The sequence below is a fragment of the Cetorhinus maximus genome, chromosome 7, assembly GCF_964194155.1.
Source record: "Cetorhinus maximus chromosome 7, sCetMax3.hap1.1, whole genome shotgun sequence".
NCBI classification, from domain to species: domain Eukaryota; kingdom Metazoa; phylum Chordata; class Chondrichthyes; order Lamniformes; family Cetorhinidae; genus Cetorhinus; species Cetorhinus maximus.
The window spans coordinates 97,775,757-98,352,472 of NC_135885.1; positions in this window are offsets into that span (position 1 = coordinate 97,775,757).

Genomic DNA, 576,716 nt, shown 5'->3' on the forward strand with positions numbered 1-576,716 from the left:
TATGAGATAGTAGATAAAGCTAGCCCATCTGTATACAAGATATTAACGACATCAGATAAAAGTGGCTGGTATCACATTAATCAGCTAAAGTTAGTAGGAGAAAAATAAGATAATCACCATTGGCATGTGCTGCTTGATGCTAGTGATGTTCCGAATCCCGAAGGTCAGGGAGATCAAGAACAGGACCAGCTACTGATCAAAGAGGAGGTGATTGAAAACAAATTTGATACTGCCCGTTCACATGCAGAGGCGAATCCAGGGAAAAAAAAACGAAAGAAAAATAAAACAAAGAGGGGGAATAAGTGGGTTAGAAGAAATGGACAGTTAGAGTAAACAAATTGGGTACAGGATATGGACGGTCTGGCTCAGTATATGGAGAGACTGGACTTAAAATAGTACTCAAAAGAAACTGTAAATAAGAACAGAAATTACACTTGTTCATTACAGGACCAGCCTAAAATGAAGGGGGTAATGCATTTTGTTGCTTTCAGATTGACCATCATCAGAACTGCAGTTGAACCTGCCTAGGAGCCGTCACAATGAATGAACGTGCCTGAAGCAGTGTCGATGGCGGAGGGATATCCCGAGATTTACTGATGGTAATGTCATTGAATGTCAAGGGGAGGTGGTGAGATTTTCTCTTGTAAGGATAGACATTTCCTGGCACTTGTGTGGTGCAAATGTTACTTGCCACTTATCAGCACCAGCCTGAATGTTGTCCAGATTTCGCTGCAATTTGGCACAGACCGATTCAGTATCTAAGGCATTGTAAATGGTTCTGAACATTTCACGATCATCAGCAAACATCCCCATCTCTGACCTTATAATGGAGGAAATGTCACTGATGAAGCAGCTGAAGATGGTTAGGCCTAGATATCCTGAGGAATTCCTGCAGTGGGGCTGAGATATCGTCTCCTGCAATCAGAACCATTTTCCTTTGTGTTAGGTATGACTCCAACCAGTGGAGAGTTTGACTTCAATTTTGCTAAGGCTCCTTGATGTCACATTCAGTCAAAAGCTGCCTTGATGTAAAGGGTAATCACTCCCACCTCATCTCTTGAATTCAGTTCATTTTCCCATGTTTGGACTGAAGCTATGATGAGGTCAGGAGTCGATTGACTTTGACGGAACCCAAACTGAGCATCAGTGAGAAGATTATTGCTGAGAAGTGCTGTTTGATAGCATTGTTGCTGACACCTTCCATCATATTGCTGACTCATCAGACTGCTGGGGCGGTAATTGGCCAGATTATGTTTGTCCTGCTTTTTGTGGACAGAGTTAAGATAATGGACAAAAGAGCCAGAAGGGTGTTGAGGTGTGTTGCACAATGAATTGTTGTGATCTGGAACGCAAAGCCTGAAAGGGTGGCAGTTGCATATTCAACAGTAAGATTCAAAAGTGTAATGATCCTGGAACAAGTTTTTGGTACAATCCGGTTAGGGAGCAGTAACTTTTTGTTTAAAGTTGACAAAGTTTGAGATTTCTGGTACTTACTAAGAGAATAAAGTCATAAGATTCCACTGTTTCTGAAAAAAACCCAACAAAATAAACTTCATTATGTACAGCAGATTCTTTAGGTTGGCGAGCGGGGGGCGGAGCCCACTCGCCAACATGTAAAACGGTGCAGGATGACATCGGGCGGAACTCCTGACATCACCCCACGTCATTTCCATTTTCAGGTCGAATGGGGCGCAGCTGAATCAGCTGTGCACCCGCCAACCTGTCAATGGCTCATTGAGGCCATTTAAAAAGTATTTAACATCATTAATAGACCTGCCCGTCCAACCTTAAGGATAACAGGCAGACCGGGAGCCCTGGCGGGCTTAAGAAAAAGCATGAAGCACAGGTGGGATGAGGTTTCATGAAGGTTTCTAAATAGTTAATAAATGTTTCACTAAAAATTCATGTGACAGTGTCACATTTGGGGACATGTCAGAGAAATTTTGTTTTTGTCTCTTTAATATCTTTACATTTGGAGCCGATCTCCCTGAGGAAGCACTTAGCCTCAGGGAGATCAATGCGCTCTTTTGCACGCATGCGCGAAAGAGCGCACACCCGGCTGAGGGAATCCACCCCCGCCCGCACAGGGAGCGCATAGCGCTTCCTGGCAGACGTCACATTGGGCGGGCCTTAATTTGCCCACCCACGTAAAATGGTGGTGCGCCCCTGATCAGGGGCGCCAATTTGAGGCACGCCTACTCGTGCCTGCTCTTGCACTTCCCCCCCGACAGGGAGAAAATTCTCCCCATAAAGTAAGAAAATTAAAGCAATTTGCACTAACTATCTTATAATCTAACATTTTGAAGTAACATGAGGTACATGTGAATTAATAGGCAAACTGTGGTTGAACACACTACACAGCACAATACCTGGCAGATGTAACCAAAACAGATCCCATGGATTTCTCAGCAACCCACCCAGGCATCAGTATCCACTCTGAGTTACGGAATCTTGTTATACTCTGTCTCCCTCACGAGGGATTTCCAAACTTTTCACTTTCGAAGATCAAGTCCCTGAATTTCATCAAAGCCATTCTGACTCAGACTGCCTCAACAACTGCTCACCTCCCAGGGTTCCAATATCATCTCCTGAGCTACAATCCCCTGGATACTTGAGTCTTCCCTCCAGCACCAGCTCACAGGCACAATTTCAGCTCTTCAGCCACACTGAGCAGAACATCACTGCTCCAAAGGGTTACCTTTGCCCCAGTGGCTCTCAGCATGGAATCACTATCCTTCTGCTGCCTTTTCAATTCTCCAGGGCTTCTCCTGAGCTCTCACTATCTGGAGTCTGACAGCTCAGCTCCTCAGAGCTAATAGCAGCACTTTTGCTGCATGGAGCTTTCTCTCCTGCAACTGACACTCTCTCTGGCTAAAACTGACTGACCCTTGAACTGTTTCACACTGACTTTTGAATTGATCTGGGTGACCTATCAAAACACTCCAAGAGGGTCCCACCCTTGTTACGAGGCATGATCGAGTCTAACAAGTATTGTTACAATCTGCACAGGTGCTAACTTACAAAACACAGAGGGACAAAAAAAAATTGATTTCATGATGAAAGGAATTGAATTTATGCTTGAAATTGAAAAGTATTGCAGGGCCATGAGGGAGGAACAGGTTGTGGAATTAATTCAATAGCTCTTCAGGAAGCTGGCACAGACATGATAGGCTGAATCACCTCAAGATAGTGGACATAATTTTAGAGCCTTGGGACCACCCCTCCCCACCCCCCTGGCAGGTGGTATGTGTGCAAAATCAGGTGGCATAGCAGTTGGCACCATGCCTTTTACCCACCCACCTCTGGTGGAATTTTACCAGCACGATATAGCTGTCAATTACCCTGCCTGCCCTTGGGCCGATTAAGGCCATTAAGGGGCTAATTAGGGGCCAAAGGGTCTCTTCCTGCCACCAATGATAAACTTTGGCAGACTAGCAGTGGGCTGGGGTGGGGGAGGCCCCTCCTACTCGGATATATCTGTGCCCAATAGAGGATCCCCCCTCTCAACAAATATCACCACCCCTGCTTGCTTCCCACCCATCCCAGCCAATCAATCACAGCAACCCCCCACCTCCCTTGCTAGGACCCTGACTGGCTCCAGCGAAATTGCCCGACTCATCTTGGTGTCCGGCCTCCAGTGACAACCCTCATGAGGGACTGGCTGCAGTTCCAGCTGTGGCCACCATTCTCTGTGGCACTGCTGGGACTGAAGAGCTCCCAGCCATCTGATTGGTCGGCAGCTCTTGAAGTTGAGACTTCCTCCCATATTGGGATGGAAGCCACAACCTGAGCCAATTAATAGCCTTAAATCAAAGCAAGATACTGCGGATGCTGCACAGAAAATGCTGGAAAAGCTCAGCAGGCCTGACAGCATCTGTGGGGAGAGAAACAGAGTTTCGAGTCGTATGACCCTTCTTCAGCCTGATGGCCATTAAACCTGGTCGGGTGTTCCAGTCCTGCAGAGGTGGACTCGCCTTCGACAACAGCTAATATGGTTCCGCTATTTAAGAAGGGTTGTAGAGATAAGCCAGGGAACTACAGGTCAGTGAGTCTCATGTCAGTGGTAGGGAAACTATTGGAGAAAATTCTGAAGGAGAGAATCTATCTCCACTTGGAGAGTCAAGGTTTGATCAGGGATAGTCAGCAGGGCTTTGTCAGAGGGAGGTCATGCCTAACAAATTGGATTGAATTTTTTGAGGAGGTGACCAGGTGTGTAGATGAGGGCAGTGTAGTTGATGTAGTTTATATGGATTTCAGCAAAGCCTTTGATAAGGTCCCACATGGGAGACTTATAAAGAAGGAAAATGCACATGGGATACAGGGTAATTTGATAAGGTGGATTCAAAATTGGCTTAGTTGTAGGAGACAGAGGGTGATGACAGAAGGATGCTTTAGTGACTGGAAGCCAGTGTCCACAGTGGCGTACCACAGGGATCTGTGCTGGGTCCCCTATTATTCGTCATTTATATAAACAGCATAGATGACTATGTGGGGGGTAGGATTAGTAAGTTTGCGGATGACACAAAGATTAGCCAGGTGGTTAACAGTGTGGTTGAGTGCCTTGGGCTACAGGAAGATATAGACGGGATGGTCAAATGGGCAGATAAGTGGCAGATGGAATTTAACCCTGAAAAGTGTGAGGTGATAAACTTTGGAAGGAGTAATTTGACTAGGAAGTATTCAATGAACGGCATGACACTAGCAAGTTCTGAGGAACAAAGGGACCTTGGCGTGTGTGTCCACAGATCTCTGAAGGCAAAGGGGCATGTTAGTGGGGTGTTGAAAAAGGCATATAGTACACTTGCCTTTATCAATCGAGGCATAGATTACGAAAGTAGGGAGGTCATGTTGGAGTTGTACAGAACCTTGGTGGGGCCACAGCTGGAGTACTGTGTGCAGTCCTGGTCGCCACATTATAGGAAGGATGTGATTGCACTGGAGGGGGTGCAGAGGAGATTCATCAGGATGTTGCCTGGGATGAAACATTTAAGTTATGAAGAGAGGTTGGATAGACTTGGGTTGTTTTTGTTGGAGTAGAGAAGACTGAGGGGCAACCTGACCGAGGTGTACAAGATTATTAGGGCCATGGACAGGGTGGATAGGGAGCAGCTGTTCCCCTTAGTTGAAGGGTCAGTCACGAGGGGACATAAGTTCAAGGTAAGGGGCAGGAGGTTTAGGGGGGATGTGAGGAAAAACATTTTTACCCAGAGGGTGGTGATGGTCTGGAATGCGCTGCCTGGGAGGGTGGTGGAGGCGGGTTGCCTAACATCCTTTAAAAAGTACCAGGATGAGCACTTGGCATGTCATAATATTCAAGGCTATGGGTCAAGTGCTGGTAAATGGGATTAGGTAGGTAGGTCAAGTGTTTCTCACGTGTCGGTGCAGCCTCGATGGGCCAAAGGGCCTCTTCTACACTGTGATTCTTTGATTTCAACTGGGGCTAGGGCACCACTTCCACAAAAAAAATCCAGCCCCTGAATTTCCTGGGACATGCCTAGGATTTAACAATACCATGCTATAATGATCACTGAGTGGTCACCTCCCACCGCAGTTGAAGCTTTGAGGGATCAGCGATATCTATCAGCTTTGTGAAGGGACAGAAGGATGGAAACAGTATGTAAAATATTATTCCTCTTCACTGGAGAAGCAAGAAATACATTAACAAAGAAGACAAGTGACCTATGGTTAAATAAATAAGGCTCCAGACAACATTAAAAACCTGCAAATTGAAGATTTCTTCTTGCTGTTTTAAAGAATCTCTTTAACTGGCTGAGCAACTCCATTTTGAATTTATATCCAGCCACCTTGACCAAGTGTTAATGTTACTGAAGAAGTTTAACTAAAATTCATATAACCATTCTTAGTACTGCTGTTGTGCTGCTATTTTTACCGAGGATTATGCTTAATGTCTTCAATGCATTCTTTCCTTGGAGTGTGTAAAATCACTGATGGGCAACCTCTAGCCTTAGAATAGCAGATACATTTGAAAACTAGTTAGAGCTCAAACATTGTGAGGTATAATGTATAAGAGGAAGTGCAGTTTTCTCATGGGGCAATCAGCCTTTTCCTCAGCAGTTTCTCCTCTACTTGTCCTTTAACATTTTTGATCTATTCACTGCATACGTTAATACATGCAGATGCACCAGGAAAAATGAAAAAAAGGAATGATGAGAGTGTGATGACAATTTGTCAGACTGTAAAGAAACAGCCCATTTGCGAGTCCCAGCTATTTATTGAATGAGACCATGGTGTCACACTACTTGGTGGGTGTAAATTGGTATGCTTTCTGAGATTCTGGAAACAGAAGGCAGCTATTTTGAAATTGTATATAAAAAAAATCCCACAACTTATTTATTTGATTAGTTATTTTACCATTTTCTATGCTGTGTCCAACTTGGATTTTCTTTACAGGATCACTAAAGATCTCAGAATGCTGTACTTTCTCATCACCAAATTCAGTAACAAATACAGCTTCTGCTTAGCAATTGCTCCAAATATAAATATAATTAAAAGTAGGAACAGGGATGTAATGCATTTGCAATATATCAGAAAAATTGGCATTGAGTGCAGTTTTCTACAGTTACTTGTGCAGACCTGCTCACACAATCCTTTGATTTACTCTCACATTCAGCAGGATTACTCACTGGAAGCAGACTCACAAAATGTATCCTCTTATGCTCTATGGATTCACAAGCACTTGGCCCTTGCTTTATGAAGCAATTCTTACAGATTAAGGATAAATCTCAATCTATTAGTTTAGTGTAATTGAACTCCAAACCTCAAAAGGTTAAAGATCAATAAACAATATCCACCATGGGCAACCCATTATTCAGATACCTATTATATATATTTGTTTCAAGGCCTGGCTCCATTGATATAACTGTGTTGCTTCCACAAAAGCAAAGGATTAATGGAAACCAGTTGGTCTGACAGCAACTATACCATCAGTACCAGTACCTCAAAACAGAACTGGCACCTACGACAATCCCAGTACCTCTAACATTACCACTATATCTAAGAGTACTAGTATCATTAACAATACTAGGATCTTCAACAATGCAGGTATCACCAACAGCATGAAATATCCAACAATACTGATATCTCCAACAATATCCCCACTTTGAACATTACCAGTGTCCCCAACAATACCAGTTTCTCCAATTGTACTTTCTCCAAGTGCCTCTAACAGTGCAGATTACCATCTGTAGAAGTATATTTTCCTCTGTTACACTGATAGAGGTTTAAGATCACTCATGGCAAATGGAATGCCAGGTGCCACAAACACCATTTTGTTTTCTAAGCATAGTTGAATTGCATGGTTTATGTATTGCTGGATATACGGATCTTCCCCAGCACTCATGGAAGATCTATGGTCAGATAATTAACTGCATAGCTCAGTTGCTTCTGTTTTTTTTACGCTGTCATACTCCAAAATCTAACCTGTAATATGTGAAGTGGATTTTAGAGTAGTAGGATCCAAACTGTATTTGAAGCAATCTGTAAGTGAACCCTCAGACCGTCAGAAGGTTACTGCCCAATATAACAATCTATTCTTTGGGCATCTACCTTGTGGATTTTGTCTCACTTCTCATAACATCTTCAATTGCCATATGGAGATTTAAATAAAACAAAATATACCTTCAAATGAGAGAAATGTGAATTATAAAAGAAGAGACTTTCACAGCCATGTTTTCATACAAAGTTATGTGAGCCCTTTGGCAAATGTGTTTTATTATGTACAAGTCTATGCACTGTCCTGATCTTTCTCCAAATCCCTGTATATTTTTCATTCTCAGGTATATATACCATAAGAATCTACTTCCACCAGCCTTTCAGGCAGTGTATTCCAGATTGTAACTTGCTGCTTTAAAAAAAAATCTTTATGTCCTCCCTGGTTCTTTTAGCAATTAACTTAAATCTGTGTCCTCTGTTTACCGACTCTCCTGTCAGTAGGAACAATCTCTCCTTATTTGCTCTTTCAAAAGCCTTCATAATTTTGAACACCTCTACTAGACCTCAACTTGAGCTTTTCTGCTCTCTTGGTTTGGCCCCAGCTAGAGTATTGTAGCCAATTCTGGGCACCACACCTTAGGAAGGAGGTGATGAAGAGATTTACTAGAATGATGGCGGACTTAATGTATTTGTTGAAACTAGAGAAGTTTGCCTGAGAGAAGAAAAGGTTAAGTTGAGATTTAGTAGAGGTGTTCAAAATTATGAAGGGTTTTGAAAGAGCAAATAAGGAGAAATTGTTCCTACTGAGAGGAAACAGGATACAGATTTAAGTTAATTGCTAAAAGAACCAGGGAGGACATAAAGATATTTTTTAAAAGCAGCAAGTTACAATCTGGAATACACTGCCTGAAAGGCTGTTGGAAGCAGGGGAGAATGAAAATATGCAGGGCTTTGGGGAAAGATCAGGAGACTGGGATTAATTAGATATTTTAAATAACTGACACAGGCATGATTGGCTGTGCTATATGATTCTATGATGTAAATGCAGATCCTTCAAGCATTTTAACATGGTCAATGCTTACATTTTTTGTTAGAGAATTTTAATTATTCCATGAAACTAAGTGTCCAGCCTATTTTAATGAGTAAGAATTTCTACCTAACATCAAAACTACATATTGATATACTCCCTTCAATAGATCAATTTCTCTTAATTCTTCAAAAGCAGTGAGGAAAGAAGTTTAACTGCAAGCAGATTTTTGGAGGGTTGGGGAGGGTGAGAGTGAAACTTGCCCCATGTTACCTGTTTCAGACTGGGGCTATTTTAGTTCCTGGGGCTCACCCACATCTCACCGGCCAGCTGTCCGACCTAAATGGGTGAAATGAGGCAGCCAGCCGGCTTTGGGTAAATCAGAATGACGGGTCGACAGAGCTCACTATTGGTGCCATGATAACTCATGGTAAGGTGTGGAAAGTGAAGGGGACAATCAGTGTCATTTTCTGGGTGGGGACTGAGACCAGACAGACTTTATTGCTCCTCCTGGCCCTATTAGTGAACATTTTGACTCACCCTATAGGACCTCCTCTTTTTCCTATACAATTTTTCCTGAGTAGAAAATCCATTGGAGGGCTTATTGTCAAAATATAATTGGCATCCCAGTGATATTATGGATCCCAATTAGCATATGAGAAGGTTGCTGCCCGATTCAGAGAAGCATTTTAGTCGTCTAAAATAACAGGCCTGGTTAAGGCAGAAGCAGATGGGAATTAAGCTGGAACAATGCAATGAGGCTCTACATGGCTATTTTAACTGTGTGCTCACCCTGGTGGGCTGTGTTAAAGTTCTCATCTTCCATAATTCCAACTAAAAGGAATTATCCTACCTAAAATTGTTCCACTCTTGGCCTATCACCTCTGAATTTAAGTGGATTTCCCACAACCCTTCCATTGCTAAATCTGCCTCTGCTAAGCTTGGGCTCCTTTTATTGTGCTAAGCACTTATTTTCTGCTTCACAATCTTCAAACTATGCATAAATCTATTCAAGACTTATATTCTACTTGCATACTGGGAACTACTTTAGGAACATAGCAATTGTTTCTATCATCCTAGTGGTTGTATGATACAATGAATCGAGGAATTGTTGATTAAGACCATCTTTTCACCACTGAATGGGTTTCATGAAAAACCCTTCATTTCGTAGCAACTTCTCTCATCTCTAGACACCAGCCTTTCTGTTTATATTGAAATCTTCTTCTATCTCCATTTTATCAATATTACCGTAAATTCTTGCTCTTTTGCTTCAGACTGCAAACAAGCCATCCACCATGTTCTTCCTTCTCACTGAATTCCCTCTTAGTTGAAAATTTAAATGCCGATGTCCATCCAACTCATATTTTCTTTGGGCCCCAGAATTTTGGAAATTTCTTACCTTTGCTGATTTTTCCTTCTGCTTACAACCTTCCAGCTTGTAAAAGTTTGATGTTAACCAACCATTATATCCTGTTTTATCTCAGTTTCTCTTTAACTCTTTTCAATCTTGATGATTTCCTGTACTACAGGCCTTGGTCCTTCACCATGGTTTCTCAATAAAAAAAATGTACAAAATCATTTCAATCATAATAAAGTACCGAAGTTCAAGTAAAACCTACGTGATCAAAAAAAAATGCCTGCAAAATGCCTTCAATTACTACGGAGAGTAATAATTTAAGTGCTACATTTTAGTGTTAGCTTGGCTCAGTTAGGAGAAATCTCACTTTTGAATCAGGTGACAGTTTATGTAAATTCTACTTGAGGACTTAGTCAGTGTAATGCTGAGGAAGTAGTGTCTTCCAGATTAGGTGATAAACTGCCTTCCAGTTACCTCGGGTGGAGGGAAAGATACCATGGCATCATTCAAAAAAATAAGCACAGGAGTTTTCAAGATGCCCCAGCCAATGTTTACCTCTCAACTAACACCATCATATTGGTGATTCATCTCATTGCTGTTTGTAGCATTTTGCTGAATGCAATCAGCTGCCAATTTGCTTACATAACAGTAGTGAAGCAGTTGTAGATATGGCAGTGTGCTATAAGGTCAAGTAACTTTCATTCACGTCCTATTGCAGCAACTGATGAAATTAATACTTTTGTATAGACTCATAAGAGTTGACAAGTATGAGGAACTGTATTCAATTTGAAACCATTGAATCAAGAATCCTGTTATGCTTCCAGCTAAACAATGCTGGTGAAATGGGAGCAGCTCTAAGCAAGTTTGTGGGCTGGGTTTATAGAAAAAAAGACTTGCATTTATTGAGATTGAGAAAGGTGTGAAATATGTCCCAAAAAAATTACAGCCAACTACCTTTGAATTGTAGTCATTGCTGTAATTAGGAAACACAGCAACCAATTTGTGCACAGCAAGTTCCCACAAATAGCAATGAGATAATGACCAAATAGTTTGTTTTACTGTCATTTGTTGAGGAGTAAATATTGACCAGCACACTTCAAAGAACTCCTCTGCTCTTGCCCAGGATAGCACCTTGGGATTTTACATATCCACTTGAGGACCTATACTGGGCCTCGGTTAGTGTCTTATTGAAAGACGGCACTACTGATGGAGCAACATTCCCTTAGGACTGCATTGCAGTGTCTGTCTGGATTATGTGCTCAAGTCTATATATGCTACTGAATCAAAGTTTGCACAATGTGTTATTATCTTCAGTGACAGCTGTGTTTCTCTTTCTATTAGGGTGTTTGACAGCTACTCGATATGAATATTCATTTATTCACTAAAGCAAACAACAGGTGTTTTGATGTAATTATTCATGCAATTCTGCAAAGAACATTACAATTTAAATGTCATTCACCATAAAATTTATGAAGCAGCATTTAATGCCCAGCTAGACACAGGTCACAGAAGTTACATTCAAGCAAAGTAATTTCAGCACACTTGCTTTTCAATTTAGAATAAAATGAATAACATAAGTTTCCAGTAGGGGCACTCCAGAGTAACAAACAGATATAATTCCAAAACAAATTGTGGGATGTGCATCTATTAAACCTTTCTCTTTAAGTTATCAGCTGATTAGTCTCTATTAGTAATAATTTGATTAGAACATTATAAGGGAGAGTAGGAATAAATAAAAACAGACAAGAGCCAGCAAAAATTAACAAGGAATTAATGCAATCCTGCTGAGACCGTAATTTCACTATAATAAATGACCTAGAAAATGTGTACATCGTTGAAAATAAAATAGCCCTGATGAACATGTTGCCTATTAAAGGAAACACTCAGGCAGCATGATGGCCACATACTAATAGCAATCAGCAAAATCAATCATCAGCTTCTTAATATTTTAATCATCATTACTTTACACTCATGCCCTTCTTTACTATTTACTGTAATTTCCTAGTGATAATAACATCACAATATTTGAGCTATAAAGTAGATGTGAGGAGTCACATCTTGTGTAAATCCAATGTCACATTTGATGTAACTGTTGCTGTGCTGTGGGAATACAGCACTTGATTAAACTGAACCTTAGCTTTCAAATGCAATCAGACTTCAATTAGCATTCCAGTCCACTGTTGGTGTGAAATGTTACAAGGCTCTATTAAAGGTGCAAGTCATGAATTTGCATTATGTTGATGCAAGAACACTGAAATGACATGTCACCACAAAACTCGTAGTTTCATCAACTGCCTGTGATGACAATGATACTGTTGTCCTGTTACAAGATAGAAGTTTTGCTGCAAGGATATGTACAAACCTGGACTGATACATTACCTTTAAAATACACAACAATCTAACGAGCTTCATAATATCCTATGTGACTCTGGCAAAAGTAAACTATCTGTCCTCATCCTTCTTAACTGGTTTGGAGACTTTGAAACAATTGACCACACCGTCCTCCTCCAATGTCTCTCCTTTACTCAGCTGGATGTAACTGCAATGCATGGGCCCCAGCTATGCCTGTCTCTTTATGGGGTATGTGGAACATTCCTTGTTCCAGTCCTACTCCGGCCCCCTCCCACAACTCTTTCTCCGGTACATCGATGATTACTTCGGTGCTGCTTCATGCTCTCGTCGGGACCTGGAAAAATTTATTAATTTTGCTTCCAATCTCCACCCCTCCATCATCTTCACATGGTCCATCTCTGACACTTCTCTTCCCTTCCTTGACCTCTCTGTCTCAATTTCTGATGATAGACTGTCCACCAATATCCATTACAAGCCTACCGACTCCCACAGCTACCTCGACTACAGCTCCTCACACCCCGCTTCCTGTAAAGACTCCATCCCATTCTCTCAGTTCCTTCGCCTCCGTCACATCTGTTCTGATGATGCTACCTTCAAAAACAGCTCCTCTGACATGTCCTCCTTCTTCCTTAACCGAGGTTTTCCATCCACGGTCGTTGACAGGGCCCTCAACCGTGTCCGGCCCATATCCCGCGCATCCTCCCTCACGCCTTCTCCTCCTTCCCAGAAACATGATAGGGTCCCCCTTGTCCTCACTTATCACCCCACCAGCCTCCGCATTCAAAGGATCATCCTCCGCCATTTCCGCCAACTCCAGCATGATGCCACCACCAAACACATCTTCCCTTCACCCCCCTTGACGGCATTCCATAGGGATCGTTCCCTCCGGGACACCCTGGTCCACTCCTCCATCACCCCCTACTCCTCAACCCCCACTTATGGCACCTCCCCATGCCCACGCAGAAGATGCAACACCTGCCCCTTCACTTCCTCTCTCCTCACCGTCCAAGGGCCCAAACACTCCTTTCAAGTGAAGCAGCATTTCACTTGCATTTCCCCTAACTTAGTCTACTGCATTCGTTGCTCCCAATGCGGTCTCCTCTACATTGGAGAGACCAAACGCAAACTGGGCGACCGTTTTGCGGAACACCTGCGGTCTGTCCGCAAGAAAGACCCAAACCTCCCTGTCGCTTGCCATTTTAACACTCCACCCTGTTCTCTTGCCCACATGTCTGTCCTTGGCTTGCTGCATTGTTCCAGTGAAGCCCAACGCAAACTGGAGGAACAGCACCTCATCTTCCGACTAGGCACTTTACAGCCTTCTGGGCTGAATATTGAATTCAACAACTTTAGATCTTAAACTCCCCCTCCCCCCATCCCCACCCCGTTTCTTTTCCCCCCCCACCCGCCTTTTTTTTTAATAATTTATATAGATTCTTCTTTCCCCACCCATTTCCATTATTTTTAAATCTAAAACTAAAACCTTTAGTCTTTCCACCCCACCCCCACTAGAGCTGTACTTTGAATATCCTGTTTTCCATTCTTAATTAGCACTTTTCTCAGACAAAGACCACCACCTTCAACACCTCTTTGACCCTTTTGTCTCTGACATCTTTTGATTATCTGCTCACACCACACCCTCAATGTGTCTCTTCCCCCCCACCCACCTTAAACCAATTTATATTTCTCCCTTGTTGAAACTATGCTTCAGTTCTGCCGAAGAGCCATGAGGGCTCGAAACGTTGACTGATTTCTTCTCCGCCGATGCTGCCAGACTTGCTGAGTTTTTCCAGGTAATTCTGTTTTTATTTTGTTTTGGATTTCCAGCATCCACAGTAGCTTTTAGCTTTTTGTTTTTATCTTTGTAACTGCAATCGCCTGGTTCCATTCTTATCTATTTATATGTAGCCAGAGAATCAAAACAATGGTTCAACTTCCCGCTCTCGCACCATCATCCCTGGACTTCTCAAGGCTCCATCCATGGCTTCCTCCTATTTTTCATCTACATGCTGCCCCTTAGCGAAATCATCCAAAAATATAGCATGAGACACCTAGCTTTCCCTCACTGCCACCACCCTTGTCCCCTCCAGTGCTTCTAAATTATCAGACTGCTTATCCAACATATAGTGCAGGATGAGCAGAAATTCCTTCTATCTAAATATTTGGAGAGCTCAAGCCATTGTTTTCTGTCCATGTTATAAACTTCAATCCGTAGCCACTGACTCCATGGCCCAGACTTTCTCTCATGGGTCGGATGCACAGAGACAGGAGAATTCCCAGCTCCACGGACCCAACCTTTAAAATAGCTACTCACAGGTTGGATTTTCATTGCGGGGGTGAGGGCTGGATTGAAAATCGGCCCCACCTCCCAGGGAATGAGTGAGAAAGCTTCCGGGTGTGGAGGCGGGCTGGACAGAATGACTACCTCTGTGTTCTGGCACTTTGTTGAACTAAATTTAAAAAAAGAATAAAACATAAGACAGCCTTTGAACCCTCAACCCCACAACACCCACATACTCCCTATGCCTTATCCATGCCTACCTATGCCAAATTATGCCACCCACCTATCTCATACCTGCTGTGCCAACCCATGCCCCCATCCCAGTCCCTGTGGTTCCTCATACCTCTATGCCCCCACATCCTAATGCCCTTTATAGCCCCTATGCCAACTTAGTGCCAACCCATACCAACCCATGCCCCCTACCCAGTCCCTATGGTTCCTCATACCCCCTATGCCCCCACATCCCAATGCCCTTTATTGCCCCTTTGCCAACTTAGTGCCAGCCCATACCAACCCATGCCCCTCTACCCAGCCTGTATGGTTCCTCATATCCCCTATGCCCCCACATCCCAATGCCCTTTATAGTCCCTATGCCAACTTAGTTCCAACCCATAGCAACCCATGCCCCCACACACCACTTTTTTGTCCTTAGCCACATCATGCCAACTCACCTAGTATCCTTTGACAGTTCCTTAATAGCTTTGACAGCTTTGACAGTTCTTTTACAGTTGGATAGTCATCATGGGACCATATACAAAGGGATCCTTTATCTTTCCAAAGGACTAATCTGGCTATTGTATAGAACATATCATTTTATTTCAGTTGGACTGTGGATTAAAATTACAATGGCTGCAGTTTAAATGGCATGTCTACTGGAACAGTGTGAGGGATATATACAATGTTGCTGTCCTGGAACAGAGTGTGCCATGAAAGACAGGGTGGTGCTGAGGGGGAGTCCAGTCTAATGGGGAACTACCTGGCAATAACAGTTTAATTGGCTCCTGAACAGGTGACCAGGTTTTGTGTGAGTGCAGCACAGCAGAATATCTCCTAGCCTGAAAGGAAAAAAACCTAAAATCTCTGTCTCCTGTGTGTGTCAGTTCCAGTAATTCTATAATAATAGCTAATTGTATTTTTCTTCTCATATGTCTATAACCTGCTCTCTCTCTCTGAAAACCCCTGTCAAAGGGAAAAGGGGAAAACCACCATTAGAGACATTGAAAGGCAAGTGCTCAACCAGTGAACTAAAGACTGAAAGTGCTGGAAGACCACCTCGTATCATCAACAAAGAATGGAATTTGGAAGTCATTGAGCAAAATTAACCCATCTAATCCTGTACTCCAGAATTGGTGCTATTGAACTGTTTTGTCCCACCTTTAAAATCCATGTTTTTGTGTGTCTTATGTGTCTTGTATGTGTGTGTATAGGTATTTAAAAAGGGTTAGAATTTAGGTTATAGAGTAAGAAATTAGCAGTTCACATTTCTTTCTTTTGCCACTGGTTAAAGACAATGGGCTGAATTTTCCCTTTGTCGGGCGAGTGGAGCTGACCCAATCATGGGCGGGCGCGGGCGCGGACCTGATCGCCAGTGGCGATCGGGGCCGCACCGCCATTTTATGTGGGCGGGCCAATTAAGGCCCGCCCGGCATGGCATCCGCAGGGAAGCGCTATGTGCTCCCTGTGCGGTTGGTGGGGCGGGGTGGGGGGGGGGAGGTGGGGGACACACACGCCCTCAAATCGAGAGTGTGCTCTTTCAAGCATGCGCACGAAAGAGCACACTCATCTCCCTGAAGCCAAGTGCAGCCTCAGGGAGATCGCCTCGACTTTTAAAAATATTAAAAATAAAGTAAAAAATAATCCCTTACATGTCCCCTCATGTGACAATGTCACATGAGTTGGGACATGTTCATAATTTCCATTACAACTTTATTACAATTTTTAAAACCCTACATGAAACCTCATCCCGCCACTGGATGAGGTTTCATGTTTTTTCTAGTTGCCGCCGGGGCTCTTGGCCGACCCGTCAACCTTAATGTTGGACGGGCAGGTCCTTCAATTGCTTAATTGATCCTGTCAATGGCCTCAAGTGGCCATTGACAGGTTGGTGTGCGCGCAGCTGATTTTGCTGTGCCCCTGCCTTCCTGAAAATTTAAATGGGGCGCGGTGACATCGGGGGTTCTGCCTGACGTCATCCTGCATCATTTTACACGTTGGCGAGAGGGTCCCGCCCCTGCTCGCCGACGGTAAATTCCTGCCCAATGTGTTCAATAAACAGTTACTTTCTTGCTAAGTTTATAAACCTGGTGCTCATATTCTGTTAACCTAAATTAAACAATTAGGTGGGTTGATCAAAATCTTTTTCACATTTGTCGTGGCTCAGGGAGCAGTGGGGCTTGATATTGCTGTGCGCTATCCCCGGTGAGTCATGACAAAGTTTGGGGCTCAGGTCTGGGATATTTTGGAACAAAAGGCAATGATGATTCAGGTGTAGATTTAGTAAGTAATAAAAGCTAAAAGGAAACAACAGGCTTGTACTGTCAAAAATAAGATGGCACTGGTAACTGCTAAATCTTTCCTTCAAGTGGAAGAGATGTCCCCGACGATTTTACAAGGGATCCCAAAAGCCAGGTTAATTGAATTGGCAAATAAATTAAGAGTAGGATTGCCTGCCAAAGCTAGGAAGGCAGAGATAGTCAAAGAGATGACACAGTATTTGAAATTGGAAGGAATACCCGAGAGACCGAGTTCTCCAAGAGGTGGTTCACTGGAATGGGCTCAAATCAGTTGCCAATGAAAATAATTGAATTGGAGGAAAAGGAAAAATATTTCGAAATGAGAAAACTGGAGCAAAGGGCAGCAGAAAAAGAGAGAGTGAGAGAATTCTGGCCTAGAGTGCTGGCAGTTACAAAAGAGACACCAGTAGGTGAGGCAGGACTTATTTCCAGATCAGAACCCAGTGGGAGATGTTTAAATTTGTACACGCTCTTCAAAGGTTTGAGGAAAATGATGTTGAAGCATTCTTTATTTCATTTGAGAAGGTAGCTAACCCGATGAATTGGCCAAAGGAAAACTGGACATTGCCCATGAAGAACAAATTGGCAGGTAGAGCACAAGCAATTTGTGCTTCACTGTCAGAGGAGGTTTCTAGGGATTATGAGGTGGTGAAAAAGGGAATTTTGAGTACATATGAGCTGGTCCCTGAAGCATACAGACAAAAGTTTCAAAATTTAAGGAAACAACCTGGGCAAACGTACATTGAATTTGAAAGGATTAAGCAAAGTAGTTTTGACAGGTGGATATGAGCATTAGGAGTTGAAACTACCTATGAAGTTCTCAGAGAGACCATTCCCTTGGAAGAATTTAAAACTGCACACAATATTCGAGGTGCGGTCTCACCAATGCCCTATATAACTGAAGCATAACATCCTTACTTTTATGTTCTATCCCTCTCATAATAAAGGATAGTATTCCATTAGCCTTCTTAATTATACTTCTTAATGTATACTAACTTTTGTGATTCATGTATAAGGACATTTAGATCCCTCTGCACCTCAGAATTATGCAGCCGTTCTCCATTTAAGTAATACTCTGCTTTTTTGTTTTTCCTGCCAAAGTGAACAACTTCACATTTTCCCACATGGTGGGCGGGCTCTGGTTTGGATGCCACACCAGCACCTTGCTGCTTCATCATGCCAGGAACCATGTTTAAAGTACAGCCGCATTCAGTGCTTCTAGCCCAGGACTGCAGCAAAGAAGACATGGCCCTGAAAGGCAAGAAGACTGCAGCCCTCGAGCGCCTTTTATATGCTGTGGAGCCCACCGTGATGTCCTCTACCCTCACTCTGGCCACAGGAGGGACAGCAACATTACCACTCCGGCTTGGTAGGCATTAGCAGTGGTGATCAGTGCCAATGCGGATAGAGGATGAATGATCTCATCACTCTAAACTTAAGCCCATCACACGTTCACTGGCATCTCACTCACTGCCAGCTCAAGGGACATCACCACCCATTCTCACACACATAACCTCACATGTCCATCTGGCCTCATCTCCTCTGGAGACTTCCTCCTCAGCCGTCACCATCTTGAGGCCACTTGCACAGATCAACATGTGCCCCCACACACACCTTGGGATGCCCTCCATTCTCAGTACAGCCCTCAACCTGCACCTCTTCCCTTGCCTGAGTCCACTCCTCCCCCTTCCCCGAGCAAGCCTTAGCCGTGCAACCATTGAAAAGCCACCCGCATATGGCTGATCTGGTAGGCAGAGACCTGCCTGTGAGTGCCCCCAAAAGTGATTTGTGAAGCCTGGTGCTGATGACTACGAGTGCTGACCGAAGCAAGATAGGCAAGCAAACCTTGAAGTCCTGAGCAAAGTGCAGCCTGTCAAGTGCATGCCTTATATATGTTGTTGTGAAACACGTCGGGGTGTTTTTCTGCTGACGTGGGCGGACGATCCAGCGGCTGGGGGAGGGGGGGATGAGTCCGGCAGACTGGCCTAATAATGATATGTTGATGTATTACAATGAGGTTCCTGACGTCTGCTGGCGGGGCACGTGGCCATTGACGGGTTGAATGGATGATCGCAAACTGGTTTCACGACATTGTAGATCTGATTTTTGGCCTTCTCGCCATAATGTCCGCTCACGCCATTAAACACGCCCGACGCCAGTGGGCACGGAAAATCCCGGCCTGTGTGTTTGAGTCTAACACGCTTGTGTTAGACTCAAAAAAAAGTAGGGAAAGAAATGAGGCAAGGGTGCTAAAGGCTTGGGTGAGAAGTTAGATTTCAAGAATACTTACGAAGATGGGAGATGCAGCAGAGCACAGGAATTTAAGAAAATAATTCCAGAGTGTGGCAGTGAGATGTGTAAACAGTAGGAAGGAGTTTGGAATGGAGAATTTGAAGTGGGATATGGAGCTGGATGAAGATGCAGAGGGTGATTGGTTAAGGCTGGAGAGGATTTGTAGATGAAGATAAGGATCTATTTTTTAGAAAGTATAGGGAGAAGTCCACGAGGATATTACATGGTCAAACTTGAATTGAAGAAGAGTCATTGAGGTATATATTTTATATAATGCAATAAAACAATGAGCAAAAAACAAAATCTTTAGCATGGCGATGTGAAACAGGTATAGCAAAACTGTACAGTGACAAATTCCTCAGTGTATTTTCCATAATTGATTCATCCAAAGGCCCTCCATTCACCTCACCTCACAGCATCTGACCAAGGCAGTTTAAACTAAATTGGTATACCTAGATCTTAGTTATCCCTTTCATTCCTCCTCTACATTGCTGATCAAACTTGGAATCAAAGCGGTCAATTAAAAGCTAAATAGAAAGGGCAGCTTTAGGATTGATTGCAATGGAAATTTAAATCTTATATCAGCTAGCTCAGATTAATCACAATTACTGACAATCACATGTCTCACTGTAAATTCTAGGAGATGAGTTGTTATGATCCCCATAAAGATTGATAACTTTTCAAAAGAAATTTTAACTTCCAGTAAATGACTGAAAGGATCACACAACAAGATTTCATGCTTTGAGGCTTTTACTGGAACAAATAAACTAAAAGCTACACTGGCTAATCTCTATTTCAGTAGGCAACTTACATTCCAAACCTCACAAAAGTTTCTTCATTTAGCTTTCACAATGACTAAAAATTCCTTTTCGACAATTACAATTTACCCTGACGCACAGTAGCAGCAGCAGTGTGTACCATCTACAAGATGCACTGCAGGAATTCACCAAGCCTCCTTAGACAGCACTTTCCAAACCCACAACCACTACCATCTAGAAGGACAAGGGCAGCAGATAGATGGGGACATCACCACCTGAAAGTTCCCCTCCAAGTCGCTCACCATCCTGATTTGGGAATATGTCGCTGTTCCTTCACTGTCACTGGGTTAAAATCCTGGAACTTCCTCTCTAACAGCACTGTAGGTGTACCTACACCACATGGACGACAGCGGTTCAAGAAGGCAGTTCACCACCGCCTTCTCAAGCGCAACTAGGGATGGGCAATAACTGTTGGCCCAGCCAGCGAAGCCCACAACCCGTGAATGAATAAAAAACTGTGCTTTAATTGCACAGTTCATTCTCTAAGAACCAATCCAAAGCCATTTTCAGCTCCATTTCCCTTTTTCAGTTAGATCACTTCTACTCTCCGATCTGACTTTCATGGTGGGGGACAAATTGGAGATACCTCCCTCTAGTCAAAACTAGGCACATCATCCAGCTCATTTAAACCCTCATGAAATTGCCCTCTTCAATCGGAGCGTGAGTTCCCACCTGTAATATAGTGAACAATGGAAAAAGGCTGCCTCTATTTCTGCTCCCGCTCTATCTCAAACTCTTGCAGACTCATCGTAACTGTAAGGTTTAGTGATATTTAGGAAAACCAGCAGCCTGATTCTACAATGGCTTCCTATGGACTCTTCCCCTCTCCAAGCCATCTCCATGGCAATGTGGATCATATGGGCCTTGTATAATTGTAGAAATGCTAATTAGTTTCCCTCTAGACCCCCAACTTTATCCTATCTTGGAATTAAATAGTCAGTTTAAAGTATAACCAATTAAAAAACTTGACATTCCTAACACCTCCTTGGACTTGGAAACTGACAAGCTAACCACCGTCAGCAGAGCTGCTCTGGTCATTGTTTACAGGTATAAATACCTTGCACCTTCTTTCAATAAAACAACCTGGGCCCCCTTTAAACCTTTAACAACCAAAGCACCCAGCCTTGTTGCCAACAGAATTCAGAACAGGTCACATGACCCCCTCATTCCTCCATTCTACCCTAAATTAGAAACACAGTCCCAAAACACAATAATCTTTTAAACCTCGTATTTGTTAGAGATCAAATGTTATACAGAGCTATAGCAAACATGTAAACAATTGTGAATCACTGATAGAAAAGCCACTTGAAAGGAGCATCATCTCCGTGAGAAAATGTTTGATATGTTTCTATCCACAAACTCACAAAAGAAATGATGTGCACTGCATCAAAGTACATCATTGTGTTATCAATCTATATTGACACTTACTGAGGGTGTGCTGCACTGTGACTTCTGCCCCCTTTTACCTGACATGTCAAAACCTTCCCTCTGAGGTGGACATAAAAATCTAAGTTAATTCAAGGCTCTAATTTCCTCTTTATCCAGCAAGGTAGGATAACAGTTTCAGAAATCTCAAATTAAAAGACAGGTCCCTGCCTCATTTCCTTTCACATCTATTCACACAGTGAGTCGTAAGGCTGCTAGGGCAGTGACAGAAGATAATAAATGGAGGAGACAGGAGCACCGTGTTCTCATGGGAACTGCAGGCTGACTGCATATTCCTAAACCACAGCATTATATCACATCTCCTGAATGGTCAGTGACTTGAGGAAGATGAAGCACAAGGTCAAGGGTTAGCACAGCTCTCCACAGCAAGAAAATCCCCTGCTGCTTGAGTACACAACTAACCAGTACAAAATCTCCCTGTAAAAATAAAAGGCAAGGGTAATTGATATTAACTAAAACCTCTTGTATGAGGAGGGAGAGATCTTTCTGATGCACAGCTTTTCTAATAGGTTTGGTTGAAGTGTAATTACTCACTGATTGTGTAGATGCTCTCCTTGAAATTTCCTTGAAAAGTTACAAGTGAAGCTTTACTAGGGTTTTGATGAGAGGTCATTGACCTGAAACATTGGGCAGAATTTTCTGCCTGTCGAGTGGGCGGAGCTGGAGTGGCCGTGGGCAGGCGCAGACCCGACCTGATTGGGTCCACACCGCCATTTTGCGCGGGCAGGCCAATTAAGGCCCGCCCAGCATATTTGCCGGCTCCCATGAATAACGGGAGTGTGTGGGCTGCGGCGGGCGTTCACAGACCGCCGGGTCCAATGGCGACCTGGCAGTCTGTTTAAAGGAAGGCCTGGCAGCCTCCTGTAGGCTGCCCACAATGGCCACTTCCAGGTCACACTGCAGGGGGTTGACTGAGTAGGGCATGCAGGAGGGAAGGGCAGAGAAGCAGGGCAGGCTGCAGGGTCTACCACAGGAGCAGGCCAGGCTGCAGGGTAGGCCAACGGGAGGCCAATGCGCTCCTTGCTTTTCTGATGCTCTCTTCGAGGAGGTGGCAGCACGGCGGGAGGTGATGGTCCCCCAGGATGGGAGGAGGAGGCCCCCCCACATGACCAAATGTGCCTGGGAGGAGGCTGGCGGAGGTGGTGAGCTCCTGCGATGTGGTGCAGCGCACCTGGATCCAGTGCCATAAGTGCTTCAACGATTTGTTGCGCTCTGGAAAGATGAGTACCGTGTTGGCATTGGGCATTTAACCCAGCAGGTAGCCTTAGCCTTTGAAGCCCTCCCCCCAAGTCTTACAGCCATGACTGCATTGAATCATGTCAGGCATTTCTCTTACACTGGGTGGGCAAGCAGAAAGTGCCCATGCTTACATCAGCCTGAGCGGTTCATGAAGAGATGAGTTCTCCCCCGCACCATGTGTTGCTCTTAGTCGCACATGACTAGTCTGGGGGCAACCTGCAGGAGATGTAGCTCGGTGCATATTCAGAACTCCAACACATGCCCTATTCACAGTGATGAGATTGTGGAAGGGGATCCTTAAGGTCTTGTGGCCAAGAACCACCTGCTGCCCACGACGCTGCACGTAGTTGCGCCTCCTTGCTATGGAAGCAAAGACCTTGTGTTTCCTAAAGTGATGGACGCAGAATGTGTCCAAAGTGGCCGTTGGTAGGGCGGGGGGTTGGGACAGGTGTACTATCTTTGTGTGACTGATCAGCTGTAGTGGGAGAGGAGGCACTGGAGGCCTGATATGGGCGACTGTGGTTGGACTGCGGCGTGCGTGTGCAGAGTCCATGTGAAATTTGCCGCAATGAATGGTCTTCTCTGTTTGTCAAGAGAAGAATGCTCACAATGTGTCTGAGCGTTCGAGGACTGGAGGTGGCCAGGCCCAGCTGCTGATGTTAAGCCACTTCGAACAGGAGGCCCTAGAGTTGAGAGGCGCCATGTGCCCAGGTCAATTGGTGTCGGTGAGGCTGGGGTGGCCTGGCCAGGTATTTGAGGCAAACAGTGAGATGAGCTATGTCTTCACAACATCCATAGCACTGATGATTGTTTGATTTGTTATTGTTGCAACATTGCTCAGTCACAGAGTGATAGAGTCAGAGGTGTGGATCATAGTAAAAAGTCCCTCGGCCCTTCGAAGATGCGCGTGTCAAACACCTTCCTAAGTCTACTAATCCCATTTCCCAGCACTATCCCCATGGCCTTGTATGCCATGGCATTGCAACTGCACATCCAAAGACTTATTACATGTTATGAGGGTATCTGCGTCTATCACCCTTTCAGGCAGTGCATCCCACATTCCCAACACACCATGTGCAAAAGTTGTTCATCGCATCACCTGTCAACCTCAGCCCCCTTACCTTAAATCAATGCCACCTGGTTACTCATCCCTCCGCCAAGGGGAAAAGTTCCTTTCTGTCGACTCTATCTATGCCCCTCATAATTTCATAAACCTCAATAATGTCACCCCTCAATCTCCACTGCTCCAGGGGAAATAACCCCAGTCTATGCTATGTCTCCTCATAAGTCAAACTCTCCAGCCCAGTCAGCATCGTGGTCAGCGAGCTCTGCACTCTCTCCACTCCAATCACATCCCTCCCATGAAGTGCATTTCACAACTGCACGCAGAACTATAGCTGTGGCCTAGGCAGCGTTTTCTGCACTTGGAACATTACCTCCCTGCTCCTATATTCTATTCCTTGGCTAATAAAGGCAAGTATGGTATTTAGCTTCTTAAACACCTTATGTACCTGTCCTGCTACCTTAAGAGGCCAGTCGACATGCCCAGCAAGGTCCCTCTGATCCTCCTCACTTTCCACAGTCCTACCATTCATTGTGTATTCCCGTGCCTTGTTTGTCCTGCCCAAGTGCATCACCTCACACTTATCCAAATAACATTCCATTTGGCATATCTTAGGCCATCAGACCAGCCTGTCTGTATCTTCCTGTAATGTAAGGCTATTCTCCTCACTATTTGCCACCCCACCAATGTTTGTGTCAATAAGTTCTGGAAGGTTGAGCGCATAATGAGACTGGGGGAAAGGGATGAAGTGTGTCACCGTGTGCACGCTAACTGATCCACTGTCCTTGTTGTTCATTTCAACATCATCAGAGCCTGGCCGCTAGGGGGGATTCCAGATGCCCCCTCTCACGCCTGAGGGCCCCCAACTGTCACCTGCATCACTCCATTTCTATGAGGCAGGCACCAGTGCAGATACTAGCACCTCGGTGGGCGTTGTAACATCGGCAAGTGTCCCGGGGCACAATCGCTGGAGGAGCTGGCAGAGACAGAGAGTGCCAATGGCACCAGCAGTCGGAGGACTGCAGGGGACCATGCACATGCTCAGTCGGTGCCTGATGATGTGCCTCTGGAGTCGTCCACAACGCAGCAGCTGCAAGAGATGCAGCCGGGTGTGCAGGAGCATCTGGGGAAGATACATGAGGCTATGCTTCGCGTGGTGTCCGTGGTGGACCATCACTGATGCAATGAGCCTCATGGCTGGGCAACATGCTTCCTCCACAGAGAGAGTGGCGACTCTCGTGGAGAGGCACCTCCAAGAGAACAAGCAGCTTCGCCTGGGGTTACGCTCAGACCTCCAAGCCCTCACAGAGCCAGTGGCCACAGCTGGTCAATGCCAATGTGGGAGATGGTGTGGGCTTCAAGCTTCCCAGCTGGTTGCCCATCCATCGACAGTGAGCAGGGAGGTCCGGGGCGACCACATGTCGGCGCAGCAGCTGCTTGTTGTCTCTGCGGGCTCCTCTCAGGGCGCTCCGGATAAGGGGACCAACTGCTCCGCCCCTCTCCCAGTGACCGCTTCATTGGGTGAGGCTGCGACGACTGGGGAGGTGCCAGCTGTGGAACTGGCAGATTCCTCCCAGGCAGGGCCAGCACAGGCTCCACAGGCCAGAGGATGACCACCAAGATCATCGAGGCCAACAGGACAGCAGAGTCAGCAGGCTGTCTCAGATGCCACTCTGAGCGATGGGGCGGCACCAAGATGTAGCACCCGTAAATGTAAGCATAAGGCACCTTAGGAACACCAAAGGTTTCTCACTGGTGCTTTTGTGTTGGCCCGAGATTAGGTACTTATACATTTTTTCTACTTGATTAACGTTTTGCTTTGGATTTGTAAGAACTTCTGATGGTTAAAATAAAACCCAGATGTGTTACCACGGCTGAGGGTGGCTCCTTTGTTCTGCATTTGTATGTTCAAGATAAATGTTATGAGTGTTTGTTTCAACATTCAAATTGATGCCCAAAGCCCTTAGCTGCAGCTGATGACCTGGCAGATTTAGCATTTAGGTGCCAGTATGGAAGTGCCAGGCAAGGCTGGTCCTGCTGATCCATTTGTGTGGAGCTAGCTGAATTATAAGTTGGATTAAAGTCTCCCGGGTATCCCTGCCTCCTTGGTATAGTCCCGGGTCAGCATTTAGCTGCTCAGCATTTCCCTGTGGCTTCCTCATCCTCAGAATCAGTGCTGGACTCATCGTGTGCAGCCGCAGCCACTGCGTCGACATCTTCATCATCCACTGCGCACCCCCCTTTCCAGCGCAAGATTGTGGAGAGCGCAACATTCAACCACTATCACCGACACATGATCTGGGGGGTACTGGAGTGCGCCCCCTGAGCAGTCCAGGCATCGGAAGTGCATCTTGAGAAGACCGATGGCTCTCTCCATCCACAGCTCCTTTGGAACCACTGCTCAGCTTCTGATATTGGATGATGGGGAGGCGTCATGAGCCACCTTCGGAGGGGATAGCCCTTGTCACCCAGCAGCCATCCATCCAGCCAGGCTGGAGCACTGAAGAGCCTCGGCACCTGGGAGTGTCTGAGGATGTAGGCGTCATGGGAGCTGCCTGGGTACCTTGCACAGACTTGTAGAATCTGCATCCTGTGATCACACACTATTTGCACGTTCATGGAGTGGAAGCCCTTCCTGTTGACGAAGGCACCGGGCTCACCTGCTGGTGCCTTGATGGCCACATGTGTACAGTCTATTGCACCCTGGACACGGGGGAAGCCAGCAATGGCCGTGAAGCCTCTGGTTCGACTGTGTCTGGCTTGCCTGGTCCCAACGGAAGTGGGTGAAGGTCAATGCTCATCTGAACAGAGCATCTGTAACCTGCTTGGCACAAGTGTGGACAGCTGATTGGGAGACACAGCAAAGATCACCCACTGACCCCTGGAAAGAGCCAGAGGCATAGAAGTTGAGGGCAACTGTAACCTTCAGAGCCTCTGGCATGTGGTGTCCGCCTACACAGTTAGGAGTGATCTCAGGGCCAATCATCTGACAGATGTAGTTTACTGTTTCCCTTAAGGAGCCTCCTTCGGCACTGCACCTCAGACATATTGAGGTAGCTGCTTCGCCGCCTGTATACCCTGGCAGCAGGATAGTGGCATCTTCTGTGGCCCCTTCCACCTTGGAAGGGGCCGCAGAAGACGCCACAATCCAGGCCCTGCGCCCCTTGTGCATGTGCCTGTACTCCCAAAGGTGGCTCCCCTGGAGGCTGAATGTGCACTCCTGGCCTCCTCCTTATTCTAGCCCTCCCTTCCTCCTCAGAGGAGCTGCCTCCAGTGGACGTGTCAGAACCCATACCCAGCCGAAGGGGAGGCCTTCGGAAAGCTGCAGGCCTGATAAAGATTCCTGACTGAAGAGTGCTGACCTGAAGGTTCAAAGTACAGAGAAAGCTGCTGGAATTCGTTCTGAACTGCTACAAATCACACAGGCAAGTTTAAAAAATCTTCTGCAATAAATATGTCACAGACCAGATTGAAAACCCCACTGAGCCCTCTTATCCCGTCCGTGGATGAGGTTCATTAAAAAGTCTCTTACCCGCCTGCCCGTTGTGCCCATGTGCTGACCCGAAGATCGCACGGGTGCCTGAAAATCACCGTTGATTGACGAATTAAGGGCCTTAACTAGCCTGTTAATTAATGGCAGGAGCGCGTCGAACTTCATCGCGCGCCCGCCCAGCGAAATATCGTGATGGTGCGCAGTGATGTCAGGACACTCACCCGACGTCACCACACGCCATTTTACGCGCTGACATGCGGGGATGGCCCCACCGCACATCAAGCAGAAAATTCTGCCCATTAATTTTGTTTTCCTCTCTACATCTGCTGCAAGACCTGCTGCTCGTTTCTAATATGTTTGATTTTTGTTTCAGATTTCGGACAGCTGTAGTATTTTATGTTTGTTTTACTTTGCTTGGCAAATTGTCCAGAATTCTTCCTTTGACCCAACATTCAAATACAAATAAAAATCTGACATTTTGAGGTTCATAACTGAAACCAATTTTGTTCATTAAATGTCTTGTGCATCATTACCCTTTGCATGGCACAAAATGATTTGCTTACGATTGTACAATCTTTTCACGGACTTATTTGCATTAAGTATCTTTTTTAAAAAATGCTCAGCTCTTCCAGGCCTTGAGTCATGGAGCTAAACTCATCTTGGACAGTAATTGCAGGAGCCTTTATTCACTGAAGTGAAGAAGGTACACACGTACATGTGTGTATTTGAAAGGCAAGGTCTATGATGCCCACATGATAAAATAGCCTGCCAACCTTCAATGTTTCTCTCTCTGGAGATGTTGCCTGACCTGTTGCCCTGGAATTTATTGCTCTGGCTGGATTCCCACAGGTCCAGGGAGCCATAGTTGCACATATGCGGCAATAAAGATGCCCTCAGTATTCATCAATTGAAATTGAAAATCTAACCTCACTATTAAAGAAAGGAAGGAGACCGGAACAGGGTCTTGTCATCAGTACTAGGGAAAATGCTATAATCTATTAAGGATGTAGTAGAAAATCACAATATGAGTAGATAGCATCAAGTTGGTTTTATGAAAGGGAAATCATGTTTGACAAATCTATTAGAGTTTTTTCAGGATATAACTAGGAGAATAGATAGGGGGCAACCAGTAAATGCAACATATTTGGATTTTCAGAAGGCATTTGGTAAAGTATCACACTGAAGATTGCACAATATTAGGTTCATGTATAAAAACAAAAAACTACTGCGGATGCTGGAAATCCAAAACAAAAACAGAATTACGTGGAAAAACTCAGCAGGTCTGGCAGCATCGGCGGAGAAGAAAAGAGTTGACGTTTCGAGTCCTCATGACCCTTCAACAGAACTTCAAGTTCTGTTGAAGGGTCATGAGGACTCGAAGCGTCAACTCTTTTCTTCTCCGCCGATGCTGCCAGACCTACTGAGTTTTTCCAGGTAATTCTGTTTTTGTATTAGGTTCATGTGATTGGAGGGAATATATTAGCATGGATTGTGGATTAGTTAATAGAAAGAAAGCAGAGGGTAGGAGATAAGGGGGATCATTTTTGGAATGGCAAGATGTAACTGTTGACTTGCCACAAGAATCAGTGATTAGACCTCAGCTACTTACAATCTACTGTGGGAATTTTAAACTGTCAAGGTAGGTGGGTGCCAGTGTATGTGGTTAAAACATCAAAAAACACTGGCACAGCGAGAAGCTGGCAAGGACCTGCTGACTTCCACGTTTAACCTGAATGTATTCATCAGCATCCAGGAAACCTCTGTGGGACGGTGGGTCAGCAATTATCATATGCCCAAACGCCAATTAGCTGCATCAGTAACCATAGGTTCATGTTTTAACTGCCTGCGCACAGGGTTTCAGGGCTTCCTGGGACCAGCCAGATTGAACAACATTACAGGACAGTGGGGATTGACGATTGACAGGCTGGGAAGCTTTTAAATGACAGCTGCATCCATGTCTTGGTGAAAGGTTTTTGCTCACCTGACTTGTTCTGAGAGAGTGCTGTCACTGCTTTTGAGGTGAGTTTCAATATTTTGAAGATCATTTCTGCTAACCTTGGAATTTTTTGCCTTTGATTTCCACTTCCCAGTTGTCAACCTGCTCAGTGGCATGGGAGCAAGTGATGCAGCTCTACCTTGGACCTCAGCTGCGAAACAGGAAGAGCAGTGACACCAGCAACAGCAGCAGCAGGAGAGCAGCAACCTTAGCCTCAACCACCTGCCACTTTACAGGACAGAGAGGTTGGACAACAGAAATCCAGCTCACAGGTGACGATATAGCAGAGGATCAGCGTCTGGACACGACTGAGTAACAGTACCTCAGGTGGCTTAGAATCTCCCATCAGGTCATTGCTGAAATTGTCAGCTTTCTGGAAAAAGACCTCTTTCCAGGTGGAGCAGGTGGATTCACATTGTCAGCGGCTGTCAAAGTCACCACAGAATCACAGAATTGTTATGGTGCAGAAGGAGGCCATTCGGTCCATTGTGTCTGCACTGGCTCTCCAAATGAGCATTGTGACTTAGTGCCATTCTCCTGCCTCTTCCCCATAACACTGCATATTGTTTCTATTGAAATCATCATCCAATGCCCTCTTGAATGCCTCGATTGATCCTCCTTCCACCATACTTCCAGGCAGTGCATTCTAGACTTGAACCACTCGCTGTGTGAAAAAGTTTTTTCTCACATCACATTTGCTTCTTTTGCAAATCACTTTAAATCTGTGCCCTCTCGTTCTCGATCCTTTTACGAGCAGCAACAGTTTCTCCCTATTCACTCTATCCAGCCCCCTCATGATTTTGAACACTTCTATCAAATCTCCTCTTAGCCATCTCCTCTCCAAGGAGAACAGTTCCAACCTCTCCAATCTATCTTCATAACTGAAGTTTCTCATCCCTGGAACCATTCTTGTAAACCTCTTCTGGACTCTCTCCAAATCAATCACATCCTTCCTATTCGTGTGATGCCCAGAACTGTACACAATACTCCAGTTGAGGTCTAACTCATGTATTTTATAAGCTCAGCATAACCTCCTTGCTCTTGTATTCTATGCCCCTATTGATAAAGCCCAGGATACTGTTTGCTTCATTAACTGCTCTCTCCACCTGTCCTGCAACCTTCAATGATCAATGCACATATACACCCCCAGGCCCCTCTGCTCCTGCATACCTTTACAGTTGTACCCCTTATTTTACATTGTCTCTCCATGTTCTTCCTGTTGTTTTGATCCAAGCTGAGGTTACCCCTGGACAAGCCTGGTCCCAGAGTGGAACCCAGCTTGATAGATCCTAACTTTTACCTTTGTTTGTTTAGATACATGGAGAGTAGCTACTGAACAGAGGCATAGAAGTCAGCTGATGATCTTTTAACAAAGGAATAAACCATTTATTCAACAAGAAAGGATGACTGATATAACATTACTCTTTCACCTTTACAGATGTATACAGATTTTAAGGATAACACAAGTTACAAAAGCTATCTTATACTCTAGTGTTCATAGTAAGTACACAGTCCATGTAAATCTATGGCACCCTGTGGTCAGACACACCACACTCTGAAACCAAGTGACAGATGCCACCTCAACCAGACGCTATGGATCTCTCCTCAACTCCCTCCCAGACGCTTGTTACACCGTGAACCAATCAGTCTCACTGAATTCCATCCTTCACACAAGGGTTTCCAATCTCTACTCTCCAAGACCTCACTTTGAAATCTTCTCCCAAACTGACATTTTCACTCAGGCACCATCCACGAGGGTTCACCTCCAGGGTTTCGAATACTCCTTCTGATGTTCCTCTTCCCTACATCACCACATGCACTCAAGCTGTCTTCCATGCAGTCTCTCTCACCAACTCGGCCTTAATAGTACACCACTGCTCCACATGCCCATAGCAAAGAATTACAGATCCTCAATTGTCTTTTTGAACCTCCTTGCTTCATGCAAGCTGTTCTCACTTTAAATCTGAAGTTTGGAGCCTTTCTCTCTGCCCCTCACTCTTAACTTCACTCAACAGGACTTTTTCCGAGGCTCCTGCCCTTCCTTTAACTAGAAGGTCATCTTTGGACCTTCTCTTCTTCCACTCCCCTGGACTTTTGGGGTTTTTCTTAGCTTGGGGCTGTGTCTGCTTCACAGCTGCCTTCAAACCAACTGAACTCAAACAGCTTCCAAAACAAACTGCTGTCTTTCTTCTCCTGCCTGTGGGAGGAACCTGCCTATCTAGCCCCCTGTTGCTAGGCAACAGCAAGGTTCTTCCTACTCTTGTGTTTACTTTCACTTTATAGGGGTCGATAACATCTCATTAGAAATGCAAGTGGCCTTTTAAAGTGAAACTAAAACTCCATTTGACCTTTCTTAACACACAGATACAGAAATACAAATCAAACTTAAACTTTAAAGCTAAAATTCATTTCTAACACCCACAAATACAAGTATAGCTTATTTAAACTATCTCCTCCTCTGTCACCATGGCCTCAGTAGCATCTGCTTCCTTGGTTTACCTCCAGCTTCTTCTGGGGTGACATTTGTACAATCTCACAATTTGCTGTGCACAAGTGCATCTCCTAGGTAAAGGATGCCATATTTGACAGGGTTGCCATTTAAATCCATTTTGCTACTGATGGGACCAGTCAGAAGGAGAGAGTCTTGGAATTTACTGCTCTGGCTAGATTCCCACAGGCCCAGGGAGTCATAGATTGCACACATGTGGCAATCAAGATGGCCTCTGTATTAATCAATTGAAAGGGCCATGTTCAGCTCGATGTTCAGCTGGTATGTAACCATGCATTATTGCGCATGTCTGTGCAAAATACCCAAGAAGATGTCATGATCTCTTTATCCTGTGCTGGTTAAGTGTCCCACAGATCCTTGCACCTCCAAACAGAGTCAGTGGTTGCCTTCTTGCAGACAAAAGCTACATTCCATGGATATGGCTCATGACACCTATGACTGATATATAGGCAAGATACAGAAGCCAAGTGAAAATAAGAGAGCTCACCGAACAGGCCACTGGGATATCTAAGATGTGATTCCTATGTCTGGAGAGGTCTGGGGGCGCCCTTCTGAATGCACAACAAGGATACTGAGAGCTCTGATAGTGGTCTGCTGCACCACTTGCAAACAAAGTGTAGCAGAGAACATAAGCTACAGGAGGAGGAAGGTGATGACCAAGGGCATCAGAGCAGGAGGAAGAGGAAGAGAGGCCTGATGTAGCCATGGTATCTGCAACTGCAGACTTAGCTACTAGTGATCCCTTCAGTGGACTCATACAGACAGCTAATCTGAGGCAGTGCAGCCATCAGTACACAAATTCTGAACCCACTGTGCTCACCTTCAGCCCTCAGCAAACAGTCCCACAGTCAACAGTTCATCCCTCTCACTGACGTCCATTTTTCCTTTTATACTATTGACAATATCATTTTCATCAGCAATGAAGACCACTTAGCAGGAGGCAGCAATGATTTTTTTTATTATTGCATGGGATGTGGGAGTCAATGGCAAAGCCATCATTTGTTTCCCAGTCTTAATTGTGCTTTAACTAATTGGCTTACTAGGCTCTTCCAGAGGGCAGCTAAGAGTCAACCACATTGCTGTGGAGTTGGAGTCACATGTAGGCCAGACCAGATAAGAATGGCAGATTTCTTTCCCTAAAGAACATTAATGAAAAAGATGGAGTTTTCTAATAATTGATGATAGTTTCATGGTCACAATTATTGAGACTAGTCTTCAATGCCAGATTTTATTCATTGAATTTAAAATTCCACCAGCTGCCATGGTGGGATTTGAACCTATGTCACCAGAGAATTAGGCCAGCTCTCTTGATTTCTAGTCCAGTGACATTACCACTCTGCTAGCATCTCTCAACAATGGGGGAAAATTGGACAGTGAGTAACAATTTAACAAACTTTTAAACATCGAAGTAATTTGGCGTTTGAAATGAGGGACAGGATCATCCTAGATTTGCAAAAAGTGCAATAGTGGGCGGGGAAACAATCGTTTTGCCCGCCGGCCACAATGGCGTGTTTTCGCGCTGTGCCATCCCATTCCCATCTCATTAATTATGCAGCCACAGCAAACACGCCATCTCACTGGCGGGCGACCTCCAATTTGCTTGCCATGCCATTACCTCACCGCTTCCTAAGGCAGGGCGCCATATTTAAAATGCAGCCACACACACGCTTCTCAATGTTTGCAGCCCAGGACTGCTCTGGTGAAAGCATGGCCCCAGAAGCCAAGAAGAATGCAGCCCCCCAATTCAGTGACACATCCCTGGGACGCCCTCTGGATGCCATGGAGGCCTGCTGTGATGTCCTCTCCTCCCTCTCTGGCTCCAGCAGGCCCATCAGTCTCACCATTCTGGCTTGGGAAGCGGTGGCAGGGGCGGTCAGTACCAAAGCTGCACACAAGAAGTCGGCCATCCGGTGCAGAAGACAGATGAATAATCTTATCTGTGCTGCCAGGGAATGGCAACCATCTTATCACTCTAAACTCACACAATCACAAGGCCATCACACATTCACTGGCAGCTCACTCACTGCCAGCTCAAGGGACATCACACTTACTCTCTCACACACACGCTCATCTCCATCTGGCCTCATCTCCTCTGGAGACTACCTCCTCAGCCCTCACCATCTTGAGGGCACTTGCACAGATCAACAGGTGCCCCCACATATGCCCTGGGATACCCTTTTCCTTAGTACAGCCCTTGCCCTGCAGCCTCTCCCCTTGCCTGAGGCCACTTCACCTCTTTCTCCAAGCAAGTCCTAGCCCTGCAGCCATTGAAAAGCCACCCCTGCCTTACGGCTGGTTTGGTAGTTACAGACCTGCCCGTGAGCCCCCTTAAAAGTGATGTTTTGCTGCCTGCAAAGCCTGGCACTGATGACTGCAAGTGCTGCCCGAACAAGGTAAGCAAACAAACCTCAAAGCCCTAATCGAAGTGCAGCTCGCCAGGTGCATGTCGCTTATGTACAGCTGTGACACATGTCAGCGTTCAATCATGGCGATGTGCCCGGACGATTCTATATAGGGGTGGTGGTGTGGGGGACGGTTCCAGCGAATACAGCTTATATTGAGATAGTAAAGTATTGAAATTAGATTCCCAACGTGCAGCAGTGTGAAACGTGGCCCGCTATTGACGGGTTGAGTGGACAATCGCGAACTGGTTTCATGACGGCATGAAACCAATTTTTGGGCTTCTCACAATATTGCTCCCTCCCCCACTGTCGTCCCCATCCCCCGTCCACCATGACGCCCAATGTCAACGGGGCCAGAAAATCCTGGCCTAGGTCTTTTTCTTTTTCTATAACTTCGACATGGATGCAGCTCTTGTAGTTTCAGCCGAGCTAGGGCAGTTGCTCATATTCTTACTCTGACAGCTGAGATGCTCATGTTCGATGTCCTCTGGGTTTTGGAACACGGGAGGGTCCTGCCGAAGGCTGCTCCATCTAGACCTGTGCAGGGACAGTCCTGGTCATCAGGGCAAGAGTCAGCAGGTAGGACTCTGACTAGGGATGACATGTAGTGGTGTGGAGGGGGGAGGATTGGAAGTGCTTTAAGCAGAGTCCCCTCTTCCTCTAGATTCCCTGTCATGGTCTGCCTGCATTTTGCTGCACTTCAGTAGAACATTGAATGGCCAAGTCAATGCTTTCCTCCATCAAATTTAAGCTGACCGGCTAAGCGTGTAGGCTATTGGTCAGGGCCAGTATGCACTTGGTTGTCTGCCATGCCTGATCCTCTATGCAGGTGGCCACTCTTTCCAAAAAGGTGGACATCAGTGCTAAAGCCTCAGACAATTTGAGACTCATGGTGGAGTTCTCTCCAATCATGGGCAGTGTGGCATTAAAAGCTTACAGAACCTCATATATTTTCTGCTACTGCTCTTCATTGATGACCCCAAGTTTCAGAATTTGCAGTGAGATGAACAAAGCTTGGGGTTTTCTGCATCTGCCATTGGGACCTCTCTTCTGCTTTACCTGTCTTCAAGAGCTGCTCCTGCTCATTTTTATTCTGTGGCTCACCATGTGACAACCCAACTACCTGTCTTGGAGGTCCAACCAAGATGTGTGTTTCTGAGCTGGTGGAGAGTGTGCATGAGTCATGGGATGGTACTTCCTCAGAATGAGTGACCGCCTCTGAAGAATCTTCCTCCTCCTCTGGCACCAGCTCCTGAGTGACATTTGAAGGAGCTGTGGAGATGAGACATGAATGAGAGCTGACAAGGTCAGTGGGTTCGACGTGAAAATTGTGTAGATCATTGTATTTCAGTGGCTGCTGACATCAAGTTAACATGTGTGAGTGTTGTTTGTCATATGTCTGTGTGATAGAGTCTAGGAGGTCTCCATCTCTCCATTACCAATGCAGTTACTGTAAGAAAATTTAGACAGCACTATGTTTGATGTAACCTGCAACAGCGAATCTTTTGAATTAAGATCTCAAGATCCAGAAAACGTTACGTTGGCTGGATGCCAATATTTTCAAGCATCTTTAAGTGAAAGCTCAGAGTCTTTCTTGGATGAGTGACATGCCCTACTGATGGGAATTCTTTCACCAGCTAAAGATCAGAACAAACAAGAAACCAAAATATTTTCCCACAAAATGCTCCAAAGAATTACAACATTTCTATGCATCCCAAGACTCTGCTTAGCTCTAATATGCTCTGGAATGGGCAGAGTAATGAGGACTGGAAGGCCACCCCCAGTTTTCTCTCACCCTTGAGTTCTGCACCCTCCTCCTGGATTGAGAGAAAGAGGAGAGTTATGAATGTGAGAAATGAAATATGTTGAGAGGATGGAATGGCAATAATTGCAGAGGGTCACTGTGAGGGATGGATGTGAGATCATAATGATATTGAGTGTTCAGTTTGGAATGTTGGAAGGTGTCTTGAAAGAGAGGGAATGGATGCACTTGAAAGGTATCTTTATCTGAGGAGTGCTGTATAGGAGAAAATTGGGGAGGTCAGACTGAGGGTTTTACTGCATACCACTCCCCTTTCCTGCCCTGATCAGATCATTGTACCTCTTGTGGCACTGAGCGGGGGGATACCACACTCCTGCTGCTCACCTTCTTAGCTACTTCCAGCCATGCCTGTTTGATTTTATTCCTCCTGTCCACTGGGAGCAAAATTTTTCTGTGGGTCATTATAGCCTAGGGCATGATCTTCAGGGATATGTCAGAGAACCGGGGAGGCAGCCTTCAGTCATTGAGACTCCATCGCTTGAGTTGATGTATCTCACTTGTTAGATGTAGAATGGTTTCATTCTGTCCTCTGTCAGAATCCCTTTAAATACTGATACTTCAACACTCAAGTGTGGGTCATCATCATGTCCATCTGCTCCAAATGTTCAAAATAGAGTCATGGCAAAATCCATTCCATGAGCTTGCAGGTTGCCAACCTTTTGTTGACCACCCCATTAAATATCAAAATTCAATCACTATCTTTGTGATGGAATCCGCGGATCGTGGGACCATTAGGAAATGTGTACCTGGGCAGAATACTGTTTGAAGTTCTGTTGGCTGCACTGACCCTGGTTTCAAAACTTGATTTTTTTTTTGTTTTGTCAGACCTTAACTGAAGGGGGAAACAGAAACTTCAGGTTTTGGGGAAATGAAGCTGTGACCTCAGGTTTGTGGGTAAACTGAAACTAGTTGAGACCAGACAAAGGCACCGAGCCATTAGAAAGCTCAGTTTGTCCAGCAATGCAGTGCAGGCAGGCTGTGGGGAGTTGTGTGTGGAGCAGTTTAAAAAATCAATCCTGAATGCTGGATCCAGGGCAGGGCTAAGAAAAGTAAAGCAGTTATTTTGAAGGGACCAATTAACCAGAGCCAGCCATTTTGATGAAGATGATGCCCATGGGGCTTGGGTTGGTTGGGACCAGCTCCCAGTGGAGATTCCATGGCTAAATCCTGTGAGGAGAAAGAACATATAACTTTACCTGAGGAAGATAATGTTTTGAAGGACTTTCTGGCTGAATGTGCTGCCATACATGCTGAGTAGACAGCCTGATAAATCTATGAGGCACATTTTTAAATATGTTAAATGAGGTATAATTAATAATTTGCCTGTTAACTTATGCTAAATTCATGTAGATCTTTGGTTTGATTTGGTTTGGGTAAAAGAGGTGATCACATTGAAACATATAAGAACCCTAGAGGGCTTGGCAGATTAGATGCTGAGATGTTGTTTCTGCAGGAGAGTCGTGACCAGGAGTAACAGTCTCAGGATAATGGGGTGGCCATTTGGGACTGAAATGAGGAGAACTCTCTTCACTCAGACTGTTGTGAATCTTTGGAATGCTCTAAGCCAGAGGACTGTTTGATGCTCAGTCGCTGAGTATATTCAAGACTGAGATTGGTAGATTTTGGGGCACGAAAGGAATCAAGGTAAATGGGGATAGGGTGAAAAATTGGAAATTGGAAAGTTCAACCATAATCATTTTGAATGGCAGAGCAAGGTTGATGGGCTGTATGGCCTCCTCCTGCTCCTATTTTTAAAACTCTTGTGAACTATATTCAACTTTAGCTGATCTGAAGAGAGCAAATGGGGGACAGTGGAAATTTTTAAAAAATGAATCATTAAAAAATAAAATCTGAAGTCCTATTCAAGTTAACTTACAGGCCAGGAATGTGACAATGTTGGAGGTACTGTCTTCCAGATGACATATTAAACCAAGGCCCTGGACCAGATTTTTACATGGGCTCAGGGAATCCTGACCTGCGCACTTTTGCGCCTTCCTAAATGCAAACCCGACCCATGGGTGACTTTGCCTGGGATTTTTGTCTTTTCACACAAGGGTCAGGCTTGCAGTGCACTTTATGAGCCATGATGGAGTGCATGAGGAGTGTGGATATAGAGGTAGGCTAGTTAGAAGGCCTGCCTCAGTTCTCCAACACGGCAGCCCAACATCATTTAAATGCCCCCTATGCCTCAGCCCCCACACCCTCCCACCCACCCTCATGCGGCCTCAGGTTTCCCATGCCACCCCATACCCTTTCAGGTTGCCCACGTCACCTTCATGACCCCTCACTCCCCACTCACCCCATGCCCCCTCCATGCCCCCCATGTATACTTCATAGCCACTCACACAGTATGCACTATATACAATCCTCCGTAGTCGTGCAATAGCAAAGAGAATTATTTTTAAATCATTGGAAAAAATGTAAAGCTCTAACAATCTACTAAAACCCTAAATTCGCACATATTATCATTGACACTGGAATGAGAAAAAACTACTCTGTACAAAAAAAATAATCCTTTAAGTGCCTATTAGATTTGTAAACAAACAGAAAACAGCATCAAAGGCATATTCTGTTATAAAGACTTAAAAGTTTCAAGTTCTTGGATCAATAGACTACCTGCTGAGCTGAAACCATTATTGACTTTTGAAACCCAGCCAAGCATTCATAATAGCTACAGCTGTCATAACAAAAGCTTCCAGCTACATTTTCTGAAATTGACAATGACTGAATGGTGTCCCATTTCCATTTCAAAGCAGATATGTCAATCACTGGAGGGGGGAAGGTACAGAGATTATTTTCCAACTTTCAAAAATAGGTTTTTTTTAAAGCTAGAAGCGATGGTCTTTAAAACACTGCACAAAACGTAACAGAAGAGGCTGACAAACCTTTTAAAAAAAATTTTAATGGCACATTTGACAATTGGAAAATTACTGAAACACATGACAACAAATGCTTGTCAATGTAAGGGTCAACATACTTCTGCACGATAGATCTCTATTATGAATCATTGCATTAAAACAAATTTACAGTACAAGACGGCATCTACTAGTGGCATCTGAAGGTGTCAAAACATTTTTATTACCTTTCAGAATATCCAAAACACCTCATCAGGCCCCAGTGGCCATGAACTTTACAAGGAGGTGAATTTTTTTAGGGCTTACAAAACCGACACCAGCATGCAAAAATGGTTTGCAGGAGGAAATACAATTTTCCTGTGATACTCACAATGGGAACACTGACTATGGAGGAAGTGAGTGGGTGTTTTATACGCAAGGTCTTCCTGACCTGCCATAGGCCATGCAAAATTGATGAGGTCAGGGAGCCAGAGGAAAATTGTTTCTCCAGCAAAAAAAAATAAATTCAGCATCTGCAACCTGCTTCGTACCTCCATTCTTTTCTCTCAGCTTTTTCTTTATTTATTCACGGGATGTGGGCTTTTCTGACTGGGCCAGCATTTATTGCTCATCCCTAGTTGCTCTTGAGAAGGTGGTGGTGAGCTGCCTTCTTGAACTGCTGCAGTCTGTGTGGTGTAGGTACACCCACAGTGCTGTTAGGAAGGGAGTTCCAGGACTTTGACCCAGCGACAGTGAAGGAACAGCAATATATTTCCAAGTCAGGGTGGTTAGTGACTTGGAGGGGAACTTACAGGCAGTGGTATGCCCATGCAACTGCTGCCCTTGTCCTTCTAGATGGCAGTGGTAGTGGGTTTGGAAAGTGCTGCCTAAGGAGCTTTGTGAATTCCTGTAGTGCATCTCATAGATGGTAACACTGCTGCTACTGTGTGTTGGTGGTGGAGGAAGTGAATGTTTGTGGGTTTGGTGCCAATCAAGTGGACTGCTTTGTCCTGGGCGGTGTCAAGCTTCTTGAATGCTGTGGAAGCTGCAGTCATCCAGGGAAGTTGGGATCATTCCATCAAACTCTTGACTTGTGCCTTGTAGATGGTGGACAGGCTTTGGGGAGTCAGGAGGTGAGTTACTTGTTAGAAGAGTCCAAGCCTCTGACCTGCTCTTGTAGTCACAGTATTTATATGGCTAGTCCAGTTCAGTTTCTGGTCAATGGTAACCCCCAGGATGTTGATATTGGGGAATTCAGTGATGGTAATGCCATTGAACATCAAGGGGTGATGGTTGGATCCTCTCTTGTTGGAGATGGTATTTTCCTGGCACTTGTGTGGCGCAAATGTTGCTTGCCACTTATCAGCCCAAGCCTGATATTGTCCAGGTCTTGCTGTATTTGGACATGGACTGCTTCAGTATCTCAGGAGTCGCGAATGGTGCTGAACATTGTGCAATCATCAGCGAACATCCCCACTTCTGATCTTATGGTGGAAGGAAGGTAATTGATGAAGCAACTGAAGATCGTTGGGCCTTGGACACTACTCTGAGGAACTCCTGCAGTGACGCCCTGGAGCTGAGATGACTGACCTCCAACAACCATAACCATCTTCCTTTGTGCTTGGTATGACTCCAACCAGCGAAGAGTTTCCCCCTGATTCCCATTGACTCCAGTTTTGCTAGCACTCCTTGATGCCACACTTGGTTGTTATGGCACAGCCAATGGTAAATGCTGAGTCGTTCAAATCCCAGAGGGAAACTTGTGACAACTGCCACAACTATTTTTGCAATTTGTATGTTTTGAGATGCGGGCTTTGAATTCAGTAGTAATTAGACCACTGAGCATTAAAGGTTTTTACAAAACTAGATTAGACATTTATTAATAAGAGAAATGATTTTAAGCATATACATATGTCCACAAATTACTACTATAATAACTTCTAAACCCCTAATTAATCTGACTCACAGTTACGCTTTCATTGAGGCAACAGTAAGACATACAGATTTCAAAAGACCCAGGATAAGAAGCATGATACCCTGAACAATCCAATTCAAAGTGAGTTTTCTTCACCTCAGTTCATTGTATACAGCAACCTGAGGTGCAGATGCTGAAGGTTGTTCATACTCGTTAGATCTTAAAATGCCTACCCTTACACACAGCCTTTGCTCCTGTATACATATTCTCTTCTTTGAATGCAAATTCCCATTGTTTCACTATGTCTTTGGACTTTACCACGCTGATCATAAAAATATCTTATAGTATTAATTTTACCATTGATCTTTGAGAAAAATAAACAAGCTGGGTAAAATTTTTAGCTCAGTGGGCAGGCGCGCGCCTGACCTGACCGAGCATAAAATGACACACGATGACGTTGGGCGTGCGTCCCACTGTCATTGTGCACTCGCGTGATACTTCGGTCGTCGGGTGCATGCCGGAGTGGGCAGCGCTCCCGCTGACAATTAAAAGGCCTATTAAGGCTATTAAAAAGTTAATTAAAAGAAATTTTTTGCTGCTTGTCCAACCTTACAGTTGGCAGGCAGGCAAAAAGGCCAAGCGCTCTTTGCACATTTTTGGAAACCTCATCCATGGGCGGAATAAGGTTTACAAAAGCAAATAAAAATCAATTAAATCTTTATTTTTTCATTAATAACATGTCCCTGCTCATGTGACAGAGTCACATGAGGGAACATGTTTCATAACATTTATAAAATCTTTTTTAAAAAAAAAATCAGTTCATCTTCCTGAGGCAGCTCTCTTCACGTTCGCCCCGCTCACACTTCCCGCTACCCGCCTGTACAGGCAGCGCTGAGTGCTGCTGCTGGCCAGCGTGAAATTGCCTTCCGGGTATCACGGGTGGAGATCGGCTTCCCGACCGCCCCACCCTCCCCCGCTCCTGCCGAACCCGCATGCCAAGGGCAAAATTCTGCCCACTGTTTCTGAATTTCATCTGGCTCGGTGACACATTTCATTCCCTCTTTTGAATTCAAGCTAGTTTAGCTTGAAAAAAACTTCCCCCATGTTTACCTACTTAACATTTCAAACCTTAGTTTAACTTCTAATACATCAAAGCCTTCAGACCAGCTGACGTTAATCCAATTAAGTCTCACACACACACACACACAGACACATATACCACTATTTTACAATAAATTCCAATTACATTATTATATCTTCCTGACATAGTCAAATGCAGCCTTGATGTCAAGGGTAGTCACTCCACCTCACCTGGACATAAAAGATCCCATGGCATTACTTTGAAGAGAGCAGGAGATTTTGCCTGGTGTCCTGTCAATATTTACCATGCGTCCTACATTACTCAAAGAAAGTCTGATTATTAGCTCATTGTTGTTTTTGGGATCTTGCTTTATACAAATTGGCTAGCATGTGTCCTACATTAGAGCAGTGACAAAAATTACTAAAATATATAATTGCCTGTAAAGCACTTTGGGATGTCCTGAAGCTGTAAACTGTGATATATGAATGCAAGTTCTTCAATATTCTGCAGCAGTATGTGCTTGAAATGACTATTCCATGGGTAAAACATTTCTGAATCTGAAAGAAAGTTAGCTTAAGGGCCTAATGTTGGTTTTCTATATTGTTATATAATGAAGTAAAACACTTTGGCATCCCTATTAAAGAGATATCACACCCCAGATAAAGTCCTTTCACTGGAACAAGCGTCATTTTGTGATGAAGATTACAACCACTGATGGAGTATTGGTGGGCTGAAAAATGATTGGGAGGAGGTTTGATTCTTGTTTTAAAAAGCACAGTGATGATGTCGGTTGAGGGAATAAGTGATAGGTCAGCTGAAGTGGCCTCTGTGACAAGATGAATTCGTGGTACTGCCCGAGGTTTGGAGACTCTGTAAGTGGGGAGTGATTACACAGCAATCTCCAGAATGTTACTAAGCATTGGAGATTGTTTTCTCTCCCACAATCTAATACTCACGCAATAGCCTAAATTAAACTTGATTGTTAAATTACATACATGTCAACAGACAGTATTTTAAGTTGACAGGCAATGATTCAACCCATGTGTTAACTTGTTAGTTTTTCATGAGAAATTTTTGCTTTTATTGCAATGGAATTGGAGGTTATCAGTGTCAGCTATTCAAATCAGTCTGAAAATTAGCCTGGCAAATGTCAGAGCCAGTCAAACCAGTTACAGCATGGGATAGGGTGCTGTCAGGTCCAACCAGATTGGGTGGAACACTGAACTACACCCTACGAGCTGGAAGCAGGTTGGCTTGAAGCCTACCTGAACCAATCAGGTCAGTCAGAAGGTGGGAATGGATGCCATGAAGACAATGCAAAATTACTTTCTGCCAATACTGAATATGTGTGAATTTAAAGCAGAAAGGTTTTAAGATCAGCCTATGTTTTTGGGAAGTCATATATGTATGTTTATTCAGTGTATGTCTCCATATAAGTTCTCTCTAAAAATAAGTTTCTAAACTGTTTTCTTTAATTGTCCTTATTTTGGCATAGCCACCTGTTTCATATACTTTTTCAAGATTTTTGAGGTAGGGGCATGAACATTCCATAATAATGAAAACTTTTTTTACTTGGGAAGTTCTCATCGTGATTGTACGGTATCTTCAGAAACCTAAACCATGCATAACACAGCAGTCAATATCCAGGAATAAATGTGAGAACTAACCTTAAGAATCTATAAGCATATGTTATGATCCCAGATGAGGTTACCCCTGGACAAGCCTGATCCCAGAGTGGAAACCAGCTTGATAGATCCTAACTTTTATTTGTGTGTTTAGATACGTGGAGAGTAGCTACTGAACAGAGTCACAGGAGTCAGCTGATGAACTTTTAACGAAAGAATAAAACATTTATTCAACAAGAAAAGATGAACTATATTACAATACTCCTTCACCCACAACTATACCTTTACAGATATATACAGATTTGTAAGGATAACACAAGTCACAAAAGCTATATTATACTCTAAGTCCACAGTAAGTACACAGTCCATGTACCTAAAGGCACCCTATGGTCAGACACACCACACTCTGAAACCCAAGTGACAGATGCCACCCCAGACAGATGCTACGAATCTCTCCTCAACCCCCGCCAGACACTTGTCACACCGTGAGCCAACCAGTCTCACTGAACTCCATTTTTCACATGAGGGTTTCCAATCTCCACTTTCCGAGAACTTGCCTTGGAATCTTCACCCAAACCAACACTTTCCCTCAGCTGCTTCCCACAAGGGTTCACCTTCAGGGTTTTGAACTTCCTTCCGATGTTTGACTCCCCGGGTCACCACATGCATTCAAGCTGTGTTCCACGCAATATCTCGCACCGACTCAGCTGTCAAAAGTATACCACTGCTTCACATGCCCTGAGCTAGAGTTACAGACCTTCAGTTGCCTCTTTGGACCTTCTTGCCTCTTGCAAGTTGTTCTCTTTATAAATCTGCTTTCTGCAGCTTTTGTCTCTTTAAATCTGAAGCTTGGAGCCTTTCTTTCTGCCCCTCATTCTTAACTTCATTAACAGGCCTTTTCCTAGGCTCCTGTCCTTCCTTTGACTGGAAGGTCTGCTTTGGACTTTCCCCTCTTCCAATCCCTTGGATTTTGGGGATTTTCCTTAGTTTAGGTCTACCTATCTGTCCCCTTCTAGGTTGCTTCTGCTTCACAGCTGTCTCCAAACCAACTGAACTCCAACAGCTTCCAAAGCAAACTGCTATTTCTAGCTTTTGTGTGTGTGTGTGTGTCTGTGAGAGTGACCTGCCTCTCTGGCCCCCTGTTGCTAGGCAATAGTCCAATTTCACTACCCTTGTTTGTTTACCTTCGCTTAAGTCATAAAACTCTGATTAGAAATGTAAGCACCTTCTCAAAGTGAAACTAAAACTCAATTTGACTTCTTCTTAACACACAGATACAGAAATACAAATCAAATGCAAACACCAAAGCTAAAACTTATTCCTAACACCTACAAATACCAATATAACTTACTTGAACTGTCTCTATTTCCTAACACATGTAACAGGCTGTGAACCCCAAACAGGAGACAATCAATTCTTAAGGTAATAACTGAAACAAATATTTTTTCCAAGTAAAATAAACTTTTTTAACAAAGTTAGTAAGGCAATGTAGGCTCACAAATGTCCCAATGAATGCTTAATATGGTCATATGCTGTTTTAACAGATGTGTACACCTGCTTTGTAGGAAAGGGACAAGAAACCAGATTGTCGTGCCTCCATCCATGTCAGAATGGAGGTGGGCAGAATTTAAAAATGGCGGACAGGACCCTCTTCTGGAATTACTGTCCCCACTCCCAATGTATGGGAATTTTTTGGATGTGGGATAAGGTTGGTGGTAGAGAACCCACATGCAGCAATTATGCCCTTGCCTACTCCATTGTCAGGGTGGGCATTTTAGACCCCCTACTATTCCTTTGAGTAAGGTCCCTTTTGGTTCCTGGCACCTCAGACGAGTCATGAACCATCAGGCAAGCCCAGTCTGAAGTTGGGAAGCTTTTGACAGGTAAGTTCAAAAGGTGTTTTCAACTTTAAATGTCACACTGAAAAGCTGTATAATAAGTTAAATATGTTTTTAATACAGTGATTAATGATGGGGATTTGTTTAGAAAAGGTAAGTGACCATTAAAATGACCAGCATTGTTAAAGTGTTCCAATGCTTCAGAATGTTTTATCTAGTGGATAAAATGCTATTTTGCATTCAAAGTATTGAGATTAAGATTTTAAAGTGTCAATTTCACCTGTGAATTAATTTTTTCTTTGATTGAAAGTCCATCTATCTGTATAGCTTTTGAAGCAATGAAACAGATGGCCATCTGTTGAGCTTTTGACGCAGTGCAACAGATGGTCATTTATTCAATTTAAAATTGTCAGTGAGGCTCGCTGCATGGCATATTTGTGTGTACTGGAAGCTACATATATTAATATACAGGGCTCTGTTCTTTGCAGAAATAAATAACATGTACACATTGTGCCTGTTTCAGCTAAACAAAATAAGCTACAACCATTTGCTGGTTCATTCCCCAGGGCAATGTCTTGACCAATCAGAGTTAAGCTGCCTGGTTTAAATTTCATAACAGTGCTTGGCAGTTAACTGTCAGTCACCATCAAATGATGCACTCTCAATGGCAACATCTCTACCAATCAGAGTCCACTTGGCAACTACTCAGCACTCTCTTATACAGTATGTTGTTTCCACTGACATTGGTATTTTCTTGCAAATTGTCCTCTTGAGTGCAAGACAAAAAGCTTTGACAAAAATTTCTCTTTTTTCAGCAATAATAAAAAAAAACCGTTTAATTTACTGGAAACCAACCTAATGTATACCAATATAACTAATAAATGGTTCTGTGTAGTTTTTCAAAGTCATTTCTGGAGTTTAAAATCGGATTATACACAGGTGGTGAACTAAGTATTTATTGTGAGGGGAATTGATTACAAAAGTATGGAGGTTATACTACAGTTGTACAGGGCATTGGTGAAGCACGTCTGGAGTATTCTGTGCAGTACTGGTCTCCTTATTTAAAGAAAGACGTAAATACATTAGAAGCAGTTCAAAGAAGGTTGACTAGGCTAATACCAGGGCCAGAATCTTTGGGTTGGTGTGCGGGGGTGGGCCCCACTCACTGACGCGTTAAGTGATGCGCAGTGACGTCGGGCGTGCACCGCGAAGTAACCATGCGTCATTCCGATTTTCAGTTCGGGGGGCATGCACTGGAGTCGGCTGCGCACCTGCTGAACTGCCAAAGGCCTATTAAAGCCATTTAAAAACTAATTAAAACAATCAACAAAGCTGCCCATCCAACCATAAGGCGGCATTTGCGTTTATCATGAAAACTCATCCACGGGCGGGATGAGGTTTCATGAAGGATTTATAAATGCAATAAATTTTTTAATTAAAATTCATTGACAGGTCCCAGCTCATGTGACACTGTCATATGAGGTGACATGTCTGAAAACTTTTTCTTTCTTTATTTAAATTTTGAAAAATGAGATTAATCTCCCTGAGGCAGCTCAGGCCCTGACTCAGCCCACTCCTCCTGTCAGGGAGCGCTCAGCACTTCTGGGTGTGTGTCACACTGGGCGGGCCTTAATTGGCCCGCCCACGTAAAATGGCGGCAAGTGGCGATCGGCTGTGCGCCTGCCCATGCCCGCACGACAGGGAGAAAACTCTCCCCCAAGAATGGGCGGGTTGTCTTATGAAAGGCTTAACATATGAGGAACGTTTGAGGACTCTGGGTCTATACTCGATGGAGTTTAGAAGAATGAGGGGGGATCTGATTGAAACTTACAGAATACTGAAAGGCCTGGATAGAGTGAACGTGGGGAACATGTTTCCATTAGTAGGAGAGACTAGGACCCGAGGGCACAGCCTCAGAGTAAAGGGACGACCTTTTAGAACAGAGATGAGGAGAAACTTCTTTAGCCAGAGAGTGGTGAATCTATGGAATTCATTGCCACAGAAGGCTGTGGAGGCCAGGTCATTGAGTGTATTTAAGACCGAGATAGATAGGTTCTTGATTGGTAAGGGGGTCAAAGGTTACGGGGAGAAGGCGGGAGAATGAGGTTGAGAAACTTATCAGCCATGTTTGAATGGCGGAGCATACTCGATGGGCCGAATGGTCTAATTTCTGCTCCTAGGTCTTATGGTCTTATGGAAAGGCTGGACAGGTTAGGCGTGTATTCACTGGAACTTAGAAGAGGAAGAAGTGACTTAATTGTAACCTTTTAGGTCCTGAGGGGTCTTGATAGGGTGGATGTGAAGAGGATGTTTCCTCCTGTATGAGAATCTAGAACTAGGGGTCACATTTAAAGCTAAGGGGTCGCTTATTTAAGGCAGAGATGAGAATTTTTTCTCTCAGAGGGTTGTGAGTCTTTGGAACTCTCTTCCTCAAAAGGCTGTGGAAGCAGAGTCTTTGGGCAGAATTTTACAAGTCGGCGAGCAGGGACGGGGCCCACTCGCCGACACATAAAATGATGCGTGGTGACGTCGGGGGGAACAGCCGATGTCACCGCGCCTGATTTAAATTTTCAGGAAGGCGGGAGCGCAGCAAAATCAGCTGCAGGCCCGCCGACCTGTCAATGGCCAATTGACAGGGTCAATTAAGTAATTAAAGGACCTGCCCGTCCAACCTTAAGGTTGGCGGGCAGGCCAGGAGCCCCGGTGAGAACTAGAAAAAACATGAAACCTCATCCACAGGAGGGATGAGGTTTCATGTAGGCTTTAAAAAATTTTAATAAAGATTTTGTAAAAATTATGGACATGTCCCAACTCATGTGACATTGTCACATGAGGGGACATGTAAGGGAAATTTTATTTTTCTATTTTTATCTATTTTATATGTACAGCCGACCTCCCTGAGGCAACACTTAGCCTCAGGGAGATGAGTGCGCTCTTTCATGCTCGATTTTGGGATTCCCCGCCCACACAGGGAGCGCATAGTGCTTATGTGCAGGCATCATGCTGGGCAGACCTTAATTGGCCCGCCCATGTAAAATGGCGGCGTGCCTCCAATTGGGGGGCGCCGATCGGAAGCGCGCCTGCCCATGAACTCCCCCCCCCCCACCACAACGGGGGGAAAATTCAGCCCTATGAATCTCTTTAAGGCAGAGCTATATAGGTTCTTGATTAACAAAGGGGTGAAAGGTTATCAGGAGTAAGCAGGAATGTGGGATTGAGGTTACATTCAGATCAGCCATGATCTTATTGAATGGTGGAGCAGTCTCGAGGGGCTGACTGGCCCTCTCCTGTTCCTAATTCATATGTTCGTATGTCTTTTAAATATGCTTATTTGTTGCAATGAAGCCATTTTCAGCTGTACTAATAAAACTGCACTAGGTTATCATTATTGAATATATTAAGAATATTTTTCAATGCCACCTCTTTTAGTTACTTTCTAAAACACTACACAAGTGCATTGGTTCATAGAAAATTTTATGTTTGTGACTATGCAAGTAGTTTTGAACAGGAACTTGAATAACCAAATCAATTCAGAAAACTTATATAATGTTTTCCCAGAATGCCAATTGTGCCCAAAGTGGAAACCCTACCCTGGACTATGCAGCACTCCCTCAGTACTGCACTGAAGTACCAGCCTTGATTATGGGCTCAAAACTTTGTAGTGGGTCTTGAACTCACAACCATTTGAGTCAAGGTGGGGATTATACCACTGCTATGGCTGACATTCTGGGCAGAATTTTCCCCCCATTAGGGGGGAAGTTGAAGAGCGGGTGCGCAAAGGTGCGCCTTCAATCGGCGCCCCTGATCGGGGACGTGCCGCCATTTTACGTGGGTGGGTCAATTAAGCCCCACCCAGCGTGATGTCCACCAGGAAGTACTATGCATTCCCTGTGTGGGCGGGGGCGGAATCCCTAAACCCGAGAGTGCGCTCTTTCGCGCATGCGCACAAAAGAGCGCACTCATCTCCCTGAGGCTAAGTGCTGCCTCAGGGAGATCGGCTCTACAGTAAAAAATGTTAAAAATAGAAAAATAATTCTCTGACATGTCCCCTCATGTGACACTGTCACATGAGTTGGGGCATGTCCATCACTTTTAAATTCAGTTTAATTACATTTTTTAAAACCTACATGAAACCTCATCCCACCCGTGAATGAGGTTTCATGTTTTTTCTAATGCCCGCCAGGGCTCCTGGCCTGCCCGCCAACCTTAAGGTTGGATGGGCAGGTCCATTAATTACTTCAATAACTCTGTCAATGGCCTCAATTGGCCATTGACAGGTCGGCGAGCGAAAGCTGATTCTACTGAGCCCCTGTCTACCTGAAAATTTAAATGGGGCACGATGGCATCAGGAGTTCCGCGTAACTTCACTGCGAGTCATTTTATGTCAGCGAGCGGGTCCCGCCCCCTGCTCGCCGACCGGGAAATCCTGGCCTATATATATTATCATTTCTGGAAGGTTCTATCACTTCCTCCTGGCCTTTAAATATAATTGAATAAAACTTCAGAATATGAATTTTAACATTTATAGCCTATGTTTACACAACTTGGAATGATAGAATTTGATGCGATAGTTCGATTGTTCCAACATATTAGGAGCCATCATGTTCTGCATAGTACTTGATCATCTCTGTTGTAACTCTTATGGACTTCAATATCATCCATATCCACATAGATATCAGTATCAGTAGATATCCAACATAACATTAATTGCTTTTGCTGAGAACCTGTTACCAATTTGAGGGGATGGAGAGTGGGGAATTTCTAATATCTAGGTTCATTCACATTTTACTTACTTCCTTTAATTCTGTGCTCATACTCCAATTTAAATAACCTGAGCTCTGTTTGCTTCTCAGAAATGGAACATTTACTTTGGTTTTGGGTGTTGAGTATTTACAGAATCTGTTGGCAAAGATGCATTTGAGAAGCTTTTACAGTGTGTGTGTGTGTGTGTGTGTTTGCATGCATGCAGGTGGGTGTGGGGTTAGTATTACAAGACCCAGAGTGCTTCACAACACCCACTTAACAGGGCAATTGGTGAGAAAAGGATCCTTAGGCCAAGGAATTAAAGTTCTTGCCCAGAGAGAGAGAGAGAGAAATGCATCATGGGTCTTGTTGTTTTTATATCAGTAGTTTATACACAGTGCATCACAATTATCCATGTCACATGACAAAGTGAAGAAAATTTATACTCTGGCAAAAAAGACATTGAAGATAAAAAGCTTACACCATTCTTAATATTTCATACAGTGGAAATTGTTACATAAAATTGTAAGCTAAAAATTTTGCTTTAGATATTGTTTTGCCACTGTCATTGAGCAGATTATCATTTGTATACAGCCAGAAAGGAATGTTTATTAGACTCTTTAATGCTAGCCTCAAGCTGTAATGTCCAAGTCAGGCCTAAAACAAGGCAAATACCCATCTGAATGGAGACTCAACTGCAGAGTAAATCTTGGTCTAGAGATGATTCAGAGACATAGGGGAGAATTTTCTCCCCATCGGGCGGGCTGGTTGGGAGCGGGCACGGGCGAGTGTGGAGCTGATCGCTGCCCGCGATTGGCTGCGCGCCGCCATTTTACGTGGAAGGGCCAATTAAGGCCCGCCCAGTGTGACACGTGCCTGGTAGCGCTGTGCCTGTGCGAGCGGTGAGAGGAGGGAGAGTCGAGGTAAGAGCACAGAAATCTCCCTGAGGCACGAAGCTGCCTCAGAGAGATTAAGTTCAGTTCTGAAGTTGGAATAAATAAAAAAAAAATTCAGACATGTCCCCTCATGTGACAGTGTCACATTTGCTGGGACATGTTTATGAATTTTCATAAATTTTTTTATTTAATTAATAAAACCTTCATGGAACCTCATCCCACGTGTGGATGAGGTTTCATGTAATGCAAGGGCCGCCTGGGCTCTTCATCTGCTCGCCAACCTTAATTAGTTTATTAATTGCCTTAATAGGCCTTTGACGGTTCGGTGGGTGCACAGCCGACTCCGGTGCGCGCCTGCCGAACGAAAGATCGGAACGATGCGCGGTGACGTCAGGACGCATGCCCGATGTCACTGTGCGTCATTTTACATGTTGGCGTGCAGGGCCCACCCCCGCACGCCGAACAGAAAATTCTGGCTATAATAATGACAGGCTAGGCAAGAATGGCAAATCCACCACAGGAAACGTGAGGGGAATAAACAAATGACTTCAGAGTCGATTTTCACAGTGTTTGCCCATCCTCCACAGGGTTGAGTGCCAGTAAAAGAGGCAGAAATTAAATGCATTGCTGGTGGCCTCTGCAACCGGCAAACATGGAGATCAGCATCAGCTCGAATGTTGCTAAGTGTTCTGGAGGCAGGGGTTTAAAATTAAATTTGTTTGCTAATCTCTGTGTTTTTCGCCTACCCAAGAATTGCTGCAGTGGGTCATGATCAAGGTTTAGTGACTTCCCTTAACTGCCTTTCCTGAGCTGGGGCTCCCAGTAGGAAAATGATATAGGATGCTGGGAATGGCTCCACTTGCCTCACTCGCAATCATATGATGGGCCTGCATCTACTGAAGGTATAGATCCAATTCTATTCCCTTCAGGAAAGCCCCAGGATTTTGGGAGAACGTAAGGAGACAGAAAGCTGGCCAAACCTGGCTCTAACCCATGTACTCAACCTCTGTGTCCACAGAGGTGAAGATTCTCTGGCTGAAATGATCAGGAAAATTGTGTCTTCATCTTTTAAAATCATATCAATAGCTGAAAAGAAGGATTTTGTGGAGGATGGAATAAGGTAGAAACAGATATCTCAACCAATACTGCAGTGCACCATAGCTGGTGGAAAAAAAAAAATTGATTATTTAACTGAGAATATGAGGTTCTAGAGAAGGAAGAACAAAGTTCCTTGGATCATCATTTAAAAAAAATTATTGGTTTAACTGTTCTAAATATATCTGTGAACCTTGTATCTTTCAAAATCAATAATTCAGCTAATATATTTCTCCAGCAAATAAGCAGAATTACAGTGCTGAGCAAAAACAGTTGCCATGAAGAGGACCGTGGTAAACTGGGCTCTAGTTGTTGGACAATCTATAGATATCTGCCAGTTAATGTTTAATTATCATCAGTTTTATAATGCAATTCACATTTATGATGAACTGGTTGGAGCCTAGTTCAATTAGAATCCTTGAGGAAAAGGCACATTTAGCATACATTTAAATTTAAGCTCGAAAACTGATAGTTAACTTTTGGGCACATGGCCCCATACATTATTTTAACTGGCAGCCATCTGTATTATTTTATTATTTGTATGATATTATTTGTATTGTATTATTTTAGCTGTGTTGCAATATGCCACCTCAGTCAAACTCATTGAAAGAAAACAGTTAAATTTGAAATCTATTGTAAGAAATGCCAAAAGCTTAAGAGTTGGAGTTATACCTGTAAAATTAATGGTAGCAAAAACATAGGTGACAAAGCAGTGATTTTTGTTGGGATTTGCTCCCTGGTATTGCCATTACCAGTTGCTGTATCATCTTATTATTCAAAGTCATTGTTTAAAACTTAATCACATTAACCTCCCACACTAATATCGGTGAAAATTAATCAACTAAGCGCATAGATATCAACAACTCTGATTTATCAGAACAAAACAATGCTCAGTAGAATGCTCTTGAACAGTAATTCTCCTCCGTGTGATACAGTAGCTATTTTTCTTAAAAACAAATGTGTATATTAGATAAAGTAATTGACTATTTTCTTAGAAAAGCAGAAAAGCTTTGGAGAATGAGCCACAGATTGTAGGTGTGACAAGCAAAGTCGGCATTCATTGCCCCTGCTGAGTTATCTTGAAAAAATGGTGATGGGCCTTCTTTATTAACCAGTGCAGTTTGTATGGTAAAGATAGTCCCCAGTATTGTTAAGTAGGGAGTGCTAGGATTGTGACACAGCAATGAAGAAATGGTGATATATGTCTAAGTTCAAATGGTATGTAACTGGGAGGGGAATCTGGAAAGGGAGTGTCTTTTCTCACACCTGTTGCCCTTGTCCTTCTTGATAGTGAAGGTTTCGGATTTAGGTACGCTGCCAAAAAAATCTTGTTGAGTTGCTGCTGCAAGTTTGCCCACTGTTGCATTAAGGATATGGATGAGTAACAGGGCTCCAACAATAGATTCTGTGAATTTAATTTTTCTGACCTCTGTTTTGAAAGCAAGTAACTACCAGCTTGTCACTGTTTACTAACTTTTGCTTTTTTAATACAAGTGGAACAATTTTATTTTACTGGGAACTCACAATTATCATCAACACTATTAGTGGAAACAATTTCCTCTATTAATACATGTGCCCAGTGACAATGTGCCAAGGAGGTGAAAGGCAATACATCAACATTTCTCTATATAACCTAAAACGTACTGGTGTACAATTGTTAGTGATTGATGATAATGAGGGATTATATGCTACAAATTTGAAACTCATCAGAAGAATGCCTGGAGTTAAACATTGACTTTGGGTAAACACTTCCAACTCTACAATGGTCACCATTGTACTGTTAGGGGGAAATAAAGGGATACAGTATAGGGATACAGCAAGAACTTATTGAAGGGAATCAATACATAAAAAGCCAAGCAGGCAAAACCTGTCTGTGTAAGCAGTTAACAGTTAAAGGTCAGGCTGGACAGAGAGAAACCTAAACCTTGCACATTCTCAGGGCTTGTGAAGAAGATTGGATGAAGAAAAATGTAAATATGATAGATTGGGAGTTTTGGGAGTCAGACTGGAGCCTTAGGTTGGAAAACAACTAAGATTGAGCCTGTTTACAGCAGATAGGGAAAAAACAGATGGTCTTGTCTTAGTTTAGGTACGAGAGAGGGTCTCTGCCTGGGTGAGAACAAAATAGGGACATCAGACTTGTCAGTTTAATGTAAACCTATATGTTGACAAGATCGAAATCTGGAAACTGTTCTTGTACGTGACCAATAATGTATAAATATGATGAACACGTAGTTTAGCAGAATACTGTCTCAAGCTGCATTGAGATGGTGCCCTCCTTGCAATTGCTTGAATAAACGATCGTAACCTGTACCTGAGTATCCTGTGGTCCATTCATCAAAGACACTACGTCAATTTGGCGTAGTCGGCAGGATACTTGGATTGGATCCTCGGGACAGCTCTGCAAAGTGGGTGAGTATGTTAATTTACCACCTGTAGTTAGTGCAGCAAGCCTACCCGAGAACAGTCCGGTCAAGTATCAAAGAATAAGGAGGAGGACTCAGGACAGGAGATAGAAGGCGCCAGGGGTAATAGGCGGAGTCGTGCAGGTGGGCTAGCGGGGCCAAAGCCGCGCAGGAAGGCCAGACCATTACCCAGTAAGAGGTGGGCGGAGCCCTGCTGGCGGGTTATGGTTTGAAATATAACCTTAGTCAAAGCCGCACAGGGAGGCCAGACCCCAGTGAAACCGCACATACATATCTCAGATAACTAAGTTGTTAGGACCATGTGAATGTACCGTGCAGAGATAGACGGAAAATAGGAATAGAATGCCGTCAGGGAAACAAAATAGCGCTATAGGGCTCGACTGGGGAGCCACGGACTCCATTATGAGGTTTATAGCGGAACAACAGTCAAAAATAACCACTAAAATGCAGAAGGAGGTGTGGAACCCACAGGGAACCCCCGGAGAGCAAAAACAGTGGTGGTTAGAGCAAAAATAGGATAAGGAAAAGAAAGGGATGATGGTTATTATCACACTGTACCTACAGTTGTGCAGACGGGTTAATACTAAGTTCCAGTTGATTAGAGAGAGAGAAACGATGTCAGATCCAGGACAGATCAGAACAGTGGCAGCAGCAGCCTGCAGTGACACTGATCAAGAGGGGGAAAGCTCCGAAGGAGAAACCTATGAAGGAGCTGAGGCAGTTCCGCCGTCGTATGAACCAACCGCCCCACTGGGCCCATTGAATCCCATGGCCCCTATGGCAATAAACGTCAGGAAAAGTAAAGCCAGGAAAGGTGAATTAAAACCCGAAGGGAGCAAGGGGGCTGAGAGATGGGAAGGGGATGAGGAATTTGAGAGGGTTATAGAGAAGGTTAAGCACGTACAATTCAGCCCGGGGGAAAAGCAGGTTTTGCTTAAAGAATTGCCGAGACTTAAAACTCAGCATAACAACCCAGATTTTTGGACCAAACTGCGGGAAATGCAAGATTTCCATGCAATGTACCCCCTCGATACTCACGTACTGGTGAAGGCTAAATGCCCAGGGGATATCTGGGGAAGATTACCCCTACAGTTTAGAAGCAGTGACTGGGCAAAACCTGGGGACGTCCCGGACTGGGAGAAGGCGACAGCCCTGCACAGGGAGTTTGAGAGAGCAGTTAGGGAAGCCTTGGGGGAGGGAGAGACAAATTGGGGGTGTATAACATCCGTGGTACAGAGGAAGGGTGAGTCCGTAATGGACTATGTGGAGCGAAAGTGGGAAACATATGTGCAATTTTCAGGACAGCTGCACCCTCTGCAGGATGATGAGATCTTCTGGCAAGGAACGGTTCGGATCGGAACACCAGAAGGTTTTTAGAATGGGCCTCTCAGTTGGAGGGAATTATATGGATATTATGTGCTGGGCCACGGAGTTGGAGGCACAGGGGCGTAAAGTGGTGGCCCCTGTGGCTGCGGTTAGTCCGAGGCTAGAGTGTTATAATTGTGGAAGGGAGGGACATATAGCCAGGGAATGTAGGAGTGAACGGAAGGGGCCGGTAGAAATGGAGCTGCAATGTACTAATTGTAGGAAGGCTGGGCACCTCCGGAGTGATTGTTGGGCTCCGGGAGGTGGGGGGGGGTGAGAAGGCCAGTGTCCCAGGCAGTCCCGAGGAAATTCTGATACTCCGGGTCAAAAGCTGTTGACCGTGGACGAGGCCCGGAGGCTATTCCGGGACCTGTCAAGCCAGACATAGGTAGTGCTGGCCCTCAGGATATCCAGGGCCAGGGACCCACGGATGTTTGTTGACGCGCTGATAGGGGGCCGGCAGTGCAGAATGTTTATAGACACCGGGGCATCCATTTCAATTACGGACCTGGACCTACCAACTACAAGCGTTACCATCACAATAACAGGAATAAGCGGGGTACACCTGCGGGTGAGACAAAGTGAGGTCACCCCCTTAGAAATAGGGGGATTGATAGTTCCTATCCGGACTTAGGTAGGACAAGCCAATGAGGGGAGTATTATGGGGAAGGATATTCTAAAAATATTAGGGGCAGTAATTAGCCCACAGGATGGTAAGATTATTATGCAGGGTCTATAATTGACTATACAGCTTTAAATAAGGTGAGACCGAGGGAACACCCAATAGTAGCAAGCCCCGCCACTATATTCAATAATCTAGGGCCGAGCCACACAGTCTTTTCAGTCCTAGATATAGCAAACGGATTTTGGGCGATACCGTTGGACAAGGGGTCCCAGGATAAATTTGCTTTTACGATAGGATACAGACAATACACTTGGACTCGATTGCCTCAGGGTTTTCACATTAGTCCAGCCATTTGTGCGATACGCTGAGCCGAGCAGAACTAGACCAAGGCAGCGTAGTGATCCAATACGTGGATGACCTTTTGATTGCCTCAGACACAGCAAAAGGACACATAGGGGCGCTGTTGCACATTCTAGAATTATTGGAAATGGCCGGGTTTAAAGTCAGTGTAAAGAAAGCTCAGTTGAGGAAACGTGAGGTGTAGTACTTGGATTATGTAATATCACAGGGGAAACGAGAAATTCCCCATAGTCAGAAGGAAGCTATAGAAAAGATGCCGAGACCCATAGATGTGCGAGGGGTTAGGCAAATCTTGGGATTGTTTAATTACTGTAGGGCCTTTGTGGAGGATTTTTCAAAGTTAGCCGCACCCATACAAGAATTGGTAAAAGGGGGGGAAAGCGTCGCAGGGTTGTATAGAATGGAGCGAGAGTCAAGAAATAGCTTATATGGCGCTAAAACCGGCGCTTACCCAAGCGCCAGCTTTAGGGTTGCCCTGTACAGGCAAGGTGTTTCATCTCTATACCCATAACGAGGGGGGATTCTACAGTGTGGTGCTGACCCAAGAGCACGGGGATCAAATGAGACCTGTAGCGTATTTCTCAATAAAACATTCACTCGTAGCCAGCGGGATGCCTCAGTGCATAGCAGCAATTGACTGCGTGTCCTGGGCTGTGAGGGTTTGTGAGCCGATAGCGATGACAGGGGACCTGATATTACACACCAGACACACTATAGTAGAATTACTTAACACGGGAAAGTTAAGAACAGTTTCAGACAGTAGGCGAGCGGCATGGGAAGCTATGTTACTCCCACGAGATAAATCGGTTGTAATATTTCGCAATTTAAGGACTAACCCAGCAGAGGGGCTGCTGCTAGATGGAAAGGAACATGTCATCGAACTCAAGCATGAGTGCTTGCGGGAGATAAATGAGGAGAATCCAAGGGCACTGAGGGAAAATGAGTTAGGAGACGCGGATCTGTCCTTGTTTGTGGATGGGTTCCGTAGATATGTGGATGGAGCCCCGTGCACTGGGTGGGTGGTGGTGGATGGAGAAGGACAGATCATGTGTACGGGAAAATTGACGGGTAATTTATCAGCTCAAGTAGCAGAGTTAGTGGCACTGAAAGAGGCTCTGTATATAGTGCAAGGGAAAAGGGTTAATATTTATACAGACAGTAGATACACCTTTGGGGTAGTACATGACTATATGACAGCTTGAAGCTGCAGGGGCTATGTCACGTCGGGGAGAGGTCAAGTACAGCATGAAGCGATAATCAGAGACCTAGTTGAAGCTGCTAACCTACCCCTAGAAGCAGCAGTAATAAAAGTTAAAGCCCATCAAAAGATATCAGACCCCATTGAGCTGGGCAACCAGCATGCGGATAAAGCAGCTAAAGAGGCCGCAGCTACCGGTCCAGAGTATCCATTGGCAGTGACAGCAGTGGGTCTGGAGGAAATAAATGTAGCAGATTTACACCGAGATGCTAGGAAAGAGGAACGAGAACAATGGAAGGGGCAGGGTGCTATGGAAAACGCAGATGGGGTGTGGCAAAAAGACGGGAAGGTAGTAGCACCCCAGTGTATTCAACAGAACCTTATGAGAATATACCATGGGAACTCGCATCATGGAAGGGAAGCCGTGTTAGGGCAGTTGGGCAGATGCTGGTGGTGGCAGGGAATGGGAAGAGATGTAGCTAAATATTGCCAGCAGTGTCTGACATGTGCCCAACATAATCCAGGTAGGCCCATCAAAATCACACCAACCCCGACCGAGGGGGTCCCTGGGAACAGATACAAATAGACTTTACAGGACTCCTCACGCCGAGACGAGGGAAAACCTACTGCCTGGTTATTATCGATCAATTCACAAGATGGGTAGAGGCTTTCCCCTCACGGGATTGCTCAGCCACGACTGAGGCCTGGATAATGTTAGAAGAAGTGATTCCACGCTGGGGAAAACCCTTGCAGATGGATTCAGACCAAGGTAAGCATTTTACAGGACTAGTACTAAAAGAAATATGTAAGTGGCTAGGAATTAAACAGAAGTTCCATGTCCCTTACCATCCACAGAGCTCAGGCATGGTTGAACGAATGAATAGGACCCTAAAATGAGCATTGGCAAAGGTCATCCAGGATACAGGACAAGGCTGGGCAGACTTATTGCCCAGCATCCTTATGGGGCTTTGGGCGACACCTAATAGAACAATGGGGTTAACCCCATACGAGTTGATGACAGGGAGAGCAATGAGATTGCTGGGAGACGTCATAACTGGCAGCGAGGAAGTGGGTTCGGTAAGGGAGAGAATGAGGCAATTCGTCCGGGAGCTGCGTTGACAGCTTCACGGACTAAGGCAGGAAGCCAGGGATCAGCAGATTATATGGGACTTGGAAGGGGAGGTCAGATCAGATCAAGCTAAAGTACCTGGCGTGGGGGAGAAAGTTATGGTCAAGATTTCCCCCGAGAAGCCTGGGTTTCCACCCAGATGGGTGGGACCATATGAAGTAATCATGACCAGTGATATGTGCGCATGCGTGGACTTGAGGGGAAAGGGGCGCTGGAAACACTGGTCACAATTGAAGCGTTTTACTAACTGATTTTTACCCACAGAACTAACCTCAATAACCGGCCTGGGACAGTTATCTGCTTGAGTTCACAGAATATTAATTATAGTGTCAAACCTCGTGAGCATGGCGATGATGGCAACAACCACACCACCGGAGGGACTTCGGTACAGCACGGACAAGGCCAAATGTGATTTACAACGGGGAATAATAACTGTAACAGTAGGAGCACAAATGCTCTTGAATTGTAGTAAGGGTATGCTTCATGTTGGGCACGATTTGATGAGAAGTCAGTGGTTCATGGATGCGAAAGATGGCGCTTATGTTAAATTCCCCAATCTAACCACTGTGTGTCTTAAGCATAAGGAGTGGGAAGGGTAGTTCGGCTTCGGCTGTATGGTAGAAAGCCGTATTCATGTAGCATGTGCAACAACACGCAAGATTGTTACTCATTCTCATGTCGGAGATTCTAAATGGAACATCTGTAGCCCAACCGATAATATCATACCGACTCGTGAAAACAGCGGTGACAAAAGATGGACATGGGAGGTCCGTCCAAGGGAAGATACCGATACCAGTACCCCCACTCCTCCCACGGTTACCCCTATGCCAAACGACTCACCCTGTCCGGTCATGTATCCAGGGCCAACAAATGGTCTCGTATTGATCATCCAAAATAAAGTGTTATATGATAATGTACACCATGAGCTGGTACCCGTAGTCTTGAATGTATCCGGTGTCGCCCTGCCCCAGTGGTGCCCAACCCACACCCAAGCATTTTATATGGCTCTGACGAGCCAGTTGATGGCTGAAGCGGTCCAGTTTAAAGGTGGGATGTGATCAGGTCCAGAGGGGGATCAAGCTAAGCGCAGCCTGATAAATGACACTGCCACGTTATTCAACACAGGGAATCAATAGTTAATTCCATCGACCTAGCAACTGTAGTTCAGAAGGTCCATACCCTGAACTTTAAGCTTAAGGAGATTTTAGGGCGGGGACAGGAGATCCAGGATACACAATTAGATACAGACCAGGACGTGACACGGTTAATTCAAAGCCTGGCTACCGTGCTCGAAAGTCATGCAGAGACTATCAATAAACTAATTGAAATAGAGAAAAATATTTCAGATGAAGCGAGCAGAAATTATGTTTGCAGTACCTAAGGATCTTGGGCGTTGGAACAAGCTTGAGAGAACTTAAGACAGATTAATGAAGGGGTAACTAATGAACATTTATTGAATCTCTCACAACACAAGAATCATGACTTGACCGGTTGCCAGCTCAGAGGTTTGACACGCGTATATAGAATGAATGTTGAATGTATAGTGAATAGTAATATGCTATTAGGCATTGTATTAGTAATACCTGTCATACCTATGTCAACACCCGGCAGGACATTATATAGAGTAGAAAATATCGGGGTTATACGGGGGGATTACTATATTAAGTATCACGATATTCCGCCATACGCAGTAGACATAGAAGGAAATATAGTTAGCACCACAGTAGAAGGGTGTAGGATAGAAGCGTCCACAGTAGTATGTGCACATCCGATATATGAGACAGAGGAAGTGAAGTGTGGATTTAAGGCAGCCACAAACTGTACAATGGAAACTATATGGGCTGCAAAAGAACCAACCCATGTTGCATATACAGGGAATGGGAGATATTGTATCACCACGTGGCAGGAAAGAATCCAGTATGGGGGTAACCAGATATGCCCCATCTACAATCGTTCGGTGTGCCTACATCCACAGGTGCCAGCAAGGGTCGGGAAGGTGGAACTGGTTGAAATATACAAGAGCGGAACGACTACTATTCGGGTTAAGGAAAGCCTTAAGGATAACCTGACACAGTATTTGAACCAGTTCTCCCATGAAATTCCCCTATTACCAGAGCATCTCACCGTGATTCGGGGACAGGCTCAACAGATATACAGAACTTACTATACACTGCAGCAACAGGTTAGAGCCTTAAAGGAGGAGATTGTACAAATAGATTCTTCCACATAGTGGGAGGATGTGTGCAACTGGGGCTCGAACGTACAGATACAACCCTGGATGCGGATTATCTCCCATGCCCTAGTTATACTTCAGCTGATATTGATTATGTATCTAACATACTTGATTCATTGCAGCCGGAGGTCACAAAAAAGGTGGTGTTGGGGGAGTTTTAGTAGGAATCTGGTAAGCCAGAGGTTCGGATTAAAGGACCAGATGATGCAAATGGTTTGACCAGCACCCATACCCTTTATGTGCCAAAGCTGGATGACTGGCCAGCATCAATGGGTGGCGGTGCGTAAAGATGGGGGAGCGGACAACACTACTGCAGTTGGCTACCTTGGGCTAAGCCAAGGGCCAAAAGGGGGGACTGTTAGGGGGAAATAAAGGGATACAGTATAGGGATACAGCAAGAACTTATTGAAGGGAATCAATACTTAAAAAGCCAAGCAGGCAAAACCTGTCTGTGTAAGCAGTTAACAGTTAAAGGTCAGGCTGGACAGAGAGAAATCTAAACCTTGCACATTCTCAGGGCTTGTGAGTATCAGCAAGGCCATATTGGACGAAGAAGAATGTGAATATGATAGATTGGGAGTTTTGGGAGTCAGACTGGAGCCTTAGGTTGGAAAACAACTAAGATTGAGCCTGTTTACAGCAGATAGGGAAAGAACAGGTGGTCTTGTCTTAGTTTAGGTATGAGGGAGAGTCTCTGCCTGGGTGAGAACAAAATAGGGACATCAGACTTGTCAGTTTAATGTAAACCTATATGTTGACAAGATCGAAATCTGGAAAGTGTTCTTGTACGTGACCAATAATGTATAAATATGTTGAACACGTAGTTTAGCAGAGTACTGTCTCAAGCTGCATTGAGATGGTGCCCTCCTTGCAATTGCTTGAATAAACGATCATAACCTGTACCTGAGTCTCCTGTGGTCCGTTCAACAAAGACACCACATCAGTACACAGAGCACTGGCACCTGTTGATTTAGAAAGTGGATTCAGTTCACAAATCTATATGAATTATCAGCCCAAAATCAGATACCCATAAATATCAGATTCTTTCAGATACATTTTAATATTATCATGATATTCTCATCAATATTTCACTTCCAAGAACAAAATTTGTTATTCATCTTTCATACAGCATTGAACATCTCCCGTTCTTATGAAATACTGAAACATACGTCCGACATTTGAAGAGGCTGACTTGAATGAATGTTCCCATTGTTCAATCTTTACTATATTTATCCAGCTAACGTGGAGTGAGTGATTGAAATGTAGCTAGAATCTTTCCAAGAAATATTTAAGAAAAGGAAGTTATTAGGTAAACATCACTAGGAAACATTTTAACATTCCTAGGAAAGATGCTAACAATAACGAAACCATTAATTCCAAGTTAGCCTGGTAACCATGATGGAAAATGAATAATGGGACCAGTATCTTCAAGTTAACCTAATAAGCAGGACTCCTTTGGCTTGATAACATGAAGGAAATTCAATACTGCAACTTTTCTCTCTGACTCAACCAAGAAAAGGTGAGGGGAAGTTAACATACGAACATACGAATTCAGAGCACAAGTAGACCACTCAGCCTGTCGAGCCTGCTCCGCCATTCAATAAAATCATGACTGATCTGATTGAAACCTCATCTCCACATTCCCATCTACCCCCAGTAATCTTACATTCCCTTACTCATCAAGAATCCATCTAGCTCTGCCTTAAGATTCTGCTGCCACCACATTTTGAGGAAGAGTTCCAAAGACTCACGATTCACTGAGAGAAAAAGTTTCTCCTCATTTCTGCCATAAATGGGTGACCCTTTATCTTTAAACAGTGACTCCCAGTTCCAGATTCTCCCACAAGAGGAAACATCCTTTCCACATCCACCCTGTTAAGACCCCTCAGGGTCTTATATGTAAAAATCAAGTCGCCTCTTACTCTTCTAAACTCCAGTGAATACAAGTCTAGCCTATCCAACTTTTCCTCATAAGACAACCCTCCCATTCCAGGTATTAGACTAGTAAGCCTTATCTGAAATGCTTCAAGCACATTTACAATCTTTCCTTAAAGAAGGAGACCAATACTGTACACAATTTGTCAGATGTGGTCTCACCAATGCCCTGTATGACTGAAGCATAACATCCCTACTTTTGTATTCAATTCCCCTTGCAATAAATAATAACATTCTGTTAGCTTTCCTAATTACTTGCTATACTGACATACTAACCTTTTGCGATTCATGCACTAGGACACCCAGATCCCATCTCAGAGCTCTGCTATCTCTCACCATTTAGATAATGTGCTTCTTTTTTATTCTTCCTGCCAAAATGGACAATTGCACATTTTCCTATAATATATTCCATTTTCCAGATCTTTGTCCACTCACTTATCTATATCCTTTTGTAGCCTCCTTGTGCCCTCTTCACAACTTCAGCCAGAAATTTACCCCCCGTTGGGGGGGTTGTGCAGGGATGGGTGGGGGTGGCAGCGGGTACGAACCTGATCGGTGGCCCCGATCGTGTCCGCGCTGCCACTTTACGTGGGTGGGCCAATTAAGACCCGCCCATCATGATGCGTGCCCGAAAGCACTGAGTGCTCCCTGTGCGGGCTGGGGGGAATTCCCTGAGTGGTTCCCTACGCTCTTCCGCACGCATGCGCAGAGATCTCCCTCAGGGAGATTTGTTTCAGTGTTAAACCTTTAAATAAAGGATTTTTAAACTTTTGAAACATGCCCCCTCATGTGACATTGAAATTTTGGAAAAAATGTTACTGATTTTAAACACTTCATGAAACCTCATCCTGTCCATGGGTGAGGTTCCATGAAATATGCGAAGGCCGCCTGAGCTCTTCGCCTGCCCGTCAACCTTAAGGGTAGACGGGCAGCTCATTTAATTGTTTTAATTAGTTTTTACCTATCTTTGTATCATCAGCAAATTTAGCAACCATACCTTTGGCTCCTTTGTCCAAGTCATTTATATCAATTCTAAAAAGTTGAGGCCCCAGCACTGATAACTGTGGAACATAACCCATTACATCTTGCCAATCAGAAAAAGACCCATTTATGCCTACTCTCTGTTTCTGTAGGTTAAGAGCCAGACTCCAAATTAACCCAGGAAACATGATGACTTTTATGTAATACCAGGGGCAGGTGCCGATGCGTGAAATGATGCGCAGTGACTTTGGGCGGAACTCCTGGCGTCACCCCGCCCCATTTAAATTTTCAGGTAGGCAGGGGCGCAGCAAAATCAGCTGTGCGCCTGCCGACCTGTCAATGGCCAATTGAGGCCATTGATAGAGTCATTGAAGCAATTAATGGACCTGCCCATCAACCCTAAGATTGGCGGGCAGGCCAGGAGCCCTGGTGGGCTTCAGAAAAAGCATGAAACTTCATCCACAGGGGCGATGAGGTTTCATGTAGGTTTGAAAAAATTTAATAAAAGTTTTTAAAAAAGTTATGGACATGTCCCAACTCATGTGACAGTGGCACATGAGGGGACATGTCAGGGAATTTTTTTTTTTCTATTTTTAATGATTTTGACAGTAGAGGCAATCACCCTGAGGCAGCACTTAGCCTCAGGGAGATGAGTGCGCCCTTTCTTGCGCATGTGCATGTGTCCCCCCGCCCCTCCGCCCGCACAGGGAGTGCATAGCGCTTCCTGGCGGACATCACGCTGGGAGGGCCTTAATTGGCTGGCCCACGTAAAATGGCGGTGCGCCCCCGATTGGGGGTGCTGATCGGAGGAGCGCCTGTGCGCACCTGTACTTCAACGTCGCCCCCGACGGGGGAAAATCCTGCCCCAGGTCTCTTTTCTAGAATCAGTTAAGTCACCAACTTGGACATTTCCCTTCAGCTCTAAGGAGTTAGCCAGATTATTCTGCTTTTCCTCCAGCAGGCAAGCAGAAATTGAGAGGCATATACTCCATCTGTAGAGCAAATACTCCACAGATTGTCGTTATGAAAAAACAAAAAGCAATTTCACATTTAATAATCTCAGTTGTTGTCAAGAGGCAGCAGAGTGAATTACTAATTACTTGAATTTGACTGCAGCAATTAGACTTTTTGATGTCTAGCTGAAGGTTTGGCAGTCTGTTCACTGTGTTCATATCAAGCAAGACAAGAGTGGAAAAGAGAAAATGGTAATTATTTTATAATATCTAGATTTTTTTTGCCGATAAATGATCAATAAGTATTTCAGAATAGCCTCGAGTCAAATATTTGCCTTAAGTTTTACACTTAGATATACTCTTTGATTTCATTAGTTTTCATTGTTCCATAATTTGTTTCTGTGCCTTTTATACACAGAATCACTCTTGGGAAACTCATTGTTATCTTGGACAGACAAGGCATTTATTTTTCATAAAAGAAATTTGGAATCATGAAGAAACAATGTTTTGGAATTGATTGAAGTTAAATTCCTAATTATGAAACTAAAATCTTAACACAATGAAATAAAGTAATATTTAATATCACACTGAAGTCATTTCACAAAGTTCTGCATGAAAGACTATTAGCTAAGCTCAACGTTGTTGGGATCCAGGATAAATTTTGACTACGAATAAGAAATTGTCAGCAAAAATTTAGAAAGGCACGATCCCCTCAACTACCCTTCCCAACTATTATAAGAAAGAATCAAACACATGTGGATTGTAATAAATCTGTCATTTGGTGTAATTTATCATCCAAAAGACTTCTGATACATTCCACATTAAAAGGCTATTAATTAAACTCAATGCAGTGGGGATTCAGGATAAGCCCTGGGACTGTGAAAAGTGGATAAATACTTAAAGTGGATGCAACGACAGGACTATGGGGAGAGTGAAGGCAGTGGCTTTAGTTGTGTACTATTCTGAGAGGAAGCTGAAACAGACACAATAGGCTGGATTTGATGTTTTTTGGTGAGGTGAGGGAGATGGATTGGAAAGCGAGTGGTCCACTCACTCCTGCCCCCGCTGTCTCAGGATGGCGAATCAAGTGTCAAATGGTCAATTGGCAGCTGCCCAGTAGGAAGGCAGACAATTATGGGTCCAAAGCGGCCTCCAAACCCAATCTGGAGTCTAGGTCGGGACATCATGAGGCAAGGGGTTATGCCGTGAATAGGAAGTCAGTCACTGCTATAAGATTAAAGGCCCCTGATCTCTCAATCTGTTTTTATTTCATATGGCAGTCTCAAAAAAGTCAATAAACTAAGTTAAAAATCAACAGTTACTGCCACCGTCACGAGCAGAATCTGCTGCTATGATCAGCCATGGTCCCAGAAGCAGGCTTTGTCTTCCACCCTTATGCTGCCTCATCATAGCTGTCATAAAGCATTCCCGAACTTCTTCCTGTCTGATGCCCGAAAAATGCAGACAATGGGGTCATTAACAAGCCCAATAACTTGTTAATTGATCATTTCAAAATGGTTGATGGGCTTCCAATTTCTGTACCTGCTCACTTTCCGTAATTTCTGACACTGGTGTGATGATGTCGTATTGTTGATCCAATGTCATCATGCTATATTTTATGCTCACGTGGGGTGGGGTGGGGGGGGGGGGGGTACAGCCTGTCCCTGACTTGCGACTGTAACATCCAGCCCAATGAGCCAAATGGCCCACTTTTGTGATGTAAACCTATGTGGATTATGTGGATATATTAATGGACAGAAAATAACGGTTATGACCATAAGAATATGAGATGGCCATTCAGCCTCTTGAGCCTGTTCCATCATTCAACTAGATCATATGCGATCTATGTCTTAACTCCATCAATGAGCCTTGGTTCCATAATCCCTAACAAAAATCTATCAATGATAGCTGTGAAAGTTTCAATTAAACCCATCAAAGTCACAAAAGACATCCTATGTGACTGTGACAAAGGTAAACTTTTCCCCTTTGTCCTTCTCAACCTGTCTGCAGCCTTGGATACAGTTGGCTACACCATTCCTCCTCCAAGAGCTCACCACTGTTTCCCAGCTGGCGAGGACAGCTCTCATGTGGTTTCTTTCTTAATTATCTAATCATAGCCAGAGAATTACTTACAATGGATTCTCTTCCTGCTCCTGCACTGTTACCTCAGGTGGCCGCCAGGACCAATCCTTGGCCCTCTCCTATTTATCATCTACATGCTGCTCTTTGGTGACATCATTGAAGGCACTGGGTTAGTCTTCACATGTGTGCTAATGACACCCAGCTCTACTTCACCAACGCGTCTCTTGACTTTTCCACTGTTAATAATTGTCGGGCATTCGGTATGGGATGAGGAGAAATGTCCTCCAGTTACATAATGGGAAGACTGATGCCATTATTTTCAGTCCCTGTTCCAAACTCCATTCTCTAGCTACCGACTCCATTCCTCTCCCTAACAACAGTCTGAAATTAAACCAGTCTGTTCACAACCTTAGAGTCACCTTTGATCCCAAGATTGAGCATCTGACCTCATATTTGTGTCACCACTAAGATGGCATATTTCCACCTGTGTAACATCACGCAAATTCTCCCATGTCTCAGCTCATTTGCTTCTGAAACCCTCTCCCCTTCCTTTGTTACCTTCAGACCTGACTCCCGGCTGGTCTCCCACATTCCATCCTCCATAAACTTAAGGTCATCCAAAACTCTGCTGCCCAAGTCTTAAATCACAGCAAGCCCCTTTCTCCTATCACCCCTGTACTCGCTAACCTACATTGTCTCCTGGCCACGCAACATCTGGATTTTAAAATTCTCATCCTTGGTTTCAATTCCCTCCATGGCCGTGCTCCTTCCTATTTCTGCAGTCTCCTCCAGCCGCAACCCAACCACCTCACCCTGCAGGTATCTGCATTCCCCTAATTATGGCCTCTTTTGATTCTCAATTATAATTGCTCCACCATTGGCGGCCATGCCTTCAGTTGCCTTGGCCCCAGCTCTGGAATTCCCTCCCTACAACTCTCCGCCTAACTATCTCACTTTCCTCCTCCAAGAAACTGCTTAAAACATACCTTTTTGACCAAGCTTTCAGTCATCTATGTGACTTGGTGTCAAACTTTGTTTTATAATGCTCCTATGAAATACCTTGGGGTGTTTTATTACATTAAAGGTGCCATATAAATATAAGTTGTTGTTGTTGTTATTGACCTAGCCTCAACAGCTTTTGTGTGGAATGAGTGTCAGATTCCCACTACCTTCTGCGTAAAAGAATTTGTCTAGACAGCATTAAATTTGCTTCCCTCTGCCAGTCATACATTCTATCTTCTCATCATAATATGACTAAAAATAACTAAAAGGAGGAAAATCAGCCAGAAATATGGGACAAGAACAAATGTAAAAAGACCCAAATCCATTTAAGTGGACCTGCTCAGTAAAACAAGTTTAGTGCATTCTGTCCTAAAATCCCCATACTTAAGTGGGCCTTGTCTGCAATATGCTTATTTTTTTCTCACATTTACAATCACAATCAAATATTAAAAGCAAATATTATTCTATTTAATACACCTTAAGTTTTAAACCACGTACCATCAAGATACTTTAAGATATTCATATCACTGATTGAAAGGAGCTAAAACTAAACAATTTAAGCATAATTCAGATTTCTGTATCTAACAATTGCTTTGGGGTTAACAGGATGTTTTCTTAAATTCAAGAGTCACTCTTAAATTTGCAACACCAAGGGCAGTTGAGAGTTTTGATTCCTCCAGGGAAGAAATTTATTTATGTTGTATTGCTTAGCTTCAGGAATCCTGGTTGGAGATATTTCCTATGGTTGCCTCAATCGCCACTGCATCATGTACTAATCTTTCAGGACCCTCTGATTGACTGGATTTAACAACTTACTAATTACTGATTGATTCAATAGGTAACTGCAGACGGTCTTTTTTATCTTCATCTGTAGCCATTTCAGTATCAGTGATGAAGTACGTGTGCTGCCTGCCCCTGAGGAATTGACCGGCACTCTTATTTCCCAGGTTTTATTGGTTTTTCATTTTAAGGTATAGAATGACAGTTCAGACCAGTATTCTTATTTTCCAGTTTTTCCTGTTTTTTCATTCTGGGTGTTAACAGTGATGACAGACTTTCCAACCACAGAAAGCATCACAGCAAAGCCTCATCTTATGCTCAATCGAATTACACACATCACAATCAGAAGTGGAAGATCTCATTGAATGTTCTCATCCCTCATCCAAGGGACACTGTTGCCAACTGCAGCAACTCTGTGGCAGCACTGGTCAAGATCAGCTGACTCAGCAGGTAGTGGGACGTAGCAATGTCTGCCCCCGGGAATTGAACATAGTCTGTGTAGCATCGTTAGAAGCGGCTCTATATGAACAAATTTCTCCCCCAGAATATTTTGGAGCAAAGAGTTGTAGAGTGAGGGTTATCAGCAGGAGGGAAAAGATGAGATTTTTCCAAGTCGGGTGGGCAGTTAAAAGGTAAAAACAAATAAAACCCACCCACTTTTAATGGAGCTGGAGCACAGGCTAGGTTTGTTACAACATTTTAAGGAGGCTGTGTGCCTCCATTCTACCAATTTTTTCTATTTTTAACTTAAGTCACCTGTTTATCCCTGGCCTTGGAAAGCCAAACGGTAAAAGAAGGCAAGAATGGACTGCATCCATTAAGTAAGTGCTTTCACAGCTTGAAGGACAGGAGGAGATGAAGTGTTGCCTCCAGGTCCAACGGGTTTATCGTAAACCCCTATCCAACCACCCTCGCCCCAATGATCTCACTACTCTGACTACCATCTTGCCCCCTCCCTTCCCCCACCAACCCCCCCTTGACTATCATCTCAGTCCCCTGAGTAAACACCACCTCTGCCACCACCCATCCCCAGTTTAGATAAATGTACACTGGCTTGCCATTATCATGTGACCTGTGATGTCATGATATGTAAATAAAGGCTTTTAGGCTGTAGCCATTTTACATGCCATGGAACATTTTGTCAGGAATGTGTAACCGGGATTGGTAGTTCGATAGCTGTAAGAGAGCCAGCATATATAAAAAGAAGCAGAGAATAATTAAAACTTCAGTCTGCAACTTTGTAAAGGACAGTGGCAGCTGGATGAGTCACTCTGGCATTATTTTGGATATTATGGTGGCAGATTTGAGAGGGAAATGGCAATTTTTGCAGGCTCAATGGCAGAATTATGAGGTTGCCGCAAAATTGAACGAGAAACCTGAACAAATAAGAGTAACAACTCTGCTATCAGTGATGGGGAAGGAGTACCATAAGCTGCATTACACTTTGGACATCACTGATGAGCCAAATCGGATGAAGTGTGAAATTTTGGAGGACTTGAAGACCCACTTTGAATTCTTTACTAATGTTATTTATAAACCCTAAGGCCTGAATTTTTGCTCCTGGATCAGGAACACAGAGTCGGGATATTTCCCAGCTCCACAAACCCCAACCAGGAGAAAGTGCCCCGGAATTTGGCATTTTCATTCTGGGGTGGCGGGCTTCACTGGGAGTTGGGCCAGGACTCCAGAATGTGCTGATGGGTGCAGCGGTGGGCTGGGTGAAAGGCCTGCGCGGTGCACCAGCACTTTGTCAAAGATTTTTTTTAAAAGCCTTAAAACATAAAACAGCTCTACAGCCCTTACCCCTCATGCCACATCACTCTGCCCACACACTCCCCATGTTCCATTTATGCCAAACCATGCCTTTTCATGCCTTCCCCCCACCCTGATACTCTCCATGGCAAGTTATGCCCATCTACCCACTGTCCATAGCCCTTTATGGTCCCCATGTTGATTGAGCGCTGACACCTTGCCCCTGCCAACCATCCTTTGCCCTTACACCTACCATGTCAACTCACCCAGTATCCACCATTGGCAGATCTCAAGAGTCATGCTGAGATTAAATAACATAAAGATCTAAGTGTCTATTGCAGACTTTATTTAAAAAACACTCTCATTCATAAAAGTCTATTTGCTACCTTTACATTCCCTCAACTACATAATCCCTTATCAGAACAAACATTTCATTCAAGTGCTTAATCTCTTATTAAAAACAAACATGGGAATTCATGGTCCCACTTCAGTCTATAACCTCTAGGAGCTGTCAATCAAACTGTGCAATGGAAGGTAATCACTGTGATAATGGAAGGTTGTGAAATGGATCATGCAGCACAAATCCAGTAGTGATAACCATTAGGCTTATGTCAACAGACAGAGTAAAATAGCAAGCAATGATTTTTTTTTAACACTCCACACAGTTTTTTCACAGATTTAGAGGCTAGAATTTTAAATACCTTGACAGCTTGACAGTTATTTTTGACACTTTTGACAGTTCCTTTTGACACTTTTGACAGATTTGACAGTACCTCTTCACAGTTGCTCTTGACAGCTCTCTTTACCAGTTCCAATGAGGTTATACACTTTTTACGCACATTCATGTCCAATTTTAACAATTCCAAAGGGCACGTTACCTCTCCCAAAGGACACATTATCTCTCCTAAAGGTGTACTGGAAGTATATCCAAAGGGGCACCCTACCTTTCCAAAAGGGCACTCCACCTCTCCAAAGGACTCTGCAAAGTTTAGACCTGCTCCCATCAGGTCTAATCTTTACATGCCATGTTTCACACTCTTGGTTAACAAAAATCAGACATGGCAGGAGGCAGCTGCTGTTTTATATGGGCAGCTGCTTCTGTGAAGTGAGAATGCACAAATCCTGACCTAGGCCCATTCCCACCCACCCCAAAAATGGTAGGTGCCATGTTCGGGGGTGGGATTTTTGGAGCGTCTCTCTATGCTCCTCTACCCACTCCTCATAACCTTTCAGAGCTTCCATGCCAACCTATGCCCCTCTACTCACCCCAGGACTGATGTGTTTAACAGAGGGGGTATATTGATGTATATGTGTCTGTACTGAGACATCTAGCTGAATATTTTGAGTTTAGACAACTTAAGGATGATCTTATCAGATATAGGATTGTCTTAGATACAAGAGATCCTCCTGTGAGAGTACATCTGCTGAGAGAAGAGGAGCTAGCCCTCAAGAAATGAATTGACATGTGCAGAAGCTCTGAGGTGGTTAATCATCAGATGAAGAGAACCAATGGGAGAATCAACAAGGCTTTCCATTATGCCCACAGGCAGTCCAAGCATTCCAAACAAGCCAATGATGAAAAGGAAGGACAAATTACTGGAGGGCCAGCAGAAAGATCATGGCCAGAGTACTGGATGTAAATACTGTGGGGGACTTCACAAGAAAGAAAAGGAAGCATGTTCAGCAAAGGGAAAGCAGTGGTCTAACTGCAAGAGGCCGAACCACTTTGCATGTAAGAAAGAAGAAAAGCAAGCCTAGAAAGATGGTTGCTGGAGAGATGTTGGACGGTGATTCTGATGAGTCGCTCTACACCCTTGGACAGGTTGGTGCTGTCAAGTCTTGAGGTAGAAAGTGATTTGTGACTGTTGGAATGATGACTGCAGAAGGACAGCATCAAGTTAACGTGAAGTGTCAAATAAACACTGGCTCTATATGCAACATCATGAGCTTTGCAGACTTGTTTGAAGTTGCTCAAGGTGATGATCCAAAAATGAAGTTGTCAGAGGTAAAGTAGAAGTTCTATCATGGAATGATGCTCATGCCAAGAGGACAAACTAGAGTCTAATGCAATGGGAAAAAAGATCTTCAGTTCCAGATAGTGGACACTAAGCAAAATCCCTCATCTCAGCTGAAGCAAATCATAAGCTTGGGCTGGTAATGCTCCAAGTACCAGAAGAGATTTTGTAGTGTTTCAGGTTACACCAAGGTATTGACTGCTGAACACATCCTGACAAATTACAAAGATGTTTTCATAGGTCTTGGATGTCTTTCTGATGAATATGTTTTGATTGAAACACATAAGATCCCGAGGGTGACGTTTCCCCTTGTGGAAGAATCTAGAACTAGAGGTCACTGTTTAAAAGTAAGGGGTCGCCCATCTAAAATGGATATGAAGCTACATTTTTTCACTCAGAGGGTCGTAAGTCTTTGGAACTTTCTTCCTGAAAAGGCGGTGGAAGCAGAGTCTTTGAATATTTTAAAGAAAGAGGTGGCTAGATTATTGGTAAGCAAAGGGGTGATTGGTTATTGGGGGTAGGTGGGATGCAGATTTCAGGTTACTATCAGATCAGCCATGATCTTATTAAATGGCGGAGCAGGCTCAAGGGGCTGAATGGCCTACTCCTGTTCCATGTTTGTATGTTTGTATGAAGTAGATGAGAGTGTGAGGCCAACTCAACATCATCTGAGGGGAGTTCCAGCTGCCCTCAAGTTCAGCCTGAACACCAAGAAAGAGGAGCTTGAAAAAAATGGGAGTAATCAAGAAAATGTGATATTTCCTACAGACCGGATTAACAGCATGATAGCAGTCAAAAAACCTAGAAAGGTGAAAGTGTGCATGGATCCAAAGGACCTCAATAAAGCTTTGATAAGATTGCAATACCCTATGCCAACCATTGAAGAAATTCTGCCTCAACTTATCAAGGCAAGAGTCTTTAGTATCCTAGATGCTAAGGATGGATACGACAAGTGAAGTTGGATGAAGCAGCAGTTTCTCGACTAAGTTCTGGGAGCCATTTGAGGTGGTTGTGCGTGCTGTTTGGCAGTTCTACTGCTCTAGAACAGTATCAATACAGGCAGCATTAGGTAGTCAATGATCTTCCAGGAGTGGAAGTGATCGTGGATGATCTGCTAGTTTATGGATATGAAGACAGGATGGAAAAAGCCATCGAAGATCATGATCAGAATCTAGTGAGACCGTAAGAAAGAGCTCAACAGATAAACCTGAAGGTGAACAAGAAAAAACTGCAACAGAAGATGAAGTCAAGTACATAGGTCATGTCCTGACAGTTGAAAGATTTTGCCCTGAACTTGATAAGGTATGAGATATAGCAGAGATGCAGTAATCAACAAATGTGAAGGCGATTCAACGATTTGTTAGATTTGTGAACTACTTAGCCAAGCTCTTGCTTAATTTCTCATCAGAGTGTGAACCTCTGCTCAAGCTCACTCCAAAGATATTCAGTGGTATTAGGACACGGAACAAGAAGCATTTTCACTCAACAAACAACTACCGATGGCAACATCAGTGCTAAGGTACTATAATGTCAACAACACTGTCACCCTGCAGTGTGATGCCAGCAAAACAGGATTTGGAGCAACCCTCATGCAGCAAGGACAACTAGTTGCATTTGCATTCAGAACATTAATGCAAACTGAATGACGTTATGCACAGTTCAGGAAAGAATGCCTGGTTACTGTCTTTGCTTGTGAACATTTCAACCAGTGCTTGCTTGGGAGAAAGTGACGGTAGAGACGGACCACAAGTCACTTCAAAGCATCTTTCTCAAACCACTTCTCTCTGCTCCAAAGTGTTTGCAAAGGATGTTACGTTGTCTGTAAGGCTATCATTTGGAAGTGAAGTACAAGCAAAGGAAGCAGATGTACAACACTGACGTGCATCAAGAGCTGCACTCCTTTTGATGGAAGTTGATGATCCTGATATGTAGTGTGAAATCTTCCAAATTTAATGAGAAACAACAGCACGAAAAGCTCTGGAAGTCATCAACCCAGCAGAGACAATTAATTTGACAGACAAGCATCTTGCTCAGATCAAGCAAATTACACAACGAGATGCAACTATTCAACAGGAAGTTGTGATGAAAGGATGGGCGGAAACCATCAAAACACGCCTGTTGAGGAAGAAAGTATTGGATACGCAGCGATGAAGTGATCGCTCAAAATGGCATCTTGGACAAAGGGACTTGGGTCATTGTCCCTAAAGAGATGAGAGAAGAGATGTTGAAGTGCATCCATGAAAGCAATCAAGGAATTCACTCTAGTCTGAGGAGGGCAGGAGAGATGCTCCTGGCTAAACATGAGCGATGAGACTAAGGAACACATCAGCCAGTGCAGTGCTTGTAATGAACATCTAGCTAAGCAGGCTAATGACTGTAGAAATCCCAGACAGATGAACAACCAACAACTCGCTGTGTATCATAAAAAGACTGAATATTTCAACGATTACTTGTGCAATGCATGTGTTGGGACACACAAAATTAGAACAGACTAGAAAGATCAAACAGTTTTTTGTTCACATGTGATAATTTTCTTTATGAACAATGTATATGGATTAACTTGTAAATGATAGAGCATGCATTTTTTTTTAATGAAAAGGGGATGTTTGGATAAATACCTTTGTACAGCTTGCCATATGCATGTGACCTCTAACGTACATATATAAATAAAGGCTTTTGGGAGGTAGCCATTTTACACACTACATGGAACATCACCCCCACCCCTCCTCACCATCCTACCTTCCAACCAAGTTCAACACTTTTCATGACCTCTCCCCCTCTGCATCCCACTGTGTTCTTCTGTTGCAGGTCCAATGTAAGAAGGCAAGAAGACATAAGAACATAAGAAATAGAGGCAGGAGTTTCTCGATCCTGCTCCATTATTCAATAACATCATGGCTGATCCTTGACCTCAACTCCACTTTCCACCCAATTTCAATATCCTTTGATTTCCTTAGAATTCAAAAACTATTGATCTCAGCCTTGAATGTACTCAATGATAGAGTATCCACAACCCTTTGTGGCAGAGAATTCCAAAGATTCACAACCATCTGAGTGAAGAAATGTCTCCTCATCGCAGTGCTAAATGACCCACCTCTTGTACTAAGGTTATGCCCTTTGGTTCTAGACTCTACAGTAAGGGCAAACAGGCTCTCAGTATCTACTCTGCTAAGCTACTTGAGAATTTTACATGTTAACGATCTTCTGAACTCTCATTCTTCTAAAACCCAACCCCTTATAATAAAGGTTAAGATACCATTGCCTTTATAATTTCTTGCTGTACCTGTATGTTAGCTTTTTGCATTTCATGTAAAATGACACCTAGATACATCTGACCATCGTTATTTAACAGTTCCCTACCATTTAAAATATTCAATTTCTCTGTTTTTCTATCAAAGCACATTTCCCCATATTATACTGCATTTGCCACCTCCCTGCCCACTCACTTAACCTGTCTATATCCATTTGTAGATTCGTTGAGCTAGGAACTAATTTGCTTTGCTTTTCGGGCGCAGGGTCATGATTCACAATGTGCCTCTTCCCATTCAGATTGAGGTGGGCAACAATCAAAATTTATTTATCATCTGAATGATTGTGGCGCTAGATGGTGCACCTCAAGCAATGTTCCCTGTGTCTTAATGCTGCCAGCAAGCTCTGCTTGGAAGCATTGTTTGCCAACCACACACTGCAGGCAGCCTGCTCTCCTTAAAGGCAGGCTGTCCCTGAAAGGGAAGCTTCACAAAAATACTGCTGCATGGAAATTTTTGGACAGTGAATGCCAGGGTAGATAAAGGAATCACGGTGTCAGATCTGTTATGCATCTTTCTCCCCCTACAGGTCCACTTCTGTCTGCAGCATGATGTTGTACGTGGAACAGCAGATCATTACTATTCACAAGACCCTGCTGGTACATTTTGAAGGGCAACCCCAGATCTTCCTGGCATCTGAATTTCATCTTCAGCAACTCAATGGCTTGCTCAATGATCACCCTTCTGGTCATGTGACTCTTGCATCTTTCCTTCGTATCACTGGTAGGGTTCCTCACAAGTGTCATCAGCCAGGGCCTCAGAGAGTTCCCCTTATCTCCAAAGAACCACTCGCTCACTTTGTGTGGAGTGAAAACCTATGGGAGATCTGAGTGTTGCAGAATGAAAGAATCATGGAAGCTTCTAGGATATCTTGCACAGAAATACATGACAACCTTCCTGTGATCACGTACCAGCTGTATGCTAAGGGAGTGGAATCCCTTCTGATTGATAAATATTCTAGGTTGATCTGAAGATGCCTGGATGGCCATATGCATGTAGTCAATGACTCCCTGCACTTATTGTAATCCAGACACTGTAACAAATCTGAGAGCCCTCAGTGTTTGATTGGCCTCATCAGTGTCAAATCAGACATAAATGGCAGCCTTGGCAAACATGGCATTGGTCACCTGGGAGATACATGTTGTGGGCACTTGATAGCAAAATCCTGCAAATGACAGGAGCAGATCCCTGAAAGGAGTAAGAGATGAAGAATTCAGGATTGTGGAACGGCCACTGGCAATACATATCCACTTGGTCCTCCTTGAGAGAGGTCACCTTCCGGGAGACTACTGATGTCAGAACCGACTTGCCACAAAAGCCTGAGGCATTATTATTCTGTCAAGTCAACAAAGTTGATCTTCTGTCTCCAAATGCCATTCTGGGGGTATTGCGTTCTTCGAACTATCTCCTGTGTAATGCCATGGGGCTATGGATAAGGTAGTTGCTGCTGCTAGCGTTGCTGCTGCCCCTGTTGCTGGTGGTCTTGGTCTGGCTGTTCCTCTTGTTCCACATTCAAGGTTCATGGCCCCTCACATAAGCCCCTCACATAGGCAGGCACAGTTTCACTGTTTATAGGTTTTTCAGCCTGTCAGTTTTGCTGACAAATGTCTTCCTGCTATGTGCTCACTTTGTTGACCCTGGTGAGTTCCTTACAGCTTGGGAAGCACATGCGTTGGCTGTTAAAGGCAGAATTCTGGGTTAAAAGCTCAATTAATTGACCACTTAAATATTTAGCTGGCATATCAATGGGGGTTTCCTGTTCTCCTCAAAACACACCTGCTAAGAGCTGGAAGATAGCTGGTTTCTGACACACTGGCATTTATTTTGGGATTTGACATTCCCAACCCCTCACCTGCACTTGCATCTATTCCACACCTCCTGCCGCTCTCCCACCACCCCCCTACCTTGGCAGTTAAAATTCTGTACGTAGAATCACACACAGGCAGGGTTTATAGGAGTAACAGTTCATAAATCATATAGTAATTTGTTAAGCTACTAGTTAGTAGATGTGTGAAGTCAATCAGTAATAGGGCTGGTTAGTGTCTGTGTTTAAAGCATGCACTACACATTACATAAAAACTGATACTTTTCATATAGGTATTGGTGTGGCTGTTCTATCCATATCTGATAAATGAAATGCTAACTCCTTCATCATCAATTCACTTTGTTTTGGTTTCATCATCAGTTACTGTGCTACAGTAGCCACACAAAATCCACCTCCTGTAAAACATGCTGAATAGGATTTACAGCCAAGCTAGTATATGTAAGTTGATTTTATCCTGTCTGCAGGATATGTCTTGCAATTATACTTGTGTAATCTTACTATAACCCCAACAGCCCTTTCTCTTGCTGATTATCTTCATCTTTACTTCCATCTACAAGGATAATGATATTCCTCAGGTAATTTTGTGGTCCTGTGCAAACATTTTGAAAAATTACCACCTTCTTCTGAGCGAGTAAAAGAATTGATTCTGTCATTATGCATTATTTAATGCTCTGCTGGAGACAAATGGAGATAGCATCATGGTTCATGAATAATTCTCAGTAGAATAAAACTACTGAGTATATAGACAATGCAATTTTTTGTATTTTTCACAGGATGTGGGTGTCACTGGCTAGGCCAGCATTTATTGCCCATCCTTAGTTGCCCTTGAGCAGGTGGTGGTGGCCTTCTTGAACTACTGCAGTCCATGTGGTGTAGGTATACCCATAGTGCTGTTAGGGAGGGAGTTCCAGGGTTTTGACCCAGTGACAGTGAAGGAACGGCAATACATTTCCAAGTCAGGATGGTGAGTGGCTTGGAGAGGAACTTCCAGGTGGTGGCGTTCCCATGTGTCTGCTGCCCTTCTCTTTCTAGATAATAACAGTCATGAGTTTGAAAGGTTCTATCTAAGGAGCCTTGGTCAGTTCCTGCAGTGCATCTTGTAGCTGGTACATACTGCTGCTACTGTGCATCGGTGATGGAGAGAGTGAATGTTTGTGGATGTGGTGCCAATCAAGCAGGCTGCTTTGTCCTGGACGGTGTCAAGCTTTTTGAGTGTTCTGGGAGCTGCACTCATCTAGGCAAGTGCAGAGTATTCCATCACACTTCTGACCTGTGCCCTGTAGATGGTGGACAGGCTTTGGGGAATCAGAAGGTGAGTTGCTCGCTGCAGCATTCCTAGCCTCTGACCTGCTCTTGTAGCCACAGTATTGATGTGGCTATTTCGGTTCAGTTTCTGGTCAATGCTGACCACCAGGATGTTGACAGTGAGGGATTCAGCAATGGTCTCATAGACTCATAGGCATTTACAGCACAGAAAGAGGCTATTCAGCCCATCATGTCTGCGCCAGTCAACAAAGATCTGACTACACTAATCCCATTTTCCAGCGCTTGGCCCATAGCCCTGGAGGCTATGGCAATGCAAGTGCATATCTAAATATTCTTAAATGTTATGAGAGTTTCTGACTCAATCACCCTTTCAGGCAGTGAGTTCCAGACTCCCACCAACATCTGGGTGAAAAAATTCTCCTCAACTCCCCTCTTAGCCTTCTACCTCTTACATTAAATCTATGCGCTTGGTTATTGAGCTCTCTACTAATGGAAAAAGTGCCTTCCTATCCACTCTATCTATGCCCCTCATAATCTTATACACCTCTATCTCAACCTTTGCTGCTCCATGGAAAACATGGCCTATCCAATCTTTCCTCATAGTTCAGACCCTCCTGTCCAGGTAGCATCCTGGTAAACCTCCTCTGTACCCTCTCCAGTGCAATCACATCCTTCTAATAATGTGGTGACCAGAACTGCATGCAGTACTCCAGTTGTGATCTAACCACCATTTTATACAGTTCTAGCATAACCTCCCTGCTCTTGTATTCTTTGCCTCAGCTAATAAAGGCATATGCCTTCTTAACCACCTTATCTACTTGCCCTGCTACCTTCAGGGTATGGGTAATGCTATTGAATGTCAAAGGGTGATGGTTAGATTCTCTCTTGTTGGAGATGGTCATTGCCTGGCACTTGTGTAGCGCGAATGTGACTTGGCACTTGTCAGCCCAAGTCTGTATGTTGTCCAGGTCTTGCTGTAACTCTTTCGAGTTATCAACAGATCGCATGTAACTCTTTCGAGTACATTCACAGTTCTTGGTTTCCGGGAGTGGGACATGAACCCACAACCTTCTGATTCAAAGGCGAGGGTGCTATGAACTGAGCCACAGCTGACACCTCGACATGGACTGCTTCAGTATCTGAAGAGTTGCGAATGGTGCTGAACATTGTGCAATCATCAGCAAACATCCCCATTTCTGACATTATGCTGGAAGGAAGGTCATTGATGAACAGCTGAAGATGGTTGGGCCTAGGACACTACCCCGAGGAACTCTGCAGTAATGTCCTGGGACTGAGATGATTGACTTCCAACAACCACAACCATCTTCCTTTGTGCTAGATATGACTCCAACCAGCGGAGAGTTTTCCCCCGATTCCCATTGACTCCAGTTTTACTAAGGCTTCCTGATGCCACATGTGGTCAAATGCTGCCTTGATGTCAAGCGCATTAATTGTCACCTCACCTTATAGTGAATGTTCCTTTTTTTATGATTTCTAAGATTCTGTCACTCCAGAAAGCAGAAAGACTAATTGTACTGGGACATGTCATCCAGAAGCTTACAACTTTCTTGCGTGAACTTCAGTAGCTTATTCCAGCTCTTTTAGAAACAACTTTTCATCTGAGCACTTGTACATGCAGCTACGTGAGTGAGAGAACATTTTCAACCTTCACTTCTTCAAATACACAAGTATTGGCCGGAAATTGCTGAGGTTATAATGACGCAGTAACATTGCACATCGTTATTAATTCATTAAAAAATCCAGCAATTTGCTAAGTAAAAGAGATATGCCATGATTCAAAAGTTCTGAAAAGTGCTTGATGATTTGCACCACTTGATACCCTAAAGCAGATAAATGTCAGTTCCTGCCATGAGGTTCCCCACAAAAGTGATGGATTTATGATATCACTCTGAGTTAATTCCTGCCATAGCCATATAGTTGGGGAAATTAATGTTATAGAGGACCCTGTTAGTGGTGTAATTTGTAGCCATCACATGACGCTCAACCACAGAGGGAACAATGAAGCTGTGGATTCTTGCTTTAGCAGGTAGTGAATTGTTCTTAGAGGCCTTATTGTTCCTTCTATGTTTTGGGCCAGTCTCGAATCTACACTCCTATTAGAGTCAAATGCAACAATATTCAGGATGCAAAGCTGTCTCAATTGCAATTCTTATGTTTCCATGAAAGCAGTACAATAGTGCCTGAGCATGATTGGCAGGATAGCTGGTTCTATACTTTGTGAATCAAGAATATTTGTACATGTCACACACCTACCCTCCCATTCATTCATTAACTTTGCAAGGACCAAGGCAGCATTTCACAAACACAACTGGGATACAATGCTCTCTTCTTCTGCTAGTTCTTTTAAAGTTATTCTTACTTCTCCTTTCAGTCACCTGTTTCTCTCTCTCAATCAACGCTCTTCCTACCTATTTATCTATGTTTTGTTTGACTCTATTTCACAAACTTATTTCTCCTCCTTTTACTCTTTCATTATCCTTTTCCTTCATAGGTCAAAGGGATGAGCCATTGAGCAGGACATTCGCAAGCTCCCTGTATGTGACATTGACATTAGTGCGCTATTAACAATTAGATATTACAACAGTATGCAGTGCAAATATAGTGAAATGCCAATGTTGAGCATTAAAGCCCAATTACCATTCGCCAACAAAACCACTGTTGCAGAAATTTCTGGCCTATTGTTCTTATCCTTCTTGCAAAAACATCCTAATTTGCCAATTTTAGAGGCTACTTTGCAATTTCGCTCCTTGTCACCCAATTGTAGAAACATGAAACAGACTCAAATTATCAGAGTAAACTGTACTTTGGTTCTAATCCATTTGTGATCAAAGGAGTATCAATTGTAGACTGGACCAGGTAAATAATGTAGGTAATGGGGTTGGACTGAGTTGATATCCTGGGTTTTGTTGGCTTGGTTTCCTTAACTGGAAGAAGATATATCGAAATTTATCTTCCTGAGAGTTATTTGCATGTGTCTTAAAATTAACGAGGTTGTCGGTGGTTGATAACAGTGTAAACTTTGGATAGTTTGTGTTGTAGGGTTGCCGAGTTGTACTATTAGTGATATAATTGATCTGCAGATACTTCTTGGGTGGAAACCTTAAGTTTATTTACAATAAATTCAGCAGCAACTACACTTGTGCTTTCAACTCTAACTCTAACTCTACACTGACTGTGGAGGTAGCCTGGGCCACTCTCCTATTGGTTACTACAGGTCATGTGATCTCTCCTAACAAGTATTATTCTTAAAGGTACATTACACACTAAATAAAACCATAATTACTACTGTTTGTCGGAAGGACCATGCTCAATACACCAAGTGACCTCTCCTTCTATTCTCTTAATTAACTTTCTCCACCTGTCTTTCCAGAACACACTTTTTCTAAATTATAATTGCAGATTTCATTACTTTGTCACCTTTCTAGCTTTCCCAAATCAAGCATTAATTCCCATCAAAATGAGCAAATAATCCCCAGACATCTGCCAGAACCCTTATCGAAGCAGCAAAGCATTGTTTGGAAATTGTCTGATCTAATTCAACCAGAAATTTTCACTAGTTTCTCATTTTTTTTCTATTTTCTTCTCTTTTCCACACTTCACGCCACACAGATGGAACCACAGATGATTCAACTTTAATTAAACCACCTGTATGTATACCAGATAGAATTGTACAAGGAAAAAAGTTCAATATTGTCAAATTTCAGTAAAAATCAGTAATACTGGCACCATTAATACTAGAGTTCCATTTTAAGAAACACAAGATTAGTTTGGACAAGTTTTACTGGTACCCTTCATTTCCACGTTTACTGGCTTTTCCTTTTGGGTATCTTGTACCTGCTATCAGCAAAGGCTCCTGTTCTGATCCCTATGGAGTTAATTTCCCAAGGACTGGAAACTTACTTTTCTTCTGACCTTTACCTCAGTCCTGATGAGCTCTGTATATTCATGTGGGCCCTGATGTCATATAAGGCCTTAAAATTAAGGTTTGCAAATGGGACTTAATACAATTCTTCATTTGCATGCAGAGCTATTAACATTTAGCAAACTCTTGTTTTGAGCTTTTCAGATACAATTCAACCTCATATTTGAGGCACCACACGCAGCAAAAAACAAAAGCACAGTCTTGCTCCAGAAAATATTTGCTTTAACCTGTGTGTGCTACCTTGTCATCATTGACACTGCCAATCTGAGTCACTGATTTTCCTCAGTTCATGGTGGAATGACAGAAGAAGTGGCATCGAGATATCAAGTGGCAACATTCCATGGCCAAGATTTTGTCAGCAATGTGCATTTCCCAACATTCAGAACTACATGTGTGCTACTTACACCCTCTCTTGCTTTTTTGCGTTTCTCCCTGGCGATTACAATTAAAATTTGAAGTGCCCGGCAGTGTGCCTGGAAAACATATGCGATCCAATGGTGGGGGAAGCTTTTCATTGGTGAAAGTCACCATCAGCTGACAAAGCTGCAGCTATGGGTGGCCTGTAAAAGAGCCTCCTGGTCAAACAGGGACATTTCCGTTGCCATAAATTTTGAGAGCACAAAGATGGCACAGATGTTTTTGGAAACTAAGGCCAGAATTTTCCCATCGATGATTTGGGGGTGGGGCCCACTCGCCAACGGGAAAATGACGCGGGATGACGTCGGGAGGAACCCCCGACCTCATCCTGCTCCCTTTAAATTTTTAGGAAGGCGGGCAGACAGCGAAATCAGCTGTTCGCCCGCCAACCTGTCAATAGCCAATTGAGGCCATTGACAGGATCATTAAGCTCATTGAAAGACCTGCCCGTCCAACCTTAAGGCTTGCGGGCAGGCCAGGAGCTCCAGCGGGCTTCTGAAAAAAGATAAAACCTCATCCACTGGCGGGATGAGGTTTCATCTCAGTTTTTAAAAAGTTTATTAAAGTTTCACTCATATTTGTTAACATATCCCATCTCGTGTGACAGTGTCACATGAGGGGGACATGTTAATAATGTTTTTCTTTCTCTATTTTTAAAGTTTTTTAAACATTCAGTGCTCTCCCTGAAACAGCACTTAGTCTCAGGGAGCATTGCATTCTTTCGTGCACATGCGCAAAAGAGTTCACTTTGACAGATGGGGATTCCCCACCCCCCCCCCCCACCCAACACCCCCTTCCCCGCAAGTGCATAGCGCTTCCCACGGGCAACCCGCTGGGGAGGCCTTAATTTGGTCGCTCACTCAAAACTAAGTTTCAGTTGTAAATATTTCGCATTACATTGGTTTCACTGTATTCATTTGTTGAGACTAGCTTAGTCAGAGAGCTAAATGCACTGGCATGCCTCATGGTTGGCACACATTGATGGTTACAGAGGAGCTATGGCCATTTCCTTTATTGTGGAAGAAACAATGTTGTATTTTTTTGTTCACTCTTCATTGAATATTGGTGGCCAGTGTTGTGCTCACCATTCTGTGGGACATGACTGAACTTGCAGGCACAGCTGACCCTCTCTTCTATGCATTGTAAAGGACATTGTCCAAGATCACTCTCAGTCGGGATAATTGAAATGTTGTAGGTGAACTCAAAGCTAGCCAACTCACCGAGGCAGATACAAATTTTGACAGTACTGACTACTGGATGGCAGGATTGTTGTATGAGGAGAGATAGGGCCGACTAGGCCTGTATTCACCGGAGTTTAGAAGAATAAGAGGAAATCTCATTGAAATGTATAAAATTCTGACAGGGCTAGATAGACTGGATGTAGGGAAGATGTTTGCTCAGGCTGGGGAGTCTAGAACAAGGGGTCACAATCTCAGGGTGAGGGGCAGGCCATTTAGGACTGAGATGAGGAGAAACTCCTTCATTCAGAGGGTGGTGAACCTGTGGAATTCTCTATCACAGGAGGTTGTGGAGGCCAAGTCACTGAATATATTTAAGAAGGAAATAGATAGATTCCTAGGCTCTAAATGCATCAAGGGGTATGGGGAGAGAGCGGGAATATGGTGTTGAGATAGAGGATCAGCCATGATCAGATTGAATGACAGAGCAGACTCGAAGGGCCGAATGACCAACTCCTGCTTCTATTTTTCTATGTTTTTAAAAATGTATTTATTCATACAAGAGCTTTGCTGGTTGGGCCAGCTTTTTATTGCCCATCCCTAGTTGCCCTTGAGAAGGTGGTGGTGAGCTGCCTTCTTTGTTCTATGTTTCTATGTTTAGGTGCCTCATTTTCTTGACTGACTGTTTCCACAACCCCTCCTCCCAACACAACTCGGATGCCGGGCCCTTCTCACTTCCCTCCTTACATATCTCTCCTCACCACTGACTCACCCTTGGTAGTCCTGAACCTCTGTGCAAGCTGCCACTCTCCTGCTCCCCTCCCTTGTACCTTAAGAGGTAAATTAGTAAAACCGCTGACCTTACACACAACTGCACAAAGCTGACTAGAGTGAGTCACCTTTAAATGATAGTGAACTGGGTACTGTAGGATTCTCATACACCACTGAACTATATCTTGAAAGTAGGTGTGGGGGGGTCTAAGACCTCACATTCTATATTTTTATAAAATATATATGTATACATCCTCATGGCTAATTTCTAAAATTTTAAAACTGGACAATGACCTTTTAAAATGGCTGAAGCTATATCTGTCTGTGACCCTGAACAAAAGGGGTTATTTGACAGTATTGAAGAAATTTGCACCTCGTTATCTCTGAGGAGACCCTAATGACCCCCTGTGGGTTGCAGAGACCAAATTCAAAGGGAACTATACAAAGGCCATCTACATTTCATAAGTAAGGCCTGGCCAACTGGAGCCGATTCACCTGCTAGGACAAAGGACTCTGCAACCTCCCTTTAAGGCTTAATGGCTAGAACATTAAAAATCTTAGGGACCCAGACAAAGGAATGCACCCCTTTGTCAAAGCCAGAGTGGAGAGGTCAGAGTCATGTGACACAAATCACTAGCTGGGGGAACCAGTAATATTGCCTTATGGAGCTGCAAAACTCAGTCTTCAAATTTTCCATCTACCAAGCAGCAGCTCAGAAAAGGGGCTCTGTCCAGGTTTGAATGCCTGACCCCATCTACACAGTTTCAACTGGAACTTCTGTACCATCGCTTACAAGACGGATTCATCTCTGCATGCCTATCTCATTGTGGAAGTCAACTCTACTGGAAAAGTGAATTATCCAGCATCAGTTAAGCCACTGACCCCTGTGAAGAAATACACCATTGGACTTTGATTCTCGACTCTGGACAGACGTGAAACAGCAATTCTTTCCTTTGTGCTCTTTGGTTTGTAAATCTTTCTTTCTCATCCCTCTTCACTGTATGAGTGCCCAGGGGCCACGTAGCGATCTCCTGTGCTTTGAGTGTGTGCAAATCAACTAATTCTCTGAGTTCATTCTTTCTCGAGTTTGCTATGGGATTATTAATAGAAAATTGGATCACACCAAAACTGAGGGGTTGGGAAACATGCTGCTGTTTATAAAGGGGGAAGCAATCAAAGCACCTTTCTGTTTACAGATGTATGGTGAGAGGAGAAATCAGGGCTGTTTAAATTAACCCCTCTCTCGTCCATAACAGTAGGACTTTATTAAAAAAACTGTTTCATGCTAATGAGCATTCATTGCATGCAAATGTATTACAAATATGAACTGACCACAGGCTGGCAAAATGCTCAACATGCCACAAACATGCCGCTGACTTTATCTCTGCATCTCAATCTGAAATCGAAATTTCACATCCCACTTAATTAAGTCACAACGCGTGCTACATTTCCCTCTCTGACGGGCTCCAAAAATTGTCCCTCATTGAATGGATTTGAGTGCCATGCATGGAACTCTGTCTTCCCTGACATTGCAATCGTGCAAGTAGTGAAAGCAAAGGCCCCATTTGCATTGCCAAGAAGTCTTCATATACTTCAGAAGAGTGTAAAGGTGATGCTGCTTTCCACGTTATCCTCTTATCTCTCTTTCTAGGTCTTTAGAGTGAAGGAACTGGTAATAGTTGGGAGCTCAGTTACACTGGTGCCTGAGTGTGAGGGTGGGATGCAGTGGGAAGAAGTGGGGGGTGGAGGCTAGTGAAGGGGAAATGAAAGATGTTCTCTCATACATTGGCCCAAATATTCTGATTAGCTTCAGGACAGTTCTGACTGACGGTATTAATAGGGTAAAAAAAACACACACCTGCCAGATGTTTTTCAGGCCAGATTTCTGATGCTAGCTGCTCCCTGAAGTCACTATTGGAGAAAACCAGACAGGCCTTGGCACAGCACAGCAGAGGCCAAGCCACCACCCCTTTTTACGGCACTAGGTGGCATATTCTGGGCAGTAAGAGCTTAAATACCTCACTTGTGTTAATTGTTAATTGTGTTAACTATTTCCAGCTTTATTTTACAGTAGGAAATGTGATTTTCAGTATCTACAATTATTAAACATTGCATGGGCAGAATTTCTAAATCAAATTACTTCAAATTCTTTGAATAAACAAGCCAAGACTGAGGGAAAATGCCTGGAGCTGTCAACTTCCGAAACTGCATAGCCTCACCCCAACTGACTGTTAGCCCCTCTCCCCAACAGTGTTCTCCTGCCTCCCTCACCCTGGCAGTGTTCACCCTCCACCCTCATCCCTAACAATGTTCATCCCCCCTTCACCCCCTCTCACCCCACAAAAATGCACAACATCCCCCTCACTTCCTGACTATGCTGACTTTTCCAACGTCGGCCAGACAGGAGCTAGGAATTCCAGAAGGTGAGTTGGGAGAGGAGATGCAAGACGGGGTGAGCACTGTCCAGAGGGGAAGAGGTCAGCATTGTCTGGTGAGAGTGAACATTGTCGGGAAAGGGTGGGGAGGGGAGTGGGGTGTGGTGAAACTGTGGCTGCTGGAGTGCTTTGAAACTTGAGCTGAGTTATTTGATTTACGCTGGTTTTATACCTGCTATGAAGAACTCTAAGCAACTCTGTGAAAAAAAACAGGGGAAGTATAGCAAAACAGCCCAAGTCTCTGTGGTCCTGGACAATCATGAAGCAATCCGAGCAGTGTTACACCTGCAATCAGAAGCTTAAGGTATCTGCGTAAGTACAAGGGATTTGCACACCTCGGGATTTCTGAGGGGTCCCGATGGGTGGGCAGAGTTTTCCTATCCTGCCCACGGCGGGTTTCGTGGTGGGCAAGTGTGGGGAATCGAGTTGGCACACAAAAAGTTGGAAATCCACTGGTGTGAAAACAGTTTGCAATCCTCCCGATGGCAAGCTAATGGCAGGTCGGTCATCCCACTGACTAGTGGCGTGAACTCCATTTGCATTCATTAACATCTCATGAATACTCATTAAAAACAGCTGCTCACCAGAATCTTGTCACGCCTTCCAATCTTGTGTCACACCAGCTGGAAATTACGTCAGCCTCAAACCCGTTTGAAAAAGGGTGGCGTGCACAAGTAGGACCTCAGTTCGCTGGTAACTTCAAGATGAGTGCAACATACATAGCCCACCTGCCATTGCGCTGCACCGGCCTTGTTGAAATGAGCACCACACTGGGGACATAGAATTGGTCTGCTCCTGCTCTTTGCCCATGTTGTCCTGAAGGATACCATTGTGCTGTGGTACTTATACAGGCCTCCTCTTTCAGACCCTGAGCAGTACTGCGGCCAGGGCTGGGGAGTGCAGGTCTCTTCTACTCCTGGTGCCTGAGACCATTGCCCACAAGGGCACTACTGTGCAGTGGTAGTCAAGCAGAACTCCACTTTCAGAAACTAGCACTTCAACCCAGGGTGGGGTGTGAGGCGAGGGTAGGGATGACGAACACAAAATGGGCAATGGGTAATGAAGGCTGTGGAAGGGCTGTGAGCAGGCAGGGAAAACATGAGGGAGTCAAGGGAAGGGAAGGCTGTGGAATGGATGTGAGGGGGAAGGGCAAACATAAGTGGGCCTTTCTGGGGTCATTCTCTAACTTGTTGGTCGCTGTAAGAATAAACAGGAGTCTGCTTAGAGAGAGAGGAGGAAGACCTCTTGTGAAGAAAGCCACTGAGAGCCAATGGCTTCATTAGCACTGTTAAAGGGCTACTTAGAACTCAGTGTCTTCACATCACAGTCGCTGCAACGCAAGAGTAACACATAGGATTATAGAATTTGGGAATGCAGGCAATATTGAAGGAGGTACAACTGCATCCTATATGGCATTCCATCAATAAGGCCTGTCACATGTTCACTAGATTTGACATTCCTAACAGGCCAAATGGCATCCACTCATTGACCATGAGCAACTGATTGGCCATTAATATGTCACATCAGAGATTGGAGCACAGGGCTAGGTTGGGTCAATCGTCTCACTTAAACTTTAGCATCCCACGCAGGGCTCAAGACATTACATATTTGCGATGCCATCTTGGTCACCTTGGTGCGTGTGCTAGTGTCTCAGGGACGAGGTGGCATCAGCCACCATGCCAATAGGGCAGAAAAAACTATGGACCCTTACAGTTTCCACATGTTTCATCTTCTGAGCTTCATTTTCTTGCCCCTTTGAATCAGTAATGTCTTCAATGTTCCCTTTCAGAGAGAATGCAAAAGCAGATATGGAACCAAGGCTCAATGTTGCCTTTGTCAGGGTCCTAATGCAATGGAGGAAGTGAAGTAGGGAGAGGCGATGCTGCGCGCAGCTCCAGCAGGAGGCCGTGCCTGAGGGACATTGTCAAGTGGAGCCACAGCATGAACAGGAGGGTCAGGAGGGGAGACCCAGACAACAGAAGCAAAGCACCAGACCTAGGGTTTATTGTAGAAGAGTCTCCGATTTCCAAATAAGTGAAAGGCAACGCCATGCATGTCTGCGCTTGTCTCGAGCTCTGGTACATCACAAATGCCACATTCTTTGTGAAGACCTGATGCCATGTGGAGTTGGAGGGTATCTCCTGCCAGTGGCTTTGAAGGTAACCACAGTGCTCAATTTCTTTGCCTCTGGTTCTTTCCAAGGATCAACAAAGGACCTGTGTGGCACCTCTCAGTCCGCAACACATTAATGCATAAATGAGGTCACAGATGCCCTTTACAGGAAGGCCCATCATTATGTCAGGTTTGCTCTGGATGAAGATAGCCAGGCTGCGAGATTCACCGGCTTCACCGCCATCTCAGGCTTCCCTAGAGTGCAGGGTGCAATGGACTGCACCCATGTGGCTATACAGGCTCCATGGCAGCAGGTCCTAATGTTTATAAACTGCAAAGGCTATCATTCCATCAATGTACAACTGGTGTGTGATCACCGGAAGCACATACTGCACGTTTGTGCATGGTATCCTGGGAGTTGCCATGACTTCAACATCCTGAGTCACTCCCAGGTGCCTGAGGTTTTCAAGGGGACATTACGTCTGCAGGGATGGCTGCTTGGGGATAGGAGATACCCACTGAAACACTGGCTGATGACACTGGTATGCTGCCCTCAGAATTGTTCTGAGGAGAGGTACAATGCTGCTCACAGCTCCACAGAGGTGGAGGCAGCCTGCTGACTCCTGATGTCTGTGATAACTTTGACGGACATCCTCTGGAGGTTCAAGGCCTGGAGGGCCCCAGCTTGGTAAGGGTCTCCTGCTCAGGGGCAGAAGTGCTCTTGGTGGCCTAAGCAGCTGGAGTGGATGGGGTCACAGGGAGAGGGGACAGTGAGCAGCTGCACATCCTTGGAGTGTCCTGAGAGGAGGCCAATGAGGTGTCCAGCTGACAACCATCCTCCTTGTGTGTGCCTGAGGGCCCCACTCTGACAGTGCACTTGGAGGGAGGTCAAGGTGCCTCGTCCCCATGTCACCTACATCTTGATGGTGCCCACCAGGGTGTGTGGCCGTGGAGTGCAGGGCCGAGTGCAAATCCGACAACACCTGCTGGAGCAAAGTCTCCATGGTGGTTGTCCACGTTCCCATGGTTACCTCGAGGCGCTCGCATGTTGGAACCATGACATTAGATAAAACTCAGAGGACTCCTCCATTGTTTGCTCTAGTCTGCTGAGTGACTGCAAAATCTCTGCCTGATGTTCCGCCACCTGTCATTGCATCTCCAGCATTGATTTTGTGTCCACTTCCAGAGGCTCATCATCTGACTTGGACTGAGTGGGTGGCTGGTCTCCAGCAGCCCTCCAAAGACCTGGGCTGTCCCTGTCTCTGACTGCTGCGGGGGCATGTCAGTGAGATGTTCTTCAGAAAGTGAGCCTGAGCCTAATCGACAGCTGTCTCTGAGCTGGTGGAGGGTGTGTTGAGCGCTATGATGGTTCTTCCAGAGCTTCCTCTTTGGATATGGTCTGGCGGCTTGCACTGGTGCTTGGCTGCTTTGTGGACCTTGTTGTGCTGGTAGAAAATAGAAAATAGAGTTTCAGTTGATAAGCATGAGCTATATAAGACTGCATGTGGCTCACTGTGAATGTCAGGATTTGATGAAGTGATGGAGCTGTGACCCATACTAGGTTGCTGGGAGAGGCCAATCTCCCCTTCCCCAAAGGAGCAAGTCCTGTTCTTTCCAATCAGTTCAGCTGTAGCCTCCTTGAACTCAGTGAGGGCAATGATGTTGGCTGTCCCTCCTCCGGGCTATGATCTCTCGTGCCTGTTGTGCGCCAGCTTGGCCTGTATGAAGAAAGAAAGGCATGTGATGAGAAGGGATGGAGCAGAGGTTGGGTGAGATGCATGTTCCCTGTGTGTAGTGAGCCCTCTCCAGAAGGGCCAGAGGATGGAGTGTAAGCAACAGGATAGATGGGATGGTGATGATGTGAACGTCTCAGTGAGAGGACAAGTGTTGGTATGTGCCCCCCACTAATGGTTGTGTGAGATCCCTGAAGAGAGTAGGTGTTTGAGTGAATGATGAGAATTTGATATTGGAGGGAGTTGAAGGATGACTTACCCTGGTGGAGCGGATAAGATCATTCATCGTCGTCCTCTACTGGATGGCATTTTGGGCACGGATGCCAGCCACGCTGACCTGCTCTGTGACGGCCTCCCAGGCTGGAGACGTGAGGCTGCTGTGCCGCCTGGAGCCATCCCCGGGATACAGGGCATGTCTGTGCACCCATATTTCTCTGAGCAAGGCTTTGAGGGCCTGGTGGGTGATGCAGGGTACTGCCATCTTCTTGAGGCTTTTGGCCTTCTTCCTGTGGCTGGAAGACATCTCTGCACATATCCTGAAGATAGGTGGGCTGGAGAGAGTGAGATGTATGTGTTGCACTGGCATTTAAATTTGGCGCCCGGAACTTCGACCCTGCCAGCTGATGGCAGGACGAATCAGCTCCTGATACGCCAGGTGATTCAGCCCAATACTCACCTGTGCATAATTCATGAGCTACCAAGCGCAGGATCTTGTGCGAGTTCCCACCATTCCGGCCAGCGGGGTGGGCACTGCCAAGGTTGCCTGCCACCTCATAAATGGAAAATTCCACTCTGTGTCTTCGAAGTACGTCTGGTTCCCAACTATCTGGAGACCAGAAGATCTGGGCGATTGTGTACTTTCTGTCAAATGAACGTATCTGTTCTGAGACTAACATGTTCATGGTTGGGTTATAGGTTTCCACATTGATTTTATTTCTCTTCCATCAATGAACAATGATTCATTATTTATCAATACATAATGTCAGAAGCTGTAGTTAAACAGCATGAGTTTACCACCCTGCTGAGCTTTTCAGAGTTGCTTATTGCCTTGCAGTTGTTTGCTGTCACCAACCCTCACTGTTGTTGAAGAAGGGAAAACAGCTTCCATATCACATCTTGTTCACATTATTTTGAGAGTTCATTGATGATTTCTTTCATCAATATTTGACCAAATCAGAAATAATCAATTGTAATGAAAATTAAATTTTCAACAACACCATTGTTATGACCGATGCAGTTGTTAAAGCTGAGTCATTTAAAAATCACAGGGGGAAACTTTAAACAACTGTCATAACCTATAATTTTAAGTGTTATGTTTGAGATGCGACTCTATATTCAGGAATCAGACCATCAGTTCTTAAGGTTTTACATTAAACTAATTGAAACATTTTATTAATTTATACAAGTTAAAAATATATACACATGGCTTCAAATTACTGCTATCATAACTTTTAACATATTCCCAAACTAATCTCCATTTAGGCAACAGCAACCCTTGGTCTTAACCAAACACCAGGCAAAGCATTTTTACCTTACAAATTCAAATTAGGTTCTTTCACTTGGTTCCTGTGGAGCCAGTTGGAGGCTTGCAGTTGCCTTTTGATCTCACATTACCTCTCCTCTGCACACCTGAAAACTGCTGAATTTATGCCTACCAGCACTGATTGAACATTTTTTAGTGTTCTATTTCTGCAGTTGCACATTCCACAGGAATATTAGTGACACTATTCATTGAAACCTGAATGCACTCACACAAGAATACCGCTAACTTCCTATTTAATTGAAATTCAAAATCACCTGACTTTGTATAAAAATAATTATCATTAAATAGAAACACAGTCCCCACCACTTTTAGTGTGTGTGTTGATATCAACATTTGTCCGGTGGACATCTTAACCAAGAAAGCCTGTGAAAATTGATGGGATAGACAGAAAACAGCTCTTGACTCATATAGGATAACCTAGAAGAAGAGGATCAAATCTTACATTTCAAAGTAAGCCAGTTAAATTAATCTGATATCAGGATCCTCAAAAAGGCATTGGAGCCAGAATTGACGTGCTCAATAAGCTCCTAAGAAGAGCTTATTGTAGGTCTTCAGGCCCCAGGGCCATTAGTACATATCTTAACTGGTAAAAACAGTTCAAATGCCAGTCAAAAGTTGACTTGAACGGGCTGAGTCCACTCTTTTATCTTTGTCACTGAAGAGTTTGCAATGTGTTAATTCCTCAACAGAGAACTTCCTGAAATAGCTGGCTGGCTTAATACAGTTTCAGCAACTTCTTTGTAACCGAAGCCTGCGGTAAAGGCAAATAGTTGCCTGATATAGGTGCCTATCCGGCATAAGCATGGATGGTGTAAATGATGGGGAAGGCAAAATCACATAAATCATAACTGTAAAAGGCAATGCCTTATTAATTATCCTTTTCACGAGTTCCTCTAATATTATGAATAAACTGTGCCAATCCTTTATAAAATATTTCAAGTATAACCTATTTAATTTGCAAGTGGAAATTTACTTAATAATCCACCAACTTTCAAATGTTTCAGGCACTTGCTGGTCTGAAAGAATTTGAAGCATCCATTAATACTCCTTTGAGGTATAAAGTCAACTTAATGATCTTAAGATTTATAGATACAATTCAAAACAGCCATCAATTGTCTCTGAAGGCCGACTCACATTACAAGTTTTCCAGGCATTTATAACAGGTAGCCAATCAACATGTTCAGAATGAGTACAGCTCCTAAATATAACTCCACATTAATTAGCAATTTTACATTTAATCAGCCAACTTGCTCTGATGACAAAGCTGAACCAGTTGACACAGAGTTTACACTATAACTGTAGCATCAGTACACATTAGTTTCTCTTCACATTAATGATGTAGTTATAGTATAAATGCTACTTCAATACATTGCCAGAGTTCAATCGGAACTGGAATAAAGTGGATTGAGCCTCCCTGGAGGAAGCCATCTCACATCTCTTCCCTTCAGAGTCAATTCAGGCCTTCATTCCCAACTTACACTGCAAATCTAGGGCGGAATTTTCAGAGTCGGGGTGGCTTGGAAGCCCTTTAAAAATGGCAGCTGGGTCCCAATTCTGGCATTTCCTACCCCCATTCCTAGGCTGCCTGATTTTTGAGAGTGCCTTTAAAGGATCTGGACTGGTCCCTGTTAAAAGCCTGCACCCAGCACTCCTTGCCTGGCTGGCTCCATTGTGGAGATAGGCATGTCCTACTTCTCCGTACTTTTCATGGAGTCAGGCCAGGATTTTAAAGATTATGGTTCACAGCCCCACAGAGGAGTCATGAACCCTAGTCCTCATGAGAGGACCTTTCTAAAAGTGAATTTCAAAGGTCCTCCTCATGCCTCCTATGCTAAGGTAAGGCCCGTTACCCATCTTCCACGGTCTGTCATGTCCCCAATGCCAAGCTATGCCCTCCATCCACCCCCCATGGCTCCTCACACTCCCATGCCAAGATATAGCATTCTACCCATCCCCTATGACTTCTTATGCCTCATTTCAAGCTATGGCACTCCACCCATGCCCATGACCCCTTGTGCCCCCTATGTCAAGCTATGGCACTCCATCCATCCCCATGGCCCTCATATACCCTATGCCAAACTATGCTACTTCCATGCCTATTGACACCATTATACACTACATAGAGCCCATGAACCTCAAAGTGTGTATAAAAAACACTTCCAAAAAGTTATTCATTTATTACTTTCCACTGTGTTAAAAAAGCCATTTCACTACAAGGCAAGAAAACTGTCAGTCACCCAGGCCCTTTAGAGTATCAATAACAGAAATCAGAAACCCTTTAAACCACTTAACCTAGTGTAATAAACATTGTGAAATTGACTGCAGAGATCGGAAAGGCCGAGCTGTCAATCAAACAATGTTTTCCATGGGGTTCAGCCGTTTCAACAAGAGTAATGGATTTCTGGGCTCCCAAGTTTTGTGGGCTGGCCTGACTTCAGCCCACACCAACCACCCAACACCAACCCCCAACCCCCACCCCGGCAATGATGATCCTGCCCTTGCGGGCAGTTTCTCCTGATCTGGGAATTTTATGAACTTCCGCTACCCACCTTGAGAATTAAAATTCAGGCCTTAGTGTCAGTGCAAGCACATTCTGATTTTGCACCTGTTACAACTGGTCCCCGGGAGAGGTCCTCCAATTTTTCAACTTCCCGAGCAGGACCCCAATTTTGTTGTGCTCCTGGGTGAGGAGGAATGAGCTGGTTCCCCTTATTTATTCAACCCCCTCAGTTGGTCACAACAAGGTTAATTTAAAAGGGATTCCTTCCCCTGTGGATAACTTTTCCCAGTCAAAATGTATTTATATTTTTAGAAGGAGCCAATTTAACCAGGCTTTCTTGAGTCAAAGAAAGAGTAAGTTTATTAGTTACTAAAAGCAGAGAAAAATAATAAAAATGCAACACACATACACACAGATCAGAAATAAGAAGCTAAGAGTCCAAATAAAAGTTTAAAAAGATGTATGATGTCGAAACATTGCAGCCATTAAGTTGGGTGATTCCAGTAGAGCTGACTTTCGTAGTTTTGGGGTGGGTTTGGAGACACTTGATTCTGCAGGATAGCTGAAGAAGCTGTCCTATTTTCTTTTTGATTGCAGCTTCTGCTGAGCCTTACCTCCAGCAAAAAAGAGAGAGAGACTTCACCTGCACCTGCAGGGGTGACATGTTGGTCTTGTTGCTGTCACACACACGGCACACGAGCACAATAGCACACATTGTTTTTAACCCATTTTCCCCTGTGTATTTCTGTTAGGGAAAAAACCATGTCTTTCACCTAGAGTCTGTTTTCCTTGATGTCTGACCATTTTACACATTCTGAGATATTAATCAACAGGAGACAGATTTTAGATGATTGCTGAGACGTGACAATCGGTCTTTTGTCTCTGCAACCACAGCAGATTAAAGTTCAGTCTTTTGCATGTTTCCTATCTTCCTTTTAAGTGTCTCTGCCTGAAGAAGGCCACGACTCCTTTTCAGGTGTGACATTCCATGTTCTTTCAGGACAGGTCTGTCAGTAAAATCTAAATAGTAATTTTGTCCAGAAAGTGGTCACTTTATATTATCAGTGTCCTCACTTGTATTTCTTTAAAAGCCTACATATCTTCCTTAACAAGTTCAATATGCCTGTAAGTAATTAATGGCTGTAATTGGCTTTTCAAGACACACTGAAACTGAACTTGTCCAAAGTGAATGCATGACGTAATTTTCTTCCAAGGCATTAATGTTGCAGACCTAGTTTAAAACAAGGTGATGCCATGTTTACATAGGGTAGTTGGTAGATGGATTCAAGGCTCCACCCTATAACATTTAGCTCAACCAAAACCTTGCTGCCAATATATTATACTGTACCATTACCCTGTCTTTGCTGAGCTACATTGGGTCCTAATCCTCAAGTGCTTCAAATTTAAAAATCTCATCCTTCTGGTTAAAATTCATCATGACCTTTCCCCCACCCACATCTCTGTAACTTCCTCTGGCACAATATACTCACCCAAATTCTCCATCTATCTGACTCCAGCCTCCTATACATCTCCCCACCTTTTGCCACCCGACACCCCCATACCCCACTGATATTTTAAGGGGAAGAGTCTGAAACTAAAGCAATTATGCTAGGAGATAACATAATTCAGAAGGAAGGGAGAGAGTGAGGGAACGGGAGTAAAGGGAAATCAGAGCAAGCAAAATTAATGGCCAGAATTTTGCCCTTGATGGGCGGGTGGGCCTGACCGACTTGGCGGCGGGTGGGCAGCCGATTGCCGCCGCCGAAACGGGCCACTCTGCTATTTTCCGCGGGCGGGCCAATTAAGGCCCGGCCAGCAGGTTAGCGACTCCCTTGGAGAACGGGAAAATAGTCGCGGATGCGGGCGTGCTCAGACCGCCGGTTCCAATGGGGAACCAGCAGTCTGTATAAAGAGTGGCCAGGCAGCCTCCTTGAGGAAGTGCACCATGGCCACTCGCAGAGAGAGAGAAGCAGCTGTCACAGGACAGGAGCAGGAGCAGGAGGAGGTGGGCAGGCTGCAGGAGAGGCCAGTGGGGGGGGGCCAGTGTGCCCCTCGCTTCTCTGCTGCCTGCCTTGCTGTCCTCCTCCAGGAGGTGTCGAACCGTCGGGATATATTGTATCCGGAGGATGGGAGGAGGAGGGCCCCCAATGTCACCAGGCAGGCGTGGGAGGAGTTTGGTGATGGTGTAAGCACCCATGATGATTTGCGGAGCACAGACACGCAGTGCCGCAAGAGATTCAATGATTTGCTGCACTCTGGAAGGGTGAGTACCATGACTGTCTTGGCCATTTGACCCAGAAGGTAGTCTTAGCCTTTGAGCCCCCTCCCCATGTCTTGCTGTCATTACTGCATTGGGCATTTAGCGCACGCTGGGTGGGTAAACAGATAGTGACCATGCTTACATCAGCCTTAGTGGTTGAGGAGAAGAAGGGTTCTCCCTGCAGCATATGTTGGTGTTTGTTGCATTTGAATAGTCTGGGGGCAACCTGCAGGGGAGGCAGCTAGACACATACTCAGAACTCCAACACATGTCTTATTGATGGTGGTGAGATGGTGCAAGGGGTCATGTCATGGCCAAGAGCCATCTGCTGGCCTCAGCGCCGATCCTAGTTGCGCCTCCTTGCCATGGGCGCTAAGACCCGTGTGTTATTCAAAGTGTTGGACACCGAATGTGCCCAAGGTGGCCGTTGGGGGAGGGGGTTGGGAGCAGCCGTGCTATCTTCTGGGGACTGATCACCAGTAGTGTGGACAGGAGCCGCTGGAGGCCCCAGATGGGCCACTGTGGTTGGGGTGCGGCGTGCGCGTGCAGAGTACATGAGCGATCAGCCCCAATAAATCCTCTTCTCTGTTCTGTAGGCAAAAACTGAGCACAATCAGAAGGAGTGCCGGAGGACTGGTGGTGGGCATGCCCTGCTCCAGCACCTCACCACCTTTGAGGAGCAGGCCATGGTGCTGGGGAGGAGGCAGGAGGGACCGGGGTGGCCAGGGCAGCAGGCGACGGCAAGGCTGGGGTCCAGCGGCCAAGTACTTGAGGTCCGCAGTCCCATCCACTCTGTCTTCCCACCATCCAAACCACTGATGGCTGCTGCAATCGTTAATGCTGCAACATTGCTCATTCACTGACTGAGACATTCTGACGTGTGGGTCATACACAAAGGTTCCTCGTCCCCTTGAGGATGCAAGTCTCCACCACCTTCCAAAGCCACCTTATCCCATTTGTGACCACTATCCCCATGGTCTAACATGCCATGGCATCACCGCTGCACAGCCAGTCCACAGTCTTAGTGGGGTTGGAACCTCCACCACCCTTTCAGCCAGTGCGTCCCACATTACTCTGTCCAAAAGGTCCTCAGCACCTCAGCTGTGAACCTCATGGCACTCAACTTAAATAAATGCCACCACGTTGCTCATCCCTGCGCCAAGGGGAAATGTTGCCTTCTGCCCACCCGGCCTATGCCACTCCTAACGGTATGAAGGTCAATAATGTGACCTCTCAATCTCCTGTGATCCATGACAAATGTCGCAAGTGTTTGCGATGTTTCCTCATCACCGCAACTATCCAGGCCACAATGCATCCAGGTCAGGTACCTCTGTACTCTCTCCACTCCAATGGTACATAACATGCCATGTGGCATTCCTGAGGCCATCTGACCAGCCTGTCTGTATGCACGTCTAATGTTTGGGCCTCCTCTTGACTCTTTTCCACCCCACCAATGTTCGTCTCCTTAGGGTCTTGAAGGGTGAACGACTAATGAGGCTGGGGGGGGAAAGGGATGAAAGGTTTAACTGACTGTACACTAACTGATGCACTTTCCTTGTTGTTAATTTCAGCATCACCACTGCATGGCCACGCCCATAGACACCGTTGCCCCCCCCATTCACACCTGAGGGCCAAGACGTGCAACTTGCTACACATCATTTCAGCCAGCCAGGCACCAGCACAGACACACACACCTCGGTGGGGACTTTACCGTCGGCTAGTGTCCCTGGTCACAGTGGAGAGGGAACTTCACAATCGCTGGAGGAGATGGTAGAGTAAGAGAGTGCCGATGGCGCCAGCAGTCGGAGGGCTGCAGGGGACCAGGCACATGCTGAGTCCGGCAGTGATGATGTGCCTCTGGAGTTGTCACCAATGCAGCAGCTGCAGGACAAGCGGCAGGAACCGCGTTTGCATCAGGCAGGGTTGCATGAGGGTATGCTTCAGTTGGTCTCTGTGATGGAGGAATCCAGGCAGAGTGTAAGTGAAGGCATGAACCTCAGGACAGAGCTTCAGGCTTCCTCCACTGAGAGATTGGCAACTCTCATGGAGAGGGGGTTCGATCGGATGGAGACTCTTCTGACCTGCAAGCCCTCACAGCGGTAATGGCCACGGGTGGTCATTCCCAATATGGGAGATGTTGTGGGCACCAAGCATCAGCTCTCGGTGCCCATGCATCTGCGGTGAGCAGGGAGGTCCAATGGGACCTCACGTCGGTGCAGCAGCTGCCCGTCGTCGCTGCGAGCTCCTCTCAGGACGCTCCGGATGAGGGCAGCAGCTCCTCCGCCCCTCTGCCAGTCAACGTTGATTCCGTTGAGGCTGCAACAATTGGGGAGGTGCCAGTTCTGGAACTGGCCACTCCATCCCAGGCGGGGCCATCACAGGCTCCACGGGCCAGAGGATGCCCGCCAAGGTCATCGACGCCAACAGGGCAGCAGAGTCAGCAGGGCAGGCTGTCTCACAAGCCACTCCGACCGACGGGGCGGCACCTAGACGTTGCACCCGCAAACGAAACCATAAGGCACGTTAGGCACTTCACTGGAATGTCACTGGTGATTTTGTGTTGGCTTTAGAATAGGGAAAAATATACTTATGTTTGCAATGGAGACGTTTCTGTTATATTTTGGAATAATAAAGTCCACTTTTCTGACCATGGCTGAGGGTGTTTCCTTTGTGTTGCATTTGTATGTTTCACAGATATATCATGAGTGTTTGAGTGGACATTGATGTTTCTCTAACTAAGCCCTTAGTTGCAGCTGATGAGGTGGAAGATGTAGCACCTAAGTGCCACGTGTGGAAGCGCCAGGCAATGCTGGTCCTGCTGATCCATGTGTGTGGAGCTAGCTGAAGATTCATTGGATTAAAGTATCCCGGGTGTCCCTGCCTCCTTGGTGTAGTAGCGGGTCAGCGTGCTGCCCCTCATCATCGCCCTGTGCTTCCTCATCCTCTGAGCCACTGCTGGATTCATCTTGTGCAGCCTCATCCACTGCATCAAGGTCTTCATCGTCAACTGCATCTCCCCTTTCCAGTGCAAGATTGTGCAGGGCGCAGCATGCTACCACTATCACAGAGACGCGATCTGGGGGGTACTGGAGTGCGCCCCCTGAGCGGTCCAGGCAACGGAAGCGCATCTTGAGAAGACCGATGGCTCTCTCCACCACAGCCCTTGTGGAGGCGTGGCTCCTATTGTACCGCTGCTCAGCTTCTGTTCTTGGACGGCGGAGAGGCGTCATGAACCACCATCTGAGGGGATAGCCCTTGTCACCCAGCAGCCAACCATCCAGCCGAGCCAGAGCACTGAAGAGGCCCGGCACCTGGGAGTGTCTGAGGATGTAGGCATCGTGGGAGCTGCCTCGGTACCTTGCACAGACATGTAGAATCAGCATCCTGTGATCACACACTATCTGCACGTTCATGGAGTGGAAGCCCTTCCTGTTGATGAAGGCACCGGACTCACCTGCTGGCGCCTTGATGGCCACATGTGTGCAGTCTATAGCACCCTGGACGCGGGGAAAGCGAGCAATGGCCGCAAAGCCTCTGGCTCGCTGTGTCTGGCTTGCCTGGTCACAGCGGAAGTGAATGAAGGTCAATACCCATCTGAACAGAGCATCTGTGACCTGCTTGACACAAGTGTGGACAGCTGATTGGGAGACACCACAAAGATCACCCACCGAGCCCTGGAAGGAGCCAGATGCATAGAAGTGGAGGGCAACTGTGAGCTTCAGAGCCGCTGGCACGGGGTGTCCACCCACACAGTTAGGAGAGATCTCAGGGCCAATCATCTGACAGATATAGGTGACTGTCTCCCTTGAGAGTCGGAGCCTCTTTCGGCACTACTTCGCCACCTGTATACCCTGGCAGCAGGATAGTGGTGCCTTCTGCGGCCCCTTGCACCTTGGACAACCTCTTGGCTCTGTGCCCCTTGTGCCTGCGCCTGGCCTCCCAAAGGTGGCTCCTCTGGAGGCTGATTGTCCACTCCTGGCCTCCTCCTTATTCTATCCCTCCCTTCCTCCTCAGAGGAGCTGCCTCCAGTGGAGAGGTCAGAACCCATACCCAGGCTAAATGGAGGCCTCCAGAAAGCTGCAGGCCCGATAAAGATTACTGTCTGCAGACTGGTTTCAAAATACATAAAAATCTCTTGGAAATCGATGTGAACTGCTAACAAATCACACAGGACTTTCTGCAATTAAAACTTCATGGGAAACACGAACAACCCCTCTGAGTCCACATATCCTGCCAGTGCATGACTGCTATTAAAAAATCTCCTACCTGCCTGCCCGTTGGGCCTGTGCGCCGACCCCTCAAAGTTCGCACGGGCCCCTCAAAATCCTGGACAATTGGAAAGTTAAGGGCCTTAACGAGGTCTTTAATTAATGGCGGGTGAGCATCCCGCTGCTGAGTGTGCCTGCTGACCAAAATATCGCGATGCCGTGCGCTGACGTTGAGACGCTCACGTGATGTCAGCACGCGACATTTTAAGTGCTGACGTGCGGGCTCCACCACCCGCACATCAACCAGAAAATTCTGCCCAATGTTTCAATAAAGAAAAGTTGCTCCTGTGTTGATTTTATTTGTACAGTAAGGTATTTTTGATGACATAGCACACCCAGCAACGTACTGTACTTGTACTTAGGCAAAGGTTACCATGCCCAATTTATGGCTTACATGATTTTCCATTCATTAATTTTAATAACCAGAAAATCACATAACTGATCAATTTGTTGCGCTAAGCTCAGTGTTTCACTTACTGATCGTTTACCCTTTTCATCCAACCTTGCACTCTGAGTACTACAACATAAATTTAGTTTAGCCCAGTTTTAATACAGCAAGAATAAAGTTGCATGATGTAATGGAGTAACTCTCTTACAATAATATAATACATAAATATCATGCAACTAAGAATAGAGAGAGTAAAAGAGAGAGATTGCATTTATATAGAGGCTTTCATAATACAGGGCATTCCAAAGCACTTTGTAGTAAATAAGTAACTTTTGAAGTGGGCTCAAGGGCTCACTGTCATAACCTAGAGAAGTGCAGCAGTCATTTTGCACATAGGAACATCCCACAAAGAGCAAAGTGATGAATAATCAGGTCATCTGTTTTTGGTAATAAAGGCAAAGACACCTGAAAATACTCCCTACTCTTCTTCAAATAGTGTTTTGGGATATTGCACATCCACCTGAAACAGCAAATGTGGCACCTCCAATAGTGCAACACTCTCTCAGCATTGTATTGAAGTGCTAGCCTGGATTATGTGTTCAGGTGTCTGGAATGAGGATTGAACCCACAAACTTCTGACTGTAAGGTAAGAGTGCTACCACTCTTAAAGCCAATGTTAATATCTTAAAAGTAAGTTTATTACTGGAATATAAAATGTAACAGTAGGTCTGTTACTATAATATGAAATTATACCTGATGCAAATGAGACCAATCACTCTCATTTAAAATGTACATATGTTAAAGCTCTGTAGCTGTTCATATAACTGAGTAGCTCTATTGCTGTAATATAAGGGCATACTTTAACTTCACAATATGTGAACTAAGAAGCTTTAAAAAATGGTTGATCCTGAGAGTCTGGAATTTCTTATAGGTTGGAATTGGGCTTCAAAGGTTATCTTTTAAAAACATTTATACTTTGTAGTCAATTTAGTTTAAAAGGAGGACATAGATACTGATTTTTAACTGCTGTTTCTAATGATTACAACTGACTCCAGTACTGTTGGTCAAAATTTTCAATTCTTAATCCACCTTAATGGCTGCTGGCAATGTATGCCCACATGGCCCATGGGGAAGGCGGTCTTGTTCCAGGAGGCTATAGATGTTAGCAGTGACCTGTCATAGGAGCCTGAGCCTCCTGAGGCACTGGTGCTCAAACAATTCAAGAGAATTCATTTCTGCCTGTAGACTTTTTCGAGCTTTTTGCCTTCTCGAAGCTGGATCTCTGTATCCATTCCTACCTTGCTGGGAATTGGAGCAGAGCAGACCTGCAGGAGACAGTCAGGAGCTGAGGAGTGCCTATAAATACAGACCTGGGATTCGAGCAAGGCCTACCTTGCCGCGAGTCGGAGCGGAGCGGACCTGCGGGAGACAGTCGGAAGCTGAGGAGCACCTATAAATATAGACCGGGGTTCAAGTGGGGCCTACTTGCTGGGAGTTGGAGCGTCCAGTAAGTGCTCGGTCTAAGGGATAGTATGTGAGAAACCAGTTTAGGACAAGCGAGATTAGGTAGATCTATAAGTAAAAATAACTAAAACTTTAAAGTAATAAACCAAAATTTGAAAACTTTAAAATTAAAATAAAAAAATATAAAAAGCAATAAAAAATAAAATAATTTAAACAAACATCTAAAACACATACCTTTGTAGTTAAGAAGCATATAACCTTTAGCTGTCAGTGGTACTAGCATTCAATAAACACAGTAAATTGTAGCATACACAGGAAGAAAGTAATTAAAGTAAATTAACATAAGTTAGAATGGCAGGACAGGTGTTATGTTGTAGTTGTGAGATGTGGGAGCTTTTGGATGTCAAGGCGATCCATGACAAACACATCTGCAGGAAGTGTAAGCAGCTTGAGGAATTCCGGATCAGGATTATTGATCTGGAAGCAGAAATGCAGAGTGAGCAACATAAAGGAAGAGGAGAAATACCTGGACACTTTGTTTCAGAAGATAGTCACATCTCTTAGTAGAGGGTCATCTGTTTTGGTCAGCAGTGAGGGACAGGAGGATATGACTGTCATTGAGGCAGGTAATGGGACTGAGCAGACAGTAGCGGAGGATCCTCAGACTTTGCAATTTTCAAACAGGTTTGAGGTGCTCACAAGCTGTGTGGATGAAAGCAAGGTCTGCAAGGTGGATGAGCTGACTGGGTATGGCAGTGTGGTACAGGAAGCAGTTCAAGCAGGGGGGGCAAAAAGGAATGTAGTGGTAGCAGGGGATAGTATAGTGAGGGGGATTGACACTGTTCTCTGCAGCAAAGAGCAACAGTCCAGATGGCTATGTTGCCTGCCCAGCGCCAGGGTTTGGGACATTTGCTCAGGGCTGGAGAGGAACTTGCAGTGGGAGGGGGAGGATTCAGTTGTTGTGGTCCATGTAGGTACCCATGACATAGGTAGAACTAGGAAAGAAATTCTGCAAAGTCAGTATGAGGAGCTAGGCACTAAATTAAGAATCAGAACCTCAAAGGTAATAATCTCTGGATTATTACCTGAGCCATGTGCAAATTGGCATCGGGCAAATAAGATTAGAGAGACGAATGCGTGGCTCATAGGCTGGCGTGGGAGAAGTAGGTTCTGGTTTTTTGGGCACTGGCATCAGTACTGGGGAATGTCAGGGCTGTACTGTTGGGACGGTTTACACCTGAACCATGCTGGGACGAGTGTCCTTGCAAATTGCATAACAAGGGAAGTAGAGAAGGCTTTAAACTAAACAAGAAGGGTGATGGATCAGGCTTGGGTAGAGGTAGCTATTCAAGGTGTTGAGTCAAGACAGGAGAGCAAAATAGTAAAATGAGAAATGAGGGTCAGAGAATGGCAGAAAGGGACAGAGAGAAAAAACCTAAGAATATATCAATAATCAAGACTAGGGGAAGAATATTGCCACTGGCGTGCGGGGGCGGGCCCAACACGCTGGCGCGTAAAATGATGCGCGATGAAGTCGGGCGTGAATCCCGACGTCATCACGCATCATTTCGATATTTCGTTCGGCGGGCGTGCACCGGAGGCGGCTGTGTGCCTGCCAAGCTGTCAACAGCCTATTAAGGCCATTAAAGAAATAATTAAAGTTGTTAACAACGCTGCAAACCTTAAGATTGGCAGGCAGGTGAAGAGCCCAAGTGGCCTTCGCGTTTTTCAGGAAACCTCATCCACCTGCAGGATGAGGGTTCCTGAAGGTTTTGTAAAATATTTAAATAGGTTCCACTCTCACATGAGGGGACATGTTTAAATAATTTTTTACTTTATTTATAAAAAAGTTTCATTATCAATTTAATCTCCCTGAGACAGCTCCGTGCCTCAGGGAGATTGCTGCGCTCTTTCGCGCACATGTGTGAAAGAGCGCAGGCCCCGCCTCTCCCTCCTCCCCACTGCCCGTACAGGTAGCGCTGAGTGCTACCGGCCACACATTACGCTGGGCAGGCCTTAATTGGCCCGCCCACGTAAAATGGCGGTGCGCAGCCAATCATGGGCAACAATCGGTTCCACGGCACCCACGCCCACTCCCGAACAGCCTACCCGCCATAGGAAAAATTCCCCCCAACATGTTACAAAGATAACAAAAGATAAAACTGAAGGGCCTCTATCTGAATGCATGTAGCATTCATAACAAAGTAAATGAATTGATGGCCCACATTGAAGTTAATAAATATGATCTGATAGCATTTACGGAGACATGGCTGCAGGACAACAAAGATTGGGTCCTTAATATTGAGGGATACATGAAATTCAAGAAGAATAGGAAGCTAGGTAAAGGTGGAGGGGTAGCACTGTTAATCAAAGATAGCGTTGTTGCAGTAGTTACAGATGGCCTTGGTTCAGGAGATCAGGATGTAAAATCAGTTTGGGTGGAGATATAGGGGGAAAATATCATTAGTGGGAGTGGTCTACAGGCCCCCTAATAGTGGCCAAAGTGTAGGACAAAGTATTCAAGAGAAAATATTGTGTGCTTGTGATAAAAGGACAGCAATAATCATGGGTGATTTTAATCTACTTATAAACTGGAAAAATCAGATTGGCAGTAATAGCCTGGATGAGGAGTTCTTAGAATGCTTTCAAGATAGTTTCTTAGGACAGCATGTCCTGGAACCAACCAGAGAGTGGGCTATATTAGACTTGGTATTGTATAATGTGACAGGGTTAATTAATGACCTCAGAGTAAAGGCACCCCTAGGTAGCAGCAACCACAATATGATTGAATTTTACATCCAGTTTGAAAGGGGAAGAGTGGGCCTAACCCTAATATTTTAAACTTAAATAAGGGCAACTATGTGGGCATGAAAGCTGAACTAGCTGAAGTGAATTGGGAAACTAGGCTAGAGGATAGATCAATAGAGAAGCAGTGGCAGACATTTAAGGGGATATTTCAGAGTTTTCAGGATAAGTTATAAATTCCTTTTATAAAGAAAAATTTTAAGGGGAAGACCCACCATCCATGGTTAACTAAAGAAGTTAACGAAAGCATCAAGCTTAAGGAAAATGCATATAATTGCGCAAAGTGAGTGGCAGGGCAGATGATTGGACAGAATATAAAGAACAGCAGAGAATGACTAAAAGGTTAACCAGGAGAAAGAATTAGAGTATGAGACGGAGCTAGCTAGAAATGTAAAAACGGATAGCAATTGTTTCTAGAGGTATTTTAAAAGGAAGAGAGTACGTAAAGTGTGTTGGTCCTCCAGAGAGTGACAGTGGGGAGTTAATAGTAGATAATAAGGAAATGTGGAAGAAATGAACAAATATTTTGCTTCTGTGTTCACTATGGAGGATACAAAAACATTCCAGTAATAGCTGCAAATCAGGAGGTGAATGGGAGAAAGGAACTTGGTGAAATTGAAATCACTAGGGAAACGGCACTGTGCAAATTGATGGAGCTGCAGGCTGGCAAGTCTCCGGGTCCCAATGGACCACATCCTAGAGTCTTAAAAGAGGTGGCTAATGAGGTAGTCAATGCGCTTGGTGTTAATTTTCCAAAATTCGCTACATTCTGGAAAGGTTCTATCTGACTGGAAAGTAGCAAATATAACCCCTCTATTCAAAAAGGGAGGGAGGCAGAAAACAGGAAACTATAGACCAGTTAGCTTGTTGTCTGTCATGGGGAAGTTGTTAGAATCGATCATTAAGGAGGTTATAGCTGGGCAGTGAGGAGAGTTCAAGGCACTCGAGAAGAGTTAGCATGGTTTTGTGAAAGGAAAATCATGTTTAACCAATTCATTGGAGTTTTTTGAAGGAGTAACATGCTCAGTTGATGAAGGGAAGCCTGTAGATGTACTGTACTTGGATTTCCAGAAGGCATTTGATAAGGTGCCACATCAAAGGTTATTACGGAAAATAAAAGCGCATGGTGTAGGGAGTAACATATTAGCATGGATAGACAATTGGCTGGCCTGCAGAAAGCAGAGTATGCATAAATGGGTCTTTTTCTGTCTGGCAGGATGTGACAAGTGAAGTCCCACAGGGGTCTGTACTGGGGCATCAACTTTTTACGTTTTACATCAATGACTTAGAAAAGGGGAGCGAAGACATGGTAGCTAAGTTTGCAGATGACACAAAGATAGGTAGGAAAGTATGTTGTGAAGAGGACATGAGGGGGTTGCAGATGGAGATAGATAGGTTGAGTGAGTGGCCAAAGATCTGGCAAATGGAGTTTAATGTGGGGAAATGTGAAGTTGTTCTCTTTGGCAGGAAGAACAAAAAAGCAGAGTATTACTTAAATGGAGAACGGCTGCATAATTCTGACGTGCAGAGGGATCTAGATGTTCAAGGACATGAGTCACAACAAATTAGTATGCAGGTACAGCAAGTAATACCACACCTCGAATACTGTGTGCAGTTTTGGTCTCCTTATTTAAGGAAGAACATAAATGCATTGGAGGCGGTTCAGAAGAGGTTTACAAGATTGATACCTGGAATGACTGGGTTGTCTTATGAGGAAAGGTTGGACAGACTGGGCTTGTTTTCACTGGAGTTTAGCAGAGTGAGGGGTGATTTGATTGAAGTATACAAGATCCTGAACAGCCTTGACAAAGCAGACGTTGTGAGGATGTTTCCTCTTGTGGGTGAGTCCAGAACTAAGGGGCACTCTTATAAAATTAGGAGTTGCCCTTTTAGGACACAGATGAGGAGAATTTTTTTCTCTTGGAGGTTTGTGCAATTTTGGAACTCTGTGCCTCAGAAGGTGGTGGAGGCGGGGTAATTGAATATTTTTAAGGCAGAGGTAGATAGATTCTTGCTAGGCAAGGGAGTCAAAGGTTATCGGGGGTAGATGGGAACGTGGAACTCGAAACGCAAGCAGATCAGCCATGACCTTATTGAATGGCGGAGCAGGCTCGAGGGGCCGAATGGCCTACTCCTGTTCTTACTTCTTTTGTTCTTATTCCCTCTGTCCTGTGAAATGGCTGAGGAGAAGACCCCTGGTGCTACTGCCATTGATGCTCGTACTGCTGCTGGTGTTGTTGGTGTCGATGCTTCTTTTTCCTCATCGAGGTAGTGCTACATAAGCTGCTCCCATGCTGTGACAGTAAGGAAGTGCAGCTCAAGGTGACTGCAGTCAAGGGAGGTGAACTGACTTCCACGAAGTTAGCAATCACTTGTCAAGTAGTGAAAGCACACTTTCAGAAGAAGTGCTGCGAACACCAAGCTCTCACGTGGGCCTGGCTGGAGCTTTTCAGTTTCACTGTTCAAAACCTTCACAATCTGTCACTTTCATTGAAGAAGACCCCGGCGAGGTGCTGACAGCTCGGGAAACAGATGACCTGGTTGGCAAAGCCAGAAGGTTGGATCAAATAGTAGTTAATGATCTATTTGTAAATGACAATGACACCCGACAGCTCCAAGGTGGTTTCCCCACTCACCTGGGTGAATTCTGAAAGGGGCAGCATGATGTCAGGGTCCCAACCAATGTTAGTTTTAAAGGATTTAATCCCCACACGCGCTCGAACCCGAACCCACCTCCTCTTGTTTGTTAAAATTCCCCCTCCCAAGTTTCTCAATTTTGTAAGCATTTATACTGATTACTTCTGACAAAACATATTTAAAATATATAATGAAGAATAAATTGTTCATAATATGCAAGTTTTTCATTGTATGTACAATCCAATAACAATAGTCTTATCACATCAGGTATTAATGATTTTAAGAAAGTGCAAAGTAGCTCATGGTTATGATCCTGGACCAGAGGTCATGAGTTCAACGCACACCACGGCAAGCCGTATCACAATTCAAACATCTGGCAATTTGTAGAGTACAAAATGACCATGAAAGCTGCTGGATTGTCATAAAAACCTAACTAATGTCCTTCAGGAAACATCTCCACTCAGTCTGACTTACATGTGACTCCAGTCCCACACAACATGGCTAACTCCTGATGTATCTCGGACCACACAAGAATTGGCAACTAATTTTGCTCTTCTGGTGTTGCCCCATATCCAATCATAACAAGTTCCATTGATAAAACAAACGTAAAAAATGACTAATTTATTATATGAAATGCTGTAATGGAGAAAATCATCTTTCCAAGAACATGTAATGCAATTATAATAGTGTTACAAGAAAATATATTACAGTCCCTAGCACACATTTTGGGCCAAATAGGTCTCTAACTCATTACTTTGGCCATCATATGCTTCAACATCTTTTGTGACTACTACTTTGTTAATTAAAACTGTCTTACATTCAGAATTGTTAGCACAAAAGTATTGCAGTAAGACTGCATTTCAGGTCAGTGCATTTTTTTTCACATTGGTGAGAAGGAAAGACTAAAGTATTTTGGCCAGGGATTTTTAAATTAGTGCAGAGTCTGGATTAGAGGTGGGCAGGCACAATTTGGTGCCACTGGCCTCCGTGCTGGTTTGCTGCCGTGATCCCATCTCAAGACATTTTCAATGAGGGTTGGATCAACTTTGCGCTTTGTGGTGGGCTGCCAATGAGGCCATTTACTGAAAATTACTATTAAGGCCTTATTTCTAGGGGCAGCCCAGGTTGGCCTGGACCAATTCTAGGCCCATGTCGCAGGCTCAGGGCAGGAAGGAGCAGCGAGGGGTGGGTTGGATCACCCTGACCCATAACAGCTACCCGGCCACAGCTGTGTTTGCTGGGGCCCCCTGGAGAGGTTGACCTTCCAGGATCATGGCCAGGCAGCTGTGCATTTTTGAAACAGCGAGAAAGACTTACATGGCCTTCTTCCTCTCTCTCTCCCCTCAAATCAGCAACTCCCACCTCAGCTGGCGGGGCTGCCAATCTCTGAGGGTTGAAGGGTCTCCTATTTAACCTGCAGCATTGGGACCTCAGCTGCCGTCCTTGATTTTATGGTGAACCCTGGCCTTTACTTTGTTGCAGCTTTGAAAATGTATGCCTAAACCACGGTGTGTATGGTCGGAATCCAAAACTAACCCCTATTTCCAGTTCCCGATCCCTGACTGAAAACCCGGCCCTATGTCTCTAAGTGATAGCAGGTCTTAATTTACTAAAGAATCTTCAGGGAGTAAACCAAAAGCCTATGTACTTCAGGATAAGCGACCAGATATCTCTTCTTCTTAGGCAGTCCCTCAGGATCGAGGACAACTTGCTTCCACCCTGGTTTGATGGGTTCTGAGATGGCTGATAAGTCCAATGCATGATCTGCAGCTTCTGCCACATGTGGGATAGATGGTGCTTGAAGGACCAGGCAGATGAGGTGTTTGGAATTTGTGCTCTCTCTCCAACGCCTCGACTTAGCCTCTGCAAGTTCCCAACAAAGTCTCTCAATGTTTTCGGTGCCTTCCTGAATAAACCTTCTCCATTTTGGTCATTCACAAGCCAGGGAGGCCCATGAGCCGGCAAGGATGTTTGACCTTTTTTTCATTCATTCAGGGGGTGTGAGCTCCGCTGGCTGAGCCAGCATTTATTGCCCATCCCTAGTTGCCCTTCAGAAGGTGGTGGTGAGCTGCCTTCTTGAGCTGCTGCAATCCATGTGGTGTAGGTGATCTCTTCAGGGACGCTCTGCGGACTTCCTGAAAGTGTTCTCACTGTTCTTCTCAAAGTCGCCTGCTGCGACTGAGTTCTGAGTAGAGTAGTTGCTTCAGGAGCCTGCTGTCAGGCATACAAACATCATGCCCGCCCAGTAGAGCTGGTTTGAGGGATTAGTGACTTGATGCTGGGCATGTTGGCGTGGGAGATGATGTTGGACCACCTTTCTCGCCACAGGACTTGGAGGGCCTTGCAAAGGCACCACTGTTGGTACTTCTCTAGTGCTTTGAGGTGCTTGCTGTAGATTGCCTAAGTCTCCATAGCATATAGGAGCGCAGGGATCACTGCTGCCCAGTAAACCATGACCTTAGCCTCAGGTTTGAGACCCTGGTCCTCAAACACCCTTTTCCTCAATCGGTCAAAGGCTGAACTGGCACATTGGAGGTGGTGATGAATCTTAGCATCTATGTCTGCCTTCACTGAGTAGAAGCTCCCAAGATAAGGAAATTGGTCTACATGACCATTGCTGTTGATCCTAATGGATGGGGGAGGTGCTGTGCTGTGGGAGCTGGTTGGAAGAGGACCTGAGTTTTCCTGGTGTTTAGTTTTCTCCATTTTCTCATATGCTTTGGAGAAGGACTTGACAATGGCTTGGAAATCAGTTTCTGAGTGAGCGCACACACAAGTGCATTTGCACACTGAAGCTCAATGACTCCAATGGGAATGATTTTGGTTTTAGATTGAAGGTGGCATAAGTTGAGCAGTTTCCCATCTGTTCTGCAGATTATCTCCATGCCTGTGGGTAGTTTTCTAGAGGTGAGGTGCAGTATTGCAGTAAGGAAAATGGAGAAGAGGGTTGGTGCATTGACACAACCTTGTTTGACCCCAGTCTTCACTGAGATAGGGCCTGTGGTGGTTCCATTGGTGAAGAACATGGCTTGCATGTCACCATGGAGTGGACAGAGGATAGTGACAATTTCTGAGGAAAGCCAAATTTGAGGAGGATACTTCACAAGCCTTTGCGGTTGAAAGTCAAATGTTTTCATGAGGTTGAAAAAGGTCTTATACAACAGTTAGCGGTGTTCTTTGCATTTTTCTTGGATTTGCTGCTCAGTGAAGATTATGCCCATGGTGCTTCTTGATGGGCGAAAACCACACTGCGACTCTGGACAGAGTTCTTTGTCCACTGGATGAGGTGATTGAGGAGGATCCTTGACCCACCCTGTGGCAAACAGCAAGGAGACTCAACTGTAGTTGCCACAATTGGACTCCTCTCCCTTCTTGAATATGGTCACAATCACAGTAAGGCCCACGGCATGCGCTCCTCTTCCCAGACGAGGGATATGAAGTTTTGCAGCTCTTCCATGAGCATATCTCTGCAATGTTTCAGAATTACCAGATGTAACGGATGTAACAAAAGCTTAAAGTAACACAATAGTGCCTGAACACAATCCAACAGCTATTTATTGAAGTGGTTTGACACGTTCTAGCCAATTTATAGCTCATTCCAGTTGCAAGACAAGCTGAAGCTTAGATAAATACAAGGAAGCAAGTGACATTTATACTACTAAATTAATCTTTGCTAATGAAGTACAGTTTATGCAATTCATTGTGAGGTAGAACAAACGGTTCTTCTGTGATTTCATTCCATTCCTTCGAAGCTTTTAATGTTCTCACATGCCCAGGTGGCTGGGTAACACTAGCAATAAAGGATTGATATCCATCTTCTTGCTCCAGATTTTATAATTACCATATCCCTTATCAATTTGTACTAGACATGCGCTGGCATTAAACAGGGAACATATGCAGAGATCAATAGCTCTCTAAGCAAAACTAAGCAATTACCTTGATGTTTTCAAGTTTATTATTAAGTATAGTACAGGCTGATGAATGCAGGGACTTAGATCTGCCACATCACTGTTGGTTGGATTACTGCATTAAAGGGAAAAAAAACATTTTGTAACAAATTGTATAAATCAAAACCCCTATGGTTAGATTTGATTTTCCAAAGCTCAAACTCCAGTACTTGAATCGTACCATTTTTATGGTGCACACCAAACAAGATATTCTTGTAGAAATAGGCATACCATTTTAAAACTTGTGTCATAATGAGACCAAACACTGGAACAAAACAGGAGAGCCCAATGTAGTAAGGACGACGTTAGCATGGATATTGGAATGAGGACAAATTAGAAAATGTCAAGATAGACAAAGGACACAGGTAAGGAGCTACCTTAATTCTATATTTCCTCATCTGTCAGTTCTGTGCCCAATATTAATTGCTTAGTCTTGACCTGTCACTGTAATCCTCATCTAACCAATGGTCTGTGCCACACAGTTCTTCATCGCTTGTAATATTTGTAGAATTGATTGGTTACAAGTTGTTTTTTGAGTTCCTGCTGTTTAGTGATACTAGATTCAAGCCTTGTCTCCTGTCCGCTTGAAGCCCATAAGCTTGTGTTGATTGGACGATTCTTTAATGAGCAAAATAAAGCTGTGACAATGAAAGCCACAGCTAGTAGTGAATGACAGGGTTATGGCTTTTGACAAGAGGGGCAACAAACTGTACAGGTTTTCGGGGGCTGAGGAAGGTCAAATTTTGACAGGTTGCATAAACATGGTGTGTATTCTTTTCAGTGTAGAAGATTTAGAGTTGCTCAGGTTAAAGTGTTTAAACTATTAAACAGATTGGATAGATTAGGTACAGAGAAAATATTTATTTTGGTGGGGAAATCATAATTTTCTAATTTGAGCTAGACCATTCAGGAACTAATGCAGGAAGCATTTTTTTTACTCTTTCATAGGATGTGGCATTCACTGGCAAGGCCAGCATTTGTTGCCCGCCCCTAATTACCCTTGAACTGAGTTGTTTGCTAGGCCATGTCAGAGGGCAGGAAAGAATCAACCATATTGTGTGGGTCTGAAGTCACAGAGCAGGTAGTCAGTCCAGATAAAGGATATTCCAGATGAGTTTTTATGGCAATTTCATTGTCAACATTACTGAGACTAGATTTATTAATTAATTGAATTTAAATTCCACAAACCGCCATGGTGGGGTTTCAACCCTAATCCCCAGAGCATTAGCCTGGTCCTCTGGGTTAATAGCCCAGAGACACTACCACTACACTACCAGCTCCCCCTAATGTAAATGGTAATAGAAATTTGGAACTCTCGCCTGCAAAACGGCTACAGATGCTGAGACAATTAGAGCTTTCAAGACAGAGGTAGATTTTTTTTAGGTAAGGGAATCAAGGGAGGCCAGTTAGCCTAGTTGGCTAAACAGTTAGCATGTGGTTTGATTCCTGCTCCTGCTGAGGTAGACTTGGGGGCCTGCATCCTTGCCCTGCCCTTTAGTAAAAATCACAGCCCTGGAATATTTGAGGATGCTACCTGGAGAAGAAGAAGAAAGGAATCAATGAATATGGAACAAAGGTGTGAAAATGTAATTGGGGTAAAGATCAGTTATATTTTAACAGGATAGTGTGGCAGGTTCAATGGGTTGAATGGCTGATTCTTGTTTTTAATGTTCTTAGATTAAGCATTATATTTCATCTTTTCCCCCCATTGGTTAGCCTGAAATCTGCAATTTCAGTTTAGATTTCCAAAAAGATTACCAGCATCTCAATTTTAGGACTGCACATCAACTCAATCTAACTCTGACCCAGTTTGAACACCATGTCCAGCACTGCAGTGAGGTGGGACTTAGTTCATGGTGACATTAAGAATGAGTGTCAGTGTGCTGAGAGGATACTTGGAATTTAATTAATCTAACCCACAACATGCAATAGACTGATCACAGCAGGGGAATGAATTTAACTGAGTCTTGAATTTGTAAACATTTGAACTAAATCATCTTAACTGCACCGGGTGGTTGAAATTATGAGAGAGACATTCCACGTCTACATTCTAAGAACAGACTGTGGTTAGAAGACAGAAAATTGTACGTTTTAAATCATTAGAGGGGGAAAAAAATCACAAGCTGAGGATTCACGAAATCCCAATTGGCATTGTTAGTACATGTCAGCTGTGCTGAAGCAGAAAATTGTTCCAAAAACATACTAACTACATTATGGAGGACCACTGTAATGTATTTTGGCAACTATTTTTTGTTAGGCAAGGGTATTAAGGGTTATGGAATCAAGGCAAGTGTTAAGAACTGGTTGGAGTATGTTGTTTAGCAATGAACTAATTGAATGATGGAGCAGGCTTGAGGGGTTGAATGGCCTACTCCTGTTCCAATATTCCTATTAGGATTAAAGAAATGAGACAGCAGTGCACACTATATCAACAGCTCATTGAAGTGGGTGATGGCATCTTTCCAATGCTGCAAAGAGACAAATCATTCCCATGCTTGGTAACCTTCATTGCAAAGAAATATAAAGCATGAAAAGCAGCAGTGCAACATGTCACATAAGGTAACAATGCTAGATATAAAGAAAAGGGGCTGTTCTAAGTGTTCTGTTCTAAGTGTTGTTGTTTCTGTTCTACATTCAAGTCATTCACTAGTTTACTCATAATTGTGGTTAGTTTCTTAACTTTTGAGTGTTCATACAAATTTGATCACATTGTGGATCTATGTCCTTTCACGACATTAATTAGATGCCTTATAAGTACTGCACATTTGAAGAACTGGTCAGAGTGTACCTACTCAATCAATCATTAACCATTCAAAGAGGCACATAAAAAGCACAAATAGTGCAAAAGCAGACAATTAGAGCATTTAGACTCTGAACAGGGAGATGGCCAGAAGCCTGCTTCAAGTGACAAGACTCTGTCCACTTTTGTGAGCTATGTGTAGCCATGGCAACCACTAATGGGTCCAGGTGACTGTGAGGCAGGTGAGTGGAACATCTTCCATCTGACATGCATAGAAGGATATGCACACAAAGGTGACAGATTGAAGAAAAGTGCCAAGGAAAACATTGGGGATAATACAATTATGTTACATTGCCATATATAGATATCCAAGGAGATTACAGGTATCAGATTAGTTTGCATAATAGCTTCACAAAAGAGTGCAAAATGTATCCACTTCATGAAGGATGAGGATGTTGGCGTGGTAATGAAGATAATGCTGAAATATTAGAAAACACAATTAGAAGAAAACAAATTGCAGGTAAGAATTGATTACTAATTATACATATGAAAGGAATAAAAAAGTAGTCCCTCTGGTAATCAAGGATCAACAACAACAACTTATATTTATATAGTACCTTTTAACTTAATCAAATATCTCAAGGTGCTTCACAGGTACATTATAAGACAAAATTTTATACCAAGCTACATAAGGAGATATTAGGGCAGATGAACCACTTGGTCAGAGGGCTGGTTTTAAGGAACATCTTAAAGGGGGAAAGAAAGGTAGAGAGGTGGAGAGTCTTAAGGAGGGAATTAGGACCTTGGAAGCTGGCTGCACAGCCACCAATGATGGTGCAATTAAAATCAGGGATGTTCAAATGGTTAAATTTTATCCGACTTTGCCAAGTGAACTATTCATCTGGTTTCAGCCTTCCTAATCTTGCCACAAAATATTCTCTCGTACAATGCATCCTATATATCTCTTATGGAAGAAAGTCTTCAACATGTGATAGTGCCAAGGACAGATATGGGACTTATATTTGAGAACTAAAAGGCATCAAAGGTTGTGAGGCAGCCCTGTGAAGGGTAAGAAATACGAACATAATGAAGTATTATAAGGGTAAAAGAGTTATTTTCTTATAAATAAGAGCTTCAAGGATTTAAAAGGGCTCATCTTTTAAAAGGACAAATGCAGCTCACAATGCCTAACTTACACATCCTGGCATATACAGACATGTGTCTTTTACAGCAATAAGAGAATTCCTGATAAAAAAGACACATGCCCAAAATTGGTACACTAACACATTCTGATGCTGTTAGGAAATAGAGATAGTTTAAGCAAGTTATATTTGTATTTGTGGGTGTTAGGAGTGAGTTTTAGCTTTAATGTTTAAGTTTGATTTGTATTTTTGTACTTGTGTGATAAGAAAGGTCAAGTTGAGTTTTAGTTTCACTTTAAAAGGTACCAGCATTTCTAATGAGAGTTTATGACTGTAAGAGAAGTTAAGCAAATCCGAGAGTAGAAAAACTGGGCTGTTGCCTAGCAACAGGAGTCCGGGTTTTGGGGGTGGGGGGGGGTGGGGGTGCAGGTCACACACACACACACACACACACACACACACACACAGAAGAAACTAGAAACGGCAGTTTTTGAGTTCAGTTTGAAGACAGCTGCCCAGCAGAAGCAACTTAAAAGGGACAGATAGCCAGTTCCAGGCTAACATTGTTTGAAAGTAGCTGCCAGAGAGAGGCTGGAGCAAAAGAGACAGATAACAAGTCCCAAGCTAAAGAAGAAAGTCCCCAAATCCAGGGGAGTGGAACAGGAGAAAGTCCCAAGAAGACCTTCTAATCAAAGGAAGGACAGGAACCTGGAAAAGGTCCTGTTAAGTGAAGTTAAGAATGAGGAGCAGAGAAAGGCTCCAAGCTTCAAGCTTAAAGAGATGAAAGCTTGGGAAAAGTCAGAAGGTCCAAAGAGACAACTGAAGGTCTTTAACTCTTTGCTATTGACATGTGAAGCAGCGGTGTACTATTGACAGCTCAGTCAGTGAGAGACAATGCATGGAGGAAAACTTGAATGCATGTGGTAACCCAGGGGAGAGGAACATCTGAAAGAGAGGTTGAAACCCTGGAGGGGGATCCTTGTGGAAGGCATCTGAGAGAAAGCATTGGTTTGGCAGAAGACTCCAAAGTGGGTTCTTGGAGATTGGAAACCCTTGTGTGAAAGACGGAGTTCAGTGAGGCTGGTTGGCTCATGGTCTAACATGCACCTGGAGGGAGTTGATGAGAGACCCATAGCATCTGTCTGGGGTAGCATCTGTCACTTGGTTTCAAAGTGTGGTGCAGCTGACCAGAGGTCACCAATCGGTTTACATGGACTGTGTATTTACTGTGAACATTAGAGTATAAGATAGCTTTTGTAACTTGTGTTATCCTTACAAATGTGTATATATCTGTAAAGGTATAGTTGTAGCTAAAGGAGTATTGTAATATAGCTCATCTTTTCTTGTTTAATAAATGTTTTATGCTTTCTTTAAAAGTTCATTAGCTGACTCCGGTGACTCTGTTCAGTAGATACTCTCCATGTATCTAAACAAGCAAATAAAAGTTAGGATCTATCAAGCTGGGTTCCACCCTGGGATCAGGCTTGTCCAGGGGTAACCTCAGCTGGGGATTATAACAGTTGCACACTGTCAGGAAGACAACACATTGTTGGATTTGAAAGATGATTTCATACTGCTAACTGTTTCTATTGGGTGCCAAGTTACCTCATTGGCCACATTCAACATGAAACTTTTACAACCTAGAACCATGTTAAAATTTTAAAATACTGACTCCTGGCTAATGGAAATTAACCACCATGAAAACTCGCAAGCTTAGGCTTTCCTAGAATCAATGGGGCCCAAACATACCTAGAATTTGATGGTTATAAACGGTTTCTTAGAATCAACAAGGGCTGTCCTTAAATAGAAATTGACAGTGATCAAAGTCAAATTAGAACATAAAATGGAAAGAATCTAATCACAATTAAGAGCACACCCAATACATAAGAAACTAACTATGCAGCCTAAAAAAAACTATAAGTATTGAGGAGCAAACAGGAAGACAGTCAGATTCGATTGACTAGCTTAGATATCTCTCACTAACTCAGGGGTTAAGGTAAATGTTACTTTAATATTTGATGGATATCCTATTTAAAATATTTTTACTGTCACAATTGAAATTTAAAACTTGAATCTCTACTGGAAATAAGATTGTACCTTCTCTATTTTTCCTAGAACCTATTTAACATTGTGGTAGACTATTTCCACCTGACTTTGAATTGCATGTTCAGTTCTTTAACAAACTTCTATATATTTTAGAATTAATATTGTCTCACATAGACTTCTGTATTACCAACTCGAGAACCCAACTCCTTATCCCCTTTGGTGGGGGTGTACATCGCTGCAGAGTTGGAACAAAGGCCCCAACGATATCTGAGAAATTGTGATCTAGCTTTAATTTACTAAAAAAGGCTATCGGAAAGACAGTAATAATCTCAGATGGCTCCTTTCATTTGGGGATGGATCGATCAGTCCTTCAGATCCATTTAAGTGTCTTTGGAATCTGCTTTTCACTACTTAAGGTTGTGGGGATCATCTGGGAGTACTCCTGATCTGGGATTGTCTGCAAAAAGCGCTAGGATTACAATAGACCACAGCCCAAGGCCCAAGATTGCTAACGTCTATAGAGGTGTCAAGAGTTGTTAAATAATAATTCCAACTATTGCCTATGACAGTGGTTTTAATTTGAGTATGATGCCAGTGCTGTAACAATATGGACAATAATGTCCCCGTGTTTATCATGTACCAACTTTCTCAGAAAAATCCAAAAGCAGAAGAGAAAGGGAAAAAGTTATCTTGGGAGCAGAAGCTTTATCTCTACACTCTCTATCAAGCACATGGCTTAAAGTAAGCAACAGCCCAGACATATACACCTGAGATTATTCATGCGTTCGAAGAAGAAATGCAAGATTACTCATGGTTAAGGAGAGTGCAGACTTCAAAGCTGCCTCTGGGTAGAGGTCCAGCTTGGTCTAATCTTGCACGATAAAACAGTAAAAACTGGGATATAAGAGCACTGGTCCGAACTGGCATTCCATTTCAAGGTAAGCAAGACCAGTTCAGACCAGTACTCTTATTTCCCAGTTTTTACTGTTTTTTTTCTATTGGGTGCCGAGTTACCTCATTGGCCAGAATTTTATGCAGAGGCAGTGGTCCCACCCCTGGCTGAAAAGTCAGGGGGGAGCCCACCCCCACATGGCTGGGAAGCACCAGCCTGATTGAATGGTCATCAGACTTCCGCCCCACACAGGAGGAGGGCCCACCAATCAAATTGCTGACAGCTTTCTATTACCAGCAGAGCAAGCGGGAGTGGCGGCTACTACTGCAACTGCTGCCAATCCCCAAAGACAGTCGTCATTGGAGCTGGGTTAAAAAGTGAGTGTGGGTAGTGGTGGGGGTTTCCTGGGGCCAGTCTAGCAGACCCCAGGCTGGGGAGCTGAAATTGGGAAGGTGAGGTGGTAACAAACAGAAGTGGGGAGCACTAGGAGCTGGGGGCTCCATTGAGCACAGACTGCTCAAACAGGAGGGAACAAGTGCCACCTGACATGGGCAGCCCAGCCACAGGTAAAATACCAGTGGCAGCAGGAAGCCCTTAAGTGGCCACTAATTGACCATTTAAGGACTCCAATTCCATACCTTCCCCGTCACTACAGGTAGGTGACAGGCACATGCTACCACCAAGGCACCTGATTTTATGCAAATCCCCCACCTGCCAGCCCACTCTCAGGGTGGGTGGATGGGGTTGTAAAATTCTGGCCATTATTTCAACTCTATGGGAGAGGTTATGAAATAAAGGAAGCTTTACAAGCATAAATGCATGAATCAGTCACTCGATTTTATGAATAAGTGTACCAGACACTTATTTCCTTGCACAATAAAAGGCACACTGGTCTTGATAGTGTTACACATTCCATCACCCAATTGTATACAATCATACAGATGTGATTGTCAGTTTACAGGTTGCCATTCCGCAAGTGATATCTGTGGCATTTGCTGGAGAGGCACTAGTGCAGTTGAAACTTCCGTCTGGAGTCAATGTGAAGAGCTTGGAACTCAATGTAGCGCATGACTAAGGCTGGCTTTAAAGTACTTGGAAAAACAAGTCAGGACAACCATCAGGAAGAAATTCAGAGATGGCATGGTGGTGCAATTAAAGATCAGGAGCCAATTTCATGACTTGAATCCAGAAGAAACTTGTATTTGCTCCGATAATCATTTATTAATAAGGATTTGGGTTTAAAAAAACCTTTCACAAGAGTCTGTTTAATGCAAGCAACAGATAATGTGCAAGTAATTTGAAAGGAGAAAAATAGGAACAATCAAAATGTTAACACTAATCAATTGCTTAACACAGTCTAATGCAGACACAACATTTCCATCTATGATTTTGAGGAAATTATTCATCTAGACACCACAAGGTAATAACCATGTTGAAGTCCAATTGATATTTATCCAAACTGCACTCCATTCCTTTCAACCTTGGTAAAACATACAGCAGTTAGACTATATGTTATGGCTGATGCAGTTGGTAAAGGAGAGTTATTTTAAAAATCCCAGAGGGAAACTTTAAACAACTGTCATAACCAATAGTTTTAAGTGTTATATTTGAGATGCGACTCTAAATTCAGGAAACAGGCACTAGCTCTTGAGGTTTTACATTAAACTAAATTAAACATTTTATTAATTTACACAGGTTAAGATATATGTACACATGGCTACAAATTACTACTATCATAACTTCTAACAGATTCCCAAGCTAATATCTGTTAAGGCAACAGCAACCCATAAACTTAACCAAATGCCAGGCAAAGCATTTTCACCTTACAAATTCAAAATGAGGTTATTTTCACTGTGGAGCCAGTTGGAGGCTTGCAGCTGCCTTTTGATCTTACATTGCCTCTGCCTACACACTGAAAACTACTGAAGTTATACCTACCACCACTGATTGAATTCAAATTCTCATTGTATCAACAAGCCCTTTCATAGTACCTTCTCGTTATTGGCCTGCTGCTCTACTTAGTAATATAACATATTGCTTGATAGCTGCCAGAAAGGTATCAATTTTCACCCCACTTCTTGAACGCTCTATTCAAAAAAATGCAAATGCACGCTATCTCCCATATCAAAACTAAAGCACCTAGACTAGCTGGCTTTAATCCAATTAAGACATACCCGCAGAGTAAACCTCTATTTTAAAAGAAAAATATTTTCCAAATTATTACATACGTTAATAGCGCTTCATGACACTATACAAATAATCTATTTGATTCAAATTCAGTCACCAGGAATGGTTGAATCAATTGGATTTACAGCTGATTTATGATGACCTGCTTTTGGGTTTTCTTCACTGGAACTTGCAAACTAGATCTACTTGAATGAAAGTCATCAGTGAAGATGCTAAACAGGAATGAATGGGTGCATATTGTACCTGCAGAAGTGAATGAATTTTGATGCAGGTGGCAGGTTTAAAAATACTTAAATTGTAAGTGCATCAGAAGCTGCAATTCCTACATTTAACTGCAGTGTGTTAGCCTGTGTGCGAGAAACCACTTGGGAGAGACAGGTTGTTAATTTCAATATAGTTAATGGCTTACTGAGAGTGATGTTTACATGAATTTTGTGATTTAACTGTGGGTGCATGTGTTTCCCATGCTTCCTGGAGCTTGCCAGTGAAAGTAAGGTGAGAACTGAGCAGCAAGTGAGGGGGCTAGAGGAATAACAGGCAGAAATTCCCATGAGAACTGGAATCTCACTGTCATTTTCTTGCCTAATTATGTGAAAGGATTTTGCCCACAGTACTTGTTCTGAGGGGGTTACTTTCATTACTGTATGGCTTACTTGCACTAGTTTGGAGGTGACTTTCACTACTTCAGATATGACTTGCACTGCCTTGGTGTTGTGGATCTATTAGAACAGCATGGGCGCCAGTTATGCTCTTCTAGCTTAGGCCTCACATGAGGATCGAGATATCCGGCAGCATCAATAACACAAGCAGCAGCAACAGCAACCTTCTCGTTATTGGCCTGCCGCTCTGCTTGAGGGAGAGGATGGGCAGAGTGATGCAGATATCTTCAAAACAGGGTATGCAGGCAGAGCATTAGCTTCCTGTTCATGTCTGAACACTGGTGTGTCAGGTGGCTCAGGGTCTCCTGTCACCTGATGGCAGACATTTGCAGCCTTCTGGGAAAAAAATTGTTGCAAGTGGACCTAGTGGCCAAACTTTACTACTAGTTGTCAAAGTTTCCTCCAGCCTCAACTTCATTGGCTCCTTCCAGGGATCAAACAGCAACAATTGCAGAATGTCGCAGGCCCAGAAGTGCATGACACAGGTAACTGACACCATGTTTACCAGAGCTGACAATTATGTACACTTTGTCACCGATGATGCCTGTCAGAATGAGCGGGTGCTCAGTTCGTGCCTCTGACTAGCTTCCATAGAGTTCAGGTCACCATTGACAGTACACATGTGGTAATCAAGACACACACCCCCAGACCACCCAGAAGTGTTTGTGAACTGCAAGGTCTTCCATTTCATTAATGTAGAACTGGCATACAACCAGAAAAAGATGATTATGCAAGCGTGCTCAAGATTCCCAGGGAGCTACCTATGCCAGTTCGCCCTCCCTGACCTCTGCGTACCTCGAAGCAGACTTACCGGCTGGCTGTTCAAAGTGGGTACCTACCGAGAACATGACAACCATGAGGAAAGCAACCATTGAAACTCAAGAGCGCTAAAAAGCTATGAAAGTTATATGACAACCAAATGTGTCATTGAACAAGCAATCAGCATGCTGAAGATGTGCTTCAGGTGTCTCCACAGATATGGAAGTGCCCTTCAGTGCAGACCAGACAGGGTCTCCGGAATGGTGGTGATGAGCTGCATTCTGCACAACATTGTACAGCAGTGAAATTTGGACTTGCAAGAGGAGCAACGTGCAGAACAGAGAACCTCTTTGGAACAGGAGGAGGAACGTGATGCAGTCAATGCACCAGCAGCAATTTACATTTGCTCCCCAGGATACCCTCATAATAGTGAAGTTCAGTTCCACAATTTCACCCATCTGACAGTCATCTGATGCTAAATCTACTCCCCCCCAACACAAAGCAGTCTTGCAATCAATCAAGCATTCCTTTCAGTCACCCATTGTTTGGTGTTAAGCCTTGTCTTATAATTCATGACAAATGAAATGGGTGTTTGCCAGGAAGCAGCCAAATATGGGCATGATGGGAAATCAGTGTAAATAAATAATATGTATGTGGCTCAAAAATGAAACAGAAACATAACTATCTAACATTATGTGACACACCAATGTGCACATACTCTTGAGCAACTACAAATATTTACTCTTCCTCTTCTTAGAATTTCTATGTGGTGCAACCCCTGTGACCTCAGCGGGAATAGAGGCAGATTACTCAGATTCCTGCTCTGACTACAGAGATGCTCTTGTCTGATATTCTCTGGCTTTTGGTACCTGTGAGGGCCCTGATAAAGCCTGCTTCACCTGCAGGACATTGGGATACAAGGCAGTTGTGTTGTATTGATTGGTGAGGAGAGGTGGGGGAGGGCAGTGACTGAGAAGCGGAAACACTTTGATCTGCGTCCTCACTTCCATGCCCCCTTTCATTATTATCACTCTCATGGCCCACCCATGTTTTGCTGTTAGTAATGAGCTAGAAAATACTTGACTACAGATTTGTGGGGTGACAAACGACAAACGCTGGGGTTTCATCTATTTAAGGAGACATTCATAGCATAAAGTAAATTATGAGGAGAATGTAAAGAGTTTACAATGGGATATAGATAGGTTAAGTGAGCGGGCAAAAAATTGGAAGATGGAGTACAATGTGGGAAAATGTGAACTCATCCACCTTGGCAGGTAGAATTGAAAAGCAGTGTATTATTTAAAGGGAGAAAGATTGGAAAACTCGATAGGGATCAGGGTGTCCTGGTACATAAATTGCAAGTAGTTAGTCTGCAGGTACAGCAAGTAATTAGGAGGCATATGGAATGTTGTTGTTTATTGTAAAGGGAATGGAATGTAAAAGTGGGGAAGTTTTGTTGCAGCAGTACAGGGCCTTGGTGAGACCACATCTAGAATACTATGTACAGTTTTGGTCTCCTGACTTGATAATGGATATAATAGCATCAGAAGCAGTTCAGAGAAAATTCACTTGGCTAATTCCTGGGATGAGGGACTTATAAGGAAAGGTTGGAAAAATTGGGCCTGTAACAATTTCCCAGGTAAGAAAATTTTAATTGATCATTCTGCACATGATCATGTTTCACTGGATGCTGACAATCAATGCAACATGAGTAAGTGTTATGTCATGTGGCTGTGTGATATATAATTCTGTTACCAGGTAGCTGGGAGATCCTCAGATCCCTATTTCCAATGGCTAAGCACAACTAAACTCTACTGTCTCCTCCTCTGCAGATGTTAATTGCGAGATTGCTGGAGGGCTACCTATGATTCTCTGCCTCTCCCTGGTATTCTGTGCTCTCTTCTCCTGCAAGGAGGAAGAGCAGACCTAAGCAAGAGAGTAATGCAGTGTATTGGAGAGATGGATGGACAACATTTATTGAGGATGACTACCCATGAGAGTAGCTCCATACTCCTGCTGCTCTTTGTTGTATAAGGGTCTGGTGGGACTGAATACAGTACCGCCCACACAGTGATGTAGGAAGGCACATGACATAGACTAGGTAGTGTGGTGTTGGCCAGAGATGTGTTAAGACCTAGAGATGGAGGTAGCTCCATGCCTGTACTCTTTACTGTATACCTGTATATAGTTACAAATAATGAATAAAGATTTGCTGTTAACATACAGAAGACTATGAATACTTCTTTACCAGAAATGTTCTGTAACCAACACCATCCCAATATGGTGGCAGCTCTGGATTAAAAAATCCTCATCCTGACAGAAATGCTGAAGAAAAAGGGCATCTTCAGCAGTTTCTGAACTGAAAAAAATCACCCAACTGAAGCGACAGATGCTGAGAAAATTTGCCAGAAAAAGCTTCAGGTTGAAGGGCCTGGAAGCTAAAGGTAGAAGTTCTACTGCAGCAGAAGACTCCATATAATCTCCCTTGGAAGTCCAGCTTCAGCACACAGAGTTCATAGCCTGCAAGGGAGAGTAAATCCTTTTCTCTTCCAGGCTGCAGCCAGTCCTGAGGAGTTAATTTTACTAATTCAGTCAGAAGCACCATTTGAATGAAACCTGTCATCAATCCCAATCCCTGACTCCGAGCCTCAAGACGTAGTCTCTAAGTTGAACAAAAAAAAATTAATAATTAGCTTACTCAACTCTCTGGAACCTTGTGACTGTCCAAGTCCTTAAACAGCAAGCCTGTGGTTTATTTAAATGCCTTGCTGCTCGCTATGCTGCATCACTGATGAAACCAAGTTGGCAGACAGGCAACCCACGTAGCCATTGTTGAAGATTCTTCTTCCCAAAGCACGCCCTGCCATTTTATGAAGCCCAACAAAACCAGCAAGTGCGGGAAATCCATTGTTCTGCAGTGAATGGTGATGTCATCTTGAAAGCCTGTAAGTTCTTAAAGCTGTACCCACACTTTCAAAATATTCAACATGGATCAGAATTCCACACTTCCAACTCCACTCACCCAAGGCCCAGACCAGTCACAGAATTGTAGTCTATGGAGGAAAGGATTTTTAAGATATAGCATTGCTTCAAGTTTGAATAAAAAAATCAGAAGTGGAACTAGTAAACACACTTCTTTGCTCAATAGAGCAAACTGTAGACAACATGATTGCATGACAGGATATAGATGAGTCATCTGCCAAATTTGAGGAGTTTTTAAAATCCTTTGACATTTATTGCATTTGAAATCCAACAAATTATTGGAAAGAGCTAAATTCAATCAGAGAATTCAACTGCCTGGGGAGCCTGTTGATTCCTTCATAAATGATCTCTACAGGACAGAGAGATGTGACAGAGAGAGTTAAAGTCTGAGCTGACCCGAGGCAGGAATCATGGTGGGCATTACAGACGATAACTCTCTGAACTCCTACAAGCTACAGATGATCTTACTCTAGACAAGGCAATCTAGCTAGTTAGATTGTCAGAGCTATGTGAACAATAGAGGATAATCCTAAGGGGAGAGAAGCCAACATGGGGCAGAAGCCAACCTTCAGTCCAGGTTATCAGGTCACAAAGACGTAGGGACAATCCTGAACTGCTCAGCAGTGTGACCTTGCCAGTGCTGTGCAGCAAAGCACCCTCACAGGAGAGAACAGTGTCCAGCGAGTACAGCCCAATGCTTCCACTGCAACAGACAGGGACATTTCGGCAAACTGGGCAAGTCTAAACCCCAGCAGCACACAGATAGTCCAAAGGTAATCCACAAGGTCGAGATGGAAAACCCAGGAGACACACAGCCATGTTTCTTGGGTGAGATCAAACTTTGTGGTTCTTCACTTTGGAATGCTGGCCTCTAAGTAAATGGTCATCTAACAAATTTTAAATTAGACTCAGGTGCCCATGTGACAGTCCTATCAGACAAGGAACCATGGCGCAAAATGCCGACACGACTATCTTGGGACCTCCGGTGGAAGTGGTACCAGAGAATGATCAGCAGTTTGAGAAGCTTCTATCTCCAACTACAATGATGGTACAGCTGAATGTCACATCAACCACTGTGCACACACTGCTACTTCCAGCCACAACCACAACACAAAAATGTAACAATGTAAGACTTGAAGTGAAGGAATGAAATTTTATATCCATGGGATAAAGATTTGGGGAGAGGTGTAGTATAGGGTCTGGTATATACAGGGTTAATGTGGGGCTGAGTACACAAGTGCCCACACAGTGATGTAACAAGACACATGACCTAGACCAGTGACATGTTAAGACCTAGAGATAGCTCCATGCTTGCACCTTTTACTGTATTTAGGTACAAGTAGTTTATAAAGACTTGCTGTTAACATACAGAAGACTATCAAGACATCTTTAACTGACATGTTCTGTAACCAATATCATTTCAACACTCATCCCCTGAGTAACCTTCAGCCATGCCTTCTTGCTTTCAATAGGATGCTTCTTCCTCTCATCAGTAAGGAATAGTATCTCCTTGTGGGCCTTGCCATCCTAAGTATCATACACAGGATCGTATCACTAAAGCAAATCACAGGCTTGGAGTGTTGGACTCCATTCTGACAGTTCTTCTTGTGTTTTTCCACCTCCAAAATCCATGAACTGTCACCTTTGCAGGTGTTGCTATGGGTACCTGTGTAACCTACATACCCAGTTATGCTGAACTTTTTGTGCAATATGTGGAACATTTATTATTCCAAGGCTACTCAGGCCTCCTCACTCATCTCTTTTTCCAGTACATTGATGACTGTATCAGTATCTCCTGCTCTTGCCATGAAGTGGAAAATTTAATTGACTTTATTTCCAATATCTACCCTTCTCTCTCCATCACGGGTCCATCTCTCACTCTTCCCTTCCTCGATTTCTCTGTCTCAATTTCTGGAGATTTGGAGGTTTGTAATGAACATCAGTAGATAACCTGCCTACTCTTATCGTTACCTCAATGACATTTTCTCACACCCTGCTTCCTGTAAGGACTCCATTCCATTCTCCCAGTTTCTCTGTCTCTGTCACATCTGTTCCATTGATGCAATCTGCATCATTTTTAAAAGTTTTTTCATGGGATGTGGGCGTCACTGGCCAGGCCAGCATTTATTACCATCCCTAATGGCCCTTGAGAAAGTGGTGGTGAGCTGCCTTCTTAAACTTCTGCAGTCCATGTTGTGTAGATAGTGCTGTTAGGGAGAGAGTTCCAGGATTTTGATCCAGCGACAGTGAAGGAATGGAGATATAGTTCCAAATTAGGATGGTGCGTGGCTTGGAGGGAAACTTCCAAGCGGTAGTGTTCCCATGCATCTGCTGCCCTTGCACATCTGACATGTCTTCCTTTTTCCTTAACCGAGGATTCCCATCCAGCGTGGTGGACAGGGTCCTCCAACGTGTCCAATCCATTTCATGCACCTTTGCTCTCATCCATTCCCCTCCCTCCCAGAACCACTAAACACACCTTCCTTTGCCCTCCCCTTTGAACATTCCGTAAGTACCGGTCCCTCCACAACACCCTAGTCCATTCCTCAGTCACCGCTAACACCCTCCTCCCTTCCCTATGGCACCTTTTGGTGCAAGCACTTGCCCTTTCACCTCTTCCCTTCCCCCTCATTTAAAGCCCCAGACACTTCTTTGAAGTAAAACAATGATTTACTTGTACTTCTTTCAGTTTAGTTTACTGCATTCGCTGCTCATGAAGTGGTCTCCTCTACAGGGGGTAGATTTGATGACCGCTTTGTGGAACTCCTCCATTCAGTACACAAGCACTACCCCGAGCTTCTGGTTACTTGTCATTTTAATTCTCCACCTTGCTCCCACTCTGAGCTTTCTGTCCATGGCCTGCTACAGAGTTCCAATGAAGCTGAATGCAAGCTTGAGGAACAGCACTTTATCTTTAGACTTGGCACTCTGCAGCCTTCTGGACTCAACATTGAATTCAACAACTTTAGATCCAGCAGGTCTGGCAGCATCTGTGGAAAGAGAAACAGAGTAAATGTTTCGAGTCTGTATGACTCTTCTTCAGAGCTAAAGAGAAGTAGAAATGTGATGGATATTATTCTGTTTAAGAGGGGGTGGAGCAGGTGGAGCAAAATAGGTCAGGGATAGGTGAGAGCTTAGGAGGGACTGACAAAGATGTCATGTACACAAGTCAAAGGGAGTGTTAATGGTCATGGTAAAGGTTAAAAAACGTGCTGATAGTGGCATAAAGGTAAGATAGCAGATGTGTTAATACCAGAACTAGGGTCAGCGCTCTGTGAAAGAACAACATAGAAAAAAGTGATAGATGGTCCTTGGGGGTGGGGGCGGGGCACGTGGTATGATAATTGGGGAAAAGGATAAAAGGAAAGGATAAAAAGTAATAATAAATAAAAATAAATTAAAAAGTAATAAATAAATAAAAATATATATTTTTTTAAATTGGATTTAAAAAGGGGTAAAGATGGAGGAGACAGTTCATGGTCTGAAGTTGTTGAACTCAATGTTAAGTCCGGAAGGCTGTTAAGCTCCCATTTGGAAGATGAGGTGCTGTTCCTCCAGTTTGCGTTGAGCTTCACTGGAACATTGCAGCAGGCCAAGGACAGACATATGGGCATGAGAGCAGCATGGTGTATTGAAATGGCAAGCGACAGGAAGGTCTGGGTCATGCTTGCAGACTGAGCAAAGGTGTTCCGCAAAGCTGTCACGCAGTCTGTGTTTAGTCTCCCCAGTGTAGAGGAGAAGTTGAAATCCCCCACTATTAAATAATAGGGTACTAATAGTGGGGGATTTCAACATCCCCAACATTAACTGGGTTAGTCATAGTGTGATGGGTTTAGAGGGAGCAGAATTCTTAAAATGCATCCAAGAGAGCTTTTTAAGTAAGTACGTAGAAGGTCCTACAAGACAGGGGACGGTCCTGGACTTAATTTTAGGGAATGAAGCCGGGCAAGTGGTGGAGGAATCAGTGGGGGAGCATTTTTCAGATAGTGATCACAACTCCGTTAGATTCAAGGTTGTTATGGAAAAGGACAAGGATGGGCCAGAAATCAGAGTTCTAATTTGAGGGAAGGCTGATTTTAATAAGATCAGATAGATTTGGCCAGTGTAGACTGGGAGCAGCTACTTTTAGGTAAATCTGCATCAGAGCAGTGGGACTCATTCAAGAAGGAAACAGGAAGAGTGCTGGGCCAACATATTCCAGTAAAGATAAAGAGTGGGACCAACAAATCCAGGGAACCCTGGATGTCAAGGGATATACAGGATTGGATAAAAAGAAAAAGGGAGGCTTAAGGCAGATACCGAGGGCTCAAAACAGCGGAAGCCCTAGAGGAGTATAGAATATGTAGGGGGGAACTTAAAAAGGAAATTAGGAGAGCAAAAAGGGGGCATGAAAAGACATTGCCAGGTAAAATAAAGGAAAATCCAACGTTATTTTACAAGTACATTAAGAGTAAGAGGATAACTAGGGAAAGAGTAGGGTCCATTAAGGACCACAGTGGTAATTTGTGTGTGGAGCCGGAAAACGTAGGTAGGGTTCTAAATGAATACTTTGTGTCGGTGTTCACAAGTGAGAGGGACAATGTGGGTATGGAAATCAGGCAGAAGGACTGTGATATAATTAAAGAAATTAGCATAGAAAGGGAGGAGGTTCTAAGTGGTCTGGCAGGCTTAAAAGTAGATAAATCTCCAAGCCCAGATAAAAAGTATCCCAGGCTGTTGACTGAGGCAAGGAAGGAGATAGCAGGGGCGCTGGCAATAATTTTCAATACCTCTCTGGCCACAGGAGAGGTGCCAGAGGACTGGGGGACAACCAATGTGGTACCGTTATTCAAGAAGGGAGGAAGGGATAAACCAAGGAACTACAGGCCAGTCAGTCTTACCTTTGTGGTGGGTAAACTATTGGAAGTAAGTCTGAGGGACAGAATTAATCTACACTTGGAGAGGCAGGGATTAATCAAGGGCAGTCAGCATGGTTTTGTTAAGGGGCGGTCATGTCTGACCAATTTGATTGAATTTTTCGAAGATGTGACCAGGTGTGTAGATGAGGGCAATGCATTTGACGTAGTCTACTTGGACTTCAGCAAGGCATTTGATAAGGTCCCACATGGGAGACTGATAACGAAGGTAAGAGCTCATGGGATCCAAGGCAATTTGGCAAATTGGATCCAGAATTGGTTAAGTGGCAGGAAGCAGAGGGTGATGGTCGAGGGATGTTTTTGTGGCTGGATTTCTGTGCCCAGTGGAATTCCACAGGGATTGGTGTTGGCTCCCTTGCTGTTTGTGGTATATATAAATGATTTAGACTTGAATGTAGGCGGGTTGGTCAGTAAGTTCGTGGATGACACGAAAATTGGTGGGGGTGGTAAATAGTGAGGAGGATAGCCTTAGGTTACAGGAGGATATAAACGGGCTGGTCAGATGGGCTGATCAGTGGCAAATGGAATTTAATCCACATAAGTATGAGGTGATGCACTTGGGCATAACTAAAAAGACACGGGAATACATGACAAATGGTAAGACTCTGGGAAGTACCAAGGATCAGAGGGACCTTGGTGTGCATGTCCACCAGTCCCTTAAGGTAGTGCGACAGGTAGATAAGGTGGTTAAGAAGGCATATGGGATACTTGCCTTTATTAGCCGTGGCATAGAATATAAGAGCAGGGAGGTTATGCTGGAACTGTATAAAACGCTGGTTAGGCCACAGCTAGAGTTTTCCGTGCAGTTCTGGAATCCGCATTATAGGAAGGATGTGATTGCACTAGAGAGAGTGCAGAGGTACCCTATCTGGAAGGGAGGGGGATGGGTGAGGGCAGAGTTGCGGGAGATGGGCCGGACACAGTTGAGAGCCCTGTCAACCAGAGTGGGGGGGATCTCTCAGTTAAGGAAAAAGGAAGACATGTCAGAAGTGTCATTTTGGAAGGTAGCATCATCAGAGCAGATGCGACGGAGGCAGGGGAACTGGAAGAATGGTGTCCTTACAGGAAGCAGGTCATAAGGAACTATAATAAAGGTAGCTGTTGAAGTCTGTGGGCTTGTAATGAATATTGGTAGATAGCCTATCACCAGAAATGGAGACAGAGAGGTCAAGGAAGGAATGGGAAGTGTCGGAGATGGACCACCCGCTCCACCCCCTCTTAAACAGTATAATAGCCATCACATTCCTACTTCTCTTTAGCTCTGAAGAACTCATACAGACTCAAAACATTAACTCTCTTTCTCTCTCACAGATGCTACCAGACCTGCTGAATTTTTCCAGCATTTTCTGTTTTTATTTCAGATTTCAAGCATCCGCAGTATTTTGCTTTCAACTTTAGATCCATCTTGTTCCAAGGGTTTTTCTTCCTCCTATTTTGTTTTGCTGGGTCGGTCTTCATCTTGTTTCTTTCTTTGCCGCTTGATGTTGCAAACAGATTGTTTTTATGTAGCCATTCACATCTCATTTGGACCAACCTTTGTTTCTTTATTGGGCAGAATTTTCTGCCTGTCGGGTGGGTGGGCCCGACCCAATCTCCGGTGGGCAGGGAGCCAATCCCCACCAGCGAAGCGGGCCGCACCGCCATTTTACATGGGTGGGCCAATTAAGGCCCGCCTAGTGTGATGTCCGGCGGGAAGCGCTATGCATTTCCTGTGCAGGCGGGGGTGGGATTCCCCAAATGCGAGAGTGCGATTTTTCACGCGTGCGCACGAAAGAGTGCACATCTCCCTGAGGCTAAGTGCAGCCTCAGGGAGATTGACTGGACTTTGAAAAATATTAAAAATAGAAAAATAAATCCCTTACATGTCCCCCTCATGTGACAATGTCACATGAGTTGGGACATGTTCATAATTTACAGAATAACTTTATTAAAAATTTTAAAAACCCTACATGAAACCTCATCCCGCCGCTGGATGAGGTTTCATGTTTTCTCAATTTGCTGCCGGGGCTCCTAGCCCGCCCGCCAACCTTAAAGTTGGACGGGCAGGTCCTTCAATTGGTTATATGATCCTGTCAATGGCCTCAATTGGCTGATTTTGCTGCGCCCCTGCCTTCCTGAAAATTTAAATGGGGCGGGATGACATCATCCCATGTCATTTTACATGTTGGCGAGCGGGCCCTGCCCCCTGCTCGCCGACGGCAAAATTCTGCCCATTATATTCATTGTCACTCTCTTTGGATGTTGCATCATGAAATCTTTTGTTACTTAATCCATCCTGGCCCCCACCTTATCACAGTCCTTTTCCTTTCTGACTCTCCCCCATTCTACTGGCTAACAATCCTATCTTTCCTCAGTTCTGATGAAAGGTCATCGACCTGAAACGTTAACTCTGTTCTATCCACAGATGCTGCCTAACTTGCTGTTTTTTCCCAGTTGTTTTGGACTTATTTCAGTCTGAATGATCTATGTTCCAAATAACACCATCAACATTTTACTTTGAGAATTAAATCTCCTGACCTCTCTTTCCAGTTGAATTCTTGAATACAGTCTTGAGGGAGTGCTGCATTGTTGGGGGTGCCATCTTTTGGATGAGACAGGTCGATGCAAAAGATCCCATGGCACTGTTTGAGGAAAAGAAGGGGAGTTCTCTCCAGTGTCCTAACCAACATTTGTCCCTCAACCAATATCAAAACCATATGATTTGGTCATTTATTTGCTTACAGTTTGTAGGAGTTTTCTGTCAGCCCTTACTGCTAGGTAGGATTTTCATCTCTCAGTCAGAAAGTTATGAATTTCAGTTCCAATCCAGAGATTTAAGCACAAAATTAACCCTGATACTCTAAAGAGTACAGGAATTTTGTTTGTTTTTCAGTATTATTTTCAAGTTGTTGTTAACTTGTTTAAAATGGCCAGTGTTGAAAGAAGACCAGCAAGATAATACACCCCATTAACCCTGCATTCATTTCCTGAACTGAAGAAATCAAACCAAATGCAAAAAGTTTCAAGATGAGGTAAGATTAATTGCAGCTTGGAAAAGAATCTCACACTGGATGTGTTAAAATTGAATAAAATTTTGAATTCTCATCATTTTCAAATTCTCAAATTCAAGGATCTGATGGAGTGCTTCTGGAAACCCTCACCACACTGCCAACATTAGCACATAGGAAATTGGCAGCTCCCCCGTGTCGTGGGGGCCACTCCTCTGCTGGCAATTTGCTGTCAGGCTCCAAGCATTGACATGTTTAAATTGGCTGTCCACCTCCATTTGGTATTCAAATGCCCTTTGAATGTGGTCCCACCTCTGAGTGGGGTGATTGTGTCTGGGGGGTGGGAGTGGTGGTAGGGGTTGGCAGAGGGGGTGGGGTATCCCTGCTAATTTCCTGGCTGCCCTGCCTCCCGGCCCTCCACCCAGAACTAGGAAGAACCTGCCCATTCCTTCCGCTTGTGCTAGGTTTTGTAAGTCACCTGTATTTCACTTAATGGTTTTGAAAATTGTCTGAACCCTACAATCAGGTTTCAAGCTTGTAATTTTTTATTTATTTATTTTTTTTGAAAAATATACTTTATTCATAAAATATCTGGCAGAACATTCCAAACCATTTCAAAATCACCATCACATAAGTACAATCAGATTCAACTTTTACACATGTATCACAAGGTGCATCAATACAATCAATTTTCAAGGTTTCAAGCTTGTAAGTTCTGAAGATTTTTTTATTCGCCATTATTGCATACACAGCAGCACAGTCCAGCATGCCATACATCTTTTGTTGTCATTTCATAGTTACTATCAGTGGTAACTTACAGCAATAAAAAAGTGCAAAAAACCTTTCAGTTCCCATCAGGTATTACAGTATACTGTCACAGTTGAGGCATAACATGTATAATTTTGACTTTGAGCTGCAATGTTAAACAGTCAATATTGATTTAGCCGCCCATTATACATCTATCTCAATTTGCATTTCTGTTGAAGTCTGGGAATGACCATTAGGAGAGCCGCATAATGAACAGCTGAATTGATTGCTCCCATTTTACATTATCACCCAAAGTTACAATTACTTCCAATGTAATTACAAAATCCTCTTTCTTCAGACAATATTTCTTCACCACACAAATCAGTTTGTTTTTAAAAAGAATAAAAAGTGAATAAAATAAAGTGACTGTGTAGAACACAAACAAAACGGATGAAAAAAATACCAAATTGAAGAACACAAATAGGGCATCCAGGGTATAATTTTCAGGCCCTGCCCAAGTTGGGAACGGGGCCAGAAAATACCAGTGCCAGCTGGTGTGCCAGTTTCCCGACACCCATTCAGAGCCAGCCATCTTCGGGGAAGTGGATTCGGGAGCTCAGCAAGGCTTCCCACTCCCATGAGATGAGTAGCCAATCAGGCTCATTAAGATCCTTGTTAAGGGCACTGATAGAAGGCCGATTGGGATTTACCAGCCTGACGCGACGCCTGGTGGGGAGGAGCGGGGAGAGGGGCAGGGGCGTCACTGGGGTGTCAGCACCTTAGGAAGGCATACAATCCCTCCTGGCCTACCTGGATGCGGGAGTAGCCAAAAGCTGCCCTGTTTAGGGATTGCCCTCTCTATTGTGGTGGCATGACTGCGTTTTCTGTTCTTTATTTAAATTAATAAGAAAGTTGGCAGTTGGGGCCCTTTCATGTTGAAGCACCCTTTCATACCTACCCGTCGCTGTAGTGGTTGCTCCTCTCAAGCTGGAAGGCCTCTGATTGCTTCAAGAGCCCACCCACCATCCTTAATTGGAAAAAGGGAATCAGTCTTCACGCCACTTAGAGGGGCACCTCTGTACAAATCCAAGGTCAGGATTGTTTCTCCCTGTGGATCGATTCAGAAACCTGGAAACAGTCTCGGCTCATGTTTCCCACCCCCAAACAGAAAATTCGTTCCCCCTACTGATGCAAGTTTCAAAAGAAAAGCACTCAAATAATAAAATTTTAACTTGTCTTCAAAACAACTTACCATACACTAAATAATTGTGGTATTATATTAAATGGGTTATTGTGGTAGCTCTGTGATCAACCCTGCAAATTACTTGGTTGATAAGCTTTAGGAGTGCTGCCTGATAGCAGTCTTCTTGGAGCGGTGCTTTATGTTGAAAACCGTTGTAGTTTGGTCAACTTTATTATGGGCAATTCAAGCTGAAGTAACTACCCTCTGTAGTCAGTCAGTTAACCAATGATATAAGATTGATGAGCATAGCCACGATGCACAGATTCAATCAATTAGAGCTTAACAAAATAGCATGTCAGCAGTAATCAGCTTAAGTTTAGCAACACTTCCTAGAGACATCCTGGGTCAGTGGTCAGGTACTAATTATTCCGTGGCAGCTCCACATTAAAGAAAAGGTTTTACTTTCTGGAAATCAAAATTTCAGTTATTTTGTGTTTTTACTGGTGCTGCCACATTATAAATGGAATATGGTTTATGTAATAGTGGATAACTGAAGTTTCTGGGATTTGGATTCCTCCCTTCCTCTTCCAAAAACATGATGGGCAGGAATTTCCCCCCCAGGTGGGAGTGAGCACAAACCTGATCGGTGCCCCCAATTGGGTGCGCCCTGTCATTTCATGTGGGCAGTCCAATTAAGGCCTGCCCAGCGTGATGCACAACCGGAAGCACTGAGCGCTCCCTGTGCAGGCGGGGGGGGATTCCCTGAGCCGGGGTCTGCGCTCTTTCGTGCACGCGCAGAAATCTCCCTGAGGCACCTTCGTGCCTCAGGGAGATTAGCTTAAGTTTTGAAAAATGTAATAAAGGTAAAAAAAAATTTAAGGACATGTCCCCTCATGTGAAACTGTCACATGAGCTGGGACATGTCCATTAATTTTTTCAAAAAATTCTATGTAATTAATAAACCCTTCATGAAACCTCATCCCATCCATGGATGAGGTTTCATGAAAAATGTGAAGGCCGCCTGGGCTCTTCGCTTGCCCGCCAACCTTAAGGTTGGACGGGCAGCATTCTTAACAGCTTTAATTACTTTGTTAATGGTCTTAATAGGCCTTTGACAGCTCTGCGGGCGTGCAGCCGATGACGCGTTGTGACGTGGGGACGCCCACCCGACATCACTGTGTGTCGTTTTATGCGTCGGCGAGTGGGTCCCGCCCCTGCTCGCAGACGGGAAAATTCTTCCCAATCTGACCAGAGGGGAATAACAAACTTTACATGACAAAAAGTCCCAAGGCACTATTTGCAGGGATTCTCTCTCTCTTCAGCTACCATGCCCTGAGAGGGCATTGGCAACCATGGACTTCCATGTTAATCTTACTCTGGAGGCGTGGGTCATCTTCATTGGTGGTACATCCAGTTTGTGAGGCTCCTTAGAAAGATCATTCTTTGTTTACATCGATCTCTCTCACCATCGATCTTCTCCATCAGCATCAGGCTTCTAAATTGTGATTTCTTATTATGTGACCAATAAATTCCAACTGTCTCGTCCTGATCTTGGTCAGCAGAGCTCTTTTGGTCTCAGATTTTATTAGCACCTCTTCACTGGTCGTGTGACTTGTCATTATTGCCTCAGAAACCACAACTTTGCAGCCTCAATTCTTCTCTTCACTGATCATCCAACACTCACTTCCGTATGTCAAAATTGGTGTGATGTAGCATCCCAGGATTCCCAGCATAGGAACCATAAAAAAGTTATGGTGCAGAAAGAGGCCATTTAGCCCATCATGTCTGCGCTGGCCAAAAAAAGAGAAAAAATAAACTAGTTATTCATTTTTAATTCCACTTTCCAGCACTTGGTCCATACACTTGCAGGTTATGCACTTCTGGTGCAGATCTAGGTACCTTTTAAACGAGTTGAGCATTTCAGCCTCAACCACCAATTTAGCCAATGAATTCCAGATGAGCACCACTGTCTGGGTGAAAAAGCTTTTCCTCATGTCCCCTCTAATGCTTCTACTAATCACCTTAAATCTATGCCTCCTGGTAATTCACACCTCCGCTAGGGGAAACAGGTCCTTCCTGTTTCCTGTTTTTAGGGTCTACCCTATCTCGGCCCCTCATAATTTTGTACATCTCAATTAGGTCACCCCCTCAGCCCCCTCTGTTCTAAGGAAGAAAACCCTAGCCTATCCAAACTTTCCTCATAGCTGCAATTTTCAAGCCCTGGCAACGTTTTTGTAAATTAATTAGGGAAGGGACCAAAAGTGTACTCCAAGAGGTTTGGGGAGAGAATGCCACAGTGCTGTGCATGGTGGCTGATGGCTGCTGGTGTGGTAGAAGCATAGCAAATCAGAATTGAAATGGTAGTGCGTGCATGTTGGGATATAGGCCTGGAGAGGATTGTATAGGTGGAATGAAGCAGTACACTAACAGCAGGGGTTTTAAGAATGAAGGATGAGAGCGAGTCTGTGCGGACAGCAGTGGGTTAGAATAAAGATCACAGGGTTCTTGATGTATTGGAAAGGTGTAGAGTGAAACTAGCAAGCACAGCACTGGAGCAGTCATGCAATAAGTTAGCTAAATGTATGTATGGGGTATAATAACAAGGCAGAATTTTATGGTTCCTCGGTGATGGATTTGTCGGGGGTGGGGGAGGAGGAGGAGGGGGTGGCTGTAAAATTCCTCAGGTGACCTTCCTGCCACCTCCGACTAGTCTGCAGTCTCATGGGGGGAGGGTGGCGGGCAAGGCCTAGGGCAGCCCACCTGCCCAAGCAGTCAATTATTGGCCACTTAAGGGTTGCCTCCAGCCTCGTCGCAATTTTTCGTCCAGCAGGAGGAGGTCACAGATGGAATAGGAGTTTAAGGGGAGGATTTTCCCCTTGTAGGGCAGGCGCGGCGGGCAGGCCTGGGAGCGGCCCCGGAATGGTCCGTCGCCCACAATTGGACCCCAACCATGATTTCACGCTGGCTGGCCAATTAATGGCCAGCCAACATGAACGGTGTGTGGAAATGCTCAGTGCTGCTGTGATGAGGTGGAGAGAGGAGGGCCGAGAGCAGAAGTCAGCACAGGCGCAGGGGAGTGTGCACTGAAAGCTCCCTGAAGGCAGAGAGCTGCCTCAGGAAGCTGAAAATTTCTAACCTTCAAAATAAAGCTTTTAAAATTAAGGTCAACTTGTTTCCTCAAGTGACTCTGTCATATGAGCAGGGACATGTTAAAAATTCGATTTAAAACTTTTTATTTTATTTTTAATTAACATCGGAAGCCTCATCCTGCCCGTGGATGAGGTTTCCTCAAAAATCCAAAGGCTGCTTGGCCTTTTTGTCTGGACGCCAACTGTAAGGTTGGACGGGCAGGGAAAAATTAAATTTAATTAATTTATTAATAGGCTTAACAGCTTTCTTAATTGTCGGTGGGCGCATTGCTGACTCCCGCATGTGCCTGCTGATTGAAATATCGCGTGATGACGTCGGGACACTTGCCCAATGTCATCACACGCTATTTCACGCTCATGCCCATCAGATGCATGCCCGCACGCTGAGCTGAAAACCCAGCTCTAACACATCACCCTGCTTAGGCATTGGGTGGGAAAGGCAGCTCCATCACTGCCCCCCTTTCCAAATCGGGCATCCCCTCATAAAGGTCTGCCTTCCACCCTCCACCCCCCACCCCGTACTCCCTCCATGTCTGGCCTTGCAATCATGACCCCGAGCCCCCTCTTCCCATCACGCCTTGACCTCCCCTCCCAACCCCAACATGAGACCCAGCACCTATCTGGTCCTAGGGCCTCTGGCACTCCGGCAGTGGATATCGCTCAAGATGGCGCTGCTTGGATGACAGAGATGCCGGCCAATCAGATTGGCAGGCAGCTCTCTGAGGTGGGACTTCTTTGGAGTGTTAAATGGCTGCAAGGCTGCCGTGATTGGCGGGGATGCATTCCCCACCGACTCTTCCAGTGGCGGAGCGGAAAACCTCGGCATTCGAAAAATCCTGCCCATTTTGTATTATTGGGATATAAAATACCTCATTCATTATGAAAGAGGGTATCCCACTAACTCATTGTTCAGACCTGATGTTTCAAAATGCCATGGCAAAATATCTTACAAATAAATGTGAAATACACAAGATAATTTTTGAATGGTAAAGAAAATCATTGCATTCAAGCAGGATTGACATGGAAACTTCAAATATCCTGACTTCAACTGTTAAGGCCTGACAGGCCTGGAAGCAGATGGGAAACCATCCCCTGACCACGATTTCATGCAGGTTGGCCAATTAACGGGCAGCCAGCGTGAAATGTGCCGGAGAAAGGCTCAGCACTGCCGGTGGGGGCGGAACGAGGGCGGGCGCCAATGTCACCGAGGGTGCTGGTGAGCACTTCCACTGAGCTCCCTGAAGGCAGACAAATGCCTCAGGGGCTGCAGACCTCCACAGAATAAACAAAACAGCAAAAACGCTGCAAAATATGTCCATGCAGCACAAGCAAGCCCCTGAAAGCAGACCTCATAAAACAAACAGCCCACAGATCTTTCTTTTTATTTTAAATCCTAATGGAGATTTCATCCCGCCCTTGGATGAGGTTCCATCAAAAATGTAAAGCCCGCCTGGCCAATCTGCCAATCGTAAGGTTGGATGGGCCACGAAAAATCACTTATAATTGGGCCGTTAATGAGCTTAATTACCTGCCTAATTGTCGGCGGGTGTTCTTCCAACTTTTGCACGCACCCGCCAAGCGAAATATCATGTGGGTGCACAATGACGTCGGGACTCTCAACTGAAATCATCTAGCATGACTTTACGCCTGTTTGGGTCGTAAAATTCTGGCCTTAAAGCTTCTTGGGAGTAGTCTTCTGTTTCAGATGAGATATTTCACTATCTCTACTGGTAGGACAACCTTCTAGGGGGATTCTTGCATGAATTAATGGATCCATAAATTTTCTATGGGAAACTTTACAGTCAGTCTTCTAAAAAATATCCTGAACAAAACTACTGCAGGTAGTTTTTACTGCTGGAAATCTGAAGTAAAACTAGAAAATGCTGGAAATATTCAACAACCTGGAAGCACCTGTCAAAAGAGAAACAGCTCAACGCTTCAGCTGATGATGTAAAACACTGGGCAGAGCAATGAACTTCGTCCCTGCTGGAGAGGCAGGGTCATTTTCAGGTTAGGTACTTGACTGACTGATTTGTATGTCAATTGGTTGCAGTGCAATTATCATCCTGCATCTTGGTTTCCCAACCAATCAGGGAGGGCAGGTAGGATAAAGCAGCAATTAAAGTTAAAAGCAAAATACAGCAGATGCTGAAAATCTGAAACAAAAGCAGAAAATGCTGGAAAAACTCAGCAGGTCTAACAGTGTCTGTGGAGAGAACAAAAACAGAGGCTTGAATTTTACCTTTGGCATGCGGGCGAGCGTCCGACACACCGGAACGTAATATGGCACGCGAAGACGTCAGGCGTGCGTTCCGTCATTGTACACTTGCATGATATTTTGTTCAGCGGGCGCGCGCCGGAGTCGGCTGCACGTCCGCCAATAATTGAAAGGCCTATTAAGGCCATTAAGGACCTAATTAACTTGAAAGTTACGCTGCCCATCCAACCTAACAGCTGGCGGGCAGGTGAAAAGGCCAAGCAGCCTTTACATTTTTTAGGAAACCTCATCCACGAGCGGAATAAGGTTTCCTAAAGCTAATACTAATTAAATAAAACCTTTATCTTGACATCAAAAACATGTCCCATCTCACGTGACACAGTCACATGAGTGGACATGTTTCATTCAATTTTTACTGTATTTATTAATTTATTCCAAAAGCGCTTCAATCTCCCTGAGGCAGCTCCATGCCTCAGGGAGACTAAAGTGTTCTGCGTTCCAGGCCCGTAAGAAAATTCTGTCCAATTAACTCTGTTTTTCTCTCTACAGATGGTGCCAGACTTGCTGAGTAGTTGCAGTATTTTCTGTTTTTATTTTTTTTTAGTTCTATGGGTGAAAGAAACCATCTTTGTCAAGGAGATTGTTTATTCTAAACTTCATTACAAAACAATACTATGGGCAAGAATTTACTTTAAGGCAAATATTCACTAAATACAGGTACCACGGAATGAAAATGAGCTGAAGAGAAACTTAAACACAGAATCACCTATCTCCTCTGAGCTTACATGGAACTGCTACACTTCATCCATTGCTAAATCTGCCTTCAAGAAAGGCAAACATGTCTTTTCTAGTCAGCAATCTCAAATCTGTAGGATACCTCAGTCTGTCCATGGTTTCATTACTGCTCTTTTCTCTGAGAAGGCTCTTCTGCTCAGGATGCAAGACGAAGTTTGTCAGCTGACCCGAGCGACTCGTGTGAAAAAGTTTTTTCTCGCGTCACGTTTGCTTCTTTTGCAAATCACTTTAAATCTGTGCACTCTTGTTCTTGATCCTTCTACGGGCAGGAACAGCTTCTCCCTATCTATTCTGTCCAGCCCCCTCATGATTTTGAACATCTCTATCAAATCTTCTCTTACCTTTCTTCTCTCCAAGGAGAACAGTCCCAAACCTCTTACTATATTTAAGCAGTACTTTTTTTTATTTCAACATCAAAATTAGTCTATTAGAGGTACTTCATCCACAGCTACAGCCCTCTCCTCATCAACCTCGACTCCTCTGGTCCCCATACACAGACACAGCTCCTCACTTCACCACTATCTCCACTGTCTCCCAATGGCTCCACCTTCTTCCCCATTCTTCTGTCTCTGCAATTCCTTTCTGCTCTATCCATGCTCTCCAAAACTCATTCTTACTTCGTTCACTCTTCACTTTGCATATTCCAGCAATGCACTTCCCTCACTCTACCATCTTTATTCCTATTGTTGTGATTATCTAGTTCATGGCCAGAATTTTGATGTCGGTGTGCAGGGACTGGCCTGGCAGGCTGACACGTAAAATGATGCACGGTGACATCGGGCATGCGTCCCGATGTCAGCGCGCGTCATTTAGATATCACGTTAGGCGGGTGTGTGCCGGAGGCGAGCGGCAATCTGCTCTGCGTCTGCCCGCTCCCACTCCCCACCAGCCTGCCTGACATACAGAAAATTCTCCCCCATGATTCATATGTTCAAGAATATAACTTTTAGTTTTAGGAATATAACTTTTAGTTTGGGAATTGGAACTTTTCAGTGTAAGTTAAATGGTTAAGAAAAAACTAAGGCTATGAGCAATCAAAAAGTTGTGGCCATGTTGACTTAAGAGGTGGGAGCTAGAAAGATAAGATCATAAAGAGCAGAGAGCTTGGTCTTAGCTTCATAATGCTGCCAGTAAGTCTCGGAAGCACTGTCCTGTCTTTGTTAGAACTATAAGTAATTCATATTGTTTCCCAGAAAACTTTAGAATTAAAAGCTAGTTAATTTGCATTTCTGCCTGTGAACATGCTGAAGAAATGGTAATTCAGGTTGGAGCCTTGGTTAGAAGGGCTTTTTTGTTTAAATTATCTCTGTGTGTTTGCTGACAGATGTAGGCAGTTCAGTTTGGGGAACAGACAGAGGCAGTGGGGCATGGGTGGAGGAGGGGGAAGTAAAAAATATAACTGGGTTTATAGCATAAGTCTTTATAAGTATAGTGTTAAATTTGTGGTGTTAGCTTAGTTAAATTTCTCTTTATATACAATAAAGTTTGTTTTACTTTAAAAACGCAAAATCTTGTGGCGTAGTTCTGTCAGTTAATTACTGGGTGTTCGGATTTTGTTAACAATTCCTAACAGGATTGTAACACTATTAGGTCTTCACTGCTCCTCTTCATTCCGTAGCATGTCGGCAATACTATGTACTGGGATTCTTCTCAGCACTCATTACCAAAATTCTCACTAATTAAATCTTAACTGAGGTGATCGGGGCAGTAAGATCCTGCAATGGAGTTTTGCAGTGTGCAGCGTTAACTGATCTCCTTTAGTAAGGGTCTTACAACGAGTCACAGCATCCATGAGTTAAGAAGGGGGTAACCAGTTACAATCCCTCTTCCTTACTGTCCTTCAACTTGCTGGAAGTAATGCTCACCAAAGCCCAGTAGGTGTCTGGAGATGGGCTCCTGGTGGCAGGCCTGGCAGACCAGTGAGGTTTCCTTTAACTCCCCACCTCCAGAGCAGTGGATGCTAGAGGATCACAGCTGTGGCCACAGGTCATCCTCTGAAGGGGTTTTCCCTCCACATTAATGGCATGGCAGCTGTGGCCATACTTACTTTTAACAGTTTAAGATATCTTCAGAGGACGCCTCCATCTTGAGGCGTCTTCGCGGTCCATCACCCACATCAGCATTGTCCACCTCTCCCAGTGAGGCTGCCCACCAAACACAATCCCGGCTGCTCCAATTGGGCCCCCCACCTGCAGAGCCTACCTGCAACCCCTAATTAGACAGGGGTTCCTAGGGGGCCTGTTAATTAGCCTCTTCTGGAAAGATCGCAGAGGTGGGCAGCCCTCGGACACTATCGGGGTCAGGACTCCTATGTGGTGCTGACACCTGAGATCTTCTGTGAGGTTAAGATTCTGCCCAGTGACTTCCAAGGAGGGGAACTGGGGAGTAGGAAGGAGGAAAAGGAAAAATGTGCAGGCCAGAATTTACCTCTTTCTAAAACTATTTACTGACAGAAAGTTAAAATCAGCCCCTTAATTCTCCTACAGTTAAGTGTGGAAGACTAAGCTTGATAACCCATGAATCTAGTAGTAGTGATAGTCTCCTATTTGTTCAACTATGTCCAAGCTGTAAGTGATATCAAAGGTCACACTAAAGGTCATGACTAAACATACTAGAGAATTTGATTATAGTGGAGGAAGAGTGCATCCTGCTGCCCCCACTCTCTCAGCTGCTTTTACATGATCCCAGAAGTGAGGAAGATCCAAGATATCTGGGTAGCTTGGCAGCTACAGTGGATGGCCAGTACAAGGTCCTTCACAGCTTTCAACCTTTGCCAGGGCCTATCGAGGGTTGCTAATCATAGCTTATGCCACAATGTCACTATTGGGGCAAGTGTGGATGTAGGGTCCAAGAGCTACTTCAGCCACTACAGCGAATGAACTAATGCTGTTGCCGTTATTCTGTACCACACTCTGAGTCAACTTGTCCTCCTGCCCCATTAACCTAAGGACAAATTAAAGCTGTGGGGATTGGCAATTGGCATTTCAAAGTTTATCAAATGCAGTCTGCCTTCACTGCCCCTATTGGGATTTTCAATCATATTCAGAATAAAGCGAAACTCCTATCAGCCATATAATGATTTAATTGGTTTATCTTATTTAATGTGCTTACTGCTCAATGTCTAACCTCTATATTAGTAGCTTTAAAATACCCGGATGAATGATTTCCCAGTTTCCGATGGCAAACTAGGAAGGGAGTGATGAAGCTTGTTCAAAGAAATGTTTTTATTAAAGGAGGAGAGAGAAGTGGAGGTACCAGGAGCTTAGGAAAATAATTCCACTGAATGGGGCATGGGTAGCTGGATACTCCATCATTGGTGAGGCAAAGGGAAAGAGTGATGCACAGAGAGCTAATAGCATTAGAGGGTATGTAGAGCTGGAGGAGCTGGAGGACTGGAGCAAGGCCATGGAAGGATTTCCTTATTAAGATAAGGATTTCCTTATTAAGATAAGGAAATTAAGTTGAATGCATTGGAAAACAGGGGATCAATGCAGGTCGCTTAGTAAAGTGTCACCAAGGGCAGAATAGAACATTCCCATTTGTTCGTTTTATAGAATGTGAAGATTTCAGTGAGATATATCATAATAATATTTAAAAATCAAAACAAATAAAGGAGCTTGTTTTATATATCCACTTTCATGATCTCAGATTGAATCAGAATACTTTAGTGCCATTAAGTAGTTTTTGAATTGTCAGCGCTGTAATGTCAGGAAACACAGCAGCAAATTTATGTGCAGCCAAGTTCCACAATTAGCAAAGTGATAATGACCAAATTTTGTTTCAGCGATATTGGTTGAGGGTTAATATTGACCAAGACACTGAGAACATCCCTGTTTTTCTTCAAATAGTGCATTAGAATCCTTTACATCCAGCTCGAGAGAGGAAACTGAACTTTAAATTAATTCCCCAACAAGCAGGCCTTATCCAATGACCCTCCTGGTTATGGACTGGATTTTACCATCCTTATGGTAAGAAAATGGATTGTGTTTTCTCCTCCCTTCTCGCTGTCTGAGGTGCATGGACACCGAGTTCCAGCTTTCTCTGTTTTTTTTTTATTTATTCAAGGGATGTGGACATCTCTGGCTAGGCCAGCATTTATTGCCCATTCTTAATTGCCCTTGAGAAGGTGGTGGTGAGCTGCCTTCTTGAACCGCTGAAGTCCGTGTGGTGCAGGTACACCCAGAGTGCTATTAAGGAGGGAGATCCAGGATTTTGACCTAGCGATAGTGAAGGAACAGCGATATATTTCCAAATCAGGATGATGAGTGGCTTGGAGAGAAACTTCCAGGTGGTAGTGTTCCCATGTGTCTGCTATCCTTGTCCTTCTGGATGGAAACACTTGTGGGTTTGGAAATTGCTGTCTAAGGAGGCTTGGTGAGTTCCTACAGTGCATCTTGTACACACTACTGCCACTGTGCGTTGGTGGTGGAGAGACTGAATGTTTGTGGATGGGGTGCCAATCAAGTGGGCTGCTTTGTCCTGAATGGTGTCAAGCTTCTTGAGTGTTGTTGGAGCTACATTCATCCAGGCAATTGGAGAGTATTCCATTACACTCCTGATTTGTGCCTTGTAGATGGTAGACAGGCCATGGGGAGTCAGGAAGTGTGTTACTCACTGCAGGATTCCTAGCCTCTGACCTGCTCTTCTAGCCACATTATTCATATGGCTAGTCCCGTTCAGTTTCTGGTCAATGGTACCCCCCAGGATGTTGATAGCAGGGGATACAGCGATGGTAATGCCATTGAATGTCAAGGGGTGATGGTTAGATTCTCTCTTGTTGGAGATGGTTATTGCCTGGCACTTGTGTGGTGCGAATGCTATTAGCAGTAATGACTAAGAGAGCTCTGAAGAAGGTTCATAAGGACTCAAAATGTTAACTTTGTTTTTTTTTCTCTCTCCACAGATGCTGTCAGGCCTGCTGAGGTTTTCCAGCATTTTCTGTTTTTGATGCTGGAAGATTGGCTGATTGTCCTCTCTTCCTATCAATCAAGGAAGAGAAGACTGAGAAAAAAGAAAGTTACATAGACACACACATAGAAACACTAGGAACTGGTGCGGACCATGCAGTTGCTTCAACCTTTTCCATCATTCAATTAGGATATGGCTGATCGATTCCTCAACTCAATTTACCTGCCTTTATTCAATATCCTTTGAAAACTTTAACTGTCAATAATCTAACAATCCTGGTATTGAAAATTTCAGTTGTCCAAATTTCCAGAGTTTTTTGGGAAAGCAACTTTCAAATTTCTGCTGCTTTTGGCGTGAAGTGCTTCCTCATTTTACTCCTGAATCCAGGCTCTAATTTTAAAGTTATACTTCCTTATTCTTGATGCCACGCCAGAGAAAATAATTTCTCTGTATCCAGCCTTTTGAATCCTTTTATCATTTTAAACACCTTAATTAGACCATTCATAATCTTCTGTCCTTGAAGGAATAAACACAAAAAGTCTTCCCAGCCTATGCAGAGATATCAGCCTCCAATTCTTTTTTAATTGTTGAGATATGATAATATGAAATCTCTCATACTCATTGGCCTTTAAATCTGTCAGTCAGCCTTATGGAGATGAAATACACAGGAAGCCATCTGTGGAGCCACCTGTGATTCCTGACATGCTTGAATACGCGGACTCACAGCTCATGGGTGACTTAATGGGACTAATAAATTTGAGTAATTAATGGGACTTGGAGGTTGAAGTTTCCCCTAGTTAGCTTTAATTTAGAAGTCCGTTTGAAATGATCTAGCAGTGAGGTCACATATCCTCAATAGGTGACGATGATAATCAGTTTAAGCATGAATGCAATTTAAAAGCATCACAAATCAAACCCTCCAATGAAGATTTAACACTTGTGATTACAGTGAGCATGCCACCTTTTAATGATTAGTGCAGCTTTCTTATCAGAATGAAAAAGACAACTCTGACAAAAAATGTTCTATAAAATTATCCCTTTAGAACACTAAGGATTGTGGAAACTTCAATAGTTGGTTAGTTTTGTAACATCATTGAAATATATGCAAATGAGTACCCTGTCACATACTGTGATTTATAATTTGAAGCTTTCATAGTACAGATAATTTTTAGATAATCGGTATAATAGACTGAAATTTAGTTCAATTTTATGTGTATTATTACTGACTGTTCTGAATAAATCTGTATTGGAATTGATTGCAATGTAATTACTTTGCGTGCAGACAAATGCAAACATACTTCTTGCTGTGCTAGTCAGTGAAGGGCAGCTTTTTTGAATTAATGCAGTACTGAGGGAGTGTTGCACTGTCAGAGGTGTCGTCTTCTGGGTGAAATGTTAAAAAGAGGCTCTATCTGTCCTTTCAGTTGGATGGAGAAGATACCATACCACTATTCAAAGTGATTTCTCCAAGTGTCCTGGTCAACTTTTATCCCTCAACCAACTCCACCTAAACAGATTAGTTGGTTGTTTATCTCAATGCTGTTTGTGAGACCTTGCTGTGCACGAACTGGCTAATTGGGTTTTCCTCCTGAATTTTTGTCAGACCTACACATCTGGTCAGTTAGTATTCTGCACAAAGACAATACAGAATGGTATGGCTGCCTTCAGTGTCTTCTATATCTACTGAATTGTGAAGTTATTCAATGGTTTTCATTTTTAACAATAACACTTATAGAACCATACCCAATTGTTGATGTATTATTACATCGCTTGTCACATTATAGCATCTACCCCCCTTAATCCCAACAAATATGAGAAACAAGGCAAAGAATATATTAGATAATTGGATAACAATGGGCCCATTATGATTCAGAGCTCTCTTCCAAAAGTTTCTTGAGTATTTTAATTGCTTTGTCTTGACAATAATAAAGTAGTAATGGCCTCAAAATTGGGTCATTTAAACTGGCGAAGCAGCCGGCTTTATTTTGAAAGGGATTTACTTCCTGATGCCCAAAGTGCTACCTCTTTCAGGTGATAGATCCTTTGAATATGATAATCAAGTTCCTATGACGTCAGGCTGCACCTGAATGGCCATTTTGTTGTCACCATTTGACAACAATAGGCAGAACAGCCATGCATACTCTAACCAATGGAGTTGAAAAACCCTGCCAAAGCTGTGTTGAAAATAATCAGACCCTTCCAGCTCCCCCCCAACCCCCCTACCACCCCACCATAAATTAGCTTGCTGGCCGTTTCCCCAGTGGGATCTCTAGGCCTCATGTTTGGCAGTCTGCAGCAGCCTTAAGTCTAAATTAGGCCAGGCCTTTATATGATGCCAGCCTCTTCACAGCTGGGACAGGCCAACGGGTGTACTCAGCCAATGGATAACATGGGCCCTTCTAATTTTTAAAGTAGTGGGAACCTCCCTACTTTGGCTGAATAAAGAATGCAAGAGGCAGCTTCCACATGCAAGAGTTAGAAATCTAACCTTATTCTAGAAGTAATTGGGATTAGTCACAGTTACCAAGTCTTTGGGTTGCTGGAGTGTACATGAGAAATGTTCGAGGATACACATTGCATACTCTAAATAAATAGGATAACAAACCATATCATGAATGGTTCATTATTAAAAAATATATATAAACAAGTTGAAGCAACAGCTAAAATGCCAACAAGCGTTTTTTCAATAATTTAAACCATGGGGAAGGTAAAATTCTACTGTGGCATGAGTGGAAAATGGATATCAGTTGATTGGTCACCTGAGATACCCTCACCCAATTTTTATTTCCATTGATTTTCACCCCAGCAATTATCTGAAACCAGAATACAGTAGGCAGGGTTAACGTTTCGAGTCCAATATGATTCATCTTCAGAACACCTAGTTCTGAAGAAGAGTAATTTTGGACTCGAAACATTAACTCTGCTTCTCCACAGATGCTGTCAGATGTGCTGAGTTTTTCCAGTATTTTTCTGTTTTTATTTTGGATTTCCAGCATCGGCAGTATTTTGCTTTATTAAAGTCGGGAGGGGTTTAACTGAGAGTCGTTATTGATTGGGTGATATGGACAAGTGTCAAACCCATCCAATGTTAGTAGTTGAAGCCCAAGTTATTTTAAATCCCATGCTTAGTATGAATCCCAGCTGGCAAACGCCTGCCTGAATTGGCAGAAGGAGGCAAAAGGCAGATCAAAATATGGGCCCTGGAGGCTGCCCATTGACAACAATGTAAGTTATGCCACGGTTGGCGTATGGTTGTGGGTGGGAAGAGTAGCCCATGGCAGCAGAACCCAAAAACGTCCTTGTTAGACCTGGAAGAGCACAGCTCCTCTTCTTGGGTCCGCTAAGCAAAGTTATTGACCTACCTTAGACAGCACTTCCTCTACTTCCTCAAATGATGGCTAAATGATTGCTTTTGGGTGCAAATGATGTCAAACAATGTCAACATTTTCTGGCAGAGAGCACCTCCTCTTCTTCGTCTTCAGATTTTACTGAAGCTGCATGCTCACTCTTAGCACCCGACTCGATAGAATGTTAAAATCAGGATTTTAATGACATTTATAGAACTGCCAATTTGTATGTTTTAATGAAGGTGCCTGCTTGAGTCAGGTAGGCACATTGGCTGCCTGAAGAAAGGGCTTGGTTAAGATGGTGGTGTATGGGAATCAAGTGGGAACAGAGCAGCAAGTCTTTACACAGCTATTTTAACTGTAAACCCTACCAGGCGGAGTGGTTTAAAATTCCCCACAAAGTACCTTTCCCAGAGTCTGACGATGACCTCTTTACATCAGCACAGGCCTCTGCACCCAAAACATTCTATCACAATGCAGTGACCCGGAAATACAATTGAACTGAAGGGCATATGTCTGCCACTCAGGTGTAGCCTTTGAAACGAGAGGGTCAGGCTCTCTGAAGATTCCTTCTCCTAATCAAAGCCTTCCTTGTCCAAATGTAACACAGAGAAATCAGCCACCTTCTGTGAACAAAATAACCGCTGACTGGACAGTCATAAGCAACACATATTTCATTGCATTGATAAATTTTGACAAATTTATCCACAGTAACATTCAAACCAAGTTTGATGTTAGAGTTTCTCTGTGTGCCATCCCAGCGTGCAGCAACTCCTTTTCCAATATAAAAGCCTGCTGTGTTACATTACAGATCAAGATAAAAGGAATTGTTTCAGAAATAATGCTGCATTTAAAACAACACTCCAAAATGGTGGACTAGTGATAATTCCATTAAAAAAGATGTGTCGTTTGAATAACGAGTGAATCCATTCACCATGATACCTTTAAAGAAAATGTAATCACTAACTGACAGCTTACAAGACAATGGTAAAAAGGACTTGAACAATTTACTACAGGAATCTCCAACTTTGTTCCCTTGCAGCACCACATCCGCCCCACCACAAGGTGAAGGAAATGAAAGTTGAATTTTAAGTAAAGCAACAGACCCAATTCAATCCCTTACAAATCAACTTCCTGCAGCTGGAGAGAATTTCATAGCCACATGGGGCATCTACACTTGAAATGCTAATCCATTTATTTTTGGCCCTCTGCCTTAACTAAATGTCAGAAATAAACCAGATTAAGTGTAATCTTGATGGCCTTTAATGTAAAGATTAAAAGGGTTCCATCTGCAGCCAATATCCTGCTTAGGTTACATTAGCCCAACAGATAAGCCTTTGAAAGTAATAAATGTGCAACTTTACTCACAGTAAGACAGCTATTAAGTGCAGATATACAAAAACAAGGAAAACCACATTATGGTTATATTCAAACACTGCTCACTGGAAAAGCAATGTTCATCTCCAATATTTTCTCATTCTGATGAACAGTGATTGACCCAAAATATCAACACCGTTCCTCTCTCCACAATTGCTATCTGACTTGCGGAGTGTTTCCAGCTTTTTCTGTTTTTGCTTCTGCAAATGTTGCCTTTCACTATTCTGCTGTGCATTTTGCTTCCCACCAAACAGCATGGCTGGTAATTTATTAGAAGGCCTGTCTGCGGGCACAGCTAGTTAAAGCCTTCAAAGGACCAACCATGAATCATGTTGCCAGAATAGATTAAATAGGCTGAATGTAGAGAAATGTTTCCAAAGAGCCTCAGGTCAGACTACAGAACTGGTGCAAGAAGTATTTAAATACAATCCTTTACAATCCTAACCAGAGAAAATAAAATGAAAAAAGAAACATAACTATCTAATATAGATCATGCCACAAATGGAAACAGAATTTTGGCATTTAAAACCAGGTAAAAATCATGGAAGTAACTTTGCTAGCAGGTTGATAATTACTCCCAGTGCTTTTGAAACATCACATGTTGGATTTTCCCCTTGGGGACAGGAAACAGGAGCCGGGACTGCTTCTGTAGCAACCTACATCTGGAAGAAGGGGGGAAACTGACCGAAATTTAGATTTTCATGGGGTTAAACCCTTGGACACAGGTTTCCTGTCCAATTATAACTGGTGGGGGCAGGAATGGAGGCGCGTCAAATGAAGTGGGGGACTCATTCAGACACCCACAGCAGCCATCACTGAGGCTACTATTGTCCTGAAGGAGAGAATTTGTGCCAAAGACGTCGATTGTACCACAGGGCGGGCAAGATATCATGGGGGAATCGGAGGCCTGACACCATGAGGGAGAAAAGGGAGGCCTTCTTCCTGGAGGGTGCCAATTGAGGAAGCCACCTCATCATCCAGCAAGGGCACCTCCCTTGTTCAGCACCATCTCCCTTTGCTTCCAATTCCTCCTCCTCTCTTACCTCCTGCTCCTTCACTGATGTGCTGTCCTCTTCCAGGGCTTCCACATCCTCAAGGTCCACACCACTCTGAAGGGCCCTGTTATGGAGAGTGCAGCAGACCACCATAATGGCTGTGACCCTTGCAAGATGACACTGCAGGCACCGTCTGACTGGTACAAGTACCGGTGTACAGTCCCAGTGCCCTTTGAGCCTGCGATGCCCCATCAGTTATGAATCTGATGTGTCATCTAGCCTTGGTGAAGAGGGCATCTGTCACCTGGGTGATGGACTGGTCACCTGTGAGATGCCTCAAAGGTCCGCATTGACAAGGCCACGGTTGTCTGTGACTGTCTGTGTGGACAGTCAGTCTTCTTCGGCACTGGTTCTCAATCTTGTCCAGACGGCTTCACATCTGCCTGTAGTCAGTGTGCTCCTTCGGTGCCGCTCATTCTTCTCTCCTAGCCTTCTGATGCTCGGCACTCTGGCCTTCCTGTACAGGCTGCTGTTCCTCATCACCCGTGGCCTTGATTTCTGAGGGTGCAGCTCCCATTTCCAACTTCAGCCTTCCTAGTGCTCAGGTGAAGTCAGAAGTTGCCTTGCTCATTGCTCTAGCGCCCGTTGATGCCAGGCAGGTGACGAGCCTCTGAAATGGCAAAGTTCTTAATGCTGCCTCCTCTCCTGACCTTTGATGCGCTATTGCAACTTTAACTTCAAAGAGGTAAGCCCTTTAACAAATGATAAACATTGACACTTATCTTTAGAAACTTATTGGCCTCCATCACCCACCCCTGCTAAGTCCTTTTCTGCCTTCAGCTGGTCTGAGGCAGGCAGCTCCAAAACACCAATTGCCTCCAGGAAAATCCAAAAGCTTAACAGACAGGCTTTTAACAAGCTCCTAATGATGTTAATTGCACTGATTAGGAGCACGGACGAGATTACAGGTCCATACTCAACTGCCTCCCACCACCCTTGAGCAGAATAGTCATGTTGCAAACGGAGGTGGGTTGTCAGCACACTCCACGTCACTGCCGTTTTCCCCAGCTGTCCACTTCAGTTCCGAGCCAATTCTGGCCCCAGAAATCCAGCCCTATATCTCAGAGTTTCCAGAGTACTGATGGAGTTCTATCTGTTGAAGGTGCCATCTTTCAGATGAATCATTAAACCACAACCTTGTCTTCCATGTAAGGTGGATGTAACAGATCTCATGGCAATATTCTGAAGAGGAGCATGGGCTCCTGCTATTTAGCTAATACTTAACCCTTAAACAGCATCACTAAAACTGATTATTTTGTTATGATCACATTACTATTTGTTGAAGCCTGCTGTGCGCAAATTGGCTGGCACATTTCCTACAATAGTGACTACAGTTCAGAAAGCACTTTATTAGATGTAAAGCGTCTGGAGCATCTCATGGTCATGAAAGATGCTATATAAATGCAATTCCTCTCCTTTCTTTTAATATATATATTTTTTTGTTGTCAGTTGTTAATGTGAATGTATCAATAATCTGAGGACATAAGATAACACCATAGTATGGTCTCATAAGAAGGGGACAACAGCAATTTTTTGGTATTCATTTTTGTAAAAATTATTGAATTGCCAATTTTTGTTTCCCCCAACATGTCTGAAATGTAACTGAGTTATCATTCTACAGGTCTTGCAGTTCTCCAGAACCTCAACCATGCAACCATTCTACATGTGCAATCAGACATTGAGCTATATAATCACGGGATGGAGGGGTATCATAGCTGGTTTCAATCCTGTGTTTGGCTTACATGTGTATTTTCCAGCATGAGTCATTGATTATGATCACGAATAGGAAGTGTGTGTGAATTTTCCATTTCTATTTCATGACTACCAAGACTAATTGTAGTCCCCTCGATGAGTTCTCACAAACCGAGCGTCAAATCAATGGTCTTTCCAGGTTTGTATGCTTCAGAGTCAACTGACAATTTTTAAAAGGGTCGAAACCAACAGAAAGGAATCCAAAATAAAGGATAGATGACAGTAGCATTGTTTTAAAACCTGGCCAAATAATGCAAATACATTAGATTTGATCCGCTGTTTGAACCCTGACTTTAACAGATGACCAAATATACTTTGGTTTATGCAATGGTAAAAAAAATTAATAATGTAATTTGGAAAAGGCTGTATTAAATTATAACAAATAATTACCAAAATAAAAATAAACGTTTAAGGGAGAGATGCCTCTTTGTAATAGCGAATGGTCCAGGCTCTTGTGGCTGCTGAGTATTATATAGTAAGCAGCCCACTATATAATGATTCTTTGTTCATCTTTGGCAACAGAATGTGTAAAAGCATAGAGGGAAAGCTTCATTTGTGTAGCGCATCTTTCTTCAATGATATCAATGGAGACCACATGTAGGCTGTGTAGGTAGTAGCCCATAGCGCTGCCTGGTCCCGGGAAATCAACACAAGTTTGCTTGAAGTGGTGCTTTACAAGCAAATATAGCCCTAAAGTTCTGTGACTTTTTTTAGTCTAAAATACCTCAAAATAGAAATGATTTAGTGTCAAAAAACAGCATTACAATATAAACTGCTAGAATGTAGGCTAATTGATAGAGATTGATTTCTATGATTAATCAACAATTCCATTATCATTGTATCATGTAACTACCAGGAAAGTGGAAGGGAAATGTCATTGCGCACAGTTATGATATTACACATTTTTAGAAAAACGGTTCTGAAGGTCACATTTTTAAAAAAATCTTGAACTGAGTTTAAAAACTTCTCAGCAGCGAGTGTAGATGCAGTGGGAGGACTTGTGAAGCCTGTCAATGAAGCTGCAAGACTTTACACATTATTCAGTGGGTATTTTCAAATTATAAAGTGACAAAAATGCCTTCACGCGTGCAACCACTTGTGATCAGAATTTCTTAAATTTTCTAGGCCTACCACTTCTCCTAGGTGCTGCCCTGACATCCGCAGCAAGGGTGGAGACAGTGTGTGCAATGGTTGGCCCTGATGCTTCTGATGACTTCGACATCTGTCCTCTGGAGAGCTGAGGCCTTGAGGGTCCTGACTTACTTTGGCTGCTCTCCCTGCGGTGACACAGGATGAAGAAGTCACAGGCAAAGGGGACACAAAGGACAGCCTCTGAGATTACTGAGTGGATGACCCAGGAGTGTCCAGCAGCTGTTCTTCCTCCCTTCAGGTGCCCAGGGACCTCAGCCTGACTCCTTGAAGGGAAGGAACACCTGGAGGGATGTCGAGGTGCCCGGTTCTCCTCTCACGTTGCCATTGCAGGAACTCACCTATGGCTACTGCAATGTAGTGCAGGTCTGCGCACATCTCCATGTTGTACTGGGCCAGCGCCTCCATGACGTCTGTCATCCTTCCCATGGAGACCTCCATAGGCGCACAAATGGGCACCACTTCATGAGAGAGCAGGCGGACGCACTCCTCTAACTCACATGCCACTCTTGTTGAGGGCTTCCAACTGCTCTGTATGATGTTTCCCCACCTTCTGCTGACTCTCCAGGATGAGTTGGAAAGCCAAATCCAGAGGCTCGTCATCTGACTCAGACCTCACAGATGCCTCTTCCCCAGCAATCCTCCAAGTGCCAGGGAGCTCAGCTGAACCGGCCTCCTCCTGCTGCAGACATGTGTCCATGTGGTGAACACCAGATTGTAAACCTGAGCCTGCTCTAGATCTAGGTCCCACTAAGGTGTGTGTATCTGTGCTGGTGAAGGGCGTTGGTAAGCGCTATGACGGGTCTTCCAGGCTGCTTATTTCCAGCTTTTCAATGGAAGAAGTGTCCACTTGGTTGGAGGTGCGGACCTAGATGGAGTTGAGGGACTGGCTGGCTGAGGATGTCGGTCACTTGGCAGAGCTCCCTGTGAACCAAAGTAGAGATAAGTTGTGCATGGCAGAAGAGTCAAAAGCAGGAGAGAGAGCAGTTTGCATTGAACATTTGCAGTGAGAGAGGGATGGTGTGGTGCAGGATCCTCACTAGGGTGTTCACTGGTGACCTCACCGTTGCCGCAGACATGCCACGGCCTCACCAGTCAGTGCGATGGCACGCTCCTCAAAGTGAATAGGGGACCTAATGTGGGCCACTCCACCTCCGGTCTGGGACCTCTCTCTGCTGTTGTGAGCCAGCTTCTCCTGCATGAAAACAAAGAGAGTGTGAGGAGGACACATGGCACTTTGTGGAATGTTTATGTGGACAGGATGAGGACATGAGCTCCAGAGGATATGAGCCTGATGGAGATGTGAGGGTGTGTGTGAGAGTTGCTGGTGTTATCCCTTGAGGTGTGAGATCCCTGTGGACATGTGATGGGTTTGTAAGTGTGAGAGTTACGAGTGATGAGGTGTTTGACTTACCCTGGTGGAACGGATGAGAGCATTCATCCTCTTCCTGCACTGGATGGCTGACCAACTCTGTGCTCCGGTGGCTGACCACCACTGTCACTGCCTCCCAGGCCGGATAGGTGACTCTGGTGGACCTCCTGCAGCCAGAGCGGGTAGAGGACATTGCAGCGGCCTTCCAATGTGTCCAGCAGGCACCCTAGGGAGGCATCACTAAATCTGGGGGCTGCCATATTCTTTGCTTTTGGTGCCATCTGTCGCCTGGAGCAGTCTTGGTCTGTAGACATGATGTAGGCTGCGCTCTGGTGCACTTTAAATATGGCGCCCGGAGCGAGGAAGCACTGAGGTCATGGCAGCGCGGGCAAATCCGAGCCCGTCCACCAGCGATCCAGGATGTTACCTGTGAACACATTATTAATGAGGTGGGACCCATCGGGAATGGGACGATATGGCGTGAAAACCCACCAGCGGGCAAAATGACTTTTTTCCTGCCTGCTAATGCACTTTGTGCATATCTGGGATAATTCCCCCCACAGAAAAGCATCTAAAAACAATTGCTAGTCTGCTGTAAAGTAACTACGCAAGGAATCTTCTCTCCTCCCTGTAAATCCTGATTTACCTACCAAGCTCACGTGTTAAAGCAACCTCCAGCAATTCTACCACTAAAGCCATTGCAGTTACAGAGACAATTCTACAACCTCAAAACCTTCACTTCAGACATTGCAAAACCTCAACTTCATAACATATCAGACCTGCATCGAGTATGGACTCATCCTGGTTTACATTTATAAATATTATTTTATCATTTTTAACGAATTTCTTTTGCGTGTGTGTGTGTGTGTGTGTGTGTGTGTGTATGTGTTAGCAACTTTATATTTTCTTAGGTAATTTCCAGAGGAACAGAGTGAAATCAAATAACCTTGCCTTTTTTAAAGTAAAAAGGCTTTGCAGCTGGGTTTTTTTGAATTGAATTGACACCATCATCACCAACCCTGGGTATGTCTTGTCCCACCGGGCAGGACAGGCCCAGTAGAGATGGCGGCACAGTGGTGTACAGTTGGGAGGGAGTTGCCCTGGGAGTCTTCAACATCGATTCCGGACCCCATGAAGTTTCATGACATCAGGTCAAACATGGACAAGGAAACCTCCTGTTGGTTACCACGTACCGCCCTCCCTCAGCTGATGAATCAGTGTTCCTCCATGTTGAACACCACTTGGAGGAATCATAGAGAGTGGCAAGGACGCAGAATGTACTCTGGGTGGGGGACTTCAATGGTTTGGTAACACCACGACTGACCGAGCTGGTCAAGTCTTAAATAACATAGTTGCTAGACCAGACCTGTGGCAGGTGGTGAGGGAACCAACAAGAGGGAAAAACATACTTGACCTCATCCTCACCAACCTGCCCGCCTTGGATGCATCTGCCCATGATAGTATCGGTAGGAGTGACCACTGCACAGTTGTTTGGGAGACGAAGTCCCGCCTTCATATTGAGGATACCCTCCATCGTGTTGTGTGGCACTACCATAGGGCTGAATGGGATAGATTTTGAACTGGTCTAACAACTCAAGATTGGGCATCCATGAGGCGCTGTGGGCCACCAGCAGCAGCAGAATTGTACTCAAACAAAATCTGTAACCTCATGGCCTGGCATATCCCCCACTCTACCATTACCATCAAGCCAGGGGATCAACCTTGGTTCAATGAAAAGTGCGGGAGGGCATGCCAGGGGCAGCACCAGGCATACCTAAAAATGAGCTGTCAACCTGGTGAAGCTATAAAACAGGACTACTTGCATGCCAAACAGCATAAACAGCAAGTGATAGACAGGGTTAAGCGACCCCACAGTCAACGGATCAGATCTAAGCTCTGCAGTCCTGCCACATCCAGTCATGAATGGTGGTGGACAATTAAACAACTGGAGGAGGAAGCTCCACAAATAACCCCATCCTCAATAATGGGGGAGCCCAGCACATCAGTGCAAAAGATAAAGCTGAAGCATTTGCTACAATCTTCAGTCAGAAGTCCAAAGTGGATGATCAATCTCGGCCTCCTCTGGAGGTCCCCAGCATCACAGATGCCGGTCTTCAGCCAATTAGATTCACTCCACGTGATATCAGGAAATGGCTGAAGGTACTGGATACTGCAAAGGCTATGGGCCCTGAAAGTATTCCAGCGATACTACTGAAGACTTGTGATCTGGAACTTGCTGCACCCATAGCCAAGCTGTTCCAGTACAGCTATAACACTGGCATCTAGCCAGCTATGTAGAAAATTACTTAGGTATGTCCTGTACACAAAAAGCAGGACAAATCCAACCCGGCCAATTACCGCTCCATCAGTCTCCATCATCAGTAAAGTAATGGAAGGAGTCATCAACAGTGCTATTAAGCGGCACTTGCTAAGCAATAACCTGCTCACTGATGCTCAGTTTGGGTTCTGCCAGGTCCACTCAGCTTCTGACCTCATTACGGCCTTAGTTCAAACATGGACAAAAGAGCTCAACTCCCGAGGTGAGGTGAGAGTGACTGCCCTTGACATCAAGGCAGCATTTGACCTTGCTTGGCATCAAGGAGCCCTAGCAAAACTTGAGTCAATGGGAATCAGAGGGAAAACTCTCCAATGGTTGGATTCGTACCTAGCACAACGGAAAATGGTTGTAGTTGTTGGAGGTCAGTCACCTCAGCTCCAGGACAACACTGCAGGATTTCCTCAGGGTATTGTCCTCGGCCCAACCACCTTCAGCTGCTTCATCAATGACCTTCTTTCAATCATAAGGTCAGAAGTGGGGATGTTCGCTGATGATAGCACAATGTTCAGCACCGTTCGCAACTCCTCAGATACAGAAGCTGTCCGTGTCCAAACGCAGCAAGACCTGGACAATATCTAGGCATGTGCTGACAAGTGGCAAGTAACATTCGTATCGCACAAGTGTCAGGCAATGACCATGTCCAACAAGAGAGAATCCAACCATTGCTCCTTGATGTTCAATGGCATTACCAACACTGAATCCCCCACTATCAATATCCTGGGGATTACCATTGACCAGAAACTGAACTGAACTAGTCATATAAATACTGTGGCTACAAGAGCAGGTCGAGACAAGGAATCCTGAGATGAATCGCTCACCTCCTGACTCCCCAAAGCCTGTCCGCCGCCTACAAGGCACAAGTTAGGAGTGTGATGGAATACTCCCCACTTGCCTGGATGAGTGCAGCTCCCACAACACTCAAGAAGCTTGACACCATCCAGGACAAAGCAGCCTGCTTCATTGGCACCACATCCACAAACATTCACTCCCTTCACCACCCACGCACAGTAGCAGCAGTGTGTACCATCTACAAGATGCACTGCAGGACTTCACCAAGGCTCCTTAGACAGCACTTTCCATACCCACAACCGCTACGATCGAGAAAGACCAGGGCAGCAGATAGATGGCTACACCACCACCTGGAAGTTCCCCTCCAAGTCACTCACCATCCTGACTTGGAAATATATCGCCGTTTCTTCACTGTCGCTGGGTCAAAATCCTGGAACTCCCTCCCTAACAGCACTGTGGGTGTACCTACACCACATGGACTGCAGCGGTTCAAGAAGGCAGCTCACCACCACCTTCTCAAGGAAAACTAGGGATGGGCAATAAATGCTGTCCCAGCCAGCGAAGCCCACATCCATGAATTAATAAAATAAATTGAATTTCTCAATCCACGAGTAAGAAAATACACGCACATGCACAAATTCATTGTTCGGAGGCTACTTAGAGAAACACCTTTAAAGCGTCTGTGACATGAAGTAGATGGACCCTGGGCTTTTGTTGTCTAACAAGTCTTATATTCCTATGTACAATGTAGAGCCTAAAACATAAATTAGATTAGCAAAGTGCTGGAATGGCAAATGCATTAACAATTCTGTACGCCAACTCATTATTACAATTTTACTTGCACAGAATTCTATTAGGATCAAATAAGTTGCCAAATTAATTAACTTGTAATATACAGCAGCCTCCATGTCATTGTGTATTAAATGTAATAAAATGTGCTGTTGCAACAACTATCCAATTAATTCTGTTCTGTTGAAGAGTCATACGGACTCAAAACGTTAACTGTGTTCCTCTCCGCAGATGCTGTCAGACCTGCTGAGTTTTTCCAGGTATTTTTGTTATTGTTTTGGATTTCCAGTATCTGCAGTTTTTTGCTTTTATCCAATTAATTAGCCTAACCCACTTTTTAACAGTGCTATATGAAAACAGCCAACTGTATGTTTGACATTTTAGAAGTTCATTAATTTCATCTCCAATAGCTTAGTGGATTTTGTGCATTCATTAAGGAAGCCTATAATGGGAAGTGGACTTCAATATTTCACATTGAAGAGGCTACATCATCGTCCTCCTAATGAGCATTTTGAATGGCACTGGGAGCCTGTCACTCCCCGCGGAGTAATATTTGAATTTACAGATTCAATTTAGTACAAATTCATCACCTTCGGGAAAGAAAGGACAATGGGAGGAAATCAAAGGACAAACTGAGAGAAAAATGTCTAATGTGTCACTGTGCCCATATTGTGATACAAAACAAGTAAGCACAAAAAAACCAATGTGGAAATATAAATCACCTGTTACTTTCTTTACAAAAAGTGCCTGACCTGCTGAGCATTTGCAGCATTTTCTGTTTTCATTTCGGATCTCTAGCATCCACAGTCGTTTTTTCTAGTCTTCTGAAACTTGAGCTAAAAAAGTGCCATATATTTGGACAAATCTAACATGTTTTAATGTTAGTGGATTAATTTGGTTATATATAGAACAAGAGCCATTTTAAATGAATGGTTAGAGATTTCATATGAGACAGGTACAGGAACCGAATGAGAAAACAAAATTAGTCACTATATGCTTTTGTTTTTCTTAAGTTCATTCAGTACTGATAAATGATTATTTCTTTTGGAAGAATGTCAAGATATTAAAAAAACTTTGGAAATGTAAGCTATTTCTGCACTTTAACACTTTTTCCTTCTAATGGTAACTTGGGGTTGGGATCAAGTTGGGCCTGCTACCTCAATTTGGAGGCGGCCATGAAGGTGGGCAAGTGCTGAGGTCGGCTGCTTGGAAGGCCCACCTTGGTTCTTTGAGTCCTATGCTCAGTTTTATAAAAGGCTGTTAGGCCCTCTTGCCCTCAAGCCTCACCCCCACCCACCTCCCATAAATCTTCATAACCCCCCATCCAACTCCTTTGCCCTCTCATATCCCCCATGCCACCTCCATAGCCACTCATTCAGTATCCACTATGGGCAGACTTCAGAAAACATTTGAAGATGACCACTTCTCTTCCTATGTTTCTATATGTAGAAGGCTCTCATTCATTCACACTTGATAGAGAAAAAAACTCTAATTTATGAAATTCATTCAATAATTTTTAATCCCCTCGTTATCTGTTATAAAAGAAAACTTCTATTCAGTAACTGCACTGTGGGAGCGCTTCGAGTTGGTTCCCAATTCCATGTTCCTATGTCCCCTTTCGCCATCATTCCTTTCCCAGGCCAGCGACACATCACTTATCTTTCTCTGTGGAAGCACAGCTTGGAATCGAGCAGTGGTGCCTTGTAAGATCATGGCTACAGTATCTCTTATCCAGATTAAGGCAGCAGAAATCTTGGCATCCATAGTTTTTATGGCCATTGTGAGGACATTTAGTGAATGATCAGTGTTCCATAATTGAAATTCCACAGAGGGAACTCTCAATGAAAGGCATCTTCTCAATAGCTTGTGCCATCAATCCACAAATGCTTGTACTAGATTCTAGATTTCTCCATCTTGTATGACTAGTGTGCCTGACAGATCAGCCAGTTGCTGCAGACCTTCTATCATTCTCATCGCTGGCTTGGAGAGGATTGCACCCTCCAATGCAGATCCATCTCTCTCATGCTCAAATGTGATTCAGAAGATGAAGCCCCTTCTACTCTGTTTTTAAAAATTCATTCACAGGATATGGACATCACTGGCTAGGCCAGCATTTATTGTCCATCCCTAACTTTTTAAGAGAACCTGTATGGGGCTGGAATTACGTGTAGGCCAGACCATGTAAAGATGGCAGATTTCCTTCCCTAAAGGGCATTAGTGAATCAGGCAGGTCACTATTAATTCCAGTTTTTATTGGATTCAAATTCCACCATCTGCCATGGTGGGATTTGAACCTGGGCCCTCAGGACATTACCCTGAGTCTCTATATTACCAGTCCAATGACAATACCATTATGCCACCACCTTCCCCACTGAAATGCTCATATGTGCCTTGTTGAGTTGCAACCTAAAAGCAAAATTCTACCCCAAAATAGCCTTTCTGCATTATTCTTCCATTTTTACATTTTATGTCTGCCATTGGTCTACCACAGGTTGATTGTATCCATGGACAATGTGCTTCTGACATCAGGACCAATGACCAATGACTAAGAGGGCAGGATTTTCATGAAGTTTGACTCTGCGGAGCTTTAAAAATGGTGGGTGGGACCCGGATGTGGAAGTCCTGCTCACTTTTGCAACAGGTCTAATTTTAGCTAGCAGGGGGAAGGGGTGAGGTGTGACTCACACAGAAGGGAAAACTGAACCCAGCAGGGCTATTTGAACATAGTGCTGAGTTCAAACAGACCCCACTTTGGCTGTTGCAAGGGCCTTTAGTTGCAGTGCAGGAGTTACAAATTGACGGAGCAAATGTAAATTCCCTTGAAGGGTAGATAAGATTTGTATAACTGCCATGATCTGAAGTTTTTAAAAAAATGCCCTGCTCTTTAAAATAAAAAAAATGCTGCAGCTGTCAGAGAGAGTTAAAAAAAAACCCTCTGCTGGACTGCTTTGATTAACAGGTGTAGTTTAGAAAAAGAAATTAGTATGTGGTTGATCAGTTTCAATAGAGCTCTTTGTTGACATTTACCCATGGTATATCATTATGTTATTAGGAATGTTTTGCAGAGTTTCAGAAGCTACAATTATCTCAGCAGGGTGTTCTGGGTTCACAGTTTCATTGACAGCTAAAAGAGTCTATTAAAGGATTAGTTGTCTTTGATGTGGGGTCTGAAATAAAGTTTGTTTTACCACTTGAGGAGATGGAAAACTTTGAATGGGTTTTATGAATGGGAGCTTTTTGCATTATCATGTGTGTAGAAGGGAGAGCTGTATTAGATTGTTAGAAGTTTATATTCGTTTTCATCTCCACATGGGTCCTGAGGTCTGTCCATTGTGGATACTCGGTGAGTGGCTATGGAAGGTATGAGGGGATGGGTGGTGGCATAGGCTGGCATATGAAGGGTATGAGGGGCCATGGAGGGATGAAGGGGTATGAAGTGTGAGGGGTGGTGGACCTAATAACTTCTAAAACAACTGGACAAAGTTCCAGGGAACCAAGGCAAGCCTTCTAACCAGCCCACCTCGGCACTATCCCATTCCCGTGACCCCCTACTCTCTACTTCTGAGGTCAATGGGCACTAATCCAGCCCACATCTGCCCCCACCCCCCCCTACTCCTGGAGCAAAATTTGCATGTTTCAGGGTACTTTTTACTGAGTCAGGTCCACTGAGCATTCCCAATTTGAGCAGTCTGCCTCAGTATCCACAATCTGGTCCTGAGACTCCAATGCAGATGGAACATGACTGAGTGGATAATATACACTGGAGAATACTATCCATTACATTTCAGAAGCACCACTATTACATAAATGAAGCCTTCAACCAAAATCAATCTGCAACAGAAACATTGCAGATCTTAGTTGTTACTTAATACCCTACTCATAATTCATCCATTTATGTATTTTTAGATGAACGGTGCAGTATTTAATTACTTTTGTCTGCATTTAAGATACAATTTGTTTCAGCAAATATGTCAGTCCCTGCCAGTTGGCTCTGCCATATAATGTTTGATTGCTCCTTGAGATGTTTTCCTGCTGAATAATGTAATAAGATGGTTCTGATCATCATCTCTCAGAGACTGGGGGACTTTCAAGCATATGTCATTTGTGTGCCACTTTCTCCTGCAAGAGAGACAGTGCAGTGTGTCAGTGTTATGCAATGTTTGGGTGACATGATTATCATGGTTGAATAACTGGTGTCTGCAAGTTGAGATGTGGATATAAAACTTACAACAATGCTACGTGTCAGAGAGTGGGGGAATAATTAATGTTAGGAACAAGTCTTGATTGATAGACAGTTTTTGGTCAGTAAGTGGTGGAAGTGCAGTGAACTGAGGTTAGTGGTGCAGTTTGTAAGATATGGCATTTGAAGAGGCGTTCACTGACCTTAATGTGCGACATCTTTAAACTTCTAATGACACTGCATTTACATCCTTGGGGCTACATTCCTGGCATTGATGTCCACAGATATCTGCTCCTATTGCTTTCTCATCATGTGCCTGGAGGGCCTCCTGGCCTTCTGCAGATATAGGAAGCCTCTCCAGGTCCTGCACCAAGACTATCAATGCAGGACCGGAAACCTTTGGCACATGTTCTCTCCAATGGTCAGCCATTGTTCTTTGTTGCCCAGCACTATTCAAATGAGGTGAGTAGCTCCAGCAGCCACAATGAACCTTTCCTTTAAGAGGCACAGGCAAGCATTAGGTAGTGTGAGCAAGGAATGATAGTGAACCCCCTGCTGATATGTACAGCCAATGAACGTCGTTGTTATCACTGGCTGCACACAGAAATCATAATAATATCAAGGTAAGGGTTAATCATGAACCAAGATCCCAGCACCAATTTTTGGGAGGTGTTCAATTCAGCCCACCACATTGTTAAATGATTTCTATCATAACAATTCTTTCGCAGAAACAATGGCAGTTAACATCTTATGAAGTTCCACCAGAATACTATTTTTGATTTCTACATTAATTCCAGTTAAATATACTACAATCCTGCAATGTTGTAGAGGAACTATCAATCTTGTCTCTTAGCACTTAGGAGGAAAGCAACAGCACAGTAATTGCCGGTAAAATAAATACAACTGTGATACAGCATTTTCACGCTGGGGACACAGAATTATGAATATTTATAACCTTTTTCTGAAGAAAACATAGCTGTCATATCTTTGGCTTTGTATACTCAACATTTTCTCAGGTTTGGCATCACTGGATATTTCTGTAAGGACCTCGCATATCCTCTGACTTTCTTTCTGTCCAATATCTCAATAAAGGGAAGTAAGAGCCAGGTATGTAACAGAAAACCATTATTCTTTACACTAGCTACTGGAATGGGTTGCATGCTATCACGTGATTCTCTTCCTAAAGCGTACTGCAAAATCTGTTCCCCAGCCATCGATACATCCCCCTTACTGAGTTTAAGCCTGATCCAGACAATTCACATTTGTAGGGGGAAAAAAAAGACCTTTTGACATAATTTTGAGCTTAACTTTTACCAGCATGCCTTGGGAAATTAAGGAAGTGCTGAGGAAGGGATTTTTTTGTCAATCTTTTAAAATTAAACATGCTGAACTTATCTAGCAAGCTGAGAGACACAATACAAATGCTATCAAGGGAAACAACAGAGATAATACAGCAAACCAGAATCTCCAGAGCTTTAAGTTATGAAGATGAGATCTTGAATCGGGTTGAGATGAGCCACTAAGTTTTCCAGTAACACCCAAACATCTTTTTCTGGAAAATTGCCCAAAACGAGCTTCACGTAATGAAAAATTACTGGAGAAAGAAAGATGGACAACTTTCTGGTGGATTCAAATCATGGTTTAAACAAAGGCCTGTTAGAATCACATCTCTTTAAACTGGATTTTTCTTTTTAAAATATGAAACGATGTTGCAGTATTTGGACATTTGGAGGCTGCCCAAGAATTTTTTTTTAAAAGGGTCATAAGTTCATCTTGGAACTGTAAACAAGTAGGCCTCTTCCAAGCAATCACCTAAGCTACTTGAGAAGGAGCTGTTTGTTTATTTTGAACTGCAAAGCTCTTTAATTAATGAAAAGGTAGAGGACAAAAAGGCAATCACATTGCAGAGGCAAACCTTAAGTTTGAACCTGTGGTTTTGCTTCCAGTCTTGTTGGGGAAAGGCTGAGAACAGAAAGCTCCCTGACCAGCTCTCTCTCCCTCTCTGCTTTGTGAAACCGTGTGATTCTCGACATGTAGCCAAGTAATTCTCATCTGAGTGTAGTTTGTCTGCATAATTTTGGACTTGCTAGCTGAGGCAGGAAGAATTTGTCCAGTTACACTCTCCTCCACGCTGAAGCATCGTTGGTGAACTCCCCGACATCTACTGGGCCCAGCAGCACGTCTTCACACGAGGGAACTTCAGACCTACAGCATCAAACCTCTGTGAATTTTAATTCTTTCCACTTTCTAAGGAAGTTTTTTTTCCATCCATCTGACTCTGCACAGACTAACCGTGTGCCTTCTGTTTGTCTGTGTATGTGTGCCTGTTGGCAGGATTTTACTGACGGCAAGCGGGGGTGGGGCCTGCTCACCAACGCATAAAATAACGCGCGGTGACGTCGGGGGAACTCCCGATGTCACCGTGCCCAATTTAAATTTTCAGGAAGGCAGGCTATTGACAGGATCAATTAAGCAATTAAAGGACCTGCCCGTCCAACCTTAAGGTTGGCGGGCAGGCCAGGAGCTCCGGTGGCAACTAGAAAAAACATGAAACCTCATCCACGGGCTGGATGAGGCTTCATGTAGGCTTTAAAATTTTTTTAATAAAGATTATGTAAAGATTATAGACATGTCCCAACTCATGTGACATTGTCACATGAGGGGACGTGTAAGAGAAAATTTTCTACTTTTATCTTTTTTACATGTAGAGCCGATCTCCCTGCGGCTGCACCTAGCCTCAGGGAGATGAGTGCACACTTTCGTGCACATGCGCGAAAGAGCGCACTCTTGATTTTAGGCATTCCCCCCCGCCCGCACAGGGAGCGCATAGCTGCGGACGTCACGCTGGGTGGGTCTTAATTGGCCCACCCACGTAAAATGGCGCTGCGCCTCCAATTGGGGGTGCCGATCAGAAGTGCACCCGCACGCGCCCGCCCATCAACTTCCCCCTGGATGGGGGGAAATTTCTGCCCCGTATGTGCGTTGGGGATGTTTAAAAGGATTAGTTAGTTGTACTTGCAGATTACAATCGTGTGCTGGCCAGTTCTTGAAACTTGTTTAAAAGTTTTGTTTTATAATAAATCAATCATTCTGGTTTTATTGAAAGAAGCCTGGTCAGGGTCTCTTTTCTTTTGAGTACTAGATGTATAGGTAAGCAATTGGCCATTTTAATGAGAAAATTAAACATCTAAATTAATGGTACATCCTGTGGAGTAGTGGGGCTTTATGACTCGTGCACTCCTCCCATCCCGGTTGTAAAAGGCCACAGAATATAATTGGGTATTGCGCTTTAAAAAAAAAAGTTTCATAGTATGGTACAGCTTGTATATATAATAAACTAACCCCATTCTTTGAAAAAAATGTATGAGAGGTTGAAGACATCGGAGACCTACACTGTATTTGAAGGAAGAAGTTCCTGCAAATTGTCAGAAGGAGGTCTCAAAGAGAAAGACAGAGCCTGACTGATCGTCAGGAGAATAGTCTATATAACCACAGGAGCCACTTCAGGTGATTGCATGACCAGAGTTAATAGCATAATTGAGCCAGATATTAGCAACGCACTTAATTTGTTGGAAGTAAAATGATGTATTTGAGCATTTTGATGCTAGTTATCAGTGAAACATTCACTTGCTTGAAGAAAAGTAACAAGGTAACTGTTGTGCTTTTATCTTTTCTTTTCTAAATCTGTTGCATCTGTAATCATTTTCTGTAATCATTTTAATTTTCCTGTAATTGTTTCAAATCTGTTCTCATGTAAATCTGTAATTGTGAGTACAAATAAACTAACACCATTAAGCATAATATTTTTTTGTGTGAGTTATTAATTTGTTCTCTTCTAATCAAAAGAACTGTAAGTTAAGTAAGGGTGTTTTATGAAAGTTAAGAAGTCCAACACAATCTCCATGTCCTATTTGACTTTACACTCCTGACCTCATATCCTTTCCATCAATATGTAATATTACCCATCTCCACCTCTGCCTAATACTATCTATTGCTGAAACCTTCATGTATTCCTTCATTCTCTCCTGACATGACTGTTCCAATGTCCTTCTGGATGACCTGACATCTTCCACTTTCCTTAAACTTAAACTCATCTGAAACTCTGCTGCCCATATTCTAAATCACACCAAATTCTGTTCATTCATCACTGCTGTATTCACTGACCTATACCGATTCCTGGTTCAGCAACATGATTAAAAATTCTCATCCTTGGTTTCAAATAGCTCCATGGCCTCGCCCCACCCCATCTCTGTAACCTCCTCCAGCTCGACAACCCTCCAAGACCTCAGCCTTATTTTTTATTTGTTGATGGGATGTGGGTCTTACTGTCAAGACCAGCATTTATGGCCCATCCCTAATTGCCCTTGAGAAGGTGATGGTGAGCTGCCTTCCTGAACCACTGTAGCATCTGGTGCAAGTACATCCACAGTGTTGTTAGGTAGGGAGTTCCGGGGTTTTGACCCAGTGACAATTAAGGAACGGCGATATAGTTCCAAATCAGGTTGTTGTGTGACTTGGAAGGGACCTTGCAGAGTGGTGGTGTTCCCATGCACCTGTTGCCCTTGTCCTTCCAAGTGGTAGAAGTGCCAATTAAGCTTTGTTCTGGATGGTGTCAAGCGCCTTGAGTGTTGTTGGAGCTGCCCCCATCCAGGCAAATGGGGAACATTCCATTATACTCTCGATTTATGCCTTGTGGACAGTGGACTGAGTTTTGGGATGAGGAGGTGAGTTATTTGGCTCAGAAATTCAAGCCTCTGATCTGCCCCTTGTAGCCACACTATTTATGTTGCTTGTCCAGTAAACTTTCTGGTCAATGGGGACCCCCAGGATGTGGATGGTAGGAAATTCAGTGACGGTAATGCCATTGAATGTCCAGGGAGGTTATTAGATTTACTTTTGTTGGAAGTCATCATTCCCTGGTACATGCATGGTGCAAGTGTTACCTACCAAGTATTAGCCCAAGCCTGAATGCTGGCCAACATGCAGACATGGACTACTTCATTATCTGCACTATATAAATGCAAGTTGTTGTTCAGCCAGCATTCTCACTTCTGACCTTATGATGAAGGGAAGGTCATTGATGTAGCAGTTGAAGATGGTTGGGCCTAGGACACTACCTGGGAAACTTCTGCATCAATGTCCTGGAACTGAGATGGTTGACCTCCAACAATCGCAACCATCCTCCTTTTTGCTAGGTATGACTCCAACCAGTGGAGAGTTTTACCTGATTCCCATTGATTTCAATTTTTCTAGGGCTGCTCGTTGCTACACTCAGTCAAGTGCTACCTTGATACCAAGGGCAATCACTCTCACCTCACCTCTGGAATTCACTCCTAGCCCATGTTTGGGGGCCAAGGTTGTAATGAGGACTGGAGCTGAGCAGTCCTGACAGAACTGGTGAACAGTTTATTGGTGGGTACATGCATTGATAGCGCTGTCAAGGATAGCTTCGATTGCTTTGTTGATAATTGAGAGTAGACTATGGCATGGTAATTGTCCAGATTGGATTTGTCCTGTTTTTTGAGAACAGGACGTATCTGGACAATTTCCCGAGATGTTGAGTAGATATCAGTATTGTAGCTGTACCAAGGCAGCTTGGCTAGTGCTGGAGCACAAGTATTTATCGCTAAAGTTGGGTGTTGTTGGGACCCGCTGCCTTTGCTGCATCTAGTGCATTCAACCATTTCTTGATACCAAATAGACTGAATCAAATGAGCTGAATACTGACATCTCCAATAGTAGAAGCCTCAGGAGGAGGTTGAGGTGGATCATGCACTTGGCACTTCTGATTGATGATGGTTGCAAATACTTCAGCCTTATCTTTTTCGCTTATGTCCTGGGCTTCACCATCATTGATCTGATCTAGTATCTCCTTATGTGGTTCAGTGTCACATTTTGTTTGAAATGGCACTCCTGTGATTGTCTTGGGACATTCTCCTACTTTAAAGGCACTATATAAATGCAAGTTGTTAATGCAATATTAGCAAAGCTGAGACATAGGTCTAGATTTTCGCTCACAAGGCAGGTATGCAGAGTGGGAAATTTCCCCACTCCATGAACCCACGTCAGGAGAAACTGCCTGAACAGCCAGAGTTTTGCTCTTGGGGGAGGGGGAGTAAGTGACGGGTGGAATCAGGCCTCCCAACCCTTGAAGCAGTATGGATGTGGAGGTGGGCCCTTCATGTGTAACACGTCTTGGGCAGGGTAGAAAAGGAGGCCCTGTAAGAAGTTCCTGCTGTGAGGCAGGAAGTGGATGCAAGTGCTGCTGTTGCTCAGAAAAGACGTCAATGAAGAATCAGGTGAGCACTAACTGTGATTGGTTGCTGACACTGGAAGAGTTGACCCATCATGGGCTTTCCATAGGAAAATGTAGTCATTACTGCTGCCGAGTCAGATTGGAATGAAGGATCACACTCTATAAGTTCAGGCTGGAAAAGCATCGTAAGACACAGCCATGGAGATGGCAGCAGCTTGGCACCAACAGCTGCTCGTGATATTCTGTGCTGACTCAGGTTACTATAATGCCTCAGGATTTGACTGATAGACACCACATTTGCCTGGAACTACTGCCCTTCTACTTAACCTCTTTCCATCCATCGCTCAGGGTGCAGCCATGCAATTGAGCCTTGACCAGGACCCTCAAAGCTGCACACTGTCATGGCAGAACAGTGTGACTCAGAGGAAGCAGGCCAGCAGGGTAGTTTGTAATTGGGAGCACAACATGTCCTCTGGGAGTGGCAGGATCAAAATCCAGGCTACCCTGTATTTGTCCATACCTAGTTTGCTTCCCCCATCCCACCCCTCCAACATTAGGCATTGATGAGATAGACAACATGGTTCATGTATGTAAGCAGACATAAGTGGGTGAGGCCATTGGAAGCTAGAAGCCTTACTTGCCCACTTTTTCACTTGTCATGCTCAGATGTCACAAAGCAGGCCAAGGGGGGAAGTAGTGGGAGAGGTTGCAAACTGTTTCAGTGACTAGGATCTGCAGATCCTGCTTGAGGAGGTCCAGAATGCTACACATTATAACCCAGTTGCTGGTGGAACCTGCCCACTGCAATCAAGAAGGTATGGCAAGGGATAACCTTCAGCATGAGTGCAGCAGGGGACTATGCACAATCTTGGATTCAATGCAGGAAAAGGTTCCAGGGTCTACTGCGCTCTGGCAAGATGAGTTGTTTGACAGAAGCACAGAGAGGTTGAAGTGAAAGCCGCCCCTATGGTGAGAGGTCTGGCATATACTTGTCCGACAGCATGGAGGTTTGTATGTCCTGTAGGTGAACACATTACACGTGTGAATGTACACTGCAATGCACTGCCAGATTCAAGAGATTTGTCCCTGGTGACACTATATATTAGGCTAACTTTACCCTGTGTTGTATCTGCAGGACAAGAGGGCCTATAATAACAGGGAGATGGCCCGGATTGGTGGTGGGTCTGTGAGGCCACGGGCAATCGGGAATGTGGAGAAGACAGCCATGGAGTTAGGCTGGGTGCCTGCCCAGCTGGTTACTGAGGATAGAGAATTGCCTGTAGCAGATGCTAAAGGCAGTGGTAGAAGCACTTTGGAACATGATGGTAATGGTGGAGGTGATCCTATTAGTTCACTGAGCAGAAGGGAACGTCAATATCAGAGGGAAAGCAAAGGTTGGGTTGCATGATAACAATTGTAGTTCGAGGCTAAAGGCAAGGGCATGTATCAGAGTGTGCTTTCACAATGTAAAGGGCTACACCTCAGCTCCCAGCATCACTCACTCACAATGCCCTCTCTTACTTTGGCCACCTCATCTCTCGGGTATCGGGGGAGGAAGAGGTGTCCAAGGAGTGGGCATCACATCTGACTAGCCCACGTTCTGCCAACTCAAATACTAGCACACGGAGGGTATAGCACACGTTTAGAGTCAGGGCACATGGTGAAGGACACCACACCCTTTTGCAGAAGGAGATGTCTGTGTCAATGGCATCTGTGCACAGTCCCCCTCGGAGGAGGAAGGACAGTCACGATGATGCTCCAGTAGACATAGAGATAGGGCCTCAGGAGTCACCTTATGAGCACAGTATTTGGAGCAGCAGCAGCAGATATGTGGATCTGGTGGAGAATCCTGAGGCAATGAGAGCTCACCCACTGCGTGTGGAGGAATCCATGGTGGTGATGAGCTTTACCTTGTCTCAGGGGCTTGACCACATGAGCTCCAACCATAAGAGAATGGCCAATCTCATGGAGAGACACATGCAGCATCACTTAGAGTAGATGTAAGAGCTCTATAACGCCCTGCAAAGGGTACAAAACTCACTCAGTAGCCTGGAGTAGTCTGCTCAGAGTATGAACGCTGACATCCATGGACTACATGAGGATCTGCATTCCCTTAACAGGATGGTTGTACTGTTGGCACAGCAGTTGCTGGAATAGACGACTGCTGTGCACCAGCAGCCGGCCCCCATCAACCCCACCTGAAGACCAACCTAAGGCTATGGAAGTTAGTGAGGAGGGTGAAGGTTCTGAAAGTATTTCAGCACCCTCATCTTCTTCTAACTCCCCAGCTCCTCTGCCAGATCCCTCAACTGCTCGACTTGTCCCACTGACAACGGCTGTCCCTGCAGAAATTCAGAGGCCACAGTCTGAGGTAGGTCCTCAATGACTCCCTACATGACAAGGCTAGTCACCACGCTCCTCAATACCACATAGCATGGGAGTTGGGCAGCCTGCCTCCACCTCCTCTGAAGCAGGCAACACTATGTAGAAGCATTCGCAAGTGCAGGGTGCTGTGTCACCTTGGTCACTGGGTTCACTGTGGTGTCATTTCATATCCCTTTGTATATATCACAATTAAGCACATTGTAAATGCAAATTGCTATTGCCAATGATGTTTTGGCCTGCTTTCATAAACTAATAGTGTCAATACGAATGTTTACAGAATGAATGAAGTCCTTAACAGTGGCCCTGAAGGTTGCATGCTGAAGTCCATCTCTCATTGATGCCATTAGGAGCAAGAGTGTGCCCATGCATGTTTGGCAGTGGAAGGTTGTTTCCTTTGTCATCAGACCATCAGATAAGGTAGTAGTGCACCAAGATTTGTGGATTGAGATGCTCCTTGCAGCATTTCTTGTCCATCAATGATTTTATTTAAGGGAGAATCAATGACAAGACTGAATATCAAATCCAGTTTATCAGGTGCACTTCAAGTATGACTGCTGTGTCGAAGGCAGCCATTCACACGTGATTGTTACACAGTGACTTACGTAGATTTTCCACATGTCAAGATGCCATGTATGCTCTAGGGAAACAAGCTTGTGTGGTTTCTCCACTATATTTGAAGCCTTTGTCTTCGAAATGGTAAAAGGCTGTTGGTTCACAGGGAGCCATGGTGTTAGGCAGCATTGCATGTTGTAGATGTCACACGCTCCTGAGACTGGATACCGCTGGCGAGTGGATTATGTGCAAGCTAACTTAAAGAGTTAAAGCACACGTGTGGCATCATGCTGCACAATATGCAGTCGCTGCAGTATTGTTAGTACATGCAAACATATCTGAAGGTTGTGGATCTAAAGTCATGCTTCCTCCTGGTATTCTAGGCATAGTGGGCATAGTTTAACAAGGCACAAAGTGATGTTTTCTCCAGCTCATTTACAGCCTCTGGCATAAACAGGTATGTGCACAGTCCAGGTTGTGAAAGGCTTCTGAGGATATATTTGTGAACTATGTTGAGGCCAAGAGTTGTGATGATCATGATTTCAGCCATGTTGATGGCACTAACTTTCCGTAGGTGCAGCTGATTTATTACGTGGAAGCTGCTCACCAGGGACCGGTAGGTGTAATTGGTGACATTTCAAGAGCCTAGGAGAATCTATTCTGAAATAGCAGGCTTCTGACAATGACCCTGTCCAGTAAAGAATCAGCCATGGTTACATGGGTCTGCCCCTCAGGTGGTCTCCCATTGCTGCCCTCTTCCTCCTCCTCTGTGTCAGGCCCGTGTCTTCCTCAGATGTCATAACTACAGGCCCCCTTTGGCTGTAGGTCTCTCTGCTGTGCCATATTGTGTGCAGCACATGACTACTATTCTGGAGATCCTTGTAGAGGAATACTGAGGAGCTCCTCCAGAACAGTGAAAGCAGCTAAAGCGCATCTTCAAGATGCCAAAAGCCTGTTCTATTGTATTGCGTGTCAGCATGTGGCTGTTGTTGTACTACCTTCCGGCCTTTGTGTGCGGCCGTCTTAGGGGAGTCATCAACCATCTCCTTAATGGGTACCCCTCATCCACCAGAAGCCAACCACGGACATGCATTGGTGTCTGAAGGAGCTGAGGCAGTTGGGAGTTCCTCAGTATAAAAGAATCGTGGCAGCTTCCAGGATACCATGCACACACTTGCAGGAAAACCTTGGTGTGGTCACACACCACCTGCACATTCAAGAACTGGAAGGATTTCCTGTTTATGAAGGTCTTCAGTTGATGACTTGGATCCTTTGCGGTGGTTTGGGTGTAGCTGATAGCCCCCTATACTTAAGGGGAGCCTGCTAATTCCGCAAACCTCCTGTCCCTCTGCGTATGCGATGCCACATCCATTGGGAAGTTTATGTTCTCCCCATCTGAACAAAGAGGGCATCTGTAACTGTCTTGCTGCAGCTGTATGCAGACGATTGTGAAATGCTGGAGAGGTCTGCAGCTCACCCCCAGAAAGACCAATCAGCATAGAAATTTAGAGCCACTCTGACTTTCAGAGTCTCTGGCAGGGCATGTATATTGGCAGGCCGTGGTGCCAAGTGAATGGTACCTTTCTTGGTAACCAATTCCCAGGTTAATCTGAGTCTTCTTCGGCACTGGTTTTCTGTCATATCCAGATATGATCTCTGCAGTAGGTATACCCTTATCTCAGGATGAGCCTTTGTTGTCCTTCTCCTCATCTTCCTCCTGCCTGGTGTACGCTTGCCTCCAATCCCTGGCCTTGTTCTTTCCCTCTGGCTGCACACTGCCCCTGCTCACGTGTCTCTATGATGCAAATATGCAAAGGTGTCATCCCCATTTTGCAGCTTCTTTGCCATGGTGTACACTTTTCCCCTTAACTGGCACACTCTCCTTTTTCCCAATTATCTCCCATCGTTTCCCTCACTTCCATTAAGTCTTAGTCAATCTCATCACAGTGAATTGTTCCACATCTACAATATGAACAAAGGCAGTTCCTATATGAAAATGATGGCTGGACAGAACACATGTAACCCTTCCATCTCAGGCAGACATTATGTGACCTCACAAGAATTATTTAAGGTTAGTGACTGTCTTGATGCTGTCACACTGAAGTCTATAGCTTCTGAATGTTATAAATAATTGTCACGATGAATGTTGGAGTCTTTTCACCCAAGTGTACTTTGTAATCGCATTTATTTTATGACTAAGGTTTTGAGAAAAATAGTATTCATTGTTGAGCACCATAGCTTTTCATGCCTCCCTGCCATGTTTTTCATCTCTGCATTTAAGGCTGAACGTTATTCCTTTATTAGTTCCCACTCTCCCCTGACGTTGGTTTCCCTCGGTGACATTCAAATTGTCTGCCAGACAGGAATGAGTGTGTGCTGTTAGAGGTGTGTGCTCATCCTGATGAACCTCTGAGGATCTTACTTTGCTCCTGAACAGTTGCCAAGCGGGCTTCAGGAAATCCCTCTGTAAAGTCACAGGACACAAATTGATAAGGAATTCATCACATTCATGATAATACACTCAGTGATTTGGGATTCATAGCAAGAATTGGTCTTTGTGAGGTTGACAATGTTGAGGACTGTAATGGTATGAAAGTGATGCTCCAGCACATCTCCTGAGTGCTCAGCAGTGTCTATGAAGGAACTTAGTTATCGTGGACTGCTGTGTCCCACCTGTCTGGGCCACGTCTGTCCCAAATGCCAAGGTAATGCAGGATGTAAATTTGACAGGCTTCTGACAAATGTAGGATAATGAGTGTTTGTCAATAATAAAACAATGGTTCTGCTGAATCACTCTCTATGAGGACAATGCTAACATAACTCACAGCTTTGGGTTCATGCTCTCATGTAACAGATCAGTGCGTCCTGATGTCCAGTGGCATCTTGAAGCTTAGTATCAAGATGTAGCCTCTGCATTAAACATGCATGAGAGCAGCCATTTGGGGGGAAGGTGCTGTCCGGATATAGCTCTGTCTTCAGGCGCTCCAGCGATAACCATTGATGAATGTTTTTCATCTTAGAGCTACCTTGCTAAGTCGCTGTCACACTGGCACGAGGGCAAACATGTATACAATAGTGTTTCCGCCTCTTAAAGGATGCAATGGCCACTGATTTATTGCCACCATGGTTGAAAGGGCTGCACTATATGTAGTTACTAAAGGATGTTCACGAGTGGAGTGCTTATCACATTCCACAGCAGCCACATGGTCCCTGGGCTACTCGTCTTCCAAGGATGACCCCACCATTAGGGTTGATGGTGACTTATGCTTCCTTTGTGATCATTGTGAGAATGATAAGCTTTCGTGATATGTTGAAGATGATAATGGAGGTGTTGTTGTGTCCCCTGCATCGAAGCATGAAGAGAACTGCACTCGTAACAACTTGCCTTCACCTTATTCCTCATGGAATCTTGCAGCTATATGGTTGTCACAGGCACGTCTTCCACGTCATGCCCATGCAATGACATCCTCATGTGGCTGTCTGAATCCTTGCCATCTTCAGATTCATCCCCTGCAATGCCTCCTTGTCTAAGGAGACATCTAGCGCCTCAATGCCTCCCTCAGGCAACACATCCCCCCCTTTGCTTCGTAAGGTTGAGCAAGGCACAGCAAACAACAATGATTTTTTTCATTCATTCATGGGATGTGGGCATCTCTGGCTGAACCAGCATTTATTGCCCATCCCTAGTTGTCCTTGAGAAGGTAGTGGTGAGGTGCCTTCTTGAACTACTGCAGTCCATGTGGTGTAGGTACACCCACAGTGCTGTTAGGGAGTTCTAGGATTTTGACCCAGTGACAGTGAAGGAACGGCAATATACCTCCAAGTCAGAATTGTCAGTGGCTTGGAGGGGAACTTCCAAGTGGTGATGCTCCCATGTGTCTGCTGCCCTTGCCCTTCTAGGTGGTAGAGGTTGTGGGTTTGGAAGGTGCTGTCTAAGGAGGCCTGGTGAGTTCCTGCAGCGCATCTTGTACACACTGCTGCTACTGTGCATCAGTGATGGAGAGAGTGCAAGTTTGTGGATGGGGTGCCAATCAAGCGGGCTGCTTTGTCCTGGATGGTGTCAAGCTTCTTGAGTGTTGTTGGAACCGCGCTCATCCAGGCAAGTGGAGATTATTCCATCACACTCCTGACTTGTGCCTTGCAGATGATGGACAGGCTTTGGGGAGTCAGGAAATGAGTTACTCGTTGCACGATTCCTAGCCCCTGACCTGCTCTTGTAGCCACAGTATTTATATGGCTAGTCCAGTTCAGTTTCTGGTCAATGGTAATCTGCAGGATGTTGATAGGAGGGGATTCAGTGATGGTAATGCCATTAAATGTCAGGAGGTTATGGTTAGATTTTCTCTTGTTGGAGATGGTAATTGCCTGGCACTTGTGTGGTGCGAATGTTCCTTGATGTGACTAAGCCATCAACCTCACAGTACCATGAGACAAACCCCCAGGACCAAATTCCCAGGTGACTGACCACGCCCTGCACACCATACTGTGCATGACTGTCATTGCCCAGAGAGACCTTCCCCACCCAAGATCGGGCCTAATGTATGCATGCCAAGCAGGGCCCTCTAATATAGCCTTGCCAGCCTGAGGACAGTCTCTTCAGCATGCCCCTGACAGCATGGCCTCAGCCCCAAGGACAGTCTCTGACTCTTAACTGGACAGTCTTATAACTCTTGCCCCAAGACAGTCTTTCACTACTCTGCTCTGTTCCCTAACCACCCCCCAGTCATGCCTCAGTCTCCCTTCTCCTCACTGGTATCACCTCCCATGCCCAAACTTGGTGCAGCTTGTGATAAAAGCACCCGAAATCTCTCAGCAATGTTTTTAAAGACAACGTCTATTGACCTCAAAGTCATTGAAGAACTGAAGCTGGTCAGGTGCACACCATGTATGTACAGTCGGGAAACAGACCATTCCAACTATCCACCGGCAGGCCACTTAATTTGGAGGGGGAATATAATTCCAGTGTGTTGGCCTTTTAATGAGCATTCATGTGAAGCAAATCAATGCAAATGTGTTTCCTGACATAGATCAGTGAGAAACCTGAGCCACCTTAAACCCGCCATCAAAGTCGGGAGAACAAAATTCCAAACTAGTTTCTAATATTTTCCATCACACCAAATTTGGTGCCCCTGCCCACCACGATTCCTGCCACTGGCAGGAGTGAAAAATTCCACCCAATATGTTTTTCTCCAATAAACACAATGCATGATCCTGTTCACCAGGTTGTTTCCGGCAATAACGCGCTGAATTTCTCAAATTAGTTTTTTTTCGAATGTCGGGACTATTTTTGGGTCATGAGGCTGATTACTGGAATAGCCGTTGCTCTTTGCCAGAGCAAACCAATTAGAGCCCACCTCCAGGCTTCCTGACCAATAGGGAGTGTGTGGGGAATGGCACGGCCATTTTGTCAGAGGGAGGATTGCTAATTATAGGGACGATGGCATGTTTCAGAGAAGTTCACCAAGTCTTAGGTTTTTCAATCTGCAGCAACCACAGTAATGGTGAGGAGACTTGGGAAGGCTGCCCCCCATCAAGTCTCTCACTCTTACTGGATGTGCACCTGAGAGGCTACAGTGTGATGAGCTCTCCCCATGGCAGGAGGCAGATGTCGCCTTCTTTAACTTAGCAGGCCTGGCTAGAAGTGATTGAATAAGACATCAGCAGCAGTTTAGTTCCTCTAACCTGGAGACTAGAAGAACCCAGGGCCTCAGGAGGACATAACAGGTGAGTGGCATAACACTGTTAGGTGCCAAGCCCCACACTCTGACTTGCACAACACTCTCCTACACAACTCTCAGGTCAAGACATCTTGCAGCTCCATTCATTCTTTTCTCTGTCAGCATTTCACATCCCTACCTGAGCAGCCAACACTCACAAGGGTATTCAGTTTACTGCATCCAAGCCTCACAGTAATCATACACAAATGTTGACCTTCAATCTTCACAAACCATTTCTAACACTCGCACCTCCTCACCTTCTTGCTTTCTCTCCTTGCAGGAGAAAAGATAACACAAGTTGGCAAGGGTCAGAGACACCGGTTTGTATGATGCGAGGGGGCCTCCAGTGACAGGCACCTTGTCGGCCACTGGGTAGGAGATCTTGCTCCATTAGGATGAGGGTGTTAACAGTGACCTGCTGTGATAGGCTGAGCCTCATGGGACACTGGTGCTTGCACATGTTGGGAGACATGTAGACTCTATTTTGAGGGTCTCACCTCCTTCCACTTGCATCTCGGTGGCCATCCCCTCTGCCCTGTGGAGGGGCCTGGGGCTGCAAAGAAGGCAGCTTGTGTTGCTGCTGGAACGTTTATTAGTGGAACAATCCCTGCCTTAGACCCTCAGCAGAGAGGGATCGTGGAGCTGCATAAGCTGCTTCCATGCCACTCAGAAGGCTGGCAGCAGGAAGGTATAGCTGAGAGTTGGTGGATGAAGTGCTGGACAAGTGAAGAGCCTTCCAAACAGTTGACAATCACCTGTCAAACAGTTAAAGCACTCAAACAGAATCAATGCCTTGCGAGGCAGCCCCTCAGCTTGGTTATTTCTGCAGCTCTTCAGTGTAATTGATCAAAGCCTTGCAAGCTCATCAGTTTCACTGACGCAGTCCTTCCCACCGTGCTTTCATCTTCACCAACCCGTAGGGATTTGGAGACACAGCAAGAGACTGCTCCACTATTGGAAAGGAGAAATTCAACCGGGAAAATTCCTTTAAACTGCCTCCTTAATGACGGCAATTGTCTTTCCACCTCAGCCGGTGCCCTGACTTCTCCTTCAGCCTGCCCCTGGGAAAAGTGGACAGATATGGAAACATGCTGCCAAATGGACCCAATGCTTTTTTTCCCTAATTTTCCAACCCCTCCCGCTATATCCAAAGCCTCCCCTCAAGGCTGGGAAAATCCCCCCCACCCCCACCCAGAGAATCCCAAATCAAAAGTTGAATAGAGACAAAAAAATAATTTCTTCACAATAATGAAATGTTAGATTTGAATTTATGAATTTAGAACAGGAGTAGGTCATCCAGCCCCTCAAGTCTTTCAATTAGATCTGTTCCTCAGCACCATTTACCGGCCTTGGCCTATCCATAGAATAGAAAAACATACGGTGGAATTGCCCAGATTTGCATTAAGTACGGTAGTGAGTGAATAAAACAATGTTTTTGGCAGGTTTTCACACTGTATCATCCCAAACCCGCCACATTATTTACGCATTCCCAAGAAACATGCCGTTTCTATGGTGGGTGGGCTTCAATTCGCCTGGCATGCCACCACCTTGCCGCTTCATCACGCCAGGCACCACGTTTAAAGTACAGCTGTGCTCAGTGCTTCCAGCCCAGGAATGCAGCAAAAAAGACATGGCCCTGAAAGGCAAGAAGTCTGCAGCCCTCAAGTACCTTTTGGATGCCGTGAAGGCCTACTGTGATGACCTGTACCCCTTCTCTAGCCGCAGGAGGGGCAGCTACATTATCACTCTGACTTGGTAGGCGATGACAGTGGTGATCAGTGCCAATGTTGCACAGAAGAGGTTGGCCATCCAATGCAGATAGAGGATGAATGATCTCATCTGTGCAGCCAGGGTATGGCAATCATCTCATTACTCTAAAGTCACACGCTCAAGCCCATCACACATTCACTGGCATCTCACTCACTGCCAACTCAAGGGACATCACAACCCACTCTCACACACATATCCTCACATGTCCATCCGGCCTCATCTCCTCTGGAGACTGCCTCCTCAGCCCTCAACATCTTGAGGCCACTGGCACAGATCAACATGTGTCCCCCACCCCACCACCCCCCCCCCCCCCAAAAACACACACACCCTGGGTTACCCTCCTTCCCCAGTACAGCCCTCGTCCTGCAGTGATAAAAACAAAAAACTGCGGATGCTGGAAATCCAAAACAAAAACAGAAATACCTGGAAAAACTCAGCAGGTCTGGCAGCATCAGCAGAGAAGAACAAAGTTAACAAGGCAAGAGAGAGATTCGAAAATCCTGATGGAGAGTAGTACAAAACTTCTTCAAGGTAGGCATTTCTTGAAGAGAAGTGGCAGTCAATTAAACACAGAGAAAACAAAAAACTGCGGATGCTGGAAATCCAAAACAAAAACAGAAATACTGTTCACGCTGAACAATTTCTCCTTTAACTCCTCTCACTTCCTCCAAATAAAAGGTGTGGCTATGGGTACCCGCATGGGCCCCAGCTATGCCTGTCTCTTTATGGGGTATGTGGAACATTCCTTGTTCCAGTCCTACTCCGGCCCCCTCCCACAACTCTTTCTCCGGTACATCGATGATTACTTCGGTGCTGCTTCATGCTCTCGTTGGGACCTGGAAAAATTTATTAATTTTGCTTCAAACCTTCACCCCTCCATCATTTTCACATGGTCCATCTCTGACACTTCCCTTCCCTTCCTTGACCTCTCTGTCTCAATTTCTGGTGATAGACTGTCCACCAATATTCATTACAAGCCTACCGACTCCCACAGTTACCTCAACTACAGCTCCTCACACCCCGCTTCCTGTAAGGACTCCATCCCATTCTCTCAGTTCCTTCGCCTCCGTCGCATCTGTTCTGATGATGCTACCTTCAAAAACAGTTCCTCTGACATGTCCTCCTTCTTCCTTAACTGAGGTTTTCCACCCACGGTAGTTGACAGGGCCCTCAACCGTGTCTGGCCCATCTCCCGCGCATCCACCCTCACGCCTTCTCCTCCCTCCCAGAAACATGATAGGGTCCCCCTTGTCCTCACTTATCACCCCACCAGCATCCACATGCAAAGGATCATCCTCTGCCATTTCTGCCAACTCCAGCATGATGCCACCACCAAACACATCTTCCCTTCACCCCCCCTGGTGGCATTCCGTAGAGATCATTCCCTCTGTGACACCCTGGTCCACTCCTCCATCACCTCATCACCACTCCTCAACCTCCACCTACGGCACCTCCCCATGCAAACGCAAAATATGCAACACCTGCCCCTTCACTTCCTCTCTCCTCACTGTCCAAGGGCCCAAAAACTCCTTTCAAGTGAAGCAGCATTTCACTTGCATTTCCCCCAACTTAGTCTACTGCATTCGTTGCTCCCAATGCGGTTTCCTCTACAATGGAGAGACCAAACGCAGACTGGGCGACCGCTTTGCAGAACATCTTCGGTCTGTCCGCAAGAATGACCCAGACCTCCCTGTTGCTTGCCATTTTAACACTCCACCCTGCTCTCTTGCCCACATGTCTGTCCTTGGCTTGCTGCATTGTTCCAGTGAAGCTCAACGCAAACTGGAGGAACAGCACCTCATCTTCCGACTAGGCACTTTACAGCCTTCCAGACTGAATATTGAGTTCAACAATTTTAGATCTTAAACTCCCTCCTCCATCCCCACTCCCTTTCTGTTTCTTCCCCCTCCCTTTTGTTTTTTCCAATAATTTATATAGATTTTTCTTTTCCCACCTTTTGCCATTATTTTTAAACGTATTCCATCCATGGTTTATTTCACCCCACCCCCACTAGAGCTACCTTGCTCGTCCTGCTCTCCAATCTTAATTAGCACATTCTTTTAGATAATATCATCACCTTCAACACCCCTTTGTTCTTTTGTCTGTGACATCTTTTGGTTATCTTCTCCTATCACTGCTTGCTTGTCCCAACAACCCCGCCCCCCCTTCTTTCCCCCCACCCCCCCTTAAACCAGCTTATATTTCACCCCTTTCCTATTTTTACTTAGTTCTGTTGAAGGGTCATGAGGACTTGAAACGTCAACTTTGTTCTTCTCCACCGATGCTGCCAGACCTGCTGAGTTTTTCCAGGTATTTCTGTTTTTGTCCTCGTCCTGCAGTCTCTTCCCTTGCCTGAGGCCACTTCTCCCCCTTCCCCAAGTACGCCCTTGCCCTATAGTCATTGAAAAGCCACCCATACATGGCTAATCTGGTAGGTAGAGATCTGCCTGTGAGCCCCCCTAAAAATGACGTGGTGCTTTCTGTGAAGTCTGGCACTGATGACTGCGAGTGCTAACCGAAGCAAGATAGGCAAAGAAACCTTGAAGTCCCAAGCGAAGTGCAGCCCGTCAAGTGCACATTGCTTATGTCCTGTTGTGAAACACATTGGCATGTTTTCCCACCAATGCGGGTGGACGATCCAGCGTGGGGGCGCCTCTGACGAGCTGGCCTAATATATATAATATATGCTGATATATTACAATGAGGTTCCCGATGTCTGATGGCAGAGAGCGCGGTCCACCACTGGCGTGCTGACTGGACGCTGGTGAACTGGTTTCACGCCGCCGTGATACCGATCGCGCCATATTATCCACTCATGCCACCGAACATGCCTGACACCAATGGGCACAGAAACACCCAGCCATAGAAAATATTAGAAAAGCAGCATATTATTTAAATGGAGAGAGATTGCAGGACTCTTTGGCACAGAGGGATCTGTATAAGCTGGGCTAGATTTTAGTAGGATTTAGGTTGCCTGCTTAACTTGACCATTTTTAGAGGCTTTTACAAACACATGTATTCTGCAACAGGCTAACAAAGTGAAGCCACCACTTTGTATTAACATTTTATCTAAAAGAAGCCATTTTGTGATTTAAGTACCTGCTGCCAAACTATGCAACATTTTAGTACACTAACCACTGGTATTGTAAAGTAGCAACCAACCAGCAACAGATGATTATTGGAAGTACCTCAATTATTCTGTAATTGAATAATAAGTAATTAATCAGGTAGTTAATTAGGGTTGGGTTCTACTTTTTTCTATTTTTCTACTAATATTCCTGTTGCTGGAAAAAGATATGTTGTTGAAGCTTTTTGTTTTGCATTCATCAGGACAGTTGACAAGAATACTGCTAGTAAAGGGAACAACAATTTATACTGGATGAGAAGAAAGTTCTGATAAGTCGGCAGTGGATTCTGATTGGTGGAAGCATTGCCATGGAGAATGAACCAGGGAACAGTTAACTGCCAAGCTTTTCTTCAAATTTAAATCAGACAGGACAAATCTGTCCCCCTTGCTTTTGTTTAGGTGAAAAAGGTGCAATGCTTGGACAGGTTCCTTCTATCTGCAAAGGACAGGGCCTTGTGTGTGAATATATGTATCTTCTAGAACGTGTAAGTGAGCCACACTGCAATACCCTTACCTAACATAAACCTATCTATCTCAGTGTTGAATGCTCCAATTGTCCCAGCATCCACAGTCTTTTGGGGGAGAGAATTCGCTGGTCCTACCATCCTTTGCATGAGAAAGTGTTCCTCATTTCTGTCCTAAATTGCCTAGCTCTAACTATAATATTACATCCCCTGGCTATTGATTTCCCCACCAGAGGAAATCAGTTGTCTGGATCTATCCTCACTCAGATCCCACTGAGATTCCCCTTGAATTTTCTACACTGAGATCAAGTTTATGTAACCTGTCCTCATTGTAATATTATAACCATGGTCAATCTGGAGACCCCTTGAAAGTATTGACACACTTCCAAAGAACCCCTATCGTAGCTTCCAAAAGATAGATGACCCTGTGGACCTGGATTTGAAAACTTGTGGTCGAATCAAAAAAGTTCCCTCTCTAGTTTTCTGCCAGAGAGATGGGTTGGGGTGGGTATTTTTTGCTCTTTAGGTGCTACCGGTGTGCAATGATAAGACAAAGTTCCATCAGCATGAGTATTTACAGAGTGCCTTTCTCAGGATGAGAAAGATGACCTCAGGATGTGCCAAATTGTTTTACAGCCGAAGTCCATGGAAACATATAAAATGGGGGCAGGAGTAGGGGTCATTCTGCCCTTCGAGCCTGCTCCACCATTCAATGTGATCATGGCTGATTCTCTATCTCAATGTCATACTTCAGCTCTCCCCTATACCCCTTGATGCCTTTAGACTCATAGACTCATAAATGATTACAGCACAGGAGGCTATTCAGCCTGTTGTGTTCACGCCAAACAACAAAGATCTGACTGCACTAATCCCATTTTCCAGCGCTTGACCCATAGCCATGGAGGCTATGGTAACGCAAGTGAATATCTAAATACTTCTTAAATGTTATGAGAGTTTCTGACTCAAGTTTAGAGTCTACAAATCTATCTATTTCCTTCTTATATACATTTAGTGACTTGGTTTCCACAGCCTTCTGTGGTAGAGAATTCCACAGGTTCACCATCCTCTGAGTGAATAAGTTTCATCTCATCTCAGTCCTAAATGGCCGACCCCATATCCTGAGACAGTGACCCCTTGTTCAAGACCCCCCCACCCAGCCAGAGGAAACATCATCCCTGCATCCAGTCTATCCAGCCCTGTCGGAATTTCATATGTTTCAATGGATGAATTTTCCCCCCGTCGGGGGGGTTGGGCAGGAGTGGGCGTGGGCGGGCGCACAGCCAATTGCTGCCTGCGATCGGCTGCGTGCTGCCATTTTACATGGGCGGGCCAATTAAGGCCCACCCAGCGTGACGTGCACCCTGAAACGCTGTACGCTCCCTGTGCGGGCGGGGGGAGTAGGCTGAGTTGGGGCCTGCACTGTTTCGCACATGCCCGTGAAAGAGCGCAGAAATCTCCCTGAGGCAAAAAGCTGTCTTAGGGAGATCATTTTAATTTTAAAAATTTTAATGAAGACAAAAAAAAAAATTTTCAGACATGTCCCCTCATGTGACAGTATCACATGAGCTGGGACATGTTAATGCATCTTATGAAAAAGTTTTATTAAACTTTTAAAGCCTTCATGAAACCTCATCCCACCCGTGGATGAGGTTTTGTGATAAATGCGAAGGCCGCCTGGGCTCTTCGCCTGCCCACCAACCTTAAGGTTGGATGGGCAGCTCAGTTAAGTACTTTAATTGGTATTTAAATGGCCTTAATAGACCTTTGATAGTTCAGCAGGTGTGCAGCTGACTCTGGTGCGTGTCCGCCGAGCTGAATATCTGAATGATGAGCGGTGACGTCGGGATGCACGCCCAACATCACCGCGCGTCACTTTACGTGTCGGCAAGCAGGGCCCACCCCAGCTCGCTGACCCAAAGATTCTGCCCTAGATCATGGAAGGTACAAAATTAGTGCAAGTTCTTTCTTTATAAAAAATCTTGTGCTCTTGAACTGTTTTGTGGTATGGTTGGATAGCTGACTTCATTGTCAGAAGGTTTTATTGTTTCAGAAATCTTACTTTAGATGATGGGCTAAAGCAGCTAGGGACTTCAGTTAGATGGACATGCTAGAAAAAGCAGCTAACATTGGAAGGATTCACACTGCAGAATCATAACAGCTTGCAGGGCAGAAATGTAGTTGTTTTACACATTGAAACAACCTGACCTTGTTGCAACAATAGTTGGTCCAGAGATGTGATAATATGAAATGCATTCTAATTGTATCTGAACTATGGTAAATTGTTTGAGGGAGAGTTACTGCAAGAGCTAAGGCAGCTCAAGAAACAGTGTGACGTTTTGTGCAGTTTTTTTTCCTGAAGATGCATCTCACTGGCATATATCTAATATTGCAACTGATGTACATAATGAGCAAAAGCAATGGTATAACAACCTTTATTAGATCACCACTGATAAATCATCTTGCAATAGATTCATAGAAGCAACAAAATGGTGATTGGTAGCTTATAGAAAAAGAACAGCAAAGCAAGTCCATGTCATCAGTGACTTATGTTGCTGTCACTTTCAAGCTCTGTATTAGGGTTATACTTCAAAATTTTAATATAATAATATTCAACATTTGCTCTCCAAGTTGGTAATTGTTGTCTGCTGATTGAGCTGTCACACATGACTTGTTTATTTATGGATATGTTTGATGAATCCCCATATCTGTGTTACCATATTTAAAACACATGACAGGACATAGTCTAATATAAAAGCTCTTCAGTTATATATTGCATACGTTTAGAGCAAGGTGGTACATGGTGTGCATATTTTATTTCAATAATATTTGCATGCCACAGTGAGATAGGGCAGCAATGCTAGGTATTTGCTTCCCAATATTTAACAATAGCTACAAGTTTTTGATATCAGCAGATGAATATTTAGTGCGTTCATGTAACATCCATCTGTCTGCTAATTTAACAGAAAAGTCACATTTAAAACAAACAGGCAATCGCCTCAGTTAAATGGTGGACAGGGGAGTGCTGCATGAATGCATTAAGTGTCAGTATGCTGATATAGCAACAGGCATACCTATCTTTAATGGGGTACAGAATCTTTTATTACCACTGTTAAGATTTGTTACATTGTACAGTCTTGGTCAGACTCCACCTGGAAGGATTGCAATGCAGATTCACCTGACTTTATCAGAGTTTAGACAAAAAATAGTGTCAATATTTATGACTGCTTAAATGTCTAGACCACTAGTTTTTCAAGCAGGTCTTTTCCAGGTCGTATTCCACTAGGCTCTAAAAGTAATTTATTTAAGACATTCTCGCTAGCATATTTTGCATGTCTACCAAAGAGAATCTATCACCATCTTGTCTTTGTTTTTAATTGGAGATACCTAGAGATAAATGAGACTACCAACATTGTAAAAGGATGCAAGGCAGATCAAAAAGTAGTGATAACCTGACACCAAACTTGGGTTTCAAAAACCTGAAGATTGTGGTAGGAAGGATAGAAGAAAACAAAGTATATCATACAATTTTGGAGAGTGTGAGAAAAGAAAGAGTCTGTGTAAGAAGCAGCATGATGAGTCTTGATTCCAACACGGGTATGGATGCATGATAGAATGTAGAAGCAAAAATATACTCCAGTCTGCATGGAAACTTGATGACCAAAACTAAGCACACTTTGCTAAAAGGTAAAGCTCTTAGTACATATGAGTCAAATCTTATGCTCTCTGGGTTGTTAGAAGTGTGAATGGAAGTCCTGATGTGGGACCTATGTCGGAAGTTTTCACTTTCCGCTGGACAATTCCTCCAGTCCCCGGAATCCTTCATTGAATGTCTCTGAATGAATAGTTACCCAGGAAATGTTTGGCAGATTAAAACCTAGTCTAACTGCAGGGTAACTCCAGAATTGACCCTCTCAGTCACTTGCATGGACCCCCACAACTACCCCACTGACGTCCCACCGACCCTCCTCAACAACCCTCGAATACTCCCCAACCCGATTACCCCCACCTCCTCAACAACCCTCGAATACTCCCCAACCCGATTACCCCCAACCACTCCCCAACACCCGACTAACCCCCTATCCGACCTGACTATCCCACAACCTGACTGCTCACTAGACCTAACTCGACCCAACTACCCACCCAGCCAGACCTGACTACGCCCCACCAACCGACTACCTTCCCGACCAGACCTTACTAGCTCCGAACCACCTACCCACTCACTCACTTTACCACTTTACCCACCTCATTTCCCTACCAACTTACCTACTTAGTCCTTCACCAACCTCATTCACATACCCAACTGCCCACCTCACCCACCTACCAACCTCAGCCACCTACCCAGCCTACCAACGTACCCACCTCACCCACTGACCCAACTCACCCACCGACCCACTTTTCCAACCTAAGCACTTACCTACTTACCTCACTTATCTTACTCACTTACCCACCTCACCCATCTACCCACTTACCCTCCCTACCACACTACACATTCATCCATTCATTCACTCACCCATTCACTCATCCATTCACTAACATTCAAAAACTGGACATTTAAACTTGCCATAAGGCAGCTAGTCCCATAAAAAGGAGACGTCTTCTGTCTTCCACCGACTCTACTCCGCTTTGATGGAGTTCCCTGGTGGACACTGCACTCTGCATTTCTGGAGAAGTCGGGCTTGGAAGATCCTGGAAGAAATGCATACCAACCTCAACCCAGGGGAATTTTCAAGCAGAGCGGCAATCTGATGATGATTGTCATTCCTCGGAAGATCCAGGTCTTTATATTCTTCCTTGCCAAAGTAGCTTTTGTGGCATATTTTGCAGGAGCTAAGATATATCATTAGGGCACACACATTGAAGGCCTGCATACAAAAAGTTGGGGGACGGGGGGGGCGGGTTTAGGAATCAAACACTGCGTTTCCATATTAGTATTTTTTTATTTGGCCCTGCCAATATCTTCCATGTATTTGATCCGCAGCACTGATACTGTCACAATCAGTTGACACTATCTGTGTAATACTATCACTTTTCTCCTGCTTCTTCCAATTTTTACTTTCATCGTTGAGCATCAAATTTCATGGCAATTTTTTTGAATTGAATTATTTGATTTTTTTTTTAAGGGCTCCACTTGGTAAAAAGTTAGAAGTTACACTTAAAAACCAGAGATTCTAAAAGCAGTATGAAAGCAGGACTGAAAAATATCATTACACCTTCATCACATATATGAGTGAAATAAAACAGGTAAGTTAATTTGCTTTAGTATAAATTGAAATATCTACTGTAGTAAATTAGTCTTAGACAATTAGAACCTTATAAGAGAAAAAACATGCATTCATATAGTCCGTTTCATGCCCTTAGAAGATTCAAAGTGTTTCATGACCAATCAATGATTCTTGTACTGGAGTAGATAGGACATGAATATGACAGCCAATTTGCACACGGCAAGGTGCCATAAACAACAGTAAGATTAATTGGCCAGATATTCTGTTTTTGATGGTGTTGTTTGCAGCGGAGACCAGACTATGGGCATAAATATAAGATAGACATTAATAAACCCAAAGAGGAATTTAAGAGAAACTTCTTTACTCAGAGATGGGCTAGACTGTGGCACTCCACAAGGAGTATTTGAGGTGAATAACATAGGTGTATTTAAAAGGAAGCTGGATAAACATATAGGAGAGAAAGGAATTGAAGGAAATGTTGATGGGGTTAGATGAAGCATGGGAGGAGGTTCATGTGGAACAAAAATACATGAACCTGCTGAATTCTATAGCCTGTTTCTATACTGTAGGTACTATGTTGCACTTGCTAATTGTATATTTATTGTATTTAATTGTACGCAGGTGGTGACATCAACTGAGGATTCACTTATGGCCCTGTAAATGGGAACAGACTAAAACTTTGGTTGTTGTGAATACAGGGTGTAAGTTTGTAATGTGTATCTCTGTAAATAAATGATTCTAAAGTGTGTAAAGATTGGCTCTAGTTCTATCCTTCACCAACTGGCTTTCTTGGACTGAACAATATCATGTAATGTTGCTGTTGTCCCTGCTCTTCTTCGAATAGTGCAATGAGAGCTCTTATATCCCTCCTGAACAGGTGGATGTAGCACTAGTTTAACATTTTGACAAAAAATAACAGCATTGGCAATCATACAGCATTTTCTCAATACTGTGTGAGGGTCATCTTTATTCAGCTGCCCCTTCTAATGAGTATAATTTTGTGAATCTTTCTCTTCAATCTTTCAAACACCTCTATGAATTTACTTTTCCAGAGCACTTCTAACTCAGACCTTGAAGGCAAACATTGATTAGCTTTTAAGTAATCACCTCCAAGCTTGTTTGAATTGTATTTACTTCAGGGTTGCTTATTGGTTTCTCAATCAGATGTTTCCATTTAACATACATTTAACACTTTAACATCCAACCTAAAAGTTATATTCCTAAAACTAAAAGTTATATTCTAAAACATATGAATTATGAACTAGATTTTCACAACATTCTCAGCATCAGTTCTGATCTGTATAATATTCTATCTCCCGGTTGTTCTATTGAATTCAGTGAAATAGATCTCTGTTGCTCCTACTCATTCCAACTTCTCACAAATATTCCCTGAACACTTTTTATGTAATGATGTCATTCACCATTGTTCAGTATTTTCAAGTTGTACGAGTAGCAATTTCACTTCAGCATTTTCCAAATTCTTAAATTTAAAAAGCTATTAAAAAAGGTGAGGTGGTTGCCATAGTCACAATATAATTATGTTATCTCCAACGCACTTGATAAAGGAAAAACAGTTAAATGTTTGAACTACAGGAAGTTGCAGATTTATGGTGAGAATAAGGCACTCAGATTAGTCTTTAATTGCTCTAGCTAAAAATTGGTATAGACAGCAGGATGAGCTGAAGGGCTTCTTTTTGTTCTGTAAATTGCTATGGTCCTAAATATAAAAACTGATCAAACTCAAAAGAATTTATGATCAGTCAAGTCTCATCTCCAGAATATTTGATCTTGAAGGCTCCATGCAACATCAAATAGTGAGGCAAAATCTGCACTATAATGATGGAATTACAAGGCACATTCTTTTATACAAGATGTATTATCCTCATGCAGATGTGTAATATGCAATATCAAAGATACAAACCAAAAATGGTCTTTATAAGGACAGGACAGGATCATGGGCAGAATTTCACCAAAAAACGAGTTATCAGGGAGCACAGGCCCACCGACACCGACTGCCGCACAGCCAGTTAATGCTCCCAGGAACGTTAATTGGCTGGAAGCAAGATTTCCACCCCTCATTCACGAGGAAGGCCCATATCAGAGAGCTGCCGGTCAATCTGTGAAGAGCATGACCACTGCTGGGATTAAGCAGTCCCACCAGTCTAAGTGCCAGGCCCCACAGGAACAAGTGAGTGCAGGGTCTTGTGGCAGGGATGGGAATGGAGGTACAGGGTGCTGGGGATCTCGATGGAGAGACCAAGCGGGGATGAATCACAGGCACCTGGAAGAGGGAGGGGAATGGGGAGGGGGTGCAGACCTTGAAGGGAGGGCCCCAATCTGGAAAAGGGGCCAGTAACAGAGGTGTCTCCCTGGCTTTCCTGTCCAAGGTGAGCAAGGTGATCTGTTGAACTTTGCCCCACCTGTGAACTCCTCCCACCAGCTGAAAAATTGCGGCTGGGTGGGAGGCGGCCCTTAAGTGGCCAATAATTGGCCATTTAAGTGCTTCAATTGGGACAGGCTAGACCCTGCCGCCCCCTCTCCCATAAGATTGCAGATAGGTCGGAGGCAGATGGGGAATCAGTGGGAAGGCCACCTGGGGAATTTTATGCCCCCCACCACCTGCAAAGCTGGGGACCATAGAATTTTGCCTATGCTTCAAAACATGCAATAGAGTTGCTGAGTTTCCTTAACGAAGATATGCACCCACAAATTGACAAAAACCTGGTGATTCATTTTAACCTAACTTACCCAGCTAGTCAATAGGAAGTAGCAACCAGCAGCTTCTGAAATGGATGGCTCATGTAATAACATTTCTCACCAGGTGTATTAGAACCCTCATTTATTTCATATGCCTTTTGTAGCCAATACTTTGTAGATATATTGTACATTACATAAATTATATTGATAGCCTTGAATTCCTGTCTTTCTATAGAAAAAAACAAGCTAAACTCATCCTAAATCAGCAGTGTGGGTGGTTATACCCACCTACAGATTTTAAGGATGCCGTAAATAGATTACACAATACTGGGATAGAGCCTCCACTGTGGGTAATTACTAATCATTCATCATCATGCAATTCTTGCATTCAGGTCCCGAATAACCTTGTTGAGAGGGCATACCATCTGTTCAACTTATCTAGTCAAGGAAAATAAAACTCCACTCAGCACATCTCTCCCACCATTTTCTGTAATCACACATCCACACTGCTCCCTACCTGTGCAGCTATCATTTAAATTATTCTAGGCTGACTGGACTAACCTGGTAGGAAAGAAACAAACCTCCTTGAGGTACAGCTATCTACTATCACCACACATGCCAGCTTAAAGACCACAGGACTCAAAATTCATTTTCTCTCTTATTCAGAAGCCACTGACCCACTTTTCCAATTCATTTGTGTGATCAGGGCAATTTGCATCATAAAAGTATGCCTTTATCTAGCATGCTTCAGTTTCTCTGTGATGCCATTAGGTAACTGAGGAAGAAAGTCATAGGCTGATAGTGCTATTTAATTTACTCAGCAAGACTTCTACAATCGTTACCACTTTTACAGAAAGCATACATAAGGGAGGAACAAGAGCTTAGACAATCAAATGTGCACTTCAACAAATCAGGAACAATTTCTTGCTGAAAGAATTGAATAAACATGTTTGAAATTTGCAACATAAAACAACAGAAATTTTCCTGGAAAACCTAATACTAATATCTCACTCTAGCACATTAATCAAACATAATATCCACCCTTGGCTTTTTCAATCCTGTTATTGACAATACCAGGGTTCCAGCAGCAGGTGCAGAAAGTACATATAGTTCTATAAGTTATTTAATCACCTGTGCCAATTCTCATCTTTACATTCCTGGCCAGAGTCTCATTTGCCTTGCTTTCTTTTAATTTGGATAGTATTATTCTATTTTACTTGGATCCAATTCCATTCATCCACTGCTTTAGCAGGATGGAGGGCCATTTCCCAACCGCTAGTCCCCTGTCTTGTTCATAAGAAATATTGGCCAGGACTTTTCGCTCAGTGTGCAGGTGTGTGCCCGACATGTTCAAGTGTAAAATGATGCGCGATGACGTCGGGCGAGCGTCCCAAAGCCATCGCGCACTCAAACGATATTTCGGTTAGCGGGCATGCGAGAAGGCCAAGTGGCCTTTGTATTTTTGGCGAAACCTCATCCATGGGCAGGATGAGGTTTCGACCTTTACACTCACGTTTAACATGCTCCTGCTCTTGTGACAGAGTCACATGAGGGGTCGTGTTTTCATTGGCCTGAATTTTTCCCGAGTCAGGCAGACTCAGCAGTCACAGAGTCGCCCGCCGCCTGCGATCGGCTCTGCACCGCCATTTTACACAGGCAGGCCAATTAAGGCCCGCCCAGCATAATACGCAAGTGGTAGCGCTACCTGTGCGGGTGCGGGGAGGAGGGAGAGTCGGGTCCAATGCTCTTTCGCGCCTGCAAGCTGCCTCAGGGAGATTGAAGTGCTTTTGAAAAGAATGAATGAACGTAATAAAAATTTAATGAAATATGTCCCCTTATGTAACTGTGTCACATGAGGTAGGACATGTTTTTATTTTTCAGAAAAACTTTTTATTTTTCGTAAAAGCTTTAGGAAACCTCATCCCGCTTGTGGATGAGGTTTCTTAAAAAACGCAAAGGCCGCTTGGCCTTTTCGCCTGTCCGCCAAACTTAAGGTTGGATGGGCAGTGTAAACTTGAAATGAATTACTTCGTTAATGGCCTTAATAGGCCTATCAATTATCGGTGGGCGAGCAGCCAACTCCGGCATGTGCCCGCCGAATGAAACATCGCGAGACAGCGCGATGACGTCGGGACGCATGCCCGATGTCATTGCGTGTCATTTTACGCACTGGCGTGTCAGGCCTGCCCCTGCACGCCGACTGTAAAATGCTGGCCATTATTTTAAAAATCTTTAGTTTTATTGATAAAAATCTTCAGCTCCCTGAGGCAGCTCTGTGCCCGATCGCAGGCAGCGATTGGTTTCGTAGCCGCTCCCGGTGAGGGCAAAATTCTGCCCATTAAAATTAGTTTAACTTGTTGATATGAATATTGCCATAACATTCAGCATGGTAAATATCAAGATTGAGCATAGACGGTTGAGGGGTGATTAATTGATCAGCATTAACACATAAATCTAATTGCCATATAGAGAAATATATGCACAGCTACTGCTGCTGTTTATTGTGCCACGATTTTTTGGAATAAAATTACAGCCTAGGTTATCTGCGAGTGCACAACCTGGATTTTTATTTGCAATGATCTCATTTTTTTCTTTATTCAGAAATAAAGAGGAGGTGCTTAAATGGTTGACAATCCTCAAAATAGGAAATTCATCCAGTCTGAATGAGTTGCATCCTAGGTTGCCTATGGATGTAAAGGTTGAAATTCTGGAATCTCTGGCCACAATCTTCCAATCTTCAGAGGTGGTGCCAGAAGACTGGAGTTGCACTGCTATTTAAAAGGGAGAGAGGAATAAACCCAGTATCTATAGGCCAATCAGCTTAATGCTGGTGGCGGGAAACATTTAGAGACAATAACCTAGGACAAAATTAATTGACATTTGGAAAAGGGCTAATAAATGAAATGTGGACATATTTATATTTTTTCAAGCTTGAATGCTGTCCAGATCTTGCTGTATGGGCATGGACTGCTTCTTTACCTGAGAAGTTGCTAATGGAGCTGAACACTGTGCAATCATCAACAAACATCCTCACTTCTGAGGTTATCATGGGGGGGAAGGTCATTAAGTAAGAAGCTGAAGGTGGTTGGGCCTAGGACATTGACCTGCAATGGTATGGGATCCTTGGCTTTATTAATAGAGGGATAGTGTACAAAAGGAAGGAAGCTATGCTAAACTTTTAACACTGTGCACCATATACAAGATGTATTGCAGCAACTCACTAAAGCTTCTACATCAGCACCTTCCAAACCTAAGACTGCTACCACCTGAGACAAGAACAGCAGATGCATGGGAACTCCACCAATTGCAAGCTCCTCTCCAAGCTACACATTGTCCTGACTTGGAAATACATCATTGTTCCTTCACTGTTGTTGGGTCAAAATCCTGGAGCTCCCTTCCTAACAGCACTGTTGGTGTACTTACATGACAGGGACTGCAGCCATTCAAGGTGGTGGCTCAAAATCACACTCCTAAGGGCAATTGGAAATGGGAAGCAAATGCTGGCCTAGGCCAGCATTTATTGCCCATCCCCCAATTACCCTTGACCTGAGTGTTGCTTGGCCTTTCCTGTGGGCATTTAACAGTCCCAGCCACATTGCTATGGGCCTGAAGTCATATGTAGGCAGGCTAGGTAAGGATGGCAAATTTCCTTCCTTAAAAGACATTAGTGAAGCAGATGGGTTTTTACGACAATCTTTTTAAAATTATGCTCATCATTAGGCTTTTAATTGCAGATTTCCATCTACCATAGTGGGATTCAAATTCAGGTTCCCCAGAGCATTACCCTGGGCCTCTGGATTGCCAGTCCAGTGACAAATCCACTACGCCACCACCTTGCCATTATAGCCCTCACATTTGAGATGGACTCCTCCAAGCTCTCTTGTTGATGACTCCTCAGGCTCAGCATCTGTGGCCAGTTAAGCAGAGCTTGTAGCATCCTACGCCCTTTGACAGGGAGTCTCCACTGTTGTCTCTATCTCCACCGGCTGTTCTTGCTCACTTGTGATTAGTAAAAACGTCATGTGAAAGCCAACTACCTGTCTTGCCAATCCCACCGAGGTGTGCATATCTGAGCAGGTGCAGTTTGAATGCATCCAGTATTGGTGCATCCTAAGTGTGAGTGATATCCCCTGCGAACCTGCATCCTCTTCCTGCACTACCTCCCGCAGGACACTTGATGGACTGTGTGAGATGAAAAGCATGAAATAGAACTGTCACGGGAAGAAGGTGCTAAGTTAACATGGTGCACGTCATCATATTTCACTTACTGATGATATCAAGCCAACATGAATGACTGTTGTATGCCTTGAAGTTGTTTGATATTTAATTCTGTCACCAGAAAGCTGGGAGCCCCAATCTCTCCATCTCTGGTGGTCAAACATGCTGAGACTTAGCTTAACTCCTCATCCTGTGCAGAAATGAGGTGGCTGGAGGGCTATCTTCGGTTCTCTACCTCTTTCTGAGCTTTTGTCTCCTGCAAGGAAGGAAAGCAAAGCCCTATGGCAAAAATTTGCATTTATATAGCACCTTTAACACAATAAAACATCGTAAGGTGTTCTAAAGGAATGTTATAGAACAATATCTGACACTGAGTCAGAGAACAGAAGTTTTAAGGGATGCCGCAAAGGAAGAAAGAGAGGTAGGGAAGAGAAAGAATTAGGGGGTGAATTTTAGAGCTCAGGGTCAAGGCAGCTAAAGCTGAATGGTGGACTGGTGAAAATCAGAGGAGTTGTGGTGCTGGAGGAGGTTATAAAGATGGGGAGATATTGGACCATAGAGAGATTTGGGAACAAGGATGAGAATTTTAAAATTGAGGCTTTGCTTGATGAGTAGCCCATTTAGGTCAGTGAGCACAGAAAAGAGTGAAACTTGCTGTGAGTTAGGAAATGGGCAGCAGAGTTTTGAATGATTTCAAGTTTGCGAAGGGTAGTACTTGGGAGGACGGTCTGGAGCACATTGGAATAATCAAGTCTAATGGCAACAAAGGAATGAATGAGTGTCTTTGCAACAGATAAGATGAGACAAGAGCAGAGTTGGGCAAGGTTACACAGGTTAAAATTGGCAGTCTCAGTGATGGTGTTGCTGTGCATTAGGACGCTCATCCCAGAGAAATATCTCCATAAATGTTTGCCATTGCTTTTCTACCATCTTATCTTTTTAACCTATTTCCCCAATCCACTGTAGACAACTCTGCCCTCACACTTTTGTAATTATCTTTACATTTAAGGCACCAGTTTCATACCCAACTTTCTCACCCTCAAAGTGAATATGAAATTCAAACATATTATGATTACTCTTGCCTTAACTATGAGATCATTAACTAATCCTGTCTCAATACACATCACCTGGTCTAAAATTACCTGTTCCCTGGTTGGTTCCAGAACCTGTTGTTCTAAGAAACTGTCCTTAATTTGGTCTATGAACTCAGGGGAGATGATAGCATAGTGATATTATTGCTGGACTAGTAATCCAGAGTCCCAGTTCAGTTGGCTTTGAACCTGGGTTCAAATCCTGCCACAGCAGATGGTGAAATTTAAATTCAATAAAAATCTGGAACTAAAAGTCTAACAATAACCATGTAAAAACCCATTTGGTTCACTAATCTCCTTTAGGGAAGGAAATCTACTGGCCTACATGTGACAGCAATGTGGTTGATTTTTAAATGCCCTCTGTATTAGGGATGGGCAATGCTTACATCCCATGAATAAATTTTTTAAAAATCCCAAAGTTTGATTTGCCAACCTAAATGAAGATTAAAATTGTTTCTAATTATTATAGTGCCTTTCTTATAAGCCCCCATTGTTTTTTGATATATACTCTGTCCTATAGTGTAGCTACTAGGGGACTATAAACTACTCTCACCAGTCACTTCTTTCCACTGCTGTTTCCTATCTCCATTCAAACTGATTCTGCATCTTGATCTTCCGAACCAAGATAATTTCTCATTACTGTACTGATTTCATCCTTCAATAACAGAGCATTGCATCGATGTGATGAGCCATGTGGGAGCCAAACTAGAAACAAAAACAGAAAATGCTGGAAAAACTCAGCAGGTCTGACAGCATCTGTGGAGAGAGAAACAGTTAACGTTTCAAGTCCATATGACCCTTCTTTAGAGCTGAAGAGAAGTGGAAATGTGGTTAAATTTATACTGTTTAAGGGGGATGGAGCAGGTGAAGCTGGATAGAAGGCCAGTGGTAGGTGGGGCAAAGGAGAGATTGACAAAGTTGTCATGAACCAAAAGACAAAGGGAATGTTAATGGTAGTGGGAAGGGCTAAAAAATAAGGTGCTGATAGTGGCATAAAGGTAAGAAAGCAAAATGTGCTAATAGCAGAACAGGAGTAGCATTATGTGAAAGAACAACATGGAACAAGTAACAGATGGCCCTTTTGGGGGTGGGGTGGGAGGAGGGGTGGTGATGGGGAAAAAAAGATAGAAAATGGGATAGAAGGGGGGATAAAAAAGGGGGTACGACCATGGATGAATGAATAAAAATAAAAATAAGTGGATAAAAAGTAAAAATGAATGTAAAAAAAAGGGGTGGGGATGGAGGAGAGAGTTCATGGTCTGAAGTTGTTGAACTTAATGTTAAGTCCGGAAGGCTGTAAAATGCTTAATTGGAAGATGAGGTGCTGTTCCTCCAATGTGCGTTGGGCTTCACTAGAACATTGCAGCAGGCCAAGTGCAGACATGTGGGCATGAGAGCAGGACGGTATGTTGACTTGGCAAGCGACTGCAAGATGTGGGTGATGCTTGCAGACAGACCGGAGGTGTTCCGCAAAGCAGTCACCCAGTCTGCGTTTGGTCTCTCTCCACAGATGCTGTCAGACCTGTTGAGCTTTTCCAGCATTTTCTGTTTCTGTTTCAGATTTCCAGCATCTGCAGTATTTTGCTTTTTTCTTAGAGAAAATATGATTCAGGCTGAGTGAGAATAACAGGATGTGTTGAGAGGATGGATAGACAACATTTATTGAGGGTCACTGTGAGGTATAGGTTGATATTTCATCAAGGCGATGGTGAGCATTAGTGTTTAATGGTCAGGTAGGAATGAGAGGAGATGCACTACAGAGAGGGATGGGTACACCAACAACCTAACTTGGTGTGAGGAGTGATGTGCAGAAGTAGAATTGGGAAGGCAGAGTTGGGGTTAGATGAATATCAGGATGTGCTTGAGGCACTTACCTTTCCTGATCTCATTAGATCATTAAGCTTCTTCTGGCACTGCATCAAAGAGCGTGGCATCACACGCTCACTGTTAAACTTCTCTGCAATCTCCAGCCATCACATCTCATTCTCTGAGGCAGGTTTTTTCTTCTCATCAACAGAAGAGAATCTCCTTGCAAGTACTTATAGGCTGCAGCTTTAGCTTTAGGAAGGTATTGGTGAAGTGAGGTGCAGACTTGCCATGTTGAACATCCATTGCTACAGTTTCGTCCTCTGTTCCAACCACCTGGGGCTGAATTTTCTGGCTGGCGTGTGGGTGGCGGAGCACGTACATCAGCGCATAAAATGTCGTGCGCTGACGTCGTGCGAGCGTCCTGACGTCAGCGCGCGGCATCGCGATGTTTACATCGGCGGGCGCGCTATGCAGCATGATGTGCGCCCGCCATTAATTAAAGGCCTTGTTAAAGCCATTAAGTCACCAATTGACGAGGATTTTGAGGGGCCCGTGCGAACTTCAGCTCGGCACACTGGCCCAATGGGCAGGCTGGTAAGTGATTTTTTAACAAACCTCATCCAGTGGCGGGATGAGGCTTGATATTGGATTTTAAAAAGTTAATAAAGTTTTTGTTTATTTCATTAACATGTCCCATCTCATGTGACATTTTCACATGAGGGGAACATGATAATGATTTTCTAATTGTTCTATTTTTAATCTTTCACAGCCTTTCAGCGATCTCCCTGAGGCACCACTTACCCTCAGGGAGATGTGCGCTCTTTCCTAGAGATGGCTGGAGATAGCTGGAGCTGTTTGAGCTGTTGAGATAGCCGGAGCACTGGGCTGGGGGAGGATGTAGTTTGAATCACCTATCCAGTCAAGCCAGAAAAGTCTTAGGCTGCAGCAAGCGGTTTTATTCGGAAGTGAATTCCACCAGAGAGTGGAAGAGGGTAAAGGTCAAGCGGTACACCTTTATTGAAGCGACAGCAGTTTGCCTTGTGTAACGTTGCTGTATTTCATATTAGACATCTATAAGGGAGTGTTGCCTGGGAGGTGGTTATTTGTGGATTTGACCAAGTAGAGAGATTTGGGGAATGTTTTGTAAGACTAACCTTAATTGTGTAACTATAATCTTGTGTGCTTAAGTCTTTTTTGTTAATAACCCTTTTATTTCTAATTTTTAAAAAAAACCAGAAGTGTTACTGGACCTCTTACTGCTTCTTCTTCTCGTTATCAGAATACAAAAAAAAAGGTCATGGCCTGTAAGCCAAGTTTCCCTCTGGGATTTGGTTTGCACAGCAATTAACACCGGCTGTGGTCATAACACTGTTAATTCTAAACAGCTACTGCCTGCTTCACTGTCCTTTTCTCAATTGTTTCTATATGTTCTATAATCACTCATTTTTCATTCAGTTGGGCAATCACATTCTCTCTTAAAAGAAAGGTGCTAAGCCATTTTAAGTAAATTTAATGAATTCATTCCTTTTATTGCTTAGCATAAGTTCGACCCATTTGTAGGTAATTGAATTGTGGATACATCAAGCTCACATAAATTACATACAAATTAACCTTAATTTCTTCCAACTAATAAAATTTTATGTTTTGTTTTATTATTTTAGTTCTACAGGTGGTCTGCACAACCATTTGCCTCAAATCACCTTATTAATGTTGAGTTTGATAGACTGATAGTCCTTACTGGTGCTGCATCTAGCCTCTTCAGCATTCCTTTACTGGGCACACTTCCCCCAAATGTCCTTGAGGATGCTAAGTTGTCACAGCTCTATTTGCATGAAGTGTTTTCACAAAAACATTCAATATTTCTTCAGTGGCTGTTAGATATAATAGCTCAATAAGCCATGTTCCTTCTTGTCATCACCCCACTGTGTATGACACAGGTCTTCAGAATACATTAAAAAATCTAGGACAGTGGCAGCATTCCAGGTTCATCCATTTAACTTTCTATCTAGGTGATGGGGAAGAAGGAAATTAGCCTTAGTCTGCTGTTCAATATGCATGTGGTTAATGGTCAAGCTTCAGTCTAATATACCAATTAGCATAAATTAAAAGAAAAAAGCTAATTGGGCAGGCGAAGAAATCCATCTCAATTGATGTTTACAGAAACAGCATAATAGGGTTAATCTTATACAGTGCTTAAGACATGCAAAGCATTCTGAACTCTAAGCAGGTAACAAACATACTGCATCATAAATCTTTTTGGTGCATAAAGTGACCTAAGCATTCTTGCCACCAAGCCATATGAAAAGAATAACTCTGAAAAATATTCATTTTGACGAGTAAAATCTGGGACAGTGAGATGCTGCTAACTGAAAATAATCTCACACCAACCGTCCCTGTGCTTTTACATTAGAACGAATGAAAAAAAATTCTGTGATCTGAATACATTTCTTCTAGAAACGTATATTAGGTACATTCTGAGGAAATGGGCAAATCACCACTTGAAAAATAAAATGATCATTGCAGTGATGTACTTATCTATGTGACTGTCACATCAGGCAAGGCTGCTCATGCAGGATATCAGGTCCACAGGTCAATAAAAATATCAGGGAAACAGGAATTATCTGTTATGCTAGGTTCAAGCAAAGGTAACCTAGAGTGACCTTTAAAGATATGCATTAATATTTCTTCAGTCGCTTGAAGACCATTATTCAGACTGTGACTCAAAGAGGGACATCATACTAGCAGCATGTGCAAAGAAGTGACATACTCAAAAGGGAACTCCATGGACAGGATCTTCCCACCGTCAGGGGGGTTATGCGGAAGCGGGGCGGGCGGGTCCATGATCGGCGTCCCTGGTCGGGCGCGTGCCACCATTTTACGTGGGCAGGCCAATCAAGATACGCCAGCGTGACGTCTGCAAGGAAGTGCTATGCGCTCCCTGTGCGGGTGGGCGGAGAGGTGGGGGGTATTCCCTGAGCCAGGAGTGCGCTCTGAGTGCACAGATCTCCCTGAGGCAAAGTGCTACCTCAGGGAAATTGGTTCAGGTTTGAAAGTTTCAATAAAGAAGGGGAAAAAAATTATTGACATGTCCACTCATGTGCCATTGTCACATGAGATGGGACATGTCAATTTCTTTTATTTAACCATTTCATTAAAAATTTTAATACCCTCATGAAGCCTCATCCCGCCCGTGGATGAGGTTCCATGCTTTTTCCGAGGCCCGCCTGGGCTCCCGGCTTGCCTGCCAACCTTAAGGTTGGACGGGCAGGTCCATTAATCATGTTAACTACTTTTTAATGGCCTTAACAGGCCTTTGAGAGTTGGGCAGGCGTGCAGCGAATTTGGCTGTGTGCGCGTCGAACTGAAAATCTAAATGACTCGGGGTGAAGTCGGGACGCAGGCCCAACGTATTCCCGCGTCATTTTACACATTGGTGAGCGGGACCCGCCCCCACTCGCCGAACACGAGATTCTGCCCGTGAATTGCATTCATCTTCTGCATGCTTTAGAAACAGAAATGCATCTTCTATTCTCAGTGCCATCCCCCTCCCTTCTGCTATGCTTTACTCCCTAGTCCCCTCTGCCCTACTGTGGATCAATTGCCAGCTCATACTGAAGCAATGCTAAATATCAGAACCACACTCCAGTCTTTTGAGTACCTATTGCAAAACCAAAGAAAATCAGTTAATAAGAGTATTTTTTTTCCAATACAGACTGTCAACTCAGGCAGGGTTTTACATTGCGTTGGAATTCCTATGACTCCCCCCACCGCTCCCTCAGCCCCCCCGCCCAACCCTGATTAACCCCAGCAAAAAGGCAAATTGCAAACCTGCCCCTGGTCCGGCGGGTTGCCCTGCAGCCAAGCTCGGCGGGGTGTTCATTGGCTCAGGGCGAGATGTCCGCCCTCATCCAGGCAGGCAGGGTGTGGCAACAAGGAGGTGGGAGTCCAGATTAGACAGGCCCTGTGAGAGGGAGGGGAACCGGGGGGTAGTGGGCAAGGGGGCAAGGTGAAGACCTAAGACCTTGGGGGGGTGGGGGTGGGGCTGGGGGTGGGTGCCCTCTGAGGCCCATTAAGGAGGCACCCATCCTTTGCCTGCCAGCAGCCCATGCAGTGAAAGCTGCCAGGCTGGACGCCTGTTCCCGTCGCTGGGATTTACCATGGCATTTTATGGCCCTGTAAGTCTGCCACCCTGCTACTGGTGGACCATATGATCCAACCCCCAAAAATCAGTAATGGAGAGAAGGAGAAGACTGCAAAAGGAATACACAAATGCACAGTGTCTCTCTCTAAACTGAACATACTTGAATGATAAAGTATAAACAGAAAATTCTGTAAATACACTGGCCGCATTTCCAGAGAGGGAAATAAATTTTATGTTTCAGCTTGGTGACATTTCGTCAGGTTAAAAGTCACCATTCTGAAACATTTTCTCCCACTTTGAGAGAGGTAAGCTTTCTGAGTCGGGATGGGGGCCGAGGCTTGTTGTTCTAAATCCACAGCATGTGCCTGTTTTTTTTGACAATATCGCCAGCTGGAAGTCAGCCTAATTTGTCAGGCTTAGTTCCCAGTCAGATAAGGAGCACTCCAGAGCAGGCTGCAGGAGCAGGTAGAGAGCTTAGTGTAAGTGTAGCAGCTGGGGGAGGGTAATCTGATCCCAGAAAAGCCTTAATGGGGGGTGCGGGGAATGGATGGCAAACAGGTAAGCATGGGGATCTGGGAGGAAGCATTCTTGGCTACGAGCAGTGCTGTAAAGGCACTCACCTTTTCAAAAAGCTAGGCTCAATTTCCTTGAGCTTCGGAAGACTAGAAACCCAGCCAGTTAAATATGAGACTCCCATTAAATAGCCACATCATCCCTCCCTCCTTGGGAGTGGGTTGGCTACCCATCCTTTCTCCTGCCTCTGTAAAAACTTGAGGATGAATTGTATGGGATTGGTCAGGCTTCAGGTTTTTAAATGATTTATGTCTCACCCAATCCTAACCCATCCATTTGTGGAGGTTAAAATTACCCCTGTTAATTCTGTTGATCACTCCACAGGTGCGGTCTGTCCTGCTAAATATTTCCAGCATTTTCTGCTTACATTTTAGATTTCCAGCATCTACAGAATCTTGTCTTTCTACTTGAATGGTGACTCAGGTTAACAATTGAAGGTAAAACCTAAAACCTATACGATCTGACCTTGGTTTATTGGATTCAGCAGTTGAATTTCCCAAACGACTTGAACTATTATGGTATAATTTCTTTGTTATGAATGGGACTATTTCAAGAAGTAGACACAATCAGATATTCACCCATTTAAATTGAGGATTATTGCAATAATTAGCATCACATAAGACTGTGAAGTACTCTGTCAGGAATAAAAAGTTTTTTGAATCTTCTTTAATCTCCCAGTTTTGTTCTCCTGCCATTTTATGATCCAGCTGTAATTTAATTTAAAAGCTAGTTGATAAGTACATTATCCACATCTTTCAGCATTACAAGATGTGAATCATGCTGTTAGCTGCGTCACTGTTTTATGTCAGATGTTAACCTCCTTTTTGAAAAACAGTTACTTATTGAAGCAGTAGAACTCTTACTCAAATGATTCCATTTGCAACCTTTTCAAAATATCTCATTCTGTACTTGAATACTTTTCTTTTTTATCACATGGCAAATACTCCCCAGTTTACTTTGCTAATTAATTGAATATGAATCTTCATGTTCCTCCTGCCCACATAAAGTTGTGTAGTCAATATAATTTCATCAACCAAGAATAAATTTGATAATGTAATAGACAGGGGAGCGACACAAATTGAACTCCTTTATTTTCTTGCCATCTGTTCATAAGCAGATTTTTGAAGTAGGCTGTGGTGTGTTTCCCCAAACCCTCACGGAGTTAGGGGTAATATATTAGCTTGGATAGAGGATTGGCTAACCAACAGAAAGCAGAGAGTCAGGATAAATGGGTCTTTTTCTGGATGGCAAGCTGTGGGATGCCACAGGGCTCGGTCCTTGGGCCCCAACTATTTACAATCTATATTAATGACTTGGATTGAGGGATAGAAGGTACTATAGCTACATTTGCAGATGGCACCAAAATAGGTGGGAAAGTAAGTTGCAATGAAGAAATAAGAAATTTACAAATGGATATGGACTGGTTAGGTGAATGGGCCAAAACTTGGCTGATGGAGTTTAACGTGGATAAGTGTGAGGTTATCCATTTTGGTCGGAAGACTAAAAAGGTGGCTTATTATTTAAATGGAGAGAAACTTCAGAATGCTTCAGTGCAGAGGGATCTGGGTGTCCTCGTGCATGAGTCGCCGAAAGCTAGTATGCAGTTACAGCAGGTAATAAGGAAGGCAAATGGAATTTTGGCATTTATTGCTAAAGGAATAGAGTACAAAAATAGGGAAGTGATGTTGCAACTGCACAAGGCATTGGTGAGACTGCACCTGGAGTACTGTGCACTGTTTTGGTCCCCTTACTTGAGGAAGGATGTAGTTGCATTGGAGGCAGTTCAGAGGAGGTTCACCAGATTGATTCCAGAGATGCGGGGCTTGTCTTGAGAGATTGAGCAGTTTAGGCCTATACTCGCTAAAGTTTAGAAGGATGAGAGGAGATCTAATTGAGGTATATGAAATGCTAAAGGGGATAGACAAAGTAGACGTGGAGCGGATGTTTCCCCTTGCAGGGCATTTTAGAATGAGAGGCTATAGTTTTAGCCTAAGAGGTGGTAGATTTAAATCAGAGATGAGGAGGAATTACTTTTCTCAAAGGGTCGTGAATCTGTGGAATTCACTACCTCAGAGTGCAGTGGATGCCGGGACGCTGAATAAATTTAAGGGAGAGATAGAAAGATGTTTAATTAGTAATGGGTTGAAAAGTCATGGGGAGAGGGTGGGAAATTGGAGTTGAGGCCGAAATGAGATCAGCCATGGTCACATTGAATAGCGGGGCAGGCTTGAGGAGCTAAATTGCCTACTCGCAATCCTAGTTCTTATGTTCTCTGTTTGTGATGTCAATTTCAAAGTGACTCGCAGAAAACTTCCTCAAGGGTTCAATCAGAAGAACTGTTTATTCATACATTCAAACCCGGGGAGTGGTTGGCGCAACTACATACACACACACAAGCACACAAGAAGGGTATATGAAAGAAAAGAGTTTTACAACTAGGAATAATTTTTAAAAAGAACCAAAGATATGGAAATTAATTCACATGAATGTTGGAGCCCAGTGAGGATGCCTTCAAGTAGTTGTTAAGATTCAGGCAGGGTGAGCTGGCTGAAAACAGGAGTTGCAGAATTTCTTTAAGGTTGGTGATGGCGCAGCAAGATGAGGTTGGTGTCCAGGGACTTGGTCCAGTCTACAGATGATGGCAGGGATCTTCCAGGGAACCAGGCTCCAAGGAGGTTTAGACTTGGGACAGGCTTTGTTGCCAGCCTAGAGTCTGGCTATGGTGTTGAAAGGCTAGGTATTTAACAACAAGCTGCCCTGGGAGTCGAGGAATGGAACATTAAAACTTTCCAAAGTTCAGAGGAGCTTAGGTCATGTGGTGTCACCCATTGATGAGTCAGTTTCAGATAAACTGATGAAGAGTCATACGGACTCGAAACGTTAACTGTATTCCTCTCTGCAGATGCTGTCAGACCTGCTGAGTTTCTCCAGCTATTTTTATTTTTGTTTCAGGTAAACAGTCTATGTCTCCGGTCAAAATCCATTGTTCACCTTATGAGTTAGATGGTGGCTATTAACTCCTCTGCAAGTATAATGAGTTTCTTTGTTATAAGTCCAGGCTGGGGAAGAAGACCATTCTGCTGCTTCATTGTTTCATTGATTGTAATGGGTCCACACAATAACAGGTGTGAGATTTCACAAGGATGAGGGTTGACTTTGTCCTGTAATTACTGTTGGAAGTTTCCAGAACTGTAGCCAATTTGCAAATCATGTGACCGGTAGCAACCATGTTTTTAGTCCAGCAAAGTCCATTTTTTGAATAATTAGAAATTAAGGTTTGATTTACATAGTCTATGATCTCTTTCGTATCTTACGGACATAACAATAAGAAGACAACTCTTATTTAAGTTCTAGTCAAAAGTATTTTGCTGCCATTTGCTATAGCCTGCAGTGTCACAATACTTGAAACTTTTTGTCTTTGAACAGAAATAATTAACTTTGCTCCAGCATACAGCTCAGTTATATTGGGCCAGATGATGTGCATCAGCACAAAGCAGATAGACTGGCCATTCCAATTTATGCACCTTCTAGAAAAGGAATTTTTAAAAAAAATCTCAATTTTATTTGAAATAATTTAACTAGCCAACATAATTTTGATCCAAATTATTATTTTTAGTTTGTTCTCAGTATCGACGGAGCAGGATTTAATGTCCAATTTGGTTTCCTCGAGGACATAAAAAAGCAACTATGTGTGTGAGACTGGAGCTAGAGGGACTAAGATTAGTTTTAATGAACCAGTTAGGTTTTATGTGACAATCCAACAGATCCAATCATGATGCCTGATTTCCTACTGCCAAACCATCAATTTCCAGGTTTATTGAATTAACTTTCACTACTTACCATGATGAGGGAGCAAGTTTTTGACTTAATGGTAGTATTGCCATCTCTGAGTCAAAAGATGTAGGGTACAAACCATGGTCCAGACAATCTTGATGAGTGGAGACATAGGAATATAGGAAATAGGAGCAGGAGTAGGTCATTCAGGCCCCTAAGTCTGCTCTGCCATTCAACCAGATCATGGCTGATCTGCCACCTCAACACCATTTTCCCGCATTATCTGTTGATATCTTTACTATCTAGAAATCTATCAATGTCTTGAACATACTCAATGACTGACTCTCCATGGCCCTCTGGGGTAGAGAATTCCAAAGATTCACTACCATCTGAGTGAAGAAATTCCTCCTCATTTTAGTCCTAAATGACCTACCTCTTATTCTGAGACTGTGTGCCCCAAGACCAGTGCTCTTGGTCTAAATTTTGGGTTGAAATCCATCATGTGTTGTATGTGGGTGACCTCATCGACTCACCATATAGGTTGTGGGAGCCCATAAAAACTTCCCACAATATAGAACTGGAACACCATTGGCTGATATCAAGCCATTTAAGGAGTTCTTATGTCATGGCCTCTCAAACTATTAATCAGCCTGTGAATGCTTTCACTACTTCACACCATTCTCCAAGAGGAGAATGTGAAGAGACAACCACAGCAAATTGCCATGATTGGATTTGAATTCACAATCACACTGGGTTATGAGCCCACTCATCTATATGCTGTTATGCTGTTGATAATAGAAACATTGCTGGTAGACCTTTGTGTTCAATATCTAAGTGAGAACCATATATTTGTTTGTAAAAATAGATTCAAATGGAAGATGTTTGAAGTTCCAGACTGTTTAGTCCCCCCTTTTCTCAGAATCAGACCGTCTGCCTAATCTGTATATCTTGGAACCTGTGTTAGGCAATAAGCAGGAAGCAACGCAAGAATAAGTAAATGGTGAATTTTAAAACAATTTTGAGTCCGTGTTTAAAAATTTTGGCTTTGCAAGGTTGCTTTAATATCAAAGAAGTGTAAACGGATTGCAATTATTATTATAACAGATTGCGATTGCTCTTTCGAAATAAAAATTTTAAAAATATAATATATGTGGAAAATGTACCATCATTGCTTCAATTTAAGGCCTAACTGTTGTCAAACAAATGATCTCAAAATGTCACTAAATTCTAGTTGCTGCAGGAACCTAAGCATGCCATTTTGCACCTTAAATCCTGCTTGATTCATTTCACTGTGAATTTTCTTGAGTTACATCCATTTTGCTCAGAGCACGCCACAGTTGTGAAGTTTTGCTCTTAAAGCAATAGGTGAAGCTGCGTTAATCCCGCTGAACACTTTCACGTTTAAAGGGTTTTTTGCTGCTCCTCATTTCAGGAGAACAAGCTCTGTGCACCCTTCCCTTTTTTTGTATTTGGCATCAACTAACAGTTTCCATAGGCCTGGTGGATTCTACTGCCTACCCAACATACAAGAATTTGTACAATTTCTCCCAGTCCAGGGGTTTTTGTTCATTGGGCTTTCAGCACTGAGATTCCACCCGCAGGACAGAGTAAAATCCATGTGGTAGATTTTATGGTTCCTCACTCCTGGTTTAGTGTGTCTTGCAAGGTGGCTGCTTCCTGTCCATTCAGATGCAGAGGTCATTCCATCTGCTGCTGACTGAATAGTGGAAAATGCTGCACATTACAAATTTGCTGCACTAACTCTTGAGCCTGCATTTCCAATTTTCAAGTCCAATGTGCAAAGGTGTGTGCTAAAATCATTAAATGTATCCCTATTATGTGTTTTTCTTTATCTTCGGGATAAATACTCTGACATTGTCAGAGTCATCAATCCAGCTCTTATCAAAGAGTAGTTGCATTTATTTTTCTGCATAATCACTGGTTGACAAAATCTCATTCTCAAAGCTCACACATTTCAAAGGCACATTTGTTTCCATGGAATTTTAAAGGTCTGTTAATTGTGAGGTAAAACAAGCATTTATTTGATAAAAGCAAAATACTGCAGATGCTGGAAATCTGAAACAAAACCAGAAAATGCTGGAAAAACTCAGCAGTGCTGACAGCATCTGTGGAGAGAGAAACAGTTAGTGTTTCGAGTCCGTATCACCCTTTCTCTGACCTGGAGGGAAGTGGAAATGTGATGAAATTTATACTGATAAAGGGGGGTGGAGCAGGTGAAGCTGGATAGAAGGCCAGCGGTAGGTGGGGCAAAGGAGAGAATGACAAAGATGTCATGAACAAAAAGACAAAGGGGATGTTAATGATAGTGGGAAGGAATAAAAAATATGTTGATAGTGGCGTAAAGGTAAGAAAGCAGAATGTGATAATAGCAGAACAAGGGTAGCATTGTGTGAAAAAGCAACATGAAACTACTAACAGATGGCCCTTTGGGAGATGGGGTGGGAGGGGCGGTGGTGGGGAAAAAAGGATAGAAAATGGGATAGAAGGGGGGTAAAAAAAATGAAAAATCCATGGATAAATTAATAAAAATAAAAATAAAGCTAAGTGGATAAAAAATAAAAATGAATGTAGAAAAAAGGGGATTCAAAAAAGGGTGCAAATAGAAGAGAAGGTTCATGGTCTGAAGTTGTTGAACTCAATGTTAAGCCCAGAAGGCTGTAAAGTGCCTAGTCGGAAGATGAGCTACTGTTCCTCCAGTTTGCGTTGAGCTTCACTGGAACATTTCAGCAGGCCAAGGACGGACATGTGGGCATGAGAGCAGGGTGGTGTGTTGAAATGGCAAGCGACAGGGAGATCTGGGTCATGCTTGCGGACAGACCGAAGGTGTTCCGCAAAGCAGTCACCCAGTCTGCGTTTGGTCTCCCCAGTGTAGAGGAGTCTGCATTGGGAGCAACGAATGCAGTAGACAAAATTGAATAAGGTGCAAGTGAAGCGCTGCTTCACCTGAAAGGAGTGTTTGGACCCTTGGATTGTGAGGAGGGAGGAGGTAAAGGGCCAGGTATGTACCTTCTGTGATTGCATGGGAAGGAGCCCTGGGAAGGGGATGAGGTGTTGGGGGTGATGGAGAAGTGGATCAGGGTGTCCCTGCGGGAACGGTCCCCACAGAATGCTGACAGAGGAGGGAGGGGAAGGTGTGTTTGGTGGTGGCATCATGCTGGAGTTGGCAAAAATGGCAGAGGATGATCCTTTGAATGCAGAGGCTGGTGGGGTGAAAAGTTAGGACAAGACGGACCCTATCATGGTTCTGGGAGGGAGGGGAAGGTGTGAGGGCAGAGGTGCGGGAGATGGGTCAGACACGGCCACCAGAAATGGAGACAGAGAGGTCAAGGAAGGGAAGGGAAGTGTCGGAGATGGACCATGTGAAGGTGATAGAGGGGTGGAAATTGTAAGCAAAACTGATAAATTTTTCCAGATCCAGACGAGAGCATGAAGCGGCACCAAAACAGTCATTAATGTACCAAAAAAAGAACTGTGGGAGGGGATCTGTATAGGATTGGGACAAGGAATGTTCCACATACCCCATAAAGAGACAGGCATAACTGGGACCCGTGCGGGTACCCATAGCCATACCTTTTATTTGGAGGAAGTGAGACAAGTTTAAGGAGAAGTTGTTCAGTGAGAGAACAAGTTCAGCCAGATGGAGGAGAGTAGTGGTGGAGGGGGATTGTTCGGGCCTTTGTTCAAGGAAGAAGGGAAGAGCCCTCAGACCATCCTGGTGGGGGATGGAGGTGTAGAGGGATTGGACGTCCATGGTTAAGAGGAGGCGGTTGGGGCCAGGGAACTGGAAATTGTTGATATGATGTAGGGTATCAGAGGAATCACAGGTGTAGGTGGGAAGAGACTGGACAAGGGGAGAGAGAATGGAGTCAAGATAGGAAGAAATGAGTTCCGTGGGGCAAGAACAGGCTGACACGATCGGCTTACTAGTACAGTCCTGTTTATAGATTTTGGGAAGGAGGCAGAAGCGGGCTATCCGGGGTTGGAAAATTTTGAGGTTGGAAGCTATGGAGGGAAGATCTGCAGAGGAGATGAGGTCAATGACGGTCCTGGAAACAATGGCTTGATGTTCGGTGGTGGGGTCATGGTCCAGGGGGAGGTAGGAAGAAGTGTCTGAGAGTTGGCGCTCAGCCTTTGTGAGGTAGAGGTCAGTACGTCAGACAACAATAGCACCACCCTTGTCGGCAGGTTTGATAACAAAGTTAGGGTTGGACCTGAGAGAACGGAGTGCAGCAAGTTCAGAAGGAGACAGGTTAGAGTGCGTGAGAGGAGCAGGGAAATTGGGATGGCCGATGTCACACTGACAGTTCTCAATGAAAAGATTGAGAGCAGGTAAGAGGCCAGTGGGAAGGGTCCAGGTGGAGGGAGAATACTGGAGGTGGTGAAAGGATCCATGGAATGGGGGGAGGACTCCCGCCCAAAGAAGTGAGCGCGGAGACGAAGACAGCGGAAGAAGAGTTCAGCATCAACTTTCCTTTAAAAGAGAAATTTCAGCCCTTGAAACAACCAATAAAAAACCTAAGTGCCCTGTTTATCCCCCTCTCTCATAACTTTGTTGCATTTGTACAATAGCCGCCTAGAACTATCGATGTCTGGGGGGCCATACCTGGGAGATACCCCAGAAGAGGGTCCCCCTGGAAATCCCCATGCAAGAACTTCACAGCAATTGCCTGGGAAGTTCAAACTCCTGATGGGCAATTACCCTGCACCTGGAACCATCTAATACTCCAATTGAAATTGATAGTTCTGACTCTCTTAGAAAAACAGTTACACAGGGAAAGTTAGAAGGATTAAAACCACTTCGAATTCCTGGGCAACTGTACTAGTTACACCCACCTGACCCCACAATGGGATCCCCCAACTACCTCCCCGCCCCTCCCAACTACACTGCCGACTCCACAACTACCCACAACACCCCTGACTATTCCCCCACCCCACCCCCCTCCACCCCTCGGACTACCGCCTGACTACCCTCTCCACTCTCTGACTGCAACCCCCCATCCCCCAATGGACTCCCCAACCACCATCTGGCTACCCACCCCACCCCCTGACAACCACCCCTACTATCCTCCTACCCACCACACCCCCTGACCACTCTCCCCACACATTGACTACCACCCCACCCCCAACCCCCATTACCCACCCACTCACTGACTACCCCTGACCACCCTCCCCATCCCTTGCCAATCTCCCCATCCCTCCCCCGGCTGAAACCTGCCCCTCCGCCAACACATCCTACTCCTCAGATCCATCCTAACCACCCCTGACCCATTCTACCTCCAGGCCCATCCTACCCTCGCCACTCCTACTCATCCTACCCCTGACCAATCCTACCCCCTCCCCTCCTCCACTCTGACCCATCCTATACCCCTGTGGCTTCACTTCCCCTGACACTGCTACTCTGCACAGAAGAGTCCCAGGATCTGGTACACAGCACAGTTCTCAGCTGGCCCGAGTCGGAAAGTCTCTACCAGCAGGAATTGCCACTCACATAAGTTCTGGCCCACTAGGCTCACTCCCCTGAATATCTGAATTTGCCCATGTCCAGAGATGGAAATGGACTGTAGTGCTGTCAGAGTTGGAGTCTGTGTTTGTAGATGCTGTAGTCACTTGCAGCAGCTCTAGACCTTATTAATCCATCCCATACTAAGTAACAATTTGTAGATTATTAGAGTCTATTTAATGGCCCAAAGAAAACAACCTATGAAGAGGACATCCAGAAAGGTAAGCAGATTCAATAATAAATTTGTTTCCTGGCACATTTGGTTAATAATGTGCATCTATAACAAAACTGTGACTGAATAACTGTGGGGAAAATGTACTTTGCACATAAATTAAGCCTTGTGATTTAGACCCCTGCTTACAGCGCTTATCACTGTCCAAATTTGTCTTTTTGTAATTTAGCATTTCAGGAAAAACTATAAGCAAATTGTACTTTGGTTGTATTGATTTTACTTACAGGGAGCTAAGCATAATAAAGGTAAAAGCAGATTGAGTAGACAATTCTGCCCATTGAAAATGCACCACCATTCTTGGTAGTCATGGTGGCTGCTCTTACTGTTTAGACTCTGTCTTTTCTTCCCACCCTCCACATCCTTACTCCCCAATATATTGAGAAGCAATCTCTATTCCTTAAAAAACAGATGGCACAGCTTGAGCGATATGATCCCCTAGTGATGATTGTACCAATCGCAAAACCAGAGTGGTTTACATTTTACTCAATGAGGTAAGAATATTTCAACGTGCCTATTTCCATCTGGGCGGTAATTGGTTTGTTGTATTTTGATTGATAGTGATCTTGCAACCATTCCATACCTTAGCCTCATTAAACCAATAGATTTAATTTAGGAATATTTAAATAAACAACCAACAGAATTCTGTGGGATTTGCTCTTTTTAACCCCATGCATCCTTAATAGTTTCTCACCATGTTCACAGTTACATTTCAGTACAGTATTATTATATAATCCTTATACTTATGCAATTTTTATTACAGAAAATGGATTTTTACTAAAAAATTGTCGAGCTTTTTAAAAAATCCTCAAGGTGCAATTGTTTTAAAATTTATTAAGTATAAAATTTCATGCTGGGGTGGCACTATGCAAGGTAAAAGAAGGCATGGCAAATGGATTAGCAAGTAACAACAATACATCAAAACAGAATGCTGGAAATACTGCAGGTCTGACAGAATCAGCGGAGAGAGAAGTAGATTTACCATGTGGAATTTAATGTAGCAATCAGGATCTTGTCTGCCAGCTGGAGAGCCTGCAAGAGCCCCATGTTTTTTTTTGTTCACAGAGATTTAATTTTGTTTGGAACAATGTGTAAAAGGAGTATATTATAACCACTTCATGACCTAACCTATAAGGTTTATCAAAATCCCTTTTATTCAGACTACCCCCAGCAACAAGCCCTCATCTTCAAAGCTCCAATCCACAGGAGATCGGAGGATTTGGTGTCACACAGTTAACAGCAAGTAGGGAATGTTACAGTGAACAGAATGAAAAGCATTCTCGTTGAATGGCGGAGCAGACTCGATGGGCTCAATGGCCAAATGACCCATTTTATAGCTGGGCAGGAGGTCAGGAAGCTTGACATAACTGTCAGCGGTTATTGTAAGGCATGGACTCTTGTTGCAAACAACAGCACTTGTTTCTCCAGCTCCTTGTTCAGCTGAGACTGTGAGGCCCTTGCATTTTCTTTCACAAACTTCACGATGCCAAGGACACATTGTGTCTTGTACAAGTCAATTGTGTCCTGTCCCGTCATGTTACCTCTTTTTCAGAACGCCCACCATATTAAGTGCCAATCAGACACTTAACTGGGCAATGTGGGCCTTCCCCAGGATCAAGAACGCTGGGGCAGAAGTCTCACCCACCAAAGGCTGCCGACCAATCAGAGGTCGGCAGCTCTTCATCGCTCTGCAATGCCAGGAAGATGGTGGCTGCTGCCAGTTTTGCACCCTACAGAGGCCCAGTATTGCTGAGGGACCCAGGCTACAGATGAGTGATGGCAGAAGGAGGATCCCAGGGTGGGGCTCACAGGAGAGAGATTGGGGGGCAGGGGAGTCGGCAGCGAGGGCAGAGGGCGGCTCTCATCGGGCTCCCCCTTCCTGATGTTGGGTCCCCCAATCAGGCACTGAATGCCATTTAATGAGTGACGCCCCCTTGAAGCCCCCAAGCAATCCTAACAGCGTTTACTTTTCAGACCTCCCACATGGCGAGTTCCCTGCCCGCCACTGGGTAAATATCAGCAGCAGTGGGCTGAGGACCTTAATTGGGCATTAATTGTCCATTTAAGGGCCTCAATTGGCAGCGGGGCAGGGAGACCATCCACGAGCCTTCCTGTCCTAGACTTATTTGGGGCAAAGGTGGGAAGGCAGCAGGATGCCCACCCAATTCAATGTTCCCGCCACCAAACTCACCAAGGGATTGGGCATTAAATTCTTCCCAATGCTTCAGGTCAATGGCTAGTACTGAAGGAACAGTCATATTGGACTCAAAACATTAACACTCTCCACAGATGCTGCCGGACCAGCTGAGATTTTCCAGCACTTTCTGCTTTTATTTCAGAACTCCAGTATCCACAGTGTTTTGCTTGTATTGTCTGAAGAAAGGTCACTGACATGAGGCATGGGGTGGAATCTTGTTGCAGTGGCGAATATCCCAACTGCGGGATCGGAAGTGCGTGGGACTTCAGCTTGGTGGCAGGATGGCTGGCGACACGCAATCGTGTGGCAGCAGGTCAATTAGGCATGCATGGTCGAGGTGCCTAGCCAACTGTGTGGCAGGGTGGGCAGCAAGCTGCCAACCCCACTGTTACCTCATGGTGGTTGAAGGTCCAGGGCCATATTTAAATGGCACCCGGACATGCATCAGCTCCCTGCAATCCAGCATCATCATTCTCTCTGTCTGAGAGGAGGATTTTGAACTGGAGCCGCTGGCACCCCCACCTCATCTGTTGATCCCAATCACCAGCTGCCATCCCATTCAAAAACGGATACATGGCTCAGCACAGAGAACAAATGGCCCCATGGTTTAGCATTGTCTCTGAGCAGGTTCTCCTCTGCCCAGGAATGGCGGGAGATCCTGTTTCCCAGCGATGGCAGCAGGAGACCCTCCCACCTGACCAAGGCAGCCAGGGTATAGACTGCAGCAGAGCCTAGCGGCTGCGGGGTCCACATGCAAAACTCGGTCCAGTGCCACAAAAGCGTCAATAACCTCCTGCACTCTGCAAGAGTAAGTGGTATGGTGTGGTCATGGCAAAGTGCAAATCATGATGGCATCAAATAATGTAAATATGTGAATGAAGAGATATGCCAGGCAGGGGCTTGGGTTCTAGGCCTCAGCATCAGATGGAACATGTGGACTTAATATGTGGGAGCCAGTTCATGCTGTGAAAGTTGTATCAGTTGCAGGAGTGTGAGAGTGGTACACTTGCTAGGAAGGGCACAGGAACTGTCATAGGCTTGCATGCTCCTCAAGGGGTTTGCTGTCCATTGAGATGAGACTCAATCCTTCTGTCTGCCTGCAGGATAAAAGAGTGCATAACATCAGAGAGCTCTTGAATTCTGGTGGTAGAGTTCCTGACATCTACACATTGACTCCAGCAGAGGAGGAAGACAGGTTGACATGGCTGGGTAGCAGGGTGGATGCTCAGTTGTGAAAGGTGTCAACATAACAGAGTCAGGATGTCTCCAAACTGGTGTTAGGAACTGGGCATATGGGAGATAGAAGTGACACTGCACTGGGAAATTGGACTGTGGATAACCTCAAGATAATTATTTGTGCTCTCTACTACAGGTCCTTGCAGTCAAGGAATACATCACTCAGAGTCTGCAGCAAGCCAGAACTCCACCTCTGAGGATGATAAGACAGAACACTCAGAGGATGTACCGTCATATCTGCCTCCAGCACTAAGACAATCACCTCGATGGAATTAGACTCAGGGCCGGCGGGGTGGGGTGGGGGCTGTGCTTGGGGTGGGTGCAGGAGTCACAATCTAGTGAACATCACCGACACATCCCAGCAGCTGAGGGATGATGTGACAGTTGGAGTCCCTGATGGTCGGAGGACTGCTGGAGACCAGACCCATGCTTAGCCCCATGCTGATGACGTGTCTCTGGGCAGGGATGCATGAAACCTGCAGGAAATGGAGAAATATGCAGGGGAACATCTAGCAGAGATTTCACAGACTATGCTCAGACTTGAGTGAACGGTGGAGGAGGCCGTCTGAGTCCTGAATTCTGCCATGGTTCCAGCTTGTGAGTGCTTGTCTTCCTCCATGGAGAGGTTGGCTACCACCATGAAGAGCCAGGTCCAGCAGAACACTGACTGCTGGGTATGCACTCAGACCTGCATTCCGTCGCTCTGCTCATAGGCTCTCTACACCATTGACTAGACAAGAGGGGGATGAGGCACCTCTACCTCCCTCCAGGTGCCCATTCTCCTCTTGTAGTCAGGGTGGTGCCATCACATACCAACAGGAAGGAGGAGAGCCAACAATCCTCCTCAGTTTGTCATCTCAGGGTACTAAAAGGGTCAGCTGCTGCTCCTCCTCCCTTCTGCCAGCGATCCCAGTGTCTCCAGCAGATGAGGCTCAGGAGGATGCACCTGCACCTATTCAGGAGATCTTCAGCAGGCCAGAGCCCTCTGGGTCGCGGATCACCAGAGGATGGCCTATAGGCTCATATCAGGCAATGGGAGATAGCACACAGCAGCTGCCTCCAACTCAGCTGTGGCTGTCAGGGTAGAACCAAGGCAGTGGTAGAAAACATAAGTGAAAAAGATTGTAATGGCACAAGGTGGCATGGATGTCCGATCATTCTATGACATTATAAGTTTAAGAATAAATTCATAGCTTTAAGCACTTTATTCATGTAAGTCGAATGGTCACATTGTTGGGACTTTTGAAACCAGGCAAGGACTTTTCAGGGCTTGGTGCCTCATTGAAACTCATTGATGGCTGATGTGGGGGCAAGGGACACACCGTTTTTTGTGTAACCTCGGAATTGGTGGCAAATCTGAGCTTCCTGATATATGGTGGATTCTATGCTTGTTAACCTTTGTTAGGTCAGGGCATTGGAACCTCAATGGCAAACCGGCATATGTTAATCACTCCCTTATTATCCCTCAGAAGCTGTTGTCATAACTTGCAGCTCACCACCATCTCCTCAAGGGCAATTAAGGGCGGGCAATAAACGCTAGCCTAGCCAGCGATTCCCACATTCCATTAATGAATAAAAAAAGGTGAACACAGAGTTCTTAGCCAGAAACAAAACAAAAATTGCTGGAAAGTCTCAGCAGGTCTGACAGCATCTGCGGAGAGGAACACAGAGTTAACGTTTCGAGTCCATATCACTCTTCATCAGAACAGTTCTTAGCCAGGCCTTGCCATGATTGGCGTGTGTGTGACTGAATCATTTGCGGCCTCCTTCCAACTCAGAAGTGTGAGAGGCTTTGATGTGGCGCTATGTGTAGAGGCTTATTCACGCCGAGGGCGTTGAACCGTTTCCCCTCCAGGTGCCAGAGGTCACGGGCCTGTAGGTTGGTCTGGAGGGAATATGCCAGAAGTAGTAGCATTCCCACAGCAACATTTCTTGAGGTGGAAATAAGGTATCTTTCTGCGCTGTTTTTGAACCACTTTGCCATCCTGGATGACATGAACAGGACATTTATTCACTGCATTATCTGTTTTATGCTGAAGCCAATCCTTATAACCATGTTTGATTGTGGTGACAGTGATTACAAAGAAAAGTGGAAGTCCACTGGTTACTGGACTGGTCGGTGTATCAATGATCAACTGCATAAGAAATATGATGAGCAAATAGAAGTTGGCAATTCTTCTGAACTGTTCGAACAAGTTCTTGGCAATGCCATTCCAAAGAGTATATTTTGAGGACACAATCCTGTTATCAGCAGAATGTAAGGATCTGTGCCAGGAGTGTTCACAATGTCCTGTGTAAACTGTCCAACTATCCAACCAGTTCTCTTTTCCAACACACCATTGGCAGATCGAGCTCCGGAGCCCACTCCAGTCCATTGCCGCCCCTCCCCCTCCCGCTTCAGCTGCACAACGCTTGGCTCCAACCTTCAGCTCTAGTCTGTTGCCACATGGCACATGTCCTGGCTTTGGATCTCCCTGGGAGCAGAACCCAAACACTGGCTCTGCCCAGCCAGAACACCCACACCGTCCCTGCTAGAAAGAGCCCAACAGGCAGGGACTGATTGATGGTGATCACTCTGGCTGAAATCAGGATTCAATGATGATCTCATGGGCTTGTCAGTCATGTTGCTCCATCATATTGGCATCTGCAGCTGAAGCCACACCACACACCACCTCAGAGCCCACTGATTCTTCATCTCTCCACCTGCCAATTCCTCACCTCTTCACTGTGCTAGGTTATGTTGGGCTTAGCAGACCACAATGTTCTGAGAGATGCTGTGTGGCATGTACTGCAGCGCTCCACCTGAGCTATCCAGGTATCGGAACCTCAGCTTCAGCAGTCTGACGGTCTGTTCTATCGTTGCCCATGTTGAGACCTGGGCAGCATTGGACCTCTCCTTTCTCCTTTGCTGGGCTTTGCGCGTTCCGCTCAAGTGTCACAAGCCAGGTTTTCTGAGGATAGCTCCTTTCACCCAGAAGCCAGCCCTGCCCTTGTGCAGGGGGTACAAATAGCTGTGACCTGAGAGGGACTGAATGTATGAGTAATGAGCGCTCCTTGGGTAGTGAGCACACACCTACAGAATTCAAATTTGACGGTCACAAACCAACTGCACATTAATGGAATGAAACCCCTTTAGTTTATGAATGCTGCTGGCTGTTCCCAGGAAGCTCTCAGCACCACATGTCTTCAATTACTTGCCCCGTGTACTTGTGGAAATTCAGCTTTGGAGCCAAATACAACAGATCTGGCTGCCTGGCTTTTGGGGTCTGTGATGAATTGCACAAAATGATCGGCCCTTTTAAACATGGCATTGGGGAACTCCCTTATGCATTTGTGTGTGTGTGTAACTGAGAGATGCCACACATATCCCTTGTGGAGCCCTGGAACGACCCAGTGGCGTGGAAATTCAAGGTGACGATGACTTAAGACATCTGGCATAGGATTGTTTCCCGTTCCAAGGGACCATAGGTCTTCCGACAGCAGCTGGCATAGGTCAGTGACTGATTGCCATGACATCCTCAGCCATCTTTGATATTGAGTCTGTGACATTTGCAGGTAGTTACTCGGTGTGCAGTATATTTGGCTATGCTCTATTGCTCGTTGTTGCATGGGCTCCTGCCTGCCAGCATCCTGAGCTGCCTGACCCTCTACTGCTGCCCCTTGTTGGCATTCTGGCCATTCCTGGGCCATCCCCTGCCAATGCATCTCATCCTCAGCATCAAAAAAGCACTGGATGCACAAGACCCCATCCTGCCTGCCTGAAGTGAACTGCAGACTGAAGGCTGGTAAAGATCTGGTCAGCACAGTCTATTTGGCCCTCTTTCCTGACTTGAGGACTGTAGAGCAATCGGGAGCCCACTGCTGTGCATCAACCACACCCTGGCCTTCACCAGTCCCATTACAGCCACTCCCCTCCTCAACCTGGTATCTGGCTACTTCTTTCAGCTGTTGCAGTATGTCCTTGGATACTCCCACTCTGACACTGGAGCTGGAAGCTATCACCTTGCACCCTCCCTCAGTCACTTTTGGCCTTCTCTCCATTACCCTCGACTCTCCGTCCATCACCTTAACCTTGCCTTCTGTGACCCTCGATCCACCTACCATCATCCTTGATCAACTGTCCGTCAGCCTAGAGCTTATCCCTATCACCATTGAGCAGCACCCCCTCAGCATCCTGAACCTGACCCTGTCACCCTTGATCTGCCAGCCGTAATCCTCGACCTTCCCTCTATCACCCTTGACCTGCCTTCGGTTACCCTCCCAACTTCAAAATTGATCTGCCCTCAAACACCTTTGATTCCCCTCTCTATCATGATTGAGCTGCCTTCGGTAGAGATTGACCTGGCCCCTGTCAGCCAGCTACCTCCCTCTGCACCGCACAATCCTTCTTAGCGCTGCCACGACCCGAGCTCCGTCTCTGGGATAGCCTTGCCCTGACCTCCTTGGGCAGCCGCCACCCTCCCTTCCACGGACAGCTATGCCCTGGCCTCCCTGGACAATACCGCCCGAGCTCAATGCAAGAGCGCAGCCTCCTCTCCCCTGCTCCAGCAAAGTTCTTCATACAAGAAAAGCAGCCCCTACTCAGTCCAAATCGCTGGCTGTGCACCCTTTAATCAGTAGTGAATCTGAAGGCAGACGTTTCTTGTCTGCTGCTGAATTAATCCCAAAGCCTCAATTTAATCTGGTGACAATGGGTAGAATTTTCACCTCGGCGGGCGGGCGCGTGTCCGACCCGCTCGAGTGTGAAATGACGCGCGTTGACGTCGGGCGAGCATCCTGACATCAAAGCGCAGACGTACGATAGTTCAGTCGGTGGGTGTACGCGGGAATCGGCAGCGTGCCATCCGACAATGAAAAGGCCTGTTAAGGCCATTGAAGAGTCAATTAAGTTAAATTTTTTGCTGCCCGTCCAACCTTATGGTGGGTGGGCAGGTGAAAAGGCTAAGCGGCCTTTGCATTTTTTGCAAACCTTATTCATTGGCCATCAAGCCCATCTGCAGCTCATTTGCAACATAGTAGTCTTTAAAGCAAGCACTCAAACTGCCCTCAACTGTCATGCCTCTGGTGCATTCCTGGCTAGCATGGCAGCATCAGTGGATTTAACATGAATCAAGCAGGTAACTGATGTTTTGGTCAGCAAATCAGCAGTTCCTTTTTTTTCCCACTTTACAGAATAACATCCCAAATGTCATCGAAGTTTTGGAGTTACTGATGGCTCCTATATGCTCAACCTGAAGCCCACATGGTTGAAAGTGTGCTCGTGATTAGGTGCAACGATTTCATAAAGCATTTTTTTTATTTGTTTATGTGATCGGATGTTGCTGGCTGGGCCAGCATTTATTGCCCATCCTGAATTGCCCTTGAGAAGGTGGTGGTGAGCTGCCTTCTTGAACCGCTGCAGTCTATTTAGTGTAGGTAAACCCACAGTGCTGTTAGGGAGTGTGTTCCAGGATTTTGACCCAGCGACAGTGAAGGAACGGCGATATATTTCCAAGTCAGGGTTATATGTGGTTTGGGGAGACTTCCAGTTGGTGGTGTTCCCATGTGCGGGCTGCACTTGTCCTTCTGGGTGGCAGAGGTCAAGGGTTTGGAAGGTGCTATCGAAGGAGCCTTGCCGAGTTGTTCCAGTGCATTTTGTGGATGGAACACACTGCAGCCACTGTGTGCTGTGGTGGAGGAAGTGAATGTTTAAGGTGGTGGATTAGATGCCTGTCAAGTGGAGGGTATTTAGAAGGTGTGAGTGTGACAAGGCTTTTGAAATGTGGATAAGTATCAGGGCCAGGGAAAGAAATCACGGGCCTGGGTGTTTCTCCTGTTTTGGGGTCCCATTGGACATGTGTTCAGCTGTGCAAGGTAAAGAAGTGTGGATGCAGGTTAAAGCTTGCTGCTCCAAAATGGCAGCACTGGTGTCAGATCAATGTTACTCGCTGATTGATTTCCTCTGCCTTTCTGTCTACTTTGCATATTTCCAGGAACATTAGGTGTGTGCCACTAACCCCTCACCAATATGATATTTGGCGCACTTTGCAGCAGGAGTGTGTGCATGTGCCGCAAACTCCATTTTGGAACTTTAAGGAGCCTTGTCCTTTCTATCTGTGAATCTCACTAAGTGCAAATTGGGCATCAGAGTTCCCTATTTAAGAGCTTTGGCTGCAATAGTACTTCATAGTATCTGAAAAGCACATTTGTGAGCTTGAGGCACTCTGTGAACCAATTGGCAGGCAAAGTGGAACCAGGGCCACACCATCGGGGAAGGAGCTCAGGAAGTGCCACAACATTGAGGACGGAGGTCAAGACAGGTCACACCACTGAGGAAGGACATCAGGAAAGGCCAGGGTAACCATTGAGGAAAGTCATTGGAACCATCAAGAGCAATCATTGGCTGAGTAGGATGTGCCAGATTGCCCAGTCCCTCCCTTCTTGCTTGCCTCGTGTGAGGTCTGTTCTGTTTCTGTTGGGCGTTGTGGTGGCGAGTGCTTTCTTCAGGCCTGGTTGAAGCACAAAGTAAACAAGGTAAAGCACTTGCCTCTGCGTTAAATTTGCCCCACGTTCTACATAAGGCATTCCTGTCTCACAAGTGTCCAGAACTCGTCCTCCTTAGCCAAGCTTGCCTCCCTCAATGCTGGCTCTTCTACCCGACCTCCTCTCTCGATGGTGGCCCTGGCCCTTCCTGGCCTCCTCCATTGATGGTAGCCTGGCCCTTCCTGTTGTTGGTTCTCTGGGACTTTGTCCCAGTTGCTTGATTACATTTTAGGCCATCTAGCCCTCACCCCTCACACCCAATCACTCGCCCCCCCACCCCCCCAATCCCCCTGGTCCGCATTCCTCCATCCCAATTCATGCCTCCACCCACCTCCCCAATGGCAGCCCCCCATTCCTTCCATGCCAACTCATGGCACTTGCATGCCCAATCAACCAGGCCTTTAAAATATCAATACCACAAGACTCAACAGCTCGTCTCTGGGCATTGCTGAGGGGTCAGAATATGTGCCCTGGGCTCACATTTCTTCCATGTTAAGGGGCACATTGCATCCTCACGTTATTCAGCTGGAGTGTCTGCTGGATATTGTATATCTTGTGGCCTGTCATCAGGGCCTCACATTGCACTTACCTTGCCAGATTGAAGAAAGTCATTGACTTTCAAGACCATAGTTCCTCCACACTACACTCTGGCTGCTCACAACTTTGGCCGCCTGCAGCCAGGCCAGCTTTGTTTGGCTGGCTGTCTCCTGCCACTGCCTGGAAATAGGACCTCCCTCCTCTCTCTAACAGCCTCCAGTAGCACCTCAAGTCTGCATCCATGAAGTGCCCCGAGTTTCTGCTAGTTGCTCCTTGTTCTGTTACACTCAAGTCTACATTTTGCTTCAAATCAGCTGCCACAGTAATAGCCTTTAAATCGATCCTGCATTTCACAAGTCCCGCCTCCAGCCCACTCCCCCCCTCCCCCCCACTGCTAATTGGTCACCAAACCCGCTCTCCAGCCAATTAGCCCTGCAGGACTAAGTGGATTACAGAGAGAAGTGATTGCCTGGAGGAGAGAGTGAAAAGATAACGTTATCTGTAGATTAATGTGGTGGAGTGCACTCCTTCCTGCCTGACAGCAAGATTGGCAAAGCTCAACACTTCAGAGGCTTCTGGGGTCACATGCGAGTTCTCATGATGTTCTTTTTCCCCACAAGGTCAGTCATTGGGGGAATGCACCCAAGTTCTGTTTCATCATCAGGGCCATCTCAAGAATCCGAAATAGTGAACCGAACTGTCACATCTTGCAAGCACACACTCCATCAGAGGTTGGAGGACAGAAACAGCCATGTTCATCTCGGTACAGGGCCTCAGCAGTCACAAGAAAGGAGGCTCTACTTAGACCAGCAGAAACAGGTGTGCTCCCTCGCGTCAGAATTCCCTGAGGCAGTGCAGATCATGGGCTGAGAATGGACAAGTCCATTCACCTCATGTGCACCACTATCACTCAGGGCTTTGAATGCATGAGCTCTTCCATTAAGAGATTAGCCAAGCTCATGGAGAGCCATATGCAGCAGCACTTTGAGCAGGAGCAGTGCACAGGTATACAGAATGCATGCAACACTCTGTAGCATTGGTCAGTGGCACTGATGGCATGAAGATATATGGAATGGATGCCAGCTGTGCCCCAGTTGGTGGTCCGCTCCAGAGCACCATACAAGGTCTGAGGCAGTACCGGGGATGATGAGGGTGCCACCTTCATGAGACGCCATTATAATCATTGGCCTCCTTGGCTCCTCTGACTTAAGGACCATCTAAGCAGCAAGGCCATGTGACAGAGGCTGCCCTGCATTGAGATCAGTGCAGCAGCCTTTTAAAGGTGCCCCTACTGGCATTTCCATGATGAGGACAATTGCAATTTACATCTCAGCTGCACGCAAGCACAAGGAAGCAAACTGTCTTTACCTCATCCAAGGTCACAAGGGGAGCATTGAGTGGAAGTGGCCAAGAGTAGAGGCCATTATGTCAGATAGGGCACTGAGTGTTCACTGGGGTTTATTTCACTTGCTCATGTGAGCTTTGTAACTTTGTGTTAACATTGTAAATATTGACATTACTTCAAACAGTTAAGCTTCAAATCTTTATGGCAAAACAGGAAAAGACAGATAAAGTGGTGAAGGAAAGCAATCGGTTTTGAAGGGAGGCAATGTGACCAGGGGACAGATGAGCATCATGCGTTGGCAGTAAGAGTGGATTTATTCAAGGCTGCAACCTCAACAGAAGTGTTCTCACAGGCAGCACAAGGTGAGTTCTAGAACATACAGTCCTAAAAGCACCCAGATGCAATATTCCTGGATCAGATGTTCCCTGGCATTGACACCATCCTGATGAAACACTTGAGTACTATACCAACCCCGGCCATCACCCTACACTGTCTAGGCACCTGTCTGTTCCTCTTCATCTCTCTTCTCCTCTTCCTCTTTCACCTCCTCTTCAACATCCTGCTCCTCCTCTTCATCCTGTGAGCTGTGTCATTCGAGCTTCTCAACCTTCTCAAGGTTCACACCTCTCTGGAGGGCCATGCTCTGGAGGGCGCAGCAGAGCACCACGGTGCATGAGACCCTTGAAGGAGTGAACTACAATGCACCACCTGACGGGTCCAAGTGCCAGAATTGTATCTTCAGAAGCTCTGTTTGATGGTGATGCTTCTGAGTTGATGGCTTCAGTTGTCGCAGCACTGTGGCTCTGTCTCAGGATCATGCAAAAGGGTGAGTAGCCATCTCTTGTCCCCTAGAATTGATCCATGGAGTTTGGGTGGTGGCATGAAGAGCTGTGCTACCCTGGACTGTTGGAGGATGAAGGAATCATGGCAGCTGTCAGGACAGCGAGTGCACACATGTATAAAGCTCAGGCCAGCTTAGCATTGAGGGAGTGAAATACTTTCCTGTTGCTGTATCTCACTTTATTCATTTCATTTTAATCTCACTTGGCGTTTTGATGGGTGTAATCATTGCTGCCATCCAGCTGCGGGAGTCCAGTGATGGTGGAGAACCCCACTGCCCTTTTTACCTGTGAGGTGCCAAGTGTTTGACATTGTATGTACTAACCAGCTTTTGCAATAGGGCATCAGTGACCTGTGAGATGTAACAGTGTGCTGGCGCTTGGGTAATGACATCATCTGCAGCCAATCTTGAAAGGAGCCAGAAACGAAGAAATTCAAGGCCACAGTGACTTTGACAGTTCCTGGCAGGGCATGAGGAGCAGCACTGCAAGGCTTGAGCTCCTCCTCAACAAGGGCACAAATCTCATATACCACCTGCCTGGATAGACATAGCCTCCTAAGGCATTGATTATCTGTCTTGTCTAGATAACTTCTTCCACTGCATTCCTACCCCTGGTTTCGCTCCTCTACTCTACTCATGCCCGGGGCTCTGCCTCTGCTGCTGAGGACATTGCTCCTTATCACTGTTCTATCCAATATCTGAAAATGTTTAATTCCATGCCCTCCTGTTGCCTGTCTTGCACTCATCTTCACTCATCATAATTGGATTCCCCCCTCCCTCTTAGATTCCCATAATCTCTGGAGGGTCACGACCCCCTCCATTGCCCGAATTCATACAGCCTATTCACTCCCCAACCTCTGCACACCTTATAGCACCTGTGTACCAATGGATGAATGGCCCCCTCAGCTGTTCTCCCTTTTATGGCCCACCTACTTTCATGGTTCGACCATGACTGCTTCCCTGTTGTGTTGTCACCGCCTTGCATCAGGACTTTTCCAGATCCATCGTGCAACCAGTACTTCCCCACCAAAATTACAAACTGGCTTTGGATGAGCTGACATTATCAAGCTCTTTATCAAGGTCAATTGGCCAATAATCTACATTTTTGGGTGGGTTGCCTGGTCCTGCCTTCCACCATCCTGATGGCAGAAAGGATGACATCAATCCAGCACACTGCCTGGGGGTGCTACTCTTCGCGCCTGCCTGCCTCTGCACTCACCCCCATGGGGGGCTAAAATCCTGCCCTTAGTCTCAGTATGCCTGCCCAGAAATTGACTATATTTCCCAAGAAAGAATACACGTGTGGTCCAGGTATTTATTGCTGCAGCATCTCCAAGTGAATCTGATGAAGGAATTTGGTATAAAATGGCTGTGCAAATTTTAATTTTCAAAGCATGGAGAGACTTATTTCAAGACACCCTCAATGACCATGTTGCTAATTTCAGGAATGGAAGTGCACTAAATAGTAGAAAAATCTCATGGGACAGGTTTAATGTTACAAAAACAAGAATTTATTTTTGAAAATGCTTCCCACCCACAGAGTTGTTCATCTTTATTTTTTAATACCGTTTTCTTTTCTTTACAACATTTTTACTGGATCTTTCCCCTTTGTTCATTTGTTGCTTTCTGCCTATTCCTATTCTGATATTGGAAAATATTTTGTTTCAAAAGTTTATGTGAGGACATGATTGCCTTTTGGGTGATTGAAGAAAGTTGTTTCTCAAGAGAAAATACACATATATCCACCCACAGACTGCTGAGCTTGAAGCAGCCCAAGGATATCCAAACTTCGACAAGCAAATCACTGAGTGGAATGGGAAAGTTTTGTTTCATGTACCATAGTTTAACATACAGTGACTGACAAACTTATATCTAGGCTATGTTTTAAAATCAAAAAGAGTCTACTACGCAATCTCCTTCAAATTAAACAATCCAAATATTGAAGGTTAAGGTGTTAATTTATCAGGTTTATACCCTGTTCAAAGCACTGAAACGCCTCTTAACAAAATCACAAACATCAGTCTCCACTACAATGACCACGATGCATTATCCATTTTCAAACTCTTTGCAGCCTTTGGACATGGTTGACCACATCAAGCCCCTCCAATGCTTTTCCTTTGACTGTCCTTGCCTTGTTCCACTTCTACCTCTCCAACCATAGTTGGAGAAATTTTACCAATAGCTGCTCTTTCCAATTCTTGCACCATCACCTCAGGAGTCCCACAAAGATTTATCTTTGGCCCCCCTGCTGCCACTTGGTGACATTCACAGAGATGCGGGCAGCTTTCACATATACACTTATGATGAGATCTTTCTCTCCGTCACCTCTCTCAAACCCTCTGTGTTGTCAGATTGCTTGTTTGACAGCTCATGTTGGATGAGATGTAATTTTGTCTAAGTAAACCATGGAAAAATTGATTTTTTGCATGTGCCCCTTGCCATAATCTCTGTACCCTCCTCAACCAACATTTCAGGCCAAACCAAATGTCTACAACCTCAATGTTCTGTTTCACCCTACTCTTCAGCTTAAAGACAACCTACTTCCACCTCCATAACATCACCCATTTCCTGGCAGTACATTTGTTGCTTGATGAAGGGAAAGAATAGGCTAGTGAGTGAGGAACAGCAATAACAACCCATATTTATAGTACTTTTAAAATGTTCTATCCCAAGTCACAGGAGAAGTATCAAACAAAAGTTGACACTAAGCCACATAAAGAAATTTTAGGACAGGAATCAGTCAAGTTTTTTAAAAAATGTCTTAAAGGGGGAGGGATAGGTATAGAGACAGAGAGGTTTAGAGAGGGAATTCCAGAGCTTCAGGTCTAGGTAGATGAGGAGTTTGAAAACAGAATGACAAGTTTTATGAACTGAGATATTGCCAGGACACGAGCCAAAGAAGATTAGTGATTGCAAGGGTGACAGGTAAATGGCACTTAGCATGAGTTAGAACAGGGGCAACAAAGTTTTGAATGAGCTCAAGTTACCAAGGGTGCAGGGTGAAAGACTGGCTAGGTGAGCATTAGAATAGTCGGGTCTAGAGGTAACAAAGGAATAGATGAGGATTTCAGCAGCAGGTTTTTGAGACAGGAGTGTAGATGGGTGATGTTACAACAGTGCAAGTAGGCATTTTTGGTCACAGCATATGGGGTCGGAAGCTCAGCTCATGGTTGAATCTGCTGCCATGGGTGTGAACGATCTTGTCCAGCCTCTTTCAGGTGCCAGGGAACATTTTTTTGTGGCAGTGACCGAAGACACTGGTTTGATGGTCCCCATTTTTAGCTGGAGAAAATTTCAGTTAATCCAATACTGAGTGACAGGCAAGAAGTCCAAAAATTTAGAGTAAGTTGGTGAAGGGATATAATTGGCTCCCATGTTGAAACAGATGCCGTCTTTTCAGATGATGTTGCTGAAGGGCAGCATGTAAATGCAAAATAGGAGGGGGCTAAGGATAGTTTCCTGTGAAATTCCAGAGGTGACAGAGGTTTGGGAGTGAGAAGGGAAACCACTGTTGGTGATTTTCTGGCCATGGCTGGATAGATAAGAACGGAATCAAGTGAGTGCCATATTGCCCAGATGAACAATGGATAAGAGGCTTTTGAGGAGGATGGTAGGGCCAACATTATCAATGGCTGCAGCCATGAAGGCAGGTACAGGAGGATGAAGAGTAATAGTTTACCATGGTCACAGTACAAATACAGTACACGGTACAAGGCCACTTGTGACCTTGGTTAGGGTCGTTTCATTGTTTTGGCAGGGCCAGAAACCTGATTAGGGTTTTAAATATGGAGTTGTGTGAAAGGTGGGCATGTGTTTGTGAGGCTACATGTTTAATGCCTTTGAAGGGGAAAGGAGGTTGGAGGTGACTTGATACTTTGCAAGGACAAATGGTGTGATAACGGATTTGAAAGGGAAGGGGCACTGCCTAAGAAGATTGAACTTTTATCAACATCAGCTATCTTTGCAGCCAGGATGGAAAGCTGGGTCATCATTAAGTTTGTGGGAAATAGGGCTGAGGGAACACAAGAAGATTGTGGACAAGATTACCTCAGAGAGGGCATGCCTGGGGGTGGAAGAGAAACTGGAGATAAATGTGCATTCGGGGCTATGATGGGGGAGGACCTTAAACAAATTTGGCTTGGTAGACTAGGTGAAGGTGGGGTAGTGGCAGGTGCTTCTTGTCACTGGAGAGTTGGTTGGAGGAGACAGGGAGAGGGGTTTAAGATAATCATTGGTATACAAGATCTAGAAAGAACAAGTAGGGGACCTATAAGAGTTTAAGAAATCCAGCACAAAATGCTGGACTTTGAACCAGGAGCAATTTCAATTCTGAGCTGATTTTCTGTATTTTTACCTTTCCAAAGTAATGCATTCGGTATCTTGTCTATAAGATTTGTGGAGATAATCACTGTCATTAAGCTGTAAGGAACTGTGCCAACCATTTCAAACCAGTTTGAACACTGGAACAGGCATATTTAATTCAACATGCACAAATATGCTCAACATTAAACTGGATTCAGCTAGAAAACAATGGAGTTAACACTCTTCTGTTGTTCAGGGGGACGTGGTGAGATTTTACTAATATTGCTGGAGGAAAAACATTGAATTTCATTGAATTCAAACATTGAACCGTGAAATCAGACATTGCAGCGAGTGTACATCTAGAGAGACATGCATGGTATGTATGTACATTAAACAGATTTTCACACAGCATTTATAAAAAAGGCAAGTGTAAGAAAACTAAATAATTCAGTTGATATCCACAGAACTTTCCATTTAACTTCATGAAACAGCTCTCATAGGAACCTCACGCAGAGTTATATCTTAATAATTTAAAATGCAATCTATTCAGTAATTCAAAACTTTTAAGTCATCACAAGTTCTTGTCTATTATTGAGCAGCAACTTAGCCGATATATTTCCCTCTTCAATATTTCATGGTTACAGATCTGTTTGCTCAGCCAGTATCCAGATGGTTGACCCCTCATTGGCACTTTAACCAGTAGGAGGGATTCAATAGCTCGCTGCAATAAATAAGATATACTCACTCGAGATCTCTTTAAAGTCAAGAATAAGTAACAAACTAACCCAGGAACTGCTCTCATAAGCTTACATGGTCCTCTCATAGGAACTGCAATTCTTAATTTGAAATATTTATCCACTTCATCTACCCGGTAAATCTCTGATGTATGAATTTATTTGGAGGATTACTGGACTAGAAAAGTTATCATTCAGGCAGTTGAAACCTTTTACTGAAAGCAAGAAGAACCTTTACCCTTGTAGTTAATGCACAAGATAACTCTATATGCTAGATCTAGGCTCTTGCGTACCTCAACTTGTTTTGGAGCACCTTTAGCGGCTGTGCAATCAACTGTCTAGACCCTAAGTTCTAGAATGCTCTCCCGACACCACTATGTCTCCCTGTATTTCTTTCCTCCTTTAAGATGCTCCTTAAAACCTACTGCCTTGATTTAGCATTTGATGCCCCTGTACTAATCTCTCCTTATTGGGCTCAGTGTCAAATATGATCTTGTGAAACAACTAGAGATATTTTACTATGTTAAAGGTGCTGCACAAATGTAAGTTGTTATTGCTAAATTCTTGTCCACCATGAGTTCCCTTGGAAAATGGCAGCCTGATTGTACTATATCAGGACTACCAGTATTAGAAAACCCCACATATGACATAAAGAGCCTGAACTTCCGTGGAATGTCAATCAGAGTTGGATTACCACTCCGCTCCTAATTTCATACCTACAAATTCTTCAGATTCTTTCTCGCCAGACCTTCCGGCTCAGGTCGAGTGAGAACTGTGCAGGGCAGCACGTTCCCAGGACCTCCTGTCAAGGGCTGCAGATTTGGACACATGGAGGCCACACGCCCCTTTTTACGGTGCTGTCTGCCATTAACCCTTGGGGGAGGGGGGAGTTGTTTGGGGGTTAGGGTGAGTCCCTTGGGCAGCGGGTCATGGGGTGGGGAAGTCCCATGGTGGGGTAGTTGGGTGGGGGGGGGGGGGGGAGGGGCAGTTCCCTGAGGGTTCAGGAGGTGGGGGAGTCACGTGATTGGGGGGTAGTCAGGGGATGGGGGAACCCCGTGAACAGGGCTGCAGGGTTCTTGTGGGCGGATGGGAAGTCCCCTGGGGGTTCTGAGGGTGGGGGAGTCCCATGGGGGCAGGGTGTGGCATTGGGGGGTGGGGGAAGCCCCTTTGGTGGGTGGGGGGAGTCCCAATGGGGTTTGGGAGGTTGTGGAGAGAGCCCTGTTGCGGTGTTGGTGTGGGTCTGTACAACAATCACCCAGAAGCTAGAAGTTTTTTAATTCTTCTAACTTCTTTGGGGTAACTATTGATTATAAGACAGTTGGAACCATCGGAGGTTTGCGATTTACATTGCTTTTTCAGATGATTCTCAGTGCAGGGCAACTTCCCATCAGAAGTTTGAACTTCCCAGGTAATTGCCATGCAATCCTTTCCTGGGAGCTTCTGGTGGGGTGTCCCCCAGCGCATTTTTGGGGTACCCCCCAGATACACTGCTCGGAAATTATGGCTTACATAGTTCAAAGCAGGAGATGAGTTCAGCATGTACCCAAGGAATGCTAGAACATCCAACAGCTCAGATGGGACAAAGGATTTAAACAATTTGGAAGAATGTCTAGTACATTTGCTTTTCAAGTTGAAGGAGAACTGGTTACCATTTTCCAGACAGTGCTGGCTGCATCATGCTTCAATAATGGCACGGGGTTAAGCAAAATTGAAATAAAAATAGAAAATGCTTGAAGAACTCAGGAGGTAATGCAGTACATGTGGAGAGAGAAAAAGAGTTAATGGTTTAGGTTGATGACCTTTTATCAGAACTGGGAAAAGTTAGGAATGTAATAGGGATTAAGCAAGTAAAAGGGGGAAGGGTAGGAAAACAAACAAAATATAGGCTGGGTGACAAGAGAGATTGAACAACAAGGTGTATGATCCCTTGTAAAGAAAGGCGTGTCTGGGGGAGGCATGAATGGCGGAACAGCTGCCACCTGAAAGCAAAAAAAGAGAAAAATCCAAAAGAGTCAAATCCAAAACCTGCAAAGAAAAAGGAAACAAAATGGAGGCAGAGGTTGTGGTCTGAAATTGTTGAACTCAATGTTGAGTCTTCAAGGCTGTAAATTAAGTGCGTGTTCTTCGAGGTTGCATTGAGTTTTATTTGAACACTGCAGGAGGACAAGGACAGAGGGGTCAGCGTGAAATTAAAATGACAGGTTACAGGAAGATTAGGGTCATGTTTACAATCTAAATCGAGGTGCTCAGCAAAGTGATCAACCAATCTGTGGTTTATCTCCCCATTGTAGAACAGACTGCATTGTGAGGAGCACATAAAATTAAAAGAAGTACACATCACTGTTTAACCTTGAAGGCATGTTTTAGGTCTTGGACGGTGAGGACGGGGGAGCAAAAGAGCAGGTATTGCATCTCCTGTGCTTCCATGCAAAAATGTTGTCTAAAGAGAAGGAGGTGCTGGGATAATAAAGGAGTGGACCAGGGTTTCACAGAGGGAATGGTCCCTTCGGAATGCTGAAAGGGAAGGGGAGGGGAAGTTGTATTTGGCGGTGTTGTCTTCATCATGCTGAAGGTAATGGAAAGAGTGGTGGATAATCCATTGAATACAGAAACTGGGGAGGTGGAAGGTGAGGGTAAATGTAAAAAACATATTCTTTTTATTTTTCTCTATTCCTGTTGGACTGTGGATTTAAAACCACAATGGCTGCAGTTTGAAAGACATGTCTACTCGAACAGGATGAGAGATATATACAATGCTGCAGTCCTGGGACAGAGTGTGCCATGAAAAACAGGTTGGTGCCAGAAAGGAGTCCTGGACCAAGGGAGCTGCCTGACAACAGCATTTTAATTTGCTCCTGTCCAGGTGACCAGGGTTTGTGTGAGAGCAGTGCAGCAGAATAGCTCCTAGCCTGAAAAGAGAAAAGACCTAAAACCTCTTTCTCCTGTGTGTGTAAGATTCCAGTAATTCTACAATAATAGCTAGCTGGCTTTTTCTCTCCATATCCCTCTCTGAGGGAACCCCTATAAAACAGAAAAGGGGCAAACCACTATTAGAGAATTGAAAAGCAAGTTCTCAACCAGTGAACTAAGGACTGAAAGTGCTGGAAGATCACCTCATGTCATCAAAGTACTGAAAGGAATTTGGAAGACATCAATCAAAATCAGCCCATCGAATCCTGTACTCCAGGTTGGTGCTATTGAACTGTTTTATCCCACCCTTAAAATCCATGTTTTGTGTGTCTTATGTGTCTTGTATGTGTGTGTGTGTGTGTGTGTGTATATAGGGATTTAAGAAGGGGGGTAGAGTTTTAAGTTATAGTGTTAGAAGTTAGCAATTCATATTTCTTTTTTGCCACTGGTTAAAGACAATTTGTTCAATAAATAGCTATTTACTTATTACGTTTACAAACCTAGTGCTTGTATTCTGTTAACCTAAATTAAACAGTTAGGTAGAATTGGACAAACTGGTGGTTTAGTCAAACTTTTCACATTTGTCGCAGCTCAGGCGGCAGAGCCTGGAAGGGCAAGGTGTAGATGGTGCCAAACACCAGGAACCATGGGCTGGAGGTGCCCAGGCTTGGTGTTTTAAATGGAGTTTCTTGTCATCCATACTGAGCACCCAGAGATGCAGACCTGAAAGGCCCACTTTAAAAAAAACTGGAACCATCAGCCCGATAGTTCTGATTTTTTTAAAAGCGGGTCTGCCAAGCCAGTTTCACCGAGGTGCTGTGCAGAGCTTCTGACCTTTGGGCAACTTCATGGTTCCAATTTTTTTTTTAAAAAGCCTGCCAGAAAACCATGAAGCTGCCTGAATATCTGAATGTCGGAAGCAGTTCTTAATAGCAGCTACTGTCAGGAGAGTGTACTAGTTTGAACATCTGTTTGAAAAATGGTAAGAGAAATCCCTGTAATGTTTCTAGAGCCAATTAGATTCCAGGGTGGGATGGGTACAAAGTGTGGGCGGGGGTGGGGTGGGGTGGGGGTGGCTGGTTGGGGGTGAGGGGGTGTTGGTTGGGTGAGGGAGTATGAGGGTGAGGGGATTACTTTTAAGATTACGTACCGCACAATTAAATACTGTACTCTTCTCAAAATTCTCATTTTGCACGAAAGCAGGTAGGCACTATTCTGATGACATGATGTGTTGATGTACCAGAGGCTTGAGGATCTTGGGCCTTATCAAAATGCATATAAGAAACTAAAAACCGGGAGCGATGTAAAACCGGATGTTGACTCACTATCGTCCGTTTTATCACTCTTGCAAAGTCTGGGAATTAAATCCTTATTTGTCACTAGGAGCATACTTAAAGAAAGGTTTTAAAAATCTCTACTCCATCCTAGGTCCATCCCAAATAGGCTGTAAATTCACAGTGTGCAACACAATTTGTATGGCAGCTTCTGGGGGAAGGGGTAACAATCCAATTCTTGAGTTAAAGCCATACTGAATTTTTGTACCATGTATCATTCTTCTCTGAAGAATTCAGATCAACAATTCAAGCTACATTTTTTCCTGAGCTGCTGGTAGATGCCTGACTGACAAATCTTGGGGATAGTATCATTAGTGTAAAAGAGGCAGATGCCATTTATGGTGTATTGTGAGTTGGCACCAGAGAAGTCAGAATGATAAGGATATATTAGCTACAGAATTGTTTGATTTGTAAATGTAGTGATTTCTTTGTAGCCATTTTCCCAGCATCAGTTGATTGTTCTGTGATTAATTATCCTTAGAGAATCAGCATTGGGCCTCCAATTTCACCAGTGCCACAGTCACTCTGGCTACTGCATGCAGGTTTGATGAAAGAAAGACAAAAACTATATTTTCACGATGTCCCAAATCACTTTACATTCAAAGTACTTTTGAGTTATAGTCACTGGTATCATGTAAGCAATGTTATCAAATGGTGGAGCAGGCTCGAGGGGCCGAATGGTTTATTCCTGCTCCTAATACCTATGTTTGTATGTGATTCTGGGTGGATGAGATGAGCTGGGCTACATGGCCTTTGTCATCCATAATTATCTTGCAAACAGAGGGTAGATTAATGGCCAGAATTCTGTTTATTTTGTTGCTAATGGAGCATAATGAGCAGGCTTTGTAGGGGGAAAGTGCCAGGGCAGGTGTGCATAATGCGCTCATAGTGAATCATTAACCTGTTTTACACTGCACATGATTCTCAAGAGTCTTTTCCATTGACCTCAGTCTTGTTCTTTTGTCTACTTACCTATTGTCCCATTCTATAGTGGTGCTTTTATGAGTTTCTTGAGGTATTGAGATATTGTGATAAAATTGTGCTGCATAGTAGATATTGAAAATATATTGTAATGAGACTTGCTAATCAGAAATCCTGGAACTCGCTCCCTAATAGCACTGCGGGTGTACTTACCGCATGGACTGCAATGGCTCAAGAAGGCAGCTCACCACCAATTCTCAAAGGCAACTAGGGATGGACAATAAACGCTGACCTAACCAACGATGCCCATGTCCCATGAATGAATGAAAAGGAGCACAGATACAACTGTGCACCATTCAGTCTATGTTCTCTGGCCTATCAAAAGTACGTTGTACAGAGATACATGAGGGCTAATCAAGCAAATCAAGCTCTCTGCTGGACAGCAGGTGAGATCAGCAATTTAAATAACTGGCCTAATCTGGTTCTGTAATGGCCACATAGTAGAGTCACCTGAATCTTAGTAGCATAAATAAAAGAGGTTCTGAGTGTAATTACTGCGAGTTTGGTGAGTAAGGGGAGTTTTGTGAGGAGAGGAGAGGAGGGGGTGCTTTTTTGTTGCTCTTTTCTTTTTCATTTCCTATCTTTCTCAGCCTCCAGGAGACAAGGATCAGGATGTTCCGTGCCCGCCAGCATCGGGCATGTTTGGTGGCATGAGCGGACAATATGGCAATAAGGCCAAAAATCAGTTTCATGATGCTGTGAAACCAGTTTGCAATCTCTGCTATGCCTGCAGATGGTGGGCCATGTTCCCCGCCATCGGACGTCGGGAACCTCATTGTAATACATCTGCATATCATTATAAGGCCAACCCACCGGATTCATCCCTCCCCCTGCTGGATTGTCCACCCACGTCAGCAGGAAAACACACTGACATGTTTCACAACAGCATATATAAGGCATGCACTTGGCAGGCTACACTTTGCTTGGGACTTCAAGGTTTGTTTGCCCACCTTACTTCAGTCAGCACTCACAGTCATCAACGCCAGCCTTCACAGACAGCACCACTTCACTTTTAAGGGGGCTCACAGGTAGGTCTCTACCTACCAGATCAGCCATATGTAGGAGGCTTTTCAATGGCTGCAGGGCAAGGTCTTGCTTGGAGAATGGAGAGAAGCGGCCTCAGGCAAGGGAAGACGCTGAAGGACAAGAGCTGTATGGGGAAGGAGGGTAACCCAGGGTGTGTGTGGGGGCACATGTTGATCATGCAAGTGGCCTCAAGATGATGATGCCTGGGGAGGTAGTCTCCAGAGGAGATGAGGCCAGATGGACATGTGAGGGTGTGTGTGAGAATGGGAGGTGATGTCCCTTGAGCTGCCAGTGAGTGAGATGCCAGTGAATGTGTGATGGGTTTGAGTGTGTGAGTTTAGAGTGATGAGATGGTTGCCATACCGTGGCTGCACGGATGAGATCATTCATCCTCTATCAGCATTGGATGGCCAACCTCTTCTGTGCAGCATTGGCACTGATCACAGCTGCCACTGCCTACCAAGCTGGAGTGGTAATGTAGCTGTCCCTCCTGCAGCCAGAGTGGGGGTAGAGGACATCGCAGCGGGTCTCCACAGCGTCCAAAAGGCACTTGAGGGCTGCAGTCTTCTTGCCATTTGGGGCCATGTCTTCTTTGCTACAGTCCTGGGCTGGAAACCCTGAGCGCAGCTGCACTTTAAACGTGGTGCCTGGCGTGATGAAGCGCCGAGGTGATGGCGTGACAGGCGAATTGGAGTCCGCCCGCCATCGAAACAGCGTGTACCCTGGGAATGCATAATTAATGTGGTGGGTTTGGGATGATTCAATGTGAAAAGCCAGTATTACAGCCAGTGGGTAAAGCGTTGTTTTACCCGCCCACTACTGCACTTAGTGCAAATCTCGGACGATTCTGCCCAGGAGTTGAAAAGCTGCAAGAAAGGACTGAGTTTGAAAAAATCCAAGAGTGACATCAAAGGAGAAACATAGGTCTGAATTTTTCCCGTGTTGGGCGGGCTTAGCGGGAGCAGGCGGGGGTGGTTGCAGAGCTGATCGCCGCCCGCGATTAGCTCCACGCCGCTATTTTACACGGGTGGGCCAATTAAGGCCGGCCCAGCATAATATGCGAGTGGTAATGTGCTACCTGTGCGGGCGGTGGGAGGATGGAGAGTTGGGGCGAGCGCTGTTTTGTGCATGTGTGCGAAAGAGCGCTTCAATCTCCCTGAGGCACAGAAATGCCTTAGGTAGATTGAATCGATGTTCAAATAATTAAATAAAAGGTTTAAAAAGTTATTCAAACATGTCTCCTCATATGACTGTCACATGAGATGGGACATGTTTTTATATTTATGAAAAATGTTTACTTTATTTAGGAAACCTCATCCCGCTCTCCCTCTCCCCACACCCGCACAGGTAGTGCTGAGTGCTACCCGCCGCGCATCACGCTGGGGGGGCCTTAAGCGGCCCGCCTGCATAGAATGGCGGTGCGCAGCCGATCGCGGGCAGCGATCGGCTCTGCGCCCGCCCCCACCCACTCCCACCCAGCCTGCCTGCCATAGGAAAAGTCCCCTCCAAAGGAAAATGGTAGGGCCTATCAGAGATGTACATGGTAATTTATGCGTTGATGCTGAAGATGTCGCAGGGTTCTCAATGAGTACTTTGTCTCCGTCTTCACTAAGGGGAGAGATAATGAAGACATTCTAGTTAAAGCCAAGGGCCAGGATTTCCTGGTTGGCGAGCGGGGAGTGGGCCCACTCGCCGACGCTTAAAATGATGCGGGATGACATCAATGGAGCTCCCGACGTCACCCCACCTCATTTCAATTTTCAGGTCGGCAGGGGCTCAGCTAAATCAGCTGTGCGCCCACCGACCTGTCAATGGCTAATTGAGGCCATTGACAAAGTAATTAACATAATTAGTGGACCTGCCCATCCAACCTTAAGGTTGGCGGGCAGGCCGGGAGCCCTGGCGGGCATTGGAAAAAGCACAAAACCGCATCCATGGGCGGGATGAGGTTTCATGTAGGTTTTTAAAAATGTAATAAAAGTGTAAATAAAAGTGATGGACATGTCCCAACTCATGTGACAGTGTCACATGAGGCGACATGTTAGGGAATTTTTTTTTTCTGTTTTTAACATTTTTTAATGTGGAGCCGATCTCCCTGAGGGCAGCACTTAGTCTCAGGGAGATGAATGTGCTCTCTCGCACACATGTGCGAAAGAGCGCACTCTTGACCCAGGGAACCCCCCACCCCTTCTCTCGCACAGGAAGCGCATAATGCTTCCTTGTGGACGTCACGCAGGGCGGGCCTTAATTGGCCCACCCACGTAAAATGGCAATGCATCCCCAATTGGGGGCGCCGATCAGAGGTCCGCCTCCACGCGCCCGCTCCTTTCTGCCCAAGGAGTGTGAAATATTAAATACAATAAGCATAATGACAGAGGAAGTACTGGAGGGACTGACATCCTTGAAGGTAGATAAATACCAGGGCCAGCTGGATTGTATCCTAGGCTGTTCAAGGAAGCCAGGGAGGAAATATGGATGCTCTGAGGATCATTTTCCAAGCCTCACCAGATAGAGGTGAGTTACCAGAGGATCGGAGGTCTGCAAATGTTGTACTATCATTTAAAAAGGATACGGGGGGTAGGCCAGAAAATTATAGGCTGGCCAGTTTGACTTCGGTGGTGGGCAAATGATTGGAATCAATTCTGAGAGACAGGATAAACTGTCACTTAGAAAGGCACGGATTGATCAGGGATAGTCAGCACGATTTTGTTAGGGGAAGATTGTGTCTTACTAACTTAATAGAATATTCTGAGGAAGTAACAAGGAGGATTGATCAGGGTAGTGTAGTGGATGTTGTCTATATTGATTTTATTAAGCTTTTGACAAGGTCCCACATGGCAGACTAATCAGAAAAGTGAGATCTCATGGGACACAGGGGACGGTGACAGGTTGGATCCAAAATTGGCTCAATTAACAGGAAACAAAGGATAATGGTCGATGGATGTTTTTGTGAATTAAAAGTGGTTTCCAGTGGCATTCCACAGGACTCAGTGTTGGGGCCCTTGCTGTTTGTTGTATATATTAATGATTTGGACTTAAATGTGGGAGACATGATCAGGAAATTTGCAAATGACACAAAAATTTGCTGTGTAGTTGATAGTGAAGAAGATAGCTGCTGTCTCTAGAATGATATCAATGGTTTGATTGAGTGGGCAGAACAGTGGCAAATGGAATTCAATACAGATAAGTGTGATATAATGCATTTTGGGAGGGCAAACAAAGCCAGGGAATACTGGATAAATGGGAGGATATTGAGAGGGGTTGAGGAAGTGAGAGACCTTGGAGTGCATGTCCACCTGAAGGGGGCAGGGCAGGTGGATAAGGCGGTAAAGAAAGCATATGGTTAGGCCACAGCTAAAATTTTGTGTACGGTTTTGATCACCACATTACAGGAAGAACATGATTGGTCTGGAGAGAGTACAGAGAAGATTTGCATGAATGCTGCCAGGGCTTGAAAATTGCAGCTGTGAGGAAAGATTGGTTAGGCTAGGGTTTTATTTCTTAGAACAGAGGAGGCTGAGGGACGACCTAATTGAGGTGTGCAAAATTATGAGGGGCCTAGACAGGAAAGTCTTATTTCCCCCAGCTGAGGTTTCAATTACAAGGAGGCATAGATTTAAGGTGATTGGTAGAAGGATTAAAGGGGATATGACGAAAAACGTTTTCACCCAGAGGGTGCTGGGTGTCTGGAATTCACTGCCTGAGTTGCTTGTTGAGGCTGAAACACTCAACTCATTTAAAAGATACCTGGATCTGCACCTGAAGTGCTGTAACCTGCAAGGCTAAAGAGACCAGTTGCTGAAAAGTGGGATTAAAATGAGTGGCTAGTTGGTTTTTTTTCTGTCTTTTTTGGTTGGCACAGGCATGATGGGCTGAATGGTGTCTTCCTGCACCATAACTTTTTTATGGTTCTATTGCTCCAACACTTCTCAATGACAGTGAAGGCCTATGTTGTTCAATCATTGCAGTTTGTTGTTCAGGGGTCACTTGATCTTTCTACCACATGAGATTACTGATAAAATAGAATCCAATTACACCCCTTGTATGAAATAATTCGATTGAATAATATCATGCATCCAAGCAGGAGAAAGTCTTCTACTTCTTCTACAGAATGGAAAAGATCTCTTATCTGGTTGCAAGTATTGAACCTTCCCCCCAAATATGAAAACCGTGTCCATACAGTACAATGTCCAGAACATATTAATGATTGTAAATCATACTGAAATGCATCACGATTTCACTTGCACATAATACTTGGTGACAATAAATAATGTACTCTTTCCCCAATTTATTTATGTGTGTGTATAATATATATATATATGTATATATGGTATATATACATCATGGCACCCATAAGGTTGCTACAGTTGGCTTCATGATTGTGGATGAAGACAGGACATGGGCTGTGATGATTTCCATAGTTGAATAGTTTACTCACTCTCCAAATCTCACATGTGCTAGTCCCTGTCCACTAACTTGCCTGAGTACCCATTAGTCATACCAAAGCCCAGATAGTGACAACAAGTTGACTATTCGAATGTAGGAGGAATTATGATTAACTGTTTGTGTTCTTCCCCCAATGGCTCCCTTAACAGTCGTCAGGAACATAAAGCCAGTTGATTTTTTTCTTACTCCTCCCCAATATATGGGCGCTGGGGCCAATTATAGCCAATGCTTTTCCATTAAAAGTGTACATTTTTACAAACGGATTTTGTTGATATAGGAAAGAGTTTAAAGCAAATCCACCTCATCAACCAACTTATTACAGTAAATGGAACATCCGAAATCAATTAATTGTTTAGGCCAATGCCCCCTGTGTGTTTGTATACAAGTCCATCTTCACGCACAGCACCATAACAGATCAAAAAATGGCACTAGGACAGTCACCTGTGAGTGCATGTACTAAATTGTTTTAAATTTCAGCCAATACTGGTGCAATTATAATTTAACTCTGAAGTGCACAGATTCCTGCTTTAAAACACACTTCCACCTGTTTTCATTGTATATGTAGGTATTTAGTAATTATTTTCCCCTTGTACTAAAACCCTGGAAGAGCAAGAGGTTCTGTTAAACTGATAGCATGCTCCACTGATTGAACCATAATTCTCACAAAAGCAATATTGTTGCTGAGGATTCACACGGAAAATATAAAGTTTTATTTTGCAGTATAAGCTTCCTACATTATCATATTACATAAGGGGATGCCTTTAATGAGCACATTTACCAAACAAGGACATTTCCTTAGGTATCTATGAAATTCCAAAAAGATCAACTGGTAGGATGGCTGAAGAGAGATAAAAATAAATTCATATATCACATTTCAGGGTGCCCAAAGTGCTTTATAGTCAATGAAGTACTTTTGGCGAGTAGTTGCTTTTGTAGTATAGAGAAATGAGGCAGCCAACTTACCTACAGCAAGCTCCCACAAGCAGCAATGTGTTAACAACCAGACAACCAGCTTTAGTGAATTTGGTTGAGGGAGAAGTGTTGACCAGGACACCAGGGGGAAATTCATTAGCTCAGATTGGAGTTGATTCTTTTGGTATCATCGATCGTCCATATTCTAGCCATATTAAAATTAATTAACAGTTAGAAGAACTTCAAATAGCATTTAATTAATCCAGACAAGCAGCATAATCCCAAATTATGCCGAATTAGATTGTTATTCATAAGCAAATAAAGTGAAGGAAGCAGAATATTTCATGCAACCTCTTCTTTTAACTGTCACTTGTTCTGTGTTCTTTCACACCATGCTGACCCTTGTTCTGCTACTAACACAGTCTGCTTTCTTATCTTTATGCCACTATCAGCATCTTCTTTAGTCTTCACCACTACCATTAATACTCCCTTTGTCTTGTGCCCATGACATATTTGTCAATCTCTCCTTAGCCCCAACCTATCGCTGACCTGCTATCCTGCTTTGCCTGCTCCACCCATCTTAAATAGTATAAATTCCATCACATCTACTTCTCTTTAGTCCTGAAGAAGAGTCATACGGACTTGAAATATTAACTCTGTTTCTCTCTTCACAGATACTGTCAGACCTGCTGAGTTTTTCCAGCATCAGCATTTTATGTTTTTACTCCTATTTTGACCATCAAGTAACCCTAGCCCAAAGAAGCTGTGAGTTGGTTTTGCTTAATTTAATTAAAAAAATGTATTTGCAAAGAACTTAATCATTTGACATCTTGACCGTGCGGAATACCTTTTATGACCAACTAACATTGGTGAACAAAAACAGAATTACCTGGAAAAACTCAGCAGGTCTGGCAGCATCGGTGGAGAAGAAATCAGTTAACGTTTCGAGTCTTCATGACCCTTCGGCAGAACTGAGTATAGCTAGGAGAAAGGTGAAATATAAACTGGTCTAAGGTGGGGGGGCGGCGGGAGAGAGAAGTTGAGGGTGTGGTGATTGTGGAGATAAGCAAGCAGTGATAGGAGCAGGTAATCAAAAGATGTCACAGACAAAAGGATCAAAGAGGTGTTGAAGGTGGTGATATTGTCTAAGAAAAGTGCTAATTAAGAATGGAAGACAGGATATTCAAGGTACAGCTCTAGTGGGGGTGGGGTGGAAAGACTAACAAAGTTTTAGTTTTAGATTTAAAAATAATGGAAATAGGTGGAAAAAGAAGAATCTATATAAATTATTGAAAAAAAAGGGGAGGGGTAGAAACGGGGTGGGGATGGGGGGAGGGGGAGTTTAAGATCTAAAGTTGTTGAATTCAATATTCAGCCTGGAAGGCTGTAAAGTGCCTAGTCGGAAGATGAGGTGCTGTTCCTCCAGTTTGCGTTGGGATTCACTGGAACAATGCAGCAAGCCAAGGACAGACATGTGGGCAAGAGAACAGGGTGGAGTGTTAAAATGGCAAGCGACAGGGAGGTTTGGGTGATGCTTGCGGACAGACCGCAGGTGTTCTGCAAAGCGGTCGCCCAGTTTGCGTTTGGTCTCTCCAATGTAGAGGAGACCGCATTGGGAGCAATGAATGCAGTAGACTAAGTTAGGGGAAATGCAAGTGAAATGCTGCTTCACTTGAAAGGAGTGTTTGGGCCCTTGGACGGTGAGGAGAGAGGAAGTGAAGGGGCAGGTGTTGCATCTTCTGCGTGGGCATGGGGAGGTGCCATAGGTGGGGGTTGAGGAGTAGGGGGTGATGGAGGAGTGGACCAGGGTGTCCCGGAGGGAACGATCCCTACGGAATGCCATCGGGGGGGTGAAGGGAAGATGTGTTTGGTGGTGGCATCATGCTGGAGTTGGCGGAAATGGCGGAGGATGATCCTTTGAATGCGGAGGCTGGTGGGGTGGTAAGTGAGGACAAGGGGGACCCTATCATGTTTCTGGGAAGGAGGAGAAGGCGTGAGGGCGGATGCGCGGGAGATGGGCCAGACACGGTTGAGGGCCCTGTCAACGTTGCTCCTATCACTGCTTGCTTATCTCCACAATCACCACACCCTCAACTTCTCTCTCCCCCCACCCCCCCACCTTAGACCAGTTTATATTTCACCTTTCTCCTAACTATACTCAGTTCTGCCGAAGGGTCATGAAGACTCGAAACGTTAACTGATTTCTTCTCCACCGATGCTGCCAGACCTGCTGAGTTTTTCCAGGTAATTCTGTTTTTGTTTTGGATTTGCAGCATCCGCAGTAGCTTTTAGCTTTTTGTTTTTATAACATTGGTGAATTCAGCTAAATGGAACAATTGGATTAATAGAACATTTCCACACAAGTATTCTTATTAGGAAGTGCTATGGAGTAAAGCCATGTAGATAGCACAGTGTTACTTAAAGTAATGTGACATGGGTGTGGGGACCAGGAGGCAATATTAGAGAGGAAAACCAAGATACACAAAGAATTGGGAGAGACAGATAGCACTGGAGTAGGAAACAGTGTGGTATTAGGAAGGGTCAGAGTAAGAGGCAATGTAATCAAGTCTCAATTAGATTCTCTGTGCATGTATGTGGTTGCGCCAAGTGGTAAATAAATTTTTTTTTAATTATTACTTCTCACTGGCTAGGCCAGCATTTATTGCCCATTTCTAATTGCCCTTGCAAAGGTGATGGTGAGCTGCCTTCTTGAACCACTGCAGTCCATGTGGTGTAGGTACACCCACAGTGCTGTTAGGAAGGGAATTCCAGGATTTTGACCCAGCGAAGTTATCAGGACCAGATGAAATGCCTCCAAGGATACTGAAGGAAGTAAGGATGGAAATTGAGAAGGCACTGGCCACAACCTTCCAATCCTCTTTAGATATAAGGGTGATATCAGAGGACTGGATAATTGTAAGTGTTACAGTATTGTTCACAAAAGGCTGTAGGGATAAGCCCAGCAACTACAGGCCAGTCATTTTAACCTTGGTAGTGGGATAGCTTTTAGAAACAATAATTTGGGATACAATTATGGTAACTTGAACAAAAATGAACTAATTAAAGAAAGCCAGCACAGATGTATTAAGGGTATATCATGTTTATCTAGCTTGCTTGAGCTTTTTCATGAGGTTACAGGGAGGGCTGATGAAGGTAAAATTGCAATATGCCTTTAAGGGATAGCAGCATGACATCACTAGAAGGGAAATGTGTCATGTAATCAAGTCTCAGTTTCACTTTTGCTTTTGAGCAGAACACACACACACACACACACACACACAGAACTGCTGCTGATGTCTTCAAGCTTTCTACCTATGTATAAATGTTCCGATGTGCCTATTCTAAATAAATGAACTCACAACGTGTTTACAAAGTCCCTTATGAGTGATTGGTGCCTCTATCATTACAACAACACGACAGGTAATAGGGTTGATGTGGTGTATGTCGACTTCCAAAAAGGTGTTTAATGAAGTGCCACATACAGGTTTGTCAGCAAAGTTGAAACCCATGGAATAAAAAGGTTAGTAGCAGAAATGATGTGAAATTGGCTGAACAAGAAGGAACTGAGAGTAGTGACAGGCAGTTTTTTTTTGAACTGAGGAATGTATGGAGTAGGATTCCCGAGAAGTCAGTGTTACCTGGACTTCTGTGTATCGGTACAATTGCAAAATTTGCAAATGACCCTAAACTTAGAAATATTTTGAACTTTGTGGAGGATAGTGATAAACTTCAAGAGAACATAGACAGGCTGATGGGATGGGTGGACAGGTGGCAGATGAAATTTATGCAGAAAAGGGTGAAGTGATTCATTTTAATAGGAAGAATGAGGGGAGGCATTATAAAAGGTGTAATTCTAAAGGGGATGCGAGAGCAGAGGGACCTAGTGGGGTGTACAAATCATTACCGGTGGCAAGCAAAGTTGGGAAGGTGGTTGATAAAGCAAACAGGATCCTGGACTTTATAAATAGGGGCATAGAGTACAAAAACAAGAAAGTTATGATAAACATGTGTAAAACACTGGTATGGCCTCAACTAGAATATTGTATCCAGTTCTGGGTGCCACACTTTAGGAAGGAGATGAAGGCATTAGAGAAGGTGCACAAAAGATTCACAAGAATGGTTCCAGGAATGAAGCATTTCAGTTACATGTATAGATTGGAGAAGCTTGCTGTTTTCCTTGGAAAAGAGAAGATTTAGATAGTTGTGGTAGAGGTGTTCAAAATGATCACAGGTCTGAACAGAATAGATAGGGAGAAACTGTCCCTGTTGGTTGAATGATCGAGAACCAGGGGACACCAATTTAAGGTGATTGGAAAGTGAAATAGCAGCAACCTGAGGAAAAACCATTTACACAGTGAGTGGCTAGGATCTGGAATGTACTGCCTGTGTGTGTGGTGGAGGCCAATTCAACTGAGGCGTTCAGAAGACAATCAGACAATTATCTGAAGAGAAAAGAATTGCAGGGCTATGATGAAAAGACTAGGGAATGGGACTAGATGAGTTGCAGAGAACTGGCATGGATACAATGGGTTGAATAGCCCCCTTCTGTGCTGTAACCATTCTATGGTTCTGTGCTACACTTAGAGAGCAAATGGGATTCTATTTAAAATTGTGAAGATTAAAAATGCAAGTGCTTTTCATCAAAAAATTGATGGACAAATTAGTTGATCTTCAATGTCCTCCTACATCAATTAGAAAAGTGTAGAAATTATGGGTGAGATTTATGACATGATCGTATTATCTTACTTCAAATCAAATTGGCAAATATATTTCTCATTTAGGAAAAAAAGCATAGGTAATGATAGAAAGCAGAAATGAAACTGCAAATACCAGATATATCACTGAATGTACTTTTCCTGGTAGCTGTTCGCCTGGGGCTGTTTCCCGGACTTTGTTCATGTGCTGACAGATCAGAATCATCCCAGGGGGCAAAGCATTGTTAAAATATCAGTGAGAATTGCAAAGGGTTCAACCACATTAATGAACGTACAGTTGAAACTAAATTTTGCTGTTAAAATTGCAGTTCTTAACAAACTGCAACAAAATATTCAGGAAAATTGAGATATTCCTTGAAGCCTCAAATTTTAGTGCCTATTAATTCAATATGGAAAACTATGAAAATTGTTAAACAAATATGAGTTTACAATGACTGACTTTGAACTGAAATTCAAGTTGGTGGAAAATCAGGCTGCAAATGTGAAGTTGCTCAAATCCGAATTCACATATCTTTTATAGAGGATCACAAGGATGAAATGCCACTTTGTGCATATATAATTTCTTAGTCAAATTTCCCCCCCTCCTGTTGTCTTAAATTGCACAGGAACACAGTCTCCCGCCTGGATTTTCATCCTTGAAGTGAATAGTGGGAGTTGGGAAAATTCCCGGCTCAGCCCATCCGCCTTGGGAGAAAGTGCCCAAAGGCAGGATTTTCATTGCTGGGAGGATGGGTGTGGGCTGGAGTTGGGCCAGCTGACCTGGGAAGAAGTTTGGAGGCAGCCACAGGGGCTGCCAGGTGCAGAGGCAGGCTGTTTAAAAGGCCCACCTTGGTGCTGTGGGACTGGGTCCCAGTCAAAACAAAAACAAAAAAGGTCCTCCAGCCCTCACCCCTCACAACACCCTCACTCTCCAAATACTCCCCATGCCCATGCATTTCACCTCATGTCCCCCCCTCCCACCCCTTGTGGCCCCTCATGCCCCTTATGCCAAGCTCTGTCCTTCCACTCATGTCCCCATGGTCCCTCATGTTCCCCATGGCCCCAAGCCAATCTGTGCCTACTATCCATCCCCAATGGCCCCTCATGACCCCAATGCTAAGCTATGGCACCTCTGTGCCCATTGGTTCTAGGCAGTGTACAATGAGTCAATGATCTCTGTAGTAACAGTAGGATGTGTACAAAAATGCTTTAAAAAAGTAATTCATTCATACCATTACAAGGTAATAAAAGTGTCAATCATCCAGAACCTTTCAAGTGTCAATAACAAAAACCACAAACCCTTGGAATCACTTAAAGTTGTGTAAACAATCACTCTGAAATTGATAGCAGAAATCAGAACGCCTGAGCTGTCAACCAGACACTGTTTTCTCTGGGATATGATACTCCTGATGTGGTCTGATCAAGGTTCCATATAACTGAAGTATTACTTCCTCTCCTATGTAATCTGTCCAAATGACAGAGGTTGCATTTGTGTGGAGGTTGAGAGGAGCATGACGAATTACAACTCGCAGCCCTGTGAGAACTTCACGCTAGTTCCAAGAAGGTTTTCTTCAAACTCAGATTAGACTCATTGGCTCCAATATTTGTGTGTTTTGGAAAACTGGAAGTATAGGTTTCCCTCAAGTCCTGTGGAATTGAAAGGCTGGACCTGATTACTAGTTTTGGATTGTTTCTGAGTTGCAGCCAGATAAATTTAGAGGCTGGCGGGAGGGCAGGTAAGCCTTAAGCATAAGGCACCAGCCATGAAGCATAGAGGAGCCAGGGAGAGACAGTGGGTGGAATAATATGGGCGACGGACGGCACACCACCACCACCCACGGAAACCACATCTATCTGCCATGTAACCATAAACTGCTGCGGGGTGACTAACAGGGGTTGAGTGGGACTTCCATCCCTCATTGGGGCAGAAGTCCTGCCCTCTGGAGCTGTTGCCCAGTTTGATTGGCTGGCAGCTCCATCAGTCCCAGCAGTGCCAGGAAGGTGTCAGTGGTCGCTGCTGGGACTGCAGAAAGGAATGATCATCAAGGCCCAAAAATCCCGGGAGCAGGTAAGTCTGTGGGTAGGTTAGGTCGAGGGGTGGAGGTGGTGGGGTGGGTTTAAGGGAGAAAGTGTGTACGAAGGAGGGGGAGATTCCACCTAAGGGGGGCTGCCCCATGATTAGCCAAGGGCAGTCCCAAAGAGTGGTTCCCACCCCCCTACCGTCCTGCCCTTTAAACATTTGTTTAAAAAATGGGATTCCTGCTCCCACCCAGCTGCCCATGCCAAATGTTTTATGGCGCGGGCAGTGTATTATCAAGGTCAATTGGCTTGAAAACAAGCCTTAATTATTTATTTAAATATGGTGAGTGGGTTGCCGATTTCAGCGCCCGCCCGCCATTTTATGGGAGAGCCCTCGGGGGAAGGTGGGATGGGAGCCGACCCCATTTTATGTGCTCCCCCCACGGGAAACATGCCCATTGGGGGCACATCAAATTCAGCCCAATGTGTCTCCTGGTACATCAGTGGGAGAGATCAGAGACAGGTTAAAAGATTAGTGCAGAGTCTGGGGAGGGAGGTTGCAGGGAATTTGAAATTAATGCTGATACATTCTGAAGAAAAAGAATGGTGACAACCTACAGAAAAGGTACAGTGGTAATATACAGTTAGTTATTTTTATAGTTTTAGAGAAAATTACAGGGCGGCCTGTGGAAAAGATCATGAGGGAGCCATGGAGAAGATTGCTGGTGGAACTGCTCAGAAAATGACAAGAGGGTGTTGGAGAAGATCGGGGACAATATGAGGACGCCATCAAATTGTCAGAAAGGGCGGAGGTTCCAATCACTGGGGAAGTTAACAGGTTTCCTTGTTGAGTTGGGGAGGTAGCACCCCTCCTCTTCCTGGCCCGCAAGCAGTGCTGGAAAGGCTTTTCCATCCAGCAGTCTTTGCCTCCTTTCAACTGTTGCATTGCCTGAGGCCCAGCTGGAATAGGGATAAAATCTTCGGCACACAGCCTCATTAAAATAATTAAATGAAATACCCGGATTCTGGGAAGTTGTTTGAAGTGGCTTGAAATCAGGTTTGCAACTTTTTACATTTTAACTTACCACCTGCCTGAAACGGGTCTGTATTTTGCTCCCTACTACCTAAAGATCATCTCATGCATCTCAATGAGGCAAATGGTACCTCAGTTTTAATAAGGTAATGTATTTAAAGTGATTATATATCTTGTGTTACTTTTTTAAAAGAGCATCCCATTCGGTGGCGTAATTGAAGAACACAGGTGAAAAATAAACCAGGAATTCCTATGCTCCTATGAAAATTTCAGTGGACCCTGCATTCGTGGTGTTTCTTGGGGAGACAGTTCCAGAGCTTGGTCAAAGAGGTAAGTTTTAGGGAGTGTCCTAAAGGAGGATAGAGAGGCAGAGAGGCTTAGGAAGGGAATTATAAAGCTTAGTACCTAGGCACCTGAAGGCTTGGCCATTAATGTTGGAGCAATGAAAATAGGGATGGGGAAGATGCTGGAATTGGAGGAGTGCAGACCTCTCAAGAGAGTTTTAGGGCTACAGGAGGTTACAAAGCAAATTTAAGGAGATGACATGAGTATGGTAGTGGCTGCAGTGAAAGGAGGAATTGGGAGTTGAACATGTGTAAGGAATAAGGGTGACATGTTACAGTGTGGTGAGGAAAGTGAAGCGGTGTTGAGGAGTGGTGTTCATGATGTAGGATAGATAAGAGGGAATGGAAGAGGAGTGTTATAGGGGATAGGTAAAGAAGGATGTTCCCTGACCTTTCTTTGCTTGTCAGATCATTGAAATGATTCCAGGTTCCCAGTATCATGCTCCTGCTGCTGGTTTGCTCAGACACCTTAAACCAGGCCTTCTTTATGGCCGTAGCAGATTTATTCTTCCCACTTGTGGGGAATAGCACATCCCTCTTGTCCCTCACTGCACCTTTCATGGCCTACAGAGAAGAAATGGTGCCTTTTCACTCACTTTTCCAGCCACATAAATGATTGTTGATAATCCTTTGCAGCCACTGGATTATTAGCCCCGACAGAATGAAGAATTTGACTGAGGCTTTAAATAGTGGCTGGGACTCTGAAACTATTAATGACATGGATGAAGAAACAGGCTGTATTTTGGCCAAATTTGTTGATGATACAAAGATAGGTAGGAAAGTAAGTTGTGAGGAGGATAGAAAGAGTCTGCAAAGGGATGTAGATAGGTTAAGTGAGTGGGCCAAAAATTGGCTGATGGAGTATAATGTGGGAAAAAGTGAGGTTGTCCACTGTGGCAGGAAGAATAGAAAAGCAAAATATTATTAAATAGAGAGAGACTGCAGAATGCTGTACTAAAGTGGAATCTGGGTGTTATTGTACCTGAATGACAAAAGGTTAACATGTAGGTATAGCAAGTAATTAGGAAGGCAAATGGAATATTGGCTTCTATTGCAAGGGGCATGGAGTATAAAAGTAGAGAAGTCTTCCTATAGCTGTGCAGCACATTAGTGAGACCACACCTGGAGTACTGTGTACAGTTTTAGTCTTCTCACTTAAGGAGGGATACACTTGCACTGGAAGCAATTCACATAAAGTTCACTGGGCTAATTCCTGGGATAAAGGAGTTGTCTTACGAGGAAAGGTTGAGCAGGTTGGGCCAAGACTCTCTGGAGTTTAGAAGAATGAGACGTGATCTTATTGAAACACATAAGATTCTTAGGGAGGCTTGACAGGGTAGATACTGGGAGAATTTTTACTGCCATGGGGGAAATCTAGAACTAGGAGGCACAATTTAAAAATAAAGTGTCTCCAATTTAAGACAGAGGTGAGGAGGAATTTCTTCTCTTAGAGTAGTAGAGGCTGGGTCATTGAATATATTCAAGGCTGATTTAGGCAGATGTTTGATCAACAAGGGAGTTAAGGGTTGTGTGGGACAGGCAGGAAAATGGAGTTCAGGCTACAATAAGATCAGCCATGATCTTATCGAATGAGGGAGCAGGCTTGATGGGAAAAATGGCCTACTCCTGCTCCTGTTTCTTATGATTGTACGATCTTATGAAAATTGCATCCAAAGATCCATGAATGGGCTGAGAAGCCCAAAAGAATGATGGAGATGAACATTGTGGCATTGAAGCCTGGTTGATCCATGTCTCACAAAATTGTGGGCTTGTACCTCACTGTCACCCTCGTATGCTCTATTCCCATTTCCCCAGTTAAAATCAGGACCTACCTATGTAAATGTATCATCTTGTAATTATACCCTTGCATCAGTGTTGGAACTATAGTGCCTCAATTTTGCAACTCCCAGTTCCTCAGCATGTGCCACAGTGGAACTCTTCGGTTCCAACTAATTTTGCTTCCTCAATTACTGTACAACTATTTAAATATAAATAACTGTATCAAATCAAAGTGTTACATAAAAATAAGAGCAAAATGTATGACTTTGAAAGGGTGACTGAATTATATCTCTACAACCTGGTCCAATTATCCCCTGCTTCACTTGAGGACTACATTTTATCTTGACTCACCATGTGCAGGAAGAAAGTGCAATTTTAATATTAAACAGTGTCATCAATTCATGAATTACAACATACAATATTTAGCTTTTGCCAAGCAGAATTGTTGGAATGAACTGTCACTTTACAAGTACAATATAAATTATCAAGTCATAACTGAAACTGGAATAAAGGAATATTTTAGGCTGTCAGCATAATTGTTTAATCTTAGCACCCAAATATAATTTAAGATCCCGTAAATTTATATTAAGTTGTCCAATATTGTTCTGATTCCTATACTTAGCAATGTTAAGGAAAATTATAGTGTTTGGAATGGAAGTCCGCACTCTCTTTGCTATCTGAAAAGAATCACTATGACTAACAGGGATCATCTTATTAATGGTGTTAGTCACACAGCTCTTCAGCTCTGCTATCTCTTCTGGTTGCCTTATTAGAAATTCCCATTAGTTAAATGGTGCATAAGTATTTTCACAAATTTAACTTTAATACCATGAGATATCACTATAGTTACAAGTGTTCTGAGAAAGCTTCCTTATCAATTGACTTCCAGTGGCTAATATATGCAACATCTTATATTCATCCACCAACTCTCAAGGAATTCTCAGATACTTTTTTAAAGAAGACCATTCAGAAGCTAATTTTGGATGGAATTTATCATTGTTGTTTTCATTGATAGTTGCCAAACTGCTTGTTTCCTGACATCAGTATCTTTTCTATGATGGACGTCAAACGGCATTTACACATCAGACCTCTTCTAACGATTTAAGTCACGGCAACTATTTTCTACCCCAAAACAAGCTTGGCAAAATTTTGGAGCACTGCACCGCTACTGGCATATTTACTTATTTAAAACGTGCTCTTGGTTGTATTCCTTAGTAGGCCTGAGTAATAATGAGAAGCTGACTTCCATTTTCAATCATTTGGGCATGTGATCCTTAAAGTTTTCAAATCCATTAGGATTTCAAACATGCAGCTTGCAAATAACATTTATTAATTTTAATAGTCATAACGATTTCATAACTAATTCAAGACCTTGGGGTCTGGCATGAATTCTGCATTTATTCATTTTAAATAAATATAAATGCCTCCACGTGCATTTTAATGGAAGTTGGAAAGAATTTTATTCCAATCCTGTAAAGTAGAACTTGCTGAATCATAGCTTTAAAAGATATATCATATTAATGTGGAAGACTAAAAGGCATTGTTTTTTGCTACGTTAGTTACAATTCAACACTATGCTTTTCAAACATACTCTTCAGCTGTGATATAGACATCAACATCCACCTGTCATTTATCATTCTCAGAGGGCTGGAGCATTAGCTAGCAAGCCAACATGCTAGATAAAAGCAAAAAACTTCAGATGCTGGAAATCCAAAACAAAAATAAAAATACCTGGAAAAACTCAGCAGGTCTGGCAGCACCTGCGGAGAGGAACACAGTTAACGTTTCGAGTCCGTATAACTCTTCAACAGAACTAAGTTAAAATAGATAAGAGGTGAAATATAAGCTGGTTTAAGGGGTGTGGGACAGGTAGAGCTGGATAGAGGGCCAGCGATAGGTGGAGTTAGCCAAAAGATGTCATAGACAAAAGGACAAAGAGGTGTTGAAGCCAACATGCTATATCTGTGTAGAAAATTAGGTTGAGGAAAGGGAGCATCAGCCATCAGCCTCTTCACAAGACATCTCTCAATCAAGACGTTATCTTTCAGATGAGATATAAACCATGCTCTGTCTGCCCTTTCAGCTGACTTAAAAGATTCAATGGCGTAATTCAAAGAAGAGCAGCTAAGCCCCTCCCTGATGTCCTGGCCAACATTTCTCCCTCAATTTCCTTAAAACAGATTATCAGCCCATTTACCTTATTGCTGATGTGGGACCTTGCTGTGTACAAAGTGGCTGCTGCATTTCCCCACATTACAACAGTGCCTACATTTGGAAAATATTTCATTGGTTACAATGCACCTTGGAATGTCCTGAGGTTGTGAATGGCATCACATAAACAAAAGTCTTTAGCATTGCTGTTTTTTGAGAATGTGATCCAATAATTTGAAAGCTTGACTTGGACTAACTCCATTGTTCACTGACATAGTCATCTCTTGAACGAATTACAGGATATTTCGAACACATTGTCTAATGCTTTCAAAACCATGCTTATCTCTTCTATTGGATTCCAAAAATGAACACTAATACCTTTCAATAAAATGTTTGAGTATCTTCCCATGAGCAAATCATGTTACTTAGTTTCTAAAACATCTTGATTCCTGTTTCGTTTCATTTCAAAATATTGGGGTTGTATTAAAAATCATGCAGGTCTCATGTACAGTCCCTGTAATTTTAACCAGAACATGCTACATTATTATGTTCATCTGCATTTGTCAATTGTTGATCAATGGCTAGTGATTAAAACAACGGCTGTCCATATATAGGGAAAGGAAGATTAGCCATAGTAAATTCTAAATTGGTTGCTGAGCGCGAAGGCTTCCTTCTTACATTGGATGCATTGTTATAAGGAGATTTAATAAAGTAGAGAGATGACACAAACATTTTCAGAATGGCAATCTCTCATTCTTAATTTTTCCTCTGTTCTGTACATAGTTCCAAGAGCCTTCAAATATTTATGGCTTCAAGTATGAATGACAAGACAGATCGACTGATATAATTTGTCTCACACAGAGAATGTGAAATTGGTGAAACAGATAAGATTGGTTTTATCATTATGTAATTTCAAAATGTTACAAAAACATCATGATATTTATTAATATAGGAAAATAGCTAAATGTTTATAAAATATTATCTTGTTCTTATTTCATTGGAGGTGGGGCGTGGTATTTGTGAATTGAAGTTTTAGAATATGCTATGCCTTGATTATAGGAATGAAAAAGAAGGGCATTAACAGAATGAGTGGGTCTTTTTCTATTATTCTGTCTCAACCTGCCTCACCCCTCCACAAGGTTATCCAATAATAACATCTCAATATTAATGATAATAGTTGAGAAAGTTCTCTTCTGTTTTGGCTAACTGTGACTTTTTCCTGCTGGATTAGAGATTTTTTTTACTTTCAGAATAAGTTGGTGACCTACTTTTCCAGTGCAGTGAAGATAATTTGGAGAATTATGATTGGGAGCATTTGGAACAAGAATAAAATTCTGAGAGAAATGTTCATTTTGAGAGTAGAGATTTTAATTGGCAGTAAAGTTAAGATATGTCATTTGGTATGGCCTTAAGTATTATGAAAAAGCTGACTTGGTGGGGGCTTGGTACTAAGGGGTTAAATTAATCATTTGTAATTAAAGCCCAACAGTGACAATTTAGGCAGGATATTGCCTCTGGGGTCAGGGACCCAATTTGGAAACCATTTCTGGGTCCCGATCTCACACCAGGAGGTAAGAGGTAGTTATAGTCAGTGATTTTTTGCATAGACGGGCTGCTAATTGTTTGGAGGGTGTGTTTAGCGGCTAATTAGTGGCAGCGGGCATGGGTTGGATCAGGACTTCTAAAGAGCAGGTCAATTTTAAAGGTTTCAGGGCAGCCATGACTAAGGCAGCCATTTGGATGCAGAATGCAAGCACCATTGTCACAGGAGGAGAGGCAGAGGCCTGGCATCTGAGCTATGGCTGTTGCTCGATTCATGGATACATTGAAGTAATGCTGGAGACTGTGAGGTAGAGGTGAGAGGTACTGTTTTCAGAGGGTGTAGAGAAGGCCACCCAGCCAAACAAAGTAGCCCTGGCTGCAGGTGGCTGAAGCTGTGAGCAGCAGGAGTTTAGTGTGGAGGAACTGGGTACAATGCCACAAGAAGTTCAAAACCTTCTTTGCTCTGGCAAGGCGAGTACAACATGAGATGCTGATGACAGGTCTCTGGGTATTTAACCTCCAGCAAACACTCCAACTGAGATGCCTGAGGGTACATTGCATTCCTGAGGTGTGTCCACAGCATATACTGACCCCTCAGCAAGGCCCAGAGTCCTAGCACTGTTGAGGACCTGGCAACACTGATACGTGCAGCTTATCTAAGTGAGCTGCTGGCATTGATCAGGGTAGTCAACAGTGTCTTATCTCTCTCTCCTTTGTCCTTGCAAGGACAATGAAGAGCACATGAATCTCAGCAGAGGGCTCACACTGCAGGAAGAGTGCCCCAGCTCATTATTGTGACTGCAATGGAGGAGGCAGTGATGGAAATTGTTAGGGTAGCCCCGCAGAACTGCACATGATGGAGAGGTGGGAACACCTGCTGGAGAGGGTGAAAAGTATTACTAACTGTAGACGCAGCAGGTCGAATGCCATCCTCCCTGTCCGACAACATGCTAAAGACTCAGCTCTTCAGAGGCTTCACAGGCAAGTTCTCATGACCTCCTTCTTGTTTTCCTACAGGGTCAGTTGTTGAGGGCTAGCTCCCGAGTACTGTCACGTCACTGGGCCCATCTCAAAAATCTGAGCCAGCGAGCAGCAGTGTCACATTTTACATGTGCACCCTCCTCCAACACACATAAATTCACATTGGTAAGTCCTCACGTGCAGTTAGAGAGGTGGTATTGAGTGCAGAGCACGGCAATAGTGAGCAGGAGGTGGTAAGAGAAGCAGAGGCAGCTGTGGGCAGTCCGAATTAGAAGATAGAGGACAGCCACAGTCATGCTCAGCTGGACGCAGATGCAGTGCCTCGGGAGTCACCAGTAAGATAGGCTCTACTTTAACATATAGGTAGAAATTTCACCTGCTGGTCAGAGTTCCTTGAGGCAGGAATAGCACAGTGACATGTACAAAATTGATGGCATACTCTGTAGCATAGGCCAGTCATTGGCGCTGATGACACAAAGACGCGTAGAGTGGATACCAACTGCTCCCCCCCCAACTGATGGTCTCCTCCACTGATCCAGAGCTCCATCCAAAGGTTGAGGCTGTTACTGGGGAGGAAGAGTGAGCTTCATCAACAGCATCATTGGCCTCCTTTGCCCATCTGACCGAGGACCAATCTATGCGGGGCCCTGTAATGGAGATGCCACTGCATCGATGCTGATGCTGCCGCCTCATGAGATGCCCCCACTGGCACCTCCACTATGAGGATGACTTCCACGGGCATGTCAGCCGCAAGTAGACAAATGAACAAATGAGAAACTGCCTCCACTTCATCCGAGGCCGAAAGGGGAGCACTGCGTATAAGTGCTCGAGAGTGGAGACTGGTGCATCAGTCAGAACACTGAGTATTCACCTGGGTTTATTTCACTTGTAAATGTGAACTTTATGACTTTTCGCTAACACTGTAAATCTTGACACTCCAGAGGTGTCAGCTTCCAGTCTTTAATCTCATGCCTTGCAATGACGACACTAATTTTCATCCTTATCCACCTCTGCACTCACCCCCATAGGGGCCTTAAAATTCTGCTCTTTAAATATGAATCACTCTTGAAGGCCAGGAAACATTGTGCGGTGAGTGGCATCCTATAAGCTAAATTCAACTGAAGTCAACTTATGGAACTGGCACATGTAGCATCTTTTGCTAGACAAAGCAATCAGAGTCTTTTGAACACCCTCAGAAGTCCGCAACGGTATATCCATGTTGGTTTCACAAGATATGAGTCTAGATTTTCACAGAGTCAGGCCAATTTGGGGTGACTTGGGAATCCTTTAAAAATTGGGAGGGGGGAACGAACCTGATTCCGGGATTCCTATCCTCATACCTATTTCTGGCAATTTTGCTGGCATAGGATAGCACTCTGCGCTCCTGCCCTTGCCGACTGCATTGTCGTGGTGGGCATTTTAAACACTCCGCAATTTTAGTGGAGTCAGGCCTCTTCTCTAAGTAGATGTGGGTACATGACCACTCAAAGGAAGTGTAAACTCAGTCCCAAGTGGGAAAATTAAAAAAAAGAAGCCATCTGCTCCTGGAATTCTTCCTTTGACAGGCTTTGAAATACAAAAGAAAATGTTCTTACAGTTTCAATAGTTTGATGCTATATTATAAGTTAGATGTGTTTTTACTGCAAGGGCTGACTATAGGGTTCTGTCCTGCAATAATAAGTTGATCATTATATTGATCACCATTGTATAAATGTTGAGATGCATTAGAGCACATTTCCCTTTTGGGAAGTGTTCTTATCAGTCAAAATTGAAGAAAACACTGCTTGGGCTCTTAAGTGCATTATATTGAAGTGATTAAAATGCCCAGAAACCTTTTTAAATTGAAAGAAAACCTTCAACAACTTTTACTTGGAGAAAAAAAAAGCCCCCACCTGCTGCTGGATTGCTTTGATTGACAGGACATCTGGTGTAGATTAGAAAAAATCACTCTGCTTTTTAGGTGTCAATAGACTCCACTGTTTACAATAACCATGGTTTGTTATTATAGCTGAGCCCATTAGGAAAGCTTAGATGAGTTTCAAAAGATCCAGAAGCACTTATCTCAGTAAGGGGTTGTGACAACGTTTTGATTGGCAGTTTTAAGAGGTTATTAAATGATTATTTGTCTTTGATGTGGTTAGTGAAATAGATTTTTTTTTTAACAACAGGTTGACTACTTGAGGGGATTTACATTTTTGAATGCGTTTTATGAATGAGTTTTTCCTCAATAAGAAGTGTGTCAGAGTGAGAGTTCTATTAGATTGTTAAAGGTTTAATTTTCTTTCATTTCCATTTCAAAGACAAGGTTCCTGAGGTCTGTCTGTAGTAGATATTGGGTGAATAGCTATGGAGGATACATGGGGGTATGGAGGTGGCATGGGGTATAGGGGGCATGGAGGTGGCATGTGGAGTTGGTGGGGGCATGAGGGGGGTGAGGACGAGGGTTTGAGGGCTGGACATACATCATTAAAACTGAGCTGATGTCCCAGTAAATGGAGGCAGGCTTTCCAGCCTACTGATCTTGCCATCTTCCCACCTAAGCTGTCACCTAGGGCCAGCCTCTGGAGGAAGCTGGGCCACCTCCATCCTATCCCCGCCTCCACAGAATGAAAACATGGTGGCCAGTGGTATTTTTAAAGGAGATGGGTCATCCAGGTTGGGAAGTTTCCTGACTCGACCTTCCAACCTCCTCCAGGAAAATTCGGCCCATGGAATTTTTATTGCATCTATTTAAGCCTCAAAAGCACAAATGCAGCAAAAAAAGAAATCACCAATTGAGGAATTGTATATATCATCTCCTATCCTGCATGTGCAAGTGGTGCTATTGGAAGGGCTGCATTTGAATATTGACTGGGGTCCACATTCCTCGCAAAAATGGAATTGTTAAGAGACAGTTCTCACATTTCATGCTGAGCCTTCATATGATGCTTTCACCATCCCAGCTGGCTAATGTGAACTAAGACACTACAGAAAATAATTCATTCTGAGAACAGAACGGCTTCAATGAAGCTCAACCAAAATAATGTTTTGGAAATCCTGTTAACAGCTGGCTGGTACATCAATAAAATCTCCCATAGAACAGGCACTGTACCATAGTATTACAATCAAAACCTACTTATCACTGGCTCTGTGGGTATAGAAGTACTCAGTAACACCACCTCCACTGCTCAGGCTCAGCTGAGCCTCATTCACCGTCACAGTATGTTTTATGACATGAATTTAACAACTTAACTATTATAGACCACGTAGTAACTCAAAGAATGGCTGCAATATAAAAACAACTATAAAAAAAAATCAGATTTCACAAGCAAATCTTTAAAAATACCCAGCTAACCTCAAGATATATTTCCTTCCCTCTGTTCATTATTTTTAGTGAAAACTAGATGTAAATATAAAGTGGGAAATATTGCTTCAAAATCCTGTCTGATTTTTTTACTAAATATAGTAAGAAGGAAACATAACCCGAGTTATTAACAATTAATTCATCATTAATCACTGAATGTACCTGAGAAAGCAGCCATTTTTAGAGTTGCATGGTTCCTGCTGTTAGAGATCGAGAGGGACTAAAGCAGACTAAAATCATTATTGCTGCAATAATGTCACATGAGGCTGCAGTTAAGCATGATTTACATTCGTTGTATCAAGTTAACTCCAAGATGACAGGATTGGTGATGAGAGATTGGTAAAATGGTTGCTTGATGGTAGACAATCTGGTACCTGAGTGAGATTGTTATAGAGCACTCCGGAGTGCTGCTGATGAGGGACTGTCAAGGAAATCATTAGGGGACTCAGTCAATGAAGATATGGATGAAGGTGACAGAAACCATGAAAGGAATGAGGTAGAGGCATAAGTGGACAATGTTCTGGAGATAGAAGATTACAATGGGCGAATTGTCCCAGAATTGCAATAAGTGCCGTATTGGGCAGGTAAAATGACGTTTTACCCGCCAGCCGCAATGGCGGCTTTTCACGCTGTATCATCCCAAACACACCACATTAATTATGCATTCCCAAGGAACACGCTGTTTCAATGGCGGGCGGGCTCTCATTCACCCACCACCCCATCACCTCACCGCTTCAGCATGCTGGGCACCGTATTTAAAGTCCAGCTGCGCGGACACCTCTCATTGCTTCCAGCCCATGACTGCTGCAAAGAAGACATGGCCCTGAAAGCCAAAAAACTGCAGACTCCAGGTTCAATGACGCATCCCTCGAGCACCTTTTGGACACAGTGGAGGCTCGCTGTGATGTACTCTATCCACGCTCTGGCTGCAGGGTGGGCAGCAGCTTCACTTATCTAGCTTGAGATGCAGTGGCAACGGAGGTCAGCACCAATGCATAAGAGGACAGCCACCCAGTGCGGCTACAGGATGAATGGTCCCTCCAGGTGCTCCTTCCCCTCAAGGAGTCAGGCGGGTTGCCCGGGCACCCGAAGGGAGGAGGAGCGGCAGTTGGACACCCCTGGGTCATCCACTCAGGAATCTCAGAGGCTGTCCTCTCGCTCCAAATCCCCTTTGCCTGTAAGCCCCTCAACCTCGTTCTCTGTCACCGTAGAGGAAGCAGTTGGCCAACAAGTGATTCTGGAGGGAGAAATGGCAGGGCCTTTCGGAGCCTTGTGCAAGCATTATCCCACACACGTGGATCCTTCACATATCGTACTCACCTCAATGTCCTGAGCATTTTGAATGCTGCCTACTGGGGTTCACTTTTAGTTGTCCATCTGAGCTAACCTGAATCTCTGCCCACCCAATGATCATACACCCATGCAGCACCTGATCTCGCCCACCATGATTGTCAATTCACTTTCAATTTGGACAGCAGGGTCTGGATTCGGTTTTTCATGTGTTTCCCCCATCTTTTACCCTCTCCCCATCACCTATTTCCATTCCCCCATCACTGTTGACTCCTCTGGCATCACCTTCCACCTCCCTTCCATGACCTACCAGCCACAACCCTTTTCCTTCGGGATGTCCAGGCGAACGTGCTTGTTACCTTCCTTCCCGAAAATCCCACCCCCATCCACATTCACTTTTCTGACCTCCTCCTTCCAAGCCCCAGGGTCTGTGTCTGCCTCCGAGACCCCACCAACTGCCCTCGCTATTCCTTCTACTGCTACCATCAAACCCTCACCCTCCCACTCTACCACCTCACTCTGCCCTCGGTCATTCTCACCATTCCCTCATACCATGCCCACCCTCAGTTTGTTCCCCAGGAGACAGTCATGGACCCATCAGACGTCAGATCCCTCCTCCGCATGTTCATCTGGTCATCCCCCTCTCCAGACCCCTTCCCCCACCCTCAGAATTCCTTCCCCCCTGGAATCCCTTCCCCCCTTGAACCCCTGCCCCACTCTGGACCCCTTCACGTCCCTTAGCCCCGTACTCCCCCATGCTTAGTCCCTCCTACTTCCTAACTCCCCTTACTTCTTCTGCTACCCTTAGTCCTTCCCCCCTCCTGACTCCTTCTTCCAGCCTTACCTCTTCCTCCAGTCTCACTTCTTCCTCCAGCTTTGCTCCTTTCCCCTTCCTGACTCCCTCAGACGTCCTCACTTCTTCCTCCAGCTTTACTCCTCTGCCCTTCCCAACTCCTTCCTCCACCCTTACTTCTTCCTGCACCCTTACTCCCTCCCCTCTCCATACTCCTTCCTCCTCCTGGACTCCCTAACCCTTTCCGCACTCCTTCCTCCCTCTGAATTCCTTCCCCTCTCCGCAATCCTCCCCCACCCCACTGGACTCCTTCCCCTCTCCGAACTCCTTTCCTTATGGCTTCCACCCCCCCCTTATGCCTGCCATCCCATTTGCCATCTTCTCCCCCCATTATCCCCTCCACCCCCTCCCAACCTCACCCCCCGACACTTTAATTCCCTTCCTCCCAACCTCACCCCCCCAAACCTCTTCCTTTCCCAGTCGATCCTAGACCTTCCCCTCGCACCCCCTCGACTATCATCCGCCGTGAGCATCAACGGTCACTTTCCAGCTCCTATGAGCTGCTTCGCAGCAGAGCCATGTCCATGAGAATCTACACAGGGTACCATGGATGTTCCTCCAGGATCTTCTGCTCCTTGGATGTCCGTGCAGTGAGCAAGGCCCTGGCAGTAAATCCTGACTTCTGCACATCACACATGTCAAGACGTGTTCTGCACTGACGTGTTTTCCTGCCGACACGGGTGGACGATCCAGCGGGGGGTGGATGAGTCCGGTGGGCTCGCCTTATAATGATATGCTGATGTGTTACAATGCGGTTCCCAACGTCCGATAGCGGGGAATGCGTCCCGCCATCGATGGGCTGAGTGGACGATCGCAAACTGTTTTCAAAGTCGTGAAACTGATTTTTGGTCCTCTCGCCATATTGTCCGAACACGCCCAACGCCAGCGGGCACAGAAAATCCCAGCCAATGTACCAGCTCAATGACAGTGCCAAGGATGTGCGCATCGCATTCATTAAACAAATCTGTCTGAAAAACTAAAAACAATATTGAAATGCTCTGAAATAGTGGCTGGAATTTTACAGGCAAGAGTGAACTCCCACTGTCAGGATGAAATGTGTGGCCCGTATCCATACTGAAGGGCAGCAGGAATGCAAGGTCTATTTTACCAAGAGCGGCCAATCCAGAGGCACCACGAGGGCTGCTGTCCAATTAAAGATGGTGAGCAGACCTTCCATACTGCCAGCCCAATCAGAGGGTTAGTAGCTCTGCAGCCTCGGTTGCAACATTCAAAGAGGTGGTACTGCTGAGGCAGCAAGGAGAAGAAGAGGGCACCTTCAGCTGGAGGCACCCTGAAGGCAGGTAGGAAAGCTTTTTATGTAAAAGGAAAATATTGCGGATGCTAGAAACCTGAAATAAAAACAGAAAATGCTGGAAAAACTCAGTAGTCTGATAGCATCTGAGGAGAGAGAAACAGAATTAATGTTTTGAGTTTGTATGGCTCTTCTTCAGAGCTTTCTGCCCCGGTCATCAGAAGGGTGAACCCTCCGGCAGCAGTTTTGGGGTTGCGGGGCTGTGGAGTTGGCCGTTGCCATTGGCAATGCCCTCTTCCGGGCCCTATAGCCCAATGTTCCTACATCCGTGCCCCAGGACCCCTCTGAGTGTCTGCCTCGATGCAGCTGGTATCATCTCCATGCAGCCAGGGACCATTCTGACACCAGTAAAATGCTCACGGGCTGGTAAAATGACCATCAATAGGCCAATTGGCTGGCTGCTCCCAGTCAGTTGGCAGTGGAGCTCCTGACACTGATAACATCCCTTAGCAGTGTGAAGGCATTGGACCTCCCTCCTGACACCATTCCCCGACATTTTCTTGCCCCTCCCATCTCCTAGCCTGTCTTCAGTGGGCTGGTAGAATTCCAGCCAATAGTTCCAAAACACTGCGCTAAACACTACTGATCACATTTGAACCAATATGTTCCATGTGTTACATTTCTGTAGTCTTTACGCTGATTACCAAATCATCTTACATTTCAGTTCAGAGGACAGCTGAGCACCTGTGGCATTCAGATAAAGGCAAAATACTGCAGATGCTGGAAATCTGAAACAAAAACAAAAAATGCTGGAAAAACTCAGCAGGTCTGACAGCATCTATGGATAGAAAGACAGAGTTAACATTTCAAGTCCGTATGACTCTTTGAAGAAGAGGAAAAAGAAGAAGAGTCATACGGACTCGAAACGTTAACTCTGTCTTTCTCTCCATAGATGCTGTCAGACCTGCTGAGTTTTTCCAACATTTTTTGTTTTTGTAGCTGTGGCACTTGTTTTCACCAACTGGGGACAAATTTGAGATAAAAAAAAACACAGAATTCCATGCTTCCCAAATGTCCTGCAGTTTTTCACTGCAGGATGTCTTTAAGTTTTGTTTTTGTAGGTTTCATGCTGTCAGTTAGCCTGATTGACAGACTAGAGGCCTATTGGTTGGGAAATCCTTCAGCACAAGGCCACAGCAGAACTGTCAGCTGGCCTAGCAGCAGTGAGGGGAGGTTCAGTCACAGAGGGTGTGGGATCAGATGTTGGTTATGGAAGGTCTGATCGAGGGAGGGAGGTTGCATCCAATGGTCAGGGGGTGCTGTTAGTAGTCTGTGGGTCCAGTTGTGCTCTGGAGGTGGGGGGGATGGGTGAGAGTCTAATGGTGGTTTGGAATGAGCAGGTAGCGGTCAGGGTTGATGATGGTGGATGGTGCAGCATTTGTCAGTTGGGGGCGTCCGATGTTGGTTAGGCATCCAGTGATAGTCGATGCAGAGGCCTGATTGTGGTTTGGCTGAGAGGTTCCAATGGCGCTCGGAGGAGGGTGCTAGCAGATCATAGAGGTTGGGAAGTGTTTACTGAGTATCCTAAATGAACCTCTCTTGCTCCTCCTAGCTCACAATTGGTGCTGTAAACGCTCTTAACTCGTGGATTCAGCTCTCCTCACCTCATTTCACCTGTGGGTTTCCTCGGGGGTTGGGAAAAATGGACAACTTGAGTTAAAAACAGAACTCCACAATTTACAGGTTGCCATCCTGAAAATGCCCTCCTTACCCCAACTCTCTGTCTTCTATTAGTTAGCCAATCCTCTATCCATGCTAATTAGTTGCTAGTTTACCCTGAAAGTTTTTTTTCTTCCTCTTTATTATTTTTTGTTCATCTTTTGTGGGTTTTTAAAACTTTCCCAATCCTATGGCTTACCACTAATCTTTGCCACATTGTATGTCATTTCTTTTAATTTGATACTATCCTTAACTTCCTTGGTTAACCATGGTTGGTTTATCCCTTCCATGAATCCTTCTTCTTCACTGGGATATATCTTTGTTGTGAGTCATGAACTATTTTTTAAAACGCCTGCCATTGTTTAACAACCGTCTTTTCTTTTAAAAGCCAATCTCAGTCCACTCCAGCCAAGTCTGCCCTCATTCATTTGTAATTACCCTTATTTAAGTTTAGCACAGCTGTTTCCGACCCAAGTTTCTCACTCTCAAACTGAATGCTAAATTCTACTATGTTACGGTCACTGTTTCCTAGTGTCCAGATGTTAAGGAACTGTCAAAGGGCTGTGCAATTCTCAAGGAAATTTAAGGAGCTGTCCAGCTGTCATACATGAAAAAGCTATCTAGGAAGCGCCAAAGCTGTCAAGGAGCTGTCCAAGGATATAAAGCGAGTTGGCACAGAGGGGGTAAGGGTAAAGGGTGTGGTGGGGGTATAGGTTTGCATGAGTTGGCACTAAGTTGGCATATGGGGTATGGGGGCCATTAGGGGGATGGTTGGGGGTCATGGGTTGGCATAGGCTGGCATGGGTGAACTCTAGGAGTGTGAGGGATGGCTGAGGAGTGAGGATTGGAGGAATGCTTGTTGTTTCAGTATTAGTTTTCATTTATTTAAATGCTGTGTTGATCACAGGGGCAGGCCTTGCACCTAACCCACCTCTGCAGCCAGCAGCCTGCACATTCGTTCCGGGGTTGCCCTGAGTCCTGTTTCAGCCCGCTCCCCCAACCGAAAGCCTGACCTGCGGGCAGACATTTTTAAATGTCAAATTTGCTGAGCTGAGAAATCACCCGAATCACTGAACCCGGAGACGAAAATTCGGGCCAGAGTTTCGAATGGTTCCTGTTGTAGGGTAATTGCCCATCGGCAGTTTGAACTTCCCAGGCAATTATTGTGCAATTCTGATGTCGGGGCTTCTGGGGGTGGCCGCTGAGTTTTCCTTTTCATGACTCTATCTTTGAATTGCTACAATATTTTGAAACTGATTTAAGCCAATCACTACTCCAAAATGCTCCGAATGACCTAACAAACAAGACCCTGGTATAAATATTTCACCTCATCTGCGATTTTAAAAAAATGGTAGTTCAACTCACTCCTTTGATATTCATCCTGAATTACACTTAAATGACCAAAAACTATTGCGCATTTCATGGTATTTTAAGTTCAGCTTTATGAAAACATGTTCCCACTGTACAGCCTAGCAACACTTGACAGATAAGAATAGCAAAGCAATGAGAAAGTATTTGATTTGAGCCATTATCTCAATGTTTAAAACCAAATCTTTCTCTGAACTGGGATATTTGGATTCCACCTCAGTTGCCCCCTCAAAAAGAGAAACTTTCCAGTGACATTACTGTGCCAACTATTCGCAACTCTAGAGGTGGTGGGCTTCCTGAAGCTTCAACAGTCTAATTTTTAAAAAAGGAGCAATTTTTGCTGTGTTTTTCAATTTAGTTTGTTGTCCGCTTCCCACAATGATATACCAGCATGCATTTCACAAATGCTCACTAGGGTCGCATATGAGGAGTTCTCACAACTTCTCCCTGCTGGATTTAGGATAATCCTCGGCCTTCACTTTAGTAGAGATCCGTGGACTCCAGAGATAGAGATTAATAACCTTTATTTATCAATTCACGAATACAAACCCACCACTTCCATGATTTACAAGATTATGTCAATTATACTCAAAAACAATGGACTCATTGGGTCCTGTGAGTCATCTGACCACTTCTATGTAGTGTCATGAAAAGTATTTAGATTTCCTTGTCTGGTGTATCTTTATAAAATTTAGGAGCAAGAATAGACCACAAAGACACTCAAACCTACTCCATCGTTCAGTACAATTATGGCTGATCATCTGCCTGAACTCCACTTTCCTGCATGGTCCCTATATTCCTACATCCTCCAAAAGATCAAAAATCTATCACATGCACATGATTAATCAAAGCAGTATCCATACCTCCATATGCTTTTAAATTTTATTACAGCAAGACCTTTCTCAGTTCACACTCCCAAGACCCACACAAAAAAAACTGGGCTTCTGTCTACTAAGTCAGGCCATCCTATGCTTAATTTCTCAGTCTCATGTCTCTGCATGTCCATCGTGAGATTTAATCCAATTCGACCTTTTTTAGCACAGCCGAACGTAGCTGTATGGAGCTGACTACTCAACCCGTTTACTAATCCTTGCACTCCCCATGATTTATCAGCCACTAAAATTAATGAATGGAAGACATTGGAGGGAACAGAGAGAAAATGGGGTGGGCAATTTCTTAATGTGCAAGCTCAGCGGGTTTGAGTCCATATTAGGAACATGCTTTTGTAAAATTTATCCCACTATCTTCAAGCTTCTTCTGTCCCACAGAGTCCAACTACACTCATACACCAGCAGTGTGTTTTAACTATAGGGGAGATTTTCCACAATTGCTATACAAACTGACAATGTAGTGGAGTGGGGATTTTAAGGTGTATTGATTTTAAATTAGGTAAATTTTCTGGAGTTCTACAAGATCAGTTGTTTAAATAGGTTAGTACCTTGCAAGATTGTAGGTTGCAGTTTGTTGTTGTCAGGATCATGGCAAAGACTCAGATGCCAATGATATCGTTGCCAATCATTTCAGGGTGATAAGTAATAAATTTCATACATAAAAACAAAAATCTGAAGAAAAAGAGCAGGTGGAAATAATTCACACAATTTCACTCATTGTTAAAATTACACTATGCAATTTCAACACAAATTAATATAAACTCTCAAACATTAATCCCTGGTCTGCCAATTTTGTTATTTAAGTTGTTAGGGGTCACAAGATGTTGTCAAGATGAATAGAACAACCACCTCAGTCACTTTCAATGCTAGTTATACTGTGACTCCATGAGCAGTATGCAAATCCAGCAGTTACTCTGCTTAAACAGCAGACAACAGCTTCAGCCACATTTACATCAGTTGGACCCTACTCAGTAAACCTGCACACTGGGGATTATTTGTTCTGTCAAGTACATTTTCAAAATGCCACAGAAAAAAATTGATCAGGTCCCTTCATTAAAAAGAAAAGGAGATGCTAATCTGACCTTATGCATGTATTTTTCCATGTGTATTCTGTGATATCTATCTCTAAACAGGAAAAGGGCAAAAAGAGAGTATGAAATGGAAAAGAAACCCTTGATGATATATGTGAGATTGAGGGGACATTTATCACTAAAAACTGCACTATCTCCCCTTTTGTCACTTAATTTATCGTTTATTTTAAGCTTCAATAATAGTGTATGAGTTTTGGCAGAGATAGTATTAATTTTCAACCAACTAAGGACGTGCATCATCCATTTTGCAGTGACATGGCAGTATAAATTCAAGCCAAATAAAACAAAACTTCAAGAAATGAGACAGTGCTGATATAGTATAGAGAAACACCATATTAACAAATTAAATTGGTATTATAGTTTATATATTACTGTAATACTATTTTTATCTGGCAGAGTAAATGTACATAATAAATTAGGTATGCAACGCTAAATGTCCTGTAATTTTAAACAGCTTAAATATTCATCAGGGGCAAGCCATACATAAATTATATGGGTCAGAGTGACATTTAATTCTTTATAGCATAGGTGAGAACATTAGCGATTTTTCAGAGATTGATTACAGTGATTTTTTTTTGCACAATTCTTCATAATGATTTATCCTCAAGTAGCATGGTTTAAAATCCTAGAGCAGAATCCCAGAATTGCACTAAGTGCGGTAGTGGGCATGAGAAACGACGTTTTACCCGTTGGCCGCAATGGCGAGTTTTCGCACCATATTGTCCGCTTCCTGGCGTTAATAATGCAGTCACGGGAAACACGTCAGATTGCTGGTGGGCGGGCTCAGATTTGCCCGTCACGCCATGACCTCAGCGCTTCCTTGATCCGGGCACCATATTTAAAACGCACCAGAGCACATGCCTACTTCATGCTTACAGACCAGGACTACTCCAGGCAACAGATGTCCCTGAAAGCAAAGGTGATGGTAACCCCAAATTTAGCGCTGCCTCTCTGGGGTGCCTGCTGGATGCAGTGGGAGGCTGCCACGATATCCTCTACCCCCTCTCTGTTCGCAGGAGATCCATTAGAGTCACCAATCCGGCCTGGGGGGTGGTGGCAAGGCGGTCAGTGCCGACGGAGCACAGAGGAGATCAGCCATCCAGTGCAGGAAGAGGATGAATGCTCTCATCTGTTCCACCAGGGCAAGTCAACCACCTCATCACTCTCAATACACACACTCACAAACCCATCATACATCCAGAGGGATCTCACACCTCACAACACCACTAACTCTCACACACACCCTCACACCTCCATCAGGCTCATATCATCTGGAGCTCACATCCTCATCCCATCCATGGCTCTGCTAACCACACAAACATTCCACACATTCTTATTATCTGCCATGGCGTGCATCCTGCTCACACACTCTCCATCTGTTTTCATGTAGGAGAAGCAGGCACACGACAGGAGAGAGAGGCCCCAGACCGGGGGTGGATTTGCTGTAATAGGCCCCTCACTCACTTTGAGGAGCGTGCCATCACATTGACTGGTGAGGATGTGGAAAGTGCCTGTGGCGATGATGAGGTCGGCAGTGAACACCCACGTGAGGATCCTGCACCATATAATCCCTCTCTCAACGCAAATATGAGTGCTCTTTCTCCTGTTTTTGACTCTGCTGCCATGCATTAATTATCTCTACTTTGTTTCATAGGGAGCTCTGCCAAGCGACCAATGCCCTCAGCCAGACAGTCCCTCAGCTCCATCCAGGTCCCCACCTCCAGCCAAGAGGCCTCCTCCTCCATCGAAGAGCTGGAAATAAGCGGCCTGGAAGACCTGTCACAGCATTTACCAACACCCTCCACCAGTACAGAGACACACACCTCAGTGGGATCTAGATCTAGAGCAGGCTCGGGTTCACAATCTGGTGGTCACCGCACGGGCACGTGTCTGCAGGAGGAGGCAGGTTCAGCCGAGCTCCCCAGCACTTGGGAGGACTGCTGGGGTAGAGGCACCTATCAGGCCAAGTCAGGAGACGAGCCTCTGGATTCGGCCTTCCAACCCATCCTGGAGAGTCAGTAGAAGGTGGGGGAACATCACGAAGAGCTGTTGGAAGCCCTCATCAGAGTGGCACGCGAGTTGGAGGAGTGTGTCCGCCTGCTCTCTGGTGAAGTGGTGCCCACATCTGTACGTATGGAGGTCTCCATGGGAAAGATGGCAGATGCCATGGAGATCCTGGTCCAGCAGAACATGGAGATCTGCGCAGACCTGCGCTCCATCGCGGTAACCATGGGTGACTCCCTCCTTTCCTGCAGTGGCAACGCAAAAGGTAAATGGGACAGCTCAACATCCCTCAAGGGGCCCCTTCCCCTCAAGGGGTCAGGCCGGGGCCCTCGGGCACATGAAGGGAGGAGGAGCAGCAGCTGGAGATCCCTGGGTTATCCACTCAAGAATCTCAGAAGCTGTCTGCTCCCTCCAAGTCCCCTTTGCCTGTTACCCCCTCAACCTCATCCTCTGTCACCACAGAGGGAGCAGCTGGCCCATGGGAGGACTGGAAGGCCCTCAAGGCCTCTGGTCTCCAGAGGACACACGCTGAAGTCATCAAATGCAACAGAGCCAACCACTGCACAGGCTGTCTTTACCACCACTGCGGATGTCAGGGCAGCACCTAGAAAAAGTGGTAGGCCTAGAAAAGTTAAGAAATGCTAATCACAAGTGGTTGCACATGTGACCACATTGTCACTTTATAATCTGAAAATATATTCACTTTCACTGAATAATGTGTAATGTTATCTTTTAGCTTCATTGACAGGCTTCATGGGTGGTCCCCCTGCACCGCACCCCCCCCACCCCACCCCACCCCACCCCCCCCCCCCCCCCCAACCCCAACCACCACCGCCCCCTCAACTAGCAGTTCAGCTGCACGCAGCCAGATCACGAGTCATTATGGAGAGAGAAGCATACGTGGCAGGGCCTTTCGGAGCCTTGTGCAAGCACTCTCCCACGCACACGGATCCTTCATCCATCACACTCATCTCAATGTCCCGAGCATTTTAAATGCTTCCTGCTGGGATTCACTTTCAGTTGTCCATTTGAACTGACCTGCATCTCCGCCCACCCACTGATCGCACTCCCATGCAACACCTGTTCCCACCCAACATGAGGCTCCGCTCACTTTCAATTTCGAAAAGGTGGTAGTGGTCAAATTCTTCATGAGCTCCCTGACCATTTCCCCTCTCCAATCACCCATGTCCTTTTCCCGATAACCATAGACACCACTGGCATAGCCTTCGGCCTCCCAACCCGTAACCTTCTAGCCCAAATCCTTGTCTTTCCAGGATGCCCATGTGAACATGCATGTTCCCTACCTTCCTGAAAATCCCACCCCATCCATATTGACCTCCCCAACTACCTCCTTCCCACCGTCTGTGTGCATCTTTTCCTCTGTGTCCCCACCAACTACCCTCACCACCCCTTCTACCAATACCATCACATCCTCACCCTCCCACCCTATCAGCTCCCCCTGCCCCCTGTTATTCTAACCATCCCCTCTTACCATGCCCACCCTGAGTTCGCTCCCCAGGAGGCAGTCATTGACTCCACAGATCACTCCCTTGCACGTTCACCTGGACATTCCACAAGCCCACACAACATCTTCCTCCCCCTTACTCCTTCCTCCTTCCTTACTCACCCCTCCCCCAGGACACCTTTCCCCCTCCATTCTCCCTTTTTCCCCTGGGCACTTTCCCCCGCTCCGGATTCCCTTCCCTTACATCTTCCTCCCCCCTTACACTTACCTCCCCACTTGCATCATTTTCCTCTGTTATATCTTCTCCTTTCTGGACTCCCTCCTTTCCTAGACACCTCTCCCCACCCCCCTCTGAACTCTCTACCTTACACCTTCCTCCCCACTTGCACCATTATCCCCCATCACACTTTCTCCCATCCTCCTTCATACCTTTATCATCACCCCAACCTCATCGTCCCAGACACCTTCAGCTCCCACCTCCCAACCTCACCCCATGACACCTTTGCCCTCCCCTTCCAACCTCACTTCCCCCCCACCGCCCCCCCCCCGCCCCAACAACTTTGCCCCCCGCCCACCAGGCCAACCTCACTGTCCCCTCCCTAAAACCTTCGCCCGCAACCCCCACCCCCAGTACACCTTCCTCTCCCACTCATGCCTAGACCTTCCTCTCTTGCAACACCCCCACTTTTGCCCTTCATTTGTACCAGCCCATGGCGAAGTCCATGAAGTTTCAAATCCTCAGCAAAGTCAAGGCTGTTGTGTGGAGACCTCCCACCTTCTGAGGGCTGCTTCACGGCAGAGCCATGTGCATGAGGGTCCACCCACCATGCGATGCACATGTTCCTCCAGGGTTTGGTAGCTGTAGGCCTTCAGCATCTCCTTCTCCTCAGATGTCCACGATCTGAGCAAGGCCCTAAATGTAAGTCCCAATTTCTGCTTGTCACGCTTGTCCAGATGTGTTCTGGGCTGGCGTGTTTTCTCGCCGGTTTAATGGTAAATCTGGCATGGGGGGGATGATTCCAGTCCCATTAATGGGATGCAAATTGGATTCACGGCCGCCTCCAGCAGGATTGGCGATCCGCCATGGCAGGCAGCACTGGATGATCTCACTGTGATTTCATGCCAGTGTGATGCTGATTTCTGCCCCTACTGCCGAATTCTCGCCCCCGCGCGCTATGATGCCTGGCGCAAATGGATGTGGATAATTTAGCCCCTAGTTTCATCAGTTGATTAAAGATTTGATATAAATATATTTTTGAATGGACTTAAATACATGACAAAGAAATTGGCCAAGAAGCAAGTTTTTTCAAAAAGAAGTACGAAAATGAAGCGCCAATTCAAGATTATCTTACATATCGTCTTCTATTTCTGCTGATTTTCCTTTCTACTGTAGACTGCAGGGCACCTTCACTGACAGGAGGAAGGAAACCGTGGCAACCAAGGTGAAAGAAACATGTCCAATTCTAGCCACATGCCTCCTGTTTCAGTCCTCACCACACATGGAGCAGTTTCTATAGTGCTTACTGTAAGTGTGGCATGATTCAGAGAAGAGTGAAAAAGTTTGTTTTTTGAATTAGCAGTGGGATGGCTTAGCGAGTAAATGCAGTACAAAGCAAGGCAATGAATTGTACAGGCCATAGATCCCAACCTGGACTGAACGTAATTCCTGGAGTTTGCTGAGTTAGTTCAGCTAGAAGGTAGTAGTGGTGATACAATTGGTTTCAGAACCCTTGTTCAGGGAGGGGAAAAACACCTGACTCCCATGTGGGTGAGGGAAGCTTTAGGTTTAGCTTTGCTGCTTTCCATTGTTGAATAGCTTGTTTGATACTCAATTTGCATGTAATGCATGGCCATATGAATAATCTATCAGAGGGCGTATGAAATCTTAGTTAACATCAGAGATTACTTTAAAGGAAGGAAGAAATATTAAAAGTTTATTTTTAGAACCTGAACATGTGACATATGCTTTCTTTATTTTTTAATGTTATTTTTCATTTTATTTTAAATTGTATATCAAGACGAGCAATGCTATAATTCTGAATTTGCTAAATTTGCAATTATTGTTGGATGGGTTGCCTGTAACTATCAAATTTGTTCATACTTCCTGGCACAGATAAGTGATACGGTGGCCCAGGTTTGAGCCTGGGGTGAGTTCTGTTCCTGTGTGGGGAGGATTCTGTGGGGTAAGGGCTAAGATCAGGAAATCGAGAAGAACAGGTCTCCCAAATGTCCTGCAGAAGTTAACTGCAGGCCTCCTTTAAAGGTGGACCCTGCCCATAGACAGCTTGACTGATAACTGAAAGTCCTTCAGGTAGGAAGTCTGCTTCACAGGGCCCAAGCATACGAGATCAGGCAGGTGTATTGGGGGAGTGAGGGAGATCATGGTGGGGTCCAGATTACAGTTTGGAAGGTCTGGAACATGGAGAGGAAGTGGGTCTTGATTGAGCATTGGGGTAGGATTCTGACTTCAGGTAAGATGGGTCTGATGTTAGTCACAGGGTCCCTTGGCGGTCATGGGGAGCTAATAGTGTTAGGAAGGAGCAGACAGATCACAGGAGGCAGTGGACAGTTTACCAGGAAGCTTTGTGGGACTGGGAGAAAGCATTTCTGCTCCTTCTGACTCACAAGCAGTGCCTTAAAGACATTTACATCACATATTCAGGCCTCTCACCTTGTTTAAACTGTTGAGTTTCCCCAAGGCCCAGGAAACTTAGCTGCCTGTGGTTAAAAATAGAATGACTGTTAAAATGAAGGCATGCAGTCTCATTACAATATTTAAATGGATAACCTGTTTTCCCCCCACCCCCCACACACATGAGTGGGATGGCTATCTGTCATTCTGTTAAAACTGGAAGTGGGCGAGTTTGAAGGGGGTTCGATTTTTGTTCCATATTTTTTGCAGTTGAACCTACAACATGACCCCCCAACCCATCCATCTTTGGGAGTTAAGGTTCTACCCAATGTTTCGATGCAGTGATTGATGTCACTTAGGATCTTGGAATCATATGGCTCAGAAGGAAGTCATTCAGCCCATCATGCCGTTGCTAGCTCTTTGAAAGAGCTATCCAATTAGTCCAACACCTCTCTTTCCCTATAACTCTAGAAATTGTTCCTTCTCAACCTTATATTGAAACCCTTGCGAAAGTTACTATTGAATCTGCTCCCATCACCCTTTTCTTCTTATCCCCCCCATTGAATATTTTGCCAATTACTCTAAATTTATGTCTTCTTGTACCAAGAAAGAAAGCCTGGAAAGTTTCTCCTTATTTACTCTACCAAAACCCCAGATAAATTTGTTTGCCTCTATTAATTCTCTACATAACTTTCTCTGATCTAAGGAAAACAACCATCGATGCTCTTGTCACTCCACACCCACAAATTGATGTGTGATACCTTTAAGCTGTTGACCACTGCCCGTCTGAGACAAACCAGCCTTGTTAATTTTGCACCAGGGAACACAATTTCCACACACGAGCAGTTGATTGTTAATTTCATAGAATAGCCTACAGTCCAATTACTTTCCCTGGCAGCTGCAGAAAGGTGACAGCAACTGTGGCAAGGGCCACACCACAGGTTCAGGCATTTGGTGTATGTGCTTCGCGAGGAGCCAGTAGTGCAAAGCTACCATCTGTGGGATTATGACTGAACGCCTCTAAGTCAGAATCCCGCATGAACAGTACTGCAGCCTCATTAATACATTTGCTCAAATGCAAAGCGGAGTAATATGTACACACAGCAGCCCCTGGCCACAGCAATGCAAAATCTTAATTTAGTCAAATAATCTGACACCTACGTAGTAACCAACACCTTTCCAATGGCAGAACCATGGGCTGGAATCTTCCATTCTGGAGTTTAAGTTCAGTAACAGGTGTGGAAGCGAGAGTGATTTCTGCTAGGGGGCAATGGTGGATTAGCTGATCACATGCGATCTTGCACTGTTCAGCTCATTACATATGTATCTGGAGGAGCTCACAGATTCCCACGGCGGCAGCAGTCAGGAAGTTGCCATCTCCGGCTTTACCTCATAGGGTTTAAGGTCTGGGTGCCATATTTAAAGACCACCCAGATAGCCAGCGCTATTCCTTCCACCTTGGCCCAGCCAACTCTCCACCCTTCCCTGCTAACCTTTCCTCCTTTCCTTGGCCATCTTCCACGCAATTTGCACTCTCACCCCACCCACTCTCAAGCATAGGTTGGCATTTACAGATGCTCTTCACAGAGGACAATGCAGCGGCAACTCACCCTTAAGCATGTCTACCTCACTCACCAGGTGCATGCCACTTATGTGCAGATTTAAATTTGAACCTTCTAATTTCTTGTTGGCAGGGAACTTAATTTGGAGAGAAAACTTAATTCTGGTGAGGTGGCCTTTTAATGAGTATGCATGACAAGCGAATATTACTCGTTGGGAAGCTCGACCCACATTTAACCCGTCTTTAAAATCCCGCCGTTGGGAAACTGATTCTTGGCCTCAATCAGTGCCAAGCTTCCCGCTGCTGGAGAGCCAGGAAGATTCCAACCGTAGAATCAAGCATGCCAGCCAAAGGTGACAGAATATTGTCACTCAAAGATCATTTTCTCATATGTATGTATAATACTTAAGCAGCAATCTCACAGCATCACCTTTTCTTTCCTGTCAAGAGCAATATGAGAGAGCTGTTGCAAGTTAATTCATCTAACTATAACCTTTCACTCCGGTTAAACTGCCTGAGTGTTTTTCACATTATCAGTCAGACTTGTGAAATGAAGCCAGCAGGAGTCTGAATAGTGGCTTTGAGTTGCTTCTGACTTTGTCAGCACTGTGTTTGCACTGGTCACAATTGGAACATAAAACTAGACTTGTCCTGCAGTCAAAATCTAAAGAAACACTCCAGGAGGCTGAATCTGGTATTCCAAGCATCAGTTTTGTTCACTGGCCTGGCTACACAATGCTGCTGCTGGTGATGTTCACTACATTGATTGGAATTAACTGATTTTCATTGTCAATGGGAAAGACATTCAATGCTTTGAAACACTGGCTTGGTGCAAAATTGGTTCACTGTTCCTTTCTGAATTGATGCCGAGCAGATTATTATGTCTATCTGAGCTGTTTTAATAGGAGGTTACTTCCTTGTGTTTTTAAAAATATAGGGTGCGATCACTGAATTAATATAATTTCTTATTCATTCGTTGGGTGTGGATGTCACTGGCTAGGTCAACATTTAATGGCCATCCGTAATTGCCCTTAAGGTGGTGGTGAGCTGCTTTCTTGAACCGCTGCAGCCCATGTGCTGTGGGTGCAGCCACTGTGCTGTTAGGAATCTGTACTGTGCTGTTATTGAATTATATCATCGTATCCCTTAATTGTAACATTGTTTTTTGACCTGTTTCTCCCCGCTGTTCCTGTAAGCTTGGGTTTGTCTCAAGGAACACAGACTCCAGTATTATGTCGGAGTGGGCATTCTTCACCTGTGGGGACGGTGGAAAGCTAGAAGGCCCTTTGACAATGGAGGGCATCACAGCCATGCCTGATTCTGCACTCCTCTGGCACTCCAGTGCAATAGGGAGTTGCACTGTCGGAGGTTCCGATTGTGTGCTCGAGTGCACATAAAGGATCTCATGGCACTATTTTGTTGGAGAGCAGGGGAGTTATTTTCATTGTCCTGGCCAATGCTTATTCTTCAATCAACATCACACAAATGAAAAATATAGTTATCATCACATTGCTGTTTGTGGGAGTTTGCAGAGTGCAAATTAGTTGCCTTGCCTCCTACATTACAACAGTGACTGCACATCAAAAAGTACTTCATTGGCTGCAAAGTGCCTCGAGATGTCCAGCGGTTGTACAAAATGCTGTATAAATTAAAGTCTTTCTTTTTTTTTTTTGCTCCTTATCTAGTGTGCACAGATGCACCCGATCAGGTATTAGGACTTAGGCATGGAAACCTTGCCTGGTTTTCTCTCTCTCTTGTCCTGCAGAGGGCTGTCAGGGCACAGCCTGAACTAAGAGCTTCATTCAGTGTTAACCAGGTATAGAACCTGACATCTTCAGGTCTGCAACACTTTAGGGTAGAGTTTCTGCTTTGGGTGCAATTGGCAGTTCCAGGGCAAATTGTGCCCAAACTGTCCATTTTGAAAATTGTTTTCTTCCCCCAGAGTTTCCACTCAAACTCATTTGCATTTCAGCACACACAAAACCATTATAACAGACAGCAGGTGTAATTTTAAAAAATAAAATAACATTTGTTTTAAAAATGTTTTACCTCATATACTTCTTCATATATTTAAAAGTGAAGTGTGATTAAAACAGTTGAATATAGGTTTATCATAAAAAATAAGCATTTTTAGTCTCAGTCTGAATGTACCACCTGAGATTCCTGATTTTAAATTACTGAAATTCACTTTTATAAAATATATGAAGCTACTTTCCAGTTATATTGGTATACATTAATCAGTTTCTTTGTAAAAAAAGAATACAGCTTAAAGCTTTTGAAACATATTTTTTCCTATCCTAGTGCCCAAAAGCAGCAGCTTAATTATATAATTAAAGCAAAATACTGCGGATGCTGGAAATCTGAAACAAAAACAAAAATAGCTGGAAAAACTCAGCAGGTCTGACAGCATCTGTGGAGTGGAAGACAGAGTTAAGTCTTACTGAAGGTAATGAGCACAATTCGCAGAAATTAGAAATGGTGATTAATACAGCCTTGGAGCATGGACAGTTTTGTGGGTCGGGCCTGTTTCCAGTGTGATGTTTTTTAAGCCAGTGCAAAAGGTTATGAAACTCGAGCTACACTAAACACAATTCACACTTAAAATTCCATGATCTTTTACACCGGTTTTGCCAATTTCAGCAGTTTTGCACAAAGAAAACAATGCAATCAAGCGGAGAATCAAGGAGATGGATTTTTATGCATCCCTCTGTGTTGGAATGGAAGATAACTGGTAAAAGCATGGTGGACGGGACCCACTTCCAGCATTCCCACCCCCATTCCCATCACTGGTAATTTTCAGCTGCGCAGGATAAGGGTGCGGATGGAGAGCCTGCATGCAACAGTCCCAAACTCACCAGCTCTAATACGAGAGTGGTCATTTCAGGTCCCCAGCAATTTTGATGGAGCCTGGCTGTTTCTGAAGGTGACATGATTCACATCAACTCAGGGGTGTTGTGAAGCCTGAGGGAGCCCTAGTCTGCTGTCAGGAAATGTTTGACAGGTAAGTTCAAAATGTATTGCCAACTTCACATGCTTTTAATGCAGTGATTGATGACAGGGTTCTTAAAAGTTGAGTGACTGTTAAATTGGCCACATTGTGAAAAAGTCTTCAAATGCATTGGAGTGCATTGTCCATTGGAAAAGTGCTCTTAGCTTTGAACAAGATTGATATTCAGATTTGACTGTGTCAATTTATCTCTGTGATTTAATCATTTCATTGAATAACAGCTCAGACATCTGTTTTCTTGCTTCACAGCTTGGAACAGATGGCTGAGTTCAATGAGTGACTTCAAAGTATTTAATGAATTCAGCTGTGGAGGTTTTGTTGACACAGTTGTGCAATGGAATCTTGGTAATGGAGCTTGGCTGAGCTCCAAACACCACTGATGGATTCGGCTCGACGGGGATTGTTGATACAGCTGTGTAGGGGACTGTGAGTGTATTTATTTTGACACTTTCATAAAAAACATGATCCTATTAAGTGGTTTTTGAATGATTGTTTATGGTTACTATTTGATGAGTATCTCAAAGACTTCCTAATGTTATTATAGGGCTCAAGAGTTCTGTACATGGTGGATTCTGGGTGAGTGGGCATGAGGATGTGAGGAGACATGAGAGATGTGTGGGAATAGGGTTGAGGGGGGATTTTGAAGTGGTGAGGGAAAATATGGAGGGTATGGGGGGATGAGGGAACTATGGGGGTATGGAGGGAGTGAAGGGGATGTGAGGGGTATGGGAGGAATAGAGGTGTAAGAAGCATGGAGGGTGAGAAGGATAGAGAATGAGGATTAGGTGGCATCACACTCAGCTACAGAACTGGGCTGATTTCTCAGAAACTGAGGTGGGCCTTCCAACCTGCCCACTTTGGCATCTGTCCACCTCTATTTCTGCCTGGGCTCGCTTCCGGAGGTGGTGGGCCTGACTCCAGCTTGTGCCCACCACCCCATCAATGAAGACCCTGGGTGGCACCACTGGGCATGAGGCAGGGTCACGATGTTGGAAAATGGCCTAACTCGCGATTCCCCACGAATATGAAAATCTGGCCCCAGATTTTGTACTATGCCAGATAGCACATTAGAGAAGAAGCCATTAGAGATTCATTTGTATGTAATATAAATAATGAGAAACTATATTTGCTTTTATATGGCACTGTAACACATTGCAAAGAGTGTCACACAATTAATTCCTTTAAAGGGAATTATTGTCTCGTATGAAGATTAATTATTCATTTGCTGATATATTCTTTGAATCTCAATCAACAGCAATATTCAAGCATGGGCAATGCTGCATGGAGTCAGAATATGCCTGTATTTTAATCCACCATTTAATAACATAGTAAACGACTTCCTGTATGTCACAGATGCTCGAGTGATACTTGACAAGTAGTAAGAGGTTACTGAAATTGATGAGCAAGTTAATTTATGTATTAAATAGCACCCAGATTTAAGGAACTTGCTGAAATTTAGACCAAAAGGAACAGGGTCAGTGAAAAACAGTCAGATACCCTCAAGTGAACACAAACTGAAATTCTAAGCAATATAGCAAAAAAAAATTGAATTTATTAAACTTTTTCGATAGAAAGCAAAGAGTAAGGGGAGAATTTTGAACCGATGGGACAGGATAGAAGTTGGTGAGGGGAGAAGGTGGGTAAACTAGTAAATATGTGAAGCCCAACCGCAACCTTCTGAAAATATACCTTTTTCTGGTTTAACCATGGTGGGCTCGGGGACATCTGATTAACCCACTCTGGAGAAGTGGGTCAGTTGATTATAATATTCAAATGAGGTTCTGCTCCTCAGATTTGTAGAAAATGGTGGCATTCAGCAATGCTACTTTTTTTATATTCATTCATGGAATGCGTACGTTAATTGAAAGGCCAGCATTTGTTAGCCACCCTTATTTGCCCTTGAGAAGGTGGTGGTGAGGTCTGCATTAATGCATCAGAGACTTGAGTTTAAATCCTACCACAGCAGTTGGTAAATTTAAATTCAATTAACCAAATAAATCTGGAATAAAAAGAAAACACATCCTTTAGCAAAAGGAAATCTGCCATGCTTAGCCTGTCTGGCCTACATGCAACCCACAGCACTGTGGTTGGTTGTTAATTACCCTCTGAAATGGCCTAGCAAGTGACTCTGTTGTAGCAAACTGCTGCAGAAAAGTTGAATAAGAATAAAACCTGATGAACCACATAGCATTAAACTAGGCATTCAATGACAAAGGCATGTACTGCCCAACTGGCCTTATGCTTATCTGGGGCTTGTGCCAAAATTGTGAGAGTTGTCCCACAGGCTAAGCAACATCATAGTCATCAAATCATACTTTAATGCCAATGTCTAAGACTTCTTCATCATCGTTCCCGGATATGACCTGTTCGACCAGCAAGGCAAAGCACCCACCAGAGGTGGCAACACGATGGTACACAGTCAAGAGGAAGTGGCCCTGGGAGCTCTCGATATTGTGTATTTGTCGGTTTGTCATATATCTTATTTATCTCAGAACAATGCAGAGATGACTCAAGTTTTGAATCCAGTTTATTTACAGAACTTTAAAACATCTCAGAACTTACAGGACATATTCACAGCTCAGAACCCAGATCCCTTCTGGAACTTTCTCATATTCCTTAACTCTTTAGCTCCACTGACAAGCTTAAACAATCAAGCAAGTGTACAAGGATCAGCGAACCAGACTAACCAACCAAATCCAGAACAATTCAACCATTGATCATTACACCTTTCCCCCCTTTTAACTAATGACCTTATTTTGAATTATATCATCCTAAACAAACACATATACATCAATTCATTTCTTAGAGCTCAACTTGTCTGTTTTCTCTAAGTACAGAAATAGTCTGAGATATGAAAGTCTCTTTGATCTGGGATCAGATCTACAAATCTGATGTTGTGGCCCTGTGTGATCAACTTGATGAGGCGGATGATCAACATCACTCACAGGAAAAGGAAATGCATCCCCATAGCCACTGTCCTTGAAATATCCAGGCATCTCATTATCCAGCACCTCGCATTCCACTTTATGTTGTTATCTAACAGATAAGCATTGTTATCAAGCAATCACCTGTTCTACTTTGGACCAGATAGAGATGATACAAGTTTGTGGTCATGATTTGGCCATTTGATTCGAACCCAATTTCTAACCTCAAAGTGTGGTTCCCTTGTGCCTGTCTGTTTGTCAAAGTATGCTTTTGCTTTACCTTGATGCTTTGCAATTCCATCTGCTTTCATCCTGACATTCTCATTAACTGGCAGTGACAGCTTAAGAATGGTCAGTGGTATGTGAAAGTTACGGCCTATTATAAGTTCAGCTGGTGTCTTCATATGTTCAACTAGGCCCCACTTATGACTAAAGCCTTGTTACATTCTGAACACTGTTAAGATTTCTCGTGTGTGCATGTGTATACGAGAGTGAGTGAGAAAGTGTGTGTGTATTATAATATGCACGTTTAATCCATCATCCTTGCTGAAAGCCTTGTTACAGAAGGGCACTGGTAGGGCCTTCACCAAATGTGCACACATAATGTTCCATTGCTGGCAAATTTCTGGCCACAATATTGTCAAATCTTCTCTCCAGTATGTGTCTTTTTATGACTGAAGATCTGTTCACTGTTGCGTATCAGCAGATGTCTCTGCTGTGAGAAAGAGTCAAAACAAAGCCTTACAAAACTCACACTGGAATGGTCCCTCTTCCAAGTGCATCTTATTGTGGTTCTTGTTAACATTTCTGTGAGCAAATCTTTTCCCGCAAAGTTTGCACTCCTTAAAGTAACCTGGTGTTTTGTCTTTTGTGATGGTATATACATGTTCTACCTCACTCTTAGGAAGAGACTCTTCCATGTGTTGAACAGATGAAATTTCTTCTTCAAATTTGCACATCTTTGTAAAATGGTTCCACTTAAAGCATGGACAAGGCATTGTGATTCGATGAGCATTTCCACAATTTGGACACCATTTTGAAGGTATTCCATTGATCGTGTGATGGGGTACATGTTACTGAGACTGTTGGGATCTCCTTGTCCGTAACCCTTGCACTTGAGCTGGTTGGACAAGCTGTGTCTGTAACCCTGAGTCTGAGGATGCATTCTTTGTGTAACCTCTTCGAATCTAACGTGGCAGATTTGACGTGGACTGTCAAGGTCATGGCTTTTTCCCAGGTTAGACCATCATCTTCCATGAGGAGACATTCCCTAATTTGTGGAATTGATGTTTTTTCAATTAATTGTTCACGAATTAGTTCACTGCTTAGTGTACCAAATTTACATGTAGAAGCCAATTGTTGCAACTGTACCACGTATTGTTTAATGGGCTAACCATTTCCCTGCGATCTCTGATAGAATGTATATCATTCAATCATCACACTTTTCTTTGGCTGAAGTATTTTTTGAGAATACTTACTGCCGTATCAAATGTAGACGTATCTTCCTCAAACTGCTTGAATGTTCACTGGCCTGCTCTGAAACAATGTACAAGTATCGCTTCTTACAGATCGCTGCCATAGCATGGGTGGGTCTCCTGGCAATGGAAGAAATGGTTCTGGAGCTAGTAAAGCTCAGAGCCAAGATTCTTTCTGGAACTTTCTCAGATTCCTTACCTCTCTGACTCTATCCACAGGCTTAAGCAGTCAAACAAAGTACAAGGATCAGTAAACAAGATAACCATTCAAATCCAGAACAATTAAACCATTGAAAATTACACTAGACATTGATTCTGGATCACATGAAGCCACATGACCTTAGGTCAAACATGGGCAAGGAAAGCTTCTGCTGATAACAATCTTCTGCCCTCCCTCAGCTGACGGATCAGTCCACCTTCATGTTGAATGCCACTTGGAAGCCACCACTGAGGGTAGCAATGGCATAGAATATGCTGTGGTAGGTCTTCAATGTCCATCATCAAGAGTGGCTTGGCAAGACCATTACTGACCAAGCTGGCTGAGTCCTGAAGGACATATCTGGCAGATTGGACCTGCGGTAGGTGGTGAAGGAACTAAATTGAGTGACAAATCTACTTGACCTCGTCCTCAGCAATCTACCTGTCACTGATAAGTCTGTATATGACATTATTAATAGAAGTGACCACCTCACAGTGCTTATGAAGACAATGTCCTGTCCTCACACAAAGGACACACTCCATTGTGGCGTGTGGCTCTACCACCAAGCTAAATGGGATAGATTGAGAACAGAAATTGGGCAACTTTGAGACACTACGGGCAGCAGCAGAATTGTATTCCAACATAACCTGTAACCTCATGGCCCACATATTCCTAACTCTATCATTACTGTTAAGCAAAGGGACCAACTTTGGGTTCAATGAGAAGTATAGAAGAGCACACCAGACACTGAACCAGGCATAACTAAAAATGAGCTGCCTGGTGAAGTTACAACGCAGGTCAACATGAATGCTAAACAACAGAAACAGCATGCTATAGACAGAGCTAAGCAATTCCAAACCAACAGATCAAATCAAGCTCTGCAGACCTACCATGTCCTGCTACATTGCTTTTGTACACCCTGCTTTTATTTATAAAGTCAGAGATCCTTTCTTTCAAATAAACTTGTCAACTTGCTCTGCCACCTTGAAGGATTTATCTATGTAATCCCCCAGATCTCTGTTCCTACATCCCTTATAAAGATAACATAGACTGAAAGTTCACATCCATGTGCACCGGAGATTCTAGAAATACTGAAAAGCTTAAAAGGGAATATCAGCCACGGAGAAGCAGCTGCCAAAGTAGAACAATCACCACCTCCCATGCCTCCTAAAAGAATGAACTGTAAAACAAACAACTAAACAAAATTCTCATTTGCATTAAACAGGTTTGTGGAAGCTCTGTATTTTTTGTCTCCAAGGTAGATTACATAATGAATGGGGTCAATTTCTAGCTTGTAGCTATTAAGCTGTGCAGGGATTGGCATCGTTCCTTGTCTGTCAACAGCTCTGGAGCCTGATTAAGTCAAAAGGTGCAGTGCCAGCTGGAACTGAAAATTGAATCTTGATCGCGCATCCATGCAGTCTCCATGCAAACCTTTTAACCAAAAGAGTCGAGGACCTATCCTGAACTCTAGCTGCATAGCAACAGACTGAGGATTCATGTTACAATAGAAACAGAAAATGTAGACAACTGTCTAATCTGTAGGTTAAACAAAACTACTGTATGTAACTCTTAAGTGAAATCCATTGGATAACCATTACACTGAAGAGAAGTCGGTCTGCATTCAATAGCTAAATGAAAACAATCAAACAGTAATTCCATGTCTGTCAATCGGACAGTTTTTTGATAGTGAGGATCACTTATTTTATATCGATTTAACTTATTAACGTCACATCAATTCTAACAATAATGGAATAGTTTGCTCCTGTCATCAATTCTAACAATAATGGAATAGTTTGCTCCTGTCATCAAATGGAATAATATGTAGGTAGTAAAATATAGGCATTTGCATATATCATTCTTTGATAGAAAACCAATTTGCTATTTTCTATTGCTCAGTAACATTTCTTTCATTGATCTATTTCACTTTAGCTGTTTACTAGTATCATTGCTGTGTAGGACTAGGATGAAGTGAAGAAAATGTAACTTGAAAACTTATTTTCTGGCCAGTAATAGCATTTGTAAAATGAAAGGGCCACCAAGGCTAGATCAATCTGTTGTAGCTGCTGCAAAATTATTGTTCATTTTACTCCCAAAAAGTTATCCTAATTTAAATTCAGTACTTAAGCTTTATCATTTTAATTGCTCCTCCAGATCCAACCTCTCCGCCGCCCGCTCTCACATCTCCACTGCCCTCTGTGGTTTGGGAAAGGGAAGAGGTGGATAGTTCATCCTGTGAAGTTCCAATAGATCTTTCAATGTCTGGTCTTGGTTCTCCTGCCAGTCAGTACATTTGAACAGTTAGACAACCCTCTCATCCCAGGAATTAATCTAGTGAGCTTTCAGTGCACCCCCATTAAGACAGATATATCCTTCCTTAGGTAGGGAGGCCAAACTGTAGACAGAACTCTAGTTGTGGTCACAACAGAGCCATGAGCAAGACTCTTGAACTCTAATCCTTGTAAGAAAGGCCAGCATATCATTTGGCTTTCTAATTGCTTCCTGTACCTCCCTCCTGTTAACTTTCTATGTTTCTTGTTCAGGACACCCATATTTCTCCGAATACTAATATTTAATAATTTCTCACCATTTAAAAATATTCTGCTTTTCTATTCTTACTACAAGTGAATGATGTTGCATTTCCCCATGTTATTTCTTTTCCAAAAAATCTACTTTATTCATCAAATTTGTAAAAGTAAACTACATAACACCTCAAATTTGAGATTCCATAGGATACATACGGTTCAATTTCTTTCAATACATTATGTGGCATTCCAAATTGTCTCATTATGCTTATAATTATAGGTTACAATTACAATATACATTTCCCCACATTAATTTCCATCTGCAACCTTCTTGGTCATTCACTTAACCTTTGCAGACTCTTTATGTCCTCCTCACATTTCCCCACATGATACTTCATCTGCTAGCTTCTTTCCAACTCACTGTTACTGCCTTTATCCCTTTGCAGACTCGATACATCCTCACAGTTTATTTTCCCACCTAACTTTGTATCATTAGCAAACTTGGATATATGACACTTAGTCCTTTCATCTGAGTCACTGATAAAAATTTTAAATAGCTGAGGTCCCAGCACTTATCCTTGCAATATTCCACGAGTAACAGGTTGCCAATTTGAAAATGACCCGTTTATTCCTACTGTCCGCTTCAAGTCCATTAACCAATCCTCCATCCATGCTAATACATTATCCATAATCCCATGAACCCTTACCACATGCAGCAACCTTTCATCTGGCACCTCATTGAATGCCTTTTGAAAATATGAATATACTACATCTACTGATTCCTTGATTTTTACCCTGCTGATTACATCCTAAACATTCTAGTGAAGTTGTCATGCCCGTCCATCAACTCCCCCCCTCGACAGGGGGAAAATTCAGCCCTAAGAGTGGGATTTTCCGCACCCATCCGACACCAGGATCTTCCGGTCCCGCCGCAAGTCAATGGACTTCTGGCTGGGGCGCTGCCTCGCCCACGGTGGGTCTTGCCCACGACAGGCTGGGATTTTCCAGCCCCATGTTCTTATTGCTGTCAGGATCTCTGCATGCCAACATAGCCTATCTTAATGCTTGCAAGCTTCTGGTTTCATTAGCAAACAGAGGTCCCATTACTTCTCTACAATTTGATAATGATGTAATCTGATTGCTCGAATAACTTGTTTTTTTTTGTTTCTGAAACCTGTATCAAGTAACTCTAGCTCCTAGTTATGTGCACCTTTGGGTATCAGGCTTTCAAACCCCAGTTCATCCTATTTTGATGCATCAGCAGCTTTCAGATACTAAGCCACTATCAGTTCCTCTCACATGTTAAAAGAAAAAGATTTGCACTTGTACACCTTTCACAGCCACAGGATGCCCAAAAGCAATTTACAACCAATGACTAGCTTTTGAAGTTTGGCAATTTTGTTGCATGATAACCAAACTGCGTACAGCAAACGCCATAAACAGCAATGTGATATTGACCAGATAATTTCTTTTTGTGATGTTGATTGAAGGATAAATATTGGCCACGACCCTGGGAATTACTCTCCTCATCTTAAAATAGTGTGGTGGGATCTTTTACATTCACCTGAAAGAGCAGATGTGGCCTTGGTATAATGCCTCATCCAAAATATGCTGAAAATCCAAATATCCCTGTGATGCTTTTTTTGTTAATTTGCTTATCTGGAAATATTTTCACCTGTGGAGTTGGAAAGAATTCTCATGACTGGTTTCCTGACATTTTCAGAATGTGAAACTGATAATTATCACTTTGGATGCTGTAAACTTCCTCAGTCGTTGGAGGTATTAATGATGGTGGTTTCCCACGCTTTTCGGGGAGCCCAAGATTACAATGCTTAAGGGGAACATTCAGCTCTGGCATATGGAGTAGCACCTTCTTAATCATCGAGAATTTGTAGAATCTCAGAATCACAGAATGGTGATGTAATAACTTGATGGAGCAGCAGGTTTGGTGAAGAAAAGACTAAACTTTATTTAGAAAACACGTAGAGGTACTTTCACACAAGATGTGATCGCTCTGTTGGAAGTCCCACCCACATGCTTGCCCATGCAATAAGCTTATTGGTCGAAGCCCCCATAATTGCATCACATAATGAGTGATTGACAGGAGGGACAATACATCTAGTTCTACACGTTACAGCACAGAAGGAGACCATTCAGTCTGTCGTGCTTGCACTGGCCCTCCAAAGGAGCAACTTACCAAGTGTCACTCCTTGGCTTTCTTCCCATAGCTCTGCAAATTCTTCCTTTTCAGGTAATAATCCAATTCCCTTTTAAAATCTTTGATTGAACTTGCCTTCCCCACACTCTCAGGCTGTATTCCAGATCCCAACCACTCGCTGCGTGAAAAAGTTTTTCCTCATGCCTCTACTGCTTCTTTTGTCAAGTACCTTAAATCTGCACCTCTTGTCCTCGATACTTTGACCAATGCGAACAGTTTCTCCCTATCTACTCTATCCAGACTCCTAATGATTTTGAATGCCTCTATCATATCTCTTCTCATCCTTCTTTTTTCCAAGGAAGACAACAGCAATCTCTCCAATCTACCTATGTAACTGAAGTTCCTCATTCCTACACTTTTATGAATCTTTTCTGAACCCTCTCTAATGCCTTCACTGCTTTCCTGAAGTGTATTGCCCAGGATTGGACACAATGCTCCAATTGAATCTGAACCATCATTTTATGCAAGTTTAACATAACTTCCTTGCTTTTGTACTCTACACCCTATTAATAAATCCTAGGATGCTTTATTAACTGCTCTCTCATTTTGTCCTGCCACCTTCAATGGCCTGTGCACATCTACACACAGGTCTCTCTGCTTCTGCACCCCCTTTAGAATTATACCCTTTATTTTATGTTCCTTCTCCACATTCTTCCTACCAAAATGGATCACTTCACATTTCTCTGCATTAAATTTCATCTGCCATTTGTCTGCCCATTCCACCAACCCCTCTATCTCCTTTTGACGTTCTACACTATCCTCCTTATTGTTCACCATGCTTCCAAAGTTTAGTCACATCCAGAAATTTTGAAATTGTTCCCTGTACACTAAGGTCTAGGTCATTAATATATATAAGGAAGAGTGGGAGTCCTACACCAAAAGTTAATAAATAATACACTCCAGTCCAAAAAATCAACGCTACTCTTTGATTCCTGTCACTCAGCCAATTTCGTATCCATGTTGCTACTAGCCCTTTTATTCCAAGAGCTCTAACTTTGTTCACAGGTCTCTTGTGCAAATGTCTTTTTCAAATGTCTTTTAGAAGCCAATGTACACTATATCAACAACACTACCCTCATCAACTGTCTCTGTTACCTCATCAAAAACTCTAACCAGTTAATTAAACATGATTTTCCCTCAACAAATCCATGCTGAATTTCGTTAATTAAACTGCATTCACCCAAATGACGATTAATTTTTGGCTTGAATGATTGTTTCTACAAGTTTCCCCACCACTGAGGCTAAACTGACTGGCCTGTAGTTGCTGGCTTATCTTTACACCCTATTTTGAACAAGTTAGAGTTAGAGAGAAGCAAAATAGGAAAAGAGATAGAGGGTCAAAATAACATGTGGATACTGCAGCAAGTTTTATTTACAATCTTGGTGATGTTAGTCTTTTGAGAACAGAGAATCTGCACGAAAGCAGCGAGAAGTAATTACAGCTTTTATAGTGACCATAAACTGGAATCGCACAGCAGTATAGGAGACAGAACAACCGCATGTTTCAGACAAGCACTTAGCAGTTTAAAGCCAGCTTAGCATCAGCATCAGCACCAAATCCTAGCCACACTACACCAGGGTATAAGTGTTATTCTTGTCACTAACTGAGACAGCAGATTATATTAGAACCTGACCAAAGATTAACTCATTCAGCTCTGCACAACAGGGCATGAAGAATTGGAGTAGTTCAAACATACACCTCTCCAGTCACTAAATTAAAAACAATGATGAATAAATCCCAATCATCTACAACAGCCGGGGTAATGCTTTTCCTCGTGACTGGATGATCTTGATTATTTCCACTGAATCACTTCCAGAATCCAGGATTTTGATATCCTGCCTGTGGGTTGTTTCCCAGCATTGCAATCCCCAAAATAAACATTTAGGTATGATTAAGTGGTGATTCCACAACTTAACTTTTAAGCGAGAGTTAAGTATACATTATTTATCTATATTTCTAACTATATTTACATTTCTATGGCCCAAGTTTTCCAGTCAGCAGTGAAGGAATGGCATCTTGCATTCACCTTGCTAATGGTTGGCCACAAATTATTGACTGGTTTTAGAGTAGCGAGTTTCAGTCATCAAGGGCTTGATTTTCAATCCGGGGCTGGGAATCTGATGCCCAGATTATTTCTGGGTCCCAACTCTTATGAAGAAAGGTTGGACAGGCTGGGCCTGTATACATTGGAGTTTGGAAAAATGAGAGGTGATCTTATTGAAACATGTGATACTGAGGGCACTTGACAAGGTGCATCCTGAAATGATGTTTCCCATTATGGGAGAGACTAGAACTAGCGGACACAGTTTAAAAATAAGGGTTACTCATTTAAGATGGAAATGAGAAGAAATTTTTTCTCTCAGAGGGTCGTGAGTCTTTGGAACTCTCTTTCGCAGAGAGCAGTGGAGGCAGAGTCATTGAATTTTTTAAGGCAGAGGTAGATAAATTCCTGACTAACAAGGGAGTTAAAGGCTCTTGGGGGTAGGCAGGAATATGGAGTTGAGGCCACAATCAGATCAGCCATCCATAATCTTATGAAATGGCAGAGCAGGCTCAAAGGGGCCAAATGGCCTACTCATGATCCTAATTTTTATTTGTATATACGTCTGCTTTGCTGATGATATGCGATTTTGAAATGGAAAGCCACTAATTGTACCAGAGGTACACTAGGTGCCAATTAGTAGCACCGGGTTCTGTATGGAGGAGGGAACCAGCTGTAGATTGCAATGATCAAAGCAAGACAACAATCACGACAGGGCTTGTCATTGCCTAATCATATGGAGCAGGCAGGAGATCAGAGGCCCAGCAATGTCATGGTGCATGTAAGTGATCAAACGGTTAACATGAAGGTCCTTGGTCCGCTCTGTTTGAATCACACTATTTTTCCATCACTTTTATTCACCAGCCGCATTACATAATAACTTCTCGCATTTCTCCTGACAGCTGAGCACTTACATGCACTGGACTGTTCGCTTTTCCTGGTTTCCACTTTTAAAACCTTCTTCTGGTCTCCCCAGCTCATTAACAGGCTCTTCAAGAAGCTTAGCTTACCATTATTTGGAGGTGAGCAGATTGCTGGCTCCCATTCTCACTTTGAAAATAGCAGTGCATTCCGGAGGCATCCGAAGACTGACATACTTCCTCAAAGCACGTCTACACCTGACCTCATCCCAACACGGGTTTGAAAATCAACCACAGTTATCTGCTCCAGTGCAATAGCCTCTACAGGGAAACAGTGGTGTCTCTGGATAGGGACAAGAAACAGTAAGGCTCTTCAACCAGTCAGGTAGTGTCCAAACCAGTAAGTATAAAACAGAAACTATAAATTAGATTTAAATCATGTACAGAAAGCTGAATAAAAACTTTGAAAAGCCAATGGAATTCAAGCCCTGAATACACCATAACCTTATCACATGTCTTTAGTGTGAAACTAGTGGGCAAGCACATTCATGCTTTTACCATGATTTCGATGGTGTCTCTTTTGGCGAGGACTGCAACAGTAGACCATGTAGAGGAGCAGGGTATCTCTGACAGCGACCTCTGGGTTTCCATGTTAAATTGCACAATTGCTATCAGATTTACCTTGTATTAATGATAAGCACTAATAGCCTCACCATCATTATTACAGCAAAATCTGGGCCTATATCTATGTCTATATATCTATGTCTCTATCTATAGCTCCCTGTCTATCATTTTTCAATGTTGTACTAAATTAATTTAAAGTGGCAAGAGACAGTACCATAGGAAATGAAAAAGCAAATACATTTCTTAACGAGAATGCATTTAATTGCAAGTGTCGGGAAGACATAGTTAATAAGAAATGATGGACTGGATCATTTTGAAATGTTCATATAAATGGTGCTCTGGCACTTTCAGATGTGAAATAGGAATTATAAATGAACATCGACTTTTGAAGAGACTTGTTTAACATATCATGCACAGAAGAATGGTAAGTTGTTGCTGTATGGTATCCAAATATATATAAGGGTTAAACACAGCACACTAAGATTCTTTTTTTGACAGGATAAGGTTCCTCATTAAGAATCACCTCATCTCCAGAAAGCTGTTTTGTCAGTAAGGATATTCCCCCAGCTTGAATCAGCTCCAGTCCCTTGACAAACTTGAAATGTAATGTATTTTGCATATAAGCTACTTATACATTTATCATTCTATTCTTTGTTCTGTTTACTCAGTCAGGAAATATATCTCAGAAAAATATAACATTGTCCAAAGATTCATGTGAGGCACACTGCTCAGGACATAAATTCAGAAAGATCGCAGACAGAATTTTTCCTAAGTGTAAAGAGAGATCACTCAATCAGTGCATTTGAACAGTACTTACTGAACATCAGATGATCCAAGCATTCAGGGTTGCTCCTCCAATTTCTCTCTTGTTATTTCAAATTCAAATTAAGCTGGATATCCTATTCCCAATGGATACAATGAAATCATTTAGAATATTCTAAACTTAATTCATTGCAGGTCAATCTACATACAGGGGTGAATTTTAACTCCCCAAAATGAATAGGGCTGGGTGAAATGTTAAAACGATAAAACTTTCAAATACGATCCTAGTCCACCTACAATACATCCACTTCCGGAAGCTGGACCTTGATGAATGACTATCAATTTGAAATGTTAGCTCTGTTTCTCCACAGATGCTGCCTGGCCTGCTAAGTATTTTGAGCATCTTTGATTTTTATTTCAGATTTTCAGCATCTGCAATATTTTTCTTTGGTGCTAATAAAGTATTATTATTATTGCTGTTATTAGTATTATTGCTGTTTGTGGATGTTTGCTGAGCACAAATTGGTTGCCACATTTCCTATCCAGTATTTCAACAGAGTCTGCAGTTCATATTTACTTTATTGGATGCAAAGCACTTTGGGATGTTCTAAGATCATGCAAGACACTGTATAAAATGGAAGCCTTTCTTTCTATGATTAGTTTTTCTCTTGGTTTTCCCTGATGACTATCTCAGTGTCACAATATTTCTGATTTTACAAAACATCATAATTGTTGTGAGTTAATCACAATAATTCTTTATAATATCTCTTCCAGATAATCACTTTGCGAAATAACCAAAAGTAGCTACCATTGCCAGTGATAGACTCGCAGAGCTCGTGCATTTGTTAATTGAATTAATAACTTGATTGCATTATTTAACCAAGCATCATTCCACAAAGAAATATGTACTGCTAAGTTATAGTTTACTTTAGGTTGTTGGAGGCCAATCATCTCAGCTCCAGGACATTGCTGCAGGGCTTCCACACGATAGTGTCTGAGGGCCAACTATCTTCAGCTGCTTCATCAATGGACTTTCCTCTGTCATAATGTCAGAAGTGGGGATATTCACTGATGATTGCAAGTGTTTAGTACCATTTAAAACTCCTCAGATACTGAAGCAGTTCGTGTCCACATGCACCAAGACCTGGACATTAAGGCTTGGGCTGATAAGTAGCAAGTTACATCTGTGTCACACAAGTGCCAGGCAATGACCATCTCCAACAAGAGAGAATCTAACCATCTTCCCCCATAGCATTCACTGGTATTGCCATTACCAAAATCCCCCACTATCAACATCCTGGGGGTTACCATTGATCAGAAACTGAACTGGACTGGCCACATAATTACTGTGGCTACAAGAGCAGGTCAAAGGCTGGCAATACTTCATTGAGTAACTCACCTCCTGACTTCCCAAAGCCTATCTGCAATATGCAAGATAGGCTTGTTATGGAATACTCTCCAATTGCCTGAATGAGTGCAGCTCCGGCACTCAAGAAGTTCTAAACAATCCACAACAAAGTGACCTGTTTGATTAGCATCCCATCCACTGCCAATGCACAGTGGCAGCTATAAAGTTCGCCGCAGCAATTTTCCAAGGCTCCTTTGGCAGCACCTTCCAAATCCAGGACAAGGGCGGCAGATGCATGGGGAACGCCATCACTTGCAAGTTCCCCTCCAAGTCACACACAATCCTGACTCAGAACTATATCACCATTCCTTCATTGCCGCTGGGACAAAATCCTGGAACTCCCTTCTCAACAGCACTGTAAGTCTCACTGCAGCAGGCTGGGGAGACCCTCATAGCTGATCCAAATGTCCTGCCACAATGGGATTTCCCCTCCACTCCAAGGGGCCTACCAGCTTCATCCCTCAGAATTATTTACTTAGGTGTCCTTGTAGTCTCTGACCTGACTCAGCAGTGTCCATGAGCCCAATGGGGCTGTCAAACTTCCAGAGCTGCCAGCACGCTGATTGGGCTGACAGCATTGAGAGCCCACCCACTTTCCCTAATAGGTGAGTGACTTTGGAAGCAGCCAAATAGGGGGCGGCCAATGGGAAGATTGTGTCACTGGTCTCGCTGCCGTCAAGTATAGGCTTGGGACTCGCATTTGGTCCTGTTGTTGGAACATAAGAAATAGGAGCAGGAGTAGGCAATTCGGCCCCCCCAAACCCACTCTGCCATTGAATAAGATCATGGCTGATCTGATTGTGGCCTTAACTCCACTTTGCAGCCTATTCCCCATAACCCTTGACTCCCTTATCAATCAAAATTTTGTCTAATTCAGCCTTGAATATAATTAATGACCTAGCCTCCTGGGGAGTAGAATTCCAAATACTAATGATCCTCGGAGAGAAGAAATTCTTCCTTATTTCCATCGTAAGTGGCAGACCCCTTATTTTAGACAGCACTGTAAATGTACCTATACCAAATGGACTGCAGGAGTTCAAGAAGGTGGCTCACCAGCCCCATCTCAAAGGCAATTAGGGATCAGCAACATATGCTGGCTTTTCCAGTGATGCTCACATCCCATGAAATGATTTTTAAAAAGCTGAGTGCTACTGTTTTGCAAAGGCTGACAGTTATATGAGCAATAAAATTACCAAAACCTTTTCTCAAATGTACAAAAACACTGTGCTTACAGCTGTGGTATAACTTTTCTTTGTTACACAATCAATGTTTTGGATTTTCTGGTTTTATTAGTTGAAGAAGACAATGAATTGCAGGTCATAATTACATTACTAATTAAGTTAATATTATAAGTTCACACAGCAATTGTCTATAGGGCTTGTGTGGGAAATGGGATTCCTTTTCATCGGATGTTGGCACAAGTACTGGAATTGCAAGGAGATATAATGATGGGCAGGCTCTACCAGAACTGGAATGGGACTGGCCTAATGGAAAGGAAAAACAGGGAGGTAGCAAGGGTTTGAAACTCATAGACCTGAATTTTATCTTCAGCGGGCATGTCCGATTGGTGGGCCCGGGAGCAGGCGAGAAACGGACTGCTGACCGCGATCGGCCCCCGACCACAATTTCACACTGGCTGGTCAATTAACGGCCAGCTGGCGTGAAACACGCGCTGAAATGCTCAGCGCTGCCTGGGTGGTGGTGGGAAAATGGCGGGCGAAGATGGTTCCGTGAGCGCTGTGAGAAAGTTCCCTGAAGGCAGACAGCTGCCTCAAGCAGCTTGAGACCTGAAAAAAAGCTGAAATAAAGGTTTTAAAAGCTGAAATGAGTGTCCATGCATCATAATCAATAACCTGAAAGTATAGCTGATAAAAATGCTGCCCACAGAAATTTATTTTTATTTTATTTCATTGCAGAAACTTCAATCCGCCCTGGGATGAAGTTTGATGAAAAAAGCCACCTGGCCGATTCACCCGTCTGCCAACTGTAAGGTTGGACGGGCAACAAAAAATCAGAGACAATTGCGCTATTAATTGGCTTAATTGCCCTATAAATTGTTGGTGGGCGCGCTTCCGACTGAGTGCGCAATGATGTCAAGATGCTCACCCGACGTCTTCTCCTGCGATTTTACACCCGATAGGGTCGGGTGTGGTGGGGAGGAGGGGGGTGGTGGGTGCAAGGAAGGGGGCAGTGTGGAACCTCCAAGAAATAAAATAAATGGAACAGGAAAGGGGAACATTGGACAGACTAAGCTAAGGAAGGACATAAATAGCCAGAGGATAAATGAAGTTGTTCAACAGGACTGTAAAGAAATGGTTAAAAATAAAGTGAGAGGAATTGCTATTAAAAACTGCCTGTGCAGCAATGCGCAAAGTGTTAGTAATAAAACAGGGGAACTGAAGGCAATAATGGGTTGTGAGGAGCCAGTTGAGATAAAGGCCAGAATTTAGTAATGGCAGTGGGATCCCCCTGACCAGCCCAAAATCCCTATTAAGGATGGCCGCTTGCTCCCAGGAACTGCTGACCATTTAGAGGGCTGGCAGCTCAGCAGCCTCAACAGTGCCACTGGTGGTGGTGGCCACTGCTGAGGCTGCACTTGGAGGATGAAGGCGGAGCTTTCGATGTGGGCTGCAAAGTGTTTGGTTGCTGGCTCCACAGAGGTAGACAGCCTGTTAACGTCATTAGGACTCGATTAGGGGTGACTTTGGGACCAAAATATTTTGCCACACAGAACGCACATCACATCCACACCCCAACCCTGACATACGTGGAGGCCACGGGCTCAATACCGGCGGCCTCACTGCAGCAGGCTGGGGAGACCCTCATAGCTGATCCAAATGATCCACCACAACAGGTTTTACCCTCTGAGGAAGATTGTTCTTGTCTGGTCTCACTGCCGTCAAGTACAGGCTCGGTACTGGCATTTGGCCCTGCTGTCGGAACATAAGAAATAGGAGCAGGAGTAGGCCATTTGGCCCCCCAAACCCACTCTGCCATTGAATAAGATCATGGCTGATCCAATTGTGGCCTTACCTCCACTTTCCAGCCTATTCCCCATGACCCTAGACTCCCTTATCATTCAAAAATCTGTCTAACTCAGCCTTGAATATACTTAATGACCCAGCTTCCATTGCTTTCTGGGGAAGAGAATTCCAAATACTAATGATCCTCGGAGAGAAGAAATTCTTCCTTATCTCCATTGTAAATGGGAGACCCCTTATTTTAGACTGTGCTGCCTAGTTCTGGATTCCCCCACAAGGGGAAACATCCTCTCAGCACCTACCCTGTCAAACCATTGCAGAATCTTATACGTTTCAACAAGGTCACGTCTCATTCTTCTAAACCCCAATGAACCCGAACTGTTCAACCATTCCTTATAAAACAACCCTTTCATCCCAGGAATCAGCCAACTGAACTTCCTCTGAACTGCTTCCAATGCAAGTATGTCCCTCCTTAAGTAAGGAGGCTAAAACTGTACACAGTCCTCTTGGTTTGGTCTCACTTGTGCCCTTAAGTGTTGTAACAAGACTTCCCTACTTTTATACTTCACCCCACCTTGCAATAAAGGCCAACATTCTATTTTCCTTCTTAATTACTTGCTGCACATGCATGTTACCTTTCTATCATTTATGTACAAGACTTCCCAGACCCATCTTCATTGCAACATTCTGCAATCTCTCTCCAATTAAATGATATTTTGCTTGTCTAATCTTCCTTCCAAACAAGCCAACCTCACATTTTCCCACATTATATTTCATCTGTTAAATTTTTTGCTCGCTCACTTAACCCATCTATATCCCTTTGCACACTTGTTGGACTGAATTTGCGCTCCTGGGTCAGGAGTGCAGAGTTGGGACAATTCCTGGCTCCACAAACCTGACCCAGGAGAAGGTGCCCTGCAAGATCAGATTTTCGATCCGGGACGGGGAGGAGTGGGGATGGTGGTGGTGTGAAAATGGGAGTTGTAGCGAGCAACTCTAGAAAGAGTATGGATGCTGTTGGGCGTGGAGGTGGGCTGGGTGGAACTCCAGCACTTAGTTGAAGAATTTTTAAAAAGAATAAAACAAAAAAAATGTCCTCTCCCCTCACACAGTCCCACCCCCATGCCCAGTTTGTGCCAAGCTATCCCACCTCATGCCCCCTAACCATTGCCATGACCAGTCATAACCTCCATGCCAACCTATGCCCCTGTACCCACCCCCATGGACCTAAATGCCCTCCATGCCAAACTAAGCCCCTGTAACCACCCCCATGGCCCTTAATAGCCCAAATACAAACTTAGCTCCAACTCATGCCTCCCGATCCACTACTTTTTGTTCCTTACACCTATCCTGCCAACTCACCCAGTATCCACCCTGGGCAGACCTCAGGAGCCATGCAACGATTAAATAAAGGTATATTTTGATGAATTCATTATTTAAAAAAAAACACTCTCATTGCTAAAAACTCATTTGCTGCATTTAACTTCCTTTAATCCTTTAGAAAAAAAAATAGGAATTCATAGTTCCACTTCAGAGCTTTTCTAACTACCTGAAGCTGTCAATCAAACTGTGAACTGAAAGGCACCCCATTGTGATAATGAAAGGTTGTGAAATCAGTAATGCAGTAATAATCCTGTAATGATAGCCCTTAGGGCAGAATCATCCCAGATTTGCACTAACTGTGGTAGCTAGCAGGAAAAAGGACGTTTTACCCACTGGCCGCAATGGCGACTTTTTACACTGTATTGTCTCATTCCTGCCTCATTAATTATGCAGCCACAGGAAACATGCCATCTCACTGGCCGATGGCCTCCAATTTGCTTGCCATGCCATTACCTCACCGCTTCCTCATGCAGGGCGCCATATTTAAACTTCAGCTGTGTGCACACTTCTCAATGCTTGCAGCCCACGAGGGCACCAGTGAAGACATGGCCCCAAAGCCAAGAAGATTGCAGGCCCCCAATTCAGTGACCCATCCATGGGATACTTTCTGGACACTGTGGAGGCCCACTGTGATGTCATCTATCCCCCAATCTGGCTGCAGGAGGCCTATCAGTCTCACCACTCTGGCTTGGGAGGCGATGGCAGAAGTGGTCAGTACCAATTCTCACACGAGGTTGGCCATCCAGTGCAGAAAACAGATGAATGATCTCATCTGTGGCGCCAGGGTAAGGCAACCATCTCATCACTCTAAACTCTCACAATTACAAGCCCACCACACATTCACTGGCATCTCACTCATTGCTAGCACAAAGGACATAACCACTCACTCTCTCACACATACCCTCACATTTCCATCTGGTCTCATCTCCTCTGAAGACTGCCTCCTCAGCCCTCACCTCTTGAGGCCACTCGTACAGATCAACAAGTGCCCTGACACACACCCTGGGATAACCTCCTTCCCCAGTACAGCCCTTGCCCTGCAGTCTCTTCCCTTGCCTGAGGCCACTACTCTCCCTTCCCAAAGCAAGCACTAGCCCTGCAGCCACTGAAAATCCACCACTGCTTTACAGCTGGTCTGGTATGTTGAGACCTGACCGTAAGCCCCATTAAAAGTGATATGGGAAGCTGTTTGGGAAGCCTAGCACTAAGCACTGTGAGTACCGCCCAAAGAAAGATAGGCAAACAAACCTCAAAGCCCCAAGCGAAGTGCAGCTTGACTGGTGCATGTCGCTTATGTACAGTTGTAAAATATCTCGGCATGCAATCATACTGACACGCCCGGATGATCCTGCATGGGGAGACGATTCCAGCGAACAGGGCTTATAATGATATGTAGATGTATTAAAATGATGTTCCCGAAATCTGATGGCGGGAAATGTGCCCTTCCATTGATGGGCGGAGCGGACGATCGCCTTCCCAGCATATTGTCTGCTCACACCCACCATGACGCCTGATGCCAACGGGATCAGAAAATTCCGCCCTTAGGCTTATGTCAACAGACAGAGTGAAATAGCAAGCACTTTTTTTTACATGACAGAGAGCTTTTTATTAATGTATAGGGAGTTTTAAATGTCTTGACAGCTTCACAGCTTATTTTGCAGCTACTTTTGACAGCTCTGTTGACTGTTCTGTTGACAGCTCTTTTTGACAGATCTGTTGACAGTTCCTTTTGACAGCTCTGTTCACAGATCCTTTTGACAGTTCTGTTGATAGCTCCTGTTGATATCTGTGTTGAGAGTTCCCTTGACAGCTATCTTAACCGTTATCTTGAAAGCTATCTTGGCAGCTATCTTATCAGTTCTCTTGACAGTTCCAGTGAACATGACAACTCCGGAGATCTTGCCAGTTCCAATGAGTTCATGCACATTTTACACACATTCATGTCTATTTTTAACACTCCTAAATGGCACCTTACCTCTCTCAAATGGCACCTGACCTCTCCCATTGGTGTCCCATGAGCACATCCAAAAAGGTACACTACCTCTCCAAAAGAATACCTCATCTCTCCAAAGAATTCCTGTTCTAAAGTGCACACATCTGGTTTTAGGCATACCAATAGCCAAAACCAGATCTGACACATGTTAATATGCAGCTGCATCTGTGTGAATTAGAATCTTCCCCATTCTCCCCACTGTGGACAGAATGTTGCCCTTGACGGGCGGGTGGACCCGACCGACTCGGCGGCAGGCAGGCAGTTGATTGCCACCGCCGAAACGGGCCACACCGTCATTTAGCGCGGGTGGGCCAATTAAGGCCCAACCAGCGGGTTAGTGACTCCCGTGTAGAACGGGAAAATCGTTGCGTAGGTGGGTGCGTTCAGACCGTCGGTTCCAATGGGGAACTGGCAGTCTGTATAAAGAGTGGCCAGGAAGGCTCGTTGAGGCAGTGCACCATGGCCACTTGCAGAGAGAGACAGGCTGCTTTCAGGGCACAGGAGGAGGAGGGGGGCAGGCTGCAGGATAGGCCAGCAGGGGGCCACTGTGCCCCTTGCTTCTCACATGCCTGCCTTGCTGTCCTCCTCGAAGAGGTATCCAACAGTGGGGATATTTTGTATCCAGAGGATGGGAGGAGGAGGGCCCCCCACGTCACCAGGCAGGCGTGGCAGGAGATGGGGAGGCAGTAAGCGCCCATGATGATGTGTGGCGCACAGGAATACAGTCCGCAAACGATTCAATGATTTGTTGTGCTCTGGAAGGGTGAGTACCACGTTACACATCCCTGTGCCAAGGTTTGGGCCTCCTCTTGACTCTTTTCCACCCCACCAATGTTCGTCTCCTTAGGGTCTTGAAGAGTGAGCGACTTATGAGGCTGGGGGAGAAAGGGATGAAAGGTTTAACTGACTGAATGCTAACTGATGCACTGCCCTTGTTGTTATTTTCAGCATCACCACCACATGAGGGCCAAGACATGCAACTTGTGGCACATCATTTCAGCCAGCGCAGCCACAAACACTTTGGTGGGGAATGTAACGTCGGCTAGTGTCCCGGGGCACAGTGGAGAGGGCACTTCACAATCACTGGAGGAGATGGTAGGGACAGAGAGTGCCGATGGCGCCAGCAGCCGGAGGACTGCAGAGGACGAGGCACATGCTGAGTCCAGCACTGATGATGTGCCTCTGGAAATGTCAGCCATGCAGCAGCTGCAGGACAAGCAGCAGGATTCGCGGGAACATCTGGCAGGGTTGCATGAGGGTATGCTTCAGTTGGTCTCTGTGGTGGAGGAATCCAGGCAGAGTGTCAGTGATGGCATGAACCTCAGGACAGAGCTTCATGCTTCCTTCACTGAGAGGTTGGCGACTTTCATGGAGAGGGGCTTCAATCGGATTGAGAGTCGTCTGATTGGGTTACGGTCTGACCTGCAAGCCCTCACAGTGCTAATGGCCACAGGTGGTCATTCCCAATGTGAGAGATGCTCTGGGCACCAAGTTTCAGCGCCCGTGCCCATGCATCTGCAGTGAGCAGCGAGGTCCAATGTGACCTCACATCGGCGCAGCAGCTGCCTGTCGTCGCTGCGAGCTCCTCTCAGGGCGCTCCGGATGAGGGCAGCAGCTCCTCCACCCCTCTGCCAGTGACCGTTGATTCCATTGAGGCTGCGACAACTGAGGAGGTGCCGGTTCTGGAACTGGCCACTCCCTCCCAGGCGGGGCCATCACAGGCTCCACGGGCCAGAGGACGCTGGCCAAGGTCATCGAGGCCAACAGGACAGCAGAGTCAGCAGGCTGTCTCACAAGCCACTCTGAGCGATGGGGCGGCACCTAGACGTAGCACCGGCAAACGAAAGCATAAGACATGTTAGGCACTCCACGGGTTTGTCACTGATGATTTTGTGTTGGCCTTAGTTTAGGGAACAAATAGTTATGTTTATAAGAGAGACATTTGTGTTTGATTTTGGACAGAATAAAGTCCACTTTTCTGACCATGGCTGAGGGTGTTTCCTTTGTGCTGCATTTGTATGTTTCACAGACATCTCATGAGTGTTTAAGTGGACATTGATGTTTCTGTACTAAGCCCTTAGTTGCAGCTGATGAGGTGGAAGATGTAGCACCTAAGTGCCACGTGTGGAAGTGCCAGGCAATGCTGTTCCTGCTGATCGATGTGTATGGAGCTAGTTGAAGGTTCATTGGATTAAATTGTCCCGGGCGTCCCTGCCTCCTTGGTGTAATAGCGGGTCAGTGTGCTGCCCCTCATCATCGCCCTGTGCTTCCTCATCCTCTGAGCCACTGTTGGATTCATCATGTGCAGCCTCATCCACTGCGTCAAGGTCTTCATCGTCAACTGCATCCCCCCTTTCCAGCGCAAGATTGTGCAGAGCGCAGCATGCTACCACTATCAGAGAGATGTGATCTGGGGGGTACTGGAGTGCGCCCCCTGAGCGGTCCAGGCAACGGAAGCGCATCTTGAGAAGACCGATGGCTCTCTCCACCACAGCCCTTGTGAAGGCGTGGCTCCTATTGTAGCGCTGCTCAGCTTTTGTTCTTGGACAGCGGAGAGGTGTCATGACTCACCTTCTGAGGGGATAGCCCTTCTCACCCAGCAGCCATCCATCCAGCTGAGCCGGAGCACTGAAGAGCCCTGGCACCTGGGAGTGTCTGAGGATGTGGGCGTTGTGGGAGCTGCCTGGGTACCTTGCACAGACTTGTAGAATCAGCATCTTGTGATCACACACTACCTGCACGTTCATGGAGTGGAAGCCCTTCCTGTTGACAAAGGCACCGGGCTCACCTGCTGGCGCCTTGATAGCCACATGTGTACAGTCTATTGCACCCTGGACACGGGGGAAGCCAGCAATGGCCGCGAAGCCTCTGGCTCGCTGTGACTGGCTTGCCTGGTTGCAGCGGAAGTGGATGAAGGTGGATACCCGTCTGAACAGAGCATCTGTAACCTGCTTGACACAAGTGTGGACAGCTGATTGGGAGACACTGCAAAGATTACTCACCGAGCCCTGGAAGGAGCCAGAGGCATAGAAGTGGAGGGCAACTGTGAGCTTTAGAGCTGCTGGCATGTGGTGTCCACCCACACAGTTAGGAGAGATCTCAGGGCCAATCATCTGACAGATATAGTTGACTATCTCCCTTGAGAGTTGGAGCCTCCTTCGGCACTGCACCTCAGTCATATTGAGGTAGCTGCTTCGCCGCCTGTATACCTGGCAGCAGGAAAATGGCATCTTCTGCGGCCCCTTGCACCTTGGACAACCTCTTGGCTCTGTGCCCCTTGTGCCTGCACCAGGCCTCCCAAAGGTGGCTCCCCTGGAGGCTGATTGTCCAGTCCTGGCCTCCTCCTTATTCTATCCCTCCCTTCCTCCTCAGGGGAGCTGCCTCCAGTGGAGATGTGGGAACCCATACCCAGGCTAAATGGAGGACTCCGCAAAGCTGCAGGCCCGATAAAGATTACTGTCTGCAGACTGCTGAGCTGAAACTTCAAAGTATACAGAAAGCTCTTGGAAATCAATCTGAACTACTAACAATCACACAGGCAAGTTTAAAACACTTTCTGTATTAAATACTTCATGAAAAACATGAACAACCCCTCTGAGTCCACATATCCTGCCAGTGCATGAGTTTTAATAAAAAATCACCTACCTGCCTGCCCGTTGGGCCGATGCGCCAAGCCGAAATGCGCACGGGCCCCTCAAAATCCTCGTCGATTGGCAAGTTAAGGACCTTAACAAGGCCTTTAATTAATGTCGGGCACGCATTGCGCTGCATAGCGCGCCCGCCAACCTAAATATTGCGATGCCGCGCGCTGACGTCGGGCTCCGCCATCCGCACGTCAGCCAGAAAATTCTGCCCTGTGAAAATGGCGGATGTCAGGTTCGGGGCTGGGTCTTTCCGATCTAGACCTCTGCCGCCATTCTTACAAAGCTGAGTGCCTCTCTGTGTGTGCAAAAATTCAGGCCTTTGTATGCTCCTGACAACTTGCTTTGCCACCTATCTTTGTATCATCAGCAAATTTGGTTACAATAGAGTATCATCCAATTCATGAATATGGATTGTAAATAGCTGAGGACTCAGCACTGATCCCTGTGGTACTCCACTAGTAACAGTTTGCCATCTTGAAAAAGTGAATGTCCTGAAGCCTGTTGGAAAATCCCACTCTTGGATTACACCAACTACGTTTCACTGAGGGCGAAGTGTTCAATCTGGTGAAGTCTCCTATGAAGGGCAACTGCACAGAATGTGCCAGAAAAATGCATTAGACTGCTGATGAGCTATTTTATAATTTCAGCCCTTTTTTGTTCTAACATTTTGAGGAGGATAGAAAATTGCTGTAAATATATTTGTTTGCAAGCAGTGTGGTGCATTTAACTGTTTAATGTTCAAGTAGTCTTGAATAAATGTTCAAGCTGCCTACCAAAGATACAAGAGATCATGTACAGACATTTGAAACATTTCAATAAGCTGTAATATAGTGGTAATGATTTTCTGCCTGATCTCAGAGTATTGTTACATTTACCCATGCATTGCATGGATTAAAGAAACATATTGAGATTTAAGGGATGAGCTCCGCTACAGAATGGCCTTTGACCAAATAATATATTGACATTGAAAACCCAAAAACATGAAGCTCATCTTCTGCGCTATAATTTATATGGACATATGGAATATTAGTTATATTTACTATTGTTTCATCACCTTGGATTCATCTTACTCAGGCAGCAAATCATAACACATGCAGCAAGTAAGACACTTCCTGGAATTTTTGTGGGATCTCCCACCAGAATGAATTACTTGTTCCACTACTAGGCAGAAAGAGTAAGGATTCAATTCTACCCTGTATGAGCCCTGTATAAGACAATAGAACTCGAATCTGAGTCACCAGTATGAATCTATGCTCTTGGTCTTTATTGAAATTTTTTTTTTCACTAGATCGTAAAGATTCATAAGCCACCCAAGCCTAGTTCATGAAAAAAAGTTACCTATTTTATTGCAATTTTGAAGCCTTTTGCATATTTATTAAACCCAACTTGGATGGCATTTATAAGTACTGACAACACACATCAAGGTAGCATTTGATTAATATTTTGGAGAGCTGTATTTTGTGAGCATATATAGATTACAATTACCTTAAATTAAGACTTTTTATAGATAAATCTACTAACATTCAGGAAAGCAATACAATAACAATGTGATGAAACTTTGGACTAGCTAGTGGACAACAAAATCTAAGAGCTCTCTAAAAATCTATCTTTGCTAGGTTCTGTGAAATCAACATCAATATTAGTCTAGCCGCTTTCTAAGAATTCACATAATTCAGTTGCTACCAGGAAATGTTGTCTTTCAAGTAAAGGTACTAATGATTATAGTTTTTGATGGCATGTGGAGAGGCTCCCACTTATTAATGCTGGATCCATTGCAATCAAGCCATAATTTAATCATATGGGGTTGCTGTAGAACTACTGCTGCCTAAGAGGAGGAACCAACAGGCATCATGTTTTATCTTGTTGCATATAATAGTGAGCTTTTGTGAAGCATGAAATTCTCTCTTCATCAACAGTGATTTTAATGTAGCCGGGAGTAATTCTAACTATAGATAGGGTTGATTTATACAGCTATTTTTGAAAATTGCTCTTTTTAACTCATCAGGAATTTTTTGAAGGATGGAAAAGAAATTATACACCCTGACATTATAGTCTTCAGATTTTCTTATGAAATGATCCAGGTATAACTGGATATGTGATGATTTTCAATAATTCAGTTGATAGGCGGTGGTATAGTGGTATTGTTGCTGGACTGATATTCCAGAGACCCAGGGTAATGCTCTGGGGACCCAGGTTTGAATCCCACAAGGGCAGATGGTGAAATTTGAATTCAATAAAAATCTGGAATTAAAAGCCTGATGGTGACCACAAAACCATTGCTGATTGTTGTAAAAGCCCATCTGGTTCATTAATGTCCTTTAGGGAAGGAAATCTGCTGTCCTTACCTGGCCTGGCCTACATGTGACTTCAGACCCACAGCAATGTGGTAGATTCTTAAAAAAAATACCCTCTGAGCAAGGGCAATTAAGGATGGATAATAAATACTGGACTAGCCAGCGATGCCCACATCCCATGAATCATTTTTTAAAAAAATCCTTAATAGAGCTAAACTAACTTATACAAGGGCCAAGTATGGTGATCAGGGGTAGGATCTTTAGGTCGGCGAGCGGGGTTCAGGGCCCGCTCGCCGACGTGTAAATGACGCGGGATGACGTCAGGCAGAACTCAGTCAGCGTGGGGGCGCAGCCGAATCAGCAGTGTGCCTGCTGACCTGTCAATAGCCTATTGAGGCCATTCAAAATGTACTTAACGTAATTAATGGACCTGCCCATCAAACCTTAAGGTTGGCGGGCAGGCCAGGAACCGTGGCGGGCTTAAGAAAAAGCATGAAACCTCATCCACGGGCGGGATGAGGTTTCATGAGGGTTTTTAAATATTTAATAAAGGTTTCACTGAAAATGATGGCTATGTCCCAACTCATGTGACAGTGTCACATGATGGGACATGTCAGGGAAATTTTATTTTTGTCTCTTTAACAATTTTTAATTTGGAGCCAATCTCCCTGAGGCAGCAGTTAGCCTCAGGGAGATCACTGCACTCCTTCGTGCACTCTTGGCTGAGGGAATCCGCCCCCTCTTCCATCCGCACAGGGAGTGTATAGCCCTTCCTGGTGGACGTCACGTTGGGCGGGCCTTAATTGGCCCGCCCACGTAAAATGACGGTGTGACCCTGATTGGGGGCACCGATTGGAGGCGCGGCTGCCCACGCCCACTCTTGCACTTCCCCCCCAACGGGGGGAGAATTCTTCCCCAGGAATCTGCATGATCTGGCTAAACAATACGTGGTCAAATATATGACAAAGTCCATGTTTACATTGCTATGCTAAAACTCAGGTGTATAAGATAGTTAACCCTATATTAAGAGGTTTTTTTTTTCTCCAGCATCTAGACATTCCAATAAATACACATTGGAACTAACTTTATATTAGATTTTAACATTTTATCCATTCTCATGCAGACTGAGTTCTACATCACATTCATTGTTATTTTTGCACCAGTGCGATTTTCAATTCTGAGTAAATGGAGGTCTTTCTACCATGCGGTTTAAGCCTCCTATCCACTTTTTTAGCTTTGTGTGAAAGTCCAAAACTTAAACAGTGATTCCTGTGAGAAACCAAAGTGTAAGATCAAAAGTTTTTGAGCCTTTCCACATAAATCATATGGAATCATAGGGCAGAATTTTACATTCAGTGTGTGGGCACACGCCTGACACGCCTGAATATAAAATGACACGCGATGACGTTGGGCGATATTTCATTTGGCAGACGCGCGCCGGAGTCGGCTGTGCGCCCGCCGATAATTGAAAGGTAAAAAGGTAATTAAGTTGAATTTTATGCTGCCCGTCCAACCTAACGGCTGGTGGGCAGGCAAGAAGGCCAAGTGGCCTTTATGTTTTTTAGGAAACCTTATCCACGAGCGGGATGAGGTTTCCTAAAGCTAATACTAATTAAATGAAACTTTGTTTTCAAAATAAAAACATGTCCCATCTCGTGACACAGTCACATGAGAGGACATGTTTCATTAAATTTTTAAGGTCTTTATTTAATTTGTTATGAAGCGCTTCAATCTCCCTGAGGCACGGAGCTGCCTCAGGGAGATTGAAGCGCTCTTTCGTGTGCATGTGTGAACTGCGCACTAGACCCGACTCTCCCTTCTCCTCCCCCACAGACAGGTAGCACTCACTGCTCGCGATCCACGAAGGGTGGGCCTTAATTGGCCCACCTGTGTGAAATCGCGGTGCAGAGCTGATCGTGGGCGGCGGTCGGCTCCCTGACAACCCCCACTCGCTCCCGTTGAGCCCGTCCTACAACTGGAAAATCCTGGCCATAGTCAATAACTTTAGCAGTGAATTTCAAATTTTTTCAATAAATGCTGTTTATAATCACCCTCAAGACTGCCTTATGTTATCAGATCATTTCTCCAGCTTCCATTCTCCAAATATACATTTGAGAAGGGGCACTATTGCTTGGGATATTGCAACTGATGTTAAATCCTGAGGCAGAGAGTCTCCCTCTTCCTTCACTTTTAATTCTAAATGATTATTGGCCTTTGACTTCATAAAATAGAACGGCCATATAATTCCAGGCTAGAAGTGGTTGAATTGTGGGGAAGATAAGGTAAATAATAACACTTCTGAAAATTTTAGTCAATTTTATTTCAGCATAGATGTAGGCTATTTTATCCATTGTATTTATATTTACGTCAGATCTATCTATGGCCTCGATCTATAACTAGCTTTTTCCATGATTTTTCTCATACTCAAGATTTTGCTTCAAGTGCATATCCAATGCCTCTTAAACACAATAATTGTCTCAGCTTAAAAAACCAGTAACTTCCAAATGATAATGATCTGTTATTGACACTTAGTTACTACTATCATACATTTACTTCTAAACCTTCACTCTGGCTTATAATGAGCATTACCAGCTATTGATGGAATGATCCTTAAATTATCTTATTATATCCGATGTTTCCTTAATGTAACATCCAGTAAGGGCACTTTTGATTCTTCTTGACAGTGTGAAGCAGGTGATGGTGAATTGGCATCTGTTTATCATTTCTCTCAATTTTCATTTCTATTGATTTCAAGGGAAATGGAGGTCAGGAGAGATATAATACAGGCACTGATTCACTAGCACAGGTATTACATTATTGCACAAAGTCAAAATTAGCCCTAATGCCTTTTTTTTTCTCCCTAAGAATTACATACAAGATATAAAAAAGTGCTGTCCTTTGGATGAGCCATTAAACCGAGACCTGACTACTCCCTCAGACCCCGTGACAATATTTCACAAAATATGCATTTTCTCCTTACTGTTCTGGTAAATATTTATACCTTAGCCAACATCAATACGGAACAGGTTATCTGGTAATTATCTTATTGTTGCTCATGGGATCTTTCTGTGTACTAATTGGCTGCTGCATTCCTTATATCTGTATCGTATTGCCCTCTGGCTGCATCTCTTTTTCACCAACTACTCTTAGTAATTACCTTTATATTTGATATTCTGTTAATAGTTGGACAATTCCTTTTTTACCTGTTCAAAACTACATTTGGATTTGTAATCACTTTTATTTTAAGTGGATGTTTACCTATTTGCTGTGCATCATGTATGCTAGCATAGTCTCCCTGTGCATCATACAATGTCTCTGCTTCTTCATCCTTTTTATAAAATTGCTTTTCTATTTGCTGGTCCTAATTGCCATAGTTTGCAAACACCTGCAAGCTTCTTGAGTGTTGTATCGTTTTTCACAAAGAAACATGACTTCAGCTGTCCCATCTCTTGGTTTCTTTTCAAATCATTGAGATCACTAAATTTTCTGAGGGAGTATACTTCACTCAGAAATACCTTTGGATGAGACGTTAAACCCGGGCCCGCCTGCCTCAAAGGTGGTCGTATAAGGTCCTAGTGCACTATTCCACAGAAGAGCAGGCAAGTTCTCCTCAGTGTCCTGGCTAATATTTATCACCCAACCACCATCAATAAAAAAATAATTACCTGCTCAATATCTCATTGCTGCTTGTGGTACCTTGCTCTGTAAAAATTGGCTGCCCCATTTCTATAGATACTATATCTATACCAGTGATTACACTTTAAAAGTGTTTAATTGTTTGTGAAGTACTTTGGGATGTCTTAAGGTCACCACAGGTGCTAAATGAATGCAAATTTGAATTGTTTTGTAATATGCTTCTCAAAAGTTTCAAACGTTATAGCTATTCATATCCGACTTAGTTTCATTTCTCCCCAGGGTTGCTCTCAATCATGCAGATCTCTTTCATCTGGTTTATATCAATTTTAGGGGGTAAAGAGACCAGCAGTCGCCTTGTCTACAGATTCACAAATTAAAGTGAATCTATGTCCATAATAGGCATATTGTAAGCAAAATGCCCGCAACAATGAAAACATTGATATAACTCCTTATATTTTGCACACCAAAGCTTTCATTCTTCTGCATAAACTGAGAGGAAAAAGTGTCTGATGCAACAGATAACTGTTGCATGGCTACCAAGTCACAATACCATCTGAAATTGCTGGCCTACCATGAAATTACAATGTGGAAACAGGATGTTGAGACCAACAATTCCATGTTAGTGGTGATCCTTCACGCCAATAGTAGCCTAATTCCATTTCCCTTTATTGACCCATTTACTTCAACCATGTATTGAACCCATTCTCAAATATTGACAAGGATTCTGCTTCAATCATTTTCATCAGTTGGAACTGTTATGACACAGCAGTTGGTAAAGGCTGTTATTTAAAATCCTAGAGGGAAACTTTAAACAACTGTCATAACCTATATTTTTTGAGTATGTTTTGAGTTGCAACTCCAAATTCAGGAATAAGGCCACCAGTTCTTGAGAGGTTTTTATATCAAACTACATGAGACATTTATTAATTTACACAAGTTAAACATATGCACATGGCTACAAATTGCTACTATCATATCTTTTTAACAAATTCCCAAACTAATCTCCACTAAGGCAACAACAATCCATAGACTTTAAGCAGACACCAGGCAAAACATTTTCACCTTACAAATTCAAAATGAGGTTTCTTTCACTTTGTAGACTTTCACAGTTGTAGACTTACAGCAGCTTTGATGTTACATGCCTCTGACCTCTACACACAAAACTACCCTCTGTTGTATCCAGCAATTCTCTTTGAATGTAAATTCTCATTGTATCAGCAGGCTCTTTGAGCCCCACCTCTTCTAACAGTAAAACTCTTTTCATAGTACCAATTTTATTAGCAATATAAACATGAATTGTCTCTCTTAGCTAGGTGCAATATTTCACTCCCCTTCGTGAATACTCTATTCAACAAAATGCAAATTTACCTCTAGCTCTGTTTACATCTCAAAAACTAATATACATCAAAGCACCCGGACTAGCTGGCTTTAATCCAATTAAGACACAAAGACACACCCACAGACCAAACTTCTATTTAAGAAAAAATTCCAATAATATTATATACATTAATAGTTTCATGGCAGGAACCAACATGAATTGCATTCCAATTTTCAGTTCAATGAGAAGATTAAGGGGTGATATGATAGAGGTGTTTAAAATTATGAAGGGATGGGACAATGTAGTCTGTTTTTAACTATTGCTATAAATTGAACTGGTACAAAGTGGGAGGACTTCAATATTAGGTTAAATGTTTTAGAATTGAGAAAGAGAGCAGGAGAAACAAAATACAGAGTAGGCTGAGATGCTGTGGAATGCACAATGAGAGTTAATGATTCCAAGTAGATATAGAGAAATAGTTGAAGAACAATGGCATGAACAACCATTTCTGTAAGGTTCAATTATTCCATTTGAGCCTTGGCCACCTCTCTGACCAAATATATAAATTCCATCAATGTCATCTCTAGGGCCTGAATTTGCATGAAGATGGAGATGGTCTCTGGTGGGGAGGGGGGTCATGAGCACTAAGTTGGCACAGTGGCTATAAAGTTCCATGCGGGTGGTTAGAGGGGCACAGGTTAACATGGAGGATATGAGAGGGCCGGGGAGGTAGATAGAGAAGGAAGGTAGGAGGGGCCATGGGGTTCTTGAGCAACATGAGGTGGGCATGAGCCTGGGGTGTGAGGAGTATGTGAGGGGTGAGGGCTGGAGGTCTGTTTTTTGTTGTTTTTTTAACAGCTGTGACAAAGTCCCAGATCACCAAGGCAGGCTTTTCCCACAGTCCGTCTCCACACCTGGCAGTCACCATGGCTGCCTCCAAACTCTTTCCAGGAGCGGTGGGCCCGATTCCAGTTATCACCTGCACCCTGGAATGAAAATCTCACATCAACTGAATTGTTTGAAGGCCAGTAACCGTTGTTACATTGGAATGTTAAAAAAGAAAAGGAGCACACAACTTTAGGTAACAACTTATTATCCAAAAAGGATGGCAAGGATGAAGATGGATCACAAGAATATCTGCGAAGTAACAGCAAAGGTGGGATTGCGGCACCAAAAGTGACTCTCCCCAGCAGAGAATGGCTATACTTTTCTCAGCTAGGATGTGTAGGCTTGGACTCACCTTATGAAATGTTAACATATACCAGTGAAGGGTAACACAATACTTATATCAAACATTTATAGTTTAAAATATAATTCTTGGTCCTGAATTTTTCCCGCGTTGGGCGGGCTCGGCGGAAGCGATTGGGGGGCCGACTGCCGCCCGCGATCGGCTCTGCACCGCAATTTCACGCGGGCGGGCCAATTAAGGCCCCCCTGCGTGGATCGCGAGCGGTAGCATCGAGTGCTACCTGGGTGGGCGGTGGAGAGAGAGCGGGCCTGGTGTGCAGTTCGCGCATGCACATGAAAGAGCACTTCAATCTCCCTGAGGCACGGAGCTGTCTCAGGGAGATTGAAGCACTTTTTGAGAAAATTAATAAATACAATAAAAATTCAATGAAGCATGTCCCCTCATGTGACTGTGTCATGTGAGATGGGACACATTTTTAATTTCAAAAGAAAGTTTTTATTTAATTTGTAAAAGCTTTAGGAAACCTCATCCCGCTCGTGCATGAGGTTTCCTAAAAAATGCAAAGGCCGCTTGGCCTTTTTGCCTGTCCACCAACTGTTAGGTTGTACGGGCAACGTAAATTTCCAGTTAATTAGGCCTTAAAATTAACGGCGGGCGTGGAGCCGACTCCGGCTGAACGAAATATCGTGCAAGTGTGCGATGACATCAGGACGCATGCCCAATGTCATCACGCATCATATTAGGTTCCTTCGTGTCGAGTGTGCACCCGCACACCAAAGGTAAAATTCAGGCCTTGATTATCATGTTGAAGCTTGTTGCTAATGGTATCAGAACATCTAACTGGTGAAGGCATGAAAACCTATACCGTGTTTGTGTGTGTGTTTGTGTGTGTGTTCATGATTAATTAAACTGGAGGGAATGTTAGTAAAGACAGCTTCTCTATGGGAACTGAGAGATGAAAGCTAATGTGTTAGGTTCATGCATTTGTAGTGACAGGCTGGTGAGGTTGGATTTACAAGTGGATAGGTTGGGTAAAATTTGCATTATGAGATAAGTGGGGACTTGACTTTTCAGCTGTTAAATTTCAAAGGGGAGTTTAGAAGTCTCAAGGGACTTTTACAACTTATTTAGGTTTCATAAGTAAACAAGGGAAGGTTATTACATGTTATTTGACCTGAAAATTGAGTCAACAGGAAAAGCATGAAATATTTTTAATATTTGGAAAAATTGAGTTAAAAGAGGTATCCTGAGAACAACGGATGTGAGATTAAAGGAGAAAAAGATATTTAAGGAAAGATGTTTAGTTGAGTTGTGGTGGCTGTGCGGGGGAGATTTCCTGAGACCAGTTGTGCTCTGAGAAAAGTTGTGAATTTGAACCAGCCATCCAGTTTCAAGTCAGAAGAGTCTTTGGCCAGAATCTTCGGGACAGTGAGCGGGGATGGGACCCGCTCGCCGACGTGTAAAATGACGCGTGGTGACATTGGGTGTGCGTCCCAACGTCAACGCGCATCATTCTGATCCTTAGTTCGATGGGTGTGTAGCGGAGTCGGCTGCGCGCCCACCGAACTGTCAAAGGCTTATTAAGGCCATTTAAAAAGTAACTAAAGTTATTAACTGAGCAGCCCGTCCAACCTTAAGGTTGGTGGTCAGGCAAAGAGCCCAGGGGGTCTTCGTATTTATCATTAAACCTTATCCATGGGTGGGATGAGGTTTCATGAAGACTTTATAAATTAAATACATTTTTTATTAAAGTTCATTGACATGTCCCAGCTCATGTAACACTGTCACATGAGGGGACTTCTTAAAATCTCTGTGCCTCAGGGAGATTTCTGCACTTTTTCACGCGCATGCGCAAAAGAGTGCCGGCCCCGACTCAGCCTACTCCCCCCTTCCCGCACAGGGAGCGTTCAGCCCTTCCGGGTGCGCGTCACGCTGGGCGGGCCTTAATTGGCTTGCCCACACAAAATGGCTGCGCACAGCTGATCGTGGGCGGTGATCAGCTGCATTCTCCCCTTTGTCTCAGAAAGTAGGTTGTTTCTGAACTTTCCTGGATTTCCACAACAGAGTGGAAGAGAATGAGAAGTCATGTTGCATACTTTTTACTAAAATGACAGCAGTTTTTGCCCTGGGTAATATAACTGGATTTTTGATGGTTAAAAAACTACAAGGGAGCTGTTGCCAAATAGTTTACTTGTGTGTTCTGACCAAATGGGTTGTTTGGGGGAATGTTTTGTAGCACTGTTTTAGCTGTGTAACTTTCATCTTGTGTGCTTAAGTATTTTTATCCCCTTCTTGTTAATAAATCTTTTCATTTTAAAATCCTCAAAGTGTTACTGGGATTCTATGCTTCTGGGATCAGTAGTTCTTTCCCTCGTTTACAAAAAAAATGAACAAAAAGGTTATGATCAGTAAGATAAGATTCCCTCTGGATTTGGCTTGCTCAGCAAATAACATCAGCTGTGGTCATAACAAGAAGTAAACTTCCTAAGTTCAATCGTTCGCATAATTATAAAAAAAATATCAGTTCTTGCAGAATCTACATTTGAAAAAAGGAAAATAAAAGCTTGCATTTTTATAGCACCTATCAAAACTATAGGGCATCCCAAATCACCTTACAGCCAATGAAGTGCAGTCAACACTGTGGCCAATTTGGGCACAGCAAGTTCCCACAGACAGTAATGTGATAATGACCAGATAAACTGATTTTTCTGGTATTGATTGTGGGATAAATATTATCTAGGACAAATCATCTTTGTTCAAAATAGAGTTTTGGGATCTTTTACACCCACCAGAGAGGGCACCAGAGTACCTTAGTTTAATATCTCATCTGTAAAATGGCAACTGTGACACTGCAGCACAGCCTCAGCGCTGCACCAGTGTGTCAGCTTTGATTTTTGTGCTCAAGTATTGGAGTGGGACTTGAAGCCACAGTCTTTTGATTCAGAGACATATGCCGAGATTTACTGTGCCCACCGGCATCGGGCATGTTTGGTGGCATGATCGGACCATATGGCGCGATTGGTTTCATGACAGCGTAAAACCAGTTTGCAATTGTCCGCTCAGCCTGCTGATGGCGGGCCGTGTTTCCCACCATTGGACATTGAGAGCCTCATTGTAATACATCTGCATTATTAGGCCTGCCCGCTGGAATCATCCCTCCCGCTGAATCCCTTGAACCCCTTTCCTATCGTCTGTGCTTTTCCAGTGACGTGTTTCACAACAGCATATAAAGAGCGTGCACTTGGCGGGCTGCAGTTTGAGGGGAACTCGGAGCTGAGTACACAGTGATGTTGTGCAGCGTTCACCAAGGTCATTTGTTGGATTCAAGCTTGAGGTGCATGGGGGTGCGGGGGGCAAGGGCAGTCCTGAGGTTGAATGTAGTGCACAAGCATTTGGGGTGGGGGGTAGGGTGGGTGAAGGAAACAGCCATGTATTAGGGACACCTTATCTGAAGTGACCATTCCTCTGTAACTGAGACAGTTCAGGTGCAGCCGTTGATAAGATTGCAGTCGGGCTTTTTAGCTTATCTGCCCACTCGAGCAACACAGCGACATCACGTTCCACCAAGTGCTCCAGAGCTTCTCACTCCTCGAGTACAGACTGCAAACTAATGAGCATTCTAGTGGACTGCAGAACAATTGGATCCCTGGGCACATTGTACAATCTCCTTGCTAAAGCTGGCCATGGAGCAGCTACTGCTGGAGGTGCTCACAGCCCCTTGCAATGTCATCATCCCGGTTTGGACCAGTCACCCCTATAGTTCAAGCTAACAGTGCAGCCTTGCAGCGTGGGCTAGGAGAATGCCTGCACCTGAGCTGAGAGCACAACATGTAGTCTAATGGACAAAGCTGCCGCCAATTGGTCAGTTGGAGTGCGGCAGAGGTGGGTGGGGTTTTGGGCAGCCATGCAGCGGACTAACCTCTGGACATCCAAGTGGTGGCCAGCACTCTCTGTGACACGTTAAGGGGCCTTCACAATTAACCAGGAAAGGTTCTTCATACACCAATGCCAAACCACATGTCTCTCTCTCTTTCATCCTGAAGGAGAAATACATCAGGAGCATGGAGCCTGGTGAACTAGCTGTATGCCTTGTGGCATACGGAGAGCTAAGACGATGGAGGAGAGAGTGATAGAGGTGCCTGGCTGCGCAGAGGAAGGAGCAGCACCCTTAGAAAGAATGGGTGGCTGGGGCTCCTGCACATGATAGTGAAGAGCCACAGCGAGCCATCGTTGGTCGGTGCCTAGTAACATCAGGGCCGAGAGACGCCGCCTTTCATTCCTGCAGATGTCCAAGAACCAGTGTTGCTGAAGACAGAAAATGTCTCGGGAACTGATTGGTCACATCTGCCAGCTACTGGAGGATTTGGCACCACGAGGACATAGAGGGCATCCACTGCCATGGCTGTGAAAGTGACCACTTCAGCGGCACTCAATTTCTATGCCAGTGGCTCCTTTCAGGTGACCTTTGTAGGATATCACAAGCCTCCACCCACAAATGCATCCATGTGGTAACGGATGCCATCTTTGTGAGGGCAAGAACTTTGTTCATTTCGCCCAGGACCAAGTCAGCCAGGATGTAAGAGCGACTGGATTTTCCAAGATCTCAGGATTCCCACAGGTGAAGGGTGCGATTGACTACACTCACGTGGCGCTCAGGCCTCCGTCACTACACATGGTCAACTACACCAACCGCAAGGGAATCAATTTGCAGAATGTGCAGCTGGTGTGCGACCACCAGAAACGCATCCTGCAGGTTTGCGCAAGGTTTCCAGAGAGTGTGCACGACTCCTACATTCTCAGTCAGTCACATTTTCCAGGGTCCACAGAAGCTGCAGGGATGGCTCCTCAGGGACAAGGGAGGACCGCAGAGGCCGTGGTTGATGACACCTGTGCAGCAGCCTCTGACTGCAGCAGAGCGAAGGTATAATGAGGTTCATGCTGCAGCTCACAACGTGGTGGAGCAAACCATCGGGCTGAAAATGAGGTTCCGTTGCCTGAACTTGTCTGATGGAGCCCTGCAATATAGTGCACAGAGGGTGTCAAGCGAATCAGCCAGGCGGTCTTTGGACTTTTGAGGAAACCTCATCCAAGGGCGGGATGAGGTTTCCGATAATAATTTAAAAAAAAGTTTGGGCAGAATTTTTATCATGAACGTGTATTAACGTGAGTCATTCATATGTGTGGAAATGTTTTCCGGGATTTTAAAATCTTTATTTAAAGATTTAAAATTCTTCAGCTCTCTGAGGCAGCTCTCTGCTTTCAAGGTGCTTTCACTGTGTGCTCCCCAACGCCTGCGTAGACTTCAGCGCTTGCTCTCCTCCCAGCCTACCCAGGCAGCGCTGGGCCTTTCAGCACGCGTTTCACGCTGGCTGGCTGTTAATTGACCAGCCAGCATGATCGCGGTTGGGGGCCAATCACGGGTGGCGGGCAGTTTCCTGGCCGCTCCTAGGCCCACCCACCATGCCCGCCCAACAACCTCAAAGTCCTGTCCAGTATTGGAGGCCAACTATGGCATCAGCGATGGAGTTGAGCCCGCGCACTAGTGCAGGAGCAACATCCTAGACCAAGGTCTCCATGGCGTCCGCCATCCTGCCAGGGTTGACCTCTGTGCACTGCCATGCTGGCACCATCACCTCAGCCTTAAGGTGATGGGCTCCTCCATCGTGTCTTGCAACCGGAGAAGTGCAGCAGACATCCCTTCCTGTTGTTCCTGAGCTTGCCTTTGGAGCTCCAGTCACTGTGACATGACCGAGTCCAGAGGCTCATCATCTGACTCAGATTCAGCAAAATTCTGGCCTTTCAGCAGTCCTCCAAGTGCTGGACACCTGGGAAGTCCCTGCCGCCGCCTGCTGTGGATCAGACAGTGCGATGTGCTCACCAGATTGTGATCCCAAGATATTCTAAAGCTAGGTCCTGAGGTGTGTGTCTCTGCACAGGTGGATGGTGTGGGTGAGCACTGTGATGGGACTTCAAGAAGAGTGCTTTTAGATTCTTCTTCAGAGGTTTCTTTGGGGCTTGATTGGAGGCCCTGGGTCATGGGCTCTGTCGGCTGTTTGGCAGATGTGCCTGAGAAAGCAAGGAGTGCTAATTAGTGCATGGCAGTGGCTTTTGAAACAAGACACATCACTCACAGCATGGTTGTCTGATGGATGTTGCACTGCTGGATCCTCACTGGGTAGAGCACCGCCGACCTCACCATCATCACAGGACCGGTCCAGATCATCGGCGGCCAGCTGGATGGTTCTGTTTTCAAAGTCCATGAGAACCTTGATTTCAGGCATTCCTCCACCGGTCTGTGACCTCTCCCTCTTGTTGTGTGCCAGCTTGTCCTGCATGGATAGAGATGGAGAGAGTGTAAGCAGGATGCTTTCCAGGCCAGATGATAAGTATGTCTGGCATTTGTGGATGGTGAGTGGTCCCATGGATGGGATGAGGACAATGAAGGTGTGTGTGAGAGAGTGAATGGTGATGTCCGTTGAACTGGCAGTGAGTGAGGGTCTTGCGGATGTGTGATGGGTCTATAAGTGGGTGAGTTGAGAGTGATGAGAAGAGTGACTTACCTGGCAGAATGGAGGAGGCCATCCATCCTCTTGCTGCACTGGGTTGCTGCTCTCTTGCAGGGCATTGGCACTGACCACAGCTGCCAGCGCCTCCCAAGCTGGATTTGTGAATTTGCTTCTCATCCTGTGGCAAGAGCCGGGGTAGAGGACATCATGGCGAGCCTCCACTGCGTCCAAAAGGTGTTCGAGGGATGTGTCATTGAATCCAGGGGCTGCAGTCTTTTTGCCTTTCAGGGCCATCTCTCCTTTGCAGCAGTCGTGGGCTGGAAGCATTGAGAGGTGTGTGTGCAGCTGCACATTAAATATGGCACCCGGCGTGATGAAGGAGTGAGATGATGGTATGGTGGGCGGATGAGAGCCTGCCGACCATGGAAATGGCGTGCTTCACTGGGATGCATAAGTAATGCAGCGGGTTTGGGACAATATGGCGTGAAAAGCCACCATTGTGGCCGGTGGGTAAAACCTGCTACCGCACTTAGCGCAAATCTGGGACGATTCTGCCCTTTAGGCTGCATATTTTTATTCATACTGGTGGATGGAAAGTAATTGTTTTTTTTTGACATCCTTCCATCTGCGAGAGATGATGGAAATGCAGCCTCAGAATTTTGGAGAGCTCAGGTGAGATCATCTACTGCATTTCTTTTGCTAGCTGAACAAGCTGATTCTGGAAAGGCAAAGCCTGCCAGAAGTGTCACACATGAAGCTGACCCTTCCCAATAGTGCGGGATGGTCTCTGCTGATGCCTTGTTTGCAGGGCTGTTGTTTGCTTTAGAGCTTCTGCAACCACATGTCATCATCGTAGCGAATTTCTGCCCACAGCTGGTGTTGCCATTTGCATCGATCGCCAGATAGCGTTTCTCACTTCTCATGATTGATGTTGAGGGATTTCATGTCTCTTTTGGCAAAATCCTTGAATCGAGCTGTGGGCACACTGCTGGTCTCTTGGCATGGGCTAGCTCCTCATACAGCATAACCTTGGGGAAGCAACCATCTTCTGTCCTGTGCACATGCCCAAGCCAGCGAAGCCTTCTTTGCTTGATGAGCCAACAGCCTGGGCAAACTAGTGCAGCATCATCAGCATACAGAAGTTCTCTGATCAGAATATGCTGCACTTCTGTCTTGGTTTTCAGTCTTGATAAGTTGAGGAGTTTCCTGTCTGATCATGCGTGGATGTACACTCCTTGTAGGGAAGGCATAGGTCAGCAGGAGAGAGCAAAAGAACCAGAACAGAATAAGGGCAAAGAAACAGCCCAGTTTTGCCTCATTCTTGATCTCAAAACTGTCAGAGTTGAAGCTGTTGAACTGAATGGTGCTATGCAAGTTATCATGGAAGGATTGCATGACAATGCGAAGCTAAGTAGTAGCACCCTGAAAATGGTGGAAAAAAGCATACTGTCCATTCCCAACTTCAACTTTGGAAGTATCTACCCTGATTTCGATTCAAAAACAGGCCTGCCTTCGCACCAATGATATATATGCATAGGCCTCTTCTACTTGATGTTCACATGGAAGGGGTTTGGATGCAAGAAATGCCCGATCTTGCATCTGGCGCAAATGTCGGCAGATGCAAAATGAATTGGCTACCCTTTTCTACCCCTCCCTCACTCTAGTAGAGCACAATTCTGTTTAAACAGCTGAATAATTTTGGTCTTCTGTTGTAGATGTTTATAATTAACTACACAAAGGTGTAATGATTATGCTGAAAGCAATTTTAACAGAAAGATGACTATTTCACCATAAACCAACAGTATTCCAGACAGCATGATAAGCCCTTCGCTTTTTGGTAGATTGTAAAGAAAATCTGCCTTCTAGTAATAGTGCAACAGATTACTCACTGCATAAAATAAAAGTGTAATAAATTGGTTAAATTGGCATGCTGTTCTAATCGAAGGAACACCTATAAGATGCGGAGGGGCCAATTTCTTGACACATTCTAATGTTGTACTTATTTTCAAAGCTTTCCAAAATTTGATTAAGGCAAACTCAATAGCTCACACTTCTAGTGGTGCTAATGGGTTTAACCAGCCAGGTTTTATTGGATCTTTATTATCACTGACAGTTCAAGCACATCAGGAAGAAGAACAAAATATATCGAAGGATTCAGCAGGTTGGTTCAGTTGCCTTTTGGTTTGTTTACTGTGTAGTCATATTTGATAATATTTGGGTCAATTCCCCCAGCTTCATTACTAATTTGCTGCTCATTGTGGATTTAATGTTATGCCCACTCAAATATTCCCCTTTCCTGATACTTGATCTTTGGTCTCTTGACAGGGTTGTTAGTATTTTATACTTGATTCTTGAACAGTTACACTCTGTTCCTGCTACTGTTCAGGAAAAAAAAAAATATTTTGTTAAATATTTCCATCTGAGTTCTTGCTTTTATGTATTGTATTTTAGACTTGCGTTGAAGATAGTTTTTATTTTTGAATTACAGATTATAATAAAGGATTTGTTTACCTGATCTGCCCGCATTGTGTTGGGAAAGAAACCACTAACCACAAGAGCAAATTAAATGAGTATAACAAATTTCAGGAATGCTGATTTTGATGGCATGGGGACTAGAATGGAGATAATAAATTGAAAAATTAGCAATTTTCTTTTTCCTCTTCTATGTTCTCAAGAATATATCAGAAAGGATGCAAATTAATTTCTACTGTAAAGTGTTATGATCTCCAGAGGCCATTAATTTTTAAAGAGAAATTCAAACTCCCAGCTAACATCTGAAGGAATGACTTATCACAACTTCAAGCTAGGCGAATCTACCAGCCTCCTTTAACTCCACTCAAACTCAGATTTTAACCTGAGAGTGTGCTCCCATCTGTGTTCTGCGTGGTGAATGTTCCAGTCAGAATTTTCTCTGCTTAAGGTGCAGGCCTAGCTGCTTCTATTTCTTATTCTTTACCTTTCAGATGGCTGCAGACCACACAAGACAAACTGTAAACATGCTCTCCATCTGCGATATTCATAGGTTTATAGTGAAGCCTGTAACCTAATATCAAAAATGGCTCCCTCTATCCTCTCCCTTTGGCAACGGGGAACACATTAGCTTTGTACCTAAGTAGAAATGCTAATTAGTTATCTTTGATCCCAACTCCCTTTCATCTTAGAAGTAAACTGATACTTTACAGCACCACTCTTTACAACTCGATATCTGTAACATCTTTCTGGAGCTTTGGGAGGCTCAGGGTTTACCTGTGGCATACTCAGAGACTGCAATCATTGACTCCAAGCATAAATACCTTCCACCTTGCTCTCAGTAAAACAATCTGAGTCTTCCTTTGATCTTTAATAATCAAATGACTCAGGCTTACTGTCAGGCAGACTTCAGAACCCTAAATTTAAAGCAAAAGTTTCAAAATATAATTGTCTTACAAACCAAAAAATACAGTCCTAAAACATAATAATCATTTAAACCTCACAATTGTAACAAAATAAATAGAAGTTTAATGTCAAGTCATAGACTTTAGTGCTTAACACAGCAATTTTGAATTTAGCTGCCCATTATTCATCTTCACAGATTTTAACTTCCATTGAAATCAATAAGAGATGTATTATGTACAGATTTATCATAACTTCCTTGCTTTTGTACTCTATTCCCCTAATTATGAAGCCCATTATCCCATATGCTTTATTAACTGCTTTCTCAACCTGCCCTACTCCCAGGTCCTAGTGATAAAAGCAAAATACTGTGGATGCTGGAAATCAAAAACAAAAATTGCTGGAAACACTCAGTAGGTCTGACAGCATCTGTGAAGAGAAAGACAGAGTTAACGTTTCCAGTCCGTATGACTCTTCTTCAGAACTAAAGAGAAGTAAAAATGTGGTGAAATATATACTGTTTAAGGGGGATGGGACGGGTGAAGCTGGATAGAAGACCAGTGATAGGTGGAGGCAAAGGAGAGATTGCGAAAAATGTCACAAACAAAAGGTCAAAGGGGTGTCGATGGTGGTGATACTGGCTAAAGGAGGTGTTAATGGTGACATGATGAGTAGAAATCAGAATGAGCAAGTGACAGATGGCCCTAGTGGGGGTGGGGTGGGGGGAGGGGACAGTGTGGGAAAAAAGATCGAAATAGGCTAAAAGGTGGGGATAAAAAATGTGTATATATAAAAATTAAAAACTAAATATTTGCAAAAAGGGATCAAAAAGGGGTGAGGATGGAGGAGAGAGTTCATGATCTGAAGTTGTTGAACTCAATGTTAAGTCCAGAATGATGTAAAGTGCCTAGTCGGAAGATCCTATTTATATTATTATTATTTTTAAAGATTTATTTCCATTCATTGTTTTATCCCCACCTTTTAGCCTATTTAACCTTTTCTCCCACACAGTTCCCTCCCCCCACCCCACCCCCACTAGGGCCATCTGTCACTGGCTCATTCTGCTTTCTACTCATCATGTCACCATTAGCACCTCCTTTAGCCAGTATCACCACCATCAACACCCCTTTGACCTTTTTGTTTATGATATCTTTTGCAATCTCTCCTTTGCCTCCACCTATCACTGGCCTTCTACCCAGCTTCACCTGTCCCACCCCCCTTAAACAGCATATATTTCACCACATTTTTACTTCACTTTAGTTCTGAAGAAGAGTCATATGGACTCGAAACGTTAACTCTGTCTTCCTCTCCACAGATGCTGTCAGACCTGCTGAGTTTTTCCAGCAATTTTTGTATTTGTCCCAGGTCCCTGTGCTCTGCACCCCCTATATAATTGCACCCTTTATTTTATATTACCTTTCCCATTCTTCCAACAAAAATGAATCACTTCACACTTCTCTGCATTCAATTTCACCTGCCACTTGTCCACCCGTTCCAACAGCTTGTCTATGTGGCTGACCGGGTAACACCCATTTTACACCTTCATTCAAAGTCAAAATTACTCCCCCTACTTTTAAAGTTGACATATTTTCTTCGAGATTTTGGTAAACTTTCACAGAACAAATTTAGTTTCAAAATGCATTAAAAAATCTATCAGGGAAGAAATCTTGGCAAACACAGGAAATGAAAACAATATTTGAATCACAGGAAAAGTATTAATGAACAAATTTACTTCCATCAAGATGATACTAGTGAGAGCTGTAAACAATATGGCAGAAATGTTTCATTATCATTTCTGAATTGATCCTGCAATCGGAAATGATATAGCCAGGCCAATTTGACTGCCTGTGGAGTGTGTTTGTATGAGCAGGACGCCAGAATTGGAATCTCAGTTTCCAGTAAGCTCCAAAATACAACATACATGAAGAAGGAGCAGGAATAGGTCATTCAGCTCTTTGAGCCTGTACCATCATTTAATAAGATCATTGCTGAAATTTGCATCACACCTATCCCCGATAACCTATCACCCACTTGCTTACCAAAAATTTATCCATCTCTGTCTTAAAGATATTCAAAGACTCTGCTTCCACCGCCTTTTCATGAAGAGAGTTCCAAAGACTCACAACCCTCTGAGTGAACAAGTTTCGCTTCATCTCTATTTTAAATAGGTGACCCCTTATTTTTAAACAATGATCCCTAGTTCTAGATTCTCCCACAAGAGGAAACATCCTCTCCACATCCACCATGTCAAGATCCCTCAGGATCTTATATGTTTCAATCAAGTCGCCTCTAACTCTTCTAAACTCCATCAGATACAGGCCTAGTCTGTCTAACCTTTCCTCATAAGACAACCCACACATTCCAAATATTAGTCTGGTTAGCCTTCTCTGAACTGTTTCTAACAAATTTACATTCTTCCTTAAATAAAGTGACCAATACTGTACACGGTACTCCAAATGTAGTCTCATTAGTGCCCTGTAGAGTTGAAGAATAACCTTCCAACTTTTGTATTCAATTCTCCTTGCAATAAATACAACATTCTATTAGCTTTCCTAATTACTTGCTGTACTTGCATACTAGCCTTTTGTGATTCATGCACTAGGACACCCAGATCCCTCTGCACCTCAGAGCTCTGCAATCTCTCACCATTTAGATAATATGCTTCTCTTTTATTCTTCCTGCCAAAATGGACAATGTCATATTTTCCCACATTATACTCCATTTGCCAGATCTTATCCCACTCACTTATGTCTCTTTTTGCAGCCTCTTTACGTCCTCTTCACAACATTTCTTACCTATCTTTGTGTCATCAGCAAATTTGGTAATCATTTCTTCAATCCCTTCATCCAAGTAATTTATATAAATTGTGAACAGTTGAGGTCCCAGCACTGATCCCTGTGGCACACCACTTTTTCCATCTTGCCAACCTCAAAAATACCCATTTATGCCTACTTTTTGCTTCCTGTTAGTCAGCTAATCTTCTATCCATGCCAATATGTTACCCCCATACTGTGAACTTTTATTTCCTGCAATAGCCTTTGATGTGGCACTTTATCAAATGCCTTCTGGAAACCAAAGTACAGTATATCTAATGGTTTCCCTTTATCCACAGCATATGTTACTTCCTCAAAGAACTCCAATAGGTTGGTTAAACACGATTTTCCTTTCACAAAACCATGTTGACTCTGCTTGGTGACCTTGAGCTTATCCAAGTGCCCTGCTACAACTTCTTTAATAATAGCTTCTAACATGTTCCCTACGACAGATGTTAAGCTAACTGGCCTGTACTTTCCTGCTTTCTGCCTCCCTCCCTTTTTGAATAATGGAGTTACATTTTCTATCTTCCATCTCTCTTGGGATCTTCCCCAAATCTAGGGAGTTTTGGAAAATGAAAATCAATGCATCAACTATCTCACTAGACACTTATTTTAAGACCCTAGGATGAAGTCTATCAGGACCCGGGCCCTTGTCAGCCTGCAGCTCCAACAGTTTACTCAGTACCACTTCCCTGGTGAATATAATTCCTGACTTCTTTCCCTGCTTCCATTTCCTGGTTTATAGCTGCTTCCGGGATGTTACTTGTATCCTCTGTAGTGAAAACTGATGCAAAATACCTGTTCAATTCATCTGCCATCTCCTTGTTTTCCATTATCAATTCTCCAGACTCAGTTTCTATAGGACCAATACTCACTTTGTTAACCCTTTTATTTTTAAAATATTTATAAAACTAACTGTTTTCATATTTCTGGCTAGCTTTCATACTCTAATTTTTCCCTCCTTATTAGGCTTTTAGTCATTCTTTGCTGTTCCTTATATTCTGTCCAATCTTCTGACCTGCCACCTGTCTTTGCACAATTATATGATTTTTCTTTAAGTTTGATACTATCTTTAACTTTTCTAGTTAACCATAGATGGAGTGTCCGTCCCTTCGACTATTTCTTACTCATTGGATTGTATCTATTCTGTGCATTCTGAAATATCCCATTAAATATTAGCTACTGCATCTCTATTGATCTATCCCCTAGCCTAACGTGCCAATTCACTTTAGCCAGCTCTGCTTCATGCCCTTATAATTGCCCTTAGTTAAGCTTAAAAACTTAGTCTCAGATCCACTCCTCTCTCCCTCAAACTGAATGCAAAATTCAATCATATTATGGTCGCTGCTACCTAGAGGCATCTTCACTATGAGATCATTAATTACTCCCATCTCATTGCACAATACCAAGGTCTAATATAGCCTGCTTTCTGCTTGGCTCCAGAACATGCTACTCTAAGAAACTATCCCAAAAACATTCAATGTACTCCTCATCTAGGCTATCTTTGCCCATCGGACTTTTCCGGTCTATATGTAAATTAAAATCTCCCATGGTTATCGCTGTGCCTTTCTGACAAGCTCCCATTATTTCTTCCTTTATGCTCAACCCTACCATGTGGTTACTGTTAGGGGCCTGTGCACAATTCCCACAAGTGACTTCTTGTCTTTACCATTTCCCATCTCTACCCAAATCGTTTCCACACCCTGGTTTCCTGAACTTAGGTCATCCCTCTCTATTGTGCTAATACCATCATTAACTAACAGAGCCACCCCTTCATCTTTTCCTCACTTCCTGTTCTTCCTAAATATCCTGTACCCTTCAATATTTGGGTTCCAATTCATGCCCTCCTGCAGCCATGTCTCTGTAATGGCTATCAAATCGGAATTATTTATTTCTGTGTGTGCTCTCAGTTCAGCTGTTTTGTTTCGAATGCTACATGCATTCAGACACAGAGCTTTTAGTCTTATCCTTTTATTATTGTTATAACCTCTAGTTTCATCTGTTGATTTACTGTTAGATTTGTACTCTCTTGCCCTTCCTGTCACAGTCTGTTTTTCATTTCCCGTAATAATACCTTTCACTTTTGTCTTGTTGCTACTTTTAAAAAAATTCCTTTTATTATTATTTATTCATTCGAGGGGTATGGGGGTCACTGGGTAGGCAACATTTATTGCCTTGAGAAGGTGGTGGTGAGTCACCTTCCTGAAATGCTGCAGGCCATGTAGTGTAGGAACACCCACAGTGCTGTTAGGAAGGGAATTGCAGGATTCTGACCCAGTGACAGTGAAGGAATGGAGATTCAGTTCCAAGTCAGGATGGTGTGTGGTTTGGAGGGGAACCTGCAGGTAGTGGTGTTGCCATGTATCTGCTGCCTTTGTCCTTCTCGGTGGTAGAGGTCACAGGTTTGGAAGATGCTGTCGAAAGAGCCTTGGTGAGTTGCTGCAGTGCATTTTGTAGATGGTGCACATTGCTGCCATTGTGCGTCATGGTGGAGGGACTGAATGTTTAAGGTGGTGGATGAGGTGCCAATCAAGCGGACTGCCTTGTCCTGGATGGTGTCAAGCCTCTTGAATGTTTTTGGAGTTGCATTCATCCAGGCAAGTGGAGAGCATTCCAACACACTTTTGGCTTGAGCCTTGTAGATGGTGGGCAGGCTTTAGGGAGACAGGAGGTGAGTTACTCGCTGCAGAATTCCCAGCCTCTGACCTGTTCTTGCAGCCACAGTATTTATATGGCTGGTATAGTTCAGTTTCTGGTCAATGTTAACCCTCAGGATATTGGTAGAGGGGGAGTTCAGCGATGGTATTCCACTGAATGTCAAGGAGAGATGGTTAGATGTTCTCACGTTGGAGTTGGTCATGGCCTGACACTTGTGTGGCCTGAATGTTACTTGCCACTTATCAGCCCATGTCTGAATGTTGTCCAGCTCTTGCTGAATATGGACATGGATTGCTTCAATATCTGAGTAGTCACAATCATTAGCAAATCCCCATCTCTGCCCTTACGATGGAGGGACGGTCATTGATGAAGCAGCTGAAGAGAGTTGAGCCTAGGGCACTACTCTGAGGAACTCCTGCAGCGATATCCCTGGACTGAAGTGAATGACTCCAACAACCACAATAATCTTTCTTTGAGCTATGATTCCAAGCAGTGGAGAGTTTCCCCCCTGACTCCCATTGACTCCAGTTTTGCTAGGTCTCCTTGATGCCACACTTGGTCAAATGCTGCCTTGATGCCAAGGGCAGTTACTCTCACCTCATTTTTGAATTCAGCTCTTTTGTCCATGTTTGGACTGAGGCTGGAATGAGGTCAGGAGCTGAGTGGCTCTGGCAGAACACAAACTGAGCATCAGTGAGCAGGTTATTGCTGAATAAGTGCCGCTTGAGAGCACTGTTGATGACCCCTTCCATGGGGCAGTAATTGGGTATGTTGGATTTGTCCTGCTTTTTGTGAACAAGACATATGAGGGCAGTTTTCCACATTGCCAGGTAAATTCCAGTGTTGTAGCTGTACTGGAACAAGTTTGTTCACAACAATTTCCTTTCCTGCTGTCAGTCTGCTAATTTTGTAATTGAACTGGAGATATTTTCCAAATTGTGTATAACAGGTGCAGATTTTTCACTTCTGTGTAAGCTGGGCTTATCCGTACACTCTTCTTGAACAATGGCATAACATTTGCAGTCCTCTGGCACCAACCCTGAATATAACGACGTTTGGAAGATTATGGCCAGCTCCTCTATAATTTCCACCTTTATTTTCCTCAGTGTCCTTGGATGCATCTCATCTGGTCCAGTTGACTTATCAACTTTAAGTACAGCCAGCTGATCTAATACCTCCTCTTTATCATTTTTTAACCCAACTGGTGTCTCAATTACCTTCTATTGCACTGACTTGGCAGCATTTCTTCCTTGATAAAGACGGATGCAAAGTACTCATTTGGTACCTCAGCCATGTCCCCTGCCTCCATGCATAAATGCCCTTTTTTGTCTCTAATCAGCCCACTCCTGCCTTAACCATCCTTTTAGTATATATATCTATGCCTAATGAAGACTTCCAGATTTTTCTTTGACCTGAATTTTCCCAATTGCGGGGGAACACATCCCTGCTGACTCCAGCAGGCCCCATGCCATTTTACGCTCCAGCAAGCATTGATTGGCATAAGGCGGGATTTCCACCCATCAATGGGGGAAGTCGTGTCTTGGAGAGCTGCCAGTCACTTAGATTGGTCGGCAGCTCTCCAGTCCCTCCAGGAACAGTACCACAGTAGCCAGAAGAGGCACTGTAGGGAGCTGTCTGGAACTAAAGTGCTGGGAACCGGAGGAAAGGTAAGTGGCAGAGGTCCCAGGATGGGGAGTGTGGGGAAGGCCTAGGGGGTGGTGAGGGGTGCAATTGGAGTCTTGGGGGATAGGCCAGGAGTGGAGGGAGGTTCAGAGGTCACTGGGCCTTAAGGAGAGTGAGCCCCTAGTCAGAAGGGGGCTTGGTGCCTCCTCCTTCCCGCCTGAGATTGAATTATGTTCATTTTTGGGTTTGTCCCCTGATATGTCATTCGCCTGCTAGCCTAAAAATTGTGGCCATTAAGTGGCCACTGAAATCTGTCAACTGGGACAAGGGTGAGCTTCCCGTCCAAGGCCATTCCCGCCCCAGCGTAAAATCGTGACCAGGTTGGACGGGCGGGATCCCAGAGGGAATCCCCTCCATGCAATTTCATGCTTCCCCGCCTCAGAACTCACTGGGGGTGCACAAAATTCTGGAATTTGTGTCAGGTGCCACTCTCTTCTCAAGCTCTGTCGTTGTTTCTCTTATTTCTTTTTTCACTTCCACCCTGAACTTTGTTTAGTCTATCTGTTTCTCAATTGTATTATTCAGTAAACATCTGTTATATGCCCCCTCTTTCTGCTTCATCTTACTCTATACCCCTTGTGTCATGCAGGGAGCTCAAACTTTGTTTGTCCTACCTTTCCCCCTTGTGGGGATGTACCTCAACTTTTCCCAGACTATCTGCTCTTTGAAGGTAGCCCATTGTTTCATTACACTGCTGCCTTCCATTCTTTAATTTAAATTTATCTGGGCCAGATCCGTTCTCATCCCCTTGAAGTTAGTCCTCCCCCAATTAAGTTTTTCACTCTGGATTGCTCTTTGCCTATTTTCTATTGCTAAGCTAAACCTAACCTAAATCTGACACTAGATCCACTTAACCCATCTCATTCCCCAGAATCAGGTCTAGCAGTGTCTCCTTTGTCACTGAGCCAGGAATGCGCTGATCTAAAAAAAAAATCTCTTGAACAGACTTTGTAAACTCATCCCCTCTTTGCCCTTTACACTATCACTATCCCAGTCTGTATTAGGATAATTAAAACCCCTCATTATAACTGCTCTATAGTTGTTGCAACTCTCTGTAATTTCCTTGCAAATATGATCCTCTATATCTTTCCCAACAGTCAATGGCCTATAGAATACTCCCAAAAATATGATAGTACCGCTATTATTTCCTAGTTCTCACCAAATAAATCCTGTCCTCGACCCCTCTGGAACATCTTTCATCTCCAGCACTGGAATGTTCTCCTTAATGAGTATTGTAACTTCCCTTTTTTCTTTTTTTCCCTATCCTTCCTGGGCATCTTGTATCCAGGAATATCCAGTCCTGCCCTATTTTGAGCCAATTTCTGTTATGTCATAACATCATTTTCCCACGTAACTATCTGTGCCTGCAGCTCAACAAACCACACTTGTGCATTGGCACACATGCACAGTAAACGTAAGAGAGAATTTAACCATCTCCCCTTGACATTCAATGGCTGTAGCATCACCGATTCCTCCAACATCAGCATCCTGTTGGTTAGCATTGACTAGGAACTTAACTGGTCCAGCCATATTAATACTGTGGCTACAAGAACAGGTCAGAGGCTTGGAATTCTGTGGTGAGTAACTCACCTCCTTGACAGTGCTAATTCATGTTTTAAACCTCCCATTGTGCCTTTACACATATAGTAGCAATCAGAAAAGAAGGTACAATTTGGAGGGAAGTACCAGATGCCATAAAACTCTGCCAGCACTGTGGCACTAAAAAGACTCAGAGGCATGAACAGTGTTCTGAAAACACTGCAGAATGCTTTCTTTGCAGAAGAATTGGACATTTCAAGAAAATATGCCAAACTAAAACCTCTAACTTCACAGATTTCAAAGAAAAAAGTTTTCACGCATAAGGCTATTAATGGAGCTGAAGAATTTTGTCCTGAAGAGGGACCAAAAATATTTCCTGGATGAGATCAATGGCCCCAAACATGCATTCTGGAAGACAGATATAGATACTGCAGCAAGTCTAAAGGTTTTATCAGACACGAACCATGGTTACCAATGCATTGCCTGCAACCAATGGAAACCCAGCTATACAGTTCAGGAGGGATCAAACTAAAAGTCACAGGAAAGTTACAGGCAACACTCCAGTGCAAGGAAAAGCAGCTACTGGAAACTTTGTATGTTCTACAGAATGAGGAATTCCCTCTTTTAAGTAGAAGAGCTTGTATGGACCTCAATCTTATCAGGAAAGTCGAAGAAGTCAATCAGCAAGAATACAAGAAAATGGCTTCAGAAATTAATCCCTGAACTATCCAACTGCAATGCAGATCTGGTTTGCAACTTCAGAGCTCACTTTTTGATACTCTTCACAGAGATTGATAGTCCAGCCATTTTGGAGGAGGACATCCAGGAGGGTAAAAGTCCATTCACTCACAATGAATGCACAGTGAAAAAATTAGACTAGAAAAAACATGAGAATGAGAGTGATCGCTCACCATTCTATAGTATTGCTTCAGAAGTGGAAGATGGAAACCTTTGTTCAATTAAATTATTAATTATTTTAAAATATTAAAATCGATTTAAAAATCTCTGTTCAAATATCACATTCATCCAAAAATGGTGACCTTCTAAAAAGTACATCTGCACCTATCCATCCACCAAAAGTGGTCATCAAGGATGCTAGCAGACAAAGAGGTCAAAAACAAGACATGGAACCAAGCCACACAATGTCTGCCTTTTATACGTGGGAAGAAAGTGATCTTATTGATAAACAAGATCTGCTGGATTTTGAGGGAAATCAAGGCTTTTACCAGGTGGATTCCTCACAGCTTCCCATCCTACCCAAAGAATTACTTCCAGGACAGAAGTCCAGGACTATCCGAGAATTCAAGAGCAAGATACAGCAAGGATTCATTGCTCCAGAAGTCAGGAAGGACAGAAAAAACAAACAAATGAAAGAAGGAAAACTCAAGAAGCAAGGATGTGAAATGAAAAGAGTGCGATAAACCTGCTAAATCAAATTAAGAGAGAGGAAAATGTGATTGAGAGAAGTATAACAGTGAAGAAAGGAAGAAACGGATCAAGTTCAGATCCAGAAGTTGGACCAAGGGAAAGAAGGAGTAATAGTCCAGAGAGATGACAATCAATAGAGCTCTTATTTAGTAAATACTTCAGAAGGCACTATATGTAGAAACCAGAGGAATCTTATTTCTATTCGTCAAAGTCATATATTTGGAAGAACAAAATGTTAAGTCAGAAATTAATGAAGAACCATATACAACTCTCAATGAAGACCATCCAAGTCAAGAAAAATAAATTCAAAGAGATACTACTGATCTTCAAAGTCTGACAAGAACACAATCAGGGAGATTTGTGAAGCCTCCTGGCAGATTGAATCTGTGACATCAGTGACTTGGGGAGAATGGGGCAGTAAGTAAATATGAATGTAAAAAATATGGACAAAGACTTGGGGGGAGATGTAGTATTAGGGTTTGTAAGGGTTAATGTGTGGGACTGTGTAAATAGTACCTCCCATATTGATGATGTAACAACACATGACTAGGAGAGGAGGGGGAGAATGTTCAAGGCATCAGCAGTGTAACACCTAGTCATGGATAGCTGTACATAGTTTAGTTGTACAATAAACCAGTTATTGTTTGGACATATCAATGTCTCAGTATCATTCCAAAGCTAGACTAACCAACATACAACTTTTGCTCCAGCTGAGGGATTATCTTACAGTGGCTGACACCCATCTCTCTTGAGGGGGTTGCTTGCACACAGCCTAATAATCTCCAACCAAATGCAGAAGTTGGACAGTTCAAGATGCCTTCCTAATATGCTATCAGTTTTGCTAATTATAAACTGCACTCCCACCCATAATCCACAGCCAACCTACATGCTCTTCAAAATTAAAATTCAGGGCAACAGAATGGATAGAGATAATTACAGTAGTGGGGAGTCCATGTGGATTATAAATATTGGCACAGACCAGTTGGCCTGCCTCTGGGCTGTTCTATGTAATATGTAAAAAAAAGTGGCATAAAGTAAACCCAGATTATTACTTCAAAGTATGCCAGAGAACACATGTGTACAAACATTTGAACAAACAAATTAGCTTGACAAGGAAGTATTCAATGAATAGCATGAAACTAGGAAGTTCTGAGAAACAAAGGGACCTTGGCGTGTGTGTACATAGATCTCTGAAGGCAGAGGGGCATGTTAGTGGAATAGTGAAAAAGGCATATGAGATACTTGCCTTTATCAATCGAGGAATAGATTACAAAAGTAGGGAGGTCATGTTGAGGTTGTATAGAACCTTGGTGAGGCCACAGCTGGAGTACTGTGTGCAGTTCTGGTCGCCACATTATAGGAAGGAAGTGATTGCACTGAAGGGGGTGCAGAGGAGATTCACCAGGATGTTGCCTGGGATGAAACAATTTAAGTTATGAAAAGAAGTTGGATAGACTTGGGTTGTTTTCGTTGGAGTAGAGAAGACTGAGGGGTGACCTGATCGAGGTGTACAAGATTATGAGGGGCATGGTCAGGGTGGATAGGGAGCAGCTGTTACCCTTAGCTGAAGGGTCAATTACGAGGGGACATAACTTCAAGGTGAGGGGCAGGAGGTTTAGGGGGGATGTGAGGAAAATCTTTTTTACCTAGAGGGTGATGACGGTCTGGAATGCGCTGCCTGGGAGGGTGGTGGAGGCGGGTTGCCTCACATCCTTTAAAAAGTACCTGGATGAGTACTTGGCACGTCATCACATTCAAGGCTATGGGCCAAGTGCTGCTAAATGGGATTAGGTAGGTAGGTCAGGTGCTTCTCACGTGTCAGTGCAGACTCGATGGGCCGAAGGGCTTCTTTTGCATTGTGTGATTCTGTGATTCTGTGAGCTGGGGTAGGCCATTTGGCCCCTTGAGCATGCTCTGCTATTTGATACGATCATAGCGGATTGTGGACTCAACTCTACTTTCTTGTCTCCTGCTATACCCTTTAACTCCCTTATTAATCAAAATTCTATCTAATTCAGCCTTAACACAAACGAAAAATAGTGGAAAGTAAATATGGCACAAAGACCAGGAGAAACAACTGTACTTACAATGTGATAAATGGAATAATTTATCAAGCAAGCCAATAGTGACAAAAGCTTGCAATGTTATTTAACATAAAATTAGATAGGATGGTTATTAGAAGGATAAGTTTTGATGCATTGAATGCATCTTGCTAACACAACTTTGAACTGGTGTTAGACCTATTACTGCTAAATTTGCAATGAAATGAAACTAGAATGATATGTTAGAAATGATAAGGTGAGCTTTAGTACAGTAGATCAATATCCTGACTATAAAGCATAATATTTATATGACGTGAGCTGAGAGCATATTCATATATCTGTTTACCTTCTTTGGTGCCAATGCAAAATTTCCAAGCAAGCAATTATTTTTGCTGCTAAAACAGAGCAAGGTGTTGTAGGTCATAGCTGATGGTTATGTTAATTAGAAAAGCATTGCAAGCTTTACAGAAAATTGCTCCACATGAATGCATCAATTCATCAGCCTGGTGCTTCTTGGCTTTCAAAATGTAATGTTGAAGTCACAAAAAATGTATTTCCATGTTGTTTCCCTGACCTGTTTGACTTTAATTGACATGTGCCATCTAGTTTATTATTACGGGTTGTTAAGCATGGAACTTGTTTCTTGGATCAGCCTCATAATCTTTGCAAGGTTAAATCTACAAAGTAAGCAAATTAATTAAAGAACCCCATTCACTTTTCAACTTACTATTAGTAGATATAGAATACAGATTGTTGGAACATGCTATAAAGGTATTTTTAGCACAAAGTTGATCCGAGATTAAAATTTTGCTCAACTGGCGGTCACATTTGCACACAAATGCAAAACTAGCTCGGAATTTCAGAAACATCCTTCACTCTAGCTATTTTGTTGTGTAACATGTGAGCTATGCTTGTATGTCAGGTGTTGTTTGGTTGGTAATACTTGTGCCTCTGAGTTAGGAGGTTGTGGGTTCAAGTCTCACTGCAACATTTGAGCACACAATCAAATTGCCACTCCAGTGCAGTACTGGACTGTCAGATGTGCTGTCTTTTGGTTGAGATATTAAACTGAAGCCTTGTCTACCCCCTCAGGGGGATGTAAACGATCCTGAAGCACTCCTTCAAAGAAGGAGTTATCCCTGGTGCCCTGGCTAATATTCATTCATCAATCAACATCATTAAACAGTTTATCTAATCATTACCACGTTGTTGTTCATGGGAGCTTGCTGTGTGCAGATTAGCTGCTCCATGTCTTACAACAGGGATTCCATTCAAAAGTACTCATTGGCTGTAAAGCACTTTGGGACATCCTCCGGTTCCTTTTATTTTTCTTCGCCAAGTTGTGCATATCTTGGTAATGAAACCTGAACTGGCTTTCACTGACAAATACTTATTGAGAAAAGTTCTGGAAAAAGACCATAATCCCATGTACTAAAAATAAAATTTGATTTACTGAGTTACCATAAAAAGGAAAACAATATGAAGGATTGGCAATGGAAAACAGTGAGGTCAAGGTGATATTATAAATGTATCATTATAATGGGTCAGTGATAGCAGAAGCAAAGACAATTGGCACATTTTGACACATGACAAAAGCTATAGGGACAGGATAAGGGAGCTGATATTGATTTCAAAAGCATGTAATATGAATAAAAACATTCTCTCAACCGTATTAAAGTAGTGTTGCTCTTAATTTAAAAGAAAGTATTTTGTAAATATTTCTCTTTTTTTTTAAACAAAAAATTCAGTAAATAGAAGTATCTTCTTTCTCTCTGCTTCTCAAAAACAGATTTTCCAAATGCTTAAACCCTGAATATAATCCTGACCACATGCCTAACAGGAATGGGATGCAGGGGTGAGGTAATAACTGAAACAACATGGCATTTGCCATTGCAGTTGCACCCCATACCATTTTAACAGGCATGTTTTGACCAGCATTGGAGGACCTTGCCCTAGGTAGCTGAGGTTTTCATTAAAATTCTAAAGTTGGTGGATGATATCATTCAGATTGCGGCGAGATTTTAACACCAATTTGCAGGTTTGTCGGCTGGTACAGACCTCACAAGGAGCAGCAGGTGGAGAAAGAGACTTAAGCCAGGACACCCCAAGAAAGCCTCTCCTGTCCTGGGCTTTTCCTGTCTCCCAACCACAACCACATATTCCCCCTCATCCCGAACCACTACTAGAGAACATTCAAACGACCTTCAGAATCTCTCAATGTATCACAGTAAACAGCTGAACCTGATAGACTAAAAATACAGCAAAGGTGAATTTAAACATTGATTGACAAGTCCAAAGTAACCTTTCACCTGCCCAACAATTTTTCTGTTGTGTAAGCATACAACGACATGATCAACTTTTCCAGGGATCCAGATTTTTGATTGCCTTACAGGCAGCTGTATTGGAAATTTGCTGCTGACAGTTTCCAGTGCCCAGAGGAAGAATAAAAAGATTGAATTGATCCATTGGAGCATTTTTTTTAAAAAAGAAGTTAAGCTATCTACTTTCCAGCCAGAGTTTTGTTTTCTTAAACCATGCAATATTGTCAACTCTGATACAAGATCATCTGACTTTGTACTGAACTTGTTCTGTGATAACAAATCACAAATTATAGAAGGAATCCGTGCAAAAGATGCATGAACATTTCCTAATAGTTTGGACTGTACTGCTCCCGTCATCTTTTGACCTGAGCATTGGGTTCAGTAAATGTCAATAAATTTTTTAGCAAGGCATTTTACCAAAACATATTTAGGATTCCTTGGCCTTCATTGCCTTTGACTTTCCTACATCACAACAGTGACCACACTTCAAAAGTGCTTAATTGCCTGTAAAGCATTTTGGGGATCCTGAAATGCAATATATGAATGTGCGTTCTTTCGTTTTTTCTGATTTTCAATGTCTTAAGTGACTGTAAGGTCAATGTTATTATTTTTCTAATTAATTAAATATATATGGGGCAAAATTTCCCGCATTGGGGGGGAAGTGCGGGAGCGGGCGTGGGCGTTCGACCCTCTGATCGGCGCCCTCAATCGGGGGCGCACCGCCATTTTTCGTGGGCGGGCCAATTAAGGCCCGCCCAGCGTGACATCCGCACGGAAGTGCTGTGTGCTCCCTGTGTGGGCGGGGCGGGGGAATGGCAAATGTGGAAGTTCGCTCCGATGTCCCTGAGACTAAGTGCTGCCTCAGGGAGATCGGTTCCCAAAGGGAAAAAGTTATTCTTTGGAAAATGTCTTTTACCATCCATGTCCCCTCATGTGACAATGTCACATGAATTGGGACATGGACGTAACTTTAAGTAAAAGTTAATCCTAATTTTTTAATTCAAACATGAAACCTCATTCCGCCCCTGGATGAGGTTTCATGCTTTTTCAGGTGGCCGCCAGTGCTCCTGACCTGCCCGCCAACCTTAAGGTTGGATGGGCAGGTCCATTAATTGCTGTGATTGCTTTTCGAATGGCCTCCATAGGCCGTTGACAGGTTGGCAGGCGCACAGCTAACACGGCTGCACCCCTGCCAACCTGAAAATGCAAATGACGCGGGATGATGTCGGGAGTTCTGCCCGATGTCATTCCGCATCATTTTACGCGCGGATGTGCGGGGCACACCCCTTGCTCCAACGCCAAACTGAAAATTCAGCCCATGGAATAAATGCTGCCATCCAAAGTGTCTGGTGATGTCAAAAGGACAGAAAAATTCTGTCATTTCAAAGAGCACAGTCTATGCCCAAGGTGTGGTGCAGTGAAGCATATCCCTACAATGAAATGAAGTAAAACAACACAAGAAACAATTGGTCTATGTGAAAAATCTGAAAATTCAGTCTGCAAGATTTAGCAATTTCAATGCTATTTTATGGTAGGCCATGAAATGGTACCAGACATAATTGTATCCATTTATTCATCCTGAATTAGAAGGATATTAATGGGTTATTGATATTAGTTTAAAGTCTGTCTTGCATATTCTGTTGAATACAGGGATGCTAATAATTCCTGTAAGCATGGCCCTGAAGTGGAGTGGGAGCAGTTATAGCCAGGGATTCTGGCAATATGGGAAGCTGTGCAAGGAGGAGTAGAAAGATCGTTGGGGCTAGAATATGAGGGGGTAGCCATGCTTCAGTAAGAAGCCCTGGTAAGATCACATCCAGGTTACTGTGAGCAGTTCTGAGCGCCACACTTTAGGGAGGTTATATTGGCCTTGGAGGAACTGCAGCATAAATATACCAGAGTAAATTAAATTATTGGAGAGGTTACATAAATTACACAAATATCCTGGCACTTAGATAGAGAAACAATTTCTGAGAGTTGCCCAGCACTAGGGGACCTAGTCTAAAAATTAGAGCCAGATCTTTTAGAAAATAAATTAGCTAACACTTTTACACACAAAGGGTTGTAGAAGTTTGGAACTCTCTTCTGCAAGTTGCAGACGCTACATGAATTATAAATATTAAAGCTGAGATTGATGAATTTTTGTTATCTACAGCTATTGTGGAATATGGGGCAAAGGCAAATATATGGGGCAAAATTTTCCCCCCATTGGGGGGGATGTGCAGGAGCAGGCGCGGACGGGTAGGTTCCCGATTGGCGCCCTCAGCTGAGGGCGTGCCACCATTTTACGTGGGTGGGACAATTAAAGCCCGCCCAGCGTGGCATCCGCTCGGGAGCGCTGTGCGCTTCCTGTGCGGGCAGGGGGGGGATTCCCTCAGCTGGAAGTGTGCACGAAAGAGCACACAGATCTCCCTGAGGCAAAGTGCCACCTCAGGGAGATTGCAGGAAGTTTCAAAAATTTTTAGAAAAAAATTCCTGACATGTCCTCTCATGTGACACTGTCACATGAGCTGGGACATGTCAATTTCTTTTATTTCAACATTTTGCAAACATTTAAAATCCCTCATGAAACCTCATCCCGCCCATGGATGAGGTTTCATATTTTTTCCGAAGCCCGCCTGGGCTCCCGGCCTGCCCGCCAACCTTAAGTTTAGTCGGGCAGGTCCATTGATTACCTCAATTACTTTATCAATGGCCGTAAGTGGCTGCAGACAGGTTGGTAGGCACGCAGTCGGCTCAGCTCCGAGCGGGCCAACCTGGCGCGTGGTGACATCGGGACGCCCAGCCGACGTCATTTTATGCGTTGGCCGAGCCCCGCCCCCCACTCGCCGACTGGAAGATACAGCCCATGGAGTCAGGTCACAGATCAGCCACGAACTCATTGAATGACAGAATAAGCTCGAGGGGCTAAATAGCTTACTCCGGTTCCTGTGTTCCTATGTTCCTTTTTCAGAAGCAGAAAGCCTGGAAGTACTCAGCAGCCAATTCACGGATCACTGTGCATATGATTAATTTCCATTTTATCACACTACAATAAGCAATCTGATTGTTTCACATCAAACATGTATAGAAAAATGTTGGGATCTACGGACATAAATTTGCAGTGTCAGGAAGTGCCCTTTAGTCAATTAGTTGCTATTATTCTCTACATCCAAATCATTACCAAGTGCCAGGAGTATATATGATAATCTACCTCCTCTACTCCCTATTGCACTGTTGCGCTTTGCAGGGTCATAAAATGACAAAAATGAACAAATAAAATAAGTCTCTTTACAATGAAAATTAGATACAATAAATAAGCTAAATGTCAATTATTTTTAGAACTGTCATTAAGAACTAAAAGGATGTCTTTTTAGACACTGATCATAACTCACATTAAATTCCAACAGGCAGTAGCACTGTTTTAGGTTCAAATTAACATCACAAAGGAGTATTTAACCTAGATGCAAGAGAACCGTGAGGAAATCAGGAAATATGGATTCCAAATTCATTTGATGAGAGCTTCCTTTCTCCTTTGAGATTCTTTGAAAAATACTATTAACATGCACAGATTCACTGAAGATAAAGCCAGGTAACAGTACCAAAACACACCATAGTGCTGATTGATGAACATTTAAATCAATTAATCAGTTGGTTAAGATGCTCATAGCATTTTCAACCAAAACTTATACTGTGGAGGAAGCAAAGACATGTGCCTCAATTTATATTGTGGTGGGTGGGGGGAGGGGTGGTGGTGGTTAGTGTGGGGAGCAGAATGGGTGCTGGGAATCCTGATAAAGGGCAAAGATTCCAGCAACTTTATGACATGGAGGGTGTGACAATCTGAAAGGCAGGGTCTTTTTTATATATATTTTATGGGAGCTGGGTGTCACTGGCTAGACCAGCATTTATTGCCCGTCCCTAATTGTCCTTGAGAAGGTGGTGGTGAGCTGCCTCTTGAACCACTGTAGTACATGTAGTATGGGCACCCCACAGGAGATCATTCTCATGGGCCATGAGCTTCAGCCTCCTGCTACCAGATTTTCACTCGCCTCTCCCACCACAACCGCCACTGGCCGGGTAATCAATCAGTCTGGGTGTTGGGCAGTGAAAATCTGGTGGCAGGAGATGGAAGCTCGTGGGCCGTGAGAATGATCTCCTGCACTCAGTGGGTGGACAGATTCCAGGCTTTGCGGTGGGAGGGACTGGCACAGGTTTCCTCTTGCTGAGAGTTGGGGGTCTGAGGTGCAATAGAGGTGGAGGTTAAAATTCAAGATGTGGTCCATGTTATTCCAAGTTATATGTCATGTCCAGCTATGCCTGTGCTGGCTTTTTGAAAGACCCATCCACTTAGTTCCACTCCCCTGTTCTTTCCCCATCGCCCTGCAAAATTCTTTTCAGATATTTATCTAGTTTCCTTTTAAAATATACCTTAAATCAGCTTCTTCCACCCTTTTAGAATGAGGGGAACTTGTTGTTAATTGTATATTAATTTTGTTTAATTTTAAGCAAGTGCTGAGCACTTATTCCCCTATAAATTGGCACAGCCTGAAACTGTGGTGAAACTCAGCAGGTCTGGCAGCATCTGCGGAGAGGAACACAGTTAACGTTTCGAGTCTTTATGACTCTTCAACAGTTCTGAGTTTTTCCAGGTATTTTTATTTTTGTTTTGGATTTCCAGCATCTGCAGTTTTTTGCTTTTATCTGAAACTATGGTGGTTGGGGTTAGGAGGTGCATGCTTGTAATATGTAACTCTATTAAAAAATGCTTATAAAGTATATAAAGATTGGCTCCAGTTCCATCCTTCACCAACTAGATTTCTGGAGTATAACATGGCAGCAGAAATAGTTGCTGAAAGTTGAAGGTTGGAAATGAAAAAAAAGCTTTTCAGGCAGAAAACTGCAATCCTAGTGACCATTGCAGAAAGCAAGTGTGAATTATTTGGGTATGATCGCCCTCCGATGTTCTCAGAGGCTGAGGATGGGATTTTCCCTTTGGCCTTTCGCAGGAATTGTAGCGGGTGGGACGGTAAACTTGGCATACCAGCAAAAGGTCTGTTGACTTTGGGTGGGAACTTCTGGTCCTACGGCAAGCAGGGCTGGAAAATCCCACCCTGAGCCATATGGTCAGTGGAAGAATGAAGTCGATATGTGGACACGGGTTATGCCCCTTCCAAAAAAAGGAACAAGACACTGGGTTTATCACTTCCTACGAGAAGTAAAATCAAAGTAAATCATGTTTTAAAATAGACCCCTGGAAAGTGATGTTGATTTGGATCTTCTATTAGAGTTTCTGGATGAAAACTACAAGAAACTTAATAAATGTCTGTAAGATATGGTCAGAATTTGAATTCAGAAAATAGATGATCATTCCATGGAAGAATATATCATGGACTTTAATGGGTTGTTTAAGGATTGACAAAATTCAATTTGGCAATCCCTTGATTAGTATTAGCATTTAAATTGTTGGATGCTAAGGTGTCTCATATAGGCAAGCAACTGGCTGTAACTGGCTTTCGGTCCTGCTGGAACAGAAGTCTATTGAGTTGATAAAGATCGCAGAGAGAGAGAGTGATGACAGGGATTAGAGATCATGGGGAGGGGCATCCGGTGATTGCGGTGGGAGGACAGATGCCAGGCAGAGAGATCCTGTTGGTACAGATTGACAAGGTAGAGATTACAGGGAGAAGGATGGTGGAGGGAGAATTCGTAGGGAGGGAGAGATGACACAAGATAAAAATTGTGGCGAGGCTGGAGATTTCAGTGGTGGGAAGAGTCACTGGGGAGTGATCATGGAGAGAGAGCAATCTCGGGAATAGAGATCACAAGAATAGAGATCATAGGGATAGAAATCACATGGAGAGAGAGATCAAAGGGAGAGAGAGATGACAGGGGTTGTGATCAGGGGAGGATGGCACAGTTATCAGGGTAAGAGGAGAAATTACGGGAAGTAGAGATTGTAGGAAGGAATGATTGGGGAAAGAGAAGTGGGGGGACATCATGGGGTGCAGAGACTGTGTGGGAAGAAATCACGGGTGTTAGAGATTGCCTGGGGAGGGATGTAAGGAGGAGAGATTGCAGGGTGTAGGGATCCCAAGGGAAGTGTTTGCAGGAGCGAGTAGATCATTATTGCTTAGAGATTGCAAGGGGAGAGATTGTGGGGTGGTAGTGATCTCAGGGGAAGGGATCATGATAAGGGAGAGTTTAAGGGGAGAAAGATGGCAGAGTGGAGCGATCATGGGATGCAAGGATCATAAGGGGAAAGATTGCAGGAGCTTTTCATGCATGACATTGTGACTAAAGGGTTCATTGTTTCCGTACAGAAGTATACTGGGTGAATGAGCAGGTGGAGGGGCCTAGGTTGGCATGGGGGACATGGGGAAGAACTTTCGAACTTACCTTTCAAAAGGCTCCCCCTTCCAGACTATGGTTCATGAGACCTCTGAGGGGCTGTGAGCCATGTCTCATTGAAAAGCTTTCTCGAAAATTGTGGAGGGGTTGGACATGCCCCTCTCCACAATGGAGCTGGCCAGGTTAGATGTGCAGGTTGCGGGCTCGTGACCTGAACCATCCTGCACCCTTACCCTGCACTGATGAAAACTGAGAGTACCGGGAATACAGGAATACCAGGTCCCACCTGGTCTTTTTAAAGGTCCATGGAATCTCCTCAACTCTGCGAAAAGTCAGCACATTGTGGGCCATTTTTTGGGTGTGTGTGTTCTTATCAGCGAATTAACATTACTGAGGAGGGGTTAAGTCTCAACTCACCTTGTGAGTTGTTCTTGATCTGTTTTTGAAAAGAAATAAGCTTTCTGTGAGCTTTACAAGGAAATAACTCTTTTAAGCTTATATTCCTGCATTATGAACATATTTCTTTACTCGGATTCCTTCACAAAGCCCATCGAAAGTTTCTGGGTCAGTTTAAGTATAATGACAATTGGTACCGTTCCTCTGCCACTGACTGTGAGTTTGATAGACAGATGCATGTGATCTGTCCTGTAAATGCACTGGTCACCATATTCAAAGCATGGGCCTTTCTGTTGTCCAGAATTCCCATCTGATGGAGCCATTATGCACCTTGCATACCTGAATAGATTGTCAGGCTTGTTAAAGGACCTTGATGCAATATTTGAATACAAAGAGGAGTTTGCATAGTGAGAGCTCCATCAGTTATACCAGGTCTTGAGTGGCCTAACAAATGGTCCTTAAATGTTACATTTCTGTGGAACCAATAGGTGCTGTAATGTTCCTCCTGGCTCAACAAAAATACTGCAGACCCCTCACATCCCAGGTTCACTGCCATTCACACCCCCAATGCTGGTTGCGCCTCTTACTCCCCCACTCTCCCTCACCACTGGCGTGCTTAACATCAAGCCAGTTGAAATCCCTCAAGCCCCAACCAGCCAGTTGCATCTGGATGCTTGATTGGTACCTGCATCTCACCAGTTTCTTTCAATTGAAGTTTATTGCTAAATTTGTCTCTGGTTTCTTGCCGACATCAATGCATGTTTTGTTTGCACCCATTTTCATCACAAGTTTAATTTCTCCCCCTAATTGTCATCACTGTAAGCAACCAAGTCTTCAAGGAATTCAATTGTTCCTTCATCTGTTATCTGATGCTGCCTAACCAGGGGAGTGTTTCCAGTATTTCAGACTTCCAACATCCACTGTATTTTGCTTCTGTTTCAGTTGCTCCTTTGTTTGGTATAATGTGTCTGACACTTATTGAATCTACATTGTTTAAGGCTTTGGTTTAGCAGAGTTAAAAACTCTTGTGTACGTGCACCTGATGGAATTATTTTTTTATTATTTAAAGAGAAGGTATAAATTGAAACCATTTGCTCTAATTAGATACTAAGTGCAAGCTAAAACATCCTGCCTTTGGCCATAATCTGCATTGTGATATAGCAGATTTACATTAAGCTGCTGAGAGGCAGGATAGTTACTCTTCATTTGTGTGAATGAACAAATGGAATTTCATGCTTTGTGAAATATACATTTCACATTTCTCCCACAGAGACAGTAAGTCAGAAGACTGATTCAGTGAAGAACAGAACATAAAAAGGATGAGAAACTTTATACATATATATATATATATATACTTATATATATGTCACCCACGCATGCACAGGTTGACTTGGCGAGGCAGATATTTTGCAAGATTGGACTCTGAAGCAATGCTTGTGATGGATGATTCAAATCAATTTTTTGTCCATATTTTATATTATCCCTTCTATTATCATTCTCCCCTTGGGGTGCTAGCTATTTTCTAAATAAGAGGTGGACAGCTGAGTGTTGCAAAGCCTGAGTTTATGTCACTCAGAGACAAATTACAAGAGAATATTGTCTTTGGCTTGGCAATATCCTCTTTGTTCACTCAACCAATATTTAAGTAGTGCCATACAGGTGGGATTTTACACTGGATGTCCCCTACATGCCCCCCATCCACACCCAGGTGTGGGTGAGAGCTTGGGAGGGGTGGGGGGGGGGGGGCACAAATTCGAGTGGGAGGCGGGGGAGGGGGGTGTCGTGCCTATCACTGCTGGGAATTTACCAGTGGTGAGGTAGATGGTGGATGACCTGCTGCCCTTAGGCCACTTGAGGCTCTTACGTGACCAATTAATGGCCAATTCAGGACCTCTTCCTGCCACCGCTGTTATCTTACCAGCAGAGTATGGGGACCTTACCATGAGGGGGAGGCTGACCACTAAAACCTGGCATCCTCCCTATGGACTCGGTGGTAGGAAGGTAGGGACCCTCATAATCAGGCATTCTCTATCCACAGAGGATCCCCAAGGGCAAGGGCCACCCCTGCTGGGAGATCATCCCACTTCCCTCGTGATCAATCTTAAACCCTTCACTGGGGCTGACCTGATAGGCCATAGTGAGCCCCAACCCCATTTACCTGCACTCCAAGCCTCCTCGATGGTGGCTGACCTGGGGATTGTTGCAGTCTCAGAAACACTACACCAGGTGGCACTGCTGAGTACTGAAGTGCTGCCAGCCCTCTGATTGGTCAGCAGTTCTTGGAGGTAGAACATCCTGCCTCAGAGGGGCAGAAACCATGACTGTAGGCTGCCTGCTCAATGGAAAACAAACAGTTGTGGCTTTTGGGGCTGGCAGAGGTGGGTTTGCCCCAACCCTCTAGCCAGTGAGGAGTGGCCACCGCCACCCTGTAAAATCCTGGCCATACTTTCTAAATTTGTCAATACAGAGAGAAAGAATACTCTGTGTAGGATTACTGCTTTTGCATTCAGAAAGCACGTGTTACAGTGACCAGAGCTATCGTCACCAATGGTGCCTCAATTAGTGTACCTTTTGGAGAGGGTTATGTCAGAAATGTAATCCAATGGATAATGTTCTCCAACTGCAGGAATAACCCGTGCAAGAATTTCATATGTTCCAGGATATACTGGACAATTTACAGACACTGATTCCATTTTATCTGTTTGCATTGTAGGATTTTTTTTAAAGAACATTTTGCACGAAGTGCCTTTATCACACAATCTCACACCAGACATAAGCTGTGTTTAATGCAATTTTTAAAACAACAATCTCCTGCTGAAATAGAGACATTCAAATTTAGGAAACAAACTATTTTCGACCCTGGACTGATGAGGAACTACGCTGCATTAGTGAAAGAACGTAGTAGGACTTCGACAATAAATTGTGAACAAGTAATTTTACAGGTAAAAGGCAGGTGACCCATTAGAAATTACATGGAATCCAATGGTAAATTACTTTGGTCAATTGAATGTGAATAACAGCTGAGCTTGTGGACACCTTCAATAATCCATTCATTGAAATGAACTATTGAACAGATCACACATGGTCAATGATTCTCCAATTTTGTGGAGTGCTGGAGCATCTTCATTGGATTCAGTCCAGACCCTGACTAATTATCTAGCCTCAGGGTCATTGCTGTTTCTCAGGAGGCCAAGGTGCAATGTATGAGGGGTGGTGGGGAGTGGCAGGGATTGGTTGCCTAGCTTATCCCCATTCCTGCCTGTGGGTAATTGCTGAGGCAACCAGGCAGCTAATGAAGTGGGTGGGACTATGTGAAACAGGGTTGGGGGGGAGGTAAGGGAGGCATAAAACTGAGTGTGAAATATATGCATGGTAATCTGACATAACTTGGAATAAGTAGAAGTAAATATTTTAAGAAGTACAGGATGCCCATAAAGTGAGTCCCTATGAGGGAAGGAAGATTGTAATATATACACTGAAGACACTCTAATGCAAAATAATCATCTTAAATTGAGAGCACAGTAAGTAAAATTAGAATTGAAGAAGATTGTAATATTTAAAACTTCTAATTGGTCAATGAAGCATTTTGGGTTCATTTGTATTATGCTACCGATATAAAGTCAGGTTCAGTTTACAAAGAGTAGCACATTAATCACTTCCACGCAGAGGTGATGGAGAGCTGTGTGGGTCCAATGCAGCCATAGACATAGAGGGGTCTCGTTCTCTACTCAGCCACAGGGAAGATGAGACACTTCAGACTGAGTTTGAAACATGTATAACCTTTAAGAGGTGAAGCAAGGACTAATTAATCCAGGAGCTGCTATCAAGTTGACCTAAAGTAGGTGTTAGGATGTATGGTTTGTTAATTTTCATGATGTAAGGAGTGGCAGGAAATCAATGTATCAAAGACGGTAAGCAAATTTTTGCTCATTCACATATTACATGTGATATATTACATGTCTGTTTTCCATAGGGTCTGTTTATGTGAGATCATATGGGGCACAAAGTACATTTATGGCAGTGATTGGTGAGGTAAAACATAATCATATCGTATTCAGATCTGTACATTCATAACAAGGGCTCAATAATTAAGTAATAATGGCCACACAATATGGTAGTGCAAGGACTATTTGATGTGAAATGCAAATAATGAAGTGATCAATATTCAAAAAATAACAATCTGAGATAATTATACTTCCTTGCTTATTCAAAGCCATCCTACCAACACATCTAGGATTACATCCTAATTTTAATGGTGTCTGTTCACTCTGAAGCTATGAGGAGCAATGTTCAAAACAATGGATACTAACTTATTCTACAAACGAGGAAATCTTTATAGCTAACTCTTTAGCTGTGTAGGTTCTCACGGTAACCCACTGTGAAATCTGCTTATAAAACAGCAGCACATTATTCTATGCAATCCCCCTTTAACAATTTCACATTTAGTTTAATTGAGATGATCACATTATTGTCCAATACACACGTGGCTAATTGGGGACAAAAATCGAATTACCTGGAAAAACTCAGCAGGTCTGGCAGCATCGGTGGAGAAGAAAAGAGTCGACGTTTCGGGTCCACACGACCCTTCAACAGAACTGAAGTATAGTTGGGAGAGGGGTGAAATATAAGCTGGTTTAAGGTGGGGGGCGGAGGGAGAGAAGTTGAGGGTGGGGTGGTTGTAGGGACAAGCAAGCAGTGATAGGAGCAGATAATTAGTAGTAGTAGTAGATTTAAAAATAATGGAAATATGTGGGAAAAGAAAAATCTATATAAATTATTGAAAACAAAAAAAGGGAGGGGGAGGAAACGGGGTGGGGATGGGGTGAGGGGGAGTTTAAGATCTAAAGTTGTTGAATTCAATATTCAGCCCGGAAGGCTGTAAAGTGCCTAGTCGGAAGATGAGGTGCTGTTCCTCCAGTTTGCGTTGGGCTTCACTGGAACAATGCAGCAAGCCAAGTGGGCAAGACAGCAGGGTGGTGTGTTAAAATGGCAAGCGACAGGGAGGTTTGGGTCTTTCTTGCGGACAGACCGCAGGTGTTCTGCAAAGCGGTCGCCCAGTTTGCGTTTGGTCTCTCCAATGTAGAGGAGACCGCATTGGGAGCAACGAATGCAGTAGACTAAGTTAGGAGAAATGCAAGTGAAATGCTGCTTCACTTGAAAGGAGTGTTTGGGGCCTTGGACAGTGAGGAGAGAGGAAATGAAGGGGCAGGTGTTGCATCTTCTGCGTGGGCATGGGGAGGTGCCATAGGTGGGGGTTGAGGAGTAGGGGGTGATGGAGGAGTGGACCAGGGTGTCCCGGAGGGAACGAACCCTACGGAATGCTGCCAGGGGGGGTGAGGGAAGATGTGTTTGGTGGTGGCATCATGCTGGAGTTGGCGGAAATGGCGGAGGATGAGCCTTTGAATGCGGAGGCTGGTGGGGTGATAAGTGAGGACAAGGGGGACCCTATCATGTTTCTGGGAGGGAGGAGAAGGCGTGAGGGTGGATGCGCGGGAGATGGGCTGGACACGGTTGAGGGCCCTGTCAACGACCGTGGGTGGAAAACCTCGGTTAAGGAAGAAGGAGGACATGTCAGAGGAACTGTTTTTGAAGATAGCGTCATCAGAACATGTGCGACGGAGGCGAAGGAACTGAGAGAATGGGATGGAGTCCTTACAGGAAGCAGGGTGTGAGGAGCTGTAGCCGAGGTAGCTGTGGGAGTCGGTAGGCTTGTAATGGATATTGGTGGACAGTCTATCATCAGAAATTGAGACAGAGAGGTCAAGGAAGGGAAGAGTGTCAGAGACGGACCATGTGAAAATGATGGAGGGGTGGAGATTGGAAGCAAAATTAATAAATTTTTCCAGGTCCCGACGAGAGCATGAAGCAGCACCGAAGTAATCATCGATGTACCGGAGAAAGAGTTGTGGGAGGGGGCCGGAGTAGGACTGGAACAAGGAATGTTCCACATACCCCATAAGGAGACAGGCATAGCTGGGGCCCATGCGGGTACCCATAGCCACACCTTTTATTTGGAGGAAGTGAGAGGAGTTAAAGGAGAAATTGTTCAGTGTGAGAACAGGTTCAGCCAGACGGAGGAGAGTAGTGGTGGATGGGGATTGTTCAGGCCTCTGTTCAAGGAAGAAGCTAAGGGCCCTCAGACCATCCTGGTGGGGGATGGAAGTGTAGAGGGATTGGACATCCATGGTGAAGAGGAAGCGGTTGGGGCCAGGGAACTGGAAATTGTTGATGTGACGTAAGGTGTCAGAGGAATCACGGATGTAGGTGGGAAGGGACTGGACAAGGGAAGAGAGAAGGGAGTCAAGATAACGAGAAATGAGTTCCGTGGGGCAGGAACAGGTTGATACGATTGGTCTGTCAGGACAGTTCCGTTTGTGGATTTTGGGTAGGAGGTAGAAGCGGGCCGTCCGAGGTTGGGCGACTATCAGGTTGGAAGCTGTGGGAGGAAGATCTCCAGAGGAGATGAGGTCAGTGACAGTCCTGGAAACAATGGCTTGATGTTCCGTGGTGGGGTCATGGTCCAGGGAGAGGTAGGAGGAAGTGTCTGCGAGTTGACGCTCAGCCTCCGCGAGGTAGAGGTCAGTGCACCAGACAACAACAGCACCACCCTTGTCAGCGGGTTTGATGACAATGTTGGGGTTGGACCTGAGAGAACGGAGTGCAGTAAGTTCAGAGAGAGACAGATTAGAATGGGTGAGAGGAGCAGAGAAATTGAGACGGCTAATGTCACGCTGACAGTTCTCAATGAAAAGTTCGAGAAGGTAAGAATCCAGAGGAAGGGGTCCAGGTGGAGGGAGAATATTGGAGGTGGGTAAAAGGATCTGTTGAACGGGGAGAGGACTCCTGCCCAAAGAAGTGAGCACGGAGACGAAGACGGCGGAAGAAGAGTTCAGCATCGTGCCGAGCCCAAAATTCATTGAGATGAGGGCCTAAGGGTATGAAACTAAGTCCTTTGCTGAGCACTGAACATTCAGCATCGGAGAGGGCAAGGTCAGGGGGTATAGTGAATACGCGGCTGGGGCTGGAATTGGAAGATGGGGTGGGGACGGAAGGACAAGCAGGGGTGGAGGGTCCCAGATGGGTGTTGGTGTCGATGAGTTGTTGGAGCTTGCGTTCCTTGGCAGTTGAGAGAAAGAGAAAAAGTTTCTTGTTGAGGCGTCGGATGAGGCGAAGAATAAAATGAAACTGGGGGCACGCGCAGCTTTGAAAAAGGGTGCGGCGGTGCTACTGGAGGGAGAGGTCGAGTGTGTTCATATGGTGGCACATGGCACTGAGTGTGGATCTCAGAATGTGACAGGAACAGCAGTCCGAGAAATGTTTTATGTCCCGGAGATACCTGTAATCCTGGGTGGGTTCGAAACAAGAGGGATGGAATTTCAGTTGAAATCCACGTGGGGTGAGTCGGAGATGGAGACAGTCACTGAGAAAGGAAATATGGCTGTGAAAGCGGGTTTTAGTAAACACCTTGTCAAACACCAGGAGAGAAATGGAAAGCAATGAAGGTGCACAAGGCAGAAGAGACAGGCGGAAATCCTGTTGGAGAACAGAGCAATACTTCTTCAAGGAAGGCATTTCTTGAAGAGAAGTGGCAGTCAATTAAACACAGAGATAAAAACAAAAAACTACTGCGGATGCTGGAAATCCCAAACAAAAATCGAATTACCTGGAAAAACTCAGCAGGTCTGGCAGCATCGGTGGAGAAGAAAAGAGTCGACGTTTCGGGTCCACACGACCCTTCAACAGAACTGAAGTATAGTTAGGAGAGGGGTGAAACATAAGCTGGTTTAAGGTGGGGGGCGGGGGGAGAGAAGTTGCGGATGGGGTGGTTGTAGGGACAAGCAAGCAGTGATAGGAGCAGATAATCAAAAGATGTCACAGACAAAAGGATCAAAGAGGTGTTGAAGGTGGTGATATTATCTAAGAAAAGTGCTAATTAAGAATGGATGGCAGGACACTCAAGGTACAGCTCTAGTGGGGGTGGGGTGGAAAGATTGACAAGGTATTAGTTGTAGATTTAAAAATAATGGAAATAGGTGGGAAAAGAAAAATCTATATAAATTATTGAAAACAAAAAAAAAGAAAAAAAAACAAAAGGGAGGGGGAGGAAACGGGGTGGGGATGGGGGGAGGGGGAGTTTAAGATCTAAAGTTGTTGAATTCAATATTCAGCCCGGAAGGCTGTAAAGTGCCTAGTCGGAAGATGAGGTGCTGTTCGTCCAGTTTGCGTTGGGCTTCACTGGAACAATGCAGCAAGCCAAGGACAGACATGTGGGCAAGAGAGCAGGGTGGTGTGTTAAAATGGCAAGCGACAGGGAGGTTTGGGTCTTTCTTGCGGACAGACCGCAGGTGTTCTGCAAAGCGGTCGCCCAGTTTGCGTTTGGTCTCTCCAATGTAGAGGAGACCGCATTGGGAGCAACGAATGCAGTAGACTAAGTTAGGGGAAATGCAAGTGAAATGCTGCTTCACTTGAAAGGAGTGTTTGGGCCCTTAGACGGTGAGGAGAGAAGAAGTGAAGGGGCAGGTGTTGTATCTTCTGCGTGGGCATGGGGAGGTGCCATAGGTGGGGGTTGAGGAGTAGGGGGTGATGGAGGAGTGGACCAGGGTGTCCGGGAGGGAACGATCCCTACGGAATGCCACCAGGGGGGGTGAAGGGAAGATGTGTTTGGTGGTGGCATCATGCTGGAGTTGGCGGAAATGGCGGAGGATGAGCCTTTGAATGCGGAGGCTGGTGGGGTGATAAGTGAGGACAAGGGGGACCCTATCATGTTTCTGGGAGGGAGGAGAAGGCGTGAGGGTGGATGCGCGGGAGATGGGCCGGACACGGTAGAGGGCCCTAATTGGGGATCCAGATGTAGCTAACCATATCTTCAATTAATAAATGGAAAAGGAGTAATAGAGACAATCGTTGAGCAGTTGATCACAACGTTTATATTCACACAGCGTTATACGTATGTATTTTAAATGTTCTTTCTGTTTGTTGGAAAAATGGACAATAATCAAGGTGTACAAAAGCACATAGAAATGCAAAGGCAAAACACAAGGCATATAAATGCTGTGGTTACAAAAGCAGGTGAAAAACAGGGAATGCTGCAGCCAATAACTCACATCCTGACTGCCCAAAGAATGTCCACCATCTACAAGGTACAAGTCAGGAGTGCGATGGAATACTCTTCAGTGGCCTGGATGAGTACAACTCCAACAACACTCAACACCATCCAGGACTAAGCAGCCTGCTTGATGGCACCCCATCCACCACATTAAACATTCACTCTCTCCACCAATGATGCACAGTGGCAGCAGTGCGTACCACCTACAAGGTGCACTGCAAAAACTCACCAAGGCTCCTTCGACAGCACCTTTCAAACCCATGACCTCTACCACCTAGAAGGACAAAGGCAGTAGATGCATGAGATCACCACCACCTGCAATTTCCCTCCAAGCCACACACCATCCTGACTTGGAACTATATTATCGTTCCTTCACTGCAGCCGGGTCAAAATCCTGGAATCCCTTCTTAAAGGCATTGTGGGTGTACCTACACCACATGGTATGCAGTGGGTCAAGAAGGAAGCCCACTACCACCTTCTCAAGGACAATGGGCAAAAAATGATGATCTAGCCAGTGACACTCTCAACTCGTGAAACAATAATAAAACATGGCATTTTAATTGTTGTATATGTCCCTTCTTTAATAGATATATTTTAAATAAATATACACGAGGTACATTTACCTGTATTGTTGAACTTCTGTAAGCCATTTTCTACTAAAATTAGTGCACATGGTGAAAGCCGTGTCACTGTAGATGCACTTATGGTAAGTCAGTCATCTCTATTAGACAACCTGGCTTATCATAAGGATGAAGCCCTTGCCAAGCTGTCGATCTTAAAAAAGAATCCCTTAATCAGAGGTTGATGATTAAACAGGTTTGTCATTAATTCCAGGAGTTGGAACGAATATGTAGCCCTGAGATTCTGTATCAATAGATTTAAAGCAATTTGATAAGTTCACAGCAGAATGTCTGATTCTTGCAGATTGTAAACTAATGTAATTAGATCACTGGATATTTTCCCCTAAGAGGTGGACAAGTCATCACAAACATTTGTAATACCCAAGGCATTATTATTATGTACCCAAACCTGACAACTAACCAATTCCGCTTGGTGGGACAAAATAGATGTTTTTTGAAGCATAAAAAGCCAAAGGAAATGCTCGGAGCTTGATAACTTCTGAAGCTGTAAGAGTTCAACATTTATACTTAGTCAGTGAGTCAGCCTCAGTAGACAAGTCCCTGCAGAGCACTTCAGTGATCTTCTCTGCTTCCTCCCTCGTGTGCTGTTGTTTGAATGAAAGTATAGATTCAGTGCTTCAATTGACCTAATTCTAAAGCAGCAAGGAAGCATCTCTTTATAGGTGTGAAACAGAAGGGAGTAAATGTCCTAGATGATCTATAAAAAGTCATTGACTGAATGTGGATTGTTGAGGGGCAGCAGAAGAGCTTTTCTGCAGGGAAAATGCATCAATGTTGGGAACGAGTGAAAACAAAAGCAATGTTTATATATTCCATTATTATATTACAAATAGTGCAGTGTCTCACCTAATGATCCCCCAGAGTAATAGGGACAATTTTGCAAAGGATCCCTTATGCAAATTAAATGTAAAACAGGAGAAAGTGAGATGTAGGCACGTAGTAATGAATTATGTTGAAGGAGTACTTCTAAGGGTTTGATAAGGCATAGTTTCTGGGTCAAAACCAGGAGCTCCCGACATAACGGCATTGTGGGAGTACCTTAACCACACAATCTGCAACAATTCAAGAGAAAAGTCCACCATCAGCTTCTCAGAGCAACTACACATGGGCAATAAGTGCCCGCCTTATCAGTGATAGCACAGCACAAAAATGAGTGAAAAAAATGAAGAAGGCTTCTATGCATTCTGCTATAGAGTTACTTTTTTATTCTTTCATGGATCACAGGCATTTTTATTGCTCATTCCTAGATGGTGAGCTGCCATCTTGAAACACTGCAGTCCATGTGATGTAAGTACACCCACAGTGTTGTTTGGGAGTGAATTCCAGGATTTTGACCTAGCGACAGTGAAAGAACAGTGATAAAGTTCCAAGCCAGGATGGTGTATGGCTTGGAGGGAAACTTGCAGGTGGTGCTGTTCCCATACACCTGCTGCCCTTCACCTTCTAGGTTGCGGGTTTTGAAGGTGCTGTTTAAAGAGTCTTGGTGAATTCCTGTAGTGTGTCTTGTAGATGGTACACACTGCTGCCACTGTGCGTCGGTGGTGGAGGGAGTGAATGTTTGTGGTTCTGGTGCCAATAAAGTGGGCTGCTTTGTCCTGAATTGTGTCAAGCTTCTTGAGTATTGTGGGAGCTGCACTCAACTAGGCAAGTGGAGGGTATTCCATCACACTCCTGATTTCAGCCTTGTAGATGGTGGACAGGCTTTGTGGAGTCAGGAGGTGAGTTACTCTCAGTAGGATTCCTAGACACTGATCTGCTTTTTTATCCGCCGTATTTATATGGCTAATCCAGTTCAGTTGCAGGATGTGGATAAGTCAGGGATTCAACGATGGTAATGCCATTGAATGTCAGGGGAGATCGTTAGTGGAGATGGTCATTGCTTGGCACTTGTGTGGCATGAATGTTACTTTCCACTTATCAGCCCAAGCCTGGATATTGTCCAGCTCTTGTTGCAGACTGCTTCAGTATCTTAGGAATCATGAATGGTGCTGAACATTGTGCAATCATCAGCAAATATCCCCATTTCTGACTTTATGATGAAGGGAAGGTCATTAATGAAGCAACTGGAGATGGTTGGATTTAGGACACTACCCTGAGGAACTCCTGCAGTGATGTCCTGGGGCTGAGATGACTGACCTCCAACAGCCACAACTATCTTCCTCTGTGCTAGGTATGACTCCAACCAATGGAGAGTTTTCCCCCTGATTCATATTGACTCCAGTTTTTCTAGGGTTTCTTGATGCCACACTCGGCCAATTGTGGCCTTGATGTTAAGGGCAGTCACTTTCACCTCACCTTTTGAATTCAGCTCTTTGTTCCATATTTGGAGTAGGGCTGTAATGAGGTCAGGCGTTGAGTGGCCTTGGCGGATCCCAACTGAGTGTCAGTGAGCTGATTGTTTCTGAGTAAGTGCCACTTGATCGCGCTGTTGACAACCCCCTCTATCAAGTTGCTGATGATCGAGAGTAGACTGATGGGTGGTGATTGGCCAGGATGGATCTGTCCTGCTTTTGATGGTAAGGACATACCTGGACAGATTTCCCCATTGCCGGGTAATTGCCAGTGTTGTAGCCAAATTGGAACAGCTGGGCTAAGGGTGCAGCTAGTTCTGGAGCAAAAGTCTCCATTACATTGCTGGACTGTTGTCCTGGCCCATAGCCTTTGTAGTATCCAGTGCCTTCTGCCATTTCTTAATATCACGAAGATTGAATCGAATTGGCTGAAGACTGGCATCTGTGATGCTGGGGACATCCGGAGGAGCCCGAGATGGATCATTCACTTGGCACTTCTGGCTGAAGAGTGTTGCAAATGCGTCAGGCCTATCTTTTGCACTGATGTGCTGGGCTCCTTCATCATTGAGAATAGGGATATTTATGGAACCTCCTCCTGCAGTTTGTTCTTTAATTGTTCATCACCATTCACATACTTGACCTCATCCTCACCAACCTACCTACCGCAGATGTATCTGTCCATGATTGGTAGGAGTGACCACCGCACAGTCCTTGTGGAGATGAAATCTCGTCTTCATACTGAGAATACTCTCCATTGTGCAACATGCTAAATGGGATAGATTTCAACCAGATCTAGCAACTCAAAACTGAGTATCCATGAGGTGCAGTGAGCCATCAGCAGCAGCAGAATTGTACTCATGCACAATCTGTAACCTCATGGCCTGGCATATCCCCCTCTCTACCATTACCATCAAGCCAGTGTTAGACAGAGTTAAGCGATTCGATAACCAGCTGGTCAAATCTAAGCTCTGCAGTCCTGTCACATCTAGTTGTGAATGGTGGTAGACAATTAAACAACTCACGGGAGGAGGATACTCCACAAATGCCCCATCCTCAAAGATGGAGGGGCCAACACATCAGCACAAAAGATAAGGCTGAAGCATTTGCAACAATCTTCAGCCAGAAGTGCCAAGTGAATGATCTGTCTTGGCCTCCTCTGGAGGTCCCCAGCATCACAGATGCCAGTCTTCAGCCAATTTGATGCACTCCATGTGATATCAAGAAATGGCTGAAGGCACTGGATACTGCAAAGGCTATGAGCCCTGACAATATTCCGGCAATAGTACTGAAACTTGTGCTCCAAAACTTATCGTGCCCCTAGCCAAGCTGTTCCAGTACAACAACAACCCTGGCATCTACCCAGCTATGTGGAAAATTGCTCAGGTATGTCCTGTACATCAAAAGCAGGTCAGATCTAACTGGACCAATTACTTCCCATTAGTCTACTCTTGTTCATCAGTAAAGCGATGGAAGGGGTCATCAACAGTGCTGTCAAGCGACACTTGCTTAGCAATAACCTGCTCACTGACACTCAGTTAGGGTTCCACCAGGGCCACTCAGCTTCTGACCTCATTAGAGCCTTGGTTCAAACATGGACAAAAGAGCTGAACAGCAGAGGTGAGGCCAGATTTGGCTGAATGTGACATCAATTGCCGCTTATGCTCTTTGGTACGTAAGTAGTCCTGTGTTTGTAGCTTCACCAGGTTGACACCTCATTGTTAGGTATGCTTGGTGCTGCTCCTGGCATGCCCTCCTGCACTCTTCATTGAACCAGGGTTGATCCCCTAGCAAAACTGGAGTCAATGGGAATCAGGGGGAAAACTCTCTGCTGGTTGGAGTCGTACCTAGCACAAAGGAAGATGGTTGTGGTTGTTGGAGGCCAGTCATCTAAGTTCTACAGCACCTCATGGATGCCTAATTTTGAGTCGCTAGATCTGTTCGAAATCTATCTCATTTATCATGGTGGTAGTGCCACACAATACAATGGAGTTTTTCCTCAACGTGAAGGTGAGACTTCATCTCCACAGGGACTGTGCAGTGGTCACGCCTACTGATACTTTCATGGACAGATGCATCTGTGATAGGTAGATTGATGAGAATGAGGTCAAGGAGGTTTTTCATTCTTGTTCATTCCCTCACAACTTGCCACATACTAGCAGTCTAGCAGCTATGTCCTTTTGGACTCAGCCAGCTCAGTCTGTAGTGGTGCTACCGAACCACTCTTGGTGATCGACATTGAAGTCCCCCAACCAGAGTACATTCTGCGCCCTTACCACCCTCAGTGCTTCCTCCAAGTGGTGTGTACCAAGGAGGAGTACTGATTCATCAGCTGAGGGGTGGCAGGGGTGTGTGAGGAGGTTGGGGTTGGGGGCGTAGGGTGCGCGGTGGGTGGCAGTAGGTGGTAATCAGCAGGATGTTTCCTTGCCCATGTTTGACCTGATGCCATGAGACTTCATGGGGTCCAGAGTCGATGTTGAGAACTCTCCAGGGCAACTACCACCTGACTGTATACCACTGTGCTGCCACGTCTGGTGGGCTGTCCTGTCACTGGGAAAGGATAAGCCCAGGGATGGTGATGGTCGTGTCTGAGACATTGTCTGTGAGGTATGATTCCATGAATGTGACTATGTCAGACTGCTGCTTGACTAGTCTGTGGGACAGCTCTCCCAATTTTGGCACTAGCCCCCAGATATTCGTAAGGAAGACTTTGCAGGGTTGACAGGGCTGGGTTTGCCATTGTCGTTTCCTGTGCCTGGATCAATGCCAGGTTATCCGTCCGGTTTCATTCCTTTTTGTAGACTTTGTAGTGCTTTCATACAACTGAGTGGCTTGCTAGGCCATTTCAGAGAGCATTTAAGAGTCCACCACATTACTGTGGGTCTGGAGTCACATTTAGTCCAGCCCAGGTAAGGATGGCAGGTTTCCTTCCCTAAAGGGCATTAGTGAATCAGATGGGTTTCTACAACAAATGACAATGGTTTCATGGTTACTATCACCAAGACTAGCATTTTAATTCCAGATTTATTAACAGAATTCAAATTCCACCATGGTCTCCCTACAGCATTAGCCTGGGCCTCTCGATTATTAGTCTAATGACACTACAACTATGCCACTGCCTCCCCATTGTGGGAAGGAGCTACAACCCAATGCATGAAATAGGGGAATGAAAACTTGAAATAATGGAGATAAAATTGATCTTTGGCAGTAGCAAAGGGTAATGCTAAATTGTGGGCCCATCTATACCCTACCCATAATTCTTTTCTGTCACCTTTCATGGAAAACAATGTGGGGTGCAACACAAAATGGGCTGCCAACTCACTATCGTCCATTTAGCATTACCATCCAAGACGGATTTAATCCACAAATTAGGGAACATATTTACAAACAGGCTAACATCATGATCAAAATGTGGTGAAGAAACAAGACGGTCAACAGACTGCATTTTTAAAATTTGTAATAGCTTAAACTTACAAGTCTCTTTTATATGAACAAATGCAAACTAGGCAATCTAATTTTTTTTCATATACAGAATCCTGTTTCCAGTTAATATTTAACAAATGCCATGTTAGAAATATTATGTGACATTGCTGAAAACTGACATTAACAATGTAAGTATTGAATAACTTGTTGCAAGACAATAATGAAAACAAAATGACATTAAACTGACTTACATTACACTGATTAGTTATGATGAAAATTGTTCCGTGTATAAATAATTTTAAGCCAATTTGAATCTGATTCAATGTTTTCTTGGTATACCACATACCCTGTAATCAGACACAAATGGATACCTTGTATCAACAGGATGTTAGACTGCTTTGAAAGTGTTTCGCAGACTTTTAAGTCAGTAGCAATTGACACCCAACTGAATGTGAATCAAATATCAATACTGCAGTTGTAATTAAGCTTCATTCACCCAGTCATGAAAATTCTTCCTCACATGTTGAACCATCCAACTTCTTTCCCTGATCAAGGTTTCCATTGTCTTTGTGTTCCAATAATAAAATGTCTGTTTTAATGTAGGGATATGTCTCAATAGCTGAAGGTACTCAGCCTCTGTGGCCCTGGTAAGCTCACATTTCAGGCTGCTTGAAACAACAGAAGAGTTTGAATGCCAACAGGTCAGCTGCACCTACCATTTAAACAAAACACATAAAGGAAATCAATCTGAGTGTAGAGAAAATCAAATGGTGTTAAAAGCCAGTCACAACTGTAATGTTTAATTCCTTTGTAAGAATATTGGTGGTGAAATCTGTTCTTTGAGGAAAATATATATCAGGCAGTAGAAACATAAAAGGGGACAGATTAATATTAATAGTACCACCGCTGATATGAAAGACAATTGAAAGACAGGGGTAGAAAGAAAGAGAAATTTGCATTTTTATATGGCACAGCCAGTGAAAAACAACTTGCATTTATACAGCAGTTTTAACATAGGAAAACATTCCTTCAAGATGGCATAACCAAATATAAATTGACACTGAGGCAAAGGGAGATTGATGCAGTTCATTTATGGTCTACTTGATTGTAGGCAATAAAAGGGCACCAAAGAAAAAAATAATTTGGCTAGTTGATTGATTTTTGATGGCGTTGATTAAGAGACAACTGTTGTCAAACATAGAATTTCCATGTTTTTGTAAAAACGCCTTGGGAACTTTTATGTCCTGTTGAACAGGTAAACAGAGCCTTAATTGGCTGATCTGAAAACAACAACTCTGACTATGTGACACTCTTTCAATACTTTCCTTAAGTATCATTGGGCTCACGCTGTGCCTGATTTACGAGTATACAATGGGTGCCTAAGGGTGAATTATGATGGGAAATGTGTTCATATTCCACAATGGAAGTGTGCTGTGTACAGTGTCAGTTAGGCATTCAAGGCATACTCCTGAAATTTACATGAAGACCATTATAAACGAAAATTGGGGTCTAGCATCTGCTTCTAAAAACCCCCTTCCTAAAACTGCACGGTGAATGAACAAAGCGTGCAACATGCATGCTGTACACTGTGCCTTCAGGTACTCAACTAGAGGTCCTTAAAAGGATTGTTGGAGGCTGATAACTAATTGACTCTTCACTCTCAGATTCTGCCACAGATCTTCAAATCAATGGAAAGGTAAATGCTGCAGGCCCACAAATATCCCCATCCTCAATGATGGGGGGAGCCCAGCACATTAGTACAAAAGGTAAGGTTGAAGCATTTGCAACAACCTTCAGCCAGAAGTGCTGAGGGGATGATCCATCTCGACCTCCTCTGGAGGTCCCCAGCATCACAGATGCCAGGCTTCAGCCAATTCGATTCACTCCACGTGGTATCAAGAAACGGCTGAAGGCACTGGATACTGCAAAGGCTATGGGCCCTGTCAATATTCCAGCAGTAGTACAAAAGACTTGTGCTCCAGAACTTGCCACACCCCTAGCCAAGCTGTTCCAATACAGCTACAGCACTGGCATCTACCTGGCAATGTGGAAAATTGCCCAGGTATGCCCTGCCCACAAAAAGCAGGACAAATCCTACCCGGCCAATTATTGCCCCATCAGTCCACTCTCCGTCATCAGTAAAGTGATGGAAGGGGTCATCAACAGTGCTATCAAACGGCACTTGCTTAGCATTGACCTGCTCACTGAAGCTCATTTTGGGTTCCACCAGGATCACTCAGTTCCTGACCTCATTACAGCCTTGGTTCAAACATGGACAAAAGAGCTGAACTCCAGAAATGAGGTGAGAGTGACTGCCCTTGACATCAAGGCAACATTTGACCAAGTGCGGCATCAAGGAGCCCTATCAAAACTGGAGTCAACGGTAAACGGGGGAAAACTCTCCACCGGTTGGAGCCTTCCCCAGCACAAAGGAAGTTGGTTGTGGTTGTTGGAGTTCAATCATCTCAGTTTCATGACATCACTGCAGAAATTCCTCAGGGTAGTGTCCTCAGCCCAACCATCTTCAGCTGCTTCATCAATGACGCTCCTTCCATCATAAGGTCAGAAGTGGGGATGTTCGCTTATGATTGCACAATGTTCAGCATCATTCATGACTCATCAGATAGGTCTGAAGTAGTCCATGTCCACATGCAGCAAGACCTGGACAATATCCAGGCTTGGGCTGACAAGTGTCAAGTAACATTTGCTCCAACAAGGGAGAATTTAACCATCGCCCCTTGACATTCAATTACATTACCATTGCTGAATCCCCAACTTATCAACATCCTTCAGTCACCATTGATTATAAACTGAACTAGACTAGCCATATAACACTATGGCTAGAAACGCAGGTCAGAGGCTAGGAACCCTGTGGCAAGTAACTCACCTTCTGACTCCCCAATGCCTGTCCACCATCTACAAGACACAAGTCAGGACTGTGATGGAATACTCTCCACTTGCCTGGATGAATGCAGCTCCAAAAACACTCAAAAAGCTCAATGCCATCCAGGACAAAGCAGCTCACTTGACTGGCAACCCTTCAGAAACATATACTTGAGGTGGTTGATAAACTAGCAAATTATGATGATGTACATGATGAGATGAAGGGCAGTGAACACATGTTTCACACCGTCAATCTCATGGAAAACATAGATGTCATCTCATCGTCTGAAAGCTTTTGCCAAGAGTCTAACTATTTGCCCTAATAAAGTTATTAGCTATTCATTATTGGCCAAGATTGACACATGGGAAAGTGCCAACATCCTACCTCTGTTGATTCTCAAAGACAGATATCGACAGATGTTACCACTGCGTAACTTTCAGCGTGCAGTGGTTCACTAATTCCATATGCAGGATCCATAGTCCTGGAGTGCAAGTACAATCAATCTTCCTGGGTGTCACAGATGTTCTACATCGTGGAGACTAAAGGCCTAGTGATTGTCGGTCTACCGGCATGCCATGACCTTACATTAGTGACAATCTATGGAACCAGTCAGACATCACATGGCAGATCAACCTCAGAAACTACTCCTATCATCTCAGTTCATGACCTAACATCGAAATATTCAGAATGTTTCAACAAAATTGGCAGTTTCAAGGGAGCCACAACGTTACATTTGTGGGAGAATGCAAATCCGTTAATTGACAAATTGAAGGTCGAATTAGACAAAATGGGAGAAGATGGAATCATCAGAAGAGTACAAAAGCACACAGATTGGTTCAGCTTACGTACATCTGTCATAAAGAGGGATGGATCATTGAGAGTATGCCTTCATCCATGACATTTAAACACAGCTTTGAAATGGTATCCTTTCAAAATACACACATTAGAAGAGTTAAATCTGAGATTTGCAGGTGTAAAATTCTTCTTGAAGCTTAATGCTGAGCATAGTTACTGGTCAGTACATTTCGTGGAGAATCCCCAACAGCTTACTACATTTTGTATCCCATTCGCAAGATACTGTTTACATTGACTACCCTCTGGACTATCTGTTAGCCAGGATCTCTTTTAAGCTCACATGGATCCACATTAGATCCATTGGCACTGTGCCAGGAGGTATCTGTATTGCCGTAACATTGCCGTTGTGGGGAAGAACAAAGCAAGAACATGACCATAACCTGCACTTATTGATGCAAACGGCACGTAATGAAGGATTGGTGTTCAACAACCTAAAATGTGCTGTCAACGTGCAGCAGATCAATTTCTTTGGTTCAATTTATTCCAGTGCTGGCATAAGTCCTGATCCAAGTAAAATAGGGGATATTAAGGCCATGCCAACTCCTCAAGATAAGGATAATCTTCAAAGATGCCTATGTTTCTTTAATTTCTGGTCTCCATACGTTCCCAATTTTGCTCAAACAACCTTCATCGCAAAAGGGATTGTTGAGAAAGGATGTGTCTTTCCTGTGGTATGATGACCATCAATAACTCTTCGAAGCACTGAGACAGCCATTACCAGAAGCATCGACATTTCACTTTTACAATCTTAGGGAGACAACTACCCTCAAGTCAGATGCCTCAGAGAAAGGTCTGGCAGCATGCATTCTTCAAATGGCACGTGCTTCAAAATCTCTCTCTTTGTAACATAATCCAGCTATTTCAACATTAAGCACGAAACATTAGCTTTAGTGTTTGGTATTATGGCCAGAATTTTATGCTCCCCCCTACCCCGGCAGGTTCTGAGGTGGAGGGCGGGGAGCGTTAAATTGCACCGATGTGATTGCTTTCAGATTCCCGGCCACCCCAATCTTGCAGCATTTTTACGCTGGGGTGGGCAGAGCCTTGGACGGGAAGCCCGTTCAAGCCTGCTTTGCCCCAGTTGAGGCCTATAAGTGGCCAATTAATAGCCACTTAAGGGCCATTTCCCGCCTAGCCTCAATTTTTCAGCTGTTGGGCGGATAACAGCTCAAGGAGGGGGAAGGTCGATCTCAGGCGGAAAGGTGGAGTGGCATCTCCATCAGTAGCTCCCTTCTAACTGGGGCGCCACCCCCCCTCCCCACCTTGAGGCCTGATGACCTCTGGACCTTCCACCGCCCCCCCCAGCCTATCACTTGAGACCTCGATCACCCAACTCACAACGCACTAGGCCTTTCCTACCCACCGGCCACTGCAATGTTGCTGCTGGAGAGTCTGGAGAGCTGCTGGACAACCTGATTAGCCAGCAGCTCTCCAAGGTGGGGCTTCCTCCAACTGAGGGGCAGAAGTCCCATCTTGTGCCAATAACACTTATTAGAGTGTAAAATGGCAGCAGGGTTCTCGGAGTTGGTGGAGATATATACCTTGCCAACTCTTTGGATGGTGTGGGCTCACCTAAAAATTCAGCCCCACGAGTTTGGTAAAACAATTTGTGGTAGAGACCAGCCACAAACCACTGGAGATGATTGGGCAAAAAGCACTGACCAGTGCAACACCAAGATTACAATGTTTTTTGATAAATATTCAAGGTTATGACTGTGAGATTAGGTACATGCCAGGTAACTTGGATACACTTAGCAGATTGCTTAACCCAGTGAAAACAGGAGGTACATCCTTGGATCTACAAGTTGACTTGATCAACATTGAACATGAAGATGTTCTCCAAATTGATCTAGTACATTTTGTGCAACGCAAATGCGAGCAGCTACAATGAGAAACGGCACTAGATTCCACGCTGCAGACCTGTAGAAAACCATTACTGAAGGATATCCTGATTCAATTCAGCACGCCCACGAGCACGAGACAGCTTTGGCCTTACCGGGCCAAAATAGACATCTCCCGGCCCATAGGCCAGGTATGAACAGTGACATTGAAGTCATCATCAAGAAGTGTGAGGCATGTCAAGAGCATATGCCAAGTCAGCACAAAGAACCACTGATTCCACATGAAGTTCCTACATATCCTTGGTCCAAAATTGCATCTGATCTCTTCCATGTCCATGGCACTGACTTCACTGACATTGTTGACTACTTTACCAAATACCCCATCATTCGACAATTGAACAATACATCAAACACAACTGTCACGCACACCCTAAGTGCTATTTTCCATTTTACATGGTGTGCCTAGAGAGATCATTGCAGATAATGGCCTGCAATTTATGGCAAGCCATTTCAGGATATGTGTGAGAAGTGGAATATCAGTTACACTACTTCTTCTCCTCATTACACTAGATCTAATAGCTTAGCTGAAGGAATGATTCGCATGGTGAAATCCCTAATTCTCAAATGTAGACAGACCAAGCAATATCTAAACATTGCAATATTGCATTTGAGAGAGGCACCTTTAAGTGCAACTATTCTATCACTCATATTTGGCAGACCAATGCGTACCAATTTACCTACTTTTACCCATTCTACTGTCTCAGAAATTAGAGAACAATTTTTAAAGCTGCAAGAGTAGATGTCCAAGGTGCATGATAAAAAATGCAGGTACAGAATTGCCAAGTTTGCAGTTGCAACAACAAATTCACATCCAGGATCCCGCAGAAGGTACATGGTAACCAGCCGAGGTGACAAGGATTTGTTCTGAATCAAGGTCCTGTGAAGTCATTACACACAAAGACATAACAGTGAGGCCTAACCGAGGACAAATCAGATCCATTCCAGCTCCTCAATCACCATGCAGTCCTATTGCATCAAGGGCTAGATCCCAAATACAACCAGGAACAACATCCAAAAATGACAACCCCACAGATCACTGTGAGCAATTAAAGAAAATTGCAGACAAGATAACCATTACAAGATTAGGGTGTATCAGCAGATTACTTCTACGCTTTAGACACTCATAGATTCCTCAGTTCTGTACACTTATATAATTATAACTAAACATGAACATGTATTGTAAATAGTTATACTTCTTTGGAAGAAGGGAAATATCTTTAAAAAGAAAGGACGGTGTTGTAATATGCTTTTAAGGGATCACTAGGAGGGAAGTGTGTCATGCGATCTAGTCTTAGTTTCACTTCTGCTTTTGAGCAGAGCACACACACATTGCTCTGCTCCTTATGTCTTCAAGCTTTCTTTCCATGCATATATGTCCTCATGTGCATAATCTTGATAAATGAGCCCACAACGTGCTTACTCAATCTGTTATGAGTCACCAATGCCTTTATATCATTGTAACAACATGACAAATAATGTCTCAGCAGATCTTCCAAGATGCTTAAAAAAACATGAAATTATTGCAAAGAAAATGTGAAGAGTGACTGAAAGAACAGGACAGACTAAGGAATATGGCATATGTTCCCCAGATCGTACACAGAAAGCAGGAAAATTTTACATATTGGATAAAGAAAGCAATGTACTATAGCTCATGCATCAATAAACTTACAAAAAATAATTGTTGAGACAAAAGTTGTTAACCTAACACCATAATTAAGTAGACTGCATATAACTTGAAGCTCATTTACGAATAAGAGACATTGCTTTCAATAATAAATAAATTATATTCTTATTTAGTTTATAATCAATTTTTTAATGCATACAAAATTACCTTTGCTGCGTAAATTCCAATTATGTTGTGTCCTAGCAGGAGGTTTATGTTTCACAAAAACAAAATGGACAGATAGAATTTCTGTTCAATTACTTGAGAACCAAAAACATTTTCTGTAGGTTGCAACCATGAGCTGCAAGTTGTAGTCTTGTAGTAGACATATTCCAGTACCTTTGTCAAGCATATTACATGTATACCATGTCTGTCTTAAAAAAATGTTTTCATCTAGTTTAACTACAGAACATCCAATATCTATATGTCTTGGCAGGATGCAATTATTTTGTGAGTGTTTAGTTTTAATTCCAATCCTTTGCCATCTCTTCCAATTCCTGCCCCCCCACACCGACCCTCTCCCCGCCTTCTTTAGGCAGGCCTTGTTGACACGTGGTTAGTTATTTTTTATTCTCTTGAATTTATTCCATGCTCTCCTTCCATTACTTCAATCATTGCAACAATCATTGAACTGATCCTTCTTCTCTATGTTTGCTCAATCATTTATAGCTTTCCCTTCCCCGTCTGTTATGATTCTTTGTCATGTTTTTTTCAGTTCAGATAAAGAACTGCAGCTTCATTCATCAGCATAAACCCGTTTTCCCCACAGATGCTGACCAACCTGCTGTGTTTCCAGACTTTTACGTTTTTGTTTCATGTGTTTTTGAAGATGTATATATAACCTAGTGATGGAAATTCACTGAGTGTGTTATTCTGAGAACTTTATACCCGTAGCTGGTTGCAATTTTACACAAATGCAAAATTCCTGTGTGATCGAAGAGCCAAAACTAGACCGAGTTTCAGTAGTCAGTCATGGTTCAAGAAGAATTCCCAGCTCTGTGAACCCGAGTTTTAAAAATATCTGCCTGCATGTCTGATGTTCAGTACGGCGGATGGGGGGGTCGTGGGGAGGCGGTAGCTATGTTAGAATGTTAGAAGTCGGGGTGGGTGAGCCCAGAAGTAGTGAGGGATCGGAGGCAGGCCTGGCATGCGTTGGAAGGCTTGAGTGCATATAAAACGTAGGCCTTCTGAGAGGCCTACTTGAGAGGTTAGTCATTCATAGTGAGGACCCTGTGTCTCGGAGGAGTTGTCATTACTTTGTCAGGTGAGTGTGAGAAAGGTAAATATTATCCGACTGTTAGCTGACCCTGGAATGGATGGCTCATTGTGGGCTTTCCCTGTGGGAGAATTGTCATTTTTGCTGCCTGTTCAAAGTATACTCTATTGAAGCACTGAAAGGAGGGAGTGAATTCTCAAGACACAGCCATGGAGATAGCATTATCTTGCTATCTGTATGACCTGATACAGATATTCTGCAGTGATGTAGTTAGTTGCCAAGACTCAGTGGATGAATGATGAACAGTGCCATGGTCATTATCCCATTTACTTGTCCTCTTGCTACCCATCTTTCAGGATGATCCCACAATGTTGACCCTTGACCAGGTCAATCACATCTGAAAACTGTCAGGGCATAACAGTGTCCCTAAGAGAGAGTAAACCAGTAGGGCTGGCAGTAGTCAGGGAGCACATCATGCCAGCTTGGAGTCACAGCCGCAACACATGTGGGAACAAGCACTTGCGCAGAACCAGTCTCTCCACCAAAGCTTAGTAGCATTCATTGATAACATGCAGAAAATGGTTAGTACATGTAAGCACACAAAAATGACTGAGAACATTGTAATCTGAATTGCCCATGACCCTTTTTGCCTTACAACTTTATTAATAGAATGTCACTCAGAGGAGCTGTGGGGGAAGGGATGGGTCCAGCTGCCCCACGCTTCCATGATCAGGACCTTCATGTGTTAGTGGAAGAGTCCAGAGGATGAGATCTGTCCTGTATCCTGCTGGCTATTAAAATCACCTGCCACAAACAAGAAGGCCTGGCTACAAATTGCGGCTGCAGTGAGCACAGCAGGCGGGATCGAGCATTCCTAGATTCAGTGCCGGAAAAGGTTCAGTGACCTGCTGTGCTCTAGCAAGGTGAGTAGCTTGATTCATCCACACAGAGCTCCAAGGGAAGGGTCACATCTGCAGCTAAGATGCAAGACATGGCACATCCCCCTGCTTCAGCATTGAGATTTGTATGTGCAAGCTGCTCATCTAGGTGTGCACAGAACACATGTGAATGAGCACTCTGCTGCACAGACACAGTGAAGAGCAATATCCCTCCATGCGCTATATGTTAGGCTAACATGAACTCATGTTGTTGCAGTCGAAAAGTGTGAAGAACACTAAGGAGATGGACAGATTGGGGTGGGCCAGTTTGGCTGAGAGCAATTCAGACGGCTGAACAGATGGCCATGATGATTGCCAGGGTGCCTGAGCAGCTGCCTGTTGGTGATAGTGAATCGCCGATAGCAGGCGAAAAAGGCAGTGTCAAAATCACCTTGGAGCATGGTGGTAATGCTGGAGGTCATGCTGTCAGTTCGCTGAGCACAAGGGGACATTGACATGAGAAGGAGTGTAAGAATGGGGTTGCGGCATATGAGCATGGTTAAGACAGTGGCATGCATCAGAACGTGCTTTCACAATGAGAAGGGCTACACCTAAATATCTCATTTTGTTTCTAACACAGGTCGTAGTTTTGCCTGCTCAGCTCGGGCATCAGGAGGAGGAAGAGAAATCTGAAGATGCGCATCACATCTGACTAGCCCAAACTCCGCCAACTCAAATACAAGCACTTCGGAAGGATGTAGTGCACGTGTAGTCGTTGGCACAGGGTGAAGGGCACAGCACCAGAGTGCAGGAGGAGACGTCAGAGTCAGAGACATCTGTGCACAGTCCCCCTTGGAGGAGGGAGGAAAGTCATGATGATGCTCCGGTGGGCAGGAATGTGCAACCTCAGGATTCACCATTTGGAGCACAGTATTGGTTCAATCAGCAACAGATGTGTGGACATCTGGTAGAGCTCCCTGAGGCAGTGGGAGCTCTAGGCCAGCGAATGGAGGAGTCCATCACTGTCATGAGCTCCACATGGTCCCGTGGGTTCAACCGCATACGCTCTGACCATGAGAGATTGGCCAATCTCACATGCAGCAGCACTCAGCGTGGATGCAAGAGCAGCGTCTCAGCCAGAAAAGGCTGCAAACCTCCCTTGGTAACTTGGATCAGTCCACTCCGAGCATGAGCGCTGACATTCATGGAATACATGAGAAGCTGCCTTAACAGTTGCACTGTTGGCACAGCGGTTTCTGGAATGGACAGCTGCTGCGCACAAGCAGCCAGCCCCATCAACCCCATCTGAAGGCCAACCCAGGGCTGTGGAGGTCACTGAGGAGGGTGAAGGTATCGAGAACCTCTCAGCACATCATCTTCTTCCACCTCACCAGCCCCTCGGACAGAGCCTTCATCTGCTCTACAGGTGCCAGTGACCATGGCTGCCCATGCCGAGATACAGAGGCAGCAATCTGAAGGAGGTCCCCAATGGGTGCCTCCACGACCAGGCAGGCCACCACATTCCTCATTGCCATATAAACCTTGAAGTGAGCTGCCTGCCTGCACCTTCCTGCAAGGCAACACAGGGAGGGATAGTGAGGTGAGGAAGAGGGGGCACACAGGGCACCATTTTGCCGAGAGCACTCATGGGTTCACTGTGATTACACTTTTCACATTGCATATGTCACATTTGAGCACTTCTTGAATATATTTACCTACACATGTACATGACTCGGTGTGTGTTTGTACATGACAGAGCTCCAAAGGAATGGTAAATAGTTGAAGGGGGTTCTTACCAGTGATAATGAGGCGACATGCTAATGTCCATCTTGACATGATGCCAGCAGGAGCAATGTTGTCGTCTGTTTTATTGGAGGGATTTTTCTTTCTCTGCTGTATCACACAAGAATCTAGAGGTCAAAGGCTCAAGCAGAGATATTCCTTTTATCTTTCATTGTTCACCCAAGCTTGACTTTAAGGAGAACTCAATGATCAGATACCACAAACAGATGCTGTGCAGCAGGTACATCTCAAGCATGAATGCTGGGTACAAGGCATTCATCTGCATTGTAGTGTTAAACATTGGCCCAGGTGTAGGTACCACAGCTTGAGAGGCCATGTCTGCTCCTGGTCATATTGCTCATCTGCTGTCTCCACTATTTTGGCGGCGTTTGCATTCCAGGTGTCACAGGATGTGCTTTGTGTGGGAAGGAGAATTATATGGAAACCAGGAATGTTACACGTGATGCCCAGGTCAGAAACTGGACCTTTGGCCGGAATGGATGGTGTGCAAGTTCTTTCAAAGAGTTGTTGTTGCACAGATATGGGCCCATCATGTGCGATATGTCTTATCTGCATGTTTTCTGGTACATATAATCCTAGCAACATTTAAAGCCTTAGGTCATGTCACTCCCAGCATTGTGGGCATGTTTGGATTATGAACAAGGTGGCAGCTTTGGCTTCTCAGTTACAGGCACTGGTGTTTATGTGAGAGAGTCAAGTTGTGAAGGACTTATTACCATGTGCGTTTGCAATGTGACGACACCCATAGTTATGATGGTGAGGGTTGCAACAATTTGGATGTGACTGAGTCAAACTCATTGATGTTGATTCTCTCCATTGTGGGGGATGGGCAGCCCCCTGAATAATTGTAGTGTCAATGTACAAGGTTCTTCTGGTGGAAGTTGCTCACCAGGGACTGCCTGATGGCAATTGTGAAATCGGAGGACCTTATGAGAATCTTTTTTGCACAAGGGTACATCTGGTGATGATTACCTCCTACATAGAGTCAGCACTGGCTACATGTCCATGCATCCCAACTTTTCTTTTCATCCTCATCCGATTTGGAATCGTGAGAATGAACAGGGGCTTCCTCCTATTCCTCATGTTCCTCCTCCTCCTCCTCCTCAGGGGTTGGAGCTCTGCCCATGTCCTTGTCATGATCAATTTGTTGTGTAGCATGCAGCAAATCATTACTATTCTTGACAGCCTTGCTGGCGCATATTGCAAAGCTCCACCTGAGTGATCGAGGCACCTAAAGAGCATTTATAAAATGTCAATGGCGTGCTCAATTGTACTCCTTGTGACAAAGTTGCTGCTGTTGTAGTTCCACTCTGCCTCTGTTTGAGGGCTCCTAAAAGGGGTCATTAGCCAAGTTCTTAAGGGGTAGCTCTTGTACCCTAGAAGCCAAACAGATCTGCACAGGTAACTGAAATATTTGAGGGAGTTGGGAACTCCTTAGCCTGAAGGAATCATGACAGCTGCCAGGAAACCTTGCACACACTTGAAGGAAGATCTTGTTGTGGTGAAAAACACCTGGATATTGAGTGAGTGAAAAGACTTACAGTTGTCGAAGGTTTCCACATACTGAGTTGATGCCTTTATGGTGACATGGGGTCAGTCAACCCTGAACCTGAAGGAAGCCTGTTAATTGGACAAAGGCTGTGGCTCCCTGTGTCTGAAATGCCAAATCTATAGGGAAATTAATGTGATCAAAGGGTGTTAGTTACAGTTTTAGTGTAGTTGTGTGCTGCTGACTGGAATATACCAGACACGTCTCCTGATAAGCCCTGGAAAGAGCCTGAGGCAAAAAGAATTGAGAGCAATGGTTACCTTTACAGCCACTGGTAAGCCATAGAGGTCAATGGAGTGTGGCTCAAGTTCTTCCTGCACCGTGCGACATATGTCTGTCACTACCTCACAGCTTAACCTCAGTTGCCTTTGGTATTGTTTCTCCATCACATTATTGTAGAATGTCCCAGGCCTGTACATCCTTCGCACAGGATAGTACTTGCTTATCCTGTCTCCCCTCCTCCTCTGTCCTGGTGCACGTGACACAGCCTCTTCCTCCTGACCTTCTGCCCTCCCTTGGCCCTCCAGCTGCTCATGTTGACTAGCTTCTACGGCCTCGATGTGCGAGGGTGCTACGCCCCTCTTTCAGCTTCCTTCACATGAAGCACAATGTGCCCTACTCAAGAACCTAGTTCTTCCTGGCACTAGGGTGTATGTGTCAGTAGGGGCAAAAAAAAAGCCCTATGAGGCCAGCAGACCCACCTTCCCAAACCCTTGGCTTAAGGCAAGGCAGTTGCGTATTGATTTTGTGCCAATTCTGGAGCAGTGAAGACAAGTTTAAAGCTAATTCCACATGGGTACCTGCACCTCTCCAAAGTGATACCCTGGCTATCTAAAGAAATGCACAAAGTTCAGACCTGCTGTTACCAGGTCTACTCTGCACATTTCAGGATCCACACTCCTGGCTTACCAAAATCCAACTTGAGTGGAGGCAGCTGATAGTTTAAATGCCCAGCTACCTCCGTGAACCATGCGTGTGTGAAATGTGCCCCGCTGCCATTAGCCCCCCTGCAATAATAGGAAAGGCTATGTTTGGGGGCAGGACCTGTGATTCCCAGGCTCGTCCACCATTTTCACCCTGATAGAGAGGCTCTCCATCATGGCAAAAATCCAAGCCAGAAGGTTAGGATCATAGAATCATACAAGACTGAAGGAGTCAATTCAACCCATCCTCCTAGTCCCCCCCTCACGGGAACGTTCCTCCCTGAAAAAGCTTTCTGGTTATTCTTACTCTCCTGCTGTCTTCCTAAACTCCTGCAAACTTTTCCTTTTCAAGTGTATATTCTATTTCCATTCATCAGCTACATACTGAATTTGCTTCCACCACCCTTTCAAGCAATGCAGTTCATGTCATTACAACTTGCTGCATAAAAGCATTTATAGTTAATGAATTGAAGTGCAATTATGGTTGTAATGTAGGAAATGTAGCAGCCATTTGCACATAGCAGGTTCCCGCAAATAGCATTATGATAATGACCTCTTATTTGTTTTTCAGTGATATTGGTTGAGAGATAAACATTGGTTAGGAAAATGGGGCGAATCTTCAGAAGAGTGCCATAGGATTTCTTACGTCCACCTGAGAGGGCAGACAGGGCCTTGGTTTGACATCTCATCTGAAAGATGTCACATGAGACTTGTTATTAACTTAAAGGGAATGTTGACATGTCGACATAAGGATGGGCTAAGGAAGCAAAGATAAGAATAGATAATGTTGTTTTGTATTGACAAGATGCTGTTCTTGTGTTACCCAGTGATTTGTGCTGGTACCGCTTTTACTTTTCATTTATATAAATGATTTGGACATGAAAATAAGAGGAATCATATTTTACTTTGCTGATGGTAAACAGCGAGGAAGAATGTGAAATTACATACAACAGTTAACAGAATGGATGGATAGGAGGGCAGAGAAAGGTAAATTATATTTTGAGAAAAAGAACAGCAGAGACAAAGTATGTCCTCACTGGTTAGATAGTTAACTAAATGTAGTAAGGGATTTAGGAGCACAATATTTAATAAAAAACAGAAGCTGGAGGCAAGTGTCAAAGTGTCAAATGTTGAATTGGTTAATTTTCTCCAAAATGGTATCAGAATCTATTTCATTACATGAAGGGGAAAATACTTCTCACTATCGTTTTCCAGTCTTGCTAATGCCAGCCAATCCATAGCTTTTCTTGTGTTAATCTTCTAGAAACTAATTGAAACATAAATTCCAAGATATAACCAGGAGGCAGTAATGGACAGAGTGATCAAATTATATAATTAATAATACTCAGTAAAACATGAGCTGACATATCTCATCAATGATTGGGCTGCAATCAGACAATGCTTCCCAATAGTAAAAGGAATACTGGATACAAAGTTTAGCTCCATAGTAAGCCAGTTGGAATGTAGGAAGCTTCCACCATGAACTCATAAGTATATAGACTTTACCCGAAATCAGACTAAACTCGTGAAAAGAGAAGGCTAAGGGGTGACCTGAAGAGGTGTTTAAAGTTGTGAAAGGTTTTGATAGGGTACACACAGCAAGAATGTTTCAACTTTCGGGGAAGGGCAAAACTAGAGGTCATCAATATAAGGTAGTCACTAAGAAAACAAGTAGGCAATTCAGAAGAGGCTTCTTTATCCAGAGAGTGGTGGGAATGTGGAGCTCGCTACCACAGGGAACATAAGAATATAAGAAATAGGGGCAGGAGTGAACCATTTGGCCCCTCAAGCCTGCTCCACCATTCAATAAGATCATGGCTGATCTTCTTGTGTTTCGATTTCCACATTCCCATTTAAGCTTGGTAACCTTTGATTCCCTTGCCTAACAAGAATCTATCTACCTCTGCCTTAAAAATATTCAATAACCCCGCCTCCACAACCTTCTGAGGCAGAGAATTCAAAAGTCACACAACCCTCTGAGAGAAAAAAATTCTCCTAATCTCTGTCCTAAAAGGGCACCCCCTAATGTTAAAACAATGCCTCCTAGTTCTGGACTCACCCACAAGAGGAAACATTCTTTTGAGGTATTCCTTGTCAAGGCCATTCATGATCTTGTACACTTCAATCAAATCACCCCTCACTCTTATAAACTCCAGTGGAAACAAGCCCAGTCTGTCCAACCTTTCCTCATAAGGCAACCCACTCATTCCAGGTATCAATCTTTGAACCTCCTCCAATTCATTTACATCCTTCCTTAAATTAGGAGACCAAAACTGCACACTGTATTCAAGGTGCGGTCTCACCAATGCCCTCTATAACTGAAGCATTACATCCTTACTTTTATGTTCAATCCCTCTCATAACAAAGGATAGCATTCCATTAGCCTTCTAAATTACTTGCTGTACCAGCATACTAACTTTTCGTGACTCATGTACCAGAACACCTAAATCCCTCTGCATCTCAGAATTATGCAGCCATTCTCCATTTAAGAAGTACTCTGCTTTTTTGTTCTTCGTGCCAAAGTGAACAACTTCACATTTGCCTACATTAAACTCCATTTGCCAGATCTTTGCCCACTCACTCAACCCATCTATATCCATCCACAACTTCCTCATGTCCTCTTCACAACATACTTTCCTACCTATCTTTGTGTCATCTGCAAATTTAGCTACCATGTCTTCACTCCCCTCACCTAAGTCATTGATATAAATCGTAAAAACTTGAAGTCCCAGGGAGTAGTGGAGGCGGATGATATAGATGCATTTAAGGAGAGGCTCGATAAGCATATGAGGGGGAAGGAAATAAAAGCATTGTGCTGATAGAGTTAGAAGAGGCTCAAAAGGAGCATTAACACCAACATGGACTCATTGAGCAGAATGGCCTGTTTTTGTGCAGTATGTTTTGTAATGCTATGTGATAAGTACACCGGTCATATCTTGTCCTGAAAAGCAAGGGCTAATTCTAGCAACAAAAGATTGAAGGAGTGGGGAAGAGTTGATAGCTGTAAACTGTTTCCAGTGACTGAACAGTCAAGAATGAGGGGATATTGATATATGATTAAATATAAGGGATTTAGGGAAGTGAGAGGCATTTTTAGATTGGGGGCTATGAGGCTATGGAATGTACTTCCAGAGTTAATGATTAAACCAATGGCCGAATTTTACACCCCCACCCCCAGGAGCTGGCTGGCAGGTGGGGGGGAGGGGGGGTGGTGGGTAGTGGTGGGGGCGTGTGGGGAGGGGCAGGTGCATAAAATGGGCTGCGATTGCTGGGGAAGGTGCATCCTGCCTGTCACCTACTAACCTCATCTTATATTTTACCAGTGGTGGGGTAGGTGTTGGGTGGCTCATCTGCCCTTGGACGACCTGAGGCAATTAAGAGGCCAATTAATCTTCCTACTGCCACTTGTGTTTTTATCAATGGCAGGGGGCTGCCCAAGTTATGCGGAAAGCCCAGGAGGTGAACCCAGGCAGCCTGACTGCAGGCTTGGGAGGAGTGGTGGGAGGTCCCTTCATTTTGGGAACCCTATGCCCAATAGAGGGATCACCCCAGCTGAAAGAGCAGCTCCCACTTAAAACACCTCCAGGCATCTTGATCGCCACCCTGCCGCCTTTACCAGTTCCTGCCTGATTGGCCCTGATGAGGCCGCCCAACTTACCTTCCAGTCCAGTCTCCTCCATGACTTCTTGGCAGAGACTGACCGCAGTCCCAGCAGTGGCCACAACTCCCTCAGATTGACTAGCAAGTCTTGGAGATAGGACATCTTCCTATATGGAAGGTAGAAGTCATGACATCAGGCAAATTAGCTGTCTGATAACTGTAAAAGGCCAGGGCCAGTGGAAGTGGGTTCATTTCCAACTTACCAACCAGTCGGTGGGGCCACCATCTCCACGTATAATCCAGCCCAACGCTCAACGTTAAGGCTTAAGAATAAGCTAGATTGGTGATTGATGGAAAGGAAAATAAAAGGATTTAGGAGTAAAGGGCACATATTCAAATTCATACAAGTGAGAGGTCTTAGGTTTGATTCTCCATTTATGGTGACTTAATTGGTTTCAGCCAAAGCAATAGTTAAGCACGGAAATTTGTCCCATCATTCCAGAACATGAAGGGAATGAGGGGTGCGGGTGGAGGTTGTGTGGAAAATCAATTAAGGTTCCTGCTCCTGACTGCTATTCAGTGAGCCCTTTGAAGGCGCACATGTGGATGAGGAATTCAAAGCTTTGAACTAATAATACAGAAAACTCACTCACTTTTCCAGAACCACTTTATCCAATTCAGGGTCATGGGGAGTTGGAGCCTATCCCGACAGGCAATGGGCACTAGACGAGGAATACAGAAAACATAAGCTCAAAATGTTCGAAAATTTAAATTCAGTTATGGTTTGAATTCTGGGAATTAAAAAGGTGTTAAAAAGTGATCATAAAATGCTTGGATTTTTATAAGAATCTAACTAGTTCATTAATGTTTTTCAGGCTAGGAAACCTACCATTCTTACCCAGTCTGACCTGTAGTGACTCTGGTTCCACAACAAGTTTTTGACTCAAAATTGTCCTCTGAATTGGCCAGCAAGCCACTCAATTTTATCAGACCTATATTTCAAGAAGGTAGCCCACCACCACCTTCTCAGGGCAATGAAGGATGGTCCAAATGTACCAACATTGCCAGTGACACTCATATCTTGGGAATTAATAAAAAATAATAAGAACCAGTTTGGACTTGGTTGCCCTGACCTGCACAGACAAAATGTCTGCCAATGCTCACAGTCTAAGCTCATACACAGAAATAGCTCATGGGGGAGATACCAGAGGCCATTGCCAACTCTGGGATTTGACTTCAGAATCTGCCAGCTCTTTCAGTGAGGGAGAAAGGAGATTGCTCTTTGCACTAGTTTGTCTTCTTCAGTGATACATCATTTATCAAAGTCCCTATAAAACAAATCTTAATCAAAACCAAGGAACCCATTTTTTGTGGTGCTGGTGGGAACCGGAAGCGGATTCATTTCTGGGTCACGATCTCCGACGTGAAGTAAAAGCTTTCCGGTATTTTTCTGGAGGTGATCTGTCAATTGGATTGAAGATGGGCTTGCCAGCCAACTAGTAGCTGGGGGTATGGGAATAGAAGCCTGTCATTGGAAAAGTGGGCCATGTTCTGATTTGCTTCAGCAGCCATTGCTGTGGTTGTCATTTGTACTGTTGTAAAATTGGAAAAACGTTAAGTGCAGGCTTTTCATACATCCAAGGGTAGATGAGACATGGAACCTGGGATAGGGTAGGAATTTAGAATTTGTAAAAGTTTTTTAGACTCATCCTGCGAAATGGTAGGCCCCCTCTGCTCCACTTCACTGCAAATTAGAGGATGGCTTTCTCCACTCAAGATGCAGCCAACTATGTTCTTGCCACCCTTGAGCTTATCCGTATTAGATAATTTCCAAAAGCTGCCTACTCCATGAAAATGTATAAAGAATCAATGGAAAACTCCTAATGGGCTTCTTATTTGGCCTGATCATTGCTCTAGGCGAATTCACTAGCCTGCCTGTTTTACCCCTATCTTCACAAAATTGCTTAGGCCAAGAACGGAGGCCATAGACAGGCACACAGGCTGTCGGCACCATTTTATTTGATCACTTGTCTCTGTTCCGAACCAATTTGCCCCACGGAAATTCTGCTCCAAGTCTTGCATTTCGAAACACTGCAATACTATCACAAAAAATTAACATCATATCACTGCAATTTTTTTCTGTTTTAATAACAATATGCTGAAAGGCACTGACCTGAAAATGGGTTGATGTTAACAAGACTCTCCTCAGTTCTACGTGGTTAGAGTAAACTGCATTCTAACCACGTAAACTTGATTCCCATAACCCATCGGTCAAACTTAGCTCTATGCATTTTGAAGGGCAGGTACTGATTAGGCAGAAAACACTGACATTTACTGAAGGTTTTCCATAATAAACTTGAGAAAGGCTGAAGAATATTTTGCAGTTTCAATATAGCAAAGATCAGTGTTTGATAAAGCCCATGAAAATTACTTCAATGGACAATATTACCAATCAATGATGTCTGCCAGTTCACCTCTTCTTTAACTTTAACATTCTTTTGCTCTACTTCTTCAAATAGTTATAGTGGTGCTTTTCATCAGCAATGAAGTAGACGAACTGCCTGGAAGATGTCACTGAGCTCCACAGAGATAATGGGCTGAAATTAATGGTGGCGAATAACTGGAAAGCCAGGGGCAACCCTACCATGGCCATTTCTGGGAGCCCCATGCGGTTCTATATCCATCAGGCAATTAACTACAAGGCATCAGAGCTTCCGTCCCTTTAAGAGTGAAGATCCTGCCTCTATGAATTGCCAACCAATCAAAGGGCAGCAGCTCTTTAGTCCCAGCATTGCCACCTGGAGCAGTGGTCACCGTTGATCATGCAACCTGCCAGGAGCAGCAATTACACAGAAGTCCAATTATGGAATCCAGATAAATGGGTTGGGCTTGCAGGGCCAGTCAGGCAGGCCCTGGTGAAGGCAGGAATGGGGGCAGTCATTGCTGAGTGCAGGGAGGATGGTTCAGCTGGTTGGCCCCTGATGCTGGAAGTGACCTTGTTGGGCCACAGGGAGCCCAATCAGAGCCCACCCTGAGCCCGCGAGGCAATCACCAGCTTTTGCTGGGTGACCTCCCCAAGTGTATTTGTACTGGAATCACTTTACTGAAGGTGGCGCTAGTTTAGAGCACAAGCCTTAAGTTATACCGCCGGGATGCTGTCAGGGCCCATAGCCTTTGTTGTATCCAGTGCCTTCAGTCATTTCGTTATATCATGAGGAGTGAATTGTATTGTCTGAAGACTTGCATCTGTCATGCTGGGGACCTCAGGAAGTGGCATGAGGGGTCTGTTGGTGATGGTGGCAAGTCCGATCATCCACTTGACACCTCCTGCTCACAATGGTTAAAAATACTTCAGTCTCTTATTTTGCACTGATGTGCTGGGCTCCCCCATCATGAAGGATGGGGATATTTGGCTGCATTTATACCACAACACTATGGGGAGCACTTCCTGCACATGCACAGGTGCAGTGACAGTGTCATCCTGTGACTGTTTAAAGTGAGAGATACTTTTAAGCGCAGCTCTGTTTTCTGTCGCTAAATTATGCATTTTTGCACGTTGATGCCTTATAACTGTCGCCTTTGCAATTACGATGGACCTTACTTTGTAGTTTTATTTATGATGGAATGTTTTATTTAATGCTTGCAAATTATTAAATAAAGCAATACTGTTTTTCAAATAGTTATTCTGGTAGTGAATACAAGATGCCTGGGAGTGACAGGCAGATATATTTTCCCCAGCAACCTGTTAAAAGTTTACGATAAGTAAAGAACAATTAAAATATTTAAGAAATAAATCATCTATTGTGGGGCTTGAAACTGGCTTTAAGAGTTCCATTATTTACCAACTCAGTTAGCCCAGCTGTCTGGGAAATCCTTGCATTTTCTAACCTGTTCACTTGTTCAAATAAACATAGCCTTTTAATAAAGCAGGAAAGGTGACACTAGATGTAAAAACAGCTCCAGGGACCACTCTTACATATATCTGTGGGACTAAGAGTGATGCTAGGATTTCTATGGTTTGCCTGAGTGGCAAGTCTCAATGAGATCCATATATTACCATAATCTCTGCTGCCTGCTGACCGGAAAGACGTCAGGAACAGTTGCGTATGTGCTGGCAGCTGCGGTGTGGGCCAAGTGCGCATGTGCAACTGTTCCTGATGGCTTTGTGGTCAGTGGCAGGAGTTACAGTGGGGATATTTTGCAGCCACCTCCTCCAGTTAATTGCTTAATTATCCACCATCATTCATGGTTGGACATGGAAAGCCTGCAGAGCTTTGACCTGTTCTGTTGTTTATGGGATTGCTGTTCAGCATACATGATGTCCTGTGCTGTAGCTTCTCCAGATTGGCACGTCATTTTTAGGTATGTTTGCTGCTATTTCTGGCATGCTCTCCTACAATCCTCATTGCTCTCCTGGCTTGATGGTAAGGGTAGAATGAGGAATATGCTAGGCCATGAGATTATAAATTGTAGCTGTATATAATTCTGCTGCTACTGGTGTCCCATAGTGCCTCATGGGTGCCCAGTTTTGACTTGTGAGATGGGTTCTGAGACTATCCTATTTAACACTGTGGTAATGTCACACAACAAAATGGAGGGTGTCCTTAGTGTGAAAACGGAACACTTCTACCAGTACTGTCACTGACAGATGCATTTGCATGGATTGGTGAGGATGAGACCATGTAGGTTTTTCTCTCCTGGTTCTCTCACAACCTGGTGCAGGCCCAGTTTAGCAGATATCTCCTTCATGACTCAGTCAGAAGTGGTGCTACGGAACCACTCATGGTGATGGGCATTGAACTGCCCCACCCAGAGTACGTTCTGTGCCCTTGCCACCCCAGTGCTTCTTCCAAGTGATTCCTCAGCTGAGGGAGGGTGCTAGCTGGTATCAGCAGGAGGTTTGACCTGATGCCTTCATGAGATCCGAAGTCAATGTTGAGGATTTGCAGGGCCACTCTATCCTGACTGTATATTACTGTGCTGCCAACTCTGGTGGATCTGTACCAGTAGAACAGGACATATCCTCCATGGATGGTGAAGGAGGAGCCTGAGACATTGGTTGTAAGGTATGATTTAACTTGGACCAATGCACTAGCACCATTTTCAAAGGGCCTACTACTGTATGTCCAAAGTGCCCAGCTGATAGGTCCCTTTCAATAAGGGACACTAAAAACATTTGTATGGCTGATTGCCATTTTAGGCAGGAATTGGTTGGAGCATGTGTAGTGCGTACTTCTATCAGTTCCATGAATAATGGAAAGAAAGAGCCACCTAAAGATGTGTTCCATTATTTTTGTAGATGCTGGAGAGGCAGGATAATGACTCTTACCCTCTGACTCAGTGACCCTCTCAGAGTAATTAACCTTGATGGCAGCAGCTTTGGTCTGAAATCTGGTGAGCTACATCAGGATGCCTGTATGGTGCCCTGATGCTCGTCTGTTGAATGCAAATGAGGCTGGAACCTCAAAATCACAAGGACCTCTTTGCCACCAAAACAGGTGCATTAATCTTGTTTACTACCAAATGTCAAATTCTGCTCCAATATGTTTTAGGTTCAAATTCATGGTTTAACTCAAGCTTGGCTTCACCAGCCACTCCTGAATGCCTTGAGTGAAAGCCTATGATCTGGAAAATATTTATTTTCTGCTTAATGTCTAGTCAAACCCCTTGCTGCATATACGGGATGCTATGATCGCACCTGTCATACGTATGCTCTTGTATTTTCCCAGTGGATTAAAAAATGCACTCTATTGAAATAAGACTGATTATGAACCAGCATGTCTGTGTATTTGAAATATGTGAAAAAAACAGAATACAGTTTAGGTGAACGTGAAGGTCACAGGACCGTTTTTCAAAGAATAAAAGATAGTTCGCTTAGTATCCTGGCATTTCTCACTCAACCAACAAATTATCTGGACAATAGTCTCATTACTGTTTATGGGATTTTGCAGTCCACGGATTAGCCATCAGGTTCCTGATAAACCAGAGTGTCTGCACATCAAAACTAACCAGTTAGCGATGTAGAAATTTGGTCCCTTCCGTGATGCGAAAGGGGTGATGTAAACACAAATCCTTTCCTATAATTCACTGGGTAATGGTAGCATGCAATTTAAATTAGGTAAAAATGTTGTTGCATTTTACATAAAACAAAACGCTTCGAGATTATACCTTGATCCGTCTCAGGAGATTGGTTATCATCATAGGTGCTATGGAAAGTAACAACTTGCATTTGGCTTATTCTATCACATACAATGTCTTTCCTTAGAGTTGTAGTTAAATATGCCTTCAATCTATGCTTCAAAGGGCATCAGCTCAAATGAATGACATTTCAAGTAATTAGCTCCTCAGATAGGCTAAAGCAGCACTTACTCAGCAGTAACTTGCTCACTATTGCTCAGTTTGGGTTTTACCAGGGCTTCCCAGCTCCTGACCTCATTACAACCCTATTCCAAACATGGACAAAAGAGCTGGACTCAAGAGGTGAGGTGAGGGTGACTGTCCTTGATATCAAGGTAGCATTTGACCGAGTGTGGCATCAAGGAGCCCTAGCAAAACTGGAGTCAATGGGAATCGGAGGAAACTTTTGACAGGCTGGAGTCATACCTAGCACAAAGGAAGATGGTTGTGATTGTTGGAGGTCGACCATCTCAGCTCCAGGGCATCACTGCAGGAGTTCCTCAGGGTAGTGTCCTAGGCCCAACCATCAGTTGCTTCAACAATGACATTCCCTCCATCATAGGTCAGAAGTGGAGATGCTCACTGATGATTGCACAATGTTCATCGCCATTCGTGACTCCACAGATACTGAAGCAATCCGTGTCCATATGCAACAACACCGGGACAATATTCAGGCTTGGGCTGATAAGTGGCAATTAACATTTGCGCCATACAAATGTCAGGCAATGACCATCTCCAACAAGACAGGATCTAACCATCTTCCACTGACATTCAATGGCATTACCATTGCTGAATCTGCCACCATCAACATCCTAGGGGTTACCATTGACCAGAAACTGAACTGGACTAGCCATATAAACACTGTAGCTATAAAAGCAGGCCAAAGGCTGGGAATTCCGCAGAGAATAACTCACCTCCTGACTCCCAAAAGCCCATCCACCATTTAAAAGGCCCAAGGCAGGAGTATGTTAAAATACACTCCACTTGCCTGGATGGCTGCAGCTCTAACACTCAAGACTCATGAAGTGTGATATCATCCAGGACAAGGCAGACCACTTGATTGGCACACCATCCATGATCTTCAACATTCATTCCCTCCACCACCGATGCAAAGGGCAGCAGTGTGTACCAGCTACAAGATGCACTGCAGCAACTTACCAAGCCTCTTTCAACAGCACCTTCCAAACCCATGACCTCTACCGCCTAGAAGGACAAGGGCAGCAGAGGCATGGGAACACCACCACCTGTAAGCTCCCCACCCCACACCAGCCTCATTTGGATGTATTATCACTGCTCCTTCACTGTTACTGGGTCAAAATCCTGCAACTCCCTTCCTAAAAGCACTGAGGTTGTAACTGCAACACATGGACAGTAGTGGTTCAAGAAGACTGCTCACCACCCCATCTCAAGGGCAGTTAGGAATGGGCAATAAATGCTGGCTCTGCCAGAGACACCTACCAAAATAAAGAGGCAGACATAAATGTCTGATCGGATCAACTAAATAATTAGGAGGAATTTATTTAAAGAGGGAATAATGGGAATGTGAAACTCATTGTCACTTAGAGTGGTTGCAGCAAAAAGCTTTGACGCATGTAAGGGGGAGCTTGATGTATACATAAGGGAAAAGAGAATCAGAGGATAAGAGGCAAGTTCAGATGATATAATTAGATTGTGAGGTGGCTTGTGTGGAGTATAAACACAGGCAGAGGCCAGTTGAGCCAAATGGCCTGTTTCTATGCCACAGAATCTACATCAAAAGCAAAATCTGAGTGGAATGTATAGTTTCAAGTGTGGCATAATGAAATGTGATGGCATACATTAGAGTTAAAGGGGTTGACAGACAATGATAGATAAAGAGGTAGATCGATTGAGGTAGATGGAGAAAGATGGAGTTTAAAAAGGTAGCTAGTAATTTTTTTGAGCATTGCTAGAAGATTTGAGAAACCAGGAAACACCCTGTAGTAGATGATATAATGCTGGGAAAAATCAATCTATTAACACTGAGGAGATCCATCTACAATCTCACAAAGGAGAAGAAGCCTCTTCAAAAGCTGAAGACTGCTTTTTGAACAAAAGACCGTTGCCTCCAGTAAGATCTCTTCTAGAGTAAGAAACCAATTAATACAGAGATAAACCCACAATAACAGATGGTGGCAACAGTGACTAAACCCACAGAAGAACAGTGGAAAATAGCTGGAGAAGCCTCAAGTGAAACCCAGCATCAGTGCAGAGCAGCAGGTGAAGGACTTTGTGGCCAATCCAACAATCACATCAGAGACAACAAATTAACAAGGGCAGCCCAGCAACTGGCAAGGCAAGCAGCACAGGAAAAGGCAACCTTGAACCTGGGTGAGAAATGGCTACTACTTTGCCCCTACGAGAATCCTTTCAAAATATAGAGGCCCCCAGACAGACTGAGGAATGGCAAAATTGGCAAATATGTTTTACCCAGTACCACAATGCCTCAGATCTTGTGAGTAAGACAAAAAAAGGTCGAGTTAGCACTTCGTTATACACTGTTGGGAGCATGGTAGATGATATGCTTGCCAGACTGAGGGGGTAGGGTGAACAAAGAGACAGCCTTCTATGCGAATGTCGTCAGAGTCTTTGTCTCCAGCCTTTATAAAAATATGGTCATAGAGAGGGCTAAATTTAACTGGCGCAATCAAAAACAGGGTGAAGGGATTGACTCATTCATCAATGAATTGTACCGCCTAGCTGAAAATTGTGAGTATGGAATACTGAAAGATGACCTGATCAGCGATACAATAGTTGCTGGCATTTTAAATGGGAATCTCTCTTGCTTCTTACAACCTCAGGAAGATTTAAATTTAAGCAAAGCTGCACAACTGGCCAGATGGCTGAAGGGTGGAGGCAGAATAAGGCTTTTGTCAGAGATGTGAGGGAAACTTCCTAAGAACAGCCTGATGAAGTCATTCAATTTGTGGGTTGTAAAACTGAAAGTATAGCAAGGCAATAACCAAGGAAATGTCCTGAAAAGGCACTAGATGCCATTTTCCAATGTCCCCACTGTAGTGGGAAGAAGGTCTACAGGTAAGGAGAATGCCCTGCCCAAATTGCACACTGCCATGGGTGTGGCAGGTTACTTCATTTTAAAGCAGTCTGCCATTCCAGGAAATCTGTATTTAGCAGACAGAGGGAGAAATCTGTTAAAGGAACCTCCATTTAAGAAACTCAAGTTGACTCAGAATGCTGTGAATCAGTCTTCATAGACAAAACTCCATCCCTACGGCCACAGGCGGACATTCCGCTTCGAAGAGGGGATAGATGCAGTGGGAGACAGGTGCACCAAAGATGAAGGTGACCAGCCTTCATCTAGATCTTAATTTGCTCTTTTGGAAAGAGTGGAAGAGGGTGATAACCAAATGCCACTGACATCGATGATCTGTTGCAGGAGGAAATCCTGAACCTTCCTTTACGTTTTGAACACAGCATTGTACATTCTGATGAAGTTCTAGAGAAGTTCAGGCCTGCTGAAGAGCAAACTCACACCACAGAGAGTGTGTGCAAGCTGAACCACTACCTATAGAAAAAGGAATTCCTACAGTATTAGCAAGACAATCATTATTTTTTCTTTGGAATGTTCTTCATTCTTCTCTTCATCCATCTAATTCATTCATGGATCAGGCATTACATAATACTTCACTCGCTGCAGCAGTAGAAGTTTGTAGACCCTCTATAACTGTAAAGATCTTCACAGGAGCTGAACGAGCTTCATTCTTTCAAGCAAGAGCAGCCAGCAGTCTAACCTTTCCCCAAAGTACTGAGAAGAAAGGGAAAGAAAAGAGAGAAGAAAGGGAAAATCTCTGTTCATTGCCTTTATACTGTGGGCCAGAAGCAGAAATCTCTGTCTGAGGAGGTCAGTGCCTTCCAAGGAGAAGATTCTGGAGAAGATACATCATGTATGTCCTCACAGAGAGCCAAAGGCAAAAAGAAATTGAAGCCACCGACACAAGAAACTGTGAGGTAGAAGTGTAGGAGGATGTGTGTATAGTAGCATGGGGATTAAGACTAGTGGGGAGATGTAAAGGGTTAACACTACTGATAGCTGCTGAGTGTGTAAGTAGTTATTTCACAGTGATATCACTCATTGACATGTGAAGCATCTCAGAGGGTATCTCCAGCTATGCCCTATATCCTTTGTAAACAGTTAGCATGTAAATAAATGATTTTAAACAAAAGAGCACTGCCTCCAGGAAGATCTCTTCTAGAGTAAGAATCCTGAGATAAACCTACAATAACAGAACACCTAGCTCTTTGCCCTTTGAATGTAAACCTTTCCCAGGCTTTCATCATTTAGCAATGAGGAGCTGTCTGGAAATGGAGAGAAGGAACAAAGAGCCAGAGGTGAATCACCGTGAACTCAAATCAAACCTTGCAACAACCAACATAGGTTTTGGAGCAAGTTGGCACATCAGTTATAGTGCAAGTGGATTAATTTGATTGCTGGCGATGAAATAGCTAAATTCAATCTTATCAGTGCAATACTTGTTAATGTACCTCCTCTAAAATAGTTTTGGGTCCAGGCTTAACAAAGCCATATATTTTGTTCTCGGTCTAATTTTGGGTACTTTTTTCCAAGTTGATTGACCATGTCTATTTATCAGAAAAGCAAATGACAGCATTGAGATTTCAAAAAGAACGGCAAATGCAAGAAATCTGAAATGAAAAGCAAACTAATGGAAATGCATCCATTAAAATGCTAAACATAAGCTAACATTTGACTGCAGACTTTTAATTAGTGAATGCTAACTTGTCTTTTCTTTCGACCATTGATGATTAAAACTGCAAATTTCCACCATTTCCCATTTTTATTCACTATTTAGCATGCTATTTGGGTTATTGGCCTTCACGTAATGAATGTGTATATATATATATATATATATACATATAGTTAAACAAATATTTTGGAAATAATATCTATCAATAAAACACTCTCTGGTGCTCTCATGTGTGTCCTCAGCAATATTTATTCCTCAACAAACATTACTGAAACATATTGGATCAGATTTTCCAGTCTCTGCATAGTCGGAGGCCAGACGTTTCCCTCAAGATACACTACAGGACTCCTTGGAAATCCCAATGCAATGACTCTGTGGAAATTGCCTGGGAAGTTTGAACTTCTGATGGGCAATTTCTCTACTCCCCGGGCACCTCTGCAAAGGTCTCTAACTCTGAGTTAGAGTCGGAGACTTTGGATGGTTCCGACTTATTTACGTGGAAAGTTACCCAGGAAATGTTATCAGATTAAAACCTAGTCTAAAATCTGGGTAACTACAGAACTGGCCCTCCAATCACACACTAGCACCCCAGACTCTCCTCTGACCCTCCGACTGCACCCATAGCACCCTGACTCCACTGCACCCTCCCCCCGACTTCATCTGACTAGCCCCCACCACCCGTCTCACCACCCCAACCCACTGACTCCCCCTGACCAAAATGACTAGACCCCATCATCTAGCTCACACCCCACAAACCACCCCATGACTCCCCAACCTGAACTGAGTAGCCTTTCCCACCCGACTCCCCACCCCAATCCCCTGACTCTTCCCCAATCCAACCTTACCACCCTACCCAGCTGCCACTCTACCCCTTCACCCACTCTATCCCCTCACCTGCCCTACCCACCTTATCCACCTTATGTCCTTACCTTACTCACCCTACCCTCTTACCCACCTATCTCACCCACCCTTACCCACCCTACCCCCTTACTTTCTTACCTTCTCTCTGTAGTTTTTCAAAGAAGTTTTGGGACACTTAATCTCTTTACTTACAAGAATACGGCTGCCAGTGCCATAACAAGGGGGCTTGACTTCTGCGCGGATTCTTTCTGAGGTTTCCTATGTTGACTGAGTTCTGCAGGATCCTCCATTGGAAGATTGCACTGAAAAATTGGAGGAAGGTAAGTGTGTATTTTTTCGTCTGATCAAGGTCAGGAATTGGGGTTCCGATCCTGAACAGGAGATTTGGGCTGTTATCTGGTCTGAGGGAGACATGTGCAAATTGACTGCCACATTTCCTATCTTACAACAGTAATTGAAATTCAAATGCACTTCACTGGCTGTGAAGCTTTGGGACATCCTGAAGTTTTGAAGGGTGCTATACAAATGCAAGTCTTTCTTGTTCCATAAATAACAGCACTCTGCTTATACCTATCAGGCAAAGTAAAATCTTCCTGTTGCACTAGTAAAGTGTGTTCCAATGCACGCTGCTCTTTTAATCATAGTCTAGATATTCCAGTCACTGTCAGATATAATATGGAAAGGACAAGGGATCAAAGTGACTAGATGCAACAGGAAGCCAATTGTCACAGGTCCTCTCAAAACAAGCAAATATTAACAGCTGTTGCCAAGGAACACTGCAATGCAGGAACAAAGGCATCTTCCGCAACGTTATTAATTTGTCAAGAAAGCTTACTTACGTCTCAGGGGGGTGCAGAGATCTGTAAAATACTAATCTATTCCTCTGCCTGCAGGAAGAAGAGCTCTCTTTCTTATAAATTGCTCGGTCTGCTTGAGTACTGAGCTCACTGTGTGTGTCCATTAGAAGAAAGCAATCATTTCTGCCTTCCACTGAATTCCCTCCATTTTAAAGGCTCCTGGGTAAAGCAAAAATAGCTCAGAAAAAGTAACTGCCTCATCAGAAGAGCTGATAACTGATAATTTAGCACATTAAGAATTCAGCACAAAGGTTACTGCTTAGCAGCACAGACCCAAACACTCTGGAAACTCATTTCTTGGAGTTTATACATCCTGTATCAACAATTAACAACTGGATAAGAACTGTTCTTGAAGCTGCTATGAGACATTTCCTTGCTTCTTCTTTATAATCTAGGTGAACTACAATTTATGAAATGAACAAGTAGCCCATTTTTTAGCTGATGAAACAAAACCAGATGAGCTATTGCCTTATTTAGTTGTCAGTTACGCTTGTCTGTGTGTCCCTCGTTTACAAGCAGCTTAAATTTTGGCAAGTGGTGAGGCACCACCTCAAGATATAAATTAAACCAATAAAAAAAAGACGTCTTAAACTTTCAAGATTCACGCTGTTAAAATCCAAAGATAAAATACCACTTCTAGAGTTAGATTTTACACTTATAGTGGAGCTCCATGCTCATGCTTAAGTTCAGTAGCATTACAGTTCAACCTGGACTGAGTATATAGGTGTCATTAGCAGCAGATTCAATGGGTTAAATAATACTGTGGAGCAGGGAGTGGATTCTGCAACTAGAAGTCAGAAGCCTTCCGACTAGTGACCATTAAAGCACTAAATTGGGGCATTTGAAATCACAGGGTGGGTTTGAGGCCTTCATCCCGCCCAATCAGTGCTGAAGGGTGTGATGTCCAGCCTCTGAGGGCATTGGCCGTGACCTGGTTCCAGGTCACGACCAGTAATTTAAAGGCCCCCCCTGGCATGGGACAGCAAATGGCAGCATTGTTCAGAGTTTGGAAGCTCATTTGGACTTCAGCGATTTGCAGGCTTTTAAAATGACTGGGCATTTATTTCAGTTCTGCTGTCTTCAAAATTTGCCACTAGCAGGGGAGTCTTTATTCTTGAACCCGAACAAGTTTTCTGCATTTTTGCATGGAGGAGTTGTCCAATTGTTGCATGTTTCCCTCCAGAGATGTCTGAGTCATTGGAGCGAGGGGAAGGGCAGGGGAGAAGAGCCAAACCAGCCCCTCAATTTAATGATGACTCCCTCAGAGCCCTCCTCCATTCAGTGTCCAAATGACATGAGCAGCTGGTGCCATCCAGTGGGAAGAGGAGAAATCCAACCAAAACATGTACTGCCTAGGAGGAGGTAGCTGACGAGGCCAGCAGTATTGGGCTAGTGAGGAGAACCTAGTCTCAATGTCAGAAGATGTTCAATGACCTCTGTAGTAACTGGAGGTATAGCCTCTCCTGCGATCTATCAGAAGGTGATGTTCTTGGAGAGTCCGACCAATGAGCCCTAAGCGCTGGGGGGGGGGGGGGCTTCTGGGGGGGCGGGGCTTCCTGACGAGAGTCCTGATCGAACATGTTACTTCTGAGGAGCTCTCTGCAATAAAGTTTATCTGTTTCTTGTTGAAACCTGTCCGGTCCATCAAGTCATTACATTTGGTGACGAGGGCAAAATAGCTCCGACGCTGCCCCTCACCTTGTTAACATGACTACATCTAATCTTAAGAAAAAAGAAAAGACTGCTCACCAGTCATGCTACTCCATGGCAGAATCGATGCTTATGACGTGGCCATGGAAGACAGCCAGTATGTAGAGCGTCTTGGTTTTTATTTCGTAGCAAACGAAATTACCGCGAAGGAAAAGCAGAAAGCAATCCTTTTGAGTTCATGTGGTAGCAAGACACACAATCTCATCCACGGCCTGATGGCCCTGAACATGCCCAAGTCCTTTAATGTATTAGCTGACCTCGTGAAAACGCATTTCCAGCTGAAACCATCCGTCATAATGCAAAGGTTTAAGTTTATTTCCAGAGTTAGGGCCCCTGGAGACCCATCGCAACCTATACAGCGAATTTGACTTTGGGGACACACTAAATGATACGCTGTGAGACTGATTCATTTATGGAGTTCACGACAACACCATTCAACGCCGTTTACTTGCAAGGGTCGACATCAATTTGAAGTGGGCCCTTGAAATAGAACTCGCAATAGAAAGTGCTGCAAGGGACTTTCGGGCTTTGCAACACATATAAAAGGCGCTGTTCTTCATGTGGGGCGGGAACCTACCACTGGGCGTGGGGTAAAAACCAGAGGCACAGCAGCGAAGTGAGAGGCAATGTCCGCTGTTAGAAACATGGAAAGGCCTAGTAGAAACACTTCAGCAGTGAATCCAAGTTTAATCTGTTGTGGATGTGGGGGTGACCATGTACTGGACACCTGCAGATTCAAGGAGGCAATGCAGGGCTATTTCGAAACAGCCCATAAAACAGCAAACCAACATGATTGAATTAAAAAATACAGCAAAACGTGAAGCTGCCAATACCGATATTTATTCCCTGTATAACGTCACCGCTGTAAAAGCCGAACCTATCACTGTCACAATCCAAGTGAATGGGAAACCGTTAATAATGGAGGTGGATACAGGAGCCTCAACCACACTGGTCGGAGAGCATACATTTAAATACCTAAGTGAATGTATGCAGCCACTGAATCTGGAGCGGACAACTGCTAATTGAAGACATACACTGGAGAATCTATACAGGTAAAGGGCACTGCCACAGTACCAGTATCTTATTGGCAACAGACAGCTCAGCTTCCAGTGATAATAGTGACAGGTGAAGAACCTAGTCTTCTGGGCCGAGACTGGTTACAGAAAATCAAGTTTGACTGGTCTGAAATATTTCACCTGAGAACAGGAGTAGTTCCTGAACTGCTAAGGAAATATGACAGTGTATTTTGGAATGAGTTAGGAGAATTGAAGAACCTTCATATGCTGTAAGACTCAACAATATTCCATATTCCAGAGGGAAGCCAAGAGATACAAGAAAGAGGCTGAAAAGCTGAAGAATCAGCTGAATGAAACAAAGGAGGCATTGGAAGGAAGAGTCATAGAACTTCCCAAGATGCGCGTGAACAATTAAGTCATGGGTAGTTCAGCTACCAAACTGAACCGAGTTAAGAATTCACCAGAGAGAAACGTGGCTGACTGTGAAATCAAAATGAAGAACAAGGCAAAATTCTGCTGCAAACAGAAAAAGAAAAGACAGAAATCGGGTTAGAAAAGGCTAACCCGACACCAGAACTCAAGGAGCTAGAATAAAGAACATTGGATGCCGCAAATATACCATTAACCATTAATGGGTTTATTCAGTGAGGATAAGGCCTTTCCGCCAGTAGCATCAGCAAGAATTCAACGTTGGGCTTTGATATTATCTGTGTATGTTTATGTACCTTCCTGGCTTACATATTGCAAATGCGGATACACTCAGTCATCTCCCATTACCAGATAGCATTGTACGTGCTCCAGTGCCACAAGAAGTTGTGCTAGTACTGAATTTCTTGGATTCTACACCTGTGTGTGCAAAGCAAATTAGAAAATGGACGAACAGAGATCCAATTTTGTCAAAAGTCAGAGACCTTGTTTTGCAAGAGTGGTCAAATTTGCAAGGGTGGTTTGTTTCTGGTTGAAATCTGTCCAGTCCATCAAGTCATTACATTTGGCAACAAGAGTTAAATAGCTCTGACGCTGCACCTCACCTTGTTAACGTGAGTACATCGAATCTTAAGAAAAAAGGTAAGAAAAGGCTGAAGACACTTCAGAATCGATCCATACAATGCGACTATGGAAGTCTGTAGTCAATATGTAGAGCGCCTTGGTTTTTATTTTGTAGCGAACGAAATTACCGCGGAGGAAAAGTAGAAAGTAATCCTTTGAGTGCATGTGGTAGCAAGAAATACAATCTCATTTGCAGTCTGACGGCCCTGAATGCACCCAATTCTAAGTCCTGAAGAAATGAGATTACTCCATGCCCGAAAACAGAATTAAGTTGCTGAGATGGAATTATGTTGTGGGGATCAAGAGTTGTCGTCCTTTCACAAGGAACAGAACCTCTCTTCACAGAGCTTCACAATGCACATCCAGGCATATCAAAGATGAAAATGCTTGCACGAAGCTATGTCTGGTGCCAGGCATTGTCAGTGACATTGAAAACATGGTCAAACACTGTCTCCACTGTCAGTAACAACAGAAGTTGCCTCTTTCAGCTTTGCTGCATCTGTGGGAATGGCCTGGGTTAGGCTACATATTGATTTTGTTGGATCATTCTTAGGTACCATGTTTTTGTTGATCGTAGGTGTACATTCTAAATGGATGGATGTGTACAAAGTCAGATCACCAACATCAAGCGCAACTATTGAGAAGCTACGTCATTGTTTTAGCATACATGGCTTACCGGAAATCATCGTTTCTGATAACGGTACAGTCTTTACTAGTAAGGAGTTTCAGAGATTCATGAATTTAAATGGAGTCACACATATTAAAACAGCCCCATACCATCCTTCATCAAATGGTTTAACTGAGAGAGCTGTGCAAACATTCAAATCTGGAACGAAGAGTATATCAGAAGGTATCCTAGAAACTCGACTTTTGGGTTTTCTTCTCAGTTATTGCTTCATTTGACTACGTGTTCAACACCATCTGAATTATTCCTGCATTTTCTGTTTTTATTTCAGATTTCCAGCATATGCAGTATTTTGCTTTTATCTTAGTGCAGATAGCTCAGTCTCTGCTTGTATACTAGAGGGGCTGCTCAAAACCTCTGTGCCTCAGCTGTGGATGTATGACACCTGAATTATCCTCTGGGCCTGGTGCAGTTCCAGCCCCTTCATGCATCACCAGTACATCCTGGACCTCTCCCTTCTTCCTCTCACTCTCCTCCAACTTCCCCTCTCCTCCTCACTGGAGGTTGTGTCTCCCACTGCAACCACAATGCCCATTTTCCTCAGCTACTTTATAGCCTTGGGTGATGGACAAGAACTAAATAGAGCACTCAGCAGGCACATAAAGGGCCTCTAATTAACATGAGCCTTAAATGGAGACCCTGCCCCTTGAATGAAGCACTCCCAGCAGTTACAGAACTCCGAACTGCTAAGATGAGACTCAGGGCTGAACCTTTTAAACCCGCCCAAACAAGTTTCCTCATAAAAAAACAGAACCCCACATGGCGTAAATCAAACTCTGCAAGCGCATTGTTGCTGACGCAACGTATTATTGCAAGCAATTGGGTCATTAATGACCTTAGATGCCTTTTTAATTAAACCTGAGTAACGCGGGCGAGCTCCCAATTTTTAAGCCCGCCCACCTACTGTGTCAGATGAAACTGGCGCAATGACATCGGGAATGCGACCTAAAGTTATTACACCCAATGATATGTCTCCAGAGGTGGGGAGTACTCCCAATTTGGGAGGATATTATTCAGCCCAATATTGGTAATGAAATGGGTGCATCCATTGTAAAAGTTGTTTCAAAAGCTAGTGGTACATTTTGGTAGGAAGAAAGAGGAGAGGCAATATGAAATATCAGGTGCAATTCTAAAGGGGTTGAAGGAACAGTGAAAGACCTGGGGGTACATATGCACAAATCGTTGAAGGTGGCAGGACAGGTTGAGGAAGTGGTTAGAAAGGCGCATAGTATGCCAGGCTTTCTAAATAGAGACATATTGGGCAGAATTTTACAGCCCCGTTTTGGCGGGGATGGGGCTGTAAAACGCGGCAGGCCATTATAAATTCCATTGACGACAGCGGGAACATAAAATCCCGCTGGCGTAAAATTCTGCCCATTGTATAAAAGCAAGGAAGCTATTATGAACTTTTATAAAACACTAGTTCAGTTTCAACTAGAGTGTTGTGTCTAATTCTGGGCACCACACTTTAGGAAGTGTGCGAAAGCTTAAGAGAGGGTACAGAACAGATGCATGAGATGGACATCTTCATGTGGATAGATTGCAGAAGCTGAGGCTCTTTTCCTTCAGGAAGAGAAGGTTGCGAGGAGATTTGATAGAAGTGTTCAAAATCATGAGAAGTCTAGACAGAGTAGGCAGAGAGAACTGTTCCTATTGGCAGAAGAGTCAAGAACCGGAGGACATTGACTTAAGGTCATTGGCAAAAGAACCAATGGTGATGTGGGAAATACTTTTTTACATGAGTGGTTAAGATCTGGAATGTACTACATGAGAAGATTGTGGAGGCAGATTCATTGGTGACTTTCAAAAGGGAATTGGATAAGCACCTGAAGAGAAAAATATTGCAGAGCTACATGGAAAGGGTGGGGGAGTGGGAGGAGCTGAGTTGTTCTTGCAGCGAGCAGGCATGGACAGGACAGGTCACACGGCCTTCTTCTGTGGTGTAACTATTATGTAATGCTATGGGCAGAATATTTTGGAAGGAGGTGTTTCCAGCCAGTGGCGGGGAATGTACCCCCACTTCTAACGGGTGCCCCATCCAGGGTCCCGATGTGGGCAGGAGTGAGTTCCCAGCCTGCATTTCCTCTTGGTAGCAGGATTGGGTTCCACAAAATAAAATTTAGCCCAAGATTTCAGGTTGATGGCCTTTCAAATGTTAACTCTGTTTCTCTCTCCACAGATGCTGCCGACCTGGCTAAGTGTTTCCAGCATTTTCTGATTTTATTTCAGATTTCCAGCATCCACAGTATTTTGATTTTGAATAAGTTGCAACAGTGGCACATGCTTGTCAATTAGTTTTAGCAAGAATATTAGAACTTATGATTGCTAATGGAATAACTGGGTGAAAAAGTAGATTACGTCTAATAAAACTTAAGGATAGAGAAAGAAAATGTGATGTGCATCTTGTATGTACTTGCTAGAGACATCCTTCAGCAAGGAAATATCAACCAGCAAGGCCAGCATTTATTGCCCACACCTAATTGTCCCTGTGAAAGTTATAGTGAGCCATCTTCTGGAATCACTGCAAACTTTGTGGTGAAGGCACTCCCACAATGCTGCCACGTAATCAGCACCCCACCTTAAACATTCACTCCCGTCATGACTGGCACCCAGAGTGCAACTGTGTACCATCTACAGGACCCACTGCAATAACTCACCAAGATTCCTTCGACAGCATCATCCAAACCTGCGACCTCTACTACTTAGAATGCCAAGGGCAGCATATGCATGGAAAAATCACCACCTGTACATCTCCCTCCAAGCTGCACACCATCCTGACAGGAATATATCCCCATTCACTCACAGTCACTGGATGGGAATCTTGGAATTTCCTTCCAAGCAGCACTTTGGGCATCTACACTGGACTGCAATGGTTCAAAAAGGCAGCTCACCATCACCTTCTCAAGGACAATTATGGATGTGCAGCAAATGCTGGCCTTTCCAGTAACACTCATATCCCAGGAATGAATAAAAAAAGGTAGAGTTCCAGGATTTTGACCAAGCAATGATGACAGAATTTCCAAGTCAGGGTGGTGTGACGTGGATGGGAAGCAGGAGGTGGTAATCTTCCAATATGCCTGCTGCCCTTGCTCTTCTATTTGGAAGGGGTCTCAGATTTGGAAAATGCTGTAAGAAGTATTGGTGAGTTGCTGCAATACATTTTGTAGATAATACACATTACACAGCCATGTTGCTTGAGTGGTGGAGGGTGTGAATGCTCAAGGTGGTGATTAGGGTGCCAACCAAGCAGGCTACTTTGTCCTGAATGGTGTCAAACCTCTTCAGTGTTGATGAAGAATTGTGCCATGTAGGTGTGGGAAAGGCTTTGGGCAGTAAAGAGGTGAGGTATTTGCCTCAGAATACAGAGCCTCTGACCTGTTCTTGTAGCACAGTTTTCATGGCTGGTCCAGTTATGTTTCTCATCAATGGCAAGTCTGGATTTTGATGGCGTAGAGTCTCCTCTACATTGGGAAGAACAAACTCAGATTGGGTAACTGCTTTTCAGAACACCTCAGATCAGCCAGCAAGCTTTCACCTGCTTATCATTCAAATCCTCTGTCCCACTCCCGGTCTTACCTCTGTGTCCTGGGCCATCTATGTTTCAAGGTAAGCTCAAGGCGCAGCCCCTTATCTTTTGGTTAGGCACTTATCAGCTTTCCGAACTCAATATTTTGCTCAACAATTTCAAATCATAACCCCTGCTCCCATTTTTTCTCATTCTGCAATTACCATTTACACCTCCTTTAGATGTTTCTCTTGTTTAACAAAACAGAAAATGCTTGAAATAATCAACAAGTCAGGCAGCATCTCTGGCGAGAGACATAGAGATGATGGGCCGTAACTTCCATGGAATGGTAGTCAGGGTCAGATTGCCACTCTGCTCCTAGATTTTTACCATGAAACCCAGACGCAGCATTCTCACCTGACTTTCTGACTCAGGCTGGGTAAGAACAGTGCAATGCAGTGGGTTCCCAAGGCCTCCTGTCAAGGGACATTGAGTTGGTGGTAAGGAAGACAAGCCCACTTTTTATGGCACTAGTTTGTTGGGGGTCCCGTTAGGGGTCAGGGGGGTTCTGTGGGGGTGGGGAGGGTAGTCGGGGGTATTCTCTGCAGGGTTGGGGAATGTGGGGGGCTAGCGGGAGGTTGGAGGTAGTTGGGTGGGGGGGAGGGGGGTGGTCAGGGGGTGGGGGACGTCTGGTGGTGGTCGAGATGGGTCAGTACTTTGCTTACCTAGAAGTTGGAAGTGGCTTTTATTCTAATTTTTTCTGGGTAACTATTACTGTGAGACAGTTGGAGCCATCCGAATTTTGCAATTTATAGCGTACTTTTGGATGGTTCCCATTGCGGGGCAATTGCCCAATGCAATCCTTATGTGGGGACTTCTGAAGAGGGGAGTTCCCTCGTGCATTTTTGAGGTACCCCAGTTACGACACCCCAGAGCTTGGAAGTTATGGGCCAATGTTTCATGTCAACGTCCTCTTATCAGAACCGGGAAAAGTTAGAAATAGCTGGTTTTAAGCAAATACAGAGGCAGGGAAAGGGGGAGCATTGGCAGTGGTGTGGGTGGGAGGGGAGGAAGTAAAAAGTGATGGCCTCCGATAAGGGGTAGTTAAATGATAAAACAGATGGTGGTGCAAGTCAATAGGAGATGGTTGTGGAAGGATGTAAATGTGTTGGAAGGCAGTTCACAGGAGGTTTACTAGGTTGATACCTGGAATGAGCAAGTTGTCTTATGAGGATAGTTTGGACAGGCTGGGCTTGTTTCCACTGCAGTTTAGAAGAGTGAGGGGTGACTTGATTGAAGTATATAAGACCCTGAACGGTTTTGACAAGGTAGACGTGGAAAGGATGTTTCCTCTTGTGGGTGAGTCCAGAACTAAGGCGTGCTGTTTTAAAATTAGGGGTCGCCCTTATAGAACAGAGATGAGGAGAAGTTTTTTTTCCCCAGAGGGTTGTGCAACCTTGGACTCTGCCTCAGAAGGCAGTGGAAGTGAGGTCATTGAATATTTTTAAGGCAGTGGTAGATAGATTCTTGTTAGACAAGGGAATCAAAGGTTATCGGGGGTAGATGGGAATGTGGAACTCGAAACACAAGTAGGTCAGCCACAATCCTATTGAATGGCATAGCAGGCTCAAGGGACTGAATGGCCTACTTCTGCTTCTATTTCGTATGTTCATATGTATGTTCATAAACAAAGATATAAAAAATTGGGCTAGAGGAGTTGTAAATGGGAATAGCAGAATCATTACCAACAGCTACCATGAGAAACAATGGGGGCAAAGGTTATGATCTGAAATTGTTGAACTCAGTGTTGAGTCTGGAAGGTTGTAATGCCCCTAATCAAAAGATGAGATGCTCTTCCTCCAACTTATGTTGAAGTTCATTGGAACATTGTAACAGCCTGAGGACAGAGCGATCATAGTGGGACTAGGCAGAGAATTAAAATGATAGGCAGCCAGAATCTCAGGGTCATGCGTGAGGACCGAACAGACATATCCAACATAGTGGTTCCCAATTTCCATTTAGTGTCCCTCAATGTAGAGGATATCCTATCATTAACAACAAATACAGTGTACGAAGTTGAAATAAGTGCAAGTATATCGCTATTTCACCTGGAAAGAATATTTGGGGCTCTGGACGGTGGGAAAGGACGAAGTAAGAAGGCAGGTGTTGAACCTTTTGTTTCTTGTCCAATTATCATCTCCTCTTGCTTTGTACCATTACTGCTTTTTTCATTTAATCTCTCCTGCCTTCCACACTGTATACAGCAATGTCTATGGGCTCTGAAACCAATAATACTGAACTAGCCGCATCCTTAACCAAGCTGTTCCAGTACAGTTACAGCTGGCATCTGCACACAATGCAGGAAATTGCCCAGGTAGATCCTATCCCCAGAAAGCAAGACACATTCAATCCAGCCAATTACTGTCCCATGAAGCTACTCTTGATCATCATCAAAGTGATGGAAGTTGTCATTGACATTGCTATCAAGCAGCACTTACTCAGCAATAACCAGCTCATCAATGCTTATATTGGGTTCACCTGGACCACTCAGCTCCTGACCTCATGGACAAAAGAGCTGAATTCCAGAGGTGAAATGAAAGTGACTGCCCTTGTGGCATCAAGGAGCCCTAGCAAAACTAAGTCAATGGGAATTGGGGAAAATACTCCAATCATTGGAGTCATACCCAGCACAAAGGAAGACGAAGACGACGGGTTGTCATTGTTGGAGGCCAATCACCTCAGTTCTAGCACATCACTGCTGGGGTTCTTCAGCTGCTTCACCAGTGATGTTCCCTCCACTTTATGGTCAAAACTAGAGATATTCACTGATGATTTCACAGTGTTCAGTACCATTCATAACTTCTCAGATACTGAAGCAGTCCGTTTGCATCAAGACCTGGACTACATTCTGCTTTGGACTAATAAGTGTCAAGTAACATTCACACCACATGATTACCAGGCAATTATCATTTCCAACAAGAGAGAGTCTAATCATCTCCCTTTGACATTCAACGCCATTAACATAATTGAAATACCCTACCATCAACATGCTGGGAGCTACCATTGATCTGGAACTTAATTGGACCAGCCATATGACTATCATAGCTACAAGAGCAGGTCAGAGGCTGAGAATTCTCAGCGAGTAACTCACCACCTGACTCGCCAAAGCCAGTCCACCACTTACAAGGCTCAAGTCAGGAGTTTGATAGAATACTCTCTATTTGCCTGGATGAGTGCAGCTCTGCTCAAAGTGCTCAAAACCATCCAAGGCAAATCACTCACTCCTTCCACCACGGGCGCACAATGGCAACAGTCTATTTAACAAGGCGCACTGCAGCAAATCACTCACCCTCCTTTGACAGTACTTTCCAAACCCATGACCTCTATCACCCAGATGGACAAGGGCAACAAATACATAGAACACCATCACCTGCAAGTTTCCTTCCAAGTCACACACTATCCTGACTTAGAACTATAACACTGTTCCTTCACTGTAACTGAATCGAAATCCTGAAACTCCCTCCCTAATAACACTGTGGGTGTACCTACACCAGATGGATTTAAGTGGTCCAAGAAGGTGGCTCACCTTCTCAAGGGCAATTAGAGCTGGGCAATAAATTTTGGCTGTAGTATAGTGGGTTAACAAATTGAGTATGCTAATGTACGACATAGATGATCATGCACCACTAACATTAATCAGTCATGTGTTGGACTCTCTCTCTCTTGAGAGAGGGAGAGAGAGAGAGAGAGGCCATGCCCAGCATGCCTACTCTGCAACATGTTTAGATGTAGTACTAATAAACTAATAAGCAGACACTAGGGTATTACTACAGTCTATCTAGTAATCAAGTAGCATGCCTAGAGTCCATAGATAAGAAGGACCATCTCAGAACATTGGCCTTCCTTCTCTTTTGTTCTATCCACGTTCTCCCCTTTCCTTGCCTCTGTACTTATTTAAACCTATTACATCACTAACTTTGTCCAGTTCTAATAAAGTCTCTTGACCTGAAATGTTAACTCTCTTTCTCTCCGCAGCATTTCCAGCATTTTTTGTTTTTTGCTCACCATGTCACATACTTTCATGTGACTGATGTGTTTCCATGTGATTCAACCACACAACTACAACAGAAAAGTTCAAAACATATAGTAGGACACAAACACTCATAGAAGATAAGCATTTAACTGAATGTTAGCTAGCTAATTGCCCAGTTATCAAGACTTTGTTGAGACTGCATGTGTACTTCTTTCTTCACTTACATACTTCTGCTGTCATAGTGGATACCCTATACTCAAGGACACAGACTAAGTATGACACCATTAGCAAAGAGACAGTTTTGAGGCCCGTGTTTAAATGAGAAAAGCAAAGAGTTCATCCCTAAAATTTGGAACTTGGGATACACAGGCTGTTTCAAAGAAAATTTAGGAATATTGAATTGCATCAAGTCTACAGCACACAAACAGGTCATTTAACCTAACAGTTCTACGTTGGCATTGATATTCCACACAAGCCTCGTCTCACCATTCATCTAGCCCTATTAGCATGTGCTTATATAATTTCCCTTAAATGCTATTTGCTTCAACTACTCTTTGTGATAGCACTTTCTACATTCTTATCCTCTCTAGGTAAAGAGGTTTCTCATGAATTTCCTGTCAGATTTATCAGTGACTATATTATATTATGGCCATTAATTTTTGAAGACCTTACAAGTGGAAACATCTTCCCTATATCTACCCTTCTGAACACCTTCATCATTTTAAAGATCTCTATCTAACCGCCTCTCAGCCTTGTATCGTGAAAGTTAATCCTTCAGTCACTACAACTCTATTCTTAGAATCTCTTTTCTCACACCACAATGTCTCCCTCTATTTTATACCTCTTCAAAATCTCAATCTTCTTTTTAACCATGGCTTTGTTCTTCCCCTAACTTCCTTTATTGCTCTAAATCCACTTCACTGCACTGTAAGCTGCTCGGAGATGTGCTTCTACATGAGAGAACCCCACATAAATATAAACAGTAGTTGCATTTTCTGCAAGTTCAAAAGTTTTTTTCTAATAATCTGTCAGCTGTCATCCATACCTAATTATTAAACAGACACTGTTTTCCAACTGCAGCATCTGCATATCATTACTGATAACCTTCAGCCATGAAAAGTCACATCACACTTAGACTGCAGGCCAAAGATGACACAAGCAAGGCTTCAATTACTAGCCTATGCAACAACAATAGCTTGTATTTATATAGTACCTTTAACTTCATGAAACATCCACAGGAATATTATAAAGCAAAATATGAAACTGAGCCCCATAAGGAGATATGAGGACAGATGACCAAAAGCTTGTTCAACAATATAGGGCAGAATTTTCCGTGCCTGCTGGCACAGGTGTGTATGGCGACGTGAGCGGACAATATGGTGAGAAGGCCAAAAATTGGTTTCACAATGTCTTTTGCGATTGTCCACTCAGCCCATCGATGACAGGCCGCATTTCCCACCATCGGACATCTGGAACCTCATTGTAATACATCTGCATGTCATTATAGGGTCAGCACGCTAGAATCATCCCTCCGAGCTGGATCGTCCGCCCACATTGGCATGATTGCACACCGACATATTTCATAAAGGAATATATCAGGCTTGCACTTGGCAGCCTGCACTTTGGGAGGAACTCGGAAGTGAGTGCACAGTAACATTGCGCAGCACTCATGAGGGTCGCTTGTTGGATTTCAAGATTGAGGCGACTTGGTGGGTGGGCAAGGACTGCCCTGTGGTTAACGGTAGCGCACAAGCACGTGTGGGATGGAGGGGTGGGAAGCAGCCACGCATTAGGGAAACCTTGTATAAAGTGACCATTCCTCTGCAGCTGAGACAGTTCAGATGCAGCCATATTGACATGCGTAGAGTCGGGCCATTGGCTTATCTGCAATGCAGAAGCATGAAAGTGCCACCAGCTGCTCCAGAGCTTTTCACCCCTTGGGCACAGATGGCAAATTAATGAGTGTTTTAGTGGACTGCAGAATAGTTGGATGACTGGGCATGTTGTACAATCTCCTTGCTAAAGCTGGCCATGGAGCAGTCACTGGTGGAGGTGCTCACAGCCCCTTGCAATGTCATCATCCTGGTTTGAACCAGTCTCCCCCATTGTTCAAGCTAACAGTGCAGCCTTGCAGCATGGGTTAGCTGAATGCCTGCGCCTGAGCTGAGAACACAGCATGCAGTCCAATGGGCAAAGCTGCCACCAATTGGTCAGGCAGAATGGGACGGAGGAGGGTGGGGTTCCGGGCAGCCATACTGTGCACTAATCTCTGGCCAACCAAGTGGTGGCCAGCACTCTCCAGGATGCATTAAGGGGCCTTCAACTTAACCAACAGAAGTTCTTAGAATGCTCAAGCTGACCCATGTGTTTCTCGCTCTCTTTCATCCTGCAGGAGGAGTACATCAGGATCATGAAGCCTGGTCAACTAGCTGTATGCCTTGTAGCATACAGAGAGTGAAGACGACAGAGAAGAGAGTGACAGGGGTGCCTGGCTGTGCAAAGGGAGGAGCAGCACCCTCTGGAAGAAGGGGCGGCTGGGGCTTCCACACACGCTACCAAAGGGCCACAGCGAGCTGTCGCTGGTCAGTGCCTGGCTAGACCCAGGGTCTATAGACGCCGCCTTTCATTCCGCAAGATGACCGAGAACCAGTGTCACCGAAGACTGCGACCATCTTGGGAACTGGCCAGCCACATCTGCCAGCTACTGCAGGATTTGGCACCATGTGGACATGGAGGGCATCCACTGCCCGTGGCCATGAAAGTGACTGTGGTGCTCAATTTTTACGCCAGTGGCTCCTTTCAGGGCTCCACAGGTGACCCCTGTGGGATATCACAAGTCTCCGCTCACAAATGCATCCATGAGGTCACAGATGCCATCTTTGGAAGGGCACACAACTTTGCGCATTTTTCCTGGGACCAGGAAAGCCAGGATACAAAATGCTAGAATTTGCCAAGATCCTGAGATTCCCACAGGTGCAGGGTGTGATCAACTGCATTCACTGGTGCTCAGGTCTCCGTTGCAACAAGCGGTCAACTATGTCAACCGCAAGGGATTCCATTCGCTGAATGTGCAGCTGGTGTGCGACCACCACAAACACATCCTGCAGGTCTGAGCATGGTTTCCAGGGATTGTGGACGACACCTACATTCTCAGTCAGTCACAAATCCCTGACGTCTTCCAGGGTCCACAGAGGCTGCAGGGATGGTTTCTCGGGGACAAGGGCTACCCGCAGAGGACGTGGCTGATGACTCCTGTGTGGCGGCTTCAGACTGTAGCAGAGCAAAGGTATAACGAGGCTCAGGCTGCAACTCGCAACTTGGTGGAGCAGACCATCGGGATGCTGAAGATGTGGTTCCGGTGCCTGGACCGGTCTGGTGGAGCCCTGCAATATAGTCCACAGAGAGTGTCACACATCGTTGTCACCTGCTGCGCCCTTTACAACCTGGCACTCCAACGGGGAGAGGATCTGGCTGAGGAGGAGATGGAGGAACTGCACATCTCTTCCAAGAAGGAAGATGTCAACGGGGATGAGGGTGAGGAGGTCATCGAAGGTGACGACGATGATGCTGTTGCACGGGCCAGATGAGGCAGGCGTGCTCAGGAGGTCCTCACTGCTGCTAGATTTGTGGAGGACGAAGATGACATGCAGTGAGGAGGCATCGTAGACTCTCACATTGCATCTAGTCTGGCTTATCCAGCGTACAGACCCTTTGTGATAATGCTGCTGTCATGGAGATGCAGTGGAGGCCCCAACAGTCGCTCGATTGCAGGAGGATGATGACGACATGCAGTGAGGACATTCCATAAATCTTGACATAGCCTCTGACAATGTCTGACCCCTGTCTGGCGAAGGGCAGCTCGCTTGCACTCTGTGATCAGGGTCATATCATGGAGACGCAGCCATGAAACTTTAAAAGCACCTGATCCTTTGTCTGCCCTCAGCACCTGGCCCCTTCAGGAGCACAACTTCACTGGTTGCAGGTGCTGACAAGATGGAGGCCAGTCCCACCTTTAAGATGCTGAAAGCACAAAGGGAGAATGATGGAACTCTGTGATGCATGCCCATGACATTCTGGCAGCAATGACGAGCACAAGCGATGTGCAGGCATCAATAATATGTCCAGGGAGTGTGAGGCTGGACCATCACTTTGGCCTGAAGGCTGCACAGAGCACAGGGAAGAGGCTCTGTACTGAGGCACCTGCCTTTATCTTGTGTAGAAAGGTTTCACATCTGAGTAACATGAACACTGTTCATCGGAAAAAAGAGCCATAGGCAGGGAGACGTTCTTGGGAGTTTATTGATAAGAGTCAACATTATGTACAAGTGGTTAACACCCATGCCCAGCTGTGCAACTACATCTTCTTAACTTTCCTAACCCTGCCACTATGTCTTGGTGCTCCCTGGACATCCATAGTAGAGGTGGAGGCAGCCTGCTGACTGCTACGCCCTGTCTATGCTGGCTTTGGCGTATGCCTCTGGTGGGCCAATACCTGGAGGGCTCCGCCTGCTTTCAGGGTCCTGCTGTGTGGCAGTGGCCCCCTCCTCGACCTGTGGAGCTGGAGCTACTGGGGTCACAGGAAGAGTGGATTCGGATGGGCCGGACACTCTCGGAGTCACCTGGGTGGATGGCCCCGAGGTGTGCAGCTGCTAATCCTCCTCTCCATTGGTGCCCGAGGGCACCTAGGTGAATCCTGGAGGAGAAGTGGAAGCTAGAGTGAGATCGAGCTGCCCTGCACCCCTCTTGCATACACACTTTTGGAGGCCAACTATGGCGTTAGCGATGGAGTTACGCCCAGGCAGCAGTGCAGGAGCAATGTCCTGGACCAAGGTCTCCATGGCAGCCGCCATCCCACCAGTATTGATCTCGGTGAGTTGGCATGCTGGCATTATCACTGCACCCTGAAGGCAGATGGGCTCCTCCATCATGCCTTGCAATCTGAGGAGTCCAGCAGACATCCCTTCCTGATGTTCCCGAGCTTGGCTTTGCAGTTCCAGCAACTGAGATGTGACCGAATCCAGAGGCTCGTCATCTGACTTGGACTCAGCAAATTTCTGGCCTCCAGCAGTCCTCCGAGTGCCGGACACCTGGGAAGTCCCTGCGCCACCTGCAGTGGATCAGACAGTGCAATGTGCTCACCAGATTGTGATCCTGAGGCTGCAGTAAAGCTAGGTCCCACCGAGGTGTGTGTCTCTGCACTGGTGGAGGATGTGGGTGAGCGCTGTGATGGGTCTTCAATCATGGTGCCTTCAGATTCTTCTTCTGTAGCTTCTTCGTAGTTTGACTTGAGGCCCTGGGTCGTAGATTCTGTCGGCTGTTTCCCAGATATGCCTGCGAAAGCAAGGGGAGATAATTAGCACGTGGCAGAGAACTGCAGAACAGGACACAATACTCACAGCATGGTTGTTTTATGGATGTTGCACTGCTGAACCATCACTTGGTAGAGCACCGCTGACCTCACCATCAGCGCAGGAATGGTCCAGATTCTTGCCGCCAGCTGGATGGCACATTTTTCAAAGTCCGTGAGGACCCTGACTTCAGACATCCCTCCAGCGGTCTGCGACCTCTCTCCCTTGCTGTGTGCCAGCTTATCCTGCATGAATAGAGATGGAGAGAGTGCAAACAGGACGCCTGCCAGGCCAGATGATAAGTATACCTGGCCTGTGTGGGTGGTGAGTGCTCCCATGGACGGGATGAGGAGAATGAAAGTGTGTGTGTGAGGGAGTGAATGGTGATGTCCCTTGAACTGGCAGTAAGTGAGTGTCCTGTGGATGTGTGACGAGTTTGTGAGTGTGTGAGCTAAGAGTGTTGAGAAGAGTGACTTACCCTGGCGGAATGAAGGAGACCATTCATCCTCTTTGGCACTGGGTGGCTGTCCTCTTTTGCAGGACGTTGACGCTGACCACGGCAGCCACCACCTCCCATGCAGCCACTGCCCCTCCTGCGGCCAGAGCAGTGGTAGAGGACATCATGGCGGGTCTCCACGGTGTCCAAAAGGCGTTCGAGGGACACTTCACTAGACGGTGGGGCTGCAGTCTTTTTGCCTTTTGGGGCCATCCTGTCTTCTGTGCAGCAGTCCTGGACTGGAAGGACTGAGAGGTGAGTGTGCAGCTGCACTTTAAATCTGACGCCCAGTGTGATGAAGCAGCGCGGTGATGGCCCACCCGCCAATGAAACGCGCTTTCCGGGAATGCATAATTAATGGGGCAGGTTTGGGATGATAGTGCATGAGAAGCCGCCATTGCGGTCTGCGGGTAAAACATCATTTTCCCTGCTCGCTACCGCACTTAGTGCAAATCTGGGGCAATTCCACCCATAGGTTTTGAGGATTGTCTTAAAGGACAGAAGTAAGATAGAGAGGCAAAGATATGTAGGAAGGGTATTTCAGAAATTCTGGCCTAGGCAACTGAGGGCAAAATCATCAGTGATGGAGCAATTAAAATTGGGGATGCACAAAGGGGCAGAATTAGAGGGCTGTAAATATCTGGAGGGTGTGGGGCTGGGGAAGATGACAGTGATAGGGAGAGGTGAGGCCGTGGAGGGATTCAAAAACAAAGGTGAGAATTTTAAAATCAAGATGTTGCTTGACTGGGAGCTAATGTTGGTCAGCAAGCAGAGGGGTGATTGAGAAATGAAACTTGCTGCGAGCTAAGACACAGGTAGTGAGGTTTTGAATGACCTCAAGTTTATAGAGGGTAGAATGTGGGAAACCAGCCAAGAATGCTTGTCCAGACTGAAGGTAACAAAGGCATGAATGAGGGTTTCAGCAGCAAGTGAGCTGAGACAGGGCCAAAGTCGGCGATGTTACGGAGGTGGAAACAGACGGTCTTAGCGATGGCATGAGGTTGGAAGGTCATCTTGGGATCAAGTGAGACTCCAAGGTTCTGAACATACTGGCTTAACCTCAGGAGTTTGCCGGGGAGAGGGATGGAGTCAGCGACTAAGGAACGGAATTTGGAGCAGCGATTGAAAACCAAACAGAATGGAATTTGGAAGTAAATCAGGAAAGAAAAACATTTGGATGTCAGGTTTAAATTTCAAGTTTAAGTTTTGAAAAGTAAGTTTTTTTTTCTTTGGAAAGGGGGCTTGAGCTGAGGAGTCTGCAATCCTGAGATGTTGAAGGAGAGTTAGAGGATTCATCTAGCTGGATGCTAGTGGGAGGACCCCAAGAAATCTCATACCTTGGAGAAAAGCGGGAACACTGAGGAGAGTCAAAGTGAATCACTGAGAGCTGTGGCACACCTTGATTTGGTCCCAAAGAAACCCTCAAGGTCATGTAAATTACATGGCAACCATGGGGTGGAAATACAAGTAGAACAAGAAGTGGTCTGTTGAGATTCTTGGGTTTACAGCCTAAGTGTTTTTGAAATATAGTGTTAAGTTAACAGTTTTTGCTTTGTTTAACTCTTGTACAGTAAAGGTTTTTTTATTTAAAATGTGAAATCCTGCGGTGTAATTATCCTTGTTAATAACTGGGTGTTCGAATTTCCTTTGAAAAGTTACTGGTCTCAACTGAGATTGTAATTTAAGAGAGGGCCAGGAGTCAAAATTTTAAGTTATGTAAGGACAGCTTTAGGACTTCAGGAGATGGTTCTTATCCAAGTGAATAGTGCATGGCTGAAACAAACTGCCAACATGTTTGGTGAATGCCAATTCACTGAATTCCTTCAAGTGAGAGCTGGGCCTGTTTCTGGTTGGGGTACAGATCACATTGTACAAAATGCTGGTATTGTATAAGAACAACTGGAGCTTTACATACAAACATACAAAATAGGAACAGAAGTCGGTCATTCGGCCAGTCGGGCCTGCTCCACCATTCAATAAGATCATGGCTAATCTGTTTATATTACTAATTCCACATTCCCATCTACCCCCCCGATAACATTTGATTCCCTTGCTTATCAAGAATCTATCTACCTCCATCTTAAAAATATTCAATAACCCCACCTCCACTGCCTTCTGAGGCAGAGAGTTCTAAAATCGCACAACCCTCTGAGAGAAAAAAAATTCTCCTCATCTTTGTCCTAAAAGGACACCCCCTAATTTTAAAACAGTGCCCCCTAGTTCTGGACTCACCCACAAGAGGAAACATCCTTTTAACATCCAACTTGTCAAGGCCGTTCAGGATTTTGTATACTTATATCAAATCACCCCTCACTCTTCTAAACTCCAGTGGGAACAAGCCCGGTATTCTGGATTAGTTTTGATCATTTAAGGGGGCCAGAGAGGAATTTCCAGACCTATTTTCTCCCAATTTGGTCTGGATTTTTACCTGTTTTTTTCATCTTTCCCTGGGGATCAGTTGGTTTTGGGTGGAGTGAAAGTATACATTGTGCTACACAAGACATCATAATTGCATGGGGCAGGAGGTGGGTTAGAACATCTATTCCTGCCCATCATTGTTCTTATGTTTACTCATATTTACATGATACCGATAAACAAATGTGCATAGGTTCTGATATTAAATAGCTCAGGTAAACAATGACTGAGTGCCAAGTGGCCCTCCAGAGATTTATATTTACATAGTAATAACCTGACGACAGAAAACAACACACAGTGAAGGCAGATTAACTCAATGCTCAAGTGACAACTCCTGTTGAACAGTGCAGGGCAATTTGTTTTTAGCAAGTAGTCTTGACAAACTACTAAATGAAATATCAGCACATATCAAAGGAGTGTGAAATTGCAAGTGATCTTGCATCTGTAGCAAGAATTAGACATTACTCCCAGTTGAGCCTTCTGTGAAAAAACCCACATTTTAATTTGACAGTGACAAAAGACAAGCTGTCAATGAACGTACAAACCATATTCCATCTGCAGCTATTCCCTTTTCTCCTACGGTTCCTATGTCTGTTCTTCAGACTATGCAACATGCTGATATATAACAAATCTGATCATTGCCTGATCTGAGCACCTTTCAGCTTGTAGAATGTGAAAGAGGTGTGAATTTCTAAGTAACTATCACACTTGCCAAATCTGTGATAGTTGAGTATTGCAAAGAGCTGTCAGTAATGACACAGTTTCTATTCTACCTGATGAACACATTTCAGGAGACAGTGTCCAGGAATTCAAAGACATCAAATGCTATCTGGAATAAGAATGCATTTTTCAATACTCAGTCGGAGGCTAAATTGTATAGCTCCCGAAAAAGGGTGCTCCGCGCAATTAACCTGTACCCATTGGATGTCATGTCGGCAGCATGCTATCTTTGTGTTGTCTGTCCATTTTTGCGTACAGCCCATGCTAACCGTGTTGGTGATTTGCTGTATGCATCAGCAGATGACTGCAGAGGTCAATGACAGGAATTTCGTTCCAGGGACCTGGATGCATATGCAGTATGCCATTGATAAGGAAGTAGAGCCAGTGCCATTTAGGGTGCCAGCACACATGGGCAATGATTGTTTCCTCAATGATCCAAATGCTGTGATGAAAGGAAGATACAATACAATGCCTACTAGTGATCAAACAGCATATCACACCCGTCTTCTACCTCACCAATAAATGCATCTCAGGATTAGGCACTTTCATCAGCTTTTGTGATATTTTAATGACTTTGTGCATGATAAAGGAAGAAAGCAAAAACTTCAGTATCTCTTATTACATCCTCAGTTTGTAACCCATGAAATACTTTGAAATTGTAGGCACTGTTGTAATGTAAGAACAGGCAATTTGCATTCACATCAGTCCCACATCATTGGGCTAAATATATATAATGCATAAATATACATAATATATAATCTGTTTCTTAGTGATGTTGGTTGAGGGATAAATATTGATCATGACACCTGGAGAAGTCTTCATTTAGTCATGCCATGGAAATAATCAACATCCACCGAAGCACAATATTCCCTTTAAATTTTCTTTGTACTGGGAAGCTACAAGCTCATTTAAGCACTGCATTATTGTCCATGGGCATCTTAACTTTTAAAGGTCACTGATTTTTCACAAGGTTGTGAGCAGCCTCTTTATTTCAATGTGCAGTGCATTCCAGGTTGCTGTGCAGCCACACACACATGTGCCTTAGGGGAAACTCTCCTCTCACTGATCCTATTGTCCCTCTCCTCAAAGGTCCCATTCCACTTCCACGGCCCACTCCCGCTACCCTTATACATCCCAAACTATTGCTTCTCACACACTGCATTCTGTCTCTCCTCACACATCACATTCTACCCCTACTCTAAAACGTCCCATTCTAACTGTCCACTCATTGGTTGCATTCTCCCTTCTTCAAACATCCCATTCTAATCATTGCTAACTTCCATCCTAATGGAAGTGTGGATGCACACAGCTTGAAAGTCTGAGTTTAGGTCATAAACACCCACAAAGGTCCATTCACTTCACCAAGCAGTTAAATGAAACTCACATAATTTGTTCTCTCATCCATTAACCTTGACAGCTTTAATTAACCTGCAGTTTCATAGTTGGTGTATATGGTTCAGTCAATGCTAAGGGCAGGTGTTCATTGGCCATGCTCCATATACCTGATCAATAACCCAATGGGCATCATAAACCTGTGTGTCAGAAAATATTAGATACTCATTGAGACTAAGGGCGGAATTGTCCCAGATTTGCACTAAGCCCGGTAGCGGGCGGAAAAAAGGATGTTTTGCCCGCCGCAATGGTGACTATTTGCGCCTTTTCATCTCATTCCCGCCTCATTAATTATGCAGCTATATAATCTTGCTGGCAGGAGGCCTCAGATTTGCCTGCCACACTGTTAACCTCATCGCTTCCTCATGCAGGGCACCATATTTAAACTGCAGCTGTGCGCACACTTCTCAATGCTTGCAGTCCAGGAGGGCACTGATGAAGACATGGCCCCAAAAGCAAAGAAGAGTGCAGCCTTCCGATTCAGTGATGCATCCCTTCTGGAAGCCGTGGAGGCCCACTGCAATGTCCTCTAACCTCGCTCTGGCAGCAGGAGGCCTATCAGTCTCAACACTCTGGCTTGGGAGGTGGTGGCAGAGGTAGTCAGTGCCAAAGCTGCACACAAAGGTCGACTATCCAGTGCAGAAAACGGATGAATGATCTCATCCATGCTGCCAGAGTAAGGCAACCATTTTATCACTCAAAACTCACACAATCACAATCCCATCACACATTTACTGGCCTCTCAATCACTGCCAAGGACAATCAAGGGACATCACCACCCATTCGCACACACTTGGCCTCACATGTCCATCTGGCCTCATCGCCTCTGGAGACTGCCTCCTCAGCCCTCATCATCTTGAGGCCACTTGCACAGATCAGCATGTGCCCCCGATGTTGGAAGGCGGGAAAGGTGGCCCGCCATTAACAGGTGGAGTGCATGATTGCAAACTGGCTGCACGATGGCGTAAAACCGATTTTTGGCCTTCTCACCATATTGTCCACTCACGTCCACCATGACCCCTGATTTCAACAGGGATGGAAAATTCCAGCCTAAATCTACTAAATAATCTCACCCCAGACTGTCAATGTTTATCTAGCCATGATGGGCCCTGCCCATTTGGTTTACGCCTTTTAGCTGCTGTGGGTTTTTCTGGGTTATTCAGCTGCAGGCTGAGTCCAGAAGCATTGAGAGCTATTGAATGGGGAGCAGTCATGAATCGCATGATGAAGACATGGCCCCAAAAGCCATGAGAACCAGACGCTCCTTGGACTCCATCACTTTCATGTGGCACAGCTATCCTTGCACTCCCCACCAGGTACTGGGGAATTTTCCCAAATGTCTCCCTCTCCCACAGTTCATGACTGATAAAACCAGAAGCCCGTGCTACAGAGTAACCTAGAAGGGACATTTCTTGACACTATGGCAAGAATTTTCCCATCGGCAAGCGGGAGCGGGGGGGCCCCCACTCGCCGATGTGTAAAATGATGCGGAATGACGTCGGGTGGAACTCCCGACATCATCCTGCATCATTTCCATTTTCAGGTCAGCGGGGGCGCAGCCGAGTCAGCTGTGCGCCCGCCGACCTGTCAACGGCCTATTGAGGCCATTCGAAAAACAATTAAACCAATTAGTGGACCTGCTCGTCCAACCTTAAGGTTGGCGGGCAGGTCGCAAGCGCTTGCAGCCACCTGAAAAAACATGAAACCTCATTCACAGGCGGGATGATGTTTCATGACTGAATTAAAAAATTAAGATTAACTTTTACTTAAAATTATGTCCATGCCCCAACTCATGTGACATTGTCACATGATAGGACGTGGATGGTAAATGAAATTTTCGAAAGAATAACTTTTTCCCCTAGGGAGCGCATCTCCCTGAGGCAGCACTTAGTCTCAGGGAGATCGGAGCGCATTTCCACATTTGCCATTCTCTCCACCCCCACCCCCCACCCACCCCCACTCCGTACAGGGAGCGCATTGCACCTCCATGCAGACGTCATGCTGGGTGGACATTAATTGGCCCGCCCACAAAAATGGCGGTGCGCCCCCAATTAGGGGTGCCTATCGGAGGGCCGTCTGCCCATGCCCACTCCCGCATGACCCCCCTAACGGGGGAAAAATTTTGTCCTATGTAAACAAGATCACAGATTAACCTCTCATCTGAAAGAAAGCGCCACCAACAATGCAGCACTCTCTCAATGCTGCACTGAAGCGTTAGCCTAGATTTAGTGCTCAAGTCAAACTAAGCCTCAGAACAGGAAGCTGCCACTTTTGATTTTTGATCTATGGTGCATTCATTCATATTAACCAGGAAAACAATAGGGCTGTTACAATGTACTCCTAGTTTAGGGAATGGGTGTGGTGAGACAAAGAGGTGAAACTTAAGAAAATAGGAAGAATAGGCCATTCAACCACTGAAACCTGTTCCACCATTCTATTAGAACATGACTGAACTGTACCTCAACTCCATTTCTTAACCTATTCTCTAAATCCTTTGAGACCTTTACCTACAAAAAACTTATCAAACTCATTTGAAGGTTTCAACTGACCCAGCATTCACAGCCATTTGGTAGAATTGCATATTTCCTCTACACTGTTAAAAACTGCTTACTGATTTCACTCCCATCTGGCCTAGCTCTAATTTTCCAATGGTGCCCCCACCTCCCCGTTCTTCATTCCTCCAATGAAGGAAATCAATTCTCTGGTCCAGATTTTCACATGATGAAGAGCCTCTCCATCATGGCAAAAATAGCAGAAATGGCTGGATTTCCTAAGTCGTGTCCCTGAACACTTTTTCCTACTTTTGCAGGAATGGGGCTGGAACTGGGCTGGGGTTCACACATGCATGCTTTATGCATGTAGCTGGACATTTAAGTCATCACCTACTTCCACCGAAGTGGAATTTTCGTAGGTTAGGAGTGTGAAACCCCGCCATGTGCAGATTAGGACAAGTAAGAGTTGGTCTAAACTTGCTGGATTTGTTTGGATAGCCAGAGTTTGCCTTTGGAGAAGTAAGGGATCCTTTTGGATATGGTCCCGGGACACCTTTGGGAGAGCTAAGGCACCCTTTGAGATAGATAAGGCAGCCTTTTAGAAAGGTAAAGCACCCTTTGGGAGAGGTAAGGCAACATTTAGGATTGGTAAAGTACTCTTTGGGAGAGGCAAGGCATCCTTTGGGATTGTTAAAAGTAAACATGATTGTGCATGAAAAGTGCATAAATGCATTGGAATGGTCAAAGCTGTCAAAGAACTGTCAAGCTGTCAAAGAAAGTCAGTCATCAAAGAACTGTCAAAATTCATTGATACAGTCAAAGCTGTCAAGGGATTTAACTCTGCTGGGCTTTAATCTTTTTAAAAATGTATGGAATTCAAAAAAAATCAGTGCCCAATAATTCATTCTGTCTGCTAACATAAACCTAAGGGATTTCATTACAGGAGTTGTGCTGTAATTACAGATTTTACAAATTAACATTATCACAATGCAGTGCCTTTAGGTGATCTTGATTGACAGCTCCAAGTGTCTAAAGAATATTTGAGTGGCCACCGCACAGTCAATGTGGAGATGAAGTCCCGCCTTCACATTGAGGATACCCTCCATTGTGTTGTGTAGCACGGCCACCGTGCTAAATGGGGTAGATTTTGAACACATCTAACAACTCAAGACAGGGCATCATGGGGCACTGTGGGCCATCAGCAGCAGCAGAACTGTACTTGAATACAATCTGTAACTTCATGGCCTGGGCTAGCCCCCACTCTACCATTACCATCAAGCCAGGGGATCAACCCTGGTTCAATGAAGAGTGCAGGAAGGCATTCCAGAAGCAGCACCAGTCATACCTAAAAATGAGGTGTCAACCTGGTGAAGCTATAACACAGAACTACTTGCGTGTCAAACAGCATAAGCGGCAAGTGATAGACAGGGCTAAGCAATCCTACAACCAATGGATCAGACCTAAGTTCTGCAGTCCTGCCACATCCAGTCGTGAATGGTGGTGGGCAATTAAACAACTCACTGGAGGAGGAGGCTCCACAAATATCCCCGCCCTCAAATATGGAGGAACCCAGCACATCAGTACAAAAAATAAGGCTGAAGCATTTGTAACAATCTTCAGCCAGAAGTGCTGATTGGATGATCCATCTCGGCCTCCTCCGGATCACAGATGCCAGTCTTCAGCCAATTCATTTCACTCCAAGGGATATCAAAAAACAGCTGAAGGCACTGGATACTGAAAAGGCAATGGGCCCTGAAATATTCCGGCAATAACATTGAAGCCTTGTGCTCCAGAACTTGCTGCGCCCCTAGCCAAGCTGTTCCAGTACAACTACAACACTGGCATCTACCTGGCTAAGCGGAAAATTGCCCAGGAATGTCCTGTACACAAAAAGCAGGACAAATCCAACCCAACCAATTACCGCCCCATCAGTCTACTCTCGATCATCAGAGAAGTAATCAAACAGGTCATCAACAATGCTATCAAGCGGCACTTGCTTAGCAATAACCTGCTCAATGATGCACAGTTTGGCATTCGCCAGGGCCATTCAGCTCCTGACCTCATTACAGCCTTGGTTCAAACATGGACAAAAGAGCTGAACTCCTCAGGTGAAGGGAGAGTGACTGCCCTTGACATAAAGGCTGCATTTGACTGAGTGTGGCTTCAAGGAACCCTAGCAAAACTGGAGTCAATAGAAATCAGGGGGAAAACTGTCCACTGGATGACATAATACCTAGCACAAAGAAAGATGGTTGTGGTTGTTGGAGGTCATTCATCTCAGCTCCAGGACATCATTGCAGGAGTTCCTCAGGGTAGTGCCCTTGGCTCAACCATCTTCAACTGCTTCATCAATGACCTTCCTTCCATCATAAATTCTTAAGTGGGTATGTGCGCTGATGATTGCACAATGTTCAGCACCATTCGCAACTCCCCAGATACTGAAGCAGTCCATGTCCAAATGCAGCAAGACCTGGACAATGTCCAGGCTTGGGCTGACAAGTGGCAAGTAATATTTGCGCCACACAAGTGTCAAGCAATGACCATCTCCAACAAGAGATAATCCAGCCAATGCCCCTTGACATTCAATTACATTACCATCACTGAATCCACCACTATCAACATCCTGAAACTGAACTGGATTAGCATTATAAATACTGTGGCTACAAGAGCAGGTCAGAGGCTAGGAATTGTACGATGAGTAACTCACCTCCTGATTCCCCAAAGCTTGCCCACCATCTACAAGACACAAGGCAGGAGTGTGGGAATACTCCCCACTTGTCTGGATGAGTGTTGCTCCCACAACACTCAAGAAGTTTGACATCATCCAGGACAAAGCAGCCCACTTGATTGCCACCACATCCACAAATATTCACTCCCTCCACCACCAACGCACAGTAGCAGCAGTTTGTACCATCTACAAGATGCACTGCAGGGATTCACCAATGCTCCTTCAACAACACTTTCCAAACCCACGACCACTACCATCTAGAAGGACAAGGGCGGCAGATAGATGGGAACACCACCACCTAGAAGTTTCCCTGCAAGTCACTCACTATACTGACTTGGAAATATGTCATCATTCCTTCACTGTTGCTGGGTCAAAATCCTGGAACTCCTAACAGCACTGTGAATGCACCTACACCACATGGTCTTCAGCAGTTCAAGAAGGCAGCTCATCACCACCTTCTCAAGGGCAACTAGGGATGGGCAATAAATGCTGGCCCTGCCAACAAAGCCTACATCCCATGAATGAATAAAAAACACATATAACTTTATTTTACGTCAACCTGGGCCCTGAGATCTGCCCATGGTGGATACTAGATGAGCTGGCATGGAGGGGGTAAGGGCAAAGAGTGGTGGGTGGGGGGCAGGGATTGGCATAAGTTGGTACTAAGCTGGCATAGGGGCTATAAAAAGTCATGAGGATGAGTGGGGGGAATGGTTCGGCATAGGGGCTATAAAGGGCCATGGGGATGAACAGGGGCATAGGGTGGCATATGGAGTGTGAGGTACCATGGGGGGTGGGTAGGGGGACATGGTTTGGCATAGGGGTGTGAGGGGCCATGGGGAGTGGGTGGGGGGGCATAAGGTGCCATAGGTTGGCATGAATGGGGCATGGGGGGTGTGTGTACAGGGGTGATGGATGAAGGCTAGAGGGCTGCTTTTGTTTTAATCATTTTTAAATTAAAGTCAACAAGGCATCAGAACACAGTGGCAGGACTTTCACCCAGCCCACCTCCACAATCAGCAGCCACTGCGTTCAGTTCTGGGGGCAGCGGGTCCGACTTCTAATCTAGGCAATGTCCCTGGAATGAAAATAGGAACTGCGGGCCGCCATTTTTAAAGGTTAGTTTCGCAGAGCCGGCAATTCTCCTGTCTCCCCTCCCCGACCCGTGAGCAAAGATCTGGGCCTTTGTATCTAACCTATCAAATTCCTTTATCATTTTAAGTGCATCAATTAGAACATTATTCCTGAGGTGCAGTGTCAAAATTGAATGTGGTGCTTCAAATGGGAACTATATAACTAAAGCATCACTTCCTCAGTTTTGTATTCCAAACCCCTTAAAACAAAGGTCAACATTCCAAGGGCCTATCGATTACTTCTTGTATGCAGAAAAGCAATGTCACTGTCCTGCATCACTATTATGTTCTCCTGTTCAAAGACGTAGGTTTGCATCTGTGCAAAGATTCAGTTTAGCCATGATTCTGCTCTGCCTCCTATTCCCATGATGGACCAACCTGCTGATGTATATTATGTTATCTGAACCCTTGCCACCAGAGAGTTCACACTTGCACATTCCAGGAAAGGTCAAAGTCTTCGGCAGGGGAAGAGTAATGAGGAGAAAGTACTCCAAATACGTTGACTCTTTCTGCAAATTTACGTTGTTTTTTTTAAAAAAATGCATTTTACAATTTTTCAAATGTTTGTCCTTGGGATGTTGGTGAGACCTGCAAGGTAGCATTTACTGCTCATCCCTAGTTGCTTGGGGAGCATTAAAAACTCAACAAGTTGTTCCTTATTTTTTAGTGCTTAACAGAGAAACATTCCTCTCTTGCTTCCCTTGTTGGACAGTCATGGGTTTATGCTCCACTCTAGAGACTTGAGCAAGTAATCGAGATGGCATTCTAGTGCAATACTGAGGGAGTGTGGCACTGTCAGATGTGTCACCTTTTGGATTAAATGTTAAACTGAAGCCCCATCAGCACTTTCAAGTGAATGTAAATTATCCTATGACATTATTCGAAGCCAAGCGCAAAGTAAGGGTCTGTGGCTCAGTAGGTCGTGGCTCTGCCTCCAAGCCAGATGCTCCAGGTTGAAGCTCCACCCCAAGACTTGTAGGCTACAGAAGCAGCGTTCATGAAGTGGTTCAAATAGGTCACTAATCAGCATGCCAACACTTCCCCACTGTTCCCCAAGGGGAAAAAAGTGTGTGTGTGCAGATACAAAACAAGACTAATGCATTGGTTATGCTTTGGGATATCCAAAGATCCTAAATGGAGCTGCATAATTGCCTGGGCTGAATTTTATATGTTTGTGTGCACGTGTGGCGGAGTGCCACCCTCCCCCCTACCTTCCCTGGCATAGAAATCGGAGCTAGCCCACCTGTGATTGATCAGCTTACCCTGCAGCCATTTAACAGCCGTCAGGTCTTTAATTGGCTTGAGGTGGGACTTCCGTCCCCATTTCTTAGATAAGCTAGAAAATGACTTGTGTAAAAAGAGAAAACTCCCCTGGCACAGGTTTATTCCTCTGGTGTTGCTAAAGACCATGAAACAACAAAATTTGCTATGGAGAAAGTGAGTGAAGAAGATCATTTTGAAGCTGATTGTCAAACTGACATACACAGTTTCCATAGCAAACTTAAAGAACCCATTGAAGGCATGTTTCCATTAACAGAGGAGAAGAGTAAAAAAAAAATGTCTATTATGACACAGCAGCTGGTAAAGGCTGTTATTTAAAATCCCAGAGGGGAACTTTAAACAACTGTCGTAACCTATATTTTAAGAGGTATGTTTGAGATGCAGCTCTAAATTCTGGAATCAGCCCACCAGTTCTCGAGAGGTTTTTATATCAAACTACGTGAGAGGTTTATTAATTTACAACAAATCAAACATATGCCCATGGCTACAAATTACTACTGTCATAACTTTTTAACAAATTCCCAAATTAATCTCCACTAAGGCAACATTAACCTATAGGCTTTAAGCAGATGGCAGGCAAAACATTTTCACCTTACAAATTCAAAATGATGTTCCTTTTAATTTGGTTCCTTTGCAGGCAGTTGCAGCAGCTTAGATGTTACATGCCTCAACTCTACACACACAAACTCCCCTCAGGTTATACCCAGCACTTCTCTTTGAATGTAAATTTTCATTGTATCATTAGGCCCTTTGAATTCCACCTCTTCTAACAATAAAACCCCTTTCGTGGTACCAATTTTATTAGTAATATAAACATATTGCTTGGTGTCTCCTAGCTAGGTGCAAGATTTCACTCCCACTTTTGAATGCTCTATTCAACAAAATGCAAATGTACCTCTACCTCTCTGTTTACATCTCAAAACTACTTTACATCAAAGGCACAGACTAGCTGGCTTTAATCCAATTAACACACACACAGACTAAACCTCTATTTAGAAAAATAATTTCTAATAACATTATATACATTAATAGCTCCATGACAATGTCCTTCTGTATTAAACTTGAGAAACCTAGGAGAAAGTCACTTGTACCATAGGAACATAGGAGCAGGAATAGGCAATTTGGCCCCTCAAGCCTGCTCTGCTATTTAACTAGATCATGGTTGATCTTCTACCGCAATGCCATCTTCCCGCACTATCCCTGTATCCCTTGAGGTCATTGGTCTCTAGAAATCTATCAATTTCTGCTTTGGACATAATCAATGAGTGAGCCTCCACAGTCCTCTGGGGTAGAGAATTCCAAAAGATTCACCACCCTCTGACTGAAGAAATTACTCGTCATATAGCGTGACTAATATGCACCCATATGTGAAGGGGGTAAGATCACCAGAGTATTGGTTGGCAGTTACACCACAAAGGTTGAAAACCTATGATAAAAAATAGAAATACAAACTGGTCAAGGTGTTTCTAAAGAAAATTTTAATGTCAAGGTGTTTCTAAAGAAAATTTAATTTCATTACCTTTGGTTGACCGTGAAAAGATTGTGGGAAAAAAGCCACGCAATTGTTGATGTTCTATACAGAGTTTAACGAAAAGGATGTCCAGCCTCAGCATCAAATCCAGTCCTATATTTTTCCATAGACATCAAGCCTAGTATTGTGTTAAATTCATTCAAAATAACTCACATAGCCATGTGCCCTTGAGCTTTCTAACCATTTGAAATGACATTAAGTTGACATTCTATTCCCATAGAATGGGTAAACATACACTTCAGTGCAGCTCACTAAACTAGGGCACATTTTCTATTAAACTCCACAAGTAAAATACTAATTAAATGTTTTGTTAAGCAGAATAAATGTTACAGAACTTGTGGGTTTGACATAATTAAGTATCATAATAATCATGACAAATATGCAAGAAGGAATGAAAAATTGTTGGTGAGCAGCCTCTACTTAGGGTTTCTGCAGAGCATATACTTAGATTCTGGATTCTAATCTTTTGCTAATAGTGACTGCAGCCAATAATCTTAGTGGTTAAGAATCCCACCAGAATAACAGAATATCTTAAAGTTAACTCTAGAAATATCTTAGGTTTCCAGTCTGACAATTCTGATGTCCCATGCAGAGATGCTGAATGAAATTTTCCCTTTTTCTGACAGTTGGAAAGTTCTTAAAATAAAATAGACTTTGAACAGAACCAATCTAGTTCCAAGACAGCTGGGTGCAGTGCAGATTCACCCGGGCTTAAAGGGTTAAAATATGATGAAAGGTTGCATAAATGGTTTTTATTCCCTTGAGTTTAGAAGGTTGAAAGGTGATCAAATCAATGCATTTCAAATGATAAAAGGATTTGATAGCACAGAACTGCACATGGCATTGCACTAAGTCGTAGTAAACTGATAGTAATCCTCAAAGAGACTGAAAGAATGGCTGATGAGGGAAATAGAAAAGTCATGCTGCTGTATTAGATCATGCTCCTTTGAAGTTGGCACACAGATGTATTGTGAAGGGCGTGAAGAGGAAGCTTTATTTGGCATCCATCTTCTGCTATCCTTGTGCTGGAAGCACTTCATCCTCCAACTGTTGCATAAAAAGTTTTAAGTGTTGCGTCCTCCGGTAAGGATATCTGTCACCTTGGAAAATACTGTGAAAATTACAATAATTTTAAATATAACTTTTCCTTGGTATAAACGAGTGGATGTTTCACAGGAAGTTTTAACAAGGTGGTACTATACCAGTTCCCCTCAAACTCACACAACATTTTGACTTGGCATATATCACTGTTCCTTCATTGACATTGACCCAAAATCCTGGAACTCTCTAACAGCATTGCAGGTGCACCTTCATCATATGGTTTGCAGTGCTTCAAGGAGAAAGCTCACAACCACCTTCTCAAGTAAGCTAAGGATGGGCAATAAATGCTGTCCTTGCTGATGGTGCACATCCTGAGAATGAAATTAAATAAAAGTCTTTCAGCAATGCTTATGGTTAGCTTTTCAAGATTTTAAATATTCCTTCATATGTAAATTAAAAGTAGAAATGGTGCTTTATCTTTCTGGTTCCGTGAGCTAGTGCTGACATTGAGAAAGGGTGCAAACCCTGCATGGTGCATATCACGGTGGTTTAGTGTTGGGAACACCAGTTCAACAGGTGTGATTGTTAAGTGCTCCAAAAACATGAGGGGCAGAATTTTACGCCTCGTGGGCAGGCATATGCCCGAAAATAGTGCGAGAAGATGTCGGGCAAGACTCCTGACGTTATCGTGCACTCGTGCAATATTTTGCTCGGTGGGCAAACGCAAAAGTTAGAAGCGCTCCTGCCGGCAATCAAAAGGGCAATTAAGCCCGAGGGGCAGAATTTTATGCCTCATGGGCGGGCGTATGCCCGACCCGATCGGGTGTAAAATAGCGTGAGAAGACGTTGGGCGAGCGTCCCAATGTAATTGGGCACACGTGTGATATTTTACTTGGCTGGCCACTTCTAACTTTTGCGCGCGCCCGCCGACAATTAAGAGGGCAATTAAGCCCATTAATGGCGCAATTGACTCTGATTCTTCACTGCCCGTCTAACCTTGTGGTTGGTGGACAGGCTAATCGGCCAGGTGGCCTTTGCATTTTTCATCAAACCTCATCCAAGGGCGGGGTGAAATTTCCGTGATGAAATAAAATAAAAATAAATTTCTGTGGACAGCATTTTTAACAGCTATATTTTCAGGTGATTGATTACGATGCATGGACACTTTTTTCGGCTTTTAACACCTTTATTTTAGCTTTTTCAGGTCTCCAGTTCCCTGAGGCAGCTATCTGCCTTTAGGGAGCTTCCTCGCAGCGCTCACCCGTGGAAAAGTCATCGCCCGCCTTCTTCCCGCCCCCACCCTGGCAGCGCTGAGAATTTTAGATGTGTTTCCCACTGGCTGACCGTTAATTGGCCAGCCAGTGCGCAATTGCGGTCAGGGGCCGATTGCAGTCGGCGGTCCATTTCCTGACTGCTCCCGGGCCTGCCGATCGGGTGCGCTCGGCAAAGGGAAAATTCAGGCCAAGGGGAAATTCCACAGTTATCTCATGTGTCAGGAAAGGGGGATAGGCAGCCTGCCTTCAGCTCAGCTGGAACCACAGTGTTGCATCACATAGAAATAATGGAACGGTGTCAGAGGAAATCGTCTTAGTTGCACAAGGGGATTCACTTGGGTGGTTATAACATTGTGAATGTATTAATATTCTCATGGCCTCTACTTTGTTGTATCTCCTACTCACCCTGGGCAGTAGCCATTACACTGATTCAACTGATCAGCCTTGATGAAGAAGATGGTTGGCTGGCTGACTGTTGGAACGATGTGTGTTCAGGACCAGTGAACAAGACTGAATTCTGAGCCACAAAGAAATGAATACATGCTCAGAAGTTTCTGTGAGTAATGTGACAGATGTGCTCATATCAAATTCCTCTTTCAGGTATTTTAAGAGATGCACTTAGCCAGTTTGTTTTAAATTAAATAATGAGCTTGCACTTTTGCAAAGCTTTTCATGATCTCAGGATGTCCCAAAGTGCTTTACAGCCACGGAAGTATATTTGGAAGTGTAGCCATCCTTGTAATAAAGGGAGCATCATTGTTTATTTGCACAAAGCAAGATCCCACAAAGAGTAGTGAGATGATGACAAGGAAACCTGTTTCAGTGATTATGATTGAGGGATAAATATTGGCCATGACATGGTGGAGATCTTCCCTGCTCTTCTTCACCTAGTGCCATGGGATCTGTTATATCCCCCAAGAGGACAGACAGGCCTTGGTTTAATCTTTCATCTGAAAGACAAGAAGAGCAAGAGTTCATCTGTAAGAGTTCGGCATTCCTTCAGTATTGCTCTGGAATGTCAACCTAGATTGTGTGTTCAAGTCTTTGGAATGAGACTTGCACCCACAGCTTTCACACTCAGAAGACCATAAGAGCATGAGAAACAGGAACAGGAGTTGGCCATTTGGCCTTTCATGCCTGCTTCACCAGTTAATAAGATTATGCTTGATCTGATCCAGCCTTAATTCCACTTTCCTGCCTGTCCCACAAAACCTTTGAATCCCTTGTCAATCAAAAATCTTCTAACTAAACCTTGAATATATCCCATGGCCCACTGCTCACTGGGGAAGAGAATTCAAAATACTAATGACCCCCTGAGGGAATAAATCCCCCCTGTTATGTTTTGATTGTGGGTCACTTTGCTCACTAACCGATTGCAAGCTTATCTGTTGGCAGGCGAGTTGATTACAATATAAGGCAGGCGCAGAAACCAATATGAAATGAAGCACATACTATTTATTTACACAAACAACAGAGCATTTACATGATGTGTGCTTCTCCAGCCAGACCCTACATTTACATGGTAGCCTGCGCTACACACCTATTGGGTCTTGCAGTCATGTGGTCAATCTACTCACAGTCTCTTAAAGGTGTATTACACCTCAGAGAACCGCACTCCCCATCTTCTTAAATGAGAGACCCCTTATTTTGAAACTGTGCCCCCGTTTCTAGATTCCCTCATGATGGGAAATATCCTCTCAACATCCACCCTGTCAAGCCACTCAGAATCTTATATGTTCCAATAAGATCATCTCTCATTCTTCTGAACTCCAATAAGTATAGGCCCAATCTGCTCAACCTAACCTAAACAACCCCTTTATCCCAGGAATCAACCTAGTGAAACTTCTCTGAAGTGTCTCCAATGCAAGTATGTCTCTCTTTAAGCAAAGTGACCAAAACTGTGCACAGTAATCTTAGTATGGTCTCACCAATGCCCTGTACAGTTGTAGCAAGACTTACCTACTTTTATACTCCATCACTCTTGCAGTAAATGCCAACATTACATTTGCCTACTTCATTACTTGCTGTGCCTGCATGCTGACTTTTTGGGTGAATTTTCACTGAGTTGGGATTACTCAGGGGCCCGTTAAAAGGCAGGCAGGTTCCGATTCCAGGACTCTCAATCTCATTTCCTGGATGTCTGATTTTTGGGAGTGCATTTAAAGAATGCGGGCTGATTCCTGTAAAAAGTCCACACCTGGCACTCCCAATTTGGCAGGCTCCATTGCAGAGAGATAGGCATATCCTACTTCTCTGCAACTTTCAATGAGTCAGGCCAGATTTTTAAAGAGTTTTGGTTCACAACTCTTCGGAGGAGTCATGAACCATAGTCAGCATAAGGGGACCTTTTGAAAGGTGAGTTCAGAAGGTCCTCCTCATGCACATATGCAAGGTATGTCCCTCCATCCACCCCTAATGGCACCTCATATCCTCAATGCCAAGCTATGCCTCTCCAATCACTCCCTATGGCCCCTCATACCCTCAATGCCAAGCTATGCATCTCTACCCCCCCCCCCATGACCCCTCATACCCTCAATGCCAAGCTATACCTCTCCACCACCCCCACTCCATGGCTCCTCATGCCCCCTATTCCAAGCTATGCCCCCCACCCAATCCCTCTGGCCCTTCATGCCCCCTATGCCAAGCCATGGCACTTTCATGTCCACTATATACTGTATAGAGCCAATGAACCCTATAGTGACAGTAAAATGTGTTGAACAAAAAGCTTTTTAAAAAAAGATAGTTCATTCATAACTTTCCATTATGTTAAAACAGTTATTTTACTACAAAACAATAAAAATGTCAATCATCTAGATCCTTGAAAGTATCAATAACAAAAACCACAAGCCCTTGAAGCCACTTAAATTTGTGTAAATAAAGATTGTGAAAATGACCACAGAGTTCAGAGCCTGAGCTTTCAAACAATATTTTCCCAGGGGAGGGTGGGGAGTGCAGCTGTTTTAACAAGGGTAACAGTTGTCTGGGCTCTCAGCCAAGCATACCTAATGAAGCAGGCCAAGTTGGGAATTTTCCGGACTCCTGCTACCTGCCTCAAGGATGAAATTTCAGGTCTTTGTGATTCATGTACAAGGACACCCAGGACTCTCTGCACTGCAGCATTCTGCAATCTCTCTCCATTTAAATAATACACTGTTCACACTTTCCCATGTTATGCTCCATCTGCTAAATTTTTGCCCACTCACTTAACCTTTCTATATCCCTTTGCAGAATCTTTGGGCAGAATTTTCTGTGCCCGTTGGCGTTGGTTGTGTTCAACGGCGCAAGTGGACAATGTGGCGAGAAGGTCAAAAATCTGTTTCACAACGTCATGAAACCAGTTTGCAATCATCTGCTCTGCCCATCAATGGCGGGTTGTGTTTCCTGCCGTCGGATGTCAGGAACCTCATTGTAATATATCTGCATATCCATTATAAGCCCAGCTCATCAGATTCATCCCCCCAGGCTGGATCATCCGAACACACTGGCGTGATTAAACATCGACTGTACATAAGCGGCATGTACCTGGCGAGCTGCATTTTGCTCAGGACTTTGAAGTTTGTTTGCCTATTTTGCTTCAGGCAACACTCGTATTCATCAGCAGCACATCACTTTTAGGGGGTCTCATGGGCAGGTGTCTACCTACCAGACCAACCGTAAGGCAGAGTTGGCTTTTCACGGCTGCAAGGCTAGGGCCTGCTTGGGGAAGGGGGAAAAGTGATCTCAGGCAAGGGAAGATGCTGCAGGACGTGGGCTGAACTGGGGAAGGGGGTATCCCAGGGTGTGTGTGAGGGCACATGTTGATCTGTGCAAGTGGCCTCAAGGTGGTGACGGCTGAGGAGACAGTCTCCAGAGATGAGGCCAGATGGACATGTGAGGGTGTGTGTGAGAGAGTGAAAGGTGAGGTCCCTTGAGCTGGCAGTGAGTGAGATGCCAGTGAATGTGTGATGGGCTCGTGAGTGTGTGAGTTTAGAGTAATGAGATGGCTGCCTTACCCTGGTGGCACAGATGAGATCATTCATCCTCTATCTGCATGTGATGGCCAGCCTCTTGTGTACAGCATTGGCACTGATCACCATCGCCTAGCAAGCCAGAGTAGTAATATAGCTGTCCCTCCTGCTGCCAGAGTGGGGGTAGAGGAAATCATGATGCTCCTTCACAGCATCCAAAAGGCACTCGAGGGGCGCATCACTTAACCGGAGGGGTTGGGGGGCGGGGGGAGGTGAGGGGGCTGCAGTCTTCTTACCTTTCGGGGTTATGTCTTCTTTGCAGCAGTCTAGGGCTGGAAGCACTGAGAGGTGTGCACGTGGCTACACTTTAAATGTGGCACTCTGTGTCATGAAGTGGCAAGGTGATGGCATGGCGGGCAAATGAGAGCCCACCCGCCATCCAACCGGCGTGTTTCCTGGGAATGCATGATTAATGAGGCGGGATTGGGATGCTGTGGCATGGAAAGCCACCATTGCGGCCGGCAGGTAAAACGTCCTTTTTCCCGCCCGCTATCAGACTTAGCTCAAATCTGGGACAATTCCACCTTTTGTATCCAACTCACAACTTGCTTTCCTACCTATCTTTGTATCATCAGCAAATTGGACTACAATACAGTCGGTCCCTTCATGCAAGTCATTAATATGGATCATAAATAGTTGAGGCCTCAGCACTGAACCCTGTGGCACTCCACTAGTTACAGTTTTCCAACCTGAAAATGACTCATTTATCCCAACTCTTTGTTTCCTGTTAGTCAATCCTCTCTCCATGCTAATATATCACCACCAAAACCAGAAGTGAATGTGCCTACTGCTAACACCACATTAAATGGGTTAATGTATATTAACATAGCAGAGAAAGGAATTTGGCATGAATGACTTAAACGTTCACATTGTAAAATCACTCAGATTTTTATAATATACTCCTTTACTTCCAGCATGGATTACATCTCTTGTAATATTATTGACTTTGTTAAGATAAACTAATCCTTAAAACAGTTCCGTGAACCCAAGTGCAAACAAACAGAATAAATGTAATATTCCTTCTGGGTAACCAGCAGATCTGCCATGAAAGGTCAATGTTCATCCTGTGCAAATGTACAGTGATCTGACAAATTTCTCAAGAAGGAATGAATGGCTGCAGTTCAAGTTGTGAGGTTGCTGGATAACCAAGGTAAATTGACACAGAGCAGGAGATGTTTTATTTAATATGTTGTGAGTGTTCAGAGATGAAAATAAGTGGATTTTCAAAACCCTATGGCTGAACTTGGCCAGAGGTGGTTGTCTGCATTGGCTCTTTTGTAGTTGTTAGCATGAGGAAAACCAAGACTCTCACTGAGCCCTGGCAGAGTATTTCTAATAAAAACAATTCTAAACAGAATACGTGGTCATTATCTCACTGGTGTTTCTGGGATATTTCTTTGTGCAATGTAGCTGCTGCATTTTCTACATTACAACAGTGACTAAACTTCAAAAGCACCTAATTGGTTTTAGAGCACTTTGAGACATCCTAAACTTGTGAAAGGCACTATATAAATGCAAGCTGGAGGAACAGCACTTCATCTTCCAGTTAGGCACTGTACAGCCTTCTGGACTCAACAATTGCTCAAAAAATTCAGGCCGTGAACTCTGTCCTACATTTTGATTTTTTTTCCCCTCCAAGTGCTAGTCTGTATCTTGTTCTCATGGTTTTGCTTGCAGACAGCACTGACGCTTTCCCTGCTATTAACACATTCTGCTATTTTGCTTTCAGACCGTGCTGACCTTTATTCTGCCATTAACTCTAGACCAAAGCTTTAGATTTTAATATTATCATTGCCACTCCCTTTGTCATGTGTTCCATGACATCTTTGTCATTTAATCTCTCTGCCCTCTAATCTATCCCTGACTTTCTATCTTACTCCACCTGACCCTCCCCTTGTTTTCAACAACACAATACTGAGGATGGTGTGACTACCCTTGACATCAAGGCAGCATTTGACCAAGTGTGGCATCAAGGAGCCCTAGCAAAACTGGAATCAATGGGAATCAGGGGGAAATATCTCCGCTGGTTGAAGTCATACCTAACTCAAAGGAAGATGGTTGTAGTTGTGGAGGTCAATCATCTCAGTTCAAGGACATCACTGCAGGAGTTCCTCAGGGAAGTGTCCTAAGCCCAACCATCTTCAGCTGCTTCAACAGTGACCTTCCCTCCATCATAAGGTCAGAAGTGGGGACGTTCGCTGATGATTGCACAATGTTCAGCACCATTCACGACTCCTCAGATACTGAAGCAGTCCATGTCCAAATGTAACAAAACCTGGACAATATCAAGGCTTGGGCTGACAACTGACAAGTAACATTCGTGCCACACAAGTGCCAGGCGTGACCATCTCCAACAAGAGAGAATCAAACTATCACCCCTTGACATTCAATGGCATTAACATCGCTGAATTCCCCAGTATTAATGTCCTGGGAGTTACCATTGACCAGAAACTGAACTGGACTGGCCATATAAATACTGTGCCTACAAGAGCAGGTCAGAGGCTAGGAATTATGTAATGAGTAACTCACCTCCCGACTCCCCAAAGCCTGTCTACCATCTAGAAGGCACAAGTCAGCAGTGTGATGGAATACTCCCCACTTGCCTGGATGAGTGCAGCTCCCACAACACTCAAGAAACTTGACACCATCCTGGACAAAGCAGCCTGTTTGAGTGGCACCCCTTCCACAAACATTCAATCACTCCAATACCGATGCACAGTGGCAGCAGTATGTATCCTCTACAAGATGCACTGCAGGAACTCACCAAACCTCCTTTCACAACACCTTCCAAACCCATGACCATTACCATCTAGAAGGACAAGGGCAATAAACTCACGGAAACACCACCACCTGGAAGTTCCCCTCCAAGCCACTCACCATCCTGACTTGGAAATATATCGCCGTTCCTTCACTGTCACTGGGTCAAAATCATGGAACACCCTCCCTAACAGCACTGTGGGTGTACCTACACCATATGGACTGCAGTGGTTCAAGAAGGCAGCTCACCACCACCTTCTCACGAGCAATTAGGGATGGGCAATAAATGCTGGCCTACCCAGTGACACCCACATCCCATGAATGAATTTAATAAAAATAAAACCCATCACATTTCTATCTCTCTAGTTCCAAAGAAGAGTCATATTGGACTCAAAATGTTGACCCTATTTCTCTCTCCTCAGATGCTACCAGAACTATTAAGTTTTTGCTGCATTTTCTGAGTTTATTTATTTCTTTTGAGTGACTAATCCATTGCAACTAATTAACAAACTATTCTTTCAAAGAAAGAGCCTAATTCCATTCAAGCATGAGTACCTTCTCCACTTTAAGTTGCACCTGCTTACAAATCGATTGTAATTCATTGCGGTTTCTGGTTTTGTGATAACCATGGTAAAAGAAAAAAAAAAGCACTTTTACATTTAACTATTGGAAAGTTTGTTGCTACTTTTTATTCTACTCCAATTTTTAAAATTATTTTTAGTGTCTTTTAAATTCCTGAATGCTGAATATTTTGACGTTAAGATGTTATATAGCTGCCACATTCAATGATAATTTTCTCATTTAGGAATAATTCCACTAGCACATTTGACAAAATTACAATTGGATGACATAACTGCTTAGTAAGGTGAAATGTATGATACAAGAAATATTAATATTTTGACATGAATGAACTAAAGGTGAGAGAATAGAGGTAATTTTAATACCAAATGTATTGTTCAGGTTAGTGAAATGCATGGACACTTTCAAGCACTGAAGCTTGAATGGAAAGAATGTGGTATTGTGCTCAAAGTTCCCCACTCTGTGGGGAAATATTATTCTATACACTAGGAACAGTGAAATTGTGAAAGTAAATTTGAAAACTTGCTATATATACATAGCATATAGAGGACATTTTTCCCAATGCTGAGTGCTTGATCTCGACAGTGCTTTCAGATAGTGGCCTCATATACAAAGGGCCCTTCCTCCGGTGCATTTAGATGAGCCTGAGAATGTATACTAATAAGATGGCACAGATGAGTTCAAATCTTCAAACTGACAGTACGGGCCAAAAGCCAAGTTGACGAAGAAACAATTAAGGACCCTTCTGAGGTGTACAATGCAACTCCCAGAATAAAAAAATCATCAGTTTATAATACAAAAGGAGGTCATTCTTTACTAGAACAATGCAGGACTAATCCCATTGGTCAGCTCTTTGCCCAAAACCCGGTATCTTGAAATATTTATCCAGATTTGCCATAAAAGATGCAGTGGTCTCTTGTCTTAACAACCCCTGTGGCAAAGGGGTTGAACGACCCTCTCTATGAAGACATTTCTCCAAGCCTCTTTCCTCACTCCCTTAGTAACAATTTTAAGTTGATCGCTCCACCCTCCTGTCCAACCAGAGAAATAATCTTCTTCTACTCACTCTAACAGGGCTCTTCATAAATTGTTAACCTACACCACATGAACTGCAGAGGTTCAAGAAGGCTCATCACCAACTCAACAGCAATAAGAGATGGGTAACAAATGCTGGCCTTCCCAGCGTGCTCACATCCCAGGAACAAATAAAAAAAAGGTAGGGAGTTCCAGGATTTTGACCCCGAAAAGATGATGAAATGGCAATATATTTCCAAATCAGGATGGTGTGTGGCTTGGAGGGGAACTTATGAAGGGTCATCATAGACCTGAAATGTTAACTCTGTTTATCTCCACAGATGCCACCTGACCTGTTAAATATTTCCAGAATTTTTTGTTTTTGTTCCAGACTTCTGACTTGCCTGTATGTTTAAGTGGGATCTCCCATTCTTGCTAGGGTGCTTGCCTACAGGGCAGGATCTTGTGGAAGTAATGGAGTTATCAGCCCCCCCTTCCCCCCATATCACTTCTTTTTGGGGAAGACCCATTACTTCTTGTGCCACTCAGCCACTTGATAGGCCACCAGCAGGCCTACCCCAGGATCAAGGACTCCAACATGGAAGTCCTTCCCTCTGAGTGCTGCTGGTGAATCAGGGGCTGGCAGCTCTTCTGTATTCAACAGTGCCACTAGGGAAGTGGTGGTGGCTTCCACTACTACATCCTCCTGAGATCTTGGATTGATGAGGGACCTAGGCACAGGTGAATAGTGGCGGGAAGAGGTCACGGGAAGGGGGTGTTGGCAGAAAGGGCAGGGGTTGTTCTCAGCGGACCCCTCCTTCCTGATGCTGGGTTCCTCAATTAGGGACTGGGTGCCTTTGAACGAGGGACACCCGCCCACCCCTTGGGTGCCCACAAGCAAACATGCCATGGTTTGCTGGTCATGGTCCCCACATGGTGTGCCCCCCCCCACCACCGACCTCCCTTCCCCACCACCGAACCCCCCACCCCACCAGCAACAGCGGGATGAGGCCCTCTTAAGGATCTCAATAGCAGGGTGGGAAAACTATCCATGTGCCTTCCTGCCATGAACTTAATTGCCTGGAGGTGGGAAGGTAGCAAATCTCCACCTGCCACCCTCCCACTCGATTAAGTGCCCCATTTTCACCAAACTCACCACAGGGGAGGGCACAAGGTTCAGTTCACAGTCTCAGCCATTAGCATTTGGAATACTACTGAGAGCAAGCAAGGCTCAGGACTATAGCCACTAGATGTAGGGGAATTTAAGTTGGGGGGAGGCCTTACTGCTGTGCTGGTACACTGACTGACTGGTATACTGACTGGCTGGTACACTGACTGGCTGGTATCTTCCTCCCTTATCATACAGGAGAGCAACCAACAAGGGACATGCAAGAGGCAGTGGTTTCCATGAGGAACAAGATCTATACGTAGAGTAATTTTCACTTCTCCTATCGATAATCCAGTTGTCCGCAGATATTTATTGATTTTCACCTATCTGGTCAATTCATTTAAATTTATAAACCTTAACCATTTTCATCCATTTCTTGAAACACCTTTTCCCCTTTTCATCTTCTTGCAAAATGCCAGTCATTTTCCCTTTATTTTTTGAAAAAAATTAACACTGAGTTGGCTTGCACGGATAATGATTGCAAAGAAAAAAAAATAAATTACCCAAATATTGATTGGGATAATGATAGGGTAAAGGGTAAAGAGGTGAAGGAATTTCTGCAATATGTTCAGGAGAACTTCCTTGATCAGTATGTTCTTGGCTTAACTAGAAAGGAGACTGGATCTGGTGCTGGAAAATGAAATGGGCCAGGTGGACCAAGTGCCTGTGGCAGAACATTTGGGTAAGAGTGATCATTGTATCATAACGTTCAGATTAGTAATGCAGAAGAGCAAAGAACAATCTAAGATAGAACTTCTAACTTGGAAGAAATCTAATTTCAGTGGACTGAATGGTCTCCTTCTGTGCCGTGAATGGCTATATGATTCTAAGTATTCCACACAGACTCTCACTGGGGAATGGATTCCACACACACCTACTCTCACTGGTGTATGAGTTCCACATGCACTCACTCTCACTGGAGTACAGCTTCCATACGCGCTGACTGTCACTGATGTACAGGTTCCACACACACTGAGTCTCATAGGAGGAAGGGTCCCACAGACACTTGGATACAGATCCCACCACGAGGAGCAGCCAGGACAGGAAAAGAAAGCAGGTAGGGGTGTATGGTTGTGGTGGGCGTGTGGTCTATGCTGCAGGCCTGAGTTGGCAGTGGATGGGGTGGGGAGGGGATGGGGGGTTGTTGTTGGCCAGAAGGTCCAGCCAGGGTTCTGGGCCCAATGGCAAGCAGCTCGTGGTAGGCCCAAGGGTATAGGGGAGAGATTGGAGCTCTCCCGCATCTGGATAAGGTGGCAAAATCCAGGTAGGGAAAGGGTGGGGGAGGAGAGAGGATGACTGAGTGGGAGCTGAATAGGGATGGGAAGGAGGGGATGGGTGATTGTGTGGTGAAGGTGGGAGTCAGGCCTGATGATTGCTTTTGAAGGATAATGATTGCATTTGATCCCTGATGATCCCTTTTGATGCCATGATCACTCCTGAGACCTAATGATTGCTTTTGACGCCAATCATCATTTTTGACGCCAATGATCATTTTTGATGCCAATGATTGCTTTTGATGCCTTGATTGCTTTGATTGCATTTGATGTCTAAAGATGGCAATTAAGCCCTGATGACTGATGACAAATCTGTTCCAAATTACACCTTTTTATGGTAAATGATGCCAAATGATTACTGGTTGATTTTGAACACAATTGAGCATAACTGAATGCAAAATTATGTCAATTTTTTCTGGCGGAGAAGCAGAGACACAACCATCAGATGCTGTAGGGTTCACAGGTGATCTCATGGAATTAGCCACCACTTGCATGCTGGAAAGAATGGTCTCCAAGCTCTGTGCAAAATCTTGTGCTAAGTTGGAGTTAGACTCCTCCATACTCATTGGCGGTGACAACAGGCTTTCTAACAATCCTGCCAATGCAGCCAAGCTTTCCTGTGTGCATGCTCAATAGCCTTTTTCTGTACACCAGCACATGTCTTTTTTAATGCTGATGTTATTCTTGGGAGCCCATTCCAAATATTCATCACTCTGACAAAAAGAATTTCCTGACACCAGTCTTTAAATTTGTTTTTAGCTGCTTTGAGCCTATGTCCCCTGGGTCACTGATGCAATTTTAATTCATATTTCTGATTTATCTTTTCTGTACTGTTAACAATTATACTCAATTCTCATTAGTTTCTCTTTTCATAAATACTGAAAATCCCATATATTTTCAGTTTCTTTCATAACTGATACATGCTCAGCTTTTCGTGTCTTCTTTCTGAGTCGGCACATGGTTTCCAATGGCCTGAATTTTCAGAACGACAGACAGAACCTCCCCACTGTGGTGAAAATGGCAGATGAACCCGGGCATTGGAAGTCCCACCCCCGAACACAACACTTCCTATTTTTGAGGAGGCGGGACTGAAGTCGGGCTGGGGTTCATGCATTTGTAGTGGGATTTTAGTAGGCCAGGAGTGTGTAAATGTGCAAAATAGACCAGGTAAGGGCTGATCTGATATTGGCGGATTCGGTTGGATAGCCAGAGTACTCCATTGGTGAGATAAGGTACCCCTTGGGAGATATAATACTCTTTAGGGTAGGCACCCTTTGGGACTGGTAAAATTAGATATGATTGTGTGTAAAAAGTGCATGAACTCATTGGAAATGTGAAAGCTGTCAAAGGACTGTCAAAGCTGTCAAAAGACTAACAAAACTCATTGGAATTGTCACAGCTCATTGAACCTGTCAAAGAATTTAACTCTGCTGGGCTTTAAATTTAAAAAGAAAGTGTGGAGATTAAAATAAAAACAGTGCTTGATATTTCATTCTGTCTGTTGACATTAGCCTGAGGGTTAGTATCACAGGATTTGTGCTGCATTACTGATTTTACAACCTAACATGACCACAGTGGGTTGCCTGTTATGTAAGCGGTTTGATTGACAGTTCCAAGTGGTTATAGATTTTTTTCATAAGAGATTAATTCCTTAAATGAAATGTTTATTTTCACAAGAGATTATTTGAAGGATTTTCAATGTATTGAATGTCTTTTTATCAGCGTTTTTTTAATAGCGACATCATCAATAGACACCATGGTGCTCATGAGGTTTGCCCATGGTGGATTCTGGGTGAATTGGTATTAAGGTAGTAAGGGAAAATGCTGGTGGGTGGGGCATATGGCTGGCATGAGTTGGCACTAAGTTGGCATGGGGGCTATAAAGGGTCATGGGGATGAGTGGGGACATGGGTTGGCATGGAGGTATGAGGGGCTATTGTGGGTTGGTAGAGAGGCATAGGGGCTATAAAGAGCCATGGGGCTGAGTGGGGGAATAGGTTGGCTCAAGGGGTATGAGGGTCCATGAGGGTGGGTAGAAGGGCATAGAGTGACATAGGGAGTATGTGGTGGCCATGGGGGTGGGTAGAGACACATAGGATGGCATGGAGGTATGAGGGGCCATGGGAGAGGGTGATTGGGGGCATGAGGTGGCATAGGTGGGCATGGATGGGGCATGGGAAGTGTGTGGGGTGTGAGGGGGTGAGCAGTGAGGCCTGGAGGGATGTTTTTGTTTTAATCATGTATTTAATATCTTCAATAAAGTGCCAGGGCACAGAGTCAAGTTTTCTGCCAGCCAGCCTCCACACGCGACAGCCTCTGACCTCATTCCAGAGCCAGTCCATTACCCCCCACCCCACATCACACCCCCTCCCTGTCTCCGGAACGACAATTCCAACTTACCAACTTATTTTTCCCAGGGCGGGTTCTCAGAGCTGGGAAATGTCCCCTCTCTGCCCTCCCGACCCAAGAGCAAAGATCTGGGCCAATGTTTTCCTTGTGTATCAGTACCCAGAAATAGCCAGAAGGAGAAAGCAGAAAAATTCATAATTGTAATGGACTCACCAAAGCTTATTGACTAATAGCCCCATAACTGATTAACAAGAAATAATGCAGTCATAATACATCATAAAATGATCAAGTGGTGTTCCTCATCTGTGAATTAATGGCCAGTGGCAATGTTCCATAACTCAATTAACTAGATGTATAAGATTCTTCTGGGAATAGCATATTCATGTCATTAACACATCTCACCAATGATGAGAAGCTCTATTTGTGCTATTACTCGCACAACACCCTCATTGTAATGTATTCATGCAAGAGGCATTTGTGAATTATGGGTCTTTCACACTTATAAAGGAATCACATAAGTCACCATCACCAGGGGATATTCTTCATTGTACACTCACCAGCAAAGACTTGCTTTGACCTGAGGCATTCATCAACTTTAATAAAGCAGTCATGCAAAATACATATTTTTAAGAGCCAGTTAATTACTATAAAGGCATTACAGCACAACCCAGTATTTGTTTGTTACCTCAATTCTCAGTTGAAGTCTTCAAGAAACTAGGGATATCTTGAGTTTTTAATGTAATACATTATGTATTATGTACTAGCTGTATAATGAATTCCTGTTGAATTCTAATACTAAACATTATAAAATATAATGAAACAACATTGATCATTTCTATAGCATAGTTGGCTGGTTAGCATTATTAGGCTAATATGTTGACAAATGTACAATGTATCCAGCTGGCCTAGGATTAGAGAGGATATTGCATAACAGGGCATCGGAGAAATTCTTACATGTGAAAGTGAAATTCACTCTTGGGTTACACAGCCTCCTCACGGAAAAAACGTCATGTTCAGTAAAATAAAAGCAAAATACTGCAGATGCTGGAAATCTGAAATAATAACAGAAAGTGCTGGACATACTCAGCATGATGCTGCCAGACCTGCTGACTATTTCCAGAACTTCCTGTTTTTATATTCAGTGAGTTCCTTTACAATGTTCCATTCATCTGATGTAGATATTGTAGCTCTGCAATAAAAAAAACAATAGGCCATTAGCCACGGCTGGGAATTACTTTGGAGTTGTTGCTGCTCCAATGTCATAACTTCGACAGAAACTGAACCCCCGCCTATGCACGTGAATGACTTTTCCAGGGTAATCCCCAAAAGATTTACCCTAAAGGAACAGGACTGGCCTGAGGAAATTCCCAGTCTGTGAATAATAGGGAATCTAGCCCTTGCATTTCAAATTAAAATTAGAACTAGTACAAGGGAAGGATTACAGAATGCCACAATTGTGATACTATAATGTGACACATTCATTACTTGTATAAGTTGCTCTGTCCCTTCTCAATGTGCAGATGTCCCTTCCCAATATGAATTGTTCAAGTTGTATTGTCAGCTCTGAGGGACCTTAGCGATCGTAAGTATCTCTACAACATTATTTACCTAGTTTGCTATTTTTTTTGCCAAATTGATGTTAATGGAAATAAAAACCATGAAAGTATTAAAATGTGCTGAGTTGATTGACAGCAGGGGCAGGAGTGCTTACAATTGCTTTTGCAGCTAATCACCATAGGATGATGCCTCCTTCAAGCGTACCATCCTTCAATTTTCTCAGTGGCCTTGGTATTACGGTATGTTTTGTTTATCACTCCAGTTTTCATTGTGTAAAGAAAAAAAGCCTAAATTTTGATTTACCAAAAGGAGAGATGATATATTTTCCACCTTTACATTTGGAGGAATGAGCAAGGGCCTTTCTATTATATAATGCAGTGTAGTCACTGCAGTTAGTGAAGCCTCACACTAAGCCTACATTGAAAAGGATCAATGGAGACCTAATGCTTGCAATATCTCTTGGTTTGGGAATTGTTGATTAGGAAAGGACTTCAGTGCCGGGAGGGCTCCTGAGCTGCGGTCGGTGCCGGTGGTGGCCCTGAAATTGGGAACATAACAATCGACATTGCTGAGGTAAACTAACATGGCCATTTGTTTTCCTATGGTCAGTAGATGACAGAATAAGTAGCAGACCACAATAGTGGCTGAAAGAGAACTTATTCCCCTCCCCTGCCTTTATTATGAATGATTGTTTGCCAAAGTAGAAAATAGATGTTTGTCAAAGTGGGATAATGTAATGTAATAGTTGTGTTGGGCTAGTAATTTAGAGGCCTGGACTAATAATGCATGAAATGTGAGTTCAAAATTCCCTTCATGCAAGTTTGAGAATTTAAATTCAGTTTTTAAAAATCTGGAAATGAAATGTTGATATCAGTAAAAGTAAGCTGTTGGATTGTTGTAAAAACTCATCAGCTTCACAAATATCCTTTAGGGACAGAAACCTGTTATTTACCTGGCCTGACATATATGTGACTCCAGTCCCAAACCTGTGTGGCTGACTCTTGATCACCCAAGGAAATGAACTAAGAAGCCACTCAATTGTTTCCAACCAATACTGCAGCAATTAATGAAGAATGTGCACTCAGGAAAGGAATGGACAATAAACATCAGCCTTGTCAGTGATGCCCAAACCCCAAGAATGAATAAGAAAAAGCATAGGAGTTAATTACAAAGTGGGACATGGCCTCAAATTGAATTAATCAAAAAGCTTGTGAATCTTTAGATTGACAGACATGACAGGGAAGACAAATAAGCAAAACCATATTTCTAGAGTTGGGTACGGATTTCTGTATCTTGTCATTCCTCAGATGTAACTAGAACTATAAAATGATGAATGAACACTTCGAAAAATATCTTCACTGAAATATATAGACAAGTGAATGTCAAGGCAACCCTGCTGAATATAACTATCTATATTCTGTAGTATGCATAAATATTATGTATATTAACACTTCTTATCATTGATTTCATCTCCCTATTATAGCACAGCTGCATAATGAAAGTGCAATGTACTTATTAGGACATTAAATAGATAGGAAGCCATTCACATTAATCATGCATGTCAATTAAAAAAAACACAACAAATTTAATTTTAACTGCCTCTGACTAGCATAGATGGGGACCCAGTGGCCTGAAAAAGCCATTGGGTTACTTGCCACCCAGATTAGGCTAGAGCTGTGGCTGTGGCCATCTTGGATAGGATCTTGAGATGGGCAGCTCTGGTCAGCTGCTTGTTGCTGGTGCGAATCCACATATAATATGCAAAAATAAGTGTTCTTGGATGTACCTTGGACCCCAAGTTCAATGTTGAGGGACAAATTTTGGGTGCGGTGGTGGTGGTGGGGAGAAAGGGGAATAATGTGCCATGCTCAACCTTCCCATTTGTACCAGCATTCAACAGCACAACTATCAATCCTTAAAGATACCCCTGGAGGCCACTCAAAATATAGTCCAAAGGAATTTTTATCTTTTATTTTCATGGAGCTTGTAAGTAGCAAAAATACACAATCTGGTCCCACATAAATACTCTAGTCTGCTACCGGCCCATGCACAGCCATCATGATCACGTCCCATTCCAGCTTCAGGCTCCAACAGCCGACCAACTCCAGGTGTGAGCTGACTGATTTCCAACCCTCCACAACCATCCAGCTATCAGTTAATGAGGTCCATGTCCTTAAAATTGTTCTGCCTGCCAATCATCTGTTATTATCGGTCCCAATGAGACATACTGCAATCTCACGGGTACACAGTGCCAGCCAGAAGTAGACCAAAACTTGTCATTGACATGACATCTGTAAAGATTTATAATTGTCCAGAAAAAAATGAAGCAGGCAGTTTAATGGAAAACACATGCAAAGAAGGCAGATAACATCTTGCATTTATATAGCTCCCAAACATAGCCAAGCATCCCAAGATCTAACAAAGTGGTGCGTCTCCCCCCGGCGGATACAGCAAGCCATTTAAATCTCCATTCAGTTCAGCGTGACTGTAATATCCCGCAGAGTGGGAGTGACTATAAAATCCTGGCCTTAATCCCAGCCTGTCTCACAGGTGGTGCCCAAGTTTAAGTTGTGAATACACGATCACCTTGGAGATTCTATCGTCCGTCATATCTACTACACGCCCACTCCAGCTGAGATGAGCTCTGATGATGAGCGCTTCAATTCCAGACATTTTTCTCTTTGAAGCGCTCAGTGTTGGGTACTTTTCCCATCAAAGCAGTGTGATCAGACACAAATTGGCACTGAGCCAGAGAAGGAGCCACAGGACAGGTGATCAAAAGCTAGTCCATGCTTTAGATATGGCCAGACCATAGAATTAGATCCAATATTTACATCCTTTTACAAGTTTTTATTTACAGAGATACACATCACCTACATGCACATCCTCAACCAATCATCACAGTTTCTGTTTTCATGTTTACTTATAGGACAAGTAATCCCCAGCTAATGCCTAGCGCCAGCATATAAATAAACACAGTTAATGCTCTTAACAGATTCCATTTTCTCTTTAAATAAAAATTAAAGGTCACAAATGAAACCAAAATTTCAAAAGAAATTAAAACAAAAGTCCTCCATATCCTGTACAAAGCATTACATTGCAAAATACCCCTCCTCTCGGACCTCTAACAATTTCTTCGAACACCCATTTATTTTTTGTTAAATAATGACAGCTGATGACTTGCATCCACCCGTTTTATTTTTAAAAATTCCTTTCTCTCCAACATTAGCTTCAAGCCAACAAGGTTAATCTGTAATCTTTCTCACTCACATTTTTCATACACATACATTAACTCGCAATGAATGATTATCTACATCATATTCAATGGGCACATTATTTTCAATGTGCCCAAAGTTGAGAATCTCCCTTCAGACATTTGACAAATAGAATCCCATATATGCTGCCTGTACAAGAGCCAGTGTTTTGCCATCCAGAGTGCTTTTAACAACCCATTTTATTTTCTTAGCTTCCCAAACTAAAGGACAACATTTCCCATTCTCACCAACTCGATCAGGAAGATTAGCAGGTGAAGAGCTAAAAATGACTAGCTTCATGTCCTTTGGGTCACCTAAGGGTGGGAACTTAAGTGCACATTTCTCCAGATTTAATTTTCTTAGTGTTTAATTATTTGCCCTTAAAACATTCTTTACTTTAAATGTGTTTCATTGTAGTATTTAACTCCAACATATCAAAACTGGAATCTGTACTAGTCCGAGGGCACAACCAGTTTAACTGACCAATCAAGCTTCACAATTGCTCTGACTCTTCTTTAGCTATCGTCCTTCTGTCATGACCTAGTACAACTAACCAGGATGACAGTAACAATCTCCAAATAGGATTGTTGATTGAAAGTTATTCTAGACCTACTGTCTTACTATCTCAATCAATATATTTAAAAGCCCCAGAAGTCTGACTCCCAATTTTAAATTCTGTTCCAATCTTATTAATAACACAATTCTTATGGGGTGGTAGCATGGAATTTGAGCAATCATCAACACGGATTATGAAAAGGCCTGCAAGTTGTCCTTCATGCTGATAAAACAATGCAGGATTTGTGTTTAGTTGAACCTATTTTCAGCAAAATAGATCTCAGCCTGGAAGCTTCATTCAGGCCATATATATGTTTAGTTCCCATAGTTTTACTTCTGCATCTGGGTCATTTGAGGATTTCTTTCTTTTAAGAAGTTATCAGTTTCTATATGGATCATAGCAACACCTCCGTCTGGTATCCAAACAATTTCCAAAAGTGGCGATCACCACGGAATGTTTCACTTGTTCCAATAAGGTTGAAGGAAATGACTTTTTTCCCAAGCTATTTTTTAAAGGACAGCAGATATCATTTTTAAAAATTAACTTATGGGATGTGGGCTTCGCTGGCTAGGCCAGCATTTATTGCCCATGCCTAATTGCCCTTGGGAAGGTGTAGGTGAGCTGCCTTCTTGAACTGCTGCAGTCCCTGTGGTGTAGGTACACACACAGTGCTGTTAGGGAGGGAGTTCCAGGATTTTGACCCAGCAACAGTGAAAGAATGACGATCTGATCCAACAGAGTCTTCTTTACCAAGATCCAAACACCAGTTAGAATCAGTTGCCTGTCCAAATGAGACACTTCAGCACAATCCAGTAATTTAAATGTGATCCAGGAATCCCCAAATTGTGTGAAAGATTGACAAAATTCAATCTATTAAATCTCATGATATATTCTCTCATGGAATTACTATCCATTTCCAAAATCTATCAAATTCTGGCTGTGCCTCATCAACTTTTAACAGATTATTTTTTTCCATGTAAATTCCATCCAAGAAGTCTAGAGGAAGGCCTAAACCTTTATCACTATCCAACTGATGGGTATCCATCTCACAAAATACTTTACTTCTGAATTTACTTCTCGTAGGGAGAGACAATGCGAAGGCCAAACTTTGGTTTCTCTTTGATAGGAATGTGAGCTGCGTCCAAATATCGGTTTCTTTCTTCCACTGGTCATATAGTACAGAATTTGAGAACATCAATGGAAATCATACCCTGATAATTTACACCATGTTCCACAATACCTGCTAGGATTTTAGTTTTCTTTCTGAACATTTTCTTAGTTTCCAACTTTCAAGTTTAGGCAACCAGCAACTGCTGCTACCATGTTATAGTACAGATACTCACATGGTGAAGGGTAAAATTAGAGCCAATTTTAACAGGCTTTTGCTAACAGAAACCCACATGGTTACATGGACCTCCTAACCCAACCACCACAATTTCAGTCTTTTCTTCTGATATGAGAGCAGGTGAACGTTTAGTTAATGCCACCACCTGCATTTAATTAAACACGATTAATATACAATTAACAGTCCAGGCATAGATTTTAAGCAATATCTTATAGGAGGAGAGGTCAGTAGAGAGGTAAGGGGATTTGTCCAGAGAATTCCAAAGCTTACATCCTTGCCTACTAAAGGGTATAGATGTCAATCTTTGGCTGATAGGCTAGGGGATGCTCAAGAGGCCACAGCCGAAAGACTGCAGATTTCTTGGAGGGTAATAGGTCCGGAGGAAGTTACAGCATTAGGGAGGGATGATGTCATGGATAAATTCAAACAAAGAAAAGGCATTTTAAAATTGAGGTATCGATGTACTTCGAGCCAATGTAGGGTAGCATGTACAGGGGTGATGCATGAGACAACAAGTGATAAGTTGGGCATAAAAGATATGTTCCATAAGTCAAATTGGCTGATGGATATGTGCATCATTATTTCCTGTTGCCAAATTTAACGGAGAAATTAAACTTTAGTCTTGAAAGTAATAAAATAATTTAACATTTACATACCTTACATCAAGCAATGAACTGAATAAATGTGTCAAAAATGCTTTTGACAATAGTTCCTAACACTGGCTGATGAACAAATTACTTTAGATGGCAAGAGAGACAGCTCAATCTCATCGCTGAAGTTTAATTCACAGAATGCCACCATATTATTGTTTATGAACTAATAGTGGCACCAATTTTAATGGAATCAGCCAGACAGCACTGAATCATATTGCTAGGCTAGAATGAGCCAAACGAAAGGAATGTTACTTGATTTTCAGTTTACTAGTGGTTTCAAAATGTTCAGGAACAGTACCAAAGGAACTGCTGGCATTGCCATTAGCACTGTGTACTACAACTTTAATAGGCAGATTTATGTGACAACCCATGTAAAGGGTACTTACACTCCCCCAGCATTATAAATTAACTCTGAAACTAGTCAACTTGCTTTACTGATCTACAAGATAATAGAAATGCCGACTTCGTAGGTGCTTCCAACAGACAGTAAGAAGATTGCAATTCTACTATGATAGGTCAACAGGAGGCTAAGAGAGGTCATTTGTGTTGTGACATTCATAGATTATCCTTCTAAAATCCTTCTCATAGAATCATACAGCGCAGAAGGAGGCCCCTTGTCACATTGTGCCTGTGCTGTTTCTTTGAAAGGGTTATCCAATTAATTCCACTCTCTTGTTCTTTGCACCTAACCCTGCATTTTTTGCCTTTGAAGTGTCTATGCAGTAAAGATTGTGCATTTCTGCAACTCACTGCAAATAATTAACTATCTATAGTGACCACTATCATTTAAATAATTTGTGAATAAAGACAGGCTTGAATTTATGTAGCACCTTTCAGAACTTCAGGACAGCTCAAAGTGCGTTGCAGCCAATGAAGTAATTTTGTAAATCATGTTGTAGGGTAGAAAATACGGCAGCCAATTTTGTGCACAATACAGCACGATGTTAATAGCCAAATACTAAATGAGATGATCTCATTGAATCATTCAAGATTATGAAGGGATCTAACAGGATAGGTACTGAGACATTGGGCGGAATCTTGTGCTGCTCCCGGGAGCGAGAAGCAGGGCAGGCGAGGGAACTTACCTGAGTGAGAGGACAAAAATCAGCTTCCCAATGGCAGGACAAACATTTGCAATTAAGTTTTCGAAACTTTAAAGACAGGTCGAGCTTCCTGATGCCAAGCATTGGGAAGCCCTTTTTTTATGCATTTGCACATCAAGCATGTTCAATAAAAGGCTAATTCACCGGATTTAAGCACCCCCTCGCAATTAAGTTATCAGTGAGTGAGAAAAATATGCCTTCAGGTTTACGACTGCATATAAGTAGCGTGCAGCAGGTGAGGTAGTCAACTTGCTGGAGTCAGAATGAGTAGCCGCTGCTTTTTTCTTCTTTAGGGAGTGTTGATCAACAACGTGGTGATTGGGTAGCAGCAGTCTAAGGGGCATTGGGAGGGAGGCTTGTCAAGGGAGGGCAAAATTCCAGGGCAGGGGGGCAGGGAGGAAGGCAGGGTGCCTGAAGCAGGGAGGGAACCAGGAAGGGAGGCAGGCTCTCCGGCGCAAAGAGGGGACCAAGGAGAGGGAGGACGTGGGAGGGAGAGGAGGGCCTTGCACGTTGGGTGTGGGAGTTCTGCGAATGGGTAGGGAGGGGCTTTCCAGGCAGAGATGGTGGGAGACAGATGATTCTAAAGGGAGAGGTCAGTGTTGCCTATGGTGAGGTCCTGGGGATTGTACTGAGGCAACAGAGAGAGCAGTCACAGTGAGGGAGGTGGGGTGTGCCAGTTTAGAACCTCGAGGGTCCCGGGCAGGTGATCATGGCTAATGGGGTGAATGGGGTGACTGATATGTCGTGGCGGCAAGGCAAGAATCTCTCAAATGTGTCTTGCGGGTGATGGAGGGAAGCCCAATAGTTTTTGAGGGAGGATGCACAGGCATAGTTTTCAAAGCTGCAGTCTCCATGCACATGGATGTATAAATGAAAGGAGAACTCATCTGTGGCCCGCCTGGATGGGCTTCACCATGGTGGTGTGTGAGGGGGCTAGGAATAGACCAATGCTAGGTACAGGGCTTCCCTTTGGCTGAAATGCTCAGGGCTGGAAGGGCAGCTTCAGAGAATATGCTGACTAGATGGATCGCTGCAATTTGTTCACAGATCACCTCAGGCGTACATGATGCTGGCTCCCGGCAACACTGCAATTCTACTAGCTATGGTTTAGCTGAGAAGGAAGCGGTGCAGGTGTCGGCATCCAGCCAGCCCCACTGCAAGATTTGCCATGCTCCTCACGCATGCATATCTAATGGGCTGACCACTGCTCACTTCCACTCCTGCTGCCGACCTTCAACTCCAGAACGGAAGATTCCACCCATTGTTTCCCCAACTGGGGAATCTAGAATAAAGGGGCAGAGTTTCAGGATAAGGGGCTGATCATTTAGAATTGAGATGGGGAGAAATTTCTTTACTCAAAGGGGTGTGAATCTTTGGAATTGTCTACCCAGACAGTTGTGGATGCTGCATCGCTGAATATATTTAAGACTGAGATAGACAGATTTTTGGTCTCTCAGGGAATCAAGGGAAATGGGGAGCAGGCAGGAAAGTGGAGTTAAAACCCAAGATCAGCTATGATCATATTGAATGGCGGAGCAGGCTTGATTTTCTCCTGTCCCTATTTCTTATGTTCTTAATTGGCACTTGACTGGCACTCCATCCACCACCTTAAACATTCATTCCCTCCACCACCGCAGCAGTGCGTACCATATATAAGATGCAACTCATCAAGCCTCCTACAACAGCACCTTCCAAACCTACAACCTCAGTACTACCACAGAGCATCAGGCTAGAGTTTTGTACTCAAGACTCTGGAAAGAAGCTTGAAACCTTCTGACTCACAGACAGAAATGCTACTAACTGAACCACAGCTGACATATTTTTCAAAAGCAAGCTCTTGGTTGTGTCACCTCAACGGTGAATGATATGCCATATTATATCATAACAATCTCGGTAGTTCTATGGTGTGTTCACATTGCAGAACCATTGCAATATATGAACACAAGCAGAATGTGCAGCCCCTTGAACCTGTTTTGACAATCTATTAGATCATGACTAATCTCTACTTAAACTCCATTCATCTGCCTTTGACCCATACTCCTTGATAACTGCTATCTTCACCAAAAATCTAATAATTTCAGTCCTGATAGCTTCAATTGTCCAGCATCCTCAGCTTTCAGGGGGGAGATTTACAGATATCTACTACCTGTGTGAGGAAGTGCTTTCTCATTTCACTCCTGAATGGCCTCCCTTTACAAATGAAAATTCCTTGCTTACAGTCTATCTTATGGTGTGAGGATTTGCAAAAAATACAGGTTTAGTCCCATGGATCCAGCAGCCAAAGCTAGACGTATGCTTAAGTAAACTTGTGCATGTAGGAACTATTTTACAATCTTGTTTATGCCCATTTCCACCCAAAAGACCTTCACAGGCCAGTAGTCAAGAAGGCATCAAAAAGACTGCAAAACCAGCAGTCAGGAAGACAAAGGAATTTCCAAAAAGGCATTTCATAATATAATCAAACAAAAGCTTAATAGGCAAGATAAGGACTCATGGAGTTGGGGGGTATGATATAGGTTTGGTTAATGGACAGGAAACAAAGGGTTAATAGGGCATTTTCAAGTTGGCAGTCTGTAACTAGTGGAGTGCTGTAAGTCTTAGTGCGGGGCCCCATCTATTTACAATCTATATTAATGACATAAAGAAAAAGACAGAGCCGTGTATCTAAGTTTGCTGATGATACATAGTTTGGTGGAAATATCAGCCGTGGGAAGGACACAAAGAAGCTGAAAAAGATATAGGGCAGAATTTTACGACAGCGGGATTTTACGTTCCCACTGTCGTCAATGGGATTTATAACGGCCCGCCGCATTTTACGGCCCCGTACCAACCGAAATGGGGTGTAAAATTCTGCCCATAGAGTTTAAGTAATGAGTAACAAATTGGCAGATAGAGTAAAATGTGGAAAAATGTGAATTGTTCACTTTGCTCATAAGAATAGTGTTACAAATGTGAGGTTTTATAAGATGGGCATGTTTTGGATCGTCTCTTCTAATATAAGGTAAAATGGAGTAATGAAGAAAGACATGTGACCTGCACAAATTCCACTCAATGGCCAGCCTGTGCGGCCTGATTGCCATGGGGATGGAGGACCAAGTCAGGTGTTATTGAAATCCATGTGCCAGGCTTAACACTTGGAAACAAAGGACAGAGAGGATCTGGCATTGCCACGGGTAGACTTACAGATTCCGACATAGCTATTCTTGCTTTTGTGTAGACTTACAGACTCCCAAGCAGTTGGATTGAAAATACCCTGGACACAGAAAGAGGAAAACAGCAACCATTGCAACGGCAGGGAAAAGCTGTTTTCTGCTAGCTACCAGGCAGAATGCAAGTATAAGCTTGTCTTCTAGTTAAAGAGAAGGAGCCAGCAGAGATTTAAAGTCACTGGAAGGTTCACCCTGAGGTGGCTGGGAGAAGGAGTTACCGGAGTGAGCCTTGCTGCTAGAAGTTGGCTTGGGAATTCTCAGAAGACTTGTTAATGGTGTCAATTTTATACTAGGAATTACCTTGCTGGAGATAAAGCACTGCCGTCTCCAGTAATGCCAGACAAGTCCCGTGAAAATGTTGAAATTGAAAATGTAGAAGAGAAATCAAATGACATACAGAAATCCATAACTATCTGTCAGGGGGGTTGTGTGGGGGTGGGTGCAAACCCGATCGGTGACGTGCTGTCATTATACGTGGGCGGGCTAATTAAGGCCCGCCCAGCGTGACACTCACCTGGAAGTGCTGTACAGGCCGGGGGGGGTGGGGTGGTGGGATTCCCTGAGTCGAGGCCTGCGCTCTTTATGCGTGTGAAAGAGCGCAGAAATCTCCCTGAAGCACAGAGGCGCCTCAGGGAGATTTGTTTAAGTTTTAAACATCTAATTAAAGAAATTTAAAACTTTTAAAACATTTTCCCTCACGTGACAATGTCACATGAGCTGGGATATGTCAATGAATTTTTAAAAAAATTTTATTGAATTTTTAAACACTTCATGAAACCTCATCCCGCCCGTGGATGAGGTTCCATGAAAAATGTGAAGGCCGCCTGGGCTCTTCGCCTGCCCGTCAACCTTAAGGTTGGACAGGCAGCTCATTTAATTATTTCAATTAGTTTTTAACAGGCCTTTGACAGTTTGGCGATGGCTACGAGCCGGCCGAACTGAAAATCTAAATGATGCGCGGTGAAGTGGGGACACCCTCCCGATGTCACCACGCGTCATTTTACACATCGGCAAGCAGGCCCCGCCCCTGCTTGCCGATCCGGAAATTCTACCCTAGGTCAAGCAGTATGTTTATTCTTCCCAAAGGGTTACTATTATTAGCATCATAAAAATACTTATATTTTGAGAAAGGTAAAGTTCCAAAGGCATATGGGAACAATGGAATTTATATTAAAAGGGAGAAACATGCATAAAGGATTGAGGCTATGTGTCAGGGAAGGTATTGTAAGATCTAACACAGGTGTGAAAAGCCTCCAGTATTTGTGCTTTAAACCTGCTGTCTACTGAAACCGAAGCAGGGAAAAGCCACTTTTTTTCTGCTCTCCAGGGTATTGTGGTGACTTGCCTGGATCTGTTTAAAATCTATTTGTTTTTTACTATTGCCTAAATGGGGGTGTAACTGGAAGCCAATTTAATTAGGGGTTTTAGGAGTTATTATAGTAGTAATTTGTAGATGTATGTATGTGCTTGAGATCTTTTCTTTTGTTAATAAAGGTTTAATTTAGTTTTCTAAAAATCTCTAAAGTCTTGGTGGACTTATTACTACTGAATTCAGGGCACGCATCTTGAAATAAACACAAATTGCAAAACTGTCATGATAGTGGGATTGAGTTTCCTTCATGGATTTGATCCCCTTGGCACACATTATGTGCCACATCATAACAAGGGATCATAACAAATTGAGGGCTCTTGTGGGATATGAATCCAGAAGCTGGGAATGAGTACACTGGAAATTGCCAGAGTTTAAATGAACAAGCTTTCACAGCTACTTATGCTGTACCATGACTGGGAATGCAAATATCTTTTTTAAAGTTATCGGTCTCCACGAGGATCATAACAATAGGAAAACAGAATATTTTATGTGGAACTTCTAAATGCTGATGTTCTGAGAAACTTGGGTAATAAAGGAAAACAGAACATTAGCATGCAAGTACAACAAACAATTAGGAAGCCAAATGGCATGTTGGCCTTTATTGCAAGATGATTGGAGTGCAAGAATAAAGAAATTTTGTTACAATTGTATAGGGCATAAGTGAGACCACATCTGGAGTACTGTGTGCAGTTTTGATCTCCATATTTAAGGGAGGGTATACTTGCATTGGGGGTGGTATAGCTAAGGTTCACTAGATTGGTTCCTGAAATGAAAGGGTTGTCCTATGATGAGAAGCTGAGTAAATTGGTTGTATACTCACTAGAGTTTAGAAGAATGAGAGCTGATGCCATTTAAACAAATCAGTTTCTGAAGGGGCTTGATGGAGTGGAAACTGAAAGTATGTTTCCCCTGGATGGGGAATATAAAACACAGGGGCATAGTCTCAGGATAAGGGCTCGATCATTTAGGGCTGAGATTAGGAGAAATTTATTTTCTCAATGGGCTGTGAATCTTTGGAATTGTCTAACACAGAGGGTTGTGGATGCTTCATCTCTCGGTATATTTAAGGCTGAGATAGACAAATTTTTGATCTAACAGTGTGTATCAAGGAACGTGGGGAGTGGATGGGAAAATGAAAGTGAGGCAGAGATCGGCCATAATTAGATTAAATGGTGGAGCAGGTTCAAGGAGCCATAGAGTGTTCTCCAGCTCCTATTTCTTATGTTCTTATGAATTCACCGTGGAAGGTGCCGGAAGGAGTATTTACAATGTTGTGCCATTGTCATTGTCTGCTGGGGGGGGTGGGGAATCATCTTGTTTACATGGGCCTGCTAGCGTAAGAAGGGGGCTTCATACCCCCCCATTAAATAAACCTGATTATAGCTTTTGGACCACTTAATAACAGCAACATTAAGAATTAGCACTTAAATCGTAAAGAGATAAGTATGCTGGTTTGCAGGCGTCCAAAGCCAAGGAGTGTTGGAGTGTACACCTTTACCCAGCATAATAATATTTATTAATAATAATAGTAATAATAATACTTAATCTTCAATCCTGTGCATTTGTGAATTTACAGTTGCTCATTGAGTGAATAAAAAAACAAATAAAATTAATCTGATAAAGAATTGCTGTAGAAGAGTCTCTCACCTTTTGAATGCAGTCTCCTGCTCTTGATTCAAATTATCTGATGATTCAGTGCAGTAGATTTTCATCATCAACACGTGGATGATAATCTGATAGAGAAAATCACCTGCTCATTGTAAGGAATGACAAGGTGGGCAGTTCTTCGTTAAGGTGGCAAGTGCTCCACCAGATTACTGCGCAAGTGATGAAGACAGGTATTTACCACAGTTCTTCATCAGCTACTAAATTGCAACTTTGCTGTGTCATTTGCCTTGCTTAAATCAAATTATTGGCCCATTCAAATTCTTGTAATACACAGAGGTTACAGTACACTGTAATTAGAAAGGAGATTAATTTTGAAGAAAATTACATCACGTGCTTTGATTTGTCTGTAATCAGCTCATCCCAACGAACAAACTCAAAAGTTAAATTGCTATAAACTATGACTGGAATTTTATTAAAGCCCATGTGATAAAACTGAAGAAAAAATAACTTACTTTAATTGGGACGTTGGGACTTCTGCATGTGTGTTGGCTGGGAAAGGGCTGGCTGGGAAAGGGCCGAATATGTGCAGTTAGTCTTTTTCTATGTTTTTTACACAGTTGCGCAGAAGAAAAAGAAGTGAAACTGCTGGTCAGATGACCTGAACCAGAATGCCATTAGAGAGGAGGTGTCCCAGGGAGCAGGGAGAATGTCCCAAACGATGGAGTGGGACAGAAAGATGTCCCAGAAGAAAGTCCCAGGCAGGGACAAAGACAGGGATCAGAAATAGATCCCATTGAGTCAAGATAAATGACAGGCAAAGAGAAAAAGGCTCCAAGTTAAAGCAAGAGCTGTGGAGAGCAGACTTGAAGTGAAGTGGCTTGAGAGAAGCCCAGAAGATCAGAGAGGGCAGCCGAAGGTTGGTGACTCTGTGCTGTGGGCCATAAGGGCAGTGGTGTTCTGCTTGGCACAGCCGAAGGTCCAAAAGTGAGCTTGGAAGGTGATGCTTGAGTGTACTCAGAGATGCAGGGGAAAGGAATTTCGGAAGGCGCGATTGAAACCATGGAGGTGGATCCTTGTTGAAGCTGTCCGGATGGGAGTGATGTTTGGAGAGAATTCCAGGGCAAGTTTTTCAAAGGTTAAGATTGGAAACCCTCATGAGAAAGACAGAGTTCCAGAGAGACCGGTTGGCTTACGGTGTGACATGCATCTGGGTGGGTTGTTGTGATATCCGTAGGGCAGAATCTTTTGTTTGGCGTGCGGGGCCCACACCCATACACCAACACATAAAATGGCACGCAGTGGTGTTGGGCGTGCGTTCCAACGTCACCGCATGTCATTCTGATCTTTCGTTCGGTGGGCATGCACCGGAGTCGGCTGTGTGCCCCCCAAACTGTCAAAGGCCTGTTAAGGCCCATTAATAAACTAATTAAAGCAATTGTCAGGGCAGTTCAATTTTCTTGTTTAATAAATGTTTTATTCTTTGTGTTAAAACTTCATCAGCAGACTCCTGTGAATTTGTTCAATAACTTTTCTCCAAGGTTAAAAAAAAATTAGGAGCTATCAATCCAGGTTCAACCCTCTGGAATCTGACTTGTCCAGCAGTGGCATCAGCTGGGATCGTAACATCCAGGTTGTCCTGCTGCCAGGACTAAAAATGGGATCTGAGCCCAAACAGATGGGAAGCGGGGCCCTGGGTGGCATTTTACTAGTGGCATAAAATTAAGAGGTTATCATTGGGGCAGCCGTCTAATTGAGGCCCCTCCTAGAGCTGCAGACCCAATCAGAGGGCTGAAGCTTGGCAGCCTCATCACCATCACCAATAGTGGTAGCCACTGGTGAGGCCACAGGAAGAAGAGGGCGCATCCGTGTTGAGTTGGTCTCAAAGGACATGTAGGTTTATAAATTAAATGTGCCAAAGCCAAGTAGGTAGGCCCCAGTGATCGGAGAGGTACACCCTCCAGGGGAAACACTGTAAACACATGGGAGGCCTTGCCCTGGTGGGTCATGGAGCAGCCATAAAGAAGGCCTCCATCCGGAAACCTGTTGAGATGCCGCCATGGTTTACCTGGCAGTCTTCCCAGGTGGCAGCAGCCCCTGCCGATGCTGGTAAAATGCTGGCGGAAGCAGGAAATGATTGACAATTGACCAATTAAATGGTTTAATTGACCACCTGCTTCCAGTCAGTAGGCAACCATGCTGCTGAGCTTCCCACCCTTGAGAATATCCTGTGGTCTGGGAGGACATCGGGCTACCCCGACCCCCCGGACACCTGCTGCTGCCAGTCTTTGAGGCCTCGCAGCTTGTCTCCAGAAGGCTGAAGTTGAAACTTCACTCTAATCCTTTCCATTTGTTATTGGACTCATTTTCCTAATTTTATAAATTACTCGTATGTAAAATAAATCTAACAGCCAATTTGACAAACTTACTTCAATCTTTAAATACGGTCGAAAATATTTTTCAATTTCTAAAAAAAGTGAAATTGAACTCCAACATGGTAACTTTTTTTTTTCTGGTGACCTCTCTTGAAGATTTATGTATTGGTCTGAAGCCGTCAACCGCATCTAATTATTAAACAGATACTGCTTTTCCATCTGCTAGATCTGTATATCATTACTGATAACCTTCAGCCGTGAAAAGTCATACCGCACTTAGACTGCAGACCGCAGATGACACAAGCAAGGCTTCACCAACCAGCCTACAAACACGTTGATAGGAAGGTTTTAAATCTCAGCACCTAAAGTGATCAAAACTGGATACTTATCCCTGAATTGTACAAAAGAACAAAATTGGTTATTTTGTGCTAAATCCCTATGTTATAGCCGTGATTACACTTCAAAAGTACTTTATTGTCTATCAGGTGTCTGTAAGGGCGTTCTAAGGTCATGAAAGGTGTATAAAAATGCAAGCTCTTTCTTTCTTCTAATCCTCCAATGGTTTGAGTTTTATGCTTTCAGGTATCCAATGCTTTTTGCTCCATAATTTGGTGCTGAATAACAATGGCAGTGTTCCAATGTATTGATTCAGGAAATGTCAATCCCAGTCCTGAACACAGTGGATAAGGCATGAATTTGAGCATTTCATCTACTGAATTAAGCAAGATATTCTAGGAGAGTGACAGCTTCACAGTGCATGAGGTCTCACGACTAATGGATTCCGTCCAGTGTCAGGGTTGTATCGTATTTTGCAAGTTGAATTTAATTCAAGAAGGAAAAAAGGAAGACAACTCTCTGACCTCATGCTCTTCATACTGTTGTACTAGGTTTAGTGCATTGAATTTAAAATGCAGTTTTGTTACTGGCGTTAAAGAAGGTTTAGAATAAAACTGAAGAGACGCTGCACTGCACTATTTTTAACAAGACAACTGTTTTCTTCCCATTCCTGTTTCAGCAGCACATGTTGCTAACTGAATCTCAGTCAGATACTCATCCATCGAAAGACCTCTGAGAACAATGCCCTCTGATGGATGGATATGTAATTAAATACATTTTAAAATTTTTCCCCAGGAAATTTCTTGGGGAGAAGGTTCTCCCAGTCAGCTCCAGTAACGTCAGTAAAACAAATGCAGATAGACATGTGAACGACATTCCCCTTGCCCATCTCCCTGACTGAACTTAGCTAACAAACATGCTGACTTTTTCACGAGGCAACAACAGAGAAAGTTTCAGTTCTACAGTGTAAAAAAGCTCCATTCATCATTCCCGATGATAGTAATGACCTGCAGAATATATTTCATACTGAGATGTGGTAACTTTAAGAAATAATACTTGCAAAGATATTTTATCACATGTTTAACACAAAATCATACAAGAAAGCTCTACAATGTCCTTTGGATCAAATGTAATTACATTACAATCCTCAGTTTACTATCTATTGTTGAAGTCAGTCAGTTAGCCTCCAGCAGGCATTCATTCCCCACAGGGATATCAGTGCTGTAAATGAAAAAGCAGGTAAAGAACTAACTCGATTGAATGATAAATTGAACTTCTGCAGATAGGAGTATTAACTGAAGAGGTGAACAAAATGGATAAGCACCAGGCTACAGGTGAGGCCAATGAACCTATTTTTTTGCTCATTCTCTGTCCTTTTCCAGCTCCTGGTTCAGCCTTTGTAATCAATAGTTTTTGGGTCAGCTCATGGGGTTACATGAAAAGAGGAGAATAGGGCTAATTGTATAGCTCTTTTAACGAGTCAGGTCATAACAAATAGCCTCCTTCTGCGCTATAAGGTTCTATAGTAATGAAGTACACCTCAATGTCTTTACAAACTCAGTGTGATCATTTAAGATTAGACTTTGTCCCTGTCCACCTCACAATTATATTGACACAAAAGCAGCAAGAACATTGCATTCATTCTTACTTTTATATTTCTTCCATAAATAGCTTTCCTTTCACTTTGTCTTTTTTTTTCATTTTTGGTTATGCTTGATTCTTTGCCAAATTTCTTTGCTTCTTTTAACTTGTTATTATATCCTCACCGTCAACTGAATTTTCTTTTCTGTTAGCAACCTGAATCCACTTTCTTTTTAAAAAGCTTTTAAAAAATGTATTTCTTTACAGTATACTGCTGCTCTTTCAAATATCTAGGCATTTGCAAGGGCTGAGGCAAGTCAAGGTGAAGGTCCATTCCCACCTTCTCAAGGCAAATATAGATGGACAATAAACGTAACCATTATCCCAAAAACAAATTAAGAAAAACTTATCCTTGTGCTGCCTTTGTTTTTCCCTTGTGCTTCCCATGAGGATGAAGAAGATTGAAAATCATGGAAGGCATTGCAGCAGTTCAGTGGCTGATTGGAGAGCTGATAGAAGTCGAAGGAAATACATATAATGGAGAAGCTGAGAAAACAGAGGAAATACAAAGGTGGCATAAAAAAACGACATGAGCAGCAACTCCAATTAATATAGTGGCTTTAACATAGACAGACATCCCAAAGTGCTTCACAGAGGTGAGGTCAATGGAAACCAAGCCAAATAAAAAGTTAGGAGGGGTGGTCAAAAGATTGGGGAAAGAGTCGGATTTTACAGAAGGGACGTGGGGAGGTTTCGGGAAAACATTCGGAGAGTCACATCTGGCTGCCTGAAGACTTGACTGTAAATGATGGAGTGAACAAGCAAAAAAATGAAAAATAAAGTAGCAATGGTCTCAGCTTAAATTGCAAAATAAAAGCAGAGGAATTTCCATGAAAAACTGAGAGGCAATGTTGATAAGGGATGGAGTATATTTGGATTTTCAAAAAAAAACTATCTTCAATAAGATTCCAGACAAGAGGTTCTTGCACAAAATTACAAATAATGGGATTGAGGGTGATGCAGCATGGATTGAAGATTGATTAACAGACAGAAATCAAAGAGTAAGAAGAAATGGGTCATTTTCAGGTTGGCAGGCTATAAGTCTCAGGGTACCTCAAGGATCAGTGCTTGGGCCTCACCTATTTACAATCTATGTCAATGACTTAGGTGAGACAGCCAAATGCAGTGTATTCAAGTTTTCTGATGTTCAAAGTTAGGTGGGAACATAACCGAGAGGAGGGCACAAAGAGGCTGCAAAGACAAATAAGCGGGTCATGGGAGTTACCAAAAACATGGGAGCTGGAGTATAATGTGGAAAAATGTGAAGTTATCCAATTTGGTAGGAAAAACAGAAATGCAGGTTTTTTTTTCAATGATGAGAAACTGGAAAATGTTAGTATTCAGAGGGACCTGGGTGTCCTTGTACACAAATCACAGAAAGATAATATGCAGATATAGCAAGTGATTAGAAAGGCAAATTGAATTTTAGACTTCAGTACAAATAGATTGGAGTATTGGAGTGAAAACGTCTAATGCAATTATAGAGGACAGGGTTCCCAAAACTTGGGTCGTGATAAGGTTTCTGTTATTAAATGAAAGAAAAAGAAAAATCTATGGACAGCATTTTTATCATGTATATGTTCAGGTGACTGATTGTGATTCTTGGACAATTTTTCCTGATTTTAAAAACTTTATTTACCGCTTTTCAGGCCTTCAGTTCCATGAGGTAGCTCTCTGTCTTCAGGGAGCTTTCTGTCAGTGCTCATCCACACTCACGCTGATGTCAGTGCCCGCCCTCCTCCCACCCCCACACTGGCAGTGCTGAGATTCTCTGCGCACACTTCACGCTGGCTGGCTGTTAATTGGCCAGCCAGCGTGAAATCGGGGTCGGGGGCCAATCGTGGTCGGTGGTCCGTTCCCCGGCCAATCCTGGGCTGGTTGATCGTGCCCACTGACTTAAAAATTCTGCCCCTGGAATTGGCACTGAGGCTCCATCACATGGGCACAGATGATTCTTAACTTGGCAGCCCCATCAGAATCTTCAAAATATTGTGGGCAAAATCATTCGCCCCCTGCTTAACAACTCCCACAACTTCCACCCCGCCACCCTGCTCAACAACTCCATGTCCCCAACCTCCAATCAACAACTCCAATGCCCCCAGCTCCCATTCTGGGGTCGCACCAATTTTCAAGCATTAAAATGGGGTCACAGTGGGAAAAAGTTTGGGAAGCACTGATATAGGGTCCTGGTAAGACCACGCCTGGAATTAGTGCACAATTTAGGTCTCATCACCTAAGAAAGGACATGTTTACCTTAGAGGGAGCCTTAATTGGCCCACCCATGTAAAATGGCGGCGCGGACCCGATAGGGGGCGCCGATCGGGTTCGCACCCCCTCCCACCCACCCCCGCACAACTCCCACCCGACAGGGGAAAAATTCTGTCCATTGTTTCCACAGATTAGCTTTGAATTTACTCCCTTCTTCAAGTGCAGGCTGTTAATACAATTAATGACAGAAATGGCCACGGGTTCCCTGGATTGTGCAGAAATTCCATTGATACTTATAGTGGTTACTGAGCGACCATTCGGAATCCATATCCCCACACCATAATTTGCGAGCGGTAAAATGTGGCAATCACTACCCACAGGGAGTAGTTGGAAGTGAGTAGCATAACTGCATTTGAGAAGCAGCTAGATGAGAACATGAGAGTGAAAGGAATAGAAGGATTGTTGATGGAATTAGATGAAGAGAGGTGAGAGGAGGCTCATAGGGAGCATAACATTGGCACAGACTAGTTGGGCCAGATGACCTATTTCTATGCTGTAGAATCTATGGGCGGAATCATCCCAGATTTGCACTAAGTGAGGTAGCGGGCGGATAATACGACGTTTTACCTGCCGGCCGCAATGGCGGCTTCTCATGCTGTATCGTCCCAAACCTGCCGCAATAATTATACATTCCCGGTAAACCCACTGTTTCCATGGCAGGCGGGGTCCGATTCGCCCGCCACGCCGTCACCTCACCACTTCATCACGCTGGGTGGCACATTTAAAGTGCAGTCACGTGCACACCTCTCAGTGCTTCCAGCCCAGGACTGCTCCAAATAAGACATGCCAGGGTAATGCAACCATCTCATCACTCTAAACTCACACACTCAAGCCCATCACACATCTACTGGCATCTCACTCACTGCCAGCTCAAGGGACATCAACATCCATTCTCACACTCATACCCTCACATGTCCATCCGGCCTCATCTCCTCTGGAGACTGCCTCCTTAGCCCCCACCATCTTAAGGGCACTGGCACAGATCAACAGGTGCTCCCACACATACCCTGGGATACCCACCCTTCCTCATTACAGCCCTCGCCCTGCAGCTTCTTCCCTCGCCTAAGGCTACTTCTCCCCTTCCTCAAGCAAGCCCTAGCCCTGTAGCCATGCAAAGCCACCCCTGCCTTATGGCTGGTCTGGTCGATAAAGACCTGCCCGTGAGCCCCTCTAAAAGTACTGTTGTGCTGTCTGTGAAGCCTGGCGCTGAAGACTGTGAGTGCTGCCGGAAGCAAGGTAGGCAAACAAACCTCGAAATCCCGAGCGAAGTGCAGCTCGCCAGCCGCATGTCGCTTATGAAACGCGTCGGTGTGCAATCATGTAGATGACGATCCAGCGTGCTGGGCTGAGTATGGCGGGCTAGCCTTATAATGACATGCGGATGTATTACAATCAGGTTCCCGATGTCCAATGGTGGGAAACATGGGTTGAGTGGACGATCACAAACTAGTTTGGCAATGTCATGAAACCAATTTTTGGCCTTCTCGCCATATTGTCTGCTCATGCCGCTGAGCATGCCCAATGCCTGCAGGCATGGATGATTCCACCCTACGTAATTCTATGTAAGTACCTGCATAAAATAAATGCAAACACAATCCCACCAATCAGGAGTAACAAGTGCCTCACTCTCAGACCTTCTGGCTTTTGCTGCTTCTATTCCACAGCCATTATTATATGGAACCCCACTGGGAAAACCATTCGCGCTCCTTAGACTGTCTGAACATGTGGGGTCTGAAAAGGCTCGGATACACTGAGACTGACAGCACATTAGTTAAGTGTAGTGCATATCTCAGTAAGAACTATTATTCTAAAACTATGTGAAGTAAACTGCTATTAAACTCCAGAAATCTCAGGTCCGCCAACATGAGGTGACTTGGAGCCACACTGTGCCTAACTTTCTGGTCAAAAATCTATACCTATTATTTTGCGTAAATTCAGGAACCTCATGTAAGTTTATCTGTTGAATAGAATGGAGCTATGCAAACGAACAATGATGTATCTCTGAAAAGATGCAAGCAATCAAGAAAATTCAGAGCTATGTGTTGCTATAGATTGGCTGAAATTAGTTATGGAAAAAAAGTCAAGAGTTCCCAGGCAATTCCAGATCATTAAGCTAACACTCAACTGTATCATGAATTAACTACAATACAATCAGTTTGCATTACTGCAGAAATTGCTGAAGGATGCATGATACAAAGAAGGATATGGAAGGTTTAGTGGGAATGCTTTTTGTGTGTTACAAAAAACTAGGAAACTATACAAATATAAAAGAATAACAGTTATTATGAATTAAACCAAAATCTTGTTGTTTCCCCTTGTTAAAAAGATATACAGTTTAAGAATGATGTTTCCGTTGGGAAACACCATTCCCCCAAGCAGCCCATGGATATCACTGCATGTGTCTCTCCCCTACAGTAATGTGCACCATCTAGTGGTCTGTTCTAACAGTGGCAAAACATACTTCAAACACTGACAGTTATCAAGCAGCCTTGGGTCATGAATTAATGACAGTTTGTTGTGATATTAAGAGCAACAAAAATGGACATCAGGAATATTCTGTTCAAAGCTTTGCCCTTAGGGTTTTGGCTGTTCAAGTTGCTGCAATTTCAAAATAGAAAGCATTGCCAAAATTTTGAGCCTTATGGCTTTTCTGATTACTCGTAGACTCATAGACATTTATAACACAGGAGGCAATTTGGCCCATCGTGTCCACACCGGTCAACAAAGATCTGACTACACTAATCCTGTTTACCAGCACTTGGCCCATAGCCCTGGAGGCTATGGCAATGCAAGTGAATATCTAAATACTTCTTAAATGTTACGAGGGTTTCTGACTCAACCATCCTTTCAAGCAGTGAGGTCCAGGCTCCCACCACACTCTGGGAGAAAACATTTTCCCTCAACTCCACTCTTATAATTCTACCTCTTACCTTAAATCTACGGCCCGTGGTTATTGACCCCTCCGCTAGTGGAAAAAGTGCCTTTCTATCCACCCTATCTATGCCCCTCATAATCTTATACACCTCCATCAGGTCCCTTTTCAACCTTCGCTGCTCCAAGGAAAACAACCCCAGCCTATCCAATCTTTCCTCATAGCTCAGACCCTCCGGCCCAGGCAGCATCCCGGTAAATCTCCTCTGCACCCTCTCCAGTGCAATCATATCCTTCCTATAACGTGGTGATCAGGACCAGAAATTTCCCCCTGTCGGGGGGGGTTGTGCGGGGGCAGGCGCGAACCCAACCGGTGCCCCTGACCAGGGACGCACCGCCATTTTACGTGGGCAGGCCAATTAAGGCCCGCCCAGCATGAAGCTCGCCCGGAAGCGCTTTGTGGGCATGGGAGGGCGGGATTCCTTGAGAGGCTCCCAGCCCTCTTTCGTGCATGTGCGTGAAAGCGCAGAGATCTCCCCAAGGCTCGGAGGTGCCTCAGGGAGATTTGTTTCACTGCTAAGGTTTTAAACAAAGGTTTTTAACACTTTTAAAGCATGTCCCCTCATGTGACACTATCACATGAGCTGCGACATGTCAAATAATAGAAGTATAAATTTTTAGAAAATTTTAAAACACTTCATGAAACCTCATCCCGCCCGTGGATGAGGTTTCATGAAAAACGCGAAGGCCGCCTGGGCTCTTCGCCTGCCCGCCAACCTTAAGGATGGACGGGCAGCTCATTGAATGGAATTAATTAGGTTTTAAATGGCCTTAATAGGCCTTTGACAGTTTGGCACGCCCGCCGAACTGAAAATCAAAATGACGCGTGGTGACAGCGCTGCGCGTCATTTTATGCGTCAGATGAACGGGCCCCACTCCCGCTCGCCAATGGGAAAATTCTTCCCTAGAACTGCACGCAGTACTCCAGTTGTGGCCTAACCAGCATTTTATACAGTTCCAGCATAACCTCCCTGCTCTTGTATTCTATGCCTTGGCTAATAAAGGCAAGTATCCCATATGCCTTCTTAACCATTTTACCTGCCTGCCCTGCTACCATCAGGGATCTGTGGATATGCACATCACGGTCCCTTTGATCTTCAGTACTTCCCAGGGTCCTACCATTCATAGTGTAATCCCTTGCCTTGTTAGCCTTCCCCAAGTGCATTACCTCACACTTTTGTACGTTGAATTTCATTTGCCACTGCTCTGCCCACCTGACTAGTCCAATGATACCCTCCTGCAGTTTACGGTTATCCTCCTTACTATTTGCCACCCTACCAATTTCTGTGTCAGACGCAAACTTCTTGATCATGCCCCCTACATTTAAGCCCAAATCATTTATGTACACTACAAACATCAAGGGCTGCAGCACCAAGCCCTGCGGAACCCCACTGGAAACAGAATTCCAGTCACAGAAATATCCCTCTGCTTCCTGCCTCTCAGCCAATTTTGGATCCAACGTGCCACTTTGCTTTGGACCCCATGGGCTCTGACTTTCTTGCTCAGTCTGCCATGAGGGACCTTATCAAAAGCCTTGCTCAAGTCCATGTAGAGCACATCAAATGCATTACCTTCATCAATACTTCTAGTTACCTCCTCAAAAAATTTGATCAAATTTGTCAAACACAACCTTCCCTTAACAAATCCATGCTGACCAATTCTGATTAATCCGTGTCTCTCCAGATATATTCTGACCCTCAGAATTCTTTCTAGTAACTTCCCCATCACCAAGGTTAGGCTGACTGACCTGTAATTTCCTGGTCTATCCCGTCTTCCCTTTTTTAACAATGAGATAACGTTAGTAGTCCTCCAGTCCTTTGACACCTCACCTGTGGCCAGAGAGAATTTTAAAATTTCTGCCGGGGCCCCTGATATCTCGTCCCTTGCTTCCCTCAACAGCCTGGGATACATTTCACCTGGGCCTGCGGATTTTTCCACATTTAAGGCCACTAAACCTGCTAGCACCTCCCCTCTCTCTATGTTAATTTCCTCTAATATTTCACATTCCTCCACCCTGATGTCTATATCTGCGCCACCCTTTTCCATTGTGAAGACCAACGCAAAGTATTCATTGAGGACTGTACCCACGTCTTTCAGGTCCACACGTAGATCACCTATATGGTCCCTAATTGGCCCTTCTCTTTCCCTAGCTATTCTCTTCCTCTTTATATATTTAAAAAAACCCTTTGTGTTTTCCTTTATTCTACCTGCCAATGCTTTCTCATGCACTCTCTTAGCTTTCCTAATTTCCTTTTTAAGTTCCCCCCTGAACGTTTTATGCTGCTTGAGGCACTCTGCCATTTTGAGACCTTGCTTTATGCCTTAAGCTTCTCTTTTTTTTCTTAATCATAATCTTTATGTCCCTTGGCATCCAAGTTTCTCTGGACTTCGTCACCCCACTTTGTCCTTACAAGAACATATTTGCCCTGCACTCTGGATATTACCTCCTTGAATGCCTCCCACTGCTTTGAAAAAATTGTATCTGCAAGTAGCTGCTCCCAGTCCACTTGGGTTAAATTGTATCTGAACTTACTAAAATTAGCCTTTCCCCAGTTTAGAACTTTTATTCCTGGCCCAACCTTATCCTTTTTCATAACTATCCTAAATCTAACTGAGTTATGGTCACCATCTCCAAAATGCTCTCCTACTGATACGCCTTCCACCTGCCTGGGGTCATTTCCGAATATTAGGTCCAGAACTGCCCTGTCCCTTGTTGGGCTTTCTACATACTGGCTAAAAATGTTCTCCTGGTTGCAACTTTTGCACCCTCCCTACCTCGCACACTAAAGCTATCCCAGTTAATGTTTGGGTAGTTAAATTCCCTACTAGCACTGCCTTACTATTCTTACACTTCTCTGAAATTTGACTACATATTTGATCCTCTATCTCTCCCTGACTGTTTAGGGCCTATAGTGCACACCCAACAGCGTTTTTGCCCCTTTTGTGTTTCTTACTTCTACCCATATGGCCTCATTTGATGATCCTTCCGCGATATCATCCCTCCTCACTGCTATAATTGATTCCTTGTGATATTGTGATCCCCCTCCTCTTCTATTCCGCTCTCTATTTATTTTAGACCCCCAGATAGTCAGCGGGAAATTGAAGAGCAAATATATGCACAATTTGTGGAGGTGTGTAAAAACAATAACAATAGGGTAATTATATTAGGTGATTTCAACTTTCCCAACATTAATTGGGGTAGACATATTGTTAAGGGCTTGGATGGAGTGGACTTCTTGAAATGTGTACAGGAGAACTTTTTAGGTCAATACATAGAGGGTCCAACAAGGGACAGCGCAGTGCTGGACTTCGTTCTGGGGAATGAAGCCGGACAGGTGGCTGAGGTGGTGGTGGGCGAGCACTTTAGCGATAGCGACCACAACATGGTACAGTTTAAGTTTGTGATGGACAAAGAAGTCGACAAGTTACAAAAAAATGTTTTGGATTGGGGGAGAGTGGATTTTAGTAAAATAAGGCAGGATCTGGCCAAGGAAGACTGGAACAGCTACTTGTGGGGACATCTACAGAGGAGCAGTGGGGGGGTGTTCAAAAAGGAAATGGGGAGGGTACAGGCTCAACATGTTCCCTCTAGGGTGATAGGAAGGAGTAACAAGCACAAAGAACCATGGATGACCAGAGATATTCAGGTTACGATGAGAAGGAAAAGGGAGGCTTTTAGCAGGTACAAGGGAAGCAAATCAGCAGAGGCATTAGTGGAATACAGAAAGTGCAGGGTGGAGCTTAAGAAAGCAATTAGGAAAGCAAAGAGGGGATATGAGAAAGCTCTGGCTGGTAAAAGTAGGGAAAATCCCAATATATTCTATAAGTATATCAGTGGGAAGAGGATAACCAGGGAAAGAGTAGGGCTCATAAGGGACCAAGGGGGCAACCTATGGGTGGAGCCAGAGGACATCGCTAGAGTGTTGAATGAATACTTCACATCCGTCTTCACCCAGGAGAATGAGGATGAAGGTATCAAACTCGGGGAGAGAGACTGCACGGTTCTTTAGCAAATTGATATAGGGAGTGACAAGGTATTGGAGGTGTTGACAGGCTTAAAAGTGGACAAATCTCCAGGTCCGGATGATTTGTGTCCCAGACTGCTGAGGGAGGCGAGGGAGGAGATCGTAGGGGTTCTGGCCCAAATTTTTAATTCCTCTCTGGCCATGGGGGAGGTGCCAGAGGACTGGAAAACAGTTAATGTGGTTCCGCTATTTAAGAAGGGTTGTAGTGATAAGCCAGGGAACTACAGGCCAGTGAGTCTCACGTCAGTGGTAGGGAAACTACTGGAGAAAGTTCTGAAGGAGAGAATCTTTCTCCACTTGGAGAAGCAAGGTTTGATCAGGGATAGACAGCATGGCTTTGTCAGAGGGAGGTCATGCCTAACAAATTTGATTGAATTTTTTAAGGAGGTGACCAGGTGTGTAGATGAGGGTAGTGCAGTTGATGTAGTTTATATGGATTTCAGCAAAGCCTTTGACAAGGTCCCACATGGGAGACTTATAAAGAAGGCAAAGGCACATGGGATACAGGGTAATTTGATAAGGTGGATTCAAAATTGGCTTAATTGTAGGCGACAGAGGGTGATGACAGAAGGGTGCTTTAGTGACTGGAAGCCAGTGTCCAGTGGCGTACCACAGGGATCTGTGCTCGGTCCCCTATTATTTGTCATTTATATAAACAACATAGATGACTATGTGGGGGGTAGGATTAGTAAGTTTGTGGATGACACAAAGGTTGGCCGGGCGGTTAACTGTGAGGTTCAGTGTCTTGGGCTACAGGAAGATAGAGACGGGATGGTCAAATGGGCAGATAAGTGACAGATGGAATTTAACCCTGAAAAGTGTGAGGTGATACATTTTGGAAGGAGTAATTTGACAAGGAAGTATTCAATGAACGGCATGACATTAGGACGTTCTGAGGAACAAAGGGACCTTGGCGTGTGTGTCCATAGATTTCTGAAGGCAGAGGGGCATGTTAGTGGGGTGGTGAAAAGGCATATGGGACACTTGCCTTTATCAATTGAGGCATAGATTACAAAAGTAGGGAGGTTATGTTGGAGTTGTATAGAACCTTGGTGAAGCCACAGCTGGAGTACTGTGTGCAGTTCTGGTTGCCACATTATAGGAAGGATGTGATTGCACTGGAGGGGGTGCAGAGGAGATTCACCAGGATGTTGCCTGGGATGAAACATTTAAGTTATGAAGAGAGGTTGCATCGGCTTGGGTTGTTTTTGTTGGAGCAGAGAAGACTGAGGGGCGACCTGATCGCGGTATACAAGATTATGAGGGCCATGGACAGGGTGGATAGGGAGCAGCTGTTCCCCTTAGTTGAAGGGTCAGTCACAAGGGGGCATAAGTTCAAGGTGAGGGGCAGGAGGTTTGGGGGGGAATGTGAGGAAAATCTTTTTTACCCAGAGGGTGGTGATGGTCTGGAATGCACTGCCTGAGAGGGTGGTGGAGGTGGGTTGCCTCACATCCTTTAAAAAGTACCTGGATGAGCACTTGGCACGTCATAATATTCAAGGCTATGGACCAATTGCTGGTAAATGGGATTAGGTAAGTAGGTCAGGTGTTTCTCATGTGTCGGTGCAGACTTGATGGGCCGAAGGGCCTCTCCTGCACTGTGAGTCTGTGATATCCTGTTTGGATACTCTATAACCGAGAATGTTGAGCTGCCAATCCTGCCCTTTTAGCCAAGTCTCAGTCATAGCTATGATATCATACTCCCACGTGTCTATCTGTGCCCTCATCTTGTCTGTCTTATTCCTCAGGCTCCTTGCATTAAAATATATTCCATTTAGCCTTGCTAAACGCACTTCTTTCTTATCTAGCCTACGTTTCCTCTGCCCTCCAAACTCACTTACTCGCATTTTAACTTTTAATTCCATCTCAGCTTCTCTCCTCTCTGAACTACTTTTGGGGATCCCACCCCCCCTGCCAATTTAGTTTAAATCTGCCCCGATTACTTATAGGCATGGCTACTTCAGTTTGATAAGTTTATTCTATCAAGCTGCTAAATCTAAGACCCAAGCATAAACTCCTATGATGGCTCAACTGATTAAGACAGTGAGGAGCCACATAGACCACGGGGACCACAGATACATTTCCTTGTCTGTGCTGACTTAGCTGATCTGCGACCTTGGAAACAGTCAAAACATCATAACAAAAACAAAACATTGCAGATCTGTAATTCGAAAATAAAAAGCGAAAGCACTCTGCAGGCCAGGCAGCATCTGTGGTGAAGGAAACCAAATTTCAGGTTGATGATCTTTCATCAGAACTGGAAGAGATCAGGACTGAACACATTATAAGCAATTGCAGAGCCAAGGAAAGTTCAGGCAGGAAAAGAAAAGGAGGGAAGGTCTCTGGTCGGGTGGAGGGCAGGAGTGATTAAATGCCAAAAGTGATACAAGGCAAAAAGAAGTGCTAAAAGCAAAATACTGCGGATGCTGGAAATCTGAAACGAAACAGAAAATGCTGGAAAAACTCAGCAGGTCTGACAGCTTCTGTGGAGAGAGAGAGAGGTAACGTTGACTCTTCATACAGGCTCAAAACATTAACTCTGTCTTTCTTTCTGCAGACGCTGTTAGACCTGCTGAGTTTTTCCAGCATTTTCTGTTTTTGTTTCAAAAAGAAGTGCTGAAGTCCTGTTGGTTTGACAGATGAGTGTTCAGCAAGTTAAAAAAAGTGATAATGTAATAATGAGACAAATATAGAAACACAATGGGTCCAGAGGAGGTGCAAATGGTTATGGTAGAATAGCAGAGGAGGAGCGAAGCAAGGTAAATCTGGCCAAGAGAAGGCTCCCTCAACTCAGGAATGGGGCAGAAGAAAGAAGGTATACCCCATGGATCAGATCATTATAATTGGCTTCACATTCAGGTTTAAGCTGGTGAAAATCAGCCTGAATTTATATCCCTGACCACGACCCCGCAATGTGAAGCGAGACAGAACTGCGTTTAGCTGTAAACGTTCCCCAACCCTACTAATCAAAATTCCCAGATAAATAATGAAGGTCAAGTAGGGGAAGCTAACAATGTGATCATGCTTCAACAATGAGCCAACCCCTTCATCAGAGAAAGGAAAGGGAAAAACTTCTTAGGTAGAATTAAAAAATATATATTGTTTATTAGCAATAGGTTACTGAAATTCACCACGTTGGTCCGTTCAAGCAACTTTGGGCTATTATGCTACATCATCTTCAATTTGTATATGCCATTGGGATAATGTACATCCATGATAGGATAACCTCTGTTGAAAATACAGTGACCCATGTGATTTATTGGCAGTCCAAAATGAACAGATTTTATCTAGCTGTGATTTTAAGAGACTTTGTTATCATCTTGAGAAAATGTGCCAAAATTAAACAGCTTTATCGAGCAATGTCAGCACCTGTCAAACCCATTTTTTAGCACGCAATTCTATGAACTGCACAGAGTACCATCAGCAAATGACATACAGGATTATAAAACAGCACTTTGTATCAATGTGATGTTGCTCTATGATTTCTCTACACTTCATTCAACACAGTTCCTTCAGCAGATTTTGCTTTAGAGACATATTACTAGCATTGTATTCAAACCCCATTAAACAGTGCCTTTGTCTCATCAAAGCATACATGCAAATTCAAAAAGAATAAATCAGAGGGACTTGAAATAAATAATGGACTGGAATGAGAAATGGTGCAGTTGTGGCTAATTTGTCTTACGAGCATCACAAGAACAAAATTATATCAATGCAGAAAGCACATGTTCTAAAGCAATAAATGACAATACTTGACATTTTGAAAAAAAAATCAAGTTAAATATCCGAGTGTTACAGTAAAAAAATCACAGGGCAAAATGTCCTTTTAAGTAATCTCATGGTTTTCTTCTATAAGGTACTTTCAGAAGTATTTGCAATTGAGTAGAGCTTTATCCTGTCTTCCAGAAATGCCCTCAAGATCTTTATACCCAATCAGATGCTTTGAAATGCAGTCACCATCATTTTTGTAGGTGAATGCAGCAGCCATTTTTCTCACAGTAAAAAACAGGAATGAGATAAATGATCAGTAAACCTGTTTTTACTTTTTTTAAGGGAAGGGGTATCAGGTCTATTTGTTGCAGGGGGATATAACAATATTGCCTCTGCCAACTCATTCATAGCGGTAAAAGTAGGCACCTTCCAGCATTCCGAGTTTCTTCAAACGTAACTTCTGCTGCTGAGGAAGTTAATGGACCCCAAAAAGGGAGCGGGATGGGGGATGGGGCTTGGATGACACAACATGAAAATATAGTTCATTGTGGGGGGCACTGCTTCAACTTCATGATCCCTAAACAAGCAGTGCACCCTGCAAGAGTCCAGCAATGTGAGGGGGTGTAAAATGGAGGACAGGTATTTTTTTACAGCAAAGGGAGGAAGACTGGATAATAATTGACCCTTACATGGCTGCTCCTCTTATGGTGCTGCCACTCAACGTTGCTGCTGTTCTCGGCTCTGCAGAAAATATTGATCTTCCAAACCCATTCCTCAGTCTCAATTTCCGCCCCAATTTCCCCAGACCCCAGTAGCTGGCTTGTCCACGCCACCTGCAACCCCACTAGCTTCTTTTAAATTCTGAGTTGTCCTCTCTCCCTCAAGCCCCCAATTCACAATCTCCTTGTCTCCTCAAACCGCTAATGAACAATTACCACTCTCCCTCTCTCTCCAAATCCCAACAGTTCAGCTCCCCCCTCACTCTTGCCTCGCCCTGACAAATCCTGAGGCCCAAGTTTTCATAAAAAATGTAATCCATTTAAATGCACAGTTCTTTGTTGGCAAAAAAAAATAATGCAACACTTTTTATCTTTGTAACTGTAGTGTTACTTAGAAAATGTAAATTCAATTTGAAACCCTGACATGTGATATTCTGAAAGGAAACTGCTACATAGTTTTATAGGGCAAGCTGCATTTGTGCGAAACAGATTAAATGTTGAGTGATGTAGCAATTCATTTCAAATAATTGCTTGTGTTTAGATGCAAACTCAAATTACAGAAGGATTGACAACCTTAATTTCGAGACGTAAGGGCTATCCCAGTTGTTAAGAGTGTCCCTGCCATCCTTATGTTAATTTTTAGGAAAGGTAGTTTCATTAAATCACAAAAACAGATCAAACTAAGGACAGCAACGGCAACATCAAGCACTGGTATTGTCTATCCAGTTGCAAGAACTGCACTGTTTGAAGTTTATTTTAATATTCAAGTTTTCAGAAATATCAGGTTTGTTGCTCCCTGGGGGTTTAGTTTTTTCTTAGTCAGCCTTGTCAAAAGAATACTTTTTCTTAAAAGCAAAATGTTAAGCTAACATGACAAGGGACAGAAGCCACAGTTGGTACAACAGCTGAGCACATTGGCCTTGATATTTATACGAATGTGAGGAAGGTCAGGGTGTGAGGAGGACTAGGGAACAGTTTAGAGGTCAGGTCAGGTCTGGCTGATTCTAATGGCATTTTTTTTAATCTCCCAGGCCTGGCCATTGTCAGCCAGATTGAAAGGTTGGCTGGTTGTGGAGCGGTAAGGACTGCTGCACCAGGATGCAGCTGGGGAGATCAGAGAAAAATACAAAGATCATGAGTTAGGGAGGGCCATCGGTCAGGGGAGGTGGAGCCTACAGAGATCGCAGGACAGGGAGAAAATTGGGAGGGAAGGGAGGAGATTGTTGGGTGGGGGTGGGGGGGTGGTGGGGGAGGGGGGGGGGGGGGTCGGGTGGGGGGAGGGGCAACCATTGAAAACAGTGCAGAGATAGGCATGGCAGAGGTACTGGGAGAAGATCACAATCAGGGGGAAGATTAAGGGGTGGTCAGTGAGAAGATTGTGGGGAGACCGGGAGAAGATTACCGGATGAAGAGAAGACCATGGGGTGACAAGGGGGAGATTGCAAGGAAAAGATTATTGGGAAGCTGGAAGAAGTTCATTGGGTGGTATAAGGGAGATGAATAAGGGGGAGTCCAGGAGAAGATTGGTGAGACCAACGTGAGGAGAAGACTGGGGATGCTGGGAGAAGATAATGCATGGTGGGAGTGCTGGTCGCGGGGGTTTGGGATAAAAGTTCTGAGGGTGACTTGGAGAAGTTAGGATTGGGAGAGGCAAGGGAGGAGATTGTGGGAGGCCTGGGAGAAGATTAAGGGGGGACCGGGGATGAGATTGTGGGGAGACCAGGAATGAGATCATGGGGGCTCCAGGGAGGAGATCGCGGAGTTGGGTAGGGTGAGGGGGTGGGGGGAGTGGGGCTGGGCTGTGCTGTGGGAAGTGCCAGGGCAAGATCATGTGGGATACAAGCAATCATTTGAGGATCTGGGAGAAGATTGTGGGGGTACTGGACTGGATAGATGATTGTTGCTGGGGTTGGAGAGGGAAATGATCAGGTTGGGGAGAAGATCAAGGAATGGGATCAGGGGAAGATCATGGGCTAATGGGGGAAGATCATGGGGGGCCAGGGAAGATCATGGGGGGGATATGGGATGATCATGGTGGGGGGGAAGGACCAGGAAAAGATTATGGCTGAGATTGGGGCGGGATGAGATCCGACGGGGGACCAGGTGAAGACCATGGAGGTGGGACTGGGGGAAGATCATAGAGGTTGTGAGGGGTGTGGTGGATCAGGAGAAGATCATAGGGGTAGGGAACTGGGGGAAGATCATGGAGGACATTGAGCGAGATCATGGGGGGACCTCGGGAGAATATCATGGGGCTCAGGGAAGATGACGGGGGGATGGGGGATGAGGGAAAATCATGGGGGTACGAGGAAGATCAAGGGGGGAACAAGGAAGGATAAAGGTCATCGCCTGAACAGTGCTTCTGTCACCAGTTTGACACAACTATGGACAGCTGATTGGGAGACTCCACACAGATCCCCCACTGACTCCTAGAAAGAGCCGGAGGCATAGAAGTTGAGGGCTGCTGTGACCTTCAGAGCCACTGACATGGCGTGTCCACCCACACAGTCAGAGCTGATCTTAGGCCCAATCATCTGGCAAATGTCTCCCTTGAGAGACGGAGCCTCCTTCGGCACTGCACCTCAGACATATTGAGGTAGCTGCTTTGCTGCCTGTATACCCTGGCAGCAGGATGGTGGCGTCTTCTGCGGCTCCTTCTGCCTTGGACTACCTGCTGGCCCTTTACCCCTTGTGCTTGCGCCTCTCCTCACAGAATCACAGAATCACACAGTATAGAAAGGCCCTTCGGCCCATCGAGCCTGCACCGACACGTAAGAAACACCTGACCTACCTACCTAATCCCATTTGCCAGCACTTAGCCCATAGCCTTGAATGTTATGACGTGCCAAGTGCTCATCCAGGTATTTTTTAAAGGATGTGAGGCAACCCGCCTCCACCACCCTCCCAGGCAGTGCATTCCAGAACGTCACCACCCTCTGGGTAAAAAAGTTTTTCCTCACATCCCCCCTAAACCTCCTGCCCCTCACCTTGAACTTATGTCCCCTTGTGACTGACCCTTCAACTAAGGGGAACAGCTGCTCCCTATCCACCTTGTCCATGTCCCTCACAATCTTGTACACCTCGATCAGGTCACCCCTCAGTCTTCACAACCCAAGTCTATGCAACCTCTCTTCTTAACTTAAATGTTTCATCCCAGGCAACATCCTGGTGAATCTCCTCTACAACCCCTCCAGTGCAGGTGCCTCCTCTGCCTTCTGCCCCTCTCTTCCTCCTCAGAGGAGGTGCCTCCAGCGCAGACCACAATCCCCATTACCAGGGTAAAAGAAGGCTGTCTGATACCTGGAAGGGTCCACACGGTTTGAATCCTCTGGGGACCTGGCGGACAGTAATGCATCCTGAAATAAAGCCTGGAAATGCTAAGAATGTAGCCCCGAACAGAGATGAAGCTGCCATGTAGCAATAAGCAACCAGCTGCAAACTATCTCCAAAACTGCTCACTACGCACACTGGCAATGCTGCTGACCCTTTTTATCCCACACTTGGATGAAGTTTGTGAAGATGTCGGCTGGCCGCCTGCCCGTTTTGCCTGTGCGACGAGCAGAAAATTGCACGGGCAAGGAAAAATCAGAGTCAATTGGACTGTTAAGGGCCTTAAGTGACCTGTTAATTAATGGCGGGCACTGCTCCGGCACCCGCGCGCACCCCCTGAGCGAAATATCACGCGAGTGCGCAATGACTTTGGGACGCTCACCCGACATCATCGCGCACCATTTTACTCCTGTTTGGGTCGGGTGCGCGCCCACCCACGAGATATAAAATTCTGCCCCGGTAGGGTATTTTGTCATGATCCCCTGGAGACCAACAAATGAAAAGATACAAATTTACCAAACAACCCCAGCGAAAAACCAATGGACAAGATTTCACATTTTATACCTTTTACTTTAAAAATCAAACCAAAATTGACATGAGCTATACATGAATTAACAGGCAAATCACAGTTAATATGAACAATAAATTATCCATTAAGAAGCAGATACAAATATAGACCTCTCAGATTTACTGGACAATCCACTCAGCATATATGGCACCAATTTCAGCTACAAAAGCCTTCAAAGTGCTAAACTTCATCAGGAAAAGTTCCAGCTTCTTTTCTTCAAGGATTTAGCCACTGGTTTTCATCCAACAGCCATTCCCAATCAACTCGAGTTTCATGGGTACGGTCTTCCCAAAATGGCGCACTCCTGCAGAATTTCCTTAGCTCTGCTCACGACAGTCTTAAATGGCTTAGATCCACCCTGTGCACTTTATGGCAGTGTCTGGTCAGTCATGGAGTCATAGAGGTCAACAGCACAGAAAAAGGCCCTTCGGCCCTTCGAGTCTGCACTGGTCAAACAAGTACCTAACTATTCTAATCCCATTTTCCAGCACTAGGCCCATAGACTTGTATGCCATGGCATCGCAAGTGCACATCCAAATACTTCTTAAATGTTATGACGGTTTCTGCCCTTTCAGGCAGTGAGTTCCAGATTTCCGCCACCCTCTGAGTGAAAAATTTCTTCCTCACATCCCCTCTAAACCTCCTGCCCCTTACCTTAAATCTATGCCCCCTGGTTATTGATCCCTCCACCAAGGGGAAAAGTTCCTTCCTGTCTACCCTATCTATGCTCCGCATAATTTTATACACCTCAATCATATCCTTCCTCAATCTCCTCTGCTCCAGGGAAGATAACCCCAGTCTATCCAATCTCTCCTCATAACTAAAACTTTCCAGCCCAGGCAACATCCTGGTAAATCTCCTCTGCACTCTCACCAGTGCAATCAATCCTTCCTATAATGTGGATTCCAAGACTGCATGCAATACTCTAGCTGTGGCCTAACCAGCGTCAATTCCAAACCAGTCAGTTCCTTTAACATAACTGAAGCAGTGGCAGTTTATTTTTCATTTATCTCCACTCCCAAATCCAGCCTTCATGTTCTTCTGCCTAGCTGTACTGCAACACTGGGTCTGAGCTCAGGTGGCTCTGCGTCTTTTTATCTGGTTTCAACCAGCTTCAGTTTCCCTGTGAACTGACGTTTCTAGGAACATTGAAACATAGGAACAGGAGAAGGCCATTCAGCACGTCGAGCCTGTTCGACCATTCAATACGATCATGGCTGATCAAACACTTCGATGCCTTTTACCCACACTATCCCCATAAACTTTCATATTATTGTTAATCAGAAATCTATCAATCTCTACCTTAAACATACTCAATAACTGAGCTTCCACAGCCCACTGGGGTAGAGAATTCCAAAGGTTCAGAACCCTCTGTAAAGGAATTTTCCCCCATTGCGGTCCTAAGTGGTTTCCACCTTATATTGAAATTTTGTCCCCTGGTTCTAGACTCCGCAACCAGGGGAAACATCTTACCTGTCTAACCCTTTAAGTATTTTGTAAGTTTCAATGAGATCACCTCTCATTCTTCGAAACTCTAGAGAATTCAGGCCCAGTTTCCCCAATCTCTCTTCATAAGACAGTCCCACCATCCCCAGAACAAGCCTGGTAAATCTTCGTTGCACTCCCTCAATGGCAATAATATCCTTTCTGAGGTAAGGGGACCAAAACGGCACACAGTACTCCAGGTGTGGTCTAACCAAGCTTCTATACAATTGAAGCAAGACTTCACTACTCCTGTACTCAAACCCTCTTGCGATAAAGGCTAACATTCCATTAGCCTTCCTAATTGCTTGCTGCACTTGCATGTTAGCCTTCAGTAACTTATGGACGAGAACTCCCAGGTCATTTTGTACATCTGCACTTTCTAATGTCTTACCATTTAGGAAATACTCTGCACATCTGTTCCTTCTACCAAAGTGGATAACCTCACATTTTTCCACATTATATTCCATCTGGCATGTTCTTGCCTGCTCGCTAAGTATGTCCAAATCCTCCTGTAGCCATTTTACATCTTCCTCACAACATACATTTCCCACCTAGCTTTGTATCATCCGTGAACTTGGAAATATTACATTTGGTCTCCGCATCCAAATCATTGATATATATTGCGAACAGCTGGGGCCCAAGCACTGATCCTTGTGGCATCCCACTAGTCACAGCTGCCAATGCAAGAATGACCCGTTTAGTCCTACTCTGTTTTCTGCCTGTCAGCCAATCCTTAATCCATGTCAGTATATTGCCTCCTATCCCATGTGGTTTTATTTTGCTAATCAACCTCCTGTGGGGGACTTTATCAAAAGCTTTCTGAAAATCCAAGTATACTATGTCCATCGACTCTCCTTTATCAATTTTGTTAATAACATCCTCAAAAAATTCCAGCAAGTTCATTAAACATGATTTCCCATTCACAAATCCATGCTGACTATGTCCAATCAGATCATGATTATCCAAGTATCCATTTATCCATTCTGTTTCAGTCTTAGTTTTAGTTTTCCTAGAATCCTGAAGCTTCAGTTTCTATTTCAGTTAGGATCTGTTCCAAAAAATACAAGTTGTGAAAACAGGGATTCTATCGCAATGTGTGTAAATCCTTGAAGGTGGCAGGGGAGATTTAGAAAGTAGTAAAAAAAGCCATTTGGGGTCCTGGGTTTTATAGATAGAGGCATAGGATACAAAAGCAAGGAAGTTACGGGTGTACATTTATAAAACATTGGTTTGGCCTCAATTAGAGTATTGTGTCCAGTTCTGGGGTCCACACTTTAGGAAAGATGTGAAGGCATTAACAAGGGTGAAGAAAAGATTTATGAGTATGATTCCAGGGGTGAGCGGCTTAAGGTACATAGATTAAAGAAGTTGGTGCTGTTCTCCTTAAAGAAAGTTGAGAGAAGGTTTGATAAGGATGCACAAAATCATGATGGAAATTTTTTTCATGTAGCGTTCAGTTAGGATCTGGAATGCACTGCCTGAAGGTGTGGTGGAGGCAAAGTCAATCATGGATTTCAAAAGTGAATTGGATAAGCACCTGAAGATAAAAGAATTTCAGGACTACAGGAAAAGGGTAGGGGAATGGGACTAGCTGAGTTGTTCATGCAGAGCAATAATACAGATACAACAGGCCAATAGCCTCCTTCTGTGCTCTAACTATTCCATAATTCTATGATTATCTTGCTATCATTTACTTTACTTCACTCAAGTTCCTTTGTGATTGTCTTTCTTTTTCATGTTTCTATTCTTACACTGATATTGTGGTTACTGTTTCCCAAGTGTCACCAATACCTTTAAGTTAGCCAACCTGCTCTACTTCATGACCTAGAACAAGGTCAAGTAATGTTTCATTCCTTGCAAGAGTAGCAAAATAAAAGTCCCCCTTCTCATTGCAGACACTTTCACCATTGCACACTATGTATTATTTTCACACAGTTGAAACCCTCTATAATGATAGGTGTATTGTTAATATAACTGTAATAAAGCTCATTCTGATGAACGAGTGCCTTTGGGACTCTAGAATTCCAAAGAGTTGCAAGCAGGTTAATGGTTGAGAGCGAGGCAGGAAATTAATCTAAGATTTTAAAATAAGAAAAGGAATATCTGGATGCATAGTTAATTTCTACAAAATTAGACTAAGGGAAACAAGGAGCACAATTATAAGCTGATGACATTATATCACAATTTTTACAGGTTTCCCATATCAATTAGGGATCAGTATGTTTCAGCCTGTATGTTTCAAACTCCTGGTTATAAGATCCCAGATAGTACAGTAAAGCCCCACTGTTCGCTCCCGTGAAATCTCGCGAAGGGTGAAATCTCGAACGGCAAACCTGCGCATACGCAGAGATGGCACGTGCACAGGGCACACTTTCTACGTGGGAAAGACATGGGAATTTGTGAGTGTTTAACATTCTAAATTGCAGATGAATGAAGTTTTGGGGCCACGAACTATGATCAGGTGAACAAACACATTCGCGCGGGTAAACAAATTTGCAGTAGAGGGGGGAGTTGACTATAATGCATGGTTCATTTACTTGTTTTTTAACAATAAATCTGCATCGGTGATAAGGTACAATAGTGTGGCAACTAGAAATTGAGAAGGATATATATATATTGGCTGCATAATGCACTATAGCATGCTCAGTCGGTCAGTGGGCTGCCAAGTTCCACTTCTTCTCCATTCCAGTGAAAAATGACTCACTGGCCAGAGCCCTGAATGCAGGTTCACAGCTACAGCTCCCAGTGAATCCACACCTGCTACTACGTCATCCACCCATTACCACAGTACTTGTGACAAATATAAATTATTGAACATTAAACCTTTAAATTAACAGAATTCTCTACCACAGGAAGTGGTTGAACCAAATAGTATACAGTAGATGCATTCAAAGAGAAGCTAGACAAGCATATAAGGGAGAAGTGAATAGATTTATGATGATAGATTTAGACGAGGGAAGATGGGAAAAGGCTCAAATGAGAGAGACAATGGTATAGAGATAATGTCACTTGACTAGTAATCTAGAGGCCCAGGCCAGTGTTCTGTGGACACAGGTTCAAGTCCCACTATGGCAGCTGGTGGAATTTAAATTTAAATTCAATGACAGCTAATAGAAAGATGATGAAAATGACTCGCATATGAATTGGATTATAGTGAGTGAGAGTTGCACATCTTCAGCTTTGCTGTCTCGTTCTAAACCTATCTTGGTCCAACGACAAGATGGGTCTAGACAGCTAGAGATAGATCTGGATACAGTGGGTGCCCAGGGCATTCTCTGTGTCTTGTTCAGCTCTACGCGTTTCACAACACGGTGTTGACCCGCCTTCAAGGCCATTGGAGCTTAGATTAGTCTCATCCAGTCTACCGGAATCGGCCTTCACATGTCAGTGTAGAGAAATCCCTAAGTTGTCGAAGGTAGAAGACCCGATGGCCACCTTTGCTTGGTTTGGCCCGCCTGCTGAAGTGACTTCCTGAGATGTGGCTGCTGTCACATCCTGACAACAACTTGAAGCCACAGGTGAAAGCCGAGTGAAGGTGAGGACAAATCCAGGATGAGCCATTCAAAAGAGCGCAGTGAGCCCACCTGTAATACCCCTCCCTTTTCAGGACCACAATGCACACTTCCCTAGTTTGAGGAAGAGACTAGAAAAGGCACCCTAAACTCTTCCTGCTTCACCTCCCTGGCCAGTGGGCTGCACTTGGCAGGGATCTCACCAACATGGTAATAAGTCAATCTCAAAAAAAGAAAGTAAAGGTGGCACCGGTCACCATTGGCACATGGAACAGACGCACCCTCATGGGCAATGCCACAGCTGACAGACCTGAGAGAAGAACTGATCTTGTTGATAAAGAACTGGCTAGGTTCAATGTTCAGGTTGCTACCCTCAGTGAGAATCGTCTACCTGAGGAGGGTCAGCTCAGTGAAGTTGGCTTCACATTCTTTGGACTGGCTGTGGGAAGAATAATGGTGTCAAGCTGGCTACACTTTACTGTAATGAACCATCTCATCAGTAAGTTGGCTTGCTTTTCCAAGGGTGTTAGATTGTCTAATGGCACTTAAACTCCCCCTGCATTTCAACAGGCAAGCAACTCTCATCACGTCCCTACCATGACCAATCCTGATGAAGTCAAAGGTAAGTTCTATGATGACTTCCAAGCTTTAATTTATAATTTTTTTAACATATTTTTCTTTTCCCACCTATTTCCATTTTAAAAAAAATTATTTCCATCTATTGTTTTATCTCCACCTTTTAGCCTATTTTGATCCCTTCCCCGCACCCCACCCCCACTAGGGCTATCTGTCACTTGCTCGTCCTGCTTTCTACCCATAATGTCACCGTTAGCACATTCCTTAGCTAATATCATCACCATCAACACCCCTTTGTTCTTTTGTCTATGACATCTTAGGCAATCTCTTCTTTGCCTCCGCCTCTCACTGGCCCTCTATCCAGCTCTACCTGTCCCACCCCCCTCAACCAGCTTATATTTTACCTTATTTCTATATTTCCTTAGTTCTGATGAAGAGTCATACGGACTCGAAATGTTGACTATATTCCTCTCCGCAGATGCTGTCAGACCTGCTGAGTTTTTCCAGCTATTTTTGTTTTTGTTTCAGATTTCCAGCACCTGCAGTATTTTGCTTTTATCCGCAGATGATTTGGTGCTGTGCTTGGATACTAGAGGCGATGTTTCTGTGGTAAGCAGACTTAACCCTCTTCATTTCCAGACTGATGTACAAATTTTCCTAAGGCCCCACTCGCTTTGGCAATTCTTACATGTTTCTTGTTGTCAAGCTTGAGAGAGTGTGCTGCAAGGTAAGTGAGCTTATCCACTGCTGACACATTCCCGTCATGGACCAAAATATTGGGCCTGAGGTAGGGCTGCAGGCTGGTACATTACTTTAGTTTTCTTCATGCTGATTATTGGGCTGAAGTTGTTGCATGCATTGGAAAACAATTCCATGTCCAGGTCTGAACCAGCAGCTAGTGCACCGGCAAATGGGAATTTATGATGTATGTCCTTAGAGCCTTTGGTCTTTGCCTGGGGTCACCTGATATTGAGCGGCATCCTGTCCATGTGATATCTGATTTTGAAGCCATGGAAGGCATCAGTGATCATGGTGGAGAAAATCATGCTGAAGAGCATTGGAGCTAGCACAGAGCCTGTTTAACTCCATTAGTAACTGGAAATAGGTCAGAAGACTCACCATCATCCAGGACACGCATGGGCATGCCTACATGGAACTATTGAACTATTGAGTGGAATCGTCCCAGTTTTACACTAAGTGCGGTAGCAAGCGGGTAAAACGATATTTTGCATGCCAGCTGCAATGGTAGGTTTTCACATTGTATCGCCCCAAACCCTTCGCATTAGTTATTGCGTTGGCACAGTGGGTGGCAAATGCTGAGCTGTTCAAATCCCAGAGGGAAACTTGAAACAGTTGCCACAACTCTTTTAGCAACTTGTGCTTTTATTTCCAGATGCATGCATTGAATTCAGTAGTAATAAGTCCACCGAGTCTTAGAGGTTCTTTACAAAACTAAATTAAACATTTATTAATAAAATAAATGATTTTAAGTACATACACAGGTCTACAAATTACCACTATAGTAACTCCTAAATCCCCCAATTAATTTAGCTCCTAGTTACACCTCTTTTAAGGCAACAGTAAAACAAGGTAGATTTCAATAGGCCCAGGCAAAGCACACAATACCTTGGACAGGGATATTCACAATGAGTTTTCTTAGCTTCGGCTCCTGGAGACAGCAGCTTGGTACATAGAGGCTGGAAGCTTTTCACATTTGTTAGATCATCCTTCTTCTTACACATAACCTCAGCTCCTTTACACAGGTTTCTCCCTTTTTAATGTAAATTCCATTGTCCCAATACGTCTTTGCAACTTTACTTTTTCCATAATATAAATCTTTCATAGTACTCACATTATGAGTAATCTTTGGGAAAAATAAACACACTGTTTGGCTTAGCCTCTGTTGGCTAGATGTAACACCTTACCATCTCTTTGAAATTCATGAGTCTGGTTTATCTAAAAATGCAAATGTTCCTCAAACCTCACATTCTAAAACTTCAGCCATATTTACGTATTTAGCATTTCAAACCCAGTTTCCCTTCTGATACATCAAAGCACCCAGACCAGTTGTCTGTAATTCAATTAAAACCCCCATACACACGACCTCACACAGAGAAACTAATCCAAACCCCAGTATTAACCTACCTTTACAATAAATCACAATAATATTGTGAAAATGATTATACTTTCATGACATTATGCATTCCCGGGAAACATGCCATTTCCATGGCGGCAGGCTCTCTTTCACCCACCACACCATCACCTCACTGCTTCATCACGCCAGGTGCTATATTTAAAGTCCAGCCATGAGCACACACCTGAGTGCTTCCAGCCCCCAAATACTGCAAGGAAGATGTCCACAAAAGGCAAAAGGACTGCAGCCCCTAGGTTTAGTGATGCATCACTGGAACACTCTTTTGGACACTGGGGAGGCCTGCGCATTGTCCTCCACTCCTGCTCTGGCAGCAGGATGGGCAGCGGCGTGACCAGCCAGGCTTAGGAGGTGGTGAATTGTTTCAGGTACTCTTCTGTCTGTTTCCTAATTTCCACTAAGTCCTGTTCACCTACCACCCTTCTGCTTCCTCACACACATTGGTCCCCAGTCAAGCAATACCCTGAACTTAAAATTCTCATTCTTGTTTTCCAATCACTCCATGCCTCTCTCCTCCATATCTCTATAATCTTCTGCAGCCCCACAATCCTCCAAGATCCTGGTGCTCCTCTAATTCTGGTCTCTTGAACATCCCCAATTTAATTGCTCCACCATTGGTGGCTGTGCCTTCAGCTGCCGGGCCCTAAACTCTGGAATTCCCTCCCTAAACCCCTCTGCCTTTCTACCTTACTTTCCTCTTTTAAGATACTTCTTAAAAGCTACCTCTTTGACCAAGCTTTTGTTTGTCTTCCCTAATATCTTCCTCACATGACTGAAAGTCATGTTTTGTCCACGGACCTGCACAATCAGGCAGCATTTCAGAACATAACTTTTGTGTTAAAAAATATTCGTTGTTATATTATAGAACGGTAAATCGGTAGTTTCATTAATTCAGTTGATGAGTTTATCACATAAAGTGAGCATTTTTAATCAGAATGTCTTGTCCATCACCTCTGAGTAACCTGATTTTAAATAACTGAAAATGGCTTTAAAAAAACATTTGCTAGTTTGATTGGAATACAGTAGTTTTTTTGTTAATTACACATTGTAGCTTACATATTTTAAAATTATATATTAGCTTTTAGATGCGTCTATTCATACCCTTTTGCCAAATAAAAAAAAGCTTAATTTAAGAATCTTCTTGAGTGCCCACAAATGAGTGCAATTAGCAGAAACTGGCAAATGGGGGCATGGGCAGATTTGTGGGAGGGGCTATCTTTCAGTGCAAACATTGTGAAACTTTATTTGTGCTGGATGTAACTTGTGCTTGAAATTATTCGATCTCTTGCACTGCTTTAGTCAATTTTAGAGCAGAAACTCTAGGCCAGTTAACTCAGCTTGTGAACTGGGGGGGCCAACTTCCTGTTTTTAAATTACCCCGAGGGTGAAAATTCAATTCAATTCAATTTCACTTTATTATCCATGCGGAAATTCATACAGAAGTTCATTTCGAGTAACATTGCTCATTTGTTAAAAAAAATACATAAAAATGCATATTAACAATAAAAGAAAGAAAAATGACTATATCACAATGATCTAACATTAATTAAATAACTGTATTAAATAACTGTTACAATGCATTAAAATAATCAGTCGGTGAGTCCCATCTGAGTGCAGATCCTCGTCCATACATCAAACTCTTGTTCAAAGTTCTTATGGAGAAAGGCAAAACAAATTCAGGAACCGATTTGTCATTGTAGTTCTATCCCTGAGTGCAGCCAGCAGTAATACGGAAACAAGGGCTGATTCTCATAGATTATGACGCTCTCTATTTTCATCAAAGTTCTTCGTCACAAGAGATTTGCTCATCATTTACCCTTCCTGCCAGGTTCAATAATCTCTAACCTTTTAAAGAGTCTGCTTTCCTAAAACAACAGTGCCCAGGCGAGGCATCCAAAAGTGATAGCATTCTCAAGTATTGCTGTATAGAAAAGTTTCATAATTATAGAATCTACATATATAAATTTTAATTTTCAGAGGTAGTATAATCATGTATGTCCCTTAGCCATGACATCTGTACACTGTTCCCTCCAATTCAACTTAACATCTGACACTTAAGATACTTGTAGTCGGTAACTATTTCAATGTCCACATCATGAATCCTCACAGGAACAATATCATTAACTGGCTTGTTCCTAAAGTCAACAACTAGCTTTTTTGTCTTGGTTTCATTCAGTTTAAAAGAATTGTTATGGCAACATTTTACGAACTTCTCTACCGAGTCCGTATAGTTTATTTCAATATTCCTGATGAGGCCTACAAGTGCTGTATCATCAGCATACATCAGGATCATTATGTCATCATATTCTGAATGACAATTATTCATATAGGGGATGAAAAGTAAAGGCGAAAGTACACAGCCCAGAGGAGATTCAGTATCCGTTAACATGAGCTCCGAGTAAATCCTGGAAAATAACACCCGTTGAGTCCTGTTGTGAAGAAAATCACTGATTCAAAGTAGGATTGACATCAAGATTTTTAAATGTTTCAATAAGCTTGGATGATTGCATAGTACTAAAAGCTGAAGAGAAAGCAACAAAGATAGCGCAAACATAGCTATCTAATCTATCCATGTGCTGTTGATTCAGATGGACGAAGGTCAGAACAGTGTCGTTCACTGGCTTATGAGGTTGACAGGCAAACTGTAACTGATCAATATGTGGAACAAGAGGATCTAAAAGACGCTATGACACAATGCGTTCGAAATACTTCATGACTGTCGATGTGAGAGCAACTGGTCAGTAATCATTCAGCTCAGCAGGCTGTGACTTCTTTATAATTTGGGGTCAATGATACATCCCTGTGGTGGGTGAAGTCCTGGTCCCAGAGATGCACACCAATCAATGGGGGTAAAGAAGGAAGATGTCAGACTTTGTTAAAAAAATTAAAGCAGTCTTAAAGTGATGGGTGCACTAGATTTGCAGCCGAAAACTATCAAACACATTAAAACCTGGAAAATTTCCTAACAAAATAGTAATTAAAATATAATTAGTCAGAAACAATGCTTATTTAACACCCATTAGACTTTGGGGCTTTAAAGGGGCATATGTTGTGCATTATGTGCTATAACGCACTTGACTTTATAAAGAAATGTATCATGAAATTTCTGTGAGCAACACCAAAGCAGATAAACAGGTGTTCATAGAATAAGGGAAATCACAACTGAACAATCAATAGCTTCCTTCCATGCTGCAAAACTCTATGGTTCTATGGTTCAAACCATCCATGGACACCACAAAGAATATGGCCCAACACCACAGAGGTCTGGTAAAATGCCTCGGGTGAATCAAAAAAGACAAAGAACAAACAAAAGGGATAGTTTATGAATCATAAAAAGGAACTGAATAACTTATTGTTATAATATATATCTCACATTGCCAACACCATCTCCTGAAAGGACTGGATCAATAACTTTGCCTCTCCAATCCCTCTCCAATTTGCTTTTTGATACATTAACATATGTTAGAAAATGTTCCACTGTTATAATTATGCTTCAGTTATATGTATCTTGAAAGATGTTAAAAACAGACATTGCAAAAAGAAGCTGCACATGAATCAGTTTTATATACTCCTGAAGACAAGGAGTGTCTTTTGTTTAGTACAGACATCTAACTAGATTTATTCCAGCCCTTAGTGATGTTGGCATGACATGACCATGGTTTATTAAGCTGACTAATGATGATGCAGCCTTTGTAATGGCCATATATACTTGTTGGGATGCCTCAAATCTATTCACAGTAGAATGACCACTAGTGGATTACAAATCAATTTGCAAAGCCAAAATAAACTTCAGCTCTTTTAAACTTTACTCTGTTCATTATCTAAGCAGGGATTTACTTTGACCTTTCCTCATTCTTAAACACAAACATGCATATGTTGTGGTTTCATAGCTCTGAATCCTCTTAGAGTGAATGAACATGCCATACGGAGATGCATACAGGTTACAGGCATAGGTCATTGCTACAATGCAAAACCAACTGGCAAGTTTGTGATGTGAATCAAGATTCATAAGCAATGAGGCATTTTGTCACTGTTGTTGCTGGCGCATACATCAGTTTGTCAGATGCTGTGCATCACAATGATGCCATTGCTTACAGTTTTTCTTACAGTTTTTTAATGTTATTACAAAATTGTTAACAATTTATCTGTATTTTCTTTTCCTAGTGCACAGAATCAAATAAATCGATAATGAAATGTTATGGGGAGCCCTGATGGTCTAGTTTTCCCATGGTTTATGTCCTTTGGACTAAATGTATTTGTTCTGCAATGCTTTGCTGTACCCTCATTGCCTCTACTGTTATTTTTCTAAGGACCCTACCCTTCCATAATCATTTTTTACAATTGCCCCTCAAATTACTATGCCTGTGCTCCATAGTCCTAACTCACTATTTTTCCCCAGGTTCTTTTTTTTGCAGGAGGGACTAATTGACTAAACATTGTTGTACTTTAACATCTTATTTCCAACCTTAGCTTTCTAACTGTAGGGATAGAATTCCCTAAATGTCCCCACATCTTTTGGGAAATCATAGTTATTTAAACCAGAAGTCGTGGCAAAGCTATTCAATGAATTTCACCTTCACACACCAAAAGTCGGTTATGCCCAGCAACGAAGTTTAAAGAGGACGGTTTTTGGCTTAAGGGTGGACAAAGAGCCTGCAAGCAGGTGACAACTATCCTTTCATAATCATACGTTACTATTGCCCGTCAATTTATTATGCCTGTGCTCCCTAGTCCTAACTCACTATTTTTCCCCAGGTTCTTTTTTTTGCAGGAGGGACTAAGTGAGTAATTGAGAGTGAGAGAAGGACCCTGGGACAGGCAGTCAGCAGCACCTAGAGGGGAGTGCGAGAGGAGGAATCTGTGTGGAAGGGCAATAGTGGTAGATGATTCGTTAGTGAGGGAGTAGACAGGTGCTTCTGCGGTCGTAGATGTGACTCCAGGATGGTTTATTGCCTCCCGAGTGCCAGGGTCAAAGATGTCACAGAACGGCTGCAGGGCATTCTGAAGGGGGTGGGGGAACAGCCAGAGGTTGTGGCCCATGTTGGGATCAATGACATAGGAAGAAAGAGAAATGAGGTCCTGCGAGGAGACTTTAGGGAGTTAGGGAGGAAATTGAAAAGCAGGACTTCAAAAGTAGTAATCTCCGGATTACTCCTGGTGGCACGCAGTAGTGAGCATGGGAACAGAAGGATAAACAGATGAATGTGTGGCTGGAGAGATGGTGCAGGAGGGAGGGCTTTAGATTCCTTGGGCATTGGGACCGTTTCTGGGGGAGGTGGGACATATACAAGTTGGACATGTCACATCTGAACAGGAACGGGACCAACATCCTCGCGGGAGGTTTGCTAATGTTGTTGAGGCGGATTTAAAGTAAAATGGCAGGGGGGGGTGGGATCCTGAAAAGTAGTTCAGAGGGAAGAGAAGCTGAGATGGAATTAGAAATTAAAACGCTAGTGAGTGAGTCTGGAAGGCAGAGGAAACATAGCCTAGAAAAGAAAGAAGTGAGTTTAGCAAGGCTAAATGGGATATATTTCAATGCAAGGGGGCTGAGGAATAAGACAGATGAGCTGAGGGCACAGATAGGCACATAGGAGTATATTATCATAATTATGACCGAGGCTTGGCTAAAAGGGCAGGATTGGCAATTCAACATTCCTGGTTATAGGGTATTCAGATGAGATAGAGAGGGGATAGAAAGGGGGGGTTTGCAATGTTAATCAAGGAATCAATTATAGCAGTGAGGAGGGATGATGTCTTGGAAGGATCTGAGGCCATATGGGTAGAAGTAAAAAACACAGGCGCAAATACACTGTCAGGTGTGTACTATAGGCCACCAAACAGTCAAGGAGAGATAAAGGATCAAATACGTAATCAAATTTCAGAGAAGTGTAAGAATAATAAGGCAGTAATAGTCGGGGATTTTAACTACCCAAATATTAACTGGGGCAATTTTAGTGTGCGAAGTAGGGAGGGAGCAAAATCCTTAAATTGCATCCAGATGAACGTTTTTAGCCAGTACGTAGAAAGCCCAACAAGGGACAGGGCAGTTCTGGACCTAATATTCGGAGATAAGCCTGCCAGGTGTAAGGTGTATCAGTAGGGGAGCATTTTGGAGATAGTGACCATAACTCAGTTAGATTTAGGATAGTTATGGAAAAGGATAAGGTTGGACCGGGAATAAAAATTCAAAACTGGGGAAAGGCTAATTTTACTAAGATGAGATACGATTTAACCCAAGTGGGCTGGGAGCAGCTACCTGCAGATAAAACTGTGTCAGAACAGTGGGAGGCATTCAAGGAGGAAATAGTGAGAGTACAGGGAAAATATGTTCCCGTAAAGACAAAGTGTGGGGGCCGATGGTGGGGTAGGGGTCCAAATCTGGAGAACCCTGGATGTCAAGGGACATAAAGATTAAGGTTGAGAAAAAAACAGAAGCTTATGGCAGATACCGAGGGCTCATTACGTCAGAGTTCCTAGAGGAGTGTAAAAAGTGCAGGGGGAACTTAAAAAGGAAATTAGGAAAGCTAAGAGAGTGCATAAGAATGCATTGGTGGGTAGAATAAAGGAAAACCCAAAAGGGTTTTTGAATAAATAAAGAACAAGAGAATAACTAGTGAAAGAGTAGGGCAGATTAGGGATCATAGAGATAATCTGTGTGTGGACCCGGAAGACGTGGGTACAGTTATCAATCAATGCTTTCCGTTGATCTTCACAATGGAAAAGGACGACGCAGGTATAGACATCAGGGTGGAGGACTGTGAAATATTAGAGGAAATTAACATAGAGAAAGAGCAGGTACGAGCAGGTTTATCGGTCTTAAAAGCTACCGCGAGCCTGGGTGAGATGTATCCCGGGCTGTTGAGGGAGGCGAGGGAAGAGATATTAGGGACCCTGGCAGTAATTTACAAATCCTCTCTGGCCACAGGACTGGAGGACTGCTAACGTTGTCCCATTATTAAAAAGAGAGGAAGGGATAGGCCAGGAAATTACAGGCCAGTTAGCCTAACCTCAGTGGCGGGGGAGCTACTAGAAATAGTTCTTTGGGACAGAGTATATCTGCATTTGGAGAGTCATGGATTAATCAGGAATAGTCAGCATGGATTTCTTAAGGGAAGATCGTGTTTGACAAATTTGATCGAACTTTTGAGGAGATAACCAGAAGTGTTGATGAGGGTAATGCATTTGATGTGCTCTACATGGACTTTAGCAAGGCTTTTGATAAGGATCCTCATGGCAGACTGGTCAAGAAAGTAAGAGCCCATGGGATCCAATGCAAAGTGGCACGTTGGATCCAAAATTGGCTGAGAGGCAGGAAGCAGAGGGTGATGGTAGAGGGATATTTCTGTGACTGGAAGTCTGTTTCTAGTGGGGTTCCACAAGGCTCGGTGCTAGGGCCCTTGCTGTTTGTGCTGTGCATAAATGGTTTTGAATTAAATGTAGTGGGTGTGATCAAGAAGTTCGTGGATGACAAGAAAATTGGTAGGGTGGTAAATAGTGAGGAGGATAGCTGCAGCAGGATATCAATGAACTGGTCAGGTGGGCAGAGCAGTACCAAATGGAATTTGACCTGGAACATTGTGAAGTAATGCACTTGGGGAGGGCTAACAAGGCAAGGGATTACACTATGAATGGTAGGGCCATAGAATACTTTTCATCAGTATTCACCAAAGAGAAGGACTTAGCAGTCGATTTGTCTAGGGAAGAGTGTATAGATAGCCTGGATCATGTTGAGATCAAAAAAGAGGAGGTGTTAGGCGTCTTGAAGAATATTAAGGTGGATAAGTCCCCAGGGCCAGATGGGATCTACCCCAGAGTACTGAGGGAGGCAAGGGAGGAGATTGCTGGAGCCTTGACAGAAATCTTTATATCCTCACTGGCTACGGGTGAGATCCCAGAGGACTGGAGAATGGCCAATGTTGTTCCATTGTTTAAGAAGGGCAGCAGGGATAATCCAGGAAATTACAGGCCGGTGAGCCTTACGTCAGTGTTAGGGAAATTATTGGAGAAGATTCTTCGTGACAGGATTTTCTACCATTTGGAAGCAAATGAGCGTGTTAGTGAGAGGCAGCAGGGTTTTGTGAAGGGGAGGTCGTGTCTCACTAACTTGATTGAGTTTTTCGAGGAAGTGACAAAGATGATCGACGATGGAAGGGCAGTGGATGTTATATGCATGGATTTCAGTAAGGCCTTTGACAAGGTCCCTCATGGCAGACTGGTACAGAAGGTAAAGTCGCACGGGATCAGAGGTGAGCTGGCAAGATGGATATAGAATTGGCTTGGTCATAGAAGACAGAGGGTAGCAGTGGAAGGGTGCTTTTCTGAATGGAGAGCTGTGACTAGTGGAGTTCCGCAGGGATCAGTGCTGGGACCTTTGCTGTTTATAGTACACATAAATGATTTGGAGGAAAATGTAACTGGGCTAATTAATAAGTTTGCAGACGACACTAAGGTTGGAGGAGTTGCAGATAGTGAAGAGGGTTGTCAAAGGATACAACGGGATATAGATCGGTTGGAGACTTGGGCGGAGAAATGGCAGATGGAGTTTAATCCGGACAAATGCGAGGTAATGCATTTTGGAAGGTCTAATACAGGCAGGAATTATACAGTAAATGGCAGAACCCTTAAGTGCATTGACGGGCAGAGGGATCTGGGTGTACAGATCCACAGGTCACTGAAAGTGGCAACGCAGGTGGATAAGGTAGTCAGGAAGGCATATGGCATGCTTGCCTTCATTGGCAGGGGTATTGAGTATAAAAGCTGGGAAGTCATACTGCAGCTGTATAGAACCTTGGTTAAGCCACACTTGGAATATTGCGTGCAATTCTGGTCGCCACATTACCAGAAGGATATGGAGGCATTGGAGAGGGTGCAGAAGAGGTTTACCAGGATGCTGCCTGGTCTGGAGGTTATTAGCAATCAGGAGAGGCTGGAAAAACTCGGATTGTTCTCACTAGAGCGACGGAGATTGAGGGGCGACTTGATAGAAGTTTACAAAATTATGAGTGGCATGGACAGAGTAGATAGTCAGAAGCTTTTTCCCAGAGTGGAAGAGTCAATTACTAGGGGACATAGATTTAAGGTGAGAGGAGAAAACTATAGAGGAGATGTGCGGGGCAAGTTTTTTTACACAGAGGGTAGTGAGTGTCTGGAATTCGCTGCCAGAGGAGGTGGTGGAAGCAGATACGATAGTGGTGTTTAAGAGGCAGCTTGACAAATACATGAATAGGGCGGGAATAGAGGGATACGGATCCAGGAAGTGCAAAATGTTTTAGTTGATCAGCGCAGGCTTGGAGGGCCGAAGGGCCTGTTCCTGTGCTGCACTTTTCTACTGAACAAACTCCTATGCTTTGAGAATTCTACTTCCTTAGATCTCAAATTCTTCTAAGTTTTGTGATTGGACTCACACTTAAGCAATACTTCGATTTTAAAATTCCCATTCTAGTTTTCAAATCCCTCCATGGAGTAGTGAAAACATGCTTTATATCGAAAATGTTTTTCAAATTTACTGGCCAGAAATCCTAAATTGACTATTTAAAAAAAGCTGAAGCCACATTCCTGTGACTTGGGATCACAATCAAAAATGGCTACGTATTTGCATCACTGTTATTCTGCATTCCAAAGCCATTTAAATGGAGACACCCTGTCTGCAAAGCCACACTAGGAACAATGGCCTTGGAAGAGTATGAATGGGGGCTATCCCCTATCCCATTAGCAAAGCACCCTGACAATCACCTGGGCATTCAACTGGGTGGAGACAAACCATTAGACATAATCACTTGGATAATGAGACCCTGGTTGAGAGAGGAATTCCCAGTTATTGGGCAGAATTTTGACCTTGACGGGCGCGTGGGCTTGACCGACTCCGCGGCGGGCAACCGATTGCTGCCGTCAAAACAGGCCGCGGCACCATTTTCCGCGGGCGGGCTAATTAAGGCCCGCCCAGCGGGTTAGCGACTCCTGTGTAGAATGGGAAAATCGTTTGCGGAAGCGGGCGTGCTCAGACTGCCAGCTCCAATGGGGAACCGGCAGTCTGTATAAAGAGTGGCCAGGCAGCCTCGTTGAGGCAGTGCACCATGGCCACTCGCAGAGAGAGACAGGCTGCTCGCCGAGCACAGGAGCGGGAGCTGGGGTGGGGCAGGCTGAAGGATAGGCCAGTGTGTCACAGGGTGCCAGTGTGCCCCTCGTTTCTCAGATGCCTGCCTTGCTGTCCTCCTCCAGGAGGTGTCCAGCTGTCAGGATATTTTGTATACAGAGGATGGGAGGAGGAGGGCCCCCCATCTCACCAAGCAGGCGTGGCAGGAGGTGGGTGACGCAGTAAGCGCCCATGACAATGTGTGGAGCACAGGAACGCAGTGCCGCAAACGATTCAATGATTTGCTGCACTCTGGAAGGGTGAGTACCATGTCGGCCTTGGCCATTTGACTCAGCACGTAGCCTTTGCCTTTGAGCCCCCCACCACCCCCCATGCCTTAGTGTCGTTACTGCATTGGGCATTTGGCGCAAGCTGGGTGGGCAAACAGGTAGTGACCATGCTTACATTAGCCTTAATGGTTCAGGGGAAGATGGGTTCTCCCCGCAGCATATGTTGGTGTTTGTTGCATTTGAATAGTCTGGGGGCAAACTCCAGGGGAGGCAGCTAGACACATACTCAGAACTCCAACACATGTCTTATTGATGGTGATGAGATAGTGGAAGGGGAGTCTCAAGGTGTTGTGGCCAAGTGGCATCTGCTGGCCTCAGCGCCGCACCTAATTGTGCCTCCTTGCCATGGGCGCTAAGAGCCGTGTGTTATGCAAAGTGATGGACGCCGAATGTGCCCAAGGTGGCCGTTGGGGGAGGGGGTTGGGACCAGCCGTACTATCTTCTGGTGACTGATCACCAGTAGTGTGGACAGGAGCCGCTGGAGGCCTCAGATGGGCCACTGTGGTTGGGGTGCAGCGTACACGTGCAGAGTACATGAGCCCCAATAAATGCTCTTCTCTGTTCTGCAGGCAAAAACTGAGCACAATCTAAGGGAGCGCCAGAGGACTGGTTGTGGGCATGTCATGCTCCAGTGCCTCACCACCTTCAAGGAGCAGGCCATGTAGCTGGGGAAGAGGCAGGCGGCCAGGGCAGACGGAGGTGGCGAGGCTGGGGTGCAGCAGCCGGGTATTCGAGGTCCACAGTCCCATCCGCTCTGTCTGCCCACAATCCAAAGCACTGATGATTGCTGCAATCATTAATGCTGCAACACTGCTCATTCACTGACTGAGACATTCTGACCTGTAGGTCATACACAAAAGTCCCTCGTCCCCTTGAAATGCGCATCTCCACCACCTTCCAAAGTCGCCTTATCCCATTTGTGACCACTATCCCCATGGCCTAACATGCCATGGCATCGCTGCTGCACAGCCAAAAACTTTTTGCATCTTAGGGGGGTTGGTACCTCCAGCACCCTTTCAGCCAGTGCGCCCCACATTACTTTGTCCAAAAGGTCCTCAGCACCTCACCTGTCCAGCTCATGGCACTCAACTTAAACAAATGCCACCATGTTACTCATCCCTGCGCCAAGGGGAAATGTTGCCTTTGGTCCACCCGTTCTATGCCCCTCATAACGGTATGAAGGTCAATAATGTGACCTGTCAATCTCCTGTGATCCACGGCAAATATCGCAAGTGTTTGCAATGTTTCCTCATCACTGCAACTCTCCAGGCCAGCATGCATCCAGGTCAGGTACCTCTGCACTCTCCCCACTCCAATGGCACATAACATGCCATGTGGCATTCCTTAGGCCATCTGACCAGCCTGTCTGTATGCGCGTCTAATGTTTGGGCCTCCTCTTGACTCTTTTCCACCCCACCAATGTTCGTCTCCTTAGGGTCTTGAAGGGTGAGCAACTTATGAGGCTGGGGGGGAAAGCGATGAATGGTGTTACTGACTGTACGCTAACTCATCAGCAACAGTGCATCCACTGTCCTTGTTGTTAATTTCAGCATCATCACCGCATGGCTGCGCCCAACAACACTGGAACCACCCCCTCCACACCTGAGGCCCAAGACGTGCAACTTGTGGCACATCATTTCAGCCAGTCAGGCACCAGCGCAGCCACAAACACTTCGGTGGGGAATTTACCGTCGGCTAGTGTCCTGGGTCACAGCGGAGACAGAGAGTGCCGACGGCGCCAGCAGCTGGAGGGCTGCAGGGGATGAGGCACATGCTGAGTCCGGCACTGATGATGGGCCTCTGGAGCTGTCACCAATGCAGCAGCTGCAGGACAAGCGGCAGGAATCGCGTTTGCATCTGGCAGGGTTGCATGAGGGTATGCTTCAGTTGGTCTCTGTGGTGGAGGAGTCCAGGCAGAGTGTAAGTGAAGGCATGAACCTCAGGACAGAACTTCACGCTTCCTCCACTGAGAGATTGGCGACTCTCACGGAGAGGGGCTTCGACCGGATTGAGATTCGTCCGATTGGGTTACGCTCTGACCTGCAAGCCCTCACAGCGGTAATGGCCACGGGTGGTCATTCCCAATGTGGGAGATGTTCTGGGCACCAAGTGTCGCAGCTCGGTGCCCATGCATCTGCGGTGAGCAGGGAGGTCCAATGTGACCTCATGTCGGTGCAGCAGCTGCCTGTCGTCACTGCGAGCTCCTCTCAGGGCGCTCTGGATGAGGGCAGCAGCTCCTCTGCCCCTCTGCCAATCAACATTGCATCTATTGAGGCTGCAACAACTGGGGAGATGCCACTTCTGGAACTGGCCACTCCCTCCCAGGCGGGGCCATCACAGGCTCCACGGGCCAGAGGACGCCTGCCAAGGTCATCGAGGCCAACAGGACAGCAGAGTCAGCAGGCTGTCTCACAAACCACTCCAAGCAATGGGGCGGCACCTAGACATAGCACCTGCAAACGAAAGCATAAGGCACGTTAGGCACTCAATGGGTACGTCACTGGTGATTTTGTGTTGGCCTTAGATTAGGGTACAAATAGTTATGTTTGTAAGAGAGATGTTTCTGTTTTATGTTAGACAGAATAAAGTCCACTTTTCTGACCATGGCTGAGAGTGTTTCCTTTGTGCTGCATTTGTATGTTTCACAGACATATCATGAGTGTTTGAGTGGACATTAATGTTTCTGTACTAAGCCCTTAGTTGCAGCTGATGAGGTGGAAGATGTAGCACCTAAGTGCCACGTGTGGAAGTGCCAGGCAATGCTGATCCTACTGATCCATGTGTGTGGAGCTAGCTGAAGGTTTGTTGGATTAAACTGTCCCGGGTGTCCCTGCCTCCTTGGTGTAGTAGCGGGTCAGCGTGCTGCCCCTCATCATCGCCCTGTGCTTCCTCATCCTCTGAGCCACTGCTGGATTCATCATGTGCAGCCTCATCCACTGCGTCAAGGTCTTCATCGTCAACTGCATCCCCCCTTTCCAGCGCAAGATTGTGCAGAGCGCAGCATGCTACCACTATCACAGAGACGCGATCTGGGGGGTACTGGAGTGCGCCCCCTGAGCAGTCCAGACAACGGAAGCGCATCTTGAGAAGACTGATGGTTCTCTCCACCACAGCCCTTGTGGAGGCGTGGCTCCTATTGTAGCGCTGCTCAGCTTCTGTTCTTGGGTGGTGGAGTGGCGTCATGAGCCATCTTCTGAGGGGATAGCCCTTGTCACCCAGCAGCCAACCATCCAGCCGAGCCAGAGCACTGAAGAGCCCGGCACCTGGGAGTGTCTGAGGATGTAGGCATCATGGGAGCTCCCTGGGTACCTTGCACAGACTTGCAGAATCTGCATCCTGTGATCACACACTATCTGCACGTTCATGGAGTGGAAGCCCTTCCTGTTGACAAAGGCACCGGGCTCACCTGCTGGTGCCTTGATGGCCACATGTGTGTAGTCTATTGCACCCTGGACGCGGGGGAAGCTAGCAATGGCTGCGAAGCCTCTGGCTCGCTATGCCTGACTTGCCTGGTCGCAGCGGAAGTTGATGAAGGTCAATGCCCTTCTGAACAGAGCATCTGTAACCTGCTTGACACAAGTGTGGACAGCTGATTGGGAGACACTGCAAAGATCATCCACTGAGCCCTGGAAGGAACCAGAGGCATAGAGGTTGAGGGCAACTGTAAGCTTCAGAGCCGCTGGCACGGGATGTCCACCCACACAGCTAGGAGAGATCTCAGGGCCAATCATCTGACAGATATAGTTCACTGTCTCCCTTGGGAGACGGAGCCTCCTTCGGCACTGCACCTCAGTCATATTGAGGTAGCTGCTTTGCCACCTGTATACCCTGGCAGCAGGATAGTGACATCTTCTGCGGCCCCTTCCACCTTGGACAACCTCTTGGCCCTGCGCCCCTTGGGCCTGTGCCTGGCCTCCCAAAGGTGGCTCCCCTGGAGGCTGATTGTCCACTCTTGGCCTCCTCCTTATTCTATCCCTCCCTTCCTCCTCAGAGGAGCTGCCTCCAATGGAGATGTCAGAACCCATACCCAGGCTAAATGGAGGCCTCCGGAAAGCTGCAGGCCCGATAAAGATTACTGTCTGCAGACTGGTTTCAAAGTACACAAAAATCTCTTGGAAATTGATCTGATCTGGTAACAACCACACAGGCAAGTTTAAAACACTTCCTGCATTAAATGCTGCATGAAAAACATGAACAACCCCTCTGCGTCCACATATCCCGCCAGTGCATGCGCTTAATAAAAGAAAATCACCCGCCTGCCCGTGCGCCAAGCCAAAGCTCACACGGGCCCCTCAAAATCGTTGACGGTTGGCAAATTAAATTTCTTAACGAGGCCCTTATTTAATGGCGGGCGCGCCCATCGACCTAAATACGTTGGGATGCTCGCGCAACATCAGCACCCGACATTTTAAGTGCTGACGTGTGGGCTCTGCCACCCACACGTCAGCCAGAAAATTCTGTCCATTATCTAATTAAGTTATAACTAGAATACACTAACCATGATCATATTTGGTTGTTGGGCAGTTGGAGACAGAAGATCATGTGACAAGTCAGCTAACTTTTGAGTGTTTAAGCATCTGATGTTTCTGCACAACAGTAGAAGCAACTGAAGTGCAGAAGGAACAGCAGTGTTCCTTCCCTCCACCCCTTTCTCCCTCTGTCTCCATTGACTTGCAAGTTTTGAACCCTGTCTGCTGATTTTGACTATCCAGGCACTGTAGAAGACATTTTAAGCAGAACTCAAACCAGTGCTGTTGTTTCCAGAAGAACAGATAACCCGTCTGTCTATATCTTTAAACCATCTCGATGCCAAAAGCAGCAGGATCACCAAGTGAAAGCAACAGGATTACCGAGTTCAGCCTAAAGCCAGCCGAGCCCCTGACTTTCAAGAGCCGTAAACTACTTTAATTTTACTGGATTCTAAATTATTTAGTTCATCCTCCCCACTCTAAGGTGTGTGACAATCCTCTTTTCTTTTTTAATAAACTCAAGAAAACCTATATGATCATGTAATTGACAGTCATGGCACGTAAACAGTTAAGCACACACAGAATTGGCAAGTATATCCTTTGTTAAAAATATTGTTGTGGTCAAATAAGGAGTTAAGGGAGGGGAGCCATTTGACCCCTCATCACCTGATCATAACAATGGCCTCAGCTGCCCCTCATTTTGCAATCTCCTCCACCAGAACAAGCTTCTGAGATACCTGCACTCCTTCAATTCTGGCCTTTTGAGCATCCCTTATTTTAATCACCCCATCATTGGCAGTCATGCCTTCAGTTGCTAAGACCCTAAGTTCTGAATATCCCTCCCTAAACTTCTCCACTTGTAAGACATTGTTTAAAACCTACATTTTTGACCATGATTTTGGTCACCTGCCTAATAACTCCTTAAGTGGCTTGGTGTCAATTGTGCTTTTATAATGTTCCATTTTATTACATTAAAGGTAGAAATATAAATAGAAATAGAAATTGTCATTGTTGTTAACTGTAAATAACAGCAAATCAAGTAGTATGGAAAAATAAACGCAGAATGTATTCTGTAAATGAGGATAGCATTTTTTCTACGTGACCTGGTTCGAATACCCCTCTCACTCCACCCCCAACCAACCCTGTAACTTCAATCTTCAAAGCTGAAAACTCTACTTGGTTTTGATTTTCTGTGTGTAACTTCATGGCAGATTGACTAATAGATAAACAAATATGGTGTGGATTTGTGTGACAGTATTTGTCCATTTTGGGTCGATTTATTTTTCTCTTGTTGACAGCAGATATCACAGCGCACAGCAACTGCTCCGGCAATCTTTCTAGTTGTGAAATGATAACACTGACATTGAAAGATTAATGATGATCATATAATCACAGTAAATTTATCAAGTGGAAGCAACACACTCAGTACGCAATACTTAACAAGTTGCTTTCAGACAGGTTCACGAAAGCTGAAGTTTGTTAAGGAGCTTAAACGTGATTTGCTCCAATTTTTCAGCTGCACAAATTCCAGAAGTTAAACTAAAAATCCTACTAGTTTACTAAATCTCTTGATTTCTTAATCTTGTTACATGCAGTTTGGTTGTACTGTTATAAGCATCACAACGTGTGTAGTGGTATAATTTGTTAAACATCTAGACTGCACAAATTATAACTCCTGTCCCTCACATGTTAGTACATCTCAATTACAGATGATTGATCTGTTAGTTTTGCATGGGGTTTTGCATGATCTGATCTTGACTTTTAAGTTCATTGTTCTAAATCCTTTGCTCAGTCTTTCACTTTGCTCTTCCTGCTTTCAACCTGTTGCTTTATGTTTCTTGGTTCACTTTCTCTTTAGTTCCTTTTACAACCTGGGTCACACTGTGGAACTCTGCCCTCAGAGTCCACATTCTGTCCACTGCCTTGCTCCATTCAAGCTTGCAGTTAGATTTGGTTCCTAAACTCCCAATACTTTAAAGTTTTATTTTATTTTTTTCCCCTTTGTTGCATCTTCCATGTCTCATTTCCCTTGTTTTCCACAATAATTGTGCATACCATTTGGCCATCTCCTCCTTTAAAGCTGTTATTATTGAAAAAAAGTTTAAGTTGAAGTACTTTAGTCTTTCTCAAGTGAAGTGGACATTTCAATAATGTCTTGTGATCTCCTTATTTTCCCCTAGCCTGTTTTCCAAAACAGCATATGGCAAAGTAATTAGGCTGCAAAATTTTTAATCATTGATATATCTTTCATCCATATGAGCCAATAACTTAATGAAATAAAAAGCAAAATACTGCAGATGCAGAGATCTTAAATAAAAACAAAGTGCTGGAAAAACTCAGCAGATCTGGCAAGATCTGTGGAGAGAAAAACAGAGTTAACGTTTTGAGTCCAATATGACTCTTCCTCAGAACTGAAGGGAGGTAGAAATATGATGGATTTAATGCTTTTGAAAAATGTCGGGTGGGGGAGGGTCAGATGGAACAAAGGGGAAGGTCAGTGTTGGGTTAGAGGACAGGGGAGATGAAATACCAAAGATGTCATGGAATAAAAGTCAAAGGGAGTGGTAATGGTAATAGTAAAGAAACAAAATGTAGGTCTAGAGTAGGTTTTAATTGCAGAAGAAAAGGTCATCACTTTCTGAAAGCAAAAACAAGATACAGTCTGGAACTTAGCAAACAGAATCAAAATGGTGGATGAAGTTCATGGTCTGAAGTTGTTGAACTCAATGTTGAGTCCAGAAGGCTGTAAAGTGCCTCATCGGAAGATGAGGTGTTGTTCCTCCAGCCTACGTTGGAATTCACTGGAGCATTGTAGCAAGCCGAGGACAGAAATGTGAGCATGAGAGCAAGATGGCGAGTTGAAATGGCAAGCAACTGGAATGTTGGGGTCACGCTTGTGGACTGAGCGGAGGTGTTCTGCAAAGTGGTCGCCCAGTCGGTGTTTGAATTCCCAATGTAGAGGAGACCACATTGTAAGCAGTGAATATAGTAGATTAATTTGAAAGAAATACAAGTAAATCACTGCTTCACCTGGAAGGATTGTTTGGGGCCCTGGATAGTGAAGAGAGAGGAGGTAAAAAGGGGCGGTACAGCACCTCCCACAATTGCATGGGAAGATGACAGGGGAAGAGGATGAGATTTTGGGGGTTTAAGAGGAGTGGTCCAGGGTTTAGTGAAGGGAACAGTCCCTTTGGACTGCTTACAGTCATGGATTTGGAAGGTTCTGTCGAAGGAGCCTTGGTGAGTTGCTGCAGTGCATCTTGTATGTGCAGACGCTGCTGCTGCTGTCTGTCGGTGGTGGAGGAATTCAATGTTTAAGGTGGTGGATGGGGTGCCAATCAAGCGGGCTGCTTTGTCATGAATGGATCTCATTACAGTATTCGTCCAAATATGGACAAAAAAGCTAAACTTAAGAAGTGAGGTGAGAGTGACTGCCTTTGACATCAAGACAACATTTGACCGAGTGTGGCAACTAGAAGCCCTAGCTAAATCCCCATATACAATGATGGGGGAGACCAGCACATCAGTGCAAAAGATAAGGCTGAAGCATTTGCAAGAAACTTCAGTCGGAAGTGCCGAGTGGCAGATCCATCTTGGGCTCCTCCGGAGGTCCCCAGCATCATAGATGTCAGTCTTCAGCCAATTTGACTCAGCCCATGTGATATTAAGAAATGGCTGAAGGCACTAGATACAGCAAAGACTATGAGCCCCGACAATATTCCGGTAATAGTACAGGAGACTTGCGCTCCAGAACTTGCTGTATCCCTAACTAAGCTGTTCCAGTACAGCTACAATACTGGCATCTCCCCGGCAATGTGGAAAATTACTCAGGTATGTCCTCTACAAAAAAATCAGGACAAATCCAACCCAGCCAATTACCATCCCATGAGTCTACTCTCGATCATGGGTAAAGTGATGGGAAGTGTCATCAGCAGTGCTATTAAGCTGTACTTGCTTAGCAATAATCTGCTCATTGATGCTCAGTCTGGGATTCGCCAGGGTCACTCAGCTCCTGACCTCATTACAGACTTGGTTCAAACATGGACAAAAGAGCTGAACTCCAGAGGCGAGATAAGAGTGACGGCCCTTGACAGCATTTGAAAGAATTTGGCCTCAAGGAGCCCTGGCAAAACTGGAGGCAAAGGGAATCGGTGGAAAGCTCTCCGCTGAATAGAGTCATACCTAGCACAAATGAAAATGGTTGTGGTTGTTGGGGGTCAATCATCTCAATTCCAGGACATCACTGCAGGAGTTCCTCAGTGTAGTGTCATGGCCTAACTGTCTTCAGCTGCTTCATCAATGACTTTCTTTCGATCATAAGGCTGTTTGCTAATGATTATACAATGTTCAGCACCATTCACAACTCCTCAGATACTGAAGCAGTCCATGTCCAAATGCAGCAAGACCTGAACAATATCAAGGCTTGGGCTGACAAGTGGTAAGTAATATTCACACCACACAAGTGTCAGACAATGACCATCTCCAACAAGAGAGAATCTAACCATCTCCCCTTGACATTCAATAGCATTACCATTGCTGAATCCCCCAATATCAACACCCTCGGGGTTACCATTGACCAGAAACTGAACTGGACTATCCATATAGGTATTGTGGCGACAAGAGCAGATCAGAGGCTAGGAATCCTGTGGTGAGTAACTCACCTCCTGACTCCCCAAAGCCTGTCCACCATCTACAAGGCACAAGTCAGAAACGTGATGAAATACTCCCCACTAGCCTGGAGGAGTGCAGCTCCAACAACACTCAAGAAGCTTGACACCATTCATGACAAAGCAGCCCGCTTAATTGGCAACACATCCACCACCTTAAGCATTGAATTCTTCGACCACCGATGCACAGCAGCAGCAGTGTCTGCACATACAAGATGCACTGCAGCAACTCACCAAGGCTCCTCTGACAGCACCTGAGAAATCCATGACCTCCACACCGAGAAAAACAAGGGGAGCAGGTGCATGGGAACACCACCACCTGTAAGTTTCTCTCCAGGCCACACACCATCCTGACTTGGAACTATATTGCTGTTCCTTCACTGTTGCAAGGTCAAAACCTGGAACTCCATTCCTGACAGTACTGTAGGCCAGGATTTTATGCCTCCTCCCACCCGGTGGGATATTACAGTCCCGCCAAATTGAATTGAGATTTAAATGGTTCACCGCATCTGCCGATGGGGAGTCACGCCACGGCACGGCAGTAAGATCCTGGCTCAGATGCATTACAGTGGTTCAAAAAGGTGGCTCATTACTATCTTCTCAAGGTCAATTTGGGTTGAGCAACAAATGCAGGCCTTGCCAGTGACACTCACATTCCAGGAAATAATAAAAAATAGGTCCTCAGTTGTTGGTCTTCTTACATACAGGGCCAGAAAGGAGTCTGGCACATATTGTACGAACTCCATTCCATTATCTATGTTACCTACGTCTTCTGGCCATATCATTTTGGGTCAGTTACAATCCTCAATGATTATAATTCATGTTTTTTGCTCATTTACTTTACTTTTTCACAAATGATGACTATTCATCAGAACTGTACTTGAAAAGTCTGTTTCAAACCAATTCAAATGAATGTATTACTCAGAATTTAAATTGGCAGGACATTAAGCCTATTCTCAACCTAGATAAGAATTCTAGATTAGGGAAGATGAATCGTGGTGGTTGAAAGTCACAGATAGTCTAGACGCTAGAAGAGTCCAATTCCAGGTGTAACGGAGTAACGGAAGTGCTCAAATTGACAGCACCTCAAGTTAGTAAGTAAATTAACACAATATAGGACTTTTAGAAACATGGCTATGTCAGTTAGCTCCTTGGATCTGCTCTGCCATTCAGTTAGATCATGGCTGATCTGTACCTCAATTCCATTTACCCACCTTTGATGAATATCCTTTGATATCCTTGCCAACAAAAAATCTGTCATTTTTGTCTGGAAGGCTCCGATTTTATCAGCATCCGCAGCCTTCTAAGATAGAGAATTCTAAATTTCCACCATCCTTTGTCTGTATAACCTCTTTCTGATTTCACTCCTGAGTGGCTTAATTCAAAATTTAAGGTTCTAAAATATGAAACTGCCACTGTCATATAAAAGACAATGGCACATGAGAAAGTATCAAGAAAGGTGAAACAGCAACTGTTGGGCAACCAGGCATGAAAATCCAGAAAATGGGAGTCGGGCAGGCAGTGGGCCTGTGAGCAAGCAACCTAGAGTGGGAGAGCATAAACCGAGGCTTGAAGCCTATACTTACCTGGGAGCCAGAGAGGCGCCGGGACCAGTCAACTGCTCGGATCCAGCCCACACCGAGTTCAAAAGGAGAGTGAGAGAATGACATCATAGGAAAGCCATAAGTTCATTGGTTGTTAAGAAACTGCTGTTAAGGACTGTCTTGTAAATTAGTAAAGCATATTATTTTTAAAGAAATAGCTATACTTGGATTTAGATGAGAAACACCAGAAATAAGAGAAAGTCAGGGCCAGTATAATGAAGTAATATAAATAAACCAAAGTAAAATAAAGTTAAGACGTTGCAGGACATGTTGAGTGGAATGTGTGTCCTGTAAAATGTGATAAGTAATGGATGCTACCAGTGTCCTAGACGACCATGTGTGCAGGAAGTGCTGCCAGCTGCAGAACCTTGAGCTCCGGGTTTCAGAGCTCGAGCAGCAGCTGGAGTCACAATGGCACATTCAGAGAGGGGGTCACACCGCAGCTTATGAGTCTAGAGGCAAAAAAGGAAATGGGTGACTGCCAGGCAGTCGAAGAGAACCAGGCAGGTAGTGCAGGAGTCCCTTGAGGTCCCGCTCGCAAATCGGTTTTCCATTTTGGAAGTTGGTGAAGGTGCTGGTTCCTCACAGGAGTGCAGTCAGTGCCAAGTTTGTGGTACCATGAACGGCTCGGCTGTACAAGAGGGGAGGAAGAAGAAAGGAAGCGCAATAGTGATAGGGGATTCATTAGTTAGGGGAATAGGCATTCCTGCAGCCTTGGACATGACTCCAAGATGGTATGTTGCCTCCCTGGTGCCAGGGTCAAGTATGTCACCAAGAGGCTGCAGGGCATTCTTCTCGGGGAGGCTGATCAGCCAGAGGTCATGGACCACATTGCTAACAATGACTTAGGTAGGAAGAGGGATGTGGCCCTGCAGTCAGAATTTAGGGAGCTGGTCAAAAATTAGCAAGCAGGACCTCAAAAGTAGTAATCTCCGAATTACCAGTGCCACTTGCAAGTGAGTACAGAAATAGGAGGATAAGGCAGATGAAGGCATGGCTGGAACGATGGTGCAGAGGGAGGGCTTTAGATTCCTGGGACACTGGGACAGGCTCTGGGGAAGATAGCACCTGTACAAGCCGGATGGGTTGCACCTATACAGAGCCGGTACTGAATTCCTGGCGGGTCGTTTTGCTAGTACTGTTGGGAGGGCTTTAAACTAACTCAGCAGGGGTGTGGGAACCAGCAGAGAATATTAGAGAGGAATACCAAGGTGCACAAAATACTGGGAGAGACAGATAGCACCAGTATAGAGAATAGTAGGTTAATAGGTGGACTTGGAGTAAGGGAGAAAGTCATGAAGTCTAAATCAGGGTTGCTGTGCATGTATGTGAATGCACGGAGTATATTAACAAGTTTTTTTTTAAATTCATTCACGGTATGTGGGCACTGATGGTTGGGCCAGCATTTATTGCACATTCCTAGTTGCCCTTGAGAAGGTGGTGGTGAGCTGCCTTCTTGAACTGCTGCAGTCCATGTGGTGTAGGTACACCCACAGTGCTGTTAGGGAGGGAGTTCCAGTATTCTGACCCAGCAATAGTGAAGGAATGGCGATATCTTTCAAAGTCAGGATGGTGAGTGACTTGGAGGGGAACTTCCAGGTGGTGATGTTCCCATCTATCTGCTGCCCTTGTCCTTCTAGATGGTAATTATTGTGGGTTTGGAAGGGGTTGTCTAAGGAGCCTTGGTGAATTTTTGCAGTGCATCTTGTAGATGGTACACACTGCTGCTACTGTGCGTCGATGGTGGAGGGAGTGAATGTTTATGAATGTGGTGCCAATCAAGCGGGCTGCTTTATCCTGGAAGGTGTCAAGCTTCTTGCGTATTGTGGGAGCTGCACTCATCCAGGCAAGTGAGGAGTATTCCATCACACTCCTGACTTATACCTTGTAGATGGTGGACAGGCTTTGGGGAGCCAGGGGGTGAGATACTCTTCGCAGGGTTCTTAGGCTCTGATCTGCTCTTGTGGCCACAGTATTTATAATGGCTAGTCCAGTTCAGTATCTGGTCAACAGTAACCCCAGGATATTGATAGTGGGGGATTCAGTATGATAATGTCGTTGGACATCAAGAGGCAATGGTTAGATTCTCTCTCGTTGAAAATGGGTCTTTACCTAGTGCTTGTGTGGCGTGAATGTTACTTGCCACTTGTCAGCCCAAGCCTGGATATTGTCCAGATCTTGCTGCATTTGGACATGAACTGCTTCAGCATCTGAGGAGTCATGAATGGTGCTGAACATTGTGCAATCATCAGCAAACACCCCCACTTCTGACCTTTTGATGGAAGGAAGGTCGTTGATGAAGCAGCTGAAGATGGTTGGGCCTAGCGCACTACCCTGAGGAACTCCTGCAGTGATGTCCTGGAACTGAGGTGCTTGACCTCCAACAACCACAATCAACTTTCTTTGTGCTAAGTATGACTCCAACCAGTGGAGAGTTTTCTCCCTGATTCCCATTGGCCCCAGTTTTGCTAGGGCTCCTTGATGCCACACTTGGTCAAATGCGGCCTTGGTTTCAAGGGTAGTCATTCTCACCTCACCTCGGGATTTCAGCTGTTTTGTCCATGTTTGAGCCAAGGCTGTGATGAGGTCAGGAGCTGAGTGGCCCTGGCAGAACCCAAACTGGACGTCAGTGAGCAGGTTATTGCTAAGCAAGTGCTGCCTGCTGGCACTGTTGATGAACCCTTCCATTACTTTACTGATGATTGACAGTAGACTGATTGGGCAGAAGTTGGCTGGGTTGGATTTGTCCTGTATTTTGTGTACAGGGCATATTTTCCACATAACAGGGTAGATGCCAGCATTGTAACTGTACGGGAACAGCTTGGCTAGGGGCACAGCAAGTTCTGGAGCACAAGTCTTCAGTACTGTTGTCAGAATATTGTCAGGGCCCATAGCTTTTGCACTATCCAGTGCCTTCAGCCATTTCTTGATATCACATGGAGTGAATCGAATTGGCTGAAAACTGGCATCTGTGACGCTGGGGACCTCCGGAGGAGGCCAAGATGGAAAATCCACTCGGCACTTCTGGCTGAAGATTGTAGCAAATGCTTTAGCCTTATTTTTTGCGCTGATGTGCTGGGATCCTCCATCGTTGAGGATGGGGATATTTCTGGAGCATCCTCCTCCAGTGAGTGGTTTAATTGTCCACCACCATTCATGACTGGATAGGGCAGGACTGCAGAGCTTAGATCTGATCTGTTGGTTGTGGAATCGCTTAGCTCTGTTTATCAATTGCTGCTTATGCTGCTTGGCACACAAGTAGTCCTGTGTTATAGCTTCACCAGGTTGACACCTCATTTTTAGGTCTGCCTGGTGCTGCCCCTGGCATGCCCTCCTGCACTCTTCATCGAACCAGGGTTGATCCCCTGGCTTGATGGTGATGGTAGAGTGGGGGATATGCCGGGCCAAGAGGTTACAGATTGTGTTCGAGTGCAATTCTGCTGCTGCTGATGGCCCACAGTGCCTCATGGATGCCCAATCTTGATTTGCTAGATCTGTTCGAAACATATCCCATTTAGCACGGTGGTCGTGCCACACAACACGATGGAGGGTATACTCAATGTGAAGGTGGGACTTCGTTTCCACAACGACTGTGTGGTGGTCATTCCTACCGATACTGTCATGGACAGATGCATCTGTGGCAGGCAGGTTGGTGGGGATGAGGTCAAGCATGTTTTTCCCTCTTGTTGGTTCCCTCACCACCTGCCGCAGACCCAGTCTAGCAGCTACATCCTATAAGACTCAGCCAGCTCAGGCAATAGTGGCGCTACTGAGCCACCTTTGATGATGCACATTCAAGTCTCCCACCCAAAGCACATTCTGCATCTTTGCCACCCTCAGTGCTTCCTCCAGGTGGTGTTCAACCTGGAGGAGCACTGATTCATCAGCTAAGGAAGGGTGGTACATGGTAATCAGTAGGAGGTTTCCTTGCCATGTTTGACCTGATGCCATGAGGCTTCATAGATTCTGGAGTCGATGTTGAGGACTCCCAGGGCAATTCCCTCCCAACAATATACCACCCTACCGCCACCTTTGCTGGGTCTGTCCTGCTGGTGGCACAGGACATACCCAGGAATGGTGATGATGGTGTCTGGGACATTATCTGTAAGGTATGATTCCGTGAAGATGACTATGTCAAACTGTTGCTTGACTCGTCTGTGAGACAGCTCTCCCAATCTTGGCATTAGCCCCCAGATGTTAGTAAGGAAGATTTGCAAGGGTTTGCCGTTGTCTTTTGTGCTGCCTAGGTTGATGCCGGGTGGTCCATCTGGTTTCATTCCTTTTTTGTGATTTGATACAACTGATACAACTGAATACCTTGCTAGGCCATTTCAGAGGGAGGCACATGTAGGCCAGACCAGGTAAGGAGAGCAGATTTCCTTCCCTAAAGGGCAGTAGTGAACCAGATGTGATTTTACAACAAACGACAATGGTTTCACCATTAGGCTTTTAATTCCAGATATTTATTGAATTCAGATTCCACCATCCGCCATGGTGGGATTCAAACCCGGGTCCCTAGAGCATTATCCTGGGGCTCTGGATTACTAGTCCAGAAACAATACCACTACACCAAGCACAGATTGCCATTTGGAACTCCGATGTTGTGGTGATAACAGAGACCTGGCTCAAGGATGGACGGTATTGGGTGTTAAATATTCCTGGGTACAAGATGCTCAGAAAAGATAGGAAAGGAAGAAAAGGAGGAGGGGTGATGGTATTGGTTAAGGAGAGCATCGCAGTGCTGGAGAAAGAGGATGTCTCGGAGGGTTCAAGGACAGAATCACTTTGGCTAGGGCTACGGAACAAATAGGGTGCAATTACAATGTTTGGTGTAGGCTATAGACCACCAACTAGTGGGAAAGATATAGACGAACAAATCTGCAGGGAAATTACAGAGAGATGCAAACATTATATAGTAGTTAGCATGGGGGGGGCTACAATTACCCGAATGTAGACTGGGACAGTGGTAGTGTAAAAGGCGGAGAAGGACAAGAGTTCCTAGATTGTGTTCAGGGTAATTTTCTACAGTGGTATGTGTGCAGACAACAAGAAAGGACGCACTGTTGGACCTGGTTCTTGGAAATTAGGTGGGCCAAGTAGACCAAGTGTCAGTGGGGGAACATTTAGGAGACAGTGATTATAGTCTCATAAGGTTCTGGATGACGGTAGAAAAGAACACTGGACAATCCAGAGTAAGAATAATTAACTGGGGGGAGAGACGACTTCAACGGGGCAAGAACGGAGCTGGGCCAGATAGATTGAAATCAAAGGTTGACAGGAAATACTGTAGCTGAACAATGGGCTATCTTCAAAGAAGAAATGGTTCAGGCACAGTCAAAACGGGAAGTTAGAGCAAACAAATCCAGAGCTGCCTGGATGAATAGGGAGATAGAAATTAAAGTAAAGAATAAAAGGTGTGTTTATCACAGGTGTCAGGTAGAAAATACAATTGAGGACCAGGTGGAATTCCAAAGGTTCAGGGGAGAGGTGAAAAAGCAAATAAAAGAAGCAAAGTGGAATTATGAGAAAAGACTAGCAGCCAACATAAAGGGGAACCCCAAAGTCTTCCATGGACACAAAAATAGTAAGAGGGTGGTAAAAGAGGTAATGCCGATTAGGGACCAAAAAGGGGATTTACACATGGAGGCAGGGGGCATGGCTGAGGTGTTAAATGAATAAATTGCATCTGTCTTTACCAAGGAAGCAGATGCTACCGAGGCCGCGGTGACAGAGGAGGAAACTCTGTCACTAGAAGGGTTCAAAATTGATAAGGAGGAAGTGTTGGATAAACTGTTGGTACTTAAAATTGACAAGGCACCAGGACCAGATGAGATGCATCCAAGGATAATGGAGAAATTACAGTGGAAGTTGCAGGGGCACTGGCAATAATCTTCCAGTCTTCCCTAGATGCAGGGGAGGTGCGAGAGGACTGGAGAATTGCAAACTTTACACCCTTGTTCAAAAAAGGTTGTAAGGATAAGCCCAGCAATTACAGACCAGTCAGTTTAACTTCAATGGTGGTGAAGCTTCTAGAGACAATTATTCGGGATAGAATTAGTAGTCACATGGAAAAATGTGGGTTGATTAGGAAGAGTCAGCATGGATTTCTAAAGGAGAAAATCATGTTTAACTAACTTGCTGGAGTTTTCTGAAGAGGTAACAGAGAGGATTGATGAGGGTAATGCTGTTGATATGGTGTCCATGGGCTTTCAAAAGGCATTTGATACGGTGCCACACAACAGACGTGTGAGAAAAGTTATAGTCCATGGAATAAAAGGGACAGTAGCAACTTGGATACAAAATTGCCTGAGTAATAGGATGCAGAGGGTAATGGTCAATGGATATTTTTCGGGCTGGAGGAAGGTTTGTAGTGGAAGTTCCCAGGGGTCGGCATTGGGACCTTTGTTTTTCAAGATATATATTAATGATCTAGATCTTGATGTGCAGGGGACAGTTTCAAAGTTTGTGGTTGATAGAAACTTGGAAGCATTGTAAACTGTGAGAAGGACAGTGTAAAACTTCAAAAGAACGTAGACAAGCTGGTGGAGTGGGCAGATCAGTGGTAGATGAAGTTCAGTGTGGAGAAGTGTGAGGTGATGCATTTTGGTAATAAGAATATGGAGAGACAAGATAAAATAAGGGGTACAATTCTTAACAGGAGCAGAGGGACCTGGGTGTATATGTGCATAGATCATTGAAGGTGGCAGGACAGGTGGAGGGAGCAGTTAATAAAGCAGACAGTATCCTGGGCATTATTAATAGCGGCATAGAGTACAAGAGCAAGGAGGTTATAGTGAGCTTATATAGGACACTAGTTAGGCCTCAGCTGGAGTACTGCGTGCAGCTCTGGGTGTCACACTATAGGGAGGATGTGAAGACATTGGAGAGAGTGCAGAAGAGGTTTACAAGAATAGTTCCAGGGATGAGTAACTTCAGATATGAAGATAGATTGGAGGGGTTGGACTGTTCTCCTTGGAGAGGAGAAGGCTAAGAGGAGGTTTGATAGAGATGTTCAAAATCATGAGTGGGTAGAGCGGATAGGGAGAAACTGTTCTCTCTCGTAAAAAGGATCAAGAACGAGAGGGCATAGATATAAAGTGATTTGCAAAAGATGCAAATGTGACATGAGAAAAAACTTTTTCACACAGCGAGTAGTTTGAGCCTGGAATGCACTGCCCGGAAGTGTGGTGGAGGCAGGTTTAACCAAGGCATTCAAGAGAGCATTAGATGATTATTTAAATAAAAGTAATGTGCAAGGTACAGGGAAAAGGCAGGAGAATGGCACTAAGTCATAACACTCATTTGGCGAGCCAGTGCACACACGATGGGTTGAGTGGCCTCCTTCTGCACTGTAACAATTCTGTGATTCTGTGATAGCTCTGTTGGAGTAAGCTATTTATGCAAGGCCATTATGGAACCAAAGTCGGTAGATGGAGTTAAAACACTGATCAGCCATGATTGAATTGACTGGTGGGACAGACTAGAGGGGCTGAATGTCCTACTCCTGATCCTTTGTTCCTATTATATCACAAAATAAGGAAACAGACTTTAGATTTTGATCAAATAGTTGTAAAATAAAATAAAAAATCAGAATTACAAGTCACAAGCTGCAGAATAGGGGAAGAAAATGCTGAAAACTGCAGTCTGAGCTCTAGGGATTTAATTAGTGGTGGAAAGAGATGTCAAAATACAAGAAAGATCAGAGATGAGCACGAATAATAAAACCACATGGTGGCATCCAGCAGTAACTATTAAATCTAGGTCATTGATAGCTCTGTTGGAGTGAGCTACTTGAAAGTTATGTTAAGTTTGACTGAAAGAAAATCACTTAATTACAATGGGCAGAAATTTTTGTTCCGTGGGCAGGTGCCCGCCCGAGCCGAACAGGAGTGAAATAATGCGTGATGACATCAGCTGAGCATCCCAACATCATCGCGCACTCACGTTCTTTCGGTCGGTGAGCGTGCGCAAGAGGCGGCAGCGCACCCATCGACAATTAAGAGGCCTCGTAAGGCCCTTAAGCAATTAATTAAGTTGCATTTGTCGCTGTCCACTTAACCATTTGGTTCATGGGTGGAAGAATAGGCCAGGCGGTGTTTGCATTTTTCACAAAACCTCATCCATGGGCGGGAGGTTTACAACAGTTACTGATAAAACAGTAAAAAAAATTTTAACATGCATTTTTACATGTCCCTCTTCATGGCCAGGATTTTCCCCCCTGTCGGTGGGGGGAAGTACAGGAGCAGGAGTGGGCAGGCGTGCCTCCGATCGGCACCCTTGATCGGGAGCGCACCGCCATTTTACGTGGGTGGGCCAATTAAGGCCCACCCAGCGCTACGTCCACATGGAAGCGCTATGCGCTCCCCCTGCAGGCGGGGGGGGCGGGGGGGGGGGAATCCCTAAACCCAAGAGTGCGCTCTTTCGCGCATGCACAGAAAAGAGCACACTCATCTCCCTGAGGCTAAGTGCTGCCTCAGGGAGATCGGCTCTAAAGTAAAAAATATTTAAAATAGAGAAAAAAAATTCCCTGACATGTCCCCTCATGTGAGTTGGGACATGTCCATAACTTTTAAAAACACTTTAATTAAATTTTTTTAAACCTACATGAAACCTCATCCCGCCCATGGTGCCTGCCAGGGCTCCTGGCCTGCCCGCCAACCTTAAGGTTGGACGGGCAGGTCCATTAATTACTTCAATGACTCTGTCAATGGCCTCAATTAGCCATTGACAGGTCGGCGAGCGCGCAGCTGATTTTGCTGAGCCCCCATCTACCTGAAAATTTAAATGGGGCGCGGTGACGTCAGGAGTTCCGCCCAATGTCACCGCGCATCATTTTACGTGTCAGTGAGCGGGCCTCGCCCCCCCGCCCCCCCCGCTCGCCGACCAGGAAATCCTGGCCCATGTGACTAAAAGGGACATGTTTATATCATCTCTAAAATGTTTATTTTTGTATTTAAAATTCTTCAACTTCCTGAGGGAGCTCTGTGCCTTCAGGGAGCTTTCAATAAGCGCTGCCCCAGGCATGCACACACTTCAGTGCTTGTGCTCCTCCTGCCCCCACCCTGGCAGCGCTGAGGCTCTTTGCACATGTTTCAGGCTGGCTGGTCGTTAATCGACCAGCCAGTGTGAAATCGCAGTCAGAGCCCAATCGTGGGTGGTGGTCAGTGTCACGGCCGTTCCCAGGCCCAACCGCAAAGCCCGCCCGACGAGGGGAAAATCCTGCCCAATGCGTCTTTAGGTTACTTTCAACTGCTATTCTCGAAAAAATAAAAAATAAGTCTTGGAGTATATTTAATTTTTTCTAATTGGGTTTGTCATCAATATGAAATTAAAAATGATCAGGAGTTGCAAGGTATTCTGGTCCCTTAGAACACATGGTGAAATTAAGGTTGATATCCCTGAAATTGAAATTGCATTTCAATTCTATCATAGAATCAAAAGGAAAGAAGGTGCATCTACATATCACCTTTCACATCATCAGGATGTCCTAAAGCGAATTACAATCACTGAATTACTGAAGTGTCGTTGATATTGTTATGAAGGTAGACATCACAGCCAATCTCCATTTACCACCCTCTCCAAACACCAAATGAATGAATGACCTAATGTCTACTTTTGCTGGTAAGCTTATTATCCAATGCTTTCCACTATGACACATGCTGCATGGTTCTGTAAGAGATGTTGACCCTGCAATGGACCATGTCATATATATCAATGGTGTCCAGTGGTTAGAGATACTTCAATAGAGGGTTGAAGGACTGGTCGGGATGGTGATCAGGATCATCAGTGCATTGATGGAGGAGGGGATGGGTTGGATGGGCAGTAGTAACTGAAATGATTCAATCAGTCTTTGAGCTGTGCAGACTCCATTGGCTGTCCCTATTGCACTGCAGATTCATGCAGAATGCATCTGACAGCCCCAATGTAAAAGCCATTCAGATCTGTTCAGACAGGGGAAGTATTTGAGCTGCTCAATAGGATGCTTGATGATGGCTCAGGTTTTATCTCTATTTGTGTATGTTAGAGAGGTGTCATGAGCCTGGTGTGAAGAGGTTAGCCCCCGTCTCCAAGCAGCAGGCTCCTGATTCGCTGTGCTGGGTCAAAGAGTGGGGAATGGAGGCTCGTTCCAGTGCTGGGCATCATGATATCTGCCAGGAAAATGAGGCACAGCCCTGCATGTTGTTCTGCAATGATTGCTCACCAATTATAAATGAAGTGAGTTGGGGGAGAAATTTTGATAGATTCACAATCAAACTATTGTTAGGGGAAGCTTGCTCCATTTGCAAAAGCTACAGCCCTTCCCTGCTGGCTCCTGGTGTCCATGCAGAACATGATATACTAGTTGGTTTTTTGATGGACGCATTAGTGGCTTGCTTAATTCACGGATAAACTGCAGACTAAACAATGGGTGAGATCTTCCTTTCAGTGTGGGCATGTAAATCAGCGTTTTACCCACCGGCCTCAATGGCGGGTTTTCGTCTGCTTCCCACCTCATTAAATATGTGCACACAGGAAACACACTGGGTCGCTGGTGGGTGGCCTCTGATTTGCCCATCCCTTTGTAAGCTCACCGCTTCCTCGCTCCGGGCGCCATATTTAATGTGTAGCCGCGCACAGCATTCTCAATGTCTGCAGCCCAGGACTGCTCCACTGAAGACATGGCCCTGAAAGCCAAGGCGACGGCAGCCCCCAAATTCAGTGGTGCCTCACTGTAACGCCTTTTGGATGCAGTCAAGGCCCGCCACGATGTCCTCTACCCTGCTCTTGGCTGCAGGAGGTCCAGCAAGCTCACCAGTCCGGCTTGGGAGGCAGTGGCAGTGGTGGTCAGTATCAATGTTTCATGGAAGAGGTCAGGCACCCAGTTCAGAAAGAAGATGAATTATCTCATCTGTGCCGTCAGGGTAAGGCAACCATCTCATCACTTTCAACATACACACTCATAAGCCCATCACAAATTCACTGGTATCTCACTCTGCCAACTCAAGGGACATTGCCACTCACTCTCACACGCATACCCTCACACCTTCATCTGGGCCCATCGCCTCTGAAGAACGCGTCCTCATCCCATTCATACTCTATAAGCGCACATCATAGTTTTAGACAATGTCGAGGGGAGCAATAGGATAGGAGCGAGGATGTACTGAAGCTGAAGTCTGTTCTTTATTAACAATGGCTCGTCACCTTGAGGGCCTCATGCTGTTTGGGAATTTTGGAATTTGCAAGGACCAGCACTGGGTGAGGGGGCGGCACAATGTGCATCATAAAGAGGAGGCATTTTGATGTCTGGCACACAAGTTCACCAACGTCACCTTCAGATGGCCCAGATGCACATGATGAGGATAAAAGCAGGCGAGCATCCCTAACTGAGAGTGCCACATGTTAATGTGACAGAGAAGAGGATGACACCAAGGATTGAGTCATCTCTGATTAGATGCACGCCTGCTAAGCGTCCTCAGCTGTATTGGTCGGGGTATCACCTCTCAGTTTCACCATCGAGGTTAAACAGCATGCGTTGTCCCATTGCTGGAGGTGGATCTCCTCGAGGAGCTTTATCAGATTGAAGGTATACAGCTACAAGCCCATTGACAATAGTGGAACTGCTCCTGGCTCTTGTAGGCTGCTGCTGCGACTGGGATGCCAGAGAAATGTTTGAAAAAGCAACACCTTCTGACGTCTGCTGCGGGTCTCCCTCCTCCAGTTAGCACCTCATCTCAGCAAGGACACATGCTCCCGAGGCTTCAAAGGATCAGAACAATGTAATCCTGTGTGTAACTATTTACTCTCGTATTGAAATGTGTGGTTGAAATGAGAGGAATAGCAACGCTGGTGTTAATGTAGGCCCATGATGGAGGGCACTTGTCCAAGAGCATATTCACTGCAACTCGTCATCCCCCATGTGGAGTTTGGTGACCATGAGGGCCTCACACATACACTTGCCTCTTTTGGCCAATGCTATGACCCCTCCCCCTGCAGCCTCAGCTTGCTCCAACTCAACGCCCTCATCCCTTTTGATGTCCTCCTCATTGGAGGAGATGTGCAGCTCCTCCATGTCGGCATCTGGCAAGTCCTCCCCGCTTTGCAGAACCAGGTTGTGCAGCATGCAGCGAGCCACGATGACCCACGAGACCCTCTGGGGAGTGTACTGGAGTGCTCCGCCAGATCAGTCCAGGCATCGGAATCACATCTTTAGCATGCCAATGGCCAGCTCCACCAATGCTCGGGTTGTGACATGAGCATCTTTGTACCTTCTCTCTGTAGGATTCTGTGGCTGCTGCATGGGTGTCATCAGCCATGCCCTTTGCGGGTACCCTTTATCACCGAGGGGCCAGTCCTGGATCCTGTGTGGTCCCTCGAAGATGTCTGGGGTCTGCGATCTACTCAAGAAGTGTGAGTTGTGGACGCTTTCTAAGTATCTGGCACAAATCTGCATGATAAGTTTCTTATGGTCGCAGGCCAGATTTACATTGAGCAAGTGGAAGCCTTTCCTGTTTATGTATTGGAGTGCCTGTTGTGAAGGAGCATTTATAGCCACCTGAGTGCGTCTGGGGGAATCCGGAAATCGCTGAAAAGCCCAGTGCTCTGGTGTCCTGGCTTGCTTGATCTCTGTCGAAGTACACATAATTATGGGCCTTGGCAAAAGGGGAGCCTGACACCTCATGTATCACTTGTGAGTGGATGCTTGAGAGATCCCACAGAGGTCCCGAGTAGAGCCCTCAGGTAGAACTTAAGTACGCAGTTACTTTCACATCCAGTGGCAATGGATGCCCTCCCAGTCCCCATGGCGCCACGGCCTCCCTTGCACATCTCTCCTTTGCTCTTGCCTCTGGTGCTGGAGACTCAACCTGCTGATCTGCCCGCTCTCCCCCCCTCCTCCACATCCTCTATAACAGATAAGGAGTGTGATTTATCGATTTCATCTTTCTGCAATGCCTCTGTTGCGTGAGGTTGTCCAGCACACAGCGGACGCTGATTATGTGGGAAACCCTCACCGGGGCATGTTGTAATGCACCTCTGGAATGGACCAGGCAGCAGAACCTCATCTTCAGCAGACCAAACATCTGCTCAATTGATGCCCATGGTGACCCGTGGCATTCGTTATAGTGTTCTTTGGCTGGAATTCGAGTGCTCCTCATTAGTGTTATCAGCTAGGCTTTGAGTGGATAACAAAAACAGAATTACCTGGAAAAACTCAGCAGGTCTGGCAGCATCAGCGGAGAAGAAATCAGTTAACGTTTCGAGCCTTCATGGCCCTTCGGCTTCTGCCGAAGGGCCATGAAGGCTCGAAACGTTAACTGATTTCTTCTCCGCCGATGCTGCCAGACCTGCTGAGTTTTTCCAGGTAATTCTGTTTTTGTTTTGGATTTCCAGCATCCGCAGTAGCTTTTAGCTTTTTGTTTTTATCTTTGAGTGGATAAACCTTTTCTCCCAGAATCCACCCATGCAAGCTTGCGAGGGCCTCGAAGAGCTGTGGTATCTGGGTATTTAGGAATCATGTGCGCCCCCTTGGAAAAGTGCAAACACCTGAAGGATTCACTTTTGGTGGTCACACACCACTTGGACGTTGATTGGGTAAAACCCCTTTCTTGTAATAAAGGCCACAGGCTGCTCCCAGAGAGCTTTGATTGCCACATGGGTGCAATGGAAAAAACCTTGTGCATATGGGAAGCTTGGAATGGCCCCTGATCCCACAGATCTCTCTGCCTAACTTTCAGGGCCAGTGCTGTATTGTACAAGCTCTCCATCCCTCCTGAGCATGGCATTTGTTACTTCCTTGATACAGCGATGAACTGCTACCAGGAAAAACCCACACGTGTCCACAGCAAATCACTGGAAGGAACTGGTTCTGCAGAAGTTTAAGGCCGTGTGACTTTCAGAACGCAAGGCATTGAGCTCTGTCCAAGTCCCATGGGTCACAGGTTGTCCTGCAGCATAGTGCACAGGTCCGTGACAGCCTCCTGAGACAGCTGTAATCTTTGTTGCTGTTTTGACATTTGAAGATAATTCATTGTGAGAGCAGTGAACTCTGGAACGCTGCACCTATCATCGTCTAACTCACTCCTGATTGCATCCCTCTTATCTCTCCTTGGCATTTTGTCCTGCTGCAAGCTGAACCCTTGCTGATGCTCTTCCAGCATTGGTGCCTCTGACACCAGATCCACCCTCCCTTTACGCTGCTCCTCCTCCACTCGGAGCTCCAGGAAGGCTAGGTGGAAGAGAACAATGGCTGCTCCAATGCCAATTTAATGGTCAATGCCCTGGCCGGAGTTGTCCTTCACTGTGTCCCAGCCTTTTCAATGCATCTGACACCTGTGTGCAATGTGCCTTTTCTGGCCTTGCTAAGCTCCTGCAACCAGTTAAATCTGCCCATCAGCCTCACTGCAATATTCCTCAGCCTCCCCTCAGTGACCCTCAACTTCCTGTCCCCTCTTGGAAGAAATTATCAGGGTTCTGGCAAGCAGCTCAAAATAGCTTACCTGTTCGTCACTAACTCTAAATGCTGGGGAGCTGACAACCATTGATCCCCATGCCCCTCACACTGAGTTTGAAAGGTACCATTAGATTGCAAAAACCTTTATGTAAGTGTGTTATAATGATATGCTAAATGGCTTCAATTACCTTCCTGCCCTGTTTGTCTGGCACTGCCATCAGTGATCGGACATGGTGCCTCCTGTGTGATTCAATTACCTTTCCCCCACCTCCCACCTTGTTGCCCACTCCCTCGGCTGACATTAAATTCTGCCCTGATTTACAACACTGGAGATTGGAAAGAAAGCGTAGTGTCAAATTACAAGTATGCCAGCTAAACATATCAGGAGGCAGCTTTTCTTGAACTATTTCATAGATTTTGTATTGTTACTGAATTATTTTGATTTTTAGGTACATCTGATGAAGCCTTTTGGCCTTTTTGTGCTTTTTAAAGAAATTGTTCTTTAGCTGTATACTTTTCACAGCACAGAGCCCGTAGGCAGCAATTAGTTTTGGAAAATAAAGGAATTTATTGCATGATGAATGAATCCCCACTTGGATGTGTACCTGAGAATAAACAGCTGAAAAGATGAAATGGTGCTCACTGATAGAATGCCAAGGTAACTGGCCTTTTTGATTTCTTTCCCAGTTTACCCTTGGCTCTGTTTTCTCCTTTCTTTGCTCTCCATCTTTGTTTTCAGTTTTTCAGAAATATTTCCTTTATGTATTACACAAATTCATGTTTTGCTTTTCTATCCTCTATCATGTTTCCTTATCAGTGCTTTACCTATCATTTTTCTGTATCTTTTCCTTCCAAATGTGTCAGTTTGGAGCACTCTTGGTGAGAAGGTCAGAAGTTCAAGGTCTACTCCAAGATATGTGCTCTTAATAAAAGGTGCTACTCGATTACAGAGCTGAGTAATGCATTATGTTGATGCAGGAGCTGACCTTCAGATAAGACATTAAACTGACAACTTATCCATCATTTCAGGTGAATGCTAAGGATGCATGACACAAATTGAAAACATGCAAGAAATTGTCTAGGGCAACATTCCTCTTTGAATCAACTGGCGGAATCATCCCAGCTAGGCACAAAGTGCAGTAGCGGGTGAGAAAAAAGTCATTTTACCCACTGGCTGCAATGGAGGGTTTTTGTGCTGTATCGTCCCATTCCCACTTCTTTAATTATACAGCCGCAGGAAACATGCTGTCTCATTGGCGGGTGGCCTCCGATTTGCCCACCGTTCCATTAGCTCGTGCTTCCTCACGCAGGGCACTATATTTAAACTGCAGCTACGCATAGCTCTCAATGCTTGCAGTCCAGGATTGCTCTGGCGAAGAAATGGCCCCAAAAGCCAAAAGGATACAGCCCCCCAGTTCAGTGACGCATCCCTGGGATACCTTCTAGACACTGTGGAGGCCCATTGCGATGTCTTCTACCCCCACTTTGACCACAGGAGGCCCACAATCTCATCAATCCAGCTTGGGAGGCAGTGGTAGAGGTGGTCAGTGCCAATGCTGCACACAAGCGGTTGGCCATCCAGTGCATCCGTACCACCAGGGAAGGCAACCATCTTATCACATTAAACTCACAAACTGACAAGGCCATCATACATTCACTGGCATCTCACTCACTGCCAGCTCAAGGGACATCACCACTCACTCTCTCACACACGTCCTCACATCTCTATCTGGCCTCATCTCCTCTGGAGAGTGCTTCCTCAGCCCTCACCATCTTGAGGGCACTTGCACAGATCAACATCTACCCCCACACACACTCTGGGATACCCCCCTTGCCCAGTACAGACCTCGCCCTGCAGCCTCTTCCCTTGCCTGAGGCCACTTCTCCCCTTTCCCCAATCAGGCCCTAGCCCTGCAGCCATTGAAAGGCCACCCCTTGTCTTACAGCTGATCTGGTAGATAGAGATCTGTCCATGAGCCCCCCCTAACAGTGATGTGGTGCTGCCCGCGAAGCCTGGTGCTGAAGACTGCAAATGCTGCCTGAAGCAAGGTGCTCAAACAAACCTCAAAGTCCCGAGCGAAGTACAGCTCGCCAGGTGCACGTCTCTTATGTACAGTTGTGAAATAAGTCAGCGTGCAATCAGACGGATGTGCCCAAATGACCTAGCGCCCCTGCTCCCCCTCCCCACCCCCCCCACCCCGGCCCACCATGACATCCAACACCAACAGTGCTGGAAAATTCCGCCCAACATGTCAAAAAACAGATTAATTGATCATCTATCTAATTTCTGCATGCTGAATCCTGCTATGTACTGTGTTTGCCTACATAACAACACTACCAAATGAGTTAGTTGTGCTGTGTTAAGGTGCTATATGAATGAAAATTGTCTTTTCTTATAAATGTAACTCTTTCTTTCCCATATTATGTTCTTCTTGTTCTCCATGGTATTTTTCTCATTCTTGCTTTCTGTGATTTTTCCCTCAGTGTCTAGTTTCATTTTCTGCATTTTCTTTGCTCCTCTTTTCTCTACCATCCTGCCTCGGTCCTCAGTCACAATGGCCAGAACTGGAAAAAGTGACTCTTCAATTAGGGACCACATTTTCGAGTCTGTATGACCCTTCATCAGAACTAAGACATACAGAAATGAGATGAAATATAAGCTGGTAGAAGTGGGTGGGACAGCAGTACTCAATAGGGGGCCAGTGATAGGTGGAGGCCAAGAAGATACTGCCAAAGATGTCCTAGACAAAAGGACAAAGGGGTGTTGACGGTGGTGATATTATTTAAAGGATGTGCTAATGGGGACATTAAGGGAAGCAAGCTAGTGGCAGATGGCACTAGTGCTGGTTGGGTGGGGGGAAGGGATCAAAATAGGCTAAAAGGTGGACATGAAACAACAGATCGAAATAAATTTAAATAGGAGGAAAAGAAAAAAATATATAGTTGTAAAAAAATTATAAATTTTTGGAAAAGGGGGGATCGGAAAGGGGGTGGGGATGGAGGAGAGAGTTCCTGATCTGAAATTGTTGAACTCAATATTAAGTCCGCAAGACTGTAAAGTGCCTAGTCAGAAGATGAGGTGCAGTTCCTCCAGTTTGCGTTGAGCTTCACTGGAACATTGCAGCAGGCCAAGGACGGACATGTGGGCATGAGAGCAGGGTGGTGTGTTGAAATGGCAAGCAACAGGGTGGTCTGGGTCATGCTTGCGGACAGACTGAAGGTGTTCCGCAAAGCGGTCACCCAGTCTGTGTTTGATCTCTCCAATGTAGAGGAGACCGCATTGGGAACAGCGAATGCAGTAGACTAAATTGAGGGAAGTGCAAGTGTAGCGCTGCTTCACTTGAAAGGAGTGTTTGGGCCCTTGGACGGTGAGGAGAGGGGAAGTAAATGGGCAGGTGTTGCACCTTCTGCGGTTGCATGGGAAGGTGCCATGGGAGGGGGCTGAGGTGTAGGGGGTGATGGAGGAGTGGACCAGGGTGTCCTGGAGGGAACGATCCCTGCAGAAAGCTGATGGGGGGTGAAGGGAAGATGTATTTGGTAGTGGCGTCATGCTGGAGTTGGCGGAAATGGCAGAGGATGATTCTTTGAACGCGGAGGCTGGTGGGGTGATAAGTGAGGACAAGGAGGACCCTATCATGGTTCTGGGAGGGAGAGGAAGGTGTGAGGGCGGATGCGTGGGAGATGGGCCGGACACGGTTGAGGGCCCTGTTAACCACTGTGGGTGGAAAACCTCGGTTAAGGAAGAAGGAAGACATGTCAGAGGAACTGTTTTGGAAAGTGGCATCATCAGAACAGATGCGACATTAGCCCATTTCGATCCCTTCCCTCCACCCCATCCGCACTAGGGCCATCTGCCACTAGCTTGCTTCCCTTAATGTCCCCATTAGCACATCCTTTAGATAATATCACCACCGTCAACACCCCTTTGTCCTTTTGTCTAGGACATCTTTGGCAGTCTCTTCTTGGCCTCCACCTATCACTGGCCCCCCTATCGAGCTCTGCTGCCCCACCTCCTTCTACCAGCTTATATTTCATCTCATGTCTTAGTTCTGATGAAGGGTCATACGGACTCGAAACGTCAACTGTATCCCTCTCCGCAGATGCTGTCAGACCTGCTGAGTTTTTCCAGGTATTTTTGTTTTCTTTCCATGAAAATTTAACCAGAAACTGTCAAAGACATACAAAACACAACTTGTCACATAGTATTGTTTCAATTTGAGAAATGCCTCTCTCCACTTTGAAACTGACAAAATTTAGCAAATTAGGCAAGATTTTGCTGGAATAATAACATAATACTGATGAATATAAAATAAAAGCAAAATACTACAGATGCTGGAAATATGAAACTAAAACGGAGCTCTGAAGATGAGTCATACGGACTGGAAACGTTAACTCTGTTTTTCTCTCCACAGATGCTGTCAGACCTGCTGAGCTTTTCCAGTAATTTCTGCTGTTACTGATGAATGTTGTTATTAATATGCAAATCAGCCAGCAATCTCATAAGATTAAGAGCTACGCCATGAGTTGCAAATCTCCCAAACTTGATCGATTTACGCTGATCCACCATTTAATTTGCACCAAAAGCAGCTCGTCCTCAGTCTCCCTGTTATATTTAAGGCCTTGCTGGGCTTTCACATTAATTGTCCATTAAATTCATCACAAAATGCTAACTCTGGTAATTAAGAACATTGGTACGTTTTTAACAATGTGATAATTGTCAGCAGGATGCTAGCCAACCTCAGGCTCAGAATGGGGACAATTTTGCATGTTCAATTTAATTTCTGCTTGTAGGTAATTATTGTTGGAGGTTTTAAAAATGTTAAATTATTTTAAAACTTTTTATTACTTGTCCTTTCTTCTCTTTTTGTTCTTTCTCATGATCCAGTCTTTGTTTTCCTCTCTTTCTGTAGCTGATTGGAGTCTAATATACATTCCTATTCCATTGTTGCTCTGTTTCATTCTCAATCCTGAAATCTTATTGGTTAAGGGGAATCACCGTTGGCCTCATCAATCACCAAGGTCCCTACTGCCCCATTAACAGTTCCCACAATCAACAAGTTATGGCACAAAAACCTTTGAGCTGAAGGGTACAGAGAAAAGGGGATGGCATGTGGCATAAAATGCCTACTCCAGTAAAATCTGGCTCATTATAATGGGATATGATTGATACAAGGATCTGGTGAATTGGCTGTTAGGTTCCTTGGGAGCAAATTTGCTGCTGGTTTCTTCTATTACTGCCACTGTAACTCTACTTTATATGTTTAAGTAATATTATTGCAGCAGAGCAGGAGGATTCCCAGAGTGACCCATTCTCCTTATGTGTTAGAGCTGAGTGTAAGCAAATAGGCACCGAACAAATCCCAGAAAATCGTGCTTCATTTTTGCCTTTGATTTTTCCCTTATCTCCCATGGCAGTTGAAGCAGGATCCCTCTGTTAATCCAAATGCCACACCAAGAACTTTCTGAACAGCAACAGTTTTGTCACAGTTAATTATTTATAACAAATTTGAATATTTATGTTCAAATTGTATTAAAAAGCATGTTAAAATTGAAAATGGAGCAAGGTATGTCTCAGAGATCTTTTTAAAAAATTCATTCACGAGATGTGGGCTTCACTGGCTGTGCCAGCATTTATTGCCCATCCCTAGTTGCCCTTGAGAAGGTGGTGATGAGCTGTTGAACCGCTGCAGTCCGTGTGGTGTAGGAATACCCATAGTATACTCAAGGCAGGCATGAAAAAATGAACTGGAGATTCGTTAGCCATCAAGCGAGTACGCTTTCTTTTTCATTACAGGACGACCCCTCATACAACAACTGGTGTCACACCTGCGGAGTTATTGTTGAAACATCAGGATGAGATTGAGCTTAGTAATGCCAAATTCAGAGGGGAAGGTGGAAAGGAGAAACAAGAAAACTAGACACGACTGGCATAGTCGTGACAGGAAGTTTACCGTGGGAGAGACGGTATACGTGAAAAACTTTGGGGAAGGACCAAAGTGGTTACCGGGTGAAATAAGTGCGGTGACTGGACCTCTATCTTACTGCATGGAGGTGGAAGGCTGGATCATCTGGAAACATGTGAACCATTTAAGGAGGAGAGAGACAAGTCACCAAGATTTAGTTCCACCAGTGAACATGACTGGGTCTGTGTTTCATGTTGAGAATACACAGCCCAGGACTGACATGTCTGATGTTCCTGTAAGAGTTGAGAACTGCAAGTGACCACCGAAGCACCTGATGTTCAGGCAACTCCGGAAAAGGAGGTTCCTGACAAAGAATCTGAAGTTGTGGAGCTGTGACGTTCCACGCATACCAGGGAGCCACCTGGAAGACTGAAGTTGAAAATTCTTTACCCTGTGTAAATATTTTGTTGTCTTGAAAAATATGTACTTGTAAATATATGTATAGCTGAGTTAAAGGGGGAGGAATGTAGTATTTATGGTTTGATTTAGTGTGTAATGTATCTTTAAGAATAATACTTGTTAGGAAAGATCACATGATCTGTAGTAACCAATGGGAGAGTGGCGTGGTCTACCTCAGCAGACAGTATAGAGGCAGAGTTGAAGCTGAAAGCACACATATAGTAGGTGTTGAGTATATTGTAAATAAGCTTAATGGGCAGGATTTCCCCCCCGTCAGGGGTGAAGTTGAATTGCGGGTGTGCACAGGCGCCCCTCCGATCGGCACCCATGATTGGAGGCGCGGTGCCATTTTACGTGGGCGGGCCAATTAAGGCCCGCCCAGCGCGACATCTGCACGGAGGTATTATGCGCTCCCGTGTGGACGGGGGGAATCCCTAAATCGAGAGTGTGCTCTTTCTTGCATGCACACGAAACAGCGCACTCATCTCCCTGAGGCTAAGTTCTGCCTCAGGGAGATCGGCTGTTCTGTGACAAATATTAAAAATAGAAAAAAAAAATCCTGACATGTCCCCTCATGTGACACTGTCACATGAGTTGGGACATGTCCATAATTTTTACAAAAACTTTAATAAAATTTTTTAAAGCCTACATGAAACGTCAACCCGCCCGTGGATGAGGTTTCATGCTTTTTCTAATTCCCGCCAGGGCTCCTGGCCTGCCCAGGTTGGACAGGCAGGTCCATTAATTAGCTAAATAACTCTGTCAACGGCCTCAATTGGCCATTGACAAGTTGGTGGGCACACAGCTGATTTTGCTACACCCTCACCTACTGGAAAATTTAAATGGGGCACGGTGACGTCAGGAGTTCCACCCGACGTCACCGCGTGTTATTTTACATGTCGGCAAATGGGCCCTGCCCCCTGCTCGCTGACGGGAAAATCCTGCCCAATGTTTCCATCCAAGAAGTGTCTGCAGTTCAACTCTATCAATAGTAGCAACTCAGCCACTCTTACAACATTCCCCCTTTAGCTCAAGCTAGGTGAATCTACCAGCTTCATTCTAAATCCTCACGAATTTGGTCTTTTCAGTTCAAGCGCAGGCTCTCATACACATTCCTGGGCATTGAACCATAGAGTCTGGCTGCCTCTAGATGACTCTCTCTCTCTCTCTCTCTCTCTCGGATCCAGATCTTTTGGAAAGCCTATTGCCCAATCCTACATATGGCTTCCTATGGACCCTTCCCCACTCAAAGCTCAACTCCATGGCAAGGTGAATCACATAGGTCTTAGAAATGCTAATTAGCTATCCTTTAGACTCCCAACTCCATTCTAACTGTTTACAAAACCTGACATCCTTAACACCTTCCTGGGTCTTTGGAGACAAACAGCCTACCCGCTGTCAGCAAAAATGCTTTTGCCATTGCCTACAAGTGTGAATGCCTTGCACCTTCTTCCCAGTAAAACAAGCGGAACCTCTCTTTGATCTTTAATAATCAAACCACCCAGGTTTACTGTCAGCAGGATTCAGAACAGATCACATGACCTCCTTCATTCCTCAATTTTACTCTAAATTAAAGATACAGTGCAAAAACAAAATTTTATAATCTTTCTATTTCTACCAGATAAGCCAACTGACATAAAATAGTTCCAAGTTTGTCTGGAAACTATTGGGACTAAGAAAATATCTGGCTTGACTGTTTTTTTTTAAATTCGATGGTATTGGTGAGAATAGTTTAAAACTGAAGAAATCGCTTATTACTTACTTTACCAGAATAAAATAAATAATCATCAAGTATTGTGTTCATGTTGTAGAAATGCTTTACTGAAAGTGCTCAGGATTTCAGAACTCTGGAATCTTTTCCCAGTACAAATTAAACATTCTGTTCAATGTTATCCATTACCAAAAGGCAGTGCAGCACAAGGTCTGGTGATAGGATGCAGCAGTGCACACCTTCCTTCAAGCAATACACTTTGCAACAGATGTCAAAAGTACATTCACACTATTGGTTTCTGACATATGGCTGGGCTCGGAGGATATAACTTCACTGTAAGATGATAGTGCTACAGATGGTTGGATTTCCGGAGACTGAGAGAACGAGTGAACATTTTTATCCATCTTCTCTTTCCCATTGCCAGCTCTTTGACTGAGCTCTTAGAACAAATATTAACAAATTCACCGTCCTGCTCCAGCCCCACAGCCTTCACTTAAAATATGCAATGGTGTCTGCCTCAAACTTCTCTTATCTTCTTTCATTCTCTTAATGACAAATTTAAGTTGGTACCTCCCTCATCTCTAACTCCCCGACCACACAAAATTCTTTCCCATTCACTCTCGCAAAATCTTTCGTAATTCTAAATTGTTATTTCAAAATGACATGAAAGAAATCCAAGCTGTGTACATCAGACTTTATTCTTTATTTGCTATTTTTAAAATGGACTTCTGCTGAACCCAACAAGATGGTTGCTCCACGTCACATGATCACAGAATTGGCCATTTGTTCTGGATGCTTCCAACAGGAGTTACAAAAGCAAAATAAACCTCCTCTCATCATTGCAGAATCTCACCCCCAATTGTAAAGGCATTATAATCACAAAACCAGGGGACTGGCAGATCGAAACTCATTACTCTTGTAGAGTTGTTAACAAACCCATCTCACACCTGGGACTGTCCAGGTCCACTTCAAAAGGGGGCCATTGAGCGGATAATGGATGTCATTTGCATCTTGATAAACATAGCTCTCCAGCAGTAGAGGTACAATGGCTCCCAACCCAAGATCCTCAACATGGATGGTGACTCATTCAAAGCTAATGGCAGGGATATTATCAGCTCCAAAACCAAAGCCTGTTCCAGGCATTAGATAAACATCCCTTTTGAAATAACTGCGGCAAAAGAAGGTCACATGACTCGAGTGACCATTTTGAAATCTCTACATTCCTTTGAAACTGAGAAATCTTCCGTCTGCTTATTTAACACCAACCAAAAAGAACTCCAGCAGATCTCCCAGCTGACTAAGCAGATGGCCACCATCTCGCAATGCCTCAAAACATGCTTGATTTTAAAAGTCCCTGATCATTGCCTGCCAAGCAGTATAAGCACAGAAATCTCATCGTGCTGCATTGTCATTCATTTTAAGGGCTTTCGTGCAGCTGTTTCCAACCAGGGACTCATCTGTGCTGAACTCTGCCACAAAGGAAACGCCGTCTGGACTCTGGAAGTCATATGAACTAACATTCATTCCTGTTCTTTTGCTGTTGTTATCCATAGTTGTAAAAATTTCCTTTTATTCTATCTCCCTTACTGTATGTGTGTATGTGTGTGTGTGTGTGTGTGTCTGTGTGTGTGTTTATGTGTGTGAGGTTGCAAAACAATTCACCCCCACCACCGCCACCACCACCCCACCCTACCCCTGGGTTTGAATGTGAAATAAACTAACCTTCCAAGTTAATCCTAAAGAGAGTTTGCTGCATGCTACTTTTAAAACTACACCACAAAAACTGAGGGTTTGGGAAAACAAGCCATGGCCTACTTTAAAAATAATTTAAAAACATCTCTGCTTAGGTAAATGGGGAGAGGAAAAAGGAGTTCAGTTTGCTTCTCTTCTGTCGATAAAAATTTTTTAAATTAAATCCTGCCTTAGCCATCGTGATAATGTGGAGTACCATGTACCTTTAAGAGAATGCAAGTGGACTAACCATGTGACAGTGCTGACCAATCACTGAACAGCATGGGCTACTGGTTAACTGTAAGTAGATCTGGAGGTGGTTGTGGGAGCTCACAAGGATTTAGTGCTCTGCCTTCTGTTGCAATAAGTATTCACAGTTTGTTCTTATGTTGGTTTCTCTCTGTTATTGATTGCGAGCATCAACCAACAGATTTATATGAAGGTGTGCAATTTGAGTTTACTCGACTAATGAACTTATAGACTCAAGACATAAAAGCCATCACTACTCCAGTGGGCATAATACCAGCATCTCAAGTTTCTTCTCAGTGTTATAGTTCCCTATCCTTGATATCATCCTGGAGAATCGATGATGTACTCACTCTAAGGCTATCGTGTCATTTATCTAATAGACTTCATTATGACATAGCAGTTTTTAAAGGCTGTTATTTAAAATCACAGAGGGACACTTTAAACAATTGTCACAACCTATATTTTCAATTGGCATGTTTTGAGTTGCAGCCCTAAATTCAGGAATAAGACCACCAGTTCTCAAGAGGTTTTTATATCAAACTAAATGAGACATTTATTAATTTACAACATATTAAACATATACACATGCCAAAAAATACAATTATCATAACTTTTTAACAATTTCCCATATTAATCTCCACCAAGGCAACAACAACCCATAGGCTTTAAGCGGACACCAGGCAAAGCATTTTCACCTTACAAATTCCAAATGAGGTTCCTCTCAATTTGGTTCCTTTGCAGACAGTTGTAGGCTTACATCTGCTTTGATGTTGCATACCTCTGCCTTTTGCACACAAACTCCCTTCTGTTGTACCCAGCATTACTCTTTTAATGTAAATTCTCATTTTATCACCAGGCCCTTTGAACTCCTTTCATAGTACCAATTTTATCAATAATATAAACATTGCTTAGTGTCTCCTAGCTAGGTGCAAGATTTCACTCCATTTCACTCCCCTTCTTGAATGCTCTATTCAACAAAATGCAAATGTACCTTTACCTCTGTTTACATCTCAAAACTACTATACATCAAAGCACCCAGACTAGCTAGCTTTAATCCAATTAAGACACACACACACTGACATGCTAAACCTTTAGTTAAGAAAAAAATTAAATGACATTATATACATTAATAGCTTTGTGACAGACATTCAAAACTGCAAATTGTGAAATGTATTCTAAATGTGATCAAATTTTGCCTTGTACAATCATATGGTAATGTCATTGCCCTTGTACTTGTTACTAGCATGAAAATTGCAAAATGCTAATACCATTTTTTTGTTGCTCTATCTGCCTGTATTCATACATAATAGAAAGGGATTATAGGTTTAAACCCTAGGTCCCACTGTTCTTCCACACTTTTCAACATCTTTCCAATGAGTGCACATTCACGTTCCTTGCCTCTTAAAAATTAGGAACTCATGTGTCTCCATCTTAAATCGTATCTGCCACCTGCCTGCCCATGCAGATAACTTATCAATATCTTCCTGATTTTTTTACTTTCTTCTCCCCAATCGTCAAAAACACTTTTATTTCTTCAGCAGATTTCACAATAGTGTTCCCTATATCCTTGCCTAAATAATCTACAGACACCGAGAACAAAAGTGGAACCAACACTATTCTTGACCTATATCAATTCCAATTCTCCTTTAATCTGTGCAGCACTGATTTTGCTTAACTTGCTATTCATGTTGCTATATTTCTATTTCCAACACAAAACAGAATCTTCCCCGAGTGAGTGTCTATCCAAAATGAGTCAACAAACAAAGAATAGCCTCACCTTTTCTCATTTCCACTGGAACAAAGAGCTTTGGCCTACTAGATTGCTGGCACAGGCTATGCTCTGCTTCCTGTATCTCCTGGGATGCCCCAGAAACCCGAGCAAAATAAGATACTTTGCCAGTTCTATGCCATGGCAAAATGCCATTGGCAGTATTAAAAGGACATTGATGGGCCTTTTATGTGGTGCAATTGGCCTCTGAGTGGAAGGGCCATCCTCAGTCTTCGCCACCTCTGGCAGAATGCCATGGCAGCGGGAAGGCGATGGGCACACCACCTTTACCCTCCATCCTGATTTTTCGGCCCTGCCTCACCTCCCAGCCCCCTGATACTGGCCCCATAAAATTCAGCTCATTGGGAGGGCATAGCACACCCTTGTCCCATGCCTTCTCCTATTGAAAATTACCACCCAAAATCCACACTAATACCATCTAGCTGCCATTTTTAATAAGAAAAATAGGAAGCTGTTAAATGCTCAGATCTAGCCGATATGTAATTATAATTGGGAGGTTGGCCTTTTGTACTTTGTACTCATTTTTCCATTTGTTGGGGATGGTGGCTTTACATGGAAGCCTTAATATTTCCTCTTGCTGGTTCTAAAGCTTCAGCACACAAGTTAGGTAAATGTCACATCACACTGGCTATTATGTTACAGAGAGAACTTTGAATTGATTGGGCAGTCAGGAGTCATTTTAAAATATAAGGAAGTAATGAAATTTCTCTTAGTTCTTGATTCCATCTCACCGCCGCTTCAGTTAGACAGCTTTCTTGTTTGAGACATATAGTTCAGACAATAAGAACAACAGCTTACGTTTCTAGTGCCTTTAACATAATAAAATGTCCCAAGGCACTTCAAAGAGCATTATAAAATAAAATATGGCACCAAGCCACATAAGGTGATGTTAGGTCAGATGGCCAAAAGCTTGGAAATGAGGTAGGTTTTAAGGAGTGCCTTAAAGGATGAAACATGGTAGAGAGGCGGAGAGGTGTTGGGAGAAAATTCCAGAGCTTAGGGACCAGACAACTGAAACTATGACCACTAATGGTGGAGCAATTAAAATCGGGGGTGCTCAAGAGTCATAATTGGATGAGCACAGATATCTCGGAGGGTTGTGGGGCTTCAGAAGATCACAGAGATAGGGAGAGGTGAAGCCATGGAGGGATTTGGAAACAAGGATGAAAATTTTCAAATCAAGATGTAGCTTGACCGGGAGCCAAGGTTGGTCAGCGAGCACAGGGGATAAAGGTGAATAAGACTTGGTGCGAGTTAAAACACAGGCAGCAGCATATAATCCAGCTTGACACTTCAAGTCATTCATGAGGGAGCATTGCACTGTCAGTGGTGGCATTGCTTGCATGAGATATTAACCAGGAGGCCCTATTTGCCCTCTCAAGATAATGCAAACAATCCCATGGGCACTATTCCATGAAGGGCAAGGCATGTTCACCTGGTGTCCTTGCCAACATTTATCCCTCAATCAAACATAACGAAAACAGATTATGTGCTGATTATCTGGAACCTTGCTTTGTATAGGCCTGCTGCTGCAATTCCCTACAGTGAAACTTTATTGGCTGCGAACTGATTTGTGACATCTATTCATCCTGACTTTGCTGCCCGTGTCTTAGCGTAGATTCTCGATATGCATTCTTGGCTATTGGCATGCTGCACCAGGCATGCAAAACTGTGAAGCCAACCTTTAGTGTCCATATAGAGTAGCATCCACCAAGGCCAGAGCCTGGAATTGAACTGCAGGTGACCTCCCAAGCTCCCCTTCCTCAACAATGGCCTGACTGTGTCCTGTTGCAGTGTCCTGCCTTCCTCAGCAGCGCCCATATCACACAGTGGGGCTGCTGAATGTACTTTGCTGTGAGCCCTCTGATTGGGCCTTCCACTTCCCCGGTCCACATGGAGTCCTTGATTGGACAGGGCTCCCTGAGGAAGCTTTTTAATTGGCTTGCTCAGGGAAAATCGCGAATGCTGTCACATCACAGCCACTCCCTGGTTTCTGACCCTGAATTGAGGCTGACATCGGGATTGTGGCCCAACCAGGAAAATTCAAGCCATTTGTTTCTTCCCTCTAATTTGTAGTTCCAAATGGCACAATGTCATCACAGCTCCTCAGTCTGCTCCTCCTTTCTGGTTATCTATTGTAATATAATTTGTGCTTTTCTACAAGTCACCCGAACAATACTTTACATTTGGTTACTTCGCAAAGGCTTTTACTTCTTCACTCACCAGCATCACACAACTAGCTCCTGAATCATGAATCTTGGAATTGTGGAAACTGTTCCTTCAAATCAGTGAATCACTACATGGATTGTTACAATCTCAATAGAGACTGGCAACATTTAAAGAAAAATCCAAACACCTAGTAATTAATTAAAAGAACTACACCACAAGGTTTCAGGTTCTTAATCAAATACAAACTTTATTGTATATATAAAAATAACTTAAAGAAAGCAAGCACTACTGACTTAACAATATAGTTTATAACTATGTATGCTATGAATCCAGTTTCACTTTTGCTCTCCCACAACATTTCCCTTATCTGAAGAAATCTTGAAGGTTCATTCACTTCTTCAGAGACCAACCCAAAAGTGCGCCACAGCCCATAAGAGTTCACTTTGATTTCGCCTCAGTTTCCCAGTCTGGCACTTAGACTTCTAGAGCTCTTTCTCTCTGTGAGGGTTCCACTGCCTTCTTGCCCTGACTTTGGACTGACAGACTGCTTTTTCCCAGTCTGCTCTCATAGCTTCTTTACAGCTCTTTTTCAGCTCAGTGTTCAAGCTGACTGCTTTCTGCCACAAGGTTAAGTGTCTTTTACTGTGAGGGTCACTGTGGATTTCGTCCTCTAGGTCCAAGTGAGCCAAATCATCCAGCTTCTTGTCCCCTCATGAATCTCAAGTGAAGTTCAACCTGCACAAAACCAAATCTGTAACTGCCTTCTGTGAGAAAAACCCAGAGAAATTAAACAAAAGAACCTTCCAACTCCCATAGATCAGTTCCATGACAATGTAGCATGCCTGGGATGTTCCAAACAGAATTACAAACTGATTATCTTGCCTTCAAAACAACAGCTTTGACTTTGTGGCCCATATGAATAACTTATCTCTCTAATGCTGCTTATGACCCTCTTTCCGAGAATGACTAGTCCAACCAAGAAACTCCCTTGCTGACCAACATTTTTAGCTTCTTTTCACCTGGGAATTACATAACTAATTTAAATCTTTCATCAAATTAAGTGTAGATTTTCAGGCTCCATTACATTCTCAGAGATTGTTTTCATTGTTTTCTCACTGCTCACTCATATGAACAAGGAGCAGGAGTCAGCTATTCGGCTCCTCAGCCCTGCGCTGCCATTCAATAAGATCATGGCTGATAGAAACCTCAAATCTGCATCCCATCTACTCCCGACAACATATCACCCCCTCGCTTACCAAGAATCTATCCACCTCTGTCTTAAAAATATTCAACGGACGGAATCGTCCCAGGTTTCCATTAGGTGTGGTAGTGGGCAGGTAAAATGATGTTTTAGCATGCCGGCCGCAATGGCAGCTTTTCGCATCATATCGTTCCAAACCTGCCGCATCAATTATGCATTCCCGGGAAGCACGCCGTTTCCATGGCAGGCGGGCTCTTATTCGCCTGCCACGCCATCACCTCACCGCTTCATCACGCCAGGCGCCATATTTAAAGTCCAGCCATGTGCACACCTCTCAGTGCTTCCAGCCCATGACTGCTGCAAAGAAGACGGGATGGCCCCAAAAGGTAAAAAGACTTCAGCGCCCAAGTTCAATGATGCCCTCCAGTGCATTTTGGACGCAGTGGAGGCTCGCCGTGATGTCCTCTACCCCTGCTCTGTCCGCAGGATGGGCAGCAACCTCACTAATCTGGCTTGGGAGTGAGTGGTGGGGTGGTCAGCACCAATGCCCTGCAAAAGAGGACAGCCACCCAGTGCTGTTACAGGGTGAATGGTCTCACTGTTCTCGTCAATCTCAACACACACACTCATAAACCCATCACACATCCACAGGGATCTCACACCTCAAGGGGCAACACCACTAACTCTCATACACACCCTCAGATCTCCATCAGGCTCATACCCTCTCAATCTCGTGTCCTCATCCTGTCCATGTCTCTGCTCACCACACAAACATTCCATGCAGTGCCATGTGTCCTGCGCAGACTCTCCAACTGTTTTCATGCAGGAGAAGCCTGCTCACCTCAGCAGGAAGAGGTCTCAGACCAGGGGTGGAGTGACCCACATTAGGCCCCTCACTCACTTTGAGGAGTGTGCCATCACGCTGACTGGTGAGGACATGGACCGTGCCTGCGGTAATGGTGAATTTGGCGGTGGACACCCTCATAAGGCTTCTGCACCAAATCATCCCTCTCTCAATGCAAATGTAAGTGCTCTCTCTCCTGCTTTTGACTCTGCTGCTAAGCACAAACTTTGGTTCACAGGGAGCTCTGCCAAGCAACTGACACTCTCAGCCAGCCAGTCCCTCAGCTCCATCCAGGTCCTCACCTCCAGCCAAGAGGACTCCTCCATTGAAGAGCTGTAAATAAGCAGTCTGGAAGACCCATCACAGTGCTTACCCACACCTTCCACCAGCGCAGAGATACACACCTCAGTGGGATCTAGATCTAGAGGAGGCTTGGGTTCACAATCCAGTGGTCACCGCGCGGACTCGTGTCCACAGAAGCAGGAGGCAGGATCATATGAGCTCCCTGGCACTCGGAGGGCTGCTGGGGATCAGGCATCTCTGAGGTTCGAGTCAGATGATGAGCCTCTAGATTTGGCCTTCCAACTCATCGTGGAGAGTCAGGAGAAGGTGGGGGAACATCACACAAAGCTATTGGAAGACCTCAGCAGAGTGGCACATGAGTCAAAGGAGTGCGTCTGTCTGCTCTCTGATGAAGTGGTGCCCACAAGTGCGTGTATGGAGGTCCCCATGGGGAGGATGGCGGACGCCATGGAGACCTTGGTCCAACAGAACTTGGAGATGTGTGCAAGTCTGTACTCTATCGCTGGAACCATGGGTGAGTTCCTGCAGTTGCAATGCGAGAGGGAAATGAGGCACCTCGACATTCCTCCAGGTGCCCCTTCCCCTCAAGGAGTCAGGCCAGGGTCTCCGAGCCCCCGAAGGGAGGAGGAGGGGCAGCTGGACACCCCTGAGTCATTCATTCAGGGCTCAGAGGCTGTCCTCTCCCTCCAAGTCCCCTTTGCCTGTGACCCCCACAACCTCTGTCACCGTAGAGGGAGCAGCTGGCCAACGAGTGATTATGGAGGGAGAAGCGTGCGTGTAGCAGGGTCTTTTAGAGCCTTGTGCAAGCATTCTCCCACGCATGCGGATCTTTAACGTATCGTACTCACCTCAATGTCCTGAGCATTTTGAATGCTGCCTACTGGGGTCCACTTTCAATTGTCCCATGCATCACCTGATATCTCACCTGTCATGATTATCATTCCACTTTCGATTTGGACAGCATGGTCTGGATTTGGTGTTTTGAGCACTCCCCCATCTTATCCCCTCCCCCAGTCACCCATTTCCTTTTCCTCATCACAGTGACCCCCCGGCGTCACCTTTCACCTCCCCTCCATGACCTACCAGCTATAACCCTTTTCCTTCGGGAATGTCCAGGTGAACGTGCACATTCCCTTTCTTCCCAAAAATCCCACTCCTATCCACATTCATCTCCCCGACCTCCTCCTTCCCACCCGAGGGTCCGTGTCTGCCTCCGAGTCCCCACCAACAACCCTTGCTGTTCCTCCTTCTGCTACCATTGAACCCTCACCCTCCCACCCTACTGCCTCACTCTGCCTTCAGTCATTCTCAACATTCCCTTGTACCATGCCCACCCTCAATTTTCTCCACAGGGGGCAGTCATGGACCCATCAGACCCTTCCCTTGCACATTCATCTGGACATCCCGCCCTCCGGACTCCTTCTCCCCCGGATCTTAACCCCCTGGAAGCACTTGCCCCCCACCTTAGTCCTCCCACGCCCCGGATTCACCCCCGCTTACTCTCTCCCCCTTCTTGACTCTCTCAGACGCCCTTGCTTCTTCCGCCACCCTTAGTCCTTCCCCCTCCCAACTCCTCCTCCAGCCTTTCCTCTTCCACCAGTCTCACTTCTTCCTCCAGCTTTACTCCTTCCCCCTTCCCAACTTCCTCCTCCACTCTTACTCCCTCCCCTCCCCACACTCCTTCCTCTCCTTGGACTCCCTTCCCTCTCTGCATTCCGCACTCCTTTCTCCCCCCGGACTCCTTTCTTTCTCCCCACTCCTTCTTCCCCCTGGACTCCCTCCCTTCTCTGCACTCCTTCCTCCTTCTGGACTCCTTCTTTTCTCCGCACTTGTTCCCCCCCCAACTCCTTCCCTTACACCTTCCACCCTCCCTTACACCTAACTCCTCAGTTATCCCCTACTCCTCCCCATACTCCTTCCCCTCTCCCAAACCTCACCCCCTGTGACAACTTCATTTCCCCCCCTCCCAACATCACCAACCTGACTCCTTCATTCCGTCTCTTCAACCTCACCCCACCGATTCCTCTTCCTCTCTCAGTCAATCCTAGACCTTCCTCTCCCATCCCCTAGACCATCATCCATTATGAGCATCAAAGGTGACTTTCCAACTTCCATGAGCTGATTTGCAGCAGGACCATGTCCATGAGAATGTACCCACCATTCCACGGACATTCCTCCAGGATCCCATTGCTGTCGGGCTTCAGTATCCCCTGCTCCTCAGATGTCCATGATGTGAGCAAGGCCCTAACGGTAAGTCCCGACTTTTGTACGTCACAGTTGTCAAGGTGCCTTCTGCACTGTCCTGCCAACGTGGACGGACGATGTTGGGGGGTGTGCTGCTGGGGGACGGTGGTAAAATCCGGCAGGCTGTCCTCATAATGATATACTGATGCATCACTATGACTTTCCCGACGTTCGATGGCGTGGAACGTGGGCCGCCATTGGCAGACAGAGCACATGATCGCAAACTGCTTTAATTACCTCATGAAACTGAATTTTGGCCTGCTCGCCATATTGTCCGCTCACACCACCGAATATGCCCGATGCCAGCGAGCATGGAAAATTCCGGGCAAAGAATCTGCTTCCACCGCCTTTTCAGGAAGAGAGTTCTAAAGACTCACGACCCTCTGAGCAAAGACATTTCACCTAATCTCATTTAAAAGGGCGATCCCTTATTTTTAAACAGCAACCCCTAGTTCTAGATTCTCCCACAGCAGAAACATCCTCTCCACATCCATCCTGTCAAGACCCCTCAGGATCTTATGTGTTTCAATCAAGTCGCCTTTTACTCTTCTAAACTCCAGCAGATACAAACGGATACTGTCCAACCTTTCATCATAAGACAACCTGCCCATTCCAGGTATTGGCCTGGTAAACCTCCTCTGATCTGGTTCCAATGCATTTACATCCTTCCTTAACTAAGGTGACCAATACTGCACACAGTCCTCAAGATGTGGTCTCACTAGTGCTCTGTACAGCTGAAGCATAACCTCCCTACTTTTATATTCAATTCCCACTCGCAATAAATGATAACATTCTATTAGCTTTCCTAAGTACTTGCTGTACCTGCATACTAGCCTTTTGTGATTCAAGCACTAGGACACCCAGGTCTCTCTGAATCTCAGAGCTTTGCAATCTCTCACCATTTAGATAATATGCTTCTCTTTTATTCTTTCTGCCAAAATGGACAATTTCACATGTTCCCATATTAGACTCCATCTGTCAGATCTTTGCCCACTCACTTAACATATCAATATCTGTTTGTAGCCTCCTTATGTCCTCTTCAGAACTTAATTTCCTACCTATCCTTGTGTCATCAGAAAATTTGGCAACCATCCCATCCATCCCTTCACCCATCACTTATATAAATTGTAAACAGTTGAGGTCCCAGCACTGATCCCTGTGACACACCACTCATTACATCTTGCCAACCTGAAAAAGACTAATTTATGCCTACTCTCTGCTTCCTGTTAGTTAGCCAATCTTCTATCCATGCCAATATGTTACCCCCATACCATTACCTTTTATATTATGCAATAACCTCTGATGTGGCACTTTATCAAATGCCTTCTGGAAATCTAACTACAGTACATCCACTGCTTCCCCTTTATCTACAACACATGTTACTTCCTCAAAGAGCTCTAATAAGTTGTTTAAACCTAATTTCCCTTTCACAAAACCATGTTGACTCTGCCTGATTACCTTGAACTTATCCAAGTACCCTGCTATAGCTTCTTTAGCAATAGCTTCTAGCATTTTCCCTATGACAGATGTTAAGCTGACTGGCCCATAGTTTCCCGCTTTCCGTCTCCCTCCCATTGCTATCTTCCAATCTAATGGGATCTCCCCCGAATCGAGGGAAATTGAATCCAATATGTAAACTATCTCACTAGCCACTTCTTTTCAGACCGGAGGATGAAATCCGTCAGGACCTGTCCTACTCTGGCCTTATACGATGAATATAGGTTACCTTTTAACTGTAATTAACCCAGACTTGTTTGATTGCATTTAGATTAGAGTTGTTTATCAGTTTTTTCATCAGGCTTTTCCATTTATCCATGTTAAAAATTTTCAATTCCTAATACTAAAAGTTATATTCCAAAATATATGAATTATGAAACTAGATCTTTGCAACTGAATGGAATTCCTCTGTTGGCCAATTTTAACTGACTATTTAACACAATTGCACCAAATTCTTGCATGCACCATTTTACCTAAAATATAAAGCTATTAACTAAGAGGTTCGGCCCTCAGGTAGGAAAATTAAGGAGTGTACATCACAGCCAAGTAGCTACATTGAATAGAGGCATTAAAATTATATTTCAATCTCACTCCACAAAAATTGTGGCTTGTTTTTAAAAAAAATATTCTTTCATGGGATATGGGCATCACTGGCAAGGCCAGCCTATGTGCCCATGAACTGAGTGGCTTGCTTGGCCATTTCAGAGGGCAGTTAAGAGTCAACCACATTGCGTTGGGTCTGGAGTCACATGTAGGCCAGACCAGGTAAGGATGGCAGATTGCTTCACTAAAGGGCATTAGTGAACCAGATGAGTTTTTACAACAATCAAGGTTAGTTATATGGTCACCTTAATGAGACTAGCTTTATAATCCATATTTATTATTTGAATTTAAATTCCACCAGCTGCTGTAGTGGGATTTAAACCCATGTCCCCAGAACATTAGCCTGTGCTCCATCATTGTTATATCTTACGTTGTTTCATCAGCCATGTAACTACACAGATGAAATTAATTAACCCTTTGACTGATGGAGAGATTGTCTAGTTGCAAACGAACGAGAATTATTTGCAATTGCCGAAGATCATGCAGATGGCCTGACTGGGCCACATCACAGATTCTTTTAACAGGAAGCAATTGCACACCTCAAAGACAAATCTCTCTTTCAGATCTTTAATAATGTCCCTCTGATCTAAACACAAGTTCCAGTAATGCAACAGTAAGCAACTATTTGGCAACCAGTAACACAGATACAGCACATCATGTGTTTCACTGCAATTCCAGATAAAATCTCCTGCTGAAGTGTTGTATATAATTCTGATTATTTCACTGAAATCCCCTGCTACTAAAGCTTCACATTCTAAATATAGAATAAATTTTCCAGCATGGACCATAACAAGGATAAGTTTCCTTATGTGGTGCAATACCATCAAATGGACAAATATTTGCAATACCATGCTATCCTTCCAATCTCTGAGTAAATGGTATTAATGTCCATTGCAGTGTGGACTGCTTGCCCTATTCCTTGGTCAAAAGATGGTATGTGAAAATAAAAATGAAACAAAAGCATTATGTTTACAGAACAGCAACCTCAGTTCCATAAACCAAATTGTTAAGCTAAAAGGGAAACAAATGAATGCAGAACGAAATGTTCCCTGATTATGATTCACTGATCATCAATAAATTGATAATCAGGTTGAAACAAACACATTGAAATATTTCTGACACCCTTTATTGTCCAATGTCTAATCGTGGTTAGTTTTTTTTCATAATCCATTACGTTTAGGTAGACATCGGGCAGTATGTTCCATTCTGGAATATAAGTTGAGTGGTGGGAGGAGAAATGAGAGTGATTCCTGCTTGGGGACAGGACAGCTGACCACAAGCGAGTAGGAAAAGATAGATCAAGAAGTTTTGAAGGCACACAGGTGGCACGGGTGTGCAAACAATGGAAATAATTTTGGCACTTGTAAATATATGTTCACTTGCACTGTTTGGAAGTTTCCTGGGTTCTCATCTTGCTGCTCATTACTTCAATGGTTGCGGGCATTTAAGGGCGTTGAACTTGGTTTCCCATCAGAGTCCGATAATGTCCTCCTAGAGAGTCACTTTTCTCATATTATCAACATTATAATTACTGAATGCTCCGACATGAGGCTGCTTAAGCACTGGTCATCATTTGTGAGTGTGCAGCCTGGGAACATGTTATGCAATCCATTACCTGTAGTTCACCAAGTTCTGAGCTCTGAAAATGACGTCAGTGCAGAGTGTGCAGCGAAGTCATTGCATCTCCTTTTTTTTATTCCTTCACAGGATGTGAGCTTTGCTGGCTGGACCAGCATTTATTGCCCATTCCTAATTGCCCTTGAGAAGGTGGTGCCTTCTTGAACTGCTGCAGTCCATGTGGTGTAGGTTCACCCATAGTGCTGTTAGGAAGGGAGTTCCAGGATTTTGACCCAGCAACAGTGAAGGAACAGCGATATATTTCCAAGTCAGAATGGTGAGTGACTTGGAGTGGAACTTCCAGGTGGTGGTGTTCCCATCTATCTGCTGCCCTTGTCCTTCTTGGTGGGTATTGGTTGTTGGTTTGGAAGGTGCTGTCGAAGGAGCCTTGGTGAGTTCCTGCAGTGCATCTTATAGATGGTACACACTGCTGCTACTGTGCATTGGTGGTGGGGAGTGAATGTTTGTGGATGGGGTGCCAGTCAAGCGGGCAGTTTTGTCCTGGACGGTGTCAAGCTTCTTGAGTGTTGTGGGAGCTGCACTCATCCAGGCAAGTGGGGAGTGTTCCACCTTCCTGACTTGTGCCTTGTAGAAGGTGGACAGGCTTTGAGGAGTCAGGAGGTGAGTTACTCCTCCCAGGATTCCTAGCCTCTGACCTGCTTTTGTGGCCACAGTATTTATATGGTTAGTTCAGTTCTGTTTCTTGTCAATGGCCCCAGCATGTTGATAGTGGGGTATTCAGTGATGGTAATGACATTCGACATCAAGGGGCGATGGCTGGATTCTCTCTTTGGATTCTCTCTTGTTGGAGATGGTCATTGCCTGACACCTGTGTGGCGCGAATGTTACTTGCCACTTGTCAGCCCAAGCCTAGATATTGTCCAGGGCTTGCTGCATTTGGACAAGGACTGCTTCAGTAACTGAGGAGTCGCGAATGGTGCTGAACATCGTGCAATCATCAGCGAACATCCCCACTTCTGACCTTATGATGGAAGGAAGGCCATTGAGGAAGCAGCTGAAGATGGTTGGGCCTGAGGAACTCCTATGGTGATGCCCTGGAGCTGAGATGTCTGACCTCCAACAACTACAATCATCTTCCTTTGTGCTAGGTATGAATCCAACCAGCGGAAAGTTTTCCCCCTGATTCCCATTGACTCCAGTTTTGCTAGGGCTCCTTGATGCCACACTCTGTCAAATGTGGCCTTGATGTCAAGCGTAGTCACTCTCACCTCACCTCGGGAGTTCAGCTTTTTTGTCCATGTTGAGCCAAGGCTATAATGACGTCAGGAGCTAAGTGGCCCTGTGGAACCCAAACTGGGCGTCAGTGAGCAGGTTGTTGCTAAGCAAGTGCCACTTGATAGCACCGTTGATGACCCCTTCCATTACTTTACTGATGATGGAGAGTAGACTGATGGGGCGGTAATTGGCCGGATTGGATTTGTCCTGCTTTTTGTGTACAGGACATACCTGGGCCATTTTCCACATAGCCGGGTAGATGCCAGTGTTGTAGCTGTACTGGAACAGCTTGGCTAGGGCCGCAGCAAGTTCTGGAGCACAAGTCTTCCGTACTATTGCCGGAATATTGTCAGGGCACATAGCCTTTGCACTGTGTCTTCAGTTGTTTCTTGATATCACATGGAGTGAATGGAATCGGCTGAAGACTGGCATCTGAGATGCTGGGGACCTCTGGAGGATGTCGAAATGGATCAGCCACTTGGCACTTCTGGCTAAAGATTGCAGGGAATGCTTCAGCCTTACCTTTTGCACTGATGTGCTGGGCTCCTCCATCATTGAGGATGGGGATATTTGTGGAGCCTCCTCCTCCAGTGAGTTGTTTTATTGTCCACCACCATTCACGACTGGATGTGACTTAGATCTGATGCGTAGGTTGTGGGATCGCTTAGCCCTGTCCATCATTTGCTGCTTATGCTGTTTGGCACACAAGTAGTCCTGTTTTATAGCTTCACCAGGTTGACACCTCATTTTCAGGTATGACTGGTGCTGCTCCTGGCATGCCCTCCTGCACTCTCCATTAAACCAGGGTTGATCCCCTGGCTTGATGGTAATGGTAGAGTTTGGGATGTGCCAGGCCATGAAGTTACAGATTTTTTCCATGAAGTTACAGATTGTGTTCAAATTCAATTCTGCTGCTGCTGATGGCCCACAGCGCCTCATGGATGCCCAATCTTGAGTTGCCATGATCCGTTCGAAATCTATCCCATTTAGCATGGTGGTCGTGCGATGGAGGGTATCCTCAATGTGAAGGCGGGACTTCATCCCCACAATGACTGTGCGGTGGTCACTCCTACTGACTGTCATGGACAGATGCATCTGTGGCAGGCAAGTTGGTAACGATGAGGTCAAGTATGTTTTTCCCTCTTGTTGGTTCCCTCACCACCTGCCACAGACTCAGTCTAGCAGCTATGTTAAGCTGCTGTTGCCCTGATGTGAAATGTAGCTCGATGCAAAGGGGTCTCAAGGCGAGTTAAACAGGCTATGTGAGTGGCAAGGGACACTGTAGGTGCAGTGAGAGGGTTAAAAGAGTGAAGCTCCCCACTGTGGTCTGAACAATAGAAAACTAGAGGCTTCCCTAGATGTTAGGAGAATGATGGGGTGTGCGTATCCAATCGTTCCTGGCTGCCCCTGTTCAATTGTAATGTTGAGCTAACATGCAGCTTAAGGCTGCAAGTAAGGAGGCAATGGGCAAGTTAGCCTTGCCTGCAAGAGGGATTGAATGTCGGATTAAAGAGGTGTGTGTGCAGTTGACTGCAGCTTTTGTGTGACCTCACATGGAGAATTGTTTGGCTGGTTCATCTCCCTATTAACGGTAGGATTAGATATCGCATAAACGGATTGCAACTGAAGTGCAACAGACATCATTGAAGGACTGGAGTGTTATCCTATGAGGTGAGAGGATGCCCCCAGTCAGCCTGTAAGGATGGGCCTGTGTGTTGGACTGTGCCGATGACTGAGAGGCTATCCATGTGAAGCATTTAGAACTCTTATAGGAGTCTGCAGGGTCCATGCAGGAAAGATGTTTAATCTGGCTGGTGTGCATAGAATGACAGAACACAGTCTGACATTAATAGTAAAGCCATCTCGGACTGAGGTTTGTAGGGCTTTCTGCAGTTGGAGTGTCGGGAGTGGTAGGCCCTCCACACCTCATAGTGCAGTTGACGTGCAGTCATTGAGTGGAATCCAAAGTTCCTTCAATAATTGTAGGGATGATAAAGATGTCAAAGGATATGGGGTTACTGTGGACGAGTTGTGATCTGAGACTAGTTACACAAACTTCCCTGATCAAGGTGCATGGAGGAGCAATTTCAAGGCGCCAAATGGTCTACTGATGCTGTTCTTCCCTGTGCACCCATGTTTCTGGTTCGGCCTGAAAGCTCTCTGCAAGGTCTATTCCCCACTGGAATTCTCACCACAGACAGTGGTGAGAGTGTGGAACGAGTTACCATCTAACGTGGTAAATGTGGGCTCACTCTTAAGTTTTAAGAATAAATTAGATAGATACATGGATGGGAGAGGTCTGGAGAATTATGGACTAGGTGCAGGTCAATGTGACTAGCGGAATAATATTTCGGCACAGACTAGAAGGGCCGAATGGCCTGTTTTCTGTGCTGTAGTGTTCTATGGTTCTATGGAGCAGGTATGAGGGTGACATGAGTGCATTCCTGCCGAGGTAAGATTTCATGTTGCTCTCAATGTGCCATGCATACAGGCTTTGAGGGCAAGGGAAAAATCTCATTTCTACTTACAGGTGCCCGAGGTCACGGGAGAACAGAGTGCTCTGCAGGTCCCAATGTTTTCATTTGGCGCAAACGCTCTGTATATCAGCACAGTTTAACACATGCAAAGAATCAAACCACTAGCAGGGCAGACTTAAAGTAGTGCAATTTAATTCAGCTATTATAAATCAAGGCACATAAGAGCAAAGTGTAATATCACAAAAATGAATCAGGGTCTGCAGCAGATAGAAAACTAAGTAGTAAAGGATATGTATCAACAGGTTACTCTGCCTGGAATCTGTTCACTATTAGATTGTCACGGGCCTGTCTGCTGCCTAACATGTCGTACCTTTGGAAGGGCCTCTGCATGCATCTCCGTCACAAAAGCCCTTGTCATTATCATCCCCTTCCCCATCCTCATCATCAGAGGAGACATCAAGGTCCTCCACGTCTCCATCAGCCAATACATCCCCACTTTGCTGCACAAAGCTGTGCAGGGTGCAGCAGAAAGTGATGATCCATGACACTCTCTGTGAGGAATATTGGAGTTCACCACCAAACATCTAAACCTCATCTTTTTTTTAGGAGGCATATCACCTGCTCATTGGTGGCCCTTGAGGAGGCATTTGCAGCATTGTAACTCTCCTTGGCAGAACGCTGCAGACGGTGAGCTGGCCGTCAACAGGGGCAGATGGTGGTATAGCGGTAACCTTGCTGGACTAGTAATAATCTAGGGACTAGTAATAATCTAGTGACCCAGGCTAACGATCTGAAGACATGAGTGGAATCGCCCCAGATTTGCACTAAGTGTGGTAACGGATGGGCAAAATGACATTTTACCCATCGGACGCGTTGATGGATTTTCACGTCGTTTCAACCCAAAATCGCCCCATTACTTATGCATTCCCAGGATGCCTGCCGTTTCCATGGCAGGCAGGCTCTCATTAGCCCATCGCACCATCACCTCGCTGTTTCAGCATGCTGGGCATCATATTAAGTGCAGCCGCATGCACACATCTCAGTCTTCCAGACCAAGACCTCTGCAGGGATGATGTCTACGAAAGGTAAAAAGACTGCAGCCCCCAAGTTAGCGACACATCACTGGAACTCCATTGGAGTCTATGGAGTCCCACTGCGATGAGCTCCACACCTGCTCTGGCCAAAGGATGGGCAACGGCATGGCCAGCTTGGCTTGGGAGGCGGTGGCAGCTGTGGTCAGCGCAAATGCCCTTCAAAAGAGGACTGACTCCTAGTGCCGCAAGAGGATGAATGACCTCCTCTGCTCCACCAGGGTAAGTCACTCTTCTCACACTCTGAACTCACACACTCACAAACCCATCACACATCCACAGGGATCTCACTCAGTGCCAGTTCAAGGGACATCACCATTCACTCTCTCATATACACCATCATTGTCCTCATCCCATCCATGGATCCACTCACCACTCACAAGTGCCATGTGGCCTGGCAGGCATCCTCCTTACACTCTCCATCTCTATTCAAGCAGGACAAGCTAGCACACAACAAGAGGGAGAGGTCGCAGACTGTGGAGGAAAGCCTGAAATCAAGATCCTCACAGACGTTGAAAACAGAACCATGCAGCAGGCCGGCAATGATCTGGACTATTTGTGTGCTGACATCCATCAGGCAACCATGTTGTGAGAGATGTGTCCTGTTTCACAGGCCACTGTCATGCACCAATTATCTCTTCTTGCTTCGGCAGGCACATCTTGGAAACAGCCCACAAAGTCCAAGATCCAGGGCCTCCAACCAAGCCCTGAAGAAACCTCTGAAGAGGAATCTGCAGACACCCTCCCTTAAGTCCTATCACAGCATCACCCACATCCTTCACCAGCGCAGAGACACACACCTTGGTGGGAGCTAGCTTCAGAATTGCCTCAGGATCACAATCTGGTGAGCACATCGCACTGTTTGATCCACAGCAGGCAGCAGCAGGGGCATCCCAGATGTCTGGCACTTGGAGACCTGCTGGAGGCCAGAAATTTGCTGAGTCTGAGTCAGATGACGAGTCTTTGGGACTCGGTCATGTTACAGTTGCTGGAGCTGCAAAGGCAAGTTTGGGAATATCAGGAAGGGATGACCGCTGCACTCGTCAAATTGGAAGGCACGATGGAGGAGTCCATCCGCCTTCAGGCTGAGGCGACAGCGCTGGCATGCCAACGCACTGAGGTCAACACTGGTAGGGTGGCAGCCCACATGGGGGCCTTGTCCCAGGACATCACTCCTGCACTGCTGTGCGGGCTGAACTCCATCACTAATGCCATAGATGGCTGCCAACAGTTTGTATGCAAGAGGGGTGTAAGGCAGCTCGACCTCACTCCAGTTATCTTTTCTCCTCAAGGAGTCAGCCAGCGGGACTTGGGCACTCATAGGGAGGAGGATCAACAGGTGTAACCAACTCCCCGTCCCCACCCCCCGCTGGTCATCCATCCAGGTGATTCTGGGAGTGTCCAGCCCATCCAAAACCCCTATTCCTGTGACCCCAGAAACTCCAGCTCCACAGGCTGAGGAGGGTGCCACTGCCACACAACAGGACCCTGAAAGCAGGCCGCAGCCCTTCAGGGCTCAACCCCCCAAGTGGAGGTCCACCAAGTTCATCACAGACAGGGCGCAGCAGTCAGCAGGCTGCCTCCACCTATGCTGTTGATACCTGGGGAGCACCAAGACATAGCGGCAGGGTTAGGAAAGTTAAGAAGGTGCAGTTTCACAGCCTGGGCATGCGTGTTAATCACTTGTACATATTGTTCACTATTGTCAATAAAATCCCAAGAATGTCTCCCTGCCTATGGCTCCTTGTGCTGATGAGCAGTGTTTGTGTCACTCAGATGTGAAACCTTTCTGCACAAGATAAAGGCAGGTGTCTCAGTCCACGGACTCTTTCCAGTGCTTTGTGCAGCCTTGAGACCAAAGTGATGGTGTGGCTTCACACTCCCTGGACACATTACTGATGTCTGCACCTGGATGGTGCTTGTCCATTGCTGCCAGAATGTAGTGGGCAGGCTTCATAGAGTTCATTCCTTCCCTCTGTGTGCTCTCAGCACTTTTAAGTTGGGGCTGGCCCCCATCTCTTCAGCATCTGTGACCAGTGATGCTGTGCTCCTGACGGGGTCAGGTGCTGAAGGCAGACAAAGGATCAGATGCATTTAAAGTTTCATGGCTGCGTCTCCAAGATATGACCCTGATGACAGGGTGCAAGTGAGCTGTCTTTGGCCAGACAGGAGTCAGACATTGTCAGAGGCTATGTGAAGATTTACGAGTGTCCTCACTGCATGTCGTCATCATCCTCCTACAATCAAACGACTATTAGGGCATCCGCTGCGTCTCCATGACAGGAGCATTCTCACAAAATGTATGTGCACTGCCATAAGCCAGACTGGAGTCAAACATTCACAGATGAAATGTGAGGATCTATGCATGTCGACATCATCCTCCACAAATCTAGCAGCTACGAGGGCCTCCCAAGCGCACCTGCCTCCTCTGGCCAGTGCAAGGGCCGCGTCGCTGTCATTGTCGCTTTCGAGGACCTCCTCATCCTCATCTCCGTCAACGTCCTCCTCATCCAAGGAGACCTCCAGCTGCTCCATCTCTTCCTCATCAATCTTCTCTCCCCATTGCAGCTCCAGGTTGTAAAGGGTGCAGCAGGAGATGACAAGTTGTGACACCCTCTGCGGACTGTATTGCAGGGCTCCACCAGACCGGTCCACCCACCAGGACCTCATTCTCAGCATCCCGATGGTTTGCTCCAGCAAGTTTGGGTTGCAGCATAAGCCTCATTATAGTGTCGCTCTGCTGCAATCTGAGGCCGCTGCACGGGTGTAATCAGCCACGCCCTCTGCGGGTAGTCCTTGTCCCTGAGGAGCTATCCATCCAGCTCCTGTGGACCCTGGAACATGCCAGCGATTTGTGGCCGAGTGAGAATGTAGGAGTCATGCACACTCCCTGGAAACCGTGCGCACACCTGCAGGATGAGTTTCTGGTGGTCGTACACCAGCTGCACATTCAGCGAATGGAAGCCCCTGTGGTTGATGTAGTTCAATGTGTGTTGCGATGGAGGTCTGAGCGCCACATCAGTGCAGTCAATGGCATCCTGCACCTGTGTGAAACCTCAGATCTGGGCAAATCCAATCGCTCTTGCATTCTGGCTGTTCTGGTACCTGGTGAAATGCACAAAGTTGTGTGCCCTCACCAAGATGACATCCGTGATCTCATTTGTGGGTGGAGGCTTGTGATATCCCACAGAGGTCACCTGTGGAGCCCTGAAAGGAGCCACTGGCATAGAAATTGAGCATTGCGGTCACTTCCACAGCCACTGGCAGTGGATGGCCTCCATGTCCCCACAGTGCCAAATTCTGCAGCAGGTGATAGATGTGATTGACCATTTCCCCAGACATGTGCAGTCTTCGGCGACACCGGTTCTCGGTCATCTGCAGGATTGAAAGGCGATGTCTATAGACCCTGGGGTCGCCAAGCGCCAACCAGCGACAGCTCGTTGTGGCTCTTTGGTGGCGTGTGCAGGAGCCCCAGCTGCCCCTTCCTCCTGAGGGTGCTGCTCCTCCCTCTGTGCAGCCAGGCGCCTCAGTCGCTTTCTCCTCCGTCGTCTTCTCTCTCTGTATGCCACGAGGCATACAGGTAGTTCACCAGTCTTCATGATCCTGATGTACTCCTCCTGCAGGCTGAAAGAGAGAGACACGTGAGTTAGCTTGGGTGTTCTAAGAACATTTCCTGGTTAAGTGTGAAGGCCCCTTAATGCATCCCGGCGAGTGCTGGCCACTATTTGGATGGCCAGATATTAGTGCGCTGCCTGGCTGTCTGAAACCCCACCCACCTCCTCCCCACTCCACCCGACCGGATTGGCAGCAGATTTGCCCATCGGACTGCATGCTGTGCTCTCTGCTCAGGCACAGATATTCTCCTAACCCACACTGCAAGGCTGCACTGTTAGCTTGAACCATGGGGGAGACTGGTCCAAACTGGGATGATGGCATTGCATGAGACTGTGAGCACCTCCACCAGTGACTGCTCCATGGCCAGCTTTAGCAACATGCCCAGTCATCCTCAACTGTTCTGCAGTCCACTAAGATTAGTTTGCAGTCTGTGCTCGAGTCGTGAAAAGCTTGGTGGCACTTTGATGTCTCTGCGTTGCTTGAGTGGGCAGATATGTTAGTAGCCCGACTCCAATCATCTCAATGGCTGCGCCTGAACTGTTTCAGTTGCAGAGGAATGGGCACTTTATATAGGTTTCCCTAATGCGTGGTCGTTTCCCTCACCCACCCTACCCCCCACCCCGAATGCTTGTACGCTGCACTCAGCCGCAGGACAGACCTTGCCGCACCCCACCCACCCGCCCCAACTTGCCTCAAGCCTGAAGCCCAACAGGCAACCCTGTTGAGCGCTGTGCAACATTACTGTGCACTCACCTTCGAGTTCCCCTCAAAGTACAGCCCGATAAGTGCACGACTTTTATATGCTATTGGGAAACACATTGGTGTGCAGTCACGCTGATGTGGGCAGACGGCCCTGTGGAGTGGGATGATTCTGGCGGGTAGGCCTAATAATGATATACAGATGTATTACAATGAGGCTCCCAAAGTCCAATGGCGGGAAACGCGGCTCGCCATCAGCAGGCTGAGCAGACGATCACAAGCTGCTTTCACGCCATCGTGAAACTAATCGCGCCATATTGTCCACTCACGCCACTGAACATGCCTACCACCTGCGGGCACGGAAAATCCCTGCCATGGGTTCAAATTCCACAATGGCAGCTGGTGGAATTTGAATTTAGTTAATATATATGGAATACATAGCTCAGTAATGGTGACCATTCAACTTCCCCCCACTATCCTGGACCCAATTATCATTTATGTGGACATTCGTGCACCTCCCTGGCATTCTCATAAATATCGACATGCCTATGCCCCTACTGACCCTTACCCCTCCCATTCTCGGGGCCAGCTATATCCAGACTCTATGCAGCCCCTCCTAAGAGACTACCCGCCATGAACCTTGCACTTTTATCTTACCTGATCCAACTTCCTCCACTGACTGTGACTGTCCCCCTGCCCCCCAGTACCCTCATTCAAACCCTTTAGATAAAATTCTTCAGCTCATGGACCACTCCTTTTAGATCCACTTCTCTATGATGCTTACTCCCCAGAGAGGCCATCCACCACCCTACCTTGGGACCAAGGCATGCATGCATGCTTACCCTCCTAAACAAGCCCCAGACATTCTGGTTCCCTTCCTAACATGCCCCGGAGAGACTTGCTTTCTTCCCTGGACAACCCTCCCACCTTCCCACCCTTCGCCATTGATCCTGCCTGCCGTTTCCAACCTTGGATCTACCTTTCCCCGCTTAGCCTGCCTCACCCATCCAGCTTCCACTCCACACTTCCCCCACTGGTCTTGCCTCACCGTCCAGTCTCCGCTCCATCCTTCCCTGCTGGTCCTTCCTCCCTATCCAGCCTACGATCCACCCACCCCCACTGGTCCTGCCTGCCCTGACCAGCCTTTGCACAGCTTGGCCTACCGACGCCCGATCTCAGTCAAGAGGCTGACATTACTGAGCGGTCCCCAAGCAGGGAAAAGCAGTGGCTACTCACTTCAAAAGTCCAAGAAGAAGCCTACCTTGCCAGGTGCATGCCATTTATCTGCGGTTGTACACATGAACATTCAATTTCTCGCTGGTGGGGAATTACATTTGGAGGACGCACTTAATTCTGGTGAGCAGGCCTTTTAATAAGCATGCATGACATGCAAATGCATGCAAAAGTGCTTCCTAACACTGTTCATTGGAAATCTCGCCCAACCTTTAAAGTTCAGGGATTTAATTGCGTCAGGAAACAATTTTTGGTCTCCACTTTCACTCAAGTATTTCAACCAAGTTACCAGTTTGCCTTGAAGCTCGATAAAGGGAGGTCAATTTAAGTGACCTGCCCAGCGGAAAGCTGGTGTGACCAAACTGGCTGCCAGTTTTTCATGTCACTCAACTTTGCTTTCCAGAAGTGTACTGTGCAGGTTATAATTACCCTTACACAATCACTCCATCCCCAGCTGGGAGATACAATTTGAAATGCTATGCTATATTGCTTGCTCCAGATATTCTATTTTTAAATCATACAATTATAATTTACCTAAATAAATAGACCATCATAATTCAACATGATTTGACCACCCAATAGATCAAGCCACATTCTGTTCCATTTGCTTTCCATTGCCTGTACTTCCCACTGCTCCTGGTACTTGCAGGCATTTTCAGCCAAGTACTAATCAGGTCTTATTCCACTTAGCAGATTGGGTTCACCATCATAATGTTCTTTTCATTATAATTTGGTCAGCGCATGGCAATGCTGGTAAAATCAGATTTATTGTCCATCCCTGGTTGCCCCGAAAATGTTGTGCTGGATCTTCACTTTGTGCTGGGCAAACCTTGTCCTGATAGAGCTCCCACAATGGTGTTAGACAGGGACTTATATAATCTGACACAATGGCGACGATTTTCCATGCCCGCTGGCGTCGGGCAAGTTCGGTGGCATTAGCGGACAATATGGCGAGAAGACCAGAAACCAGTTACGATGGTTCGCTCCGCCTGCTGATGGCGGGCCGTGTCTCCCGCCATTGGACATCAGGAACATCATTGTAATACATCGGGATATCATTATAAGGCCAGCACGCCGGAATTGTACCTTGCCCCCCCGCCCCCTACCACCACTGCTGGATTGTCCGCCCACGTTGGCCTGATTGCATGCCGATGTGTTTCACAACAGCATATAAAAGGCGTGCACTTGGTGGGCTGCACTTTGAGAGGAACTCAGAGATAGGTGCACAGTAACATTGCGGCGCGCTCACCCGGGTCGCCTGTTGGACTTCAAGGTTGGGCGGGGTGGGGGGGCAAGGGCTGCCCTGCTGTTGAGGGATCTTGCCATGCAGTGCACTAATCTCTGGCCATCCAAGTGTTCGCCTGCACTCTCCACGATGCGTTAAGGGGCCTTCAGACTTAACCAAGGCAGGCTCTTAGAAACCCATGCTAACCCACACATCTCTCTCTTTCATCCTGCAGGAGGAGTAGATGGGTAGCATGGAGCCTGATGACTTAGCTGTATGCCTGGTGGTTTACAGAGAACCAAGACGATGGAGGACTGAGGCACCTGGCTACGCAAAGGGAAAAGCAGCACCCTCTGCAAGAAGGAGCGGCTGGGGCTCCTGCACACACCACCAAAGAGCCACAGTGAGCTGTGCTGGTCGGCGCCTAGCTAGACCTCGGGTCTATAGATGCCGCCTTTCATTCCTGCAGATGACCGAGAGCCAGTGTCGCCGAAGACTGCGCATGTCTAGGGAACTGGTCGGTCACATCTGCCACCTGCTGCAGGATTTGGCACCACGGGGACATGGAGGGCATCCACTGCCAGTGGCTGTGAAAGTGACTGTGGTGCTCAATTTCTACACCAGTGGCTCCTTTCAGGGCTCCACAGGTGACCTCTGTGGGATATCACAAGCCTCCACCCACAAATGCATCCATGAGGTTCGGATGCCAGCTTTGTGAGGGCACACAACTTTGTGAATTTTGCCCGGGACCAGTTAAGAATGCAAAAGCAATTGGATTTCCCCAGATCTTGAGTTCCCCACAGGTACAGGGTGTCATCGACTGCACTTATGTGGCGCTCAGACCTCAGTCACAACACACAGTGGTCCATGTCAACTGCAAAGAATTCCATTCGCTGAATGTGCAGCTGGTGTACGACCACCACAAACACATCCTGCAGGTCTGTGCATGGTTTCCAGAGAGTGTGCATGACTCCTACATTCTCAGTCAGTCACAGATCCCTGGAGTCTTCCAGGGCCCATAGAAGCTGTAGGGATGTCTCCTTGGAGAGAAGGGCTACCTGCAGAGCATGTGACTGATGACACCTGTGCAGCAGCCTCAGACTGTAGCAGAGCGAAGGTATAATGAGGCTGATGCTGCAACTTGCAACTTGGTGGAGCTAACCATCTGGATGCTGAAAATGAGGTTCTGGTGCCTGGACCAGTCTGGTGGAGCCCTGCAATATAGTCCACAGAGGGTGTCACGCATCATCATCATCTGCTGTGCCTTTTACGACCTGGCGCTGCAACGGGGAGAGGAGCTGGCTGAGGAGGAGTTGGAGGAGCTGGAGGTCTCCTCTGATGAGGAGGACGCTGATGGGGATGAGGGTGAGGAGGACCTCAAAAGCGACGATTATGGCGATGAGGCTCTCACACTGGCCAGATGAGGCAGGCGCGCTAGGGAGGCCCTCATAGCTGTTAGATTTGTGGAGGATGATGACGACATGCAGTGAGGAGACACCATTGATCCTCACATTTCATCTAAGAACATTTGAATCCAGACTGGCTTATGTCAACGCACATACTCTCTGTGATAACGCTCCTGCCATGGAGATTCAGGAGATCCTAATAGTCGCTCGGTTGTAGGGGGATGGTGATAACATGCAGTGATCTTCATACAGCCTCTGAGAAGGTCTGATTCCTGTCTGGCCGAGGGCATCTCACTTGCACTCTGTGATCAGGGTCATATCATAGAAACACAGCCATGAAACTTTAAAAGCATCTGATCCTTTATCCGCCTTCAGCACCTGGCCCCTTCAGGAGCACAGCGTCACTGGTCACAGATGCTAAAGAGATGGTGGCCAGCCCCACCTTTAAAGGTGCTGAGAGCACACAGAGAGAATGATGGAAACCTGTGACGCCTGCCCACAACATTCTGGCAGCAACCACAAGCATCAATGAGGTGCAGGTATCAGTAATGTGTCCAGGCAGTGTGAGGCCAGACCATCACTTTGGTCTGAAGGCTGTACAAAGAACAGGGAAGAGGCCCTGGGCTGAGATGCCTGCCTTTACCTTGTACAGAAAGATTTCACACTTAAGTATGAACAAGGAGCCATAGGCAGGGAGACATTCTTGGGAGTTTCTTGACAATAGTGAACAGTATGTACAAGTAATTAATACGCATGCCCCGGAAATGCAACTGCATCTTCTTAACCTCCCTAACCCAGCAGCTACATCTTGGTGCTCCCCGGACATCCACAGCAGAGGTGGAGGCAGCCTGCTGACTGTTACGCCCTGTCTGTTATGACCTTGGCAGGCACCTCTGGAGGGCCGAGACCTGGTGGGCCCTGGCCTGCTTTTGGGGTCCTGCTGTGTGGCAGTGGCACCCTCCTCGGCCTGTGGAGTTGGAGATGCTGAGGTCACAAGAAGAGGGGATTTGGATTGGCTGGACACTCCCGGAGTCATATGGGTGTTTGGCCCCGGAGGGGTATATCTGCTGGTCCTCCTACCTATGGGTGCCCAAAGGCCCCTGGCTGACTCCTTCAGGAGAAGGGGTAGCTGGAGTGCTATTGAGCTGTCTAGCACCCCTCTCGCGTACACAATGTTGGAGGCCAACTATGATGTCAGCTATGGAGTTGAGACCGCGCAGCAGTGTAGGACCGATGTCCTGGACCAGGGTGTCCATGGCGGCTGCCATCATACCAGTGTTGACCTCGGTGCATTGGCATGCCAGCGCTATCGCCACAGGCTGAGGGCAGATGGACTCCTCCATCGTGCCTTGCAATCTGAGGAGTGCAGCGGACATCCTTTGCTGATGTTCCCTAGCTTGCCTTTGCAGCTCCAGCAATTGTGACATGGCCGAGCCCGGAAGTTCGTCATCTGACTTGGACTCAGCAAATTCCTGGCCTCCAGCAGCCCTCCAAGTGCTGGACACCTGGTAAGTCGATGCCACCGCCTGCTGTGGATCAGACAGTGCAATGTCACCAGATTGTGATCCCAAGGCTACTGTAAAGCTAGGTCCAACTGAGGTGCATGTCTCTGTGCTGGTGGAGGGTGTGGGTGAGCGCTGTGATGGGACTTCAGGGAGGGTGTGTCCAGGTTCCTCTTCAAAGGTTTCTTCGGGGCTTGATTGGAGGCCCTGGGCCATGGACTCTGTTGGCTGTTTCCCAGATGTGCCTGTGGAAGCAAGGAGAGATAATTAGTGCATGGCAGCATCCTAAGAAACAGGCACATCACTCACAGCGTGGTTGTTTGATGGATGTTGCACTGCTAGATCCGCGCCTGGTAGAGCACCACTGACCTCACCGTCGGAACAGGATGGTCCAGATTGTTGCCAGCCAGCTGGAAGGCTTTGTTTTCATAGCTCTTGGGGGCCTTGATTTCAGTCATTCCTCCACCTATCTGCGACATCTCCCTCTAGTTGTGTGCCATCTTGACCTGCATGAATATAGATGGAAAGAGTGTAAGCTGGACACCTGCCATGCCAGGTGATAAGTACGCCTGGCATGTGGGGGTGGTGAGTGATCCCATGGACGGGATGAGAACAATGAAGGTGTGTGTGGGAGAGTGAATAGTGATGCCCGTTGAACCGGCAGTGAGTGAGAGCCCTGTGGATGTGTGATGGGTTTGTGAGTGTGAGAGCTGAGAGTGTGAGGAGAGTGGCTTACCCTGGTGGAATACAGGAGATCATTCATCCTTTTGCTGCACTAGTTGGCTGTCCTCTTTTGAAGGATGTTGGCGCTGACTACCGCTGCCACTGCCTCCCAAGTCTAGTTGGTTAGGCTTCTGCCCATCCTGTGGCCAGAGCGGGGCTGGACGATATCACAGTGGGCCTCCACGGCATCCAAAATGCATTCCTGTGACATGTCGTTAAACCTGGGGGCTGCAGTCTTTTTCACTTTTGTGGACATCTTCTCTGCAGTCATCCTGGGCTGAAAGCACTGAGATGTGTGCACGCGGCTGGACTTTAAACATGGCACCCAGTGTGATGAAGCGGTGAGGTGATGGCGTGGTGGACGAATGAAAGCCCGCCCACCAACGGCGTGTTTCCCAGGAACGCATAATTAATGCAACTGGTTTGGGATGATCTGGCGTGAAAAGCCGCCATTGCAGCCATCAGGTAAATTGTCGTTTTACCCTTCTGCTACCACATTTAGGGCAAATCTGGGACAATTCCAACCAATGTCATTGAACAATAGAAATGAATATTGAGAAGATTTTAAAATGCATTTTAATCTACATACAGTAACAGGATCAAATAAGCCCCAAAACTGGAATATATTATTAGATGACATTTATCAAATTAACGGTACCTTTGAACTACAGATTAAACAAATGCATTTTCTGTTCATGTTGTCCTTTTCAGCTGCTTCCTCCATTTCCCCCTTGCACCTTTTGAGACTTGCTCTCTCCATCTCCAGTCCACTATTGGCTCTATGCTTGCTAGTTTTGCTCTCCTGTCTGTGCTTTGTTGATCAAAGGATTCTGTTGCTCAGTTTCTAACTCACAGTCATTCTTCCCAGGAATCAATCTACTGACAGCAGCTCATGCCACTCACCATACTCTGTTGTATATTCAACATTCCAAAACACTAAGTGCAGTCAATATATGGTCAGAAAATATTGTATTAGCGCACCACATGCACATCACAAGACAAAAGGGCTCAGAGATTTACATGGAAATCCCAAAAGCACTCAACTAAATTCACAAATCTCAGTTACTGCAGTGGCATTTATGTTTGTACTTGACGTCACTTTGTGGTTCAATTTTCATTAAACTACAGTCATGTCATATAATCTGTCAATTATGATTATCATGGTTTATTAACAGAGCAATTTAATTACACAGATTTTAACTGTGAAGTGCCTTTTCTTTTCTGTCGATTAAACTCTGCTGCATAATTCGAGAGTAAAGGCAGCCAGATCCAATGGGTTATTTTGACCAAAGGGTGAAACAGGTGCTAGATGGGTGCTGTGCTAATTGGGCACACCTATTTGAAAGTTTAGATTTAAGCACATAACTTTTGGGCTAACTGTTGATTATCAGGATTTGCTCTTGTATGCTGGATCCAAAAAAGCTGCAGACAAAACCCATAGGAGAGACCTTCAGCTGACTGGAATCTGAGAACAATACCAAATAAACCTGCTAATAAAGTTCTCCTTTGACACCAAATGCAAATCAATTTCTGCCTGACATGTAACTTTCCTCCACAGCTACCATTTGGAGTCTCCTTTATTCAACATTACACAACTTCTGCCTCACATCATTCTACTGATTTTTCAACAATAGAAATAAAAATTAGTGAAAATACATTTAATATCCTTTCTATTGCTTAAGAGCATTATACTCCCCCTAATCCCTGCTATCCTAGCGTCTTAATTTCCATCTAGTGGCATCAAGTGCTAAGCTGGTTGGCTGCTGATTTTAGCAGCAGCCTTAGGGCTTTGAGGTGCTACATTCTTGTCTTTGGTTGTTGACTATTTCCCCTTTAAGAAGAAAGCAGAGAGTGAAGACATTCTGCATATCATTGTTTGCAATTCAGCCCTTGTTTCGGAAGACATTCCTTAATGAGGGTGTGAACATGTGGTGGAAATGAAATGCCGGTCATGTGAATCTTCTGACTTCCTTATGTGTTTAGCTGTGAGTAAAGGAACAGTTGTAGGGGAAGAAGGTGGATCTGGAGGGTGTTATGAACCTGTTGCATGTCATTGGTAAGTTGCAAGTGGTACTGAACACATTGAGAGCCAGGTGGCTGCAACAGGGAAACACGCTTATGTTACCTACAAGGGATGAGAGATAAACAATTCCCTTCCCTTCTGTCTGTAATCAGAGTGGTTTATTTTTGAAAAGGTATGTGTTCCCAAATCCCGTTAATGTGCAGTCAATTAAAAAGTCAATGGCAGCAGACTTTGTGGATTTAAACAAAGAAGTTTACTTATTCACATACTTGCCTCGAAAAATCTAAACACTGTCAGTCATACACTCACTCAAGAAAGATACAATGAAAGAAGGTAGTGCTTTCCAAGTATCAAACCAACAGAATAGTTAACAGTTCACATGCGCTTGAGAGTCTGGTGAGTGAGTTTTTTTCCCACTCTGGAATTATATGTAGTTCAGGTAATTTCAGATTACTGGGATCAGATTTGGATTAACTGTAGGTTTTCTTCAAAGTGATGTTAGAATCATATGCCTCAAAGCTGAAGTTTTCTTTTACAAAATGGAAGGACTGGCATGATTTGGTCATTTGAATACTAACCTGTGATTTTTTTTTAAAAAGGGTCAACAAGCAGGCCTCTTCCAAGAAATCACCTGTCCTATATGGTACTTGAGAAGGAGTTGTTTGTTTGTGTTGAACTGCACTTTAATTAATGAAGCTGGGAGACAAAAAGGTAATCACATGGGAGAGAGGAAAATATCTTAAGTTGTGAACCTACTTGATTTGAAGGCAGTCTTGTTGGAGAAAAGCTGGGGAAAGAAGGCTTCCTTGCCTGACTCCCTCACCCTACCTTGCTGAAAACTGTGAGTGGCTATCAACCTGTAACCAGAGAATCCTCACCTGAGTGTAACCAGTCTGCATTTGGGCCTGTAAAGCTTAGACTAGTGGTGAGAACTTCCAGACATCCACTGGGACCAGTGGCCCATCTTCACATGAGGGAACTCCAAGTCGACGGCGTCAAGACCCTGTGGCCTTTATCCTTTATTTTATAACGCCCATCATCCAAAGCCCATCTCTGCAGAGAGACTCTATCTGTTTGTCCTTTGTTTGTCTGTGTGTGCTGGGGGAATTATTTCTTTAGGAAGAGATAAATAGTTATACTTCCCAATTACAATTGTGTGTTAACCAGTACTTGCAACTTGTTAAAAGAAGTTATGTTTTAAAATAAATTAATCATTCTGAGTTTTTTAAAGAAGCCTGGTCAGAGTCTCTCTTTTGGGTACTAGAGGTATAGGCACACAATTGGCCATGTTGGTGAGAAAATTATACATTTAAATTAATGGTGCCGCCTGTGAGGTAGTGGGGATTGATAATTTTGCACTCCTCCCATCCTGGTCGTAACAATGAAGACTGTTCAATGGGTCATATAGACAGGGACCCAGGGCTGTTGTATGAGGAGGTCCAATTTCTTTACAGGTGAACTTGAAGCTTTTGGAATCAGGTATTTGAAAAAATACTTTTAAGTCTTGCAGTTCTTGAAAAGTGAAGATGGCACAGCCTTTCTCTGCAGTTGTGGTCTTGTTGGTGTTATTCTGAAGATTGCACAGGCCTCTTGACTTTTTTTGGGATAAATGGGTTTCAGTATCAGAGAACCAGTTTCAATCGCGTGATTAGTGGCAATTGATATACAATACAAAGTGGATGGTGGTCTTTTGCACTTAATTTGTGGATAACTGGCCTCGTCAGCTTTTCTTTGTTTATAATGCAAACATGGAGACATAGAGTCTAGGGCATTGATTTTCACCAAGTCGGGATGACTCGGAAGCCATTTGAAAATGGTAGAGAGGTCATGATTCCAAGATCCCCAACCTCATTCCTGGCGGTTCTGATTTTTCAGCAGTGCCTTTTAAGGGAGCGGGTTGGTTCAGATTAAAAGCTTACACCCTGCACTCCTGACCTGGCTGGCTCCACTGCGCAGATAGGCATGTTCTAGTCCTCTGCAAATTCCATAGAGTCGGGCCAACTTTTCAAAGAGTTGTGGTTCATGATACCTCAGAAGTGTTGTGCACCATAGTCTGCTGCTTGGATTTTCATTCTTAAGGGGGCTAATTGGAGTCAGGCTTGCCCTGTCTATCTTGGGAGAAAGTGTCTGCAAAGATGAGCTTTTATTGTGAGTGTTGGCTTCAGTTGGCCAGTCGACCCGGGAAAAAGTTCGGAGCGAGCCACGGGCTGCTGGGTATGGAAGCAGGCTGCTTAAAAGACTGTCCCAAAAATAATAAAAACAGGCCCTATAGCTCTCAACCTTCGCACCCCCTCATTCCCTACACACTTCCCATGCCACCTCATCCCCCCACCCACCCCTTTGGCTCATCATACCTCCATGCCCAGGCATGCCCTCCAAACAACCCCTATGGCTCCTCATAGACTCTATGCCAAGCTGTGGCATTTTCATGCCCATTCGCCCACTATACACTGTAACAAAGCAAGGAAAATAGTGAGAATAGGATACATAAAAAAGCTGTTAAAAAAACACTCATTCATGAAAAAAGCTTTTACTACAGTCCAATAAAAGTGTCAATCAACCAAACCCTTTAAAATTTCAATAGAAGAAAGAGTGAGCACTTTAAATCTCTTTATCTTGTATAAATAAATATTGTGAAATTGACAAAAGAAATCAGAAAGCCAGAGCCATCAATCAAGCAATATTTTATCTGGGGCTTAGGTGATTTAATACTCTAATGGATGTCTGGACTCTAAGCCAAGAACACATAATGAGGCTTGGCTGAGAGCCTATGAATCCATTAGCCTGTTGAAACCACAACTCACAACCTGCCCAGTTGACCCTGCAAAGTCCTCCTTACTAGCATCTGGGGACTTGCACCAAAATTAGGAGAACTGTCCCAACAGATTAGTCAAGCATGGTTTACATGTTATCATTTGCAACTCCTCAAATACTGAAGCAGTCCATGTCCACATGCAGCAAGACCTGGACAGCATTCAGACTAGGGCTGATGAGCAGCATTAATGCCTCACAAGTGTCAGGCAATGGTTATTTCCAGGAAGGAATCTAACCATCTCCCGTTGATGTTCAACAACATTACCACTGCTGAATCCCCCACTATCAACATCGTGGGGGGTAACCTTAACTAGAAGCCTAACTGGACCAGCCTATAAATTCTTTGCCTACAAGAGCAGGTCAGGGGCTGGGAATTCTCTGTTGAGTAACTTGCCTCCTGGCTCTTCAAAACCTTTCCACCATCTACAAGGCACAAGTCTGGAGTGTGATGGAATACTCATAGGAACATGGGAACATAGAACCAGGAAATACTCAGCAAGTCTGGCAGCACCTGGGGAGAGAGAGAAAAAGTTAATCTTTTTAGTCTTTATGAATCTTCTTCAGAGCTGAAGATAGGTAGAAGTGTAATGAGTTTTATACTATTGAAGAGAGGGGGTGGAGCAAAATAGAATGTCAGGAATAAGTGGGAGCTCAGGAGAAATTGGCCAAAGATGTCATGGACACAAAACAAAGGGACTCGTAATGATGGTGCTAAAGACGAAGGCAGGTGCTAGGTGGGAGTCTGACCTTTATGCCACTATTAGCACCTGCCTCAGTCTTTAACAGTATCATTACCATTCCCTTTGTCTTGTGTCAATGATATCTTTGTTTGATTTCTCCTGAGTTCCCACCTATCCCTGACCTTCTATTTTGCTCCACTCCCTCTCTTCAACAGTATAAAACCCATTACATTTCTTCCTCTCTTCCTCTCTGTAGAAGAGTCATATGGACGCAAAACATTAACTCTGTTCCTCTCTCTACAGATGCTGCTAGACCTACTGAGTTCTTCCAGCATTTTCTGTTTTATATCAGATTTCCAGCATCCAGTATTTTCCTTTCATTAATGTAGGAGTAGACCGTTTGGCCCCTTGAGCCTGCTCTGCCATTTAATAGATCATGTCTGATCTTCTACCTCAATGCCATCTTCCTGCACTATACCTGTATCCCTGGATGTCATTGGTATCTAGAAATCTATTGACCTCTGCTTTAAACATAGTCTCTACTTGCCTGGATGAGTGCAGCTTCAATAACACTCAATCAGCTTGACATCATCCAGGATAAAGCAACCCGCTTGATCAGCACTCCATCCACCGCCAAAGCACAGTAACAGCAGTGAGTACCATCCAAAAGATACACTGCAGAAACTTGCCAAGACTCCATCTGTACCCAAATTCCTGACCTCTTATCAACTATAAGAACAAGGGCAGCAGATGCATGGGAAGACCACTACCTGCAAGTTCCCCTCCATGTCACAGATCATCCTGACTTGGTACTATATTGCCACTCCTTGCCAGGGCCATGCAAATCCCATGAACAAATATAGTTTAAAAAAAAACAATTAAACTGAATTTGCTACATCTCTCCAGAATGTTGAACCAAAATGGCTTGACAGAAGAACATCTATTGAAAAAAAGTCAGCTTGTATCCTATTCAATATCCTGACTGACAGCAGAACTGGTAATGAATTTGTGGAGTTACTGAATGTTCATAGTCATGTAAAACACATCCATATTGTTTGTGCGAAAACAATGACATAAGTGTTCTCCTCTGACAGCACAAATTAGCCTGCAAAACTGTTCAGTTAGCCAGCTACTTCAGAACTGTCTGCATCCCCTCAAAACCCTATTAATGCTACAAAAGCACAGCTGGAAAATTTATTGTTTTCAGTGACATTGACTTCTCTAAGTTTCCAGGCAGGTTTTTTAAAAATATTGCTTTCTTTATGCTGAAATGTTGCAGGGACTTCACCTCAAACAATTGGATGTTTTCTTTTAAATATATGCAAAAAACTGGACTTCTTTATGGAGACATACTACACAGCAAACCAGGAGCAGCTTTTTTCAAAAAATACTGTTAGGAAATAGAGATAGTTTAAGTAAGTTATATTGGTATTTGTAGGTGTTAGGAATGAGTTTTAGCTTTAAAGTTTAAGTTTAATTTGTATTTCTGTATCTGTGTGTTAAGAAATGCCAAATTGAGTTTTAGTGTCACTTTAAAAAGGTGCCTGCATTTCTAATGAGGTTTTTACAACTGTAAGCTAAGTAGGGCAAACAAGAGTAGAAAAAAAGTGCTGTTGCCTAGCAACAGGGGTCCAGAGTGACAAGTCCCTCCCACAGATGCACACACACAGAAGAAGATAAACAGCAGTTTCATTTTGGAAGTTGTTTGAGTTCAGTTGGTTTTGAAAGTAGCTGCAAGGAAAGACTGGAGTAAAAGGGACAGATAGCCAGACCCAAGCTAAAGAAAAAACTCCAAAAATCCAGGGGAGTGGAACAGGAGGAAGTCCCAAGCAGACCTTCTAGTCAAAGGAAGGACAGGAATCTTAAAAACATCCTGTTAAGTGAAATTAAGAGTGAGGGGCAGAGAAAGGCTTCAAGTTTCAAATTTCAAGCTGCAGAAAGCAGATTTAAAGCGAGAATAGCTTGCAAGAGGTAAGAATGTCCAAAGAGACGGCAGAAGGTCTATAATTCTTTGCTATGAGCATGTGAATCAGTGGTACTGTTGATGGCTGAGTCAGTGAGAGTGAGTGTGTGGAAGGCAGTTTGAATGCATGTGGTGACCCAGGGAAGAGGAACATCAGAAAGAGAGCTCGAAACCCTGGAGGTAAACCCTTACGGAAGGATTCTACGAGAAAGAGTTGGTTTGGGAGAAGATCCCAATGCAAGGTCTTGGAGAATGGAGATTGAAAACCCTGATGTAAAAGACGGAGTGCAGTAAGATTGGTTGGCTCATGGTGTGACAAGCATCTGGGGGGAGTTGAGGGGAGATCCACCTCTGGTTGAGGTAGCACCTGTCACTTAGTTTCGGAGTGTGGTGTGTCTGACCACAGGGTGCCCATTGGTACATGGACTGTGTACTTACTGTGTACATGAGAGTAAAAGATAGCTTTTGTAACTTGTGTTATCCTTACAAATCCTCATATATCTGTAAAGGTATAATTGCGGGTAAAGGAGTATTGTAATATGGTTCATTTTTTCTTGTTGAATAAATGTTTTATTCTTTTGTTAATAGTTCATCAGCTGACACCTGTGATCTGTTCAGTCGCTACTCTCCATGTATCTAAACAAACAAATAAAAGTTAGGATCTATCAAGCTGGGTTCCACTCTGGGATCAGGCTTGTCCACGGGTAATCTCAGCTGGGATCATAACAATACCATCACAAACACGTTTTCTTTTCTCAGTCAACCTGACAGAACATTTGTTGTAAAGATTCATTTGGTGTCTAACTAAGAGGTCTGGAGCCTTATGTGGAAACATAAGCCATTTATTGTTAACCCATAGCTGCTGCCTCCATCCAGACTCCACTCCCAGTCTCCCAGTGGGAAAAAACAATTTGGACCAGTACTCTTATTTCTCATTTTTTCTGGTGTTCCATTTCAAGGTATACAAGACCAGTTCGGACCAGTATTCTTATTTCCCAGTTTTTACTGTTTTTTCCTTCTACAACATACTCTTTACAGCATAGCGCAGGTGGTACTGTTCTCCAGTTCCACATTAACCCTTGATCTGAAGATCATCTTTATACTACAATGGCATGCTGCTATCCCTTAAAGGCATATTCCTAGTCTAGTTGCAGCATACAGATCTCTATAACTGTTCACTCAAGAAATCCATCCAGTCACTGAGAATCAATCCACTTATTCCTGCCAATGTTACAGCAGTTAATCTGAGCAGTAGCCCAGTGTTATTACTGTTCCTGTTTTGCTGCTATGAAAACATCAAGAATAGTGACCCGTTCCAATCGATTGTAACAATTTTCAGTAGCTGATTAACTGCTGAATCAAGCAATCTACCACAGTAGAAGTTACTCTATTGCATCTTTATTCTGCTGTCATTTTACCAATTGTCCCCCAAAGAGGTAAACCAAAATAGTAACTAGGCCCAGGCCTGAGGCAACAGTTATTGATTATGGTGAGCAGCCATTACAGCCTTCAGAGATCCACAAATTTAAATCAAATCTTTTGACCAACAAAGATCTAAATTGTGCCAATTGTCTCCAAGAATTCTTCCATTTGCATTTTTCTAGGAAAGACTCTGAATTTGAGATGATTGATATCAATCGTTCCCTATACCAAAACTGTAATAGTTTGTTATACTCCTGGACAGAAATACTAATTTTTATTGGCTGAAGAATCCACATAAATTCTGATAAACTGCGGTGCACTACTGCCTGTTAAATGGCTTCAAATTTCAGTGAGTGATTTCAGCACAGTCACTGATCAATTCTGGGTCATAATGTTTTAAAATAATACTTAATCCTTTGGCAGTACTACTTCATATCTTTACTTACTGTTGCATTTTGTGACTACAACTGTTCCTTCATCGCCACTGGGTTAAAATATTGGAAATCTCTACCTAATAGTAATGTGAGAGAACCTTTATCAGATGGATTGTAGTGGTTCAAAAAGGACACCCACCACCATCATAGACTCAAAGACTCATGGATGTCTACAGCACAGAAGGAGGCCATTCGGCCCATCATGTCTACACTGGTCAACAAAGACCTGACTACGCAAATCCCATTCTCCAGCGCTTGGCCCATAGCCCTGGAGGCTATGGTAACGCAAGTGAATATCTAACTACTTCTTAAATGTTACGAGGGTTTGGTTGGGGGTGGGAGTGAGAGAGGTATTTGAACAAAGTCACGTAAAAAGAATGCTATCCTCATTTACATGTGTTCCTGTGTTTATTTTTCCATCTTATTTGATTAATTGTTATTTACAGTTAACAACGATGATGATTTCTATTACTATAGTACCTTTAATGTAGTAAAATGGAGCATTACAAAGTACAATTGACACCAAGCTTCTTAAGGAGTTATTAGGGCAAGTGACCAAAAACGTGGTCAAAAATGTAGGTTCTAAACAATGTCTTACAAGTGGAGAAGTGGAGAAGTTTAGGGAGGGATATTCAGAACTTAGTGTCTTAGCAACCGAAGGCATGACTACCAATGATGGGGTGATTAAAATAAGGGATGTTCAAAAGGCCAGAATTAAAGGAGTGCAGGTGTCTCAGAAGGTTGTACTGGTGGAGGAGATTGCAAAATGAGGGCCAGCTGATGCCATTGTTATGATCAGGTGATGAGGGGTCAAATGGCTCCCCTCTTTTACCTATCCTCATTTGACCGCAACAATTTTTTTAAAACAAAGGATACACGGTGTGTGTGTGTGTGTGTATAACTGTTTATGTGCCATAACCATCCAAGACATAATCAGATAGGTTTTCTGGAGTTTATTACAAAAGAAAAGAGGATTGTTTTTATTGTACTAAACCTGTCTAAGAAAAATGCTAAAAACATTCTGACTTTCACACACACACAAACACACGCACACGCCTTCGAGTGGGGAGGATAAATAAAGTAATTTAAAGTCCAGTAAAATTAAAGTAGTTTACGGCTCTTGAAAATCAGGGGCTCGGCTGGCTTTAGGCTGAACTCGATAATCCTGCTGCTTTCACTTGGCGATCCTGCTGCTTTTGGCATCGAGGTGGTTTAACGATATAGAGAGATGGGTTATTTGTTCTTCTGGAAACAATAGCACTGGTTTGAGTTCTTTTTAAAATGTCTTGCTACAGTACCTGGATAGTCAAAATCAGCAGACAGGGTTCAAAACTTGCAAGTCAATGGAGAAAGAAGGATAAAGAGGTGGAGGGAAGGAACACACTCAGGATGTTGTTCCTTCAGCACCTCAGTTGCTTGTCCTGTTCTGCAGAAACATCAGGTGCTTAAACACACAAAGGTCAGCTGACTTGTCACATGATCTTCTGTCTCCAACTGTCCAATAACCAAATATGATCATGGTTAGATAGCCCCCATTCAGACTCTTCCAAGGCCATTGTTCCTAGTGTGGCTTTGCAGGCAGTGTGTCTCCACTTAAATGGTTTTGGAATGCAGAATAACAGATGTAGCCATTTTTGACTGTGATCCCAAGTCACAGGAATGTGGCTTCAGCTTTTTTTAAACATTCAATTCAGGGTTTCCAGCCAGTAAATTCAAAAATTATTTCGATATAAAGTATGGTTTCACTATACCATGAAGGGATTTGAAAACTAGAATTGGAATTTTAAAATCGAAGTATTGCTTAAGTGTGAGTTAAATCACAAAACGTAGAAGAATTTGGGATCTAGGGTAGTAGAATTCTCAAAGCATAGGAGTTTGTTCAGTAGAGTCTGAAGAGCTGGGAGGTGTAAAATTGAGAAACTGCAGCACCACCACTGAAAGGAAGGTTTAATTCTGGCATGACAAGTTTAAATAGGAGGTTTAATTCTAACGTTAGACATAGGACTTTACAATGCAAACATTTCACACAAAATTAGGACTAAAACTCAGAAGGTAGTATATTTTCTAAATAAGAAGTACACAGGTGTAAGTTTTTTTAGCATATTATACTTTCTAACAAAATATTAAGCACTGTCTTTCCTTTTAGAATATTGTCCTTTTTACACTGATGGTTTGTCAATAAAAATCTTGTTTTTTTAATCATATGATAAGGAGCAACCAGGGAGATGGCAAACCTGAATGTGAAGCTGCCATATTTAATCAGAATTGTCACATTAAGGAAATATCTTTATTTTTGTTGTGTTGAACAGCAAACCACCAATATAATTATTTAAATCCCATTAAAGTTGCTCTAATAACTTTTTTAATACATTTATTTGTAATATATTAACATTTCTATATAAAATCCACACTTGCGTTCATGTTATCATTATCTATTTTATCACAATTCTTACATTACACTTTTTATCAATTCTAATGAAGCAAAAATCCTACATTAATATTTATGATGGAAGAACTAGAAGGCACTGTTATCTGCGTTCCTGTAATGATAGGCCTTCCACCTCTAGTTTGCACATGTCTGTCCAAAGCATCAAAAGGAAAAATGTCACAATTAATCCCAAAAAATCTTTAAATGTTATTCAATGTTAATTTAGATTGTATACTTCCCCACTGCACTCTTCCTCACTCAATGTCACTCTTGCCAATTTTTGGGCTCTGCTTTCTGATTTTAAGTAGACCTTGCCATAGCTTCACCCATTAGCCCTGGTCTCTTGTGCTGTAGTTAGACTCATAGACATTTACAGCACAGAAGGAGGCCATTCGGCCCAACGTGTCTGCACCGGCCAACATAGATCTGAGTACACTAATCCCATTTTCCAGCACTTGGCCCATAGACCTGGAAGCTATGGCAATGCAAGCGAATAACTAAATACTTCTTACGAGAGTTTCTGACTCAACCACCCTTTCAGACTCCCAACACCCGCTGTGTGAAAAAAATTCTCCTCAACCCCCATCTTAGCCTTCTACCTCTTACCTTAAATCTATGCCCCCAGGTTATTGACCCCTCCACTAATGGAAAAAGTGCCTTCCTATCCACCATATCTGTGCCCCTCATAATCTTATATACCTCTATCAGGTCTCCTCTCAACCTTCACTGCTCCAAGGAAAATAACCTTAGTCTATCCAATCATTCCTCATTACTCAGACCCTCCAGCCCAGGCAGCATCCTGGTAAATCTCCTCTGCACCCTCTCCAGTGCAATCACATCCTTCCCATAAAGTGGTGAACAGAACTGTGTGCAATACTCCAGTTGTGGCCTAACCAGTGTTTTATACAGTTCCAACATAACCTCCCTGCTCTTGTATTCTATGCCTTGGCTAATAAACTCCATATGCCTTCTTAGCCACCTGAGCTACCTGCCATGCTACCCTCACAGAACTATGGATATGCACACCAAGGTCCCTCTGATCTTCAGTACTTTCCAGGTTCCTACCATTCATAGTGTAATCCCTTGCCTTGTTAGCCCTCCCCAAGTGCATTACTTCACTTTTCTGGGTTGAATTCCATTTGCCACTGCTCTGCCCACCTGACCAGTTCATTAATATCCTCCTGCAGTTTACAGCTATCCTCCTTACTATTTACCACCCTACCAATTCTTGTGTCATCCGTGAACATCTTGATCATACCCCCCCACATTTAAGTCCAAATCATTTATGTACACCAGAAACACCAAGGGCCCCAGCACTGAGCCCTGCAGAACACCACTGGAAACAGAATTCCGGTCACAGAAATATCCCTCTACCATCACCCTCTGCTTCCTGCCCCTCAGCCAATTTTGGATCCAATGTGCCACTTTGCCTTGGATCCCATGGGCTCTTACTTTCTTGACCAGTATGCCATGAAGGACCTTATCAAAAGCCTTGCTAAAGTCCATGTAGAACACATCAAATGCATTACCCTCATCAGCACTCCTGGCTACTTCCTCAAAAAATTCAGTTAGATTTGTCTAACACGACCTTCCCTTAACAAATTCATGCTGACTATCCTTGATTAATCCGTGACTTTCCAAGTGCAGATATAATCTGTCCCTGAGAATTCTTTTTAGTAACTTCCCCACCAACGAGGTTAGACAGACTGGCCTGTCATTTCCTGGTTTATCCCTTCCTCCCTTTTTTAACAATGAGACAATGTTAGCAGTCCTCCGGTCCTCTGACACCTCACCTGTGGCCAGAGAGGATTTGAAAATTACTGCCAGAGCCCCTGATATCTCTTCCCTTGTTAATCCATCAACAGCTTGGGATACATCTCATCCAGGCCTGCAGATTTATCCACTTTTAAGGCTGCTGAACCCGCTAGTACTTCCTCGCTATGTTAATTTCCTCTAATATTTTGCACTCCTCCGCCCTGATGTCTATACCTTCATCATCCTTTTGCATTGTGAAGACCGATGCAAAGTATTCATTGAGGATTGTACCCACGTCCTCCGGATCCACACACAGTTTACCTCCATGGTCCCTAATTGGCCCTACTCTTTCCCTAGGTGTTCTCTTGCTTTTTATATATTTTTTAAAAACCCTTTGGGTTTTCCTTTTTCTACCCATCAATGCTTTCTCATGCACTCTTAGTTTTCCTAATTTCCTTTTTAAGTTCCCCTCTGCACTCTTTATACTCGTCTAAGGGCTCTGCCGTATTGAGGCCTCGGTATCTGCCATAAACTTCTCTTTTTTACTCAGTCCTAACCTTTATGTCCCTTGACATCCAGTGTTCTCCGGACATGGTCTCTCCATTGTCTTTACGGGAATATATTTGCCCTATGTTCTCGCTACTTCCTCCCCGAATGCCTCCCACTGCTCTGATACAGTTTTATCTGCAAGTAGCTGCTCCCAGTCCACTTGAACCAAATTGCATTTCATCGTAGTAAAATTAGCCTTTCCCCAGTTTAGAGCTTTCATTCCCAGCCCAACCTTACCCATTTCCATAATTGTCCTAAATCTAACTGAGTTAAATCTATCTCATCTGAATACCCTATAACCAGGAATGTTGAGCTGCCAATCCTTTTAGCTAAGTCTCGATCATAGCTATGATATCATACTCCCACATGCCTATTTGTGCCCTCAGCTCATCTGTCTTATTCCTCAGCCTCCTTGCATTAAAACATATCACCATGTCCAAAATGCTCCCCTACTGATACACCTTCCACTTGCCTGGGTTCATTTCTGAATATTAGGTCCAGAACTGCCCTCTCTCTTGTTGGGCTTTCTACGTACTGGCTAAAAAAGTTCTCCTGAATGCAACTTAAGAATTTTGCTCCCTCCCTAATTTGCACACTAAAACTATTCCAGTTAATATTTGGATGGTTAAAATCCCCTATTACTGCCTTATTATTCTTACACTTCTCTGAAATTTGATTACATATTTGATCCTCTATCTCTCTCTGGCTGTTTGGGGGGCCTATAGTACACACCCAAAAGCGTGTTTGCCCCTTTTGTGTTTTGTACTTCTACCCATTTGGCATCATTTGATGATCCTTCCAAGATATGATCCCTCCTCACTGCTATAATCGATTCCTTGATCAATATTGCAAACCCCCCTTCTCTTCTATCCTCCTCTCTATCTCATCTGAATACCCTATAACCAGGAATGTTGAGCTGCCAATCCTTTTAGCTAAGTCTCGATCATAGCTATGATATCATACTCCCACATGCCTATCTGTGCCCTCAGCTCATCTGTCTTATTCCTCAGCCTCCTTGCATTAAAACATTTCCCATTTAGCCTTGCTAAACTCACTTCTTTCTTATCTAGCCTATGTTTCCTCTGCCTTCCAGACTCACTTACTAGCATTTTGACTTCTAATTCCATCTCAGCTTCTCTCCCCTCTGAACTACTTTTCAGGATCCCACCCCCTTGCCAGTTTAGTTTAAATCCACCCCAAAAGCATTTGCAAACCTCCTGCGAGGATGTTGGTCCCGTTCCTGTTCAGATGTAACCTGTCCAACTTGTACAGGTCCCACCTCCCCCAGAAACAGTCCCAATGCCCAGGAATCTAAAGCCCTCCCTCCTGCACCATCTCTCCAGCCATGCATTCATCTGCTCTATCCTTCTGTTCCTAATCTCACTACTGTGTGGCACCGGGAGTAATCCGGAGGTTACTACCTTCGAAGTCCTGCTTTTTAATTTCCTACCTAACTCCCTAAAGTCTGCTTGCAGGACCTCATTTCTCTTTCTTCCTATGCCATTGGTCCCAACATGGACCATGACCTCTGGCTGTTCACCCTCCCCCTTCAGAATGTCCTGCAGCCATTCTGTGACACCCTGGCACCCGGGAAGCAACATACCATCCTGGAGTCATGTCTACGGCTGCAGAAGCGCCTGTCTGCTTCCCTCACTGATGAGTTCCCCACCAATGTTGCCCTTCCACACTTCTTCCTCCCTCCCTGAGCAGCTGGACCACTCACAGTGCCATGGCCTTGGCTCTAGTTGGCCTACACAGAGGAACTGTCAAAATCACTGTTTTGGGGATTCCTTCACTATCTGCTTGGTCCCTTTCTTCTGTCTGGCAGTCACCCATTCCCCCTCTGCTTGCACTTCCTTAAGCTGCGGGGTGACCACGTCCTGAAACGTGCTATCCACTAACCCCTCAGCTTCGTGAATGCACAGTAGTGCCCCGAGCTGCCGCTCAAGCTCCAAACCCCGGAGCTCAAGTTGCTCCAGTCGGAGGCACCTCCTGCACACATGGTCATCCAGACTGCCAGGAGCATCTAGGATTTCCCACATAGTGCAGGATGTGCAAATTGTGGGACTGAGCTCCCCAGGCATATCTTAACTAAATAGAATATGGACTCTTGCTTTTATTTTACCTTCACTCCTACTTGAGTATAGACTAGATGCTAGATCCTCTAGGTGCTGCTGACTGCCTGTCCCAGGGTCCTCCTCTCGCACTCTCCTCTCTATGAGTCTGTATCAATCACCTCAAATTCAGAGTTTTTCACAGAAAAATGCAAATGGAAGAATTCTTGGAGACAACTGGCACAACTTAGATCCTTGTTGGTTCAAAGATTTGATTTAAATTCATGGATCTCTGAAGGCTTGAGGGCATAATGGCTGCTCACCATAATCAGTAGCTATTGCCTCAGATCTGGGCCTAATTATTATTTTGTATTACCTCTTTGGGGAATGGCACAGTGGGTAAAATGACAGCAGACTAAAGATCATTATGCAATAGAGTAACTTCTACTGTGTCTCAAGGGAAACTAAGCATGGGCAAAAAAAAAGCACCAAGGCGTAGCTTGGCTGGTAGTGAGAAAGGCCCTCCCCATCGCATCCGTCCTACATGCCAGGAGTCTCACCCATTCTGCACGTTACCCTCGAGGTGGCTGTGGTGGGGAGTTGCCCACCTCCTTGTGAAATGTGCCTTTACAAAGAAGGTCTGGAGATAGATGCAGTGGTCTTTGTCAAGGTTCATCCTGCGCAGTTCTGTGACACAGGACTCTGTGCTGTACGGGCAGTTCCCAGGGACACACACAGTGACGAATATCAACTGTAGCTGCAGCTGGAGGATCATCAACTTGGTGAAAGACGCTTTTTGGCCTGCCTGAAAATTGTTGATCTTCCAGTGCAAAGAGTTGTCCCTGACTGAGTGTTGCAGACTGCACATTCCAAGGTCCAGGACTATGTGCTGAAGGATGCATTAAAGCTTGGGGCAGCCGCCGCAAAGGGACAATGGGAAATGGTTGCGGTCTAAGGTCCTTCAGCCATAATGTGCCAAGGGGCTGGGAACTGTATAAACCCCTTGGGCTGTATGACTCACGTTGAATGTATGCAGCGAATACTACATGTGTCACAATTGTATTGAAGCACCTCAGAGTGCAACATGATCTACATAGACAACTTAAATACCATGGCCTGAATTTTTCAGTTGTTGGGCACTCGCAATCGGCCCCTGACTGCGATTTCATACTGGCTGGCCAATTAATGGACAGCCCGTGTGAAACACACACTGAAAAGCTCAGCGTTGCTGAGGTGGGGGTGGGAAGAGGGTGAGTGACGACATCACTGCGGGCATGGGTGAGCGCTGCTGAGAGAACTCTCTGAAGGCACACAGCTTCTCAGGGAGCTGCAGACCTGCAAAAAATGAAATAAAGCTGCAATAAAAATGTCCATGCATCACAATTGAGCACCTGAATACGTACCTCATAAAAATGCTGTGTTTTATTTTATTTCCAAATGGAAATTTGATCCCACCCTTGGATGAGGTTTGATGAAAAATGTAAAAATGTAAAGATTCAATGGGCCAATCGCAGACAATTGCACCGTTCATGGGCTTAATTGTCTGAACATACCTGCTGCCCGCTTAATTGTCGGCGGGCGCGCTTCTGACTTTTGCGCACACCTGCTGAGCGAGATGTCACGCGAGTGTGCGATGACGTCGGGACGCTTTCCCAATGTCATCTCATGCAATTTTACGCCCAATCGGGTCGGGCGTATGCCTGCCCACAGGACCTAAAATTCTGCCCCATTGCACTGTCTGACTGTCTGTTATGATCATTTTGAAAAGTCTGTAATGTTCCCTGATTGTATTGAAGCACCTCAGGGTGCGACATGATCTATGTGGAAAACCTGAATATGATTGCACTTTTTGCGATGGCCACTTTGACATGTTTTGGAATGTTCTTTCAGACATTTTATGAATAAAGTAAATTTTTTGCAAAAAAAAAAGTGCTGGCAACACCGATATCCTGGAATTGAAAAAGATGGATCTTTTAGTCAGGCAGGAGGGTAGTGGCAGGTCGAAGCTGGACCTGATTAAATTGTGCCCACTTAAGGGCCTCACCCTGCTTAAGATGGTATTCACCCAGCAACGGACAAGGAACTCGCCATGCCAGGAGCTTAAAAAGGAAACCCTATCGGGGTTGCTTGCAGGCCCCCAGGGGGTCCCTCATTCAAAGGCACTCAGTGCCTGATCAAGGAACCCAGTACTGGGAAGGGTGTCAATCCCCCAACACCCCCATGCCTCAAACCCCCCTCTGGCCATCACTCACCTGTGCCTTGGGCCAGTGGTTGGACGTAGTATCAGCAGCAGCCACCACCTCCCTGGTGGCGCAGCCGAGCAATAGGTTGCCAGCCCCTGATTGGCCAGCAGCTCTCAGCACGAAGGACTTCTGCCCCCAGGGTCCTTGATCCCAAGGAAGGCCTGCAGCTGCCCAGTTAAGAGCCTGATTGACACTTAATGCAGCAGGCTTTTCCAAAAAGAGGCAACAATCCTCGCCCAACCAATGGGCAAAACTCATTGTCTCCATTAAATACTGCCCAGACTGGAAAACCTCTGTGTCTTTTCCACCAGGCGAGAACAATGGGGAAGATGATTGGGGCAAAATGTATTTTTTTTCTCTTTCCTTGTGGAGTCAGGAGGAGCAAGTGTCAACCCCAGCAACTGATTCCAGCATCTATCTGCTGCAGGGAGCTTCTGAGCAACATGATTTTTCACTACCTCCTGCCTAGAATGGATGAGAAATTCGCTGAAAGAATTTAAATATGGCCTTACTTCTAAAGCAGCAGGTGTGTTTGTTGCAAAGGTAGGTTCATAGTACGCTTGAGAAATTATAGGCTATATACAAATGTGAATGTTAGAATGATGCTGCAGCTACAGACTCAAGTGCATAAAGCATAATCAATTTTCTCTAAAGATCTGATTTGAAAGTGATCTACAATTGCTACACAGGATAATTTGTGCGACAGTTCCTTTTTAAAAAATATTCATACTGAGGATATGAACGGTGGTGGCAAGGCCGGTGTTTTCTAACTCTAGTTACCCTTGAGAAGGTTGGCTTCATTTTGAACTGCTGCTGTGCATGTGCTGAAGGTACTCCCATAGAGCTGTTAGGTTGGGAGTTACAGAATTGTGACTGAGCAACCTTGGACTAAAAGCATTATAAATATAAGTCAGGATGGTGTATGACTTAAGAGGGAACTTGGAGGTGATGGTGCTCCCATGCACTTGTTACCTTTGTCCTTATACGTAGTGGAGTTCGCGATTTTAGGAGGCATTGTAGAAGAGGTTATTGAAATGCAGTCTGTATAATACTCTGTAACTGAGTTCCCACCTGAGGTAGAGGGAGTGGATGATTAAGATGGTGGATAAGTTGTCAACCAAGCAAACTGCTTTGTTCTGGAAGTATAAACTAGCCTTGAGTGTAAGGTAATATGACACAAGCATTGGGAATTGGCAGTCTGTTTTGAGCTCCATCCGATTTTAATTTCCATTGATCTCAATTGGACAGTGCAAATAAGGGTTCTGGAGAGAGAGGATGTGTCTGATCGTGGGCAACTAGTGAAGCCTTAATCTGATCTAGAGGGTGAACATGTCGCATCTATGTGCGATGAATTCTGATGAGAAGCTTTTAGGAATTAAAAGTTTTAACAAGTAGGGTACACAATTCTTGCCTTTGTGAGCATGAAAAATAAATATAGGGCAGGATTTTTAGCTCGCAACTGTGCGCAACTGACCTGAACGAGTATAAAATGATGCGCAATGGAGTCGGGCAAGTGTTTCGACATCATTGCGCGCTCGCGTGGTATTTCGGTTGACGGGCACGCATGGGAGTTGGCAGCGTGCCTGATGACAATTAAAAGGCCTGTTAAGGCCATTAGTAATGTAATTGAATTAAATTTTTCGCTGCCCATCCAACCTTACGGTTGGCGGGCAGGCAAAAAGGCCAAGCAACCTTTACATCTTTTGCAAAGCCTCATCCATGGGCGGGATGAGATTTCAATCCATCATTAAAAAAAAATTTAAAATTTCATCCCAATCTCTAACATGTCCCTGCTCATGTGACAGAGTCACATGAGGGACATGTTTGTTAACATTTTAGAAATTTTTTTTTTAATTTTCAAAACTCTTCATCTCCCTAAGACAGCTCACTGCCCCACCCCCCTCCCCCCAACACAGGCAGCAAGGAGTGCTGCCACACGCATTTCAGGCT